The 427,083-nt window shown below is 40.9% G+C and overlaps 1 protein-coding gene across 2 annotated transcripts; it reads right to left on the reverse strand.

Moving 5' to 3' along the window:
- Positions 1–771: 771 nt before the first annotated feature.
- Positions 772–388,477, reverse strand: LOC136871595 (serine-rich adhesin for platelets). Of its 2 annotated transcripts, none has more exons than XM_067145041.2 (6): positions 388,332–388,477; positions 29,171–29,331; positions 26,490–26,703; positions 23,537–23,682; positions 18,233–20,053; positions 772–1,840 (listed from the first exon to the last, which is right to left on the reverse strand). In XM_067145041.2, the coding sequence occupies exons 1-6, from the start codon at positions 388,465–388,467 to the stop codon at positions 1,778–1,780; spliced, it is 2,541 nt and encodes an 846-aa protein (XP_067001142.2). In that variant the 5' UTR covers positions 388,468–388,477; the 3' UTR covers positions 772–1,777. The 2 variants fall into 2 exon arrangements, with proteins under 2 accessions (XP_067001142.2, XP_067001143.1); XM_067145042.2 differs by lacking the exon at positions 388,332–388,477 and adding an exon at positions 84,781–85,035.
- Positions 388,478–427,083: the final 38,606 nt, after the last annotated feature.

Genomic DNA, 427,083 nt, shown 5'->3' on the forward strand with positions numbered 1-427,083 from the left:
AGTCCATCCTTGCTGGATGAAAGTGACAGCCCTTGGGACTTGAACCTTGTTAAGATGTCTCATGGGATGTGCTCAAATGACTGCAGTAGTCTGTGTACCTCACAGCGACACACAGACGCACCGCTATTCACTTCATTTTGAGAGGTCACCTGACAGTTTAATGCATGGATTTGACATACACCGAGTAGCTAAGGTCTCAAGGTAAACTTTACGACCATTTGAACCCCATCTACCAAGTTAATGTTCACATATCAGAAGTTACAAAACATGTTCCCCTAATTTTTTTTGAACTGTGTATTTGTCCTGAAAGAGTAAATTTATAATACTAATAATATAGTTGGTCTATTATCGGACATTATAAATTTTCCAGCTAACTCATTCCTGGTTGCCAGCATTTCACCCTAGTGTGCTAAATTGGGCTCATAATTTGGTAAATAGCACACCTACCAAGACAGATGTGTATACCGTGGAGGCCACTGCGTAGGCTACTTGAAGGCATTGGCAGTGCCAATGCACTATAATTGACTTTGTCTCATTTTCAAAAATTGATGGCTGCGAATGAGTTAGCTGGAAAATTTATAATGTCCAATAATGGACTAACTATATTGGTATTATAGTCAGAGAGTTAAAATGTTTAGAGGACACTGGTAAAGGCAACCTGTGATATTTTTAGATGCAATCTTACCTGAAATTTTGTGCTCTGTTGAAGTACAGCAACCAGCTTTCAGGATGAGAAAACTAATGACTTACAGAAAGAAAATTAGACTAGTATAAAACAGTAAGGTTTCCTTTATTTTTAATCATTTAATAAGAAAAACTAGATCCTAAAAATATAGGGCTGCAGTATGAAACCCTTACTTAATTCAAGAAGAATATGCATGTTATAATACACATTTCAGGAATTACAATTATATAAATATTTTGATTATAATATAGATTAAATATGAAGGACCAGCCATCAATATAGAACTCTCTCATCAATAACATGTCATAAATTATCTTATCTTCTTTTTGTGCAACCCTCATCTTGGACGGTTCCTACATAATGCATTATATATAACAAATCTTTTTGCAGAAGCATAAAAGAATTAATTTTAAACACATTTAATAAGAACAGTAACTAGGAAAATGATCGTTCCACCTAAGAACCTCCCGAAATAAAGTTTGAATATCTTTTTAGCCTATTTTAATATTAATCTTTGAAAGTTCTCTTTAAAGCCTCTTAGGCACTGTTCAGGTGGAATTTTTAAAAGGTATACAGGGATTAAATTTCCAATAATAATCATCATATTTAGTTGCTTGAAATTCATCAAATAGATACAGATAAAATGTGCATTATTGTAACATTTTGTTCACACCTACATTTCATTAATTAAAAAAACACTCATACAAACTGGGAGTAAAATACCATAAAGATCCAAAAAATATGAAAATTACACGAACAGTTCCTAATAGCATGTTTTCAAAGTACTGTATAACAAATGAGAAATGGATATTAATATGCTCGCTTGTACCTTCAATCATTTTCATTTCAGTTCACTTGAGGCTCACTTCACTCCTATAGTATTCTATAATACAAAAAGGTGTTTACAAAATCTTCCACTTTATTTACACACATACAGGTAGTCTCTCTCACAGGAGGTTGTTACAGATTTACAGTCATTATAAACAACAGCATATTTACAAATAATACAATGTGTACACTAGACACTTGGAGTAAAAAAGTAAGTTCCTTTTGTTTGTTTAAAAATATTTTACAGGTTATCTGTTGAGCGGTTCAGCAATGCGACTCCGATGGTGTCTGCCCTAATATCTGTTGCTGGACTCGTTGCTCAATTTGCTGTGTAAAAGAAACGAAAACCACTCGTTAATTATGACAGTAAATACAAGCACAAATATTACTGAAAACTAGAGACTTCATTAACATGTATGTTATCTAAATTTATATTAGTTCCAATTATAGTCCAAGTATAGAAGCACAAACAAAAAGAAGTTCACTACAAATATATTTACTTACTATACATACAATTAATACACTGCCTGACCAAAACAGTTTAGCACCCAGAAGGAGTGATCCAATATTATCCCATTTTTGTATACATGCATACCATTGATGTGTGAGTAAATTATTATATTTACAAGGATCTGTAATGTGTAGAATGCCCACCAGAGTGCATTCGTGATGGCATCGTCCTGTTGTTGGTAAGTTACCAGTCAACTGCTGTGAGACAGTTAACCAAGATGTGCAGAGAGGACTACGTACAGTACGTAGCATCCGTGATGCCTCGCAGACGCGTGAGGCCATCCATCAATTGACAGCATTTGACAGAGGCCGCATTGTGGGACTGGATGAGGCTGGTTGGTTGTATCGTACAATTGCCAGGTATGTGGGCCATTCAGGTGTCACAATGGCCTGATGGTGGACTCAATGGGTACATGAGGGCACCCAATCACGTCATGCAGGTTTGGGTCGACCAAGAAACACCACCCTGAGGGAGGACAGTCGTATAGTGTGCCAAGCATTGCAGGATCTCTTAACTTCAGCACTTGCCATCTACGAACATGTACTGGAGACTCAACAACATCCTGCAAGATCCCACACAGTGTCTTGACAACTTGCATCCACCGGATTGGGGTTCTAGCACCCCACGAGTCAGTTGCCATTGACACCAGAATACTAATGCCTGCGTTTGGAGTGGTGCCTTGCCCGGGAGGCATGGACAGAGGACGACTGGCATCACATCATGTTCAGTGACGAGTCCCGCTTCTCCATAACCTCCGATGACCATTGTGTGCGGGTTTGGCGGCGTCGAGGTCAGAAGGAAGATTCTGCCTATGTTGTGGAAAGACACACAGGCATAATCCCTGGCATCGTGGTGTGGGGAGCCATAGGATACGTGTTCAGGTCACCTCTAATAGTGCTTCGGCAGACTTTGACGGCACAGCAATACATCACAAACATTCTGTGTCCGCGCGTCCTACCCCTTATGGCACAACATCCTGGGATTTCTTATCATTATATGTAAGTTTTTGTAGATAAATAATAGAATTTTGTTGAATCTTATATGCCTGTTGGTTTTAGTATTGTTAAATCAGGCCAAGGTTGATGTTACGGATGTTAATCTTTCAAGAACTATAAAATTGTGGTTCTGTGGAATGGAATCTTATGGTCCATGAAGTGGTGTGTTATGATGTGGCTGATAGTAGACTTGTTACTGTACAAGGTATTGGAATTAGAGTTAACAACATTGTGTATTGAATAAGGTGGATAAAAACCCTATATTTTAATTGTATTTTGTAATGCAAGGCTTAAGAGCTTCACTATTTTCATTGAGTATGAATATGCCACTCATTATTGAAGAGACTGAAATTTACTTGCACATTTTATTTTGTTTACCATTGTATAAATGACATATCCTTTGTCATGTTAAGGCTGAACTAATGACGTGTACAGGTACTTTATTAGGTACCTACTTGATTAACTGTACGGTAAAACACATGGATAGTTGCAAAAGCATGCAAACTTACGACAACAATGCTTTTACATACCCAAGGCATCGCTTCCTAACAGATGAGGTCAAGACAATATGAAGAAAAGTGCCTGAAAACTGACTAGGTATTGTTTTGAACTGGGCTCTAAGCCTAATGCTTGGAAACTTAAACATACACAGATAATGAAGTCTCTTCAAAGCTACATATAATCATGCAATACATACAAAGGATACTAGGAAAGTTTTGCAATACGCAAAAACGGTTGGCTGGACACCCCTGTTATGGTGAGGGATGAAAAGAGGGGTGAAAACTGGTCTAGAAGACAGCAAGGCACTACCTTCACACCAGTTGTTACCAAGCAGTGGGATTGATAGCAAGTTAAGATGTCAGTCTGGTCTAAAGGTGAATATGGCACAATTATCCGCTACAATTTTGCTCGTGGATTAACAGTTGACCAGTGCCTGGAGGAAATGACTCTTGTGCTGGGGAAAATCTGTCCACATCGGACAACAATTTTCCGCTGGTACGAAGAGTTCCAGAGCGGAAATTTTGGGGTTGAAGACGATCCTCGTTCTGGGCGACCGTCTGAATCAGTGACTGAGGAAAACATTGAAGCTGTGAGGAAAATGTTGCAGCAAGAGAGGCGGTTGACATATCGGGAGGTAGAAAAGACTCTCCACATCCCTGCACCAGCTATTCATTCAATTCTACATGACCATCTCCATGTAAGAGAGGTTTTTTTCCCTTTGTGTGCCCCATTCACTTTCAGAGGAACAAAGGGCACATTGAGTGAAATGGTGCCGAAAAATGCTAAAACAGTTTGAAAATGGGACTTCGCGTAACGTCAGTAGCATCGTAACAGGTGACAAAACTTGGCTTTATTATTACGATGTCCCAACAAAGTCCCAAAACAAGGTGTTTCTGTTTGAAGATGAGGGTACTCCTGTGACTGTACGGAAGTCAAGGTCAATGAAGAAAAGGATGATTGCAGTATTCTTCACTAAATGGGGCATCCTGACTCGGGTAGTGCAAGAAACACAAAGGACAGTTACTATGAAGTGGTGCAGTGAGACTTGTCTGCCTCAGGTCATCCAGGCTCTCAAGCAGCTCCATCCCAGGTCACGGCTCAAGACTTGGTTCTTGCATTACGACAATGCTCCAGCACATCGTGCTAAGGTAACAATGGATTTTCTTGCTAGATCAGGGTTCACTGTGCTTGATCATCCTCCATACAGTCCAGATCTTGCCCCACGTGACTTCGCACTCTTCCCAGAAGTGAAGATGAAGCTGAAAGGGAGGCGTTTTGCATCCGACGAGGAGCTTCTAGCAGCATGGGATCAAGAGTTATAAATGTAACCGAAGAAAAGTGGCAGAGTTGGTTCAGTGACTGGTTTCGATGTATGGAGAAGTGTATTGTGTGTGGTGGAAATTATTTTGAAAAAGTTTTAAGCATTCACTCACATTGCAAAACTTTCCTAGTGCCCTTTGTATCATCGTCGTGCCTCAAAATACTGCTTTGCGACAGCGTTGTTGAAGAAATACTGATCAGCAGCGCATGTATTACTTAGAGCGAAAATTCGTTGATATAGTTCATGCAATATTGAACCCTAGATGACAGAACCTTTCTGGTCAGAGTTCTAACCTGAAATATTATCACATAGCAGCTTTTCTAGACACAACAATGATGTGCTGTATATACCATACTTCCAAGACCAAAGAATGTGAAAATGATGATAAACTGACAGTTCACATACCAATCATCTGAATTTAGGGCAGTTACCCAGGTGGCAGATTCTCTATCAATTGCTTACCTCATATTTAGATTTATTTATAATTGTTTAACTAGCTGCTTCTTAAATATTTTCAACGAACTTTGAAATTTATCTAACTTTTCCCTTGATAATTTCTTCCAATCCCTTACTCCTTGTCCTGTAAATGAATATTTGCTCCAATCTGTCCTCTCAAATCCCAACTTCACTTCATATTATGATCTTTCATACTTTTAAAAGCTCCGCTCAAGCTTATTCTGCTACTTATGTCATTTCATGCCAACTCACCACTGACAGCTCGAAACACACAGCATATGATAAAGATGTTGATTCCCATAGGGAACCTGAAATATCTGTTCCGAATGAGTAAATTTACAATACCAATATAGTTCATCTGTTATTCAACATTATAAATTTTCCAGCTAACTCATTCCTGGTTGCCAGCATTTCACCCCAGTGTGCCAAGTTGGGCTCATCAGTTGGTAAATAGCACACCCACCAAGATGCACAGCAAGCATATTGTGGAGGCCACTGCATAGGCTGGCTATTTGGAGCCACCAACAGTCCCAATGCACTAAGAGAGACTGTCTCATTTTCAAAAATTGACAACGGACCAACTATACAGATATTACAAATTTACTCATTCGGAACAGATATTTCAGGTTCCCTATGGGAATCAAGATGTTTATCATCTGATGGCCAGGCAAGCATCAATTTTTGAAAATGAGACAAAGTCTCTCATAGTGTACTGGCACTACCAGTGGCTCCAAATAGCCTATGCAGTGGCCTCCATGTTATGCACTAGCCATGCATCTTGGTGGGTGTGCCATTTACCAACTTATGAGCCCCACTTGGCACACTGGGGCAAAACGCTGGCAACCAGGAATGAGTTAGCTGGAAAATTTATAATGTTGAATAACGGACCAACTATATTGGTATTACATACCACATAGTTGAGCATCTCGTCTCCTTACTCCCAAGTCTCCCCAGCCCCAAGTTTGCAACATTTTAGTAACGCAACTCCTTTGTTGGAAATCACCAGAACAAATTGTGCTGCTTTCCATTGAATTTTTTCCAGTTCTCATATCAATTAGTCCTGGTGAAGGTCCCATACACTGGAGCCGTACTCCAACTGCGATCTTACCAGAGACCTTGCACTCTCTCCTTTACATCCTTACTACAATCCCTAAATACCCTTATAACCATGTGAAGAGATCTGTAAATTTTCTTAACTACCTCATTAATATGATTACACTTAATGAAGTTCATTCCTTATAACACCTACATACTTGCCTTGTTCCCCATGAGATGCTATCACCCCACCAACACAATTATTAAAACTAAAAGGACTTCTCCTCTTGCTGAAAATTACAACTTGACTTTTCATCCCATTTACATTGTCTGCTGTCCATCTCACTACATTGCTTAAGCCTCGCTGCAGTCGCTCACAATCCTGCTACTCATTTACTACTCTATACAGTATAACATCATCCACAAATGTCCCGATTTGTGATTCCATATCTTTAACAATCAAAGAAATATTTAGCCACCTAATCAATATTTTATTTGCCTTGGCAATTTTATAAAATAATTAATAGTGCATGTTTTGACTGCTTTGCAGTTATCATCTATATTCACGTAAGCTTAGGTGTAAATAAGATAAAAGTATGCACAATATATGTTCTCGTATTAACCTTTATAACTTATCATGGCAAACATAAAAAATTTGTATACTGGGAGAGGATGGTGGTAGTGAGGCGAGGGTGTGTGGTTGCTTAAAAAGTGATTAATAACTTGTCCTAACTAAAATATTGTTAAAAAATTCTCTTCTTCCAATAAGAAAAACTTCTTAAGTATCTTTTTAGCTTCCGCTCGGAAGCGTATTTGAAAAACACTGATTAACTTTTCACCAAATAACTTTTTAAGTTGTTATTAAAGTATTACTAGCAGTTTCCCGCTGGTTCTGCCCACAGTATACAAAGTATGGTGGTGTTCGTTACTATCCTCACGGATGTATTTGCAAAAGTTTCGAGTTAATGAAATAAAGACCAGGCGAGTTGGCCGTGAGCGTAGAGGCGCGCGGCTGTGAGCTTGCATCCGGGAGATAGGGGGTTCGAATCCCACTGTCGGCAGCCCTGAAGATGGTTTTCCGTGGTTTCCCATTTTCACACCAGGCAAATGCTGGGGCTGTACCTTAATTAAGGCCACGGCCGCTTCCTTCCAACTCCTAGGTCTATCCTATCCCATCGTCGCCATAAGACCTATCTGTGTCGGTGCGACGTAAAGCCCCTAGCAAAAAAAAAAAAAAAAATGAAATAAAGCGCATGATCTGCTGTGGTAATAAAATGTAATATTATGTCAACAAAACACTTGAAAATACATCACACAAAGAAATTGAATTAAACGTTCCTTGGAACAACACTACGCGCTGAACTGTTAAAAAGTCCTTCAAAGATCTTCGTCATGGAGACAAATGTACTCAGAATCTACCAATTTAAGTAGTTGTTACCTCAAAAGAAAGCGCTTGATCCACTAAATGTTTTTAGACCAAAAAAAATGTGTACTTCAATTGGAACGAAAGATATTGCTTCAATGAGAAAAAATGTTGAAGAAATGAAACGTCAAATTGAATGTGCACTCATAATGTTCCTCAGAATCAACCAATTTGAATAGTTAAGAGCTGAAATGAAAGAGCTTGATCCACTGAGTGTTCTTAGGTCAAAACGAACTTCATACCTCAGTTAGAACCAAAGATATGATTGCTTCAAAGAGACAAAAAATTGAAAAAATCAAATAATATGAGAAACGCGGAAGTTAAGTGATTTATAGTACCTGATGACAAATCTGTGCATGAATACCTGTCAGTTAAAAAAATGAAGGAAATTGACCAGATAGAATGGTCGGACTGACTGACTTTAGTTTTCATAAATAATTTTAATATATAGATTAAAACTTATTCTTAAAAGAATATTAATAAAAACATATTTCAGCTTCGAGTCGAGGAGTTCAGTAGGGAGTGAGGAGACAAGGGCGTGTCTTCATCTGTTGTTTTTCAAGACGAGGGTGTGCTAACTGTGACAATTAGCTAGCAAGCAGGCTACAACACATCCCTACTACACCATATCGAGGACGGAGGACACAGACTCACACCCAAGATAGTGGGAATAAAGACATGAATCCAGACAAGGGTAAGTTAGGAATTTTCAAAACACTACCCTCCTTTTTTTCTAAGAGATAATCATAGATGCCAACACTTTCAAAAAAACATTTACGGTATAATTATTTTTATCATTTTTCTGCCGGTTGAAGATCGTGTTACGAGCTGCCCAATTATATGGTCTATGGACACCTCCCAACACTGAGCTGCAAGGGCATTCTAAGAATCTACCTTTGGCAATAAGAAATGCAAGTTAATAGGCTTTTTCACAAGCCGTTAAGCACAAACATGAATGGGACTTAAAAAGAAGATTTTAACTCCTCGACTCAAAGCTGATATGTTTTTATTAATATTTTAGTTAAGAATAAGTTTTAATTATACTTTAATAACATCTTAAGTAGTTAGTTGGTGAAAAGTTAATAATAACTTCTTATTGGAAGAAGAGAATTTTTCTTAACAGTATTTTAGTTAAGGACAACTTTTTAAGCATTCCCCCCCCCCTCCATCCCCCTCCCCAACACTCACTACCACTACCCTCCCCCAATAGACAAAAAATTTTAAGTTTCCCATAATAATTTCGTGTGGCTATTTCTAGCCGAGTGCAGCCCTTGTAAGGCAGACCCTCCGATAAGTGTGGGCGGCATCTGCCATGTGTAAGTAACTGCGTGTTATTGTGGTGTAGGGTAGTGTTATGCGAGTTGCAGGGATGTTGGGGACAGCACAAACACCCAGCCCCCGAGCCATTGGAATTAACCAATGAAGGTTAAAATCCCCAACCCGGCCGAGAATCGAACCCGGGACCCTCTGTACCAAAGGCCAGTACGCTGACCATTCAGCCAACGAGTCGGACAAGTTTCCCATGATAAGTTATCATACATTGTGCATACTTTTACTTTATTTACACCTAAACTTATGTGAATATAGCTGATGATGACTGCAAAGCAGTCGAAACATATACTATTAGTGATTTTATAAAATTGCCAAGGCAAATAAAAGTATCGATTAAGGTGGCTAAATATTTCTTTGATTGTTAGATTTATCATATTGACACGGACATGAAGTGGATAGTTTGTAATCCAGATCTTTACTCATATAATTTATATATTTAAGCTCCTTCAATCTCTCCTTACTCCCGCAACCACTAGTAACTATTTCTTTCTAATCTGCACTTCTTTCTTAATCTCTTTATTTCCCTGTTATAATATAATGGGTCCTTAACATTCCTTACCACTTTTCAAAGGTACATATCTGTTGTTACACTCCTCAACAATTGCTTTAAACCCATCTCATAGACTGTTGACATTTTTATTTAGCATTATTTCCATTTTGCTCATTCTTTCACTAAAATCAAAAACATAGAATATAATGATAAATCCCTTTATGAGGAAGTTTAAACTCTCAAATTCTACCCTCCACAAAGCTCTGAAATTCTATACAGGCGATCCAGTATTTTCATTCATGCAATGTTTGTATAGGACAACAACAAAAAGTTGTGTAGCAGTCACTTTATGAAATGAGTGATTCTCTTTGTAATGCTGTGTCAATGACTGTCATAGCTTTTACGTTCTTCCTTGGGTGACAAGAACATAAAATTTAGTTTTATTTTACAGAGAATTCTTGTGGGTTATGATGATGATGTCAATGATGATAAACTATTTATTCCATCACACACATAGCAGCCATAAATGTGTAAGTTATGAGAACTCAGAATAGTATTCATTCACTCTCTTCTATCTGTAAACCATCTATAGCCCATGATGGTATAGAAAACATATCCTACTATGCTCTTGTCATTTTTTTCCCTCAAAATATTGTACTTCAAAAGAATCTTGGGTTTATTATCCATACATGTAACTTTTTCAATCAGCTGCCTCTCTCACCTGAAAGGTCCAAATCCTCAAGTTAATTGGTTTTGGAAGTAGGTAGTCAAGTTTAATACATTCAGAATAATATACTGGTTGACATTACAGTATCCCCTCAATTTATGATTCAGGTAATAATTTTTCTTCCCTTTTATAAAGAGAAAATAAATTTGCTTCCATTAAAGAAGTGCATCCTGGAGATGAGATATATTTGATGACGCGAAAATATTTTCTGTGGTGGATGAAAATTTAAAGAATGTCAGGAAACACTCTTGGACTATAGGAAACTGAGGAGAAGAAGAAGAAGATAATCTGGTTTTCACTACTACTAAGCAGTTCTTGTCTATAGTTTGTGTCTTACTTCATCACTAGCAGGTATGTATCTAAGGGCATAGCACGAAGTATTCTGGGAAAGAAAGGAGGAACATGATTGCTTTATTAAGCACAGATATTAATATGATCGTATTAATCAATTCATCACCACTGATCTGCAGTTAGGGCAGTCGCTCAGGTGGCAGATTCCCTATCTGTTGTTTTCCTAGTCTTTTCTTAAATAATTGCAAAGAATTTGGAAATTTACTGAACATGTCCCTCGGTAAGTTATTCCAATCTCTAATTTCTCTTCTTATAAATTAATATTTGCTCCAATTTGTCCTCTTGAATTCCAACTTTATCTTCATATTGTTATATTTTTTTTAAAGCACCACTCAAACTTATTCGTCTACTAATATCATTTCACATCATCTCTCCATTGACAGCTTGGAGCATACCACTTATGAACATTAAAACAAGAATAATAGTTACCACCACCTTTCCAATACTTATCTTTCCTATATTTGAACATTCTGATTGACTGACTGGTAACAATGATATCCTAATGATTTTAATTATTTCACATTACCAGCTCTGTATTGTAGCCTACTTTCTGTTCTTATCCTCTGTCTCAACTCGATTGTGTTTTTTCTCTTAGCCATGTTGTAACATTCCATGTTTTTTCACACTAGTTTTAAGCCTATTTTCATTTTATAAATATAAATGTTGATTCTTAGGGTGCCATATATGTTAAGGACACTAGATTCAGGGCCCTGACCTAACTTTAAGCTAAGATTTATTTTTGGCTGATGATGCTTACGACTGTTAAGCGAAACATGTCCCATCTTACAACGCCTGTTGTAATGTTTATTTCCTAAATATAGGAAAGATAAGCATTGGAAAGGTGGTGTTAACTATTATTCTTGTTTTAATGTTCATATCTGATGTCCAATACGGTCACAATGAGATTTATTACTTGCATATCACTTAGTCGAACAGCTCATCTCCTTTCTCCCAAGTCTTCCCAGCCCAAACTTTGTAACATTTTTGTAATGCTACTCTTTTGTTGGAAATCACCCAGAACAAATCGAGCTGCTTTTCTTAGTTTTGTTTTTTTCCAATTCTTGAAAAGTAATCCTGGTGAAGGTCCAATATATTGGAACCATACTCTAGTTGGGGTCTTACCAAAGACTTATATACCCTCTCCTTTACATCCTTACAACCCCTAAATACCTTTATAACCATATGCAGAGATCTGTACCCTTTTTTTTTTTTTACAATACTGTTGATGTGATTAGCCCAATGAAGATCTTTCCTTATACAGTATACAGTAGTCGCGTTAATCTGAACTAATTGGGACCGGAGTCTGTTCGAATGACGAAATTTTCGGATTAACCGGAAAATATTTTCTAATAATAATGTTATTGTTTTTACGTCCCGATAACTACTTTTATGACTTCCGGAGACGCCTAAGTGCCGGGATTTTCTCCAGCAGGAGTTCTTTTACGTGCCAGTAAATCTACTTACACAAGGCTGATGTATTTGAGCACCTTCAAATACCGCCAGACTGAGTGAATTAACTTGCGGTGAAGTAAAAGCAATTTCCTTGCCTCCTAATATTACGACAAAATTGCAGCCAATGGACTGGGGTGTTCTGCAAAATGTAAAACTTGTGTATAAACGGAATCTTCTCAGATACGTGATTGAGAATTACAGTTCACTTACTATTCTTCAAAAACTGAAGAATGTGAATGTAAAGGACGTGGTTTACTGGGCAGCAGAGGTATGGGAGTGTCTTTGAGCAGATCATGAGGAAAACATGGAAGAAATTGTGGCCGAGTCTCACATTCATCAAGAGTTCAGCGGAAGCGTCTGCAAATGTTAATCTCCTTGAAATTGTTCAACAACTTCCTGGGTGTGAGGAAGCCAATGAAAATGACATTAGCGAGTGGATGGAAGCCGACTCTCATCAATTACAAACAGACCAAGAAATTGTAGCTATGGTGGAAAAAGAATCTGGAGTTGATGAGGAACAGAGTGACGACGAAGAAAACCACAATGAACAACTAGTGTCACATTCAGATGCCGCGGCCGCCTTAGAACTTGCCGTACGCTACGTTTTTGATGTATAATTATGTTTACATCTAGTTATTCTAGTAAAATATGACTAATAAAATGCAAGTAAATGTTCATTTTTTAAATTGAATATTTCAGTTCGGATTAACCGGACATTCGGATTAACAGGGTTCGGATTAACGGGACTCTAGTGTATTAACACCTAGGTACGTACAATGATTCCCATGAGGTACTACTATCACCCCATCAACACGGTAATTAAAACAGAGGACTTTTCCTATTTGTGAAACTCACAACCTGACTTAACCCTGTTTATCACCATACCATTGCCTGCTGTCCATCTCACAACATTGTGGAGGTCTTTTTGCAGTTGCTCACAATCTTGTAACTTATTTATTACTCTATATAGAATAACATCATCCGTAAAAAAGGCTTACCACCTATTCCAGTTCTTTACTCCTATCATTTATCTATATAAGAAAACACACAGGTCCAATAATACTTCCTTGAAGAATTATTTGAATACAACAGACTCACAAATGTGTAAGAGAAAGTTGAGATTAATTCATTTTAGTGGATAGGGTTATCTTTGGTCATCATCTTGTTGCATGTAATGTTTGTATAGGCTGTCTAATAACTTAGTGATTTTGTGATGTTAGTACAAGTATGTTTCAACTAATTTGAGATTGAGGAAGGACCCCTGAAATAATAATAATTGCGTGTGGCCTCTGAAGAGGCCTGGTGCAGGTCTTTCGAGTTGACACCGTATATGTAGGATGCTAAATACTTTATTATGTCACCTATTCAATACATTAGAAATTTTTAACATTTAGGAATTTATCTTTATTTCCATATGAGACATGTTTCGCACTTCTTTGAAGGCATCAGTCATAGTAATACGTCAAGGCATAAATCAGGTACCTGATTTGTATTTAAATTGTAAATACGAAGATTTTTTTTTTTTTTTTTTTTTTTTTTTTTTTGTTAGTTGCTTTACGTCGCACCGACACAGATAGGTCTTATGGTGATGATGGGACAGGGAAGGTCTAGGAGTGGGAAGGAAGCGGCCGTGGCCTTAATTAAGGTACAGCCCCAGCATTTGCCTGGTGTGAAAATGGGAAACCACGGAAAACCATCTTCAGGGCTGCCGACAGTGGGATTCGAACCTACTATCTCCCGAATACTGGATACTGCCCGCACTTAAGCGACTGCAGCTATCGAGCTCGGTAATACTAAGATATAATATTACATATTTCAGTAGGGATAGTCAAGAGAAAAACAATGTTCATTGATGATACAGACACAAATATATCAGCCGTTGGCTGTAAATTAGCAGTTGTTTTTCTCTTGACTATCCCTACTGTAATATGTCAATATTATATCTTAGTATTTACAATTTAATTACAAATCAGGTACCTGATTTATGCCTTGAGGTAGTACTATGACTGATGATGCCTTCAAAGAAGAACAAAACATGTCTCATATGGAAATAAAGATAAATTCCTAAATGTTTAAAATTTCTAATGTATTGAATAGGTGACATAATAAACTATTCAGCATCCTGCATATGGTATCTTCAATATGGATCAATAATGATATTTATCACTTGCATTGACACCGTATAGACAACCAGTGTGTGTATGAGGATCAGGCCCTACCTGTAAAGAATTCTAATGCTGAAGATGACACAAACACCCAGCCCCCGAGCTACTGGAACTAAACAATGAAGGTTAAAATCCCTGTCCCGGCCGGGAATTGAACCTGGTACCCACTAGGCCAAAGGCCAGCACGCTAACCGTTTAGCCATGGAGTCTGACATCCCAGAAATTATAAAAGAGATAAGCTACTATTTCAGCATTTCTTTAGAATGAGAGTGGAAGAAAGATGGGATAACCACTCTTATTCATGTGTCCAAGTGTTTACTGAAAATGAAAATGAAAATTAACTTGGACAAAGAAAAATACGTATTTCCATTTTCATTAAAAGAACATGGGCGCCCATGCCCGGGGGGGGGGCAAGGTGGGGACGCGTCCCCCCCCCCCCCCCCCTAGCTTTCAGGGAAAGGAAAAAATCTAATATAGTCGGGTGTTTTTCTTTCAAGAAAATGATTTCAAAATCAGTATTACGTAGAAGTGGTAGGGGATACCATGTGTGGTATTCTACTGTGGAATACAAGTCGCCATTCATCTTCCAAAATATTAATACTACATACCCCCAGGTCTAGCCCCCCTGCCACAAACTATCTTATGGGCGCCCTTGTAAAAGAGGACAGGTAATGCAGTTTCCATACAGATACTCAACAGCAGAAAGGACATGAAATTCTATTTGAAAATGAATGAAATATGATGATTGTAACCTCACATTTGATTAATGTTGTGGAGAAATGATGAAAAATACTGCAGTTCTGCATTGGAATAATATGAGCATGTTTTTTAAGTAAGTACTGTTTATAAATATTGCATCTGCAGCACTTAGGTCATCATTCATAACATGCACACTTGGTACATACATCTGTAGGCTAGTGACAAATGCCACTGCAGAAGCATTTGCCCGTATTTATGTTTGTTTGTGAGTATTGAAAGTGCCTCTGACAACTGACTGTCCTGCCAAGTGTAAAGAACACGCTATGATTCGTTTTCTAAATGGAAAAGACGTGATAGCTGTTGAAATTCATCGGCAGTGTAGTGAAGTGTATGGAGAACACACTACGAGTGAAGGAATGGTAATAAAATGGGTTAGAGCATTTAAAGAAAGCCGTACTAATGTCCACGAAAAGAAGCGTAGTGAGTGACCATCTGGCATTACTGAAAAAAGTTCATGCAAAGGTTCGAAAAAACAAAAGCTTTAGAATTTTGTCATTAAGTCGTGAGTTGCCTGAAATTTCAAGGAGTGTTCTTTATGAAATTGTGCCAGGACACTTAGATTTTCGGAAGTTGTGCTCTTGCAATCCAAACTGCACGGCATCCTCACAAGGGGGATTTTTTTGCTTCATGACGATGCACAACCTCACATGGCTAATCGAACCTGAGATCTCATCGCTTCATTTGGTATAATACTAATATAAATGGTCCGTTACTGGACATTATAAATTTTCTAGCTAACTCATTCCTGGTTGTCAGCGTTTCGCCCCCGTGTGCTAGGCTGGGCTGATCAGTTGGTGATTCCCTATGGGAATCAACATCTGTATCATTTGGTATAGTCCGTATAATTGTGATGTAGTGTCTAGTGACTGCCCCTTGTTCCTGCACTTGAACAAGCATTTGGGAGGTCAGCGTCAGGGACATCAGGCAGTAGATTTCTATGAGGACGGACTTCAGAAGCTGGTTTCACGATATGACAAGTGCCTTAATATGCTTGGAACTTATGTTGAGAAGTAGTTGAAGGCACAGGCTTACATGTAAAAAAAAAAAAATTGGTTTCAAAAACTGCATTACCTTTTTCTATGTGAAAAAGGTACTTATTTAAAAAACACGCCTCCTATATTCCTAACCTGATTAAGTTATTTTGAAACAGTTCATATGTTTCAGGTGTATTATGATTAAATATTGAAAATTACCGTATGTCTGTTAGGTCATCAGCCCAGAGGCTGGTTGGATCCTCAAATAGCACCACCAAAGGTTATGCGGTTATGAGGAAACCCCCAAAACCAATGGCAGCACTAAAATGAGGCGTACTAGGCAAGATGAGGAGTGAGGTAGTTTGCCATTGCTTTCCTCACTGGGTCAGAAAGTACTATTGCAGCACAACTGACCCTATGAGCAGCACCTTTCATAACACTCAGATGCACTAGTCATGCTCTGAATGTCATTACTCAGCACTACCCATACCCCAGCAACTTCCATATTGTCACAGCCATAGATGTTGACTGGGACTTCGGTGGAAGCTACACTTTACTCTGGCCTGTGCCAAGAGATGGATGCAAAATTACTGTATCTATCAAGAAATGACAGCAGGCAGAATTACCGTATATTAACAGATTATCACAAGGTAATGATGGAGGTGGTGGCAATTTTCATATGGAGCAAAACAAGGGATTTTCAGACTCTGATTATTAAAAGTCTAAATAATTGCATACTTATAAAAATGGAAAGGGTCACTCTGTTCTGTTTCATCTACCATTACTTCGTAAACAAAATATCAAAACATGAGGTCTTATGCTTTAGAATACTATGGTTTATGCTAAGAAGGCATTTACTTTGTTGTGTTATTGAATAAAGAAAATAAGTTTATTTAATTTATTTTCAGTACTAACTGGTTAAGTACAGATTTATAAAGAAAGCTAATATGTATGATTAGCTGTAGTACGTGGCATTGCCCAGATAGTTTCTGAATGTTTACCTTTAATATTTGTTAGTTATGTATGATGTGAATTTTTTTAGAATTCCTTTTTGACTTGCTGATTGATATTTTATGATCTATTATGTTTTAGAGTTATTTAGACGTGTGTGTGATTTCATGTTTTCGATTATTTAATTTTTGAGTAAAACTTTGTCCTTATGAAAGCTTGCATTGACTGGGAAGTGATCCTGTCAAAAATTAATAAGTGATAACTATATGTATTTAGCCATCACACTATAGACACGATGTACACTATTTCAACTGTCAATGAGACTGTCTCTCCAATACTCACCCCCAACCCCTAAGAGAGAGAAAATATGGAGTGTCATTATTCATCTCAGCGACCCTGAAAACTATGGATTCTACACTATTTTCGATTATTTCAATATCTCACTCCCAATCGCCCCCCACCCCAAAGGTGACTGAACATGGACTTGAAAAAATTTCGGAGTGTCATTTTTCATCTCAGCGACCCTACAAATTATGAATTCAATACTATTTTAGATTATTTTTATACCTACCCCCCCTCGCCCCACACATACATACAATGTCATTTATAAACAGATAGATTATTCCAATTTTCGTAGGCATCTCTAATTGTTTTGAAAATAAAATACAGTTGGTACATTACACTGGTAATGTATAGGTGAAATAATTTTTAAAATTGGTTCAGTACTTTTTCAGTTTATCCATTAGAAACAAATATTAGTATAGAAAAAGAGAAAATACAGAAAAATAAAGAGAGTGTTTTCCAGAACTTTATTGTCATGAATCACACCCTTCTTGCTTCAAACTTCTCAATTTCTGCACAGGACCTTTCATTCCTGATACCTTAAATAAAGGAGATACTGTGTGTGGCCAGTAATTTGCTATACACTTATGTATTCTAAGGAAATAACCCTACGTACCTAACAATCTCTACTGTTACCTTCACACTATAACTGCACTATGCACTTTCTCATATCTTCATATCCCACTGGAACTTTTTTGTTAGAGAATACTGGGAAATTTTCTACACAGAATGGCACTCTTAATATTAAGTTAGGTTGGCAGTGGTTTATACAACAAATATTGTGCAAGCTAAAAATATTCTAACTATGGTGTTACTCCTCCTTTAGGTGGCTCTTTTACCAAGCTAGGTTAGTAAGTAACTTCTCACCAGTAAGCCCAGGGTTAGTAAGTAAATACACAAGCAGTGGGTTAGTGTTCACATGATTTGATCTTACCCTCTGAATTGATTTGTTTCTGGCATGTCTAGCAAGCAGCTCAAGCTCAGTAAGATAGGCAAGACTTTCAGATTTAAATATTGCACTTTCCAATTCTGGAGTCAACACTGGTGGACTGGTCTTCTTTCTTAGAAGCGATTTCACATTCCATCTAGAGGAGGATGATCCGAGTGTAGACTGTGGACTTACTTCACTGTTGTTTTTACCTGATGTTAAAGTAGTATTTGTGCCATTTTGGCTCCCTACAACTCCATTACTTAACTCTTTTTTACTATTTGATACTACAGTCTCATTCACACTTGCTTCAATGATTGTCTCTGGGTGATGAGCAGGTGGTACAATTCTCTTGTATACATGATTGTTATTGGATTCAACTTTTATTCTAATGGTATCATTTCGAGAGCTTGAAGCCTCTCGAGGTGGCTTCTTATCAGTAATAACCTCTGGACCAGAAATGCTTGTGACTGATTTTCTTTGTAAAGTTCCTGAGGGAGAAAATAAGGATATAATAGCAGCAGACCCTGAGTTGCGAATAGCATAAGACAATGTCTGGTCAGCTGTAGCCAAATTACCGGAACTTCCACTAACCGAGGGGGCTTTCGAGCTAAAGGGGGTTGGTCGTTTTGAATTTCCTGGTGATGGTGAACTATAGCCGGAGGAGGACTGCGAACCACTGCCTGTAGGAGCAACAACTATAATCGAAGTTCCCTTACCCTGCTGTGGGATTTCAGTTGTTGATGAAGTTGTGGTTGGTGCCTCTTCCTCTTCAGGAAGATCCACCGGAGAAACACACTCACTGAGAGTCTTTGTGCTTTCACTAGCATCACTATCTCTCCACTTAACACTAACTATAGGGACACTTCCACCTGGAAGAACACCACCATCAATCGATCGACACGTTTCCGATGGAGTCTCAATTGTGTTGGGAGACTCAAGATCCTGTATTAACTGTAGAGCAGCCTCCAACTCTTTTGAGAATTCAGCATCACTTCCTTTCTTATCTGTCCTTTGGGAAGTGTCCTGTGATGATTCATGGCAACTACTAGCTTTGGATTCACTTTGAGTCTTGTCTGATATATCTTCTACAGTAAGACTTTCGGACATACTTTTCGGTGAAGTTGGCTGGGTAAATTTATCCTTCTTAGAACGGAATGCTTGTTGCAGTTCAACCATTAGGGAAGCATACTGTACTTTTTCATTTGTATCCATTCCTTCACCAACTACTAATCTTTCCTTTGTGAAGGTTTCACTCCTTGGTCGAGTTGTATGGAGTGCTGGGATAATTTCACTACTGTGTGTTTCAGAACTTCTTGGAGACTGATAGTAATTCTGTTCTGCATTCAAACTTATTGCTGTATTCAGTCTTGACCTGTAAAGTGCGGGCTCTGTTAGCCTTTCGAGGCACTCGTAAATAGGAGGGTTAAAGCTAGAGTCTTGGGAAGAACTTTCAGAAACGCCTGCTGGTGAAGGAGTTCTTGAAAAACTCTTCATGTAATTCAAGCTACGATCACCATTGCTCTCATCAGAGACTGGTTCTACGTGCACAATTGGATTCACTACAAACATCTTTTGGTCCGCTATATGCTGCTCGTCGGAACAGATTTCTGGATTTGAAACAGTGTGCCTTCTCAGAGTGAATGTTCTATTAACATCGTATCTTCTTAAAGTGAAAGACTTGTTGAGATCATACTGAGAACCGTTTGGAAGCTTCAGATAAGGAGATTCAGTTTTGGAAGAACCAGTTGTATCAGTATCGAAGACCCAAGATTGTGCGTACTGGCTGTAAATGTTCTGAGCTTGTTTAGCCACACTGGATTTTTTCTGAAAAACAAAAGAAAATATTTTTAGACATATTCTTCTAAATGGCAGTCAAACATTCATTAGATATTCCTTCAAGCTATCACTGCATTACAGTATATGAAACATGAAGTACAGGTTTTTACCTCCTACTGCAAAAGGAAACAAATGAAGTCATTATACTCCAGTCTATCTGTCACCATTCATAGTTAACTGCTGAGCATGGCAGATTTATTTAAACTATTAGTTCAAGAAACTTTGTTGTCATGCTTTGTTATACTTGAAACTACCTCTTTTGAGATATGGATGCCAATTGAAAGACTCACAACTGAGATTGCCACTGTTACTACTAGTGGTGTGGTGCCGTCTTTCATCTATCCTAGTGAAGGCTGTACCCAGGGGGAAAGGTTGGCGGGGGGGGGGGAGTTGTAACCCCCTTCCAAAATAAAAATGAACTTGACAAATTTACCAGTTAAACAGAATATACAGGTTTTTAATTCAAAATATTACAAAAATAAGCATTTGCAAAATAAACAAGTGAATTTAACCTATAAAATCTGTGCCATTTTAAATGTTTCTCTATGAATATAGTTAACAAATTTACTGATAACATAAATGGAAATTTTGGTGAGATATATGGATTTCTTTTAATGTTTTCAAATCAAAATCTCTTTATTTGCAAATGAGGTGTCTACCTTGGTGGCAAATGGTACACTAAAATACATTATTGTCAAGCACTCAATTTTAAATTAACAAGAGAAGAAATTTTTTTTTCTAGAATGTTCCATTTACAAAGCTTGAAAGGAGTGAGAGAAAAACATCCCACGTATTTCTGAGAGCAAGGCATCGGAGACTGATATTGCAGCCCAGACACTCGCCCCTCTCCCCTTGACTCGCCAAACACAGCTTGCCGCTGTATATCGGATAGGACCGGAGTGATTAGGTGAGCTAGACCGGTCCGTCAGATCGCCATTGCTAACTATCAACCATGTATTACGTATCGTATATACATCCTCACCTCATACTTCTGACATAATCATATATATATATATATATAACAGAGTGCTGGTATTTCACTCCCGTTTACTACTACATCCTTGTAGGAAGACACTGCAGGGCTGCTGTTATAGGAGCAATAGAGTTTTCTTTTTATTGGTAGATCTGCTAAAATGAAATGCAATCTTTCAGGTTTAGTGTTCTCTTTTGTTGGTTGTAATTGAACCTGTGATCATGGGTTGGACACCACCACTGATCTCCCGAGGAAGCTAAGTAACCAGTTAAGGATGGGTATGACTGCTGCAAAATACAACATTTTTATTTAATAATAATAATAATAATAATAATAATAATAATAATAATAATAATAATAATAAGGCATGGAATCTGTATAGGCTTGGTGGTGACCTAATGAGGATAAAATGAATGACAAAGACGTCAAACACCCAGTCCCCAAGCCAGGAGAATTAACAGTATGAGGGGGTTTATTCTGAAAACTGAACCATGGCCATTGGACTAAAGGCAAGCATTCTATCTATTTAGCCACAAAGTCTTAAACCTTGTGCTACCATCTTCACTGTCCAACTCATTGGCTGAATGGTCAACGTTGAGGCCTTCGGTTCAGAGGGTCCCGGGTTCGGTTGGATTCCCGGCCGGGTCGAGGATTTTTATCACGTCTGATTAATTCTTTTGACCCAGGGACTGGGTGTTTGAGTTTGTCCCAACACTTTCCTCTTCATATTCAGACAACACACTACACTACCAACCACCACAGGAACACTCAAAAGTGATTACATCCCTCTATACAGGGTTGGCGTCAGGAAGGGCATCCGGCCGTAAAACAGGGCCAAATGCACATGTGCGACACAGTTCGCACCCGCAACTCCACAGATGTGGGAAGAGCGCCAGAAGAAGAAGAAGCTACCATCTCCACTGATCAGGGGTTGAGCACTGGCAGTAGCAGAGGTCAGAGCAGTAACTTGTGAAGCAACTTTGACAACACAGCAGACTTCTCTGTTGGCTATCAGCTGCAGCTCAAAACGCTAAAGGCTTGACATTCACTAATACCCCTGTGGGTGGGGGCTGTAGAATAACACCCATGGTATCCCCTGCCTGCCGTAAGAGGTGACTAAAAGGGGCCTCAGGGGCTCTGAACTTTGGAGCGTGGGTTGGTGACCACGGGCCCTCAGCTGAGTCCTGACATTGTTTCCACTTACTTGTGCCAGGCACCTCACTTTCATCTATCCTGTCCGACCTCCCTTGGTCAACACTTGTTCTTTTCCGACCCCGGCGCTATTAGGTTTGTGAGGGCTAGGGAGTCATTCATTTTCACGCCTTTTGTTGCCCTTGTCTTTCTTTGCCCGATACCTTCATTTTTCGAACTCTCGGATCCCTTCCATTTTTTTCTCTCTGAGCAGTGTTATATACAGGATGCTTGCCTAGTTGTACTTCCTCTTAAAACGTTAATCACCACCACCACCACCTGACATTCACTAAACCAACCATCGAAAAGGGGTAACCTAAGACTAGTGATAGCCCACGTCTTGATCCCAGCATATGCCACTGGATGTAACAGCAAAGACAGTTCTCTCAGGTGAAGAAATAGAACAAGTGTATTCATTCAAATATTTAGGAAGCACAATCAGACGTGATCTATATGGTTTCGATTAGGTGAAGACCAGGATCGCAACAGCCAAGGAAGCATATATGAAGAAAAGGGTACTGTGATGTGTGGGCCACTGAATTGTATGGAGTGTTGCTCTTGATGGGTCCGAGACTTGGACTTTTGAGACTGGAGGAAGAAGGAAGATTGAAATCTTTTGAAATGTGGGTATGGAGAAAAATGTAGAAGACAAATCGCAAGACAAATTAAGGAATTTTTTTTTTTTTGCTTTACGTCGCACCGACACAGATAGGTCTTATGGCGACGATGGGATAGGAAAGGCCTAGGAGTTGGAAGGAAACGGCCGTGGCCTTAATTAAGGTACAGCCCCAGCATTTGCCTGGTGTGAAAATGGGAAACCACGGAAAACCATCTTCAGGGCTGCCGACAGTGGGGCTCGAACCCACGATCTCCCGGATGCAAAATTAAGGAATTAAGTAGTATGGAAAGGGTAGGTGAAGAAAGGACTACAATACTGAAAACCATTCAAAAGAGAAAGAAGAATTAATTACATCAGTGTTTACAAAGGAAATGTTTATTAATACAGGCATAGATGGAAAAGATGCAGGGAGAAGGCTGGGAGGAAGAAAGTGCTATCAGATGATGGACAGTGTGAAAATTAATGGAAGATACTGGAAGACTGAAAGGATGGCAGTAAACAGATTGGCTTGGAAAATGCATGCAAAATCCTGCTGATTGGCAGAAACAGATGATGATGATGATGAAGAATGGCTATACCCTCACAGATCCACATTGCCTATAACATAGGTAGAGCCCTTTTAAGCACTAGTAATGCAGAGATAACTTGTTTGGACTTTAAACAAAAACATTAATAACTAGTGCCTTACCCTTGGAATGATATATTCTATGTCAGAGACCTGCTCGTGCACATTCTTTGGTTTCTGCGTCCTCTGCATGGAGCAGTATGTGAACTGGCTGTCCAAAAATGAGGTAATAATGGCCACTGTTGTACTCACACTCGTTGTGATGTGTGCTGTCAACAGAAACTAAATGTTAATTTTTGATTTGAGAAACATTTATAACAGTAATGGAGACTGATAAGATATTGACAAGGTAATATATAACATAGAACTAGAGTTTGCCATTTAATATATTTTGCTGATCATTTCAATAATACAGAAATCTAGTACCTACTAGGCCTATAATAATTCTGATTTACACTAATGGCATACAATTTTTAACACTAAAGGGAAAATGTAAATATTTGCCAATGGTATCTTAACTTATGAAGGACTAAGCAAAACACAAATTATGAAAGATATAAATTGTGGCTTGAATAAATTGTTGGACTGGGCTTTATCTGATAAAATGATCTTAAATGTGAGTAAAACAAAATACATAGTCTTTTACAAAACACCCCATAAGATCACAGCGGCTAACACTGTTACCCTACTGAACCAAGTAAGAGAGAGAGTCAACTCAGCTATGTATCTTGGTATGGTATTGGACTAAACACTCTCCTGGAAGAGCCATATTGATTATGTAATAAGCAAAACTGCCGCTTTGATAGGAATAATGTACAGATTAAGATACAGTAATATATCTCCCCAACAAATGGAGTGTATACATATATTAAGCAATGATATACCCACATCTAACATACATAAGCTTCATTTGGGGAAGATGTATGAAAGATTATGTTAATTTGGAAATCCTACAAAATAAGAGCCATCAAAATCATGTAGGGATTCGCCTTCCACAAACCGTCACATGAAGTTTTTCAGAGTCAAGTATTCTGCCTTTCCATGAGTAAAATTGCATTTTCATCATCAGTCTTTGTGGACTTCTATAAGCAGAAGTATAAGCTCTCATCCATCTCGGTAATTGGCGTGATGTTCAGTGTTCGAGGAACCATACCTAAATCTTTTGTCAACTTCTGTAATACCCTTGGGCTGAATAGATATTTCATCTATAATATCGCCATTACCAGCCTCAAGAAGTCCATCATGATCTTCAAGAACCATGCTTGCAGACCTCAAATAAATATTTGACGTGCCTCACTCTTTTGTCTACTCTTAACTTCTTACTGTCTCTTGTTTCTACAGTATCCGTTATAAGAATAATGCTATTTGCTTTTACGTCCCACTAACTACTTTTACGGTCTTCGGAGACGCCCAGGTACCGGAATTTAGTCCCGCAGGAGTTCATTTACATGCCAGTAAATCTACCGACAGTATCCATTATTGTTGTTAAGGTATTCTTTGTCCTTGGGCAACCTGCAGCTCTTGGAGGAAGATTGTATAATAAAATAATACTAGATGGGAAATTAACTCATTCTGCTATTAACTTCTCCAGTTTTAGTGAAATTCCAGTTCAGTCAACTATGGAGTGAAAGGCATAGAATCAATGTTCAGGGAATATAATGTATTGCCTCCTGTTATAAAGAACTGTAAATCAGTTAAATGTTGTAAGAAAAAACCCAAAAAGATATTACTCCCATACAGATATCTTAACCTCCATGTAACTTACTGTAATACATTAATACACGGATATATTGACCATATTTAATATCTTATAGCCATATCATATCTGAATAAACTTCAGAAAAATTATGATGCTAAAAAAAACTATCTCTTATTTATCCAAAATGCCTTTGCTGGCAGGACGTAGTGTTTACAGTACACTATGTCTTCTGGTATGGGCTAGAGCAATATTGTTACTTTCATTGATCTGTCTGAGCTTTATCCTTGGCTTTGACAAGATGAAAGTGACTGAGGTATGAGTGATGCTAGTAATGCCATTCCTTATGCAGCCAGTCCCTGCTATGAATGGCATGAAAATGTTGCTCATAGGGTCAGTTGGTGCATGCATTTCAGTGGGCTTGGCAGACTGATATGTAATAGCAACTTCTGGCTCAGTGAGGAAAGCAACGGGAAACTACCTCACTCCTCATTTCCCTAGTACACCTCTTCAGTGATGCCTAGGCCATTTATGACAGCTGATGGCGGAGCTGTTGAGGATCCAACCAGCCTTCGGGCTGAGGACTAAACATACATACATTTATCCAAAAGTGTACCTGTTACTTTACTGACAAAGCTATATTATCTGTAACGTAATTATTGTGTCGCCTTAACGAAAGTATGTACTGTGCTGTCCCTAGCATAGGCTCATTGCACCTTTTGTCACCAATATATAAATAAAGATTTCATTCAAATAGAGGCAGTCTATATTTAAATTCTGAAATTATTTTCTTACAATATATTTCCGGTTACAAATTTTCAGCTTGTCCTCCAATCCATGAAGAGATACTGAGTTATGCTGAGTGAAACATTTACTGTAAAATCCAGTTGTAAATTTGGACTAATTTTTAATTCCTTGTCACTCTATCCATCAACACCACAACATAACTTGTTTGATAATGCAGGAATAATATTGGATTTTACATGGGAAATTTGGCTCAGTATTTGCTGGCATCAGCTTGTTAAATCATAGCATGTAGCAAACTTCACATACTATGAACAGGAGAAAAATGAGTGAAAACAACACCTGCCCTGATTCATAAACCACACAAACTTCCATTTTGTTCCAACTGTCTTTTGAATACATCCAGACCATAAGAAGACTTCGAGAATAATGTGAAATGCACCGCTGTCATTCTAATCCAGAGTTGTTTTGATAATATGGTAAATACCAAGGAGATTATCATAAAATAGAAGAGGATAATTTCAAAATAATCTTCTCACAAATGTTTCTGATCTTCAGTTCTAAGTGTCCAATACTCCGTAAAAAATGAACAGTTAAAACATTCACTTTCTGTTAAGGGTATAAGTTGTCACTTACCATAAAATATAAGCTTTTTTAGATTTTTCTGGTTAATTATTTCCTGAACACTAGCCGACATGAAAAAGTGCCATTCTCCAAGTTCTAAAATGACAATGTTCACCACATTTGTCACAAGAATTGATATTGCGATGTACAGCAATGACTCTTGCTTCTTAGCTGTCAGATCTCCGACACAGGCAAGCATTGCCGCTCCAATGCCAACAAGGATATTCTGCAACAAAGTATAATGAATTAGTTACACACTCCTTACTTAGGGTATGAAGTGAAGAATTCAAAGCAATTCTAGTACTGAGAAATGCATATTTTTATGCAACTGTTGATAAGGGCCATGGGACACCCACTTTTTTAATGCAGAATCCAAACCACTGGGATGAAAGTTCTCATGTTTAAAAATGTGCAGGGGCTGTATTGAAGCCACAGGCAAAGGTCTTTTGGGCATAGAATACATTACATGTGCGCCAGAAGGGTGTTAGTAATACATGCACGTGCAGTGTTATGTTTAAATCGGTGGTCCGCAAAGTGGGGGGATGGAAAATAATCTACGGGGGTGTGTCTAAGATTGGAAATTCAAGTAACAATACAAACTTCACCTAATTTTTAAACAATTTTTGCTATTCTCAGATTTGCTGTACAGTAAGGCAGGCAATAAGCTCTTTTACTCCTATTTAAAACTAATATACTTTCATGAAAACACACAATTTTACTTAGAATTTCTCAAGTGCTAAGCAGAAAGGCTGGCATTTAGATCCTGCCAGCCAGAGTTTGTAGATTAGGTGCTGTCGCAAGTCTTTGACCACAGCAATTACCCCAGCGACCTTTCAGATCAAAACCTACCACCCATTGTAGTCTAATGACAATAAGTCACACGACAATATTACAGCCACTAACTCACTACGCTACGAGTATTCATTCTTCTTTTTCAGACTGAAACCCATCAGTCAGTGCAAAGGCTGTGAGTGAACACAATGTATGCTGTGCTGTTCTAAGTAAGTAACCTTTATTAGTGGTAAATGTATTGTCATGAAATGAAATGAAATGTCGTATGGCTTTTAGTGCCGGGATATCCCAGGACGGGTTCGGCTCGCCAGGTGCAGGTCTTTCCATTTGACTCCCGTAGGCGACCTGCGCGTCGTGATGAGGATGAAATGATGATGAAGACAACACATACACCCAGCCCCTGTGCCACTGGAATTAACCAATTAAGGTTAAAATCCCCAATCCGGCCGGGAATAGAACCCGGGACCCTCCGAACCGAAGGCCAGTACGCTGACCGTTCAGACAACGAGTCGGACATGTATTGTCATAATCATGGACAAGTGGCTGATTCACAGTAGTAAGATGCGATCCTGTGAAAGCGTTTCGTCGAGTGCCTGTTTTTCCAGGAAAATACGCAATAAAGAACAGGATGCGAATTTAGTTGTATGTTCACAATAATTTCCTTAAATTAAGTTTAAATTTATTAATTGTTGAAATATATTTTATATCACAAGGTAGTTCGTTGTATGCAGTGGAATCTCGATATCTCGGTTCACCTCGGGAGCTAAATTTTATTTCGAGTTATCGAAACTTCGAGATACAGAGAATACCATATTTTTTAGAGTATTTAAAAATATACTAACAAACTCGTATTTTACAGCGTCGCTTTAGTTATGACCCTCATCAAAGTAACTTTTTAGAAGATAGAATACAGTACATACAATAGTGAAACAAGAAACATACCTCCGTTAACACCTTTCGAAAAAATCGTTAGTCTCTTCTGTTTTTTACTGTTAACCTTCTTTTCTTCCACACACTTTTCAAAAATATTTATTGCTGTGAGAAACACTCATTTATATTCGACTGACTCTGTATGTAGGTTCGAAACCACGCAGCCAAAATTAGTAAATGGAGCTTGTCATCCACGACTCCCGGGGTTGCTTTCGTACATGACCGGTAATGAACTCGCCCTCGAGAAACAACGAGGCTTCGGCGATTTTCCTATCACTAGAAGTTTGTTTTTCAGTTCCCGTCATATTAGCTCCCAGCATCACTGTAACCCTTTCTTCACTTGTTAACTGTTTCTCACAAACTATATATGCCTTACTTCACAGTGAATGTTGTACAAAATTCAAGTTACAGAGTATTTTTGTGCTTCATGGGAGGAAATGTATGCTTCGAGAAATTCGTGTAACCGAATTTCAGGTAAGAGAAATAAATACATGTGAAGAATAGGACAAACGGCCGGGAAATTTAAGTTACTTCGAGATACTCAAAATTCGAGTAATGGAGATTTGGGATATCGAGGTTGGACTGTATTTTAAACAAATAATTCTTCAGACTTTTTGTTTCATAAGATACTGTACCTTAAATAAATAAATAAATAAATAAATAAATAAATAAAAATAAATAAATAAATAAATAAATAAATAAATAAATAAATAAATAAATAAATAAATAAATAAATAAATAAATATAAAAATAAATAAATAAATAAATATAAAAATAAATAAATAAATAAATATAAAAATAAATAAATAAATAAATAAATAAATAAATAAATAAATAAATAAATAAATAAATAAATAAATAAATAAATAAATAAATAAATAAATAAATAAATAAATAAATAAATAAATAAATACTTTCCATTACATCTACAATTGCAAAAGAGGGAGAAGGCATTAATACAGCTTACTTACCCATGTGCCTGTCCATATGTTAGAACCAACTTTGAAGATAGGAAGCGAAATGAGGAAGAAAATTCCAGCCACCAGCTGAATAGCTCCAGTACAGATGTATACCAGGCTCCAGAGCACATGGAACGCTGCGATTAGCCTCCTGGAGAGGCACATTTGGAAGCCTGAAATGAGAAGTAGGTAAGTCAGTTGATGGGAATGAATCGACTTCCGATACCCTCCTTCTTATAATATATTCTTTCAGTAGCATAGCCAGGATCGGCCAATGGGGAGCGGGTTAAAGGTACAAAATTAAGATAGAACACAATGAAGCTGCTTGTGCGGGTGCGATGCACGGATCAAGACTTGTCATCACAAGGACACTGATACAAGTGAATTATGTTGATATTCAGACTGCAATACACTACAAAAGCTTACATTAAAATACTGAACAAGAACAATACAATCAAGTTCAACAGTTTTACAGTGAATGGTATGTTCAGTTTACAATCTAAAATACAACCGTCAAGGCTTGACGTAGCCACAAAGACGCACACAAAATGCTGTCACTCGCGTACACGAATTTTATGTCTAATTATTTACAGGTTATACATTAACCACACAAATCAACAAACCACCACTTCTAACAATTGCCTATGACGAAGCACATGGAGACTGGAACCTTGAAACAGTTGACTGCTGACATTAGCATGTCGGCCTAAAACACAATACACGTTCATAAAAACAACTCCAGCTAACCAAAAACTCAATTCCACTATCAAGACCGCTTCCACATATATGTCGCCTGGCCAGGTCTCTAGAAGGATATGTCACAACATATCTTCTAGTAAATTCTAGAGTGCTTATTACATAGTTACAATTGGAAGGAAGGTTCTATATAGTTCTCGTCTTACCTAGTGTTATTCTGGATATTACAATGTGTTGCATAATACTGTAGTGGATTACACATCATATATACAGGTAAATAATAAATTATATACTATTAATTACAGTTTCCTACATTAACTAAACTCATATATATACAGCACATGTTTCATGATATAACCTCACAAACAGCGCGATCGTATCGTCCGTACATATAACTTAACTACGTAAATAATAATACTAATACTAAATGGATGTAAACACTTCACACCTCACAAGTAATAATAATAATAATAATAATAATAATAATAATAATAATAATAATAATAATAATTCGAGCTCGGTATTGCCATTATTTACCCATGGGTTAGAACATTGTTTTCAAGTTGTATCAGTTTATCACACTTGCGTCAGGCTTCTTAGGATATATATATATTGAACGGATCTGTTGGTTCTGTCTCTGAATGTTTATTTAGTTAATTGTTTATTGCCAGTTTCTGTTTATTTTCTTTTTGTAAAATTCCACGAGGGGTAGGGGTTTGTCTAACCCCCTCCCAGTAAGGGCGGGGGGTGGGGGGTGGAGAAGGACTGGACTCTTTCTTAAAGTTAGGTGGGCATTTTTCTACTGGGGTTTGTTCCTATGTAGAAGATGTGGAGAAAGCTAGAATACGAGTATTGCACAACACCTTCACTAACATGCAAAAAATGTATTCAATTTCTCCTACGATTTTCTGATGGAAATAATGTAGTTAGGAAACGAGTAGAGTGGGGAGGTCGGTTGCAGAATATTCATTCTCACATTCTTAGCCATGTCCATTGCGACTGTTGTACGAGGCAGGTGGTAGTAGCTTCAGCATAGTGCACGTATAAGTCTGTCTGTGAATTACGTCAGTTCAGTATTAACCCCCCTTCCACACACACACACACACACACACACACACACACACACACACACACACACACACACACACACACACACAAAAGTAGAATTGTGTTATTCTCTAAGATATATGTATGAAATACTGGACTGAATTTCAGTCGTGTGGTGTAGTTTCTGGCGTGTAATCGCTGGCGTGAGTTAGGCCCCATGCACAATGCAAACGTAACGTAACGTAAATTTAAACTTAACGTTATCTTAGAAGTTAGCGGCCATGTTATCTAATGGAACCATTCACAATGAGCCGACGTAAACTTAACTGCGAGTCCATAAAATTAAGGGATTGCAAACTCCAAGCTCTTGTGGTTAATTTTACGTTAGGTTTCAGAACCAACCAATCAGACGCACACAAAATGCTGTCACTCGCGTACACGAATTTTATTTCCAATTATTTACAGGTTATACATTAACCACACACATCAACAAACCACCATTTCTAACAATTGCCTATGACGAAGCACATGGAGACTGGAACCTTGAAACAGTTGACTGTCAATAAGACGGTACCACATTGTATTTTGAGCGCGATATAATGACTTCTTTCGACGAAACACTTTTAATTCTCTTTCAAAATAATCTTTGAGTGTATGTAGGGTAAAAGAAAAAGGAATTACAAAGACGCTGTACCGAAAAAGAATACGTGGATATAAATATGCTGTAGCAATGAAATCTGACGGTAAATGGTGGGAGACAAGCTCGCAGCACTGGCGAACGGACAAGAGACAATCCCTGTCATAGATAAGACAGCGTCCCTGTATATTTCTTAACATTATGACAGACTACTAGTTTGCAAAAACGATATCAAATGGAAATTCTAAGTTCCCATGGAGGGACTTAGATATTTTTCCACCAATAGAGCATATCAAAATCAGATCAAAAATTAGATGGATGGCTTTTCAGGCGTTTGCTCTATTAACCAGCATTTCGTCTTAGGTCTGACACTAGACTCTTCAGAGTGGGATGTGTCAGACCTTACCCACTGATGCTGGGGTGTATGCAGGCGACCAAGGACCAAGCGGGAAGTTTTCATTCCCCTTCCCGAAGGGAAAGGGCGGGCCACCTAGAAGGTTACGCCTTCTCTCTGGCCAGGAGATTTGGCGGGGTTCGGGGATTTGGAGTGGTTTGAAGTTAAAAGGAAGGAGCTTTAGATTTGGTGAGGTGGGGGGTGTTTGGCCTCTTGGCTAAGGGTGCAGTACCTGCTCTTGTGCTTTTTATTGAGTTTTTCTTGAGATACATTGAGTTACAATTATATACATATTAGGTTTACAATGCGGTTTACAGTACATATGGGATTTAGTTTTACAAGTACATATAGAGTTTACAATACGGTTTTACATATAGTGATGGTATAGTTGTGAGTTGAACGGGGTGCTGAGGTAAAGCTCTATTGGTGGAAAAATATCTAATTCCCTCCATGGGAACTTCGAATTTCCATTTGGAATTGCTAGGCGGGCATTAATTCCATTGTGGAGTCTTATCTCCCGTATGCAGTTATCAGACTGTGCCTCATAAAAGGCTTCTGATAAGTTCACCTGCACACACATCACTACGAAAGGGGCTTCTGTGACATCCTCTTCGCATCTCCACGCACTTTTTTTCGGCTGGGTGGCGCTCTTCTCTGCTGCAGCTCAGTCGGCCCAAGGTTAATCAAACGGGCAGGCGCCTAGTTGGCTGACGCCTATCGCACACCATGTACACCTGTCTCACCAAAGACGTGGACACATCCTTCACGGACTGGTTCATTTGTAATGAAGTTGATGGACACGGCCACTCGATCTGGGAAGCTGCACGGCTACAGGACAGATCTTCTGGACAGCCTTCGCCGGACGTCCTCGCCTTCTTCCGTGAACAGGCCCAAGTGGCTGGCGCCATCATCTCCGGTCGCCGGCACGAGGTGGTTCCGACTCCCGAGTATATCATGACCTGCGCTCCATTATGGACCCCCCCTCTCACTGTTCAACCACGGCCGACGACATCCCCACCAACCCCAACCTCCATTACGTTTACCAGCACCACTCCCACCTTCACCTCTTCTGCCTCCACTCCTTTAACTACTTCGCCCGTCCTTCCCACGACTAGCCACTCCTCTCCTATCATGTCTACTTCACCTATCTCCCTACCTGTCTCTCTTCCGAGTCCAGTGCTACCCCCTGTCACCGTTTCGGCTGCCACCTCTGCGGCTCCGCATACTCGCCAAGGATCCACACCCGACGCAGCAACGCTACCTCTCCCACCGTCTCTGAGCTGCGTAATCCGTGGCATCGACCCGGCCATCCCAGAACAGGATATCCAGATCGAACTTCAACTGGCAGGTGTTCAGGCCCGTCGAGTGTTCCGGATCTTCAACGATCAAGGCCCAACGTTCATGGTCCGTCTTCAGCTCTCGTCTACCGCCGCAGTTGACCAACTAATCTCCACTGGCGTCCGTCTCCGCGGAAGAACTTATCGAGTAGAACCTTCCCGCTCCCCACCCCGCCCTGTCCGTTCTTCTTCTCCACGCCCTTCTTCTCGCCCATCACCAGTCCCGCCGCCCACTCCACCGCCGCCACTCCTTAACGTCCCCGCTCCGCCACCCATTCATTTTCTACCGCCCCTCCCGATCTTGGACCTTCTCCGTTTACTCGCTACTTCCGTCACCAACATGACCACAACCCTGTACTACCTTCTATCACACCACTACCCTCCTCCTTCCACCAACTTCCTATCACACGCGCTCATTACTCCAGCTCAATATCTGTAACTATGTCATACGTTATTCAACCGACTTTTCTTCCATCTTCTTTATATTCATGTATATTCATCATTTTGTCATCCTATTCTGTACATATCTGTCTAACTGTGTATCCTAATTCGTTATCCTCCTGCTTTTCCCTTACGTATGTCTATACATGCCACTAAACATTCGATTTTCTCTTACATATGTTTCTTGTACACGGTCAAAGAGCTACTTTGTATAGCTGATGGCCCGCCTACCCATAGGGTAGGAATGAAATAACCTTGTGAAAAAAAAAAAAATCACCTGCATACACCCCAGCATCAGTGGGTAAGGTCTGACACATCCCACTCTGAAGAGTCTAGTGTGAGACCTAAGACGAAATGCTGGTTAATAGAGCAAACGCCTGAAAAGCCATCCATCTAATTTTTGATCTGAAAACGATATCATCCAAACATCTCATCGGAGTGTGATAGCCAGGCGCAAAGATGTCGGTAAAGGAGACATTACACTTCTTTTTATTAGGAAAGGGGAATCAAATCGCAAGATAGTGTCAAACAGTTCAGGTTTAATCCGCATGTCCACAGAAGAAGTGCATCGCGAAATGCATCCCGTCTATGGTGAAAACTGTTTCTCACGGAAAGCTGTGTTCAATTGGATCTAGTAGTTTAACCATGGAAGGAAAAGCATCAGAGATGGGGAGCGTCCTGGTCGTCCTGCGGAGGTGTCAACTGCAACCAAGCTGCAGCGTGTGGATCAACTCATCCATAATGACCGGCGTGTGACGATTGATTTTCATCTGTTTGGGCCCCTAGAAAAATCATTTCAGTGGCCGTCATTTTGATACAGATGATGCCGTAACCTATGAGGTTACACGCTGGCTGCGACAGCAACCAAAGGACTTCTTTGCTGCTGGCTTTCAAGGACTTGTAAAGAGGTGGGATACGTGCCTGGCTGTACAGGGTGAATATGTGGAAAAGTGAAATAAATGTCAGAAAGTTACTTTGATTATTTTTGCCTCAATTCAGTTTTGCGACTTATTTATTGACTCATCCTCATACATCCGGTTCATGTTACTTTAGACCATCCTGCATAAATATAGTGAAACTGGTTTACATTCCCGCAGAAATAGACACAGAGACAAGTTTCATTTCTGGTGTGGGAGGTGAGGAACAAAGAACTATTACTTCACATGGTTATTTCAATCTCAGCTGCAGTTCTCAGGTTTTGTAATCTAACAAGGTGACTACACAAAGGATAGCACGATGTTATTCTGTCAGATACAGGCAGCTTGAGCAAGCGTGCTCTTTTCGTACCTGGAGAACAGAAGAACAATAAGTTGTCGCAATGTTAGAGGCACAAGCCAGTGATTCCCATGAATGTTTTTCCGCATAACCAATAACCGGTACCACACCTTCCTGATTTGATATGACCTCCCTGGCAGGTAGGAATTGAACATTCTTCTGCCTCTATTGCGTCACGAAAGAAACCGGGCGACCTAACTCTATGGCCTTGTCCATTCCACAGTAGACTGAAGCCAAACTGTACGATATCTCCACATCCTTCCGTAACTCGTGTTTAACATGCCACACTTCCTCTGCAGTATGAATCTTTACCACTTCATTTATGAAACTGTCATTTTGTGTTTGATACGTAAAAAACCACCATAGGAGGACCAGGTCGGTGGAAGGGAATAATTATTTCAGTTTAAATTCTTAATACAGTGAAACTTGGGTAGCCCGCCTCGTGTTAAAGTCTAAACGATGTGACACCGTGGGTAGCCGGTTCGAATCCCGTTGGTTGAACAAATTTTCACCATCAGAATGTTGGCCGGCAGAGTAGGAGAAGTGGTTGTGGTAGTGGTGGTGGTATTCAATTACTGATCACGCGATTGCATGAGAAAAGCGTGGATTAAATTCCAAACCTCTCCGCAGCGCTCATATGAAGTGGAGGCATATGACGCTGTCATGGCGATTCGTCGTCGGATGGAGACGTTAAGCCTTGAGCAGATCCCTTGGTGCTATTCTACAGGAGTAGCCTATGTTCCGGTACCGGGTTTCACCCTCTCCCTTTCTACCGTCATATATCACGTCATTTTAACTCATTAACTATTTATTTAATTAATTCATTATTTCTTTATTATTTTCAATTGGCTTTACGTCGCACCGACACAGAGCTTATGGCGACTATGGGATAGGAAAGGGCTAGGAGTTGAAAGGAAGCGGGCCGTGGCCTTAATTAAGGTACAGCCCGAGCATTTGCCTGACGTGAGAATAGGAAACCACAGAAAACCATCTTCAGGGCTGCCGACAGTGGGGTTCGAGCCCACTATCTCCCGAATACTGGATACTGGCCGCACTTAAGCGACTGCACCCATCGAGCTCGGTGTAAGGAGACGAGACGCTAGACTAAGCGGTGTGTTCCGAGCTGTCAGTGGAGAGATGGCGTGGAATGGTGTTAGTAGACTACAGTAATACGTTTCAGTTGAGTTTTTTAAAAGTAGGAAAGGCCATAACTTGAAGATAACGTCGGAATTCAAGAGGTCAACATAAAGCGTGAAACATAAAAATATGGACAGAAGGAAAGGAAGCGTCCTTGGATCTTAAACATCTGAAAACTTAAGGTCTCAATGTTGAAGTAAAGTGAGGCCGAGAAGGGCCGATAAGAAAGTGAAATAATTGTGAATTCACCTACAAAATGAAAGAAGGACCTACAGGTCAAATTACCGTCAAAGTGACACTGATTTTGCAGGAATTAAACACTTCGCTTACCAGGAACAAACAATGCATGTCTATGGTTACTGGGGGAAATATTACTTTATAGGAAGAAAAATTAGGGATTGGAGTAATTTACCAATGGAAATGTTCGATACATTTCCAAGTCCTTTGAAATCGTAGAAAAGACTAGACAAATAATCGATAGAGAATCTGCCACCTTGGCGAAAGATCATTGGTGACTGGTTGATGGACAGGAAATGGAGGTCGTATCAATAATGGGGCTAATGAGGAAGGATGGTAGTGAAGCTATGATTTAAGATGAGGCAAAACAACGTGATCCTCAAGTTATGAGAATAAGTATCACAATTTACTGTTCTTAAACCTTGATATTACAATCAACCAATCAATCTATAAAAATAAATCCATCCTATATTATTACTGAGATTATTTTACTCAACCTCCCTATCACGACATATCGTTACTACATCAAGTACCGTACTATTCTCTATAAAACGCTGAACTAATGTTTCTCGTCATTCCTGACGTCACGAAGGACCTACAGGTTAAATGACCGCCAAAGTGGCACGGATCTTGAAGGAATGAATCACTATGCTTACCAGGAACAAAGAATGCACTACGTCACTCGGTTTATTCAGTCAGCCTCGCCAACGCAGCGTATGGCAATGATCTTATTCACTAGGAATCGCATACGTAACAGCCGTCGTCACTGCACTCGAACTTTCACCGCTACTGAAGAAAATTAGCAGTCATAATCAGAGGCAGAGTAAATTAATATGCCTGGAAATGAGACTTAGGCTAACCACTTCGGTACAGACACTGAACAGAAGATTATAACTGTTATGGATCTGGTCATTATAGTTATCCGTCCTCTGACGAAACGCACGAAAGGTTAGATGGACACTAGGTTTAATAGTGTATATTTGCATACATTTGAGATTAATGCATGCATTTCAAATTTATTGTGTATGTTTTGGACTTTTTGTCTATACTAACATTATAAAGAAAAATGATTTGTATGTTTGTATGTTTGTTTGTAATAGATAAACTCAAAAATTGCTGAACCGATTAAAAAAATTATTTCACCTACAGAAAGGTACATTCCCAATGAGTAACATGGGCTGTATTTTATTTTAAAAACAATTAGTGATCGCTACGAATGAAGTTATGTAACCCAAGGTATCACAAAAATGCCTATAAAAGTCATTATTTGGCGTACGATGCAAAAACGATTGATGATACATAAAATAATGTACTACATGTTTTATGGTACACATTACCACAAAAAATCCGCCAGGCTATTTGTCTATTATAGCTAAGTCACAATAACTGCTTTTTGTTAGAATTAGTCAATCAAAACACGGGTAGAATCGGAAGATGATCACAATCGTATCATGATAATAATCCTTATGTATATGAAAATCTACAGCCTGTTTCCAGTCATCTGACCGGATCAGGAATGGAACGAATGAAGCCCCCATCTAGCAGCGAGAATACGAAATGTGCTGGCTGCCGAAGCCTGTCGCATTCCTCTGGGGCAATGATAAATGACTGACAGATGAAATGAAATGTTAATGGAGAATGTTGCTGGAATGAAAGATGACAGGGACAACCGGAGTACCCGGAGAAAAACCTGTCGTACCTCCGCTTTGTCCAACACAAATGTCACATGGAGTGAACGGGATTTGAACCACGGTATCCAGCGGTGAGAGGCCGGCACCCGCCTGAGCCACGGAGGCTATTCTTATCTACATTTATGTATTTATTTATTTATTTATTTATTGATTGAAGCTTTCATTCCTCCCCTGAAGGGGGAGGCAGGCCATCTAGTATGCATATTTTAACGTGTTTTGCAAGCAGTCTTCAACAAAATGTAAAGTAATTAATGCAGTAAACTCTTTTGGAAAAAAAAAACGGTTGAAAGGAAACTGGCACTTATCAAGACACACTTCCAAATCACACCAGAATCAGTCAAGAAGCTATAAACACGTGGATTGCGTCTTGGTGATTCGCTGGACATTACGGAGAACGTGAAGCGTGAAATGGAAGGTATCCCAGGAAACCTTGGATTCCCGTCTGCAAACAAAACATCGTGATGCCCTTAAATGAAACCGGGCTACGGCATCAACAAATATTTGGCTGGTACTGATAATGTGGATCTACCAGAATGTTTTAACACCTACACTCGCTCCCGAATTCAAGTGCTGTCTTGTCACATCCGTGGATGTAGTGAGATTCTCCGTATTGAAGCTAGTTTTAACACACGAACGCCACAGATTTAAACCAGAAATCTTGGAGAAGACTGTCGTAGTGCACTGCAAAGCAATTTATGGACAAGAAAAGTAGAGTGTGTAGTGATAAATGAAAGGGTGTGTATTTAAGCATGTTTCTTCATGGTTGTTTTTTCTTACACGGTTTCCTTAAAACCTTTCTACTTGTTTTATCGTGTGTATTAATTAACACACTGTCTTATCTAGGACAAGTGTACATATTGTTTTAACTGTGAACACTGATAGATTGATATGTTTCACAAAACATGCACGGACTGTTTGTACTACTGGAACAGCTGTAAGTAGTGTGAATTATTTGTTTTTCATTCAGTGGTTTATTCATGGTCCTCATTTTATGTATTTGTGTACGTGAATACTATTACTACTAATAATTTTCATTTCTCCCCTGAAGGGGGAGGCGGACCTCTTAGACGATTACGCCGTCTTTCAGGCCGGGAGATTTGTTACGGTGAAGGAGATGTGCGGAGAAGGTGAGGGGGGCGGGAGGGTGGGCGGCCGTGGCCTATACTACGAACTGTCCCGGCATTCGCATTAGTGCAAGAGAATGGAAAACCACGGAAAACCATTCTCAGGACAGCCGACGGTTGGGGCCAGCCGTGAGGTCCAGCCTTGTCCCGTCTCCCGAATGCAGAGGCGTAGAGCCACAGTAGAGCCATGGCCACCTCTCCTCTGCTCGGTTGGCCGGTCAGAGTGCAGAGCTGTTGGACCACGAACCAGCCGTGGCCACTCAAGGGACGAGACCCAAGGGCCGAAACCCACTCTGCATCTACCGACTTAAGTGAATCGCGTGTGTCTAGTAAAGGAATGTTACGTTTGCATTTCATGCAAGAGTGTTTAATAGCATGATAGTTAAATGCATATTTCACCACTTTTTGCAGCTTAGTTGTATGCTTTATTGGTGATTTATAGACCATATAAATCCGATGTCTTGTGATGATGTGAAACATAACAATATAAGCATTGAAGGAAAGGAAGTGTCCTGGGACCTTCATCTCTGAAACTTGAAAGTCTCATAATGTTAAAACAAAGTGAGACCTAGAGGGTTAGGTAAGAACGTGGAAGACTTGAGAATTCACCAAAAATACACTGAACGGAGAAATGAATCTATTAATAAATCCTGTAGCGGCCCCACTTCATTATCAAAAGAATCAAGCTTAGAGTATCTTGGGTCATGGATCAAAAGACTAGCTATTTTATATGGAATCCGACCACTGGAACATGATATATCCCGTTGACCTCATCATTTCTTAAATCCTGGGGATGTAGTCCTTTTAACATTATCTCTACGATATTGGCTGCACTACTCTGCTGTTTTAATTAGCCTACTATTGACGGCAGGAGGAAGTTACAGGGGATTTATTCGAATTCCTAATGCAGAAACAGGAGAGAAGACAATAGTTTTATTGGTTCAATTTACTATTTTAACAATGAAAATCATTTCATTATGATAAAATCAGATATACATTTACTACATTTACAGCCATTTTCGCAAATGTAGTTTTTTTCATGCAAAGCGGTAATGGGCACGAACGTCCCTATTGTTCACGTGTGTAAATGCACACCAAGAAAGGATATTTTGATTATAAATGTAGTTCATGATTAACAAATTACACTTCTTTACATAACTATTATTTCATTACATTTTTTTTTTTTTTTTTTTACAAATTGCTTTACGTCGCACTGACACAGACAGTCCTGTGGCGACGATGGGATAGGAAAGATCTAGGAATGGAAAGGAAGCGGCCATGGCCTTGATTAAGGTGTGATCATAGAAAACCACGGAAAACGCTGCGGTTCGAACGCACTATCTCCTGAATGCAAGTTCCATTACAGACACTATTTTAAAATTATTCCGTTGAATTCTTTGCTAAATAGATAGTTTCACAATGCGAATACCTAAAAAAACACAGATCACCTAATCCTTGAATATAGTCTCCAAATCAAACTAATCTGAATATTTTCATCATGTTCATAGGAAGTATAAGACACAAAAGTTTGGTTTTTGTGATATTCAGCAAAATGACGCCCATGAGAGGCACCTCTCGTAAGCTGTTATTGCCCTCTCTTTGCTTGCCCCACTAGTCTCACGAGCAGGTTTGCTTACCCTGTCGGAATTGCTCCTGACGTTTTCAGAGGGGTGCCGCCTCAACACACCTTCTCCTAAAAGTACCTTTATTTACAACCCCATTTGTGTGATTACCCCAATGAAAATCTTGAGTAGTCTTTTTTTTTTTTTTTTTTTTGAATTAGCAAAGGAGTACAGTACTCCTACCGGTAATAATTGTGGTACTTGCCGTATATGTACCTTACAATATGGAAACCATCGATAAGACAATTACCGTGAAAGCATTTATTACAATTCATCATGCCGCAAGCCTTAGCGCAGAAAAATATGTCTGTTGGATGTTGAAATTCATTCAAAAATCTTTCGTAATACAACTGATCCCGAAAGATCTCCGAAATACAATTGATTATTTCTATTAATTTTTTTTCTGAAATACAACTGGTAAAAGATTTAGTAGGGTATCGTTAATTAATTTTCTCACATTCTATAACCATCCTTGTCATTTCATGTAATGGACTTGGAATACCGTGCTCAACAGTCCCGTGTGCCTAATGTGAGTCATGTCAATCTGATAAGCCCTGTATCTGTGTATTCGTCACCAGTTGGGGGATAGATTCGTGAACGAAGTAGCTTTGGTTTATATTTCGAATACCACCCGGGAAAACTCACAGGTAAGAAACCGTTTTTATGGGCAACTGAGATTAACATTTTTTTTCTCAGGAGGATTGAGAGCTCTCGATTTTAAATCTTCAAACTAGTCTTATTCATGGCAGAGCCAGAAAAGAACCGGAGAGAAAACTGAATAATCTTCCATAACAGTCCTTTAATCTGAAGGCCATTTTACAGAGATCATGCCGCTTTTGCCTCTTTCAGCTTATTGATTAGATTTTGGTTTATTTTTGGACTAGTTGTAGTAACCGACGCCTGAGGTTTTGTGACGACGGTGACAATTTGTGTCCGTCAAAAGGTTGTAGCCTACTATGTTTGTGTACCTAAGGTATGATTTATCATATTTAAAGCAGTTTAAAATGAAAAATGACTGCATCAAGGTTCGATCTTGGAGATGGTGTTGGGCTCGAACCCCACTGTCGGCAGCCCTAAAGATAGTTTACCGTGGTTTCCGCATTTTCTCACCAGACGAATGCAGGGACTGTACCTTAATTAAGACCACGACCACTTCCTTTACACTTCTAGTCCCTTTCCTCTCCCATCGTCACCATAAGACTTGTCTCCATTGGTGCGATGTTTTGTTTTTAAGAATTGGTTTTACGTCACACCGACACAGATAGGAAAGACCTAGGAGTGGGAAGGAAGCCACTATGGACTTAATTTAGGTACAGCCCCAGCATTTGCCTGGTGTGAAAATAGCAAACGACGGAAAACTATATTCAGAGCTGCCGAAAGCGGGCTTCGAACCCATTATCTCCCGAATGCAAGCTCACAGCTGCGCACCCCTAACCGCACGGCCTACTCGCTCGGTAAATGTTGATTAGTCTGCTCTGTATTGACCACACTAGCTTCTATGTTAACACCAGTGTATGTCAGTATGCTAATGCAAAATTGACGTAAACTTCCAGTCTAGCCGCAATGAAAGTAACTAGAGAGCATGCGGCACTGGTATTACTGAAGGTGAACAAACGATGTAGATTGAAAAGAACCGATCGTTATATAAAGTTGCTTGGGCTGGCTGAATACCAGAAGTGAAACTTGGCGCACTTTCCAAGTCGGCCGATTGTCTCTTGGCGTGGTCTGTTTGTGTCGCACAACTCCCTCCTTCCTCTTATTGTTCACTTCTGGGACATACTTCATTATGCAAACACCATGGCACACACAATTGTTTATGACCACTATTATTTACGGTATGGTGACAAAGACTTTCTGAAATGACCTTTATGACTGGAACATTCAATGCTACGAAATGCTATTTTTTACAATTTGCTTTACGTCGCACCGACACAGATAGGTCTTACGGCGACGATGGGACAAGAAAGGGCTCGGAGTGGGAAGGAAGCGACCGTGGCCTTAAGTAAGGTACAGCCCTAGCATTCGCCTGGCGTGAAAAAGGGAAACAACGGAATACCATCTTCAGGGCTGCGACAATGGGGTTCGAACCCACTATCTCCCGAATGCAAGTTCACAGCTGCACAGTCTACGAAATGCTGGCGGAAAATAGGAACAACTTCCCATCAGCAGCCTTTTTTTTTAATGTATTATGTTTACTATTGGTTTTACGTAGCATCGATTCAGACAGATCTTATGGCGCCAACGGAATAGGACACTGCTAGGAATGGGAAGGAAGGGATCGTGGTCTAAGTTAAGGCAGAGCCCCAGCATGTTTGGAGTGAACAGGAGAAACCATTGAAAACCATCTTCAGGGCTGCCAACAATGGGACTCGAATATAGCGTCTCCAGAATGCAAGATGGCAGCTACACACCTCAAAGAGCGCAGCTAACTCCCTCCGAAGATCACAGAGGTTACGTCTTTCAGTCACCTACTTCAAGTCTGTGCAATACAGTACTCATTTTAGAGCTTCATACAAAGGAAACTAGGAAAGTTTTGCAATGTGAGTGAATGCTTTAGACTTTTTCAAAATAATCTCCACCACACTCAATACACTTCTCCATACGTCGAAACCAGTCACTGAATCAACTCTGCCACTTTTCTTCGGTTACATTTTGCACATTCTTGATACCATGCTGCCACAAGCTCCTCGTCGGATGCAAAACGCCTCCCTTTCAACTTCATCTTCACTTCTGGGAAGAGTGCGAAGACACAACGGGCAAGATCAGGACTGTATGGAGGGTAATCAAGCACATTCAACCCTGATCTGGCAAGAAAATCCACTGTTACATTAGCACGATGTGCTGGAGCATTGTCGCGTTGCAAGAGCCAAGTGTTGAGGCGTGCCTGGACGGAGCTGCTTGAGAGCCTGGATGAACTGAGGCAGACAAGTCTCACTATACCACTTCGTAGTATCTGTCCTTTGTGTTTCTTGCACAACCCGAGTCAGGATGCCCCATTTAGTGAAGAATACTGCAATCATCCTTTTCTTCACTGACCTTGACTTTCGCACAGTCCCAGGAGTACCCTCATCTTCAAACAGAAACACCTTGTTTTGGGACTTTGTTGGGACATCGTAATAATAAAGCCAAGTTTCGTCACCTGTAACGATGTTATTGACGTTACGCGAAGTCCCATTTTTAAACTGTTTTAGCATTTTTCGGCACCATTTGACTCAATGTGCCCTTTGCTCCTCTGAAACTGAATGGAGCACCCAAAGGGAAAAAACCTTTCTAACATGGAGATGGTCGTGTAGAACTTAATGAATAGCTGGTGCAGGGAAGTGGAGGGTCTCTTCTTCCTGCCGATATGTCAACCGCCTCTCTTGCTGTAACATTTTCCTCACAGCTTCAATGTTTTCCTCAGTCACTGATTCAGACGGTCGCCCAGAACAAGGATCGTCTTCAATCCCAACATTTCCCCTCTGGAACTCTTTGTACCAGCGGAAAATTGTTGTCCGATGTGGACAGTCTTTCCCAAGCATAAGAGTCATTTCCTACAGGCACTGGTCAACGGTTAATCCACGAGCAAAATTGTAGCGGATAATTGCGCGGTATTCACCTTTAGACCACACTGACATCTTAAACTTGCTTTCAATCCCACTGCTTGGTAACAACTGGTGTGAAGGTCGCACCTTGCTGTCTTCTAGACCGGTCTTCACCCCTCTTTTCATCCCTCACCCATAACAGGGATGTCCAGCCAACCGTTTTTGTGTATTGCACAACTTTCCTAGTGCCCTTTATACAAGGTACCACTGTACTATGAAGCGTGTGAACATCTGCTAAAATCTCTCAGTACATGACGTGATAGACGGGCGGTATTCTCACCGGCTGCTTACGAAGGTGACAACGATTCGAATCCCGCCCATTGCATGTGGCATTTTTGAAATGAGAAGCCTCCTTGTGGTTTGGATTCCAAGTAAAAGTGGAAGTATCACGATATCGACAGTATATGTAAAACTACAGATTTGCTTGCTTTCTACGCCCAGTATAGTCACCAAAAGTCTCAGTGACCTTGATTCGAACCTACATGCTTTCGATCTTGTAGTCTTTCCATAGTGAGTGTTTTATCACGAACAGTAATGGACCTGGCTGACCTGGTAACATTAAAATATAGAGTTATTGTGGTTTTGTCTCACCCTTTGAGTCATTAACTTCTCTCCTCGCGTATGAAGTTACTCTGTAAAACACCGCAATCATCCCATTATATTGAGTTTTCTGTCATAACTGGATGGAACTGGATAGAACCTCCACACACGTTTCGTTGTGGCTTGCCTCAAAGCTAACATCCTCCTTCGTGTGCCAGACTTCGCATTCTGTTCTTTACAATTTTGCCTATCAGTGACCAGATTTTTTACATCGTAAAGTCTTAATAATAATAATAATGTTATTTGTTTTACGTCCCACTAACTACTTTTTAAGGTCTTCGGAGACGCCGAGGTGCCGGAATTTAGTCCCGCAGGAGTTCTTTTACGTGCCAGTAAATCTACCGACACGGGGCTGTCGTATTTGAGCACCTTCAAATACCACCGGACTGAGCCAGGATCGAACCTGCCAAGTTGGGGTTAGAAGGCCAGCGCCTTAACCGTCTGAGCCACTCAGCCCGGCATCGTAAAGTCTTAGTCTACTGATCTCCGCGTTTCCTTTTACTTACTTAATCCAGGCTTCCTTCGGGGCTGTTCTTAGTTATAATTTGCAGGAATGTTCTCGAGTCCCGTTCGTGAGGTAAACTCATCGAGCTCACAGACTTTCCCTCTTTTCTTAAAAATTAGACTTCATGATTTTCAGTGCATCTCCGCACCTCCCCCTTCGAAGAAATGACTGGGCGTCTTTCGTACAAAATAACTAGAGTACTTTCCATTTCTTGAGAGGACAGGGTTTTTTAAAACATGCAACTATAGCAGTAGCGTAGCCAGAGGTCGGGGGTTCAAATTAAATCTAAAATCCAACTTTCGAGGCTTCTTAGAAAATAGATTCAAGAGATCTGTTGGTTCTACATTTATGTCTGTGCGAATGTTCAAAAGAGCCAACCCATTGAGTGGACTTTCTCTAGTTTGTCAGATTCTGTTTATTTTCTTTTGCAAAAATTCCTTGAGGGGGAGGGTTCTAACTCCCAGTAACCTCCCTTGGCTACGCCCCTAAAATATAGGCCCCTGGTATCGACTGTAGCAGTACTACGAAAAAAAGGGGTAATTTCAAAAGCTTATAGCTCTCTTCGATTACATCTCATAAGAGAACGAACTGCGCTTTACACAGCTTCAATGTTGCAATTTTATAAAATACGATAAAAACTTTTCGTTTTATTGATGTGACGTCATCACAAAGTTCCACTATGAAAAACGTTTAGTCCGAAATTTTGAAGCGCTGTAACGTCTAAGCTGAAAACCTGAGGAAGGTTTTTCACTCTATCGAAAACTAACTAACGCCTGAACATTCCTGTAAAAAATACACTCAGACAAAGAATGACACGTTTCTCTTTTTTTGCTACTTGTTTTACGTCGTACTAACACATAGAAGAGCTTCTTGCTTGGTGTTTTAAGGGGCCTAACTAGAAGAGTTTCAATGGCGAAAGGATGGGAATAGGCTAGGACTGGGGAAGTAGCGTCGTTGGCCTTAATTAAGATACAGCCTCAGCGTTTGCCTGGTGTGAAAATCGGAAACCATGGAAAACCATCTTCAGGGTTGTCGACAGTGGGATTCGAACCCACTATCTCCCGAATACTGCATACTGGCCGCACTTCAGCGACCGCAGCTATCGAGCTCGGTGAAACTATTATAATTGATTGCAATCTCGAATAAGGGTGATCGAAAAACAAGAAAGGTAAATCCTCAGGAAAATCTGAAAATGGAATTTGGATGAAAAAGAAATCAGATGAAATCTCAAGTGACAGAACAAAATCACAGATACAATCAGAAAATGGTGATTACAATTTTATGGTCACTCACAGGCTCACAAAAAATTGGCCTTATCAATGAAAAATCTCAATAATTGGCGAAAAAATCAGTGAAGACCTAAATGAAATTGGCATTAATGAAGAAACCTTTCAGGACAGAGTAAAATTCAGAGTACTTAATTCACAAACACAAATTTTCTGTAAAGCCCACCCGACTAAATACAGGATGAACTAAACAACGTAAAAAGGAACACAGAGAGAGGATGAAGAGGTATTGGACCGGGCGAGTTGGCCGTGCGGTTACGGTTGTGAGCTTGCATCCGGGAGATAGTGGGTTCGAACCCCACTGTCGGCAGCCTTGAAAATTGTTTTCCGTGGTTTCCCATTTTCACAGCAGGCAAATGCTGGGGCTGTACCTTAATTAAGGCCACGGCCGCTTCCTTCCCACTCCTAGGCCTTTCCTATCCCATCTTCACCATAAGACCTATCTCTGTCGGTGCGACGCAAAACAAATAGAAAAAAAGAGATATTGGGAAGAGAAGAAGAAGTGCCTATAAATTCAAACGCGGTCCTTATTTGGGCATAACGAATATTAATATTAATAATGAAATGATAATAATTCTTATTTTATGTCATCGAGGCTGTTTGCGAGTCAGCTTTTAAACGCCGACATCGTACGACATTGAGTGCGGAGTGGGCTAGCTCGTCCGCAATCTTGGAATCTGGTGACCAAGAAAGAAAGAAAGAAAAAAAACAGCTTAGTTTTTGGTAAATGTCAGGGTCGCCTTTTAAAATCGAGTGTATCCTACACGGTCTGTAGCTTCTGTCACAACTTACTTAATTTGTCTGTAGTAGAATCTGACTCATAACGCCTTATGTCGCATAGACTGTATAGTCTCTCTCTATCTCTCTCCAGCGTCCCTCCAAAGCGAGGCCTGTGACATTACGCCTCAGTTTGGAACTTACTTTCCGTGTTACATCACTGACTGTTCGCTTTGTGATGGTAACTACTCAATGTGTAGAGGCTATAATAGAGCTACTCTTCAAACTAAATATTTAAGTCTTATGATAAAAACATATAACATACGCTTTTCCACCCCAAAGAAGGGCGACGTAATCAATAATAAATAGCACAACGGGATGATTTCAGTGAAGAAATGTAGAGAACGACTATGGCTGTTAAGGGGTGGGAGGATCATAAAACAGAACCTGTATTTTGATACTATTAGGTAACTAGTGCAGTGGACAACAGGGCATTATTATTATTATTATTATTATTATTATTATTATTATTATTATTATTATTATTATTATTATATACCCAGAGCTATCAAACCGGGGTTATAAAGACGCGCTTGATTGACCCGTTGGTAAATCAAACTATAAACAAACGAAATTCCTACTTTTGGACAGGTTCTAGTGTTAATTCATCCTACACCAGAAGTGATTACAATAGAATCTCTTGCTAACCGGAACAGGGGTGGGGATGATTTTGAATAGCCAAAATTTTAGGAAATAATTAAACTGTCATTTTCAGAGGTTGAGGAATGCTTATTGGTGTTTTAGGTGAAAATAAATGAAGACATACAGTGTTAAAGTAGTTTAATGAACCCAAACTGCTGTACATATTTGGAAAAAGCTTGTTGCTTGTAGTTTGAAGTTTAATATCTAGGTTATCGGCCCGATATTTGAAAAACTATGCTCCATAGTGCATATACTTCAACTATACAGTATGTACCTTTTTCTTAAAGTTTTATATTTTCTTTTCACACAGTTTTCTAGCCGCTATGTCACGCCATCATTTCATTAGTTTTGATTCGCCGCATCACAAACTGAGTTGACAATAGAGAAGGGAAGGAGGCAGTCAAGGTCACAGTTCGCGCATTTCGTTAGTCATCCCCTTTGGCATTATGTTTCTTTAATTCGCTGCACCCGAATTTTTCGGTCGTTTCGGTTATAAGGTTTTCGGATAACAAAGGTTCTATTGTACCACGACAACCCACTTTCTGCCTAGGGTGCGGTTTGTAGAAATATAATGTATATCAATGACGATAGGTGCAGCATAAAGATCAAAAGGTGAACAGCGCTTGCCAAACAGGCGTTTAGTAATAAGAGAAATCTTTTAATCAGTGCAAATTTAGATTTTGGAATTAGGACGAAATTTGTGATTTCTTTTGTATGAAGGGTGCTATTGTCCGACTCGTTGGCTGAATGGTCAGCGTACTGGCCTTCGGTTCGGAGAGTCCCGGGTTCGATTTCCGGACGGGTCGGGGATTTTAACCTTCATTGGTTAATTCCAATGGCTCGGGGGCTGGGTGTTTGTACTGTCTCCAACGTCCCTGCAACTCACACACCACACATAACACTATCGTCCACCACAATAACACGCAGTTACCTACACATGGCAGATGCCGCCCACCCTCATCGGTGGGTGTGCCTTACAAGGGCTGCATTCGACTAGAAATAGCGACACGAAATTATTATAAGGGTGCTATTGCATGGCTGTGAATCTTGGACAATCAGAGATGAGGATCAGAAACGACAGGAAGAGTTTGAGATGTGGGTCTGGAGACAATTGCTAAAGATTAAATTGATTGAAAGAGAACAAACGAAAGCGTTCTGCAAGAAATTCAAGGGAAGAGAGAACTGATGCTAACGATACAAAGCTAAATTCACTCGCCACATCTTGCGACGCAATACCTTTCTTACCAATCTTCTGGAAGGAAAAAATCACGGGGAAGAAAGGCCGAGGACGACCGAGGAGAAATTCCTTCAAGACTTGGCACAGTCTTCATTATGGTTCTTATTATGAAATGAAACATGAGCTGAGGACAGGAAAGAATGTTTGCATAGACAAGGCACTGCCTTTGGACACTGATGTTAATGATGATTTCGACCGGAGCTCTCGTAGCTTGTACGGAGCTTACGTTTTAATTCTGATCGGATATACTGCACTACGCCTAAGAATCACTAATGGTCCGTATATTCATCTCCTCCGACAAACACTAATGCATTTGGAAACCGTCCAATTAAGAGGACAGTCTCATGAATGTATTGCGTCAGATTTCTGTGATCAGTTTGTAATCACGTGAACTAGAAGGTCACTGTAGAGGTATTAATAATACTTCCTAACATGTGATTACTTTGAAGTTTTCGATTTTTAAAATGTTTTTTCCTAGACAATCCATTTAATAACTAATGATTAAGCTCATCCTCAAAACGCGCTGAAGACTGGGAACATCTGGGAGAATTATGTAGCTCAGATAATATATTATTGGATGAGAAAGTCCTTTATTAGAACAGAAAAATGGTATACGATTTATTTAATTTACTTATTTATTTAGCGTATTGCTCAACACAATTATCAAAATGAAAGTACTGACAGAAAGGGTAATGAATAGTCACTATTACAAATAACCAGAAACAAAAGCCAGTTGAGATATAATAATTATAGTCTATCGCATCGTTCGTTGTGTTCAAACGTTCAGTAAAGCGTCCTAGATAGGATCTCTGAGGGCACTCTTGTACAATGTGACCGATATATTTTCTGTCATTATTGCAATCAGGCTCAGGTGTCAGCGCGCCGGCTTCTCACCGCTGGGTCCCATGGTTCAAACCCCGATCACTTCATGAGAGATTTGTGCTGGACAAAGCGGAGGCGGAACAGGTTTTCCCTGTCATCTTTCATTCCAGCAACACTCTTCAGTATCATTTAGTTCCATCTCTCAGTCATTAATCATTGTCTCAAAGGAGTGTGACAGGCTTCGGTAGCCGGCACAATTCGTATCCTCGTCGCCGCTGACTCGGTCGAATGACTGGGAACAGGTTATGGAATTTCATTGCAATCACACAGCGCAGCTTGCCCAAAGTGAAGACGATGTCAAACGCTTAGTTTGCGCGGATCCTGTTCGCAGTAAACCAAAGCTTGCATGGCAGATCATAACCAGACGATCCGATTTGCCAATGAAACAGACGTTTTGTGGCGCTGTTGGTTATGTTCTTGCGTCCTGAAGTTATGGTTGCGTGATCGAATCCCAATATAGTCAGTTTGAATTTAAAGACGCTTAAATATGCAAGATCACCGTCACACGATTCCCTTAAATGTAAATTACCGGTAATCTATTTCAGGGCAAGAAACAATCGTGTTCCATTAAGTTCCGACACTGCTCATTCCAATCAGCGCCTCAGAGTAGGGATCGAATAGCTAGGCTATATACTATGACGAACCAGTGTATTATGTACCAATAGTTATCAAAGAATGTATGAACCAGAGGAATGGCATGCTAACAGTGGCGGCGCGTGGATTAAAACGTCCGGGGGTTTACTGCTTTGGAAAATAATGTTTTCAAAGTTATTGTTACTTGATATTTACATATATGTAAAACATTGGCATTGCTTGATTAGTAATGCGACTTTCCTTTTTAGGACATACGGCTGTAGCTTGAAGAACAATAGGCCATGAAGGCCCTTGGAGAAGTGGAAGGTAAAGGCTTCCATTATTGTTAACCTCGGCACGTGATGGGGTAGAGTGGTTAGCTCTACGCCTGGCCGCCTTTGCCACCAGGAATTAACCTGGTACTCATTTTTGGTGTAGGCTGAGTGAACCTCAGGGCCATATGCACTTCCGGAAGTGGAAATCTCATTTCTTAAATTTTACGACTTCCTGACGGGGATTCGAACCCACGTCCTTCCGGGCGAACCGAGCACGCCTTTACCGCCTCGGACAGGCAGCCCCTGAGGAATGACACAGAGAGTATATAATTTGCAATTACTCTAAGCTGATCCAGTTTCTTGTGATTTTGAAGATGTTACTTTCATATAAATAATTGCTTCAAGAACTTATTAGACTACCGTGATTTAAGTCTTGGCATATTTTGCCGTTTTCATAAAATATGAATTACTAATTAAAAGTTTCATTAATTACGTAAACTTAGGCTACGTTCGCCTATTAATGCTCTAAAAATCGTAGTTACCAAGACATTCTGATTCATTGCGGTTAATTACATCAGAACCACAAAATCGTGAAATTAAAATCCCTTCAAAACATCCGGCAAATGTTAACCGTGCGCTCTGCCAGTGCTTCGGCTAATTTCGGGACTGCTCGATGTAACTCGTGTCTATCGCTGGTCCAGTCGCCAGCGATTCCTGGGCTATGCTTTCTCTGCTCCTCACATGCTCCGAGCATGGAAGCAGGGGGGTGACACTTCATAGGGAACGTCCGAAGCAGTTCTGAGATGGGCCAATCGATCTCCGCCAACTAATGAAAACTAAAATTCTCTTTTAGAGGGTTAATTTAGAAGGCAAAGGTTGGCATTACACATTCAGTTGCGTGGTACAGCAAATTCAAAACACAACACCGTTATCGTTGCGCGCGAAGGGACCTTGGTTGTACGGTATGTAATAGTGCTTGTTAGACGAAAATTAGTTGAGATTCTTTGCATTGAACGAGATTTTGATCCAGTTTTCTGAGAGTATGGTGTGAAATTATAATTATGCGCGTTCTTAGTGTGAAGAAATAGTATTATGATCATGAACGTACTTCACATTGAACTACCTAGCTGTTGCGAGTAAACGTCTGTGTGATTGTGCTTCTTACCTGCTGTTTGGAATAAATAAATTCAAAATATAAACTGTGTGCATTATGCTGTGTTTTACTTTCATCCTTTCCTTCTCGTGTTTTCCATTCCCATACATAAAAGTCGTGGGAAGGGTTCAACGAACGAACGTAAGAATGAGGTTATGTTAGATCGTGATTTATTCAAGTATGGGCGTTTTGGGGTTTTATATGAATTGCATTAACATTTTCAGTAATCAACGTTGCATTTATCACTTAACACATGTAAATTTACATTAAAATGCGAACGGTGAAACAACGATACAAGCTAGCGTTATAACAGTATTGCCAACATACAAATACGGTAATTGCAAATTACTTTTCAAGTAAAACGCACGAGAGAAGCTTTAGATACAACTTTCCTACCGAAATACAATCATTATCTCTATTACAATTAAAATTTTAACAAAGTAACAACTATCATCATCGTGTTTACTACGAGGTACTATCGTGGGATTTATTTCCTTATGTTGGCAGAGAGAGAGTGGCCACTCTAGCTTCCATGACCTGTTTTCTCAGCCAACTTTATTATACAGGAGTGACGGATCTATTTATCTTATATGATCCTTGCATGGAAGTATTGTTCAATCTTGTTAACCGGCGATGGTTTTGTCATGATTGTCTTAAGGTGTAAAACCCGTGGTCATTAGTCCATATGGACAAGAAAAATCTTGAAGGAGCGATCCTTTGAAGTATAACGATCGCTTGAAGAATAAGACAAAGGAGGTTTCATGAAAGAAGGGAGAACTCTCTTTACATTAGATGCTCTAATATCACACAATCGCGAGAAAATTACATGTGAAGGCCTACAATATCGAAGGCTCATAAAATTGGTCAACAATAACATTACATTGACTATTGTTTGTTGTGATGTGCATTGTCTCTTCTGCTGCCACTCATCTCCGATAGATGAGATAACTGCTCCGTCCCGAGTGCAGCAACCTGCCTGAATATTGGCGGGAAGTGTTAGATAACTTTGTTTTCTTTAGTATGCAGTGGCGGCGCGTTCAGTGGTTCAATGAACCCCCTAGAAATAGATATGTCTTAGTAAAATGGTTTATCAAGAGCCTATTCCTTTAATTAGCTCTGTATATTCACACACGTAGCGATAATTTTTACTTCCAACACTTGGTCGCTCCCCGGAACCAACTAAGAGGTTCAATTTTTGGACTCTTATTAGATATATAAAGATAATAATAATAATAATAATAATAATAATAATAATAATAATAATAGGTTAAAAGCCAGTATTAGTATGGGTTCGTATTCAAAAATATGAAAAAACCACACACGCACAGGAGCACATCATTCAGGGCTGCGTAGATTTTGCCCCCACTGATCCAGAGTACGTTCTCCTCGGACATTATGCCACTTTGGTGCATAGTTTGCACCAGTCACAGTTGGGGGAAATTTGTATCTTGACTTACTTGACTTATTTCCTGTGGCTCCTTCAGGAGCCTAGGGCTTCGATGAATTTTCGCCAGCGGACTGTGCTGCGGTCCATCCCAGCTCATGTTGCCATTGGGAGTCGGTCCGGGTTTACTTCCACACCCCCTATGACTAGCAATAGCATAATCACCGTTCCCGCCATTATCATCTCGCCCTTCAATCTTCATTCCACTTCTCCTTCATTCCTGGTTGTTTCCTTCTTCCCTCGCCCCTGCCAAATTCCGATAACTGCCCGATATTGATCTACACCAATCATCCTCCTCTTCACCCCCGTCTTCCTTCTTCCACACACCACTCGCACTCCACTCCCGCTTTACCGGCACACTGGACTCAGCACGTCTACATCTGCTAACTGTAGTTCTCCCCAGGTCTTTCCTGCCTCACTTGCCTTCTCCAATACGGATCTCTTCCAGGTCTGCCGTGGTCGACCCCGCTTTCGTTGTCCCTGCGGATTCCATTCCAGGGCTTGCTTCTCAATAGCTCCATCTTGCTTTCTCAACGTGTGTCCCTGCCACTTCCACTTCCGCCGTTTGATCTGATTTCCAATGAGTGTTTCCCCAGTCACTTCGCATAGATCTTCGTTACTAATCGTGTCCGGCCAATGAATGTTTAAGATCCTGCGCAAACACCGGTTTACAAAGGTCTGTGGCATCTTAGTAATTCCTGTAGTGACTTTCCAGGTCTCACATGCATAGAGGAGGATGACTTAACGTTACGGTTGAAGATCCTCAGAAATATGTATCTCCCACCACATCGTACCACATCGTCCGCGGTTGGTTCGAATTCTATTCTATTGGTGACAATCATTGTTCTACAGGGAAGAAGAACGAAATAATCATCCCCTCTCTAAACTTTAATCGTAACAGAAAGAGGACGATCTTTCGAGGAATTGTTGTATCTGTAAATGAAAGGTAAGGACCAGGAGAAGGGGTGAGAAGACTCCCTAAGGCTGGCAAACCTACAGCAATATGTCGAGGTGGGAAGAGAACATACGTTGTTTGATGAAGATCGGACAGGACCGATGGAAAAAAGCATGGCACAAGGAAGTCTGAGCAATGCCAAACTCAACAAGGTATCGCCATTCCATATTCAATTTGAAAGCCACTAAGGAACACAACCAACTAAAGAATGCAGTGAGAACCGGTTATAAGGACTCCGAAGGGTCGTTATAAGCGATGGTCGCACAAACAGATTTTGTTGTTGTTGCTAAAAACGTCATATCTAAGTTTCAGGATACACACTTAGATGGTTAATTAACAGAATAAAGTTAAAACTTTACGAAATACAAGTGAAATTAGTCCTGTATTTGCAATACAATATTTGTGGAGTGGTAGTGAGAGGAATTTTTCTACTAATGTTTACACAGTACGTAAACCTGAAAGGCGACGAGAGTTTCACATATTTACGTTGATTTATCGAACTCTAAAGGAAAATCTACCCAAATACATTTCTTGAAAATGGCATTTATTATCCTCATTCCATAATTGTAACACTAGATCTGGCTCTTCCCTTGCTATTCCCGTAAACCACTCCACTATGTATAATAGATCCTTCTTGTGGCTGGGTCACGACTTTGGAATTCACTTCCAGCTCCAGTCAGGAACTCAACAACAAAATTTAAAATAGCATGCAGAGATTACCTGCTGAATACCGCTGGCTGTTTCGTGTGATTGGTGACGTATGATAGGTTGTGCGATTGTGGTAACATTGCCATTTTACTGTAGGCCCTACAGCTTAAGAACACTGTTGTTCTTATAATTAATATTAGGTTATATTTTGTTATAGTGTACATGTACATAATATTTAGCTGTTATCTCACGTACATGGATCGCGGTTTATTGCTACTTTATTATGTATTGTATTTATGCATTGCTTATGTTTTCAGTTTATAGACTTTTTCTCGTTCTTTTTTACTTGTATGCTCCGGATTTATTTATCTTGTTTTTATTTGTTGAGTTTTGCTTTCATTCTTCTTTTATGTTCTCTACATGTGTTATTTAGGTTAGTTATACTTGATTTTATAAAGGAATAGTACTTCTCTTTTATAAGTGTGAAATGAAAATCTACAGCCTGTTTCCAGTCATTCGACCAGGTCAGGAATAGAATGAACGAAGCCCCCATCTAACGGCGAGGATAGGAATTGTGCCGGCTGCCGAAGCCTGTCACACTCCTCTGGGGTAATGATAAATGAATGACAGATGAAATGTAAGGATATTGGAGAGTATCGCTGGAATGAAACATGACGGGGAAAACCGGAGTACCCGGAGAAAAACCTGTCCCGCCGCCGCTTTGTCCAGCACAAATCTCACATGGAGCGACCGGGATTTGAGCCACGGAATCCAGCGATGAGAGGCCGGCGCGCTGCCGCCTGAGCCACGGATGCTCTCTTTTAATTTCTATGGTTAAGTGTAAAAGAGGAGGGCCACGAGCCCTAACTTCATCACTGCTAAAGACAAATAAATAAATAAATAAATAAATAAATAAATAAATAAATAAAAATAAGTAAAGAAATACAACAATAATATTATGTCAGCAAAATATAAAATAATAAGCGAGGAAAGAAGTAGCAACAATGTAAATTGATCATTAATGTGGCACACGGTCTTGGCTAATAAAGGATATGTTCTCTCTGTCCTTTCCGTATTGTAGAAATCGTGGAGTGTGATACACACAATTCCTTGGCGACGCTGTCGTTTGTTTCCCATTTTGTAATTGCTATATTATTTGTGACTTTTCTTCAATATTAAACACTTTCCCTCTCTTTTGGGATATCTTCACAGCGATGCTTGCCTTGACTGTATAACTGATTTGAAATCTACAATCCACTGAAAACAAGAGTTTGAAAATAAGCTTTACATTGTTGTCCGCAATCCCCAAACGCGTAAAAACAAAAATGAACATTGGATATTATAGTCTATACATTTCTCCGAAAATGTGATAAAAATACGCTGTTTTATACTATATGTCGTTATAAACGGTTTTGACTGTATGCAGTCGGTGAAGCACGGTAGGGACCATCAGAATATGCAGATTATGTACACCGGTCAGATAACAGCCTTAGATTCTCCGAAATGTGCCATTACGGTGTGTTTTCATTCGTCCTTGGCGACCTCAGCGGAAACTTACTGTGTAAGATACTCCGACGCTACACCACAGTTGTTAAGCGAAGAACATAGTTAACGGCCATGTTCTCTTCGGGTAAACCGAGCCGCATGCGACCAATAACCAGTACACCACAGGTTCCTTTGGGAAATGGAAGCTATGATGCATGCTACGTGTCACACGCAACGTAATTAAAGAGTTTTGTAGTGTATCTTATCATTTTAACTCTTCAAAAGAACAAAACTGTAAAGTCTTTTTTTAAAAAAGTTGCTTTACGTCGCACCGACACAGATAGGTGTTATTGCGACGACGGGGCTGGAAAGGGCTAGGAGTGGGAAGGAAGCAGCCGTGGCCTTAATTAAGGTACAGCCCCAGCATTTGCCTGGTGTGAAAATGGGAAACCATGGAAAACCATCCTCAGGGCTGCCGACAATGGGGTTCGAAACCATTATCTCCCGAATACTGGATACTGGCCGCACTTAAGCGACTGCAGCTATCGAGCTTGGTCTGTAAAGTTTTGGCGGCCAGCCAATCTTCGATGCATTGCGATGTAAGTACTTTAATTCGACGCAGGTGTTATAGCTTTTGATCGGATCTGCCTATGAAAAGTTTTCTGTTGGTCAATGTATGTTTTAGAAACGTAGCTTTATATGTTAGGATTACGATGTTAAAAACAAACAGACGCAATGACAAACAGAAACACACAGCAATATCAATGAAACCTTACTGAAAATACCGAACTGTATCAAAATGAAGGCAAGCAATATTCTGATGACAGCAAATATCTAGCGACGCAGTTCATTTCTTAGCAAACCAGTCAGCTATCATCCAGGTCAAAGGGTTTCATAAAGGTTTCTTCGACAATGCAATCCTGTAACACGATCCTGTAGCAAGATGATAATGTCCTAATGAAGTCTCAAGTAGAAATAATTATTGTACCGGGAAGTACACCTCTACGCCGCACATTTAAATCTTGCGCCTTAAAGAACTCCTCTACAGGAGAAACCGTGAACTTGAAACTGGACTAACTTACAAATTTTCTCTGAAGATGGCACCACTAAAATTTGTTATTGTGAACTGTGTGAATTTCTACTTGTTTTTGTTTTCCATTAATCAAGAAGTTTGAACATTCTCTCATAGATGTCACTACTAACAAACTTTGATCATGCACCCTGGTGCGAAGTGAAGGAACCATTTTGAAGAAACTTTGTACTCATAAGTTTTATCTTTACTAAATTTCGTTCATTCATTTTTGGGTTGGCAATATTTATCTTTTCTTTCCACCAGTTTTTGAATTCAGCCAATCAAGAATTTCTGTAATTAATTTTCAACCAATCCCATATTTCTTCTTCGATTTTGAGTGTAAAAGGTCTCGAACTTTCCCCCAGGGTTTATAAACTGCGGATTTTCACGTCTCCTGGCCATTTGATCAACATCTAACTAAGCGTGTGTGTCGCGCAGGGGGGGGGGGGAGGTGCCTCTTTCTTCACGCAGCAGTTCTTCAGCAAGGTAATGGCCGTTTAACATCTTTATTTCTTGCTAGCTCTGCAGTTTAACCCGAGGGAAAGGTTCGAAACCTTAACTATGTAACAAACCTTCTAAAATGTAAATCTCATTTCGGCTCATGTAAAATTTTATAAATCTTTAACTGTAATCGGGGATAGAGAGTGATATACCCTCTCGTGCTCCCCTTCATCTTGGTTTGAGGTACCGCACTTGTTTCTGCTACGTATTAAAGTTATCTCCATGCGCGCTACCTTAGTAGCTTGGGATTAGCCCCCGTTTCGTTGGCCAAGTGCCCTATAGGTCTGTAAATTTTTCGTGGAGCTCAATCTCCGACTCCATTCCTGTTGTTCTCGGGCCGTTTATTGAACCTGTTCTTTTTCACTAAGGCCCCGTAGGTTGGGTACTAGATACCTCTGTGTAATAAGATGGCTTTTGTAAATAGTGCCTTGTAAGGCCAGTGATTATTGAATTTTCATACTGTGTTGCCTGGAATAGGTTTGAGAACTGAGAGAGCTTGAGCTCTTTTTCAAGTGTGGTAAAATCGCCTCTGGGAGGCCTGATATTGCAATTTTAGGAGCAAGTGCTCCAGGTATTAGGGGATTTCTGCCCTTTGAACAAATTGGTGCTTTTGTAAAGTTGAGCTAGGAGCTCAAAATTGTAAAACTAGGGGCTTGTAGCCCAAAGGTGTTAAAATTCTGAAGTCTTGGAACTTTCTAAGTCTTGTTTCTAAATTGCTATGTCATTGTTATTTCACTAAGTTGTTTAAATTTTGTTGTTTCAAGAAAATATAACCTTTGTTAAAATTTTAAATTAACTTTGACTTCGTAGTTAGACCCATTCATCCCGGCACCTTCTTTCACCTCTGCTGATCCACGGGTAGCCCAGTAATAATAATAATAATAATAATAATAATAATAATAATAATAATAATAATAATAATAATAATAATAATAATAATAATAATAATGCGGTAATGTTTCTTTGGATATTTTGATTCAGTACTAAGTTATATAATAAAACTTTCAAAGAAACAATATTACACATGTATTACAATTAAATAGAAGTATGGCGTGATTATACCCTTAAAGATCATTTACTATTTGACTACACACTAATAAACTAACAGACACTAAAGAGACTGCCAGACTGATAAATGTGCGCGACAAGCGGGTGAATCATACATCAAGTGTCCATGACCTTGGCAAAAAGATATACCCCTGGTACCCTTCCCCACAGCACACGCAAAGTCCCCACTATTTTCTGTGGCACTATACAAATCCATTGCGACGAACATTTTGTGCAAATTTCCGATCATAACTTCGTTCGTAATTGAAGACAATAAACGAAATAATTAGCTAATAAGACACCAGGGCTTGTGCAAATTGATTTTTAAAAATAATTATTGTAATTCCTAGTTACAGCCGGCTAAAATGGATTAAAAATATCTTTTTTCAAGAAAATGGTGGAGGGGGGGGGGGGGAGGTCGACCATTTTAATTCGTTACTGTGCTTGTAACAAGTCTAAATGAACAATGATGGACACCGCCTTTTCCTCAGATATACTGGAGGGGCTTATAAGTTGGCGGTTAAGATTTACTCGTCACCCGTGGGCTTGAACTATGGAAACTCTCCACTTGTTTGTGTCTTCCTCCGTGGGCGGTACTATACGGCTTTGTTTAGGAGCCTGGAGGCAGGCTACGTTTCATCATCGCACGTGGATTATCACCTCGGCAATGACGCAGCGTCTACTCTTGCTCAACAACCGGATTCTTCCATCCAATGTTGACTTCATCGTGACTCTTAAGGCTGGCATCCTGATTGAATAAGATTACCTCCAAACTTTCAGCCGTATATCCAACGCCTCCAACATTCGAGGTGTTTTTATTTCTTTTCAATAACATTTTTATTTTTATTTTTATGGTTAATTAAGACATCTGCCCGCTGTCAGTTCTTGATGGATACAGTACTTTTGCATCCATCTCTTGGCACAGGCCAGAGCAAAGTGAAGCTTCCACTGAAGTCCCAGTCTCATCCACGGCTGTGACAATATGGAAGCTGCTCGGGTATGGGTGGTGCTGCTCGGGTATGGGTGGTGCTGAGTAATGACATTCAGAGCACAACCAGTGCATCTGAGTGTCATGAAAGGTATTGCTCATAGGGTTAGTTGTGCTACAATAGCACTGTCTAGCCAAGTGAGGAAAGCAATGGCAAACCACCTCACTCCTCGTCTTGCCTAGTATGCCTCAGTTTGGTACTACCATTGGTTTTTGTGGTTTTCCTATTACTGCATAGCCTTTGGTGGTGCTATTTGAGGATCCAACCAGCCTCTGAGCTGATGACCTAGCAGACAGACAATCAAGACATAAGGTGACTAGAAATATAATCGCGGACTGAGTACGAATGTATTCCTTGGTGAACGGTCAGGGCCCTGTTTTATAAAACATCTTTCACTAATATTATTAGTAAGAAACCAATAATATTAACTAATAATATTAGTATTATGATTCATAGAGTTATTAGTATGCCTTTGCTGGCGAGATGTAGTGTTTACAGTGCACTATGTTTTCTGGTATGGGCTATATCAAAATTTGTTACTTTCATTGACCTGTCTCAGTCTCGTCCTTGGCTTTGACAATATGAAAGTGACTGAGGTATGAGTGATGGTAGTAATACCATTCCTTCTGCAGCCAGTCCCTGTTATGAATGGTGTAAAAACATAGCTCATAGGGTCGGTTGGTGCATGCATTTCAGTGGGCTTGGCAGACTGATGTGTAATAGCAGCGGCTGGCTCGGTGAGGAAAGCAACGGAAAACTACCTCACTCCTCATTTCCCTAGTACGCCTCTTCAGTGACGCCTGGGCTATGTATGACAGCTGTTGGCGGAGCTGCAGAGAATCAAACCAGCCTTCGGGCTGAATACCCGACATACATACATACATACATACATACATACATACATAGTTATTAGCTAATAATATTAGTAACTAGCTGATGTACCCGTGCTTCGCTACGGGATTATCAGAAAGACTGACTTGGTGGTTTTCCTAAGTGAATTCAACATAGGTCATTACAAAAACGTCAGTAGGATGTAGCGATTGAAAGCAAAGTTATCATATAAAATACTCGATCCAATGAAAAACCGCACACTTTCTCACTTTCAACGAACAGTACTACGGTGCCTATCTAAGAGTCCAAAGTTCCAGAGCTGGAATAACCAGGTCGCAGACTGTCGTGAACACTTCTCTGTCATTATTCCGTTAAATATGCACACTACTCATTCCAATCAGTACCTCAGAGTAGGGATTGAATAGCTCGAATGCTATGATGAACCAGTGTGTTACCAGATATATGAGAAAATGTATGAACCAGAGGAATGGCATGCTAAAGAAGAAAGTTATCTAACTCCCCAGCTACTTCCCGCCAATATACAGGCAGGCTGTTACAGTCGGTACGACCAGGCGAGTTGCCCGTGTGGTTAGGGGCGCGCAGCTGTGAGCTTGCATCCGGGAGATAGTGGATTCGAACCCCACTGCCGGCAACCCTGAAGATGGTATTCCGTGGTTTCCCTTTTTCACACCAGTCACACCAGGCTGTACCTTAAAGCCAAGGCCGCCTCCTTCACACCACTTTTCATTTTCTATCCCATCGTCGCCATAAGACCTACCTGTGTCGGTGCGACGTCAAGCAAGTTAAAAAACAACCTCGGTACGCTGCAGTAATCCTATCTATCGGGGATGAGAGGAAACAGAAGACAAAAAGCACATCACAAAAAACAATGGTAACTGTAATGTTATTGTTGATAAAGTTTAAGAGCTTTCTATATTGCAGGTCTTCACCTTAGTTTTCTTTCGACTCTGTGATATTAGGGTGTCTTACAAAATTATTTAAATCGTAGACTGTAGTCCCTTATTCTCAGACTTTACATACCGATTTTCACTAAATTCTGTTTACCCATTTTCTCGTGACTCGGCGCTGATATGGACTTAGTAACAAAAATCCAAATTCATGAATATCTTTGATTATATGCGGTACGGTAACAATGTATAAGACATAAGTGATCGGAAATGTAATAACTTCTTACATAACTACTAATAACATACGACATAACTAAAGTTATGTTAGTTATGTAGTATTTATCGATACGACCAATAATAACATAAATAACTTATTTGAGAATTACATTACAGGCCTTCCCCTAAACTACCATTTCACTCAACGTGAATAAAATAATTTGTAGCCTAGATTGCAGTGGTTCATCACCCGACATTACATACCGATTTTCATTAAATTCTGTTCAGCCGTTTTCCATTGATGCATGTACAGACAGACAGACAGACAGAAAATACGGAAAAGTAAAAAATGCATTTTCTTGTTACCGTGGACATGTCACATACAGAAATATCATTAATTTCAAATTCTGAACAATGCACAGGCAAAACGCTTATTTTATATAGAGATTACAGTAAAGGCCTTCCCAACAACTACCATTTCACTCAGTGCGAATAACATTATTGATAGCCTAGATTATAGCGACCTATTCCCCGACTTTGCATACCAATTTTCGTGAAGATACGACCAATAATAAAATAAATATTTGACAATTAAATTTTAGGCCTTCCCCTAAACTACCATTTTTCTCAGCGTGTATAGCCTATATTGCAGCGAATTATTTCCCATCTTTGTCTAACGATTTTCATTAAGACACGAGCACTAATAACATAAATATTTGAGAATTAATTTTCAGGCCTACCCCTAAACTACCATTTCACTCAGCGTGATTAAAATAATTTATAGCCTAGTTTGTAGCGGTTCATCACCCGACTTCACATTCCGATATTCATTAAATTCTCTTCAGCCGTTTTCTCGTGATGCGTGTACATACAGACAGACAGACAGACAGACAGACAGACAGACAGACAGACAGACAGACAGACAGACAGACAGACAGACAGACAGACAGACATTACGGAAAAGAAAAAATGCATTTCCTTGTTACTGTGGACATGGCCGATACAGAAATACCATTCTTTTCAAATTCTGAGCAATGTACAGACAAAACTCTTATTTTATATATATAGATTAGTTTATGAGTCAAAATAGAGAACGGCCGTAGCCGTGTTGAAACACCGGATCCCGTGAGATCTCCGAAGTTAGGCAACATTGGGCGTGGTCAGGAGTTGGATGGGTTGCCACGCGCTGTTGGTGGGGGGGGGGGGGTAAGGGAATGGAGGAGCGGAAAGGAACTGGCCACCCTACCGCACGTAAACTCCGGCTCAGGAACACCTCTGCGGAGGTTCGGACCTGCCTTCGGGCAGAATAACCCGTACCTTACGAGTCAAAATAATTAGTAGATATTCTTAATAATATTAGTAAATTGTTTCAGAGACAACATGAATAATAAAAAATACTCATATTATTAGGATTATTTTCATGAGTGTATTTTGACTCATAATTCATATTATTTTAATATTGTGGAATAAAATCGTGAGGATCACTGAAATGGTCAACTTTGATTCAAATAGTGATAAAGAAAGAATGTAGGTATTCACCATTCAATAAATGTTACGTCAAAAACAGCCTGTACTGGCATGTAACAAATGTATGAATACCGGTACAATGGGAGATGTAGGTTAGATTACAGAACTTTTGAGTATTTGCTTGATAGGATTGGTAGGTAATAGAACGTTCCACTGGAAGGAATGAAGCATAACCTTAAAATAGCAGCTTCGCATTGCACTCCACCGGTTGCTAGTGATACACAATATCTTTGTGTTTCTTTAGTGCAGTTCTGCTCGGACACTCCAAGTATCCTTTAACATCTTGGCTTATATCACCAGTAAACCAAGATGATGGTGGTGATGATTATTGTTTTAAGAGGAAGTAGGCTACAACTAGGCAACCATCATCTATAACAACACTCGCTGGCTGAATGGTCAGCGTACTGGCCTTGGGGTCAGAGGGTCCCGGGTTTGATTCCCGGCCTAGTTGGAAATTTTAACCTTCATTGGTTAATTAAAATGGCTCAGGAACTGGGTGTCTGTGCTGTCCCAACATCCCTGCAACTAACACACCACACATAACACTGTCCTCCATCACAATAACACGCAGTTACCTACACATGGCAGGTGGCTACACCCTCAACGGAGGGTCTGCCTTACAAGGGCTGCACTCTGCTAGAAATAGCCGCACCATTAAAAAATCTATAACAACACTAATCAGATAGAAAAATGTAAAGGATCCGACATTTTGAAAAATGAAGGTATCGGCCAAAGAAAGATAAGAGCCACGAAGGGCGTGAAAATGAAAGACCCTCTCGGCCCCGCAACCTAATACTGTCAGGGTCGGAAAAGAACAAGAGTTGAACAAGGGAGGTCGGAAGAGTAGATGAAAATGAGCCTGGCACAAGTACGTTGAAGCAATGGCAGGACTCATCTCAGTGCCCCGTGTTCACCAACACACGCTCCCAAGTTGAGAGCCCTGGGATCCCTTTTAGTCGCCTCTTACGAGAGGCAGGGGATATCGTGGCTGTTATTCTACCGCCCCCACCAACAGGGGGAAATAAACGAAGATTTTGCTAGTCCATCTCAACAGAGATTTTTAAGAGCACATGAAATAAAAAAGTAAAAGGAACAAGGAGGGTTATAGTGTGCAAAAGGCTGCGAATAGTTGACGCTTTAATTCAATCACTTTCCGCAAAGATTTTCTTTTCTCACGTTATTTTCACTTCTTTTATCCATCTTCATATGTATCAAGAACGAAAATATCCCTTTTGAACATGTGGATTAATAGTCGGTTGTAGTCAAGCATTATCCTAGTGCTAGGAACAAACCCAAACCAAGAACACATGCAACAGACCGATTCTAACCTCCATTTGTCTCAGCTGACTAATGAAGTAATATTATCAGTGAAGATATTTTATTAGTCATGTGTAAATCTTTATGAAACAGAATTTCGTTAACTAATAATTATTTTTATGAGTTTTAATATTATTACTTAGTTTTATGAAACAGGGCCCAAGTGTGTGTGTATGTCACATTCGTACTGTCGTCTTCTACCGCCTTTCCCACGCCAGTGGAGACGAGGGTACGAACTGTATCATATATTATATGTACATATGTATGTATGTGAGCCGGCCCCGTGGTGTAGGGGTAACGTGCCTGCCTTTTATCTGGAGGCCCCGGGTTCGATTCCCGGCCAGGTCAGGGAATTTTACCTGGATCTGAGGGCTGGTTCGAGGTCGACTCAGCCTACATGATTAGAATTGAGGAGCTATCTGACGGTGAGATAGCGGCCCCGGTCTAGAACGCCAAGAATAACGGCTGAGAGGATTCGTCGTGCTAACCACACGACACCTCGTAATCTGCAAGCCTTCGGGCTGAGCAGCGGTCGATTTGTAGGCCAAGGCCCTTCAAGGGCTGTAGTGCCATGGGGTTTGGTTTTTATGTACGGATGTATGTATGTATGTATGTATGTATGTATGTATGTATGTATGTATGTATGTATGTATTATGTATGTATTATCCGCACACTTTATCTTGGTGCATTTACACCCTAGTGATGAATCGGTCGATCTCGGCGATCATCGAGATTCGTACTGGCAACCTTTGAAACACAAACTATGAATCGCTTAAGCATAGTTGTGCGACATCTGGCGTACACTTTACGTACTAGTACTGTTGTTGTTTACACAACAAAGCCAAAGTATAGAATTCATGCTATAAATAGGAACAAGATTCGCATCGAGAAATATTTTATAATGTTATATAATGTGTATGTGACATAGTTGTTGGCTTAATATGATAACGGTTTAGAAATTTCATATCGATCGATCATATTCTCGATTCAATTCAGATTTCATTTTCATTCAGTCGACAGCACCTGGCAGCACTATCGATACCGGGACAGCTCCCTCCTTACTCCTCACCCCCGTACACAAATGCACCAAGATAAAGTGTGTGTATATATATATATATATATATATATATATATATATATATAATGACCCTGTTTTACGCCTGGATGCTCTTCCTTACGTCAGTAGTGTTATGTGTTGCCTGAACATGACGAGAAGAGTGTTAGGAGTCAGAAGAATTTATCAGGCGCGATTAAAATTCCCGATCCGACCGGGAATCGAATCCGGGACTCTCTGAACCGAAGACCTCAACGCTGCGTTTCCCCTCCCACAGGGGGTCCAAACACAAAGCATTTTCCCAGCAGTCTCAAAGAAATGGACAAGAATTCCCCTTAGGATGGTTCTTGTCAGTATCACAATACGAATTTAATACCTTGGCAGCTTCCCCAGTTTGACGTTGAAACCGACTCAGTCATGCCAGTCACCACAGGCACTGTATAATCGTACGATTGAAAGGAAGGATTTCTAATTACAGTACCATGTTAATTATGCTCGTCAGTCCTAGCTGGACGATCGATAAATTTAATAGTGAGATGCGTCTCAATGAAAGGGAAATAGCTCCTTATATAGCCGCTGGCCTGCGCCGGTTTATCTAGTACCTTTTAACGGAGGCTTCTCTTGCGTGTTCGTTTTCATTTTCTATATCTGGCAGCAGGTAATGTAAACACATTACCAGACATAGCGTGTGTCGAGAATGTGAAGCAAATAAAATAACACTCGCGTTGTTTTTGGTCAGCACGAAGCCGGTTTTGCAGCTGTCCAGACTGATGTTTCTGGATGTTCTTTGCTGCTCAGCGCGTAAACTGTGTTTGTGAATATCGTAGTAGATCTTTATAGGCGACTTGTTTCCTCACTAGTGCTTAGCAAATGCAATATTGGTTTAATATTGAACAAGACGAAATTTCCGCAGTAAACAGTCTTTTCTGTACCAATTTTAGCTGTTCATAGTTGTAATCAGTAGAGATAGGAATTGTAGGTGCTGGACTTTCATTCTTTTTCGCTATTAAATTGCCCAAATTAGCTTGTCTTGCAAAGAAAACAAAGTGAACACCACAATGTCAGTGCCATTTTCCACTTGTTTGTTACCCTTTATTTTGGCTCTTCTGCCGCATTTTAAAACAAGAAAAGCCGAACATTTCAACAGTAAAGCTTGGTTCTATGTAGTTCCTCAATTCATCGCTATAATCTTAGGCTCAACATACTGCACTGAAGTACGAACCTGCCGCCCTTAATCAGCTGCTTATTTGTCGGCCTTGCTAGTATTACGTAGGTGACGGTTCAGAATAGCTTAATATTCCGCTATTTGCTATTACTGTAGTATCTGTAACAGGTATGCTGAAACAGAAAATGAACGCCGAGAAAATACGTGAGAGTGCTAAATAGTTTAGTGCTGATGGTGTTTAGAGCGCCAGGTCAGTTTTGAGATGCAATGATTGTGATATATCGGTAACAATTGATTTTTAAAAACCACCAACGTAATCATGTTAAGTACGAATATATCGCTACGATGAATAAAGAGGCTGTATGAAATTTCTTAAATGGGCTGTTGTGATGGATGTGGAGGAAGCACTGCATGGTATTGCAAACAGAGATGAGCTTAAGTAATATTTCAGAATATCTGTGACTGGCGAATCTGTGACACAGAAATATCTGACTTTTATCTGTGATTATCGTCATGGTCACTCTTTGGTCCCGGGCGGCCACTACGGAAATACTTCTAGTTGATATGATAACAATGCCAGGCAGTATTTTTCGAAAGATTTTGGACATTAGAAGTGGAAAAAAAAAAATTTACATTAACAATTTGAAGTTTAAATACTGCACAGGGGAAAGATTGTTAACATGACGCGCAATAAATTAACAAGCGGAATGTGATTGCCGGTGTCGTGTCTCCGGAATACCAATTATTTACAGTACTTAGTGTAGGTTTGTCGGCCCCGTAGTGTAGGGATAACGTTCCTGCCTCTTACCCAGAGGCCCCGGGTTCGATTCCCGGCCAGGTCAGGGATTTTTAACTAGACCTGAGGGCTGGTTCGAGGTCCACTCAGCCTACGTGATTAGAATTGAGGAGCTATCTGACGATGAGACAGCGGCCCCGGTCTAGAAAGCCAAGAATAACGGCCGAGAGGATTCGTCATGCTGACCACACGACACCTCTTAATCTTCAGGCCTTCGGGCTGAGCAGCGGTCGCTTGGTAGGCCTAGGCCCTTCAAGGGCTGTAGTGCCATGGGGTTTGTTTTGTTTTTAGTGTAGGTTTAAAAATAAAATGACTAAAAATAATACATTTATCAACTTAATGCAAAGATTCCTCTCAGATACTGTACTGGGTTACTCAGCAAATCTGTCCACCTCAAATAACTCGTGAACGGTTAAAGATATTGACAATTTGTTTTCACTTTCAGTAATGGTACCAAAGTACTAATAATCGGGCTTAAATTACTGTGCCATGACGATAATATTTACTGAAATCATGGTACTAACTTCACTTTTTTTTTTCAATTTTAGCACACTATTTTGTACACATATCCTGAAATCTACAAACATTACAAATTCAGCACCGTGATTAATTTGAAAATCGGACGAGTACTTCTCGAAAAAATATTAGTCGCTAGATAGGTATTTTCTCTACTGTGCTCATAAATACACTAGGCTTGTGATAAAATGTATGATTCAACACCTTCAATATCGCGGTAGGACACTGTTAAATGAGACACTGACTTAGACCTTGAGCTACAGCAGATAACATAGCCGTGTGAACGTGATCCAAGTACACAACGATATTTTGTCACATATACTTCCGTGACAGCGTATACGATATATCGGTGACTAAGTAACAGGCTGTGATTTATCGACCATCTCTAATTGCAAAACAGATACAGTACTAGAATAGAACTTAGCCAGAAAGCCTGATGTTAAGGACGTTACAACAAATAGGCATTTAATATCGACTGCAAACAAAATATGCGCCACTTGCGTCTGTTGACTTTGAACATTCCTTTTCTACGTATAAGTATTTAATTAGTGATCGGAGATGCGACCTCACTAAAAATAACTTTGAAATGTTAAATGTTATCTGTTTTGACAGTTTTCTGGACATGTGATTTTAATAACATTGTGTTTTGGGGCTTGTTTTAGGCAGTTTTTAATACATGATGTTTGATTCGTTGGCTGAATGGTCAGCGTACTGGCCCTCGGTTCAGAGGGTCCCGGATTTGATTCCCGGCCGGATCAGGAATTTTAACCTTTATTGCTTAATTCCAGTGGCTCGGGGTCTGGGTGTTTGTGCTGTTTCCAACATCTCTGCAACTCTCACACCACACTATCATCCACCACAATAACACGCAGTTACTTACATATGGCAGTCGTCGCCCACCCTCATCGGGGGGTCTGCCTTACAAGGGCTGCACCCGGCCAGAAATAGCCACACGAAATTATTAATACATGATAAGTTAATTTTGTGTCCTTTTATATGATGTAAAATTGGTTTTAGTGACGTTTGTATGAATGTTTACATTTAAAATTTGCACCTTTCTTGCACCTTTTCGGTTGTATACCTTCTTTTATAATTGAAGACCTCGGGGGAAAATAGTGATAACCCTCAAATTATAAAAATTTCAGTTTTTTGTAGTAAACAGTTCTATCCAATATGAAGTTTCATTTTTATCAAGAATCTAGTTGATTTAATGAGAGATGGCAGCACAATTAAGCTTCATTTTTTATAACAAGCCACATGTCTCTGCAGTAAACAGTGACAACCCACATTTCCAAGATGGCGGATCATATTTCTTAATGATGTGCTTTCTGCCAAACAAAATGTCATTTATGGTACAATAAACAATGAAGTTGAGGAGTTTATGGACGGAGATGACAGTTTAAAGGATCTGGAATATGTTGAAACCCAGGAATATCATGGAAGTTCATCTGGAAGTAGTAAACAAGTACGTTTTCGAGATGGCCTGCAGCTTTGTTTACCATGTGGTTTTGAGTGTGGGTTATAACTATTTATGTACATGCTGTATGTAAAATACCTTTTGCAAAAGTATTAGCATTAGTATTCATTATTTTCAAATCATGCTAACACGTACAATTAGCTAGTGTCATTATACTGAAATTTTATAAACATAACCGCTCTTTACACGTCCTTTATGTGACTATGTGGGTTATAACTTTGTTCACTTGTTGATGTACCGGTGCTATGTAGATTATAATTAGTTTACCTGTTATTTTCTTTAAAATAATTTGGTAACTGCATTATATGACATTTAAAAAACTTAACGGAAATCTCTTTAACATGCCGGGGTGGGTAGCTTAAGTTACTGGGTTCGATCTAGGCTCAGTGCGGTGGTATTTGAAGGCACTCAGATACGTCAGCTTCGTGTCGGTAGATTTACCGGCACAGTAAAAACTCCTGCGGGACAAAAATTCAGCATCTCGGCGTATCCGAAAACAGTAAAAGTAGTTAGTGATACGTAAATGCAATAAATTATTTTTCTTTAACTTAATTTTGTTAAACATAAGCCTACATTCAGACTTTTTCTTCCTTTCCTAGGGCTAAGGAATGTGCTTTAATGAGTACCACCAGTATACTTCGAATTTGATGGTAGTTTGAAGTGCAGTGGTACAAACAGTACAGAAATGTTCATTGATGAGGAGGATGATTAGTGTTAGATAAGTCCAGTTGAGAGTGAGGAGGACTACTTAACTGACATTAATCAAAGTACTTTATTATTGTAATTGTGTTACTAACTTGTTTCTTTGTGTACGTACTTTCGTATATTTCACAGAGATGTTTTCTTGCATTGTAAATTGTTCACTACTTTATTCACATTGCATGTAAATAATTATAACCCTCAAATTGATAGGCACATTCTCTATAATACTGGCTTTTAATGCATTTTTCTCCAGGATGTTATAAAGAAAAACTACATGTACCACTTCCTTCCCACTCCTAGCCCATTCCTATCCCATCGTCGCCACAAGACCGATCTGTGCCGGTGCGACGTAAAGCAAATAGCAAAATAAGAAAGCTAAAATGCACATGAGAAAAAGTTTTAGAATTGGATTTCAATGAAGATTGGTCGATTTCCAGTCAGACTGGTCTTGTATATATTGTGGGAGAGTAAAATCACTGTTTCGGTTCCCAATAAACCCCAAGTCCATTTCGGGAATTTGGACAGGTGGATGCTACCGAAAAACGGACCGTTATTGATATCTCTCTTATTACTCATCGTATTGAAATGATGCATATAAGAAGAAAGGTTTAGAAATTGATCTCCATTAAAGCAGGTACATTTCCATTAAGTTCGGTTGTGTATATTTTATGGGAGTGCAAAATCACGCTTTCGTTTTCGTATAAACCCGCAATCAGTTCAGGTATTTAGAAACAATAATGACCCTAAAACCTACCCAAGGACAGGTGGATTCTAAATATTAGCTTTGGTAGAAATATATCCAGTAGTTTCCAGTTATAGACAGACACCAAAGCTAAACATTATGCGGGTGGTCATTATTAAACCTGAAACGGATAACTGTACGGAAATTTCGCCAAAATAGCCAATGTACAGACACACGGTCGTTACGATTTCATTTATATAGATTATTATTATTGCGCTTTGACGGCCGCATTGGACCACTGTAGTAAATTTCTGTCCGGTCTTCTATGATGTTTTATGGTTTTTCCTTTTTATTTTTCCAATAATTCTCGTTCTATCTGATCTTAGTTTTCGTTTTTCTTCTGAAAGTGTGTTTTAAGTTGTTTCTCTTTTATCAATTTTTGGAAGGAATCTAATTTTACTGTTCTGCAATTTATTTACTTTGTTTGATTTATTCTTTAAGGTATGTATTCACCTTTAAAATAGCGATTTTAGGTCAAAATTATCAATATTTGGTTTTTGGTGTCATTTAAAATCCTGGAGTTTCTAGTTTCCAAATATGTAATTATCATTGACCTGAGATATATAGAACAGCCGTAAATTGCATTTAAATGGACCACTGCGTTCATGATTTCTCTCCTCTGGGGGCGTGGTCTGGTACTAACATTCACTAGCTTTCCATACTCAAGCAGATTTTTCAACATAATTAAATTTCAATACATTGCATTGGTGTTTCATCATGTACTACCCTTGTGAACCAACAAATGACATTGGTTGTCATATGATATCTCTCTCTCACTTTTTTTTTTGCTAGTTGCTTTACGTCGCACAGACACAGATAGGCCTTATGGCGACGATGGGACAGGGAAGGGCTAGGAGTGGGAAGGAAGCGGCCGTGGCCTTAATGAAGGTACAACCCCAGCATTTGCCTGGTGAAAAAATGGGGAAACCACGGAAAAACCATTTTCAGGGCTGCCGACAGAGGGATTCGAACCTACTATATCCCGAATACTGGATACTGGCCGCACTTAAGATATATCTCTGGAGAAGAAATGTTGAATCTTGTATAAATGCAGTGGAATATAACTATGACTGCTATGTGCGTTGTTATTTGTGTTTATATCGAGTGACTAACTTCTGTTAAGTGAATAATGGGTAGTAATAGACATAGTGGCTATAAAAGAAAGCGCCGTTTCTACGGAAATAAGTATACAATGCATAAACGAAATATTGAGACAGCAGTCCAAAATGAGAACAATGAAAATCAACTACCCACTTTCTACTTTGCATTTTGACAGTAATTGAGATGATTCTCAAGGTGATTTTAACATATTTAGTGTGGAATGTGAAGAGAAACTGTTATCTTTGCTGGCATGCCCTGTCTGTATGAACTGTGGATCCATATCGCTGAAGGCTTTTGTAAACAGAGGTTAGGTTGGGCTTTTGTTGTTGGTTTGTTGTATAGTAATTTTGATTTTCAATCTCAACCTCAGTGTAGGCCTACATCAAGGAAAATTGGTCAGATGCCTGAAATAAATAGAAGACTTGTGTATGGGATGCACCTCATTGGTTGTGGACGAAATGAAGCAAGAATTTTTTTTGTATATAATGAATTTACCTCCACCACCCGCACATGCAGCATATACTGAACATGTCTAAATTTTGGCTGAAGTTAACCACTGAAGGTATCTCAGAGGAAGAAAACGACTCAAAAGGACAATAATCTACAACAAGAGGGACCTATTTATGCATCAAACCAAATCAAACCCCATTACACTACAGCCCTTGAAGGGCCTTGGCCTACCAAGTGACCGCTGCTTAGCCCGAAGCCCTGCAGATTACGAGGGGTTGTGTGGTCAGCACGACGAATCCTCTCGGCCGTTATTCTTGGCTTCCTAGACCGGGGCCGCTATCTCACCGTCAGGTAGCTCCTCAATTCTAATCACGTAGGCTGACTTGACCTCGAACCAGCCCTCAGGTCAGGGTAAAAATCCCTGACCTGGACGGGAATCGAACCTGGGGCCTCCGGGTAGGAGGCAGGAACACCACCCCTACACCACGGGGCCGGCACTTATGCATCAGGAGGATTTTAATTGGCCAAAGTAAGTAATTTCAATCCCGAAATAAACTTCCAAGATTGAAGTTCAATTTTCCACACAATGAATTTCTCCAGATTTTCCATAATTCAAAAAATCATGATGTCTTCAAATTTTAAGTTATATAATACATTGATATGTCAATTTGAAGCTTATTAAACGTAGAATGTTTTGAACTAAATATAATAATAAATAACACTATGATAAAAAAGTTCCAAATGAAAAAAACAAATCCAAATACTGTATTCTAAAATTTTGAGCTCCATGAAAAATATATTTTTAAAAATACAATGTCAGTATATTATTATATTCTGTTTAGTTCATCACATTATAAGCATTACTAGGATGAATTATTCGCAAAATAACTGGAATTGAACTATTTTCCAGAAAGCTAAGATTTTTGGAAATTTATGCAAAATTTTGGAGTTTTTGACAATTATTTAGGAAACGACACCTTAAGTGTGAAATTTGTATAGTGTAAATATCTTCGGTAAATGCAGGTATTTCATTGTACAAATTTCAAAAACATTGATAGAATAGTGCAGATTTTGGTCCGAAACGTGAATACATACCTTAAATTCTAGTGTTAAGTCTAATTCTTTCATGTCTTCTTTTATTTATTTTATCCAGACAGGTTGTCGTTTCCAAAGCTTCTCCAAAATTCTGCGTATTAACCTGTCTTGAGGTGTTCTCAACAGATGACCAAAGAATGATATTCTGTACTTTTTTTATGAAATCCGTTACAGGTTCTATTTTCTGATATACTGCTGCATTTGGAATGCTACGCCATTCTCCTTTTTGGTATTTCTTAAATTCTGACTACTATTCTTTCTAAAATGTTATTCTTTTGCCTTAGTTTAAATAATGTTTCACTTCCATAAGTTATTTCAAGTTGGACTACAGCCTTATTTTTTTTACAATTGGCTTTACGTCGCACCGGCACAGATAGGTCGTATAGCCACGATGGGACAGGAAAGGGCTGGGAGTAGGAAGGAATCCGCCGTGGCCTTATCCAGCAGGAATTACTTTACGTGCTAATGTATCTATAGATACTATACATATTATATTACCATTTTGATTATTATTAATATTTTGACTATTAAAATTATAATAATCTTTTCAATGTAATGAACATTTGATCCAATGGTTTTACATTAGGACCATTCATCGTAATAGGAAGTCTCAAGAAGACAATACCTGACCTTAAACGGCCGCGACACCAAGGGAAGGCCAAGTGATTGTGATTCTAAAAGGTGTCATGACAGGCAGACGACTGAAACATGCTCCTCAATTCAGACCTTGATGTTCAACAGCCAACAAGGTTTAACAGAAGAGCCAATCGTGCGACTCATTGGTGGAATCACCACTAATTCACATTCTCTCATGGTGGTCATAATGTGGACTGAATACTGTAATAAACACCGAGTTTGTCCCGTTTCCCAACGGGATCGGGTATGAAGAGAGATGACATGAAAGACGTGATGCATGGTGCCTACTCCTGTCGAATAGCACCAAGGAATCTGCCAGGGCTTTATTTTTTCCCCGTGAAATTGCTTGTTGTACTCCAGTTCTTGTTGTTGGTTGGTTATGTTTTAAGTTTACTTTATTATCACTTGTATAATTAAGCTAGTAGTAAGCTCAACCTATAGTATTGTAAGCCGTAGTTTTGAGTATTGGAAATACTGAAGTTGTGTGAGAATTTGTATATGATGATGCTGGATTTAGAATGTTGAATTAGTAGTAATTCTTGTAATATTTTCTCTCCATAGATTTGGTCCAGTTCCATAGCTGAATGGTTAGCGTGCCGCCCTTTGGTCACAGGGGTCCCGGGTTCGATTCCCGGCAGGGTCGGGAATTTTAACCATCATTGGTTAATTTCTCACGGGGGCTGCGTGTATGTGGTGTCTTCATCATAATTTCATCCTCATCATGACGCGCAGGTCGCCTAAGAGAGTCAAATCGAAAGACCTGCACATGGCGAGCCGAAAATGTCCTCTGACACACTCGGCATTTTCCATTAATTTGCTTGTTGTACTCTTGTTGTTTGCTTGTTTGTTTGTTTGTTTGTTGGGTAATTATGTTAACTTTATTTTATTATTACATTACTGTAAGTGACCATTGCCATCGGGTTATTTCCCATTTGCAATGTATTTGTTAATAATAATAATAATAATAATAATAATAATAATAATAATAATAACATGTTCCCATCGGACGGACGATCCACCATCAACAGCGTCATATGCCCTCACTGCAGAGAGGTTTGGAATTTAATCCAGGCTTTGGTACACAATATAGTGATTAGAAATTGTATACCACCACCTCCCTTACCCTGCCGGCCAACATTGTGATGGAGAAATATTTTCGACCAGCAGGATTCGAACCGGCTAACCACGGTGCCAAGATCACATAGACTTCACGCATTAACGATCATGGCCACCAGGCGGACGTAATAAACACGGATCATAAGCCCATATTTGTTACTTTGTTACTTTGAAACAAGGGAACGCCGTCTTTTTTGTTGGTTTGTTGAGAGCAAGTACACGAGAGTCCCAGGGCAAAAACTGTACCCTTCTACTCATGTTTCCGCGACGTGCCGATGAGTCGGAAAATCTCCATCAAGTTCACTGGCGGGAGAAAAGCGAGCTGTCATGGAAAGGAAAAAATACCCCCATGTTAGGGATGAAACCCTCTATTCGCTAAGCTGTTAAAAATTCTAATTTTTGGGCTCAGAGTAGAATAAGTGTTTACGGTGGAAGAAAGACTCGCTTCTTAACAAATGGGCTTCTTCAGGGGGGGAATTAATTTAGATTTTTAATGATTTAATTTAGAATAAGCCGAAAAATGGAGGAGCTAACCAGTTGAAACGGTCGTAAGTTAGCTAGGGGCCGCGATGTTTGAAACGAGTATTACGAATAGGAATAGGTTGGAACCTCTCTCGTACTTTTCGAGAAATGGTCACAAGCATAAAGTTAGGGCCAGAAACTTGCCTACGGATGTGGGCAAGTTTTCCTTCGTAAACAGGTCCATAAGGGATTGGAATAATTTACCTGCGGCAGTAGTTGATATATTCCCTTCCGGTATCAGGTCATTTAAGATCATTAGTGCTAGTGTAAAGTGGAAAGTAAAAGTTGTAAATTACGGACAATGAATTTGCGATATTCTGCCTGATTTAGAATGTTGAACTAGTTGTATTTCTTGTAATATTTTCTTTCCTTTGCCTGCTGCCATTTCTTGATGGATGCAGTACTTTTGTATCCATCTCTTGGCACAGGCCAGAGTAAAGTGTAGCTTTCACCGAAGTCCCAGTCTCATCCATGGCTGTGACAATATGGAAGCTGCTGGGGTATGGGTGGTGCTGAGTAATCATCAGAGCACGACTAGTGCATCTGAGTGTTCTGAAAGGTGCTGCTCACAGGGTCAGTCGTGCTGCAATAGTAATTTCTGACACAGTGAGGAAAGCAATGGCAAACTACCTCACTCTTCGTCTTGCCTAGTACGCCTCATTTTGGTGCTGTCATTGGTTTTTGCGGTTTCCTGATAACCGCATAACCTTTGGTGGTGCTATTTGAGGATCCAACTAGCCTCTGGGCTGATGACCTAACAGATTTTCTTTTCACGGAGTTGCTCGTTTTAATTTTGTTTTGTTTTGTTGTTGTTGTTGTTGGGTGATTATTACCTTATTATCACACTACTGTAAGTGACCACTGCCACCGGGATATTTTCCAATTGCGATGTATTTGAAAATAATAATAATAATAATAATAATAATAATAATAATAATCAGAAGAAGAAGGAGAAGTGTCCGGCTTCTTGGTTCTTATGGCCTGTTTTAGAGTAGGATGCCTGGGTTGGTAGATCGACTAAGGAAGATTCTAGACTTGGCCATCTTGACTCTTTTATTTACCTGAGATCTAATAAGCGGAATACGAAGTTCGATTAGTATCTTTTTATTTGATCTCAGAGGTGGGGCTTTTGTCATTTTCCGAAGGGCTCGATGTTCAGTTTCAAGTAATGTATTGTTGATTCCTAACCAACGTACGATAAGTACTGGGATACTGAGCCTGGACATAGTTGTTACCATTCTTAGACTTCACAATAGTATCGTATGCAGTACATGCTTGCATAATACAGATCTGAGTCTCCGCAGCGGGGAGTTACAACAGAGTCACGATATTTCCGTCTAACGTAAGAGGTAACCTGAGGTGACCCTTCAGGTTCTCAGACCTTCAGCCTACATACAATACGAACTCTCAACAGGCATTCAACTTTCTTTCAGTCGAGAGTTCGTCTTTATAACATGTTCCATGTAATAAACTTTTCTCATTCCTAGACCATTCGTGTCTATAACCCGGGTCCTTTCACATGTCCCTTCTATTACTAACTAACTAACCAACTAACTAAAAATAAACTGAGCAGTTTAGGCGCTAACCAATCCGCTTATGGTTTATTTTATTTACATATTTCGTTTTGTTAGGCTAAATAAATAAAAATCACGTCAAACAAACGTTAACGGGATGTAACGTCAAAAACCAGCCTGTAATATAATATCTATGTTAGGCATTCAACCCTGCAGTGCATAGTGTAGCGTTTTCGCTACATAATATTCTTCTTCTTATAGTACAGAAACATGCTAAAAAATGGCAAACTTAACTATGTACATAATATCTAACGTCTGTACTTCCAGAAATTATGATACAGGGGGCTATGTGTTATATTATCTTTGTCTGTGACAGGTGGACATGAGTCACGGTGGCTGTACATGCATGATTAGCTCTGAAATATAATTCTAGGTAACTCGCTGATGATTGAAATTGAACAAAAATACTGTCCTATCCACAATATACACAGTTCAAAAAAATTAGGGGAATATGTAACGTCTTGTATGTGAACGTTAATTTGGTAGATGGGGTTCCAATGGTCGTACAGCATACCTTGAGATGTTAGTTACTCAGGGTATGTCAAATCAAAGTTATACTCTATCTGTAGGCGTAATAAATAATAATAATAATAATAATAATAATAATAATAATAATAATAATAATAATAATAATAATAATAATATTATTTGCTTTACGTCCCACTAACTACTCTTTTACGGTTTTCGGAGACGCCGAGGTGCCGAAATTTAGTCCCGCAGGAGTTCTTTTACGTGCCAGTAAATCTACCGACACGAGGCTGTCGTATTTGAGCATCTTCAAATACCACCGGACTGAGCCAGGATCGAACCTGCCAAGTTGGGGTCAGAAGGCCAGCGCCTTAACCGTCTGAGCCACTCAGCCCGGCATCTGTAGGCGTAGTCATGCATTTAACTATCAGGTGACCCCTCAAAACAAAGTGAATAGCAGTGCGTCCGTGTGTCGTTGTGAGGTACACAGACTACTGCGGTCACTTGAGCACGTTGCACGTAAACCAGCACATCCCACGAGACATCTTAACGAGGTTCAAGTCGCAAGGGCGTCACTTTGATCCAGGAAGGATTAACTTTTCGTCGTGTTGCTGTGGGTCTCAATGTTTCTCCGTCAGTTATTCAACACTTGTGGAATCGCTACAGTGAGACAGGCCAGTTCACAAGGAGGGTTGGACAAGGTCGTGGACGCATGACAACCCCACAGGATGACCGATATCTGACCATCTGTGCGTTGCGGCGTCGTTCAGCAACTGCCAGAGAACTGCAACAAGACCTCAGGAGGGTCATTGGAGTCACGGTGTCTGACCAGACAGTAAGGAACAAGTTAAGAGAAGTGTCCCTACGACCCAGACGTCCTGTTCGAGTACCCCGTTTAACGCAGCAACATCTCGCAGCTCGCCTTCTGTCTGCCCGTACCCACGTCAACTGGCAACTTCGCCAGTGGAGACCTGTGTTGTTCACAGACGAGTCCAGATTTCCCCTGACACAGCGTGATGGACGTCAACGTATATGGAGACGCCGTGGTGAGCAGTACATGCCAAATGTTGTCCAGGAAGGCGACCGATTCGGACAAGGTTCTGTGATGGCGTGGGGTGGCATCAGAATTGATGGCCGTACGGATCTTGTCGTCGTCCGTGGTAATCTTACCGCTGCGGGGTACACCGTGCAGATACTGCTACAGCATGTGTTGGTTGCTGCATACGGCGTTGGCCCTAAATTCGTACTCATGCACGACAATGCCAGGGCTCATGTAGCGCGCTTCACCAGAGCTGTCTTACGAGAACTGGACATTCAAGAGATGGAATGGCTAGCGATGCCTCCCGACCTTAATCCCTTCGAGCATGTGTGGGATAGGATTGACAGTAGTGTTCGTGGGCGTCCTGTTCCACCGCAGACTCTCCAAGACCTCGAACAGGCTCTCACTGAAGAATGGGACCTGATACCGCAACGTGACCTCCGTCGACTTATACGGAGCATGCCACGTAGGTGCCAAACTGTGATAAATGCTCGCGGAGGACATACACCATACTGAAGCTCTCCAACTGTGATAAAAATCCACTCTGGAGGACTTATCACTTTGTTTTCGTCGCTATTTAGACATTTCGTTTGTGTTCTGAAAATGAACGCGAATCCATCGATGTTCTTGTGTATATTTCAACGATAAAGAATAAAGGTTTAGTTGGTAATGTACCTGGGTGTGAGGTATTGTTTTGTGGAGCATGGCATACGTTCAAAAACATGTTCCGTTAATTTTTTTGAACTGTGTATTTATATTTTAGCACAAATGTCTAATACAGTTCAATTTACAATATTTGTTACTAAAAAGTCATGAAATATGGATGCACTGTAGCACTTTTGCTACATCATTCAGCTAAGGCATGTCTTTTCAGATGCATGTTTGAAGGTCAGGGGCAGCAATGACTTGAAGTACTTCTTGGTAGTGTTCTATCTGACGATTATTTTATTAATGCCGCAAGACTTAGATAATAATAATAATAATAATAATAATAATAATAATAATAATAATAATAATATGTATTGTGTTTTCTCAAGATGGAGTTGTTTTCCTTTGTTGTATTTGTAATTCCTCTTGACATGAACGTCTTATGGCTGGGAATCATCTGAAAATATATGTTACAGAAATTAACTTGACAGAAGTGTGACCTAGCACCTGTGCAGGCTGTGATGGCCAAATAATGTTACCTAGCAACCGTTCAATCTATGTCTTATGGCTTGTGGTCCTGTGAAATTAGCACTGGCCACGACCGAGCAGCACTGTGTTTCAAAGAGAATGCAGATTGTTTCAAAGGCTATCACATCAGTTGAACTATGAACATGACCTATCCATTTGAGCAAGCTATTATTTTCCAATTCCATGAGTGTAATACATCTCCTTTAATTGTTTAAAATCACTTTTCTTCTATGTTGTTACGGGTACTACTTCTCATACACTGTACTCGGTAACATTTGTACATAAGTAGCCTTCAATGCATGATGTAGCGCTTTTGCACACTCCTGAGTTTTCCCCTTTTTGCTCACCAGTATGATCAAATACCCCAAGAATCTGTTGTCAATGTGTTGTTACATATCTAATCTCCCTGCAATAACAATAATAATGTTATAATGTATCGGGTCGGCTCCGTAATTCGCCTGGAATGGAATTCCAGGCTCGCGTTGCACCTAATGTGAAGGTGCGGATGTATCGTTTGGTGGAGTGTGTGGAGATGGTCAAGAGATTCTATTTTTAAATGTTATTGATTTACTTTCCACTAACTGCATTTTTAATGGTTTTTCAGGGACGCCAAGCTACCGGAATTTTGCCCCACATGAGTTCTTTCACATGGGCTCAAAAGGCCAGAGCTCATAAGGCACCGTTCTTCTTCTTCTTCTTCTTCTTCTTCTTCTTCTTAACCTAATGACACTTAATGCTAATAAACTGGCCTGGTACATACAGAAATATACATTTAAACTTGCCCTTCAGGTACGGATATACAATTACTTAATCTAAATTTTACCTTTACTGCACAATAGTATATTATTGCGGTGGAATTTGAAGATGCTCAAATACGTTAGACTCGTGTCGATAGATTTACCAATACGTAAACCAATTTCTGAGGGACAACATTCTACCACCTCGCCGTTTCCGGAAAGCGTGAAAGTTGTTATTCATTGTATTAACACCATATAATGCGGAATTATCAGCATGAGACTTTGTGCACATGGTCTCACGGCATGGACTTCCGTAATAAAATATGCCTCGTCTTACTCTTTACTGTTCAATGCGCACTGTCAACAGACATTTTTTTCCTATCGGACTTATTATTATTATTATTATTATTATTATTATTATTATTAATAACATTTATTATCCCCTTCTTCAAGAAGAGTTGAAACCGTGATATTTCTCCATATAAGTTCATTCGGCATAATTAGCATCTCGTACTAACATGATCAAGATCATTTCTGTACTCTTATTCCCAAAACTCTTGCTACTTAAATAAGCCTGTATTACTCATGAACTTCTCACCGCCTAACTACCAGTGAAGTGCTTGACTTTACGGGAGGTTAGATATGTTTCAAATAATGAGCTTTACATTTGTCAATTATAACATTCTTTCTAGATAATTTTCGTCCATATTCAATTGAAAATGAAAACCTACAACCTGTTTTCCAGTCTTTGACCGGGTCAGGGATGTAATGAATGAATCAGATATAGGCTATTAGTACGATGGGGTCACCACTCCCAAAGTGATTATTAATGACTGATAGATACTATGAAATGATAATGGAGAGTGTTGCTGGAATGAAAGACGACAGGGAAAAAGCGGAGTACCCGGAGAAAAACCTGTCCCGCCTCCGCTTTGTCCAGCACAAATCTCACTTGGAGTGACCGGGATTTGAACCACAGTATCCAGCAGTGAGAGACCGACGCGCTGCCGTCTGAGCCTCGGAGGCTTAACTCCATATTCAATTATACTAGTAATATCTAATAATCATGTTTCTTAACTTCCACTCTAGTACCAGTAATTATTGCCAACATTCAGATACATAGTTAAAATTGTACTCGGTTCAGCACCACGAAACATACCGCTTAATCGAGCAGCTCGTCTCCTCATTTGTCGGAAATGAACCAGAACAAATAGAGCTACTTTCCTGCTTATCTTTTCCTGTTCTCGAATCAAGTAATCCTGGTGGAGGTTCCACACACTGCAACCATATTCATCTGTAACTGGGGATAAGTACTCGTTTCCTGTACTCATGATCGAATCCCGACACAGTCGGTTGGCTTTAAAGAGTGTTTAAACGAGAGATCCCTATGTCAGTAGAGCTACTGGCACGATTACACCTTTTTCTTATTCTTTTATTCATACCAAACCAAACCCCATAGCACTACAGCCCTTGAAGAGCCTTGGCCTACCAAGCGACCGCTGTTCAGCCCGAAGGCCTGCAGATTACGCGGTGTCGTGTGGTCAGCACGAGGAATCCTCTCGGCCGTTATTCTTGGCTTTTTAGACCGTGGCTGCTATCTCACCGTCAGATAGCTGCTCAATTTTAATCATGTAAGCTGATTGGACCTCGAACCAGCCCTCAGGTCCAGGTAAAAATCCCTGACCTGGCCGGGAATCGAACCCGGGGCCTCCGGGTAAGAGGCAGGCACGCTACCCCTACACCACGTGGCCGGAATTCTTCTTCTTCTTCGTAACTTCATGGGGCCTCTAAATATTAGCTCCTAATTAGCGTCGACCTCCAAGATCTTTTGCTACCATGATTTTCCTTCATTCCCACCTAGATATACCTGCTCCCATCACAAAGCTGCAGGTTGTTCTTATTGGGTCTTCTTGGATTTTTTCTCTCTCTTCAGCTGGTAGTCCTAGAGTGGAGCGTCTGATTCTACCCAGCGCTTCACATTCGAAAAGTATGTGTTCAGCTGGTTCCTCTGGTTCATTGCATTTCCTACAATTATTGTCTCTTATTACTCCAATTCTATGTAATGGCAGTGTCCTGTCAACATTCCTACCACCCATCTGCTGTGTTTCAACAGTTCTTCATAAAGTCCTTTTATCAGTTCCTTTGCAAGCCTGTATCCTGGAGTATTTTTCCAGTTCTTCATTTTGTTTCTTTTGTACCCATTTTCCTATGTAGTGTCGGGCTTGTCCATAAGAAATGTCACAATGTCACAGGTTAGTCAGATTTCAAATTTAGAACAAAGTTTTTAAACTTTCGAACACTACAAATAGTGATATTATTTTAATAAGACGACGTAATCGATAATGTTTTATATTCAAAATAATTTTAATAGTTATTATGATTAAGTCTGTTAGCAGTTAAACAATAAGTTGCAAATTATTAGAATAATGTTACCGATTTTAACCTTGTTAAAAATGTGTATAGCTGAAGATGTTCAATAATTGAACGAAACATGTCCTATGTTTTTAATAATTTAGCAATAAAATAAGGATGAGATCCTAATTTTATAATTGCTTTTAAAGTATTGAATAGGTGGAAATCAAAGTTTTATTGTTCTACTTTAACTGACTTTCAATACGGAAAAATGAGGATAGTATCCTGCAACTTCCCGTCAATACCACGCAGCCGAGATTCGTAAATGGAGCTTGTCACTGCGACTTCGGGGGTTGCTTTCGTACGTGACCGGTAATTGATTCACACCTGAGAAACAGCGAGGCTTCACCGATTTTCCGATCATTAGAAGTTTTAGTTTTTCGGTCCTCGTCATATTAGGTCCCAGCATCACTGAAACCCTTTCTTTACTTGTTAACTGTTCCTCACAAACCACAAATGACGTATTGCACAATTCATGTTGCATAAAATTCGAGTTATGAAGTATTTTTTTGTTTCAAGGGAGGAAATGTTTGCTTCGAGAGATTCGTGTAACCGAATTTCGCGTAATGGAGAAATAAATACACGTGAAGAATAGGACAAATGGCCGGGAAATTTAAGTTAGTTCGAGATACTGAAAATTAGAATAATGGAGGCTCGAGATATCAAGGTTCGACTGTAAAGCAGTAAATAAATAAATTAGTTAATCCGAGATTGATGTATGGCCTAACTGAAGAAGAATAAAAACAATTACCTGTGTCATTTCTAATACCCTGGGAGTCTGTTGTTAATTAGATCCTGTATTAGGGCAGACTTAATTCGTGGTAACAAGATGAAGATCTAATCGCGCAGCAAACCTCGTGCGCTGGTCGACAGCAAGGCGCCACGCCGGAGAGAACAACAGTCTGCCGTTTCAAACACTGGTGGAATCACAGCACTACGTTGAGTCTGACATCACTCACACCAACACACATACACACGACCTGCAACCACTCAAGCGCAGCGCGTCTCTGCACCAGACTGAAAGTGAGAGGTTGGGGCTGCATGTCTACAGCTGCTGGTAGGTCGATTGGTGGTGGGGAGAACTTGTGTGATGTCACAACCTTGACAGCACAGAAACAAGGTTCTTCACTTCTTACTTCAATATTCACCTGCCGCCGGCTAATTCGACCTTGCCTTGCCTTGCAGATGACACCAACAGCAAGAGAAACAACTAGCAAAGAGGATTTTCTTTTTGTTTCTTTCAAGAAAGCCAGCTATAACCGGACAAACGCTCGCAGCTTGCTGACAGGTCTATAGCCAATAGAAAGAAGTGTTAAAATTTTGCATCATTATTTTTATCTTATTCTCCATATTACTAGTAGCTGAAGTACCCGTCGCTGACGAGACAATCATAATATAGTATGTGCAAAGCTCCCCAGGTACATTCCTCCACAACTCAGGCAACCTGTTTTACTCGGGACGCATCCCGTCTATCGGAGATGAGTGGCAGCTGAAGAGACAAATCACATTACACCAATGGTCAATGCAACTTAATGCTATTGTTGATACTGTTAATTCATTAAAATATATTTCAATATTATGGGCCTTCACAATTAGTTTTCTCCCAACTCGGGGATATTAGAATATCTGATGATGATGCTTGTTGTTTAAAGGGGCCTAACATCTACGTCATCGGCCCCTAATGGTACGAAGTGAGACGAATTGGAATGACAAATTAAAAGTCCAAAATCCTTCACTGACCAGAATTCGTCTCGTGGGGACGAAGAATGAATGGATGGATATAAATTAAAACAATCAGTGGATCCGACCCGCAATGTCTCGCATTCACAGAAACTGACGTGAAATAATAGTATTACTGACTAAGGATTTGCGTCTATAGCATAATAATGAATCGATGATGCTTTTAGTCTAAAGGAGTCCAAAATCAATGTCATCGGTCCCTTATAATGGTACTTATCGCTAGGAAAGTAGAACCATGGTATTTGTCATGGTGCAGTACTATTCAAAAGTAGCGTAGACTCGCGGTATTCCACACAGTATGGTACTACTCACAGGTAATGAAATTCGCACATGTAACACAGACCTATGGTGTTTCACACATTGCGGCACCATTTACAGGCAACGCAAACCTATGGTGTTCATCACATAAGTGTACTAACCACAGGGACTCTCACTATCCCGTGGTGTTCCTCATATAGTGGGTACTTATCATAGGCAAGCCAGAACCATGGTGTCGCTCATCCCATGGTATCGCTCATATAGTGCTACCAATCACAGGTACTGTAAAAGCCGGCAACACACTCTTTTGCTACTAATCACAAACCTATTTTGTACCTGACATAGTGGTACTACGCGCAAGTAAAAGCGACCCATGGTGTTCCCCGCGTGGTGGTATTAATCACAAGTAGTTTCATGGTTCTAATTCAATCATCCCTTGGCCGCCCCTTTTAGTCGCCTCTTACGACAGGCAGGGGATACCGTGAGTGTATTCTTCGTCTGCGTCCCCCACCCACAAGGGGTTACGTGTCTGGTCCGCGAGAGGTATTTTATTTCCCTCAAGTCCGCCGGCAGCCGGTTAGGAGCCCCCTATCCGCCACCTGGGACGCGCCACGTGGGAGTATCATCTCTCCCCCTGCTACGCCAGCGTAGTAGGTTCGTGGATTAGAACATCTAATTTCCTTCCTTCTTTCATGACTCCCTCCTGCCTTATTATTCCAGATATTGTTCCTTTGCTGTTTTTATCTCATTTTTTTGTAATCTTCACTGTTTCCCTTGTCGACACGCACCAATAGCAATGCTGTTTTACACCTTAACATAATCATGATAAAAAACATCGCTAATTAACACGACTAAACAATATTTCCATGTTAGCAATCCTAGGCGTTGATATGGACTAAGCAACAAAGGTTTGAATTTATTTATGTTATTATCATAGTCGGTATGTTAAAACTGTGTAAGATATACTTGTTTGGAAATCATATTCTCTATAACTTTGTTAAATAATAGTTGTCGATAGTACCAATAATATAGGTATTTCAAAAATTAAATTTTAGGCGCATTCCTCTAAACTACCACTTCATTCTGCATGCAGTAGACTGTATTACCATATTCCCAGACTTAAAATTCCGATTTTCATTAAATTCTGTTCATCCATTTTCTCCTGGTACGGTCATGATATGGACTTCCCAAGAAAAATCGAAATTCATTAATTATATTATCATAGCCGGTACGGTAAAACATGCATAAGACATAAATGATCGGAAATTTAATTCTATATAACTTTAGTTATATAATATTTGTCGATAAGACCATTAATAACTAATATCTGAGAACTAAATTTTAGGCCTTCCCCTCAACTACAAGTTCACTCAGTGCGAATACAATTATTTATAGCTTAAATTATAATGCCTCATTCTCTGACTTTACGTATCAATTTTCATTAAATTCTCTTCGGCCATTTTGTCGCGATGCCCTTGCATACATACATACATACATACATACATGAGAGGACGGAAAATTAAAAACAGCCTTTCCTTGTTACAGTGCACACGACCGATACTGAAATACCATTCTTTTTAAAGTCTGAGCAATCTGTAGACAACGCTCTTACTTTATATATACAGATTTTTGACATTTTCATATGATTGGAAGTAAAAATGAAATGGCGTATGGCTTTTAGTGCCGGAATGTGTCCGAGGACTTTGGCTCGCCAGGAGCAGGTATTTTGATTTGACGTCCATAAGCGACCAGGGGAATTAACCAATTATGGTTAAAATTCCCGACCCTGCCTGGAATCGAACCTGGGACCTCTGTGACCAAAAGCCAGAACGCTAACCATTTAGCCGCGGAGCCGGACAATGATTGGAAGTAGTAATGTTGAATTGACGAAGACCAAAGACAAGTAAGTAGAAAAATAAACTCTCTTCACAGTTGAAGAATTATGGGCTTAGGCTTGAAAAAGGACAGGGACAAGATCACAGATATGCAACGCACAACAGGCACGGTCCACTTCAACGTCACTGCAGGATGAAAAACTAGGCTAAAATCCACCACCAGTGAAACTCTGAGCAATATTGTCTATTATCTACCGTCCGGTTCCATGGCTAAATGGTTAGCCTGCTGGCCTTTGGTCAGAGGGGTCCCGGGTTCGATTCCTAGCAGGGTCGGGAATTTTAACCATCACTGGCACGGGGGGCAGGGTGAATCTGTCGTCTTCATCATCATTTCATCCTCATCACGACTCGCAGGTCGCCTACGGGAGTCAAATCAAAAGACCTGCAGCTGGCAGTCGAACATGTCCTCGGACACTCCCGGCACTAAAAGCCATAATCCATACGTCTACCGGATGTACATTATGAGGTGGTTACACATATCCTGTCCTGGCGACATTGGCAATACGAAAGGAATTCTAGCAGGGATAGAGAAAAGACGAACACGCTTTCACTACAGGAGATAAACAAGATTAGGGCACGTAAGAAATAAATATCATTCGAAGGTGATGATTCCAGTAAACTAGCTGGTCAAATTCTACGATCTTTCAGATCTTCATTGACATTCGACTGACACCCCATCCGAGATTGAAACGAAGTATTAGTAGAAAATTCGGAACAAAAATACCATTTTATTATAATGCAATTATCTAAATCATTCATAGCTTAGGGACATCTGAACAACTGAAACGAATGTGATATGAACAAACAAATAGACGTTTAATACAAGAAATACATTTCATAATTAATCCGTATTGTCAGCCTGAACAAGACAAAGTCTTAATGATTGAGTGACTCCACCTTTACAATACAGAAACAATATTATTCCTTTTACTTTATTTTTTTTTAAAGGAGATGTTTCGTCTCCTCCTTGTGAGACATCTTCAGCGTGAAATATTATGATGAACACATGATATTCTTACTAAAAACAATGACATATCCTTAAAATGTTAAAGAGTTAAAATGATTCAATCTTTCACATGTAAACAGTTTTAAACAAGTTCGTGTTGTTAAAAATTGTCTTAAGACCAATTATTAAATGGTGAAAGTCCCCTTGGGTTTTGAAACTCAAAATAAAATTAATACGATAATCACAGCGTTCTAAAATCCTAATTTAATCTTAAAAACAGATCGATGTCATATCAAGTTGGAAGATTGAATACGTATATGTCTGGTTGAAAAGGGCGGCTTTTTTTTTTTTAGGTGGAATTACTCAATATGTTGGTTTATGTAGCCGGACAATTCGTGCAATTCATATATTTACTGGTGTATGAAAAATTTCTCCGCCCTGTTTATCTCTCTTTTGTCCAGCCGGCTCGTGTGTGGCTCTCTGTAGGAACGCTGTGATAATCATATTAATTTTATTTTGAGTATCAAAACTCATGCCGGCCCGATGGTGTAAGGGTAGCGTGCGTGCTTCTTACCCGGAGGTCCGGAGTTCGATTCCCGGCCAGGTCAGGGATTTTAACCTGGACCTAAGGGCTGGTTCGAGGTCCACTCAGCCTACGTGATTAGAATTGAGGAGCTATAGGACGGTGAGATAGCGGCTCTGGTCTCGGAAACCAAGAATAACGGCCGAGAGGATTCGTCGTACTGACCGCACGACACCTCGTAATCTGCAGGCCTTCGGGCTGAGCAGCGGTCGCTTGGTAGGCCAAGGCCCTTGAAGGGCTGTAGTGCCATGGGGTTTGGTTGGTTTGATCAAAACTCATGGGGACTTTCACCATTTATTAATTGGTCTTAAGACAATTTTTAACAACACGAACTGTTTTAAAACTGTGAAATGAAATGAAATGGCGTATGGTATTTTAGTGCCGGAAGTGTCCGAGGGAATATTCGGCTCGCCAGGTGCAGATATTTTGATTTGACTCCCGTAGGTGACCTGCATGTCGTGATGAGGGTGAAATAATGATGAGGACGACACATACACCCAGTCCCCGATCAAACGAAATTAACCATTGATGATTAAAATTCCCGACCCTGCCGGGAATCGAACCCGGGACCCCTGTAACCAAAGGCCAGCACGCTAACCATTTAGCCACGGAACCGGACTTTAAAACTGTGTTTACATGTGACTGACTGAATCATCTTGATTCTAATATTTTAAGGATATGTCATTGCTTTTTAATGTTAAGAATATTATGTGTTTGTCATAATATTTTAGGATGAAGATGTCTCACAAGGGAGAGACGAAACATGTCCCTTTAAAAAAGGGGAAAGAGAGGACTAATATTGTATTGTATTGTATAGGTGGAGTCATTCAATAAGTAAGACCTTCTATCTTGCAGAAGTTTAATGTCACCAGACCAAGACCTCAATAGCTCTCGCTTTCTTGTAACAACAAATTTCAACACCTCTCAACGGAAGCAAAAGTGATTCAGTACATTTCAAGCTAGGGATGGAAAGAGATCATGACGACAGGTTTGCCCTACCTGAGGGAACGTTTACAGACAATGTATGGATGAAACATGGGTGGAATGTTAAACGCAAGGCGGAAATACCAAGAGATGAACCGGTCAGAGGTTGCTTTCCTCAGCTTCCAAGTCTGGTGCTCTAATAGTTTAGACTACAGATTTTACTTCTGACTGAAGGATTATATTTGTAATTCATAGCAGCAATGCTTTTTTTCACGATTCCTAACATCATTATAGGTAGTTATGGTTCATTTAGGTGTCAGACACATCGTGGTTAAGTAACACGTATTACACCTATTACGTTATGCTTTGCCGAGCAGTCTTTTTGAGCCTATGTTAACGGGTTCGATCCCAGCTCAGTTAGGTTGTATTTGAAGGTCCCAAAAAACACCAAGCTCTTGTCGGTGGATTTGTTTGCATTTAAGAGACGTTCGGTTGGGCAACATTCCGGCACCTCGGTGTCCCCGAAAACCGCAGAAGTAGTTAGTGAGACGTAAACAAAATAACATTATTGTTATTATTGTTGTACCAAGGGTACACCTTCCCTTCCTGTTGGTTTTGTGCACCTTCTCTACTATGGCCATCACTGATTGCAACTAAGAACTTTTGAAATGTTGTAAAAGTTTTTCCTTCGATCGTTAGATGGCTCTAACGTATATTTTGGAATGAACTCCGGAGGGTAAAGCTCAAAACAAATTTGTGAGGAAGTTTGAATGTTGAAGTTGGTAAACCTAGAGTTATGCTTGTATTATATTTTGTGTTTCAAAAGTTGTCAAAAGCATCTCCGACATCTCCTCTAATTCTACCAGCCTATTGCAAGCTAGACAGTTAAATTATTCACCAACTATGGTCCTGTTTTGTAACTTGTGGCCGCCTAATCATATTCTTGGATTGTAAAGGTATAGATGTTTCTCCCATTTTCCTTTTATAAGAGGAGCGGTTCATGGGCTCCGGGTGTTACCTGGATGGTGCGGTAGTGTGTGCATCGTGAAGGATTGAGAGAGGCTACTTCGGGAATTAAGGAGGCGGCGTGTCAGCCTGAGGGATGTTCAAACTAAGAAAGTATGACAGAATAAATTTAAATAAGTGACTGTTCCGGCGTGTGAAGTGCGGGGAAGACTTCAGCGGGTTTTCATTTAGAATGTTATAGTTAGGCCTTTCATTTTCTAGCAATGTAGGACCTTCCGCACCGTCTTAGGACTAAAATTGTATTCCTTACTGGAAGTTAATCAAATGTAAGGGAGCACGAGTGTTTACCCTCGCAATCGCTCCTTGTATTCGAACTGGATGACTAAAATTTCTTACCTACCTTCTAAATTTAAAATTCGTTCTCAGCCTGTAACTTTATCCCTGTTCGTCACCCGGTAGCGTGGGATAAGACCCCTGTTTTTTGGGCCTTAATCCTTCCATTTTGTTTCGGAGTGCTTGTTTTCCGTCTCCATTCAATTTTTGGCTTCCGGCCTTTAGGCTATTAAACGTTTCCTTTTTCACATTTTTCGTGGCCGCATAGTGTGGGTCATATGCCTCTGCACGTACTTAGGGTAACCTTGACGTTAAATAATTTGTGTCAATATGTTATTTTCTCAGGTCAAATTATATTATACAAAATGGGCATATTACACTGGTTGCAAAAGGGACATGAATAAGGGCCAGTGTTTCATATAAAACACATTGTGCCTGTCGATATTTACTGCAACCGAGAATGATGTGGTTAAGATCAGCAATTTCCTCTTGGTCCTTTTCGCACATGGGAGAATCCACTACTCTAATTGGCAGCCATGGCCGAGACGGATGCGTATGATGGACGTAAGGTGCTTTCTACTAAGACGTAATTTTTCAAATCAAGGTCTTGTTGTAATGTGAGGCTAATGAGCAGCGTAGTGCCGTTCTTTAATCTCCTGCGTCATGTTCCAGTTATTGGACTAGTCATTGTGAGATTTGCTGCGCAGTAGTATGGAATTGCCATAGCGTTATAGGTTCTATCTGAGAAGTTCTGCTTTGCTAGTTGATCAGGGACCGATGGCCTTATATGTTAGGCCCCTTTAAACAGCAAGCATCATCATCATCAAGCTACTTGACCAGCTATTTCGTTATGTCCTTTCAGCCAAAGGAAATTTATGTCGATGCCGATGATTTTTGCTCTTTATGCCATTTGCAAAATGTCAATAAGTATTGAAGACTTTAGAGTGCAGATACCCCAGTTAACGATTATTTTGTTCCGTACACCTAAGTGTCTCACCATTGTGAGTAGCAGTTTGGGTCTAGTTCCCCTCGATCCCAGCACAGCCCGTATTCCTCGACAGGTTCTAACCTGTACTTGTCCATGTTGTAACGGTTGGTTGGCACATATTTTCCTAACTAGCGAGCAAGTGACCACGTGGTTTGAGTCGCGTATCTGATGATGATGATCTTGTTGTTTAAAGGGGCCTAACATAGAGGTCATCGGCCCCTAACGGTACGAAATGAAATAACAGAAAATTCAAATTAATCCACTGACCAAAATAAAATAAATAAAAATGTCATGAAGAATGAATGGATGGACATAAACCCTACAAAAAACAAACAAACAAACAAGCAAACAAACAAACAAAAACAGTGGATCAGACTCAAAAAGAAGGTAGTTAATTAGAGTATTACTGACCAAGGGACCATTTATAAAGCACAATTATGCTTGATGTCTGAAGGGGTGCTAAATTCACGTCTAAGGCCCCACAGAATAGTACATGTCGCGAGTAAAGTAGAACCATGGTATTTGTCATTTTGGGGTACTGATCAAAAGTAGCGAAGACTCACGGTATTCCACACAAAATGGTACTACTCACAAGTATTGCAATTCGTACAGGGAACGCAGACCTATGGTGTTTCTCACACAATGGCGCCACTCATAGCCAACGCAAACCGGTAAGGTTCCTCACCTAGGTGTACTAGTCACGGGCGCCGGTATTCCCGTGGTGTTCCTCACATAGTGGGTACCAATCACAGGCAACGCTTACCCACGGTGCCGCTCATATAGCGGTACAACTCACAGGCTACGCCCAGACCCGCGGTGTTGCTCACATGGGTACAACGCACGGGTACTGGAATCCACCAGGCCAGGCTTTTTACTGCAACTAATCACAAACCTATTTCGTAGCAATTTAGTGATACTACTCGCAAGTACATGCAACCCATGGTGTTCCCCGCATGATGGTACGAATCAAGAGTAGTTTCATGGTTCTAATTCAATCATCCCTTGGTCGCCCCTTGTAGTCGCCTCTTACAACAGGCAGGGGATACCGCGGGTGTATTCTACATGTGCGTCCCCCACCCGCGGGGGGTGAGTCGCGTATCTATCAGATTGCATCGGGAGATAGATTAAAGACTAAAGCGAATCTAATTCGGATATTTTCTTTTGTTTTTAGACCTCACACGTTTGTAAGTGTTACATGCGGTTGACGTTAGCAAGATCTCAAAAAAAAAAAAAAAAAAAAAAAAAAAAAAAAAAAAAAGTTTAATGGTTCCCTGTTGAAGTTCACTACAGCATACAATAGACTGCTCCACGCTGCAGGAGGATGTTTGCAGCTAATCTGAACGTTTTTTATGCATTTTGTTACATGTGACACGTAATTTGGTTTCTTACTGCATCAAGACTTTGCGTATCAACATATCAAAGAACAATTTTAAGACTTTCATGTGATTTGAGTGCCAGTAATATGTGTTGTGTTTTACGACTTGATAGTTGTACTTTCTATTCATATTTTAATTCGGCGTTTCTTTTCATATTTTAACAAGTCATGCAATAGTTTCCCCAGGGATTTTAATTCCAATGCAAATGTAATAATGGTTTGGCACTTACGGTATTTAGCTCAAGATGTCCACCAAGTAGACGAAACATGTACTAAAATTTGCTTTGAGGTGATCTTTCATTAAATAGTGTATTGAATTGGTGGATCTGTTACATATGCATAAGTATTTATTACACAGGAAAATACCAGTGACTGTAAACTGTATTAGAGAATCCACAGTACATATTGCTCTGTATTACTTACATGATAGGATATAAATTACTCTGTTCTTTTTTACTTGCACACATTTTGTGAAAACTTTTGTTCAGACTTTATCGCACATAAGCCAGCCCTGCCAGTCAAAACAATAACGTCAAATCGAACAAGTGAGGTTTTTCCCCCGCCCAGAACTGCATCAATGCTTCAATTATGTTTACACGCATTTACAGTGTCAGCATCTCTAATTCCATAGTCAGTATCCAGTATTCGGGAGATAGTGGGTTCGAACCCCCACTGTCGGCAGCCCTGAAAATGGTTTTCCGTGGTTTCCCATTTCCACACCAAGCAAATGGGTGAATGAATGGGTTGCTATATTTATAGAAAATAGATCTCAGAGAATTAGAGTAGGTGAAGCTTTATCTGACCCTGTAATAATTAAGAGGGGAATTCCTCAAGGCAGTATTATCGGACCTTTGTTTTCTTATATATATATATATATAAATGATATGAGTAAAGGAGTGGAATCGGAGATAAAGCTTTTTGCGGATGATATTCTCTATAGAGTGATAAATAAGTTACAAGGTTGTGAGCAACTGCAACGTGACCTCGAAAATGTTGTGAGATGGATAGCAGGCAATAGTATGTTGATAAACGGGGTTAAAAGTCAGGTTGTGAGTTTCACAAATAGGAAAAGTCCTCTCAGTTTGAATTACTGCGTTGATGGGGTGAAAGTTCCTTTTGGGGATCATTGTAAGTATCTAGGTGTTAACATAGGAAAGATCTTCATTGGGGTAATCTCATAAATGGGATTGTAAATAAAGGGTACAGATCTCTGCACATGGTTATGGGGGTGTTTAGGGGTTGTAGTAAGGATGTAAAGGAGAGTGCATATAAGTCTCTGGTAAGACCCCAACTAGAGTATGGTTCCAGTGCATGGGACCCTCACCAGGATTACCTGATTCAAGAACTGGAAAAAATCCAAAGAAAAGCAGCTCGATTTGTTCTGGGTGATTTCCGACAAAAGAGTACCGTTACAAAAATGTTGCAATGTTTGGGTTAGGAAGAACTGAGAGAAAGAAGAAGAGCTGCTCGTCTAAGCGGTATGTTCCGAGCTGTCAGCGGAGAGGTGGCGTGGAATGACATTAGTAGGCGAATAAGTTTGAATGGCGTTTATAAAAGTAGGAAAGATCACAATATGAAGATAAAGTTGGAATTCAAGAGGACAAACTGGGGCAAATATTCATTTATAGGAAGGGAAGTTAGGGATTGGAATAACTTACCAAGGGAGATGTTCAATAAATTTCCAATTTCTTTGAAACCATTTCGGAAAAGGCTAGGAAAGCAACAGATAGGGAATCTGCCACCTGGGCGACTGCCCTAAATGCAGATCAGTATTAATTGATTGATTGATTGATTGATTGATTGATTGAATGATGGGGCTGTACCTTAATTAAGTAAGGCCACGGCCGCTTCCTTCCCACTCCTAGCCCTTCCCTGTCCCATCGTCGCCATAAGACCTATCTGTGTCGGTGCGACGTAAAGCAACTAGCAACAAAAAAAATCCATAGTCATGTCCACAGTTGTGCATAGTGTAAGTGAAAAGGGCGCAGATTTAATCATTACACGTATTTAAAATTTTTATTACGATAGTGAACTGAAAAAAGGTGGAGTGAAACGGAAGTATATACGATATTTAGAAAAAAGAACTATGTCAGAATAAACAGCCCGGGAAATCGGTAGACGGCAAATCATTCTTATACGTTAAATCATTTCCTATGAGCGAGGCCAAACTGAACGCTTCGCATTTGTTAAAACCCTTGCTATATTCTTCAAAGGAAGAAAGAAAGAAAGAAAGAAAGAAAGAAAGAAAACATTGAGCACGAATTTTATTTATTGAACAATTTTCACCTGGATGATTTTAAATAATATGATATTGATGTGAAATGAAACGGAGGTTGTTAGGCCTACTGTATGTTTGAAGGGGTAATGCAACATGTTTCCTGAGTGCAAAGTACATTTGCGACTCTTCGCTTCCTATGGTAGTTTACATGTTCAATTAACTACCTGCTTTTGCAGTGCAACTTCCCATTTTTTGGTGAAATTTACTATTAGACACACACACACAATGGAATGACTAGTTTGATTCAAAGCATTGAAGGAAAGGTCAAAATTTGGCCATGAGAAGAGGGTAATATAGACAACTTCGAGTCACACTATAGGTAAGTAGCATTGTAGTTGAAACTGTTGGAGGTAAGTTAGGCATGACTTCAGGAAAGTGGTAGGCTGCAATAAGGTTTGTATTCTCACGCCCAGTGAGTCACATAATGTGCAATGTTCATTAATATTTCACATCTCATCATATGGTTCTTAAGTATTAAAGAGGCTATAGTGAGTCGCTGCTTGTTTCACTAACAAACTGGAACAAGGTAACCTTTGTTCAAAAACTACATGCAATTCAGTCCGGTGGCTTCACCATGATCTCTCCACCTGTCTCTTGTAATAAATATTATCCGAATGCTTATAAATGGATACATCAACGAAATACTCTAACACTTTCCACTCCGAAACACCAGACATCACAACATCAGGTCGTCCATAGCACAGACGCTCTGTGAGGAAGAATTTCAAGTGTATGAGGAAGTCCATGGCATCGGAATAAATGGCAGCACGAGAAGGACAGAAATGGTCGCCATTAAAGGGAAGAAAGGATATGCCGGGTGGTCCACCAGCCCCTTGCGATCCAGTTTTATGCATCCCTTCACATTTACTACAGTTCTGAAAGACATCGGTTCCTCTCCCTAAACCGGGGTAATACACTGACTGACAGTGACAATGCAACACCAAGGAGGAGTGGTTCGAAAGGGATGAAAGTTGGGGAAAAAACAGAGACGGCACGGACGAATAATTGATGTTTATTTCAAACCGATATGCAGGTTACACAATGCGCACGGCATCGACTCAGTAGGATGTAGGACCACCGCGAGCGGCGATGCACGCAGAAACACGTCGAGGTACAGAGTCAAGAGTGCGGATGGTGTCCTGAAGGATGGTTCTCCATTCTCTGTCAACTATTTGCCACAGTTGGTCGTCCGTACGAGGCTGGGGCAGAGTTTGCAAACGGCGTCCAGTGAGATCCCACACGTGTTCGATTGGTGAGAGATCCGGAGAGTACGCTGGCCACGGAAGCAGCTGTACACCTCGTAGAGCCTGTTGGGAGATGCGAGCAGTGTGTGGGCGGGCATTATCCTGCTGAAACAGAGCATTGGGCAGCCCCTGAAGGTACGGGAGTGCCACCGGCCGCAGCACATGCTGCACGTAGCGGTGGGCATTTAACGTGCCTTGAATACGCACTAGAGGTGACGTGGAATCATACGCAATAGCGCCCCAAACCATGATGCCGCGTTGTCTAGCGGTAGGGCGCTCCACAGTTACTGCCGGATTTGACCTTTCTCCACGCCGACGCCACACCCGTCTGCGGTGACTATCACTGACAGAACAGAAGCGTGACTCATCGGAGAACACGACGTTCCGCCATTCCCTCATCCAAGTCGCTCTAGCCCGGCACCATGCCAGGCGTGCACGTCTATGCTGTGGAGTCAATGGTAGTCTTCTGAGCGGACGCCGGGAGTGCAGGCCTCCTTCAACCAATCGACGGGAAATTGTTCTGGTCGATATTGGAACAGCCAGGGTGTCTTGCACATGCTGAAGAATGGCGGTTGACGTGGCGTGCGGGGCTGCCACCGCTTGGCGGCGGATGCGCCGATCCTCACGTGCTGACGTCACTCGGGCTGCGCCTGGACCCCTCGCACGTGCCACATGTCCCTGCGCCAACCATCTTCGCCACAGGCGCTGCACCGTGGACACATCTCTATGGGTATCGGCTGCGATTTGACGAAGCGACCAACCTGCCCTTCTCAGCCCGATCACCATACCCCTCGTAAAATCGTCTGTCTGCTGGAAATGCCTCCGTTGACGGCGGCCTGGCATTCTTAGCTATACACGTGTCCTGTGGCACACGACAACACGTTCTACAATGACTGTCGGCTGAGAAATCACGGTACGAAGTGGGCCATTCGCCAACGCCGTGTCCCATTTATCGTTCGCTACGTGCGCAGCACAGCGGCGCATTTCACATCATGAGCATACCTCAGTGACGTCAGTCTACCCTGCAATTGGCATAAAGTTCTGACCACTCCTTCTTGGTGTTGCATTTGCTCTGTCAGTCAGTGTATAACGAGATGTGTGTTTACGGGCTGAGAGACAGCAGCAATCGTGAGCGCCACTATTAATTCATTATGAGTACCTCGAATAAACCCAACCCGGCACCATTCCCAATGCAATGATACATACGGTATTTTACAGGGTCAAATAAACAAATCAGTCCTTGGAATCTATCAAGTATGCAACCTTACCACATCCCAGGTAGCTGGCTGTTAAAAAATTCTAATGTGGGATTAGAACCTCTTACCTCCAGTACTGTCGACTACCACATATCTCCCCGCCCGCTTGCCATGTGAGCTACTGCGACACTTGACCTACGGCGCCCACTTCCCAGCCTATACAGCACCGTGCTCCAGGTCTGTGCGTCCACCTCCTGTTTTGAAGTACGTGTTCTGCGCATCTGTACTCGTTTTACGGTGATGCCCTAGTTTCTCAAAATTGAGTTCAGAAAGACTCAACATCAAATCCATTTCTCGACGAGATTCAATCACGAAAGTTTACCGCATCAATGTAGCGGATGCACCCTACTGCATATGTGATGGGACAGTCAGTTCAGGGTGTTAATAATCTATTTTCAAATGCAAGCATTAACACTCACAATAACAATATGTGATAATCTCTTGTTTTTGCCAAGCAGCTGTTACTAAGGAGCAGTATTTCACTCGTTTCGTATAGCCCTTTCAGCCCTGAGATAATTATTTCTGAATTTTTCTGTGCAGTGCATGTTAATACCCATTGTTTGACATGCAGAATCATGGAAAAATATTTTTAAAAATCCAAAATTGATACTTTTTCAAAACTTGACTAGCACGTTTGTGCTGGTTAGGCTTTATTTAATACTACTTAACCTGGTTAGCCTAGTTAGGTGTTACATCATATTTACAAACTTTACAGTCAAAATACAAGCAATAACATTACTCACAAGTATAGAAATGATTAAAAATCAAAACTTACATTAAAAATATGTAGCACCCCTATCCACTTATACACAAAGTCACACACAAAATCTTTTCAACATCCTTCAACGTTTTACCTTATGTTTATCATTTGAAATGCACAAATATAAATCACATTTAATGCAACGGGTTCTGGTTCTACTTTTACAAGCTTCGTCCTGACAAGAGCGTGATAAAGCTATTTTATCAACATTGGGCCAGTGGTCGTACCCGTCATCTCTTTTCGTAGACAGGCTTAGGAGATGGCGTGTAGATCTTCGTCTCCCTCTTGCAGGTTTGTCTTCAACTTCATCATCCTCATCCTATTTTCTTCTCTCTCTGTCTGGAGTTGCAACCAATGCTTGCCCCACTATCATTCGAAAATGAGAAGATCGAGAATCTTACTTTTGGGAATTTTGTTTGCTCGGCAGTCCTCCTGGTACTGTAGCCAACTATTAACAATGCTTGTATCCAGAAAGTGGAGAATCATTTCAAGGTCCATTTCTTTGTCCTGAACCATGCTCGGTAGCATTCTAATTCATCATCATCATCATCATCATCATCATCATCATCATCATCATCATCTATGTCCCACTCCAGTCGCCCGGGTGTGGTTAACAAGCCTCCTCCACTCCTTTCTGTCCTTTCACTTTTTCTGCTCCATTACTTCTGCCACATCCAATCCAGCTTCTCTAATGTCATTCCAAATCTGATCCATTCACCTTCTTCTCGGTCTTCCAACTGGTCTCTTTCCCTTAACTTCTCTTTCCAATTCCCTTCTTGTTACCCGTTCTTTTCCCATTCGTTTTACATGTTCGAACCATCTCAATCCTGCTTTCTGTAAGTTCTGTACAAACGGTTCTATATTTAGCTCTTCTCTGATTTTAATATTTTGAATTCTATCTCGTTGATTGCAAATATCTACTCTCCACATGTGCTCATTGTAATACTTAATCAAAAAAGGGCAGTCGACTTCAATATATTTGTCTTAATTTTTGGACCACCTTCTTACCTTGGCTAGGGGTTCAATCCTGGCACAAGTAGAAGCAACAACAACTCTTAGGGTGTCTTTCCATTCCACAACTACAATGGTATTGTCAGAACGCACATATTCATGAACACGTGTTGATCCCGTGGCTGCCCAGTCATCTTCATCACTTGACAAATCACTAATATCAGAGTTGTCCAAACAATGTAATATCTGGTCCTCAGATACACCTGTAAGCGTAAATAATATGGAATTGGGCATAAATATTGTACAGTTATTCTATAAATGTGAATTAATTAAAAATACTGCTTACAAAGTAATATTTCAATTTGAGGTTAGAATTCCCACCGACCTGAAGCAAAGCCTGACTGCCACAATTGTGCTACTTGAACTTTGATGCAAGTATAATTATTAATATTATTGTATTTACAACTAACTAATGGTCATAAAATCAATAACTGTAATGTCTACAAGTGACACATTCCCAAACATAGCCCAACAACGTCGTATTTTTAAAAATATAAAGCACTTATCTTGAGAGCACATGGTCAGTTTTTAACACCATTGTTTACCAGTCGCTGCTGCTTCCTGGAGACAGGTAGACAAACGAAAAACAGTTGAACGATGTAGCGCAGAACCCGCACAATCGTTGTAGTCCGGTTCGAAGCACAGAAGTAACTTAGTTTAGCAGTTAGAAAAATAAAACTGAACTCGCACAAACGTGCGACCTGGGGCTAAAGCCCACCTTCAAATTTGAAGGAAACCATTTGTGTTTTACTGCTATGTAATATATAAAAGTCCCTGTTTCTCTGTTAGATATTTGCTCTCCTCAAGATATACTAGGTGTATGCATAAGTCTTTACCGCTTTCACTAAGAGATAGCGCCAGCGAACAGTAAGCAGCGTATGAATTTAACATATACGTCAGTTTGTTCGTCTGACATTAACCTACCAACACATACAAGTTGAGTCCGCCAAACACTAGCGTCTGTATTGTATCATTCAGTGAACATGTCGACTTCGTGCCCGAAAAAGGAACATTTGCGGTACGCATTACTTTTTTTTATTTAATCAAAAGAAAAAGGCAGTGGAAAGTCATCGCTTGATGGTAGAAACATGTGGTGAACCCGCTCCATCGATTAGAACATGTGAGACATGGTTTCGACAATTTAAACGTGGTGATTTCAATGTGAAAGACAGTGCGCGCTCTCGTATGGTATTGTGCGCTAATGCACAACGCTATCTCCAACAACTGATTAATTTAAATCATGCACTGATCGAAAGACGACCGGAATAGGCCAGAAGACATGGGAAAGTGATTTTGTTACACGACAATGAGCCGTCTCACACAGTAAAACCAGTAAAAGACACCTTGAAATTGCTTGGATGGGACATCCTTCCACACCCGCCGTACTCTCCCGATCTGGTGCCATATATCACCTATTAGCACCAATGGGGCACGCGCTCGCAGAGCAGCCTTCAGCAATTTCAAGGAGGTTGGAAAATGGCTCGACGAATAGTTTGCCGCAAAAGACAAGCAGTTTTTCTGGCATGGTATTTATAACTTACCTGAAAGATGGGCGAAGTGTGAAAATTTTGAATAAACAAAAAATGAATTTCCCTTGAAAATTACGTGTTTTCTTTACCACAAAACCGGCAAGAACTTATGCATACACCTGGTAAGGTAAATTTTTGAAAGAGTCGATTACGAGAGTTCCATTTATCTCACCACAACTGTTTCCGTTATATTAGTCGTCTTGGCCAACGCAACAGCAACCAAGTCCATTTTACAAAGTGAACTAGCCATTTATAAGAGGTTAGCTATTTAAATTACTTTGTGTATTTGTTAACATGCCATTCAGCTTTAAATTTGTTTTATTGTATAAAATATTTTCTACTACTTGTTGAACGTCTCACTAACTCATCGAAGGTTTCCAGCGACGGAAGGATGGGAAGGTAGCGGCCATGGCCTTACTTAAGGCACTTAACCACTTGCCTGGTGGTGAAAAAGGGAAACCCCGGAAAACAATCTTCAGGGCTGCCGACGGTGGGATTTGAACCCACTATCTCCCAGATGCAGGTTCACAGCTGCGCGCCCCTAACCGCACGGCCAACTCGCCCAGTATTATATCCTAATAAGCCCATTAGGACTACGCAAAGTACTTAGAAGCGTTCATTTACCTTCCTTTGTGCCCACATTTCTTTCGTTCTTTTACTCTGGGCTTCCTTTTTGTCTTCAGACCAGGTTGTTTCAGTCTTTTTTTTTAGGGGCTTTACGTCGCACCGACACAGATAGGTCTTATGGCGACGATGTTTCAGTCTTCTTCCTTGGTCTATCCTCTTGGTCAACTTGCCATTTATGAATTTTGGATCTGAAGATACCCTGTTTTGGACATCTGCTGGTAAAATTCCTGCCCGTTTCAAATCGGTTTTAATTTCACCCAATCCATTTCATTGTGTTTGTTTTAGCCTTACTTATATTTTCACAGAATTCGACTATTTGTTTGGTAAGTCTGTCTGGATGCAGTCTTTTAATATGACCATAGAATATTAGCCTGCGTTTTCTATTGTCACTGAATATTTGTGTATTATTTGATTTCCTGTCTGTCTCTAAGTTGTATTGTCCGTTGGTGAGTTTCGGGCCTAGAATTTTTCTTATGATTTGGCGTTCCTTTTTCTCAATGTTTTCAGTGTCTACTTTCCTGCTCAAAATTAGCGTCTCTGATCCATAAAGACATTCTGGTCTCAGTTTTGAATGCTTGGAAATACATTTTTTTGTTATAGATATTTTGGGTTTTTCGATGTGGAGTTTCCATCTTTTGCATCTAATTTCATTGGCTTTTGTTTTGAGTCCATTTTCCTGAATTGTTCACCAAGGTACTTAAATTGTGATACGTTTAATGTTGCCATATTTTGTTTCCAAGAAGTTTGGTGCATGTTTTTTGGAGGTCATGTATTCCATATTTTCAAAAGATATCTGAAGGCCGACTTTTTCCGCAATTTCTGTCAGGAGTTCAATCTGATTTTGGGGGTGTTGAAATGTCTCGGGTTGGTATTGCTAGGGCATCCGCAAATGCTAAGCAATCTGTCGCTAGTTTTCCTCTGCATTATTATGCCGCTGAAACAGTTTCGAATATCACAATCAACAGTTCTATGCAATTGTTTTCTGTGAATTCTATGAAAACCTACCCACGTGCTACGTGTCATTCCATATTCCATTCATTTTTAAATTGAGATGGAAGTAGAGTTGCAGTGGAACACAATTTCATGGATAGTTTATGGCTAGATTCACACTAGCTTATTTCCCGGGTCAACGAGCACTCTCCACACTGGTTGGAATGCTTGAATCCGAGAGAGAACCTTGCCGTAGGTCAGTGACTTGACGACATTCTATCCGCGACATACGAAAGGGAAACGTAAGTTGGGAGAATTGAGTAGCCACTGTAGCAAGCAGTGTGAGAGTGAAAACCTCTCAGAAATATTCTTATTCTTACTTGCTTTGTCACTGATGAAGTTTTCACCGATGACGTCCTTCAATGTTACAGAATAGGTCAAACACCGTAGAAGGACAAATAAAACGTGCAGCAGACTGTGTTTATATGATCGGTCACAACCACCGATGCCAACCTTTGAAAATTGAAAAACCGCACATAAATTCAAAACGAAACGTATTCTTTATCGTAAAACCGTTAAGTATTAATATTCACCCAAATAACCAACACTGAAAGAATGCGTGCAATAGTAGCAAGTAGAAATAATATTAAATGGGAATACTTAACTGAAACGTATTACTAGAAGTAAGGAAATGCAACGTAACACTTTGCTTTTTTTTTCACATGTTGGATCAGGACGCAGCCACTTCTTATACTGTCTGTAGTCTCCCACGACTGACTGTACTTTTGTAAATAATGTTATTTGCTTTACGTCCCACCAACTACTTTTACTGTTTTTGGAGACGCTGAGGTGTCGGAATTTAGTCCCACATAAGTTCTTTTACGTGTACTGACACGAGGCTGACGTATTTGAGCACCTTCAAGTACCACCGGAGTGAGGCAGGATCGAACCTGCCAAGTTGGGGTCAGAAGGCCAACGCTTCAACCGTCTGAGCCACTCAGCCCGGCTGTACTTTTGTTTCATTCTGGGTGTTTCAACAGAAAGTTGAAGTTTTTTTGGGTATCAAAGGACCTGCTTTCTTTTGGAATCAGAAGTTCATCACATGTTTACTAATAATTTCACATTCAAAATAAACGCGAAAGAATAATATATACTTTAGTAAGCTAAACAAAAACAAAATTGAAACACTGCACTGTCACGCAGAAGAACTTGTAAGTACATTACAATATTATTCATAAATTTGACGAAATCAGGTTATCCATAAGATTTACTACCAGACGCTGCAATGTTACGTGTTTGATGTTACGCAACACTTCACTGCTTAAGAAACGATTGACGGAGTTCAGTATGGGCTGATTCCACAGTATGACTGAATAAAAATATTCGACTGCGAGATCCACATTTGATAAAGTTTGAAGTAGGGCAATCCCGGCCACAGAGTGAGACAGAAAAATCCCACGTGCCAAGGTATTCAGACGCTTGAATGGGTGATATGAAACCGGCTCAGAGGTGAATCACAACATTCAAAGGTTCGGAGTCCCCTGGAGAAATGGAGGCCACGTTCAGGAAATAGTGTATATTCAAACAGGAGAAAAAGTAATTTTGCATACAAAATCTGAATATTTTCAATAATAAAAATGTTCATTTAAAAATTTCGTAGAACTGTATATAAAACGCGACATTCGAAACGTATAACGTAAACAGAGGATTGAAAACCGTAAATATGCGGTTGGCAACGCTGGGCACAACTATAAAGTGGGCGCGTAATACAACCTGTGACAAAGTTCGGTGAATAGTCCTGTACTATCAACACAGATGAACAATGCACGACAGTGATCTTACTGTCCTTCGAAATAGTCCCCTCCCATAACTATGCACTGCTGAGATCGGCGATACATGTCCTGGAAACTTTGCAAGAAGGCTTCCTTTGGGATGGTGTTCAAAATCTTCGTCACGTTTCGTTGGATGTCAGAAATATCGTCAAATCTCTTTCCTTTCAAAGCGAGTTTGATGAGTGACTTTTCGGCTCTGACTTTTTTTCCGACAAGGGGATCCGGGAGAACGCCATTCCATGCTTTGCGTTTCGTTTCAGGGTCGTGACTGAGACACCAGGTTTCATCTTCAGTGACAATACAGTTCAAGAAATTTGGTGTCGCATCCGCCGTTTCGACAAAATCCTCTGAAGCCTCTAAACGTGCCTGCTTCTGATCGTCAGTGAAGTGATGTGGCACAAGACGAGAACACGTTTTCCTCTTCCCTAATTTCTGGGTAACTATTTGTCGCACGGATTCACGGTCAATCTGCAGTTCATCCGCTATCATGCGTACAGTTAATAGTCGATCGTTCGTGATTAATGTAATCACCTTCTCAATGTTTTCGTACTGATGGCGGTCGCCGATCTTCCGCTACGGGGTTTGCAAGAAACACTTTCCCGGCCTCCTCGAAAGCGGACGAACCACTCGTACACACACTTCAAGGACAGTGCTTGATCTTCATAAACACACATACCAGTATCGCATGCGTTTCTTTCGGTGTCTTACCAAGCTTAAAACAAAACTGTACATTGATCTTTTGGTCGTTCATGTTCCTGTTCGCAGTTCAGAACCAATGCACTAAACGCGCACTGTGTCAAACAGGTCTTACACGGCACACACACGATGCTCAACTGAACAACGTTGGGAGCAGGTGGTCAAAACCTGCTGTTACGCAGGTGCAAAGCTGCCGGATCGACCGTTCTGACTTCATTCTCTGAACATCATTGTCACAGGTTGTATGTCGTTTTAGAGTAATCGAAGACGTAGATTCCTGAAAGAGAAGCGGGGGAAAAAGATGTCTCACATGCCCCAAAATACTTTTGTACGTTTGCACATTAAACATCCGTACCCCATGCCGCAACAGTCTCGAAGGGCCATGGTCTGTCTAGTGACCGCTGCTCAATCCGAAGGCTTGCGAGGTGTTATGTGGTCAGTACGACGAATCCTTCCGACCATTCTCCTTCGCTTTCTAGACCGGCCCCTCTATCTCACCGTCAGATAGCTCCTCAATTGTTATCACGTAGGCTGAGTGAACCTCAAACCAGCCCTCAGATTCAGGTAAACATTCCTGACATAGCCGCGAATCGAACCCGGGGTCATCGGGTAAGAGGCAGGAATGCTACCCCTTCACCTCAGACCGGCTTTAAAGTCTCATACAAATGAGTTTACTTGTTTTTCTGGTGTCAATGGGACAATCAACGCTGAAATATCGGCCCCCGTAGCGTAACGGTTAGTGTTATTAGCTACCGTCCTCGTGGGCCCGGGTTTGATTCCCGGTACTGCCAGAAATTTAAGAATGGCAAGAGGGCTGGTATGTGTTTGAAATGGTATATGCAGCTCACCTCTAATGGGGGTGTGCCTGAAAAGAGCTGCACCAGCTCAGGATGAGGGCACGAGTGTTTTAACGCTGAAATAAAAATATGGTTATCCTTTGTAAAGCTATGATAGCCTTTTGTGCAAGTGTTATTCCTTCAATGTTCTTCGGTCAGCCTGGTGAGATGTCAAATCTTTCAGGTTTGGTGGTTCGAGTTCCGTTGCTGGAATAATATATTCACCATCAGAATATTGGCCGGTAAGGTAGGAGAGGTGACAATTTATAATCACTAGATTGCGTGCCAAAAGCCTGGATTAAATTACAAACCTTTCCACAGGGTCCATATGGAGTGAGGGCATATGACGATGTTGATGGTGATTCGCACGTCAGATGGAGACGTTAAGGTGACAGTCCGGAGATAAAAATCGTTATTTTGTTATTTTGGCAAAAATAATTTTATGGCTGATATTGAAAGAATTGGCTTCCTCCTTTCTTGTCACGAAGTTAATCCGTTGAATTTAAACATCTTATCACTTAAATAATGCTTTGTTTGCCAGCCAGCAAAGAGAGAGAGAGAGATGCATAATATTTGTTTAGCGTACCTTCAATTATTATGGATTATAAAAGAATCACCGGGGTGTCTCCTCGGGAGCTCTTCAGCACACTGGAATCCCATGACCGAAAGTTGCCACATTGAAACACAGTCAACCCACTATACCCACTATCTGGGTATAGAAGGACGACGACTGTCTCCATAGCTGAATTCGGAAGAAACATGTGAATGGCATCTAAGTCACGAAAATGGATTAATACAAGAATTTTTCGGAATTATTCAAACAATTTATTTCAATATTATTGGTTTTATATAGTGCTAAATACTTTCAATGTTTTAGGGGACGAAGCGGGTTACGATCTTTTATTTTTTCCTGCCAGTAAATCTACCGACACGAGGCTGGCGTTTTTGAAAACCTGTATGTAACACCGGACTGAGCCAGCATCGAACCTACCTACTTATGCTCAGAAGGCCAGTCCTCTCCCGCCTGAATTACTCAGCCCTAAAAAAAATTTTTTTGCTAGTTGCTTTACGTCGCACCGACACAGACAGTTATGGCGACGATGGGACAGGAAAGGCCTAGGAATGGGAAGGAAGCGGACGTGGCCTCAATTAACGTTCAGCCCCGGCATTTGCCTGGTGTGAAATTGGGAAACCACGGAAAACCATATTCAGGGCTGCCGACAGTGGGGTTCGAACGCACTAACTCCCGGATGCGATCTCACAGCTGCGCGCTCCTAACCGCACGGCTAACTCGCCCGGTAAACTGGTTATATTTGCATAGATTAAATTTTTACTTCTGACACACTTTTCGCACTATTAGAAGAGAAATTGTTAGAATATAGCCACAGTATCTACCATTCCTCAAAAGAGATAAGCAAAATAGACATAACATTGTTCGTGGGATTAAGTGAATGGCTTACAACCAAAGTAATATAGGCCTACTATCCACTCCGTCGCTTTTCCAGGAGATACCTTTCTTGTCTTCGTATTTTTAAAATCGGTCTTCCTAATTCTGTTCGTGTAAAAGAAAGCTGAGCAATTTGGGAAGAAAATTAAGTTTGTTCTCCGGCCCATCCCTTGGGTGGCGAGCTGACATCATAACCGTGATGCTCGTATATGACAGAGTATAAAGTAACTAATTAATGTCTCTTTTGTGCTTTAATAACCTATTATCTCTGTTGAAATTGTGTTGTCCATAAATTTCCTTACTAAGTACTCTGATTTAGATAACCTGATAAGAAACCTTTAAATTTTTGAGATCTTGCTAACGTTTGTCTGTAAGTTGGTATTGTCCGTTGGTGAGTTTCGGGCCTAGAATTTTTCTTATGAATTTGCGTTCCTTTTTCTCAGTGTCTTCAGTGTCTGCTTTCCTGTTCGAAATCAGCGTCTCTGATCCATAAAAACATTCTGGTTTAATGACTGCATTGTAATGTCTCAGTTTTGTATGCTTGGAGATACATTTCTTGTCTATACTAATATTATAAAGAGGAAAAAAGTGTTTGTAACGAATAGACTCAAAAACTACTGGACCGATTTTAAAAAATTACTTCACCTATAGAAAGCTACATTACCAGTGAGTAACATGGCCTGTATTTTATTTTCAAAACAATTCGAGGTGGGGGGCACGGGGGGGGGGAATCTAAAAATAATAGGCTAATATGGGTAAAATATCGAATTTGTCGTATAAGGACGAGACAAAGCTCAATTTAATCCTTTTGACGCAAAGAACAAAACTCAGTAAGCCGTATGGGCATGTTTTAAGGCCCCAAAACCAACCGTTACAGAGATATTGGCACCACACTACCCCTGCTCTAGGAATCGGATAAAAGAAATGAACTGCCGTAACCATGGCAACGTCAGCTCCAGGATTCTAGAGCAGCGAGATTATGCATGTACGTTTGAGCACAGCTGCCAACCAAAATTCGTACACATGACTTACTATCTGTAAAAAGTAAACTGTTGTGTAAGTCACTCATAGGACTCCTTGGGAGGGGGATGGAAAGGGGGTGAAGTATAAAATTCTTACTATATATAAAAATGGATGTGTGTGTGTGTGTGTGTGTGTGTGTGTAAATGACACGTCTCCTCCTAAACCACTGGAGAAATTTCAACCAAACTTGGTACACATATTACTTACTATCGGGAGACGAGCACTGTGGGGGTAAGCCATCCCTAGCGCCCTTAAGAGAGGGAAGTCAGGGGGTTTAGTTAAAAAAATAATCGAGAATAGTGTCGAATTCATAGTTTTCGGGGTCGCTGAGTTGAAAATAATACTCCAGAATTTTTAAAGTCCAAGTTCAGCCCCCTTTTAGGTGGGGAGCGAGGGAGGGGTGATATATAGAAAAATTAAAAACAGTTTCGGATCCATATATTTCAGGGTCTCTGGGATGAACAGTAATACTCCGGATTTTTTACAAGTCCAAGTGGGTGGTGGAGGGGGTGAGATATAAAAATGATCGAAAAACTATATATGGAAATCTTATCTTCTTCTTCTTACTATATATAAAAATGGATGTATGTGTGTGTGGGTGTGTAAATGACAAATTTCCTCTTAAACTACTGGAGCAATTTCACCAAACTTGGTACACTTATCAATTAGTATTAGGAGACAAACTGCGTGGGGGTAAGACACCCCTAACACCCTTATGGGCAAAGGGCGAGGGGCGAGGGTGTTGGTATAAAATTATGAAGAATAGTATCGAATCCATAGTTTTCGTCGTCACTGAAATGAATAGTGACACTCTGAATTTTTTAAAGTTCATGTTCAGCCCCCTTTGGGGTGAGGGGGGGAGTGAGATATAAAAATAATTGAAAACGGTGTCGAATCTACAGTTTTTGGGGTCACTGAGATGAATGGTGACAATCCAGATTTTTTTATCTCTTAGAGATGGGGGACGAGAGGGGGCAGTCTCATTGACAGTTGAAATCTGGCTAAAAACATTTAGTTATCACTTATCAATTTTTGACAGGATCAAATACTTCCCAGGCGATTCGAGCTTCCATAAGGACGAAGTTTTACTTGAAAATTAAATAATAAAAAACTTGAAATCAAACACACCTCAATAATTCTAAAACTAGATAATAGATCGTAACATATCAATCTGCAAGTCAAAAAGGAATTCTATAAAAAAATCACTTCACATATAACTGACTGGTAATGCAAATCTTAAAGGCAAATATTCAGAAACTATCCGAGCAACGCCGGGTACTACAGCTAGTTATAGATATTTTGGGTTTTTCGATATGGAGTTTCCATCTTTTGCATCTAATTTCATTGGCTTTTGTTTTGAGTCAATTTTCCTGAATTGTTCACCAAGGTACTTAAATTGTGATACTCATTTAATGTTGCCTTATTTTGTTTCCATGAAGTTTGGTGCATGATTTTTGCAGGTCATGTATTCCATCTTTTCAAAAGATATCTGAAGGCCAATTTTTTCCGCAACTTCTATCAGGAGTTGAATCTGATTTAGGGCTGTTGAAATGTCTCGGGTTGGTATTGCCAGGGCATCCGCAAATGCTAAGCAATCTATCGCTAGTTTTCCTCTGCATTATTATGTCGTTGAAACAGTTTCGAATATCGCAATCAACAGTTCTATGCAATTGTTTTCTGTGAATTCTATGAAAACCTACCCACGTGCTACGTGTGTTTCCAAATTCCATTCCTTATTAAATTGAGACGGAAGTGAAGTTGCAGTGGAAACAATTTTATGGATAGTTTATGGTTAGATTCACATTGGCTTATGTCCCGTGTCAACGAGCACTCACCACACTGGTTGGAATGCTTGAATCCGAGAGAGAACCTTACCGTAGGTCAGTGACATGACGACATCCTATCCGCGACATACGAAAGGGAAACGTAAGTTGGGAGAATTGAGTAGCCACTGTAGCAAGCAGTGTGAGAGTGAAAACCTCTCAGAAATATTCTTATTCTTACTTGCTTTGTCACTGATGAAGTTTTCACCGTTTTCAATGTTACAGAATACGTAGTGAAAAGTGTGAACTCACGACTTGACGTCAAACATCGTGGAAGGACAAATAAAGCGTGCAACAGACTACCTTTATATGATCGGTCACAACTAGCGTTGCCAACCTCCGAAAATTGAAAAACCGTACATAAATTCAAAATGAACCGTATTCTTTATCATAATACCGTTAGGTATTAGAACTCACCCAAATAACAAACACTGATAGAATGCGTGCAATAGTAGCAAGTAGAAATAATATCAAATGGGAATACTTAACTATTATGCTATTTGCTTTACGTCGCACCGACACAGATAGGTCTTATGGCGACGATGGGATAGGAAAGGCCTAGGAATCGGAAGGAAGTGGCCGTGGCCTTAATTAAGGTACAGCTCCAGCATTTGCCTGGTGTGAAAATGGGAAACTACGGAAAACCATCTTCAGAGCTGCCGACAGTGGGGTTCGAACCCACTAGCTCCTGGATGCAAGCTCACAGCTGAAACTTATTACTAGAAGTAAGAAAATGCAACATAATATACACTTTGCCTTTCTTTTCACACGTTGGATCAGGACGCAGCTACTTCCTATACTGTCTAATACTCTACCACGACTGACTGTACTTTTGTAAATAATGTTATTTGCTTTACTCCCACTAACTACTTTCACGGTTTTCGGAGACGCCGATGTGCCGGAATTTAGTCCCGTAGGAGTTCTTTTACGTGTACCGACACGAGGCTGACATATTTGAGCACCTTCAAATACCAGCGGAGTGAGGCAGGAACGAACCTGTCACGTTGGGGTCAGAAGGCCAGAGCCTCAACCGTCTTAGCCACTCAGCCCGGCTGTACTTTTTTTTCCTTCTGGGTGTTTTAATAGAAAGTTTTAGTTTTTTTTTGGTATTGAAGGAGCTGCTTTATTTTTGGAATCAGAAATTCACCGCATCTTTTCTAACAATTTAACATTCAAAATAAACGTCTAAGAATAATATCTAGTTAATGCATAGTAAGCTAAACAAAAACAAAATTGAAACACTGCACTGTCACGCAGAAGAACGTGTAAGTACATCACAATATTATTCATAATTCTTTTTTTTTTTTTGCTATGGGCTTTACGTCGCACCGACACAGATAGGTCTTATGGCGACGATGGGATAGGAAAGGCCTAGGAGTTGGAAGGAAGCGGCCGTGGCCTTAATTAAGGTACAGCCCCAGCATTTGCCTGGTGTGAAAATGGGAACCCACGGAAAACCATTTTCAGGGCTGCCGATAGTGGGATTCGAACCTACTATCTCCCGGATGCAAGCTCACAGCCGCGCGCCTCTACGCGCACGGCCAACTCGCCCGGTAAGCCTTTTATTGGATAATGGCAAAAACTACTACACTAGACGAAGAAGAAACACATTATTGGTGGAAAATTAATTACAGAAATTCCTTATTGGTCAAATTCAAAACTGGCGGAAAGAAAGGGTTAATATTGCCAACTTAAACAATGACTGAAAGAAATTTAACAAAGAACAAACTTATGAACCCAAAATTTCTCCAAAAACACAGTTCTTTCACTTCGCACTAGGGTGCATAATTGTAGTCATTCAGTAGTGCCATCTAGAAGAGAATGTCCACACTTCTTACTACAGGCAAAACAAAAATACATCGAAAACGACCCAGTTCAGAAACTTCAAAATTTACAAGTAGGGACATCTTCTGAGAAACTTGAGAATTAACACTGTAGATAAAGTTCAGGCTTCCTCCAGTAGAGGAGTTTCAACTGGCGCAAAGTTTGAATTAGCGGCGTGGAGGTGTACCACCTGGTACAATTATTAATAAATTTCACGAAATCAGGTTATCCATAAGATTTACTACTAGACGCTGCAATGTTACGTGTTTGATGTTACACGACAGTTCACTGCTTAAGTAACGATTGACGGAGTTCGGTATGGGCTCATTCCACAGTATGAACGAACAAAAATATTCGACAGCGAGATCCACATTAGATACAGTTTGAAGTAGGGCAATCCCGGCCGCAGAGTGAGACGGAAAAATCCCACGTGCCAAGGTATTCAGGCGCTTGATTGGTTGATATGGAACCGGCTCAGAGGTGAATCACAACATTCAAAGGTTCGGAGTCCCCTGGATAAATGAGGACCACGTTCAGGAAATGAGGTAAGTTCAAACAGGAGAAAAAGTAATTTTGCATACAAAATATGGATATTTTCAATAATAAAATTGTGCATTTAAAAATTTCGCAGAACCGTATATAAAGCGTACGGTTTGACATTCGTACCGTGCATCGTAAAACCGTGAAAACCGTAAATATACGGTTCAACGCGTACGGTTGGCAACGCTGGTCACAACTACAAAGTTTTAGAGTAATCGAAAACTTAGATTCCAAAAAGAGAAGCGGGAAAAATCAGGTGTCTATCATGCCACAGAATACTTTTGGACGTTTGCACATTAAAATATCCCCACCCCATGCCCCAACCGTCCCGAAGGGCCATCCATGGTCTGCCAAGTGACCACTGCTCAATCCGAAGGCTTGCAAGGTGCACTATCTCACCGTCAGATAGCTCCTCAATTGTTACCAAGTAGGCTGAGTGGACCTCGAACGAGCCCTCAGATCCAGATAAAAATTCCTGACCTGGCCACGAATCGAACCCGGGGTCTTCGGGTAAGAGGCAGGAATGCTACTCCTTCAACTTGGACGGGCTTTAAAGTCTCATACAAATGGTTTTACCCGGTTTTCTGGTGGTGAGGGATGCAACTGACAATCAACGCTGAATTAAGAATATGGTAATAATAATTATAATTTCGTGTGGCTATTTCTAGCCGAGTGCAGCTCTTGTAAGGCAGACCCTCCGATGAGGGTGGGCGGCATCTGCCATGTGTAGGTAAGTGCGTGTTATTGTGGTAGAGGATAGTGTTGTGTGTGGTGTGTGAGTTGCCGGGATGTTGGAGACAACACAAACACCCAGTCCCCGAGCCAAGGAAATTAACCATTTAAAGTTAAAATCTCCGACCCGGCTGGGAATCGAGCAAGGGATCCCTGTGACCAAAGGCCAGCACACTAACCATTTAGCCATGGAGCCTGACAAGAATATGGTTATCCTCTGTAAAGCTGTGATAGCCTGTTATGCAAGTGATATTCTTTCAATGTCCTTTGGTGAGCCTGGTGATGATGATCGTTAAGGTGTCAAATCTTTCAGGTCTGACACCGTGGTTAGGTGGTTCGAGTTCTGTTGGTGGAAAAACATATTCATCATCAGAATGTTGGTCGGCAGGGTAGGGTAGGGTAGGTGGTGGTATACAATTTCTAATCACTAGATTGCGTGCCAAAAGCCTGGGTTGAATTCCAAACTTCTCCGCTATGTTCATGTAGAGTGAAGGCATAAGACGCTGTTGATGGTGATTCGTCCGTCGGATGGCGACGTTAAGGGAACAGTCTGGAGATAAAAATCGATATTTTGGTCATTTTTTTCAAAAACAATTTTATGGCTGAAATTGAAAGGATTGAGTTCGTCCTTTCTTGTCATGAAGTTATTCCGTCGAATTAAAAAAAATTATCACTTTAATAATGCTTTGTTTGCTAGTCTGCAGAGAGAGATGCATAATATTTGTTGAATGTCCCTTCAATTGTTATGGATTATAAAAGAAACACCGGGGTGTCCCCTCACACTGGAATCCCATGACCGAAGTTGCCACATTTAAACACACTCAAAATGCCACCATCATCCAAACCCACTATCTGGGTATAGAAGGAAGACCACTGACTCCATAGCTGAGGTCGGAAGAAACATTTGAATAGCATCTTCTAAGTCACAAAAATGGATTTAATACAAGAATATTTCGGAATTATTCAAACAATTTTTTTTCAATATTATTGGTTTTATGTCGCGCTAAATACTGTCAGTGTTTTCGGGGACGAAACTAGTTACGATATTTTATTTTTTCCTGCCAGTAAATCTTTCGACACGAGGCTAGCGTATTTGAAAACCTGCATATAACACCGGACTGAGCCAAGCTCGAACCTGCCTACTTATGCTCAGAAGGCCAGTCCTCTCCCGCCTGAATTACTCAGCCCTAAAAAAATTGGTTATTAAAAGCACAAACTGCATAGATTAAATTTTTTCTTCTGACACACTTTTCTCAGTATTAGAAGAAAAATTGTTACAATATAGCTACAGTATCTACCATTCCTGAAAAGAGATAAGCAAAATGGACATAATATTGTACGGGGATTAAATGAATGGCTTACAACCAAAGTAATTTACTATCCACTCTGTCGCTTTTCCACAGGATACCTTTCTTGTATTCGTATTTAAAAAAACGGTCTTCCTAGTTCTGTTCGTGTAGAAAAAGCTAAACAATTTGGGAAGCAAATTAAGTTTGTTCTCCGGCCCATCCCTTGGGTCGCGAGCTGACCTCATAACAGTGATGCTCGTATATGACAGAGTATAAAGTAACTAATTAATGTCTCTTTTGCGCTTTAATAACCTATTATCTCTGCTGAAATTGTGTTGTCCATAAATTTCCTTACTAAGTACTCTGATTTAGATAACCTGATAAGGAGGGAAAGAGGACTGCACTGTAGGGTTTGAATAACTTTTTGTGGCTGTAGGATCCATTGTCCTTTATGTTATGCTTGTTGTGATATTCTCAGCAAGGGTCTCAGAATTAGTAACCCACGTTTACTGTGGTGGCAAGGATTACGCAAATCATATATATATATATATATATATATATATATATATATATATATTGTGCCAGGAAATGAAATGGCATATAGTGCCGGGAGTGTCCGAGGACAAGTTCGGCTGGCCAGGTGCAGGTTTTTTGATTTGACTCCCGTAGGCGACCTGCGCGTCATGATGAGAATGGAATGATGATGAAGAGGACACACACACCCAGACTCCGTGCCAGCGAAATTAACCCCTAAGGGTAAAATTCCCGACCTTACCGGGAATCGAACCCGGGACCCCTGTGACTAAAGGCCAGCACGCTAACCATTTAGCTATGGAGCCAGGAATGCCCGTTCTTGACTAGCTTGAAGAGAATGGGTTTTACGCAGGGCGTGTACGGTACATTGGAGTGGACTGAGTACAGAACAGGACATTGTTTGAATACGTGTTCGTTTGAAACCTGTATTCATTCGATAAGAACAAGTTAATATCACCCCCTTACACATTTGACATTGGAGAATGGTCCAATAGTCCCCAATCTTGCGGCTGGCGATTATTAATATTTCGTATGGCGTATAGAGGGTACAGAGAAACTATGTATAATGTACACTTAAAGTAAATAGAATAACAATTGGACAAACGATCAGTGGATGGTAACATGACTTAAAATTTAATGTCCAGATAATTTAGCCAATTCACTGCCTCTTCACTTGCTGCATGAAGTTCGTGGTATCCTCCCTGGAAGCTCCGAAGAGGGCACATCATTACAACATGGTAGACTGTCTGAGCCACGTCACGGCAGTCGCAATGAGTGCTGGGGGTCGCTCAGGAGCGAGTCATTTCTGATGAACGACTCTTTTTGCGGAGAGACTCCCCGCTCGCTCCTTTCAAGAGAGCGGACCGTTCAAACATAACACTCGCTCATACTGAGAGCGTCAAGAGAGAGAGAGAGAGAGTGAAGAGAACTTACCTCACTTTCAACCAGCTCATCCTCCAAGCTCGCTCCGCTCCTCGTCATAGCGCTCTTCCCTCTCCAACTTCCGCTCCTTCGACACGTACACGTAACCAGTCTGTGTTTACCGCCACTTTTGAAACTACGCCCTTGGCAACACACTGCCGCCTGTCCAAATTTGCTATTCAACATTTGTTTCGTGCCAGTAAATTATCACTTTAAATGGAATGAAATAGTATTTCATCATCATCATCATCATCTGTTTACCCTCCAGGTTCGGTTTTTCCCTCGGACTTCGCGAGGGATCCCACCTCTACCGCCTCAAGGGCAGTGTCCTGGAGCTTCAGACTCTTGGTCGGGGGATACAACTGGGGAGTATGACCAGTACCTCGCCCAGCGGCCTCACCTGCTATGCTGAACAGGGGCCTTGTGGAGGGATGGGAAGATTGGAAGGGATAGGCAAGGAAGAGGGAAGGAAGCGGCCGTGGCCTTAAGTTAGGTACCATCCCGGCATTCGCCTGGAGGAGAAGTGGGAAACCACGGAAAACCACTTCCAGGATGGCTGAGGTGGGAATCGAACCCACCTCTACTCAGTTGACCTCCCGAGGCTGAGTGGACCCCGTTCCAGCCCTCGTACCACTTTTCAAATTTCGTGGCAGAGCCGGGAATCGAACCCGGACCTCCGGGGGTGGCAGCTAATCACGCTAACCACTACACCACAGAGGCGGCTTTATGAAATAGTATTTAATACGGTAAACTAACGCGGCTGCATTCCTTATTCTTAGGCATATAACACTAGAAGCTAAAGTTTATGTACAAACTATTTACACAGACAAAGTACATCACCCGAAATACATCACTCACTTAAATTAGAATTTAAAAATAAAATCTGGGACACTCGCTTTCCTGTGAGTCGGCTCCTTCTCTCAGTTATAGACTGTCCTGGTATTGAAAAATATTCTCTCACAAGGCGTTGAAGTACCGACTACACACGAACGCTTCAATGCCAGTTTACGGAGAGAAGGGTACACATGTTGTCTTTCTGACCACCAAACAAGTGGATTTCCTTTCAGAGGCAACAATGGCTCTTGAAAGAATTTATCCACTTGAATTATCGCAGCTGATTTTGGGTGTGGACTCCGGACAAAACTCGAAATTATAGCTGTGAAGGCTAATACGGACTTCTTTTCAGAGAGGGCAATAGGAGAAACATCATCTGAGCTAACGGGAAGTTGGTGACTTTCACAGAAGCGGATAAGTCCTTGTTTGCAGAAGTTATAACAACTCTCATCCGCGAAGCCATGTAATTTAAAGCACGGATCTACTGCTGTTGCCTCTGAAAATATGGAATTCTCTTCAATATTTCTAAACCTTACTGTGAGAGCTTCCAGTATTTTGAGCCATCGCCTGCACTTCCGTACACATTGCAGAGTTATTTACAAACTGGGTACACCATTGTTTAAGTGGCTGGCTCAACAGAAACATTTTAGAAGCTGTCACTTGTTTCTCACTGCTCATTTCTTCAGTGACCGGTTTGAAAGCTCTGAGCACTTTACAAACTTGCTTAATCTTTTGGATGTCATCGCTAGTTAGCTGCGGCAGATTAGGGCAGTTTAAGGCAATTGTTGAAATTAGAGCTCGTTGGACCTCAATAATACTCTCGAGCATAACGAAGGTGAAATTCCACCTCGTTACCACATCTTGTTTAATAGGCCTACTCAAGACTGGTTCACTCATCTGCTCCTGTATTTGTAGCAGTTTGCCTTCGGCTTGTGAGCTGCGTTTGAAAAAGTTCACAATTTTTTTCACTTTCGCAGTGATGTCTTTAACACAGTGGAGTCCACACTTCACAACTAAATTTAAATTATGGGCAAAACATGGGATATTCCTCCAGACTGTCTGATGTATTGCCGCCACAATATTTACAGCGTTATCGCTAACAATACACGCGATTTTAGTCTCCACTTTCCACTCACGAGCAATTCTTGAGTTCTCCAGCCAAGTTTTGAGACGTGTGCTTCTCGTCGTACTTGAAACATTCCAGTAAAAGAGATACCAACTCGACTCCTTTGATGAAATGAGCCGTCACGGACAAGTAGGAATCGTTCATAGAAGTCCAACCATCAGTAGTTAATGTCACATAGATTGCGGACTCCAATTGTTCTTTGACACATTCTTTCGTCATATTATACAATTGTGGAAGAATTACTTGCGATAGAGTTTTTCTTGTAGGCAAGTTATAAGCGTTATTGAGTTTATAATCAGTGGCCTAAATTTTTAAATTTCAGCGATGCGGAATGGCAAGTAATTTTCCACAATTGTCTCCAAAACGAAATAATCAATTTCTCTATTCCTTTTGTTGGAAATAGGTCGGTGCATGTAGGAATTAATGGACATCTGACATGAATTCCGGTGCGACGTTTCGCTTTGCTCAAGTGTAACACAGGCTGATGCTGATGTGACTGCACAATCATCCTCATTAGAAGTTGCAATCGGAGCCACTCCTGACCTACGATCATCCGAAATTTCTTCTCAAGAGGGAAGAGCGGGCCTAAGCCGTTCTGTAGATAACGCCATAGTAGGATGTAAATTTCGAACGTGGCCTGCGAGATTAAACGAATTGCCACTTTTATACGAAATCTGTTTTGAGCAAAAATTGCACTTTGCTTTCCCATCGCTTAAATCTTTAAAAAAACTTCCAAATGTCACTCTTTCTTTTGCCTTAAAGCCATGATTCCCACTGAGCACTGTAGACAAAACTGACCATAGACCTATATTCGACAAACTCCAGTTCCCAATGGATCATTGGTGCCGATGAATAAAAAGAAAAGAAACAGATAATATTGTCTACTCGAAATTTTAACGCATTCGTTTTAGTATTAAATAATTAAAGAAAGACAGGAATTTGCCGCGTTATGGAATTATCACATCTGCGTAAGAGAAATGACGAATTTTCTCAATGTACACTGGAATTATGAGATTTAATTTTTTAATAAATGATTTACGGGTTGAGTTGGTTATAATGTCTTTATGGCAGGGGCAGGTACACTGAGAGTGACGCATCTGGTTAACAGATGTTGATACCCTGTCTCTTCCTGTGTAATGTGTTTCTCACAATTTTTTGGGTTTCCAAGAAATATATTCTTCGAGAAGAAACGTATTGCAAATGCTATCTATTGCCTATTTGATAAACTACGTCCTAAACACAGTTTGTTGTAAAGGGTGGGGGTGAAGAAGAGTACAGCTTACCAAAAGAGATTGTTTGTCGTCGTTATTTTTAAACTATTTAACAGGAAAAAATATTCTTCTTCTCGGAATTATGTCATTCTGATATTCCATGCAAGGACATACATCAGAATGTATTTCTTAATAATATAGATTTTCAACCATTCCCTTCCTTTCCTTCTCACAGTGTCGTTGGCAGCAGTGGCAGAGACGCACACATCTTTGAATGAGAGAAGGAAGAGCGATACAGTGCTTGGAGCGTGTCAAAGGAGCGAATGGATGTGGTGTGTGGGGTGGGGGTGGAAGAGGCTAGGCTCTTCGAGCCGTGCGATGCTTGGAATAAACCGCTCCTTCCAACGACTCCCCGGAGCTGACTCCATCTGGAGAGCGGAGCGAAAGAGCGCGCTCCTTTCTTTGAAAGACTCCGACCCAACTCTAGGCTGGACATTATTCCCCGTTTGTGGAGGCAGAAGTTGCATCTTCCAAGACCGGTCCGCACTCTCTGTTCAACGAAGCCCAGATTCTTCTTGGCAAGTTGAACCCAGCAAGTTTCCTACAAGGGTCAGATATCAACCCTAACTGGTCAGGGTTTGAAGCAGCCCACTCTTCCCTCCAGGCATTATTCATGTTGTACTGTGATTCAACCAGCCTCTTTCCTAGTTGCCATGATGGATGTCGAGATTTTAATCTTCCATGCTTCTGAGGGTTGCAGTCCTGATGAATCGGCAAGAGTGCATTTGCAATACATTTTAACCCGCTGAAGCCATTTTCGCACAAGATCTCCTAAAAGTGGATAGATATTTCAACACCTGGCGATTAAGATCCTGTCTTTGGAAACTACCTGCAAGGAATGCCTGTCTTTACCTGCAAGGAATGCCTGTCTTTGGTAGCTACCTGCAAGGAATGCCTGTCTTTGGTAGCTACCTGCAAGAAATGCCTATCTTTGGTAGCTACCTGCAAGAAATGCCTGTCTTTGGTAGCTACCTGCAAGAAATGCCTGTCTTTGGTAGCTACCTGCAAGGAATGCCTGCTTTCAGCCCTTATTTGGTAAATAAAACTAAGCAGAAATAGGTGAAAAATACATTTTTTAATTTTTAGGCACTTTACTTGCAAATATCTTCAAAATAGGCATTTATTGGCATTATAAAACCCATGTATTTCCTTCGTAAATCGACTGAAACAGATTTTACACTTATGAGCCTACAATTTTGAGTTGAGGATAAAAACAGATATTTATGGCAAAATCCTCGCCTTGGTCACGACAAGTTGAAACGGGAATGTGTAATTGGAGCCTTCCATGAGCCACTAGTTAGTGACCATCACTGGTTCACGGTAGACTAGTGCTATATGTATATATTGTCGTATATCTTGCTGCAGGAGATCATGTGTATCTATCTGTTACCTATGATTAGCAATAACTAGAGATTCATAATCTATGGGGCACGGTTCCAAAGCAAAGATATGTAGTGTGTGTTTGTTCAAGTGAAAGTATAATTCAACCAACTGATAAGGCCAGTGAGGTACAGTATTAAGTGAATAATTCAACTCAAGAGACCATGCGTCGTCGGTGACGTTTCCAAACATGTGTTCATACACAAAACTAGTAAAGGGCAGTAAAGGGCACTATACAGTGTGCAACACAAACTTTCAGGACGTATTCTTCACACTTGGAAGAAATATGTTACATGGATATGGGTCAGGAAACGTTTTATTTTATTGTTAGAATACGTTTTCTACAGCTCTACATAGTACAGTAGTTATGGGAAACACACCTCAATAGAGCATACCAGGATGACACGATTCTGCAGTCTTCTAGCTCGTGACCACATATCTCGTTATATGATGATGCTTGTTGTTTAAAGGGACCTAACAGTTAGGTCATCGGCCCCTAATGGTATGAGGTGTAACGAAATGAAACGGTAATTAAAACTTCGAAATGTATCCCTTGATTAGAATCTAAAACGAATGGTGATAAAATGATCGTGAAACAAGAATAATCAGTGGATACATCTCACAATACCTTAATTACTGGTATGGTGCTTATTATCTAAAGGAGTCCAAAATCTAGGTCACCGGCCCCTCAAAATGGTACTAATCACTAGTAAAACAAAACCACGGTGTTCCTCCTACAGTGGTACTAATCACAGGTAACGTAGACTCATGGTGTTCCTCCTACAGTGGTACTAATCACAGGTAACGTAGACTCATGGTGTTCCTCCTACAGTGGTACTATTTACAGGTAACGTAGACTCATGGTGTTTCTCGCATGGTGCTACTAATCACAGGTAATGTAAACCCATGGTATGTCACACACAATGGTACCACCCGCAGGTAGCACAAACCCATGGCGTTTCGAAACATAAGGGCACTCCTCGCAAGCAACGCAGACCCATGGTGCTCCTCACCTAGGTGTACTAATCACAAGCCACGTATACTCATGGGATCGCTCATGAAGTGGTACTAATCATAAGCAATGTAGACCCACGGTGCAACACTGTCGTGACCTACCTGTCCTGAGAGACGTTCTCGTAGGTTGGTCACCAGGCAGTTGGATGTTGAAGTATTACCTGACCTGCCGAGCGGAAAGTAGGGAGGTAATTTGTAGGTATGACTCGTCCCGCAACTCCCGAAAAAAAGATAAAATTATTTCCCTGTCCTTTATTACTGAGGACAACTAAAACTATTATGTACAGTATATTTACAAGTCTGAATGTAATGATCTATAGAGAGAACGAGCTTGTTCCACGCGCCTACTGTTCTATTACGCGTCTATCTTAATCTTGCCCTACGGCACTTGGGCTTATGCCCGAACAGAATCTCGTCCTGACAAGTACGAACTACTGGCTGGAAGAAGGCCCCGCGCCATCTTGGCCAGGGATTATATCTCCGCTCCTGAACTCAAAGTTCTATCCCTACCTCCTACCAAGGGGTTGGGTCTTACGGGCATTGCCAAACTGATCATCTTGTCAGTGGCTCCCTCAAGTGGCTATTGTCAATAATTGTCACAGTAAGTGCTGCTACCTAGGCACTACTGTCTTCTGTCTTACTTTGTCCTCATCTTACTTGTTTCCTAAGTGCATCTGTACTGACCCTGACTGGCCTTGCACTCGGCTTTGTTCCTTTGTCGGTTATCGGGCGGGCCGCCTGGCCCGCTGGCATACTAGCTCTGTTTGTCGATACACAGTAAATACCTTGTTGTGATCAACAAGTCCCCGCTCTTAGTCAACAACTTTTGTAAGCGAGCGCGTTTCACAAACTGCTCTCCAATGCATGTAGCTTCTTGAAAGTTACTTTTGCCTTCTAAAATATTATATCTAACTATAATTATTATTCCATCACTACAAGGTGTCTCATGTCGATGACTATCATTATTCTAACACTAATTAATCTCCTCTGACACCTTGAGCTCTAGACTCGGCTGCGAATCCCGGCTGCCTTCCACCTGGCAGTCCGCCGGTTCGATTCCGTGGGAGGTCGGTACACGACAACACTACCTTATGGTAACGTCCACAGGCAACACAATCCCATGGTGTTCCTCACATAATAATAATACTCTCTGGCAACACAGACCAATGGTTTTCCACAAATAGTGGTACTACTCACGGACGCATATATTCCCGTGGTTTTTTTCACAAAGTAGGACTAACCGCAGGCAACGTAGATCCATGTTGATGCACATAAAGTCGTACTACTCATAGGTAACGCGGACTGTACTGAACACAGTGGAATACACCCGACGGACTCTTTCACAAGCAACAATCAGACCCATAATGTTCAGCACAGAATGGTACTGCTCATATACAACGTAGACCCTCGCTAGGTGGTCCTAGTCGCAAGTAACGTTGACCCATGGTGTTCCGCACGTAATGGTACAAATCACAAGTAATCTCATGGTTCTAATGTCATCATACCTTCGTCGCCCCTTTTAGTCGTCTCTTACGACAGGCAGGGGATACCGTGGGTGTAGTCTACGTCTGCGTCCCCCCCACAGGGGGTAGAGAGAGAGGGAACATTGAAGGGATCCGGCACTTTGAAAAATGAAGTAACAGTTATAGAAGGACAAGGGCCACGAAGGGCGTGAAAATGAAAGACTCCCTAGGACTCGAGTGCTCTAATACCGTCGGGGTCGGAAAAGAACAATACCTGACCAAGGGAGGTCGAACAGGATAGATAAATGTGAGGAGCCTGGCACAAGTAAGTGAACGCAATGCCAGAACTCAGCTAAGGGTCCCGAGGTCGCCAACCCACGCTCTCAAGTTGAGAGCCCCTAGAGTCCCTTTTCGTCACCTCTTAAGACACAGAGGAAGAATAGACCCACGGTATCCCCTGTCTGATCATAGGGGCCCGAACTATCCCGTGGTGATCCTCCTACAGTGGTACTAACCGTATGAATGCCATTTTGCTTTACGTCGCACCGACACAGATAGGTCTTACGGCGACGATGGGACAGGAAAAGCCTAGGAATGGGAAGGAAGCGGCCGTGGCCTTAATTAAGGTAAGCCCCAGCATTTGCCTGGTGTCAAAATGGGAAACCACGGAAAACCGTCTTCAGGGCTGCCGACAGTGGGATTCGAACCCACTATATCCCGGATGCGAGCTCACAGCTGCGCGCCCCTAACCGCACGACCAACTCGCTCGGTGTGGTACTAATCACAAGTAGTTTCATGGTTCTAATTCAATCATCGCTTGGTCACCCCTTTTAGTCGTCTCTTACGGCGGGAAGGAGATACCAAAGGTTGTATTTTTTGTCTGCGTCCTCCATTCGGGTAAGAGGCAGGAATGTTATCAACACCACGGGGTCGGCGATTTTTAAACTTAAACATATATGTTTACGTTTAAAAAGTTTTCCAGTTTCTTCAATGGCACAAGGGATCTCTAAAATATATCGTTTTATCTGTCCTTTAATACTCACAACGTAAGCTTAAGCCGTCCATTATGAAGGTGAAGTTGTAGCCTCCAACCTCCACCTCGCAGTTGAAATGATATGCAAGAAATTAAGCTGCACCAAAGATGATTTGTGTGCGTAGTGTAGGCAAGTTATACCGGCGATAACTGCGCGAGCCAAGCAAGGACAATTACTATCGTGTATGATAGCGACAGCATTCCTCCGAGTCCACTTTCTAATATGGGAAGAAATCAAGACGATACATTCCTCAAGGAGATCAACTTGTTATCGTGTAATGTACATTTCTGTCGCAACAGCGGAGAACGACCGCATTGTTCGAGGTTCTGTTATGTTTCTTAGAAAATGTCACCTCTCTTATGAAATTCACTGGCTTTCAGCATACAAAGAGATATAAGTATTACGTTGTATACAGAAAATAAGAGTTCTTTGGAACTGGTACAGACTGGCACAGGACTGGACAGCAGCATGCCAGATGTTCAGTTTTTTAGGAATGTTTCGGTAAATAAAGACTCTCTCGCCGTTAAGATTTTTTCCTTCACAGCAGCCTTCTACTCATCCGATTGACGTGCCATTCCTGTACACTTAGTTCATAATAATAATGGCCTTACGTCCCACTATGGCCTTACGTCCCACTAACTACTTTTTACGGTTTTCGGAGACGCCCAGGTGCCGAAATTCAGTCCCGCAGGAGTTCCTTAACGTGCCAGTAAATCTACCGACACGAGGGTGTCGTATTTGAGCATCTTCAAATATAACCAGACTGAACCAGGATCGAACCTGCCAAGTTGGGTTTAGGAGGCCAGTGCCTCAACTGTCCGAGCCACTCAGCCCGTCACTCTTAGTTCCAGGCACTAATACTCGCTGTTGTATATTACTAGTTATGCAGTTTTCTCATGATTTATGTACAGTAAGTGATAGTAAGGAGAAGTTGGCAAGGGAGAGCTGTACATTCCCGGAAGAGGAGGGGGTAGGACGGGCCTACCCCTTAGAAATAAAAGAGATATATGCTGAACGAGGAGGAGAGAGGCGGGATACAAAAGGATAGCGGTTACAGCCTCACAAAGTCGGCCGCAAATGGAATGGTTAGAAAGCTGCGCAGTCATCTGGTAGGGATTGTAGGGGGCTTCTTACGGGCCCCACGGATAGGGCCGGTCGTGTCATCAATGGAAGGGCGGTCTTTTTCTCACCAGGGATGATGACATGGCCGGACAGCAGTAGTAGTAGTAGTAGGACGCCAGTTTTTTATTTATTATATATCCAGCGGGGTCGATGGACGTGGCATGTAGGGACTGAGGATGGCTGCTGTGGTGATCCTCCCTAGGGAGTGTCACTTGTCCGGAGTATCTGATGGACCCTAAAAGTCTCGTGTTGTTGTTTTTCTTTGTTCCTTTTTCCTGTTTTTGTATGTTGTTTTTTATTGGGAACAAGTACAGTATTTGGGGCTGAACGCCTGTAATGTTCAAGAAAAAATACAATACTAGATTCGCGATGAATGATTTGTGTTCAGCCGTTAATCGGTGACGTTTATGTACCTAATACATGACTACGATCTAATTGTCTGAAAATATTTTTTGTGTGCCGTTAAACAATACTGTACTTTGTTATAAATCAAGGAATATAGTGCGTTCACCCACTGTATCACAGTTAATTACGTCAAACAGTTACGCATCTGTAATGTTAGTATAAATCGCTTACCGATAATTCCCGTTTGTGTATCGTTTGACACCGTACATGTATGCATACTTATTTTACCCACTGTAGTCCCTGTTATTACTACTACAATTGTAACGTCTCTGTCTAGCAGTAGGCAACATTTTAAATGCCCGAGGACGGTGTGAAGTATTTCGGAAATTAGCTGAACTTTCAGAAGAACGCGTAATTGTCTTGTGTATTAACACTCATTACGTATGGTATTTAGTGGCACCTAGGGACTTGATATGTTAATGTTTTAGGAGAATACTGCTCCTGTTAGTTTAACTTCGTGTGGCTATTTCTAGCCGAGTGCAGCCCTTGTAAGGCAGACCCTCCGATGAGGGTGGGCGGCATCTGCCATGTGTAGGTAACTGCGTGTTATTGTGGTGGAGGATAGTGTTATGTGTGGTGTGTGATTTGCAGGGATGTTGGGGACAGCACAAACACCCAGCCCCCGAGCCGTTGGAATTAACCAATGAAGGTTAAAATCCCCGACCCGGCCGGGAATCGAACACGGGACCCTCTGAACCGAAGGCCAGTACGCTGACCATTCAGCCAACGAGTCGCTCCTGCTAGTGTGATGGCACTAAATATTTATGCTACTGTTTCTAAGTTGCCACTACTGCTTGTGCAATTAAACCGACCAATTAGCGCCCAGCTCGTCCCTATAAATACTGGTAATCTTGACCAGAGCATCTTCTGATCGAACTTTATCTGTGCGACGGAGAGTGAGGTTCTCTTCACCAAACGCTGCGGTGAGCTGGGGGTTGGATGTAAGATAATAGGGAAATTTGCAAGATTTTAATTGTTGTCACATGTAATCTGGGGGTGCAAGAATTCTCTTCCATGGGTCATACGAAGATGTTTTCTTTAAATTCTGACAATTTTGAGTCGCCATGTAGGTGAACATGACACTTCCGAAGTCCATACTGACCCATGCCTTTAATGTCTAGCAAGATAAGACATTATGGGTCATAACTCGGAAATAAAGCATTTTCAGAAAAAAATTGTATTTAACATTTTAGTCCGCTATATTACACCTGCGCAGTTTGTACAGTGACTTACGAATCACTCTGTACGAATAACACTAATTCCTGTTACTTATTAAATTTTGAGCATTTCTATCGATGTTAGGAGACGTCGAAGTGATGGACTCTTACTCTGAAAAGGACTTCTTTAAGGTGCCAGTTTATTTCTTGAAGGGGAGTGTCGAAGTCCTATCCTGATAATGTTAAATAACAGATTTTTATTCCGATTTCTTTCGAACTCTCCAAGGTAATACAACTAAATTTTGCTAGGATGTACATTCATATCTTGCTTCTAGCTTTATTAAATACTAAGAGGTGCCCGCGGCTTCGCCCGCGTTTATTCATTCAACCGCGTTAGATTTTTCTAAATCGTTTAATTAAATGCGAAAGAAAAACTATATTTAATAACATACATCGTTTTCACTTTTAATATTGGTCGTTTTCTATTATTTTAGTATTTTATCCCCTTTCCACCCCGCCCGTAGGGGTGTCGTACCCCACAGTTTTCCTTCCCAAACAGTAAGTCATATGAGTATCATGTTTTATTGAGAGCTATGCTGGAATATACACACGTACATCCATGAACTCGGTCATTTTGAACATTCCCTTCAGCCCTTCTAACCCCCATCCAGATTGGGAATGAACTTTGGCTCAAACGGCATCCAGAGTGTCACGACTCATCTCAGCTACCCGAAAGACTATGAACTCGCCACTAATATTGGTCATTTTTCGGATTTTTACATTTCACCCCTTCCTTTAGGGGTTTTAGGGGTTTCTTGTCCCTACAGTAATTTTTCCAGATATTAAGTTACATGTGTATCTAGTTTGGTTGAGAACTATGCTGAAACAAACACACACATTCACCCGTAATCTCTGTCATTCTCGATATTTTCTTTCTTCACTCCTTCTCACCCCCTATGCCATGGCGACTGAACTCGGACTTTCCATTTTTATATACCGTTTATAGAAGAAGAAGAAGAAGAAGAAGAAGCAGAAAAATGTGAAATTTAAGAAACAAATCATAATCTGTACATACTGTTGGTTATGCAACCCGCTGATCAGACTTGTCACGCGGTTTACTTTCCTTTCCCTATTTTCTTTTTTCACCCTTCCCAGTTCTCACCTTCTATGCCGAACTTCCCATCAGATTTCGTTCAAACCACTTCCTAAACCTTCCCAGGGGTAATGAGAACAAATTGAGGAATTTTTGAGCGAAATCGGTCCAGTAGTCTTTGAGTCCATTTGAGACATACATACAAACATTCATATATATATATATATATTAGGTACCGATTTTCAATTAAAGTTCATACATTTTAAAATTCATTTTCAAAAATATGTATCAACAAACTATGTATTGTATCTCTACCATTGCAGATCCATTAAAAATAATGCTGTTAATGACAGAAAATTTTAAAGCTCTATTTTGTCAAAAAATTAGTTTATCATAAATGGCACTTGGAAGTGTAATGTCACTTAGAAGACGTAGATGCGAACATGTTTCTTACCACATATACACCACATAGGAAGCGATATGATAGCAACAAATGTAGCCAACTTATGCAGCAGTATGTTTACTATAAATCAACATTAATTACCGCCCTCTAGAGCAAATACTTGTGTAGTAATTTTTTTATTTATAAAATCAATGAAACATACATTAAATTAAAGAAGAAACTCCAAATAATAATTTTCCATAAAAAATCAAAAACACACTATTTTACCAATACCACCCTTTGTAATCCAGTTAAACACTTTTCGATGTTAACCGACTGTGACATCCTTGAGGACTAAAGACAAGCACCTAACAACTACGCCACTAAGTTAAATAAATAAATAAATAAATAAATAAATAAATAAATAAATAAATAAATAAATAAATAAATAAAAACAAACAAACAAATTAACAAACGGGTTAAGAGTAAACTCACCAGTGTTTTAGAATATTAACCAACGGGTGACAAGTGATCTAGCACGTACCTGAAAGCAAACGAACACACAAATAAACTCAGTCTGTCATGCAGTTTATTACATTGAAATTAAATCAATTAACAATAATTTCCAACAAATTATGTTGAGCGGACATCAAGAAAATAAATGAAGTTAATGAGTAATAAATAATAACATTATTTCAAATGACGCTGCAGTACTTTGCGTGAATATCAATAGATTGTGCATATTTTGTAGCATTGGTAGTTTCAGTGGAAGCACAAGCATAAGGGATCTCTTTTTCATGTGTGACACCCAAGGTTGTGGCAGTCCGATATTTTAAAGACATGAAAATCCACGCCTCTTCATGCAGAACCAATGCATAAGAATTCCAGTAGCTTGTAGGATGACCGTTCGCAAAAGTTAAATGTCAGATTGCATTATTCACATGATCTGAAGCTGAATCTTAACCATAGACTGTGGCACAAGAACACATTAACAAATTTGCTCGACTGTTTATTTAAATCTACAGGGAACTTCGCAATCCACAGGGTAAAATGATCACCAGGTTATTTCTATTCACTTGTTCTCGATGCGCAATTACATGAACAGAGAGCGGCAAGATTAATAACTAGACAGGCAAATGTTATTTGCTTTACGTCGCTCCGACACAGGTAGGTCTTATGGCGACGATGAGATAGGAAAGGCCTAGAAATGGGAAGGAAACGGCCGTGGCCTTAATTAAGGTGCAGCCCCAGCATTTGCCTGGTGTGATAATGGGAAACCACGGAAAACCCTCTTCAGGGCTGCCGACAGTGGGGTTCGAACCCACTATCTCCCGGATGCAAGCTCACGGCTGCGCGCTCCTAACCGCACGGCCAACTCGCCCGGTATGCAAGCAAATGGAGCAACTGAAAAGCTGACATACATGTAACAGACGTGGAATTAAAGGAGGCCGAACAACTCGTTGGAAACAGAGGATTCTCGAGATGAATAGTTAATTCAGAGAAGCTTGCAGACTGAATGATGAAAGACAACAATCTCTAACGAAGACGTATATATATGTATAGGGTCTCTCATATAAACTCAGACCGAACGTAGAGTGTTTGTACTCTGCGCTACGGCAGCTGCCTGAGCCGAACTTACGTCGCGAGCGGCCGCCCCGCTTTAAGCGTGTATACAACCTTATATGAAATCTTACCTTATAAAAGATGCTGGAAGTGTCCTTCTGGGTTATAGGCATTTTATCTGGTAACCATATTCTGGCTGATGCGAGTGAGTTCTGCCATTGTAATGCTTCTGATTTCATTCGTAATGTTTCCTTTCAGTTAATCCAATGTGTGAGGATTCGTTCGAGACTCTTTCTTACAGTTTACCCCACAAGTAAAACTCACACACTGTCAGATCTGGATAACGAGGGTGAAAGAGACCAGCACTGATCACACTGTCTGCAAATACTTCCTAGATTGTAAGAAGCGAATCTTCTGCTGTATGAGCAGGGGATGGATCTTATTGAAACCACCTACGCGATTTTTCTTCCTCCGTTAACTGATGGGAGAACGGCGTCAAAATGTCATCTTAGCACCTCCCTGCATTTAGTGTTGTCTCGAAAAAATAGGCCCAATTATTCGTCTTGCACTAACAACACACATCTTACTATCATAATGAGGGACTTCATAAACACCATTAGGATTTTCTGTACACTAATAGTGAGAGTTATGACTGTTCACACGTCCATTAAACAAGAACTGTTATATACGAAAATACGGTGTTGCAATGGTAACTGCCTCACCATGTTAACAGCTGAGATTCAGACTGGCGACTGATGGTTGCCAGGTCGAACACGTGCAGGCTGCTTGCACGCGCGCCTCCCATACTGTAGCTGCCGTAGCGCCAAATAAAGTAGAGACAATACGCGACACTTACGGATTTAGCCTTGACAAATGGGAGACAATTCGACGGTGGCGCTCCTAGTGACTTGACCTGAAAAGTCGCGCTAAATTCAAATATCAATGCAAATGCATATATAAAAATGGATAAATGAATTACGTCTAGAAAGAAAGTGTTATTGAGATATTAACTTCGAAGTTGCTAAAGCAATTCTGGATAAATGAATGAAGAATTATTTAAAAGGTTATTATTTAAAGACTGAAATTAGACATATAAACAAGAAGTGAAATGGACTGCTGTAAAATGGGTTGATCTTTCATTTATGCATACTTTTTTTGCTTTAGCATTCCTTCCTGAACTTTTATGGTTAGATTTTTCTTTTTTCACATTTAAGAGACATTCTATCATCACACTAAGACACTTGTCAATAATAATATCGGCACATTCCTTACACACATAATGCAATGAATTAACACTTAAAAGCTGGACAATTTTCCTCTCAACATGAAGCCTACTAACAGAAATAAAATCTATAAAATCCCGGCTTTAATCTGAGAAGAGGGATAAAAGAAAGAAAAGTATGAAAATGTTGTCAATAGTGATGCTTTGAGGAATATTTACGTACAGTTAGAGTAAAAATGTAACATACCCTTGGCTGTATAGTCGAGGATTTTTAAATTCGCTGGCTTGGAAATGATCTGAACAGATCTTATAATTCTTATACAAGCGTAACGTCACTTCTTTCTCGTACACCTTATACAAATCACTTCTGTGACATTTCAAAACCCACAGATCACACCTACAACACCACATCGGTATGGAAGGTTAACTGCTGCACTATACAATAAAATATGCGTATTATATTTTAAGCCAGTTAAAATATGGGTCGAGCAGGTCAAAAGATTATGAAGTACTATAAAAATCTCTTTGTCACTCGGAGAATATATATGCAAACACAATATTACTTACATTTTCTTGTCACGAGGGTAGGGAAAGAAAGACAGCGCATTCTTCTCTACTTCATAGTTACTGCAGCCAAACACAGCACATACCTTTCCCCTCATGTTGAGAGGAGATATCAAGGAATGACACACGCTACTATTTAATTATGTCAACTCACTGAAAACGTATAAATAACACCAAAAACTTCACACATAAATACACGTGCTCTTATGACAGAATCAGTAGTTTTCAGGTCTACTCGCTAGAGAGTGCTCCAATAGCTGTCCCTCGATATCTCGCTCAGTGCCACTTACTGTCTCTACTGTATTTGGTAGCGCTGAGTACAAACACCGCGCGTTCAGTCTGGGTATATACGAGAGATCCTGTACGTACATACGAGTGCTGTGTTTTTACTACTGGCAAAACAGTTGTATGTATGCCAGGAAACGGAACTAGTGCTTCTTGCTTAGGCTGGTTCACAACCTACCTCACGGTGCATGGAATCATCCATCCAATGTTCCGCACATCACTGTGCTGCAAAGAATTTAACTAATCAACTCAAACTTTGTATGGAGCTACATCTTATTAATACGTACTTGTGCCTTAAATTTGGTTTTGATAAGTGGTAAACTGTTGAAGTTGGTACTATCAGACTTGACTCTCCTTAAAGAACTGAACAACAGCAGGCACAGTATGGAGAAATCACATCCCTTTCAATGAATATTTCATCTGCTTGTTAACAGGACTGAAATGTTCCTGGGGTGGTGTAGGCGAGTAATAACAGTATGGGACGCACTGTTGAGCGAAGCAGCAGCAAAATTCAATAAACAATCCGTATTTTATTCAGTTCTTCGAAAATTTTGTTTGATGCGTTAGCGGTAACTTCATGAATAAAAGAATATGAAGTAAACTAGGAGTTTCCCGCTGGCTGCACCCGCAATGTACAAAGTATGGTGGTGTTCGTTACTATCCTCACGGATGTATTTGCAAAGCTTCGAGTTAATGAAATAAAGCACATGATCTGCTGTGGTAATAGAGTGTAATATTATGTCAACAAAACACTTGAAAATACATCACACAAAGAAATTGAATTAAACGTTCCTTGGAACAACACTATGCGCCGAACTGTTAAAAAGTCCTTCAAATATCTTCGTCATGGAGACAAATGTACTCTTTTTTTTTTTTTCCTATTTGCTTTACGTCACACCGACACAGATCTGTCTTACGGCGACGATGGGATAGGAACGGCCTAGGAATTGGAAGGAAGCGGCCGTGGCCTTAATTAAGGTACAGCCCCGGCATTTGCCTGGTGTGAAAATGGGAAACCACGGAAAACCATCTTCAGGACTGCCGACAGTGGGGATCGAACCCACTATCTCCCGATTACTGGATACTGGCCGCACTTAACTCATAACTTTTCTCAGAATCTACCAATTTAAGTAGTTATTAGCTCAAAAGAAGGCGCTCGATCCTCTTAGTGTTTTTAGACCAAGACGAACTCCGTACCTCAATTACAACCAAAGATATGATTGCTTCAAAGAAACAAAAAATTGAAAAAATCAAATAATTTGAGGAAGGCGGAAGTTAACTTATTTATAGTACCTGATGAAAAATCTGTGCATGAATACCTTTCAGTTAAAAAAATGAGGGAAATCGACCAGATAGAATGGCTGGACTGACTGACTTTAGTTTTAATATATAGATATTACGTTGGATACAAGGGCTAAAACTGATTGAGAAATGGCCAGCTCATGCGTAAGAAAATGTAATCTTCATCAATGTGTAGCTCTTTGTATGAGCTCCCTCTATAGCAGGGCCTCTCAAACGCCCAAAATCTCACGCGTGCAAATGGAGGCGCAAGATCTCCGTGCACTGTGCATCGCTCCCGCTCGGCTCGACTCGGACCAACGCTTCGTCTCTGGGCTACTCGGTTAAGCTCGGCTCAACTCGTCTCAACTCGGCTCGGATTTGGAACGCTACGGAGCAAGTGAGGAAGAGGGAGACAGGGAGAGCGAGCGAGGCAGGCGTGGGGAAAGAGAGAGACAGCGCTATTGCTCCAAATCGAGGAGTGGGGTCTGCACTCTGGTCAACCAAGCGCAGTCGTCTTTTGCACCGTGCACAGTGCATGCACCAAGCGCATGCACCCTGAGAGGCCCTGCTCTATGGACCAGTGGTAGAACGTCCGCCTCAGTAGCGTAACGGTTAGTTTTATTACCTGCCGTCCTCGGGGGCCCGGGTACGATTCCCGGTACTGCCCGAAATTAAAGAATGGCAGAAGGGCTGGTATGTGGTTCCAATGGTACACGCAGCTCACCTTCATTGAGGTGTGCCTCCAAAGAGCTGCACCACCTCAGGATGAGGACACGAGTTTATATTGGTAGAATGTACGTTTCCGAATCACGGATTTAATTATAATGATGATGCTTGTTGTTTAAAGGGGACTAACATCTAGGTCATCGGCCCTTAATGGTATGAGGTGAGATGAAATGTAATGGCAATTAAAATTCTACAGTTCCTCCACTGACCAGATTTCAATACATGATGATGAAGAATGAATGGATATGTTTTTAAAAATAATCAGCGGATCCAATTCACAATATTGAAAGTTAAAATAATTCCAAAATCCAACCACTGACGAATTCAAAAAGACGGCGATGAGCAATGATTATGAACTTGAATCAATCAGTGGATCCGACCCTCAATGCCCCACCTTCCCATAAAATAACTTAAAATAACGGTATAAACTGAACATGGGACTGCTTCCAAGCAAAATACTAAATTGATGATGTTAGTTGACTAAAGGGGCCCAAAATCCAGATCATCGTTGGTAAAGTAGAACCATGGTGTTTTTCATGTAGCGGTACTGAAAAATGAAATGGCGTATGGCTTTTAGTGCCGGCAGTATCAGAGGACATGTTCGGCTCGCCAGGTGTAGATCTTTTGATTTGACTCCCATAAGCGACCTGCGTGTCGTGATGAGGATGCAATGATGATTAAGACGACACATACACCTACCCCTCGTGCCAGCGAAATTAACCAATGATGGTTAAAATTCCCGACTCTGCCGGGAATCGAACCCGGGACTCCTGTGAACAAATGCCAGCACGCTAAACATTCAGCCATGGAGTCGGACGTAGTGGTACTAATCGCAAGTAACGTAGACTCACGGTGTTCCTCACATACTGGTACTAATCATAGACAATGTACTACTCACAGGTAACGCAGACCTATAGCGTTCCTCACATAATGGCACCACTCATAGGTTAACGCAGAACCATGGTTTTCCTCTCATAGTGGTACTAATCATAGGCAACGTACACCCATGGTGTCGCTCATATAGTGCCAGGGAAGGCCCAAACTTGTTGTGTTCCTCACATACTGGTACTAATTACTGGTAATGCAGACCCATGGTGTTCCTCATATAGTGGTACTAATCACGGGCACTCAGTGAAATAATGAGGTTACAGGTACAATGACAATTTCAAAAACTGGAAGATCCAAGATTCAGAACTTTAAAAATTTTGGGCTTCAAGCCCCTAGTTCACACAGTTACAATTTCAAAGTGGTATTATTTAGACAAGGATAGAAATCTCCCAAATTCAAGAGCACTTTGCTCCCACCAATTACAGCACTCCTCAATATCACAGAAATTTAGGAAAGAGCTTACATGCTCTCTAACATGGACCAAATTTCTTCCAGCCCGCTTAGGGCAACATTACAAAACCTTACAATCTCTGACCTCTCTAGGTGCAATTTACACTTAACAAAAGCCAGTACACAGGGGTATCTAGTACCCAACCCACTGGGCCTTTGTGGAAAAATAATAACAGATTAAATTAATGGCCCGAATACAATATGAAAGGAGGCGTATGCATGCACTCCTAGATAATGAAGAATAAAATTCTAACGGGGCTAATCCCAAGCTACTGAAGTGACTCGAACGAAGGTAAAGGAAAGAAAAACAGTTACAAAATTGTAGTCACCTCAAACCAAGTTGAAGGGGAACACGAGAGGGTAACGCACTCTCTATCCCCGATTTACCGCTTTAAGAATTTATGAAATGTTACATTAGCCGAAAGAAGGTTTACATTTTAGAAAACATGTTACATAATTAGAAATTAGGACCTTCCCCTCGTGTAAATCTGCGGAGGTAGCTACAGAAAAATAAGTCTGGTGGACATTACCTTGGCTGCTGGTCTGCCTGTCTTAACACACACACACTCACTCACTCAGAAGTACGGCGATCAAGAGACAAGGTAGCCAGAGCAGCTGAAGTTTATATACCCGAAGGGAAGGTTCGAGAGGATTCTGGACTGATCCGGACACCCCCTCTCAATTTAATTGGCAAATGTAAAAGTTACACCAAAAGAACCAAAAAGAAGCCTGTTATAGGCTGAAAGATAATTACAGAAAATTCTCACTGGCCAGATTCAAAACTGGCGGAATGAGAAAGAAGTGTTGCAAACTTTGAAATATATAATAACAAATGAAAGTTGATTTAGTAGAGAAAACCCATGAACACCAAATTTCTTTCAATAACAGCTTCTTCTACCTTGCACCAGAGTGCATGACCATAGTTTTTGGTAGTGACATCTATGGAGAAATGTCATAAGTTCTTGAAGTAAGCAAACACAAAGCAAATAAATCCAGTCAGTTTAGGCAACTTCACAACAACAAAATTACTTAATACTTCAGTAGTACATCTTCTGATTAAAGTCCCAACTATTTGTAATAGCAGTTTCACATTTTGTTGGATACATAGAGTTCATAAGGCGCTTCTTTTGAATACGCGGAGTTGACGTGTACTTCCCGGTACAATTATTATTATTATTATTATTATTATTGTTAATTCTCTGTTTTGCAGAGTCGCATGCCCGACGTCTTCATTTATGATTATTTTCTGTTAATTTGCATTATCATATTTCAATTCCGTGTCTGCATGAAAGACTAATAGAGAGCTGATGGTAACATCTTATAACCTAACGGCATTTCGGATCTGCAACTCTCCACCATACAAAATAATAATATTATATACGTCTGGGTAGGCGCCTGATTGAGGGAATGAAAAACTGACTCTCTCGGCGTCCGATACCTTAATATTACTAACCCACATGAGTATATCTTAAGTATCAAATTAACATTACGCTGACAGTTGTCAGCTGACTGTCTGCAGCGCCTTATCTCTTCTAGACGTCAGTTCTGCTGTAACTGTGCAAAAGCTAACCCATCAACGACTGATACAGCAGCTAATTTGTCATAAGAATATACACACACACACACACACACACACACACACACACACACACACACACACACACACACACACACACACACACACACACACACACACACACACACACCAGGTGGCTCTCGAACGCCGTACTTTCTACTTATAAATGCCCCGCATGCACAAGTGATGAATGGGATGTCTACCAACTGATTTTCACAGGGGAACTACTGTCAGAGGGCAGGTTACGTCAGAATATGAAGAGATAAGAAACGGAGTGTCGCTCGCAGCATGTTACTCACCGCTACCAGTCTACTGCACCCCTTGCATTAGTAAACATAGTTTTCGATCGCATAGTTCTAGGCTGGTGTATGGTACAGCCGCACTATATTTGCTGTCCGCATATCAATAATGGCTAGTGTGACCAGCAGCGACGAATACACGGACATTATCTTAATCTGGACAATCTGGTCGGAATGCAACAGAAGTTTCAAACAGACGTATGCATTCTACACACGTACTTCACCGAACAGTATTAGTTTTTGTTTCATTCAAGCAACTCTTCAATCGAGCGGAATGTCTACACGTGTATAAATGAATAAGTTATTAGATTTACTTTTCTTTATCTTTGGCGTGTCTACAAACAGTAGTGACGATTAGGGGGTGGGGCGAGGTGGGTCAGTCCCCCCCCCCCACTTTGTGGAGTAATCATTACATTTTTATTCCACTTTAGCCAGCTGGAACTAGGAATTATTTTAAACAAGGTGTTTGTACAAACCTTGTTATCTTGCTAACACGGCGGGACCATGCGCTTGGACTGCCACTGCTAAGCAGAGTCCTGGAGGGGCGTACCAATCCAGCTGATGAGCCCAAATGGCATGTCTGGGCGAAACTCTGCAAAATGCACACGGCCTAACCACCCAAAAGCTGGTTCTATTCCTGTGATTATATATATTTAATTTGAAAGGGACTATGCCTGTCCGAAAAATTATGACGGTCACTGTATTTTTTTTTTGCCGAGGTCGTGGCCACTGAGCTATAATTCACCCACTTACCGCGCGCATTCATCAGTCTGGCAGTCACTTTAGTGTCCGTTAGTTTCTTAGTGAGTATTCAAATACTAAATTATTGTTAATTGCATAACCATGCTGTACTTCTATTTAATTATACCGGGCGAGGTGGCCGTGGGGTTACGGGCGCGCGGCTCTGAGCTTGCACTCGGGAGATAGAAGTTTCGAATCCCACTGTCAGCAGTCTTGAAGATGGTTCTCCGTGGTTTCCCATTTTTACACCAGGCAAGCGCTGGGGCTGTACCTTATTTAAGGCCACGGTCGCTTCCTTTCCACGCGTAGCCCTTTCCTGTCTTATCGACGCCTTAAATCCTATCTATGTCGGTGCGACGTAAAGCACATTGTAAAAAAATTAAAAAATCAGTTGTAATCGTATTTCAGCGGGAGCTAATACTAACGTTCCTAAATTATTTATTTGTGTTATGTTATTTATTAAGTAAATTCCTCGTAGTATGTTTATGAGACCTGGTGAAAATTTTATTATACAGCATTGGATCAAAATATGAAGTAAACTATTATTACGAATAATCCACGGGACAGATTAATTACATTTACCTATAGAATAACATAATAAAAACTAAATAATTTGTTCCGGTGAAAGTATAATTGGTGTCCGCCTCTGTGGTGTAGTGGTTAGTGTGATTAGCTGCCACCCCCGGAGGCCCGGATTCGATTCCCGGCTCTGCCACGGAATTTGAAAAGTGTTGCGAGGGTTGGAACTGGGTCCACTCAGCCTCAGGAGATCAACTGAGTAGAGGTGGGTTCGATTCCCACCTCAGCCATCCTACAAGTGGTTTTTCGTGGTTTCCCACTTCTCCTCCAGGCAAATGCCTGGATGGTACCTAACTTAAGACCACGGCCGCTTCCTTCCCTCCTCCTCTCTCCCTTCCAATCCTCCCATCCCTCAGAAAGGCCCCTGTTCAGCATGGCAGGTGAGGCCGCCTGGGCGCGGTACTGTTCATCCTCCCCAGTTGTATCCCCCGACCCAATGTCTCACACACCAGGACACTGCCCTTGAGGTAGTAGAGGTGGGATCCCTTGCTGAGTCCGAGGGAAAAGCCAACCCTGGAGGGTAAGCAGATTAAGAAAGAAGAAGAAGAAAAAATTAAAGTTGGTATTCTCTCGCGTTGAAATTACAATTACAGTTAAATATATATTTTTTTACAACTGACTTTTCGTCGTACCGATACAGAACTTATAGGAAGGAAGCGGCCGTGGCTTTAATTAAGGTACAGCCTCAGCATTTGCCTGGTATGAAAATGGGAAACTACGGAAAGCCATCTTCAGGGCTGTCGACATTGGGATTCGAAACCAGTGTTTCCCGAGTGCAAGCTCACAGCTGCGCGCCCGTAACCCCACGGCCAGCTCGCCCGGTACAAGTACATAGATGTACGGCATGATTATGCGATTAAAATCATTTAGTATTTGAATACACACTAAGAAAAAAACAGAAAATAAAGAGACTGCTAGACTGAAGAATGCGCGCGGCAAGCGGGTGACCTATAACTCAGTGGCCACGACCTCGACAAAAAATATGTACCCCTACTACCTTTCCTCACAGAACATGCAAAGTCTCCACTACTTGCCGTAGTGCTATACAATAAAGAAAAGATTTAGCATATAAGACAACAAGGCTTGTACAAATAGCCTTTTTTTTAAATAATGCCTAGTTCCAGCTGGCTAAAGTGGAATAAAATGTAATATTTACTCTACAAAGTGGGGGTGGGGGCGACTGTCCCTCCTCACCCCATCCCCTAACCGCCGCTACTGTTTGTAGACACGCCAAAGATGCAGTAAATGAAATCTAATAACTTATTAATTTATACACGCGTAGACATTCAACTCAATAAAAAAGTTGATTGTAGGCAACAAAACTAATACTGTTCGGTGAAATATGTGTGTAGAAGGCATACGTCTGTTTGGAGCTTCTGTTGCACTCCGACCAGGTTGTCCAGCTCAAAATAATGTTTGTGTATTCACCGCTGCTGATCACACTAGCCAGCAAATGTAGTGCGGCCGTACCATACACCAGCCTAGAACTATGTGGTCGAAAACGATGTTTACTAATGCAACGGGTGCATTCGACTAGTAGCGCTGAGACACATGCTGCGAGCGACACTCTGTTTCTTATCTCTTCATATTCTGACGTAAGCTGCCCTGTGGCAGTAGTTCTGTGAAAATCAGTTGGTAGAAATTCCATTCATTTATAAGTAGAAAGTACGATGTTCGAGAGCCACCTGGTATATACAGTACATAAATGATTGTTTGTATGTATGTCTCGGATGGACTCTAAAACCACTGGACCGATTTTGATGAAAATTTCACAATTTGTTCTTATTACCCCTGGGAGGGTTTAGGAAGTGGTTTGAATGAAATCTGATGGGCAGTTCGGCATAGGGAGTGAGAAGGAGGAAAAAAATAAAATTGGGGAAGTTAAGTATGCCGCATGACAAGTCTTATCAGCGGGATGCCTAACCAACAGTATGTAAACATTACGATGTGTTTAAAACGTATTTTCTTCTTCTTCTATGAACGGTATATAAAAATGGGTATATAAAAATGGGAAGTCCAAGTTCAGTCCCCATGGCAGAGGGTGTGAGAAGGAGTGAAGAAAGAAAATGTGGCGAGTTCATGGTCTTTGGTGTAGCTGAGATGAACCGTGACACTCTGGATGCCGTTTGAGCCAAAGTTCATTCCCAATCGGAATGGGGGTTAGAAAGGGTGAAATGAATGTGCAAAATGACCGTGATCATGGATGGACGTGTGCATGTTCCAGCATAGCTCTCAACCAAACATGATACTCATATGACTTACTGTTTGGGAAAGAAAACTGTGGGCTACGACACCACTACGGGCGGGGGTTGAAAGGGGGTGAAATACTAAAATAGTAGAAAACAACCAATATTAATAGTGCAAACGATGTTTAATTAATGTGTTATTTTGGTTTTAATTAAACGGTTTAGAAAAATCTAACGCGGTTGAATTAATAAACGCGGGCAAAGCCGCAGGTACCTGCTAGTTATAAATAAATAAATGCTGATAAGTTAAAGACAAACAGAAACAGGAGAGGAAAATATTGAGAAAAAACTTTGGTCCCGTCTGCTCAGAGGGAACCTTGATGAAACGGCAGTCTCAGGAGCTTTAACAGCATTCCGAAAAGATCACCGACACCATAAATAAATAAATAAATAAATAAATAAATAAATAAATAAATAAATAAATAAATAAATAAATAAATAAATAAATAAATAAATAAATAAATAAATAAATAAATAAATAAATAAATGGCGTATGGCTTTTAGTGCCGGGAGTGCCCGAAGACATGTTCGGCTCACCAGGTGCAGGTCTTTCGAGTTGACTCCCGTAGGCGACCTGCGCGTCGTGATGAGGATGAAATGATGATGAAGACAACACACACACCCAGCCCCCCGTGCCATTGGAATTAACCAATTAAGGTTAAAATCCCCGACCCGGCCGGGAATCGAACCCGGGACCCTCTGAACCGGAGGCCAGTACGCTGACCGTTCAGCCAAGGAGTCGGACACCGACACCATAAGGAAAAGGCGATTGAAGTTCTATGGCGACATTCTCAGAATGAATAATGACAGGCCCATATAAAAGATTCTCAACCTTGCTCTCTCAATGAAAGTAAAGAACAAATGGCTTAGTAAAATAGAAAAAGACCTTCAGGAAATTGGCATCCCATAGGAAGTTGTTCAAGACCGACTCCAATTAAAAAAGCAGTCAAAAACCATGTCTTTGCAGAGAAAATGAATACCAGGACCAGGACTGAAGAACGTAGGAAAATATTCAGTGCCCAGATGAAGAAATTCTGGGAGAAGAAAAATAACATCAGCTTAATATGTTCTATCGCGCTCCAGAGATGGGCATAACGCTATAAAGAATAAAAAAAAATGTAGATCTTTATTCCCTCCTCCCGTGAAATTATGTTCATAATCGTACACTCATAGACCAAATGAACGTATTCGGAATAATGTAACCTTGAGGCGCGTGGTCTCATCTATTTTGCAGTATCCTTAATACAGGTAAGTTTCAGGATCACTTCCGCGGCTGGAGCCGCTCAAAGTGGTGATGTCCCGGGGGAGCAGGTATTTCACGGCTCGCTACACCAGAATATCTGGAGCAAGCAGATCGATGAGAACATTCTTACAAGACACACGACTGACTTAAAACACTGCTTTCTAACTGAAGGCTGTCCAGCAGTTACATGGAGTTCGAAATTCAATTGTACGATGGTATTTGTTCTTCGCTGATCCGTCGATGATATCCGAGTATTTCGGTTGTATTTGGTGATTAACTATTTCGGCTAGATTTTATAGGTTGGTATTTTTGCTTCATATGGTGCATGCAGGAGTGTACGTACGCTATATTGTCCAAAATGTGTTGTCGCAGGGATCACTCCCAGTTGATTTATTATTAATATTAATGTTACTATTATTATTAGCGAATTCTCTCAATATTGGAAGAGGTTAATCAAATAACTCAATTCTTTTCTGGGTTGTTATTGTTGTTCCGATATGTTTTCATTTTTACGGAGAAGGCTTGTTTACGTTCTGCCGACCACTTTGGTCTGTACTGTTTTTGTTGTGGTTACTGTGATGTTGCTTCTCAACTGTTTACTTTCGGCCTAAGGATGTCTCTTTCTAGGATGTCTGTTGATCATATGTTTGCGTTTTTGATGTCATTTCGAAGTTCGTTAAGGCAGGGTGTTGAGTTTTTAAGCGAGATTACATAATAACAATTATATAACAATTTATAACAATTGATTTTCTGGTAATCTAGTCAGATGGCCGAAGAATTTCCATTCGTCTTTTCCTAATGTCAATTTCGATGTTTAAGAACTTTCCTGTTGTTTTGATTGAATGTAACCTGCATCTTGCTCCTAAGATTTTCCTAATAATCTTCCTCTCTCTCTTCCTTTTTGATTTCTTCAAGTTCTTGCTTTCTGTTGAGTGCCAGTTTTTTAATTGCGTAAAGGACAGTTGATTTTATGACTGCGTTGTAATGCCAAATGTTTGTATGTCTTGAGATGCATTTTTCGTTGTAGATGTTGTGGACTAACCCTAATGCATTTTTAATTTTTTGGAGGCGAGTTTGTTGCGAGATTTTTCAAAACCTGTCGGTTAGAAAACTTCTACGAATTATTTGAAGTAAGGAACTCTGTCAGTTGTATCATATTTTGTTCTCAGGCTCTTGATATATGTTTTTGAACATAAGAATTTAGTTTTCTCCGAAGATATTTGTAGTCCCACCCTTTTCTGCACTTTCTTTAAGTATCTCGAGTTGTTTAACGGCAGTCTCGTCATCCTCTGTTAGTATGGCCAGATCATCTGCAAAAACGAGGTACGGTATGTGGAGGTTATCTTTGGGAAATCCCAGTCGGATTGGCTTCCAAAACTCACAATTCTTAAGTTCTTTCTCCCATAACCTTGTCTAGGACGACGTCGAACAGAGTAGGAGAGAGTCCATCACTTTGTCTCACGCCTGTTTGAATGTCGAAGGGTTCTGAGAATTCCCCCATATATTTCACTTTAGATTTCATGCCAGTCAGTGTTTCTTTTATGAGTTCTGGAGTTCTAGGGTCCAGTCCTTCTCTTCTATAAACTATTATTATTATTATTATTATTATTATTATTATTATTATTATTATTATTATTATTATTATTATTTCTTTGTTCGTATCCTCCTACTAAGGACCTCTTCTCTGGGCTTTGATCAATGCCCAGTGCTGCTTCATTCGTTGCTGGTGTTGTTCTTCTTTTCTTTCCTGCTTCCACGTTTTTCCAGTCTTCAACGTTGGCCATTTTTTAAAACCCTGGTGGTCTTTTAGCTTCCTCCTGAGTGAGTTGCGTTCTTGTATATATTCATAAGTGATCCTCATCGCCTGTAGGTCCCTTTCAACCTCCTTGAACCAAGTTGGCTGGGTCTTCCTATCTTTAAAATAGATAAAGATCTGATTCGATAATGGTGTGGGTTCTATTCTTAGCAAGTGGCCATAAAATACAAATCTCTTTCTCCGCATGACATCAGAGATCTTTTGGGCATGAGTATAAACCTCATGGTTATGCCGATTCTATATTAGTCTTTTTTTAATTGGGCCCCAAGAATTTTCTTTTAGATCTTTCTTTCTTTCTTTCTTTCTTTCTTTCTTTCTTTCTTTCTTTCTTTCTTTCTTTCTTTCTTTCTTTTCTTTTCCAATTTTTCTATCAGGCCTTTCTTGTTCATAGCAAGGCACTCCGCTGCATACAAAGCCTCTGGTCTTATGACAGTGCAATAATGTCTGAGTTTGCGTTCAAGGATATGGAATTTTGTTGCAAACGTTTTTGGTCAGTTGATAAGCCAATTACATTTTATTCATGCGCGACGCGAAAGCTTCTTTCTCAGAGATGTGTGGTTCTATCCACTCACCGAGATATTTAAACATCTGTTTGATTGATCCCTGGTTTACTTTTAGCTCTCTTGGTCCAGGGTTTATATTAGTTATGAGTTGCGTTTTCTCCAAAGAGATCTGGAGGCCTGATTTTTTCGCCTGTGTCTTGAGGTGATTCATTTTCTTTGTATTATTATTATTATTGTCATATTTTCAGTTATTTCTGTTTTAAAGATTTTATACGTAGCTTTATGCGTCATTGTATCATTCTGGAGATACAGCCGTACTGCCATGGTGAGAATCAGGTGTATACGAAAAATGATGGAATACATTGAACAGCTCCCGGTAAAATAAACATTTGTTCAAGAATGTCATTTGAAAGGCATGTTTAACTAAGATAAATTAAAATTATTAGATATCTGTAGTGATTGTACATGTTTAAAAGTAATGTCCAAATACTTTGGCTTAACAGCCCCGAAGGGCCCTGGTCTTCCAAGCGACCGCTGCTCAGCCCGAAAGTCTACAAATTATGAGGTGTCGTGTAGGCAGCACGACGAATCCTCACGATCGTTATTCTTGGCTTCCTAGAACGGGGCCGACATCTCACCGTCAGATAGCTCCTCAATTGTAATCACGTAGGCTGAGTGGATCTCGAGCCAGCCCTCAGATCCAGGTAAAAATCCCTGACCTGGCCGGGAATCAAACCCAAGGCCTAAGGGTAAGAGGCAGGCACGCTACTCCTACACCGAGGAGTAAGCTCACTTGCTTCTTACCGTGTTCAAATGCAAGACACGAACGAACTCTCCTGATAGCGATGAAAGGTAGTAACTCCCACGTATCTTCCATCTCAAATTTTGAAACACAAATTTGCTTTGGCTGACTTACATTTTATTTTACGTCAGACGTACTTTATCAATGACTTCTGATGCTAGAAAGGACGCGGTTGGAGACAGAAGTACCGAGAGATCTTCGGTATTTTGGAGTTAACACGTCTGAACTAATATTCCAACTTGCCTGAATATAGAGCGATAGGGTTTGGTTTTATGTCCCACAAACTACTTTTACGACTTTTGGAGACGCCGAGGTGCCGAAATCAATCCATCCATCCATCCATCCATCCATCCATCCATCCATCCATCCATCCATCCATCCATCCATCCATCCATCCATCCATCCATCCATCCATCCATCCATCCATCCATCCATCCATCCATCCATCCATCCATCCATCCATCCATCCATCCATCCATCCATCCATCCATCCATCCATCCATCCATCCATCCATCCATCCATCCATCCATCCATCCATCCATCCATCCATCCATCCATCCATCCATCCATCCATCCATCCATCCATCCATCCATCCATCCATCCATCCATCCATCCATCCATCCATCCATCCATCCATCCATCCATCCATCCATCCATCCATCCATCCATCCATCCATCCATCCATCCATCCATCCATCCATCCATCCATCCATCCATCCATCCATCCATCCATCCATCCATCCATCCATCCATCCATCCATCCATCCATCCATCCATCCATCCATCCATCCATCCATCCATCCATCCATCCATCCATCCATCCATCCATCCATCCATCCATCCATCCATCCATCCATCCATCCATCCATCCATCCATCCATCCATCCATCCATCCATCCATCCATCCATCCATCCATCCATCCATCCATCCATCCATCCATCCATCCATCCATCCATCCATCCATCCATCCATCCATCCATCCATCCATCCATCCATCCATCCATCCATCCATCCATCCATCCATCCATCCATCCATCCATCCATCCATCCATCCATCCATCCATCCATCCATCCATCCATCCATCCATCCATCCATCCATCCATCCATCCATCCATCCATCCATCCATCCATCCATCCATCCATCCATCCATCCATCCATCCATCCATCCATCCATCCATCCATCCATCCATCCATCCATCCATCCATCCATCCATCCATCCATCCATCCATCCATCCATCCATCCATCCATCCATCCATCCATCCATCCATCCATCCATCCATCCATCCATCCATCCATCCATCCATCCATCCATCCATCCATCCATCCATCCATCCATCCATCCATCCATCCATCCATCCATCCATCCATCCATCCATCCATCCATCCATCCATCCATCCATCCATCCATCCATCCATCCATCCATCCATCCATCCATCCATCCATCCATCCATCCATCCATCCATCCATCCATCCATCCATCCATCCATCCATCCATCCATCCATCCATCCATCCATCCATCCATCCATCCATCCATCCATCCATCCATCCATCCATCCATCCATCCATCCATCCATCCATCCATCCATCCATCCATCCATCCATCCATCCATCCATCCATCCATCCATCCATCCATCCATCCATCCATCCATCCATCCATCCATCCATCCATCCATCCATCCATCCATCCATCCATCCATCCATCCATCCATCCATCCATCCATCCATCCATCCATCCATCCATCCATCCATCCATCCATCCATCCATCCATCCATCCATCCATCCATCCATCCATCCATCCATCCATCCATCCATCCATCCATCCATCCATCCATCCATCCATCCATCCATCCATCCATCCATCCATCCATCCATCCATCCATCCATCCATCCATCCATCCATCCATCCATCCATCCATCCATCCATCCATCCATCCATCCATCCATCCATCCATCCATCCATCCATCCATCCATCCATCCATCCATCCATCCATCCATCCATCCATCCATCCATCCATCCATCCATCCATCCATCCATCCATCCATCCATCCATCCATCCATCCATCCATCCATCCATCCATCCATCCATCCATCCATCCATCCATCCATCCATCCATCCATCCATCCATCCATCCATCCATCCATCCATCCATCCATCCATCCATCCATCCATCCATCCATCCATCCATCCATCCATCCATCCATCCATCCATCCATCCATCCATCCATCCATCCATCCATCCATCCATCCATCCATCCATCCATCCATCCATCCATCCATCCATCCATCCATCCATCCATCCATCCATCCATCCATCCATCCATCCATCCATCCATCCATCCATCCATCCATCCATCCATCCATCCATCCATCCATCCATCCATCCATCCATCCATCCATCCATCCATCCATCCATCCATCCATCCATCCATCCATCCATCCATCCATCCATCCATCCATCCATCCATCCATCCATCCATCCATCACGATTACTCACACATTTCACAACTTTTGTAAGAAATTTAATTTGGATAACCAATTTATTAAGGCCATTGGGTTAACAGCCCAATGAAGGAGTTCCTAATGGGTTTCCAAATTACTAATTACGATTTTTATTGAGTAATAATTAGGCTATAATATGGTAAACTAATCATTTATAGACATATTATTCACGACCCTTGTAGTTGTAAATCCACTTTTTATGTAAGCTTTGCCTTTCTGGCTGTCTCCAAATGGGGAAAGCAGAAATACATGCATTTCTCTCTCTCTCTATGTATGACCATCTTCTACAACGTACCTTTTGTAGGTAATGGCATATCTCAGCGCAACTTATAGGAGAACGGGAATATATATTATAATTGAAGTAATTTAAAATATCTTTATTTTCTGTTCTTTCAGAAGAGTAATTTTTTGAAGTATCTCTTCCATGACAACATTTCAGGTTCCAAATGTCTAAAAGTGTGTTTACGTTTCTTAATTCCCGGATTCAAAACGTTGTCAACATGTTAGTAATTCGATCCAAAGTTATTAATGGTTATGAGCCAAGGCAAATGAAATATACCCGCTTGGTGACGTCACTACGGCGAGTGCCACCCGTATCAATTAACAAGGAAAAGTGATGCCCAGGTCATTGCTCTCGGGGGACTATAGACAAGTTGACGACTTTTCCCAGTCTCCCCAGACGCCGCTTAACGACCAAATAAAGGCAGCTTGCGGCGTGATTCTGAAACGACCGCCATAAACTGCTTGCTTTCCCCTCTGACTACGGTCTGGGTGTCAAATAAAGAGAACAAAAAAGTTGTTCAAAAGCAGGAAAACAGCGAAGTGGCGTATTATTTTGTCATCAGTAAAGCCTGCATCACAAGAATGTACATACGTTCCAGAGGATGAACGTAGGGTCCAGCACACATTGAAAGGACTGCTGTAACGATAAAATAAATTCCTCCGGAAGGAATTACACCACAATTCTTACGTTATGCCAGCTGTAATGTAGGAATAATGGTTGAGAATAGTACAGAGGGGTGAAAATTATTAGACTCAACACTATATTTTCTTAACCGAACTTAAGCTGCAGTTGCTTAAGCGCTGCCAATATCCAGTATTTGGGAGATAGTGGGTTCGAACCCCGCTGTCGGCAGCCCTGAAGATGGTATTCCGTGGTTTCAGATTTTCACACCAAGCTGTACCTTAATTTCTTATTTCCTCTGTCGCATTACCTATTACTTGTCTGCCCATAAGAACCATTTTGTGCTTCAGTGGAGCTCCTTTATGAGTTCAAAGTAAATTATAGAAGACAATTACATCAGATGCAATATTATAGTAAATAGACTCCTCTATCAATATTAAATTCCAGTGTTGGGGTTTTTAATTTCTCTTTTGAGTGTAATTAGATAAAATGGAATTACATGAAGTGGTTCTGTGATATTTTGATTTACTTAAGCGCTGGTAATTCACTGCTCTTTGTGCTATTTACAATCCGAACACTTGGAAACTGATGATGCAGGATTAGCACCAGACCAAACAGAAATATTTAATCTCAATATAATATTTCAAACATACGAATAGTACAGTATTTCACAAAGTTTAGTAAGTCGGATGAATATTTGAATGAAAGATAGGGATTTCAAGGGACTAATTAGAAAGACGAGTGAGGGTAAAACCTAAAACTAAAGCAATTTAATTTTTGTCTTCTCCTTTGAGTCTAATAATTTTCACACCTCTGTAGTATCATAAATGTAAGTGCGGCCAGTATCCAGTATTCGGGAGATAGTAGGTTCGAACCCCACTATCGGCAGCCCTGAAGGTGGTTTTCCGTGGTTTCCCCATTTTCACACCAGGCGAATGCTGGGGCTGTACCTTAGTTAAGGCCAAGGCCGCTTCCTTCCCACTCCTAGCCCTTTCCTGTCCCATCGTCGCCATAAGACCTATCTGTGTCGGTGCGACGTAAAACAACTACCAAAAAAAACCAGTATCATACATGAATGAACCTACAGTTTATATGACAATGGGGAAGGTCACTACGTACAACACTTGTAGATAAAGAACACAGGGTATAAATGTGTTTCGTCGTTTTCCCTCAGCACAATGAACGAATGAAAATCCGCAGCCTGTTTCCAGTCATCTGCCCAGGTCAGGAATGGAATGAATGAAGCCCCATCTAGCGGCGAGGATAGGAAATGTGCCGGCTGCAGAAGCCTGTCGCACTCCTCTTCCCCTCAGCACTATGATGAGCTTTATTTTCTTTTATTTCATTCCTTAAACCTCCGTAAAGTGAAGAGCTTTTTCGTTTCTAGTCATTCTTCACTGAACGCTGTGTTCATATCTCGATACGACCATGTGACATGTATGTTGGACAGTGCTTGACAGACCACGCAGTAACACACATTTTCAAACATTCTTTCTCACCAGGGCTGGTTATCGAAATGGTTTTGGCCTTCAGAACAACAACAACAACAACAACAACAACAACAACAACGATAATCATAATAATAATAATAATAATCAATGACTTCTCCATTTACTATGTAGGTTACACAGTACTATCGGTCTAAATATCGCAATCCTTGATGTGAGGTTGTAATAACAACAGCAATTTGTTTACGTAGGGATTTTACAAGACGGACACCGCTATTCACTTATCAGCTGACATACTCTCCTCCTCACTGCTTCCAACAGGCAGTCATGCTTTGATAATGGATATATATATATTTTTTTTACAAGTTGCTTTTCGTCACACCGACACCGATAGGTCGTAGGGAAGGAAGCAGCCGTGGCCTTAATTACAGTCCCAACATTTGCCTGTTGTGAAAGTGGGAAACCACGGAAAACCATCTTCAGGGCTGCCGACAGTGGGGTTTGAATGCACTATGCCCTGAATGCAAGCTCACTGCTGCGTGCCCCTAACCGCACGGCCAACTCTCTTTGTGCAAAAGACCGTGCCTCGTCACAACCCCTTCCAGCTACAGTAGACTTACATTGTCAGCGCTGTCTGAAGAGTTACTGAAAACCTAAAAGCATTCAATTTTCCATGTTTAATTTTAAATTTAAAGAGAGCTGACAATTTCTTCGTGTAAGTTACTTAGAATAGTGTCTCATATCAGCCGTTAGACGGACGAACCTTATTTCAAGAACACCTTCTTTATGTTTACCGCACAAGTAAATAAGGCTTCGGCCACAGTGCAGGCGGCGAGCGGAGCGTTGCGTTGTGTGGCGGCAAAGATGAGACTCAAACCTGCGTTAGCAAATGCATGTGGCCATAGTGTCAGCGGCGCGTCATTTTGGAGGGGAAGTTGGCTCAAGGACAACGCTGCATGCCGCTAGCCGCTCACTCCTGTTTGAGATTTCAGCTGCGCCGCTCGCAATGACTGTTCGTGAGTTAACAGGAGAGGAGATGAAAGTGTTAATTTCTGAAGTTCAAACCTGAACTTTCCTATGGAACGACAGAGAGAACAACTTCGAAAACATAACAGCGACAAGGGAAGCCTGGAAAGAGATTGGAACGATCTTAAATGTACCAGATAAATTCAGTTAAAAATTAATCACGGTTATGGACATAAACAATATTGTCTTTAATGCATCATATTATTATTATTATTATTATTATTATTATTATTATTATTATTATTATTATTATTATTATTATTATTATACGTCCTATTGTTATTGTTTAATTAATATTATTATCCTTTGTAATATATTGCCGATATGAAAACTTGTGTTCGTCATTACATCTGACTTTTATGGGTCTCTGGAAGTTGGTGACTTCCTTCTGCAATCGCGCTTTAAGTTTTACACAGAAGTCAAAAGTTTGAATGGACATAGAAGTTATATATTTGAAAAATCTTAGCAGGAAATCAATTCAGTTCTCCATATAAATGATAAAATTCCCCACGCATTTCACGTTATTTATTTACCTACTGGATGATTACGAAATTCTCTCTTAGTCCTGCGTCGAATTCTTCAGTTTCGATTTTAAAAATTCTAAAAGCAGAGACAAACGAGAAACCTTTGAAACTGCCATTATTTAATCATCTCGTGCAGGGGAGACACCGCGCCGCTTACTGACTCTCGCTAGATGTCCACACAGGCGCTCTCTCCTCCCCACTCTTCAACTTTTCGACAGCGGCAACGCTCCGCTCGCCGCCTGCACTGTGGCCGAAGCCTAACTCGTTCCGTTTTGCAAGCCATGCTGTGTGTGTGTATGATTGAGAGAAGTGCGTTTGTGTACCTTTTCCTCGTTCCGTAGTAAACTTTTGAGCGCTTATGAACTCTCAAGTCATATTCCCAGGAGACATTCTCGCATGCTACGGCCCGTGTTGCATGTCTGCCAGAGAGACTTTTCATTTGACAACTGTCGCTTAGAAAGCATCACACAGTATTTAACACGACAGCTTTGTGCCTCCCATCAAAGTGGTTGAATCTAGTGCAGCATTTATATTATAATAATAATAATAATAATAATAATAATAATAATAATAATAATAATAATAATAATTACAACCCGCAAATTAGGAAAAATGCCTTTTTTTGTCTGGGTGGATATATTGAAGTGTCACATAGAGACAAACATGTTTCCGTACGTTTGGGAACGGTAGGACCAGTTTTTATTTTGCCTTTTATGCCTATTATAGATTCCGTAGCCTATTTGATAGTTTAATGCCTCCTTTGTATTTCTTTTTAAAGTTATTGTGGAAATTTTCTGCTGTTATTTATGTATTAAAATTAATCAATGGGAGAAATGATTAATGTACTGTATTAATAATAAAGAAAAATACATTTTAAGTTAATAGATAAAAAACATTTACACGAACGATATTTTCATATTATACAAATTTCTACTGAAAACACCACAAGTCAAATGGTAGAGAGGGTTGCAAAGTCTCATCCTTGCTACGTGAAATTAACTGCTGGTGGTGATTATTGTTTTAAGAGGAAGAACAACTTGATAACCATATTTTTTACGAACTACTCCACTACAGGTAGTGTACCACAATCATTGCTACAAAGCAATCAGATTTACATTTAAAGAGATGTCGGAATGTTGAATTCTCTCTCTTTATTGTCCCATAGGAGATGTTTAATGTGGGGAAAAAGGGACGACCGATAGTTCGAAAAATGAAGGCCTCCCAAAGGAAGAGCGCAAAAATGAAAGACTCCCATAGGCCTCGCAAATTTAATACCATCGGGTTCAGAAAAAAACACGAGTTGATCAACGGATGTCATACCGGAAATGTAACAGTGAGGAACCTTTTAGAAGGAAGCAATGCTTATTTTAATTACTTTTCTGTCTATTTACTAAATTTTAAGTGCTTATTTGCCTGCCTATTTTAGCAAAAAGAAGTGCCTGAACTTCCAGGCTCTAATAATAATAATAATAATAATAATAATAATAATACTAATAATAATAATAATAATAATAATAATAATAATAATAATAATAATAATGTTTAACATCCTGCCAATTGCTAGGAATTATATAATATGATGGGCTATCGGAACTTAGTCCCGCACGGCACTGAGTTCTTGCCATTTAAACACCCTCAAGTGGCACCGACCTAGGCTATCTTGTGACCAAGAGGAAAACTAATAACTTACTACGAACACTGCGATCGAGCGCCGTACTTGAATCCAATTCATTTCGAAATTTTGGTATGTAAATTCATCCTTCCATGGTTCAGATTCATCGCAAACCAGGAAGTCACCACGCTAATTTTATCACAAAATTATTAGTCACATACAAAAGGAAGCTCTTGGCTTTTCCCACATTAAACATCTCCTCTGGGACAAAAGAGAGAGAGAATTCAATATTCCGACATCTCTTTAAATGTAAATCTGATTGCTTTGTAACAATGATTGTGGTACACTACTTGTAGTGGAATAGTTTGTAAATTTTTGAGGAATTTATTTGTATTTGCATCGTAATAATGTTAAACTATTCGTAAGTGAATATTTTACGTTATTTTCCATAAATTTCGTTTTTGTTTACGATCGCTTTTAATTATTATTCTATACCACACATATGGAATTTTGAATTGTAAGGTTTTTTGTTTCTTGTTTTAATCTAACTTACCTTTTATTCTGCCTCTATTATCGTGAAATTTTAAGTTTAGATATAATTTCTTGTAACTTTGGTTTTCACGGGACTGTCTGTTGCATTGTTGTTATGTAATTTAAGTTTTCATTTGTTTATACAATTTGTTTTACGTCGCACCGATACAGATAGGTCTTATGGTGACGATGGAATGGGAATAGCCTAGGAGTGTGAAGGAAGCTGCCGCGGCCTTAAGACACAAGCCCAGCACTTTCCCGGTTTGAAAATTGGAAACCACGGAAAACCATCTTCAGGGCTGCCGACAGTGTGTTCTAACCACTATGTCCCGCATGCAAACTCATAGCTGCGCGCCCCTAACCGTACGGTCAACTCGCCCGGTGTTTTCATTTTACTCCGTTCTAACACTACATCAATCAATCAATAGTTCAATATCACTTCGAAAGATAACACCGACGGAGGGATGGGGAACGGCTAGGATTGAGAAGGTACCTAGCGGCCGTGGCTTTAATTAAGGTACAGCCCCCAGGCATTTGCGTGGTGTGAAAATGGGAAGCTACGGAAGACCATCTTCAGGGCTGCCGACGGTGGGATTAGAACCCACTAATCTCTCAAATGCAAGCTCACAGCGGTGCAACCCTAATCGCATGGTCAATTCGTTCGGAAATGAACGCTTAACAGCTGGCTTATCACATGGGTATTAAAGTGTACTTATAAAAATCCTGTGTCCTAGACGATCGCATGCTGTATTATAGTGGCAACATCTGGATGGACAACACACAGGTGCGAGATGTATATGAAATGTTTCAATTCCACACGCGCTTGGCATAACCTTTCCATTCGTACGACACGATACACTATTTTACGACTTATCAAAAATTAATTTTCCAACAGGAATCCGTAATTTAATGTCATCGATGAGTAAAGTAAGTATTCAGGCTGTTTGGGCTTTTTACAATCGTGAAATTACAAGCGTTTCGCTCCAGTTTTCATTCGATGAAATTACATTACGACTTCCTGCTGGATATATTTAATTTAAAAAAGCCAAAGGATAAGGATGATGATGATGATGATGATGATGCTTGTTGCTTAACCCTCCACTGCCCAAATTATTTTGTTGTGTTTAAAAAAATTTTCTCTGCCATATACTAAGTAAATATGTTGTAAACTACACAAAAATGCAGTTTTTATTGAATTTTCATTTTTGATTTTCAAAAATTAGGTTTGTGACTTCCAGGTCACACTGGGCAGTAACGTTCTGATATGTGAAAATTGACTAATTTATAAAATAACAGTCTCATAAAATATTCAAGATGCTTACCTTTGGTTTCCATATTTTTTATGCATATAATTTGTTAGTAATAACACAAAACATAATTGTAAAACTAGCTATCCGCCATGTGCCTGGGCAATGCTCCCAACCATACATTTGGCGCTTCCTGGTGGCTTATGCATATAACTATTAAACTATAAACAGTTGAAAATCACACAGCCATACAGTAACTTGAAAGTTACACTGGGAAGTAGTGGCTATATTGCATTCTAACAGTAGAAAATGTGTACAGAATGATGTGTGACTTCAAAGTCACATTGGGCAGTAGAGGGTTAAAGGGGCTTAAGGTGATCTATAAAGACTAGGTCATCGGTCCCTAAAAGCCCAAATCAGGAGGTACATACCTCCTCCAGTGTTTCGACACTGTGAAAGTGGCTTGCAGTTATGTTTCAACGGTCGGCGAATGCAGAGTCCGTTTCACCCGTAACGGTGGCCACGCCGCTGGAATCCGAAGACAAGGAGTGGCTGGTGCACACCGTCGGCTTTCCCGAGAATAGTTTTCCGTAGTTTTCCATTCTCCTGCACTAAGGCGAATGCCGGGACAGCTCCTAGTGTAGGCCACGGCCGCCAAACCCCTCACCTTCTCCATACATGACCTTTACCCGTCTGATCTCCTTGATCTGAGAGGAGTTATCTTCTCAGAGGCAGGGTACGGATTGAAAATTGTAGTAGTAGTAGTAGTAGTAGTAGTAGTAGTAGTAGTAGTAGTAGTAGTAGTAGGCCTAGTCACAAACATTGCTATAACTTCTAAACGACTTGTCTGATTTTCTTCAAAATAAGTGGATACGCAGCTCACATCATGCAGATGTTGTATCTGCATACGAAAAGGTGGCATGCAAAGTGATAAAATGCCTAATCACCTTCTTGTTGGTATAAAATTCGAATCAACAGGTGTCCATGACCACTCGGGTGAGCATTCACTTATATTACTACCGAGCTCGATAGGTTCAGTCGTTTAAGTGCGGCCCATATCCAGTATTCGGGAGATAGTAGGTTCGAACTCCACTGTCGGCAGCCCTGAAGATGGTTTTCCGTGGTTTCCCATTTTCACACCAGGCAAATGCTGGGGCTGTACCTTAATTAAGGCCACGGCCGCTTCATTCCCACTCCTAGCCCTTCCCTGTCCCATCGTCGCCATAAGACCTATCTGTGTCGGTGCGACGTAAAGCAAAATCAGATTACTATCATTATGTACATCACATAATTTCCTGCTGTGAATAATCATCATCACTGACACATTCATTATCAGTCGGATTATTGTCATCACTACTTTCACCTAATATGCGATCGAGAGCTGCATTAGATAAATACAGACCATGCGAGTACGCCGCCATATTGTTTACAACAATTGACGTTGATGAAGTAAATCCTTTTTACGCCCACACAATGCCGCATTACGGTAGAAGATACTCCCCTGCATAGAATGATACCCTGTGCTGCGAGCCATGCTAAATGTTCACGTTAACAACCAACAGATGGCACGCAGATGTACATCTAAATCATCGCTAGCCTAGTCCGTACAGGTATACGTCAAACCGCTCCTGGCTTATGTTTTGTACGTCCGTACACGTACACGTTGAGCCGGCTTGAGCAGTTAAGGTTTGGGTTTCACCGATAGCTTTGGTAACCCTCAGTACACGCCACTGGTGAAAAGGTAAGGACGGATGAAGATTAATAATAATAATGTTATTTGACTTACGTCCCTCTAACTACTTTTACGGTCTTCGGAGACGCCGAGGTGCCGGAAATTAGTCCCGCAGGAGTTCTTTTACGTGCCAGTAAATCTACCGACACGAGGCTGACGTATTTGAGCACCTTCAAATACCACCGGACTGAGCCAGGATCGAACCTGCCAAGTTGGGGTCAGAAGGCCAGCGCCTCAACCGTCTGAGCCACTCAGCCTGGCAGGATGAAGATTAAAAGCACTCTTATTTCATCATTACTCCTGCACTTTTCGACTTAAGGACTCACAACATTCGCATTGGTGACGAAACTTCCGCTCCACTAAGTTGACGCCGACTCGACGCACGTTCTGGGATACGAGAATGGCTACACTGGAGCGAACTGCCGCCAAAGCATCAGCGGAATTGCAGCGTTTGAATTTAGGTTTGCCCTGGTGCACGGAGTTTTCGTTGCTTAGCAAAATTTATGTGTCTGAACGGCGTTAACTGACAATTGACAATGTAAGAAAATATTCAATTGTATATGATTTATATCTGACGAGAATTATACTTCACTAGGAGAATATGAACAAATTCTACCCGCAAGATAATGAAGCGGAGATTAAGCCCTGAAAACCACAGTATTCATTCCTACGAAATCGTTCACCGTATCAAGTTGAAGGTTCACGTAACGATTGTTCATTTGTGTCCTGGTTGTTAAATAAGATGAGGTTTGAAGAAATTACATCCCTTTGAAGTTTAAATGAAGTGAAGGTCCAAGAACAAAAATATTTATTATTTCAAAAGAATTTGACAAACATTCATTTCTCAAAATATATTTATTGTACGAACATGAAATTCCATACGATGGTTGGCCATTTCTGTCCTAGAATTTAATTAATAAATATGTTTAAGTATTCCACCTCTAACTGGTTAAAGAGGGGGTTAGTTCTGATAACAAAACTATTGATGATTATGCTTGCTGTTTAAAGGGGCCTAACATCTACGTCATCGGCCCCTAATGGTACGCAATGAGACGAAATGCATGACAATTTAAAAATACAAAATTCATCCACTGACCAGAATTCAAAACGTGATGAAGAATGAATGGATGGATATGAATTTAAAACAATCAGTGGATCCGACCCGCAATACCTCACCTTCCCAAAAACTGTATTACTGGCCAAGGGACTGCTTCCAAAGCACAATCCTGAATTGATGATGCTTGTTGTCTAAAGGGTTTCAATATCCAGATCAACAGTCCCCCATAATGGCACTTATCGCTACTAGAGTAGAACCATGGTATTTCGGAAGTTGCGTTACTAATCAAAGGTAGCGTAAACTCACGGTGTTCCAAATATTGTGGTATTACTCACAAGTATTGTACGTTGTACAGGTAACGCATATGCAACTCATAGGCAACGCAAACATATGGTGCACCTCACATAGGTGTACTAATCACAGGGACTCGTGCTATCCCGCGGTATTCCACACATAGTGGGTACTAATCACAGGAAACACCCAGACCCGTGGTGTTTCTCACACAATGGTATAAATCACAAGCAACAAAAGATCGCGATGTTCCACAAATCGTGGTACAAACCATAGGCAACGTAAGCCCGTGATGTTTAGTGATACTAATCACAATATAGTTTCATGGTTCTAATTCAATCATCCCTTGGTCGCCCGTTTTAATCACCTATTACGACAGGCAGGGGAAACCGTTGGTGTATTCTTCATCTGCGTCTCCGACACACAGGGGCTAACAAAACTATTGTCTCTCCGAAACTACACCCACGGTATCCGCCACCTGTCGTAAGGGGCGACTGAAAGGGGCCTCAGGGACCCTTAACTTGGGAGCGTGTGTTGGTGATCACGGGGTCCTCAGATGAGACCGTGGCATTGCTTCACTTACTTGTGCCAGGTTCCTCACTTTCATGTATCATGTCTGGCCTCCCCTGGTCAACTCTTGTTCTTTTCCGACGCCGGCGGTATTCGAGCACCCGAGGCCTAGGGAGTCTTTGATGTTCACGCCTTTCGTGGCCCTTGTCTTTCTTTGGCCGACAGCGTATCTTCATTTTTCGAAGTGACTGATCCCTTCCATTAGTGCTATATAGAGGATGGTTGCCTGGTTCTACTTCCTCTTAAAACAATAATCGCCACCACCACAAGCCGAAAATATTTGACATTCGCAGCTGAAATTTCACATTACGATTATTTTAAAACGTTTCGCCGTGATAAAATAACTTATCCTTATCTCTGAAAGCGTTTGACGCAAGAAGTTATTTCACATGACGGTGCTTTCTATGACCTATAGGTTAAATAAAAAAGTCAAAAAACATGTCACCACTCAGGGTGTTAAAAGTTTGTTAAGACCCGAAGAAAGAAATACTCACTCCTTCAAAACCGCTTGACTTATGAAGTCGAAATTTCACATAATAATAATAATAATAATAATAATAATAATAATAATAATAATAATAATAATAATAATAATAATTGTACCGGGCGGTACACCTCCACACCGCTAATTTAAAATGTGCGCCTGTTGAAACTCCTCTGCTGGAGGAAGTCTGAACTTTATGGACAGTATTAATTTTCAAGTTTCTCAGAAGATGTCTCTAGCTGGAAATTTTGGAGTTTTTGAACTGTGTCATTTTCGACGTATTTTTGTTTTGCTTGTAGTAAGAAGTGTGAACTTTCTCTTCTAGAGGACACTACTGAAGATCAACAATAGTGCACCCTAGTGCGGAGTGAAAGAACTATTTTTTTGGAGAAGTTCTTATTTCAAAAGTTTGTTTCTTGTTAAATTTCTTTCTGTTATTGTTTAAGTTGGCGGTATACCCCTCTTTTTCCCCTTGTTTTAGATTTATCCAATCCCGAATTTCTTTTAGTAATTTCCGACCAATCCGATGTATCTTCCCCCAACTTGGATATGTTTCTGTACCCTAGCCAATAAAGTGATTGTGGGCGGGTGTTCTTTTCCCTAAAACGCCTAGAACCTTCCGCGAGAGTATTTAAACTGCTGATTTTTGGGTCTCCGGGCCACTTCTGTTCCATCTTTCAGTGTGTAAGGTACATAGCAGGGGGCGGGAAGCGCCTCTTTCTTCTCCAGCTGTTCAACACCAGGTAATGGCCTCTTAATAACTTCTTTTCTTGCTGGGTTGGCAGTTTAACTCTCGGAGCGGGTTCGAAGCGTTTCCACCATGTAACCTTTTCCTAAAAAGTAACCAATCTTTTCATCTATTCTCTTTTAAAGCTGCATATTGGGATAGAGAGTGCTAACCCTCTCGAGCTCCCACTCACATTGTTTTGAGGTGAACTTATTTTCTCAACCTATTCTTCGTTAACGTAAAACAAATTGCTCTTTTCTAAAGTCACCTCTGTAGTATGGGATTAGCCCTTGCATTAGTGGCCTAGAGCCAGATTAGGTTTTAAAAACAAGTGTATTAGGAGTGCAGATCGCCTCCTCTCAAATTGTTATTTTAGAGGTCATGTAATTGCCCCTTTTCATTTAATAGACCTCAGTAGGTTGGGTATTTTACCCCTGTGTCTATGTCCTGTGAGGACAACTCGAAGGTGGAGTTTGGTGTGGCCTTTGAGAGGCTTAAAGTTGAGAGCGTGTGGCTCTTTTGAAAATTGAGTGTTGTATGCCTCGTGGAGGCTCTCCAGTGTAATTTGGAGCAAGGACTCCTAGGCATGAATGGGGTTTTCTGCCCCTCTGTTGAAACTTGTGTTTGGGGTAAAACTGAGGTGATTGCCCAAGCATTGTGAAGTCAGGGCGCGAAGCCCAAATCCTGTAAATATTGTAACTACCCTTTGGACTTGCTACTTTGTACCTGCCATGCTTGTTATTTCTTTGTTTTTGAAAAGAAAATATAACCTTGTTAAATTTTACATTAACTGTGATTCCGTAGTTTGAGACCCGTTCACACCCGCACCTTCTTTCACCTCTACCTACCACTAAAACACGGTAACAATAATAATAATAATAATAATAATAATAATAATAATAATAATAATAATAATAATAATAATAATAATAATATTGGCTTTAGATTCGCTAACTACTTTTACGGATTTCGGAGACGCCGAGGTGCCGGAATTTAGTCCCGCAGGAGTATATTTACTGCTAGTAAATCTAGCGAGGGGCTGACCTATTTGAACACCTTCAAATAGCACCAGACTGAGCCAGGATCGAACCTGCCATGTTAGGGTCAGAAGGCAAGCATTTCACACGATTGGGTCTAGTTTATGTCATAGATTTCTTTCTTCCTCCCTTCATTTCTTAATCAGTTTACCCTCCACTGAGCGAAGGATCCCACCTCTACCGCCTCAAGGGCAGTGTCCTGGAGCGTGAGACTTTGGGTGGTGGGGATACCACTGGAGAGAAGGACCAGTATCTCGCCCAGGTGGCCTCAATTGCTATGCTAGGGGGATAGGAAGATTGGAAGGGATAGGCAAGGAAGAGGGAAGGATGCGGCCGTGTCCTTAAGTTAGGTACCATCCCGCCATTTGCCTGGAGGAAAATTGGGAAACCACGGAAAACCAATTCAAGGACGGCTGAGATGGGAATCGAACCCGACCCCCCGGGGATGGCAGCTAATCATACTAACCACTATAGCACAGAGGCGGACTGTAATAGATTTCTTTATGGAAAACTTGTAAACATTTTACCCCTAAGGGTTCTAAATGGGGATAGTCTCAGAAAATATAATTGCTACGTAAACATTTGAAGTGCGAAGGGGAAAATTCACGTGATTGTTGGTGTCTTGTGTCCTAAATGTGAATTATAACCCATTTTGAATCATCCCAACCCCTTAAAGGGTTCAAGAGGAGATTAGTTTCAAAACCAACATATTTGTTCCACCGAAACGTTTGACGTACGAAGTTAAAATTTCCATTGAAAGTCGCTTCTTTGACGTTAAATATGGCGAGCTTTGAAATAATTTCACCCACTGCCATAATGAAGTACGGGCCTGTCTCGCCGCAAATTCTCCGGAAATGTAAACTGGACGAAGAGGCAGTGTCGAATACCTCCTGCGTTCGTCCGACTTGACGCCGATGGGGGTACGTCAAGGATAAGGTTTATGTCACAAAACCAGCAACAGTCCGTGCATTGCAACAGGAAATTGAAAGACAATGTCTCCAAATCTCCAAATGAATTGCTTCAAACAGTCTGATTCCATTCCTGCATATTAACAGTACTGTCTGGATAATGATGGCGGTCAGTTTGAACATTTGCGAAGAAGAACGGCGCAGTGAATTTATTTTCTTCAATTGAAAACATCCCATATAACCTAAAGGACATTGTACTTGTTGTCAGTAAGAAGTGAGTACATGAGTTACAGTCGAAGAGTGAATACATTTTTAGGACACCCTGTATTTTACTTGGATTCCGGAGGCACACTAGTCCGCAGAGGGAGTTCCGCTAAATGATAATGATGATGATGATGATGATGATGATGATATTTGTTGTTTAGAGGGGCCTAACAGCTAGGTCATGGGCACCTAATGGTACAAGGTGTAACGAAATGAAACGATAATTAAAACCTCAAAATGTATCCACTGACTATAATATAAAATGAATTATGAAAAATGATCGTTAAACAAAAACAATCAGTGGATCCAATTCACAATGTCTTAATTACTGGGGTCTAAAATCAGTAGCGGCGCTAAGAAGCTCGTGGGCCCCCCCTCGCAATAATTGAAATGGGCGCTTAGTACAGGATTGTGTATCATTACTAAAGCCCGGATTTTCATGCGGTAATAGGTTAGATTGCAAACTAATTTGGTTAGTAGGAAATGTAGGCCACCCGCTCTTCCATAATGTAGAAAGAGTAACAAATTATAGGGGTTCTGATGGGCAGTACCCCTAATGTTTATGCAAACCCCATAGCATAGTCGTTGTGAAGGTAGACTATACTTGCTTCTCGCTTCAATAAGTTTGCATTCTAACCTATTAATGCATAAAATTCCGGGCTCTAATCATTACAATGAACAGCAATAATTATAATATTAATTTACACAATTTAGTTTTTAAATCCGAAGGAATTAAAATAATACACTTATATGGTACGAAACACACATACACGCACAATGCGCGCGCGCGCAAAGAAATGCATATTCCAATTATAGTAACCAAAACACGCTGACCGTCACAGTATTAATAAGTAATCTCGTTCCTAGGAGCAAATAATTCAGTACAGTTTACAACCCAACCGTCCTTCGTAGGCCTCCTTAGTGCATTGACTTCCGAGAGTTATAAACAAGCTCGAAACTTCAGTACTTAAGAGTTTAGATAAAGGAGGGTGCCTTTGTTATCGCATCCTCGCTAACTGCAGGGTTCTCAGAACTGGCTAATTATTTCAAAAGTCTTGTTGATTGTTGTGAGTGGCAGCAAAGTTTGGTTATTATTGGAACAGATTGGGAAACCCACATTCTTTCAGAAATAAGTACCGTACTCCTGCTGACTAAAGAAGCTCTCCACTATGACGGCCTAAGTCTGGAATAACCCTCTGTAATACAAATAATAATGTTGGATGTAACTGCTTACACCAAAGAATTGAAAAATCCAAAATATGAGGGTTCGAGGTCTTCAATTGTTACTCTCTGTTCGACAAGGGACACACCAGCTTAGCACACTGTTGTTAGAGGAACCCTCTAGCTCCAGGTTTTTCGACCAGGGGTATGTTAGGTGGTTGTCGGCATCCCGATATGATAAGGGAGGAGGACGTGCCACCAGGTTCATAGTGGCTGTCCGCATGTCCAGATGGAATCTCGTTTCGCGGAAGTACTCGTAGGTTCTCTCTTCAGCTACTGGTCCTCCGTGGAGGTTAAGGGGAAGGGAGAAGGAAGGAGTTGTCCGTCCGAGTCTCTGGAGAGTCGCAGAGGTGGGGTAAAGGGAGATGACACCCAGGCAAGCGTAAGCACAGTAGAACAAGACTTTTAAACAAATTTGTTTTACGTAGCACCGACCAGATAGTCTTATGGTGACGATGGTATAGGAAAGGCCTAGGACTGGGAAGGAAGTGACCGTGGCCTTAATTAAGGTACAGCTCCAGCATTTGCCTGGTGTGAAAATAGGAAAACACGGGAAACCATCCTGAGGGCTGCCGACAGTGGGACTTGAACGCACTATCTCCAGAATGCAAGTTCACAGCTGTGAGCCTCTAATCGCACGGCCAACTCGCCCGGTAGAACAAGACTAAAGTAAGCATATTTCCCTTTTATAGGGTGTGGTTTGTGTGTATTTTTGGAAGTAGTCTAATCTATAAGGAGGGAGCTCTGTAAGATTATGGGTCATAAATTCAAATTCAGTTATTACTCTCTATTCATCTCAATCTAGTCCTGACAGCCGCTATTCTTTTTCTACCACTTTTCCCACTCCTTGGTGGGGTCGCGGGTGCGAACTATGCCGCCCATGAGGATTTGGCCCATTTTTGCGGCTGGATGTCCTTTCTGACGCCAGCCGTATGTGGGGCGGGGGGGGGGGGGGGAGATGTAGCTCTACCCCTTAGTTCCGTTTTCTGGTACCAGATCGGGATTATTATTATTATTATTATTATTATTATTATTATTATTATTATTATTATTATTATTATTGCTTAAAATGACCTAGCATCTAAGTCTTCGGCCCCTATAATTACGACGTGATGGTAAAAAAATAGAACGAAATGAAATATTTTAAAACTAGCATACAAAAATTAAAATTAATCCAATATATAAGGCGTGATAAAAAGTTTCCATGACCGAGCTCAATAATTGCAGTCACTTAAATGCGGCCAGTATCCAGGATTCGGGAGATAATGGGTTCGAACCCCACTGACGGCAGCCCTGAAGATGGTTTTCCGTGGTTTCCCATTTTCACACCAGGCAAATGCTGGGGCTGTACCTTATTAACGCTACGGCCGCTTCCTTCCCAATACAAGCCATTTCCTGTTCTATCGTCGCCATAAGACCTATCTTTATCGGTGCGACGTAAAACAACTTGAAATAAGTTTCCGTTTGAGGGCGTTGCTGCAACGGACATGCAACGTAGCGTGACTCCGATGCGAGTGTACAAGCACGGACATGTCGACAAAGGCATTTAAGTGACAGTTATGTCGTACCGAGGTGAATGCGTTAAATGCGGCCACGTGAACTATGGCGACGTTATTACCAAATGCGTCCAAACAGGACCAATGTGCTGTTACTCTGTTCTTGGCTGCCGTAGGACAAACACCGGTGGACATCCATCGGAGAATGAAGACTGCGTATGGGGCACCATGTCTGTCGAAAACCACTGTTGTGGAATGGCGCACCAAGTTCCGTGCGGCTCGCGTTTCGACACAACACGCCGGTTGATCTGAGAGGCCAGCCTCACCCCTTACGTCAACTCAAGTGGGAGACACTCGAGCACCCGCCCTATAATCCTGATCTCTCCCCATGCGATTATCACGCCTTCGGTCCCCTCAAAAAGGCCTAAAAGGATCGACGCTTCCTGTCGGACGAGGATGCGCAGCAGGCGGTTACGGATTTCTTTACGCAGCACGTCACGTTCTTTCAATCTGGTGCGTCGGTGGGATGCGTGCCTAAATGCTCAGGGCGATTTTGTCTGATTGGCATCCCGATTCAGGACTGTTCGGCCGTCTCGAAACATTTTGATCGCCTCTTATAGATTATTATTTATCGAGTACGGTATAGGTTAAGTTTTTAAAAGTACAGAAAATAGGTCTATTTTAGTTTCAATTAATTACAAATGCTAGAGGCTTTTAGGTGAGTAACATCGTCTTTGGTATCTCAGCAGGCAACCAGCAGTCAATTCTAAGCAACATACTGTATGTGGGATTTTCTTGAACCGAACAGTCACATCCCTGCTCTTTACATTCCATTTGAAAGTGCAAACACCGTATCAACAAAAACATATAAATACTAGGTAGATTACTTAATTACAAATGTTAAGGCACTGGGGAGGAATTATTTTTAGTTTCCACGGAAACAGTTCTTATTCTTTGAATACTACTTCTTTCTTGCGAACCGGCCAAACTTAGGACCACGCCAATACCACTTCACTTCCTTCTAATCATCCCTTCTTCCTTCCTCTTTCTCTACAGTGCCTTCATTCTTTCAGAATGTTGCGCTCTTCTCTCTTCAGTCCATTCTTTGAATACTATTGTTATTGATATCGTGTTTAGTGTTAGACTATGATAGGTGCCGGGCTGAGTGGCTCAGACGGTTAAGGCACTGGCTTTCTAACCCCAACTTGGCAGGTTCGATCCTGGCTCAGTCCCGGTGGTATTTGAAGGTGCTCAAATACGACAGCCTTGTGTCGGTAGATTTACTGGCACGTAAAAGAACTCCTTCGGGACTAAATTCCGGAACCTCGGCGTCTCTGAAGACCGTAAAAGTAGTTAGTGGGACGTAAAGCAAAACATTATTATTATTAGACTGTGAAGATTCTGAACTAACTAAATTTGCTTAGCCCTTCGTGAGACTTAATAATGTATGATTATATGACAAGTATTGATAAATTGTAACATAAGAAAAATGATACTTAAAAGTAAAATGCAAATAAATGCCGAATAGATTTACATTCATTTTTCAATTAAAATCTACCATGTTCTGCATTTATTTATAGTATTTACTGCATAGTGGCATATATTTGTTTAGAAATAGAATAAATGACACACAAAATGAAGGAACCCCTGAAATAATTTCTTCTCAGGGAACATTTAACGCCCAAATAAATAATAAACTTATTACTGCTGTTCAGAGTACGGTCCACACCTTGGCTACATAAGGAGTATGATTTCAAAAACGCATGCCAATAATGTCACACGAAGTGTTATACCTACATTGAGTGCTTAGGGGCCTTATCCATGTCGGAACCTACACTGCTGTTAGGAGAAGAGCCATGTCAGGGAGGTAGTTTCATTTCTATAACCGAACTTCTTCGGTAGCAGGATTGCTGTATGCATCCAACGTCCTCTCAAGTTGTTACCAAGATGGACGTGAAGTTGACTGACGGTGGACATCATCAGAAGATTTTGAAGTCGCCAGCTTATCATCAGAAGATTTTGGAGTCACCAGATGATCATCAGAAGATTTTGAAGTCGCCAGCTTATCATCAGAAGATTTGGGAGTCACCAGCCGGCCATCAAAAGATTCTGGAGTCGCCAGCTTATCATCAGAAGATTTTGGAGTCACCAGATGATCATCAGAATATTTTGAAGTCGCCAGCTTATCATAAGAAGATTTTGGAGTCACCAGCCGGCCATCAAAAGATTCTGGAGTCGCCAGCTTATCATCAGAAGATTTTGGAGTCACCAGCCGACCATCAGAAGATTTTGGAGTCACCAGACGATCATCAGAAGATTTTGGAGTCGCCAGCCGAACTTCAGAAGATTTTGGAGTCGCCAGCCGAACTTCAGAAGATTTTGGAGTCGCCAGCCGAACTTCAGAAGATTTTGGAGTCGCCAGCCGAACTTCAGAAGATTTTGGAGTCGCCAGCCGAACTTCAGAAGATTTTGGAGTCGCGAGCCGAACTTCAGAAGATGTGAATTAGGCTAAGATGTGTATGTGGGTTTGTGTGGGTGTGGGTGCTGAGTTTTACCGGATGTAATGTAGGAATGTCACTATGTAACATTTCATACTGTAGGATATTATTGGGTAAGGGGGAATTTATTAATCGGTTAGTGTGTCTGGCTGTTGTATGGGTGGTACTGAGTTCAGTTACGAGCCCTTTAAGGGGTTCTTCTCGGCTAAGGTGGTGCCTGATGTGCAGGACTAGCACAGCCCAGAATGAAATAATTGAGGTACCACCTGATACAATCGGTACAGAGCTCCAAGGGCGAACAGTGTAGAAGGGTCTATCACCAATCAATAAATTTATCTGGGGCTGATGACCTAGATGTCAGGCCCCTTTAAACAATCATCATAATCATCATCATCATGAAAATACCGGCGAAGGATAGCTGCAGTACAGCGGAGAACAGCTTTAAGAATACAGAAGCTAGCTTTCGGCAAACGAATGGAAGGATGGCAGCAAACATGGCAGGAAGATCCACGAGGGAAATGGACTAAGCGGCTGATACCATGTTTAGCGAACTGGGTAGCTCGAGCATACGGTGAAGTTGATTAGTACCTTATGCAACTCTTGACAGGTCACGGATACTTTACAAAATTTCTACACAGAACAGGCAGAGCGAGCAACCCATTGTGTGTTTATTGTAATGATGCTGACGATGTACTTCACACCTTTTTTATGTGAGTATTGGTCTACACGAAGATGATGTTTAGAAGTTGAGCAAGGGGAACTGACACCAGAATCTACTGTCCTAGTGATATTACGGAACAAGAAATGTTGGGATCAGATAGCTGTGTATGCAAGAAGTATCCTATGAGAGAAAGAGAGTGATTTGGGTGCTCGTGAACGTCAGTAAAGGAGAAAATAAAAAGGAAGAAGGAAATCTGTTGCTATTTAAAAAGTACGCCAATCTACTGTTGTACTGAACTATGGAGGTGTCACACAGATCTCAGAAGACTGAAACCAAATGCAATATTCTCAATAAATCTTATGTAGTATTTAAATGTTTTACATTGTGACAATAAAATTGATTTTATAATTTTAACAAAATGTATTTCTATTTTGTGCGTAACGTATTTGTGTGTAATTCGTACAGAGAAGATCACATTTACAGTCTAAATAAGGTGATTGCTGACACAGAATATAGATGCAAACGTTGATACGTTGAACGAATATCGATGACCTACTTCTAACAACACGTACCTGAGAATGCACTTCCTATCCAGTAATTTCCTTAAAACTCTTCACGCTTCCCAGCCATATATGGCTATGCGATCTACCAGAACAATTTCTGTTGTGTTCCTTTTTCTCCTCACACATGTAAATCGTTGAAGTCTTACAAGTTGAAAACTAAAAATCTAATGCATTCAAAGTAGAAACAGGCGTAGTTCAGGGTTCCGTTATAGGACATTTTCTCTTCCTCGTGTATATACATGATATTGTGAGTAATTTAACCTGCAGGTCAGCACTATATGCAGATGATATCGCTGTCATAACAAGGGGTGGAAACAAATGTGGAAAATAAAAGATTACAGATACTATAAAAATCATCCAATTGGTTGCAGGCTGATAAACTATTTTTAAATAGTAACAAGACATAAGACATTTCTTTTCACTTAATTAAATGAACTTTGAACATAGTTCTATCAAGTTATTGGAAATATATTTGGATTCTAAGTTAACTTGGTATACTAAAAAATTTTATGTAAAAGACTGTCTCAAGGGTTATTTTTATTTCGAAGACTGAAAGAGTCAGTTAACAGAAATCAGATATTGTGTGCATACTACGCTTTCTTCCATTCACATTTATCATACGGTACCATATTATGTGGAAATTAGACACACGCACAAGATCTGTTCAAGTGGTAAAATAAGGCAATAAGATGTATAAAAGGAAAGGCCAATAGGGAGTTATGCAGGCCTATGTTTCAAGAACTTGCTATTATGACTCTCCCATCACTATACATATTTCATTGCATTATTAATTTCGAAGAAAATCTCGATGATCGGATATCTCGTAGAAATATTAACTCATACTATACACGGAGAAGGAATGATTTAGATTTACCACATGTTAGATTGATAAAGACAAGGATTTGGTAACCCCGCCTCGCAAAGCCCATCTGAAATCTCCCGCGAAGCGATCTGACTGGCAAACTTCAGCAGCCGATAAAGTGATAACGGTGAGGGATATCTAATTTTTTCAATTATTCATCAGTATGGCCAACCCTCTAACGCTTATATAGCCGGTTCATGTTGTTTCCGACCACCCTGTATAATAATAATAATAATAATAATAATAATAATAATAATAATAATAATAATAATGGAAACGAACCTTACCGTGCTGCAGGAATGTATCTCTGCGTGACGTATTTACGCAGTCCTAAAATATAATGCATTTAAAGGCTATCATTTGTACCCGTTCTTCGTGCGTTATTCACATATAGTCTACAGATTTTACATATAATCAATAGCGTATGAGAAAACTGAAAAAAATTCTTCTGGTGTCCCTATTAACCCGCAGTCTATTCAGTGATTTTTACATGATATGCATATACCTATCTGATCCTAGATGGGTAGACTAAGAATGAAGTTTGGTCGAGATCTATTCATCCGTTTGGCGAGTTGGCCGTGCGCGTAGAGGCGCGCGGCTGTGAGCTTGCATCCGGGAGATAGTAGGTTCGAATCCCACTATCGGCAGCCCTGAAGATGGTTTTCCGTGGTTTCCCATTTTCACACCAGGCAAATGCTGGGGCTGTACCTTAATTAAGGCCACGGCCGCTTCCTTCCAACTCCTAGGCCTTTCCTATCCCATCGTCGCCATAAGACCTATCTGTGTCGGTGCGACGTAAAGCCGCTTGCAAAAAAATATTCATCCGTTTACCCGTGATGTTGGAAAAAGCAAACAAACACGAAAGCTAAAAACTACTGATACGATCTGGAGTTGAATTAAAACTGAAAAATATATCAAAATATGACGAAATAAATGGCATTACAGACAGCGGACCCCGACAACTTTATAAGACTAGCAAATCGCTACGGTACTCTACATTGAATACGAATTTATCCGTAAATTACTGTAAAGGCCGTGAGTATTATATTAAATTGCATCTCTTAGCGCAATCCGAGAAACAAAACGGGAGGACGCCATACGTTGTTTCCGAGGTAAGGTAGACTTTAGGGAAGTTTTGAGGATAATGGCAGACCACAATTCCTACTGCCAATCACAATAGAGTTCGGGTGCTTCTATTATAACGGAATGCTCACTTGACAACTGCTATTCACGATAGAGATGGACAGTTTTCATTATAAAGACAGACCCCTTTTCCTAATGCCAGTCACATTCGAGTTGGATAGATTTTTGATTATAATTGAGAAATGCAGCGCTATCTAACGTATCAACAAACGAGACACGACGAAAGTCATAACACCAAAGTTGTAGATCTCTCCAAATTGAACGGCGATTGTGTTATCTGTTTTGTGATAAGACTTACCGTTTAGCCACCAATTAACCCGAAACGAAGGTCTGAACCGCCATTAAAATGCATCCATATTTCGATATTTACCGGGGCCAAAAGTTGTACATTTGAACAGCATGGAATTATTCCTCACAGAAAAGAGTGTCCAGGTTTCGGGATTAGCACACTCATACATACGGAGTAATAAAGGATGAAAGTAATACTGTTAAGAAAGTTGAAATTAATAGAAAATGGGATTATAACTGAGAGCAGCCGGATAGGACAAATGTGTAAATACCAAGTGGATGTATTGGAAAATAAAATGTTAAATGAAAACCTATAACCTGTTTTCGAGTCATTGACCGGGTCAGAGATGTAATGAATGAATCATATATAGGCCATTATTACGATGGGGTCGCCACTCCCAAAGTGATGTATATTAATGACTGATAAATGCTATGAAATGAGAATGGAGAGTGTTGCTGGAATGAAAGATGACAGGAAAAACCGGAATACCTGGAGAAAAACCTGTCCCGCCTCCGCTTTGTCCAGCACAAATCTAACATGGAGTGACCGGGATTGAACCACGGTATCCAACGGAGAGAGGCCGACGCGATGCCGTCTGAGCCACGGAGGCTCAAGGAAAATAAAATGTTCCCTCACTAAATTGTGATGGTATGAGTTCCGTATATACAGTAAGAAGGCGGTAACAGAGGAGAAATTTAGGCGCAGTGTAAACAGATAAGAAGATGACTTATGGTGTTACAATAGAAATACAGTACAAATTATAGCAAATGCCATAAAACACCTTACGGTGTGAAAAATTGGGCTACACTCCGCGGTACTGTTCAAATATTAACAGCGCCCCTTAGTGCTATTCGAAGTCCGGCTCCATGGCTAAATGGTTAGCGTGCTGGCGGGTTCGATTCCCGGCAGGGTCGGGAATTTTAACCATAATTGGTTAATTCCTCTGGCACAGGGGCTGAGTGTATATGTCGTCTTCATCGTCATTTCATCCTCATCAAGACGCGCAGGTCAAATACGGGTGTCAAATAAAAAGACCTGCATTTGGCGAGCCGAACTTGTCCTCGGACACTCCCGGCACTAAAAGCCATACGCCATTTCAGTGCTATTCGAAGACGATTGCATCCTCCAACGGTATTCCGACAGTATTCTGCTGTCTACCCAAGGAACAACCACGAGTTTACAAGAATGATAACAAAAATGGCAATACGTTAGTTACCTGCTGACAAGCAGCCAGAGACGTTGCCATGGTAACCTGTAGGTTCGTTTTCGGTCTCTCGGTCACTCAATGCAGAGCACGAGACTCTCAGAGTATAGTAATTTTCTCTGTCATTTGAAGAGTAAGCGAAATTATGAACATAACAAAAGTTGCTTATAATGAAGGGAAACAGTCGACGTATTTTACAAAAAATCCATAGTACAAGAGAAAATGGAAGAAAACTGTCCTGGTTTTCCTATAAACCCCGTCTATTCATAACCTTTTAAATAATATGCAAATTAAAACCTTCCCCGGAATGAGTATACTTAAATGTGAAGTTTGGTCGAGATCTATCCAGCCGTTTCGCCGTGATGGTGGAACAGACAGACAGACACGAATAAATAGAAACCACTGATACGATCTTGAGTTGACCTAAAACGGATAAATATCTGAAAAATTGGCAAAACAAAGGAAATTACAGACAGTGAACCCCCTACAACTTTATTTATATAGATTTACCCACTGACTAGGATTTAGAAATGATGAAAATGATTATGAATTTAAAATAGTCATTGAATGTAATTCGTAGTGTCTTATTTTTCTACAACATTGTTAAAACCTTTATTCAAATGTAAAAATAAATAAATAAAGGAATTGACTTAAAAGTAACGTTATACGTGGTAGTCATTAAGGTCTGAGACTTGACGCCTGGAGGACAGACACGCACACGACTCTGTGTGTTGCACACGATGCCGCATTTCACGGCGTACACCTACACAGAACCACATTCACCCTCAAAATAGTCGCCGTTGGCCTTTTTTATCCACGTTTGCCAACGTTGGTATAGCTGCTGCAAGCACCGCTGAAAGGAAACACCATGTTTCGTCTCCAGTTATTATCCAGTTGAGAAACGTCGGATCATCGTCAGCACTACTGCTGAGGTCACCACAAATCGTCATGCGATAATCACAATGGTCTTGCGACAGGATTCGTGGCACACATTGCAGGGTAACATGAGGCATGTTGAGGTCATCTATCAGTATTTTGTGGCAAGTACCATGGCTGAGCCATATTGCTACTGCGAGATCGTCTACAGATCGGGAGCGGTTAGCACGCACCAACGTTGCAACTTCTTGGATCTTGCGTTCCGTTCGAACTGTTTGTGGCCGACAAGTACGCACATCTTTTTCCAAACTTTCCCGTCCTTACACAAAATGTCGGTGCCACCTGAACACAACACTGCGACTCAATGCGTCCTCACCGTAAAGCTGCTCCATCATTTGAAACGTTTCGGCAGCGGTTTTGCCTAATTTCTGGCAGAACTTGATGTTTGCCCGTTGCTCAGACTGTGACATGTCAAGGTCCGACTGGCGCATTCAAATCACCGTCACAACAATGACCGTACGTCTGCTTCCAGTGCATGCACACAACTGTCTCTTGCAGGGACGAGAGACTAACTGACATGGTACCATACCACGGCGCACCTATGCACTATAGTGCACCACAGCCCCATCATGCGGTCAATCTCAGAACTTAATGACTGTAGTACGTATTATTCAAGTTAAATTAAAAACGCATTAAAACACTGAAAATAGATAAAACGCAGTGAAAGTGTAAAAAACTTTGATTAAAATAAAAGACACGCCTAAAGCAAATAACTACCATAAAAAACACCCTTAAAACGATAAAACAGGCCATTATCCTTCATAAAACCAGGGCGAATGAAGTATAATGTGCTGGAACTCGTGTAGTTCAGCGTTACCGCCACAAGGTGGTGCTAATGTCATTGGTCTTTAACGCGACTTCAAAGCGCAATATGAAACAGTTGGACCTGGAACTTGTCGGCGCTGTACTGCTAGAGTTCTGCACACAAATTACATACAGATTAATGCGCCTGTCATTGGGTGTTCTATATAACGCACTGCAGTAATTTTTGCAGACAGAAATGGTAAAAAATATGTGATGCAGAATATACACAGTTATTGAAAATGATCACCTACAGTTGGAAAGAAATGTAAAATACTTTCCTTGCTGCTTTAAAAGATGACCTGGACTTCGCCTCTCTTGGTATTTCCATCATCCGAAAAATAAATCTGGAATTAATGTAACGGAATACCATTTTGTGTATATGTTATACCAGATGATCCTCTGAAGAGTCCGGCTCCATGGCTAAATGGTTAGCGTGCCGGCCTTTGGTCACAGGGGTCTCGAGTTCGATTCCCGACAGGGTCGGGAATTTTAACCATCATTGGTTAATTTCCTTGGCACAGGGGCTGGGTGTGTGTGTCGTCTTCATCAGCATTTGATCCTGCGCAGGTCGCCTAGGGTGTCAAGTCAAAAGACCTGCAACTGGCGAGCCGAACCCGTCCTGGAATTTCCCGGCACTAAAAGCCATACGCCATTTCATTTTCATCCTCTGAGAAGTAATTCGAAACACTTGAAGTTTTACGTCATACCAACACAGTATGAAAATATATCGGGTCTTCCCCTTTTTAACTTTTCTTCCATTGTAACGTGTACAAGTTTCAACTCGTCATAGAAGGCATTGAGACATTTAGAGTCACTACCGCCAAAAACCCGTAATTCGGAAGGAAAGCTAAGGACGCAGTGAGTTTCAGAATCATATTCTAACGATTTCACACACACACATCACTCGGTACTATTTGATTTGCTGTTCTGTGAATCAAGCATCCACACAAATAATACACTAGATTATCGCCTGCTTTAGCTGAACTTATTTACCGACCGATCCATTGGATCGAACCTGGTTTAATCTCTCTCAGTGAATTAGTGTCCTCTATCTGTTCATGAATATTTCCCTTTACCTCACTCTTTCACCGTCTTTCATCCCGTGCCACTGATCTTTTCTCGCGAAGGCAGCTTGTGGTCAATTAAAGTGAATGAGCGAATTCCTTTCATGGTACGTACAGCCTAGCGTACAGCCCATACAGGCCAACGCTAAAGGAGGTGAGAAAAATAAACAGCATCGGAAATCTTGCTCTTATCTCGTGTAAATATTTCAAGTACTTCTTTGTTTTCGAAGCCATGCACACTAAGTGCTCTATCGCAATTGATCCCCTAAAAGCTGCATCGCCAACTTTGTATTCATCTTTAGAAAAATGTTAGTATTGATATACCTTAAGATTTACATTCTGACAGAAAACAGCCTGGCATGATGCTGACTACATTTAATAACAAGACTCAATTCACACGCAAACTATATTATACTGTGCGTCGAGCTTACACAATATTGCTTTCAACTGCTAATCGTTCAGACTAAACGATCTGTCCGGCGCGTGGTGTTGAAATATGGAATTAATTTCTCTGGACTACGTAGCCTTATGGAAGTTTCAACACTTGATTATCTACTCACCCTGGACCGGTGGAATAGACACGATGACCATTATCACAAACAACGCCCAGACCTGTAGTGTTTCGCGCATAATGGTACTGCTCCTATGTAACGTAGACTCTCGGTTTTTCTCCCAAGGTGTACAAGTTGCAAGTAACGTCGACTAATGGTGTTCCTCACGTAATGGTACTAATCACAAGCAGTGTCATGGTTCTAATCATCCCTTTTAGTCGATGGAACTTGAATTAAAGAATGAAAAAATCGGGGAAGAGTTCTATGCCACTAACGCCATGATCATACAAGATTGGAAACAACCAAACTACGACCTCAGACATGTGACGACTCGGTTTGCAATATATGGTTTTTCATGGTTTTCACCACCTATTTTCCCAGAAAGTAGGTTTCCATTCTCCAGGACAAGGATGTGTGTGCAAGCGCTGTGGTGGGCTATGTGACAGATACATGCGATGTTTTGCAAGCAAAGGACCGAATCGCTATGTTCTCTACCTATGTTTTGTCTGTACCATGTATGCACATTGTGCGAACTTCTCTAATTAACATGAGTCACCTCTTACGACAGGTAGGGGATGATTTACCATAATAAACAAGGAGCTAATAAACTTTCTGATACAATGAGACAGCGGACATAGCTGCAGACAGATGTTTATCTTAGTTGTAGACGAAGCCAGTTTTTTTAAGCTTTTGCTAGTTGCAGGATGCACGATGTTTGATAATAACACATGCAATGACACGAAGTGCCTCCAATTTGATGTTATCTCAGCAAACTTTTCCTGCATTCAAAGTTCTTTAATGTCAAGTTCAGTTCTTCCCCCAAGGCTGCTTTCTTGAGACACGCGAGCTAAGCCGAGGTAGGCCAAGCTTCCGCTACTGTAAGGGTGTCATAACTAGTGCTCCAAGAAGTTCTGATGCACGTTGTGTCGGTATACACTCCCTGAGAGGAAAATCCCACCATAATATTTGTTAGTGGGATAGCACAAACTTAACTGCCACCTAATAATAATAATAATAATAATAATAATAATAATAATAATAATAATAATAGGATAGAATCAATTATTGACAGTAATTTGGGTGAATATCAGACTGGATATACAAAGGGCAGATCTTGCTCATTACAGATATTTGACCTGAAGTCTATGATTCTTCACAGTTTAATGAACTCCAAAGACATAGTAGTAACATTTACAGGTTTAAAAATTGATTTTTGCTCCAAGAGTTCGGAGTTAAAACCAAATTGGCAAAGTTAATCCGCGAAACCCTCACAGACACCGTATCAAAATTAAAATTCATGGGTGAAATATCTAAATAATTAAGAATAAATACAGGTGTAAGGCAATGTGATGGTTTATCTCCACGCCTATTCAATTGTGTCCTGAAGAAAATAGTAAGAGTTTGGAATGAAAAACTAAAAAAAAACACACTGGGAAGAAAGAGTAGAGGTGTCGAAATAAACTGTCTAGAATTTGCAGATGATTTTGCATTACTTTAAGAAAACCTGAGAAATGCAGCAATACAAGTCAATCTCTTGGAAGAAATAGCTAACAGAACAGGTTTAAGAATTTCTGTAGAAAACAAAACACAAATTTCTAGTAACAGACATTGGTCGCATATAGGAGGTAAAAAATTCAAATATTTGGGAGAAACAATTCGAGAACATGGTTTGAAAAAATCCGCTGTAGAAGAAAGGATACACAAGATGGAAAGAGCCTACGGTGTAACTAGGAATATCTACAACAAAAAGTGTTTATGTAAAAACCTCAAAATACAACACTACAACACAGTAGTCAAACCGGAATGCCTATCCGCGAGTGAATTTCTATTACTTAATTACAAGCTGAATAAATTAGAAGTACTGGAAAGAAAAATATATCGGAAAATACTTGGTCCTCTAAGAACTACAGAACTCTGGAAATCAAGAAGTAATGATGAAATATATCAGAACATAGAAAACATAGGCCTAAGAGATGCAATGCGGAAGAGGCGATTGATAAGTTTCGGACATTTATACAGAATGGATGCAATAGGTTAACCGAACAGATGTTCAATTATCTTTGGAACAAGAAGTCAACAACAACATGGATTCATGAAGCAAAGGGAGATTTGAAAAAAAAACATAAGGGAAGAAGAAGCAACAGAGAGATAGAGATATTTTTAGAAAGAAGGTGTTATTGAAGCTATTATTATTTACATATTTAAAACATTAGGCTGATTTTTCTAAACGTGAGTTTTTTGCTAGTTGCTTTACGTCGCACCGACACAGATAGGTTTTATGACGAATATGGGATAGGAAAGGCCTAGGAGTTGGAAGGAAGTGGCCGTGACCTTAATTAAGGTACAGACCCAGCATTTGCCTGATGTGAAAATGGGAAACCACGGAAAACTATCTTCAAGGCTGCCGACAATGGGATTCAAATCCACTATCTCCCGGATGCAAGCTCGCAGCCTCGTGCCCCTGACCGCACGGCCAACTCGCCCGGTAAAAGCGAATTTGTGACAGCGGCTGACCGATTGACATCATAAAGTGATCTGACGAAAGCCCTTGGATAGTAGATTTGCAGAGTGTCTTTAAAAGCATAAACATTTTTTTGCCATATGATTTTAAAATGATTAAGGAATTATTAAGGAAAAATGTAGCATTCTGATTCCCCAATGCGTTCGCGAATACTTCAATGCTTCAAGGCCACCTGGACTGTGGGAACGCTGAGTCATTCGATGCGTGAGGGGAGGTGGAAGAGGGCAAGTACGCATGCGTATTCGGTCAGCTGTTCCAGTCTGTGTTGTGTTGCAGAGTTGCATAGTTGAGAAGAAGTTATTCAGCGCAATGTTACTGTCCCTTTGTAGCTCTCTCTATAATTGCTAGCTTGAAATGAATCGAAGAAATGTAACAGTCCTTTTCTCCATGTCATAATTTTAACACTAAGGCTGTGAACTTCTTCCACACCCGTAGTTAGAAAAGCGAGTCGATTCTCTACGTCGTAATTTGTCATGGAAACCCGAATGTTTGTACCTTACTATGAGCTAATGTGCCAATTTTCAATTCTGATTTAGCCGACATTGTGTTATTAGTAAACCAGGACCAACTTTCAATTATATTAATGAATATTGTAAAAACAAAAATACAGTACAAGGAATGTCATACAGTATATAACTAAATCATTAAATACATATTTACCACATTCATCATCATGAGTTGACAGGTTTCAGCTAATTATTCATTCAACTTCGCTAATCGGCCAACTAGGGGTCACAATAAGCCTCACTTTACATTCTGGCATTTGTTCATTTTTCGCTTGATCCACGTCGTCTTCATTAGCTCACTGTGTTTAGCACGACGTTCTTCTGTCCATTTCGCACCAGATGACCGTTTTTCATCCCGGAAAATCCCAAAAGTCTTGATGGCTGTTCTGAAAAGATTTATGTCTTGTACATCTTCTGCTCGTATGCCCAGTTCTTTCAGATCTTTCTTGACATTAACGTAGCATGGCATTGTCGTTTTTGGTTTTGAATCAAATATACTGAAGATACGTTTCGTCCATCGAGTGTCGATCATCCGTCGTATATGACCGTAGAAGCAAACTCTGCCCTTATGCACTGTGTCCGTGATCTTCTCTATCTTAGAGTATACTTCTTGCCTGGATTTTCTAATATACAAATAGATGCTATTCTTGTAGTTTCTTTCCTCTCTAAATCCGCGAGCAAACATTTCTCGGACAGGATAAGGCATTCAGATGCATACAGGCGATACTGGTTTGATGACAGTGTCTGTCTGTTGTCTGTTAGGTCATCAGCCCAGAGGCTGGTTGGATCCTCAAATAGCATCACCAAAGGCTATGCAGTTATAGGGAAACCACAAAAACCAATGGCAGTACCAAAATGAGGCGTACTAGCCAAGATGAGGAGTGAAGTAGTTTGCCATTGCTTTCCTCACTGGGCCAGACAATGCTATTGTAGCTCAACTAACCCTATGAGCAACACCTTTCATGACACTCAGACACACTGGTTGTGCTCTGAATGTCATTAATCAGCACCACCCATACCCCAGCAGCTTCCATATTGTCACAGCCATGGATGAGACTGGGACTTCAGTGGAAGCTACACTTAACTCTGGCCTGTGCCAAGAGATGGATGCAAAAGTACTGTAACCATCAAGAAATGACAGCAGGCAGGATGACAGTGTAGTAGTGACGAATTTTTGTGCTCACAGAAAAGCACTTTTTGTTGTATATGTTGCGGGTGGTTTGGAAAGTGACTTGATATTTTAAAAAAAATTCTTAGTGCTATAGCCTCTTTGTCAAGTCGGTTTAGCTGGATCCATTCCCCAAGGTATTTAAATTTATTAACACGGTTTATCATCCATATTTGATGTTAAATGTGCCGTATCATATTTGACGTTCGACATTACTTCTGTATTTTGAAAGGAAATTTGAAATCCTGTTTGTTCTGCTACTACTTTCAGCTAATTATTATTATTATTATTATTATTATTATTATTATTATTAACAACAACTAGAACATAGAATTAGGATTGGGCCTTCAAATAGTGTGAAAACATCCTATTAAATTGTACAATAGCAGCGGACTAATTTCTCACCTAGGTAGCCTCAGACTTTATTTAACTCAAAAACGTGAGAGATTAGTTTTTAGAAAAAAGAAGTCCCTGTGGTTCTGATTCCACGTAAACCTAGAATAATAAATTAAATTTTTTAATAATGTTATTTGCTTTAAGTCCAACTAACTACTTTTACGTCCGGCCCTGCGGTGTAGGGGGCAACACGTCCGCCTGTCATCCGGCGGCCCCGGGTTCGATTCCCGGCTGGAGCAGGGTTTTTAAATTGTAAATAATTACTATCCCTGGCCTGGGGACTGGGTGTTTGTGTCGTCCTTAACGTTCCTTTCCTCACATTCAACACCCTACACTTCCGCAATTCCAATTACACGCAGTTTCATATCATATGGTGCAAATAGGGGTAGAGGTCTCTATAGGTCGACGCCCTGAACAAATAGCACTTAAAAAACTACTTTTACGGTTTTCGGAGACGCCGAGGTGCCGGAATTTAGTCCCGTAGGAATTCTACCGACACGAGGCTGACGTATTTGAGCACCTTCAAATACCGCCGGACTGAGCCAGGACCGAACCTGCCAAGTAGTGGTCAGAAGGCCAGCGCCTCAACCGTCTGAGCCACTCAGCCCGGCCGTAAAGCTAGAGATTAAGTGTCTGTGATCACTGATCACACGATATCAACGGCCACTTTTGCTTAATATCAGATAACGGAACTTTGGGTTCCGTTTTGTCGTGATGTGTGTCGGTTCGCTGGACTACGAAGGCGAGTTTATAAATCTGATTTCCAGTTTCTTGTCAACATTAGGTTTGCCATTCGGATTTCAGTAGGAAGCATAATGCAGTTTTCTAGTTGAATGATTCGATACATATTTATGAGATAACAGTCTATAGCTGGTTATACGGGCGTTACCTGATTGCTAACCCTCATCTCCATAATAGAGGAACGTATTAAGCTGTCTAATAATTTAACACACGACAGTCAACAGCAATTTATAATGTCAAACATTAATATCACAATATATTGTAGCGACAAAAAGTAATGCATTCAGCGGTAGGAATAAATTCTCATTAGTTTATGAAATACTCGGGGAATTAAAGAATTATTATACATATATACATTATCATTATAGACTGTTATGCCTTTCAGCGTTCAGTCTGCAAGCCTCTGTTTATTTACTAAACGTCGCCACAATCCTCGATTTGCAACTAGTGTTGTGGCCTCATTTAGTTCTATAACTCTTATCTTTAAATAGTTAGAAACTGAGTCTAACCATCGTCGTCCTGGTCTACCTCTACTTCTCTTACCGTCCATAACAGAGTCCCTCATTCTCCTAGGTAACCTATCCTCCTCCATTCGCCTCACGTGGCCCCACCACCGGAGCCGGTTTATGCGTACAGCTTCATCCATCGAGGTCATTTCTAAATTAGCCTTTATCTCCTCATTCCGAGTACCCTCTCTACATTGTTCCCACCTGTTTGTACCAGCAATAATTCTCGCTACATTCATATCTGTTACTTCTAACTTATGAATAAGATATACTGAGTCCACCCAGCCTTCTCTCCCGTAAAGCAAAGTTGGTCTGAAAACAGACCGATGTAAAGATAGTTTCGTCCGGGAGCTGACTTCCTTCTTACAGAATACTGCTGATCGCAACTGCGAGCTCACTGCATTAGCTTTACGACACCTTGATTCAATCTCACTTACTACATTACCATCCTGGGAGAACACACAACCTAAATACTTGAAATTATCGACCTGTTCTAGCTTTGTATCACCAATCTGACATTCAGTTCTGTTGAATTTCTTACCTACTGACATCAATTTAGTCTTCGAGAGGCTAATTTTCATACCATGCTCATTGCACCTATTTTCAAGTTCCAGGATATTAGACTTCAGGCTTTCGGCACAATCTGCCATTAAGACCATGTCGTCAGCATAGGCCAGACTGGTTACTACATTTCCACATAATAATAATAATAATAATAATAATAATAATAATAATAATAATAATTATTATTATTATTATTAATACCACTTATTGTTAATATTCGTTTCACCCAAGTATGGGCTACTGTTACCGAACTTCCTTCATTTTCTCTTTCGCCAGTATTCTTTCATTCTCTGCTTGTTTTACTCCGAGCATACCATTATTGTTTTCTTGGATTCTCTCCGGACAGTTCTTTCCCATCCGTAATTTTAATACTCGACACTTCTCTTTTGTAGACTTATTCTTGATCCTGTATGTCCGGCTCCTTCACTGAAAGGTCAGTTTACTGGCCTTCGGTGGAGAGGGCCCCGACTTCGATTCCTGGCCAGTACACTTGTTTTAGTACACTTCTGCAAGGGTGAGCAGCTCAGGCGATCAAGCGCTACCCCTCTAACTCAAAGTTTGCAGATTCGATTCTGGCTCAGTCCGGTGGTATTTTAAGGTGCTCTAACACGTCAACCTCGCGTCGAGAAAAATTTCGGCACCTCGGTGTTTTTGAAAAAAAATACTTAGTGGGACTCAAAACCAACAACACTATTATTTTTGTTTATCTTTTTTATTCATGGAGCTTTCGTCTTCCGGATCTATAGATATTACGGCCCTAGTATTTTGTCCCGCAGGTGCAAGTTCAACATAATTTACTGGAAGCAAAGGATATGGTTTTATGTATAAATGTTTTCAAATCTAACCACCTTCAGCCGGGATCGGACCCGCCATCTAGGGAATAAAAGATTAGGCCAAACGACTAATGGACTACGCCACTAGGATTTGAGGGGAGATACAGTGCGGTCGCTTTACAGCGTCAATTAATATAACTGTTTTCTTTTACAAGTACCGACACAGATATGTCTTATGGCGACGATGGGACAGGAAAGGGCTAGGAGTAGGAAGGAAGCGGCCATTGCCTTAATTAAGGTACATCCACAGCATTTGCCTGGTGTGAAAATGGGAAACCATAGAAAACCATCTTCAGGGTTGCCGACAATGGGGCTCGGGCCCACTATCTCCTGAATGCAAGCTCACAGCTGCGGCCTGATTGCTATCATAAATGGCCTTGATTGCTTGTAACAACCTACCCCTAATCTCATAATTCCCAGTACCGCGCTCGATAGCTGCAGTCGCTTAAGTGCGGTCAGTATCCAGTATTCGGGAGATAATAGGTTCGAACCCCACTGTCGGCTGCCCTGAAAATGGTTTTCAGTGGTTTCCCATTTTCACACCAGGCAAATGCTGGGCTCTACCTTAATTAAGGCCACGGCCGCTTCCTTCCCACTCCTAGCCCTTTCCTGTCCCATCGTCGCCATAAGACCTATCTGTGTTGGTGCGACGTAAAACAACTAGCAAAAAAACATAATTCCCAGTACAGATAGCATATTTTCATTTTATACTCTGTCGTATCAAAATGTAAGAGAGTCATATATGAAACTTATTACGTACCAATCCTGACCTATGGTTGCGAAACATGGACCATGAGAAACAAAAATGTTAGTAGAATCCAGGCAGCAGAAATGAAATTTGTCCGTAGCATGATCGGCAAAACACGGAGGGACAGAGTCCGTAATGAGGAAATCCGCAAGCAGGCTCAAGTTGTGAGACTGCAGGACAAAATAACAGTGCAGCGACTGAGATGGTATGGACATATGCGATGCATGGGTGACAACGGATTACCCCCCCCCCAAAAAAAAATGTACGATCTAAAACTTGAAGACAAAAGACCAAGAGGGCGACCAAGACTCAGGTACAAGGACATGGTGAAGATTGACATTCAACAGAGAGGACATACTTTGGAAAGCATTGAAGAAGGAGAGAAGTTCAGGGACCGCAACTGGTGGAGAAGCCTCGTTTGCCGACCCATCGCTTAAGATGGAACGACGTGGGATATGAATGAATGAAAGAAAAACTCTGTCGTATGACTACTTTAGGTCTACGAAACGTAAACAGTCTTTTTCAATTACTCGATGCATGCTGAAAATTTGGTCCTGACGTCACCTCTTTGGTCTCAAACCACACTGGATTTCATCCACCTTAGTAGTACATGAATAGAGTCGACGATTGGGGCTTCCGGGTTTTTGGGATATGAAGAGCGGCGGAGGGGGGAGGGGATTATACAACGAAATTGGAAAGAAAAAGAAAAAACTACAAAATGGTAAGTTTTTGATGCTCTGAGCGAATTTCCACAGAGGGGTAAAGGTTGACAGTTTACCCACGTAAGTGCGGTAATAATAGTTTTTTTTTTTACATTTTGATTCAACACTATAAAACAAAATTTTCACCAAAGGAACAATCTTACACACGTATTACAATTAAATAGAAGTACATTATTACACAACTAAAAATCATTCAGTATTTGACTACACTCTGAGAAACTGACACGAAAGAGACTGCCAAACTGACGAATGCGAACGGCCAGGGGGTGAATCATCCTTTCTCAGTGCCCATGAGCTTGGCAAAAAGCCCTGCTACCCTTCCTCACAATACATGCAAAGTCTCCACTACTTGCTGTGGCGATAAACAAATCGGTTAGCCGCGACGAACGACATTTTGTGCGCATTTACGGTAATAATTTTGTTAATAAGAAAATAAAGGCTTATACAAATGGCTTTTTTGAATATTTTATATAATTACTCGTTTCAGGCGGCTAAAGTGGAATAGAAATGTAACGTTTTCTCTACAAATTGGCCGCTACTGAATGAATAAACAAACAATACAAAACGGAGAAGCTTGCTTTGCTGCAAGACACAAGCTACGAAGAGTTTGTAAGTGGAATACAAAGCACAGAGACGCGACTTATTACTTCGAAAATATCCCCTACATTAACATGGATTCGAACTCAAGCATGAATTAACTAATCACTTCGGCTACACGTTCTTTTCTTAGTGATCTCAGTGGGGTGGACTAATACATCCGTGACCTTGCCCTTGCTTGCGGTGGTGCGATGGCAGCTGTAAGCCGGGACTCAACTGGGCATGGAACGGGGGGTCAATACGGTTGTGCCTGACCTAGATCCTACCTTGAGCTGGGCTCCCCGCGGGCACAGAAGCAGCTCTCCTCCCGTCACTCCGCAAAGCAGAAGTAATGCAAGACAGATCCTATTTGTCAGCTCACTAACATGAGAAAATATGAGATCTATTGCCTTCTAGCATTTACTTTCATCAGTATCATCACATTAATCATGGTTAAAAACGTTATATGAATTGTTCTGATCTGTTTATATATTACGGACGAAGTCAATAATAATAATAATAATAATTAATAATAATAATAATAATAATAATAATAATAATAATAATAATAATACTGGAGGTACACACTTAAACTTAGCGCCTTTTATAAGGCCATCTGCAATACGTACAGTGAACTGTCTAGCACAAAAAGTTTCCAACTTTATCATCAGGTGTCTCTACTGTCGATTTATGTGCCCCCCCCCCCCCCTCTGGTGGGAGGATGGACAGTTAATTTTCAAGAGAATTTTGGTACTTTTAAGTTTTATAAACTGAATTGTTTGTAGATTGTTTTTTGGTGTTGTAAGGTTACTAGCACCTCTATCTCTTCCCTACTTCTTAAAATTTTAGCCAATCAGAAAATTTGGATATTTATTAAATTAACCAATAGGAATGGTAGGTGGGTACAGGGCTTCGGCCCAGAGAGTTCTGGAATCTTCGCTATAAAAGCTGGGGCCTTTTGGGACATGGTGTCGTTACATCGCTCCTGTCAAGAGGTTTAGAATGTGTTCGTAGAGGAGGCAGGGGGAAAGCCTTGCCCATCTCCGTAAGGCCCACCAGCTCAAGGTAATGGCAGACATATTTTAATCATGTAATAGTTTCAGAAAGCTAACTTGAGGGGAAGGTTTCAAACTTCTTTCTTAATGTAAAACTCAATGTTTCAATGTAAACTTTCAGACAAGTCTCAAGACTTTGTTCTAACTTGGGTAATAAACAGTGTGAACCCTCTTTTAATTCCCACTCAATTTTGGTATCGGGGTGACTATGATTTCGTAAACTTGAAAATGTATCTTTTTTGGATTTTACATTTTTCCCTCATCTAGTCAGTCACCTCTGTAGAACAGGCTTAGCCTCTGTAACTTCGGGCCATAAGCCCACATAGGGTTTTCAAGAATTTTCAAGTGTATTTCACAGGAGTGCAAGAGTTCGCCTCCTAGCATTTTGGTTTACGGCCGATAACTTTTACCTTTTTTGTTGATCACTAAGGCCATGTAGAATGGGCACTTATTGCCTCTGTTAAAGTTTAACTTCCTATTTAAATGTAACTTAGGCTGTCGAGCGAGTAAGACTGTGAAAACTGCTTATGTTTTGTCTAATGTAAAAATATAGATTGCGCCTTGGAGATTCTTAATTGTAATAAGTCTTGGAGAATAGTCTCCTATGCTCCACGGAAAGTCCGTAATAATAATAATAATAATAATAATAATAATAATAGTAATCATATATTTCGCAGGTGTCCTCGTTCAAAGACCTTGGAGAAATCATACTACCATCGGGACTAGGCAGTAGGGCCAACACAAAAAGAGCCACTACACACTAACGTGGAATTACTACAAACAGAGAGTCATATTGCGTAATGCAAAATTACGACATTGCAAGGCAGTTGTTTTGCCGGAAGCGTTATACGCCTCAGAAACCATAACCGTTGGAAGTCACTCTAAAATTATGCAAATTGAAAAGCAAGAAAGGAAAATTCCCCGGAAAATTTATGATCCCACGAGAGAAAATGGAATGTGGATTAAGAGAACAGTGGACCTCTACTCATTAACTGACAGGTTTACTGTTGTCGTACGCAAGAGACGCATGAAATTTTATGGCCATATCTATATAGTGTACAGCAACAGACTCACCAACCTATTATTTAAAGTAATCAACTCAAAGAAGGTCAAAATAAACTGGCTAGAAGGAACTAAGTCGGACCTCTAAGAAATAAATATCACGGAGGACATCATAGGAGATCATGGAGCTTTTAGTACAATAGTAGCCAGGCGCAAATTCGTGGAGAAACCTAAAAAGAAAACTGGTAGGAACTGGCCCACTGAACACAAGCTGCAACACAGTGCGTTCATGAAGAGATTTTGAGAGAATAAGAAGGCGAAAACAATGAGGCCAATGAACTAGTTCAAACGCGCTATATGAATAGGCATAACCAAGAAGGAGGAGAAGAAGAAGAAGAAGAATATTTTACAAATCGCGCCCACATCAACGGTTTCATTCTCGCTTGTCTTCTTTGATCAGTTGTATCAGTGTGCGTCATTTCGGAAGGTGTGTCCGAAACAGGCTGATTTCCGGCTTTTTTTTTGCCAAGGTGAAGACGATGTATGGTTTTCCGGCTCGACAGAGTACCACCTCGTGGGATCTTGAACATTCTGCGATATATCCACCTTTCAAAGGCCTGAGGGTGGTTCAATAACCACCTGTCACCACTAAAGACACCAAGATACCAGAATGAAATCAGCGGGGTTGTGGATATACATTCTAGTCGTCTGTTAATTCATCAGCCTAAAGGCTGGTTGGATCCTCAGATAGAACCACCAAAGGTTATGCAGTTAAAAGGAAACATGTTATTTCTCGTAGTAGTTATAAGAGCATAACGGAAAGGTTCATCTGATTCCATGTTCTCACTTAACTCTCAATCACGTGGTACGAACGAATAATTTTGATGAATACTTCCAAATGAATCGATTCTTCTAACTGAATCGGATTCCCCATCACTCTCTGATTGAGTAATGTTCCATATACAAGACTTCAAATAGAATAATGTAATCTGCAAGTCTGACTACGACACACTTAATACTGTAACGGTTCAAATCCCGTTACAGGATGATATCTGTATTATTATTATTATTATTATTATTATTATTATTATTATTATTATTATTATTATTATTATTATTATTATTATTATTATTATTATTATTATGTCCGTATTATTATTTTATCTGTGAGATTACTATTATTGTATTATCATTCTTATTCAATTCAATTCTGCAATGCTTGTCGCTTGCATGATTGTAGTTAAATGTATGCATATATACGTATGTGTAGAATAACACTCAAGACATGTACAGTGAGAATTGTTATATATCAGATGTGGATGTGACATTGTTACATTGTGCAGTACTGCTGGAGTAAATGCAGTGTCATCGCCACGTCATGGCTACGTCATCGTGCTCATTTGGCGGTGCGCTAACGGTCATGGAGTTTCTTAGGGAGCTCCGGGGGATTTCACCATTACATGTAATATTTGTCGCGAGGTGGAAGTATATTATTACTATTTCTGGAGATTACGTAGGTGCGTCAACCAACGTCTATAAAAGGTGGCTGCATATTGTAGTGTCGGTCATTATTCAACTGGAAGGAGAGGCGACAGTTGGTCGGAGTGTGAACGAGATGCAGAGGCCTCAGTCGGTCATTAAGTCATTATTCTACTGGAAGGAGAGGCCACGGTTGGCCATTAACTGAGCGAGATGGAGAGGCCTCAGTCAGTCAACGGGAGTCAATAGTTAAACGGAAGGTGAAGAGAGAAGAAGTGCCTGGTGAACTGATGGAGTCATTATAAGGACAAACTTGCAAAGACGTCATACCATACAGACTCACAAAGAGGTCATATGATATGGAGAAGAAGCAGTCACATGGATATATCACCAAATTAGGCGTGACACATCTACAGTAAACACCAGATTTAAGGAATACGTCGTAATTACACTCAAAGTGTTGAAGGTACAGTCAAGTGAAACAGTGAGGGATATATTTTGTATAAATTGTTAAATGTCCGGTCAAGAAGAATTCAAATTCATGCCTAGTTTCTTACAGTTGCAATGTCATAATTTCATATTCTCATCTGTTTTAATCGCAGCAGTTCTCACTATTTTATATATTGTTTCAAGAATATATTTTGTTCTATCAAAGTAATTTAGCGTTTCATTTCTACAGTAAAATTACTTGAGCTCAAATTTAATGGGCGAACCGAACGCCAATCTCCTTTTCCCAGAACTTATACGGTATGTTGTCAGAAGTAAGCTTATTACCCCACACCCTAGAGATAGTCAAGATTCTCATTCTATTATTGCTGCACTGAGTGGTAGCTGGCGTCTTTCAAATAACGTATGTGTATGTAAGCAGGTAAGAAGTAAGAGTGAGTACAAGGTCCGACGAATGTATATTTTATTTAATGAACATTAATTTTCATAATTTCCAATATAAATGCAGATATTGCATATTTCCAATTTTAATTCAGATTTAAATGTTTGTAAAGCTAGGCTGTTAGTTAGGAATGTCTCAATACGACGTGCCGAAATATCAAACTGCCCGTGTCTACCTACCACACAGGTTCATTTGGCAAGTAGCCTAATAGCCAATACAAGTACTGTCAAATAAATATAGAAACGCAGTTCCCTAAGTTGATCATAACTATTCGCTGAGATAAACAGAATGACTGCTTGCAGGTATGATTTATTGTATTCATAAACCGTACTTTGTAACGGTAAAGTATCACTTGTATTTAGTCTCATTTATCTCATTGATTAGTGTACCAGGCAAAGTATTCACTGGCGTCTGGAAGGGAGGGTGCGATCAGTAGTTGAGAGGAAGTTTGATGAAAACCAGAGTGGTTTCAGACCACAGAGAGGCTGTCAGGATCAGATTTTCAGTATGCGCCAGGTAACTGGAAAATTCTATGAGAGGAATAGGCAGTTGTGTTTATGTTTCGAAGATCTAGAGAAACCATATGACAGGGTACTGGGGGAAATGATGTTCGCCATACTGGGGGACTATGGAATTAAAGGTAGATTATTAAAATCAAATTCATTTATGTTGACAATTTGGCTTCAGTGAGAATAGATAGTAGAATGAGTTCTTGGTTCAGAGTACTTACAGAGGTTAGACAAGGCTGTAATCTTTCACCTTTGATGTTCGTAGTTTACATAGATCATCTGCTGAGAGCTACAAAATGGCAGGGAGGGATTCAGTTAGGTGGAAATGTAGTAAGCACTCTGCCCTATGCTGACGACTTGGTCTTAATGTCAGATTGTGCTAAAAGCGTGCACTCTAATATCTTTGGAACTGGAAAGTTTGTGCAATGAGCATGGTATGAAAATTAGCCTTTCAAAGACTAAATTGATGCCAGTAGGTAAGAAATTCAACAGAACTGAATGTCAGATTGGTGATACAAAGCTAGAACAGGTCGATAATTTCAAGTATTTAGCTTGTGTGTTCTCTCAGGATGGTAATATAGTGAGAGAGATTGAATCAAAGTGTAGTAAAGCCAATGAAGTGAGCTCGCAGTTGCGATCAACAGTATTCTGTAAGAAGGAAGTCGCTCTCAGACGAAACTATCTTTACATCGGTCTGTTTTTAGACCAACTTTGCTTTACGGGAGCGAAAGCTGGGTGGACTCAGGATATCTTATTCATAAGTTAGAAGTAACAGACATGAAAGTAGCGAGAATGATTGCTGGTAAAAACAGGTGGGAACAATGGCAGGTGGGTACTCGGAATGACGAGATAAAGACTAATTTAGGAATGAACTCGATGGATGAAGCTGTACGCATAAACCGGCTTCGGTGGTGGGGTCATGTGAGGCGAGTGGAGAAGGATAGGTTACCTAGGAGAATAATGGACTCTGCTATGGAGGGTAAGAGAAGTAGAGGTAGACCTCCGTGGCTCAGGCGGCCTCTCGCCGCTGGATACCGTGGTTCAAATTCCGGTCACTCCATGTGAGATTTTGTGCTGGACAAAGCGGAGGTGGGGCAGGTTTTTCTCCCGGCACTCCGGTTTTCCCTGTCATCTTCCATTCCAGCAACACACTCTATTATCATTTCATTTGATCTCTCAATCAATCATTGCTCCAGAGGAGTGTGACAGGCTTCGGCAGCCGGCACATTTCATATCCTCGCCCCTAGATGGGGGCTTCATTCATTCCATTCCTAACCCGGTCGAATGACTGGAAACAGGCTGTGGATTTTCATTCTTTTCATTGCACGGAAATGATGAAGAATTAAAAACTTTCATCTAAATCGGCACCAGTTTCATGAACTTTCCTCTATTACTGAGGATAATATAAAGAAATATGAAGTAACGAAATTATAGAATGTAGGGTAAAAATGTATGTAAAAGCAATAAACGATACGTATACATTTTCATAGTTCCATTTATATCTTGCCAACAGTTGTCTTTTATGGTTATCTTTATACATTTGACAGACAAGTGTATTTGTGAACCTCTTCAATCAGTCTTTCTTCCTTTCGTCTGCTTTTCATGATGATTAACAAACACAACAACAACAACACGGTGAAATTAAATGCCGTATGGCTTTTAGTGCCGGGAAATCCCAGGACGGTTTCGGCTCGCCAGGTGCAGGTCTTTTGATATGATGCCCGTAGGCGACCTGCACGTCGTGATGAGGATGAAATGATGATGAAGACAACACATACATCCAGCCCCCGTGCCAGGGAAATTAACCAATGACAGTTAAAATTCCCGACCCTGCCAGGAATCTGTGATCAAGGTCAGCACGCTAACCATTTAGCCATGGATCCGGACAGCAGTACACGGTAATAGCTACTTTATTGAGGCAATTCACGAAAGCCATACACATGGAATGTCTGTGTGCTAGATCCAGGGCAAAAAAAAGTGATTGTGCGCATGCGCAAAGCCAGCTACAGCTGCCTGCAAAATTCAGCTTCGCCTTGCTTAGGTTAGCGCAGCTTAGCATAGCAGTCAGTGTGTGCCATTCCATGTAGCACAACTTCAATGGAGCGATATTTTCGTTGGGTTGCGTAACATAGCGTAGCTTTGCTTCTTGTGTGTGGAGGCCTTAACTCCGTTTAGTTATGTATTTTTATGCTGTTGGTACTCATGCGTACAATTTTGGGTAACCTGTATGTTGGATAATGTGTCATTAACTAATGCCATGAAATACAGTGTATGAGACCCTCACCAAGATTACTTGATTGGAGAAGTAAAAAAACATTCCAAGGAAAAGCACTATGATTTGTTCTGGGTGCAAACAAATAGTATTACGAAAATGTTGCATAGTATGGGCTGGGAAGACTTGGGAGAAAGGAAACGAGCTGCTCGACTAAGTGGTACGTTCAAAGCTGTCAGATAGCGCGGAATGACATTTGTAGACGAATAAGTTTGAGTGGTGTCTTCAAAAGTAAGAAAGATCAAAATTTGAAGATACAGTTGCAATTCAAGAGGACAAATTGGGGCAAATAGTTGCGGATTGGAATAACTTACCAAGGAGATGTTCAATAAATTTTCAATCTCTTTGAAATCGTTTAAGAAAAGGTTAGGAAAACTAGAGATAGAGAATCTGCCACCTGGACGACGGCCCTAAATGCAGATCTGTATTGATTGATTGATTGATATTTAGTTCTTCTGAACCTGCATACTTCTTTTCCCTACAGGTCCCAACTCGCAAAGCCAGGATAAATCCACCCCTACATATTCCCGCCTCTCTCTTGTTCAATGAACTTTAATTATCCGCATTCCAACCCTCCTTAACTCCCTATCGTCTGAGGGGAAGTTGGACGTTTTTTCTTCGTATGCCTCCTTTAATCGATTATTCCTTAACCTATCTCATTTCCTTCATATTCTTTTTTTTTTATTTTCTCATTGCTGTCCCTCTATTGTACATAATGTAATATTTATTTATTTTTTACTGTACTATACCGTTACTTATGTGTTTTATCTGTATTTATTTACTGTACCTAGCTATAGTAATCGCCACGTAAGGTAATACCCCAGAAAGTAAATATCGCCGCCCGATGCTCTTCCTTTCTCTTTTTTGTAATGGCTGATCACTGCTGCCAACCTGCCTGGTTACATATTAAAATCACCAGACATAACCATAACAAACTAACCTCAATGTAAACACCGATAATGAATGTTTCCCTACCCTAGTAAATGATAAATGCTAAGATAAAATAAATCAAGATATTCATAATTAAGTCGATTTCCACGCTCAATGAGCTCAATTAAGGAAATAAACACACTTGCACACTCAAATTAATGTCACATATATCTGTCTTTATTTTGATATACAGTAGGCGAACTTCAACCATATTCTTGAAAAGAGGGGCGTGTTAAACGATGTAATTTATTTAATAAGTCTTTGCAGTGTGATTTCCGAAAGTTCCAGACATCCAATGACTTACCTTTCTTTTGCGCGAACATTTCCTTCTCTCTTCAATACGGTACCGGTAACCAGTAAGGAGAGAGATTATTGGGCATATTTTCAGCCTGCAGGCTGGTTATATCTTCAAGCTTATCAGGAAACATATAGGTATACTAATGTGCCAAGCTCCGTAAACGGAAATTAGGTCAGCTTTCAAGTTCACTGCGGATTTGAAAATAATAATGTTATAAGTTCTACTGCCAAAATTTCGTCCCGCAAGAGTTACTCGTATTTAGATCTAGACATGAGACTGGCGTATTTGAACACTTTCATCATTGCACACAAACTATGTTATTAAATGCATTATCCGAACATGCCACAATTTTACTTACCTGGTATTAGCCAAATAGATTTACAATCACACAGAAAAAGAAAATATGCTTTAAATATTCTCGCAAATGTATCACTAGTGACTTTAACGGCAATGCGGTGGCAACACGCAATTCACGCTAGAACAGTGATTGAACGTTGCCAACGTGCCAGATTAACGGTAAATGTAAGACGTCGTATCGGCAAGTAGGGTCCCTAAAGTGTATGGTTACCAACACTGAAAAACACCCAACAGCAAGAAAAGTAACTATAAATCGATACCTTAATATTACAGGGGAGAAAGGGTAAGGTTGCACCCTTAGGGTACGTCCTTACACGGAGAGGACTATAGTTCTTCTCTTCCTTTTACATTCAATCTTTAATTTTCCTCCTTTTCTTTTGCCTTCATGTTTTATTGTTAATTGTTGTTTCTATACAGTTATTCTGTTAATTTTAATTTTCTTCCGCTACTTTTCTCAATAGATGATTTTTCTTCATTGCATTTTGCTTCTCCATTGTAAATATATATTTCATTGCGGAACTCGGTAACCTAATTCGGCTCCTCGCTGTTTTAAATAAATAAATAAATAAATAAATAAATAAATAAATAAATAAATAAATAAATAAATAAATAAATAAATAAATAAATAAATTTGGTGTCAGGAAGGGCAACCGGTCGTGAAACATGAGCAAATATACATGTGCAACGCAGTTCGCATCCGCAACCACACCGAGATGTGGGAAAAGCTCCGGAAGACGACTCATTTTAGCTGTATTTCCGAGTTCAAGCGCCTTACTCCCCGAGCTTTCATAGCACTTGGCACGACAGCCAAAGCAAACAAATGGAATGAGAGAAATTTAGTTTCGCTTTCCAAGAGTACACACTGCCTGAAATGAAGAGGGTGAAATTTTATTTCAAGTACCGGTAATATGTGAGAGCAAACGAGTCAGCGTTATTTAATTCTTGCCTATTCACAACGCATCTCGAGTTGAGGACTCGTCCTTGAGCGCGCTCGCTGAAGAGAAAGTGAGCTGTTCACAGGCTACTTCCTACCGCTCTCAGGATAAACAGATTATAGAATAAGCAACGTCCAGTGAAACATCATGCTGGCTTTAAGTACGACTGTGAGAGTTATCAGATCTGTTTAAAAAAAAGAAAAAAAAAGCATTGGCGTATGGTTGGATCAAGACGTGGGCTACCAATAGACTTGGATTACCCCTTTTCGATGGTTGGTTTAGTGAATGTCAAGCCCTAAGCGTTATGAGCTGCACGACGGAGTAGCCTGCTGTGTTGGCAAGACTGTTTCACAAGCTACTGCCAGTAATCAACACCTGATCAGTGGAGATAGTAGCCTAAGGTTCAGCAAAATTAAAGTCCGGCTTTGTGGCTAAATGTACAGGATGTTTGCCTTTGGTGCGATGGCCCAGTTCAATTCTCAGAATCAACCCCCTCATATTGTTAATTCCCATAGCTTGGGGACTGGGCGTTTATGACGTCTTTGCCATTCATTTCATTCCTATTAGGTCCCCACCAAGCTTCTATAAATGCCATGCACTATATTATTATTATTATTATTATTATTATTATTATTATTATTATTGTCCGGCTTCATGGCTAAATTGTTAGCGACCTGGCCTTTGGCCACAGGGGTGCCGGGTTCGATCACCGGTAGGGTCGGGAATTTTAACCATCATTGGTTAATTTCGCTGGCACGAGGGCTGGGTGTTTGTGTCGTCTTCATCATCATTTCATCTTCATCATGATGCGCAGGTCGCCTACGGGAGTAAAATCAAACGACCTGCACCTGACCAAGCCGAAAAGTCCTCTCACACTCCCGGCACTAAAAGCCATACGCCATTTCTTTTTATTATTGTTGTTATTATAATTATTCCGTCATGCTCTTCTAAAACCACGAGACTATTGCAATGCTTCATCCTTTGTTGTTCCTTCTTCCTCCAATACTCCATCTGCTCACTATGCCTCCCTTTTCCTCTCCTCGGAACAATATGAGCCTTTTTCTTTCCCTCCCGACCTTGGAATCCTTCCATTTTTAACTTTCTAAAAAATCTCCCCCACTCTCTCTCTCGCTTTTTCTTCACTTATGTTGTTACTTTCCAAATCTTCGACTCCATGAATCCAGGTTGTTGTTGACTTCTTGTTGAAAGATATTTGAAGATCTGTTTGGTCCTTCTTCTTCTCCTCCTCCTCATTTTCTCAGTTTTACGGCAGGATGCTCTTCATAACCCTGTCTAGAGCGATGTATTTACTATTGCATGTTTCCATGGTGGTTTGTAGTATGATAAGGCAATCACAAACACCCAGGCGTGAGCTAAAGGAATAAACGAAACGTGATTCAAATTTCAGTCCGGCCGGGAATCGAACCCAGGGCCTTATGAACCCAAGACCGCTACGCTGACCTTTCAGCCAATCAGCTAGAATTGTGTGTTAAAATCACTAATCTATTCATACATACTGAAGACTTAGCGAAACTCGTACAAACCAGCTTATAAATTGTCTTCCTAGTTGCTGAACAAGTCATTCCTACTGTCTTCTAGACAGTCATTCGTTAGCAGAAAAGCAAATTTCTCTCTCATTCACAAGATCGCTTTCGAATAGCCATAGCTCAAGATCTTTGCACACATTTATCCTACAATGGACCTTGATCTTTATGTATATACGGGAGTCGTGCAGTATATTGCGATACCGCTGCAGCGCAGCAAGTACACGAATCTTGGAATCTGCGTCTCATTATCAGAATCAAATGGGTCGGGAATAGAAACTAATGGCATGGGAGCAATCGAAACGTACGTACATGGAACACAGTGTTTTATTTTATTTTTCGAGCGAATTGGCCGTGGGGTTAGGGGCACGCAGTTGTGAGGTTGCATTCGAGAGATAATGGGTTCCAACCCCACTGCCGACAGCCCTGAAGATAGTTTTCCGTAGTTTGCTATTTTCACACCAGGAAAATGCTGGGGCTGTAACTTGATTACGGCCACGGACGCTTTATTCCACTCCTAGTCCTTTTCTATCCCATTGTCGCCATAATACCTACCTGCGTCGGTGCGACGTAAAACCAATTGTGAAAAATGTAACAACATCTGAGGGCCGGTTTCATCAACGTGGGTTAAGCCTTAACCCCGAGTTATACAGTTTTAACTCTGAATTTGACTACTAAATCTGTTTCATCAAGGAGGGTTAATTTAAAACTAGGTTAAGGCCAGAGTTAAGTTAACCCCTCCTTTCACATGGGTTAAACTGTTGACTAGAGGTTAAAAGCAAAATGGCCGCCGTAAGTCGTGTGTCCGATGCAGAGTCGTTTTATTTAGAACTGTTAAATGGTGTTCCTGACAGAAATAGGCCTATGATAAGAAGGAACGACTTTCAAAATCCATCGGAGGAACAATTTCTGAAGACTGTCAAAAGCCGTCGTTAATAAAAGCCCAAGAGAGATCCGGTTTACTCTGTCTGCCATCTAGCGGACCTAGAGTAAAACGGAACGTCGAAATTGACGAGCAGACAGCCAGATGGCGTCAAATCGAAATGTCTGCACACGGTAGCTGAGGCCATACGATTATTATTATTATTATTATTATTATTATTATTATTATTCTGTCAATTGTCAAGAAATCAGTGATTCTACCCTCAAAATTCGTTATATAGTTGCAAGATAGCGTGTAACGTGGGCAATGATATTACAATCCCCTGCTATTTTTTCCCATGTGTCCTCCTTTTCTTTTAATTTTACACTGTTCGTATTTTTGCATTCTATAATGCTTTGGTACTTGGTGGCTAATTCAATAAGTAATGTTTTTTTTAAGCAGAAAAATTCGTGTCACTATTTCTCTTCTGATGTTCTATTTTTCGATCACTCCAGTCAGTTCTTGTTGTTTAAAGGGGCCTAACATGTAGGTCATCGGCCCACAGTCAGTTCTATCACCATCTCCAAGACTAATATCTAGCATGGAAATGAAGAAGAAAACGAAATACCGCGGAAGAAATAAACAAAAGAACCACGCCAGAAGTGTGTTCATAATCTCTGATTTTTAGTCACTGCCTCAATGATTTTTTTTTTTTTTGCTAGGGGCTTTACGTCGCACCGACACAGATAGGTCTTATGGCGACGATAGGAAAGGCTTAGGAGTTGGAAGGAAGCGGCCGTGGCCTTAATTAAGGTACAGCCTCAGCATTTGCCTGGTGTGGAAATAGGAAACCACGGAAAACCATTTTCAGGGCTGCCGATAGTGGGATTCGAACGTACTATCTCCCGGATGCAAGCTCACAGCCGCGCGCCTCTACGCGCACGGCCAACACGCCCGGTGCCTCCGTGATCAGTACGGCAGCTGTTTCCGGCGACGGTTAATACGGTGTTAGTTAACCCTCTGCCGAAATAGCTTGGGGAAACGCGTGACGAGTAAGAATGTGTTAAAATATTAACCTTAAGTTAACAAACCGAAGGTTAGAGTACATTTAACCCACGTCGATGGCAACATTTTGAGAAGCACAATAGTACCTCGCCTCCTGCGCCCACAGACGTGATGTGTTTGTTACCTTCGGTCCCGTGTGCCACAAGGTTTCCAAAGTAAAATTGGCCGTGCCGTGCTGACACATTTTCGAACGATGTAACACTGTTGCCGTTAAATGAAACAACCTACAGTATATATTTATCGACAATACACAATGTTCTCGGCAAAGGACCAAGATCTTTAAATACATTACGGTAATAGGAAAACCATGTGACATAACCCATTTTTTTCTGGAACATCATGTCGTATAGTGCACTTTACAACGTGACGATTAGTAGATTTTTGATTTCCGGATCTTAAGCTTGTACTCTCAAACTGGAAAATAAAACAAAGAGAATGCAATTTATTTGATAGTAGCCTCCATGGCTCAGGCGGCAGCAATCCCAGCCTCTCATTACTGCGTTCCGTGGTTCAAATCCCGGTCACTCTATGTGAGATTTGTGCTGGACAGAGCTGAGGTGTGACAGGTTTTCCTCCGGATACTTCGTTTTTCCCCTGGTTTTTTTTTTCATTCCAGCAACACTCTCCATTATCATTTCATTTCGTCTGTCAGTCATTAAGCATTGCCCCAGAGGAGTGCGACAGGCTTCGGTAGTCGGCACAATTCGTACTCTCGTCGCTAGACGGGGCCTCATTCATTCCATTCGTGACCCGGTCAAATGACTGGAAACAGGCTGTGGATTTTCATTTTCCATTTTTAATTTATTTGATCTATTCGGCGTGTATTTAACCGGACTGGGACTGGGAAGAAAATGGTTGTGAACCGCATGTTACGTACTATTCCGGTATTCGAATAGAGTCGAAGTGGGAAGCCATGGAGAAATATTTCTAGGAATGCCGGGTGTGGGATTTCACTGCACTACTTCTTTCATGTGTGAGACATCGTAACAGCGCGACGTCCTCTGTGGCTTGTCATCAAAGCGGCCGCCGTTCGAAATGAAAGTCACGTCCCTGAGGTTTGGATTCCGCGTAAAACTGGGGACCTGGTGGCTATGATCACAACATTAACAGTCATGGAAGATTGAAAGCTTACTTTCACTGACATTCCATACATGCTCCGTTGAAGTCCTTCAACGCACTTCAATTTCGTAGCAGGTCCGAGACTCGAATCCAGCACAGTATGATTGCAGCGCAATATGCTAAACCCTAGATCATGATGCGGACCCTGAACACATACTGTATATGTTGCATTTTAATACATCTATAACAAAAACAGGTGGACGTTGCCAAAGTTCTACAGTATTTATGAATTTATTATTAGACATACTAAAATACGTAACACATAAATAATAAAATTATAATATTCAAGTCCAGCTTCACAGTTGAATGGTCAGCGTAACAGGTTTTGGTTCAGAGGGTCTCAGATTTCATTCCTGGACGTGTCAGTGATTTCAACCATGCCAAATTAATTTCTCTTGTTGTTAATACACATTTATTCATTTAGATACAGCACACCACAAAAATCAATCATCACAGAAATTGAAATGACGTATGGCTTTTAGTGTCGGGAGTGTCCGAGGACAGTTTCGGCTCGCCAGACGCAGGACTTTTGATTTGACTCCCGTAGGTGACCTACGTTTCGTGATGAGGATGAAATGATGAAGACGACACATACACCCAGACCCCGTGCCAGCGAAATTAACCAATTATGATTAAAATTCCCGACCCTGTCGGGAATCGAACCCGGGATCCCTGCAACCAAGGCCAGCACGTTAACCATTTAGCTATGGAGCCGGACTTAATTATCACAGATGTGTCGGGAAGGGCTGCTGAACAATTGCGCTAAATCCATGTGTGCGAAGCAGATCGCACGTGCAGTCCCAGTAGGATGTGGAAAAAGCGGGAAAATAATTTCAACAACTGAATAAATGGGAGTGGTCTTTGTTTCAGATGGATCCAGGTTTGATTCTAGGCTGGGTCGGGGATTTTAGCCGCCTTTGATTAGTCCTTCTAGCTCTTTTTTTTTTTTTTTTTTTTTTACAAGTTGCTTTACGTTGCACCGACAGAGATAGGTCTTATGGCGATGATGGGATAGGAAAGAGCTAGAAGTAGGAAGGAAGCAGCCGTGGCGTTACTTAAGGTACAGCCCCAGCATTTGCCTGGTGTGAAAATGGGAAACCACGGAAAACCATCTTCAGGGCTGCCGACAGTGGGGTTCTAACCCACTATCTCCCGAATACTGGATACTCGCCGCACTTAAGCGCCGTCAGCTATCGAGCTCAGTATCCTTCTAGCTCTAAGACAGGCTGTATGTGTTCGAGCCGGGCTGAGTGGCTCAGATGGTTGAGGCGCTGGCCTTCTGACCCCAACTTGGCAGGTTCGATCCTGGCTCAGTCCGGTGGTATCTGAAGGTGCTCAAATACGGCAGCCTCGTGTCGGTAGATTTACTGGCACGTAAAAGAACTCCTGCGGAACTAAATTCCGGCACCTCGGCGTCTCCGAAAACCGTAAAAGTAGTTAGTGGGACGTAAAGCCAGTAACATTATTATTATTATTATTATTATTATTATTATTATTATTATTATTATTATTATTATTATTATTAGTATGTGTTCGATGTAATACACGAGTTCATGGTACCATACATCACACCATTAGCCAGCGTAGAAACTCGCAAAACTGAATACATCCCTCCAGTAGCGGCGATTAAGGGAGTGAGGGGTTTTCAGTCGCCCCTCCCTCCACTTTGTGGAAAATACATTAAGTTACATTTTAAATCCTTTTTAGTCGGCTGAAACTATGAATTATTAAAACAAGCCTTGTTGTCTTATCAGCTAATTATTTCATATATTTAGTAACAAAATTAGCGGAAATATGCATTAAAAATATCGTTCGTTTGTATAGCGCCACAACAAGCAGTGGACACTTTGCATGTGCTGTGAGGAAGGGTAAAAGGGGTACATTTTTTTTCTCAAGGTCATGTTCACTGAGGTATGATTCACCCACTTTCCTTGCGCATTCGTCAGTCTGTTAGTTTCTTAGTTTATAGTCGAATACGAAATTATTTTTAAAAGTGTAATCACGCCATACTTCCATTTAATTGTCATACATGTGTAATATATTTCCTCTGGTGAAAGTTTTATTGTATAGTATTGGATCAAATTCTTAAAAAACTATTATTACCGTACTTAAGTTGCTAAACTGTCAACCTCTCTGTCGAACTTACCATTTTGTAGCTTTGTTTTCAGTTTTGATGTATGTGAACCCCCCCCCCCCCCCAATCGCCCGCTATATCCCACAGACCCGGGTACTTTTTGTTGTCTGTACACTAATAATAATGTTATTGGCTGTTTACGTCTCGCCTAACTACGGTTTTACGCTTTACCGAGACGCCAAGGTGCCGAAATTTAGTCCCATACGGGTTCTTTTACGTGCCAGTAAATCTACCGACACGAGGCTGACGTATTTGAGGACCTTCAAATACCACCAGACTGAGCCAGGATTGAACCTGCCAAGTTGGGGTCAGAAGGTCTGCTGAGCCACTCAGCCCGGCTCTGTACATTTTTGTCCCCCTATCCCCCATTTCTAATACCCAATGGCCGCGCCTACATCGCTCCACATTGAGCCTGTTTAAGGAAACAATCTGCAAGTAGTGCCGATCAAAGTAAGTGGGAAAAGGTCAGGATGGAGAGAAGAAGAAGAAGAAGCTAAAGCATTAAAAGGCAAGAACTAAAAAAAAAATGGAACTTAACTTCAAAAATCGTTCTCTCTTTACTTGTGTCGCCACTCACAGATTTTCGGTGACGACGGAATAGGAAAGAATAGGTCGTACATTAATTAACGCACAGCCTTTGCATTTGTCTGCTCTGAAAATAGGAAACTACGACAAACCATCTTCCGAAAGAGAGCTTACAGCTACATGGCACGTACCAAGTAGCCAGATCACTCGGTAAATTCGCCCTTACTTCTGTAACTAATTCATTTTCTTACCGAATAACCTATACTGCGAGACACTACAACTTATGGACGTTACTTGCTTTAGTAATAGAGAATGTTATTTTAAAGGAACCGGGAAGTGTGATAGGCTCAAAAATGTCAATTTTCCTTTTTTTAAGCATGAAAAGTCTTCAGTTTTTCCTGAAGAATTTGGTGTATCAATTATTGTGCTGAAGTTATATTTGAGGCAATAAAATTATATTTAAACATATCTCTGCACAACGGATATCATTAGTTGCCAGCTACCAGTCATCATTTTTGGATTTTTCGCAACTCATATTTTTTTAAACTTCGTGTACCTTTTCCTCAGAAACTATTACAGCAATGTACTTGAAACTTAATAGTCTCTTAGACACTATATAACTCTGATTGTGGAAGTAAATTTAATCAGATATCTTGATTAATTCATGGAGGCCAGCTTGAACAATAATGAAAATTTTACAGAAAATTTCATTTTTCAACTAAGATATAAACAAACAATTTCTCAACTACTATAAATACTAAGAAAATAATTTTACTTCATCAGCTCAAAAAAGGTTTAAATATTATGCGTGCAAAGTTCCTTGGGTCTGGGTTGATTTTTTAAGGGAATTTTTAACAATATTTAAAAATATTTTTATCGCGTTCTTTCCGACACAAAACATTAAAGAAACTTCATATTCTACTCAAATAATTAAGAATGCATTCTGAATGTATCGAAAGAACATTCATGGTAATACCTCTTTTAGTTTCTGAGATATACAACTAAACATCGGAAATTACATTCTTCTATAGTTTCATACTTCTCGGTTCCCTTGATGCTTTGCGTTGCTAGGTTATTCGTACTTAAAACCAAGTGATGTTTCAGGGAAAAAGAACAAGCGTTGCCTCCTACATATTTATGAGGGGCGTGTCAGTAGGAAGCCTGTGAACAGCTGATGTAAGACCGACTTTCTCCGAGAGAACTCTATGAAAGACGTTATGTTACGACGTTATTTAACCCAAGTAAGGTTGTGTGATAGCCTCTTGTGAACGTTGGGTGGCGACCATGGGCTTCAGATTAGCTCGGTAATGCATCCAGTTACTTATGATAGATTTCTCTCTCATCTTTTCCATCAAGCCCTCCTTGCCAACATTATTAGTTTTGCGAGATCTACAGTATTTCGTTTCCCTCGCCATTCAAAGTATGTCCCTAGCTGATGTTCACGATGTCTCTACCATGATTAGTATCAAGACGGGCCAGTGACTCTGCTAAGTGTGCACTACGTGTGCAGTGCAGGTCATCGCTTACCTGCACAGATTTTACGAATCGAATCTCAAAGCATTTGGTTGATTTAAAAGCGAATATTAATGAAAAATTCATTTCAGATCAGAATTCCCTCACCTTGGTGCCCATTACGGTTATATGTTGTGATGGTACATATATCACAGCCCCTCACTGCATTTATGTAAATGCATTATTATTATTATTATTATTATTATTATTATTATTATTATTATTATTATTATCATCGTCGAAGCATCCGTGGCTCAGACGGCAGCGCGTCGGCCTCTCACCGCTGGATACCGTGGTTCAAATCCCGGTCCCTCCATGTGAGATTTGTGCTTGACAAAGCGGATGCGGGACAGGTTTCCCTCCGGCTACTCCGGTTTTCCCTGTCATCTTTCATTCCAGCAACACTCTCCATTATCATTTATCAGTCAGTAATAATCACCTTGGGAGTGGCGACCCCATTGTAATAACAGCCTATATATGCTTTATTCGTTACATCCCTGACCCGGTCAAAGACTGGACAAACAGGTTGTAGGTTTTCATTTTCATTATTATTATTTATTATTATTATTATTATTATTATTATTACTATTATTATTATTATTATATATTTCACAATTTTACAATTGTTTTATGTGCTTCTTCGGCACAATGTACATGGAGGAAGTACTATTTCGTACATATGCACATATACTCCATACATACCGCTATATACTTACAATGTTAACAAATAAATTTGACAGATATTTGTAGAATATTTACTATACATAAACAATCAAAATTATTAGTGGACGATTTCCATTAGTCCTTTGTATATTGTAACCGTACAACGGGGTTACAGATTCCATTCATTATTTATTATTATTATTATCATTATTATTATTATTATTATTATTATTATTATTATTATTATTATTATTATTATTATTATTATTATTATTAACCCGATTCGTTTGATTTTTTATATTCTGTTTCTCATCATTTAGACTGTAATAATTAGGTATCACGTATATTATTGTATTTAAGCATAGGTTAAGTGAATATGTTTGTAATTATTCTGTATTGTAGTAAGTGAGATTTGTTGGTTTCATATTGTCATGCTGTGGCTTGTAACTTTGGCTAGATGAGCTGGCATAGTATTTTGCAATCGAGGCTATGTTTAACTGGGAATGTTGTGTACAAGGAGATTTCCCGGTGACTCATTCGGTACAGTCATTCTCGGACCGCTTGGGTAAGCTTAGACAACGCTTGACTGATGACATCAGTGCGTGGACACGTGATTGCGACCAAGTGTCAGTATTCGCCAGCTACTGTATGTGGAAGTGGAAGGGATGAACAGGAGTAGGGAGAGGAGTCGTCATCGCGAGGTTATATAAAGTCAAGGCGACGGTGGGGAGAGGTATTCTGTTCTTACTCAGTTCATAAGCAGTTGATATCGTGGAGATCATATGTAACAGTCAGATGTATCAAATGGAAGAAGTGGTCTTAGTGTGATGGTCAGAGCTAAGAGTTGTGTTTGAAGAAGTAATCATCGAGGAAGTCTACAAGTGGTGCTTGTATCCGAGCAGAGACGGGTACTATGCTGATAAAGAAACATCATCTTCTTGTGAGGATGGACTTCACAAGATGTTTCAATAATATTTTCCAATTATTTAAAATATATTGAGTGGACGTAATTACATTGGAGCTCCCTACACGCGTACATGGTATGTAGGCCAACTCCTTGTTACATAAGAAGATACCAGCAGACGGCTCCCGACTTCAGCTCACAGGTTTTCCCAAGAATTTCAAGTTCAACAGCGGTGTATGCAGACAACAGGTAATTAAAGCATCAGACATGTTATGCATTCATAACATGAAGAAGAGTATAATCAGCGGCGATATCACATCTCACTTCAAGTTCATGCCAATAGCTTTTTTTGTTTAGATTAAATTTTTCTTTTCTTTGTACCGCAAATCTCACGATATATTTCTTTTGTTAAATTAAAAGACGTAAATGATTGTTCATTGTGACGTAAATTTAGTCATAAACTCAGTTTTATTTTTAATTATAATAAGTGATTCCAGTTCCATGTACAATCCTCAATTGTGGAAATGCAACAGTAATTTAATATTGTCCTGATCCATATCCCTGTATATTGCCAGATATGTGAGTTTATCACCTCACGCCTTGAGATAATTGATATAAGAGGTATGCTCTACCGAATTTTGTTGTTTTTCTTAAAAAAAGCAACTGGCGCTCAAACAAATGTTATGTATATTGTGTGAAGGAGATGTAAGTATAAGAGTAGTGGTCGGAGTAGCCACAATATGGTGGACGATTCATACCAATAAACTTCCTTACTATATGGCAAGTGACCTGGATTGCTGCTTTTTGTAATTCTCTTTAAGTGAGAGGGTGGAGATTAAGTGTTTCAGTACTCCTGTGTAGAATGTTTGGTATTATACGATTACATCCAATCACTACTGGTATGATAACATTGTTGAGTTTCCACATGGTTTTTATTTCTGTGGCCAGAGCGGTGTACTTGGATATCTTCTCTGTGTGTGTTGATTGGAATTTGTGAGGATTAGGGCAGGCTATGTCAATTATGAAGCAGATTTTCTTGTTTTTATCTACGTAAGTTATACCTGGTCTATTGCAGGTAATAGTTTTATCAAAGATGGTACTTCTATCCCAGTAAAGTTTGTCATTTTCACTTTCCAAGACTGATTAGCGTTTGCATTTCCAATATGCAGCAGTACAATAGGTTAGGTTATTTTGTCGGGCTAGTTTCTGATGGATAATTTTTGCAATTTGGTTATGTCTGTACTTGTTGTCCGTATTTGCCATTAATCGACAACCTGAGGTTTCTGGAGATATATTACATCGGCGGCTCTGGTCTGAATAGACCGGTGGATCATACAGTATATGCTTTCTGTAGTTCCTTGTGGCAATGACTTGATGTATGGCGGACATGAAGCCTTCTGTTTCTGGGTATATATCCGAGTGCGACAGCCACTCATGCAACACTTGTTTGTCGATTTATGGCTGATCTAACTCATTTGGATACCGTCAATGAAGAGGTTTTTCCATGGGACCATGGGTACGAACTGTATCGAACATGTGCATCTGGGCCGATCGAACCGAGGCCATCTTGTTGAGAAGCCGGTAACGATGCCAGTCGGCTATCTAATGCATCTAATACTACTACTGTTTACACCTCTTCAATTATTATGCGTCTTTAGTGTAACTGTTTAATTACTTGGTTACGGAAATAAAATATTAATAATAATAAATTTATGAACGCAGTAGTTCAACAGAAGCCATGCACTACAAAACGTAAACGACAGGTTGGGAAACATAACCACTACAGAATGGATGTGAAAAGCGGCGAGGTAAATGGAGCGTAGCCTTTGTGAAGGTAAAAGAAACGTAGAGGTTAATTGCCCTTGAATAACATACATTTGTTTTAAAAAGGAAACAAAGCAAAACTCATAATATAAAGGACAAATAAAAAACTCAAAGACATTTAAATTTAGGTGATAACTGCGTCTGCAGACATGCACCAAAGAAATTTTAATATCAACTTTAAAAGAAGGAACGATATATGCCGATTTAAAAGAGGGCTAATCCCAATCTACACAAGGTAGAAAAAAAAAAGATCCTAACAAGGAGGCACAGAACACTTGCTTCCAGTAATGAACATAGATTTTCAGCGCATGTGTTCGGTGACACAGAACTAGGGAAGGCGAACCCGAGGAATAGGGTAATTATATTAATAGTCAATAACGATCAATATACTTTCGGGGTTGTTTAGCCATGGTGGATAAACATATTAGAGTGTTATAATGGGAAGAGACCTGAGACTGTGACTAAATGATAAGAACCTTGTGGCCTTCGCTTGAGAGGACACCGGGGTCAATTCCCTGTCGGTCTGGGAATTTTGCTATTTTGGTTAAATCCACTATTTTGTCTTAATAGATACCGTATCTGCATGTGTATACAGAAAATTACACTGCCAACCACCACAGAAACACGCAATAAGTTAATACATTGCTCCACGTGGGGTTGGAACAGGAAGGTCATCCGGTCGTCTAACTGGACTTAATCTACATTAATAGCGAACCAAGACAGCAGTGAAAAAACCAATGAATAAATAAGAAGTCCACAGTTCTAGTCCTTCAGGCAAGCAACTCAATGTTGAAAACATCCTAAGGATATAAGGTACGAATTTTAAATAAATATAAAAAGTTATGACAATATATTTTTTATTTATTCCTAAAAATTATAATATTTTCCTTAATCATCGTTATCCAGTCGATTAGATTATCAGTTTGCGTTTTTCTACCACTACGAGTGCTAATGTGAGTCAATGCAGAGTTTCACTTAAGACCTTAAAACTACATACGGTGTGGTCATTTAAAATTGAACCTTGGAACACATTACAGAAATAATTGTGTAAATTAATCTGGCTAGGATTTGAATAAAAAAGAAAACTAGTAAAGAAATAATCGAATGTAGCCAGTTTTTAGGAACTGCATTTAGGCCGCAATTGATTTTTCATTTTTCAAAATTTGTTTGTTTAATTTGTTAGAGCTATCCAAGACTCACATTTTGAATTGAGGTAATTGCTTCATTTTACGTTTTTCGTCGTATGAGGATCCCTACATTGCCTGCTAAGAAATATTTTCAACATTAAAAAGTCCGACTCCTTGGCTGAATGGTCAGCGTACTGGCCTTCGGTTCAGAGGGTTCCGGGTTCGATTCCCGGCCGGGTCGGTGATTTTAACCTTCATTGGTTAATTCCAGTGCCCCGGGGGCTGAGTGTTTGTGCTGTCCCCAACATGCCTGCAACTCACACACCACAGATATCACTATCCTCCCCCACAATAACACTCAGTTGCCAACACATGGCAGATGACGCCCACCGCCAACGGAGGGTCTGCCTTACAAGGGCTGCACTCGGCTAGAAATAGCCACACGAAATTATTATAACTATTGTTATTATTAACATTAAAACACACTATAATATGGCAGTTACAGTACCAGATACGCGTGACAGGGAGAGAAAAACGACCTGTCCTTATTTAATCAATTCCTTAAGGATGACATGTCGGGAGCGAGCTGTGTGCCCGCGCTCTTGAAAGCAAGGCCAGACTGTGTCACATCTTGTCCATGTGCCACTTCTGCCCACGGTATGTTACCTGGGTTGATCGAAGGACGACACAACAATTGACAAGTACATGCTTAATAGTCGTGAGGTACATGCCCTTCCTGCATTGCATGAGCATATGTATTATCGCTATGGATGCTGAACTACAAAGTATTAAAATCCCGACCCAGTCTGGCAGCGTTTGTTTTCATATAAAATACAGAGTTCGTGTACTTAGTATAGGCCTATTTGATTAAGCCATATGAACATGGTGAACAAGGCCTTTTGCGGATGATGTTATTCTGTATAGAGTAATAAATAAGTTACAAGATTGTGAGCAACTGCAAAATGACCTCGATAATGTTGTGCGATGGACAGTAGCCAATGGTATGATGATAAACGGGGTTAAAAGTCAGGTTGTGAGTTTCACAAATAGGAAAAATCCTCTGAGTTTTAATTACTGCGTTGATGGGGTGAAAGTTCCTTTTGGGGATCATTGTAAGTATCTGGGTGTTAATATAAGGAAAGATCTTCATTGGGGTAATCACATAAATGGGATTGTAAATAAAGGATACAGATCTCTGCACATGGTTTAAGGGTTGTAGTAAGGATGTAAAGGAGAGGGCGTATAAGTCTCTGGTAAGGCTCCAACTTGAGTATTGTTACCGTGTATGGGACCCTCACCAGGATTACTTGATTCAAGAACTGGAAAAAAATCCAAAGACAAGCTGCTCGATTTGTTCTGGCTGATTTCCCACAAAAGAGTAGCGTTACAAAAATGTTGCAAAGTTTGGGCTGGGAAAAACTGGGAGAAAGAAGACGGGCTGCTCGACTGAGTGGTATGTTCCGAGCTGTCAGCGGAGAAATGGCGTGGAATGACATCAGTAGACGAATAAGTTTGAGTGGCGTCTTTAAAAGTAGGAAAGATCACAATATGAAGATAAAGTTGGAATACAAGAGGACAAATTGGGGCAAATTTTCATTTATAATAAGGGGAGTTAGGGGTTGGAATAACTTACCAAGGGAGAAGTTCATTAAACTTCCAATGCCATTGAAATCATTGAAGAAAAGGCTAGGGAAACAACAGATAGGGAACCTGCCACCTGGGCGACTGCCCTAAATTCAGTTCAGTATAAACTGATTGGGTGTGTCTTTCGTAACTAGGGCAGGATTGTACAGTATGTAAATGTATCCTTGCTGGAGAGCCTAGTGTATGTATTTTGGTATAGGCTAGTACAGGGGTATTGAAAGTGTGGTACACGAGGTCATCTGAAGGGGTACGCAAATTTATCGTAGCTTCTATTTTCGGTGACCACTTCAGAAAATATTTCAACCTGTTCATTTTCAATAATCTCTTGTTTTGATTTAGTGTTTTTGTGTACCAGTAAGCAGAGTTCCGTTTCGGAACTATTCCTTCTAAAATATGTGTCAGTTTGTACGTCTCATTGACTTCGTATGTAAAAATGATTACTTGTGCGGCACTGCTCTTGTTTCTCTTTTTCTTTTTGTTTCGAAATCAACGCATTCACTTCAGCTTTTACAGTAGCAGTGTATACAGTGTAGTAGTAATTGCTGCATTAACAATACTCGCATAAATCGTTGCTAGGCAATGAAAACCTCGCAAGAGACGTAAAGCCAATAGTATTATTATTAAAATCTCGTAATTTTCGTTTCTTTATCTATCAGATGAAGGCTTGCCGCGTTGCCCGAAAAGGGAACAGAAGACTCCAATGGTCGAATAATTAGGCTATCATTAAGCAATGAAAATGCCAGGAACAGTTTTGGACTTCTTCTGTAAATTTTACTCGGAAGGAGTTCCGAGGTTTACTTTGCCTTTGTTTAGAGGGGCCTAATATCTAGGTCATCGACCCCTAATGGTACTAAATGAGACGAAATGCACTGACAATTTGAAAGTACAAAATTCATCCACTGACCAGAATTCAGAACGTGATGATGAAGAATGAAGTTGGTGGTGGTGGTGGTGGTGATTATTGTTTTAAGAGGAAGTACAACTTGGCAACCATCCTCTATATAACACTAATCAGAGAGAGAAAATGGAAGCGGTCCGACACTTCGAAAAATGAAGGTATCGGCCAAAGGAAGACAAGGGCCACGAAGGGCGTGAAAATGAAGGACTCCCTAGGCCTCCATGCGTAATACCGTCGGGGTCGGATGAGAAGAAGAGTTGACCAAAGAAGATCGTATAGGATAGATGAAAGTGAGGAGCCTGGCACAAGTAAGTGCTAAGGGCTCCGTGATTGCCAACCCACGCTCCAAAGTTCAGAGCCCCTGAGGCCCCTTCTAGTCGCCTCTTACGACAGGCAGGGGATACCGTGGGTGTTACTCTATCGCCCTCACCCACAGGTGGGTGAAGAATGAAGGAATGGGTATGAATTTAAAACAGTCTTTGGATCCGACCCGCAATGCCTCACCTGACCAGAAACAATGTTACGGACCAAGGGACTGTTTCCAAAGCACAATCCTGAATCTAAAGGAGTTAAATATCCATGTCAACGGTCCCTCATAATGGTAATTATCGCTAGTAAAGGAGAACCGTGATATTGATCAGGTTGCGATACTAATAAAAGGTAGCGTAAACTCACGGTGTTCCAAACATTATGGTACTACTCACAAGTATTGTACATCGTACAGGCAACGCAGACCTCTGATGTTTCTCACATAATGGTGATTATCATAGGTGTACTAATCATGGCGCCGGTATTCCTGTGGTGTTCCGCATATAGTGGGTACTACTCGTAGACAACGAAGACCCACGGTGTCGCTCATATTGTGTTACTAACCACAGGCAACGCCCAAACCCGTGGTGTTTCGCACTTAGTGGTACTAATCACGGGCAACGTAAGACCGTGGTGTTCCGCATTTATTGGTACTAATCACAGGTACAGGAAACCCACAGTGAACCCGTCTCTACTGCTACGAATCACAAAACTATTGAGTACCTAATAGTGGTTCTACTCGCAAGTAAAGGCGACCCATGGTGTACCCGCATTATGGTACTAATCGCAAGTAGTTTCATGGTTCTGATGCAATCATCCCTTGGTCGCCCCTTTTAGTCTCCTCTTACAACAGGCAGGGGACAACGCGGGTGTACTCTTCGTCTGCGCCCCACACCTACAGGGGGTAGACTAAGAGAAAAAGGAAAAAAGTAGGAATCCGTCACTTTGAAAAATGAAGTAACAGACGAAGAAAGGCAAGGGCCACGAAGGGAGTGAAAATAAAAGACTCCCTAGGCCTCGAATGCTCTGATACCATCGGGGTAGGAAAAGAAGAAGAGTTGACCAAGAGAGGTCGGACAAGATAGATGAAAGTGAGGAGCCTGGCACAAGTAAGTGGCACCAATGCCAGGACTCAGCTAAGGGCCCTGTGGTCGCCAACCCACGCTCCCAAGTTGAGAGTCCCTGGGGCCCCTTTTAGTCGCCTCTTACGACAGCCAGAGCGACGATTATATCCAAAGTACATTTTTTTTATTCTTGGGGAACAGGGTCGTGTAGCGACTTTCTTGTCAGAAAGGCATGCGGCCTTAAATTCTCGGGCACAAGTCCTTCATGCCTCAGCATGCAAGCGGGATAAGTTGCGGATGGTGATGATATTAGAGATGGGAATTATAGGCACGGTAGCTTAGAATGCAGATGTATTTTAACAAGACGCGCTTATCATCTAGCCGCTCTGCACTCTTGTAAGGTGAATTGCATAAATTTCAGGGGTTCTCATAGTTCAGATCGCTGCAAATCTCAATGCAGAACCGTCGTGCGGGTAGAAAACATTTGCGCCTTGTTCGAACACTTTTGCATTCGAACTATTCGTGTCTATATTTCCCATCTCTAATGATGATGATGATGATGATGATGATGACGATTATTATAGTTAATATTATCTGGCATCCAGCAACAATTGTTTGTTTCTTTCTTTCTTTCTGAGTTAATCGCAATATCTTCGGTGGTACGAAGGTAAAACAAAGGTTACGGATACGCCAACCTAAATATTCAATACCACTGGGCTAGGCCAAATTTGTCACTTTCATTGACGTGCCTCACACTCATCCATGGCTTTGGCAATATGAAAGTGACTGACGTATGAGCGACGCTAGTAATGCAATTCCTTATCCAGGCAGTCCCTGTGATAAATGCTGTGACAACGTCGCTTATAGGGTCGGCTGCGGCGAGCATTTCATTGGTCTTGACAGACTGATTTGCAATAGGAACTTCTGGGAATAAACGGTTCTACGCTGGCTTACATGAAATCAAAATACGGAGCACGGCTAGATGTTGAAAGTGATCTAAGGTGTACACTGTCACAGTTGGAACCAGACATTAAAAACTTGCGAATGTAAAACAGATATTATTCATTAATTCTATTCTTATAAAATAAAATCAAGTAATGTAGTTGGACATGCTAATTGCAGTGAGTGTAGAATCCTCCGTAATATATTTGCTGTCCTTTGTTATATTATCTTGTTGGTCTTATGGCGACGATGGGATAGGAAAGGCTTAGGAATGGGAAGGAAGCGGCCTTGGCCTTACGGTACAGCCCCAGCATTTGCCTGGTGTGAAAATTGGAAAACACGCAAAACCATCTTCAGGGCTGCCGACAGTGGGGTTCGAGGCTATATTTCTAAAAAAAACTTCGAGAGTTAGAGTAGGTGAAGCTTTATCTCGATCCTGTAATCATTATAATAATGTTATTGGCTTTACGTCCCACTAACTACTTTTACGGATTTTAGAGACGCCCAGATGCCGGGATTTAGTACCGCAGGAGTTCTTTTACATGCCAGTAAATATACTGACACGTAGCTGACTTATTTGAGCACCTTCAAATATCACCGGACAGAGCCAGGATCGAGTCTGCCAAGTTGGGGTCAGAAAGCCAGCGCCTCAACCGTCTGAGCCACTCAGCCCGGCTGATCCTGTAATCATAAGAGGGAATTCCTCAAGGCAGTATTATTCGACATCTATGTTTTCTTATATTTAGGAGTAAAGAAGTGGAATCAGAGATGATGCTTTTTGCGGATGATGTTATTCTGTATAGAGTAAAAAATAAGTTACAAGATTGTGAGCAATTGCAACATGACCTCCACAATGTTGTGAGATGTACAGCAGGCAATGGTATGATGGTAAACGGGGTTAAAAGTCAGGTTGTGAGTTTCACAAATAGGAAAAGTCCTCTCAGTTTTAATTACTGCGTTGATGGGGTGAAAGTTCCTTTTGGGGATCATTGTAAGTATCTAGGTGTTAATATAAGGAAAGATCTTCATTGGGGTAATCACATAAATGGGATTGTGAATAAAGGGTACAGATCTCTGCACATGGTTATGAGGGTGTTTAGGGGTTGTAGTAAGGATGTAAAGGAGAGGGCATATAAGTCTCTGGTAAGACCCCAACTAGAGTATGGTTCCAGTGTATGGGACCCTCACCAGGATTACTTGATTCAAGAACTGGAAAAACAAAACAAACGAAAAGCACCTCGATTTGTTCTGGGTGATTTCCGACAAAAGAGTAGCGTTATGAAAATGTTGCAAAGTTTAGGTTGGGAAGACTTGGCAGAAAAAAGACGAGCTGCTAGACTAAGTGGTATGTTCCGAGCTATCAGTGGAGAGATGGCGTGGAAAGACATTAGTAAACGAATAAGTTTGAGTGGTGTCTTTAAGAGTAGGAAAGATCACTATATGAAAATAAAGTTGGAATTCAAGAGGACAAATTGGGACAAATATTTGTTTATACAGTAGGTAGGGGAGTTTGGGATTGGAATAATTTATCAAGGAAGATGTTTAATAAATTTCCAAATTCTTTGCAATTATTTAACAAAAGGCTAGAAAAACATCAGATAGGGAATCTGCTGCCTCGGAGACTGCCCTAAATGCAGATCAATATTGATTGATTGATTGATTGATTGATTGATTGATTGATTGATTGAAAGTCAACGACTTTGAGGCAAAGTCGACTAAGTATCCATCCAAGTGACTATTTTCCCATTCACAGTTGAGACTTTGCGGAAAGTACTGTAGACTTTCGCCGAGACATTGCTTCAAAGTCGCCAATGGCCCGTACTTTGACTTTACAAAGTCGACTGTAGAGGATAGATATTACAGTGGCGGACGTTCTAAACATAATCCAGTTTGTTGAAGATCTTGAATATGCCCTGAAGATTATCCAAGGCGCACCTACTCCTCGTCGTGTTATACGAGATGCGCAAAACCCGATGAGTTCTTCCGTTGCCTACGAGATACACAAGGCCGGGAAATCAGCACTCTAAACTTGTCCTCGAGATACTTCCGACAAGCGCCGCTAGAGTTCTCTTTACTATTCTGTCTCGCCCAAGGTCTGTCTAGGGAGGTCAAGTCACGAATGCTTCTTATGGAGCCGCCATATTGGGTCTTTAAGCGAGCGTAACCAAAGGCAAGTGTATTTGAATTTAGAGGATTTCCGTCCCGTACATTGAAATAAAAACAGATCAACAACTATTTTTCGTAAAGAATCTAATTGGGCATGTACTGTGCATGTATATATAACTGTATAACACTTAAATGATATTAATACATTCACAGCTATTTGAATAGGAAGATAATTAGCAGAGCCTGAAATTCTTTTTTTTTTTCTTGAGAAACAAGAATCAACAGAAAAGTTCATGTTCTTCTCTTTTACTTCCTTACAACTTGGTCTTACTGTGTTTCTTATTAATATCATCTGTCAAATACGTAATCTTATTGCCAGAAACATAGAAATCTCTACAGTACCTGTGTCATATTATGATTAACGGTACATGAAATACTGAACTTGAAGTACTATACTTACAAGTACTAAGAGGCAGTTGTAATAAATTACCTTCAGCGTTTTCTTTATTAAGAAAGTAATTACCGATACTGCGTTTCTAAGGGGTTACCCCAGTGTGTTGACAAGCACTGAATGCCTCTTGAGTTGAGTGCATTAAATGATGTATGGTAACTGTTGTTATCCATTCATATGGTATTTCTTTGGGTTCTAAGGCAAAAATACTCTGTACATGTGCAACAAGAGTGATGTTCTTAGCTACTCTTAACTAGTTTATTGATAACCCATGCAGCTTATATAGTACCAAGTGGTGGTGGTGATTGTTGTTTTAAGAGGAAGTACAACTGGGCAACCATCGTCTATAAACACTGATCAGAAGAAAACAAATGGAAGGGGTCCAACACTTCGAAAAATGGAGATATCGGCAAAAGAAAGATGAAGGCCACAAAGTGCGTGGAAATGAAAAACTTCTTAGGCTTCGAATGCGCTAATGCCGTCGCGGTCGAAAAAAAACAAGTGTTGACCAGGGGAAGTCGGATGGGATAGAATAGGTGAGAGCCTAACATAAGTGAAAGCAATGTCAAGACTCAGCTAAGGGCCTCGTAGTCACAACCCAAATTGATTTCCCCCTGTGGGCGGGGGCAATAGAATAACACCCACGGTATCCCCTGCCCGTCATGAGGTGACTGAAAGGGGCGTCAGGAGCTCCTAACTAGGGAGCGTGGGTTGGCGACCACGGGGCTCTCAACTGAGTCCTAACGTTCATGCATATAATAATAATAATAATAATAATAATAATAATAATAATAATAATAATAATACCGAGCTCGATAGCTGCAGTCGCTTAAGTGCGGCCAGTATCCAGTATTCGGGAGATAGTGGGTTCGAACCCCACTGTCGGCAGCCCTGGTTTTCCGTGGTTTCCCATTTTCACACCAGGCAAATGCTGGGACTGTACCTTAATTAAGGCCACGGCCGCTTCCTTTCCTATCCATTCGTCGCCATAAGACCTATCTGTGTCGGTACGACGTAAAGCAAATAGCAATAATAATAATAATAATAATAATAATAATAATAATAATAATAGTTAAGAAAATTACAGCCATTGGTAGACACAATTCCTTAAGAAATAGAAATTCAGTCACTATTAAGTTGAGTTAACCTAGGTCAGGCTATTTTAGGGATTACATTAGCATATTATGTTAGGCTACGGTAGGTTAAATTACAGTAGTTGGTTAGTGCGAGTGTTGTGATCTTTAAGTATTTGTCCAGCCAGATAATGTACTCAATAGAGCATTAAAGGTAAATGAAATATAGCTGTAAATAATAACTACAGTTCCGTAAAAGACTGCTATTAACAATTATTGTTGTAATGATGACAAGCTGGACACAAATTGTTGGTTTGATGAAATAGGCCAGCGAAATTAACCAATTACGGTTAAAATTCCTGACCTTGCCGGGAATCGAACCCGGAACCGCTATGACAAAAAGGCAAGCACGCTAATCATTTAGCCATGGAGCCGGACGCATGAAAAGGAAACTTTCGTAAACAACAATACTACTATTACACATTTCCTGTTACTTTCCTTGCTTGTTTTGAAAGACAGTTCCCTTTCTTTGGGAGGTTTCCTATCATATGTCAAAGACTTGGGTGGATTAGGGACGTTGAAAATTGTTGGGATGGAATTCCGCTTGAGTAGTTTCCGTCCATCTGCCCTCTTTAGCTCAAATAGCGATTCTTCAAAATTATGCTAGAAGAAAATACATAATAAGACCTATAAATATAAAACATCGTTCATACAAACATATTACTGTACTATTCAGGAATAATACGAGTGTATAAGTTCACAAAACCGCGCACAAGACGGAATAATCTGTAGATTACCATTTCTCATGCCTACAGTTTTGTACACACTGAGCTCTCCTTTGCTTAACTTTCGAGAAGCGAAACACTCTAATTCCGTCAGTTGTCTTATTTTGACAATTTGGAGCGGCACAGTATCCAATTTTGTTTCAAAATACAAGTAATAACTCACATCATTACATCGTGCACGCCCACATAACAACGATATTTGAGACCCAATATGGCCGCCACCGCAAAGGATTGTGGTAGCGTGACCAGACCTCCCTAGACAGACCTTGGTCTCGCCCGCTGATTGCAACACGTTGGTTTGCGAAAAACTATAACATTTAATTAAAACTAGTAATTTCAGAGGACACCAAACTGATATAAGATAAAAAAAATAGACTAAGAGCAATTGTATGACTTATTTTCTAGAATGTAGGCCTTTGTCTCACACTATGTTAAGACGAAATAAGTAATTCACGAAAACTTCGTGATCAATGAAGACAAATACATATCAGCAGCATTAATATTAAAATGATCACAAGGAACAATTCATTTATTCTCATAGAATATTATCTATAATGTATGACGTACCGATACATAAGATTAGCTTACCTGAGATGCAGGAAGTTATCACAATTTCAGCACTTTGCGGTTCAGGGGTTTCCTTCTGAAATTTTTGAACTCATCATCCTGATCGAAATTTTTTGGTGAAGTTCAGATATCTTAAAACGTTTTTCTGATTTCATTGCCCGTATCCTACTTCTCAATTTAAATATTGTTTCCCTTAACCTGGTATTTGACTTTCTCGTCAATAAATATTTCGATTTAAAAGAGCTACTCGCAGCCTTTCCCTTACATAGAAACGAGACTTGTACCCCTTTTTCGTTCGTGACTGGTGTAGAACCGTTTTTTGTTGAAGATATATCATTATCTGAATCAGAAATTCCACCAAATGTTGATGGTACGTCATTTCTGGGAGCTGGATCCTTCCTGCGCTTGTTACTTTTCTGTTTATGAACAGGGTACACACAAAAAACAGAAGGAACTTTGTTGGGAAGAATTCGCTTGATTGATGTGCTTAAACTAAAATCTGACGTATTAAAATGCAAGCTACACACTCGAGAAGAATTGTTAGGTACCCAAAGAGATCCTACTTTATCACCTTGCCTGGAAATAGCTTGTCTCCACTTCTCTCTTAAACCGCGCTCCGAAGGGAAACTATGAAACATCACATTTTCTTGCTTTTTAGCAGTATCGGAAATTCAGAGGTACACAACAGTTTTTTTTTCTTATTTTTTTTCTTTTTTTTGTTTTTTTTTGTTTTTGTATTTTTTAGTTCTTGTTTTTTTGTTTCTTTTTTTGGTTTGTTTATTGTTTTCTATTTTCTTTTTTTGTCTCTCTTTTTTTTATTTTTTCTTTGTTTTGCGTTTTTATATTTTCTTCTTTTTTTCTTTTTTCTATTTTTTTTGTTTTCTTTTTTTATATTTTTTTTGTTTTTTTAGTTTTTTGTTGTTTTTTTGATTTATTTTTTGTTTTTTATTATGTTGTTTTTTACTCCTATTGTTTTTTGTTTTTATTTTTTATCTTTTTGTTTTTTTTATTTTTTTCGGTTTTTTTATTTTCCTTTTACTCTTATTTTTTTACTTTCCTTATTTCTTTTTTTATTTTTTATTTTTTATATTGTAATTATTTTTTTCTTTGTTTCGTTAGTCGTTTTTCCTACTTTTTTTTCTTTTTTATATTTTTGATCTCCTTTTGTGTTTTTCTTGTTTTTGTTTCTTTTTTTATTCTTTTATCTTCTTTTTTTATTTGGTTTTTTATTCGTTTTCTTATTTTGTTGCTTTTTTTTGTGTTTCAATTTTTTTGTCCTTAGACCTAGTATTATTTTTTTATTTTTTTATTGGTTTTTTAATTCTTTTTTATTTCTTTTTTTGTTTTTTTGTTTTTTTATTTTTTTGTACTTTTTTGTGTTTTACTTTTGTGTTGTTTTTTCTTTTTTTATTTTTTTTCATTATTTTTTTGTCTTTTTGTTTTTCTCCTTTTTTTGCCTGATTTAGTTTTTTTTATATTTCAACATTTGTTCACTTTGTTTTTTTCCTTATTTTATTTTTTTTACCTCTCTTTTCTCTTTGTCGTACTTTTTTAATATTTGTTTTTTGTTACTCTTGCTCGTTTATTAGTTTATCTAATTTTACTTTTTATCTATTTTTTTTATATCTTCTTTCTTTCGCACTTTTTTATTTGCGTATTATTTGTTTTTACTTTTTTATTCACATTGTTCTTATTTTTTTTTCGGGCTATTTTCTTATATTATCTTTATTGTGTTTTTATATATTATTTTTCTAGTCGTGATTACATTTTACTCTTTTTTTATCTTATCTATTTTATATCCATTTTGTCTTGGTTTCTACTGTCTTTTTATTTTTTTAAATCTCTTTTTACTCTACTATGTATTTTCTTTTCATCCTTTCTTTATGATTTTCGTCTTATTTTTCTGTTTTTTTTGTATTTTCTTTATTTGTTTTTTTTCTTTTTTTCTTTTTTTTTCTTCTTTTCTTTTTTTCTTTTTTTCTTCTTTTTTTTCTTTCTTTTTTCTTTTTTCTTTTTTTTCTTTTTCTTTTTTTCCAGTTCACCATCTTCTCAACCTCACATACACACACCGACAGAAAAAATACTGACAATAAATTGCACAAAATCAACACAACATCACTATTAGTCCGCACATCACAATGTTAAAAGTCCGTCAAGAACAGAACGGATACCTGACATCTAGCGGCCAAGCCGTGAACACGGTCGGGCCGCTTTTTCAGCGGCAAATTGCTTCCTATTTCCCGGCCTTGTGTATCTCGTAGGCAACGGTTCTACAGGGATAGCGAATTCAAATGAAAATCCACAGCCTGTTTCCAGTCATTCGATCGGATCAGGAATGGAATGAATGAAGCCCCCATCTAGCGGCGAAGATAGGAATTGTGCCGGCTACCGAAGCCTGTCGCACTCCTCTGGGGAAAACATTAATGCATGACAGATGGAATGAAATGATATTGGAGAGTGTGCTGGAATGAAATATGGCAGGGAAAATCGGAGTACGCGGAGAAAAACCTGTCCCGCCTCCGGCTTGTCCAGCACAAATCTCACATGGAGTGACCGGGATTTGAACCAAGGAACCCAGTAGTGAGAGGCCGGCGCGCTGTCCTCAGAGCCACGGAGGTGGGTAGCGAATTCAATATTAGGTACAAATTCGGTAAACGCACTGTATCAGATCCCTTCGCGATGTTCGAAAATCCAACAGTCATCAGAATAATTAGAGGTACCTGTATTGATTGCCAGGAAAAGACCTCAGCTTGTGAAATTTTCACAAGTTGAAAATCTTTTTCTTCTATTCCATGGACTGTCAGGGAAAGACCTTAGTTTGTCAAATTGTCACAAGTTGAAAATCTTTTCCTTCTATTCCATGGTTGAGCATAACAAAAAATAAACAAAAAAGCATACCCTAGACCTGATCAGAAATGTTTGACGGAAGCCGCTCTTATCTTGTTTTCTGTTATTACAGAAATTATCATTTTCCAACCTCAAATACAGTTCATAAAAGCTCAGCTTTGCAAAGTCTACTTCAGACAAACTCGACTTTGAAGGAAATAGCGTCTATGAAACAGATTTTGAACAACTTTAGACTTTCCTAGGAAAGAAGGTTTTTGTAAAGTATCCGTCAAAGAGTTGTTCTTGAATACGACCCTAAGCCACGGAGCCGTACGATATCAGAGCTAAGGATTTTAGGTGAAACATTTTGGTTAAAAAGGTGCAAAAAAGTTGCAAATTTTAAATGTAAATATTCATACAGACATCACCAAAAGCAGTTTTACATCATAAAAATGTACACAAAATTCACAATTCCCAGAACACAATGTTACTAAATTCACATGTCCAGAAAACTGTCAAAACAGATAACATTTCATTTTTATTTTCAGTGAGGTTGCATCTCTGGTCACTAAGTAAATGCTTACACATAGAAAAGGAATGTCCAGCGTCAACAGACACAAGTGGTGTATATTTTATTTGCAGTCGATATTATATGCTTGTTTGTAGCAACATCCTTATCAGGCTTTTTGGCTAAGTTCTGTTCTAGTATTTCCTTTGCAAGAACATCCAGTGCTTCCTTCACATCCATCACAACATCCCATTTAAGAAATGTTCTATAGCCTCCTTATTCTTCACATGTTTTGCCCTAGCTATGTACTGCATAACATGATTACGTTTTTTTGTATCACTTATTATTAATATATCACAAACAGTGCTCCTCAGAACTGACCTGTCGCTCTGAATGTCGTCAGCACGTATTTTCTCGGCGTTCATTTTCTGTTTCAGCATACTTGTTACTGATACTATAGTAATAGTAAATAGCGTAATATTAAACTATTATGAACCGTCACCTACGTAAAACTAACAAGTCAGGCAGACGAAGGGCGGGGAGCTAATACTGTAGTTAAACAATCACCAGGTTCGTGCTTAAGCTCCCGATTAGCGCTGTCTAGGGAGCCTACGATTCTAGCGAATTGAAGAACTACATAGAACCAAGCTGTACATACGAAATATTCGGCTTTTCTTATTTAATTTCTCTAGGAATAAAATGTTGCAAAGGAGCCAAAAAGGTATTGAACAAGTGGAAAAAGATGCTGGCATTAAGAAAAGGTGCAACAATATATACTAAAACACAGTTAGTGGTGTTCATTTTATGTTTTCTTTGCAAAACAAGCTAATTTGGGAATTTTAATAGCGAAAAAGAGTTAATGTACAACACCTAAAATTCATAGCTCTAGTGTAAATATTACCTGTGACTGGGTGTTACCAAGTAACAATCATTACTAGCTCCTTCCACATAGCCTTGACTGGAAATTCCTCGGGGTGAGAGAGCGGTCATGGGAACGTCTTCTGCCTTGTGGGAACTCAAGTCACGTGTGCACGGTCTATTAGGTCAGCACCCCTTGCAGGGAGAATGGTCTCATTACGTGTTGTGTTCGCAGGACTCTTTCCGCTCGATGAACACACAGCCGGTGGCTGTGGAGCTCCCGCCAGCTTACCTTGATTCCCGTCCGCACAACTGCTACATTTTTACGTCAGTATCGCTTTCCCTTTGACAGGGCGAAAATGTGGACAACAGGGATGAAGCAAATATATATTTACGAGATTCCAAATGCCAGTCTTCACGCCTGTGACCTTCAGTTCTTGAGATATCAGAATGCTAATAAAAAGAATTCAACCCCTTTTTCAGTCCTTTTCACCCCTTAAGTGGTTTCACCGAAAGCGAAAAAGTACGTGTTCGTTTATTTAAAGATTCTAAATACCAATTTTCACGACTGTAACATGTTAAATTTCTCTAGATATACTCTCCATATACCGGTACTCATTTTAAAAATTCACCCATTTTTCACTCTTGTTCACCCCCTGTTAAGTGGATTTTCCGGAAAAAATACGTGTCTTTACTTTTAGAAGAGCTTCCAAATACTTTCCATGTCTGTAACATCCTCAGTTTTTGAGATATTCAACCCTTTTTTCACCATTTTTACCCCCCTTAAGGGAATTTTCCGAAAACAAAAAAAATACGCGTTTATTTATTTTTAAAGGAGATTCCAAATACCAATGTTTATGCCTGTAAACTGTTAAGTTTTTGAAATATAGATTTACTCATTTGAACAATTCACCCCCTTAGCGACGGAATATCCATAAATTCCTCCCTTAGTGACCACCTACACTGTGATATAAATATATACCCAAAATTTCATTTCTTTATGTGGAGTAGTTTGGGCTGGGTGTTGATTAAAGTCAGTCGGACTTAGCCTTTTATATGTAGACTTTGTGTTTGTTTTAGTCTGTAGCGAAGCGTGGGAATTTTCTTTTGAAAAGCTGAGCAGATCACAACATTTAATGAAAAGCAAATAATAATAATAATAATAATAATAATAATAATAATAATAATAATAATAATAATAATAATAATAATAATAATAATAATCATAATAATCTACCGTGCCTGTCCATGACCTACAAGCTGGAGAAGCTAAAAGTCTTGTTGGAAAGAAGAATCCTTAGAAAAACTATGGGAGCTGTGCAAACGAAGTGGATGGAAACTTCCGAGCAACAAAGAAGTTAACCAGAAGGTGGAAAGAATCTTGGAAACTATGAAGATAAGGAAACTGGCGTTTCACGAACATCTGTACAGAATGAATGCAAACCGACTTACCAGGCAGATTTTTGATTACTTGTGTTGGAAAAATACCACTACAGCATTGATTAAGGAAACGAAACAGGATATGGTAATGTTAAACTTCTCTGAGGTCCAAGTGTTAGATAATAATACATTTAAGAACACAGTGAAAGATTTGGAAGGGGTTCAAGCAGAGCCTGGACAGGTGAACGGAAGCAGGCGAGGGAATGCATGAAGGAGTATTGGACACAGAGAAAACTCCACAAGAAGAACAATTAAGTTGTAGCGTGATTGTAAGTGGTCAATTCGCTTGTAAAAAGTTTGAAAATTTAAAAATGAGTGCTTGTCGTTCTTAAGCTATGCCACATGCCCACTATGCTTCTTCAAGTTATTTCACCAGATGCGCTAGAAATTTATACTGTTACGTATCAGCCCTGTCATAGCCCCCTTTGGTGTTTCCTGAAAGGGATTAATGAGATATACCGGAGAGCTCCCAGCTGACCTGGAGGGCATGGCCGGCCTCTCCTTGCATTGTGCTTTCATCTGGTTTTCCCGTGGGCCTCCTGGAAGGGTGAACCTTGCCGCACCGCGAAGGTTCTAGTACTCCATCATGAATATATAAAACCGAGGTTAACCGTGACAAGGCAGCTGACTGGGACGGTAGAAGTACTGACTGTCGGCAGTGTCCCACAGTGTCCCACATCTTGCGACGTAGTACCGTTCTAACCAATCTGCTGGAGAGGAAAATCACGGGAAAGAAAGGCCGAGGACGACTGAGGGAAAAAATCCGTCAAGGATGGCATTACGGTGTCTACTATGAAATGAACGAGGAGCTGAGGTTGAGGTGGTGATTATTATTTTAGGAGGAAGTACAACTAGACAACCATCCTCTATATAACACTAATCAGAGAGAAACAAGTCAAGTAGTCCGACATTTCGAAAAATGAAGGTGTCGACCAAAGAAAAACAAGGACCACAAAGGGTGTGAAAATGAAAGACTCCCTAGCCCTCAAATGTTCTAATAGCGTCAGGGTCGGGAAAGAACAAGTGTTGATCAAGGGAGGAAGGATAGAATAGATGAAAGTGAGGAGCCTGACAAAAGTAGAAGCAATCCAGGGCTCAGTTAAAGGCCCCGTGGTCACCAACTCACGCTCCCAATTTGAAAGCCCCTGGCGCCCCAGTTAGTCACCACTTACGACAGGCAGAAGACACGATGGGTGTTATTCTAAAACTGCCATTCACAGGGGGGAGAGAAGCTAAAGATGGAGAAGAATGGTTGCACACACAGGTCATTGCCATTAGAAATTGATGATGATGATGATGATGATGATGATGATTTGCTAAACAGTCAAAGTAAATACAATTTAAGCTCCAGATTATTTCTAGACAAATATCAGACTTTTTGGTTGAATGGTCGGCGTTGAGGCCTTTGGTTCAGAGGGTCCCGGGTCCGATTTCAAACCGGTTTGGGGATTCTAATCGCGCCTGATTAATTCTTCTGGCTCGGGAACTGGGTATTTGTGTTTGCCCCAACACTTTCCTCTTCATATTCAGACAATATGCTACACTACCAACCGCCACAGAAACACGTAATAGTGATTAAATCCCTCCATATAACGCTGGCGTCAAGAAGGGCATCCGGCCGTAAAAGAGGGCCAAATTCACACATGAGACAGTTCGCACCCGCGACCCCACAAATGTGGGAAAAGCGGTAGAAGAAGAAGAAATATGAATTGTAAATTTTCATGCCGTAAGGATAGAAATGTATAAAAATCATCATCTCTGAGACATATGAACTATGAATACAAAAGAATTTTGCTGTCTGTCGAAGTATTATTTTGGAGTATCCCTACTGACACTCACTCGATAAGCCATTTGCATAACGCTGCACCGTGAGAGATTGATTTTCTCCTTACTCGTGTTTGCCTCGGGCTATGAGGTTTTGCGCCAGGAAGACATCTGTATTCTGCTTAGCCATTGCTTTTTCACAGGTCTATTTCTAGTGTCTTGATACATCGGAAATGAGATATCGAGAGCATGACATCCTCTTCTTTATAGTAGCTACTCATGTTTCCTGATCTGCAATTCGACAAGAGTAGAAAGTAATTAATCATATTAAATGGGCGAGTGCTATGTTGGAGCTACGATCGCAGATCATCTGGGCGTACAACATATCCTGTGGGTGTTAGAAATAAGTGAATGTGCTGAGTTTATGTTAGCTATGCTTTTCCCCAGCAATGTTTTCCTCTTGCTATTGTCAGGAAATCACACTGCTTCCATTTTCCATCCACTGATCACATCTTCAGTATCTTACGGCGTATGAGTTAGGCTGCGTGCACACCGAGCGCGCTTTGCATAGTGTATCGCGTGTTGCTCAACGCCAAGCGTCACGCTAAGCGTAACCAGTGCTTTGTTCCTAAGCCAGGTGTTCACACAGTCCGTGTGCTCTGCTGCGCTGAACGCCTACCTTACAGCTAAGCGAAGCGCCAGACAACGCGCAGTGTTGGTTAATTGATTAGCGTTACTTAACTGGTTCTGAAGCTATGGAAGAAGTAATTATTCATGCAGTGTTTCAGAGAGAAGAAATATGGAACCCAAGAGACAAAAACGATAAAAATGTAACTGTTTTGAAAATAAGTGGACTTAAGTACCTACAACAGTTTTATCGCATTGCTACAGTAAACATATACAGTAATATTACTTCTACTGTCACACTTTACTGGGCTTAACATTGTGACAGGATGAAATTGTGCAAGGATTTTAGTGTCGGAAGTGTCCGAGGAGAAGTTCGGCTTGTCAGGTGGAGGTCTTTGAATTGGCGCCCGTAGGTGACCTGTGTCGTGATGAGGATGAAATGATTATGAATACACACATTCACCCAGCCCCCGTGCCAATGGAATTTACTAATTATGATTACAGTTCCCGACTCTGCCGGGAATCGAAACCGGGACTCCTTTGACCAAAGGCCAGTACGGTAACCGTTTAGCTATGTAGCCGGACACTTTGTGACAAAGTGCATAGAATCTCCCAGACTCTGTCATATCGGTTTATAATTTTGCCAATGGAGGGTGGTAACATGAAGAATATCACTTTGCGGGCTAGTAGTGGGCTTGGAAGTAAATATTTCTGTTTATTAATTATATTTGTCTCACATTTACTCCACTTTTGTTACAATGAAAAATTGTGTATGCTAATTGTAACAATATTACAAAATACTATTTATGATTATTATATAAATATCGGGATTTAGCCGTAAATCTAATTTCTACGTGTTTGCTGCCCGGTGCTCCTAGACAATTGGGTTTGAAAGGTCAAAGGTATTTTTTGTCATTCTTAAGTAATCATAATATTTATCGCGATAAAGTCTTGCATCTCCATACAAACGATTGAATTCTCCGAAAGTAATTTGTTCTTCATTAAATTTATAAACCCACTTTCGATTCTTCTTTCTAATGTTCAAATTTAGGTAACTGCTATCCATCTGCAAACTGCTTCTAGTGTACTTGGATAACGGCATTAGTTTGTGACCACCCTAAAACGCCTCGCGCCAAACTAAGCTGAGAGCACGGCGTATAGTTTTCGGTGTGAACAGCAAGCAAGCATTTCACGCTACAGGAGACACACTATGCGAAGCGCGCTCGGGGTGCACGCGGCCTTAGACGGGAGCAATAGACATACCCGTGGCCGCCTTGGGTATCGTACCGTACTGGTGTGCAGCCAGCCTAATTATGTCCAGCCTAGAATATTATGAGTTTGTTCAGTTCTCCTTGGGTCATTAGTTCTTGACGACGATGATGATGATGATTATGATGATGGTTGTTGTTTAAAGGGACCTAACATGTAGGTAATGGGCCCCTATTGGTACGAAATGTAATAATTTAAAATTCCAAAATTCATCCACTGAGCAGAATTCAAAAAGATGACGATGAACAATGATTATGAACGTAAAACTATCAGTGGATCCGACCCGCAATACCCACCTTCCCAGAAAGCAACAACAACAATGGCATATTGACCAAGTGGCTGCTTCCAAAAGCAGAACCCTAAATCTATGACGCTTGTTGTCTAAAGGGCTCCAAAATTGAGGTCAACGGCCCCTCAGAATGGTACTTATCGCAGGCAAAGTAGAACCAAGACATTTCTCATATAATGATTGGTACTCATCACAAGTAACGCAGACTCACGGCGTTCCTCACATTGTGGTACTACACAGAGGTAAGAAAGGCCTATGGTGTTTCTCACGTTGTAGTACTAATCACTGAGACTCATATTATCCCATGCTGTTCCTCACATAGTGGGTACTAAACACACGCAACGCCCAGACACGTAGTGTTCCTTGAAACGCAGTAACGTGATATCGACAACCAGATGCTGAAACACCCCAACGAGTGTAGCCTCATTTTTTCTCCTTGGTGTGCTCCAACCGAACCAGGACAGAGGGAGCCTCCGTCATAGTGCCGGATACTATTCATGGGTACGGTAAACCCATAGTGATCCACCCACATACCCATGGTGTTCCTCACTAATCGCAAGAAAAGTCGACTCATGATGTTCTTCGTGTGACGGTACTAATCTCGGGTTATCTCATGGTTCAAAATGCAGCATCCCTTGGTCGCCCCTTTTAGTCGCTTCTTACGACAGGCAGGGGATACCGTGGGTGTATTTTTCTTCTGTGTCTCCCACCCACAGGTGTCAATATTATTTTCGTTTGCAGTAGTCTACGCCATCTTTAAATAAAGATATTGAGACATCAAACTCTGAACTATTTCAACAATTTTCACACGTTTAGTCAATTCTTCTGGCAAGTGCTCTTACAGTCATTGATAGATGTGCAGAGATGAAACGAATGACACTTCCTATGATCACACAGCAGTCGTGGTTATATGTACACTCGACAACTTTAGTATCTTCAGTTTCTTCAGTACCTGGACAGAAATATTCATTTCAGGCAAGAAATCAGTACAGCCCTCAGAACCAACCAGTAACTGCTTACAGACTCTTTCTTATTGATCACATCTATCAGACGCGTTAACACATCTGAAGAGTGAGGGAAGGTGGAGAAAACGGAAGTACGAGGATATCTAGCATGAACGAAACACATGCGGAGGGGAAGGTACTTCCTTCCCCGCCTGCCCACACGTCCCACTGGCTCGACAATGAAGGGAGAGGGGAATGAAGGGAGGAACCACACGCCTCCTTCATGGTACCAGACGTAATGTGTATGTCAACTCATTGAGGCTCAAATTCTCCAATTTCTTTGTAATTCTTGTGTGCGAAGTCTGGCTGAAATGTTATCAAAAGGTATCGCGCTCAAACATTGGAAGAAAGAATGACCCATATTTTCGTCAATATAGGCCCTGTTAAATACTACTACTACTACTACTACTAATAATAACAATATTAACAATAATAAAAATAATAATTGTTATCGTCAAAGCCAAACTAAAATAACCTGGCATTAAATAATTATAATTACACTAGTCAACAGCCATTTTGCATCTGGAATGTGATACATCAACTAGTATGTATTTTGGTGTGTAGAATCCGAATATACCTTTCAAAATGTTCTAGCACGTACCGTTTTTGAGTTTTTAAAGGTTTTTTATTTATTTTTGTATTCAGTATTTCCCTTTTTGCTGTTCTGTTTTGATGTCTAATTGTTTCTTATTGATTTGCAGAGGAGATCTAGAAGATCTACAAATCGTCAGTAAATGGTTGGTGTGGTAATCCAGTGGTGTGAAAGAGATCCTCAGTGAGTGTTTCCTGTAAAAGATAGTGCAAACTTTTTGTGTTTAAAACTTACACTAAGAAAAATGGCAACTAGTAAATCTCGTTGCTGTCTAAACCACCCCGACAACTTTTGTTATGTGTGTGGGAAATTCACTCCAAAAGCCCAAAGAAAACCAATCACTGATTTGGTTAAGAAGGCATATAAATTGTATTTTGATTGTCCTGTTGGTGATCAAGATAAAAATTTTGCACCTCATATTGCCTGCATAACCTGTACTACAACCTTAACCGAGTGGTTGAAAGGAAAACGCCGAGCCATGCCATTCGCTGTTCCGATGGTGTGGTGTGAGCCTAAAGACCATTATTCAGACTGTTACTTCTGTCTTACAAATATTTCGGGACATTCAAGCAAAACTAGACATAAAATAAAGTATCCAAATGTATCTTCAGTGCATTTGCCTGTGCCCCATGATGAGGGGTTGCCTGTTCCTGTCTGTAACTTGAAAGCCACGGAACCAGACACCATGTCAAGTGAATCAGAAAGTACTGAACATATAGAAGAGTACTGCCCTAAATATCATGACACTTCACCTCAGCTCTTTAATCAAGAGGAATTGAACGATTTAGTTCGCGATCTAAAACTTTCGAAACAGCAAGCTGAACTCTTGGGGTCGAGACTGCAGCAACGGAACCTTCTAGCTTCAGGGACAAAAATTTCCTGTTTCAGATCAAGAGGTGCTTCCTTCGCTCAATATTTCGATATGCAGAATTCAATGTGTGTATGTAGAGATGTCAATGGTCTGATGATGCAGCTAGGTGTACAACATAATCCACAGGAGTGGCGACTATTTATTGACTCCAGTAAAACCAGCTTGAAAGCAGTACTACTGCATAATGGCAATGCATTTCCATCGGTACCTTTGGCTTATGCAGTAGACATGAAAGAAACTTATGAAGCCATGGCTTTGCTGCTAGAGGCAATCAAATATAAGGATCATGAATGGCAGCTTTGCTGTGATTTAAAAGTTGTTGCACTTCTTACAGGTTTACAGGCTGGATTCACGAAATACTGCTGCTTTTTGTGCCTTTGGGACAGCCGTGACACCAAGAACCACTATACAGTCAAGGAGTGGCCTATAAGGAAGTCATATGTTCCTGGAAACGTAAATGTGAACAATACCCCATTGGTTGAGCCCGATAAAATCATTTTGCCTCCCCTTCATATCAAGTTGGGCCTTATTAAGAACTTTGTAAAAGCTCTGGATAAAGAAGGTGAGGCCTTCAAACACTTAAAAGAAAAGTTTCCCAAATTAAGTGAGGCAAAGCTGAAAGAGGGTATATTTGTTGGACCACAAATAAGAAAATTGCTGAAAGACCCAACCTTTGATACCAAACTCACAGATATCCAATTAGCTGCTTGGTCTTCTTTTAAAGCAATTGTGAAGGGCTTTTTGGGTAACAGGAAAGACAAAAACTATGTAATCATTGTGAATGATCTGTTGGACAACTATAAGAACATGGGGTGTAGAATGTCGCTTAAAATTCACTTTTTACATTCTCACCTTGATTTCTTCCCGGAAAATTTGGGAGCCGTAAGCGATGAGCATGGTGAACGCTTTCACCAAGACATTCTTACCATGGAACACCGTTACCAAGGCCATTGGAACCCTTCGATGATGGGTGACTACTGCTGGGGTCTTGTTAGGGAGAGTGATGAAACGGCAAACAAAAGAAGAGCTCCGTCGTCGCATTTTTCAAAAACCAAAGACGATTAAAGGTGAAAATATCTTCTGAACTAATTTGGACCTTTTATTGGCATCATGCCCATATATACATACAAAACAGTATTGATTTCAAACGTTCTGAATGTGTATTTTTGTTTGACTTAATTGTGTCAATTTTCGCTATTGCCGTTTTTTATTCTGCTGCATATCTAGGAAATGTGACGTCATAGAGAAAAACTGATTTTACCAGTGTATTCAGCACCCCAAAATTAGGTAAATCCACCCATTTACAAACCAGATGCAGAAAAAAAGTTTAAATTTGTTAACTAGTGTTATCAGAGACGCAAGGGCGTTTGAAAAACCGTTCCTGTGAAGTTATATTCAGCGCTGATAAAACAAGTAAATGTCATACATTGGGGTGGCATTACATCGTGCACACTTCATCGCAATTAAATTACAGTTAATTGTTTTCCTTGATTAGGAATAGCTAGTACAGCCAGAATGTTCAACCACGGAAACATGTTGATCAGTTCCAGAAAAAGTAAGAGTTGACACACGCACCTAAAATCGATGTTCTTTACCGGAAGCGTTTTAGGTACTGATACTAGTTTTCGGTGCCTCTGTCTTAAGATTTTATTTCTATCCTTTTCTCAATGTGTGTAATGGGGATTAGTCCTCATTTAAATTAGCATACATTATTGTACCTTTTGAGTGCAACTTAAAAATTTTGTTTGTACGTAGCGCATACTTGCAGACGCAGTTAAAACTTCAATCATGTAAATGAGTCTGTTTAGTTCTTTCGTTAATGTTTTCTTTGGTTCGTTCTTCTATTTATTTGTTTACTTCAATAAAATGTCAAGGGAAATTACCATATTTTAATTCTTTACCCACAACGAATACGATCCATTACCTCGTAGGTCTATGCCGTTTTCCACATCCTTTTTGTAGTTGTCATGTTTCCCAAAGTGTTGTTTAAGTTTTATGCTACTTCGAGTCTATGAACCTTCAGTTTTTTCTAATATTTTTACTGTGTTTTTGAATTCATACATTTTACCACAAACTTCTTATTATTTTATCTTTATTATTATGGTTGTGTAACCGGAGAGGTAAGAGTCTATAAGACTGTAATGGAAGGGTTGACTTTTCCCTCGGACTCAGCGAGGGATCCCACCTCTACCGCCTGGAGCATGAAACGTTGGGTCGGGGGATACAACCGGGAAGGAGGACCAGCACATCACTCAGGAAGCATCACTCGCAATGCTGAACAGGGGCCTTGTGAGGGCGGGGGGGGCGGGGGTTTGGAAATTGGAAGGGATAGACAAGGAAGGGTGAAGGCTCTAAAATTATACGATAGGGAAATAGTATATACAAAAAAATGTGCAATTCTACAAATTAGCAAATTCATTGGCTAAAGCAAATAAACCTACATTAGACCTAGGTATACATACAGTTGCAGATTACAGGACAAAGTACTTGAGTGTCCAAATTTTATTTATATGAACGATTCATTTTTTCAAAGGTACTGTCACTTAAAATGATAAGCATACACCTATATTTATTAAAAACTCGATAAGAATTGAAGTAATTAATTGTGCTGAATGTTAACACCATATTTGGCTTCACAAAGGTTACTTATTTTTAAAGTTCCCTAGAAAGGAACTATGGCACTTGTCTGTGAAATATAGTTTATAAGCCGAGAACGAGCGTTCTACACCAGCAGACGTGACAAGGGCATACGTCACTTTTGGTACATGTTGAACTGGAATGTTGCAATCAACTATACCGCGTGTTTTTTGGGACACTGACTCTCGTGGGCCGAACCATTGTGCTCAGAGTCTCACATTTGAGCGGCGAAAGCAGTAACTACGAAGTACGCTGCGTTGTCATAGTTACCTCCATCTGCAATATGTCAACCTTTATACAGGCTGAGTGTTTAATAAAACATGTTGGGCTAATGCAATTCAATAAAGTATGGCCCGTTCCTAAGTTCGTGCTAATAATTCCAGTATTTAAGACGGAACACGTCATTGCCAGTAAATATGACATTTCATAATCACCAACTGAATAATCAGTTTCTGACAACAAATGCACTTGTTGAATACCGAATAGAACTGCAGACATATTTTTTGTAAGTTAATCAATGGCTAACAATGAAAATAATATTGAGAAAACGAACATGTAATTGCATAAAACAGACACAGCTAACACAGTACCAGCCCGAATAATATCACAAAAAGACAGAGCAAGCCAACCCATGTAGCGATAGCTTCCTTAAATGTGGCATCGCTGTTGTTGCTATAGCAACAGAACATTTTCGAGTAGCGTTAGTCAACTTCTTCTCGCCGGTGGCGCTAAACGTCAGAGTTTAACTCTCGTTTAAATAAGGGAAAATGGCCAAAATATTCGGCCACATATCTGTTTAATTTTGAGGCAGATCTAGGTCCACCGAACTCGATAGCTGCAGTCGCTTAAGTGCGGCCAGTATCCAGTATTCGGGAGATACTGGGTTCGAACCCCACTGTCGGCAGCCCTGAAGATGGTTTTCCATGGTATCCCATTTTCACGCCAGGCAAATGCTGGGGATGTACTTTAATTAAGGCCACAGACGCTTCCTTCCATTCCGAACCTTTTCATGCCCCATCGTCGCCGTGAGACCTATCCGTATCGGTGCGACGTAAAGCAACTTGCAGAAAAAAATCTAGTTCTTAAAGTTTGAACGATATCGGTGGCTTCATAGTTGATAATTCCCCTTGTGTGACAAAATTTTTCACATTCTAGCGTGTATTGTCATACAGTGTTGTCAATTTGGCTAACCCGCTAGACAATTTCAACACTTCGAAGAGCGCTACAATCATTTTTAATTCGTGATATTTGTGTTTTATTGTTCAAAATAGGCACAGTTTAGGCTTTTTAACTTAAAATAGAAAAATATAGACAGTAACGTTAACACAAGTTGTTTTACGTCGCTCTGATACAGATAAGTCTTATGACGACGATGGGATAGGAAATGGAAGGAAGCGATTGTGGCCTTAATGAAGGTACAGCCCCAGCACATGCCTGGTGTGAAAATGGGAAACCACAGAAAAGCATCTTTAGGGCTGCCAACAATGGGACTCGAACCCACTACCTCCCAAATGCAAGCTCACAGCTCTGCACCCCTAACCGCACGGCCATCTCGCTCGGTCAGTGACGTTAAAATGGTATTTTTTAAGGCTCTATGAAAATCACCAGTTTCGAATTTAATTACCCACGAAATGTATGAAAAACACATGCCTTTAAAACTATATAATAATTAGGTTTTTACTTAGATATCCGCGGTCTAGTCATTACTCACCACCACCCATACCCCAGCAGCTTCCATATTGTCACAGAAACGAAGTATGAGGCAAGAATTTGAAGTGTACCGGCTAACTCACAATTTTATTTATACAGATGACGCACAAGATGAGTCAGGCTCCTTGGCAGAATGAGGTCTGTGTCGAGGCCTAAGGTTCAGGGGTTAGATTCCCGGCCGGATTGGGGATTTTAATTGCAACTGGTTCGTTATTCTGACTCGAAACCTGCATGTTCGTCTTTATTCCAGCTCTCCTCTTCTTACACGAACTGTTCAATACATCACAGGATATTGCAATAGCGAAAATATCCCTCTACGTAGGGTTGGCGTCCAGGTACAAAAGAACACCGGTCCAGATGTGCGACATTATTATTATTATTATTATTATTATTATTATTATTATTATTATTATTATTATTATTATTATTAACAAATACATAGCAATTGGGAGGCGAGGATAGGAATTGTGCCGGCTGCCGAAGCCTGTCGCACTCCTCTGAGTCAATGATTAATGACTGATAGATGAAATTAAATGATAGTGGAGTGTTGCTGGGATGAAAAATGGGAAGGAAAACCGGAGTACCCGGAGAAAAACCTGTCCCGCCTCCGCTTTGTCCAGCACAAATCTTACATGGAGTGACCGGGATTTGAACCACGCAACCCAGCGGTGAGAGGCCGACGCGCTGCCGCCTGAGCCACGGAGGCTTCACTTACAATACTAGAGTTAAAACTTAATTACCCAATAACAACAACAACAACAACAACAACAGTGCAACAAGCAATTCCATGGAAAGAAAATCTTATAAGAAATACTACTAGTTTAACATTCTAAGCCGGCCCCGCGTTGTAGGGGTAACGTGATTGCCTCATACCCGGAGACACCGGGTTCGAATATTATTTTTCTATGTTTATACAGACGCACTGACCACTTTTGCAGACATTTCTCCATGTTAAATAAATACGGGTATTACTGTTATATTTAAAGACCTAATTTGACTCGCGTGTAAAATCACTTGTAGAGTTCATCGCACAAGACTGCAATGAGACAGTTATATCATCGCATTTATTGTCTCGATCACATATTTCACTGGAATAAGTTTGAACTAATTGTTACTTTTAACTTACAAGGTACAGGAAACGCTATAAACACAAGGGCATAGTCTCAGTTGAAACGTAATTACATTGTATCTAACAGAGTTTGAGAGTCGAAGAAAGCAATCGCAAGCACCTGTATTCTGAAGTACTACCGGTTTCAAAATATTTATTTTTCGTTCGTTAGACTGTTTCGCTTGAGCAAACAGTTTTCATTTCCTATGTGGAAAACAATAAGCCGTTTACCTTGCCGAAGGGAGATTTCAATCCACTCGATAATTCCCTAAGAAATCCATCTTCACTAGATCATATAATTTCATCTTTCCAAATTTTCGTAATAGTGCGCCCTGCATTTACTCATGTTTCATCCAGAAAAATAAATAGATCAACCCTTTTCACGAAACTTTTTAAACTAACGTAAATAATTTTTTCTTCACAATACTATTTCATTTTTCAATAAGTGCCCACTGGCGATTTCGGGATCCGTAAGTGAAGTTCATAATTTTCAAAAGCCTGTGAAGAGTTAATAAATACATTATTTTCAAGAATATCAAGTCGAAAATAGTTGGGAAATCGAGTGTTATCTTCCTATGTTTATACAGACGGTCTGGCCACTTTTACAGACATTTATCCATGTTAAATAAATACCGGTATTACTGTTATATTTGAAGACGTAATTTATGTTTATGCTAGGCTTCACGAAGAAAGACAGGAAGAGAGAAGATTACGTCAGCTCAGTCACAAAGGTCAGTGACATTTTAGAAAGGGTGTTTACCCTAAAATGGCAATGGGCAGGCCATGTTGCTCGGAGAACTTATGGTAGGTGGACAAAGCTTGTGCTTGAGTGGAGTCCGAAATCATCTGAGACCTAAGGGAAGACCACCGGACAGATGGGATAAAGACATCCGGAAGATTACTGGGATCAATTGGCAGAACATCGCTCAAGACCTCATGAAAACCTACCTTGCTTCGGACTTAAAGAGGCCGCATGGTAAAAACGATTGAATATGGCTGACAGTGAAAAAGAGTTACGCGAGAAACTAAGGCAATGTATCGCCACTATTAACTGAAGCTAATATTTTAGTAAGAGATGGTATTTCATTTCTTAACACGAAGTCTGGATTTTTTTTTACGGATAACTTATTTTGTAAAAATGAAGTATTTTTCACTCAGCTTCGTCGCTTTACGTCTTTTCTTAGGAGTAACCAGTTTCCTATGAAACGAAATGTCGTATGGCTTTTAGTGCCGGGATATCCCAGGACGGGTTCGGCTCGCCAGGTGCAGGTCTTTCTATTTGACTCCCGTAGGCGACCTGCGCGTCTTGAAGAGGATGAAATGATGATGAAGACAACACATACACCCGTGCCATTGGAATTAACCAATTAAGGTTAAAATCCCCGACCCGGCCGGGAATCGAACCCGGGACCCTCTGAACCGAAGGCCAGTACGCTGACCGTTCAGCCAACGAGTCGGACACCAGTTTCCTATTAACCTTAAGTTCTTTCATTTAGAGTACTTCCAGGATTTTCTTCACGAAATTTGAAAGAAAAAAATCATTTTAACACACACGTCTTTTCGTTATTCGTTAGCGTTTTTCCTTTTTTAATGTTTAATCACAGACTGGTCTGATTTTCTCTCTCTCTCTCTCTCTCTCTCTCTCTCACTCTGCACGGACGCTTGCATTTCCAACTAATTAAACCAGTGACGTGCTGTGAACATATTCATTACCCCAGCTGCAAATTAAAAAAAATATATAAACAATCATAGCCCCACTACACTCTCTAAAGTCGACATTACCCTTTTATAAGGCTGCGTTTTTCTTGCAAAAGTCTACCTGAGAAGATTTTTCAAGAATATTTTCAACCACACGCTCGCACATACTTCCAAACTGACATCCACGGAAGTGACGACACCATCATAACTTAATCTACAGCAGATTTTAAACAATGTACTACCGGGCGAGTTGGCCGTGCGCGTAGAGGCGCGCGGCTGTGTGCTTGCATCCGGGAGATAGTAGGTTCGAATCCCACTATCGGCAGCCCTGAAGATGGTTTTCCGTGGTTTCCCATTTTCACACCAGACAAATGCTGGGGCTGTACCTTAATTAAGGCCACGGCCGCTTCCTTCCAACTCCTAGGCCTTTCCTATCCCATCGTCGCCATAAGACCAATCTGTGTCGGTGCGACGTAAAGCCCCTAGCAAAAAAAAAAAAAAAAAAAAAAAAAAAAAAAAAACAATGTACTTACAGTTTCATTTGTGATAGTGCAGTCATGGTTTCCACAAAAATACACTGGGACTATTTGTTTTTTACTTAAAAAGCCTAATCTAAACTAATAAGCAAAATTTAACTGATATTTTACCGTCGCTGGATTTTTATAGTTTCACTCGCGTAACGAGTGTACGTGCACCAATGACAAACGAGGGAAAATATTTGTCACGACGTATAACGCACGTTATATTCATGAAGAATGCCACAGAACTCGCGAAACCTTCACCTATAATCCAAAAGGTTTTTGCTAGTTGCTTTACGTCGCACCGACACAGATAGGTCTTATGGCGACGATGGGGCAGGGAAGGGCTAGGAGCGGGAAGGAAGTGGCCGTGGCCTTAATTAAGGTACAGCCCCAGCATTTGCCTGGTGTGAAAATGAGAAACCATGGAAAACCATTTTCAGGGCTGTCGACAGTGGGGTTCGAATCTACTATCTCCCGAATACTGGACACTGGCCGCACTTAAGCGACTGCAGCTATCGAGCTCGGTCTAATCCAAAAGGAACACTACAAAAATTCACTATATGCCACCATCACAAACAACGAAATACAAAATTCTTTTACGTCGCGCTTAACTCTGTGTTCATGCTGGGCAACCTAAATATTTTTTGCGGCTATCGGAACTCATACTCTACACCTGTCATCAATGAATTGCTCGAAGAAACTATATTCTTCGATATTACGATTCATTTCATATACTGGGTCTATTTTTATTAGCAAGACGGTGTGCAAGTTGCTATACTGTTACAATGTTTATATTTTTCTTGCAGTATCTAGTGTGTGGCGCTGAAGACTTCGAGTGTTAAGTATTAAAACTAAAATTAGCTTACCTAAGCTAGCTGGCCTATCGCCGTAAATTGCTGTCGGGGGAGGGCCTACAGCTCCGCCCATTTCCTAGGACAAGGAAGCTTCAAGTGCATGCGTCACCCAAGTGACCTTAAATTCCGCTGGGGTAGCTCTGTTTTGCGGCTGCAAGGAAACTCAGCTCACTGGAGAAGCTGAACTGCGGTAGTACGAGCGGATTGTCGAGACAGCTGTACTTGGCTTGGATTAGATGTTCGCAATTTTTTAAACATTATAAAAAGCGTTCTAAGGAATAATTAGAAAATGTTAATACAAATAGATGGGGTTCAGTGCACGCCAATTAATTAAACAAACATAAATGATAAACGTTGTGTATTGTTTTTCTTCAGAATAAACTTAGAACAAGCAAACAAGGAAACTGGACACACGTGCTTCGGATCAGCAAACATCGAGCTACTGGGCTCAAAGAACAATCTTTGTGAAACGGATCGTCGTTTCAGTCAACTGACTTGCCTGTGTGTCTGGGAGATGTAAAATACTTGTATATGCATGTGGGAAGAATAGGGAGTACTCAAATTATATTGCTAATAATGAGCAAAAAACATCAACTGTTAGGCTCGTTACATTTCCTGCAAACTTTCTAAGTTGAGGAATGTTAATTTTTGTGCAGATGTTCATTTTAGGGAGTGTGTCACTAAAACCAAACCTTGCGCAGAGGTCCGAGTCTCAAACATGATGAGACGGAGTGTGGTAGTTAACTACTTCGATGAAATATCTTGTGTAGTTAGTTCATTTCTTTTGTTATTCTAGGTCGATTATACATTGTCCGACTCGTTGGATGAATGGTCAGCGTAGGGGTTTTCGGTTCAGAGGGTTCTGGTTCGATTCCCGGCGGGTCGGGGATTTTGACCTTCATTGGTTAATTCCGGTGGCTCGGAGGCTGGATGTTTGTGCTGTCCCCAACATCCCTGCAACTCACACACCACACATAACACTATCCTCCACCATAATGGCACGCAGTTACTTACACATGGCAGATGCCACCCACCCTCATCGGAGGATCAGCCTTATAAGGGCTGCACCCGGCTAGAAATAGCCACACGAAATTATTATTAGTTATACATTTTAATTGCTATACGCGATCTAAAGCTACTTATCTTCTTGATTCTAGGACATTTCGTACCACCGGACATTTCGTAACAAATGACGGGCTGATCACCTGCGAAGTGTCAGCTGATGACTTTGAAACATTTAGGAGAGGACATTCCGTACCACTTGAAAGAATGGGAAGTATTGCGAAGTAAAAACGATATCCTAATTAATGTATTCATTTGTGTGTCCATTGTCCATTAGTAGCGCGGAAGCCTCCGCACGGAGTGACTGATCTGATCTTATCTTGTATTCGTCATTCGCGAGGACCTAGCTACTTCCTTCCACCTTTCAGTAGTTTCTTGTTTCTGCGTGACCTTCAAAGCCCATATCGGCCAGTTCATCAAAATCTTTTATTTTACTTACTTCATAATGAAATAATGCAGTAGTTTATAAATATTCACAATAATAGTAATATTAACCACCCTGATGCTCGTCAGGCACATTGCGCCATAACAGGATGTATATTTCTATTGTATTATTTTGTTTCAGGATCCATACTTCAAGAAAATCGACTTTATGATAATATTTACGTAAACATAAGTGACAAATTTGGTTTAAAGGGCAATAATTATAATAATATACTGGCGTGGATATGGAATTCCAATTTGACATCAAGTGGTACGGATTGTCCTGGCTTAAATATTTGGGCATTACGGGAAAATAGTTCGCTGGTAGATAACGGCCTAGGTGGTATGAATTGTCCTCAAAAAATCAATTGGTACGGAATGTCCGAACACCAGTTTTCTTCGTCTTCTCCTTATCGAGCGAGCTGTCTATGCGGTTCAAGCCGCGATTCAGTGAACTTCCGTTCGGGACATGACAGGTTCGAATCCCGCCGTTAGCAGCCCTGAAGATGATTTTCTATGGTTTCCCATTTTCACACCAGGCAAATGAACTTTAAGCTACTTCGTTACCAATCCTAGATCGCCGAAAACCTTCGAGGTGTTGGGGAAAAATTACACCACTAACAAGAAAATTAAAATTATTATTTTAACATTATCCTTAAAATACCATTACTCTCATTACTGCTATCATCACTATCTCCATACTTATCGTATGACTTTTAGTGCCGGGAGTGTCCGAAGTCATGTTCGGCTCGCCTAGTGCAGGTCTTTATATTTGACAGCCATGGGCAACCTGCGCGTCTTGATGGGGATGATAATGATATAGGGAGAAGGTGAAACCCGGTTAAACTAGGCTAGATCCATTTAAAGTGCCGATCGCAGGTAATTGGGAAAACACCAGGAAGAGAAAGGCGAAGAAGATGATGATTCTGTAGTGTTAAGCACACCCTACACGGTCAATAAAACTGTCAGTACCGACAAATACTGACAGTAATACTGATCGCGTGTGGACTGGAATGATGGAATGAAGGCCAGTACTGAAGCAGATCCGGATTTCCTAATCTGCGAGCGTCAGTACTGTAGAGTGGTGGGGATACTGACAGTTATACTGACCGTGTGAGTGCGTTTGTCATTATTTCTGTCAGTATCAACGGAGCAGCGGTGGACGACAAATGCGTTTCTCAGCAAGGCCAAGTAGAGGTGCTTGTGGAACCGTCAAGTAGGCCTATTGCAAAAGTTTATCGAGCTATATGAAACGCTGTCAGAATAAACGTAACACAATACTTTACATGTTTCCACAACTGCTGTACTGATGGAAACTGGTGACATTATAGAGGAAAACTTTAAATCTTCAACATTTATACCAGTTGCAAGATACCTCACTGTCACGCTAATCTCTCTGCCACCGATAAACAGCACCGCATGTTTGTATTTTACCTTATTACAAAACTCTCTGAAGCCTCCGTGGCTCAGACGGCAGCGCGTCGGCCTCTCACCGCTGGATACCGTGGTTCAAATCCCGGGCACTCAATGTGAGATTTGTGCTGGACAAGGCGGAAGCGGGACAGGTTTTTCTCCGGGTACTCCGGTTTTCCCTGTCATATTTCATTCCACCAAAACTCTCCATTCTCATTTCATAGCATATATCATTCATTAATAAATCACTTTGGGAGTAGCGACCCCATCGTACCAACAGCCTATATCTGCTTCATTCATTACATCCCTGACCCGGTCAGTGACTGGAAAACTGGTTGTAGGTTTTCATTTTCACAAAACTCTCTACCATTCGTAGTAGTTTCGCAAAAGTACCCTCACGCATTCGGAGATAGTTCTGATAATCTTCCGCTTCGGTATATTGTGTTTCCCTCAACACTTCATATGAGAATACTCTTCTCTTTTCCTAAGCCAATCTTTAACCCATCGTTTACGTTTAAACTGCGTTTCGTGCAGTACTAATATGATAGCTATAAAATGCCCGTCTTTTACGATCCATTTTGATAGAATACCACAATTGCCTGTTATAAATCTCATTCCGTAGTGACGGTTATTGACTTTATTTGTAAAGTGAGAATGCCGCAATGGTAAGCTAGTGCACTGGTACTGACCAAAATATTGACAGTAATAATGATCGTGTAAGGTCGCTACAATATTGATGCGTACTGTCAGTATTATTGACTCAGTATTACTGATCAGTATTACTGACCGTGTAGGGTCTGCCTTACTCCAGCGATTCTTTTCTCTGTCGCCGGTGTGTTCTGAACATTGTTCGTAGAATGCTTCGTTATTTCCAGTTACCGTGTGTTCACTGACCTTTTCAGCGTGCCTTCCATTATACGCTCTGAGCTTAAAATGTCAACCGTTTATTTCGAATTAATGACGTAAAATATGAACAACAGAAGTTACTAAAATGATGCTGAAAAAATACAAAACCGTATGTAACAAATACAAAGTATCAAGTAGTTTCGAGGACAAATTTTACTAGTCACGAGTATTTTCGTCTCCTTTGGACGATCCTCCTCTTTCCTAGTTTTCTCCAATTGGTTTGGGGTCGGCTATAACGTGTTGATTAATCCAAGTTTTACGGCCAGGTGCCCTTTCTAACGCCAAAGCACTGTCTCCTAGAAGCTACACAACCCGCCGCACGCAGCCAACTCGCTTGGTCTTGAAATATTTTTTTGCTAGTGGCCTTACGTCGCACCGACACAGATAGGTGTTATGGCGACGATGGGATAGGAAAGGCCTAGGAGTTGGAAGGAATTAAGGTACAGCCCCAGCATTTCCCTGGTGTGAAAATGGGAAACCACGGAAAACCATCTTCAGGACTCCCGACAGTGGGGTTCGAACCCACTATCTCTCGGATGCAAGCTCACAGCCGCGCGCCTCTAACCACTCGGCGGTCTTGAAATATTAGAACAGTAATTCGACTATTCATGCCTTCCATGTCAACACTTGCAGGGTATGCGCTCCCCAAATTTGACTCTCAATACGATTTTCATTTTAAAGGATAACAAAGGCTACTTCTCAGTATTTGTTGAAACGTTATAGGCAGAGCCCGGATGTTTATGCAGTAATAGGTTAGAATGAAAACTTACTGAAGCAAGTAGCAAGTATAGTCTACCATCACAACGAATATGCTATAGGGTTTGCATAAACATTAGGGGTACGGCCCCATCAGAACCCCTACAATTTATGCTACTCTTGCTACATTATGGAAGAGCGGGTGGCAGACACTTCCTACTAACCAAATTAGTTTGCAATCTAACCTATTACTGCATAAAAATCCGGGCTTTAGTTATAGGACTGTTTCTAAATACAGAACTTGAATTTGTGTACAATGGTTTTTCGGAAGAAGACTCATGTGCGGAATTAATTTTTTACAAACTACATTGTTTTAGAAATTACCGAGAAGAATATATATGTATCAAACATTAAAGGAAAGAAAACATTTTATATCTATGTACGCAGGCATTTTACCAAAATCTTACCTTGATGACTTGACTTAAATCGCAACGTAATACTTAAGCAATAAGTACACATGTCTTCTCTGTAACACTGTACGCTACGTGAGAAGCACAATGTCTCTAAGTGATGGTAACATGAAAAATGTCTTTTCTCAGTTGGAATAGCAAAAAATGAAAGGCTGTTTCCGATCCAGTGAGGAAGCGAGCTTCTGGTTGTGACGAAACATATTTAAATGTGCCCTCTGATACTGGCAATGGGTGAATCAACACTATAGACCTTGACGTTACAAAATTCACTGACACCCCTTCCTTAATTTCTAACAGTATTACGAGGAGTATTAAATAAATAAATAAATAAATAAATAAATAAATTAAATAAATAAATAAATAAATAAATAAATAAATGTTATATATATTGAGTACATGACTTGCCTTTGGTTACAGTTCCAGGACACGCGCGACTTTGCTTAATCTGAACGTGGACTGACCTAATAGCTACTCGACTTCGCAGGTTTACTTAGTATAGTTGAATCTCGTACAGCATTATCTGAATGTGACAACTTCAACAGAGGCTGAAGCAAGGGATAGGAGAGGAGAGATGTTTTGCAATCAGGTCAGAACAATATCCGTGGACACGTGTTGTTGACTTACGATAAGAGAATTCTCAGCTTCTGAATTCACTGGTATGGTATCAGCTTCTACACATAACTGTTTTCACTCACAGCTCATTAAAGTGATCCTACTGTAGAACATTATGAAAAGCCATTAAGGAAAGGTGAATGGAAATTAACTTCTTTCTACCGTCCTCATTTAAGTCTGATAGATCTAGCTAGAGGACTTCGTGAATTATTTCAATACTAGCGAATGTGCCCATGCTTCGCTACGGTTTTTACATCGCATACGAATTTCTAAATAAATTACTTTACACGTCGTAATTGAGTGCAGACCTCCACTTCGAGATTCACTTCTCCTACACGGTACATGATATTAACAATCGATTAGACGCCCCTTTTATCCTTCTACATGTTTGGTACAAAAACATTTTCTCGTATCTCCCATATTTATGGGTTAAATTGAGCTCGAAACTTTGAACAGGGTGAAATTTGAGTACATTTTTAACAATTTACATTATTTTTTGCATACTTATGTATAAGCAAGAATCATGAAAGTTGGTTCACATATGGCCTTCGATCGTGCCAATGTGCGCACCTTGATGACTATCTTTTGTATAAGTGTAAATAATGAAATATAGTGTAAAAATTACCAAATTTACGAACAATACAGAAATACAGCCAAATCTAACGTGTAACGTGTCGTAGGACCAAAGTTGTAGATTACTCCAAATTGAACGGAGATTGTGCCATCCGTTTTGTGATACGACTTATCCTTAAGCCAACAAATAGCTCAAAAGGAATGTCTGCACAGTCATTAAAATTGCCTCCGTATTTAGATATTTTTGGGGGTAAAAAGTCAAAAATGTGAACATCTTGCAATTTTTCCGTCGGTTGTAGCCTGAAAGCTAGAATTTCGGCAAATTTCAATTTTCTAGCTCACCTGGCAGAATGTGCCGCCATCTTGATTTGGGGGAAGGGAGATAAAAATTAGGAAATTCACGTGGATAAATTATACGACTGCGTTCTTATGATAAGCCCAAAATTTGAAACCTCCCAGCGTTCCCCCTTCGGGCAATTTTGAGAATTATCGATTTTTCTAGGAATGCTGGGATCATTAGCTTCTCCGGTACCAAATTTCAAATTTCGGGGATTTCTGGAAGTGCCTCATTAAGTCACGTTTATTTTCATTTTTATACCTTATATATATATATATATATATAGATCGCTCCAGACCGACTTGCTTATATAGACAATAATACACTTGAGTGCATAAGTTCTGGAGAAATTTCTAGATGGCATGGGCACAGTCTTGGAGAAGGAGAACAAGATGAAACTAAATAAGTCCAAAACAAAAGTAATGGAGTGCAGTCGAACGAAGTCAGGGGATGTAGGAAATATTACATTAGGAAACGAAGTCTTAAAGGAAGTAGATTAATACTGTTACTTGGGTAGCAAAATAACTAACGATGCCAAAAGTAAGGAGGATATAAAATGCACACTAACATAATCAAGGAAGGCCTTGTCTTAAGAATATAAATTTGCTCACTCCGAACATAGATATAGCAATTAGAAATATGTTTTTGAAGACTTTCATCTGGAGCGTGGCATTCTATGAAAGTGAAACATGGACGATAACTAGCTCAAAAAGAAAAAAAAATGTAATGTCGTATTACAGAAGAATGCTGAACGTGAGATTGCTAGATTTAATCACGAATTAAGAGGTACTGAATCGGTGAGAGAAGATCGATTTGGCTCAATTTCACAAGAAGAGATAGAATGATAGAACACATCTTAAGACACCCAAGACTTATTCAGTTGCCTTTTGAGGGAAGCGTAGGCTGTAATAACAGAAGAGGTAGACCAAGGTACGAATATGGGAAGCAGGTTAATGCATATGTAATATGTAGTAGGTACGTAGAAATTAAAAGTTTACCACAAGACAGGGTGGCACGGAGATCTGCATCAAACCAGTTTATGGACTGATGACTCAGAAAACGACAACACCTAACATTAGACAATTAGAAGAGCTGGTAATTATGGTTTAGGGAGCCAAAGTTGGGGAAATCGTTTTATGGGGCCTGACTTTGGGGACAACTAGGAGAGAAATTAAAAATGGTTCTCATTTTAAAGTGAACATCCTGATGGTTGGGGACTGTCGTAAAAGGCGACTAAAAGGGGAGACCAAGGGATGATCGAATTAGGACCATGAGACTATTTGTTTAGCACCATCACGCGGGGAACACCATGGGTCGCCTTTACTTGCGAGTAGTACCACTATGTTAGGCACACAATAGGTTTGTGATTAGTAGCAACAGTGTGTGAATCAGGATGGGTTTTACAGTACCTGTGATTAGTACCACTACATGCGGAACACCACGGGCTTACGTTGCATGTAATTAGTAACATTATGTGAGAAACACCACGGGTCTGGCCGTTCCCTGTGATTAGTACCACTATATGAGCGACACCGTGAGTCTGCCCTACCTATGATTAGTACCCACTTTGTGAGGAACACAAGGGGGTAGTAAGTAGTATAATTGGACAGTTCGGCGGCCACCACCACCACCGGGCTCCCAGAGGCCTCCTCCACCACCACCACCACAGCCAGAGGCCTCCCAGAGGCCTCCTCCACCACCACCACAGCCAGAGGCCTCCCTGAGGTCTCCTCCACCACCCGCGGGAAATTTGAATTTGTAAACAAATCCACGTGCTTTTTGACAGCTGTCATCGACAACAACGCATCGCTAACCTCAGTACTGTCATCTTGACGGGTCTAAACCTCAGTAGTACCAACTTAACCTAACTAGCGCGAGGTAAACAAAGCCACGTGTTTTTTGACAGCCACGTGCTTTTTGATAGACAACAACGCATCGCTAACCTCAGTACTGCCATCTTGACGGGCCTAAACCTCAGTAGTACCAACTTAATCTAACTAGCGTGAGATAAACAAATCCACGTGCTTTTTTGACAGCTGTCATCCGCCATCTTTAAACCACAGAGCACCGTGCTGCCCTCTTTATCGCAGTAGCTGCAAATTCGTCACCTGTCACCCGCAGTGCTGCCATCTTAACGGGCCTAAACCTTAGTGCTACCAACTTAACCTCAGTAGCGCGAGATTAGAATCGGTAAACAAAACCACGTGCTTTTTTGACAGCTGTCATCCGCCATCTTTAATCTATAGAGCACAGTGGCGCTCTCTTTAGCTACTTACCTTTGAAATGTGGTGGCGGATAATTTGAAAAATGCTCTTTGACAGCAGCCATCTTTAATCTAGAGAGCACCGTGCTGCCCTCTTTAGCTAGATACCTTTGAAATGTGGTGGCAGGCAATTCCACATGACAGCAGCCATCTTTAATCAAGAGAGCACCGTGCTGCCCTCTATGTGGTGGCGGCAATTTGAAAAGTTCTACATGCTCTTGTTTGGAAACAAACTCACGCGCTTTTTTGACAGCCGTCATCCACCATCTTTAATCAACAGAGCACAGTGCTGCCCTCTTTAGCTAGATACCTTTGAAATGTGGTGGCGGCAAATTCCACGTGCTCTTGTTTGGAAACAAAGCTATGTGCTTTTTTGACAGCTGACATCCGCCATCTTTAATCTATAGAGCACAGTGCTGCCCTCTTTAGCTACTTACCTTTGAAATGTGGTACGTCACAGCTGTCATCCGCAGTGCTGCCATCTTAACGGACCTAAACCTTAGTGCTACCAACTTAACCTTACTAGCGAGAGATTTGAATCGGTAAACAAATCCACGTGCTTTTTTGACAGCTGTCATCCACCATCTTTAATCCATAGAGCACAGTGGTGCCCTCTTTAGCTACTTACCTTTGAAATGTGGTGGCGGATAATTTGAAAAATGCTTTTTGATAGCAGCCATCTTTAATCCAGAGAGCACCGTGCTGCCCTCTTTAGCTAGATACCTGTGGTGGCAGGCAATTCCACGTGACAGCAGCCATCTTTAATCAAGAGGGCACCGTGCTGCCCTCTTTGTGGCGGTGGCAAATTCCACGTGCTTTACAAACTCACGTGCTTTTTTCTGTCAGCTGTCATCCACCATCTTGCATCACAAACCTCAGTGCTGCGCTCTTTAGCTAGTTACCTTTGAAATGTGGTGACGGCAATTTGAAAAATTCTATGTGCTCTTGTTTGGAAACCAAGCCACGTGCTTTTTGACAGCTGTCATCCACCATCTTTAATCAATAGAGCACTGTGCTGCTATCATGCGGGCAATTTCGTCAGCTGTCATCCGCCATCTTTAATCTACAGAGCACCGTGCTGCCCTCTATGTAGTAGCGGGCAATTTGAAAAGATCTGTTAGCTGTCATCCGCCATCTTTAATCAAGAGAGCACCGTGCTGCCATCTTTAGCTAGATACCTTTGAAATGTGGTGGCGGCAAATTGAAAAATTCCACGTGCTCTTGTTTAGTAAACAAACTCACGCGCTTTTTGTCAGCTGTCATCCACCATCCTTAATCTATAGAGCTCAGTGCTACACTCTTTAGGTACATACCTTTGAAATATGGTGGCGGATAATTTAAAAAGAAAAATTCTACATCAGCCATCTCTCGACGCTAATTGCACAAGATGGTGGCTATACATGACTCCTTAAAGGTGTTTATGCAAGATGGCCGCTATACATAGGTTCTTATGAGATGCCCTTGGGATGCTTGCGCAAGATGGCGGTTATACAAGGCTCCTTATGAGACGCCCTAAAGGTACTTGCGCAAGATGGCGGTTGCTCTTATGAGGCGGCTTAAGGGACCTTGCACAAGATGGCTAGAGATGCCCTAAGGGTGCTTGCGCAAGATGGCGGACGCAAGATGGCGGCTATACACGACTCCTTATGAGACGCCTTAAGGGTGCTTGCGCAAGATGGCTGCTGCTCTTATGAAGAAAGCTAGCTTAGAGGCTAACGTGTCGTGCTAGTTCGATTCATTAAATTTGGGGCTTAAATGCATAATGTTAAATATCTCGAAAACGGTGCATCGTAGAGCAAAACGGAAATTTTTCTACCCAATACCTCGGTTCGCAGTATGGGGAACATGATATCATAAGAAAAACATAGTCTAATGATGAGATCAACGGTTCGGTTCTAACTTAGGCCCTTTGGCATTAGCTCTGTTTCAGCTTGTAATAAAGCAAGTCTTCGTAACATGATCAGGTCTAGCTATGGTAGAGAGTATAACGTACCGTGCAGGTTCGATTCATTACATTTGGGGCTTAAATGCAAAATGTTAAATATCTCGAAAACGGACAAAATTTTTCTACCTGATACCTAGGTTTGCAGTATCAGGAACATGATAGCATAAGAAAAACATAGTCTAATGATGAGATCGACTGTTCGATTCCTACTTAGGCCCTTTGGCATTGGCAGCTATCTATTTCTACAAGATGGCGGCTATACATAGCTTCTTATGAGACAGCTTAAGAACGCTTGCACAAGATGACTGCTGCTCTTATGAGACGCCCTAGGGGTGCTTGCGGGAGGTAGCAGCGACAAGACGATGACTATACACAGCTGCTTATATACGGCCTAGAGGTGCTTACACAAGATGGTGGCTGCTCTGATGAAGAAAGCTAGCTTTCCATCGTGCAGGTATTTTTACAGCACTAAACCTCATACCTTTGAAATATGGTGGCGGGTAATTTGAAAAATTCGACGTGCTTTTTCATAAGCTGTTAAGGCCTCCTCTTATGTCAAGGCATAGCTCTATCGAACAAGTTTAAACCTGCATCGGAATAGCTAGAGTAAGCACGTGCTGCAGTGATGACGTCATTAAGCATGTTTAGACTTGCAAATCACAGAAGAAACGTAACAAGGCTGGAATCGAAAACTGCACTCTATGCCGTTAACTTTATCATGTGATCGGAACATTGATTGAAGTGTTTAGAACACTAAATAAGTAGAACCGAACACTGTACTCGATACAACATGTGTTTAGAACATGTCAGGGGATACCTTTGTTCTAAGAAGATTAGTTTACCGCACATTCCTTGTAGGGCTAATAGGCTAAGGGCCTAATGGGCAAAAGGGCTAATTGGCAAAAGGGCTAAAGGGCTAAAGGAGCAACAACCTCATCGATCGCTATCAGCAAGAACGCTTGTACTTTAAGTGCAGAAAATTATTCTTTATTTGTATATGGTTTCATGTTCAGAACAAGGAATGGAACCTAGGGGTTACGTCTTACCTAATAAAATCCCCGAGGTGCGATGAGTTACGTTTTTCGAACTAGTGTTTGGAACACTGAACTTTTCAAGATGATAGCAGAGAGTTTAGCAATGTTCTGTTGTTGGATTATAAATTCCGCGCTACAACATGCATAAGGTGGCAGCCTTGAGGTTTACTGCCGTAAAGATGACAAGAGTGAGGTTAGCGACGCTCTATTGTCCTTCAAAGTGAGGTTAGGGTTCGTCAAGAAGACAGCTGTCAAAAAAGCACGTGGCTATGTTTACCAAACAAGAGCACGTGGTCGTGACGTCACGGTCACGTAGTATGCTGCCTCAGCATGCAAAGTTCAATGTCTACACCTACGTAGTAAACATTCTGCTATGTTCACAAGATTTTTTACACATAACTATTCTTTATGCTTTAGGTTCATGCACATAGGCTATGCTAAGATAGCAGCACAAACACATGCGAACTTTTTAAATTCTAATGGAATAAGTTTAGTACTGCGTGCATCATGGATACATGATGTGTACACGCGTTTAAACATAGCTATACTTAATGCTGCTGCTTTGTTTACAAGATTTTTATACATTGCTATTCTTTATGCTTTAAGTTCGTGCACACACAAGCGATAGTCGTACGCTCTGGCAGGAGAAGTTTAGTACGATATTCGATACATACATTATCGATAGGTGATGTGTACACGCTTTGGAACATAGCTCTTCTTTGTGCTTCAAGTTCGTGCACATGGGTTAGGGATACACAAATGCGATTGCTACATGCTCTAGCGGAAGAAGTCTAGTACGATAGTCGATGCATGTAAAATCGATAGGTTATGCTAAGATAGCAGCACACTTACACGATTTTAGCACAATCTAATTGAAAAAGTTTAGTATGATAGTCGTTTCATGCAAAATCATTAGGTAATGTGTAGACGCTTTGAAACAAGGCTATTCTTTGTACTTTAAATTCATGCGTACAGGTTATGCTAAGATAACAGCACAATCTAGCGCAAGAAGTTTAGTACGATATTTGATGCATGCAAAATCAATAAGTAATGTGTACACACTTTGAAACATGGCTATTCTTCGTACTTTAAGTTCATGCGTCTTAGTTATGCTAAGATAGCAGCACAATCTACCTGCAGAAGTTTAGTACGAGAGTCGATACATGCAAATTCGATAGTTGATGTGTACACGCTTTGAAACATGACTATTCATTGTACTTTAAGTTCATGGGTATAGGTTATGCAAAGATAGCAGCACAATCTAGCGGAAGAAGTTCAGTACGAGATTCGATGAATGCAAAATCAATAAGTAATGTGTACACGCTTTGAAACATGGCTATTATTTGTACTTTAAGTTCATGTGTATAAGTTATGCTAAGATAGCAGCACAATCTAGCGGAAGAAGTTTAGTACGAGAGTCGATGCATGCAAAATCGGTAGGTAATTTGTACACGCTTTGAAACATGGCTATTCATTGTACTTTAATTTTATGGGTATAGGTTATGCTAAGATAGCAGCACGATCTAGCGGATGAAGTTTAGTTCGATGGTCGATGCATGTAAAATCGATAGGTGATGTGTACACGCTTTGAAACATGGCAATTCATACTGCTGCTCTGTTCCCAAGACTTTTAAGCATAGCTAATCCTATTGCTGCTCTTAACGACGTCGAGCTAAGGATTGATTACGTGACCGTGACGTCAGTACAACGTGCTCTTGTTTGGTAAACATAGCCACGTGCTTTTTTGACAGCTGTCTTCTTGACGAACCATAACCTCACTTTGAAGGACAATAGAGCGTCGCTAACCTCACTGCTGCCATCTTTACGGCGGTAAAGCTCAAGGCTGCCACCTTATGTATGTTATAGCGCGGAATTTAAAATCCAACAACGGAACATTGTTAACCTCACTCTTGTCATCTTTACGGCAGTAAACCTCAAGGCTGCCACCTTATGCATGTTGTAGCGCGGAATTTATAATCCAACAACAGAACATTGCTAAACTCTCTGCTATCATCTTGAAAAGTTCAGTGTTCCAAACACTAGTTCGAAAAACGTAACTCATCGCACCTCGGGGATTTTATTAGGTAAGACGTAACCCCTAGGTTCCATTCCTTGTTCTGAACATGAAACCATTTACAAATAAAGATTAATTTTCTACACTTAACAAAGTACAAGCGTTCTTGCTGATAGCGATCGATGAGGTTGCTGCTCCTTTAGCACTTTAGCCCTTTTGCCCATTAGCCCTTTTGCCCATTAGGCCCTTAGCCTATTAGCCCTACAAGGAATGTGCGGTAAACTAATCTTCTTAGAACAAAGGTATTCCCTGACATGTTCTAAACACATGTTGTATCGAGTACAGTGTTCGGTTCTACTTATTTAGTGTTCTAAACACTTCAATCAATGTTCTGATCACATGATAAAGTTAACGGCATAGAGTGCAGTTTTCGATTCCAGCCTTGTTACGTTTCTTCTGTGATTTGCAAGTCTAAACATGCTTAATGACGTCATCACTGCAGCACGTGCTTACTCTAGCTATTCCGATGCAGGTTTAAACTTGTTCGATAGAGCTATGCCTTGACATAAGAGGAGGCCTTAACAGCTTATGAAAAAGCACGTCGAATTTTTCAAATTACCCGCCACCACATTTCAAAGATATGAGGTTTAGTGCTGTAAAAATACCTGCACGATGCAAAGCTAGCTTTCTTTTTCAGAGCAGCCACCATCTTGTGTAAGCACCTCTAGGCCGTATCATAAGCAGCTGTGTATAGTCATCGTCTTGTCGCTGCTACCTCCCGCGAGCACCCCTAGGGCGTCTCATAAGAGCAGCAGTCATCTTGTGCAAGCGTTCTGAAGCTGTCTCATAAGAAGCTATGTATAGCCGCCATCTTGTAGAAATAGATAGCTGCCAATGCCAAAGGGCCTAAGTAGGAATCGAACAGTCGATCTCATCATTAGACTATGTTTTTCTTATGCTATCATGTTCCTGATACTGCAAACCTAGGTATCAGGTAGAAAAATTTTGTCCGTTTTCGAGATATTTAACATTTTGCATTTAAGCCCCAAATGTAATGAATCGAACCTGCACGGTACGATATACTCTCTACCATAGCTAGACCTGATCATGTTACGAAGACTTGCTTCATTACAAGCTGAAACAGAGCTAATGCCAAAGGGCCTAAGTTAGAACCGAACCGTTGATCTCATCATTAGACTATGTTTTTCTTATGATATCATGTTCCCCATACTGCGAACCGAGGTATTGGGTAGAAAAATTTCCGTTTTGCTCTACGATGCACCGTTTTCGAGATATTTAACATTATGCATTTAAGCCCCAAATTTAATGAATCGAACTAGCACGACACGTTAGCCTCTAAGCTAGCTTTCTTCATAAGAGCAGCAGCCATCTTGCGCAAGCACCCTTAAGGCGTCTCCTAAGGAGTCGTGTATAGCCGCCATCTTGCGCAAGCATCCTTAGGGCATCTCTAGCCATCTTGTGCAAGGACCCTTAAGCCGCCTCATAAGAGCAACCGTCATCTTGCGCAAGCATCTCTAGGGCATCCCATAAGGAGCCTTGTATAACCGCCATCTTGCGCAAGCATCCCAAGGGCATCTCATAAGAACCTATGTATAGCGGCCATCTTGCATAAACACCTTTAAGGAGTCATGTATAGCCACCATCTTGTGCAATTAGCGTCGAGAGATGGCTGATGTAGAATTTTTCTTTTTAAATTATCCGCCACCATATTTCAAAGGTATGTACCTAAAGAGTGTAGCACTGAGCTCTATAGATTAAGAATGGCGGATGACAGCTGACAAAAAGCGCGTGAGTTTGTTTACTAAACAAGAGCACGTGGAATTTTTCAATTTGCCGCCACCACATTTCAAAGGTATCTAGCTAAAGATGGCAGCACGGTGCTCTGTAGATTAAAGATGGCGGATGACAGCTGACGAAATTGCCCGCATGATAGCAGCACAGTGCTCTATTGATTAAAGATGGTGGATGACAGCTGTCAAAAAGCACGTGGCTTTGTTTCCAAACAAGAGCATGTAGAATTTTTCAAATATCCGCCACCACATAGAGGGCAGCACGGTGCTCTCTTGATTAAAGATGGCTGCTGTCATGGAATTGCCTGCCACCACATTTCAAAGGTATCTAGCTAAAGAGAGCACCACTGTGCTCTATAGATTAAAGATGGCGGATGACAGCTGTCAAAAAAGCACGTGGATTTGTTTACCGATTCTAATCTCGCGCTAGTGAGGTTAAGTTGGTAGCACTAAGGTTTAGGCCCGTTAAGATGGCAGCACTGCGGATGACAGTTGACGAATTTGCAGCTACTGCGATAAAGAGGGCAGCACGGTGCTCTGTGGTTTAAAGATGGCGGATGACAGCTGTCAAAAAAGCACGTGGATTTGTTTATCTCCGCTAGTTAGGTTAAGTTGGTACTACTGAGGTTTAGGCCCGTCAAGATGGCAGTACTGAGGTTAGTGATGCGTTGTTGTCTGTCAAAAAGCACGTGGCTGTCAAAAAACACGTGGCTTTGTTTACCTCGCACTAGTTAGGTTAAGTTGGTACTACTGAGGTTTAGGCCCGTCAAGATGGCAGTACTGAGGTTAGCGATGCTTTGTTGTCGATGACAGCTGTCAAAAAGCACGTGGCTTTGTTTACAAATTCAAATTTCCCGCGGGTGGTGGCGGAGACCTTTGGGAGGCCTCTGGCTGTGGTGGTGGTGGAGGAGGCCTCTGGGAGCCCGGTGGTAGCGGTAGCCGCCGAACTGTCCAATTATACTACTGTGGTATGAGTCCCTGCGATTAGTACACCTACTGTATGTGAGGAACACCCACCGAGCACAGAATAACATAGAGATGGCAATGCCTACCACAATGCATTGGCCCGCTGAAGCCGAGTTTTGCGCGCATCGCCATGTTGGTATTACCCGCAGTGTTAGTTAATTCTTATCCGAGTCACGTTAATTCCTATCAGAGTCTGTCATTTTAAAATATTTCTGTAACATTATTTCATTGGTTAACATATCTAACGCAGTAGAAAAGCGCCTTAGTCATAATTATAAGCACGGGACCCTCCAGAACACTGTTTTAATCGCAGTAACGGTAGTTAAAAATTCGGAAATATGAGCACAAATAGCCTGTTATTATATCAGATTGTATTTAGCTCAAACGAATGCCGATTTGCAAGGTGCAGCTAAAAATAATGGATCATTTTCATAAAAACCTATTTTAGAGATACCATATACAGTACACATCCACACATAATATCATACCCAATAAAAATATACACAGTCTGTAGGCCTATAAACAAAATAATACACGGTCAATAATAAAGATATCCTGGAAGACCAGTATGAGGTAAATAGGCTTAGATCTACTTGAGCACTAAAACACGTTTCTGCACTTTTATTACAGATAGATTTTTCCACAACAGGTACTTCCTGGACTGCTGTAGAGGAGTCTAATGAAGTCATCTCCATAGTCTTTATGTTTTTAAGGACCCTCCTTTCCTGTAAAATAAATTTAAGAAATAGCAGGCTTACTCTATAAATATGTATTTCAACATTTCTCAATCAAATGCTAAAATGAAGAGAAACTAACCTTTGATTGTATTTGTAGGTACTTTGGGAAAGCAGCAAACACAGATGGCACAGTCCATTCCCTCAGACTTACGACACACAATGAAGTACGATCACAATCACGTTCAGTAAAGTGAGCTGAACATATAGTGCTGAAAGGTGTGGGGGACCAATTTTCCCTTCGTAATGCTCTTATCCATTTCTTCCGCCGTTCATTATCTTTAGAAAAACTGTAAATGATAAAGGGGCTTCTTAACCTATAAGTGGAAAACAATTCGGCACTGAATATTCGCAAAAACATATTGCTTACCTGTGAAAAGTTATCCCTGGTATTTTCTTTGAAGCTCTGTTTGCACATCCATACGCTACACAAGTCGGCATTTTAAAATCATAACACAAACTTCCTTTATTTACTTCACACGTGGTGCACTGTTCACTTACTTACACTAACTGGTCTCCAATGTTTTGGTACAAACAACATGGCGGCCGCTGGTGTCCACTGACTTCAACTCAGACGGCACATTGCCTTCTCTATGTTATTCTGTGCTCGGTGGGAACACCATATGTTTGCGTTGCCTGTGAGTAGCGCCATACTTGTAGGTGTGCGTTACATGTGCGCATTACATTACCCGTGAGTAGTACAATAATGTGTGGAATTCCGCGAGTCTACGCTACTTTTGATTAGTACCGCAACATGATAAATACCATGATTCTACTTGACTAGCGATAAGTACCATTATGAGGGACCGATGACCTGGAAATTGGCCGCCTTTAGACTACACACATCATCGATTCAGGATTGTGTTTTAGAAGCAGTCCCTTGGTCAGAAAAAGTATTGTTTTACGCTAGTTTCTGGGAATGGAAGGCATCGCGGGTCGGATCCACTGATTGTTTTAAACTCATATTCATCTATTCATTCTTCGCCATCACGTTTTGAATTCTTGTCACTGGATGATTTTGGACTTTTAAATTTTGATTACATTTCGACTCATTTCGTACCATTAGGAGCCGTGACCTAGATGTTAAGCACCTTTAAACAACGAGCATTATCATCATTTAAATGGACCCGGCATCTGGAAGAGATTCTCTCTTTAAGAGGTTGTACTGATTGCCTTACAATATTGCTTCACACAATTACTTGTGGAGCGCAAGCGCGCCAACACAGGCACGTATGTACAAGACCTACAACTATTCCCTCCCTCCTTTGCCTCTGGACAAATCAGTGTCAAAATTGCTCTAAAGTAGCTGTAGTGCCCGTCGCTGACCGGACAAGCACACAGCATGTGCACAGTTGTCTACCGGGCGAGGTGGCCGTGCGGTTAGGGGCGCGCAGCTGTGAGATTGCATCCGGGAGATAGTGGATTCGAACCCCTCTGTCGGCAGCGCTGAAGATGGTTTTCCGTGGTTTCCTATTTTCACACTAGGCAAATTCTTAATTACGGCCACGGTTGCTTCCTTCCCACTCTTAGGCCTTTTACTCGCGACACACCAGTAAACACGTCTATCGGAGATGAATGGCAGCAGAAAAAACTATCACATCACAACAATGGTCAATGTAATGTTATTGTTGATCATTTTTATGAGCTTTCGATACGGTAGGCCTTCATATTTAGTTTTCTTCCGACTCTGTTTGATCGTTCCTTTACTTTTTATTTTATTTTATTTTATTTTATTTTATTTTATTTTATTTTATTTTATTTTATTTTATTTTTTCGGTACGGTAAACACTGTGTGAAACATAAATGATCGGAATTTAATTCTACTTAACGTTAGTTATGTACTATGATCGATAGAACCAGTAGTAAATATTTGAGAATTACATTTTAGGCCTCCCCCTAAACTACCATTTCATTTAGCGCGAAATAAAATTATTTCTATCCTAGATTGTTGTGCCTTATTCCCCGACTTTACATACCGATTTTCATTAAATTCTCTTTAGCCGTTTTCTTGTGATGTGCGTACGTACATACATACATACATACATACATACATAGATGCCGCAAAATTAAAAAGTACATTTCCTTGTTCTGTGGACACGATCGATACAGAAAATCCATTCTTTTAAAATTCTGAGCTATGTAAAAGTTTGTAAAATGTGGGCATTGTGCTTATTAGCAACAATTAATACATTATTACGAGAGAATACTAGAAGAGAGATACTAAACGCGTACAATACAATGAAATACCCGATGGGCACGGCTCAACCGGACAAGTTACAAACGTAATTTACCCGGAAAAGGATTAATGACTTCGTTTCAATCCGCAGGTGAATAACAGATAAGAGACTATGAGGGGAGGAGACGATAATATTAATAATAATAACATTGGTTTTACGTCCACCGATCGAGTTGTCGTGCGGTTAGGGTCGCACAGCTGTGAGCTTACATTCGGGAGATAGTGGGTTCGAATCCCACCGTCGGCAGCACTGAAAATGGTTTTCCGTGGTTTCTCATTTTCACACCAGGCAAATATTGGGTCTGTACCTTAATTAAGGCCACGGCCACTACCTATCTCTTCCACATCCTTACATTGCCGAAATCCTTGGATGTGTTGGTGCGACGTTAAACAAATAAAAACTAGGTTTTACGTCCCACTAACTACTATTACGGTTTTCGGAGATGCCGAGGTGCTGGAATTTTGTCCGCGGGAGTTCTTTTAGGTGCCGGAAAATCTACCAACACGGGGCTGCCGAATTTCAGCACCTTCCTAATGCCACCGGACCGAGCCAGGAAAGGACCTAACAACTTGGGGCTCAGAAAGCCAGCGCCTTAACCGTCTGAGCCATTCAGCCCAGCATAGTAATCGAATAATGATGTTCATATTTATCAGCTTTTGTAAGTATTCTAAAGGGCATGCGGCTGTTAAAAACAGGGCCAAATGCACATGTGCGGTACAGGCGCACCAGCGACCCCACAGATATGGTAAAAGCGGAAGAGAAGAAGAAGAAGAAGAAGAAAAGTATTCTAATGATTGACACTCTTCTCTGTCAATGCAGTTCATCGCCTGGCAGAACACAAGGTCAAGTGAAAGTAAAGAAGAATGGGTAATAAGAAGTGTTTTTTTGAAGAGGATATCCGCATCAAATAGAACAATAGTCCAGACAGCGGATGCCAGAAGGCTAAGTTCAAGGGCAATTTAAAATAGTCAGGATTTTAAAGTCTTGAGAAAGACATCCATTATGACGAAGTCGATGCCACTCAGAGTCCTTCATTCGGCGATCATCGTACGTAACGAAAGGTCATGGGATCGGAAGTAGGAACCATGACTTGCCTGTGCTTTTCTTGTATGAAAACAGAGCCAACGCGTATTGTTAGTCAAGAAGCGCAAATCCCAAGGCGAACATTTATAAATAGGGCTCGCAAATTGAGGAAAAATCGTTTTATTTTTCCCCTCAAGTATTCTGGATCACTGCGTATTGGTTCTTTTCTAACCTTTTGTGCGTCTTAGCGGTCTTCTTTTGCAACTTCTTCTTCTTCTTCTTCTTCTTCTTCTTCTTCTTCTTCTTCTTCTTCTTCTTCTCAATTCGAATCATCATAATAGTTGGGCCCACGAGAGTTGGAGTCTGACGTTTAGCGCCACCGTCGAGAAAAGTTGAATAACGCTGCTCAAAAATGGTCTGTTGCTATAGTAACGATAACAGCGATGCCACATTTAAGGAAGCTATCGCCACGTGGGTTGGCTTGCTTTCAGTCGCTTTTGTGATGATATTCGGAGTGGTACTGTGTTAGCTGTGTTAGTTGTTGCTGGTTAATGTAATTATTTACGTGTTTTTTTCCTGAATATTATTTTCTTTGTTAGTTTTACTTTTTGGTGAGTTAATCAGTGGCTAGTTGTACTGTTCTATTCTCTATTTTAACACGTGCATTTGTTGAGGTTATTGCCAGTTTAGTGATTATGAAAGCTCATATTTATCGGCAATGATGTGTTCTGTCTTAAAAGCTGAAATTATTAGCACGAGCTTAGGAACGGGTCAAAGTTCAATGAATTGTATTGAGCCTACTTATTTGATGAAGTATTCAGCCTGTATGAAAGGGTGATATGCCACAGATGGAGGTAACTATGACAACGCAGCGTACTTCGTAGTTACTGCTTTCACCGCTCACACGCCAGACTCCAAATCTCGTGGGTCCAACTGTAGTTCATTAACAGGACCCGGATGTTTAGGGAAAGTCATATTTTTTCTTTGTCTCTATCTTTTACCTGATTGGATTTTGATGCCAATCAGGTGATTATGGTCACAACAAAGTGATCTTTATTTGTCATATAAATGCATATTTGGCTATTTTTGTCATAGGGTCATACTTGAGCTGTTTTCGTAGAAACGTCATATTTTTGTCATATGTCGGCAGTTTGACGACAGTTGTAGCTGTGCAAAATCATATTCCACTTACCGAATCGAACAAGAGTTCACAAAACATGAATCTTGCAACACACTTCAAGTCCATCCGCGGAGAAGAAAGAAAAACGTATGTGAGTAATGTACTGAAAGCTACTTAATTCGTTTCGTGGCACTCATTTTAAACTTTAACGCATTTGAATAATATGAATGAAACCTGAGCTAAACGTACCAAAATATTTAAAGGAATAGATTAATTTCTAGTTTCCTCGTTTTTTCAAACCATCAATACATGGTGCAAACATGTTCTGACTTAGTGAAATTAGTACTTTACAGGTATGTATTCACAAATGTGAGATGAGTGAATCAAGGACAATAGACTGAATAACTATTAAAGATGTATATTTAGGAAATCAATATGAAAGTAAGAATAAATACAAATGTGTATCAAAGGAATTGCCGTTTCGATTTATAATTTATTTTAAAATGGTCATATTTAGATTAATCATTTTCGGGCCACATTTTAATTTTTGCGAAATATTTCGTCACACTTGAGGTTATATTTCGTCACATTTAAGGTCATATTTGCTTGCTTATTTGCGCTACTTCTAGGTCTTAAAACATCTGAGCGCTATTCATTAAACGTCTTTTCTCTAGTATATACGTATATTTGAACCATATCTGAAAACAGAGAAAATGAAATAAAAATGAAATGAAGAAATGAAACTAGTGCTTGAAAAAATACAGGGGTATCAAAATACCAGCAACGTAGATGAAATAGTGAAAAGAGAAAAAATTGATGTGACTGTTTCTGAAGAGGAAGATCTCACTTAATTCAGGTACGAACCCTTAACACACGTTGGTGTGGAGATAAGTTTCTCTATGTTTCACAACGTGCTAGATGAAAACAGATGATCCTTTACACCTAAGAACCTGGAGATGACTATTGCGATATACTCCAAAGCAAACCGAGGTAAGATTTCCGAATTCCAATTTCTGTAACCCGAGTGTGGTTAAGCCAGATATGATTCCAGTTATACTAATTTAAATTTCTTTCTCCAGGATGTCCATTGCGGGTTCGCTGAATTAAGTATAAGCGGAAAAAATGTTCTATATTATGCAAGTACATTTTTAACGAACATGGAATTCCTTTATTTTCAATTATGTATGTTTAAAAATACACACTGTCTGGTAGAAGTATTTCACTCACACTTTTGCACTGTATGAAGCATATCCCAGAATTTTGCATTTTTAAATATTATATTCTTTCATTAAATATGTAATTAAAATAATTAAAACTAACATTATGAATTAATTTGGATCGCATTTTTAGGTCCCTTTTGCCAGTACACAGGCCCTTCTTTTTTATTTTTTTATTTAGGCAATTTATAGCTCTTCATCTTCCGTGCCCTATCTATAAACATACCAAACGCTATTTAGCTTACGACCTCTAAGGCAGAGCCTCCGTGGCTCAGGCGACTGCGCGACGGCCTCTCGCCGTTGGGTTCCGTGGTTCAAATCCCGGTCACTCCATATGAGTTTTGTGCTGAACAAAGCGGAGACGGGGCAGGGTTTTCTCCGGGTACTCTGGTTTTTCCTGTCATCTTTCATTCCAGCAACACTCTCCAATATAATTTTATTTCATCTGTCATTCACTAATCAGTGCCCCAGAGGACCGCGACAGACTTCGGCAGCCGGCAAAATTCTTATCCTCGCCGCTAGATGGGGCTTCATTCATTATATTCTTGACCCGGTCATTGACTGAAAACAGATTGTGGATTTTCATTTTTACCTCAAACGTCATGATTTCTATGACAAACAATTCAGGTTGACAGTCAACACATGGTTATTACTACAGAAAATACATTGCAGCCTCAGAATTTTTGAACTATGGTTAATATTCGAAATAATCTTTCAACGTATTAGTTCGTGTTCAGCACATATTGAAGAGATGTTAAGTACAGAAAAAATTGTCAACTGGACACCAGTGGGATCCGAACCCATAACCTCCCAATTTCGCGTCGGTTGTTCTATGCAGTTGAGCGCTTCAATATCCTCAGCAGTGGATCGCACATGCGCAGGCATATTGTTTCTCCCACCGTGATCTATTCTGACAATGAGTCATGCACAAGCTCCTAAGTTAATGAATGAGTCAGTGCCCAACGGGATACAAGTGAAAAGGAAACTCTTGAAATTGAGTTACAATGTGAGCACTTAACGAAATTTAAAGTAAGTCTACAGGTTCGACACATTTTTGCAGATCATAGACATTATTTACGTCTATTTTCCTTTCATCCGCTTGAAACACTGTGTTTTATAATCGATACCAATATTTAATTACCTTTGGCGTAACATAATAGAACACCCTGAAAAATTTGAATCTTGTTTGATAACCAGTTAGGGGGTGCGTGGGATTTTTTACCCATGGCAAAATGATGTATTAATAATAAATCCTTGCTCTGGCGGGTATTTTGTATTCTATCCCCTTGCTACTTTCCTAATGGACTCTCCCAAACAATGTTTATTGCTTGATATTTTACTAGCATCCGTGGTATTCGAGCTGGTGACAAGTGTAGTTTAGACGTTAGTCTGGTTGTGTAGTGCAGTTCAGTTACAAGCAGATAGCAAGAACATTGACAACTTTCAGATGTGGGTGCATGGGCGCATTCCCCTTATCTCTAATAATAAACAATTTAAGTCCTACTAACTACTTTTACGGTTTTCGGAGACGCCGAGGTGCGGAATTTAGTCCCGCAGGATTTATTTTATGAGCCATTTGAGCACTTTCAAATACCACCGGACTGAGCTAGGATCGAACCTGCCAAGTTGAGGTCAGAAGGCCAGCGCCTCAATCGTTTGAGCCACTCAGCCCGGTCTCGTATCTGTAGGACTAAATAATATCTGTACTGGAAGAAATGTGCATCCGGACGGGACTCCTCCAGCGATCGGTCAGTCCTACATCCGATACTTCAGACATGTCACCACAAGAACTGGTACCAAAGAAAATATTGTAGTAGATGGAAAAGTTAACGGCAAAGACCTGGAGGGAGGCATTCCAATTCGATGGGTGGTCCAGCTACGGCCTCTGATAAGGATATCTCCCGATGAGGCTACCCACGCGGTGCAAGATCGGTAGACCTGGCATAATCAAATTAGAAATGTCAACGCATGAGACAACACGCCCTTAAAGGGGATAAGGATTAAGGAATAAACTAATAAGCTCCTGACGAAGCCATATTGAAGCCATATTCTCTAGCAGATATCTCAACCTTTCCCTTAAGCCGCTTATTATACTGTTCAGCTCAGAGTTCGCCGTTTGCCCGAACCTCTGCACGGCAGGAGGGCTTCTTTGTAGTGATGGGATATTCGATTCATTTTAATGAATCGATTCATTTTATTCCGATCACGTTCTGAATCTATACAGTGAGCTGATTCACGGTTCATTAGAGTCATTATCGATCCTATTGCATCTGGTGTAGTGTGTTCTGATAAGACAGCAGCAACAACATTCAATGCTTGCTGCTGTCATCTGGTCTTCATTCTATGAACTGCTTTCCTATGCGTCATCTAACTTTCAGATTCAGTACTATACTTGCTTATTATATTACAGCACAAGACTTACGTAGTTAATAATAATAATAATAATAATAATAATAATAATAATAATAATAATAATAATAATAATAATAATAATTACTGACATAACTCAAATTTTATACACTACCTAATTGTTTACACGGTTCTCTGAAAGTCACAACTCATATATATAGAATTAAATGTAGAAATACCTGTGTCCACAATAAGTAGCCACATATTAAATATAAATCAAATAAGTTTCTTTACGTCGCACCGACACAGGTAGGTCTTATGGCGACGAAGAGATAGGAAAGGGCTAGAAGTGGGAAGGAAGCGGCCGTGGCCTTAATTAAGGTACAGCACCAGCATGTGCCTGATTTGAAAATGGGAAACCACGAAAAATCATGTTAACGGCTGCCGACGGTGGGATTCGAACCCGGCATCCCCCGAATGCAAGCTCATAGCTACGCGACCCTAAACGCACGATCAACTAGCTTGGTCATTTTTTTAAAATGCATTTTTCTATTAGCAGAAGATTTTTTAAATCGTCATATTTTGTATAGGCTACACGAGATGTGCAGTAGCCCACTGGTTTTCTGATTAAACATCTTTTTATTTAAGCTATTGCATCAGTCTGCTCACTTACCCACTGTCCACGTACACCGGTGATCAATAATAGAATCACGAGAAGTATTGTGCAGTCGGGCGACATACGAACTAAGAGAATAACGAGCGGTTCTTCCGAATATAAAACAGACAATTTAGAGTGGCCATGAGCATGACTCATAGTCATAGGGTAGGCTAGATAAAAATGGTATTGGCTTTACGTCCCACTAACAACTTTTATGGTTTTTGGAGACGCCGAGGTGCCGGAATTTAGTCCCGCAGGAGCTCTCTTTACGTGCCGGTAAATCTACCGATAAGAGACTGAGCACCTTCAAATACCACCGCACTGAGCCAGGATCGAACCTGCCAAGTTGGGTACAGAAGGCCAGCGCCTCAACCATCTGTGCCACTCAGCCATCCGGGGAGGCTAGAGAGCTGAGTTTAATTAATTGTCGAACGTCAACTAGATATAAAAACACTGACTGATTAAACTAATACGGTAAATAGAATAACCTAATAGCCTGCCTACTTACAAAGCTAAGTACTTTAGATTTATGTTTTGACTACCTTTTTAACACTGCAAATAAATCCATCTATTATTTAAAACTCCCTGTAAGAAGAGGGCGGTCAATGCAATTGGGTATTATTTTCAAATGAGCTCAGCTCGAGAGGTCCATTTAGCGTACGATTCTTTCAGTGTACCATGGCTCTGTATGTATTGCTTCAGAGGAAATTCGGCTCCCCACCAATGTCCAGTGTACCGATAAGGAGCCGTGTGTGTCTTATGTCTCACTGAGCCGTGATTACACACGATACATTCAGTGTGCCATGATTCACTGTGTCTCGCTGGAGCGGAAGCTCGGCTCCCCGCCAATGTCCAGCGTCCCGCTGGTGAGCCGTGAGTGCGCCACTCAGCACTGTCCGCTGCGAGTTATCTGAATCGTGTGCCGTGAGCTCCCCGTTCCTGTGAATCGATTCACTCGGACACTTGAATCTATACACTGCTTCGAATCATGCACTCAGTAGCCAACACTACTTCTTTGGTGCTCCGCAAAACTATAGAACTCGCCGTCAGATAATACCAAGAGATTGTCTTCTTCCAAATCTTAAAAATACTCCATGTTTTGGCCAACGAACTTTAGGGGATATCTTCCAGATGGTTTAAAGAAACTTCAATTTTCATACTACGAAAAACGAAAATTCTTCTGTGGAACTACGCAGCTGTTTCGCACGTGTTTTTTACCAGCTGTTGTAATCTAAATTCCTAGATCATAAATTGATGAACCGACGACGTTCAGCGTCGACGAATTTTCCTTGGTTCCCTCTTTTCCCGAATAAATTGCCTCTTTGGTCCGCCATGAAGTCGGAAGAATGACTCCCGTGTGCATTTGAAATCTAACGAACATTAGATCGTATCCCGTTCGTTTCAATATAAATTGCCAGCAGCATGTTTTAGCTCAGCCTGACAGCCGTGTATCAGGGGGCCATGAATTATTTGTTAGTGGCCAGTGGTGAGCTGCGGTCGAGCCAGTAATTGTGAAACATGACACTAGGAGCGCATACTGCTGTGAATTATGGGCTGGACATCTCGCACGTTGCGGGCACATCCCCAGCAGTAAGAGCGATACACCGGGGACAGTTGATAGTTGTTCTTGTTCGCTCCTGATTTCAATTGAAATGTTGAAAATATTTCTTAGCATATAAAGTAGGGGTCGCCATCCTACGAAAAACGTAAAATTAAGTTATTTCCTGAATTGTGCCGAAAGTTAAAGGACTAAAGGCTTGGAAAGGTCTTGGATAGCTCTGTCTGTCTGTTAGGTCATCAGACCAGAGGCTGGTTGGATCCTCAAATAGCACCATCAAAAGTTATGCGGTTATAAGGAAACCGCAAAAACCAATGACAGCACCAAAATGAGGCGTACTAGGCAAGACGAGGAGTGAGGTAGTTTGCCATTGCTTTCCTCACTGAGTCAGAAAGTGCTATTGCAGCACGACTGACCCTATGAGCAACACCTTTCATAACACTCAGATGCACTAGTCGTGCTCTGAATGTCATTACTCAGCACCACCCATACCCCAGCAGCTTCCATATTGTCACAGCCATGGATGAGGCTGGGACTTCGGTGGAAGCTACTCTTTACTCTGGCCTGTGCTAAGAGATGGATACAAAAATACTATATCCATCAAGAAATGGCATCAAACTAATAAACAAATTTTGAAAATGACTTCCGGCCTAAAAGCAGTTCCGAAAAAAACCAGCATAAAATCTGTTGTTTCTTTGCTAGTTTACTTTTTGATTGAAATCCTAGCCAAATTAACTTATTTACATAATTATTTCTATAATGTGTTCCAACAGTATCAAGCTTTCTTTTTTTGGTTTTTGAAAAATATTCACACCGAATGTAGTTATAAGGGGCTAAGTGAAACTCGGCATTGACTCACATTAGCGCTCGTAGTGATGCTTATAGTAAGTGAAACAATACATTGCACGGCCGACTACCGGATAACGATGATAAAGGAAATAATTGTAACTTTTAGAAATAGATAAGGAATATATTGTCATAATTGATTATATTTTATTTACCTAAAATTCGTAGCTCATATCCCTAGGGTGTTTCCTTGCTTGTCTGATGGGCTAGAACTGTGGATCTTTTGCTATTGGTTTTACGTTGCACCGACTCAGACAGCACTTATGGTGGCGGTGGAATAAGACTGAGTTAGGATTGGGAAGGAAGCCACCGTAGCGGTTAGTAAGGTACAGCCTGAGCATTTGCCTGGTGTGAAAATGGGAAACCACAGAAAAAAAATTCAGTACTGCCGATAATGGGGTTCGAACCGACCATTTCCCGAGCACAAGCTCACAGATACATGAGTCAAACTGCACAGCCAACTCGCAAGGTTAAGTCTTAAAGTGTTCCAATCATCTATAAATTAAAAAAATTGATGAAAATAAAAGTCAGTCAGTACGACCATTCTATCGGGTCGATTTCCTTCATTTTTTTAAAAATGAAAGGTATTCATGCACAGATTTGTCATCAGGCACTATAAATCACTTAACTTTCGCCTTCCTCAAATTATTTGATTTTTTCAATTTTATGTCTCTTTGAAGCTTTTTGGCTCGAATTGAGGTACGGAGTTCGTTTTGACCTAAGAACACTCAGTGTATCAAGATATTTCATTCCAGCTCTTAAATATTCAAATTATTTGATTCTGAGGAAAGTTATGAGTGCACATTCAAGTTGACGTCCCATTTCTTTAACATTTTTTTCTCACTGAAGCAATTAAATCTTTCGTTCTAATTGAGGTACGCAGTTCGTTTTGGTCTAAAAACACTCAGTGGATCAAGCGCTTTCTTTTGAGGAAATAACTACTTAAATTGCTAGATTAGAAAAGTTATGAGTACATTTTTCTCCATGACGAAGATCTTTCAAGGACTTCTCAACAATTCAGCGCGTAGTGTTCCAAGGAACGTTTAATTCAATTTCTTTGTGTAATGTATTTTCAAGTGTTTTCTTGACACAATATTACATTCTATTACCGCAGCAGATCATGTCCTTTATTTCATTAAGTCGGAACTTTGCAAATACATCCGTGAGGATAGTAACGAGCACCATACATTGTACATTGCGGGCGGAGCCAGCGGGAAACTGCTAGTTAAACTTATTTGTTTTGTTAGAAAACTCTTAACTAGAACCAAGGAAAATTTCATATAATGACTCAATAGTTAACATATTTCTGCTCAGTTTTTTTATTTCGGTCAATATTTTCTTGTGATATTTATTTTGTGGGATATATTCATTATAAACGGAAGACACTCCTGACAATCGCGAGCCAAAATGAATGGCTCTCATTTTCGAAGTAGTTGCTTTACGTTATAAAGGACCCTCCTGAATGATTTGTTAACACATTTCTATTTTCATAAACGTGCCCACCGATGATGTTAAGGCTCACATTCACCTAACAAAAGACATGGCTTAACAAGCCTGAAGGGCCATGGCCTACCAAGCGACCGCTGCTCAGTCCGAAGGCCTGCGGATTACGAGGTGTCGTGTGGTCAGCACGACGAATCCTCTCGGGCGTTATTCTTGGCTTTCTAGATCGGGGCTATCTCACAGTCAGATAGTTCCTCAATTGTATTCACGTAGGCTGAGTGGACTTCGAACCAGCCCTCCAATCCAGGTAAAAATCCTTGTTCTGACTGGGAATCGAACTCCGTGCCTTGGAGTAGGAGGCAGGCAGGCTACCCCTACACCGCGACGTCGGATGACGTTCATCTAGTTATATAAAAATGAATGTGACATTCATGTATCACGATACCAAACAGCGATGTCCGGCACCTTCTTACATTGTCTTTATATTTTGCCGATTCAAGTTTCGCAGGTGTTCAGACATATATAATAATAATAATAATAATAATAATAATAATAATAATAATAATAATAATAATTATTATTATTATTATTTTACGCACCCGAAACTTGGATAATTTATGGCAGACCACAAGTAAGGTACATGGAACAAGACAGAAAAATCTTCACAAAATTTTTTAGACCAAAATACGATTTACGGAAACTGGATGGAAAAAATCACAAGAAACCTACGAAATCACAGAAAAATTCACAGATACAATCGGATAAAAGGGCCAGGAAAGATTTAAGGTCCTCCACATACAATGGATAACATTAGACTAACAAAGAACGTCCGAAACCTAGCACTATCCCTGAAAAATTGCACACTGTTGTCAAATAGAAATAAAGTAAGGCATACAAGAAATTAGTATTAGCGAAAAAACTAGTTAAGACAAAACACAATTCGGAACATTAATAAACAAACAAAAACTTGCTGAAAAACGGAGATTCGGCATGGATGAGGAGAAGAACGCAAGGAAAAACTCAGCGAGTGAAGAAACTTGAGCAAGAGAAGAAACAGTGTGCAAAATAAGTTCAAACAAGGTCCCTAGTTGGGATAAATACATAAAAAAATACCTCCCACAGACTAATTTTACTGTATATAGCTGTGTGTAATATGAGAGTAATCATCACTTTTACCTATGGTATAATGGAGTTCAAATGGCATGAAATTTTGTAATTACTTGTTTGACCAGAATTCACTGTGCGTGGTGTGCCTTCTAGTGTAATGCAAAATGTTAATCACATAGCCTAACGTTTGATTTACTTTGCATGCATAATATAGTTCAATTACAAATCGAAATCCTCTCTAACAAAACAGACACTCAGTTGACACGTTGCTAGACGTAGACATTACAATAATGAAGAAGAAGAAGGTGCTGAAGTTTTCTGTGAGTTAAAAAAAGTCTGATAAAATATGAAATGGGAGGAATATACAAAGTTTGTCCAATCCTTGTCCCGTTTCCCTACGGGGTCGGGTATGAAGCGAGATAAATCTGTCGCGGCGGGCTTTTATGACCGGATGGCCTTCCTGACATCAACCTCCACAGAGGAGTTAAAGGGATGAAATGAATGACGTGATATATGACAGTAGGAACAGAGAAGGTGAGCTCCGGTGCCAGCACATAGCCTACTCCTGTCGAATAGCACCAAGGGGTCTGCTCAAGGCTTAACGTCCCCATCCAACGAACGAATCACCATCAATAGCGTCATATGCCCTCACTCCATATGAGCACTGCGCAGAGGTTTGGAATTTAATCCAGGCTTTTGGCACGCAATCTAGTGATTAGAAATTGTACACCACCACCTCCCCTACCCTGCCGGCCAACATTCTGATAAACATTTTTCGGCCAATGGGACTCGAACCGGCAAACCACGGCGTCAGATCGTTTAGAATTCAGCGCCTTAACGATCATGGCCACCAGGCGGACATGTGTGAGGAACATACAACACCAGACCTAACTCTTTATCAAGCAACTGTACATGCAGCAGGCTGCTGTACTGTGGTTGAAATATATATTATTTTACTTCATTTCATGTTGTTTTTACTTCCGTTTTTCACTTTAATGTCAGGCTTAAAACTACAGTAGAACTCGGTTATAACAACATCCAAGGGACCTGGAATCTTGTGCGTTATAAACGAGTGTCATAATAATCCTGACTCGTATTATCAATGTAGTGAGGTGGAAAATGAAAAATATTGTAACAAACTTAGTAAGACTTTTTTTAGATTGATGTATTCACTTTAAAGCATTCCATCAACATAAAATACACGTACAATTAAAACTGGGTTGCTTCGGCATTCACACTATTCACTTCGCTGCTCAATTTGCCGAAACTAATGTTTGAATCTGCTAAACCAGCCACTGTTGCACACACATTCTTCATCTTGTAATTCCTTGGCAGATTCTTCTGATTTTACCATAAGAATAGGTCCTCTAATGTAGCTTCTCCGTTGCTTAAACCACTTAAGCAGCGCTCCATCCACGTCGCTCCGTTCCACAGAAATAATAATAATAATAATAATAATAATAATAATAATAATAATAATAATAATAATAATAATTTTTTGCATCCGAAACTCTGATAATTGACGGCAGATCACAAATAAAATTATAGAGCCAAAGAGAAAAATCATCAGAAAAATTCTAGGACCAAAATACAAAACACGGAAATTGGATGGAAAAGAACCACCAGAAATCTACGAAATCACAGAAAACTACACTGATATAATCGGAAAAAAGGGCGAATAGCGTTTTACAGTACCCCATATACAATAGATAACATTAGACTAACAAAGAACATCCAAAACTCTGTCGGTTATTTCGTTAGTGAACATTTTGACAGCATGAAACTATTATTGATAAAAGTAGACTTCATTACTTGTGAGAAACTACAACGAAATCATAGATCTCTCTCCAGCAAAATTAATATTTGTCGAAAACCAAACACACAGAACATTGTTGCACCAGTGGTCGCTATATTCTAGAAAGGTGATAATGTGTTAAGGTGGTGTCGAAGCTAATAATTGCAGTTGAACACCGAGTGTCCATGGATTGACTTGTGGTATGTGTAAGATGTATTCAATAAGAGACATATATTTTCCGAAAGCTCATCATTCCATCAGCCAGAATACAACTGTAACTACTGTATACTGGACTATATGAGCTAGGTATGGACAGTACACAGTGAAAAAGCTAAGAGGATGTCTTTGAAATCCAACACCAGAACTGAGCTTTATGATTCACCAGACTTGCTTGGTAGTTCAGTAATTTAACAGCCTGTAGGCTGTGTTAAGGAGGTTGAGGCGGAGGTGCAAGTGAAGGTTAGGCACAGGCAGAGGCCGCTGAAGCCATGCAATGATTAACTCTCGAGACTGCTACACAAGAGTCGCTATCATTGAATGGAGATTGACAAAACCAACAACTAAAATCCTTAGAAATTTTGTGGATTCAAAATCAATACGATTAATAATAATAATAATGCCTGGATTAGAGGCTCAGATGATTGAGCCGCCGGCCTTCGGACCCCAACTTGGCAGGTTCGATCCTGGCTCAGACCAGTGGTATTTTAAGACGCTCAAATAAGTCAACCTCGTGCCGGTAGATTTATTGACATGTAAAAGGACTTCTGCGACATTAAATTCCGGCATCCTGGTGTCTTCGAAACCGTAAAAGTAGTTATTGTTATTAATTATTAAATTAATAACAATAACAATAACAACTTAACGATCCTCTTACTGTTGAGAGTATTAAGAGACGTCAGACCGGGTGAGTTGGCCGTGCGGTTAGGGGAGTGCGGCTGTGAGCTCATATCCCGGAAATAGTGGGTTCGAATCCCACTGTCGGTAGCCCAAAAGATGGTTTTCCGTGGTTTCCCATTTTCACACCAGGCAAATGCTGGGGCTGTACCTTAATTAAGGCCACGGTCGCTTTCTTCCAACTCGTAGGCCTTTCGTATCCCATCATCGCCATAAGACCTATCCGTGTCGGTGCGACGTAAAGCCACTAGCAACAGAAAAGAGACGTCAGATCACCGTATTATAGCCCAGTCAGAATTAAACTTCCTTCCTATCGACACAGACCCCAGTACCTAATCAATTCCTTCTCACTGTCCGTCTCATTGTGTGAAGTCTTCTCAAGATAGGGATGAATGAAAAAGTTGCAAAAAGTGCAGTACATTATTACATTTATTTTCAGTTTATCATCGTACAGTTTTCATTGATAGTCTTTACACTTAGCACTTATGCTCTTACCCCCTGCATCATCATTCCCTCGTGTAGTCTCAGCCTTGTTTACAGCCTTGTCCAACTCCTGTAAGTACCCTGAACGAAGAACTCATTCTACCATCAATTCTCACTGCAGCCCAATTGTCAACATAAATGCCTTTGATTGATTTTAAAATCTACCCTTAATCCCATAGTCTCCCACTATGGCGAATATATTTTCCCTCCGTACCCTATCATTTGCTTTCTCTAGATCTACGAAACACAAGTATAACTGTCTATTCCTCTCGTAGCATTTTCCAATTACCTGGCGCATACTGAAAGTCTGATCCTGACAGCCCGTCTGTGGTCTGAAACCACACATGTTTTCATCCAACTTCCTCTCAACCACTGATCGCATCCTCACTTCCACGATGCCAGTGAATACTTTGCCTGGTATACTAATCAATGGGATACTTCGATAGTTGTTGAAATCCTTCCTGTTTCCTTGCTTACATGCTGCTTATACTGCCTTTGTCCAATCTTGAAGTTACCTTACCAACCCTCCATGCTAATGTTATTACTCTATGAAGCCATTACATCCCTGCCTTCCCATTGTACTTCACCATTTCAGGTCTAATTTCATCTATTCCTGTTGCTGTATTCTATATTGTTTTCTATATTATTATTATTATTATTATTATTATTATTATTATTATTATTATTATTATTATTATTATTATTATTATTATTATTATTAGCCCAGCTATTTTGCTGAATGGTCAGCGTATTGACCGTCGGATCATAAGGCCCCGGGTTCTATTCCCGGCCAAATTGGGAATTTTAAGGAAACTGGGAAGCGTGATAGGCTCAAAAATACCAATTTTCGTTTTTAACCGTAAAAAAATTTGTCTTTCCTGAAGAATATCGTGTGTCAATTATTGTGCTGAAGTTATATTTGAGGCGATAAAATTGGGTTTAAAGATAACTCTGCACGCTGAAGATCATTAGTTGCCAGCTACCAGTCAAATATTCTTTTTTGACTTTCCCCAAGTCATGTTTTTTGAAAGTTTTGTACCTATTTATCAGAAAATATCACATAAATGTATTTAAAACTTGGTAATCTCTTTGTGTGTAGAATTAAATTTAATCATATATCTTGATTATTTAATGGAGGCCAGTTTGAAGGGTACTGAAAATAATAATTTCTCAACTCCTGTAAACAATAGAACAATTTTACTTCAGCAGTTAGAAGAAGGTTTATATATTAACCATGCTAAGTTTCTTTGGTCTGGTTTGAGTAATTCCTCAGAAAAAGGTACCTCAGTTAAGGGAAGTTTTAACAAGATTTTAAACATTTTATTTTTTTGTTATTTGCTTTACGTCGCACCGACACAGATAGGTCTTATGGCGACGACAGGACAGGAAAGGGCTAGGAGTGGGAAGGAAGCGGCCGTGGACTTAATTAAGGTACAGCCCCAGCATTTGCCTGGTGTGAAAATGGGAGAACACGGAAAACCATTTTCAGGGCTGCCGACAGTGGGGTTCGAACCTACTATCTCCCGAATACTGGATACTGGCCGCACTTAAGCGACTGCAGCTATCGAGCTCGGTAACATATTTTTGAATGTGTTTTCTAACACAATATATATTAAACATACAAGCTTATTATTCTACCCGAATAATGAGTATATTATGAATACTGTATAACAAAAGAACTTTAAGGGAAATATCTCTTTCATTTTATGAGATATATGTAACTAAACATCGGAAGTTACGTTTTTATATCGTTTCGCACTTCTCGGTTCCCTTAATCGTGTCTGATTAACTGATCTGACTCGGAGACTGGGTGCTCATATTTGTCCCAATACATTCTTCTCCATCTACACAGAGCACTGAACACCATTCTACCAACCGCCACAGAAATACGTAAAAGTGAGCCATCCATGAACATAAGGCCGTCTGCCGTGAAACTGGGTCAAATCCTCACAGAGAGCCTAGTCCAAGAATTGGGAATAGGTCAGGAAGAAGAATAAGAATATCATTAATATTAAAAATAAATATAATATATTTTTCAAAAAAATTGAATAGCAGAGGTTCTGTGTACAGGGTTGTGACACTGTGCACTGCTGATATACAGTACCTCTCAGAGCCAATATAGCGAGTAGCAAGGAGCAATAGGCCTACGGCTGTGGCAGAACTGTTCATTATTCACGATGTTTACTTAGGCTAGCGCACGATAATTGTTCTCTACGTAAACACTGACTCGTCCCTGCAGGCGATAACGACCTGGTGCGTCTTGCATGACAGGAACATCCAATTACGACTCCTCTTTATCTCAGGAGATTGGGACGCCACACGGATCCGCCTAAAACTTCTCAACTTTTAACAATTCCATTATGGGAGAATACTGATTTAATTTCAGCCAGACTCATCCCAAACATCTTCTTGTCCTTACGCTCTGCCAAGAAATCAATATAAGAAAAGATAGACTTCTAAAGAAAAATATATTAGTTTTATGAGCAGACGGGGGGGAGGGGGTGCGATATTGAAGAAGATTAATGAGAACTATCTGTATGGAAAGGAAAACAAAAACAGATAAAAGAGCAAGGAAGTCTGATAGCCACATTTTGAAGAAGAAAAAAACAAGAACAAGATTTCTGGGCACATACAGTTTCAGTGAACACTAGCACATAACCGCAGAATGCATCGAGTAGTTTATGTTGCAAAGTTACTAATTTTCGAGGTAACGGAATGATACGTATGATCTGTTGTGGTAACAGAATATAATAAGATCCAATAAACACACACAAACACACACAATTCTAATCAAGAATGAATGGCCACACTTACTAATTGCTGTCTATTTACAAGTCCCTCTTCCTTACGGCACAGCAGGCGGTCCGGCCTGTTGCTAAACCTGCGAACGGCTAACCCTTACTTTCACTTCCCCAAGTCCAGTCAACTCATACAGCAGCTGTACGAAAACCACTGGATTCGAACACAGGGCTACGGGCTACACAACACACTATGACTGTTCCTTGGTTCGACTCCAGACAGTCCAGTAATTCACAGAGTCACAGGCAGCGAACAACTGAACAACAACTTCTCAACAGTATTCAACAGCAGGACGATACTCACAACAGCGAACATTAACACAGGTCTATTTACCTTCACACTCACGATAACGGTTTCCCTCGCCGACTCACGGCGATCCTCAGTCCACAGAAATACACAACACAGTACTCTCAGGTAGTACAGTGTCTTCCGTTCCGCACCTCGTCTGTATTCCAACTACTGGCTACTCGCTTGACACTCCTACACACCAACAACAGCTCGTCGATCAGACCTCAGTGGGACACTAGCGACAGCCAACACCTCTGTCGCACTCAGCCCAGCCACGGAACCCCAGCAAATAGTCTCACCCAGACTCCTCAACGGAGCCAAACTCTCCTCGACTGTCGCGGCTAGCCTTTCCTTTTATAGCTCGGATGGTAGGAACCAGAAGTTTCGCGAAGTAGCTAGAGGCGGTGAATTATCGCTTAATCTCCAAGAAAGTCATAGGTAAGCCAGCGGAAGAGAACAAAACAAGGCCGGCTGGGATCTCCCCGATTGGCTGATACACTAGTCCTTTCCAGGAAGCACCGAAATGAGCTATCACAGTTCTGGTACAAAACAATATGATATCAACAAAACCAAACTCCACAGCGCAATAGCCACGAAGGTCCTTGGCCTACCAACCGACCGCTGCTCAGCTCGAAGGCCTGCAGATTATGAGGTGTCATGTGGTCAGCACAACGAATCCTCTCGGCTATTATTCTTGGCTTTCAAGACCTTGGCCGCCATCTCACCCACAGATAGCCCCTCAATTGTAATCCCGCAGGCTGAGCGGACCTCGAACCACCCCTTAGATCCAGGTAAAAATCCTGTCCTGGCCGGGAATCGGATCCGGTACCTCCGAGAAAGAGGCAGGCACGCTACCCCTACACCACGGGGCCGGCTCGTTATACCGACAAACACTTGAAAATATATTTTAAAAACTGAAAATGGATTAATGTTTTTTGGTAGTTGCTTTACGTCGCAACGACACAGATAGGTCATGTGGCGACGATGCGACAGGAAAGGGCTAGGAGTGGGAAGGAAGCGGCCGTAGCCTTAATTAAGGTACAACCCCAGCATTTGCCTGGTGTGAAAATGGGAAACCACGGAAAACCATTTTCAGGGCTGCCGACAGTGGGGTTCGAACCTACTATCTCCCGAATACTGGATACTGGCCGCACTTAAGCGACTGCAGCTATCGAGCTCGGTGAAAATGGAATTACAGTTGAGGAGTTTGTTCAAAAGATGCTATTTCGAATTCTATTCTTTTTTTAAGTATTTCGTCTACATGCATAGGAGTACTTTAATACTATCTAATGCCATGAGCAATCTAGACCAGAAAGATGTAATTCCTTTAAAGTAGTATTATACCCGATCTGGGTACGTTCCATGTGCCTTTTATTATACGTTTCCTTGAGGTTTTCCACTACTTTCTTTAGGTGGAAATAGTGCCTTTTCAACAGACACTCATTTGTTTCTCTGCAGTTTGGTGCTTTTTTATTTATTTACAAGTTGCTTTACGTCGCACCGACACAGTTAGTTCTTATGGCGACGACGGGACAGGATAGCGCTAAGAGTTGGAAGGAAGTGGACGTGGTTACAGGCACAGACAGCATTTGCCTGGTGTGAAAATGGAAACGACGGAAAACCATATTCAGGACTGCCGACAGTGGGGTTAGAACCCACCATCTCCCGAATGAAAGCTCACAGGCGCGCTCCTAACCGCAGGACCAACTTGCTCGGTTTTGATTTTGTAGAATTATAGAATCAAGCAACACCTCACATGACGTGTTACCATGCTGGAATCCACAGCTACACTAATTGTTCACCGCGTGCCACCATGTTTTTAGTTACTGCTAGATGGCAGCACTGTTGCATCGCCGTATGACGTCATACCTCGGCCAGACTCTTGCTTCCGGATACACCGTTCTTCCTCTTTACAGTGAGATACTGAATACTGTCGTTGCACACTTGTCTAGAAATTATTTCGATTTAAAAAAATCAAGTTTGTATCGCTCACCGGCGCAAGCACGGTTCCAAAACTATTAACGTCTATGTCAAAATGAAAATTACGAAAAATGAGCAACAAACAACTGAATAAGATGCATAAAGTGACTTTCATGAACATTCACGAACACACGTTCTGAAGTAGCGGGATAATTTTTTATGTTGAAAATATTTCTTAACCGACAACGTAAAGGTCCCCATGCTACGAAAAACGTAAAATTAAGCAATTTCCCCAATGTATATATTTAAAAAATTGATGAAAACTAAAGTCAGTCAGTACGGCCATTCTATCCTGTCGATTTCCTTCATTTTGTTTTAACTGAAAGGTATTCATGCACAGATTTGTCATTAGGCACTATAAATCACTTAACTTTCGCCTTCCTCAAATTATTTGACTTTTTCAATTTTTTGTCTCTTTGAAGCTATCATATCTTTGGCTCTAATTGAGGTGCGGAGTTCGTTTTGACCTACGAACACTCAGTGGATCAAACTCTTTCATTTCAGCTCTTAACTATTCAAATTGGTTTTCTGAGGAAAGTTATGAGTGCACATTCAATATAACGTCCCATTTCTTCAACATTTTTTTCCTCATTGAAGCAATTAAATCTTTCGTTCTAATTGAGGTACGCGGTTCATCTTGGTCTAAAAACACTCAGTGGATCAAGTGCTTTCTTTTGAGGTAATAACTACTTAAATTGCTAGATTCTGAGAAAAGTTATGAGTACATTTGTCTCCATGACGAAGATCTTTCAAGGACTTTTCAACAATTCAGCGCGTAGTATTGTTCCAAGGAACGTTTAATTCAATTTATTTGTGTGATGTATTTTCAAGTGTTTTATTGACACAATATTACATTCTATTACCGCAGCAGATCATGTGCTTTATTTCATTAAGTCGGAACTTTGCAAATACATCCGTGAGGAGGGTAACGAACAACACCATACTTTGCACATTGCGGGCGGAGCCAGCGGGAAACTGCTAGTTGTGCTGAAAGTTGAAGGGATAAAGGGCCCAGAAAGGTTTCAAATTGTGAGCCTCGGATAGCTCTATCAAAATGTAAATATAAATAAATTTCTAAAATCACTTGCGGCCTAAATGCAGTTCCGGAAAACAGCCTAAAATGGCTCGTTTTCTTTTTGAATCTAATCCAAGCCAAATTAACTTATTTACATAATGCTTTCTGTAATGCGTACCTTTGGTCAATACCCTCAGGAGTTTTTTAAAAATTTTTGAAAAATGTCCACACCGAATATAGTTATATAAGGGCTTAAGTGAAACTCGGCATTCAATCACATTAGCGCTCGTAGTGGTAGACAAAGCCAAACTGCTACTCTAATCGACTCGATAACGTAGATTAAGAAAATTATTTTAACTTTTACGAATAAATAAATAAATAACATATTCTTATACTTTATTATATTTTATTTACCTAAAATTCGTAGCTCATATCCCTAGGATTTTGCTTGCCTGAAGAGCTGGAACTGTGGATCCTTTCTCACCAGATTAAAAAGTAAAATATATTCTACAACGACAATTAATATCAATATAAATTAATATAAATGGAAAACGATTGCACCCGTGATCGAACTCGCGACATTCAGAACCAAACACGAATAATAACCACTTATTTACTAAGGAGAGTTAACACTGAATTTAATGACACATATTTAGGAAGATCTCAGTAACTAATTTCTGCCATGATAATCATGACATAGAAGTCGTGGTATATTTGAGAGTTTATAACTCGAGTCTTGAGTAAGGGCATAAAATCTACTAGGTATGGCTTGAAAGAATATTTTAACAACTCAAAATGTAGAGAGCGCCACGTCAGTATGAGCGTATCCGGAGTTTATTGAAGCTTTTAAGTGCTTTCCAGTGTACGTGTTCTTAGCTCCTTTCATAAGTACGAACCTTGTTAATGCGCTCCTTCGTCATATGAAGACGTTCTTCTCCTTACATTATTAGAAATGACTCTAGCTTGTCAGCAGAGCTTCAATTTCTTATCCCTGAACTGCACTAAAATACAATATTCTCCATGTATTGCTATTCAGTATTTTTGTACTGGTAAAGAGTTGAAGGAACATTTCGAGAATCTCAGTTTATTACCTACGTAAGTGATCCCATAATGATTTATTAATTATTATTAATTAATCCTTTAACTCAGCCATTCCCAAATTTGGTCGACGGAACCCTCGGGGGAGGGGGCCGCGAGGATAATCCAAGAGTCCGCAATAATAATAATGCAAGTTGTAAGTATTTGATGAGCGAAATTTTATTGTATACACACACTTCATAGACTATTTACTATCTTTAAGAACTATGTCTTCACTGAACTTACATACGGTATGTGTAACTCTTAATTTGGCCGATAGATAGTACAACTTAGCAGCGCAAAGGGAATAAATACTCCAAGGGAGTGTAAGTGATGTAATTGTGAGACACTAGACATTCCTAGTTTCCACACTCAGACCACATTTTCCGCCTCTGGTGGAGAAAATCTCGTGGATCAGAATTTACTTCTTTGAAACTGAACATGAACTGCCTTCCCTTGAGGAAAATCATCTAGCCGAAGTACCTCGGCACACAGAAAGTGAAAAATAAATCGAAGTATGATGCGGGTGGAGAATCAGATGGAGTGGCATGTTTAGCTCCAGGAAGTTCCATGAATGCATCACAACTCCATGTCTCTGATAGACTTTTGTGTCCATGACGTCTCTTATACCCTAAAATTTCTAGAAAGAAGATACTGCGTTTAATGGCTTTCATGGCAACATACCTCTGTGTGTGTGTGTGTGTGTGTGTGTGTACCTTCCTGCTCTCACGCAAATGAAAAAGTAGTACGACTTTAGTACCACTAGATGCCAGCACTGTTTCATCACCGGATGACGTCATACCTCGACCAGACTATTAGTCTACTTCTGGATACATCGTTCTTCCTCTTTATAGTGAGATTCTGTCCGACTCGTTGGCTGAGTGGTCAGCGTACTGGCATTCGGTTCAGGGGGTCCAGGGTTCGAGTCCCGGCCGGGTCGGGGATTTTAGCCTTCATTGGTTAATTCCAGTGGCCCGGGGGCTGAGCGTTTGTGCTGTCCCCAACATCCCTACAACTCACACACCACACATAACACTATCCTCCACCACAATAACACGCAGTTACCTACACATGGCAGACGCCGCCCACCCTCATTCGAGGGTCTACCTTAAAAGGGCTGCACTCGGCTAGAAATAGCCACAAGAAATTATTATTATTATAGTGAGATTATGAATACTTGTCTAGAAATTATTTCGATTTGAAAAAATCATGTTTCTGTACCGCACGTCGGCTGAATTCTTCGCTTAGAATGACTTCGCTTGTTTAATGCTGAAAGCATTTGTTAGCAGGGGTCCTCATCCTCCGAAAAGCGTAAAATAAGCAATTTCCTCAATTGTGCCAAAAGTTCAAGGGCTAAAGGGCTCGGAAAGGTTTTAAATTGCGAGTCATGGATACCTCTATCAAACTAAAAAAAAAAAATCGTAAATCACTTGCGGCCTAAATGCAGTTCCGGAAAAACAGCCTGAAACAGCACCATCCGTTCCATTGATCCAACACCCACAACAAGTGAATTTTTTCAAGTAAGTTTTCAGATCCAGACGGTTGTAATTAAATCAGCCAAGTGCCATACTGTTTTATAATATCTGTGTATGTATTAAGTATCTTTATGTAAATTAATTTAAAATACACTTTCAAAGAAAGTATATAATTCGTGATAATAGACTGCTTCTGGCCCAGGGGCTAATGAGCAAGATGGCCGCTATACATGGGCTCTTATGGGGCTAACCCACCGAGAGCTGGACCAGGAGTCATACATAAATTATACGAATAAAATCCAACCTGGTAGCATTGCAAAATTCTGTTTTTTGTTTACTGAATGCATCATTATGTTCTGTAGCTCAGAGCTGCCTGGACATGCTCAGGGGGCCTTAGAGACAAAAAGTCAGGAAAAACCTGCTCTAACTTATTTTCATCCAGAGTAAACAGGGGAAAAGTCAGTTAATATACAAGATGGTCGGAAACAATATAAACGGGTATTTGAGCGTTAGAGAGTTGGTCATACTGATAAATAATTTGAAAAATAATTGGATATCTCGCACCATTGTCATTTTTATCACCTGCTGAAGTTAGCCAATTAGATCGCTCCGTAGGCGAATTCAAATGGGCTTTGCGAGGCGGTGTTCCTAAATCTGTACGTGGCTTAAGATCGGCTTTAGAGCAGCCATCGAAGAAAAAGAACTTCTCCAGGGGAGTGATTTGAACAGGGACCTCCGAGCTGACAGGATCGCGCAATGGCAAGTACGCTACTGTGACACCTGCTGATATCCACGATGTGTGTGGCTGACGCTAATTTCTTGATATTGCTCTCAAGCCGGACCGAGCTACTTGCAAATTTAGCAACACCGCCTCTCAAAGCCCATTTCAATTCGCGCGCGGAGTGATATGATTGGCTGACTTGAACAACTGATAAAATGAGAACGGCACGAGATACCGAATTATTTTCTTACAAATTGTGTCTCAGTATGACCAACCCTCTAACACTCATATACCTGGTTCACGTTGTTTCCGACCACACTGTCGATCAGGGCCTCTCAAACACCCACATTTTCACGCGTGCAAACCGAGGCGCAGAGGTTCTCTGCACCGTGCATCGGTCCGACTCCGCTCGGTTCGGACCAGCGTTTTGTCTCGGGGCGACTCGATTAAGCTCGATTCAACTCGACTCGTATGGTGGAACGCTCTAGAGCGAGCAAGGAAGGGGGAAACAAGCGGAGGAAGCCGGGCATGCGTAGGGAAAGAGAGAGACAGAGCTATTGCTCAAAATCGAGGAGTGGGGAATCCGCACTCTCGTCAACCTAGCGAAGCCGTTTTATGCACCTTGCGCCGCGCAATGCACTGGTGGATGCACGCGAAGAGGCCCTGTTGTAGATTTTCAACTATAATACTGGATGTATCTAAGCTCAACGTAAAATATTTCGGGATGGATTCCTCATATAAGGGGAAGGAAATACGGTATGACAACATGCGTATGGAGATGCATAATTGCAGAGTTATCCGACATTCTAGTTGGTGCATAACTAACAGCAATGGAATATATGACAGGCTTTACGTGTCCCCAAAGGTAAAATTACGGAGGGTTTAAGTCAAGCGAGCGTGGTGGCCAAGCAGTTCTTCCACCTTTACCTGTCCAGCGTCCAAGATAATAGGCAATAAGTTACCCGCGGGCAAAAGACTGAAATGTGTGGGATCACCATCAAGCGTCAAGTAAAAAGGCAAAGGCATGTTAGTGGTATGTCTTCCATGTAATTAAGTAATGTAGTACCCAAGAAATCTGTGTAGTTCTGTCCAGTAAGCCTGTCCAGAGGAACACAGGGCCCTAACGGCAATGACAATGAACTGGAGGGGACAGGATATCGTGCGTGTGGGGAGAGAGACTAAAGGTAGGTAAGGGCCACATAAAATTTACTCGCAACCTGATAATTGTATTTTTTTATTTCTTAGAATGTGTGTTACGTCACACCGACACACATAGGTGTTATGGTGACGATGGGATAGGAAAGGGATAGGGCCGGGAAAGAAGCGGCCGTGGTCTTAATTAAGGAACAGCATGGTGTGGAAATGGGAAAGCATGGAAACCATCTTCACCACTGCCGACAGTGGGATTCGAATCCACTATCTACCGAATGGAAGCTGACAGCTACGTGCCTCAAACCACGCAGCCCCTTGTTCGGCCTGCAACAATTGGGAACATGCATCATTTTCAAAAATTTTTTTTTTGAAAAGTACACCAATGAAATAGTACGTAAACGTATTACATTGTGGTATGTTGCCTTGTTTTCTACCATTAAAAAAATATTTAATAGTGCCTTTCCGCAAGGCGAGTGAAATGGCCTCTGACGTAAGCGGCGCGCTGTGACGTCACGATCCAGTACCGCATGCAGCTCTACCAGCCGTTGTGCATCAGCCGTTGCTAAAAGCCGATTGTTTATTATTCATGATCGCGAATAACTTCAAAATGACAGAAGAAAGGTTCAAAACAACACAATCAGACAATCTATCATGTGTAAATGTCATCATTCTTGAAAAACAGTGACTTTTGTGGCCGCAGAAATTCGCGGATAACAAGCAAGTTTGTAAGTGGCGTCTTTTATATACGTGCAATGTACTGTAACCCATAGTATTAGGATAACAACGAACCTGGATAGATATCACATCACTTTCAACATTTCCTTCTAGACTGATTCCCCTATTAAAGAATAACATTACATTTTCGGGCTTTCAGCATTAGTAAAGTAAGAAATCGGATTTCAGCACTAACATAAACATATAGGTAGCATTATAGTACTAGTCCGCTTCTGTGGTGTAGTGGTTAATGTGTGCCACTCCCGGAGGCCCGGTTTCGATTCCCGGCTCTGCCATGAAAGTTGAAAACAAATAGTACGAGGGCTGGAACGGGGTCTACTCAGCCTCGGGAGGTCAACTGAGTAGAAGGGTTTCGAATCCCACCTCAGCCATCCTCGAAGTAGTTTTTCGTATTTTCCTACTTCTCCTCCAGGCACCTAAGGCCACGGCCGTTTCCTTCCCTCTTTCTTGTCTATCCCTTCCGATCCTCCCATCCTCCAACAAGGCCCCTGTTGAGCATAAGAGGTGAGGCCGCCTGGGCGAGGTAATGGCCCTCCTCACCAGTTTCATCACCATACTCAAAGTCTCACGTTCCAGGACACTGCCCTTGAAGTGGCAGAGGTGAAATTCCTCGCTGAGTCCGAGAGAAAACCAACCCTGAAGGATAAAGTGATTAAGAAAGAAAGAAAGAAAGAAAGAAAGAAAGAAAGAAAGAAAGAAAGAAAGATCATAGTACTATAGGTCTATAATCTATCATTCCCAAAAAATATATATATTTATGGTTGGGACAACTGGTCTACCCACTTCCGGGGCCCATGAAAGAGAATTAAATATCTTTGTGGAGGGAAAAAGTTAAACATGATAAAGATAAATATGACTTCATCTAGTTTTCACAAGTCGGGCTGAGTGGTTCAGACTGTTGAGGTGCTGGCCTTCTGACCCCAACTTGGCAGGTTCGATCCTGGTTCAGTCCGGTGGTAGTTGAAGGTGCTCAAATACGCCAGCCTCGTGTCGGTAGATTTACTGGCACGTAAAATAACTCCTGCAGGACTAAATTCCTGCACATCGGCGTCTCCGAAAATCGTAGAATCGTAGTTAGCGGGGCGTGAAGCCAGTAACATTAATTACATTTGGCTTTTAACAAGCTGAGCATATCAGGAAAGAAAAGTGTCCTGGTGACATTTTAGTCGCTCAATACAGGAATGTCTTTGGGTGCTGTGACTTTTACTTTTTTTTTTCTTTTTTTTTTTTTTGCTGTTTGCTTTACGTCACACCGTCACATATAGGTCTTATGGCGACGATGGGACAGGAAAGGCCTAGGAATGGGAACAAAGCGGCCGTGGCCTTAGGTAGAGCCTCAGCATTTGCCTGATGTGAAAATGGGAAACCACGGAAAACCATATTCAGGGCTGCCGGAAGTGGGGTTCAAAACCCACTATCTCCCGGATGCGAGCTCACAGCTGCGCGCTCCTAACCGCACGGCCAACTCGCGCGGTATTTTTACCCTTCGGTTTATTGACTTGGCTTGTATAACCTAAAACTTAGGCTAAGTTGGATAATATTTTAAACACCTACATCACTATTTTCACCTTGTGCAATTATGTTATTTATTTCATTAATATTATGATAATTATTATAATTGAGCATTGTTAACTTATAAGACCCCAACAGACAAGCATTGGTTTTGTGTAGAGTTATACATTTGTTAAATTCACGTTGTTTCCTTTCATGATGTACACGCCTATTCTTTGTTACATTATGGAGTATTTAGATATAGCCTAAATTTCTTTACCAATTAAGCTCTTCAATAAAGACATACATAACTGTCCCATGCCAAGATATATTGGTAGAATTAGAGCTGTCAAAATGGTTCATAACCCCTTTGATTTATTATCTTGACATGGATCATCCAAAACATAGGTTAGGTTGGGAGAATACTTTAATAATCAGCATTATTTAATGCACTGTTTATTACTTTCATATTCCAAGATGTAATTGAATCATTTAAATAAAGCATCATACATTAAAATTTAAAGTTTTACCACTAGAACAGCTGACATGGAAAAGTGATTTGAAAATTCAAACAAATTCATCTTACGTTAAAATCTTCAAAAAAATAAACTGTAGACTTTTCCGATATATCACCAGCATTTCTCCAGCTCGCCAAAATCCATTTCTCCCTAGTTTTAGCGTCTTTGGAACGTTTATAAACAATTTGTTTGGTATGGTATGCGATGTGCTATTGCACATCGGAACTCTACACCATTTATAAGTTTTCTGCCTCATTGTCTGCGCAGGATTCATTTTAAGTCTAAAATATACCACTCAGATTATTATCCAATGTATAGACCTCGAATTTAACCATACCAGACACTAACATAAAGTAGAAATACGCTAAGTGTATCCTGCTTCTCACAGCACACTATGTGTTATTTCGTCTGCTAATTCAGTCAACCTGTACGATGACGTCAGGCCAATGAGATCGCGTACTTGCGTGACGTGACATTTTCGTAGATTTTTTTTATCATGTTTGGAGTTATTTGTACATTCCGATCACATTTTTGAATTCTGCATGCAATTTTGAATCAGATTAGCATATTTTTAATTAAAACCCCGGATCATGCATGTTCCCTATTGTAACCGGTGTCTCGCATTTTATTGTGACAATCGGGACGTGTCGGCGTGTACTAAGTAAATACAGGCTCCGCCTACTCTGTAATTATCTATCCGAAACCACGTTGTCATACTCTTTCTTTCTGTTCTCTATACGAGAAATTCACTCGCGAAATTTTCCCTTTGAGTTTTCATACTCCCTGTATAGCCGATGCGACTCCAGAAGACTGCTTGGTCTCGGGGAAGTACCATATTCGTACAACAATTCGACATTCGGTTGTCGATGGATCTTGATGTTTCATGAATCCTAGACACCGAAAAATGATTTTCGATACATTACTATGATTTAAAACTATTGCTTGGAATCGAGGAGTGGGGGTTCTGCATTCTTGTCAACCTGGCGAAGTAGTCTTTTGCACCTTGCGCCGCGCAATGCACCATCAGAGGCACTGTTGTAAGTACACAACATTTTTCATTATCTTCTCGCGTAATGGATGCTAGTTTCGAGGCATTAGGTCCACATAAAATATTACTTCGCTTGTCCCTTTTAAATTTGCGAGTTAGAGGATTGCTTCATATCCTCATTTTAATTTTCCCGATTCCCTTTATCATGGCCTGTTATTCTTGCACGGCATTTTTCCTATGATCTGTATATTTGAAACACTACCACTAAAGTCTTCTCTTACCTTAGAACGACTCTGATTCTATGTTATGATCGGTCAAGTAGCCAGGACTCACCTAGAACAAACGAAATAAAATATTAATATCAGAATGAGATACAACCAGCAACTGCATTTAAGAGGAATCTATGAAACGGTCCTGTAATGATAAGAGTATTAATTGCCCTTATGGGTGACTATAGTCTAAATACTTAGTAAACGTCCTTGTTAGTGATCGGCGGGGCGTGGTCATGTAGGTAGTGTGGGAGGTTGATTAACGCGCTCTCTCTTCCCGGTGCGCTATATCTTAACTCGCTTGTAGACAGCCACTGCGTACATTGCTTAGCACGATGTGTAGACGAAGAATGGGCAGCAAGAGGAGTGGTGGACGAGGCAGCTTCCTTCGTTTGCTCCTCCCTACATGCGCGGCCGATTCCCGCGCAGGACGTTTACAAAGTATTTGGACTATAGTTCTTCGTCGTATAATTGTACCGTATGCAGCAAAACAAATAACACTGATGTGTTATTTAATTTTGTTGATACAGCATGTGTTCCTAATGTGTATCATCACGTGCATAACGTTTCTAAAGGAGAGCATGTTGCTGAAGACAGGTTGCTGCAAGTCAGGGCCTCAAAAAACGCCAAAAATCTCACGCGTACACACCGAGGCGCAGAGGTTCTGTGCACCGTGCATCGGTCCGATTTGGCTCAGTTCGGACCAACATTCTCTTTCGGGGTGACTCGGCTAAGCTCGGCTCAACACTGCGCGGATGGTGGAGAGCTGCAGAGCAAGAGAGGAAGGGGGAGACAGGTGGAGCAAGCGGGACAGGCGAAAGGGAAGAGAGATACAGCGCTATTGCTTAGAATCGAGGAGTGGGAGTTCTGCACTCTCGTCAACCTGGCGAAGTCGTCCTTTGCACCTTGCGCCGCGCAACGCACCCGTGCATGCACCATCAGAGGCCCTTCTGTAAGTACACAACATTTTTCATTATCTTCTCGCGTAATTAGGGAAAATTTGTAGGTCTTGTCTTGTAAACTGATTTTTTTTCATAATGGCCCCAATGTAGGCATCTGGAGCCGTGAGATGTGGTTAGCAGGAAGTGTACTGGAATTGAGTTCCATGACAAATCAGGCGATCTCCTAAGGGTCATTGTAGAGGGGCAAGTTACTTCGCCGAGGCGTGGCGTGGGCTGAAGCTCCATTTTGCTGCATCCATTGCCGTCGGAGGGGTAAGCACCTCGCACGATAAAAACGGCGCAAATCCCGCACGAATGGGTCAAAAATGAATTCTTTGTAGAATACCTGGTCCACCGTTTTTACATTCTGTGCAGCATCCTCGACGAAATGACTGTTCTTCAACGTGACGCTATTTCTGCCCAATATGACACCCCACTCCATACGACCGGAAATTATGTTCCACGATGAACACATTCTGTATTTAAAAATTTGCAGAACTCAACACAACACTGAGTTCACAATACACAGCCGAAATCGGTTATAAGGACTCCGCAAATAAACGGCCATATACTCCGGTTAGGTCAATGACACCCTGAACTGTACTTAGGTTTTATTACCAATATTCCTGCTCCCACCACTTTTATTATTATTGTAATTTAATTGTTTTGCAAATTACGTAGGTATTCTTTAAAGAGCATTTATTGGGCTGGCTAGTTTACCGTTATATCGTTTTTATTGATGTCAACGCCTTTTCTGGAATAAGGGGAAGTAAAAGCAACTATTCCCTCTGAATTTAAACCAGAACTGAATAAGGTAGAGGTTCAGCATTTCGAGGAATGAATGTATTAGTGAAAGAGAAAGAAGGGGCACGAAGGATTTGAAAATAAGTTTCCCTGGGTCTTGAAATGTAATACTGTTGAGGTCGTAAGATAACAAGAGTTGACCATATAAACATATTTGAGACTCGGCTTGACGCTACTTAAACCGTTAAAGATATCCCCCCAAACTGTGTCGAGTGTAATATATTCCTTGAAAAGGTGTGTAAATAACACCTCAATTAAATAGCTACATCTTTCCACGTCTTCGCTTGTGTGAACAAAATAATTTTGCAAATACACGCATGTTCATAAAAAATGACACCTTTAAAGACTAGAGATAGGAGGTTCATATTTGCGGACATGTTCAATAGCATGTTCTGCAGAAACGATTATCATTACAGTCACCTAGGTTCAACATGTGTCCTGTTTCCCAGTAGGAACTGCTTCCTCCATGGTCACTGATAATTTGTTTCATGCGTGCGACGCGTATAACACGCGAATAGCGTCCTGGGGTATAGCCATCCATGCTGCATTCACCTGGTTCCACAGTTCATCTTTGATGGTTGGCACTGGGTCACAACGCCGCACCCGTCGTTTCACCATCTCTCACATATTTTCGATTGGCGGCAAGTCCGGTGACCGGGGTGGTCCAGGGCAACAGTCTGACATCCTGTGCACGTGTTCGTGCAGCAACATGTGGTCGCGCATTGTCCTGCTTAAATATGGCGTCTGGGGTGTCGTGCACAGAGGGTATGGCTACGGGTCGCAGGATGTCATTCACGTAGGTCAAAATGGTCACAGTGCCCTGCACACACTCCAACTGTGATTTGTGGTTGTACCCAATAGCACCCCACACCATAAGGCCTTGAGTCGACGCTGTATGTCTTATGCTAATGCAGTCAATGTTGATGACAATGATGCTTGTTATTTAAAGGGGCCTACCATCTAGGTCATCAGCTCATAATGGTACGAAATAAGATGAAATGTAATTACAATTTAAAGGTTCAAAATCCTCCACTGACCAGAATTCAAAAGGTGAGGACGAAGTATGAATGGATGGATGGATATGGATCCGACCCGCAATGCCCCACATTCCCAGAAACTAGCGTTAAACAATTGTATTACTGACCGAGGGACTGCTTCTAAAGTATAATACTGGATGGATTATTCTTGTAGTCTAAAGGGGTCCAAAATCCAGGTAATCCGCCAGTCATAATGGTACTTATCGCTAGGAAAGTAGAAGCATGGTATTAGTCATGCTGCGGTACTAATCAAAAGTAGCGTAGACTCACGGTGTTCCACACATTATGGTACTACTCACAGGTGATGTAATGCACACATGTAACACAGACCTATGGTGTTTCTCACATTGCGGCGGCATTTACAGGCAACGCAAACCAAGGGTGTTCCTCACGTAAGTGTACTAACCACAGGAACTGGACTATCCCGTGGTGTTTCTCACATAGTGGGTACTAATTATATGCAAGGCAGAACCGTTGTGTCACTCATATAGTGGTACTAATCACAGGTACTGTAAAACCCAGCCGGAAGCACACACTGTCGCTACTAAACTCAAACCTATAGTGTACCTAACATAGTGGTACACGCGCAAGTAAAAGCGACCCGTGGTGTTCCCTGCATGATGGTACTAATCACAAGTAGTCTTATGGTTCTAATTCAATCATCCCTTTGTCGCCCCTTTTAGTCGCCTCTTACGATAGGCAGGGGATACCGTGGGTGTATTCCTCGTCTGCGTCCCCCACCCACAGGCTTCTTACACCATTGCAATCTCGCGTGTTTATGCACATCAGTCAAAGATAGGCGGAGAAGTGGATGTCGCGTCGGTAACCCAGACCGTAATAGACGGTAACGGGCTGTCACTCATTGTGTTACACCGTTCCACTGTTGCGCCAGACCCGAGGAGGACGCAGATCTGTCCAGTAATGCCATTCGGATGAGGTGTCGATCTTCTCGGGGAGTGGTCTTGGTAGTGCGAACAGACTCATCTCGTCGTGTTCTATTGCCTTCTGTGAACCATTCTGTACACATCCGTCGCACTGCCAACACATTTCGTCCCAAACGAGCAGCAATTTCTCGGATGGATGCATCATGTTCTCTCATGCCAATAATGCGTCCTCTTTCAAACTCATCAAGCATTTAACGGTACGGTTTTCGCATATGTCTGCGAGGCATCCTGCACGTCTGCTGAAGTCACAATGATCCATTATGAGAGCCGCAAGCACATTTTACCAGTCGGTGGAGGTGCGCCGAGATATCGGTGTGAACCTTGAACCTAAGGGCCGACATGGTTCAAATGCTAATCATTTCTTCAGAACATACTAATGCACAAATCCTGTGAACATGAACTTCATATCTCTAATCTTTCAAGGTGTTTTAGTTTTTATGAACATGGGTGTATCTGTTTTAGAACAGTGGCTGAGAAAGAATTAATCCATGCAAGTGGTGACGAGGACAGAAGGTACTATTAGTAATCTGCAATTCCAACTCTGCATTTTCAAAAAAAAAGAAAATCATCAGTGAGAAACAAACACAAACAAACAAAAACTACTGCATATATTTACTCCAAAATTAGTGAGAATTGCAATTCTCCCCCACAAGGTGGCACATAATCTGTGACAGTCGTGGTTGCGTGTTGATTGCGAACAGTCTCGATTGCGGACACACAATATTTGGGTAGAGTACCAGCTCGCTCCAGGGTTTCCCATTCCACCCGTCTTACCAATCCAGTTCTGCTCTGGTTGTCATACAGAACGTTAGCTCTACCGTATTGCTGAGTTTTCAGTTTAGTTTAGTTTATTTCTGTTCTTAATCGTTTACGTGCTATTATGGTATAATGATATATATATGGTACATATTTATCGAGACGGAGGAAGTTTAAGCCATGTGCTTTATTGCATGGTTATGGTTATGGACAATTTAGAATTAGTAAAAATGATGTTACTACATGGGTTTGTTTGAAGGAGAAAACGAGAAAGTGCAAAGTAAAAATATTTAGTAAAGGTATGTAAGATACCGTAATTTTAAGTTCGAAACAGTTCCACACGGTTCATGACACGCGCAGAGAGACTAAGTTTGTCAATTTGTAAAAAAATGAAATTGGCTCACAAATAGTAAATTTAGTGTATTTTAACACATTTGCACGTACAAATTTAAATGCATCAGAGTTGAAACTTAACAGAGAGGTTAATTTATTAAAAGCATTAAAATCTGTTAATTTGGCTGTATTTATTAACAACCGAAGGAAATGTTTTTTATTAAATAATTATTATATATTTGTTTAATAATTTACTTTATTTCACGAAGGCTTATTTATCTGTAGGAAATAGTGTCTGCAATCGAGGCACATCGAGACTGTTAATGGGGAGTCCGCAATCGAGGCCGTTAATGGAATATTCACAGTCGAGACTGTTCGCAATGGGGACGATACCGGTTTACTGTGGAGCGAGCTTTTTGCTGCTTTCCTCATTAATCCAGACGTTTAGTTTAGTTTAGTTTAGTTTAGTTTAGTTATGTTTTATTTTACGTGGAAATATTTAGGCCTTCAGGCCTTCTCTTTCATCTAACCAGGCGCTGAAATATACTGTACTACTTTACACTAATTAGATTAAATACAGTTTAAGTACTTATTAAGTTCTTATTGCTTATAAGCCTTGCAAGCGTAGCGAAACATTCACACTGTTCAAATCCATTTCACTGCAATAGCTAAATCTCGTACACTTTTCTCTTAAACGCACTGATGTTTTCGCGTAACTCAACGGAGACAATCGCTTGGATTCGCAAGACTGGGTCAATGTGGGCGGAGCCGGCGAGAAAGAGCTAGTTTGTGTAATAAATACCACGAAAGACGTGCAGTACAAGTCCATCTGGAGCCTCCTTCGACATGATCGTAAGTGATTTTAATAGCACACACTGATATTTTTTCTCAACTACAGCACTGCTTCTCACACATTGACAATTTTTGTGGTTGGAGAGTCTGGCGTGCCGGCGTCATGTGTGAGCGATCAATACGGCCATTAGATGTTTTCTCTAGCCTGTCTGCAATTTCTAGAGTACGTGCGCAAATTTGTATTTTATTCCTCAGTCCAAAGACTGGATGTATCTCCAGCAGTTCACCATCAGTCAAAGAAAATATTCACACGTCACCGAAGAGATATACTAAGGGAATGGGGAGCCAATTTTTCCTTGCCTTCCTCACTGAGTCAGAACTTATTACTTCATATCAATCTTGCAAGCTTCCAGAAAAAATTGCACCAATTGACACTACAAGTCCCGTGCCTGGTCTAGTCCCGTTTGGGGACTGGCTCTGAATTGAGTAGGAGCCAGTCAGTACTCTTCAGGGAACAGACTGGAATGGGGGGCCCCTCAACCCCGACATGGCGCGTCCCAATGGCTGATAGGGGAAGTTCCTGTAGATATGCAGGGCAGGTGCGAATAAAGTTATACCAAACAAGCGCCCGCAGATCAACTGAGGCAATCCACTGCCTTGTGGATAGAGTTTTGACCCAAAAACTATGGGAGTAAATCCAGAAAGAAAATCAAGCAAGGGCAGAGGATTTAAGGGAGCAGCCCTCTCACAGGGTTAATTACCCGTATGGAGTGAATTTCAAAGCAATTCAGAGAAACAACAGATTTGAAGCCGGACGGATCACAAGACGACAAATTGGCGAGAAACGGAATATGAAAATCGGAATCGGAATATTACCTCTCTGACAGGCAAGGAAGTGGTAGAGGGGATGAAGAAGTACAAACTCGAAATTCTCGGGATCAGTGAAGTGAAGAAATCGGCAACAGGGGAGATGGAACTGGGCCAAGGATATGTTCAGAGATATTCAGGTGTAGATAAGAGAAGTAGAGCTAAAGAAGGAGTCGGAATTATCACAAGTGAATGAGTGGTGGATTGGAAGGCAGTAAGACAAAGGATAACGAGATTAGATCTGGATCTGGAAAATAAACGAAAAGTTGCTCTCATACAAATATATGCTCCTACCGAAGATAGTGACGAGATATAAAATGAGATAGTTTACTCTGCCATCCAGAGGGCATTGGAAAAGGCTAGAGATACCATAGAATCGAAGATAATAATGGGGAACTGGAATGTTAGAGTTGGGAATAAGATGAGTTCTGGTCATGGAAGTTTGGGAAGGTATAGGGCAGTGAGAAGTCTGAACAGCGATGGGAAGAGAATGTTTGAGTTATGCACAGATACTGAAATGCGAATAGGGAATTCTTTCTTCCCTCATAAACAGATCCACCAAATTACCTTGGAGGCAATAAGCAGAAATTTACGAAGTACAATAGACTACTATGCGCACACAAAGAATACCCACTATGATGTAATGGATGTGAGGGTATTCCGCAATGCAGAACTCAACACTGAACATCGTTTATTGGTAATGGAACCCCGGCTCAGATTCGTATATACCAGGATCAACAAGAATGAATTATGTCAAAGTGAAAGTATCTACCTTAGAGGATATCTCCAAGCGACGGGAGTATGAGAATAAGTTGAGCGAAAAACTCATACAGAAAGAGCAAAATCACAGAGGTATGTGGAATGTGGAAGACAAATGGAAGGCTACAGAGGTGTGCGGGATCAGCAGAGTCAAAGGCAATGGGAGACAGACAAGATGGTGGAGCGAAACAGTAAAGGAAGCGGTTGCAGCCAAGAAAAAAGCATAGAAAAGTATATGAAATCCAAAAGTGAGGAAGACAAAGGAACATATACAAAACTAAGAAATGCAGCAGGGAGATCAGTCAAGGAAGCTAAAAAGGAATCCTGGAAACAGCTTGGAACGGAAATAGAAGAAGTTATAAGGAAAATCAAAGAAATTTATGGCATGTGGTGAAAAGCTTTAAGGGAAAAGGGAGAAAGAAAAATCAGAAACATTAAAGATGAAAATAGCAGGCTGAAAACCAACATAAATGACATCCTGGAAGTGTGGAGCGAACATTACTCAGAAACCTGCAAGGAAAGCAATAGAATGGTGGGTATGTTACCACTGGAAGAGTATAACAGTGGAGAGAGGGAAAAGGAAGATGGTATTAGATTGAAGGAAGCGTATGAGGCAATTAAGTCAACCAAGACTGGTAAAGCAGCAGGCTGGAATAATATTCACCCGGAGTTTGTGAAATTCGGAGGAAGAGAACTAGAGAAATGGATCTGGGATCTCTTCAAGTTACTTTGGGACTCTGAGAAAATACCAGAAGACCGAGCGGAACATCATAGTTCCCATTCACAAGAAGGGAAGCTCAGCTGACTGTCATAATTACAGAGCGATATGCCTAGCATCAGTTCTCGAGAAGTTATATTAAACTATAATAGATAAGAGATTTAGAGAGCAAGAGGAGGAAGAACTGGAAGAAGAACAGGCTGGATTTAGATCCCATCATCTAACACAAATCCGACTCGTTGGCTGAATGGTCAGCGTACTGGCTTTCGGTTCAGAGGGTCCCGGGTTCGATTCCCGGCCGGGTCGGGGAATTTAACCTTAAATGGTTAATTCCAATGACACGGGGGCTGGGTGTATGTGTTGTCTTCATCCTCATTTCATCCTCATCACGACGCACAGGTCGCCAACGGGAGTCAAATAGAAAGACCTGCACTTGGCGAGCCGAACCCGTCCTGGGATATCCCGGCACTAAAAGCCATACGACATTTAATTTCATCTAACACAAGATTGGATCTTCTGTTTGAGAAATGCAGCAGGAAAGACAGTAAGCCGGGAAGGAGAACTATTTGCAGCATTTATCGATTTTAAGTCGGCATTTGACAGAGTACCGAGAGAAGAGCTATGGATGGCTTTACAGAAGGCACATATTACTCCCAAACTGACTAGGGTGATTAAATGTAGGCTATATACAGGAGGGTTATAGGTATAGTGAGGATAAATGGTCAAACCTCAAAGGAATTTACAATGGAAAGAGATATCAAGCAAGGTGACGGGCTTAGTCCTGCACTCTTTATAATATTCATGGAACAAGTTATTAAACAATGTAAGAGGCGAACAAGTAAATGCAAAGTTGGAAATTTCAAGATGAGACCAATGTGAATACAGACACTGGTATATTACACTATTGGCAACAGATAGAGATACATTACAGAGGTCAGTAATGGAATGGGGATACGCACTCCAGGACAGGGGTATGGATGTTAATGTTAGTAAAAGTAAAATTATGTACCTTACTAGGAAAGAACAAAAATACTTTAACATCGAGTGGCAGAATGAGATTTTAGAACAGGTACAGCAGTTTGAATATTTAGGCAGCATCATAAAAACAGATGGGAAAGTGGATTCTGAAATAAATCAGAGAATCCATAAAGCTAACAATCTATAATATTAATAATACCATCATAGGAAAGAGAGAAGTTACCAGGAAAAAAGTAAGAAAATACAAATCAGTATATCATCCAGTGCTGACGTACGGATCCGAAAGATGGACACTGCAGAGTAATTTAGAGAGCAGAATCACTGCTACTGAAATGAATTATTTGCGTAAAGCAATATTGGAAGGACAAGAAGAGATATAAGAAGTTATTATACTAATAAAACCACCTTTCCAATAGACAATAGTCCTTTATATTTAGGATATAACCATTTAATTACAAGTAGGACATATTTCGCTCAATCTTAGTGAGCATCATCAGCTATAAATAACATAATCCATGGTGGGTCAGGGCCCTGATCCTGGTATATATAACAAAAAAAACGTCTAATATACATTGATAAAATACGAATTTTAACAATTTTAAAATAATCAATAAGATTATATTATGTCTATTAAAACAAATATTGATCATTAAAATTGGTTAAAATGTAAGTGGAATGAATGACATGAAATGTTACTATAGTATGCAGTGATTAAATGTTCGTATAAATCAATGACCATAATAATCTTCGCTCAATTGCATAGAAAATTAAGCCTAAACAAATATTCCAAGCACGACCAGAGGGAAAAAGAAGGAGGGGACGACCGAGGCTGGAGTGGGACACCTATGTCTTCGACCTGGCACGAAAGAGGGGAAAGACTCCAGCAGAATTGAGAAGATTGGCACTGGACCGGACTTCATACGGGAAGTGGCTGAAGGATCCAACGCCTGCGAGGGCATACATGAAAACGAGAAAGAAGAAGAAGACACTAAAAGCGATACTTTCACAAGGACGTTACAGCAGGGATGGCGAACCTATGACACTCGAGCCACTCGGTGACACGCGAACACGACTTCTGCGACAGGTCAGACAACATACGAACATATTTTAATGTTTTTAACGTGTAATAAATCGGTCGAAAATCTAGTAACATAGCATATTTTAACATTATGCTTTAATAAAGAAGTATGTGTCAATTCATTTTATGGACATATTTAAAAAATGTATTAGGTTAAAACAAAAACACATCTTATTCTTAAAATGTACCCGTTTAAAAAATGTGATTTAAGGTGGTGTTTTCTTTCATTCTTAATCTGCTTACCCTCCAGGATTGGTTTTTCCCTCAATCTCAGCGATGGATCGCACCTCTACCGCGTCAAGGGAAGTGTCCTGGAGCGTGAGACATTGGGTCGTGGTATACAACTGGGGAAGGAGGACCAGTACCTCCCCCAGGCGGCCTCACCTGCTATGCTGAACAGGGGCTTTGTGGGGGGGGATAGGAAGGAAGGAAGGAAGGAAGGAAGGAAGGAAGGAAGGAAGGAAGGAAGGAAGGAAGGAAGGAAGGAAGGAAGGAAGGAAGGAAGGAAGCGGCCGTAGCCTTAAGCAAGGTACCATCCAGCCATTTGCCTGGAGGAGACGTGGGAAACCCCGGAAAACAACTTCGAGGATGGCTGAGGTGGCAATCGAAACCATCCCCTCCCCACTCTACTCAGTTGACCTCCCGAGGCTGAGTGGACCCCGTTCCAGCCCTCCGACCACTACTCAAATTTTGTGGCAGAGCCGGGAATCGAACCCACCACTGCACCACAGAGGCGGACTTCAGTGATGTTTGCAAAATAAAAACATGAAATATTTACCGAATTAATTTATATGTAATGCAATCTAATACCTAACTGATGTCAAATGAGGGGTTTCATGATGATTTTGTAAGAAAGTAACTGGTGGCACACTAGACAGTAAATGAAATTAACACGACTTCTGTGGCAGGTCTTTTGATTTGGGGCCCGTAGCTGACCTGCGCGTTATGATGAGGATGAAATGGATTATGAAGACGACACATACATCCAGCCAATATGACAGCGAAATTAACCAATGATAGTTAAAATTCCCGAGTAGCCTCCGTGGCTCAGACAGCAGTGCGTCGGCTTCTCACCGCCGGATACCGTGGTTCAAATCCCGGTCGCTCCATGTTATTTGTGCTGGACAAAGCGGAGGCGGGACAGGTTTTTCTCCGGTTACTCCGGTTTTCCCTGTCATCTTTCATTCCAGAAACACTCTCCATTCTCATTTCATAGCATCTATCAGTCATTAATATATCACTTTGGGAGTGGCGATCCCATCGTACTAATAGCCTATATGTGATTCATTCATTACATCCCTGACCCGATCAATGACTGGAAAACAGGTTGTAGGTATTTATTTTCATTTTCAGTTAATATTCCCGATCCAACCAGGAATCGAACCCGGAACGGCCAGCACGCTAAACATTTAGCCATGGAGCCGGTCACTAGACTGTAAAAAGTAATAAACAACACCTTAATTGACACGCTTGTCGGCAAAGGTTTGCCTTCCCTGATCTACTGTATCGCGCTTTCCCAGTTCGTCTCATTAGATCCACTTGCATTGACATACAGGGTGATTCAAAACAACACCTGCTGTGCACGACAACAAACTGAACAGTTTTGAAGAGGGAAAACATGGTTACGTCGCGCATTCCTATGTACAAAATGTCACTGTAAAATTTGTCACAAACGGAACATAATAATTGGTTTTACTTAAATGAAGTGAAAAATCTGCGGTAAATTAAGAAATGCCGTCGTTATTAGAGAAATATGAATACATACTTAAGCCCTGTAGACAGGACTCCTTTATGTCGTATTCCGCTGCTGGTGCCGTCTTTTGTTAATTTCTTGAGGTCCAGGGCTAGCACCGAGGAATGGGAGTGCTATGTCTGTGGAATCTCATTATCTTTGTCCATATGACTAGAGCGGCCAGTTGAAACAGCAAAATGGAGGTCAACAGCATTCACGATGTTATAGTGATGTGGCTCGAACTCTACGGAAAAACAACTAAGGACGCATTCAACAACTTGGTGCTGCACATTACAGAAAAACATCCTAAGTACCACAAAAATGATTTTTGTTGAAAGAAGAATCGCATGATCTCTGGACCAATGAATATTTTTAATTTTTGTTCGAACGAAAATAGCATGATCCCTGGACCAATAAATCACTAGTCCACATAATTCTTCTTATGTACATTGGCCATAACTTTTTGTCGGCTATTAAATCTTGCATATCGCGATACAATTCAGGAAATGATGTCATTGACAACTGAAGCAAAGAACTTCAGTGAACACAGACATTACACACGAAATTGTTGAAAGTGTAAGACAAACCAAAGACATGTGTGTGTTACTGTGAGCGTAGCACCAAAAGTACTTGTAAAGTAGTAAAGTAGATATACATAATATTCTCCAAAAATAAGATATTTCTTAATTCACCGTAGATTTTAGACTTCAACTGTGTAAAAGCAATTATGTTCCATTTGTGACAAATTTTACAGTAACATTTAGTAGATAGGAATGCGCGACCTACCCGGAAACCATGTTCAAAAATGCATGACTTGAGCGCTGTGCAGCGTCGAATTTTGACAACTCCTCGGATTTCTCGGATTTTTCAAGAAACCCCAATTAGCCCAGCAACAGGATTATGCTGTGCATTAAATTACAAAATAGGTTCGAACTGCCGATCACGTACTTCGAATACGTACTGTATAGTATTGGACGTCCGGCACCATAGCTAAATTTTAAGCGTCCTGGCCTTTGGTCACAGGAATCCCGGGTTCGATTCCAGGTCGGGTTGGGGATTTTAATCGCGTCTGATTAATTCTTCTGTCACGGGGACTTGTTAGTGCTTGTCCCAACACTCCCCTCTTCAAACTCAGACAACACACCACACTACCAACGACCACAGAAACATGCAATAGTAATTACATCCCTCACATAGGGTAGGCGTCAGCAAGGGCATCCGGACGTAAAACAGCGCCAAATGCACATGTGCGACACAGCTCGCACCCGCGACCCCACATCTGTGGGAAAAGCGGTGGAAGAAGAATATAGTATTTGACGAATGTCAAACTCTGCACCGTCGATGTAGGCTCTGTAATCAATTAGAAGGTCGACAATTCAAACGCCTTTTTGTAATTTAACGAACGCTGAGATGTTCTTGGTCGGTTGGTGGAGGTTTCTTGACAAAATGTGGAATGCACGTTCATCACTACACTGGAGGTATTACCAAAATTTGGTGCACCACTGCGCCCAAACCATGCATCTCCAGACATGGGTTTCCTGTTGAAAATTTATCAGTTTGCGAACCCGCACAACATACTGTTACGTGCCAGCCCCGTGGTAGCTCTTTTCGGTACTTCCAGGAAGGGGCTAGTGACTCACACGACCTGGGATCTCCCAGCCGGCTTGTGGTGTGGGCTCGGCCTTTCCGTGTATTGTTCTCGTCGGCCGGCTTACCTGTGAGTTTCTTGGAGATTCAACAGGAATGTTCTGCCTCTAGTCACCTCGCGAAATTTCTGGCTCAAATCAGCCGAGCTATAAAAAGGGAGGCTAGCCGCGGACAGTCAGTCAGTGCTGGACTCCGAGGTGGAGTCTGTATGGGACTCAGTGAGTTGGGATTCGGTGGATGGGCTGAGGGCGACAGAGGTGTTGGCTGTCGCTAGTGTCCCATCAAAGTCTGAACCAGGAGCTGTCGTTGTGGGGACTGAGAGACCAGTGAGTAGGTGGAGACGAAAGAACGGAACACTGTACTTTGAGTTCGTGTATTTATGTGAACTGAGGCTCAGCGAGGGACGCCGCTATCGCGAGTGTGAAGATAAATGGACCTGTGTTAATACTCGCTGTTGTGAGTATCGTGCTGCTGTTGAATACTGTGGAGCTATCACTGCATTTGACTGTAAATGACTGGACTGTCTGTGGAGTCGAACCAACAAACAGTCATCGTGTGTTGTGTAGCTAGTGGCACTGTGTTCAAATCCGGCGGTCTGCACACAGCTGCTGTCACAGTTGACTGGACTTGCGGGAGTGGAAGTAAGCATTAGTCGTCCCCAGAAAACAACAGGCTGGACCACCTACGGTGCCATACGGAAGAGGGGCTTGTGAATAGACTTGTAGTTAGTAAATGTGACTAGAATTGTGTGTGTATGTGCCTGTGTGCATATATTAGGTCATCCTGAAATAAATTAGAGTAATGAAGCAGATGGAGTTTTATTCTTAACAGTACTGTAACTTGTAGGGGATGGTAAATAAACGCGCAACTGGTAGCGTTTAATTCTATGCAAGGTTTTATTTAACTGTTGTTATTTATACAATGCCTTTGCTGGCTAGACACAGTGTTAACAGTGTACTTTGTAGTTCTTAACTGAGGATGAGGGCGCTCCGTTTCAGTTACTAACAGTCTCGTGACAGAGCCACGAATCGAACCTCACCCACCCGCACTGAGGGATGAATAGTATGAGACTCTTCTTTCTTTTACAAGTTGGCTGGCCGTGCAGTGTATTCGATTATGTGCTTGTTACATTTAAGATATGCTAGATTCCCATGTCAATGCTGCTATAATTCCTACACAATGGGGTCCCTTAAATACCTGTGGTAAGTGAAGAGATATTAAACATACAGGATTATTATTATTATTATTATTATTATTATTATTATTATTATTATTAACCACAAGTTTAATAGGAAAATAAATTAGAACGTTAAGCTACGTCTTCATTAATTCACTCACCGACATGCCATTCCTGCCTTCGTGATTACAGGGAGCCCAATGAAAATAGTCGCCACTTAGCCAATGAGTTCCGTTCCGGAATGCCCTCCCATTGATTGGATTACTCTGAGAATGGATCTGCACAAATTGCCTCTTTCCTTGCATCGAGAGCCCATAGCCCAGATAGAAACGTGCATGTCTCCAGAATTAAAAGTGAAGTGATTATTTTATGGAATTCTAGGTTTCAAAAAGGTTCAGATTTCAGGACTTAAAATTCCAAAGTGGGTGAAGTAGGGGTTATGTCCACTTCATTATTCGCGAAAGAATGAAGCAACTGTCATATTTCACGGCGTAAATAAAACTTTATTTAGTTTATCCTATTTATTTCTTCTTCATAACAGGTGACGGACCACGAAAGTTCTTAAGACTGTGATCTGTCCGCAGTACTTGGGCTCCGCAGATTTGTTTTTAACTCTGATCCTGTGCCCAAAGCTCTGGAGCCACCCGGACTCATTTTGGATGCCCATTCTTACACCACGTGATTTCTCAGGTGGAAATTTCAACCAGGGACCTACGGGAATTCGAACCTTGTCCTCCATGCAGAAAGGCAGTAGTTAAGCTACTGCACTAATCATGCTTCCTTCTCACAGCCTAAAGAAAGAATAAATATATAATGACCTGATTGATTAATCACCATTCCATCAGATCTAGCAACCTAGTTCGATGATAATCAATCAATCAATCAAACAATCAAACAATCAATCAATCAATCAATCAATCAATCAATCAATCAATCAATCAATCAATGTATACACATACATAAATAAACAGCACGTTATTTTTATTTATTCACTCACTTCAGCATTTGGCATTCGAAGAGGCCCTGGTTAAGGACTTTGGAGTTGACGCCCCAAGGCAGAGGAATTCACCCAATGAAGACCCAGTGGGTCTTGACATTAAGACTGACAATAGGCTGAAAATGCCCCAAAACAGGGTGAAACATATACCTATGAGTGTATACAAATCACTTAGATTTTAATCACCACAAACGGTGAATTGTATTGAATAGGTGGCTACAAAAAATTATTCTAGTAGAATCTCATTTACAACGTCTTTAGCCGGAATATAAACAGCGCCCGACTATACTGAACAAGTGGAAAGCGAGCTTGTTTACACAGGTATTGATCACAGGCGAGTGAGAATTTTTACGTGGGTAGAGGCAGCAGAGTAGAGATACTTTGTCACGTGTTGCTAGTGACTCGATAATGTCAGGTACTATCCACTCTACTGGGCATTTTTATCGGGTTTATACGGGTAGTTACTCTACCCGTGTAAACCAGCCTTAGAAGCGAGGCGAGTAGAGTAGCTAAGTTACTCTACCTTACCACTGTCTGGTAGAGTTGACACTCGTATCCTTCATACAGGAGTAGACTCATACATTAGAGAGGTTATTTTTTTGCGGCCCTGGCCTTAATTAAGGTACAGCCCGAGCATTTGCTTGGTGTGAAAATGGGAAACCACGGAAAACCAACTTCAGGGCTGCCGACAGTGGGGTTCGAACCCACTATCTCCCAGATGCAAGCTCATAACTGCGCGCTCCTAACGGCACGGCCAACTCGCCCGGTCATTAGAATAGTAGCACCATGTCAAGGCGTATGCATATCGTAACGAAGTGTTTACCGAGCTCGATAGGTGGAGTCGGTTAAGTGCGACCAGTATCCAGTATTCGGGAGATAGTGGGGTCGAACCCCACTGTCGGCAGCCCTGAAGATTGTTTTCCGTGGTTTCCCATTTCTTACCAGGCAAATGCTGGCGCTGTACCTGAATTAAAGCCACGACCGCTTCCTTCCCATTCCCTTTCCAGTCCTACCGTCGCCATAAGACCCATCTGTAACAATAAATAGGAAGTGTTCAGTAGCGGCGCTAAGAAGCTCGAGACCCCCCCCCAGCAATAATTAAAAAGGGGCACCTCGTTTCCTGACAAGGAAAGTTACCAGTTTATTTTTTAGTACAAGGTTGTATATTGTAACAATGAACAGCAATGAACGACGGTAATAATAATAATAATAATAATAATATTACACAATTCAGTTCTGAAATCAGAAGGAATTAAAATGCTTATACAGGGTGAAGCGAAATTCGCGCACTCGGGGGTCGCAGGATTGAACCCTCGACCTCCTGCATGCTAACCCAAATCTCTATCCACTGCACTAACTATACAGCACAGCTAACACGTGCTGACAGAGGTAGTTACCGTACATATGGTTACAGTGTTGCCAGATTGCTACTCTTCAACGTTCTTTATCTGCCGGATATACTCGGACGAATTTTTGTGAGAGACATTTTTTTATTGCTGGCATGTGAGGAGTCGTGCTGCGACGCCCGAGTGCGCGAATTTCGCTTCACCCTATATACTACGAGAACACACACACACACACACACACACACACACACACACACACACACACACACACACACACACACACACACACACGCGCACACACACCCCCAATAAATGCATATTCCAATATTATACTATCAAAACGCTCTTTACCCATATTCTTAACCAAGTCCTTTTCCGCCGCCCGTCCTATATTCTTGTTTCTATAAATAATGGTGTTTATATCCCATAAACATTTTTCACGGTAAAGTTTTCCAAATGTGCATGTTTCTTCTTCCGTCCATTTCATATTGCCGCCAGACAAACACACAAATGCTCAATTTACTCAACGGAATGCCGTGCGTACATTAATGGAAATTACGTAGTGGAATGACAACTGAAAAATCGAGCGTCCTCTGCCTCTCCACCAGTTCTCGGAGCTCGGTTCCTGTGGAGCGGGAAGAAGAGTGGTAGTTACTTTACCACAGCGGAAAGCCACTCTGCTCACCTTGCTATTCTACCCTTGTAAACCAGCCTTTAGTGCCATCTATAATGTTCACAAGAAATGACCTAATGTGTTCCATTTGGTTTGATCTGTATCGTTTACCACGTGTGTTTTCAAAGTGGTTGCTAATCACTCCGTTTAAGCGCCAAGAAGAGAGACCATTGTGGTTGTGTTCGTTCGTAGTGGTGAAACTGTAATTAATCACGTGCAGTAGGCCTACACTGTAACCCGAGAAATGTCATCAGTAAGAATAGCCACCAGTCGTCGCTGAGATTCCAACCTCGAACGGCGTAGTTACTCAATTTATCTCCTTTTCTACCTGAGGTACTGAAGATGGTCAAATATTGGAAAGTCATTCTGTGCTAAATACACTTACAAAGCACACACCTATTCATCACCTCTAAAAGTTTTTCATGTTTTTATAGTAATATTTCTAGGCTAAGAACATTCACTCAGTTCGCTTCATTTCGTTCATTCAATCACTCACTCATTCATTCATTCTTCCCAGTTCGTGGTTATCCGTGAATGGGCGAGATTGTTTATGCATTCATGCATGAACACAATTCAATCATTAATTTATGAAGTCGTTCATTCATAATGTAGGGTAACTCCGACTTGTCACACTGTTCGTTTGCCCACCCATTGCCCCGTTTCTCTACGGGTCCGGTATGAGTTGAGATGAATCTGTCGTGGCGTGTTTTTATGACCGGATGCCTTTCATGACGTCAACCTCATCGGAGGAGTTAATGAGATGAAATGAATGATGCGATATAAAATAGTAGGAAGGGAGAGGGTGAACCTGGTGCCGGCACATAGCCTACTCCTGTCGAATACCGTAGCAGTAGGGGGTCTGCTCAAGGCTTAACGTCTCCATTCGACGGACGAATCCCCTCGTATGCCCTCACTTCATATGAGTACTACGAAGAGGTTTTTGGCACGCAATCTAGTGATTAGAAATCGCATGCCATCACCTCCCCTACCCTGCCGGCCAACATTCTAATGGTGTAAACATTTTCGACCAACGAGATTCGAATCGGCTAACCATGGTGTCAGACCATATAGACTTCAACGCCTTAGCGACCATGGTCACCAGGCGTGCTTTCAATTATGAAGGGTAGGATACATTATAGCGTAGATATTTACCATAATTAAAATGACAACTGGAAATTGGTCAACACGTGATATTGTCTTAACTTACTTTCGGTAAAGGAGGCTGAAAGTCGAGAGACATTTTTGCTACCTCCAAACCTAGGTGGTTGTGTTTCGAATCTGGACCATGTATGTGGACATTTTTGAAATGGAGATTTACGTCTCTCTGGTTCGAAGCCCACGTGAAACTGGAATAGTCACCTTTATGGTCAGGGTATCAACAGACATATAAAACTACATGCTTAAGCTTTCATTTAACTTAGGAGTGAGTGATCCAATTGAAGAAAAAGAATATACTCAAAGAGGAAGAAATGAAGTCCTGTAAAAGTAACTGAAATGATAAAAAAATGAAAGATAGTGTTGTAAACATTAAAGGCTACATAGTAAAACAGTAAATGCGTGGTCGTTTTACCTGGAAGGACATCGATTCGATTCCTCATCAAAAATTTATAGAAGAGATTTTCACTCCTGGAGAGGCACATGCCCAGGTTACTTCCAGACATAGGGCTGATCACTATCCCAGTTAGTGTCGAGGTTGCGGATAGTGAGACCGCTTATCGTTTATCATTCTGTTCAGAGGGGCTAGGGTTCGATTCCCGGACGAGTCGGGGATTTTAACTCTGTGTGGTTAGTTCCAAAACTAAAGTAATGGAGTGAAGTCAAACGATGTGAGAAGAGGCGGATAATATTACAGCGAGTTTCTCTCATGGGTTGGCCGCCAGGCGCACCCAGCTTATCTGCCTCCCTTTGACTCATCACTACCCGCTCCGCCGCATAGCAACACGGACAACACTTCGCTCACTTTACCCGTGAGATAACAATTACAATTAAGAACACAAGAATTAAGAAAATAGGATTTTGTTTTGCTATTGGCTTAACGTCGCACCGACACATATGTCTTATGGCGACGATGGGACAGGAAAGGGCTAGGACTGGGAAGGAAGCGGCCGTGGCCTTAATTAAGGTACAGCCAGAGCATTTGCCTTGTGTGAAAAGTAATAGAGAATGAAGAAAATATGACACAAGAGGTTGGAAATGTTCTCCTGCATCCACAGATTTCTGGCTTCGTGTTTGGAAATGGTTTCAATGTTAACATTTTCGTACTCGGCCATGCTGAGCTCTTCGAAACCCTGGCTTCTTGTCAAAGTCGTCTTAGGGATTTTGTGGGCGTATGTTGTAATCTTTTTGCGATTTCATCGTTAAGTAAACGTTTTCTAACACCTCGCTTCGTATCGAGTAAATAACCAGTTCCTTTCAATTTGTTTAAGAGTTTCCGTACGGACTCTGTATATAGAGGGCGTTCACTTGGAAATTGTGTTACACTCTTCTTTTCACATAATTATCGTACATAAATACCCTTTCCTCTACCGTGTACACATGTGGAGGCATTATGAGAATTATACCCCGAAGTAACACTTGACAACTCGAGAACTATTGGAGCGACAGACCAACACTTAATGCATGTTCTAAGCACGGACCTGAACTGCGAAGTGCGAGCATTCCCGCATGCTGTCGCTGCGCTGTGTAACGGGAAGTGAGACTGATGCGTCAACGGTAGGCAGATAAGATGGCCGCGCCTGCCAGAAACTCACTGTAGATTACGAAATGAAGTCTTAAAGAAAGTAGATGAATATTGTTACTTCGGTAGCAAAATAAGTAACGATAGCAGAAGTAAGGAGGACATAAAATGCAGACTAGCACAAGCAAGGAAGACCTTTCTTAAGAAAAGAAATGTGCTCTATTCGAACATTGATATAGGAATTAGAAAGACGTTTTTGAAGACTCGTCTGGAGCGTGGCATTGTATGGAAGTGAAACATGGACGATAACTAGCTCAGAAAGAAAGATAATATACGAGTTTGAAATGTGGTGTTACAGAAGAATACTGAAGGTGAGATGGATAGATCGAATCACGTATGAAGAGATTCTGACTCGAATTGGTGAGAGGAGATCGACTGGGCTAAATATGAGAAGGATAGGTAGAATTATAGGACATCTTAAAACAACCAGGACTCGTTCAGTTCGTTTTTGAGGGAAGTGTTGGCGGTAATAACGGCAAATGGAATTTTGACCGTAAAACTGGCCTCAAGAAATCGGGGAAATTTCCAGGAAAAAGAATAATAACTGAAAGTTACAAATGAGATATATCATGGAAGGCCTTGGAACTGAATATGGAAAGTGATGATGCTTCCTATATTTGAGATGATATAAGGTTAAAGTTGGGTTTTTTAAATATTTTGTCATTTAAGGCGTGGAAGTCATCTGAAGAAAGTTCGTGAGTGTTATCTACATTTTTCTTACCGTGAAACAGAAATTTACATCATAATTTCATATTGAAGATTTATCGATTCGACAATTTTTTGTTACCCTGTATATATTTTTGCATATCCCATTTTCTCATGGAATGATAAAGCTCAGCTAGGTATAGATCGATACAGAAGAATCGGAAATATATCTGGCGAGGAAGTTATACACGTATTTTATATTCTTTTTCTCCAATAGCTGCTAGAACGGTACGGAAGTAACATTCAACATAAGATCAGTACATAATTTATATACACATTTTTTAGGTCTTCCTTCATTTCGCATCAACTCCAGTGAGCTTAGGAACGAATATTTGATATATAAATGACAACTAACCATAAAGCAACACATAACCTCTCATTACCCACAATGACACATCATTAGTTCCCAGACGTTTAATTTCATCCTGAGTTTTCCGTTATATATAACCATATTACTTGTGACAGTTATAAAGATCAGAAAATTCCTTGTCAGTATTGTGGTAAACAGTACAAAAGACTTAAAATTCATATTATCAAAGCTCATCCAGAAGAATATCGTGATTCACTTGTAAATACGACCTCTTTGACTCCTACACCTGACTCAAATGTAGGGTTGGAAGATGTCGACTCATCTTTATCATCGCCCCATTTACAAGAACCGGATAAACGCGGAGACGTAAATAATACATATGAAGGGGAAATAAAGATTGACATTTCTGTACATTTAAGGTGCGCACATCCCGATCACAGCGTGACATCAAGCACGCACATCGTGTCTTACGCAACGGAAGATCATTCGATATTAACACCTAACGAACGCCATGATACCCAGGAAACCGGGAACGCAAATTCGTACGAAAACAAAAACAATTCACAAGAGCCTCGGCAAGTCAAATGTCAATACTGTAGCCAGTATTTTCGTGGTGAGAGTGGCGTATCCATCCATATTACTCGCTCTCATCCCGACCGACATCGCGAAAGATTGCTTCAGAATCACACAGCCAAAGTATCTCAAACAGATACATCCGGTCCAGTCCCTAGCAAAGATCCCAATCCTAACGACGACGGGGGTGTATCAGATAATTCATCTGTAAAGTACAAACAAGAAATTCGCGTTTGGAAATAAAAATTTGAACAATTCAACGACGATCATGGCTATAATAAATTGGTTCAAGATTTCGCAACATTCCTCTTCACATCGATTAACCTCCTGCCTGGCCCTAAACACCCAGCAATCAAATTTTATGAGGCTAGGAAGAAACGCCGTCTAGCTCTTAACGAAAAACACCACAGTCACTCGTCAAATCCACAGCGTGCCGACAAACGTGCCCGCGAAAAAAGGCGAAACAAATATAACTACGAACTGACCCAATACCAGTTCTACAATCAGAGACGGAAGGCAGTGAGGCGGGTGTTGGAAAACAAGTCCGAGGTAAAATCGACCTTGGAAGCATCCATAGCTCCTTTTCCGATACATTTTCCAATGAAAATTTACACGAAAGGAAACTTACCCTTCAAAAATCACTGAAGCGGAGCGTGTGGAAATTAATGAAACGTTCGTGCCCACCGTGTCGACTGCTGCCGTCCATCATATCGCAGTGGATACTGCACCCGGCCCGGATCGTGTTTTGATGAGAGCCCTTAAAGACGACGACGTACAGGCTATCATCGCAAAAATAGCAACCGGAATGGTACAAACGGGCGAAATTCCCGAATGTCTGCGGAAGGCACGAACAATTTTGCTATATAAGAAAGGGGATTCGAAGGCCGTATCGAACTGGCGACCCATCACTATCTGTTCAGTCATTAGGAGGCTAATAGAAAGAGTACTTGACAGTCGCCTACGTGAGTACATCCACTATAATGAACACCAGCGAGGATTCTGTTCAACTCCAGGCACCATTATAAATACTTCCATTCTCGGCGCATTGTTAAAATCTGCTAAACAGAGGAAAGAAGACATCACGGTAATTTTCTTGGACATTCGAAAGGCATTTGACAATATCGGTCACAGCCACCTTCTAAAAACTCTACAGTCCGAAGGAATACCTTCAAAACTCAAGAGACATAATTTTCAACCTTCAGACCGGGAACGTCACTCAAATCGAAACGCAGAAGGGTAGAACAAAACCTATCCCGATAAAGAGAGGTGTGATGCAGGGATCTCCATTATCACCAGCCCTCTATAACTTAGCCGTAGATCATATATTAGACGAGCTAAGCGAAGATAGTCTCTCTCGGCATTACGGGGCATCTCTGTCACCCGAACTACCATCCATAACCGTAATGGGCTTTGCCGATGACACCGTCATCATCGGGAAGAACAAAGAAGCCTCCTTAGATCTTACTCGACTAGCCCGCAGGAGGTTCGAAGAAATTGGTCTTGATATCAATCCACAGAAGTGTACAGGGATATGTGTAATCCGAGGTGAGTTGAAGCAAGGGTCGCTATCCGTGACTTAATCGGAGACGGCGAACAAATTCGTTACCTTGGAACTACCTTCAGGGATACTCTAGTGTTCGACGAGACTGCTGTAATGAAAGACCTTCACAATAAGCTCCAACTTCTAACAACGTCGCCACTACTTAAGGAAGACCAAAAGCTCATAGTACAGTACTAAATTCCTCAATCTGTCCCACCCTGATGTACCCTTTCCTGACACGCAGTTTCAAGAAAATTGCACAAAATTTTTTATCCGATAGCGATAAAATGATTAAAAGTGCAACAAAGGAGGTATTGCAGTTGCCGACGGATACCCCAGATGGCATGATGTACACCGAAAAGGACTCGCTCTGTTTAAAACCTCGTGGGTAGTTTACCTACAATGCATTAATGCCTGCAATATCTTGATGAAGACTAAACATCCACTTGGTGTCGCTTCGAGGGATTGTCACGCGGAGAATCGGGAATGTATAGAACGCCTAAAACTAACAAACGCTGATACCCAGAAAATAACCGCCAAGAACGGCCTGTACGATACTAAGAAGATCCGTCAAGAGCTACGAGAACGTGAATTCACCTCCTGGTGTTCACTACCTCAAAAGAGACTCGGAGTACAACTTTACAAAGAGTATACACCAGCAAACTCTTGGGTGCGAGATCATACCGGACTGTCTTGTAATAAGTGGAGAGAGGCTATAAAGATGACTGCTAATGTTTCTGCGGTGCGCGCGGTGCCAGGCAGATCCCTGGACAACCACCTCTGTCGGCATTGCCACGGAGAGAAAGAAACTCTTGGTCATGTCCTGGGATTCTGCACACGCGGGGAGCTCCTTAGAAACACGCGGCACCACCAGATCAGATCCTTCATTGCCGCAGAACTGAGAAAGAAGGGATTCAGTGTACATGAGGAGGTACACGGACTGCCCATGAATGGTAGTTCGCAAAGAATTGACATCATAGCCTTTAAAGACAACAGCTCCCAAGGATTCATATTAGATCCGACGGTCAGGTTCGAGCACCATAGCGGTCAGCCAGAGGAGGTTAATCTAGAAAAGATTAACAAATACAAACCCACTATCCCTTACTACAAATCTAAATACCACCTTCAGGAAATTGAAATAATAGGGATAATGGTCGGAGCTCGCGGTACCATACCTCGTCACTTCGTCGCCACATGGAAGCGCTTCCAACTCCCAATGAAGCTCATCCCGGAAATCGTGACCCTCGTCCTCCGAGCCTCCATCAAGATCATGAGGCACCACCTCTACAGCTAATTTTGAATTTTCTTTTATTAATAAAAATGTACATAAAATTGATATGTTTTACCTTGTTCTTAGCGTCAGCCTGTAAATACAGGAGGTCTTTCCAAAATAAATGGGCATTATATGACCCATCAAGAGCGTGTATTCCAAAACTTACCAAATCTGAATGTATTAATATTTTCTCCGAATACCTCATATTAGATTACACCGAGTGAGGGTGTTTTTCTCGGTTCGCTCTTGCGACTGACGAAGACAAAGATATGTTGGATTCCGTAGACATTGTAATATGAATGCCGCTTTATAATATGAAAAGCAGGAAGACCAGAAAAACGTGAATGTCATTTTGCAGATAAACACAAGGGGTAGACATATTTGTTCTTGGTGTTGTCTTGTCGTGCAAGAGAGACATGCATAATAAGTTACCAGCTGCGACTTGTGTTTTGATCGACGTGTGTGCCTCTGGGAGAGCTTTATTGCTTTTCCTCACGTAGCTTGAACCACTTCCTACCAACACGTTTCTCCACAAATCCAGCAAAATAGTCTCTCAAGCTTCTTACCATCAATAATTCCAGAGCAACAAGACATGTTTCGCAATCTGATAAGGATTGTAGAAAGAAAGTAAAAGAGCGTTAGAAGCAACATCACGTGGAGAAAACAAACCTGTCTTCATAACATGACCTCCCTGAAAGCTGTTGATACAGAAGATACCGAGCTCGATAGCTGCAGTCGCTTAAGTGCGGCCAGTATCCAGTAATCGGGAGATAGTGGGTTCGAGCCCCACTGTCGGCAGCCCTGAAGATGGTTTTCCGTGGTTTCCCATTTTCACACCAGGCAAATGCTGGGGCTGTACCTTAATTAAGGCCACGGTCGCTTCCTTACCATTCCTAGGCCTTTCCTATCACATCGTCGCCATAAGACATATCTGTGTCGGTGCGACGTAAAGCAAAATAACAAAAAAAAAAAGATACAGAAGATATAGCTTCAGTGGACGAATTATCTCAAAGCGTTCACTGTACGAGGTGAAAAATTGAAAGTGATTTTAATACTCTCCGGGAGGGGAAATAAACTATCTGCAGTCTGCTGAGGCATCTTATATCGCGTGCTTAAAATCGTTATAAGTTCCCCTCATTCGGTTAACACGTTAACGATAGCCCACTTAGCCTATTTGTACTGTCAATAATATTATAATGCGTTTGCAGTTTTTACAGTGCACTATGTCTTCTGGTATGGGCTAGAATAAATTTGTTACTCTCATTGACCAGTCTCAGTATCATCCTTGGCTTTGACAATATGAAAGTGACCGAGGTATGAGTGATGCTATTAATACCGTTCCACCGGACGAGTTGGCCATGCGGTTAGTGTCGCGCAGATGTGAACTTGCATCCAGGAGATAGCGGGTTCCAACCCCACTGTCGGCAGCACGGAAGATGGTTTTACGTGGTTTCCCATTTTCACACCAGGCAAATGCTTGGGCTGTACCTTAAGGCCACGGCCGCTTCCTTCCCACTCCTAGGTCCGTCCTATCCCATTGTCGCCATAACACCTGCGTCTGTCGGTGCGGCGTTAAACAAATTGTAAAAAAAAACAACCGGTAATATTATGCCTTATGCAGCCAGTCCCTGTTATGATGATGATGATGATGATGATAATGATGATGATGTTTGTTGTTTAAAGGAGCCTAACATCGAGGTTATCGGTCCCTAATGGTACGCAATGAGACGAAATGGAATTGGCAAAAAGTCCAAAATCCTCCACTGACCAGAATTCGAAACGTGAGGACGAAGAATGAATGGATATAAATTTAAAATATCAGTGTATCGCATTCACAGAAACTGACGTGAAAGAACACTATTACTGACCAAGGGACTGTGTCTATAGCATAATACTGAATGGATGATGCTTTTAGTCTAAAGGGGTCCAAAATCCAAGTCATCGGCCTCGCATAAAGTTACTTATCGTTAGGAAAGTAGAACCATAGTATTTTTCATGTTGCGGTACTAATCAAAAGGAGCGTAAACTCGCGGTATTTCACATATAATGGTACTACTCAAGGGTAATGTAATACGCACATGTAACACAGTGTTTCGCACACTGCGACGCTATTTACAGGCAACACAAACATATGACGTTCGTCACAAAAGTGGGCGAACCACAGGAACCCGCACTATCCGGGGGTGTGCCTCACACAGTGGGTACCAAGCATAGGCAAGGCAGAACTATGGTGTTGCTCATATAGGGGTACGAATCACAGGCACTGTAAAAGCCGGCACCGTACTCTATTGCTACTAATCACAAACCTATTTTGTACCTAACATAGTGGTACTACGCGCAAGTAAAAGCGACCCATGGTGTTCCCCGCGTGGTGGTACTAATCACAAGTAGTCTCATGGTTCTAATTTGATCATCCGTTGGTCGCCCCTTTTAGTCGCCTCTTACGACAGGCAGGGGATACCGAGGGTGTGTTTCGTCTGCGTCCCTCACCCACAGGGGGTTGTGTGTTTGGTCCGCGAAAGGTATTTTATTTTCCTCAAGTCCGCCGGCAAGCCGGTTAGTACCCCCCCTATCAGCCACCTGGGACGCGCCACGTGGGAGTATTACCTCTCTCCCTGCTACGCCAGCGTAGTAGGTTCGTGGAGTCCCTGTTATGAATGGTGTGAAAATATCGCTCATAGGGTGGGCTGGTGCATGCATTTCAGTGGGCTTGGCAGACTAATATGTAATAGCAACTTCTGGCTCAGTGAGGAAAGGAACGGGAAACTAGCTCACTCTTCATTTCCCTAGTATGCCTCTTCATTGACACGTAGGCAATCTATGACAGCTGTAGGCGGAGCTGTGGAAGATCAAACCAGCCTTCGGGCTGAATACCCAACATACATAATATTATAGAATAAACGGGCATGAATACGAATTTGAAATGAACACTCGAAATTTAAAAATAACTTACATACCGGTAATATTACTGTAAAATAAATCTTCCCCTCCACTTCAAGCAATATATGGTTCTATACTATTCAAGGGTTGCCAACATAGTTGTAGGAATTGTAATTAATTTATTAAAAATCTTCCGGGCTATTATGCCGTGGTCCACTCCTTCCGCTTCTCCCAGACGTTTCGACTACTGTTGCGGTAGTCATCTTCTGTGGAGTCGTGTAGCTACGCTCTCCTGTATCCCGCTGGCGTCTGGAATAGCCTTCATACTTTAATTGTAATTAATATTTTCAACTATACAATTTGAAAGAACAGTTATTATGCTACATGTGTGACTGACAGTTAACCACTTGGTAGCAGACCTTGCCCTGTGCCTAAAAAACCCACTGCCACGGACTGCGCGAAACATGCTGCCATCTTTATTCGTAGGATTTGAAAAGAAGCGGAAGCGGACCAGCTGACAGTGATCATACAGGAAATTGTGCTCATATTCGCCACACCCACAGCATTCCCCCTCCAAGCTCTAGCGGTGTAATACGCCCAACTTTGTAGTTCAAAATGGAGTTGTGATTAGCTGGCGTGGCGGGTGATTCAAACGGAAACGGAAAGTGAATCGGCACTTACAACTTCGTAAATACGTTCTCAACGTAAAACAAACCTTGTTATCATACAATAACGTGTAAATTACAAATGTTTGAGATTACCAGGGTGTTCACGTGTTCGTGTGATCCCTAACACGAGAATCCCCACGTTATATGGTTTCAAAACAAGAAAAATATGCAAGTAAATGTAGAAACATACAAAATGAGGGTTTTGTGCCATATGCTCTGGATTTTACACCAAAAGGGGCTTTATTCAGATAAAAATTAGATGTTGTAAGGCATTTACAACTTTTCTATTCCTTCTTCCCTTCTCTGCGCGAAGAACTTGTAGTAAATCAGATGGTAACTCATCCATATTCTGGTCACTTCCGATGTTGATTAACCGTGTGGATTTATGAAATTCCCAGGATGAGCGGGTCAGACGGTTGAGTGTTGGGCTTCCGAGCCCAAATTGGTGGGTTCGATCCTGACACAGTCTAACTTAGTAGTATTTGAAGGTGCTCCAACACGTCAGCACCAGCACGTTAAAGAACTCCTGACAGACAAAATTCCGGCATCTGGGCGACTTCGGAAATTGTAAAAGTAGTTAGTGGGACGGAAAACTGAAATGATTTAGCGATTCTTTCTAGAAACACTGATAACGCTGTAGAACACAAATATTTTGAAACAACAAGCTGAAAAGGCTGGACTAAGGATCTCCTTTGAAAAAACGTACTTGACTTACAGTATATCCCCACAGCTCCCGAATAACTAAAGACAAGATATGGTAAGACTGAAAGAGTTATCAGCTTCAAACATCTCGGTGATATTGTGCAGATGGGATCTAATGAAAGGGAAGCTGACAACAGTAGGCGAGATAGGATAGCCGCAGCGTTTCGCAGAATACACGACCAGTACAAAAAAAAAGTATTATCATTTAGACTTTCACGGCCCGTGTAACTATTCATGAGTTATATTTTTGGGCATATGCCGTGTAAATAATTGTTAAACACACTCAACGTTTCAGAAGGAACCTTGCCTTTCTTCATCAGGAGACAAAAGAGAAAAGAAACGACGTATTGATGGTTGCTAGGAGAAAGCAAAAGGAAGCTTCAAATGGTGCCCAAAGATGAAAAGGAGACGCCATTTTAGCCCAATGCTAGAGACAATGAATAGTAACAGCAAAGCATTACTCTCTAATGGTTCTGATTATAGGTAGCCATGATTCACTGAGGTTGTAACCTGTATCGCGGTTGAAATTATCTGGGTGTTTACGTATTTCAACCGCCTCCCTGATAATTCTTGGGCGATATTGCTTTATACGGGCAAGTACGTCCACTTCTTGGAACAAGACATCATGACCAGGTGTTAAGGCATGATCAGCAACAGCTGATTTATCAGGTTGGTTGCGTCTGATACATCTGGTATGTTCTTAGATGCGAGTTCATACCTTTCTCGAAGTCTGTCCAATATATACCTTGCCACAAGTACAGGGAACTCTGTAGATACCAGGTTGTTGCAATTTAGGCAAACTATCCTTAGTTGGTCGCAGGAGTTGCCTAATCTTAATTGATGTTTCAAAAACAGTTCGTACATGGTACCTACGAAAGATTCTAGCAATACGATCCGTCGTGTTATGTATGTAAGATAGGTAAGCAGTTCCTTTTACATCTTTTTCCTTAACAGACGTCCGATTTCCTTTTACATATTTTTCATTAAAATACGTCCGATTTCCTTTTGAAACGTTGAGTGTGTTTACAATTATTTACACGGCAGAAACCCAAAAATATAACTCATGGAGAAAAGGTAATTTCAAATTCAGACATTACAACACGCTGACTTACCGGAATGTCTCAATGGAAGTGAATGCCTCATAGTTACTGGAAAGGCTGGTCTGAGAAATGCTGAGATGTTTGAGAGGAAGACCCTTCGGAAAATAATGGGCCCAAAGATCGCGGCTAGACAATACAAGATGCAAGAACGAAAGGAACTTTATCAGAAAACCGAACGACAGATGGAATCTATCAAGAAGCTACGAATCAAATTCTGTGGCCACCTATTTAGAATAGAAGACAAGCGCTTGACTACGAACATTTTTACCACACTCCATAGTAGACCTAATATATGTGATAAGTGGTTCAGGGAATTCAGGAAGTTTCTGAAAAAAGTGGACTAAATCGTGAAGACATTGTTAACAGAACCAAGCACCGACACCAGATTAATAAATTTAAGAGCTTTCGTGAAGAAGAAAAAGAAGAAAAGCAGAACAGCGCGTGGACAGCAGAAAGGGGACAGGCTGCCAGAGAGAAAGAATGCAACGATACTGGGCTGCAAAGAATGCTTCTAAAAATGTGTAAATGGTGCTTATTATGGTCTCTAATGGCCGTAAACATATAACAATAATAATAATACTAATAATAAATAAAAATAACAATAACAACAATAATAAACATAAATGACAGAAAAGGAAGAACTTGTCTCTAAAAATGAGAAGTGGAGGAGAAGAAAAGTAATAAAAAGAAGAGGAGGAAGTTGAAGAATATGAAGACTGAGGCGGAAGAGGATAGGTAATGCATTAGAAAAATATGTCGTGTAGTGAGGTAACGACAGGATAGGTGTGTTTTTGCACGGTCCTAATACAGAAAGTCAGTTGCACGCTTCTTTAGAAAGGCTATAAATAAATCAGATGGACTGTGTGAACCACAGCTGCTGAGGACATAGCAATGTGATTCAGTGTCGAGGTCGGAAGGTGAACTAGATTGTACGCGTCTAGTTTTTCAAATGAACGGAAAATTTATAGCGGAAGAGAAAAACAAAGAAGTAAATGTCTGCTGCAAGCTTGCTATTGATCAAATTGTCACTTGCTGTGTCGCAAAATGCTCCTCGGGCAGAGAAAGGCTATGAGGAAGGATTCTACTATGCTATAGGAGCATGAGCTAGGCATCACTTTTCAATGAAGAGACAAGAGATCTCAGAGCTGTGTTAAGATTAGAACCGATAATAATAATAATAATAATAATAATAATAATAATAATAATATGTGGTCCAAATACTGATCCCTGTGGTACTCCTGAATATTTCGTTACCCGCTCAGATCGAATTATTATTATTATTAGTATTATTTATTAAATTTTCCTTCTTTCAGAGTGGACAAGTCAGAACTCATGGTCTCCTCTTACGCTTAAACCTAACTTCTTTAACAGTGAACATATGAGAAAAATATTCTTAATCTTTGAAACTACGGTTACAAACTGGAAACTGAAAACAACATGATACGAAATAGCACAACATAAGCGCAATAGAAAAACACACACATGGCGCATCAGCCCCGAAGGGCCATGGCCTACCAAGCAACCGCTGCCCAGCGCGGAGACATGCAGATTACGAGGTGCCGTGTGGTCAGCACGACGAATCCTCTCGGCCGTTATTCTTGGCTTTCTAGGCTGACATCCCACAGTCAGATAGCTCTTCAGTTGTAATTGTGTAGGCTGAATGGACCTTGAACCAGCCCTCAGAGCCAGGTAAAAATCCCTGAACTGGCCGGGAATACATACAAACACACATTTATTTTTACACGTCAAGATTCAATCAACCTGGCGACACACATCGAGAAGATGTTCACGGCAAGATGACTTAAAGGAATTGAAGCTATTTATGGCTCTAATGTTTTCGGAGAGTGTGTTCCAAATTCTTGCTCCATTCGCAATATGTTGCTGACCTGCTGAGGGGGATATCAATAGTGTTGCCGAAGCGTGTATTATCTTGGTGGAAAGAGGATGAAAAATTTACTAGTGAAGGTAGTAATAGGGGGTACTCCTGTTTAATATTCCAAAGATTAATATTGCCACGTGGAAGATTTTATTTTGTTCCAATTTTAGAGGGGAAAGTTGACGATAATAAGGAGAAACAAACATCATAGCGTAAGAAGATAAATCTAATACATTGGTTCACTGCACGTTGTAATCAGTTTAGGTGTTCTCTCGTGGCATCAATTAACACTACGTCACACTAGGAAAATACAGGGAGGGTAGGAGTAATTATAAATCTAATTTTCATGTTTAATGAGAGCATATTTTGAAGATATTTTATGGGGTGGAGGGAGGCGTGTACTTTCCTACATACACTGATAATGTGCTCTCTCCAATTAAGACTCGTGGATATTTACACCAAGATACAGAGTTTTCATACAGAGTTTATTTAATCACATAAAGTGAGAGGACAAATGTTTTCGTTCATTACCGCACTAACTTATTTCATCCGTCTAACAACAATAGCTTTGGATTTTGATAGGTTTATTAAAAATGTAGTTTTCATGGGCGTACGCGTAGATATCACGTAAGTCGTTCACCTAACCTATTTTTATTGCAAAGTGTAGTGCAGTGTAGTGATTGTGTAGTGATAGCAGATTAGTAGATAGCCAGCATACAAATAGTATTCACAGTGTATTATTCGTGGCGATATATCATTAATACATATAACAAAGAGAAGTGGTCCAAATACTCATCCCTGTGGCACTCCTGAATATTTCGTTACTCACTCAGATCGGTTTTGAAGAATTACTCGGTGCCCACTATCGGTAATATAAGAGAGAAGGCACCTTAGACTGTGTCTAAGGCGAAGTAATTTCAATTTAGCCAACATTATTTCTACATTAACTGCGCCAAAGTGGCTGCTGAAATCAAGACGTGCATTAAACGGCATCTGTCGCTCCTCTCACAGAAGTAATGGAAACAAAAATAAAATAAACCATCAGGCACGTTCACTTAGACCGGGTTATGAAGGTACAGAGAAAACTCGCAGGAATTCAGAAAGGAAATTGTTTGCCGTTAAAAAAATGGGTTAATCAAATGTTAATTTTTCAAATAAGAAATGTAATTCCAAAGGCGACATCTACTGAAGTAACGAAGGAAATAAAAATGGAGTCACAATGGCGGAGAATAAAAGAGAATTAAGCAGCACCCTGAATGTTACGAGAAAGCTGAAAGAAGAGAAAGGAAGAGCACCACAGGAGGAAAGCACAGGCAAAATATGGACTATTTCTCAAATGTCAGATGTGGATAAGAATGCTTTGTTAAAGAAATGGAGAGAACGACCGAGTCGAAAACGTAAATGAAATGCAGAAGAACTTGTAGGTTACACGCTTGACAGCATCCCAACTCGATTGGATAAAGGTGAGCAAGACGCCTGTAGTGTTCACAGCAACGTAGCTTTTATTGCGAGAGCTGAGATGAGTCGGGAACACTGAGTAAAGATCAGAGCATACACAAAAATCAATAACGAAGAGAAGATCTTAGAGCAATAAGGCGAGAAGGAAGTAAATATAAGTATAGAAAAAGTGTTAAGCGCTTAAGGAAAAAAAAAAAAAAAAAAAACAATGAGTCTTACACCTGAGTCTGAAGCTGAACAGCTGAAAACCCTCGATGTGTTAGCATGACAGAGCAAAATAAAACACAAATGTTATTTATTTTACGTTCCAAGGATTCCTTTTATATTTTACCGAGACGTCGAGGTGCCGGAATTTTGTCCTGTAGAAAATCTTTTAATTGGGGATAAATCTACCGACACGAGTTGTTGTTTTAGTCATCACTTCATAGACTGGTTTGATGCAGATATTCCCGCCACCCTATCCTGAGCTAACCTTTTCATTTTCACATAACTGCTACATCCTACATCTGTTCTAATCTGCTTGTCATATTCATACTTTGCTCTACCCGCCTACACTTCCCTCAAATGCCTAGGTGTCGAGATGTGTCCTATCATTCTATCTCTTCTTCTGTCCGGCTCCATGGCTAAATGGTTAACGTGCTGGCCTTTGGTCACAGGGGTCCCGGGTTCGATTCCCGGCAGGGTCGGGAATTTTAACCATCATTCTTTAGTTTCGCTGGCATGGGGGCTGCGTGTATATGTCGTCTTCATCATTTCATCCTCATCACGACGTGCAGGTCGCCTACGGGCATCAGATCAAAAGACCTGCATCTGGCGAGTCGAACTTGTCCCGGCACTAAAAGCCATACGCCATTTCCATTTTTATCTCTTCTTCTGGCCAAATTTAGCCAAATCGATGTCCTCTCACCAATAGGGAACATGCATGATCCGGGGTTTTAATTAAAAATATGCTAATCTGATTCAAAATTTCATGAAGAATTCAAAAATGTGATCAGAATGTACAAATAATAACTCCAAACATGATAAAAATCTACGAAAATGTCACGTCACGCAAGTACGCGATCTCATTGGTCTGACGTCATCGTACAGGTTGACTGAATTAGCAGACGAAATAACACATAGTGTGCTGTGAGAAGCAGGATACACTTCGCGTATTTCTACTTTATGTTAGTGTCTGGTATGGTTAAATTCGAGGTCTATACATTGGATAATAATCTGAGTGGTATATTTTAGACTTAAAATGAATCCTGCACAGACAGTGAGGCTGAAAACTTATAAATGGTGTATAGTTCCGATGTGCAATAGCACATCGCATACCATCCCAAACAAATTGTTTATAAATGTTCCAAAGAAGCTAAAACTAGGGAGAAATGGATTTTGGCGAGCCGGAGAAATGCTGGTGATATATCGGAAAAGTCTATACTTTATTTTTTTGAAGATTTTAACGTAAGATGAATTTGTTTGAATTTTCAAATCACTTTTCCATGTCAGCTGTTCTAGTGGTAAAACTTTAAATTTTAATGTATGATGCTTTATTTAAATGCTTCAATTACATCTTGGAATATGAAAGTAATAAACAGTGCATTAAATAATGCTGATTATTAAAGTATTCTCCAAACCTAACCTATGTTTTGGGTGATCCATGTCAAGATAATAAATCAAAGGGGTTATGAACCATTTTGACAGCTCTAATTCTACCAATATATCTTGGCATGGGACAGTTATGTATGTCTTTATTGAAGAGCTTAATTGGTAAAGAAATTTAGGCTATATCTAAATACTCTATAATGTAACAAAGAATAGGCGTGTACATTATGAAAGGAAACAACGTGCATTTAACAAATGTATAACTCTACACAAAACCAATGCTTGTCTGTTGGGGTCTTATAAGTTAACAATGCTCAATTATAATAATTATCATAATATTAATGAAATAAATAACATAATTGCACACAGGTGGAAATAGTGATGTAGGTGTTTAAAATATTATCCAACTTAGCCTAAGTTTTAGGTTATACAAGCCAAGTCAATAAACCGAAAGGTAAAATTACCGCGCGAGTTGGCCGTGCGGTTAGGAGCGCGCAGCTGTGAGCTCGTATCCGGGAGATAGTGGGTTTTGAACCCCACTGCCGGCAGCCCTGAAGATGGTTTTCCGTGGTTTCCCATTTTCACACCAGGCAAATGCTGAGGCTGTACCTAAGGCCACGGCCGCTTTGTTCCTATTCCTAAGCCTTTCCTGTCCCATTGTCGCCATAAGACCTATATGTGACGGTGTGACGTAAAGCAAACAGAAAAAAAAAAAAAAAAAAAAAAAAAAGTAAAAGTCACAGCACCCAAAGACATTCCTGTATTGAGCGACTAAAATGTCACCAGGACACTTTTCTTTCTTGATATGCTCAGCTTGTTAAAAGCCAAATGTAATTAATGTTATTGGCTTCACGCCCCGCTAACTACTTCTACGATTTTTGGGAGACGCCGATGTGCAGGAATTTAGTCCTGCAGGAGTTCTTTTTACGTGCCAGTAAATCTACCGACACGAGACTGACGTATTTGAGCACCTTCAACTACCACCGGACTGAACCAGGATCGAACCTGCCAAGTTGGGGTCAGAAGGCCAGCACCTCAACCGTCTGAACCACTCAGCCCGACTTGTGAAAACTAGATGAAGTCATATTTATCTTTATCATGTTTAATTTTTTCCCTCCACAAAGATATTTAATTCTCTTTCATGGGCCCCGGAAGTGGGTAGGCCAGTTGTCCCAACCATAATCATTATTTTTTTTTTTTTTGGAATGATAGATTATAGCCCTATAGTACCATGATCTTTCTTTCTTTCCTTCTTTCTTTCTTTCTTAATCAGTTTATCCTTCAGGGTTGGTTTTCTCTCGGACTCAGCGAGGGATTTCACCTCTACCACTTCAAGGGCAGTGTCCTGGAACGTGAGACTTTGAGTATGGTGATGAAACTGATGAGGAGGGCCATTACCTCGCCCAGGCGGCCTCACTTATTATGCTCAACAGGGGCCTTGTTGGAGGATGGGAGGATCGGAAGGGATAGACAAGGAAGAGGGAAGGAAACGGCCGTGGCCTTAGGTGCCTGGAGGAGAAGTAGGAAAATACGAAAAACCACTTCGAGGATGGCTGAGGTGGGATTCGAAACCGTTCTACTCAGTTGACCTCCCGAGGCTGAGTAGAGCCCGTTCCAGCCCTCGTACTATTTGTTTTCAACTTTCATGGCAGAGCCGGGAATCGAAACCGGGCCTCCGGGAGTGGCACACATTAACCACTACACCACAGAAGCGGACTAGTACTATAATGCTACCTATATGTTTATGTTAGTGCTGAAATCCGATTTCTTACTTTACTAATGCTGAAAGCCCGAAAATGTAATGTTATTCTTTAATAGGGGAATCAGTCTAGAAGGAAATGTTGAAAGTGATGTGATATCTATCCAGGTTCGTTGTTATCCTAATACTATGGGTTACAGTATATTGCACGTATATAAAAGACGCCACTTACAAACTTGCTTGTTATCCGCGAATTTCTGCGGCCACAAAAGTCACATTTTTCAAGAATGATGACATCTACACATGGTAGATTGTCTGACTGTGCTGTTTTGAACGTTTCTTCTGTCATTTCGAAGTTATTCGCGATCATGAATAATAAACAATCGGCTTTTAGCAACGGCTGATGCACAACGACTGGCAGAGCTCCATGCGGTACTGGATCGTGACGTCACAGCGCGCCGCTTACGTCAGAGGCCGTTTCACTCGCCTTGCGGAAAGGCACTATTAAATATTTTTTTAATGGTAGAAAACAAGGCAACATACCACAATGTAATACGTTTACGTACTATTTCATTGGTGTACTTTTCAAAAAAAATATTTTTGAAAATGATGCATGTTCCCAATTCGATTCAGTATATCTTCATGCGTGATTCGATCTATCATTTCACCTTCAGCATTCTTCTGTAACACCATTTCAAAAACTTATATTCTCCATGTTTCACTTCCATACAATGCCACGCTCCAGACGAAAGTCTACAAAAACATCTTTCTAATTCCTAAATCAATGTTTGAAGTGATCAAATTTCTTTTCTTAAGAAAGGCCTTCTTTGCTTGTGCTAGTCTGCAATTTATGTTGTCCTTACTTCTGCCATCGTTAGTTATTTTATTACCTAAGTAACAATATTCATCTACTTTCTTTAAGACCTCATTTCCTAATCTAATATTTTTTTTGCTAGTGGCTTTACGTCACACCGACACAGATAGGTCTTATGGTGACGATGGGATAGGAAAGGCCTAGGAGTTGGAAGGAAGCGGCCGCGGCCTTAATTAAGGTACAGCCCCAGCATTTGCATAGTGTGAAAATGGGAAACCACGGAAAACCATCTTCAGGGCTGCCGACAGTGGGATTCGAACCCACTATCTCCCGGATTCAAGCTCACAGCCGCGTGACCCTGACCGCACTACCAACTCGCCCGGTAATGTAATATTTCCTGCATCGAAACTGGCGTATTTGAGCACCTTCAAATACTACCGGTTTGAGCCTGGATCGAACCCGCCATCCTGAGCTTAGAAGGCCAGCGCCGTACTAAGCTACTCGGCCCGGCAGGGACAGTCTCTCCCTTCGTTACTAGTTCCATTATCTTATGGATATACGAAGTTTAGAAATAATGGTGGCGTACATATTGGAACAAATTTAAGGTTAAACAAAAAACAAATCTGAAAATGCCAGCTTGAACAATGCAAACATTCGTTCAACCGTGTGTGAAGAGAAGATAGGGAGGAGGCATCTTATCAGCCCCAGGTCACGCAGTGACTGTGGTTCATTTCGCTATCGCTAGGCAGCACGGTGAGGAATGTACACAGGCGAATGATGGAACTCGCACAGGAGCCACCCTAGTAGATAAGGAAGCGTCAATAAATGTCCAACCAGACTGAAAAGAGAAGTGGAAGAAATTCTGAAATTCAATTATTATTAATTCAGTCGTTGTGAGACAGGATCAAACCACAGAAAGTGGAACGCCAAACTGAGTAACTAGCATTTGTACCCGTTCTTCTCACGGCAATTTGCAATGAATTACATGTTTCCTTCCGAAATTTATGCGAAGTAACATGGCTCCACTCGCACGTTTAATATGACAAATTAAAGTGATATTTTCCTACGACAGCGCGTGGCAGTAACGTGAAAAGCTGAACAAATTCGAGAGAGAATGAAAATTTCCGAATTGATTGTACAGTCGAGTTCCTGGTCCGAAGCTGTGTGAAATTCTCTGTTTCATATTGTATCTCTGACTTTGATGATAGGTGAACCCGAGGTAATTAGAACGTTATCATATAAATACCAAAAATTAACTAATGATATTTCTGCATTCTCACACGTTATAGATTGCTACTCTACTTGTGCAAGAGATTTTTATAATTCCTTATCAATTTTGTGTTTTATTTTCCTACATATGGTATTTATATTATAATGTTCTAATTACCCCGGATTCCCCTACCTGCATTAATATCTGCCCTATCGAAAAGAGTAAAATAGCTCTTTAGTTTTTCCGTTTCCCACCTTGAAGTGAAATGAACGACATGTCCCACGGGACTTGGACTAAAAATCAAATCTTTCGTAATCATTTGCGTTATTATCCGCTGTACGATAAATCCGTACATAGCATAAAGCAGGGCCTCTCAGGGTGCATGCGCGTGGTGTATGCACTGTGCACGGTGCAAGAGACGACTTGGCTTGGTCGAACAGAGTGCAGACCCCCCACTCCTCGATTTGGAGCAATAGCGCTTACTCTCTCTTTACTCACGCCTGTCTCGCTCGCTCCGCCTGTCTCCCTCTGCCCCACTTGCGCCGTAGCGCTCCAAATCCAGGCTGACTTGAGCCGAGCAGAGGCGAGTTGAGCCGAGCCTAGCCGAGTAGCCCAGAGACGAAGCGTTGATCCGAGCCATGCCGAGCGGCAGCGATGCACAGTGCACGGAGCTCTTGCGCCTCTATCTGCACGCGTGAGATTTTGGGCGTTTGAGAGGCCCTGGCATAAAGGAATATAAATAACATATTCTTAAAAGTTTGTCATTTATAGTCTTTTGATACACCTAATGTTAACGAAAATATTTGAGAATAATCTTCCTATAAATACGAACTCCATGTGAGTACCGTGACATCATATGCACCTGATAACACAATCCTGAGTGGGTAGATTCCAAATAAATAGTTTGGTTGAAATAAGTCCAGCAGTTTTCCACTTTTAGGAACAGACAGACAGATGGACAGACATTAAGTGGGGTCAACTTTAAAGCCTAGAGAAATATTACACATCTTCTGATTTTCTCCTGTTATGGATTCTTCAAAAAACTGCAGGTCTGCGAGGGAGTCCGTCACTGGTCGCAGAGCATGAAGCCCGTAGTAATGGTATTTTTCTCCGTCATTTGAAGAGTAAGAGAAATTATGTGCATAACAAAATTATTTAAAATGAAGAGGCGTTTCACATATAGTCCTTACATTTTACATATAATCGATAGTGTAAGAGAAAGTATGGTCTTCGTAAAAAAACCAGTCTGTTCAGTGATTTTTAAATGATATGCATACCGAAACCTGTTCCTGGACGAGTAGACTCTAAATATGTAGTTTGGTCGAAATATTGTCAATAGTGTAAAATAAAATTGAAAAATCTCTTCTCGTCTCTCTATAAACACCCAGTCAATTCAGTTATTTTAAAAGACATGTATATCAAATCTGCTCCTATATGAGTTGACTCTCAGCACGTTTGGTCGAGATCCATCCAGCCGTTTCCCCGCGATGGTGGAACAAACAAACAAGCAAACAAACAAACAAACAAACAAACAAACAAACAAACAAACAAACAAACAAATAAATAAACAAAACACGAAGGCTAAAAACTACTGATACGGTCTTGAGATGCCTTAAAACGGATAAATACTGTATATCAAAATAAGGCAAAATAAATTAAATTACAACGAATTCTGTAGAATTTTATTCATAAGATATATAACAGGCTGATATTATTGACTCAGCTACCGTTTGTAGTCAATTTTACTTGACAGATTTTACATTAATACCAATATAAATGGTCCGTTATTGGACATTATATATTTTCCAGCTAACTCATTCCTGGTTGCCAGCGTTTCGCCCTCGTGAGCTAGGCTGGGCTCATCAGTTGGTACCTAGCACACCTACCAAGACGCTGGTTAGTGCATACCGTGGAGGCCACTGCGTAGGCTAATTGTAGCCACCGGCAGTGCCAATGCACTATGAGAGACTTTGTCTCATTATATATCATCGTCGCCGTAAGACCTATCTGTGTCGGTGCGACGTAAAACAACTAGCAAAAATGTCTCATTATAAAAAAATGATGCCTGCTTGGCCATCAGATGATATAGATATTGATTCCCATAGGGAATCTGAAATATTTGTTCCGAATGAGTAAATTTATAATACCAATATAAATGGTCCGTTATTGGACATTATAAATTTTCCAGCTAACTCATTCCTGGTTGCCAGCGTTTTGCCTTCGTGTGCTGTAGACATGATATAGGCTTTGGGCTTATGCCGTGTTAAGAAAACGAGGTGAAGCTCTTTACGTTTCGCAGAGAACTTTGCCCCGCGTCTTCAGAAGGAAATCTCGACTGTCCACGAGAAAGACTTCTACAATAATGAGGATTTGAATTTAAGATTGCTTTACCGTTGGAGCTGTAGTGGTACGCTCGTTCGTCACCAGATGGCTCGCTGTATGCTGGCACAGCGCTCCAAGCGGGAGCTGATGACAACATTAAGCTTCAATCACGGCTGACTGGATCCCTCTAGGCTAGAGCGACGCATCAAGTCGGCCGTGCTTCAATGGAGATGTTCTATCACACAGCGTGTGCGTGAGAAATATCAGATGACATCAAACGAATTAGGGACGAACGTGGTAGAAGAAATTTGTATCCCATGTAACGACCTAACCTGTACAGTGTAAATATTTTGGTAACATATGGTTTTTGTAACAACTAGATTTCATTTCTATATTTACTGGAACTGTCCAGAAAGGTGATATGAATTTTGGAACAGGGTGTGTTGGCCTTTGTTAGTTGGGTATTCTAGAAAGTATGTTCTGACTGTTCTGGAAATGGAACATTCGCAATCGTGCGTATTCGAGAAAGTTATTTCAACATCGCGACTAAAGTAAGAGTTGTGATTGGTGAAGCTGGGTGGCGATAGGCGGGCTCCTGCGTTCTGATTGGCTACTCCAAGACCATTGTTCCCCTTTTTAAAGAGAGCGAGGCAGCATTTCGTGGTCTGTCTGTCTGTCTGTCTGTCTGTCCGAAGTTTTGACGTGGTCAGCGACGCCTCGCTACCGGGATGGGCCATTTTGGGGTAAGCACTCTTGATTTCTGTTCCCCCTTAAATTGCATTTAATATTCGCTCTCCTTTTCATTTAGGAGTTTGCGCTAACCTCACCCAGACTCGCCACTCTATTATTTCAGATGCCTTAGCTTTTCAGCTGGGCTTGGCTGTTAGCTTTCGAGGCATTCGCCCTTCCTTGTTTCGCTAAACATGTAAACTGTAGTTACCTTGGGGTTTTGTCTCTAGTAGTTCCGTGTCACTTGATGCACGCTAGTTTTTGCTCTGCCCCGCATCAGAAGTGTTTTTGGTGTGGGACCAAGTTGAAATGGCCCTTGCGCCAAGATTAGATTTTACCCTTTTTCAATTATGTTGTTCAGAGATTTTGAAAGGTACGTTTAACTTCACTCTAAATTGTAATAACATATTACGACTTGGGCTGTAATTAAATGTATGGTATTTGCTTGATTCTTTGAACTTATAGGAAGCTATTGTCAAGGAACGTCTAATTTGTGTGTCTCAAAGAACACCTGATTGTATTTACAAACTGTGTACCGGTACATTCCGCATGGCTGAATTTGTTCGGAATCCATTTGTGAAGTCCATTTGTAAATAATATATTTTTGAACATCAACGATCACGGTTGACTTTTTCCGGAAACTGCAACTTAAGCCATCTCCATGCCCTTGGGAAGTTCCCAGCCCCTTTCCACGTTCCTGGTTTATTATCTTCAAGTTGGCCCTACTGATATTTACCAGTGTTGTCATCGGTGGAGTTCCACGTAATACATCAGACGTTTTATCGTGTGTGTATAGTGGTCTTTGGTACTGTGTAATTGCACTTACTTTCCTCCCTTTACTGTGTTTGGTGTAGCCGCTGAAGTAACTGTTACATAAAACAATCATTGGATCTGACCCGCAATGCCCCACCTTCCCAGAAACTATCATAAACACTAGTATTACTGACCAAGGGACTGTTTCTAAAGCACAATTCTGAATCGAAGATGCTTGTTGTCTAAAGGGGTCCAAAATCCAAGTCAACGGCCCCTCATAATGGTACTTATCGCTAGTAAAGTAGAAGCATAGTATTTGTCATGTTGTGGTACTAATCAAAAGTGGTGTATACTCACGGTGTTCCACACATTATGGTACTACTAACAAGTATTGTACGTCGCATAGGTAACCTATGGTGTTTCTCTCATAATGGCGCCACTCATAGGCAAAGCAAATCCATGGTGTTACTCACATAGTGGGTACTAATCACAGGCAACGCAGACCCACGGTATCGCTCATATAATGGTACTAATCACAGGCAACGCCCAGAGCCGTGGTGTTTTTCACAGTGGTACTAATCACGGGTACTGGAAATCCCATACTGATTCACCCTCTGTTGTTATTAATCAGAAACCTATTGTGTACATAATGGTACTACTCGCATGTAAAGGCGACCCATGATGTTCCCCGCGTGATGGTACTAATCAAAAGTAGTTTCATGGCTCTATAACAATCATCCCTTGGTCGCCCCTTTTAGTCGCCTCATGCGATAGGCAGGGTATACCGTGGGTGTATTCTACGTCTGCGTCCTCCACCCACAGAGGGGTATTTGCATAGTGAACCTGGCTGAATTGTTCGTCAACAAAGTGGATGTATGACATAGATTAATGACAGATTTATAGCGCGGCATAAGCGCTATTCTCTTACAACTGGTGTGAAGAGTCTTCTCTCTCAATAACATGCAAGTGTCCTCATTAGCAGTCCACATGCATCTTCATTACTTCGAATAACTGAGATCAACTGAATGTCGCGTTCCAACCTTAATTCGAGCATGGTTTTGACGTACTAGGCACTAGTGCTATGTACAAAAGTAATTCAGAAGTGTCTAAAGTAGTATGCATCAACCAAAATTCTCGTTCGCTTTTATATACTAAGCCAAGTAATATCCAGTTTAATGAGCTATGTGGTTCAAAGGAACATGACAATCTAATTAGAAAATATTGCAGCATTTATTGAGATTCGAACCACGAAGATGACTCCTTGACTAAATGGTTAGCGTGCTGGTCTTTGGTCACAGGGATTCCGGGTTCGATTCCCGGCAGGATCGGGTTAAATCCTGGACTCCCACAGGGGTAAGATGTTACACCTGTCTTAGATTCGAGGTTCAAATACTGCTTTGCGAGAATTGAAAATGCTTGGCCCCAGTACTCGTCACTAAACTTTACCTTTAAAAATAATTTGCTCATGCTGAATATTCAGTACTTGTATACCGACTGTTCTTACATTGGTACTAGGACTTACAAGGGGAGGTCACGATGTCCGCATCACCGATTTTGTTCAAACTTTGTATATTGGAAGTACTTTATCTCAAAAACACCCTGGCAAAGTAGTAGCGCGCAACTCTCAATTTTTTTTCGAAAAAAGCGGAATTGAAAATGTCGAAAGAGTTAAGAAAGGTTTAGCATGCCAGGCACCATCAAGCGAGATACTGTGGCGCTGTGGTCGAGCGGTTAAGGTCCTCCACTTAAATTACGAAGATGGCGAGTGTGAGTCACGCTCGTTTCAACTATTTTTCTATGACATTTCCTGATCCCCTTTTCCCTCGTGTTGCGAATGAGAGCAGCAGTTAGTCACTGTCTGACCGCGTTGTGTCGTAACGGTTGTGTGCGATGTAGCCAGACGTGCTCATTGTAAGTTTGATCGGCATGGAGATCTCGCATGTTGAATTATGTTCGAACGGAAGGGTTTTTGAATGTGAAGCTACGCAAAGTGCAAACGAGTTCCCGGGAGAGCAAACAACTAATAAACAGTAAAAAAGGGCAATGGCTTATGTCGAGCACCATCTTTATATAAAACGCTTACTGGATCTCGGCGACTCTGTAGAGATTACAGAAGTGGTAATTATTGAGAAAGAACATTTTAAAATCTATTTTGACAGTAATAGAAGAAAATAAATTTTTAATATATAAAAAAAGGGGAAAAGTGGGGTTAAAAGCTGGTAGCAGCGTAACTCGAACTCACCATCTTCATAACTGAAATGGAGAACCTTAACCACTTGACCACCGCGCCACAGTGTCTCCCTTGATGGTGCCTGGCAAGCTAAACCTCTCGAAACTTTTTTCGACATTTTCAAAATCACTTTATTCGAAAAAATTTTAGAGTTGCGCGCTACTACTTTTCCAGTGTGTTTTTGTGATTAGGTACTACCAACATACGAATTTTGAACAAAATCGGTGATGCGGACATCGTGACCTCCGTTGTTCGTTTATTTGTCTACGTGTTTCTTAGAGACCGAGTGTTAGCCACAGAAGAATGGAATTAAGTTCGTTGGACCTTTCTCTGAAAGATCGTATGAGAAATAATGAAATAAGCCTGAAGACCGGAGTAAAGGACGTTGGAACATGGAAGTGGCTTTAAAAGTGGAGGGGAAGTTTCGTTCCATAAAGCGATCCTATGACTTCGACAAGTGTTGCAAGCGAGTCGTATCTCAGAGACGGACAACCAGGCGGTGGACACCTTTCAACTAGATGGTTTTATGTCTTGAAACGGGCTGTGGAACCGCTTTGGATGCACCCTGCAAATGACAAAAGAAAAAAGGATAAGAAGAAGAAGAAGCCGCTTTTAGAAGCAGTTTTTTTTTTTTTTACAATTTGCTTTACGTCGCACCGACACAGGTAAGTCTTATGGCGACGATGGCCTTAAGGCATAGACCCAGTATTTGCCCGGAATGAAAATGAAAAACCACGGAAAACCATCTCCAGTTCCGCCGGCAGTGGGGTTTGAACCCACTATCTCCCGAGTGCAGGAAGTGCTTCAAGGTAATTTATTTTTTATTTCTTTCTTAATCCGTTAACCGTCCAGGGTTGGCTCTTCCCTCGGACTTAGCGAGGGATCTCACCTCTACCGCCTCAAGAGCAGTGTACTGGAGCGTGAACATTCGGGTCAGGATACAACAGGGAAGGAGGACCAGTACCTCTCCCAGGCAGCGGGGCCTTCAAGTGGAATGGGAAGATTGGAAGGGATAGATAAGGAAGAGGAAAAGAAGCGGCCGTCGTCTTAAGTTAGGTGCCACCCCAGCATTTGCCTGGAGGAGAAGTGGGAAACCACGGAAAGCCACTTCGAGGACGGCTGCGAAGGAATCGAATCCACCACTACTTAGCTGAGCTCCCGAGACTGAGTGTAACCCGTTCCAGTCCACTTTTCAAATTTCGTGGTAGAGCCGGGAATCGAACCCGGGCCTGCGAGGGATGGCAGCTAATCACACCATCTACTAACCACTACACCACAGAGGCGTACCGGTAATTTATTTACCGTTAGAAAGCGGGCCGGTTCCATAGCTTAGGGATAGCATGTCTGCCTCTCACTCGGAGGCCCCGGGTTCTATTCGCGGTCAGTTAGGGAATTTTTACGTGGACCTGACGGTTGGTTCGAGGTTTACACAGCCTACGTGATTACAACTCAGGAGCTATTTACCGGTGGGATGGCGATCCCGATCTAGAAAACCACGGATGACGGTCCGGACGATTCGTCGTTGTGACCACGCATCAGCTCGTAATAAGCAGGACTTCGGGCTGAGCAGCGGTCACTTGGTAGCCCAAGGCCCGTCAGGGTTGTAGTGCCATTGGTTTTATTATTAAAAAGTGTGCTGTAGTCGGCTTAAAATCTGTAACAAAAATAATATCTTGACATAATATTTGAAATCTAGATTCAGTTCGTTGAAATGTGATGTCTCTCATACAAACTTCTTATTATGTAAACCGTAATTACCAAACTCAGCTACGGGAAGACAAACACCAAGTTTAACAACAAACACCACTTGTGAAGTGCATTCCCGGAAAGTGAGTCGCCGCCTATTGAGCACGTCTGTCGTAGGAGTTAGAATATGAGAAATACTGTTGATACTGCCGTATTGATACGTGAACGCAGGAGTGCAGAGATGGTCTAGGAATAGCTAGGATCAATACAAATGCCTGCCTAGCTCACCAGTGGTTGTTGTACACTCTTTGTGCCGCAGGCTGCTTGCTCCAACTAGTCTCTTTAGTTCAGTGTTGTTACATCATCGGGCTCTATCTGTTTAAAACATTACACGGTCCGATTGATCGTCCTTAAATGGATGAACAGGTAAAGTAGAGCTTTAACGTGCGTTTATAAACTAAGGACCGACTATTTCACCCCCCCTGTGAGTGGGGGCGGTCGAATGACACCCACGGTATCCCTTGCCTGTTGTAAGAGCGACTAAAAGGGGCCTCAGGTGCTCTGAACTTCGGAGTGTGGGTTGGTGACCATGGGGCCCTCGGCTGAGTCCTAGCATTGCTTCCCCTCACTTGTGCCAGGCTCCTCAATTTCATCTATCATATCCGACCTCCCTTGGTCAACTCTTGTTCTTTTCCGGCCTCAACGGTATTAGGTTTCCGAATCCTAGGGCGAATTTAATTTTCACGCCCTTTGTGGCCCTTGTCTTTCACTGGCCGATATCTTCATTTTTCGAAGTGTCGGATCCCTTCCTTTTTTTTTCCTCTCTGATTGGCGATATATAGAGGATGGTTGCCTAGCTGTATTTTCTCTTTAAACAATAATCACCACCACCACCACATCTAAGTCATGGGATGTCATTTTCCACCCCGAAATTCTCACATTCACTTTGAGATTGGACTAGCAGCCACTTTCGAAAGCTTTCGACTATGGAACTCGTCCAACAGACTATGTACAAATTCCAATTTTGTTGTTATAGTTGTTAGTTTTAGTAGCCCTCAGCATGTTGAAATTTGGGTCCATGAACCAAGCGTGTAAGTTACATTTGTATATTGTTAGCTAGAAAGGTTTAATATTTTCTTTAACAAAGGAAGTCGTGTACATTCACTGCCAATAATCCATTTACAAGAAAATAATCTCCACGTCCACCACAACCACAGAAAATGTATTGCGCGTAAGACAAACTGACTTATCTTGTTATGACCACTTTTTTGTTTACAATATTCAGATTATTAACAAGATAACTCAACTTGTCTTGTTCTTATCGGTGACTATTTTCTGTTCTTGAATAATCCGGCGGTAGAATATGGTTATTTATTAAGTATTATGACGAAATGGCTTATTTTGTTAGTGTCAAAAGATAGAGAACTCCCGAAAATCTTGGACTGAATCGTTCTTCTTAATGTCGATAGTAATAATCTAGATCCTAATAACAAATCATATTGCAGACACATTATTAACAAAAAAACCTCATGCAACATTCATAGACAGCCGGGGTGAGTGGACTGCTGGGTTTCTGAGCCCTAGGTGGCAGGTTCGATCCTGGCTCAGTCCAATTGTATTTAAAAGTCATAGTTAGTAACTTATATATTAATTCGTATTGAAGAGCAATATAGTGTAGTGTAAAACAAAAGCTAAAGGTTTCCACCTATTCAACACTGTTTGTTGTAACCCTTTATAAATTTGTATATAATTGTTGAAACTTGTTTGGGTCTTACCAGAGACCCCTCATTAGTCAAAATCAAAGAAAAGGCAAGACATAAATTAAATATATATATGAAGCAAGCATGAAATTGAAGGCTAGTAAAGATTTTAAAAACACTCATTGCTATCACATGTCCTGTGCAATCTCTCACCTTTCCTCCAATTGGAAGACTGCGCCTCACAGAAGACCAGGTGAAACACTGAAATATCAGAACTAGAGAAATCTTCTAGAACTCAGCTCAGCTGAAACAAGTGTGAACACAATGAAATTGATGGGAAAGTGTTGAGATGTTCATATGTTTCCAATATGGATCATTGAAGAAGCACTTAAAATACCAGCACTTGAAGATTTCTCTAGTTCTGATATTTCAGTGTTTTACCTGGTCTTCTCTGAGCTGCAGTCTTCCAATTGGAGGAAAGCTGAGAGATTGCACAGGACATGCGATTGTGATGAGTGTTATTAAAATATTTACTTGTCTTGAATTTCATGCTTGCTTCATATATATTTAATTCATGTCTTGCCTTTACTTTGATTTTGACTGATGAGGGTCTCTGGTAAGACCAAAATTATTTTCAACAAATATATGTAATATATTTAAGGTTACAACAAGCAGTACTGAATAGGTGGAAACCTCTTGCTTTTGTTTTACACTCTATTTGAAAGTGCTGGAATAAATTACTCATTCCGGGGAAAAACCAGATTTCATATTTTCAGTTTTTAATTTTTACAGTGACCTATTAAGGAAAATGTTCTCTATCTTTTGACACCAACAAAATAAGCCATTTCGTCAGAATACTGAATAAATAACCATATTCTACCACTGGATTATTCAAGAACAGAAAATAGTCACCGATAAAAACAAGGTAATTTGACCAGAATTCAAAACGTGATGACGAAGACTGAATGGTTGAATATTAACTTAATCAGTGGATGCGACCCGCCATGCCCCACATTCTCAGAAAGTATCATAATACAGTAGTATTACTGACCACGCTCTGCTTCTAAAGCACAGTCCTGAATCGATGATGCTTGTTGTCTAGAGGGGTCCAAAATCCACGTAAACGGCCCCTCATAATGGTACATAACGCTGTTAAAGTAGAGCTATGGTATTTGTCATGTTGAGGTACTAATCAAAAGTAGCGCAGACTCGCGGTATTCCACACATTATGGTACTACGCAGGGGTAATGTAATACGCACTTGTAACGCAGACCTATGGTGTAACTCCCATTGCGGCGCCAGTCACTGGCAACGCAAACCCATGGTGCTCCTCACATAGTGGATACTAAACAATCGCAACGCTGTCCCACGGTGTCGCTCATATAGTGATACTAATCATGGGTGCTGTAAAACCCCACCCTGATTCACACTCCGTTGCTACTAATCACAAACCTATTGAGTACCTAACATAGTGGTACTACTTGCCAGTAAAAGCGACCCATGTTGTTTCCCGCGTGATGGTACTAATTACAAGTAGTCTTATGGTTCTAATTCGATTATCCCTTGGTCGCCCCTTTTAGTCCCCTCTTACAACAGGCAGGGGATACCGTGGGTATATTCTTCGTCTGCGTCCCCACCCACAGGAGCTATACCGATTGTGGAAAATCTTGCACATAAAAAGCATATTCAGCTCTTCGTAATAAATTCCCTTTTCAAATAATGGATATATTGTAACACTTTATTATTATTAATATTGCCCATGGGCTCATGTACCATTGCACAGTACCATTTCAATTACTGATTTTCCATTCTACTGTTGAAAAGATAACTGTTAGATAGGTTATGAGGATTATTGTGTGGTAGTCTCGTATTCTGGTGTTAGTAACGAAACATAATACTACCACATGGAGTTTTGTGCAATATTTCGGTTTAGAACATGCGTGAAGAGTGTTTATGAATACTTTTTTTCTGTCTGACTACAAAAACAAATGTGTTTTACTAGATTAAGTGTGGCTACATAAACTCACAAATGCACTCTACCGCGGGGTGGGTCATAGCGCGCGATATACGTATGCAGGATGAGCCACATGGGGCTAGGAGTTCTCTCCTCGTAGGAATTACAGATGTCACCCAGTTGACAAGGTAAGAGGCTAATTACACTGCGGGTCAGGTCGAGGTGACATTCAACTACAGGGCGTCCATTATATACAATGAACACCGTCAAAATATGCATTAAGGAGAAGTAAATTTATGCGATGGTGATTATTTGTTTTCGTGCGGAATATCATAATGCATGTTATTAGACTTGAATTGAGATGTACAAAACCTCCGAGTTAGAAGTCCAGAAAATTTCGCGACTTAGACCTCATGAAAGCCAAATGAGAGGATTGCATACAGCACTTCAATATTTGTAAAGTATCAAATATGCTCAGCTTCATTCCACTCGCAATCTGGAATGTGAGAAGCGAGCATCAAGGCGACACTTCGGAGATAGAAGTCGACATTTTGGTCATCTTGGTGAAATTTTGTTAATGACTGAAATTGAAAGGATTGAGTTTCTTTTTTCTTATCACGAAGTTATTCCACTGAATTCAATCAATTTATCACTGTAATATTGCTTTGTTTGCCAATTGTAATTGTACATTTAAATCCCATTTTTCTCCCACAATATTCTGCCAAATTTAACAAAATTTGTATGGTGTATGCATCACAGCTATATTAAGAAACATGTGTATGGAATTTTTTATTGCAGAATTTTTTCAAGTAGTAGGGACTTTTAAGTCCAAAATTTTACAACGTAAAAATTACACAAACTTTAGTACGATATATATCCTGATATAAATTATGTACAGAAAAATAGATACGTAGTGCTTTTCAAAGAAATATTATCTACCTAATTACGAATTTACATTAACATATTAATTAAATTTCATGAAAAAATGGAATTACAAACTTAAAATACTTGAAAATGAAAATCCACAGCCTGATTCCAGTCATTCAATCAGGTCAGGGATGCAATGAATGAAGCCTCCAAAACCTGTCGCACTCCTCTGGGGCAATGATTAATGAATAACAGATGAAAAGAAATGATAATGGAGAGTGTTACTGGAATGAAATATGACAGGGATAACCGGAGTACCCGGAGAAAAACCTGTCCCGCCTACGCTTTGTCCGGTACAAGTCTCACATTGAGTGACCGGGATTTTAACCACGCAACCCAGCTGTGAGAGGCTGGCGCGCTGCCGCCTGAGCCACGGAGGCTCTCTCCAAAAAAAATATTTTGGGAAATCTATTAATTGTATATGAAAGAAATGTTCGTGGTAATTATCTCTACTTTTATGTAGGTGACATTCCTACAAAGTTTCGTGAAAATCCATGCAATAGATAAAAATATATTTCATCTCCAGAGTGTCGCCTTAAAAGAGAAATTCAACCTCGGTAAGTCAGATAACCAATGGACGGGTAGGTGAATAAGGAAAGTCCTAAGAGAACGAGCCTTTCACACCTGGTCCTCTCACTAATTCAGGGAGAAAGACATTGCATGATACGCAGACCATCCCAAACCTAAATTCTGGGTGAGCAACCGAACTGGAATATCAGACTGTGAATAGACAAATGCCCTGAAAATGACCTGCAACATTTCGGCGGTCCGAGCGGAATCCTTTGCCGTCAGCGAGAGAGTGGTGAGATCGGAACTATACGACCACAAATTGAGAACAGCTTTGGGCTCTACAATGCGGGAATCAGGTTGGCAATTCTATGAAGAAGTTCACCGTCTACTTGTCACTGGATATGTAAGAAGATCAGACATCGTTGCGATCCACTGTCAATCGCATTGAGTCGTGGTGGTCAATAAAACTGTTTCTTTTGAGATAAATGTTGAACAAGCCAGTGAGTTCAATTCTGAAATTAAGAATATCTACGAACCGTGAATTCCATACTCAGTAAACACCACAACATCCGTTTAGACAACTTAATTGTTATTTGGTTGCAGAGGCAGTGTAACTAGGAACACATGGAGTCTCTTGCAGGGATTGGGTATTTATCACTCTACGTTGAACAACTTCATAGTCAATACCCTATCTCTATTGTACGTAGATCACAACTTTTTTTACAGATTCTGACATGTGCTATTCACAATATTGCTGTGGATCATTTTGTTCTGTAGACTAGTACGTTTCTAATAATTTGGCTTTCATTTAAGATTCAGAATCGTCAAGGTCACTCACAATTTGTGAACCGATGTCATATTGGAAAATACTTAATGCAACCTCTGCTACACAAGTGTTTCACGCGTTGCATACTTCAAAGGCATTGTACAATATTACCGGTAAATGAACAGTCAACGGTAGCCTACTATACTGCATATAGTTTCCTAGTCACTGCACACCAAAATGCCATTCCCCTCAAAAAGGTATGATATGAGACCCTTAAAATAACTACGTAATTATTATTATTACTAAAAATCGGCTCATGCATTTATTACCATTTATGAAGTTTAATTCACTGTACAGTGCAGAAAATACAATTTACAATTACTACTAAAATAAATTATTCCTATTTGATTTACGTCGCACCGACACAGATTAGTCTCATGGCGACGATGGGACAGGAAAGGCCTAGGAATGGGAAGGAAGCGGCCGTGGCTTTAATTAAGGTACAGCCCAGCATTTTTCTGGTGTGGAAATGGGAAACAACGGAAAACATCTTCAGGGCTGCCTACAGTGGGATTCGGACCCACTATCTCCCGGATGCAAGGTCACAGCTGAGCGCTCCATAAATTATTCTATTCAAAACTTTTCAATGCTATGCGGTAAGATAATACTCATCTCCTACAACCTCGGATACGATAGATCCTGAAGAGGGTATTGTTTATTGTAATCTTTCTTTGCGACGCATGCAGTTTACGAAAGTTAATATTCTATAGCATAATTAAAAACATGCAGTAAAAGCACGAATAAAGGATACGGTATCTGGAAAACATCATTAATCAAAATTTAACATTTGTATGTGATTTAGAAATTAATCAGAGTCAATGCTATACTTGCGCCTGCTTAGCTGCACACAGGGGGCTGATCCGTGATGGAATTTTTGACAATGTAAGTCAACAAAGAACCGTAAGAGTTTTGCAAATCCCAGTAGTTTTGAGGGAAACACGTGCACAAAACATGTGACAAGCATAACGGTGTACATAGTTCACAGGTAGATGCGAGAAATACAAATATACCGACAAGCAAAGCTTCGACATAACAGTGAAGAAAATTTATATTTTACTCCTTATAATAAATAAAAATTCGCAGCACGATATAAATAATAAACAAATATCATTTTGTTTCATCAGTGCTGCGTCAGAGAATGAAATACACGCATATGAAGCATAATCAACTGTGATAACAGGCAATTTGTTGGATATCGTTCTGGAAGTGTCTAGAAACTGGTGATCGGGTATAATATGTTTCAAATTTAAGTAAATAAATGTTTAAAAATATTTAACAAGGTTACTACAAACATTTACCGAGTGGAGTGGCAAAGCCTGTTAACAAGCTACGACTACGGAGTCTAGCTCTGCATTCACATGGTTTCGAACCGGTCGGCTGTCCAGAATGGTTTTCCGTGGTTTACCACTTTCACTTTCACGCAAACGCAGAGACAGTTCCTATTCCTTGATCTTACTTATCCAGTTTCATTCGCGATCATTCATTTCATCTTCATTAGCTCCTCAACTGAAGTAGGCGATATGAAGGGCACCTGGCCGTAAAAACATGGCATACATTAATTTCATCTCATCCCGGACCCCATATCCAGAAACGGGGCTAAGGGGTAGACATATATACTAATGCTGTAAGTATGTCACCTATCAAGTTGCAGTTTTGCTTTGGAAATCACAACTTGTCAGTTAACATGAGCACACGCATGTAAAATGAGGAACAATTACATATTAATGAAACATTCTTATATAATAACAATATTCCACGAACCTTCTACGCTGGCGTAGCAGGCGGAGAGGTGATACTCCCACGTGGCGCGTCCCAGGTGGTGGATAGGGGGGTCCTCACCGACTTGCCGGCGGACTTGAGGGAAATAAAATACCTCTCGCGGACCAAACACACAACCGCCTGTGGGTGGGGGGACGCAGACGAAGAATACACCCACGGTATTCCCTGCCTGTCGTAAGAGGCGACTAAAAGGGGCGACCAAGGGATGATTGCCTTGCAACCATGAAACTACTTGTGATTAGTGCCACCACGCGGAGAACATCATGGGTCGCTTTTACTTGCGCGTAGTACCACTATATTAGGCAACCAAATAGGTTTGTGATTAGTAGGACACCGGAGCACCGTGCGGTCGGCTTTTGCAGTACTTGTGATTAGTACCACCATATGAGCGGGACCCTGGGATGATAGCTACCATGGTTCTGCCTTGCCTATGATTAGCACCCACTATATGAAGAACACCACGGGATAGGGGAAGGTCCCTGTGGTTAGTACTCTTATGTGCTGAACACCATAGGGTTGCGTTGCCTGTAAATGGCGCCGCAATGTGAGAAAAACCGTAGGTCTGTAGTATATGTCGAATTGTATAACCTGTGAGTAGTACCATAATGTGTGGAATACCGCGAGTCTCTGCTACTTTTGATTAGTGCCGCAGCATGACAAATACCATGGTTCTACATTCCTAACGATAAGTACCGTTATAAGGGGCCGATAACTTGGATTTTGGGCCCCCTTTAGACTGCAAGCATCATCGATTCAATGTTATGCTATAGCAGCAGTCCCTTTGTCAGTAATCATATTGTTTTGCGTCAGAATCTGTGAATGTAAGGCATTGCGGGTCGCATCCACTGATTGTTTTAAATTCATCTCCATCCATTCATTCTTTGTCCTCACGTTTTGAATTCTGGTCAGTGGAAAATTTTGGACTTTTAATTTGTCATTCCATTTCGTCTCTTTTCGTACCATTAGGAGTCGATGACCTCGATGTTAGGCCCCTTTAAACAGCAAGCATCATCATCATCATCAATAACAATATTCACAATCAAACAAAAAACAGAACAGTAATAGTGCTTGTTTCTCAAATACATTTTTGAACGAATCGTATGTGCGGAGTTTTCAATAATATTCACAAGTAAATAGAAAAATTGAACGTTATTCATAGGTAAATAGTTTTTAGGAATGTTTTATGTACGAGGCTATAAAAATAATCACATGTAAAAATTGCAACTTGCTTCATAAATACATTTGCTTAATAAATGTCTTATTACAGTACATTGAGCATTTCATTATACGAAATTCGCCTGAACAGTCTCCATGAGAAAATTTAGTTCTCTGAAGGAATGCCCGCTTGCTAATCTCATTTCTTGATATAAAACCATCTACCACCTTCTCCAGAATTAACGCCTTAGCAGCCCCCGAAGACTACCAACCAAACTCCATGTTTTAAGGGTACTTAACATCTAGGAGGAGAATTTTTTTGGGGGGTCAAAATGGCACTCTTTCCCCCTAACATCATTTTTGAGGGGGCAGAAAACGCCTGCCCCCCCCCCCCAAAGTTGGCACCACTGACACCGGCTGTTATTATCTATTCCATTCAATATTTCACTATATCTAAATGTATGCAAACCATTAAATGTACTTTTTTGACCCGTTTTTCCAATTCATTTAGGTCGGCTCTGGGTGCGGGTTTGGTTCTTATTCGAGGAAATATATTCAATGTTCAATTTTTATGGTGGTTGGTAGCGTGATGAAAATTAAATATAAATTAAAATGCGTGTTAAGACTAACATAGCCTCCGAGCTAGAAAAATAAACCACATGAGGCTAAAAATCCCCGAACACACCGAGAATCGAAGTCGGGCCCTCTGAACGGATGTACTTCTTTGCCCTGACCAAGGTACAGTGACTTTTATCCCACTCTGTATACAGAGTTCGGAATCTTAGTGCTGATTACTCCCAGTCCTTTAGAAAACAGATCTCTTCTTCACTACAGAGATCGTCGGAAAGCCAGGGAGTGGAAAACTTGAATTAAAACCACGGAAAATGGAAAAAGAGCAAAGTTTATATTTATCTCTTTCAGACATCAGCGCGTTTATCAGAATATCGGTACATGCTGTACTAATTTATGATCATATCCGTGGACCTCGCAGTAGCTCTGTTAACCTCCGATACCAGCTATTCATTCTTCGGTCACGTTCACGCACTCTGTGACGAATGGAAAAGACATAAAAGCCAGATTCGCTCCATTACACTTGTGTAGCCAGCGGGCCGTCGAATAAATATGAGTGAGTTCTCGTGGCAGCCAACTGGCTCTAGGTTTACTTTACCTGAAGCTGTGGCACGCTGTGATCTTACTCATAAAACAAACGATTCAAACGTTTGTGCTACAAGAATCAATGATGGTAATGCTTGTTGTTTAAAGGGGCCTAACACCTAGGTCATCGGTCCTTAATTGTACGAAAAGAGACGAAATGTAATGACGTTTTAAAAATTCCAAAATTCATCCAATGACCAGAACTCAATACTTGATAATGAAGAATGAATGGATGGAAACTAATTTAAAATAATCAGCGGATCCAACTCTCAATACTGAAAGTTAAGAATAATTCCAAAATCAATCCACTGACTAGAATTTGAAAAATGATTATGAACTTAAAACAATTAGTGGATCCGACCCGCAATGCTCCGCCTTCGCAGAAACTAACTTAAAACAATGGTATATACTGACCAAGGGGCTGCTTCCAAAGCACAGTCCTGGATCGATGATGCTTGCTGTCTAAAGTGGTACAAAATATAAGTCAACGGCCCCTCGTAATAGTACTTATCTCTTGTAAAGTAGAACCAGGGTATTTCTCATGCAGCGGTACTATTCACAAGTAACGTAGACTCACGGTGTTCCTCACATTGTCGTACTACTCACAGGTAATGTACTATGCACAGATAATGCAGACTTATGGTGTTTCTCACGTAATGGCGCCACTGATAGGCAACGCAAATCCATGGTGTTCCTCACATAGTGGGTACTAATAACAGACAATGCAGACCCACGGTGTCGCTCATAGTGGTACTAATTACAGGCAACGCCCAGACCCGTGGTGTTCCTCGAAACGCAGACACATGATGTCCACAACTAGATGCTGAAAGACTTCAGCGAGTGTAGCCTCTTTTTCCCCCCTTGGTGTGTCCCAACCGAATCTTGACAGACGGGAGCTTCGGTCATAGTGGTGGAAACTATACGCGAATACTGTAAACCCATACTGATCCACCCACACACAAGGGTATTCTTCGCATACGGGTACTATTTGCAAGAAACTCATGGTGTCCCTCGTGTGATGACACTAATCACAGGTAATCTCATGGTTTAAAGTTTTTTATTTATTTAATTGACCTTTGTTGATACAACGTTTGGTCATCCTCTATGTACAAGGAACATTCACTGCACTCATATAAAAAATAAATTGTCAGTGTAAAGGACATAAGAGAATGAAAATCAGATTGCCACAGTCTTCAAGTAAAGAACACTACACTGAATCTCTCTTCCGGAAGAAGAGGGGAAGAACAAACAAAAGACAAAACAAAACACAACACAAAACACTACACAACACTGGCACCAATGCGAAGAGCACAAAGTCAAATTCTTATTTCCGCGGTTCTCAAAAACGTCATCGAAGCATTGAGAACTGAATGGTTTAAAGTTCAGCATCTCTTTGTCGCCCGTTTCAGTCACCTCTTACGACAGGCAGGGGATACCATGGATGTATTCTTCGTCTGCGTCCCCCACCCACAGGGGGTTATACAAGAGTCGGATTTTCTGTTATTAATAGAGGAAACAACCTTTATCAACCCCCTGGCAGGGTAATTGACACACAAATACAATGATGATTCCGATGCCGTCATGATGACCTCGTAACACTCCAATCTTCAGGCCATCTGCCTGAGAAACAATCGTTTCTGAGGGCCTTAATGGCCTATATGCGCAGAAAAATCGTTAGTTATAATATTACGAGTTAGAAATAACAGCTATGAGACACTTGCGAAAGCCTTAACTGGCATTAAACTGCATGGAGGATACATTTTTTGATAACACATTAACAGTTGTAGAGAATAAAGTAACAATACAATTTCCGACCATTTATGTTTTCTTCAGCTTTACCGTACTGACTATGATAAGAGTGGTGTTGCAGAGTCGGAAGAAAAGTAAATGTGAAGGCCTACGATATTGAAAGTGCATAACTTTGATCAACAATAACATTACATTGACCATTGTTTGTCGTGATGTTCTTTGTCTCTTATGCTGCCGCTCAACTCCGATAGATGGGATTACTGCTGCGTACCGAGTATAAAAGCCTGATTGAATATTGGCGGGAAATAGCTGGGGAGTTATAAACCTTTCTTCTTTAGCATGCCAATCCTCTGGTTCATACATTTTCTGATACCGTACAGCTGGTACGTAACTCACTGGTTCATCATAGTATTCCAGCTATTCGATCCCTACTCTGACGCGCTGTTTTGAATGAGCAGTGTGCACTTAGTAGTAGTAGTAGTAGTAGTAGTAGTAGTAGTAGTAGTAGTAATATGACCTGGTCTAGAATTACAATTACCGAGCTCGATAGCTGCAGTCGCTTAAGTGCGGCCAGTATCCAGTATTCGGGAGATAGTAGGTTCGAACCCCACTGTCGGCAGCCCTGAAAATGGTTTTCCGTGGTTTCCCATTTTCACACCAGGCAAATGCTGGAGCTGTACCTTAATTAAGGCCACGACCGCTTCCTTCCCACTCCCAGCCCTTCCCTATCCCATCGTCGCCATAAGACCTATCTGTGTCGGCGCGACGTAAAGCAACTAGAAAAAAAAAAGAATTACAATTTAGGCATATTCCAAATTATAGCACCACAATTCACTAGATAACTCAAAATTCAACCCTGAAAAGAGGAGCCGTTTCTCAAAAAGAGCTTCCTGCTCTTCACTTTTATTCTACATTTATTCTACATTTATTTTATTCAAAATTAGCAGTGAAGAGGGGGGTTTCTCCTCTGGCTTGGAGAAAAAAAATGCCTCCAAGTCAGATAGATTTTTCCGCCGCCAGTGTAGTGAATTGAGATACTCCTAGGGAACCGATTAGTAAAAGGGCATAGTTTTTGCCCTGTCACTCTCCACTATTCGACCCCCTCCGAAAAAAGACTAAGTGTGTTCACGGATCACGGCTGTCTGCGGCCTGGTCATTCCAGGAACTTTGGACTGTTAGATCGGCAGCGTAGTACTGTTCGGTAAAAGTGAGAAAATGTGTAGTTTTTCATTTGATCAAGTATTTCATGTGAAATCATTGATTTTACTCGCGCCATTCCTACTGACGATATTATAATGACCTATGTTCATTTCTGTCGGGACAAACACTAAGATAGGCTTTCTGAGGATGTAAAAAGGCAGGTGGAGAGTGAGTGTCTGCCATTATAATGCAATTCCCCAACCTGATAGTGACTGATGGTAGGCAAGCGGGCCTACCATCACAATGAAAATCACCTAACGCAGTCTTCATATGAGAAAAGGGAGGATGACCTAGATGTTAGGCCCCTTGAAACAAGCACAAGCATATGAGAAAACACGTTTGGTGATTTCTGCGTCGCGTTTCCCGTGTAACGTTAGGAGTTATGCAATTTAATACAGTCTTGCTCACGTGTACTCTACCTAACCTACAATTCTGTATACAATGTAGAATTCCGTAGCGAAACAGGGGTACATTATCTAGTTATATATATATAATTATCATTATTATTATTATTATTATTATTATTATTATTATTATTATTATTATTATTATTATCAGCATACACACCCGTTTTTCGCACTGGAATTGGTAATCTATTTCACTATTCCTTCATGAATTTATGCGAAGTTACATGCCTGTATTCGAACGTTCAGTGCTGCATGTTAAACTGATATTCATTTACGAAAGCACGTGGCAATAATGTGAAGTACGATAAAGCAGTACGAAGTGGAGACAGAATTGAAGGACGATCGCAGAGTTTATTGAACGATACAGTTCCAAGTTGTGCGTAATTCTTCCTACTTCTCGGTTACATATTGTTGTTCATGTGCAACCGGGAGTCACATTGTGGCTGAGGACTCAGTCGTTGACGATAACCTCTCTTATTATCTGTTCTATAGAAGAGAGTAAAATGGCTCTTTAGTTCAAGACTTGAACCCACCTTGAAATGACATGACAGCCTGCAAAACACACTCCGTCAATAATATGTCTCTTGTTATCCTCCTATCGAAAAGGTTCAATAATGTTATCTGCTTTACGTCTCACTAACTACTTTACGGTCTTTGGAGACGCCGGCTCGAAAAGGTTCACATGACAAAGATTTTAGAAATTGACTTCCTCTAAGGCTGATTGAGATTGGTCGTAACTACTTTGCGGGAGGGTAACAATCACTGTTTCGGTTTCGTCGGTTCAGCGATTTAGAAACCCAAGGGCACGTGGCTTCTAAATGTGAAGTTTGGTAGAAATATATCCAGTAGTTTTAAAGTTATAAGAACTCAGACACACACCAAAGCTTGAAAAAAAAAAAAAAATATATATATATATATATATGCAGATGGTCATTACTACACATGAAACGGTAACTGAACGAAAATTTCGCAAAACAGTTAATGTACAGACACATTATCGTTACGATTTTACTTATATAGATTATTATTATTATTTTCAGTTTCTAATAATGTTCTTGGTTTTATATTCCATTAACTTCTTTAACGATTTTCGGAGACGCCGAGGTGCTGAAATTTTGTCACTGAGTTATTTTCATACCAATAAATCTACCATCACTGAGCGAGTTGGCTACGTGGTTCAAGTCAAATAGCTGTTAGCTTTCATTCGGGAAATTGCAGGTTCGAACCCCATTGTCGGTGGTTCAGAAGATGGTTTTCTGTGTTTCCCACTTTTAAACGAGCCAAATTCTGGGACTCTACCTTAATTAAAGCCATGGTCGCTTTCTTCCTATCTTAGCCTTCGTCGCTGTAAGACTTGACTCGACTCACTAATTTACAAATATAAAAATATTCATGAAATATTCATTAAATATGAAGGGAATATTAAAATATTTCTGAAATAAAATACTCAATCGTCGGACCTTGTACTCAGACTTGGTTTTTACCTGATTACTTACATATACAATATTTGATGGGCGCCAGCTACAACTCAATGCAGCAATAAGAGAATGAGAGTCTTGAATATCTCTACGGTGTGGGGTAATAAGCTTACTTAGGCAACAAACAATATAGGTTCTAGGAAAAGGAGCCTAATTTGGTAATGTATCCTTTTTGTTCACTGACGAGATATAGCATGGCTTGAAATTAGATTCACACTCCGAACATTTAATCCATATGGCGACTGGCGACTAAGTATCCATGTGACTACTACCATCTCAGTAGTACTCCATATAGAAAGGCTCGGTCTCCCACTGACTTCATGGCAAGTCTCTCCATACATATGACTGACCGACCAACTGTGGCCTCACTCTCCCAATGACTCCTCACTACCATCTCAATACAACACTTCATGGTAAGCCTTTCCCTTGAACTGAACTGACCGACTTAGGTCTCACCTTCCAATTGCCTGACGCTATAAGACCCTGGTCGTAGTATTTATAGCCATTAGCTGACACACCTACGTAGTCTCCAAAAATAACTATACTGTTACTCCCATCCAAATCCAAATGTTACATACTATGGTGAAATTGCCTAAGGCACTCTAGGTTTCTCCCAAAAAATGAGCTCATCGCTAAATGCACACAATGACAGAGCGATGACTCGGCAGTTACACTAGGGGTATTGCACAATGTTGCAATGTCAGAAGTTATTTCACACAATATATCTATATCCGATATTATGCAGCAACTCTTATTTTATATGGTTAAATGCTAATATCACACAGATATATATACACGATAAATTAAATACAATCACGCAAGCGATAATCATTACAGAATTGAACAATAATAATACCATACAATAAAAAAACAGTAACCTCCGTACAGGCCATGAAGGCCCTTGGAGGAGTGGAAGGTAAAGGCTTCCACCATTGTTAACCTCGGCACGTGATGGGGGTAGAGTGGTTAGCTCTACGCCCGGCCGCCTTTGCCCCCAGGAATTAACCTGGTACTCATTTTTGGGGTAGGCTGAGTGGATCTCATGGCCATATGCACCTCCGGATGTGGAAATCTCGTTTCTTAAATTTTACGACTTCCTGACGGGGATTCGAACCCACGTCCTTCCGGGCGAACCGAGCACACCTTTACCGCATCGTCCAGGCAGTCCCTAATACCATATAATAATAATAATAATAATAATAATAATAATAATAATAATAATAATAATAATAATAATAATAATAATAATAATAATACAGGTATCACCTTGTAACGGGAATATGGAATAAAAGTAAATGGTGGCATAATTAACAACATAAGATATGCGGATGATACAGTTATGTTGTGTGACAATTTTGAAGGTCTCCAACTCCAGCTCAATAATATTAGTGCAGTGAGTGAGGACTTGCGACTAAAAGTAAATGTAAACAAGACCAAGTTCATGATCTTCAGCAGACGTGCCAATGCTGAAACAATCTTACAACTAAACAACCGACAGATTGAGAGAGTAACCACTTTTTAATATCTGGGTGCCATTGTCACTGAACAACTTGATCCTGAGAAAGAAATGAAAAAGAGGATAGCAATAGCACGAAGAATATTTACAAAAATGAAATATTTCTTTTGCAATGACTACTGAAATGTAAAACTTAGACAGGGGATGGTCAAGTGCTATATATGGTCAGCCTTGCTATATGGTGTGGAAACATGGACTCTCAAGAATATATCAGTGAAACGCTTGGAAGCCTTTGAAATGTGGATGCACCGTAGGATGCTCAGGATTTCGTGGGTTGCACGACTAACGAACCAAGAAGTACTCAGAAGGGCAAAGCAAGTCGGGAACTCGTTCAAACATTAAAACACCGGAAGATCTCTTACCTTGGCCACATCCTTAAAAATGACCGTTACCTCATCTTACAGCGGATTATACATGGCAAAATACAGGGTTGAAGAGGTGTTGGGAGGAGGCGAACATCATGACTTGGAAACATCAAGGAATGGACTGGAATTCACAGTCTTGAAAGACTTTTCCACCTAGCAAGAGATCGTACTGCATTCGCCACAGTCATCGCCTAGGTTTTATGTGTTTACGGGCATGATTACGTAAATAACATCTATCGCGGCAGGCCAAGGCCCTCGTTCCACTGGATTATTTTGTTTGTTAATCTGTGTACTGAGTGAAAAAGTGGTTCCTCTTGGTGTAACTTGTTTCATTACCTAGTACAGCTCACACTGTATATGGAAGAATCAATTATTTTTATTGCCTTATTCTTACAGGTCATGGTAAAGGCAATTACTGAATTACCCGCAGCTTTTGCTGAGCAGGAAACGTCGTCACGAACTTTGAGATCTTTGTATCAGAGAATATGGCAGGCAATGCATTTCTTACTTAGTTAAGACGATGGAAAGAAAATGTGTTCCTGTGCCTCGGTAAGAAATTTCTACAAAATCAAGAGTGAATTTACGATATCGTAGGCACTCACTCGCTGGCTAGTGTAACTACTGTATATTTTCCGACTGCATCAAGGTCGCCGATTATACAGACTTACAAGAGGGTAGATCTGACATGATGTTTACTGTTTGTAGTGCAGTTTTTCATGCTGATTTCAAATTTGAAAAAAAAAAAAACATTTTGCTCTGTCACGTCAGGTTTTGAAGATGTTGACAACGTTTTATTGTTCATGCAACAGGCTTCTTAGAAAATTGTTTTCATTGGGTTTCGTTATTTTTTCATATAATGCCGAAAATGTTAATTCGCCAGTGGAATTTATGGCGTCCAGAAGTTGCATAAATTCACCAGATCTGTTTTGCTATGTGTGCGATGATGTTATGTGCTGCATTTGCACTCCATGTAGCAATCAGTGCTGTAGTGAAATTTCTGTCTGTAAGTTGTTTTCCTCGATGCAATGTTAAACGTATGCAAATGGTTGATGCTATATATCTCAAGAACGGTGAGTGACAGGGACAAATCATTTACACATTTTGAATCAACATTTTTCAGTTGTCTTAAAACGCATGTTCGATGCCAGGGTATCCTCAGAGAGGCCCCAGGGGCTCTTAACTTGGGAGCGTGGGTTGGCGACCACGGGGCACTTAGCTGAGTCCTGGCATTGCTTCAATTTACTTGTGCCAAGCTCCTCACTTTCATCTATCCTATCCAACCTCTCTTGGTCAACTCTTGTTCTTTTCCGACCCCGACGCTATTAGGTTTGCGAGAGCTAGGGATTCTTTCATTTTCACGCCCTTCGTGGCCTTTGCCTTCTTTTGGCCGATACCTTCTTTTTTTCGAAGTGTGGGTCCCTTCAATTTTTTCCCTCTGATTAGTGTTATATCTTAAAACAAAAATCACCACCACCACCACTATCCGCAGATTCTTTTGTTTTAATGGATTTCTAGATGGCTAAATAGACCAATTCTAGAACGACAAGCTCTGTCACAATGCTGACAGATCAAAATTAACTCCTCTTCTTTTTCTTATTCTTGGGCTTTTCCCAATTACTAGGAGTATGCAACTATTATGGATTTGATTATCTATGTTTGTTTGTGTTTGTTTAAAGGGGCCTAACAGCTAGGTCATAGGTATATTATGAATTTAGCCCAGTTTTACGAACGGATGCCCTTCCTGACGTCAATCCTGTCTGTCTGTGTGTGTGTGTGTGTGTGTGTGTGTGTGTGTGTGTGTGTGTGTGTGTGTGTGTGTGTGTGTGTAGAGATATATATTTACCATTGCATGTTTCTGTGCTCTTTTGCAGTGCGATGTGTTGCTTGTAGATGGAAATATACATTAGGACGAAAACAAACCCTCAGACCCTAAGCAGACCCTCAGACCGTAAGCAGTTAACATCCCCAGCCCGGCCTGGAATGGAACCCGGGGCTCTCTGAACCGTAGGTAACTATGCTCACTCTTCAGCTAAGGCTGTCAGAAAATTAAGTATACCCGAACATTACTTCTTTTCTCCTTTCTTTACGTTACTCGACGACGGGTACATGGAAAGAAACATTTTAAGACTCCTTTAGTGTTTGGGTATAACGCGTATGTCGCCGAGTCTATTCAACGATTATGTTGAGTGTCTCAATTGACAGATAAAGGAGGAGCCTACCTGTTGCAAAAACAATTAATGAAAATATGAAACGTAGCTTTCATGAAATATTGCCTCAAAGTAAGGCAAAATTTGTGCTAAATATGGGACTTAATACGCATTCTCTGTTGTGAATACATCGCGGTAAGTTCTAAGTAACAAATTTACTAATGTAAAAGAAAGATGACGTCACACGCCTGCTCTGTTTTAATATGGCGCTGTGTTGACTCGCGCGCTCATTTCTAGTAAGCTATGCAACTGACAAAACTGTGCAACGCTTCCAATAGCGACAGCCTACCGCCAATTTGTTTCAATTTAGGAGGCTTAGTTAAGACTTCCGCCATATTCACAAAGACGGTTTCTCAGTACAGAAATCGAGCCTTGTAAAAACATTAAGGTGATCTGGTGCTAGGGCTGTTTTTTTCAAACCTAATTCTCTCAGAAACTTTGAACGCAGAAGAGGAATGGTTCCTCTAGATCCTATCAGCATTCCTTTGATGGTGATTTAAGACAGTTAGTACTTTTTCGTGAAAAGTGAGAGCCTCAGTTGAGTTGCCGGTTATTACCTGTGTCGTATCTGGGCGAGTGGATGACGTAATAACTGCCTGGCCTATACAGTATAGCTCGCCCAGTGATGTCATGGTCTCAGCTAGTCTGCGATAAGCTTCCATACAGCCTGATTGCTTCTTATACAGGATGTATTCACGATGATGTTACAAACTTTCAGGGATGATGAAGGACAGCAAATGGATCAATTTCAGATAAAGAACCGTAGTCCGGAAACGTTCGAGTCCAATTAATACTCCAAGTTGTTTAACGTCCATCCGTTCTTAACAACAGCAGTGTACACGGTGGCGCTCCGAGATGTGCTTCCCATATTATTGGAACCCATCCCACTTGCCCTTCGTCCAACAGGAAGGAGCCTCATCTCACTTTGGACTGAGGGTTCGTGAACACCTCGATCAGAAATTCCCTACAAAGTGGATAGGAAAAGGGAGGACATGTTTCGTGGCCCACTGGTTCACCTGATCTCACTCCACTTGATTTCTTCTTGTGAGGCCATGTGAAAAGCCTTGTGTATGAGGCACCTGTCGAGACTGAAGAGGAACTCTTGGCAAAAATACTCGCTGCCTGCGACACTGTTCAAACGACAATGGGGATGTTCGAACGCGTACGACAGAGCTTTGTGTACCTTTGTTGTAAATGGAGCAGCTTGTGAAACTTGTGCAGGTAAACGGACTTGAATGAGTAGAATTTTGCTTAACTTTTGACTTGATCGTTTCCTTACTACGCTTCCTTATCTCAAATTTATCTATTTGCCTAAAACTTTGTAACATCATCACGGATACACCCCGTATAGGTATGTTCAGTCCTTAGCCCTAAGGCTGGTTGGATCCTCAGCAGCACCACCATCAGCTGCCATCACTGAAGAGGCGTTCTGGGCAAATGAGGAGGGAGGTAGTTTACCATTGCTTTCCTCACAGAGCCAGAAGTTATTACACATCAGTCTGCGAAGCCCACTGAAATGCATGCACTAACCGACACTATGAGCAACATTTTGACACCATTCATGACAGTGACTGGCTGCATAGGGAATGGCATTAGTAGCATCGCTCATACCTCAGTCACTTTCATATTGTCAAAACCAAGTATAAGACAGAGACAGATCAGCGAAAGTAACAAAATTGCTCTAGCCCATACCAGAAGACATAGTGCACCGTAAACACCAGGGTTCGCCAGTAAAGGCAGTATTTGATCAGTTTAGCGCGCTTCATGGCTTCGGAATTAAGTTCATCGGTGAAATTTTCTATCATCGTAGGTATGAAAGCTCTTCCGTATACTGATTTTGGTAATACTGATTCACTGCAGATGGTTCTTGTCCACTGCCAATTGGCTCTGGTTACTTTTAAGTTTAAATGATATCTTGATATTTTATTTAACGTTGTTTTTCACTTAAACTAAAGAAATGATTGAACTACAAGACAAATTTGCGGCAAAAGCAGGCAGTGGAAGTGATATTAATCAGTGCAGGGTACTCTGTAATGAAGGAGCACATAAAAAACTACATGGCACTACAGCCCTTGAAGGGCCTTGGCGTACCAAGCGACCACTGCTCAGCCCGAAGGCCTGCAGATTACGAGGTGTCGTGTGGTCAGCACGACGAATCCAATTGGCAGTTATTCTTGGTTTTCTAGACCGGGGCCACTATCTCACCGTCAGATAGCTCCTCAATTCTAATCACGTAGGCTGAGTGGACCTCGAACCAACCCTCAGGTCAAGGTAAAAATCCCTGACCTGGCCGGGGATCGAACCCGGGGCCTCCGCGTAAGAGGCAAGCACGCTACCCCTACACCACAGGGCCGGCGAAGGAGCAAATATAATGAGAAATTTCATTCTTCAAAGAATTATACACTTGCAGTTAAAAGTGTTAGATAAACGTCGCTATTTCGTGATTTTCGTTTCACGAGCTACAGAAGGCCTATTTTCTAACAGTGAGTCTCCAATGTACGGAACTATTTACTTCATTTTCGCCGGAGAAATAAATGCATTTGGATTTCGTGAAATCAGGAACAATCACCACCACTTTCTTTTTACAATCGGCTTTACGTCGCACGGATACAGATAGGTCCTTTGACGACGATGGGATAGGAAAGGCCTAGAAGTTGGAAGGCTGCGTCCTTGGCCTTAATTAATGAGAAATCAAGAAAAACCATCTTCACGGCTGCCGGCAGTGGGGTTCGAACCCACTATCTCCCGAATGCAAGCTCACACAGGTGCGCGCCCTTAATCACACAGTCTACTCTCTCGGTAGTACTGATTCCTTATAGCCGTAATATATGTGAGGAAACCTCAGAAACTAAAGAAAAACCTTATCGCTGTGCAAGCCAATATTTGCTATAACGTCTGAATATTTCAGCCGTAGGGTTACTGAAGAGCGTTGCTAATTGATGAAAGTTTTAACAAGAATGTTTACCTAGAAGCACATAATTGATAATCCAATAACTTGTTGATGGCTGTTATTGTAATATTTGTGTTGGGGGTCTTCCACATACAAATCCCCCCCGGATAACATAAGCTGGCACAATTAAAGAGATACACAAGGTAAATTCTCACGGGAGAAGACACTGGACTTGTACCATGAGATAGTTAAGTTATTATGATGTAAGGTACCTTGAGAATTACATTTTAAACTGTGACGTCTCCTGCGTTTTATAAATAGATGATGTCACCTAAATTCCCTTGAGATGCACGGCCTTGTAGTGTCCAAAACGATGTCTCACCAGACCGAGTGATGTGATATAAGAATTCCTAAAATTGTACAATAGAGCGCAATTTGTCTATTGATACTGGACATTGGTAAGTTTTATGAACAGAGTTAAATAATAATAATAATAATAATAATAATAATAATAATAATAATAATAATAATAATAATAATAATAATAATAATAATTGTACCGGGCGGTACACCCCTACGCCGCACTATTAAATCTTGCGCCAATAAAACCACCTCTACAGGAGAAACACCGAACTTGGAACTTGACTTAGTTAAACTTTTCCTCAGAAGATGTCACTACCGTAAGTTTTTTTTAATGGTGAAGTTTCCTTAACTGTGTGCATTTCAACTTGTTTTGTTTTCCGTTCTTCAAGAAGTGTGGACATTCTCTCATAGATGTCTCTGCTAAAAAACTATGATCATGCACCCTGGTGCGAAGTTAAGGAACTTTTTTGAAGAAATTTTGTAGTCATAACTTTGTCCTTTACTAAACTATGTTCATTCATTTTTGGGTTGGCAATATTGACCTTTTCTTTCCGCCAGTTTTGAATTCAGCTAATCCCTAATTTCTGTAACTAATTTTCAGCCTATCTCAGGTTTCTTCGATTTTGTGTGTAACTTTTTCATCTACCAATAAAGGTGAGAGGGTGTGGCTTGATTATTCATGAAAGGTCTCGAACTTTCCCCGAAGGTTTATAAACTATGGATTTTCACGTCTCTTGGCCATTGATCAACATCTATCTAAGTGTGTGGATGTGAAGCAGGAGGCGGGTGGTGCCTCTTTCGTCAGGCAGCAGGTCTTCGGCAAGGTAATGGCCATTTAACATTTTTATTTCTTGCCAGCTCAGCAGTTTAACCCGCGGGCAAGGCCCGAAACCTTAATATGTAACCAACGTCTCTAAAATGTAAGTTCTGCCGGCTAATGTGAAAATCTCATAAAATCTGTAACTGTAATTCGGGGATAGAGAGTGATTCACCCTCTCGAGCTTCCCTTCATTTTGGTTTGAGGTGACTACGTTTTGTAACTGATTTTCTCATTTCCGTAATGTTTTAAATTTCCTCATTATACGAGTCACCTCCATACTTTGGGAATAGCCCCTGCTTCATCGGCCTAGTGCCCGTTAGGTTTTAAGAAGTTACATCGAGGAGTGCTAGTATTCGCCTCTTTTCATTTTGTTTTCGGGCCATTTTTTTATCTGTTATTTCTTCTACACGAAGGCCCTGTAGGCTGGGTACGAGATACCCCTGTTTCATTTTTGTATGTTTTGCCCTGATGGCCAGTAATTGTAAGTTTCTGATATTGCCTTGAATAGGCTTGAAAAACTGAAAGCGTGTCAGCTCTTTTCTAGTGTTTTTGGAATGCCTCTGGGAGGCTTGACATTGTAAAGTGGGAGCAAGTGCTCCATGTTGTTAGGGGATTTCTGCCCTTGAACAAATTTGGGCGTGGAGCTAGGAGCTCGAAATTGTAAAACTAGAGGCTTGTAACCCAAGAGAGTTAAAATTCTTGGATCCTGTTAAATTTTGTTATTATTATTGATTGTTAAAACTCAGAGAATATAACCTTGTTAAAGTTTTAAATTAACTTTGATTTGGCAGTTAGACCCATTCACCCCGGCACCTTCTTTCACCTCTGCTGATCCACCAACCACGGTAATAATAATAATAATAATAATAATAATAATAATAATAATAATAATGGCTTTACGTCCTGCTAACTACATTTAAGGTTTTCGGAGACGCCGAATGGTCGGAATTTTGTCTCGCAGGAGTTCTTTTACGTGCCAGTAAATCTACCGACACGAGGCTGGCGTATTTTAATACCTTCAAATACCACCGGAGCGAGCCAGCTTCGAACCTGCCAAGTTGGGGTCAGAAGGCCAGCGCCTCAACCGTCTGAGTCCCTCAGCCCGGCGCAAAATTATATTATTGAGAATTTTCTTCCATTCTTTGGATCACATAAGAATTTAGCCCGTGGGGTAAGCCGGGATGAGTGGTAAAACAGCTGTTCTTTTCCGTTGCACCAACACACGTGTCTCTTTTGGCGACGATGGGATAGGAAAGGGCTAGAAACGGGTAGGAAACGCCGTGGCCTTAATTAAGTTACAGCCCCAACATTTGTCTGGTGTGAAAATGGGAAACCACGGAAAACCATTTTCAGGAATGCCGACAGTGGGATTCGAAACCACTCTCTCCCGAATGCAAGCGGACAGCAACAGCCGTTCTTTTGAGCCCAAGGTGGCGGGTTCAATCCCGACTCAGTCCAGTGTTATAAAATTCGCCAGCATCGTGATAGAATATTTACTAGCATCTGAAAGAACTGCGGTGCTAAATTCTGACACTATGGCATCTTTGAAAACCGTGACAGTAGTTAGTGGGACATATAACCAATAACGTTATTAATCCATCACTTAACAAGTTGCGCGCCAATCTCTGTAAGACAGGGCCTCTCATGATGCATGCACCGGCACAAGGTGCAAAAGACGACTTGTCTAGGTTGACCACAGTGCAAACCCTCACTCCTCGATTTTGAGCTGTCTGTCTCTTTCCCTACGTCTGTCTCGCTCGCACCTCCTGTCTCCCCTCCACCACCCGAGGAGACTCTTAGCCGAGCCGCCCCCAGACAAAACGCTGGTCCGAACCGAGCCGAGTCGGACCGATGCACGGTGCACAGAACCTCTGCGCCTCGGTTTGCATGCGTGATAATTTGGGCGTTTGAGAAGCCCTGCTGTAAGGCAATCGGTTTTCCCTCGTCCTCGTGTTCTGAAGGAACTGATGACCTCGAGTTGGGTCAATCAATCAATCAATCAATCAATCAATCAATCAATCAATCAATCAATCAATCAATCAATCAATCAATCAATCAATCAATCAATCAATCAATCAATCAATCAATCAATCAATCAATCAATCATCTGTTCCCAAGATAGTGTGTTCAGTTCCAAGAAACGTCGGTAACATTTGCGAGTTTTGAAGTGGAACAGCTTTGAGTCGTTCGCTACCGGCACGTCAACGAGCTCCGAGACCCCATCATCTTTCAAAATCTGTAAGACCAAGTGGGTTGGCCGTATGGTTAGGGGCGCACGTGCGAGTTGTATTCGGGAGATAATGGGTTCGAATCTCACTCTCAGCAGTTCGGAAGATGGTTTTCCGTGGTTTTCCATTTTTACACCAGGCTGTACCTTAAAGGCCTGTTTTCACATGTGGTACTGTGCTGAGACCAGGCGACGACTGTGTGGGCCGTAATCGCTCTGCTTGGCGATCCATGACAGCACGGTACCAACACGGTAGGGACACAGTCCTACATGTGAAAACAGGCCTTTAGGCTACGGCCACATCCTTCCCACTCCTTGCCCTTTCCTATCCCATCGTCGCCATACTACCTCTCTGTGTCGTTAAGACGTAAAGCACATTGCAAAAATAGTAAGAATCTGGGGCAAAATTCTCCATTTACAAATATAGTATTATCGGACCTCACACAGCAGACAGTGTTTACAATTGATGTGGTTTATATCTGTGTGCTAGTCTCTTTGAGCCTTTACAGGTGGAAGATTACGAATGAGCAGATGTATTAGTCATTATAACTTCTTCCCTGTGTAGTTGTATAGGTCTGCCGTGTAGACGAACGTAAGAGTTTGATAAGAAGTTGTTTCAGTTTGAACAGGTCATTCTGAACGGCTGCCACTGTATTAGGGCCGTTCTCCATAGAATACCAGGTTCAGAATCTCGAAATCCTCCTGGCTCAGGCGGGTGGTGTTTATGGTACATAAGTCAGCTTCGAGTCGATAGATTTACTGGCAAGTGAAAGGGCTCTTACTTTTTTTTTTTTACAACTTGCTTCTCGTTGCACCGACACAGATAGGCCTTATGACGATGATGGGCTAGGAAAGGCTTGGGAATGGGAAGGAAGCGGCCGTGGCCTTAAGGCACAGTCCCAGCGTTTGCCTGGTGTGAAAATGGGAAACCACGAAAACCACTTCTACCGTATAAAAATGTTGGACTCTCCCACGTGTGAGTAAGACTCTCCGTGTGTCGCAGATTTGAACCACGCTGTATCTAAAGTACAGTACTGCACGAACATTAATGCTCTCTAAATTGATTAATATTGGCACTCCATTTCCAACCAGTGTGTCAGTTCTTTTTCCTGCCAACCAGACAGTATATGCGATTTTTGCCGAATTTCTCAAAGATAGTGATCTAAAAATATAATGTGTGTCTTTTTTTATCCTCTCTTAGGGTATAGTGCGCATTCGTGTCCCTGAAATATCACTATAAAATTTGTCACAAATGGAACATAATAATTGCTTTTACACATTTCAAGTTAAAACTCTGCGGCAAATCAAGAAATATTTGATTTTTGGAGAATATTATGTATACGTACTTTACCACTTTACAAGTACATTTGGTGTTGCGCTCACAGTGACACACATATGTCTTTTGTCTTATACTTTCAACAATTTCGTGTGTGATGTCTGTGTTTACTGTAGTTCTTTGCTTTCGTTTCATTGCTTCAGTTGTCAATGACATCATTTCCTGAATTGTATCGCGATATGCAATATTTAATAAGCGACAAAAAGGTATGGCCAATGTACATATGAATAATTCTGTGGACTAGTGATTTATTGGTCCAGGGATCGAGCTATTTTTCTGCTGACCTCCATTTTGCTGTTTGAACTGGCCGCTTTAGTCATATGGACAAAGATAATGAGAATCCACAGACATAGCACTCCCATTCCACGGTGCTAGCCCTGGACCTGAAGTAAGTAACAAAAGACGGCACCAGCAGCGGTGTACGACATAAACCAGTCCTGTCTACAAGCCTTAAGTATGTTTTCATATTTCTCAAATAACGACGGTATTTCTTAATTTGCCGCAGATTTTATACTTGATATGTGCAAAAGCAATTATTATGTTCCATTTGTGACAAATTTTATAGTGATATTTCAGGGATACGAATGCGCATCGTACCCCCACTCTTATTTAACCAAACGTTTTTTAAATGCTATTTGTTTGGGGCGTCGACTCATGTGGATCTTTTGTCCCTACTGGCACCATATTGAATGAACTAGCGTGTAATTGGAATGGAGGTAGTGTGGAATGTTGTGTGTGAGGAAAGGAAGATTTAAAAGGCTCCTTTCATACGAGGCAACTAGTGGCGGAAGCCGATCGCCTGTACGGAAAACAGGTCTACTCCCCATTTCTAAAATGGTATCTGATTGAGGAACTGCTTCTGCTTGCTTTGCTAATCCAAAAGAAAAAGATAAATAAACGCAGGGCAAGAGCAATGAAGGTGCATCCTCCACCACAGAGCTCGTATACAGGATTTGATGAGTCAATGCCCTTTGTATTTATAGCTGATGAGGGATTTGGTCTTTCCCGTCATATACTGCGACCGTATGCGGGCACTCTTCTGGGTGTAAAGAAACGCGTCTTTTAATTACAGACTTTCAACGGCACGCAGGTACATTGAATGTACTTGCAAACAAATGGCGTATTTTCCAGAGACCAGTGAATGTTGACACCACACTAGTGTGTTGTGCTTTGCATAATTTTGTACGAGAGAGGTATGGTGTTCAAATCGAAGATACTTTGACAGTAGGTAGATTGTTTGAAATGGGCCCTGCTTCAGGACCTACATCAAGGCTTGCCAGAAATTTACTAGATAGGTTTGCCAATTACTTTATCAAAGAGGAAGGTGCAGTTTCATGGCTAATGGATCGTATTTAGAGACATAAGTATTGTGTCTAGAGTACTATACAGATCACAGTTGGACAGCAAAAACACAATAGTACTTTACATAAGTTTAGTAATTTTCAATTTGCCAATGGGCTTTTTTTGATAACATTAGTTAAGTAGTGATGATCGTTTATCTTTCATTATATTGCTATCTTGTTTACCATGAAAATCTACTGCATGACAACCTTTTCACTACAGTAAAAATAATTGAAGCAAATAATGAATGAAATACTCTTTTCTGAATATACCTGGTAATTTACAGAATTGTGTTGCTAAATTGAGTTTCCTTGTAACAAATTAACAAAAGGTGGTACGTAAAATATAAGGAAAACGCTTACTTATCTCGTTTCTCTCTGCTGGTGTTTTGTCATCAAACTCGGGAAGAACCTCAATATAATGCTATACTTTTCCATACTCATCGATTGAAGCGTTCCAAATCGTGGGATATTTTTCAACTCCATACATCAGGTCTTCCGTTTCACTTGTTTATCTGTTAATCTAATAAGGCTACTTCTTTCCACGTTTGCACTCGTATCTGACAATGAACGCAGTAAGCTCGTTATTCAGGACTTCCTAAATAACATGAACTGGATCAAACTGGAGTGGACAGTGAGAAGTAGCGGCAACTAGTGGCATCGTGTGAAAGGGCCCTAAGGACGTCACAAACACCCAGTCCCCAGGCGAGGGATATTAATAATTACAATGAAAAACCACTGACGCGGCCTGGAATGGAACCCGGGGCCGCCGAGTGACAGGCGGACACGTTGCCCCCTACACCGCGCGGCCAGACTAATCAAAAGTTTGTATTGATTTTCGTCACGTTAAAAAAAGCGCAAATCATGACTTGTGAATGTCAGAACATCCAGGAAGTTTTTGGAGTGAAAGAAGACTATTTTCTGTCTGCCATTTATGTCATTTCTTTCCGGTGTCTGTCATATGTATATATACATAATTGTGTGATTTGTAAAATTTAACGTTTTTATTGGCTGTAGGATTGATTAGTCCAAAAGCCAAATCAATTTTAAAAAAGAATGATAAGGTCCTGGAGAAGTGCGGCGTAATTCCAGCAGGTTTCCCTTCTGATCCTCAGCTCTGATAAGCCTATAATACAATACAAAGAATGCTGACCACTCAGCCACCAACCAACATGGTCAACATTATTGGCCATTACTGTCTTCCTTTCAGTCGCTAGAGGAAGTGTCAACTTGATATAGACACGGTGACCTTGAATATTTAATCAAGAGTCATTTCGTCACAGGGTTATACGCGGAAATGGCGCATGGCATCAGAATGCAACTCTGAACAACACGGACGTAATACGTGTGTTCGTCCGTCAATGATAGCGACACAGCGCACGTCTGAAGTACGTGTGGGAACTGCAAAAGAAGCAGCCGCACGCTGGCAGCAATCACCCAACTCATATCAACAATGAGGTTCGTGGGGAGAATGAAGAGGTCACCAAGAGCAAACATACTCCACACACTCACTTCATAACACCAGGTCGTGAAACCTGTGCCAGAACAAAAAAATCAATTGCTCGAGTTCTCTCCGAAGGTGAGAATATTTATATTTGTTATCGTAGAACTGCTTGGGTTCATGCCAGATAATAAATCTGTAGACGACGAACTTGGATAGGTATATATATAACAGGAAATGTTCCGCTTGCGTAGATCGCTGATATTCCTGGAATTTGGCACCGTAACTAAACAGGGAGTCCGCCTCTGTGGACCTCGGACCCGGGTTCGATTCCCGGCTCTACCACGAAATTTGAAAAATGGTTCTAGGGCTGGAAGGGGGCTCACTCAGCCTCCGGAGGTCAACTGAGTAGAGGAGTTCGATTCCCACCTCAGCCATCCTGGAAGTGGTTTTCTGCGGTTTCCCACCTCTTCTTCAGGCAAACGCCGGGATGGTACCTAACTCAAGGTCACGGTCGCTTCCTTCCCTACCGGGCGAGTTGGCCGTGCGCGTAGAGGCGCGCGGCTGTGAGCTTGCATCCGGGAGATAGTAGGTTCGAATCCCACTATCGGCAGCCCTGAAGATGGTTTTCCGTGGTTTCCCATTTTCACACCAGGCAAATGCTGGGACTGTACCTTAATTAAGGCCACGGCCGCTTCCTTCCAACTCCTAGGCCTTTCCTATTCCATCGTCGCCTTAAGACCTATCTGTGTCAGTGCGACGTAAAGCCTATAGCAAGAAGAAGCTTCCTTCCCTCTTTCTTGCCTGTCCCTTCCAATCTTCCCTTCCTCCAACAAGGCCCCTGTTCAGTATAGCATGTGAGGCCGCCTGGGCGAGGTACTGGTCATCCTTCCCAGTTGTATACCCCGGCCCAAAGTCTTACGCTCCAAGACACTGTCCTTGAGGTGGTAGAGGTGGGATCCCTCGCTGAGTCCGAGAGAAAACCGACCCCGGAGGGTAAACAGATTAAGAAAGAAAGAACTACACAAGGAGCGAGTACCGTGGGCTAGGTATTAGTACAGTAGTATGGGGCACACCCTGGTTGACAGAGTTCGATTCTATCCTCATAATGTATCTATCCTACATCGAGGTTGGGGAAGCATAACGTTGTTGATATCATTGAAAGCACCACACAGCATGCCGTTCGTGTGTACAATATTAGCTGCTAATATAAAACGATGTCCAAAGAAGACTGATAGAAACATAACCTTTGGACGGTGCTAAAAGCATCTTGTTGGAGTACAGCATACGATGGAGCTTACCTTGTAGGAAAACTATTTAATAATAATAATAATAATAATAATAATAATAATAATAATAATAATAATAATAATAATAATAATGGTAATAGTTTTGATTTATTCGTATCAGAAGCAATACATCATATGAATTATTATTTAAGAAAGAAAAATAATTAAATAGGCCTAACTGGTGAAAAACATACTACAGGTACATTCAAAGTAACAATTATATCATATCGGACCAGAATTTGGCGTGATCTCGACCATTTGGTGTGGCCTTCACTAAATCTTGCATGGTGCAAACGAGAGGGCAGGAGTTGCAATTAAGGAGGTGCGCCATAGTTTGTTGTTCTCCGCAGACACAGAGGGTTGACTCGTCAGATAGACCCCGCTTCCTCATATTATTCTTAGATCGACCGACCCCAGACCGCAGCCTGTTCAGACTCTTCCCATGTAGACCACGACTCTTCATAACCGGCTGGAAGAGTTTCAGATGGATTCATCCATCCATTGAGATGAAGGTTTCTGGATCTCCAGGAAGTTAGTCTTGATGATTCAGGTGACTCCGAAAGGCACTCAGTAGAATGAAGAAAATTTCTCCTCGATTTCAATCGTTGTTGAGCCGGTTGATAATCATGTAGTTGATGTGTTCGTGAAATGTCTACTTTAGATTTTTCATGTTTGGCAGCTACTTCACGTCTAATATCTGGGGTAGCAATGCCAGCCAAGCAATATACCTTATCACAAGGTGTAGATCTTAGGCAACCAGTTATAAGCCGGCAAGTTTCATTCAAAGCAACATCCACCTGTTTGGCATGACATGATCTATACCAAACAGGGCATGCATATTCTGCTGCAGAGTAGCCCAGCTGGTACCGCCTAACTTGCGAAGAATGGAATTTCGCGTAGATACTTTGTGTTCCGTTAATAATAATAATAAGAAGAAGGAGAAGAAGGGGAAGAAGAATTGCTTTACGTCCAACTAACTACTTTGCGGTTTTCGGAGACGCTGATGTACCAGAATTTCGCCCCGCAGGAGTTCTTTTAAGTGCCAGTAAATTTGTCGAAACGAGGCTGTTGTGTTTGAGCACCTTCGTATACCACCGGACCGAGCCAGGACCGAACCTGCCAGTAACATCATTACTATCCCCTCGTTGCCTAAGACCTATCTATATCTGTGAAAAAAAAAACCACAGTTCTAGCCCTTCAGACAAGCAACTCAGTGCTTAGAACATCCTACGAATTTTAGATAAACAAAATATTATAAAGTTTCATAATATATTCCTTATTTATACCTAATAATTACAACCCTTTCCTTAGTCATCGTTTTCCGGTCGATTAGATTAGCAGTTTGCCTTTTTCTACCACTAGGAGCGCTAATGTGAGCTACTACATTCGGTGTGGACATTTTCAAAAAATAAAAGAAACGCCTGAGGACATTGAACCAAGGACCACATTACAGAAAGAATCTAGATTTCTAATCAAAAAAGAAAACGAGTAAAGATTTTAGGCTGTTTTTCTGGAACTGCATTTAGGCCGAAACTTATTTTTGAAATTGTTTTAGATCTATCCAAGACTCACATTTTGACAACTTTTCCTAGCCCTTTAGCCCTTTAACTTTTGGCACAATTGAGGAAGATCCTTAATTTTAGGTTTTTCGTAGTATGGGGAACCATACTTTGTCTGTTAAGAAATGTTTTTCACATTAAAAAACAAAAAACACAGTCGTTATCGTTAAAGTTCACATTGTGATCAAAGCGGACTTTACGTTCTTCGGTTAACAGAGAATGAAGAGCGAGTGACAGAATATAACTAATAAAGAGTTGAGAACAACCATATTTCTACAACGTGGAAATTTGTTGTGTGTTAAACATTTGATTTTCATTAATGTATTAAAACACACCATGTAGGGATTAGTGGTAGATTGTCGGCCTCTGGGTCCCAAAATCGTGGGCTCAAACCAATCAGAGGATCTAGGAGTTTTGAACCGCGAAAAAAGTCCATTCGACACTTCATGTCGTTCGATAAAAAAAAAATGGCGTATGGCTTTTAGTGCCGGAAAGTGTCCGAGGACTTCGGCTCGCCATGTGCAGGTCTTTAGATTTGACTCCCGTAGGCGACCTGCCCGTCGTGATGAGGATCAAATGATGATGAAGACGACAGACAGACAGACAGACAGACAGACAGACAGACAGACAGACAGACAGACAGACAGACAGACAGACAGACAGTCCTCGTGCCAGGGGAATTAACCAATCATGGTTAAAAATCCCGACCCTGCAGGAATCGAACCCGAGACACCCGTGACCAAAGGCCAACACGGTAACCATTTAGCCATCGAGCCGGACATGTCGTTCGATGTCGGCATGTAAGAGATCTCTGGTGACACACTCAGCGTTCACCAGAAAAAATGCATGGAAACTCAATGCCCAGTAGAGATTCTGTCGTCTAACCACTGCCAGAGTAAAACGAAACGTCAAAATTGACATGAAAATGTTAATTATACATTAGTTAGTACCCCGTTTTGATTTCGTAATGAATTTGGCACCAGAGAGGCAATGCCAGGAGTGTAGGCTTTCGTGCAAAGATTCGTAGACATGTCCCGGGATGTATACGCTTGTTTTATCGATTATGAAAAAGGTTCCGACCATGTGAAACATGGAACACTGCTGCATATCCTACTTGATATTAGCCTGGATGTCAGACATGGATTTAAAATGTTAAACTAGTAGCATTTCTTGTAATACTTTTTCCGTGGAATTGCTTGTTGTACTCCAGTTGTTGTTGGGTAGTTATGCTTTAACTTTATTATCACTTGTATTGTTAAGCTACTTATAAGCCAAAGTGTTAAGTACAGGAAATACTTAAGTTGTGTAAGAAATTATAAATGATGATGCTGGATTTAGAATGTTAAACTAGTAGTATTTCCTGTAATATTTTCTTTCCATGCAATTGTTGTACTCTGTTAGTTAGTTTGTTTGTTTGTTGCTGGGTAATTATGTTAACTTTACTTTAGTATTACATTATTACACTACTGTAAGGGGCCATTGCCACCGAGATATTTCCCATTTGCGATGTATTTGTTAATAATAATAATAATAATAACAATAATAGTAATACTATCCTGATTATTGCTTACTTCTATTGGAATCAGACCGCATCACTTACGGTTGACCGAGCGAGTTGGACGCGCGATTAGGGTTGCGCAGCCGTGAGACTGAATTCGAGAGATAATGGGTTCGAACCCCACTGTCGGGAGCCATGATGATTTTCCCTTTTCACACCAGGCAACTACTGCGGTTGTACCTTAATTAAGGTCGCGGCCTCTTCCTTCCCACTACTAGCCCCTTCGTATGGCATCGTCGCCGAAAGATGTCGGCGCGACGTGAAGTAAATTGGAAAAGAAAAAAACACATTGTGATTATTGTCTACCTGTATTGGAATCAGATCGCGTCACTTTCGATTCATAAACACCTACGCATGCGCTATTGAAATCCAGCAAAGAGTGTGGCAAGATTATGTAGTATTTCCACTCCTTTTTAGTATGTACTGTGAAAGGGTAGTTTCTGAAGCACTGGAAGGGAAACAACACATTCACATTGTCAGGTCATTTTTGACGTTTTGTTTTACTCTGCCAGAGCATAAAGAATAGGATCTCTGCTGGGCGATCAGTACCAGAGTTTGAATTTTGTTGGTTGAACACCAAATGTGTCACTAGAGATCTTTTACATGCCAACGCCGTACAACATGGAGTGCCGAATGGACTGTTTTCAATCGTTGCAAAGTTCTAATACAGTACAGTACCTCTGCCAGTTTTGAACACACGATTTTGAGACTCAGAAGCCGGCAATCTACCACCGATCCATTCAGGCGGTGTGGTAATAAATTCATGGCAAATGTATAACCACTCTTGCAGAACACGCATCAATTTTCCACGCTGTACAAATATGGTCATTCTGAATAGTCTATTACTAATACGCTGTAGCTCTTCACTGCTTACCGTGGAAGATTAAAGTCCGCTTTGAACTGACGATGACCACTATGTTTCTTGGTGTTTTTTTTTTACATCGCATCGAAACAGGTAGGTCCCGTGGTGATCATAGGATAGGAAACGGCTGGCGTTAAGTAAGGCACAGCCCCGGCATTTGCCTGGTGTGGAAATAGGAAACCGGGCTCGGGTTCGATTTCCAGCCTGGTCAGAGATTTTTACCTGGATCTTTTTTTTTTTACAATTTGTTTTACGTCGTACCGACACAGAGAGGTCTTATGGCAATCATAGGATAGGAAAGGTCTAGGAGTGGGAAGGAAGCGGCCGTGGGCTTAATTAAGGTACAGCTCCAGCATTTGCCTAATTTAAAAATGGGAAACCAAAGAAAACCATGTTCAGGTCTGCCGATAATGGGGTTCGAACCCACTATCTCTCGGATGCAAGCTCACAGCTGCGCGCCGCTAACCGCATGGCCAACTCGCCCGGTTTTACTAGGATGTGAGGGCTGGTTCGAGGTCTCTCAGCTGACTTGATTACAACTGAGGAGCTATCGACTGTGATATAGCAGCCCCGGTACAAAAAGCTAGGAATAACGCCCGACAGGATTCATCGTGCTGACCACATGTCACCTCGTAATTTGCATGCCTTCGGACTGAGCAGCGGTCGCTTGGTAGGCCAAGACCCATCAGCGCTGTAGCACCATGTGGTTTGGTTGGGTTTCACCAATGGGAAATCACGGAAAACCATCTTCAGCGCTGCGACTTTGGGGTTCGAAAACACTGTGTCCAGAATACAAGGCGACAGCCACGTAACTCAAACGGAGTAGCCACTCGTTCGTTTGACTACTTCGTGAGATGCGACTTCTAATAATAATAATAATAATAATAATAATAATAATAATAATAATAATAATAATAATAATAATAATAATAATGTTACTTGCTTTACGTCCCACTAACTACTCTTTTACGGTTTTCGGAGACGCCGAGGTACCGAAATTTTGTTCCGCAGTAGTTCTTTTACGTGCCAGTAAATCTACCGATACGAGGCTGACGTATTTGAGCACTTTCAAATACCACAGGACTGAGCCAGGATCGAACCTGCCCAGTTAGGGTTAGAAGACCAGCGCTTCGACCATCTGAGCCACTCAGCCCGGCAAATGCAACTTTTACCTCTAATACATTACATTCGTATCTTGAAGGAGATGATTTTTGCACCGCCGCACCGAAGGGGAACTTCCCTGGGGACCAAGTTTCCTATTAGCAGCTAATACTGCGCACGCGAACTAGACGTCTTGTGACGCTTTCAATGTTAACAACAAAACTGTGTTTTCCGACCTTGAAGTGGCATAGTTTCCTAATTAATCTCTAATTTAAGACCGAAAAAGAATGTACTGAGCCTCAGGTAACACTTTGTTTTTGTTATTGGGTTCTCATCACACCGACTCAGGCAAGTTCTATTTTTTTTTTGATAGGGGCTTTACGTCGCACCGACACGGATAGGTCTTATGGCGACGATGTGATAGGAAAGGCCTAGGAGTTGGAAGGAAGCGGCCGTGGCCTTAATTAAGGTACAGCCCCAGCATTTGCCTGGTGTGAAAATGGGAAACCACGGAAAACCATCTTCAGGGCTGCCGATAGTGGGATTCGAACCTACTATCTCCCGGATGCAAGCTCACAGCCGCACGCCTCTACGCGCACGGCCAACTCGCCCGGTACAAGTTCTAATAACGTCGTCCCACTAACTACACTTCTGACGGTTGTTGGAGACGCCGAGGTGCCGGAATTTTGTCCCACAGGAGTTATTTTTGCGTGCCAGTAAATCTACCGACGCGAGGCTGACGTATTTGAGCACCTTCAAATACCACCAGACTGCGCCAGGTTCGAACCTGTCAAGCTGGGGTCAGAAGGCCAGTGCCTCAACCGTCTGAGCTACTCAGCCCGGTTCAGGCAAGTTCTATGGTGACGAAGGTATACGGCAGGACTAGGACTGGGATGGAATTGACCGTAGCCTAGTCCCGGCATTTGATGGTGTGAAAACACAGAAAACCATCTTTAGGACTGCCGATAGTTGGATTCGAACCGAACGACCTCTAAATGCAAGCTAACAGCTACATGGTGCAAAACGCTCAACAAACTCACTCATTGGTAGCATAATTGATGATAAAATGAATTAATTAGAATGCCACCCTCTCAAATCCTGCAAATTTTTGTGTGATTTCTCTCCTGAACTCTTCCAAATACCGTAATGATACCAAATATATACAGGGTGGTCGGAAATAACGTGCACCAAATATGTGAGTGTTAGAGAGTTGGTCACACTGATAGGCAATTTGAAAATATTACGTCGCTATCTCGCGCCGTTGTCATCCTATCTACTGTTGAAGTTAGCCAATCAGATCGCTTCGCGGGGGAATTCAAATGGGCTTCACGAGGCGGTGTTGCTAAATCTGCACGTGCTTGGTCGGGCTTGAGAGCCATGAGCTTCAAACACTAACACACCGTAGGTTTTAGCCAATGCCACTGTAGTGTGCTTGTTATGGGGCGGGTCTATCAGCAGGGAGGTTTTTGTTCAAGTCCCTCCCCTGGAGAAGTTTATTTCTTCTATTAGCGCTCTCAAGCTGGTCATTAGCCACGTGGAGATTTAGCAACACCGCCTGTCAAAGCTCATTTTAATTCGCCAGCGAAGCGATCTGATTGGTTAACTTCAGTTTCTGATAAAGTGACAACGACGCTGGGTTTCTAAATACATTTTTCCTATTTATCAGTATGACCAACCCTCTAACGCTCACACACCCGGTTCACATTTTCGCCGACCACCATGTATACAGTGCCATGGCTGATTCTGATGGTGATTATTATGATGACGATATTTGTTGTTTTCAGGAATCTGACCTCTAGATCATCGACTCCCACGGCCGCCCTAAGCTCCAATTAATTAAATGAATATTCACCAGCAAAGACCCACATCCACTTTGACTTCACACAAAAGTTCAAGAGGTTGATGACGATGGTGTCCTAGACTGCTAACATGAAACAACAGCATATTAAAGGTCTATCCAGGTATGAGATTGCATTCAGTGGATAGTGGATTCGAACCCCACTGTCGGCAGCTCTGAAGATGGTTTTCCGTGGTTTCCCATTTTCACACCAGGCAAATGTTGGGGCTGTGCCTTTTAAGGCTACGGCTGCTGATTTCCCACTCCTAGGCCTTTCCTATCCCATTGTCACTATAAGACCTATCTATGTCGGTGCGACGTAAAGCAAAATGGCAAGAAATTATCTATCCATGGCGGTCAGTAGTACGAACACACGCGGGCTCTCCTTGGATTCGTGGATGAACTAGATGGTGCGCTCGTTAGAACGACCATCATCATCATCATCATCATCATCTTGAATTAGCATTCCAACTCCGTACGTGTGTGGGGATGAAACTTTCCGTATGCCCTCGGGCGATTCTTTCCAAACTGTCACGATGGAGAACTGCTATAGGATAGCAAGTTTATACACATGAATAAAATACACTGGCTTAATGTTTGCTATTTCCTAGGCCCATGTGATGACGCGAGAAGAATGAAGCTTGCACATGTCAGGAAACAGAAGTATTCTGAAATATCAAGCAATTTTAAATATGGAATAGTTTTGTATAGTGAATCATGCAGTCAGAGCAAAGGGTTGCACTCATTATCAGAAAAGCAAATATTATTCTGTAGTAGATATTCTAGCTATCGATAAACAAAAAGATCGTTCTGTAATACTGGACCCAACAGTACCTCTAGAATCAGGCCAGCCGCACGATGTGCACTCTGAGAAGCAGGCAATTTACGTTTCAGTATCTAATTATATCATGGAGAAATATCATGTGCACTCTGTCACCGTTTAAGGATTGTTAGTGGGTGCAAGAGGTACCATACCGGGGATGATGGCCGAGATGTGGAAGAGGTTTGCCCTCAAGGAAAGCTTCCTAGCGGCTGTGCGTGGGCCCATGCTTCTTTTAAGGAACCATTTATATTCCAAGACATAAAAATCGTGCAGTGACTTATGGCAAACCCGTTGAGGGTTTAGTTTTCTGAGTAAAGCATTATATATGTATATATAACTAGCATATGTACCCGTCCTTCGCACTGGAATTGGTAATCGATTTCACGATTCCTTCATGGATTTATGCGAAGTTACATGCCTGTATTCAAACGTTTAATACGGCATGTTAAACTCATATTCTTCTGCGACAGGACGTGGCAGTAACGCGAAGTTCGATAAAGCTGAACGAAGTGGAGACAACAGTGAGGACAATCACAATTTATATAACGGTACAGTTCTTAGTCAGAAGTTGTGCGTAATTCTCCCTACTTCTCGGTTACATATTGTTGTTGATCTGAAATCAGCAGTGCCGCTGTGGGTGAAAACTAATGAAACCAATCGTTGATGATAACCTCTCTTATTATCAGTTCTATCGAAAAAGTAAATGGCTTTATATCCACCTTGATATGACATGACACGCTGTAAAACAGTCCATTAAAGATATATACCTTATTAATCCCCGTATCAAAATGATGCACATGAGAAAAAATGTTTTATAAATTGATTTCCATTAAGGCAGGTATATTTCCATTAAGTTTGGTTGTGTATATCTTATAGGAGTTCAAAATTACGTTTTCGGTTCCGCATAAACCCCCCAATCAGTTCACGGATTTAGAAACGACTTTGGTCCTAAAACCTACCCAAGGATAGGTGGATTCTAAATATGAAGTTCGATAGAAATATATCCAGTAACTTTCAAGTTATAAGAACTCAAACAAACAGACTGACACCAAAGCTAAAAATTATACACCTGAAACGGATAACTGAACGAAAATTTCGCCAAAATAATCAATGTACAGACACACGGTCGTAATGATTTTATTTATACAGAATATATATATTTAATTTTGTTGCCATTCGAAGAAAAAAGAAATACGGTTAAACGATCTGTGGTCAGAACAAAGGTTGCATTCAAGAGTTTTGTTTTCCGGTAACTCAACACAGAAAAGTCTTCTAGAAACGATGCTATAGGGCAGAGCTAAGATTGGCAAGGAAGCTGCTGTTGTTTGCTTTACGTCGCACCGACACGGATAGGTCTTATGGCGACGATGAGGGAGGAAGGAGCTAGGAGTGGGAAGGAAGCGGCCGTGGCCTTAATTAAGGTACAGCCCCAGCATTTGCCTTGTGTGAAAATGGGAAACCACGGAAAAAAACATCTTCGTGGTTGCCGACAGTCTGTTCGAACCCACAATCTCCCGAGTGCAAGCTAACTGCTACAGTTCAAGCTAACTGCTACAGTACGTGATCAAAACCACGCAGTCAATTGGCTCGGTACGCGCGCACTCAAGAGTCATGTGGTTAGAACAAAACATCGCGCTTATCAGCCATGTGATCAGAATATAAGTTTCCACTCGTTACCAGAAAACATTTTATTGTGTAATTTTTATCCATTTTTAAATTCATTAACTCAGAACATACATAAGTTTGCAGTCATTGTCGGGGAACAGAAAATTATTCTGAAATTTCTACTTATTTAAAACTATCTGGTGTATCCAGAATTCTAAATTGGATACAGCATTTTTGATAAGTGTACACGTTGTGAATAAGGTTTTGTTAAATTCCATAATAACATATGTATTTAAAAATGATATTTTAGGCGCCTTCCCATAAACTGCAATTTTATCCGGCACGAATAAAGTTATTTATAGCCTAGACTTTAGTGCTTTATTCCCCAAATTTAAATACCGATTTTCATTAAATTCTCTACAGCCATTTTCTCGTGACATAAACTTTGGTATTTGGAATCTCCTTTAAAACAAAATAACACAAATTTTTTGTTTTCAGAAATCCACTTAAGGGGGTGAAAATTGTTTTCAAAGCGGGTGATATTTTAAAATGAGTATCATCATCTTTTCTACCGGTTTTCCCACACCTGTGGGGGCGCGGTTGCGAACTGTGTCGCACATGTGGATTTGGCGCTGTTTTACGACTGGATGCTCTTCCTGACGCCAGCCCTATGTGTAGGGATGTAATTACTATTGCGTATTCCTGTTGTGGTTGGTAATGTGGTGTGTTGAGTGAATATGAAGAGGAGAGTGTTGGGACAAACACAAACAGCCTGTCCCCGAGCCAGAAGTATTAATCACAAAAGATTAAAATATCCGACTCAGCCTGGAATCGAAACCGGAACTCTGTGAACCGAAGGCCTCAAAGATGAACTCTCAGCCAAGGAGTGCGGCAGTCTTTAAAATAAGTATATCTACAGTATATCTCATAAACTTAATGTTACAGATGTGAAAATTGGTATTTGTAATCTCCTTTAGAAATAAAGAAACCCCCTTTTTTGACTGTCGCATGTTCCAGATTTAACTCTGCCAGTAGCTTGGTCATTTTAGCCCCAAAAGGCAATGCCACAAACGTGGTTTACAAAGAGGTTCTGGCGTAAATGAAATGACATTTTTCGGCGAGTTTTTATACTTTAGGGATTTTCAGATAATGTCTTAGTGCAGTACTGAGGAGCAATTAATTTTTATCAACTTACGAAATCCTTGCGAGCGAAGCCGTGGGTAACAATTAGTAGTATTAATAAGAGTAATCACACGTAAAATAACAAATCTTATCTATATAACACACATCGTACGTAAAGTACATTAAAGATATATGAATAATGAGTACTACAGACTTTCATTAAATTCTCTTCAGCAGCTTTTCGTGATGTGTCCCCATCCATACAAACGGACAGAGATGACGGAAAATTAAAAAGTGCATTTCCTTGTTGTGAAGACGAGCGATACAGAAATGCCATACTTTTTTAAATTCTGAGTAATGTACGTAGTGGAGCCTCCGTGGCTCAGACGGCAGCGCGTCGGTCTCTCACCGCTGGATACCGTGATTCAAATCCCGGTGACTCCGTCTGAGATTTGTGCTGGACAAAGCGGAGGCGGGACAGGTTTTTCTCCGGGTATTCCAGTTTTCCCTATCATCTTTCATTCCAGCAACACTCTCCATTATCATTTCATAGCATTTATCACTCATTAATAAATCACCTTGGGAGTGGCGACTCCATTGTAATTACAGCCTATATATGTTTCATTCATTACATCCTTGACCCGGTTAATGACTGGAAAACAGGTTGTAGGTTTTCATTTTCAGTAATGTACATACAAAACTTTCGTTATATATATATAAGTTTATGTATTCGCTTCCGATTAAAAGGCGTGTGGTCAGGAGGATAAAAGTTTAGATAAGTTACCAAGAAAACCGACTTCAAAGTTATTTCTCTTTATTTAAAAAAATATGAGTTTTCGATTAAAAGTCATGCAGTAAAGTCAGAATATAATATACAATAAGTAAAAAAAATGAATTAAATAATGAAATACGTGACAAAACTGGAACCAGTGAAATTTAAAAGAAACATATGAGTAACATTTTTCGTTGGTAGATATTTCGTACAGTTTGAGTTCATTAGAGCGAGCACAGCACAGTGAAGTACTATCCGCGCACTTTTTAGTGATAGATTTACACCCTAGTGCTGAAGCGGTCGACTTTGGTTATCTTCGAGATTCGTATTGGCAACCTTTGAAACACAAACTAAGAATCTCTTATCATCGCTGTGCGACATCTGGCGTACACTTTAAGTACTCGTACTGTTGTTGTTTACACAGCAAAGCCAAACTATAGAATTCATGCTAGGAACAAGTTTCGCAACGGGAAATGTTATATAGTATTAAATATTGTGTGTGTGACACAGTTGTTTGCTTAAAATAATAAAGGTTTATAAAATTCATATCGATCGATCATATTATCGATTCAATTCAGATTTCATTTCCGTTCAGTTGGCAGTATTGACGGAACCCTTCTTACTTCTCCAACGAGTACAAAAATCTATCACTAAAAAGTGCGCGGATAATACTGTATCTGTGTCTACTGCGAGTCAGTTCGAGTGTCAGGTTTGTGTCACAACAAATAAAGGTAAACAACTAAATTATTCATTTCGTGTGTTACACACAAAATAACTTTTGTGTGTGCGATTTAGTTCCTCAGATTAGTCATCTCTACAGCGCGAGGCCGCGAGACACATGTCGCGGAATAAATATACAATGCTTGCACAGAAAGGGACGTGGATGTGTGTGAGCTGTTCATATACAACAGTCTTTGAGCTTGGCAATGTTTCCCCACAACTCACAATCGTATGAATGAAATCGCGAGTTTCCTCTCAATATATTTATTTATGTATTTATTTTATGCTTCTGTGTGTGTCTCTTACATTTAACCACAGCATACAGTACATAGTCAAATAATTTGAAAGATAACACTGTATATAGTCTCTAGAAATTACCTCAATTCGTGGAATAAAATAATATTAAAAAAATAATTTATTTATCGCAGCCAATGACCATACACACAATAATACATGATGATTGGGTTACATAGGTAATTGAATTCCATAGGTAACAATGTACACAGTCAGATAGTGATTGTCAGGTACTCACTAGCACAATAAAGAAGGAAAAAAATAAGATCCACCTTTTCAATACTATATATTACGTGAAATTTTTTACATTTCTGTTAAATCATCACGTTTATGAACTTTTGGTACCGGTTTCGACAAAACTATGTCATCATCAGCCTAGGACAAATTATACAAAGACAATAAAATACATTGATCATGACTCTTAGAGTAATATCACAGTACTAATTTAGGAAATATGCGTTATAAAAACTAAAATAATATTTGACATGTCAAACATGGCTATAAAGCCTCCCCAAAAATGAACCAGACTGTTCAACAGATAAAAACACGATAATTCAAAAGCTTATAATTATATTTTACTACAAATATATAATATAAAATGTGAATTTTCTTTTAACAGGTCATCTTTTTAATTATAAATACAAAAAAACGACCACTATTATATTAATGACCATAAGCTTATATATGTTAATATTATTTTAGTTTTATCACGCATATTTCCTAAATTACTACTGTGATATTACTCTTAAGAGTCATGATCAATGTATTTTATTGTCTTTGTATAATTTGTCCTAGGCTGATGATGACATATAGTTTTGTCTAAACCGGTACCAAAAGTTCATAAACGTGATGATTTAACAGAAATGTAAACATTTTCACGTAATATATAGTATTGAAAAGGTGGATCTTATCTTTTTCTCTCTTTATTGTGAATCTTGATTCAATACGGAACCTGAAGAATGAAATTCTTAACGTTAAATACTCACTAGCAGTCATAGCGGGGATCGACATTCGTTCCGTTTGTGGGACCTCTTACCACACTCCTTTGGAGCTCCTTTAGGTTAAATCCTCTCTTGGATCGCGTAGCGTTACACATAGCGGGGGTAGGCCCATTGGTTGTTTTATTTGGGGGAGTGCGTTTAAGCGGTCGTTTTTCTTAGGGACATATTAATATTCATAATGATAGTAGGCTGTTCAATGTCTCGCTTTTAAGGGGCGAGAGACATAGATTGCTTTCAGCTTGTAAGCAGTGGTGTTCGTCTGTTAATGTGTTCCATCTGTGAGAGGACATTTAGGCTGATTTCTGCCTCAGACACATACTGTAACGCATAGTGGTGAGAGGCCATATGCCTGTCTAATTTGCAACACTGTATTGAGATCGCAAATAACAGGGCACAGTGATGTAGAGTAATATTATGTTGTTTTGTTTTTGCTATTTGCTTTAGTGGCACTAACACAGATAGAACTTATGGCGACGATGGGACAGGAAGGGCGTAGGAATGGGAAGGAAGCGGCCGTGCCCTTAATTAAGGTACAGCATTTGCCTGGTGTGAAAATGGGAAACTACGGAAAACCATATTTAGTGCTTCCGACAGTGAGGTTCGAACCCTCTATCTCCCAGATGCGAGCTCACAACTGCGCACTCCTAACCGCACGGCCGATTCGCCCGGTAGTTATTTTGTTAATGATTATCTATCTACATTTCCTAACAACAGCTATATTGTAAATCATACTTGCACTCATTCACTCTGACATTCATGCAAGCTAAAAACAGGACAATGCAGTGTTGGTGCACTAGGGGAAGCATGTGCCTCCATTTGTGCCTGTCCTACGTAAGAGACTTGCAGTGATGTCTCAACGGCGCGCTAGCGCCAGCGTCTTGGAAAGGAGTAGCATTCCAACTGATTAACCCACTGCTACACTGGGGCGAAACGCTAGTGATTTAACGATTGAAGAAGCCTAAATACTTAAAGAGCTCAATAGTAGTCTACATTATGCAACAAGCTTATAATGGCAATAATTCAGACACGAATATGTTTATAAAACGAGTGAAGCAAGTTTTATAATTTCCATACGAGTGTCTTACTTACCATTATAGGCGAGTTGCATACGACTGTTCATGCTCGACGATAATTATAACTATTTTTTAAATATTCATAAATTTCTGTCGAGACGTCGCTTGGCAGTTGAGTTTACTGAACAGAGCGCATGCGCTGGGTTATTGTTTCTCCGTGAGTGCATCATAGACCTTGACAATGTCATATTTTCCAAGTTCCAAGTTGCTTTACATCGCACTGACACAGATAGGCCTTACGGCGACGAGGGAAAAAAAAGGGCTAGGAGTGGGAAGGAAGCGGCCGTGGCCTTAAGTAAGGTACAGCCCCAGCATTTGCCTGGTGTGAAAATGGGAAACCACGGAAAACCATCTTCAGGGCTGCCGACAGTGGGATTCGAACCTACTATCTCCCGCACTTAAGCGACTGCAGCTATCGAGCTCGGTCATTGTTTGTTCTACAATTTTATTGCATCCGTTAATAGAATATCACATTAATAAATGATTAGAATTCACTACTCCAGTGCGAATGTTTTAAATGCTAACTTCTTTTACTCGTATTAAGAATTTGGGTTTTATTCCCCTCCAGGTTGGTGGAATTTTCGTGATGAGAAGTTCATAGTCTGCCATGTCGTTCATGCTGGCATGTGCTAGTGCTCTAGTGAACATATGAAGTGTTTGATATTCTAAACCAGGGCCTCTCAAACGCCCAAAATCTCATGCGTGTAAACAGCGGCGCAGAGTTCCTGTGCACAGTGCATCAGTTCCACTCGGCTCGGCTCGCCTCGGCTCGGTCCAACGCTTCGTCTCTGGGTTACTCGGCTAAGCTCGGCTCAACTCGGCTCAGATTTGGAGCGCTAGGGAGCAAGTGAGGAAGAGGGAGAGAGGGGGAGCGAGCGAGACAGGCGTGGGGAAAGAGAGAGACAGCGCTATTACTCCATATCCAGGAGTGGGGTCTGCACTATGGGCAACCAAGCGAAGTCGTCTTTTGCACCCTGCACAGTGCATGCACCGGGCGCATGCACCCTGAGAGGCCCTGTTCTAAACTGTGTGTATGAAGTTCTCATTTTGCCACCAGATGCGCCGACTCTCTTTCTTTCTTTCTTTCTTTATCTGTTTATCCTCCAGGGTAGGTTTTTCTCTCGGACTCAGCGAGGGATCCCACCTCTACCGCCTCAAGGGCAGTGTCCTGGAGCGTGAGATTCTGGGTCGGGGAATAGAACTGGGTAGGATGACAGTACCTCGCCCAGGCGGCCTCACCTGCTATGCTGAACAGGGTTCTTGTGGGTGTATTAGAAGTTTGGAAGGGATAGACAAGAAATAGGGAAGGAAGCGGCCGTGGCCTCAAGTTAGATACCATCCCGGCATTTGCTTGGAGGAGAAGTGGGAAACCATGGTAAACCACTTCGAGAATGGCTGAGGAGGGAATCGAACACCCCTCTACTCAATTGACCTCCCGAGGATGAGTGGACCCCGTTCCGGCCCTAGTACCACTTTTCAAATTTCCTGGCAGAGCCAGGAATCGAACCCGGGCCTCCGGGGATGGCAGCTAATCACACTAAGCAGAAGACCACAGAGGCGGACAACTTTGTCCGGCTCCATCACTGAGTGGTCAGCGTAATGGCCTTGGTTCAAAGGGCTCCAGGTTGGATTCCCGGCCGGGCTTGGGATTTTTAACCTGCATATGGCTTATTCCTTTGACTCTTTTGGAACACATTCCTCCGCAAGGCATCCGACAGTAAAACACCGACCGCAATGAATGGAGAAGAAACGCACTTTCTTCAGCATATGAAGCCAAAATACATAACACTTTCTGATCACTTGTGTTTTATAATTTTATTATTTTAATAATAATAATAATAATAATAATAATAATAATAATAATAATAATAATAATAATAATATAATAAATCTGTTTGTTCATCATGTTAATGAGCAAACTAGCAAAACTTCAAAGAGCAAACAAAATTACCTGGATCAGATACTAAAAAGAACTATCACAAAAAGCAAAATTACGGCATTATAACACAGTAGTTAAGACAGAAGCACTTTATGCATCTGAAACTATTATAACTGGTGGCAAATCTCGAATAAAGATGATGGAAAAACAAGAAAAAATATTCTCAGGAAAATCTTAGCATCAAAATACGAAAATTAAATTTGAATGAAAAAGAAATCACATGAAATATATCAAGTTACAGAAAAAAATCACAGATAAAAACAGGAAACGGCGATTAAAATTTTATGGACTTTAACATTTTATTTGTGAGTCTAATATATAACTTAGCCTTATCAAAGAAAATTAAAAAAGAACTGGCTAAAAGAAATCAGTGAAGACCTAAATGAAATTGGCATTAATGAAGAAACCACTCAAAGTTAGAATAAAATTCAGAATCTAATTCACAAACAGCAATTTTCTGCGCAGCCCACTCAACTAAATACAGAATGGACTGAACAACGTAAAAAGGAACACAGCCAGAGGATGAAGAGATATTGGGAAGGGAAGAAGAAAAACAAAAAAGAAAGTGCTAATAACTTCAAACGCACTTTATGGTTGGGCATAACGAATGAATCAATAATAATGACAAATCAAATGTAAACTACGTCATCTGATATGCATGAGATTGCAAGCACGAAGTTAAATGTAATCAGTCTGAATTATATCGTAGTTACAGCAGCTAATTTACTAATAAATACTGTAAGTAAGTCTCTTTAAATGCAGGACATGTAGAAGTCTCATTATTATTGTACCGGGAGGTACACGCGCCCGTTCATTTAAATCAAGCGCCTGGAAGAACGCTATCTGCTATCTTAAAGTTGCAAGAACTAATACAAGAAGTTTGGACTTTTCTCTACAGATGTCTCTACCAAAAAACTTATGTTATGTCCTCTAGTGTGAAGAGAGACTATTAGTATTGCAAAGTAATTTGTTATTTTAAGGTTTACTAAACTGAATTGTTTATTCTTTGTTTTGGTGTGTTAAAGTTTGCAACACTTCTATCCCTTCCCGCCAACTTTGGATGTTGGCCAATAGAAAATGTTGTATATTTTCAGCCAATAAGCTCTGTCTTGTATCTATTTAAATACCCAATGAAAATTGGGGGCGTGTCGGACCTTAGCCCAGAGCTTTCTAGAACCATCCTTTCGGGTATAAAAGCTGGCACATTTTTCGAACCAGGTGGTCTTATTCATCGCTCCAGTCTAGTGCGTGTGTGTGTTTAAAAACTGGGCGAGGTGCCTCGTCCATCATCGAGCAGTCCATGAGCTCAACGTAATGGCAGTCCGGATTTTATTAAGTGATAGTCTTTGAAATCTAGCTCGAGGGGAAGGTTTCTAGTCTTTACTAATATTCACTTTAATTTTCTAAACAAACAAGTCAAAAGTACTTAGCCGAAATTAGTGAATAGAGAGTGTGATACCCTCTCGCGTTCCCTCCCAACTAGGTTTTGAGGTGCCTATGATTTTGTAACCTTTTTCAGTTTGAAATCCTTGTAATTTAAATATTCCCTCCATCTAGTCACCTCGGTAGTACAGACTTAGCCTCTGTAACTTCGGGCCAGAAGCCCAAATAGAGTTTTAAGCTTTTAATTGCAAATTTCAAGGAGTGCAAGTGTCTGCCTCGACATCATTTTGATTTTTGGGCCAGTAACTTTAACCTGTTAGTTTCCCCAAGGGCCCGGTAGATCGGGTATTCGATACTCCTGTGACTTTCTGTTTCATTCCTTTTGTGTAAAGATGTTAGACTGTTACACATAGAAGACAGTGAATACTGTTGGGGTATGCAAAATGTAGGTTGAGCCTTTGACAGGCCTGGAAATTTCTGGACATAGTTTCCTAAGTGTAAATTTTATACAGCATAGATGCTCCTCCTATTCATGTAGGAGTGTTAGTGTAAATATTGAATCGTGTCGTTGGAAGGCTGTAACATTGTAATGTTTGGAGAGTGGTCTCCAAGATAATTTTATGGAGCAAAAAAGTGCTCTTGGAAGAGAGTGTATTTTGAATACTCTGTCTCCTGGTGATGTAAAAGAAATTGGGAGGTTCGTCTCCTTGACTGTTCTCAGGAGCCGCAGCACTCTTTGAGAATGTATAATTAGGGAGCTGCAAGCTCAGGGTTGCTAATGTGTTATTTTTGTTGATTGTTCTGATTTTCTAAACGTTATCACCTAACTTGTAAGCAAATTGGTACCTGAAATTGTAAAGTTTTAAATTAATCTTTTGACTGACTAGTATCGACCGAATTTTTTTTTTTGTGTCGCACCGACACAGATATGTCTTATGGCGACGATGGGATAGGAAAGGCCTAGGAAGTGGAAGGAAGCGGCCGTGGCCTTAAGGTACAACCCCGGCATTTGCCTGGTGTGAAAATGGCAAACCACGGAAAACCATCTTCAGGGCTGCCGACAGTGGGGTTCGAACCCACTATCTCCCGATTACTGGATACTGGCCGCACTTAAGCGACTGCAGCTATCGAGCTCAATATCGCCCCGTTCAGGCCCGCACATTGATTCAGCTCTGCCCACCACGGTATCCCGTAACAATATTATTATTATTATTATTATTATTATTATTATTATTAGAGGACCCTTTCTGCTCCACAGCGTTTGGTATAAATAGGTCAGATAACTCGTCTTGATATGCTTGTCATAGTCATATTGTTTTGTTTGTCCTTTTCAATGGTTTTATGAATATTTAACAAGAAGCGCGTTATGGTATGCCGCAATTCGTAGAATTTATCTACCATCATTTATTTATTTATTTATTTATTAATACATCCATAACAGGGTATATCCCCAATTACAATGGATGGTACAAAATACATTCAGTATGTAAATGGTACCTATATGTGCCGTCCGTTTGGTAAAAATCTATCCATAAATTCGCTTTTTTATCTTGCAGTTCTTGATGTAAAGCTTGATACTGTGTCATAGAAGGAAATTGTATTTTAAAGCTCAGTTCTTGTACATAGAATGGTTGTCTTGTGAGCTCATAGGTTAGTCTCGAAGGAGGGTTTTTAACCACGCAGAGAACTTTTGTAGATACATGGCCTTCACTCTTTCTAGTGTAGCAAGGTTATCCTTCGATAGGTGTTCCCGGATAATGTCTAAGGCGTATGCCACGACGGGATCTGTTTGTACGTAGACTATTTTTACTTAGCAGCATGTAAGTTATTAGGAACGCTCTGCCATCTGCTGAATACAATGGAAGCTGGGAAAAGTTAGAGAATCAAGGAGAATCTAGCAGGGAATTGTATTTTCCGTGATCAGAGAAAGTGTATACTCTCTGACTTGACTGGTAGTAATCAAACCTGGCTGCATGGAATGACATTACTAAGGATGAAAATCACATAAATCAGAATATATGAAAGTGTTAGTCGCTTAGCAACCTGCTAAGTACAGAATGTATTACGGATTTTAGGGTACGCCATCGCCTGCGATTATTGGAGTGATCATTTAATGATTTGATTTTATGATTACTGAAAGTTGGCTGAATTTTACGACGTATTCATGTCTCATGATTCACCGGCAGGTAATTCAGAAGAGAATATAACAAAAATTAAGCAAATCGGTCCAGTAGAACGGACGGACGAATTTGCCAAATCTGTTTTTAGTGAACTCTTAATATATAGATTATTATTATTATTATTATTATTATTATTATTATTATTATTATTATTTTCAGTGCGTGAAACCGAAATAACCAGCCATTATTCGCACAGTGTCAATCTCCACTCACTGCTGTCTTACAGCTAGCGAAAGGAGAGGAAAGATCTCGCACCTGCGGGCACAGGCTCGCGGCAAATGAGGGCGAAAGCAACCAGTGGCTACAGAACTTCAGACCACGGACGACAGAGAGCACTAATCCATTCTTTGTGGAACAAAAGTGTATGCCAGTAGTCGTTTAGTCGATTCCGACTCTTCGTGACCCTATAGACCAGCGGTGCTCAACTTAATCTGCGGACGGGCCGAATGGCAGATTCCTAAACGAACTGCGGACCACATTATTTTCAAAAAAACACCCTTCCCCGTCCTCCCCTAAGACATACAGTAAATACATCCACACACGAGATGGTCCCTTCTTGGATCACCAAACCATTAACCAACGACTCACACAAACATAACCTGACACGCAATACAAAAGAAATTGAGAAAATTAAACAGTTTTCTGTAACTTTGGATAAACTTATCAGAGAGGTGTGCGCCTCACAGCATGACACACACTCCGCTACGTCTGGAAAGGGACATTTTCGTTCACAAATAAATTAGTAAAATGACTTGAAATATCAGTAATTCGTAAGAATTTTCACACTAAAGTAATAAACCACAATGAACTCCCACAGCACTTTACGACTGTGTCCGGCTCCATGGCTAAATGGTTAGAGTTCTGGGTTTTGGTCGAGAGGGTCCCGGGTTCGAATCCCGGCCGGGTTGGACATTTTAACCTTAAAATGTCCCTGGCTCGGGGACTGGGTATTTGTGCAGTCCCCAACATCCCTGCAACTCACACACCACACATAACACTATCGTCCATCACAATAACACGCTGTTACCTACAAATCGCAGATGCCGCCCACCCTCATCGGAGGGTCTGCTTTACAAGGGCTGCACTCGTCTAGAAATAGCCACACGACATTATTATTATTATTATTATTATTATTATTATTATTATTATTATTACGGTTGTAAACTGGCCATATCTTCTGTATGTCCCAAAATAATTGTACCTAGAGAATCACCCGTGAAATACAGCAAGTCCTTCACTCTCCGGGGAAGTCTGCAGCTGTAATCCAAAGAAACGAATGGATAAAGTCTAATTCTTACCTCATTTTAAGGCGGGAGTAATTATACATCTTATAACTTTCTTACAGCCCAGTGAAAGGAACATCACGTCAAGAAGAAAATTACGAATAATTCAGAGATTTTCCTTTCCCCGTAAATTATAACTAAATTATAACTAAATTATAACTAACTAACAATATTTTTAGGTATCTACGAAAAACATGAACTGTAACTTAAACACATTTAAAAAAAACTCGGCGAAGGGGCCACATAAAATGCCTTCGCAGGCCCTTCCATAGACCAAAGTGCACCATTTCCTTCTCTCCCGCACTACTTCCCGGATTGAGATCCAAGACTTCCTTGATGCCGTGAATCCATCTCATATGTTGTCGGCCCTCTTCTTCTCTTACCATCAGTCTTTCCCCAGCAGTAAGAGGGCCCCGGATCCAATTCTCGGCTGTGCAGGGGATTTTTGATGATATGATGATGACGATGATGCTCGTTGTTTTAAAGGGACCTAACATCTAGATCTAGATCATTGGCCCCTAATGGCACAAAACGGGACGAAATGTAATAATTTAAAATTCCAAAATTCTTGCACTGACCAGAATTCAAACTTGATGAAGATTGAATGGATGAAATATGAATCTAAAATAATTAGCGGATCCATCTCACAATATTAAAAGTTAAAATTAATTTCAAAATCAATCCATTGACTAGAATAAAAGATGACGATGAACAATTATTATTAACTTATAAAAAACAATCAGTGGATCCGACCCGCAATGCCTCACCTTCCCAGAAACTAACTTAAAACCAAGGGGCTGTTTTCAAAGCACAATCCTGAATCGATGATGCTTGTCTAAAGAGGCCCCTCATAATGGTACTTATCTCTAGTAAAATAGAACCACGGTATTTCTCATGTAGCGGTACTAATGACAAGTAACGTAGACTCACTGTATTCCTCACATTGTGGCACTACTCACAGGTAACGTACTGCGCACAGGTAACGGAGACCTATGGTGTTTCTTACATAATGGCGCCACTCATAGGCTACACAATCCCATGCTGTTCCTCATATAGTTGTACTAATCACAGGGACTCTTAGTATCCCGCGGTGTTCCTCACATTGTGTGTACTAATCGCGGGCAACGCACACCCACGGTATCGCCCATATAGTTGTACTAATGACAGGCAGCGCCCAGACCCATGGTGTTCCTCGAAACGCAGACCCATGATGTCCACAACCAGATGCTGAAACACCCCAGTGACGATATCCTCTTTTTCTCCCTGGGATGTTCTAATTGAACCTGGAGAGAGGGTAGCTTCCGTCATGGAGGCAGATACTGTAGACGGGTACTGTAAACCCATATTTATCCACCCACTGATCCATAGTGTTACTAATAGCAAGAAAAGTCGACTTATGGTGTTCCTCGCGTGATTGTGCTAACAACATGTAATCTCATTGTTCAAAATTCAACAATCTTTTTTTCGGCTATTTGTTTTACGTCGCGCCGACACAGATAGGTCTTATAGCGACGATGGGACAGGAAAGGCCTAGGAATGGGAAGGAAGCGGTCGTGGCCTTAGTTAAGGTACAACCCCAGCATTTGCCTGGAGTGAAAATGGGGAACCACGGAAAACCATCTTCAGGGCTGGCGATAGTGGGGTTCGAACCCACTATCTCCCGAATACTGGATACTGGCCGGCGGCCGCTCTTAAGCGACTGCATCTATCGAGCTCTGTTCAGCAACTCTTGGTCGCCCGTTTTAGTCACCTCTTACGAGAGGCAAGAGATACCGTGGGTGTATTATTCGCCTGCTTAGGGGTGAGAATTTGTAACTGCGTTCAATTGACTCTTGTTTTCTCAATACAAATTTGCATTTACATCTAACATATCACAGTAAAGACTACCACAGAAACATGCAATACTGAATACATTTATCTAGAAAGTGTTACCGTCAGGAAGGCCCTCCGTCCTTAAAACTGGGCCAACAAAATTTTATTTTTTTTATTACAATTGGCTTTATTTCGCACTGACACAGATAGGTCTTATGGCGACGATGGGATAGGAAAGACCTAGGGGGTGGGAAGGAAGCGGCCGTGACCTTAATTAAGGTACCGCCCTAGAATTTTCCTGGTGTAACAATGGGAAACCACGGAAAACACTTCAGGGCTGCCGACAATGGAATTCGAACCCACTATCTCTCGGATGTAAGCTCACAACTGCGCGGGCCTAATCGCACGACCAACTCACCCGGTCCAGAAAAATAACAAACGGATTTTCTTCAGCGTATGAGGTAGGCCCACTTCATTTTTGGCTTCAGTATTTGGCCTTTCAACAATCAGCCTATGTTATTATTTTTTGTAAAATGCGCTTATTAGATCTCTATGCAGTCTACGGAATTCTAAGGTGTTTTCTCCAGCACCGTAGTTCGAATGCGTGTGTTCGACACCAAGGAACAAGTGTATATTTAATTTCACGACTGCAGTCACCGTCAGGGGTTATCTTGTAGCTTAGGTAAATGAAACTGTGTACCACCTCCCTCTGTATGCCAGGAAGTGGATCAAGTGCTACTTACCTAATATCCTGTGAGTTGAAGTGCTACATTCCGAGAAGAAGGAAGAAGAATCTGGCGTGCTTGGAGACTGTATCACACTTCTGTTTGGAGTTCGCAGATTGCGGTTGGTGTACGTGGTTAACAACGAACTTCCCATGTTCACAACTCGGAAAATACTGCCAACAGACACAGAGTGCTATCTGTCACTGCGATAAACTGACGTAACTGCCAACATCTTGTTTATACATGAGGACACGTTTATTCCTCTAGTGTGAGTGTGGCTGCGCAGTTCCATTTAACGTTGTTTATGGACTATTAATCCATTTTATGTCAGAACATTACCTGTTATTAACAGACGATTAAGTTATACACATGTAAGCCTATTTATTTACATGTGCAACTGTAATTCCATTCTGTCGATAACAGTTTTACTATGCGCGCCACCGAAACATAATTCGTTTCACCAAGTTATAAAAAAGCATGGTGTAACAGTCCCGAAGGGCCATGGCCTACCAACTGACCGCTGCTAAGCCCAAAGGCCTGCAGATTCTGAGGTGTCGTGTGGTCAGCACGGCGAGACCGTTATTGTTGGCTCTCTAGAGCGGGGCCGCCCTCTCATCGTCAGGTAGCTCCTCAACTGTTATCATGTAGGCTGAGTAGACCTCAAACCAACCCTCAGATCCAGGTAAAAATAACTGACCTGGCGGGAATCGAACCCGGGGCTTCCGTGTAAGAGGCAGGCACGCTACCCCTTCACAAAGTGATGAGAATACACAAAAATGGCGAAACATCAAAGCTAGTAACGAAAAGCGGACAACACAACATTATAAAAAAATACATAATTCTTACACAGCTAGAGGCGCGCTCTTGATTTCCGCCGGTTCGGCAGAATAAAGACATTGGGTATTGGTAGTGTTACGGACTTTTCCGTGGTAGGTAGAGGTGAAAGAAGGTGCGGGTGTGAATGGGCTTCAAGCTACGAAATTATAGTGCAATGTAAAATTAATTTAAAATTTAACAAGGTTATATTTTCTTTTCGAAAACAAAGAAATAACAAGCATGGCAGGTACAAAGTAGCAATTCAAAAGGGGTTAGTTACAATATTTACAGAATTTGGGCTTCGCGCCCTGACTTCACAATGCTTGGGCAATCAGCTCAGTTTTACCCCAAACACAAGTTTTAACAGAGGGGGAGAAAACCCCATTCATACCTAGGAGCCCTTGCTCCAAATTACACTGAAAAACCTCCATGAGGCATACAACCCAGAATTTTCAAAAGAGCCACTCGCTCTCAAAATTTAAGCCTCTCCCAGGCCACACCAAACTCCACCTTCAAGTTGTCCTCAACGGACATAAACACAGGGGTAAAATACCCAATCTACTGAGGTCTATTAAAAGAAAAGCAGGTTAATTAAATGACCTCTAAAATAACAATTTGAGAGGAGGCGAACTTGCACTCCTAATACACTTTGATTAAGACCTACTTGGCACTAGGCCGTTAATACAAGGGCTAATCCCATGCTAAAGAGGTGACTGAAGAAAAGAACAATTTGTTTTACATTAACGAAAAATAGGTTGAGAAAATAAGTTCACCCCAAGACAATGTGAGTGGGAGCTCGAGAGGGTTAGCACTCTCTATCCCAATATGTCGTTTTAAAAGAGAATATATGAAAGGAGTAGTTACATTTTAGGAAAAGGTTACATGGCTGAACGCTTAGAACCCGCCCCGAAAGTTAAACTGCTGAGCTAGCAAAGAAAGAAGTTATTAATCGGCCATTACCTGGTGTTGAACGGCTGGAGAAGAAAGAGGCGCTTCCCGCCCCCTGCTATGTACTTAACACACTGAAAGATGGAACAGAAGTGGCCTAGAGACCCAAAAATCAGCAGTTTAAATACTCTCGCGGAAGTTTCTAGGCGTTAGGGGAAAGAAAACACCCTCCCACAAACTCTTTATTGGATAGGACCCCGCAACAGATTAAAGTTGGGGGAAGATACATCTGATTGGATAGAAATTAATTTAAGAAATTCGGGATTGGTTAGGTTCAACACAAGGGGAAGAAAGGGGTAAATATTGCCAACTTAAACAATGATAGAAAGAAATTTAACAAAGAACAAACTCTTGAAATTAAATTTTCTCCAAAAAAATAGTTCTTTGACTCCGCACTAGGTTGCACTATTGTAGATCTTCAGTAGTGTCCTCTAGAAGAGAAAGTTCACACTTCTTACTTCAAGCGAAACAAAAACACATCAAAAATGACACAGTTCAAAAACTCAAAATTTTCCACGTGGTGACATCTTCTGAGACGGTAGAAAATTAATACTGTCAATAAAGTTCAGACTTCCTCCAGCAGAGGAGTTTCAACAGGCGCACATTTTAAATTAGCGGAGTGGAGGTGTACCGCCCGGTACAGACCTCCCCCCCCAAAAGTTCCTCCAGGGACTACACATGAAATCAGTTTGAAACAAGGTCCAAGTTATGCTGTGGGTATGAAGATTGATTGCCAAAAAATTTATAAGATTTTCTTAATTTGGGTTGATTTGGTTTCAAAATTTGTTGTTGCAGATGAAGTAAAGTCTTTATATTTGTAGAAGTTGAATTTCTGAAGATAACTTTTTATACTTGAAAGTGAAGGAAAAAAAATTTCAAAGTCCACCAAATATTGCAGTTGAATTCCCAAGTGTAGTCATTACTTATGGTATCTGTTCATGTAGTAGATGGTGATGAAGTGGGATTGCCAGACCGGCCGTTGCGGCTTGCGTCCAAAGGAGGCCGCTCGGACCCCTCAAGTACCCTGAGATACCGCTCGCCCGCACTATGAGGGGAGCAGAGGTGTTGAAGCACGCCGCGCCCGCGGTGAACATATACAGGCTGCGGGCAAGTAGCAGGTCGTGCGCCGCACATCAGCCTTGGCCGGGAGGAGAGCTCCGGCTCGCCGTGCACACGTCTTCCTCGCTGGGGCCGAGGGGGCCCGTCCTCAGCTCCAGTTGCTGCACGGCGCCGCGCGGCTGCGGGGGCACTGAAACATTAAAGCTTGGCGGCAGAATTGTGTTGGACCATCATCTTATTGAGGGTACAGGCTTGTGGAGAGGTTGAGGGGCCAGCGGCGTGCAAATATCCATGGCCTGAGTTAAGCCACTGTGTGTGTTGGAGCAGGAGACGGGAGCGTGGTAATGGCCGTGGCAAGGACAGGATGGCAGTTTAACAATCAGGGAGGTTTACAAGAAATGCTTACATATAAAATAAAATAGAAGGAGCAGAATGCCTTAAAAGTTGAACTCAAAAAAAAATATAACCTTCATATTCCTTTCAAATTATATGAAGCAAGTTGACACAAAATTTACACTGGTTTCACCTGTGACAGGTGAACCCTAAATATCCTCTCGGTGGCTGGATTGGTTAATAACAACGTAACCGGGGTGAGGAAATCGAGAATTATACAAGGCCCATGAAATCTGGGGGCAAGCTTGCCCGCGGGAACAAAATTTTTGACCATAACCTGGTCACCTACCTTCAAAGGGGTGGGTCTCCGTCCACGATCATACCTTTCCCTAACCTTTTCATGAGACACTTTAAGATTGGCTTTAGCCTTCTTCCAAAGATCTTTAATGTTATCCGGATCTATTGTCTCGGGTAGAATGTCATTCAGAGACCAGAGGTTAGAGAGCGGCGAGTTGGGAACAAACTTGAACATCAAGGAAGCTGGAGTGAACTTATGAGATTCATGAACCGCCGAATTCAAAGCAAAAGCTAACCAATGCAGGGACGTGTCCCACCTGGAAGGATCTTCATGATGATAGGCGATAAGTGCGGACCTGAGATTACGATTAACCCGTTCAGCCAGAGATGGTTGAGGGTAATAAGCAGAAGTGGTTACATGAGAGATGGACAAGTCAAAACAGAATTTACGAAAAAGATTTGATGTGAACGCCTTAGCATTATCAGATACAATATATTGGCACGGACCAAAAGAAGCAAAAATAGAATTTAGACAGGTAATGGTGGACTGAGCGGTAGCCAGCTTAGTCGGAAATAACCAAGAAAATCTGGTAAAACCATCTACACATACAAGGATGAATTTGTTGGCATTTCCCTTCGACTGGGGGAAGGGTCCTACATAATCAATATACAGGCGTTCCATGGGGCGCGACGCTTGATGAGAAGACAAAAGGCCTACTTTAGTGGACATGGTGGGTTTACTGAGCAAACACGATTTACAAGCTTTTACAAGTTCCCGAATTTCACCGTCCATACCTTTCCAGATGAACCTTTCACGAATCTTTTCACGGGTTTTAAAGATTCCAAAATGCCCCCCCAATGGGGTCTCATGATAGTATTTGAAGATCATAGGCACCAGAACAGCTGGAACGACAACTTTCATCATCTTGTCATGCCTCGAAGGGCAACATAAAACACCATTCCTCAGAACATAAGGGACAACATGTTCCCCAGAAGAAAGGGTTTCCATTATCGGAGCCAGCGTCGGATCTTCACGTTGGTATTTCTCGATATCCCTAAAAAGCATGGGAGCATCTGTTAGGATGGCATTAACCTCAGATAGCATGGACTCGGGAGGTGATGAACTGTCGACCTGTTCATGGTTATCAACGTCGTCTGAAAACATACGGCTGAGTACATCAGCAACAACATTTTCAGTACCTCTGATATGCCTGACATCGAATTGGAAGGCAGAAATACGGATGGCCCAACGGGCTATACGACCAGTACGACGCGGCCTACCTAAGACCCAGCTTAAGGCTTGATTATCTGTCTCCAGGTCGAATTTGACGTGTTCCAGATAGAGACGGAACTTTTCTAAGGCGAATAAGACTGCCAAACCTTCGAGCTCATAGATGGAATACTTGGCTTCTTGAGCCGACAAGGTCCTAGAGGCATAGGCGATAGGTCGCCTCCCTAGTTCAGTCTCTTGAAGAAGGACTGCAGCTACTGCTGACGACGACGCGTCGGTTTGGACGATGAATTTCTTCGAGAAATCAGGCATAGCAAGTACAGGGGCATTACAAAGTGCTAATTTAAGGTCTTCAAAAGCGGCTTGTTGAGAAGGTCCCCACTCGAATTTGATGCCTTTCCTACGAAGAAGGTTTAAGGGCGCCGCTCTATTAGCAAAGTTAGGAATGAACTTCCTGAAGAAATTCACCATACCAATGAACCTGGCGATACCTTTAATGTCCTTGGGAGGTTTAAAATCACGGATGGCCTGTGTTCTAGAATGATCGACTGCTACACCATCGGGTGACACAATATGCCCTAGGAATGACATAGAGGGCTTAGCAAAGGCAACCTTGGACAACTTAACAGTTAACCCAGCCTTACGAAGGCGATCGAGAACTTCTCGCAAATGATCTAGATGTTCTTCAAAAGTCTCTGAAAATACGACGACATCATCTAAATAGTGATATAAGTACTCGAATTTGATGTCGGAGAAGACCCTATCTAGTAGCCTAGTGAGCACAGCTGCCCCCGTGGGGAGCCCGAAAGGCACGCGGTTGTATTCGTATAAATTCCAGTCCGTGGCAAACGCTGTAAGGTGTTTAGACTCTTCGGCAAGGGGAATTTGATTATAGGCCTGATTCAAGTCCAAGATAGTGAAGAACTTGGCCTTACGAAACCATGAAAAGCAAGAATGAAGGTCAGGAAGGGGCACAGATTGCAACACCACCTTCCGATTGAGAGCCCTGTAATCAATGACAGGCCTGAAGCCTCCTTGGGGTTTCGGGACTAGAAAAATAGGCGATGAATACGCCGACTTAGAGGGCCTAATAATACCATCCTTCAACATCTGATCGATAATTTCTTTCAGAGCCTTCATTTTAGGTGGAGATAGCCTATAAGGTGGAAAACGGACAGGAATCGAATCCGTGACCTCAATTTTGTATTCAATAAGGTCAGTAACACCAAGAGTATCAGAGAACACCTCTAGAAATGACTGACATAATTTACGAATACTATCAGCCTGCTCCTCAGGTAGATGTCTAAGGTCTAACAACATCTCATCCTGGGTAGGCGAAATAGATGAACACGACACAGAATTACACTTTAACAAGGGAATTTTACAATTGGACACAAATTTGAATGTGCACGACTTACTCTGAAGATCGAGCACAAGACCAGTGTGAGAAATAAAGTCCGCTCCCAGTATGATGGGGCAAGACAGGTGCTTAGCCACAAACAATTTAATTTTCCAAGTAAACTTAAAAATACGAATTTTGACCAGTACGGAACCTAGAATTTCTAATGGAGATGAATTAGCCGAAACATATTGAATAGAAGATGAGACGTAGTCAGGTAGTTTACAAACAGCTTTCAATTTAGAATACCATTCAGCCGAAATAATCGAACAAACACTGCCTGAATCTAAGAGAGCTGTTATAGGCTCGTTATTTAACTCAATCTTAAGTAAAGGAACAGGTGCGGGGGTATCCGCCGCGATCCTAAGGCACTCTTTGGGGCATTCAAAAGATGTATTCGAAGACTTATCGTTCCCTGAATTCTCGACCTTTTTGCCAGGGGCTGAGCCTTGGGAAGCAGAATTAGTTGACTCAGCCGCAGCCACTAGTCACTTTTGATTGTTGTTGGAAGTTACACCAGAAGTTGAGCAGGAGGGGGTGCTATTCGAATTGGGACAATTCTTTGCGATATGTGAGAAAGCCCCACATTTAAAACAGCCTTGTGATGAACCCGCTCCATTATTTGCCCTACTAGACTTGATCAGAGGACACTTATTGCGCAGATGGTCAGGCGACCCGCAAGCATAACATTTACGGGGGGTGACTGATCGGCGAGGTGGAGGCCGAGTATTACTAATGGAAGGCGGGGGTTCTTTCGCGACACGCAAAGAATCAGCGTATCTAACTCCTTCCGCTGAGACGGCCAATGCTTCAAGTTCCGAGAAAGTTTGCGGGCACGCCGCGAAACACAAATATGACCTATAGGGAGGTGAAATTCCCTCTACAATAGCCTGTACAATCTGATCTTCAGGAAAATGAAGGGCAAACACCCTAGTATAAAACTTAATGTCCTGTATGAAATCAGCCAAGTTTTCATCCAAGCGCTGTACACGATAATAGTACTTCTGAATAAGGGAGGACCTGGCCCTAGCAGGGATGAAGTTAGCTAGCAAATGGGCATGGAAATCCTCAATAGATGATTGCTCGGCAATGGCTCTTACGATTTTATCAGAGAGAATACCAATAGCATACGGATAGATAATTTGCAAGATTTGACATGGAGAAAGAGAAAAAACAAGGGCATGATCCTGAAATTCCACTAGAAATCTTAAAAATGAAATTACGTCACTGGTGGTATTAACGGAAAACTTAGATATACCTCTGAGCAACATTGCCAATGGATGAGGCAAGCTACTAAACCCGGGTGACATAGTAGGTAAAGGTTTCAATGGCAAGGAAGTTAATTCAGAACGGATGTTACTCAGCGATGCACGGCGTTCAGACTTGTTGTCCAGTGGGGCAGGGATAGTTTGAGCAGCAACGGTTATTCTATTAACTTCTCCCTTGGGAGGCGCTTCCTCACTACCTGCATTTACTATGGTGGGTTGATCAGATTTGGGAGGAACTTCCCCAGTTAACAATTGAGTGACCTTACTAGATAATTCGGAAATATTTTCCAGGAGCGTACTAGCTTCCTTCCTCTGAACGTCATTCAGTTTTAGAGACAACAGATCGTTAACCCTATTCGAAAAATGATATAGCCTGCCTTGCACACGCTTAATTTGATTAGGAGACGGATCATTTTCATCAAAAAAACTAACTACAGAAGCTAGCCCCGTAATATTCTCCGTGATCGTGGAAAGAGAGTCGTCAATTTCTTTCTCTCCCAAATTGGGGATAGAAATGGGCAAATCAAGGGACTCTCTAAGTTTGTTAGTGTCTATTGCAACCGTGCCTCCAGATTGCACATTTCTGATAGTTAATTCATAGATCAACTCCTCCTTACGCAAATAGTTAAGAAGGAGAACATCGCGAGGGCCGGGCATGATGACAGGCCAATTTAGAAAAACTCAAAAAATTCCAGCAACTGGGAAAATAGTTAGAGTTCGGAACAAACAATATTTAGCCGTCAAAAGGGGCTAAATTGAGACCCATTCAACCACGCTCTGCTACCACTTGTTACGGACTTTTCCGTGGTAGGTAGAGGTGAAAGAAGGTGCGGGTGTGAATGGGTTTCAAGCTACGAAATTATAGTGCAATGTAAAATTAATTTAAAATTTAACAAGGTTATATTTTCTTTTCGAAAACAAAGAAATAACAAGCATGGCAGGTACAAAGTAGCAATTCAAAAGGGGTTAGTTACAATATTTACAGAATTTGGGCTTCGCGCCCTGACTTCACAATGCTTGGGCAATCAGCTCAGTTTTACCCCAAACACAAGTTTTAACAGAGGGGGAGAAAACCCCATTCATACCTAGGAGCCCTTGCTCCAAATTACACTGAAAAACCTCCATGAGGCATACAACCCAGAATTTTCAAAAGAGCCACTCGCTCTCAAAATTTAAGCCTCTCCCAGGCCACACCAAACTCCACCTTCAAGTTGTCCTCAACGGACATAAACACAGGGGTAAAATACCCAATCTACTGAGGTCTATTAAAAGAAAAGCAGGTTAATTAATCGACCTCTAAAATAACAATTTGAGAGGAGGCGAACTTGCACTCCTAATACACTTTGATTAAGACCTACTTGGCACTAGGCCGTTAATACAAGGGCTAATCCCATGCTAAAGAGGTGACTGAAGAAAAGAACAATTTGTTTTACATTAACGAAAAATAGGTTGAGAAAATAAGTTCACCCCAAGACAATGTGAGTGGGAGCTCGAGAGGGTTAGCACTCTCTATCCCAATATGTCGTTTTAAAAGAGAATATATGAAAGGAGTAGTTACATTTTAGGAAAAGGTTACATGGCTGAACGCTTAGAACCCGCCCCGAAAGTTAAACTGCTGAGCTAGCAAAGAAAGAAGTTATTAATCGGCCATTACCTGGTGTTGAACGGCTGGAGAAGAAAGAGGCGCTTCCCGCCCCCTGCTATGTACTTAACACACTGAAAGATGGAACAGAAGTGGCCTAGAGACCCAAAAATCAGCAGTTTAAATACTCTCGCGGAAGTTTCTAGGCGTTAGGGGAAAGAAAACACCCTCCCACAAACTCTTTATTGGATAGGACCCCGCAACAGATTAAAGTTGGGGGAAGATACATCTGATTGGATAGAAATTAATTTAAGAAATTCGGGATTGGTTAGGCTCAACACAAGGGGAAGAAAGGGGTAAATATTGCCAACTTAAACAATGATAGAAAGAAATTTAACAAAGAACAAACTCTTGAAATTAAATTTTCTCCAAAAAAATAGTTCTTTGACTCCGCACTAGGTTGCACTATTGTAGATCTTCAGTAGTGTCCTCTAGAAGAGAAAGTTCACACTTCTTACTTCAAGCGAAACAAAAACACATCAAAAATGACACAGTTCAAAAACTCAAAATTTTCCACGTGGTGACATCTTCTGAGACGGTAGAAAATTAATACTGTCAATAAAGTTCAGACTTCCTCCAGCAGAGGAGTTTCAACAGGCGCACATTTTAAATTAGCGGAGTGGAGGTGTACCGCCCGGTACAGGTAGCATTGGTAGGAAAAAAATTAAATGAATATGTAAGATGGCAAGTAGGAGCTTGTTATATTTTTTCAAAATTATAGTGGGACTTCGACTCAGAACCAGCCTATTATGCGGTACTGTATTTCAACAGTATGCGTGTGGTAAGTTTTACATAGTTAAAAAGTATTCTCAACGAGACTTCTCTTTTTTACTTGATCAATTTAATTAATAATAATAATAATAATGCTATTTGTTTTACGTCCCACTAACTACTTTTACGGTCTTCGGAGACGCCTAGGTGCCGGAATTTAGTCCCGCAGGAGTTCTTTTACGTGCCAGTAAATCTACTGACACGAGGCTGTCGTATTTGAGAACCTTCAAATACCACCGGACTGAGCCAGGATCGAACCGCCAAGTTGGGGTTAGAAGGCCAGCGCCTTAACCGTCTGAGCCAGTCAGCCCGGCAGATATTGATTGTGATTAAAGATTATTTCACATGCACACATAGCATTTATTAATTTTTATATTATTATTATTATTATTATTATTATTATTATTATTATTATTATTATTATTATTATTAATGTTACCGGGCTGAGTAGTACAGACGGTATAGCGCTGGCTTTCTCCGTCCAACCTAGCAGGTTCGATTCTGGCTTAGTCCCGTGCTATTTGAAGGAGAGTAAGCAAACGGGATGCACCTTTATAAGTTAGGAAAAACATGAAATTAATGACGTATGGCTTTTAGTGCCGGAAGTGTCCGAGGACAATTCGTCTCGCCAGATACATGTCTTTTGATTTGACTCTCGTGGGCGACCTGCGCATCGTGATGAGGATGAAATGATTATGAAGACGACACATACACCCAGCCCCCGTGCCAGCGAAGTTAACCAGTTATCGTTCAAGTTCCCGACCCTGCCGGGAATCGAGCCCTGACCCCTGTGACCAAAGGCCAGCACGCTAACCGTTCAGGCAGAGAGCCAGACGATAAGTTAGGAGTTAATGATATAAGAGTGAGGAGGGATAATGAGCAATAGAGAGGAGATTATAACGTGTTCTTAAAAGGTGTTTAAAAGGGGAAGGCGGAGTGTGGGTTAGGACTGTTCATCAGGAATACTATTGCACGCAGCATAGTTTCTAATTGACACGAACATAAGCGAATGATGTGGGTGGACTTAGCAGTTGGACGAGAAATGTATCTGTCTATTCACCATGTCAGGGTAAAAGTGAAGAAGTTGACAAGTTTTATGAATCACTGCGTGACATCGTAGTGGGGGTCAACACCAAGGATGGGATAGTGCCAGTGAGCTATTTCAATGCGAGTGTTGGAATTAAAACTGAATAACAAGACACGGTGATGCGTTAATTTGGGGAAGATACGTTGCTGATACTAATGGGAAGCATTTACTGTACTTCTGTGCTAGTGTGACATTAGCAGTTACGAATATATTCTTCAAGCTTTTAGGCTATTCACCGCTAGATATGGAAGGGTAGGGGCACCAGGTTCAAAACAGGCTATATCATAACTAACTTTGAATTCAGCAAATCTGTTAGAAATGTGCGGGTATTCCGTGGATTTTTCCATGATACAGACCCCTATCTGATCTGTACTGAACTAAGTATCTCCAGGCGTAGGAGAGAGAAAGTGAAATCTGTCTGCAGACGAATAAGGTTAGAAAATCTCCAGGACGAAGAAATTAGAAGTACATGCATATGATTAGTGGAAAGTTTAAAACAATAGACAGTAAGCAGGGTCAGGATATAATAATAATAATAATAATAATAATAATAATAATAATAATAATAATAATAATAATAATAATAATAATAATAATAGTAGTAATAGTAATAATAATGTTACTTGCTTTACGTCCCACTAACTACTTTTACGGTTTTCGGAGACGCCCAGGTGTCGAAATTTAGTCCCACAGGAGTTCTTGTAGCCTACGTGCCAGTAAATCTACCGACACGACGCTGACGTATTTGAGCACCTTCAAATACCACCGAACTGAGCCAGGATCGAACCTGTCAAGTTGGGGTCAGAAGGCAAGCGCCTAAACCATTTGAGCCACTCAGCCCGGCGTTCAGGATATAGAAAGAAAATGGATACGGGGATGCTGTACTGAGTAGAAACAGCAAGAGAATACCGAAGAAGAACTGTGTGTAAAGATGGCAAAAAGCGAACATCTTGCTGGAATGATGAAGTGAAGGCACCTCATAAACGTAAAAGGAAGCCGTATCAGAAATGGCTCGAAGCAAGATGTGATGTAGACACGGAATTGTACAGAGAAGAAATAAACAGAACGAAGAAAATAACTGTTGAATCCAAGGAGAAGTTATTGGAATATTTCGGTATTAACCTGGAAAGGCTAAGTCTAGCGGAAAGTGAAACCTTTCTGGACAGTAATAAGGAATCTTAGAAAGGGAGGGGGCGGTAATGAATTGTTTTCTGGGAAAAATACAGTAGGTGAACACTTAGTAGATCTTAGGGAATCAGTGGACAAGTGGAAGGAATATTTTGAAAATAGGACATTGTTCTCGTGACGCCGTCAACAACAGGTCTAATGGGGAAGAGAACAATGATGTTAGTGAAATTACGCTTGAGGGAGTGGAAAGCTGGTAAACAAACTCCATTGTCATAAATCAGCAGTAGGCCTAAAATGATGAAATATAGTGGGAAGGCAGGGATGAAATGACATCATAGATTAATAAGATTAACATGGAGTGTTGTTAAAGTACTTTCAGATTGGACGGAAACAGTCATAGCACCTACCTATAAGCAAGGGAACACGAAGATCTGTAACAACTATCGAGGTATTTTTTTTAATTAGTATACCATTCAAGGTGTTCACTGGCATTTTATAAGGGAGAGTGCTATCAGTGGTTGAGAGTAAGTTGGATAAAAACAGGGTGGTTTCACACCACAGATGTGCTGTCAGAATCAGATATTCAGTACGTGCCGGGTAACTGAAAAATGCTACGAGAAGAATAGACAGTAGTAAAATTCATGTTTCATTGATGTAGAGAAGGCATATGACAAGAGTACCAAGAGAAATTATTTTAGCCGTAATGAGGGATTATGTGATTAAGAGTGGATTATTAAAAGCAATAAAAGGCATTTATGTTTACAATTTGGCAGTATTGAGGTTTGATGGTAGGATTCTCAGTACAAAGTATGAGTACTTACAAGGCTGTAATCTTTCACCTTTGTTGTTCATGGTTTACATGGATCATCTACTGAACGGTATAAAGTGGTACGGAGGGATTTATTTCGGTGGAAATGTAATCACATCAGCAGTTTGGCCTGTGCTGACTAATGGCAGACTACGCTGAAAACCTGCAACCTAATATCTTCGTACCTGTCAATACAACCTGAGACAAAATTCGGCGAATGAAGTCAGAACGGTCGATCCGGCAACACTGGCGACACACAAGTCTGCACCTGCGTAGCAGCAGGTTTTAGCCACCTGCTCCGAACGTTGTTCAGTTGAGCATCGTGTGTGTGCCGTGCAAGACCTGTTTGACACAGTGCGTGTTTAGTTCATTGGTTCTGAACTGCGAACAGGAACATGAACGACCAAAAGATCGATGATGATGATGCTTGGTGGTTAAAGGGGCCTAACATCGAAGGTCATCGGCCCACCAAAAGATCAATGTACAGTTTTGTTTTAAGCTTGGCAAGACACCGAAAGAAACGCATGCGATACTGGTACGTGTTTATGAAGATCAAGCACTGTCCTTGATGTCCGGTTCCATGGCTAAATGGTTAGCGTGCTGGCCTTTGGTAACAGGGGTCCCGGGTTCGATTCCTGGCATGGTCAGGAATTAGCCATTATTGGTTAATTTCGCTGGTACGGGGACTAGGTGTATGTCTTGTTTTTATCATCATTTCATCCTCATTACGACGCGCAGGTCGCCTAAGGGAGTCAAATCAAAAGACCTGCACCTGGCGAGCCGAACATGTCCTCGGACACTCCCGGCACTAAAAGCCACATGCCATTTCATTTCACTGTCCTTGAAGAGTGTGTACGAGAGGTTCGCCCGTTTTCGACGAGGCCAGGAAAGTATTTCTGACAACCCCCGTAGCGGAAGACCGGCGACCGCCGTCAGTGACGAAAACATTGAGAAGGTGAGGATATTAATCATGAACGATCGACGATTAACTGTGCGTATGATAGTGGATGAACTGCAGATTAACCATGAATCCGTGCGACAAATCGTTACTCAGAAGTTAGGGAAGAGGAAAAAGTGTTCTCCTCTTGTGCCAAATCACTTGACTGACGATCAGAAGCAGGCACGTTTAGAGACTTCACAGGATTTTGTCGAAACGGCGGATGCGACACAAATTTCTTGAACTGTATCGTTACTGAGGATGAAACCTGGTGTCTCAAGTACGACCCTGCAACGAAACGGCAAAGCATGGAATGACATTCTCCGGGACCCCCTCGTCGGAAAAAGGTCAGGGCCGAAAACTCGCTTTGGAAGGAAATAGATTTGACGATATTCCTGACATCCAACGAAACGTGACGAGGCTTTTGAACACCATCCCAAACGAAGCCTTCTTGCAAAGTTTCCAGGACATGTTATCGCCGATTTCAGCAGTGCATATTAATGGGAGGGGACTATTTCGAAGGACAGTAAGGTCACTGTCGTGCATTGTTCATGTATGTTGATAGTACAGGAATATTCACCGAACTTTATTGTCACAGGTTGTATGTTCAATGTTTATGTTATGAAAATTAGTCTTTCCAAGACTATAGTGATGTCAGCCGGGAAGAAACTTACGAGAACTGAACGCCAGGTTGGGAATACAACACCGGAACAGGCAGATAATTTCAAGTATTTGGGAGGTGTATTCTCCCAGATTGGTGCAGTGAGCTCGCAATTGTGATCAAGAGTATTCTTTAAGAAAGAAATAGTCTCCCGGACGAAACTGTCTTCACATCATGCTGTTTTCAGACCAACTTTGCTTTACAGGAGTGAAACCTGAGTTGACCCAGGATATCTTATTCTAAGTTAGAAGTAATAGACATGAAGGTAGCGAGAATCATTGCTGGTACAAATAAGTGGGAACAATGACTGGAGGGTTCTCGGAATAAGGAGATGAAGGCTAAGTTAAGAATAAACTCGATTAAGGAAGCTGCATGCATAAACCGACTTCGGTGATACAGTTATGTGAGGCGAATGGAGGAGGATTTATTACTTAAGAGAATACTTTTCTTTTTTTACAATTGGCTTAACGTCCCACCGACACAGATATGTCTTATGGTGACGACAGGATAGGAAATGGGTAGGAGTGGGAATGAAGCGGCCGTGGACTTAATTAAGGTACATCCCCAGCATTTGCCTGGTGTGAAAATGGGAAACCACAGAAAACCATCTTCAGGGCTGCCGATAGTGGGGCTCGAACCCATTATCTCCCGTATGCAAGCTCACAGCTGCGCGTCCTAACCGCATGGCCAGCTCAACCGGTAGGAGAATAATCTATTTGGTCATGTACGCTAAGAGAAGTAGAGGGATACCAACACAAAGAAGGTTCGTCTCCGTTTCTAATAAGAGGTATGGAGCTAAGCGAGCAGTTACGAATAATACAGGATTTTGGAGGCGTTTAGTAAATTCACAGATGCTTGCAGACTGAATGATGAAAGGTACAACAGTTATAATGGTGATGGTGGTAGTGGTTGTTATTGTTGTTGCCGAGTGGGTAGCTGTGCGGTTTGTGTCACGTAGCTGTCAACTTGCATTCGGGAGATAGTGTATTCAAACCCCTCCGTCGGCAGCCCTGTAGATGGTTCTCTTTCGTTTCACATTTGCACACCGGGCACATGATGGGGCTGTATCTTAATCAATTCCAAGGTCGATTCCTTACCACTCCTAGCCTTTTCCTATTCCATCGTTATCATAAGTCCTATCTGTGTCGGTGAGACGTAAAGCAAAATGTTAAAACGATTTTAATTAGGATTATTGTTATTATTGGACGGCTATGCTAAATAGTTGATGGGAAAGTACATTCGAAGATCAACAATAGAATTAAGAAAGCAAACTACTTTTATTATATCAGCAATACCATAAAAGACAATGTACAAAACTGTTAACTTCCTCAGACTGCTGTATAAATGAGCAAGCTGAACTATACAGAATACTCTAGAGGGCAGACTTATATGTACAGACATGTTTTCCAGAGAAGAAATACAAGAAGAGATACGATGATGATGATGATGATGATGATTGTTTAAATGGGCCTAACAGCTATGCCATCGGCCCTTAATGGTACAAGATGCAAAGGAATGATAATTAAAACTTCAAAAAGTATCCACTGGCTAGAATCTAAAAGGAATTATGATAAAAAAAACGATCAGTGGATCAAATTCACAATGACTAAATTACTGAAATTATGCTTATTATCTAAAGGGGTCCAAAATCCTTGTCACCAGCTTCTCGTGATATAACAGTACAAATCACTGGTAAAGCAGAACCACCGAGCTCCATAGATGCAGTCGCTTAAGTGCGGCCAGTATCCAGTATTCGGGAGATAGTAGGTTCGAACCCCACTGTCGGCAGCCTTGAAAATGGTTTTCCGTGGTTTCCCATTTTCACACCAGGCAAATGCTGGGGCTGTACCTTAATTAAGGCTACGACCGTTTCTTTCCAACTCCTAGCCCTTCCCTGTCCCATCGTCGCCACTAGAGCTATCTGTGTCGGTGCGACGTAAACGACTGAAAAAAAAAGCAGAACCATGGTGTTCCTGCTATAGTGGTACTAATTACAGCTAACGTGTACTCATAGTGCTTCTCTCGTGGTTGTACTAATCACAGGTAATGTATACCTGTGGTATATCGTACATAAACGTACTACTCATAAGCAACGCATACTCATGGTGTTCCTCACACAGTGGTACTAAATATAGGCACTCTAGACCCACGGTGTATGACACATTATGGTAACGCCCACAGGTAACAAATCCCATAGTGTTCTTCACATGATGGAACTACTCTCAGTTAACTCAGACCAATGGTTTTCTTCACATAGTGGTACTAATCACGGGAAACCCATGCTGTTTATCACAGGCAACGTAGACCCGTGCAGTATCTCAGAAAGTGGGAAAACATCGAAGAAGGGGGTGCAGAGGTGGCTGCACTTGCCTGAAAGCAGGACTCAGATGTTCTGTGATGTGTGCTACCTGCTCTGGGGAAACGTGCCAGAACGCTGCCCTTATCATCATTGAAGAGAGCAACGAAAGTGACGGCCCAAGGCCATCAAAAATAAGGTGACGAGTTTGATTGTGTGTCTAATTTGATTGATTAAGTTACTGCACTTTTGATTACTTATGTTTTTTTTTTAATTCGTTAGGGCCATCTATGGACCACGGTGCTTGTGTTTTAGCTGTTTCTTGAAGTCATCGTCGTTGTTTGCCACAATTGGTGTTCTTAGCGGCTGGTTTGGCAGCTGTTTTCTTGTTGGTACCTCGAGCTTTCCTGATGGCCCAGTAGTCCTTCATTTTCCGGCTAAATTCAATCTTACGTTCCTCAGACCATTTCCTGGTCTCGTCTTTTGGTCTGTGGGTAACTTCTGTGAGGGATGTTACAAAGGATTTAGTTTTAAAAGTTGTATGATAGTTACTCCGATCAGCTATGTCGTTTTGATTTATGTGGAGTTCCGAAAGGTCCTTCTCCACTTGCTTCATCCACACGAACCCAGTAGCTTTGCCCTTGTTAGCAGCCTTGAAGATCCTATGAGATAATCTATTTGAGTCCATTCTGGATAGGTGTCCGTAAAAAGCCAGTCGCCTTCTTCTGTTTATTACTTATATCTATATTAAAATACATTTCACCCTTTTTAAATGATTGCATGCCTTCTTTTCCTTTACCAAACCAAAAAAAACAAAAGATAGGAAAGGTTATGGAACATTTCCGGAAAAATGCGATTTTACCTTTTATGTTTTTTTTTTTTTTTTTTTTAGATTTTGAGTGAACTAGGAGGCTTACACACCCCGCTCTGCACTTAAAGCTAATTAAATTGCCTACAAATTACATTATACACGCTCTAATCGAAAGATAAATGATTTTGACGCAATTTAGGTCCAAAGAATGTCTAAAACTAAAATTTTCAATTTTTGAAAAAACTGGCCTATTTTCAATGTGCCGTAATTCGGTAACCAATTGACCTACAGAGCTCCGGTTAGGCTTAATTTGCCACAAATTTAATGCTCTTAAAAATGGAATAGCTTTCGACCAAAATGCATGGATTAGGATATATATGGTAGAATCTGAAACAAGTCCAAAAATTTCGCGGTTTTTCGTGTGTACAAATTTTTTCACAACTTTCTGAGAATGCAAACTTGGGTATACACAGTCCTAATGGGTCCAAACAATATACTAAAAAATCAGAGACACATCATGTTTTGTTAATTTATTGTCGATTTTGACCGGCCTATTCTGTCATAGGATAATACTTTCCCTGTACCGAGTTTGATCAAAATGTCGCCACTTGCTTCGAAAATATGTACGTACATTCTCCATCCCACTCTCGTGATGAGTAGGCTATAAAATTTAATTGAAACATTTACTTAAACGTTCAATAGGATTACAAAAACATATTTAACCAAATATGATTCTACGGGAAAAATAAGGGATTATCTGAGAGTGGTTTTAACGTAAACATTGGTAAAGTACGAAAAACATGCGATTTCTCATCTTCGTGCTATCACCTGCCTTATAATTGGAATTTAATTTTGTCGTAATTTATCACCATATTTGCTTGCCAAGACATTTTGAGGAGTGTCCGTTATCTATAAGATAATTGGACCAGAATCCGGTTGAAACCTCAAATAAGTGGTTATGCGGTTATACGGAAGCCACAAAAAGCGTACGCGGAGCCAAAACGAGGCATACTAGGCAAGATAAGTAGTAAGGTAGTTTTGTCATTGCTTTCCTCATTTAGCACAATATGAAGTCATAAATACCATCCCGTGACTAATGTAAACTTTATAGTGAATGGCAGTCTAAATCGGTTATGACAACTCCGAAGGGATCATGTGATGATGATCATGATGATGATGATGCTTGTTGTTTAAAGGGGCCTAACATCGAGGTCATCGGCCCCTAATGGTACGAAATGAAATTACAACAAAAAGTACAAAATCATCCACTGCCCAAAATAAAAAAATGTCATGAATGAATGGATGGACATGAAACCAAAAAGACAAAAAACAAAAACAAAAAACAAAAAACAGTGGGTTCAACTCAAGAAAGGTCATATATAGTAGTATAACTGCCCAAGGGACCACTTATAAAGCACAATCCGAATCGAGTATGCTTGATGTCTAAAGGGGTTCAAAATCCAGGTCTAATGCCCCTCAAAATGGTGCTCATGGCTAGTACAGGAGAACCATGATATTTCTGAAGCTGCGGTACTAATCAAAGGTAGCGTAAACTCACGGTGTTCCAAACATTAAGGCACTACTCACAAGTATTGTACGTCGTAAAGGTAACGCAGACCTATGGTGTTTCTCACACAATGGCGCCACTCATAGCCAACGTAAACCGATGAGGTTCCTCACCTAGGTGTACTAAGCACGGGCGCCAGCATTCCCGCGGTGATCCTCACATAGTGGGTACTAATCACTGGCAACGCAGACCCACGGTGTCGCTCATATAGTGGTACAACTCACAGGCAACGCCCAGACCCGTGGTGTTGCTCACATGGGTACGACTCACGGGTACTGGAAACCCACACTGAATCCCGCTTGAATGCTACGAATCACAGAACTATTCAGTACCTAACAGAGTGGTACTACTCGCAAGTAAAAGCGACCCATGGTGTTCCGCGCGTGATGGTACTAATCAAAAGTAGTTTAATGGTTCGAATGCAATCATCCCTTGGTCGCCCCTTTCAGTCGCCTCTTACGACAGGCAGGGGATACCGTGGGTGAATTCTTCGTCTGCCTCTCCCACCCACAGGGGGTGTGTGTTTGGTCCGCGAGAGGTATTTTATTTCCCTCAAGTCCGCCGGCAAGCCGGTTAGGACACCCCTATCCGCCACCTGGGACGCGCCACGTGGGAGTATCACCTCTCCCCCTGCTACGCCTGCGTAGCAGGTTCGTGGAAGGGATCATGTGATAGTACATATATCACACCCTCGCACTGTATTCAGAAGTAGGAGATATTGTCATTATTATTATTATTATTATTATTATTATTATTATTATTATTATTATTATTATTTCATTAGTATATTTATTCGTAATATTTTAAACTGGAAGGTCTCCATATGTGATATGAGTAATTTGCTTTTTAGAAACGGATGGGAAAACGGTGCTATTTACAACACGTAAACTTTGCGTTAGTCATCGAACTGCCCAGAGTCCGATGATGAGGCCTGGTTGTTATTGCCATGGGATCCGGAATTGGTTCAGGGCGTGGTCTTGGTACGGCAAGAGGATCTTCTACTCGTGATTGGATGGCCAGGATCAGTCCAAACGTATTATGTGAAAGTAGGGGAAAGCTGAGGTCCATTTAGGCACGTGAGAAAACAGCGGAGACAGGGACTGAAAACAGCGGAAGAGAGGAGATGTAACTTTCGTGGAACGTGGTCTGATTATGTTTGTGGAATGTGATGTGTGGTACAGACCTGCAAACTGCGGAGTACTTATGCACTTGGTATTTTATCACTTGTGGCGGCTTGGTGTGTTATATGTTGGTGAATGATATGGGATACTATGTCTCAGACTTTCCATATTTAATGTTCTGGAACAGCAGGCGTGTGTTGCTCGAGTGAATGTATCTTTAAACCAAGTGTTAGAGTCAGTGGACACAGTGTTATAAAAGTACTGTATCTGTGTGATATAACAAGTGCCACTAATGAGAATCTGCAAGTTGTGTTAATACAGAGATACAGTGAAGGGTATTCATATATACAACCTGTGACAAAGTTCGGTGAATTAAGTCAGAACGGTCGATCCAGCAACACTGGCGACATGTAACTCTGCACCTTCGCAGCAGCAGGGTTTGACCACCTGCTCTCAACGTTCTTCAGTTGAGCATCGTGTATGTGTGCCGTGTAAGACCTGTTTGACACAGTGCGTGTTTAGTGCGTTGGTTCTGAACTGCGAACATTAACATGAACGACCAAAAGATCAATGTACAGTTTTGTTTTAAGCTTGGCAAGACACCGAAAGAAACGCATGCAATGCTGGTACGTGTTCATGAAGATCAAGCACTGTCGAAGTGTGTGTACGAGTTGTTCGCCCGTTTTCTAGGAGGCCGGGAAAGTGTTTCTGATAACCCACGTAGCGGAAGACCGGTGACCGCCGTCAGAGACGAATACATTGAGAAGGTGAGGACGTTAATCACAAACGATCGGCGATTAACTGTGCGCATGATAGCGGATGAACTGCAGATTAACCGTGAATCGTCCACACACAGCCAATATCGTCAAACAGTTCATGCAAAAAAGGGGGTGGTGCAACTTGAACATGCCCCATAATCGCCAGATCTCAAACCTCCAGGCTTCTTCCTATTCCCACGACTCAAACTCGCTTTGAAAGGAAAGAGATTTGACGATATTCCTGACATCCAACGAAACGTAACGAGGCTTTTGAACACCATTCCAGTCCTCGCTTTTGGTTTCTAACTATTTTTGTTGTAAATATGGAGTGTTCTAGCAGTATTTTGTGTGGGTATTATATGTATATTTTGGTGTGTTGATGAGGTGTTCATGCGGGGATGTTGTTCAGAATATAGTTCATTATTTTAGAATCAGTGGATTTATTGATGAACCTAGGTGCAGTTCCTATCTATTTAGTCGTATTCATAAGGTTAGGTAAGGCATGAAGCAGATGTATGCAGCATTATGTACACACCCTGGGAGAGAATTACCATGCTTTATGAAAATGCGAGGGAAACTTTCTGATGAACTCTGGCACTCATCCTACGGACATTTCGATTATTTATTTTTATTTCTCTTTGTTAATCTGTTTACCCTCCAGGGCTGGCTTTTCCATCGGACTCAAGCGAGGGATCTCACCTCTACCGCCTCAAGGGTAGTGTCCTGAAGCGTGAGACATTGGGTCCTTCCAAATTGTAGAAATCGTTGAGGGTGATACAGCCAATTCCACGGGGATGTTGATGTTTGAAACTGCATTTTCCAACTGCCAAATTATGTGTGACTTTTCTCCGACATTAAACGATGATGATGATGATTTTTGTTTAAAGGGGCCTAACATCTAGGTCTTCGGCCCCTAATGGTACGAAATTTAATGACAATTTAAAAGTTAAAAATCACCCATTGACCAGAATAAAAAATATGGTGGAGAATGAGAAAATATTTTTTGCTATTTGCTTTTTACGACGCACCGACACAGATAGGTCTTATGGCGACGATGGGATAGGAGAGGCCTAGGAATGGGAAGGAAGCGGCCGTGGCCTTAATTAAGGTACAGCCCCAGCATTTGTCTGGTGTGAAAATGGGAAACCACGGAAAACCATCTTCAGAGCTGCCGACAGAGGGCTCGAACCCACTATCTCCCGATTACTGGATACTGGCCGCACTTAAGCGGCTGCAGCTATCGAGCTCGGTGGATCCGACCCAGAAACTATCATAAACAATAGTATTAGTGACCAAGGGACTGCTTCTAAAGCACAATCCTAAATTGAGGATGCTTGTTGTCTAAATGGATCCAAAATCCAGGTCAACGACCCCTCATAATGATACTTATCGCTAGTAATGTAGAACTATGGTATTTGTCATGTTGCGGTACTAATCAAAAGGAGTGTAGATTCACGGCGTTCCACACATTATGGTACTACTCACAAGTACTGTACGTCGCACAGGCAACGCAATCTAGATTGCTTCTGGCCCAGGGGCTAATGGGCAAGATGGCCGCCTCGCGCAATCTACCTCTAGCTACGCGTTACGACCTCTGACACGTTCAGAAAATAGGATGTCATCTTATGGAATACTGTCGAAAGGGGCTACTAAAAGGGTTACCTGACTTGAGAGAGCATGGGTTAGCGATCTAGGGTTTTTTGGCTGAGTCTAGACATGATGTATGCTAAGTTGTTGTCTATCTAACCTCCATTGGCCAACTCTTGTAGGACACTTTATTCCGGGGTGGTTGGGGTCGAGCAGAGTAAAGCTCCTCCAGGGGCACTTTCCTCACATAGGTGTACTAATCACGGGCGCCGGTATTCCCGTAGTGTTCCTCCTATAGTGTGTACTAATCACAGGCAACGCAGACTCAGGTTGTCGCTCATATAGTGGTACTAGTCACAGGAAACGCCCAGACTCTTTGTGTTTTTCACAATGGTACTAATCACAGGCATTGGAAACCCATAGTGAATCACTCTCTGCAGCTACTAATCACAAACCTATTGTGTACCTAACATAGTGGTACTCTTCGCAAGTAAAGGCGACCTATGGTTTTCCCCGCATGATAGGACTAATCACAAGTAGTTTCATAGTTATAATACAATCATCTTTTGGTCGCCCCTTCTAGTCGCCTCTTACGACACTCAGGGGATACCGTGAGTGTATACTTCGTTTGCGTCCCCCACCCATAGGGGGTCAATATTAAACACTTTCCTTTTCTTTTGCAACATCTTCACAGCGATACTTGCCTTGACTATTTAACAGAGACCAATTTGAAGTCTCCAAAAATCAGCGCTACATTGTTTTCAGCACTCTCCAAATACCTTCATGTTTATAAAAAACAGAACACATTGAAAGACTCGAGATAGGACGTTCATAATCACAGGACATGATCATTAGTATGTTCTGCAGAAACGTTTAGCATTTCACTCATCTAGGTTCAGCATGTGTTCTATTGCCTAGTAGCCACTGGGTCCTCCATGGGCCTGATAACTTGTTCCATGCGTGATGGCATCGACGCGTGTAAGGCGCGTCCTCGGGTATAACCATCCATCCTGCATTCGCCTGGTTCCACAGTTCATCTTTGGTGGTTGGCATTGGGTCACAGCGCCACCCCTGTCGTTTACCATATCCGACACATTTTCGATTGGCGGCAAGTCCGGTGATTGGGCGAGCCAGGGCAACAGTCTGACATCCTGTGACAACAAGAAGGCACGTGTTCGTGCAGCAACATGTCGTCGCGCATTGTCCTGCTGATATATGACGTCTGGGGTGTCGTGCAGAAAGGACATGGCTACGGGCCGCAGGATGTCATTCACGTAGGTCAAACTGGTCACAGTGCCCTGGACACGCACCAACTGGGATTTGTGGTTGTATCCAGTAGCACACCACACCGTAAGGCCTTGAGTTGGCGTCGTATGTCTTGTGCGAATGTAGTCAATGTGATGCCTTTCCCCCTGTCTGCGGCGAACCAAAATGCGGCCATCATTTTCAAACAAAAAGAACCTGGATTCGTCCGAAAACACTATCTGCTCCCATTCCATTTCCCAGTGACATCGTTCCATACACCATTGGAGTCTCGCAGGTATAAATGGGGCGTTATAGCCGATGATTTCTCCGAAAATGTGATAAAAGTGGACGACACGCCGGTAACCCAGACCGTAATAAACGGCGACAGACTGTCACTCCTAATAGTGTACGATGTGTTGCACTGTTCCACTGTTGCGCCAGAGCCGAGAAGGACGCAGATCTGTCCCGCAATGCCATTCGAATGAGGCATCAATCTTCGCGGGGGGTGATCTGGGTGGTGCGACCATACCCATCTCGCCGTGCTCTACGGTCTTCTGTGAACCATTTTGTACACACTTCGTCCCACACGAGCAGCAATTTCCCGGATTTATGCATCACGTTCTCTCAAGCCAAAAATGTGCCCTCTTTCAAACTCACTCATTTGAAGGTGCTGTTCCCGCATACGTCTGCGAGGAATCCTGCACGTCTGCTCAAGTCACAATGATCCGTTACCTTCGGTTTATAGCGACAACGACAGTCGCAGGCACATTTTATCAGTCGGTGGTGGTGTGCCGAGATATCGATATGGAGCTTGAACCTGAGGGCCGACGTGGTTCAAATGCTAACAATTTCTTCAGAATATACTAATGCACATGCCCTGTTAATATGAACTTCCTATCTAGTCTTTAAAGATGTTCTGGTTTTTATGAGCATGAGTGTACGTACGTACGATGTATAGTAATAAGCGATGTCATACTATGCGATGTTTAATTACAATGTTTATATAGGATTCAAACGGGACCATTAGATTTCGTTGTTATAAAAGTAATGTCGACATAAACGGATTTGGCGGTATTTCGTACATTTAAAATTAGTCAGCATTTCTAAATGTATACGGTAGTTTTTTTTGGTTCTTGTACGTCGCCTCAAAAAACAATTGTAAATTGTGGTTGTTGTGTTCTGTGAAGACTTGTTCTGATAACATGATGAAGATGATAAAAGTTAAGTCATCACCACTATGCCAAGTCACATCACAGCCCTTATCAAAGCCGAAGGTTGTCTATATGATGATAAAGTGTAATATGTGAACGACTTCTCGAGCGAGTGTCAGCTGTGAACTTGAATTCGGGAGATAGTGGGTTTGAACCCTGCTGTCGGCAGCGTCACCATAAGACCCGTGTCGGTGCGACGTTAAGCAAATTGTGGAAAAAAGAAGGAAACATTCTAAATTTTATCAAACATAGAAGCACACAAAAAATCTACGGTAGTAGGAATCTGTAATCATACATTTATCCACTCGATGGAACATACTATTTCCATTTCCACACGCTCTTTAGATTCCTCGGCGTAAAAAGTACTCCTGTATTCATTCTCAGTCTACTAAAATTTTTACGACTCTGCACATTTGACCCGCGATGCCATCCGTGTCTTCTAATATTTCAAGCCTTATATAACATCTCTTTCCGCTTGGTCGAACGTTCCGGCTTTAACGCGGGCATCTTTTGGGCTCGCTCTCGGACGACTATATCCGCAGCAGGGACGAACAGATATGACGTGTCATGTCTTATGCGAGCAGGATTTTCCTTATGTGCTCCAGTTACGGCAGATGAGTTCGCTTCCCAAACACTGAACAATCATGACACGCTCATATTATTTATATGGGCTAAGGATAGGGATGAGGACGTTTGGTTTTGTAATAAACTCTTATGTTATCTTAGGAATACTGTGTATTGAATGTGAGAAAAATGTAGAAAGGAAAATACATTATTATTATTATTATTATTATTATTATTATTATTATTATTATTATTATTATTATTATTATTAGCCTTACGTCCCACTAAATAATTTTATGATTTTCGAAGTCGCCGAGGTGCCGGGAATTTGTGCCGCAGGAGTTCCTTGAAGTGCTGGTAAATCTACAGATTCGTGGCAGGCGTATTTCAGCACTCTCAAATGCTATCGGACTACGCGTAAATTGAACCCGTCACCTTGGCCTCAGAAGACAATCTTACAATAAAATATCACGAGGATTCCGTTAGTCTCTAGGGGATGACTAGTAGACGTGATAAAGGCGTGTTCAGTTCGTCCGGAAGAATGAAAGTTCGATTCCTTTTTAAGTCGAAATATTTAGAAACGTCGGCCTCTATGGTGTAGTGGTTAGTGTGATTAGCTGCCACCCGCAGAGGCCGGTTTCGATTCCCGGCTCAGCCACGAAATTCGAAAACTGGTACGAGGGCTGGAACGGGGTCCACTCAGCCTCGGGAGGACAACTGAGTAGAGGAGGGTTCGATTCCCACCTCAGCCATCTTCGAAGTGGTTTTACGTGGTTTCCCCACTTCTCCTCCAGGCAAATGCCAGGATGGTACCTAATAAGGCCACGGCCACTTCCTTCCCTCTTCCTTGTCTATCCCTTCCAATCCTTCCCCCCCGCAAGACCCCTGTTCAGAACAGCAGGTGAGGCCGCCTGGGCGAGGTACTGCTCGTCCTCCCTAGTTGTATCCTCTGACCTAAAGTCTCACCCTCCATGACACAGCCCTTGAGGTGGGATTCCTCGCTGAGTCGGAGGGAAAAACCAACCCTGCAGGGTAAATGGATTAAAGGTAGAATATTTAGAAACATTCCCATTGCTGTTCAGCACAGAGCCCTCAGTCCAAACCAAAAGGACAAAGGAGGTTGGACATAGTGTAAACCATACGCCTCCGTATCTGCCGTTCTCGGGGGACGGGATTCGATTCCCGGTACTGCTAGAGAGTGGCAAGAGGAGTGTTATGTGGTTAAAATGGTACACGCATCTCACCTCCATTGCGGGTGTGCCTGAAAAGAGCTGCACCACCTCAGGATGAGAACACGAGTGTCCGGCTAAATGTTTAACGTGCTGGCGTTTGGTCACAGGGGTCCCAGGTTCGATTCCCGGCATGGTCGGGAATTTTAACCATCATTGGTTAATTCCCCTGACACTGGGGATGGTTGTATGTGAGTTATCATTGTTTCATCCTCATCAGGACGCGCAGGTCACCTACGCGCAGGGTGGGGAATCGCGGGATTTAAGGGAGGGTTTTCCCCCTACCGACGATTTTATCTCGAAGGCTCCTCTCCGCGAAAACTGCCCCGGGGTGCGGATTCATTCATTATGAAATAATGAGGAAAATGTAGAACACACCTGTTACTGAAATTACTGCTTTTTTCTGTTCATATTTTCATAAAAACATCAGCAATAATAACTTACACATATAATAGGAATAATGACTGCCAGACCTTGAGCAATAAAGCAACATAGTGGTGGCAACTCCGCACCTGCAGCCAAGTGTTCATGCTTCACTCTGGCCAGTCCATCTGAAACCCGGGCAAAAACATAACTTACTTGAAGTCTTCTTCCCTTGTTATCGCTCTACGTAGCTCGAGCTTACACCACTCCTGTACTTCTTGGAGAGGATGTGTTTCCGACAGGTAGACTATAGGACAATATTCACTTGAGGAGGGTACAAAACGAAATAACTCTCCAATGTTTATCATTCTGGTTTTGATGATGATTGATTGATGTTTGTTGTTTAAAGGGGCCTAACATCGAGCTCATCGGCCCCTAATGGTACGAAATAAGACGAAATGAAATGACAACTTAAAAAGTCAAAAATCCTCCTCAGACCAGAATTCAAAGCGTGAGGATGAAGAATGAATGGATGGATGGATATGAATTTAAAACGATCAGTGGATCCGACCCACAGTGTCTCACATGCACAGAAGCTGGCACAAAACAATACTGTTACTGACCATACGACTGCTTCTACAGCGCGATGCTGAATCGATTATGCTTATAGTCGAAACGGGTCCAAAATCCAGGTCATCGGCCCCTTATAATGGTATTTACGCTAGGAAAGTAGAACCATGCTATGTGTAATGTTGCGGTACTAATCAAAAGCGTAGATTCGCGGTATTCCACACATTATGGTACTATTCACAGGTAGTGTAATGCGCACATGTAACACAGACCTATGGTGTTTCGCACATTACGGCGCTATTTACAGGCAACGCAAACCTATGGCGCTCCTCACGTAAGTGGACTAACCACAGGGACTCGTACTATCCCGTGGAATTCCTCAATAGTGGGAAGTGAGCATAGGTAAGGCAGAACCATGGTGTCGCTCATATTAGGGTACGAATCACAGGTACTGTAGGACCTACCTCCTGATTCACACACTGTCGCTATTAATCACAAACACATTGCGTACCTAACATAGCGGTACTACGCGCAAGTAAATCCGACCCATGGTGTTCCCCGCGTGGTGGTACTAATCACAAGTAGTTTCATGGTTATAAATGGCTCATCCCTTGGTCACCCCTTTTAGTCGCCTATTACGACAGGCAGGGGATACCGTGGGTGTATTCTTCGTCTGCGACCACCACCCACAGGGGGTTGTGTGTTTGGTCCGCGAGAGGTATTTTATTTCCCTCAAGTCCGCCGGCAAGCCGGTTAGGACCCCCCTATCCCCACCTGGGACGCGCCACGTGGGAATATCACCTCTCCCCCTGCTACACGAGCGTAGCAGGTTCGTGGCATTCTTGTTTTAACAACAGATTTAAAATTTACATTTTTCTGGGGGTGGAGGTAATTTATTTCCTGGGGAATGATGTACCTCTTCCCCTGCCGGGTACTGACTGAAATTAATACTAGTAGTTAAGCCTTGTGATCCTTCTCCACGACCCCACTCCTCCCCATTTCAAAATCTCTTTATTTGCAAATGAGGTGTCTACCTCGGTGGCAAATGGTGCACTATAATACATTATTGTCAAGCATTAAATTTTAAATTAACAAGAGAAGAAGAAAATTTTCCTACAATACAATATTATACAAATCACACTAACAATTTTTTCTATTAAATACACAGCTCATCCTTAATAAATTTATATTCTTTACAAAATTCTACTTATAATATCTCATGTACTTACATAGTCAACTCATATACAGTATGTGGAATTACTTCAAATAATACTATACAACTGGTATAAGATTAAAATTTATATTGCATTTATTTACTTACTTACTTATTTACCCATTTTGGAACCTAAGTAGCATAACGACCTGCTGCGTCTTAACCAGAGCCCCTTTTGCCACTATTTTTCAAAGTTCCTGAAGGCCTTCACAGCTACCGTAGCGGTCCCGGGGCCCTCGAAGTCCCCACTGTACTTCACCCCTACAGGCAGTCCCCTACTTCGGCTGTCCACACTCCATAGACCAGGGGATGGAATTAGTTTATTCACACATTTTTTTAATTTACAATAACCTGCACTGGTCCAATGCCCTCTAATATTTCATTTATTTTCTCTGTTGCTGTTTATTCTCTTCTTGAATATCTGTACAGATTTTGGAAAAGAATCAAACGCTACCCCTGGTAAAGTGTTCCACTCCTTCACACCCTTCCCAATGAATGAAAATTTACCCCAATCGCTTCTGCTAAAATTCCTTCTAATTTTGTACTTGTGGTTAGTTCTGCCGATATAATTATTTTCCAACTGAAGGCTCTCACGGATTTCTCCCCATGCTTCTTCTCCTGTATAGGCTCTATATAATCCTATAAGTCTAGTTTTCTCCCTTCTCTTACTTAAATTTTCCCACCCAAGTTCCTCTAACATTCCTAACATTTTCACCATTTCTTTCTTATTTCGCACGCTGCCTGCGGGCATCAAATCAAAAGGCCTGCACCTGGCGAGCTGAACATGGCCTGGGACACTCCCGGCACTAAAAGCCACACGCCATTTCATTTCATTTCACTTCACTGAACCACTCTGTCTTACCCATTGCTGTGGTTACGTTTAGCAGAAATCTTTATTCAACTATTCCAAGACCTTCATCACCCATAGTTTGTCTTGTTGGCACTCGATCGAAGTAGACTATATCTTGTGATACTACAAAGTGTTTTGTCCATATACGTGGTTATTTCACCTGAGAGACCCACGGGGCGACCTGGCAAAGAACCTGCAGCGAATCTCTCTGAAGCGTATAACAGGCAAGGCCAATTCATGTGGTAGAGCCGGCGTTCAACTGTGAAATGAACTACACAGTGAGGTTATTTCTTAGCGGCGTGATTTATGATCTCTAACAAGCTGAGACCAATGCACTGCAGTCACACACACCATGTTACAGTGCGCGGCGACGTCTCAGAGAAGCACTTTGGTACACCGCCATTCAGAGATGGCGAAAAAATACTTGACAGCTTTTCCTTTGGCTCACGTGAAGCTTTAAATGTATTTGTCCAGTCAAAGAAAAATACATACACTCCCCCTTCACTTTATGCAAGTTTGCAACGTACATTCCCTGATGTATTTGTTTCTCTCTAATGTGCTTATCACTTCTGTGTCATTTACTTAATTTCTGACACTTCTATATGTTTAATTTTAGTTTCTTTTAAATTATTTAAAAATTACTCCTTTAATTTTCTTTCAATGTAAAGAGTTTCTTTCTCTCTATTTTTCTTTTTATCATCCTCTCTTTGCAAGGTGCTTTACGTCGCACTGACACAGATAGGTCTTATGGCGACGGTGGGACAGGGAAGGGCTAAGAGTGGTTAGGAAGCGGCCGTGGCCTTAATTAAGGTACATCCCCAGAATTTGCCTGGTGTGAAAATGGGAAACCACGGAAAACCATCTTCAGGGCTGTCGACAGTGGGGTACGGACCCACTATCTCCCGAATACTGGATACTGGCCGCACTTAAACGACTGCAGCTATCGAGCTCGGTAACCTTCCTTCTTAAAATGGGAACTACAATCAGGTGAAAACTGACTAATATGTCCAAGATCTTACTTATATTTTAGTTACTATAAATAATAATAATAATAATAATAATAATAATAATAATAATAATAATAATAATAATAATAATAATAATAATAGGGCAGTATGATTATTATTATTATTATTATTATTATTGTTACCGTGTTTTTGCTGTAGTTAGAGGTGAAAGAAGGTGCGGGTGTGAACGGGTCTCAAGCTACGAAATTAGAGTTCATGTAAAATTAACAAGGTTATATTTTCTTAGCAAAATCAAGAAATAACAAGAATGGCAGGTACAGAGTAGCAAGGCAACAAATGTACAATTACAATATTTACAGGATTTGGGCTTCGAGCCCCAACCTCATAATTCTTGAGCAATTAGCCCAGTTTTACCCCAAACACAAGTTTCAACAGAGGGGAAGAAAACCCCATTCATGCCTAGGAGCACTTGCTCCAAATTACACAGTAAGGCCTCCTTGAGGCGCGCAGAAAACAAAATTTTCAAGAAAGAGCAACTTGCTCTCAAAATCAGGCCTGTCAAAGGCCACACCTAATTCCACCTTCAAGCTGTCCTCTAAGGACATATACACAGGGGTAAAATACCCAACCTACTGAGGTCTATTAAATGAGAAGAAGGTTAATTACATGACCTCTAAAATAACAATTTGAGAGGAGGCGATCTGCACTCCTAATGCATTTGTTTTAAAACCTAATCTGGCTCTAGGCCACTAATGCAAGGGCTAATCCCATACTACAGAGGTGACTTTAGAAAATAACAATTTACTTTACATTAAGGAAGAATCGGTTGTGAGAAATAAGTTCACCTCAAAACAAAATGAGTGGGAGCTCCAGAGGGTTAAGCACTCTCTATCCCAATATGTAGATTTAAAAGATAATAGATGCTAAGAGTAGTTACATTTTAGGAAAAGGTTACATGGTAGAAACGCTTCGGACCCGCCCCGAGAGTTAAACTGCTGAGCTAGCAAGAAAATAAGTTATTAAAAGGCCATTACCTTGGTGTAGAACTGCTCCCCGAAGAAAGAGGCGCTTCCCGTCCCCTGCTATGTACTTTACACACTGAAAGATGGTACTGAAGTGGCGCAGAGACCCTAAAATCAGCAGTTTATATACTCTCGCAGAAAGTTCGAGGCGTTTCAGGAAGAAAAACACCCGCCCACAAGGATTTTATTGGTTCATCAAGAAACCCCCTACACAATACGAAGAAGAAACATATTATTGGTGGAAAATTAATTCGAGAAATTCAGGTTTGGCTAAATTCAAAACAAGGGGAAGAAAGGGGTATACAGCCAACTTAAACAATAACAGAAATAAATTTAACAAGAAACAAACTTTTGAAATAAAAATTTCTCCCAGAAAACAGTTCTTTCACTTCGCACTAGGGTGCACCATTGTAGTTTTTCAGTAGTGTCCTCTAGAAGAGAAAGTTCACACTTCTTACTACAGGTAAAACAAAAGTACATCAAAAATGACCCAGTTCAAAAACTCCAAAATTTCCAAGTAGCGACATCTTCTGAGAAACTTGAAAATTAATACCGTAGAGAAGGTTCAGCCTTCCTCCAGCAGAGGAGTTTCAATTGGCGCAAATTTTAAATAAGCGGCGTGGAGGTGTACCGCCCGGTACAATTATTATTATTATTATTATTATTATTATTATTTTGCTACTTGCTTTGCGTCGCACCGACACAGATAGGTCTTATGGCGACGATGGGACAGGAAAGGGATAGGAGTGGGAACGAAGCGGCCGTGGCCTTATTTAAGTTACAGCCCCAGCATTTGCCTGGTGTGAAAAAGGGGAAACCACGGAAAACCATTTTCAGGGCTGCCGACAGTGGGGTTCGAACCTACTATCTCCCGAATACTGGATACTGGCCACACTTAAGCGAATGCAGCTATCGAGCTCGGTATTATTATTATTATTATTATTATTATTATTATTACTATCATCGACATCATCGTCATCTACATATTTAAAACACTAAGCTGATTTTTGTTACATCGATTTTGAGAGAAAGACTGAACCGATTGACAATATGAAAAAAACATTCTGCCTGTAGATTTGCAGTGTGTCTTTAAAAGCATAAACATTTCTTACCGCATATTTTTAAACTGTTAAAGAAAATATAGCATTCTCAATGGTTAACGCGATCTCCGCTATTTCCCGGCCACCTGAACCGTCATAGCGCGCTGAGCAGGTGGCACGATAGGGTAGGCACGCATGCGCAGTCAGATAACTTCCTGGTCACCTGTACTTCGTGGAAAGGAATAGCCACTGTTTTGCTCCCCAGCGGTGGAACAGTGCACATTACATTCAAAATTCGTCTATTTAAATGAAAGTTAGTTGTCTGGATTCAAATTAAAAAACAAACAGCTGACGATATTCGATAAACATAGCTCAATATGGGATAAAACCCCAATGGCAAATAGCCATTCATTAATGTGTGTGAATCATCTTCGAAAATATATCATAGGTATATCATAGGTATTGTTTCTGATGCGGTTTTTTTTTGTGCAAGCTGCTTTATGTCGTACCGACACAAATAAGTCTTATGGTGACGAAGGGATAGGAAAGAGGGAGGAGTGGGAAGGAAGCGTCCTTGGCCTTAATTAAGGTGCAGCCCCAGCATTTGCCTGATGTAAAAGGGGGAAACGACGGAAAACCATCTTCAGGGCTGCTGACAGAGGGGTTCGAACCCACTATCACCCGAATACTGGAAATTATTTTCTTGGGTGAGATTTCATAAAGGTTCTGCCATATGTTTATCGCCAAACAATTATTTAGTTATAATTGTATTAGTCTCCTCTTTGAACCTTCTTCAAAACACGGCGCTTACATAAATATATACGCGAAAAACCACGTAAAAGTGGAATTCGTTGTTTTCCTGCAAGCAATCGGTAACGGCGACTACCCTTCTGTGGATGGTGATGGATCAAATATTATTGAACTACCAGCCAGAATTGTGATTGAAATTTATATCAAAACGTTCACTTTTGCAAGAGATGACATCATTTTCTCGAAATTTGCCATTATTAATTAATTTGAAAGTCACTGGGCTCATACTCGGTAGTTCAAAACAATACCCTAACGTCAAGATGAAAGCTAGTTACTCCATTTTCCTGCATAATTCTTAAATTCTTTCGAATTAGTGGTTTTCCTCCACATACTCTTATTCTGAAAATTGAAGCCATAGTTATACTTCTCAGAAATCGGAACGTTTCCCAACGGCTCCGATACGAAACCAGATCAGGGCCTAATTCTAAGAAGTACAGTACCGGTCAAAAGTTTAGGACCACATAAAGACATCATGAAATGTAATGACAATTTAAATTCCAAAATCTCCACTGACTAGAATTCAAAACGTAATAACGAATGAATGGATGGATACGAAGTTAAAACAATCAGTGGATCCGACCTGCAATGCCCCACATTCCCAGAAACTAGCGTTGAACAATAGTATCACTGACCAAGGGACTGCTTCTATAGCACAATCCTGAATCGATGATGCTTGTAGTCTAACGGGGTCCAAAATCCAGGTCATCGGCCCCTCATAATGGCACTTATCGCTAGGAAAGTAGAACCATGGTATTTGTCACGTTGCGGTACTAATCAATAGTAGCGTAGACTCGCGGTATTCCACACTTCATGATACTATTCACAGGTAAAGTAATGTGCACATTTAACAGAGACCTATGGTGTTTCTCACATTGCGGCGCCATTTACAGGCAACGCAAACCTATGGTGTTCCTCACATAGGTGTACTAATCACAGGGACTCGTACACTCCCGTGGTGTTCCTGGCATAGTGGGTACTAATCATAGGAAGGCAGACCTATGGTGTCGCTCATACAGTGGTACTAATCACAGGTACTGTAAAATCCACGCGGATTCAAACACTGTCGCTACTAATCACAAACCTTTTGTGTTCCTAACATAGTGGTACTACGCGCAAGTAAAAGCGACCCATGGTGTTCCCTGCGTGAAGGTACTAACTACAAGTAGTGTCACAGTTCTAATTCGATCATCTCTCAGTCGCCCATTTTAATCGCCTCTTACGACAGGCAGGGGATACCGTGGGTTTATTCTTCGTCTGTGTCCCCCATCCACAGGGCGTTGTGTGTTTCGTCCGCGAGAGCTATTTTATCTCGCTCAAATCCGCCGGCAAGCCAGTTAGGACCCCGCTATCCGCCACCTGGGACGCGCCCCCTGCTACGCCAGAGTAGTAGGTTCGTGAGAGCGATATTTTAAAGTTGCAATAGTGCCCAGAGGTAATTGTACAAGGAATGCTCTGTCACGTAGCTATCAACTTGCATTCGGTTTTGAAACCCACTGTTGGTAAATGCTGGGGCTGTACCTTAATTAAGGTACGGTCGCTTCCTTCCCTTACACCTTGAGCCCTAGTACCGAGCATTTTTCACTCAGTCTCATGAGGTTAACTGTACACTAGTCATATATAAGACGTAATGGATCCGATCATGAATGCCAAGCAATAATGACCACATGACGTTTCACTTCAGTATCTGTTGGCCATCTGGTTAAGGCAGCAGTCAATTCTGAGGACGAAAGTCCCTTCATATTCTGTGTGATCCACATATTTAATAATAATGTAATTGGCTTTACGTCCCCTAACTACTTTTACGGTTTTGGAAGGTGCCGAGGTGCCGGAATTTAGCCCCTCAGGAGTTAATTAACGTACCAGTTAATCTACCAACACAAGGTTGACGTATTTGAACATCTTCAAACACTAAGTACGCCTCCACGAAGAGGGAATCGTGCTGGTCATCTTCTGATCACTCAGGAAAGCAGCAAGACAGATATCAAATAGACATTAAGACGTCCGTATGAAGTGGTGATCTTATAAGTTATCACGGAACACAGTGAAAAGAGGACACGCAAGTGTAACGTATGTAATAGAGAATTTGCACGTGGGGAGAAGCTCAAGAACTTAAAAGACACCTCCACAAAAATTCTGAGAAGATGCTATGCAAGACCGAAATGTGCAGGGTTCGCTTTAACAAAGAAGGAATCTTCACCTGCGAAAATGGGGTCAGAAGGGCAGCGCCTAAACCGTCTGAGCCACTCAGCCCTGCGGTGAGACTAAACAAGTGTACAAGATGCAGTAAAACGTTCTCAGGAAACTAACTAGGAAATAACCAATATAATAATACTCATCACTCATCAGGACCTGGTCACCTGATGACTTAAATTGAACATTGTCCCTGCATTGCAGTAGGCCATAGCTCTTAGGGGATTCACAAGGCTATTTTATTTATTTATTTATTTATTTATTTATTTATTTATTTATTTATTTATTTATTTATTTATTTATAAATCACTGGGCTGGGCCAAGATCGAACCTGCCAAGTTGGGGTCAGAATGCCAGGATCCACAGATTTGTTTTCATGTTTTCTGAGCTGGGATCGAATTCCGGACCTTATATGCACACTGTAATAAAACCAAATATTTAACCAAACGTTCTGCTTAGGTCACATGAAAACAAGTTATTACAACTCATCTGAGAAAACAATTGTTGAATGTGAGTCGTGTGAGCGGATAAAGTTGTGTATCTAATTATAGCCGTGATTACAGCAGGATTAGTCGGCGTTACTCAGAACATGATTACAATCATCGTTTTCAAAGAACCTGCGGCATTCTTTGTGTAACTCCGGCTTCACTTCCGCTCCCCGCAGATGAAGGAAACCGTTCCCCTTCCATTCCAATAGTAAATTGGTACTCACGTCATAGCTGCTTTAGTCGACTAACAAGAGGTTACCCACAATTATTCCCAATCAGTGCATTTCTCAGCATTCACCAGACGCTAATACTGGAAGCTTCTCTGGGGAATTCAGCAGTATCACGTAGTAAATCATTACAAATAAGAAAAACAAACTTTATTTATCCACCTATCCAATACCATGTAATTCAATAGGATTGATACAAGTTACATTAACATTGTAGACGTGTTTCAACCCTTTCGGTCCATCATCGGTACATATATTAAGACACTAAAATAATTAGCCACTTGACCAAGCCGAAAAATCCCCTTTGGAGATTTACAGTGCTGGTGTTCACAGTCTATTTTCAGACATTAAGACATTGCATGATTAGCAACATGACAACTTAAAAACAATCTCCTTTCATTTTTTCAGTGTTTATGTTAAAATTAAATGATTTGTTAAAAATATAGATTTAACATGTGCTTTTGAAAACACCAACTGCTTCTTGTACAGTTCAATTGTACTCCCAAATTCTAAATATTTAGAAGTCAGTATTTCTTGTTTTGACGTTGATCTTAACCCATAAAATCTCAGTTTTTCCTTAAGAGCTAATGATTACACTTTTTATTTTTAAGCATTAAACTTACCGAGTATCGGCCCTTCCACTTTTAGAATAGCTACCACCGAGCTCGATAGCTGCAGTCGTCAGTATCCAGTATTCGGGAGATAGTGGGTTCGAACCCCACTGTCGGCAGCCCTGAAGATAGTTTTCCGTGTCTTCCCATTTTCACGCCAGGAAAATGCTGAGGCTGTACCTTAAGGCAACGGCCGCTTACTTTCCACATCTAGTCCTTTCCTATCCGATCGTCGCTGTGAGACCTATTAGAATAGTTACCGCACAACATCTCTGTCCGCATTTGACAGTAGCACTAAGTTCTACACAGTTCACCGAAGTATTTCTAAGTAGATTCTTACCCTCAGATCTAGACACACACATTAAAAAAAAGCGATTTCAGCGTTTCCTGTTATGGTTGCCTTTACATACAAATGAATCACAAAAGTTAATATTTTCTACTCATAGAATGGAATTTATTTTCCTTTCTTTGGAATTCGCTTTACATCGCACCGACACAGATAGGTCTTAGGGCTACAATGGGATATGGAAGTGCTAGGAGTGGGAAAGAAGCGGCAGTGGCCTTAATTAGGGTGCAGTCGTAATTTGTCTGGTGTAAAAATGGGAAACCACGGAGGACTATCTTCATGGCTGCCGACAGTAGGGTTCGAACCCTATATCTGCCGAATGCAAGCTGATATCTACGTGACCTAGACCGCAGAGCCTCTTACTCGGTCGAATGAATTAGTTCCTTGTAAGTACGGCGTGGTCCTGGCTGGACATGACTTGCAGGCCTAGTAATGTGGCATTGAACCAGACCAGCTGATGGGACAGCAATCACATTCCATTCAGCTTAATTATTCTTTTGGGAACGATGACCTCGGCGTTTAGCCCCTTAGGATCACTCTCAGGATCATCAGTTCCTATTACTTTACAGATTGTTTCCATGATTACATCTCGGTGAAACAAGATATCAGTTGATCAAAGAGACATGCGAAATTGTACCTTCAAAGGAGTTATCAAATATTTGCTGTTCCTCAAGAAACAATTTACAGTGGCTGAGTGCTAGTATCAATTTCCCCAAGCTCTTCTGATCCTCCATTCACAAACGAATTGTATATAGCAGGCATGGGAACACAATCTGCATGCTATTTTGGTACCGTAAGTCGCATTTATAACAGAAGAAACGACCAGATTAGCTCACTTGTCAGTTCGAACAGTGCCAGTCAGTGTGGTCATTTCAAAGAGGAGTTTTACGTAATTAATGTTAAGGGGCTGCGGTAGGACGTATCTTTCCCATGCATTTTTTACAAACTTCATTGTACCCTTTCTCAAGAATTAAGGTACATGTAGCCTTAAGGTGAACCTGTTACGGTTTTCTGATACTTTTAACTGTTTTATGTGGCAGATTTTTTAAAAATACGCCACCTTAATGAAAGTGTCGATCAAAAGGATAGCACCTAGGTGTAGGTGTAGCATGCATGCCCGTAACGCAGATGTCCTGGGTTCAATTCCGACATACCTAGCAGGTATCCATCTGGGCTATCTGGCTAGGCTGAGGCCCTTAATAAAATTTTAAACAACCGATTGGAATTTAATATTTTAAAAAATGCATTTTACGAACGACAATGTGATGGGTTTCTTTTCCTGATAGAAGATTCTTTAC

Source organism: Anabrus simplex, chromosome 4 (genome assembly GCF_040414725.1).
Source record: "Anabrus simplex isolate iqAnaSimp1 chromosome 4, ASM4041472v1, whole genome shotgun sequence".
Taxonomy (NCBI): Eukaryota; Metazoa; Arthropoda; class Insecta; order Orthoptera; family Tettigoniidae; genus Anabrus; species Anabrus simplex.

Coding starts and splice junctions, on each gene's coding strand:
- LOC136871595 (XM_067145041.2), bottom strand. CDS start 388,467: ATGGGAAGTTCGTTGTTAACCACGTACACCAACCGCAATCTGCGAACT. Junction 26,704..29,170: donor ACATATGGACAGGCACATGG/GTAAGTAAGCTG, acceptor ACTTTGTTGCAG/AATATCCTTGTTGGCATTGG. Junction 20,054..23,536: donor TAGAATATATCATTCCAAGG/GTAAGGCACTAG, acceptor TTTGTTTTTCAG/AAAAAATCCAGTGTGGCTAA.